This window comes from Giraffa tippelskirchi, chromosome 10 (genome assembly GCF_054371585.1).
Source record: "Giraffa tippelskirchi isolate mGirTip1 chromosome 10, T2T-mGirTip1v1.2.pri, whole genome shotgun sequence".
Classification (NCBI taxonomy): Eukaryota; Metazoa; Chordata; class Mammalia; order Artiodactyla; family Giraffidae; genus Giraffa; species Giraffa tippelskirchi.
The window spans coordinates 22,167,241-22,743,956 of NC_137284.1; the positions used below are offsets into that span (position 1 = coordinate 22,167,241).

The window sequence follows — 576,716 nt, forward strand, 5'->3', positions numbered from 1 at the left end:
CACACACAAATAAAATATTCTAATAGGTATCTTTCTTTGGACACTATATACTAGTTAACCATACAGCTTCGGTCAAACCAAACTATCGGACAGTCTGTCTATCCTCCCCTATACCTCTTGTTTGTCACTTAAAAATATATGGTTTTCAAGCTATTCTTAAAGACACAGCTTATTAGCCAGAAGCACCTTCAATTAGAGCAACTCTCCTTTTATCAATTGGAAGAATGTAGGTTATGTATTTTTCAAAAGGTTTTGTTAAAAATAATTTTTAAAAGTTTGATGACAACAAAATCCATTCTCTTCATTTTGCAGTTAAGCCACTTAAAATGAAGTAACCAAATATCCTGGGGACTTATGAATCATATGAAAGAATCTTTCTCTTCAATATGAATAAATTTCCTTCCACTCAATAAATTAGGGATCTCCTGGTAATTTTCAAGTCAAAATTTATTTTATTCATTATTCTTGATATTTAAGAATAATTATTTGATACAATGTAAGTTGGAAAATAAAATATTTATCTCTGTTACAATATCAAAGAAGCATTTTAATCCAAGCCCCATTAAAAACCATAATAAGTAGAGGGAATGCATGATTTTGGAAAGATGAAAAAAAAAATGAAGGTTAATAGAAACATCATAAATGTCAAATTATCACCAATTCACACTGAGATGGTGGTGGTATTACTTCTTATATGTGATTTATAATACTCAACACTCAAGAAAATATGTGATAGAATTACTTCTATATTGTGGGTTTCTACAAGGCAAGGACTATAACTATTCATCTTTTTTTTTTTGCTTTTTTATTCCCTCCCCCACCCCACCCCACCCAATTTTTTATTATTCATCTTTGACTACTCATTCTAACACAGTTCTTGGAATAACAGTACAGTCAGTAAATATTGTACTGACATGTTCTTTTTATAATGCAGTTAATTCTTAGCAATTCCTCTATTTATATAGTATCTTGTAATTAGGTTATTGTTCAAGAGCATAATTAGGTATCTGATATTAGAAAAGGCTAGTATAAAAACACAAGCAATGGTCCTTTTAGTTTTACTTTCCTATTTCATACAAAAGGACAGTGAGGATACACTTACAGTTAACACCAAAATAACCTATTCATGTAGTGAAATTACACAGAACTAATGCTCATTTCTTCAAATGTCCAATGTTTTTACACCTTTCCAAGCATATTAAATACTTTTCTTTTTTCTTAAACATGGAACATTGACTAAATTTCACCTTTCCTTTATGATTTAAGCTCATCATTATAAGCATCCATTATTATGCTAAATCAGCATTAGTTTGACTACTTCCTCTCTGCCTAAAATGTGTCTGCTCTTATAATCCATTGGCTCCCATCTCACTGACCAGGTTTAGGTTCATCTATAATATGCTTTCAAAGCACCTGGGACTTCCTCATATTACAGTACTACACTTGGAATTGTACATTTATTTGTGAGATTTGATTACTACGTCCCTGTACTAGATTATAAGCACCATGGGGGCCTGTACCTAGTCCAGGGTTTGCTCATCATTGTATCTGCAGTGCCTAATATGGCACCTGGTGCATAGGAGGCTCCAAGTCTAGACTATCTGAATGACTAAATAACTAAACACCTACTTCTGTGCATACAGCTCGCCCCCCTGCCCCCCTCCCCCCACCCCTCCCACCAAGCTATTTGCTCAGGGAAGTCAAAGAATCGGTGTTTCTAAAAAATATGTTGAAGAAAAAAAGCCCCTACATGAGAGTAAAAGAGTACAGACCTCAGCTTTAGGGTCTTGTGGTAACTATTTTGACTCTTAAGCTTTTTTCCTCTTCTAGAGTTTAGAAAGAGTAGAGGCTGTATGGCTAAGTGTCCCTTAGTCATGAGATCTTGGGCATTAAACCTCAATTTCCTCCTCTATAAAATGATGATAATAGTCCCTACCTCAGTGGGTTACTGTGAGGATTAATAAATAATCCTGAGGAATAAAACAATAAAGTGCTTATCACACTGCCTGAAATATTGAAGTGTTGATGCTAGCTGCTGCTATTAGTTATGTGTCACATTCATAATAATATGCTGTCTTTCACATATGAAGATGTTATTGACCCATCACCAAAGTGTATGCACCCTGAATCATTTCTTCAGTAGTTAAAAGATGCACCCTGAATCATTTCTTCAGGAGTAGTTAAAGGATGCACTGTGAATCATTTCTTCAGGAGTAGTTAAAGAATATGCTCAGAACAATCACCTCATTCAATCTCTCCCCATTAAGACCAATGCCTTTATGAAAGCCTCATATATTAGCTTTAAAGTAAATGCTTGGCTTTCATTCATAACCTATTTCCACTAAAAATATGCATGTCTCTATGGCTCTACTTATGGCATGGTGTGTTCTTGAGATGTTGGAAGTCTTATATAGCCCAGAAGAGATGATAGAAAATTGCGGAAAGGACAGTCCTGCTGGATATTAGACTACACTTCTTGTTCATATATTTAAAAATTTCATTTTCCTTTTTACTATATTAAAGTATGTGTACAAAGGAAAAAAAAATATGTATACAGTTCTTTTCCATTTTTATAGTAGCTAATTGATTTGAAGAGGGAAAACAAAATGCTTTATTGTTTATTATTATGCATTTTAACCAACATTATTTTAAAGAAGAACTGTAAATAGCATAAACTGGATCCTTTGAATATAGAGCTAGCACAGACTTTGAAATACATACTGGGCCTTCAGCTTATGATGTTTATTGTAACTGTTGACGGGTAATTTTCTTTTAAAAAGGTATGATTTTTAAAATATTCCCAAAGTGCTAAATGTGCTAATTGAGGATACGTAATTTTTAAATGATGTATATCGCAGATGAATGTTTATCTCTGCTTAGGCTTAAAGAACAGTACAGATAATCTCAATAACAGAGAAAATTAGATTTTTGTCCTTCTTATCTAACTACCTAAGGATTTAAATTAAAAAGCCAACCAAGAACCACCGACCTTAACCAAGCAGTTTGTAAGGATAAATAATAAGATACAGAAGTTCTCCACCCTATATATATGTGTTGGTAAAATTAAACGACCTTTCCTTTCAGGTAACTCTGAACTTTAGAATCAAAGTTTTAACTGTTGCTGGAGATCATGGATGGAGGATGCACTGCTTTGGAGTTTCCCAGTCACTGTTTCTTCTTTCACTGTGGTCTTGAAGACTTCAGACACTCCACTCGTTCCAAGGATGCAAGGCAAACTTAAAAACACTTCACTATTTATATCATAATATCCCTGAAAGGAAAAAAAATGGGATTAGAGCTGAATCACTGCAAAAAAGTTAATACCATAAATATGGATATTTTCTTCCTTTTCTGGTCCTAGCACTACAAAGTGATATAAGCTGAATTTTAAAAAAATTTGTTCATTTATTTTCTAAACTCCAGTTACTGTTTCAGAAAATTTTTGTGAGATGGGAAGAATTTGGTCAAAGATACCCCCTTTATGGGGAGGTAAGCTAGCACCCTCCAATATGGGTAACAGGCTGGAGGTAAAGAAAAAAGACTGTCATTGGTTTGATACCTGTAGCACAGAGGGGAAAGCCCAAGGATGTAGTGGAAGGAGGTGACCTGTTGTGTCCCAGGGACTAACTTTCTGAGCTCCCAATCCAAAGCTGGCTTTATTCCATTAATGCTGGTGCTCCTACATCTCACAGGTATATCCTGTGTGTCTGTCCTCTCCTCTCTGTATTTCATTGTCCCCATTCCCCCTCCTGGACATGGGGAAGGTCAGCACTAAAAGGGTTAAGCAGCAGGCTTTGGTTCATGGTTTTAATTCCTTGGTAAAGTAAATTAGGCAATGCCAAAGGTTGTGGATTTGATCCTTGGAGGAAATGTGGGCCTTACAAAATGGGAAAGTGAATTTTGAAGGGTTTTATTAAAAGATTTTTTTTTTATCTCTTTCTTCCCTGGAGACCCTCATTTTCATAACTTTGTTCCTGTTGGTTTAGTTAAACATGGAAAGTTAAGATGTTGTGTCCACCTGCCTTGGAGCAGACCCAGGTCTGAACTTTTTCAAATCCTTGATGCATTTAACTTGAAGGATCTGAAACATGCAAGCACAGGTTACATAGTTCAGATTTACGTTCTACTGGATTAAGTTTTTCTTTAATGTCTGAAAGCATAGTTTTATGGTAGTTCTTTCTGGAAAGAACCCAGTATTATCTAAAATTATTGGCAAAGTTAAATGTATTTTATACAACAAAGTTTTTAGAATGTTGAGAAGTAACTGAAAAGAGAGTGATGAGTAAATGTTTAGGCTGAGATAATTTATTTCAATAAATCTTTCAAAAGCCTTATTTTAAAATGCTGTTAATAAATTTCTATGATTTTTTTTCTTTTTAAATTTGTTTCCCTGAGAGCATAGCTATTTGTTTTTATTGTAAAACAATAATAATAAAGCAAACTCTCAAAAAAAAAAGAGAAAGAAAGAAAAAAGATTGCTAGAGTGGATTCCCAGGGGAGGAGCTTAACATGGGCTCTGAGTGCAGTCAAATTTGGTAACCTGTTTTCAGTTTTCCCTTCCATGTTTTATTTCCCTTCCGGTATTCCTAAGGTTTTGTGAATATTTGGTTAAGCATTTGTGCCTCATCTTAGCTGTGCTTTAGGGACTTTATACTTGGAATAAAGCAGTAAAGGACAACCTGAACTGGAGAAACAGACTGATGACCAGCTAAGACCAGTTGGCATGTCAGCCTGGGGTGACCTGGCTGGCTGAGGAGATAAATGACAACCAGAAGTTTATGGAATATATAAATGCTTCTTGGGAATTCCAAAAATTAATGGGGGTCAAGGGCAACCTGGTAGAAGTCCAGACTTCCCACAGCCAAGCAAGATAGGAGTTAGACCAAACTATCTTCTCCCATGTGTTACTCTAAAAGCTGGTGATACTGAAGATACCAGGTTACAGTGTGAACAGTACTTTTTTTGTTATATTAATAATATAAATATTTAAAACTATGATGAGAGAATGAGAATAGCAATTACCTTTGCTAAAACTGATACAGAATGTACTTTCTTTTTATCATTCACAATACTGTCAAGCAGGTCAGCTACTGATAGTCCAACAGACCATGATCTTTGACCTTTTACCCTTAATAGTTCCATGGCCCTAGGTTATAAAAAACAAAACAGACAAATCATGATTTCAGAAAATGCACAAAATATGTATGTTTAGTTTTAGCTTATGTATAAGGTATTAATTAGATATTTTTATGACACAGAAGGGTTGTATGACAATTGTTAGGAAAACCAACAGATAGCCCAGTAATTAAGCTTTTCTTAAAATATTAGGCAGTCCACAGTGAGTCAATACAAATGGGCTAATAATATAAAAAGATGCTTACCACCACTAATACTTACTAAATATGAGCTAAAACAATAAATACATCAATTTTTCCCATCAAAATTGGCAAAGAATAAAACGACTAATGGGCTTCGCTGGTGGCTCAGCTGGTGAATCTGCCTGCAATGCGGGAGACCTGGGTTCAATACCCCTGGGTTGGGAAGATCCCTGGAGGAGGGAAAGGCTACCCACTCCAGTATTCTGGCCTGGAGAATTCCATGGACTGTATAGTACATGGGGTTGCAAAGAGTCAGACACAACTGAGCGACTTTCACAAAAAGACTGATAACTACCTCTGCAGAAGCTACAGAGAAACTGGCATTCCCATAACTGCTGTTCAGAGTGCAAAATTATTCAAGTTTTTAAGAGGAAGATTTGGCAACACCTGATCTAGAAATTACTCTTCTAGGAACTTGTCCTATAGCAATATGCTCAACTGTGCAGATATACATATAAGTATGTTTGCTTTGTTGGAGACAGAAAAAATTTTGGAAACAATTCATCCAAAGAGGACTTGTTAAATAGATCACTACCAAATGTAGCACCATATAGCTGTTGAGAAGAACGTAAAGTACATTTATTTGTACAATATGGGGAAATATCCAACATTTATTATTAAGAAAATAAAGCAAGTTGCAAGATAAGACGAATAGCACAAATTTATTATAAAAACAACAATAATGATGATAATCCTTGCAGAAGCATGAGAAAACAACGTTTGGACACATGGACGCTAAACTGTTAATAGCGGTTGTTTCTGGAGAATGGAATTACCCCTGCTTTTCACTTTTCACTCTATAGATATCTGCAGTATTTAAAGCTTTATCTTTGCTGTACACCAGAAACTAACACAACATTGTAAATCAACTATACTTCAATTAAAACATAAAGTTTTATGAGTGCATACATTCTTTTTGTAACTAATTAAAAATTATACAAATTAAACAAACATGTTTGAATTCATTCCTCTTGAAAACTATAAATGCGGGATTATATAGAGAAGCAGATTAGAATGGATTATACAACATACTACTATTCTCAATATGAGACTATTCTTTCCAGTTGTTACACTCTAAAAACCATAAACTGAAGGTTTAAAAAGCTAAAATCACCTGAATCAGAATTCAGAAAAGGATGTTATATTATGAGACAGTAAAACAACAAATGGCATGAAAATATATAGTATGTAGAGTCCAACCTATGGGGTCCAGACCCCTGGAAGGCCTCTGAATAAACACAAAAGATTCAAGGATCTGTGCATTATACTTGGTTTCTGCCTGAAATTATAATGGGGGTTATCCATCCACATTAGACTAATTTCCAAATGTATTTAACTATGATTAATAAATACATATTGATTTTTAAGTGGTATAGGCCAATTCTCCTCTACCTTTAAGAAAATAGCCAATATCCTCAGATACAGGATCCTATATCCTAAATATAGAAGTGGTAAATCACTGCCTACAAATAAGGAGTCTATTCCACCCTTTAAAAAGTCAACTGCGTATCTAAATATAGGCTTGCAAAACAGTTTGAGATAAGAAATCAAAGAAGAGAAAATACTGATCCCATGCACTCTGGATTTGTCCATACTAGTTAGTTTTGTTTGCAGAAGCCTGGTAAGTACATGCCATGCAAATAGCCATTATGTTAGCTATGAAGTGTATGGTTTTTAGTTGGATAAATGCAAATCTACATTCAGTGTTACCTGTTGGACAGCTGCATCTGAGAGTCATGATTTGTTACTTCCTCTTGGCCACTCCATATGGGCACTAAAAATTAAAGGAAAAATTGATTATTATCTTGTCAATAACTCTCTTAGGACTAAGATGTGATAAAGGATCATTTGCAGTCAAGGGTACCTATATCAAACTTTATAAACATTTCCCCCCTTCTGGATAGTTACATACTTCCACTGGTGGCGCTAAATGTGCCGTACTGATTGCCTGGGGTGAGAAGTCATAGAGCTGTAGTTCCCTCAAAACATGATCCCAAAGTCTATTTGCAGCCTGTTACCTGTTCTCTCTCAACAACACTGGGCCATTTTACTGACTGAGTAGAAAGTTTTTCTCAGCAAGCAGTGTATAATAGGCTCCCATGTGCTGTAAGCCCTTGGCATTTGCTCCACTGGGAACCACACAGACTAATTTCTATCACCAGATGACGAATAATTTGGTCACCTACGGCTTCCCTGGTGGCTCGGGTGGTAAAGAATCCGCCTGCAGTGCAGGAGACCTAGGTTCGATCGATGGGTTGGGAAGATCCCCTGGAGGAGGGCATGGCAACCCACTCTAGTATTCTTGCTTGGAGAATCCCCACGGACAGAGGAGTCTGGCAGGCTACAGTCCATGGGGTCGCAGAGAGCCAGATACAATTGAGCAACTAAGCCCACAAACTCTGGATGAGACTTCCACAGCTGTTAGAGAGCAGGGTCCTGTTTTCTAAGAGCATATTTGGTTTTCCATTTCCTCTCACTACACCATTTATAAAAACAATTTAAAAGCTCAAAGCTATACATGTGAGATGGATATTTATACCATACTTTAATATGAAATTTAAAGTAACATTCTGAAACCGTTTTAATAGTCATTGGTTTCTCATCACTGTGAAGACATTCTTTGATACAAATCTTTGGGTAGGCAAAATAAAAATACATTCAGATATGTAAGATATATTTTACGCTTAAGATACACGTCGTCTTTTTCTTGTTTTATTTTCTTGCTGTGCCACGCAGCTTGTAGGATCTTAGTTCCCTGACCAGGGACTGAAACCAGGCCCTGGCAGTAAAAGTGTCAAGCCCTAACCACTGGACTGCCAGAGAATTCCCACAGCTCTTCTAAACTGCATTAAAAATTAGGCCACTTAGTGATTTCTCAGCATCAGCAACAAATGACACTTTGCTTCCTCAAACTGATTGTAAGCTTCCAAGGGGCAGGGAAAATGTGTCCTCCTTCTGTGTCCTCTGGCACAGATTCTCTACCAAGTCAAAGAATGCACAAGAGGTAATATAGAACCGACCTCACACACAATCCATAATTATATTAAACAAAGAGGAAAACATACTTGGAACGGTTAAGTTGGAGGACATGGAAAAGTTTTAAAGTTTTTTTTTTTTTTGCTTTTATATACATATATATTTGTAGATATTAAAAATCAAAATCAGTTTTCTTATTTCCCTATGGTTCCCTTATTATTTAATGTTAATGGGGTCACTAGAGATTGCAGTTTAGATCTTTAAGTTTCAAGATACCCGAGAGAGAATGATTGAGCTAGAAAAGAAATGAACACTATCGAGAGGAACAGAATGGCATATGGGATTTTGTATCTCCCCTTTTGGGAGAAGATGATCATGGCTTTGACTTTACAAAGATTTTCCTATGAGAAGAATTCAGGACATTTGGAAGGCTGAAGTGAAGGGGAAGTCATTATTCCCTGATAGAAATGAAGTTCATAGTAGTACCACGGCAAGCTCTTAAGGACTACCCCTTTCACTGTAACAGACTGGATAATTTGTGGGAGAGCCTCAAAAGTCCTCAAAGAATGCAGCAGCTTCCAAGCAGACACTTGAGCATCTCTCGTTCGGTTAATTAAGATTAAAAAAAAAATCTTCAGCATCAGTGTCTATGTCAGTGACAGCTACTGAAGGTCATAGAAGTTTTTATATTAAGTTAAAAAAAAGCAAAACCAAAAATTGTTACATGAACAATATAAATGCATGTGGACAAATTAATAAGGGTCTTTTTTTTAATGTTTCACTTGAATAGGACTATACATGAATTACTTTCTTAAAAAAGTTTGGTACTAATAATGTACTAATAAGGTAACATTACTAGTATAGTCACGATAAGAAAATTGCAGGGAAATGTCTGTTAGATGAACAAGCATTTACAGACCTTAGGAAGATAAATAAAAAGGGAAAGGTAGGTACGGGAAGAGAAAGGACACCAAGAAGTCTGGAATTTAATTATGAGTATTACTGCTATTATTACTAATATAATCACGTTTCATCTTTCCTCTCTGAGTTTAGACTTTTAAGAGCCATGAGAAAACAATGTTCAGAGAGATGGAGAAAGCGTCACTATGTTCAAATTTGCTTCTGACACAGTCATTAGGATTTTTAGTTAAGTTTAGATAGACTTAATTAATTTTTTGTTCCCTTATTGCCCAACCATTCACACTTCCTAAATGTATATTTATCCTAGTTTAAGGATCCCTTTCAAATACTGCATCTAATCAATCCTTATCTTTCTGGTTCTATTCCTTAAGAACAGTAATCCTCTGGTCCCAGAAATTTTAATAAAAAATGACCATGGGATATTTCTTTTCCATTACACATAACACCTACCCCTTAGGTAAGACTGATGCACACAGCAGATGAGTTAACACTGTTTTGAGATCCAGTCCTTGGATTTCTAAAACATCACTTGAAGGAGTTACCTGCACTTTACATGACTTCACTATCACAGCTAAAAACAGCAGCTCCAAATCACATGTTGTAACTAATTTGGTGGAGCATAGTATCAATGACCTATGGTTGCAAAAAGATGGTATCAGGATCATTCATTCATTTCAAAACATATTTACTGAGGCCATTTCAAGTTCAAGGAGTTTACAATCTGGTGGAGTGAAGACAGGTAAACATGCAATTATAACACTGTGATAAGGAATATAATAGAGGCATGAACTTACTTAACCTGGAGAATTAAGGAAGGCTTCCTGGGAGAGGTGGCACTCAAGCCCAGTCTTGAAGGATAAGCAGGAGTTAGCCAAATGAATGAATGTTCAGGGAAAGGAAGTATCAGGTGCAAAGGCAAGGAAGCATGAGAGTGCATGAGTTCCTCAGGAAGCTGCAAGCTGATCATGTGACTAGCATAAAATGCTTGTCAGAATGGCAGAAGATGAAGCTCAGGAAGGAAGCACGAAACAGATCCTAAAGGGTCTTACATGTCATGGAATTCCTCCCCATATCATGCTGTAATTGTCATTTGTCTCTGAAATAACTAAAGAGAATAATTTTACTTACACATATCTGTTATTCTTATAACTGTTTCTAAATCTTAATGTTGCCTATTTCAAAGTGTCGTTTTCCATGTCCCTTTGCCAATTTTCTATTCCTCACCATCTTGCCATCTTGATCACTGTCATAATAGCTATCATTTACTGAGTGTTTATCTATGCCAGACACTATACTAAAGGCTTAAGAGAAATTATCTAACTAAGTCACTGCAAGAAAAGTACAGCTTTGCAGTCAGACCCAGGGTTCAAATCTCAGTTCTGCCCTTACTAAATGTATAATCTTGGACAAGTTGTTAAACTCACCGAGTCTTAAGCTTCCTTGTACATTGATTTGGAAAAAACTACCACCTCCTTTTTGGGGTGTTTATAAATTTTAAATGAGACTGCAAAGCATTTAATACACACACTAAGCACTCAATAAAAAAATAATTCCAATTTTGCTATGGTGTCATCAATACAAAGACATAACCAACTGGTGTCTACACATGAAACCACCAGAAAGTGAGTCGCTCAGTCATGTCTGACTCTTTGTGACCCCATGGACTGTACCCTGAAGACTCCTCTGTCCATGGAATTCTCCAGACAAAAACACTGGAGTGTGTAGCCGTTCTCTTCTCCAGAGGATTTTCCCAACCCAGGGGTCGAATCCAGGTGGATTCTTTACTGTCTGAGCCACCAGGGAAGCCCAGCAGAGGGAGCCTCTAATCCAAGGGAAGACTACCTATCAGTGCATGCATGCCTGCTAAGTCGCTTCAGTCGTGTCCGACTCTTTGCAACCATATGGACTGTAGCCCACCAGGCTACTCTGTCCATTGGATTCTCCAGGCAGGAATACTGGAATGAGTTGCCATGCCCTTCTCCAGGGGATCTTCCCAATCCTGGGATCAAACCAGCATCTCTTATGTCTCCTGCATTGGCAGGTGGGTTCTTCACTGCTAGCACCACTTGGGAATCCCAAGAATACTGGAGGGTGTAGCCATTCCCTTCTCCAGAGGATCTTCCCAATGCAGGGATGGAACCCGGGTCTCCTGCATCACAGGCAGATTCTTTACCATCTGAGCCACCAGGGAAACCCACCAATCAGTGGATATAGTTATTTCTGAAACAAAGTAGAAGACATGATAAAAAGTGATCTGACAGCAGTCCAAGGCTCAGTGGTAAAGAATCCGCCTGTAATGCAGGAGGTGCAAGTTCGATCCCTGGATTGGGAAGATCCCCTGAAGGAGAAAACGGCAACCCATTCCAGTCTTTCCGGGAAAATTCCATGGACAGAGGAGCCTGGTGGGCTACAGTCCATGGGCTCACAAAGACTCAGACACAACTGGGCATGAACATGGGACAAGACTAGACATAGGGAGATGGGTTGGGGAGTACATAAGTAGCTTCATTGGCATTCATAATGTTCTTAATTGAGTATGGATTCATGAATGTTTGGTCAACTATGTTTTAAAACATATATATACATTATATATATATTCTATGTATCAAATATTACATAAATTATATTTAAGTAATCTCAATTCACATCCATCTACATTTATTTCTAGTTCCTACTTGAGAGTTCCCTTCCTTGCACTTAAAAAAAAAAAGATTTATTTATGTATTGGCTGCGATGGGTCTTTGTTGCTGCACGTAGGTTTTTCCTAGCTGCAGGGAGTGGGGGCTACTCTTCCTTGCAGTGCATGGGCTCTCGGTGCGAGGGCGTCAGTAGTCACAGCTCTCAGGCTTAGTTCCTCCAAGGAATGTGGAAACTTCCTGGACCAGGGATGGAACTGGTGTGCCTTGCATTGCAAGGCAGATTCTTAATTACTAGACCACCAGAGAAGCCCAGTTCCTTGTGCTTTTACCCTACTTCTCTTGGACCTCTCTTAAGGCTCGTCAATACTGCCTGTTATAGTCACTTTCTGTATCAGTCTCTAACCTGCCTGAAGACAGGGTCTTTATTCATTTATGTAGCTCCAACAGCATTCAGCAAAGTGCCTTAGGTTCTTATCAAGTCACACCATCCTTTATTTTCTCTTTACAATTTGAGATATTCATATAGCCATAATGTAAAATATTCTTATTCATTCAAAAATTATAACTTAGGGGATTGGTTACATTTTGGTATTCCAGTACTTAAAAAGAATGAATGATATCTATATATGTTATTATGCAGTCATTTCCAAGTCATAACAATTAGAAAGAGGGTAAGGTGGAGAATGATGTACGATGTATATTTCATATGCTTGTCCTTATACAGAACATTTCTAAACGGCAGCATTGCTTCTAGAGAGAGGGACTAGGTGTCTGGCATAGAAGGGAGACATTTTTCACTATATTATCTTTTTGTACTATTTAATTGTTTTGCAATGTGAATGTACGACTTTTTCAACTAAAAGAACAGCTTAATAATTTACACTTTCAATAAAGAGAAGGTACACAGAAAAAATTCAAATTGGATCAGAATAAACAGCAGCTTTACAAAAGAATAAACATCTTGAGACAATATATGGTTAATTACATTTAGCTAGCAAAAGCTTTTAACTCAAAGGAATGAAGGAATCTGTGCGATGATGTGATCAGGAAAAACTTCAAAGTGTAAGTAAGAGGGACTTGACTGAGACTTTGAAGAATAAGATTTAAATATGCTAAGCGAGAAGGAGAAGGGATTATGAAAAAAGTAAACACAATGGGCAAAGATCCCTGTGGCTGAAGAAAACCTGTGGGGCAGGGCCAAGATGCACAAGACCTGGTTTTAGTCCTTCTTTGACCTGAAAAGGCTCTTGGAGCGGTCACTCCTATTATTCCCGCATTCATTGCTGATTCCCTACCACAAACTGTAATCAATGACCCTTTGAGCGGCTTCCAGCTCTCTAACAACATGATTGCCTCCATAACTATAACTGGGAAGGAAGATTAAGGCTGTATTTTGGGACTACTTGAATGGCAAGTAAAAGAATTTAATGATTTGGTCAGAGGAAGCCTGTGAAAGTTTTTGAAAAGAGTAATGTGATTTAGGAAGACTGAATTAATATGTGAAACATACTGCAAACTGTAAGTTTTAGCTAATATCATTATTAATTTGGCATCACTTATACAGTACACTCGGAAAAGGCAATGGCACCCCACTCTAGTACTCTTGCCTGGAAAATCCCACGGACGGAGGAGCCTGGAAGGCTGCAGTCCATGGGGTCGCAAAGAGTCGGACACAACTGAGCAACTTCACTTTGACTTTTCACTTTCATGCACTGGAGAAGGAAATGGCAACCCACCCCAGTGTTCTTGCCTGGAGAATCCCAGGGACGGCGGAGCCTGGTGGGCTGCCGTCTATGGGGTCACACAGAGTCGGACACGACTAAAGTGACTTAGCAGCAGCATAGGGTACACTAGAGGGAAAAGAGCAAATTAACTGGGAGATTTACAATGATCAGAGAAGCAAGAGATTAACATGGACCAGAACTCAAATGGTAATAATGAGTAACATTTGGGGTCTTGGGTTTATTTGAATCCCTAGACATGTTACTCAAATACATCTGCTCCAAGTTCTTATTTGCTCCCCTTTTCTCGTTCTATATTGATTAGTCTTTAGTGTCAGGAAGCATTTTGAGCCTGAAAAGCTATGTCTGCTTGAATCACATAGTCAGGTTTTATAAAGGTTTATTCTATTGCCTGAGTCTTTCTAGCGTTGAACTTTCTAGGTGGCAAGTGCATATTTATACAGATTTTAAATCTTCCTCCAGTTCTTGAGTTAAATGATCACTTCCTCACAGGCAGAGTAGTTCTTTTCTACATTGTGCTCTACACCTCAGCACCTATAGGATGAATAAAGTAGTAATAATACACTTGAAGAGTCAGACATGACTTAGCAACTGGAACAACAACAATAACAACAATACACTTTAAAGGAGGAAGCAATCATTAATTTTCTTCAGATTACCTTTTCAACATAATCACTCGCATGCTCAAACACCTTTAACAGTTCCCCTCTGCCTGACAATCCTTCCAACCCTTTATGAGGTATTCAAGAAAAAAATACCTCCAAAATGAGTTATCAACAAGTTATCAACCAAGCTTATCTGGTTGAAACTCTGCAACAACCAGTCTAGACTTTTTTATCCCATGAACATGTCATACCTAAGGTGTGTGCCTTTGCCTGTTTTTCCCATTCCTGGAAAGTCTCTCTCACTCTTTGCTATTTATTTGAACCCTATTCATTCTTTCAAAGTGCAGTTCAATGATGGCCTGCATAGAATTTTCTCCAGTCATTTCAACCCATGTTAAATGCTCACTCGTAAGTGTCTGAACACTGTAAGTCTAAAATATATTCATTCTAGCCCTTAATCAAAGAGTTCCCTATACTTTTACTGTCAGCCAAAATAGCTTTATTAAAAATTTTCTTATTGCTCTAAAATAATTTTTTAAAAGATTTTTTGATGTGGACCAGTTTAAAAATCTTTTAATTTTTTACAAGATTGCTTCTATTTCATGTTTTGGTTTTCTGACCCCAGGCATGTGGGATCTCAGCTCCCCGACCAGGGACTGAACCCAACCCTCTGCATTGGAAGGCAAAGTGTTCACCACTGGACTTCTAGGGAAGTCCCTAGAATAATTTTTAAGAACGGTGAAGGAAGAGGCTGTGCTCTGTGCCTCTTCTGGATCACACTGACATCTTACAGTAGTGAACAGATATACTTGTTTAAAATGAATAAAAATGAGCAAACTTAGGATAAAGCACTTTTATCACCAGACCAACCTGACTTTACAGCATGAGAGAAATAATAAAGAAAAAGATATTATTGAATTAAATAGGGAAAGCAATCTTATGGGATAGGAAAAAGGGCTTTCAAATCCAGGGGGACTAGATTTTATGAATGGTTTCTATGGTAGGGACAGAGCACAGAGCAAGTAGCTGGTTAAAAGAAAAAAAAGGGGGGAGGGCCATAAGGGTAAATAAAGAGTGAATATTCTGTTTAAAAGGTGAGAAAGAGACAGGAGGTATGCACCTAGGGAGAAAGTCTGGACTTAGGAAAGGTAAACAAGACTGCAGGATGTGAAAGTAAAGGAAAGAGTTCTGTACATGCTTTGTGTGTGTGTAAAAGTCGCTCAGTCGTGTCTGACTCTGCGACACCACAGACTGTAGCCTGCCAGGCTGCTCTGTCCATGGGATTTTCCAGGAAAGAATGACAGAGTGGGTTGCCATGCCCTCCTCCCGGGGATCTTCCAGACCCAGTGATTGAACCTGGGTCTCCTGCATTGCAGGCAGATTCTTTAATGTCTGAGCCACCAAGGAAGACCGGTGTATGCTTTAGGGTTTATCTAAATGTTGCTCTCCAGAAAATTAAACTTTTAAATTCATCCTGGATGCTGAAATTCAAATACAAAGTATAAAAATAAAAATACATAACCTAAGGAGTCTTGCCTTTTATTTACAGAAAAGTAAATACAACCAGAATGACACGTTTGTAGAGTCTATTCACAATACAGGGTCCCACACACAAAAGGCACTCAAATGTGGAAGGAAAACCAACTAGGCTCCACAACTGGAGTCCCCAGAACTGTGCATATATGCATACCATGGCCTCTGGTGATGTAGATTATCAATATACGTAACTAATAAACATGTACAGTATGAAAAGGCAAAAAGATAGGACACTGAAAGATGAACTCCCCAGGTCAGTAGGTGCCCAATATGCTAATGGAGATCAGTGGAGAAATAACTCCAGAAAGAATGATGGGATGGAGCCAAAGCAAAAATGATACCCAACTGTGGATGTGACTGGTGATAGACGCAAAGTCCGATGCTGTAAAGAGCAATATTGCATAGGAACCTGGAATGTTAGGTCCATGAATCAAGGCAAATTGGAAGTGGTCAAACAGGAGATGGCAAGAGTGAACGTCGACATTCTAGGAATTAGCGAACTAAGATGGACTCGAATGGGTGAATTTAACTCAGATGACCATTATATCTACTACTGTGGGCAAGAATCCCTTAGAAGAAATGGAGTAGCCATCATGGTCAACAAAAGAGTCCAAAATGCAGTACTTGGATGCAATCTCAAAAACGATAGAATGATCTCTGTTCGTTTCCAAGGCAAACCATTCAATATCACGGTAATCCAAGTCTATGCCCCAACCAGTAACGCCGAAGAAGCTGAAGTTGAACGGTTCTATGAAGACCTACAAGACCTTCTAGAACTAACACCCAAAAAAGATGTCCTTTTCATTATAGGGGACTGGAATGCAAAAGTAGGAAGTCAAGAAACACCTGGCGTAACAGGCAAGTTTGGCCTTGGAGTACAGAATGAAGCAGGGCAAAGGCTAATAGAGTTTTGCCACGAGAACGCACTGGTAATAGCAAACACCCTATTCCAACAACACACGAGAAGACTCTACATGTGGACATCACCAGATGGTCAACACCAAAATCAGACTGATTATATTCTTTGCAGCCAAAGATGGAGAAGCTCTATACAGTCAGCAAAAACAAGACCAGGAGCAGACTGTGGCTCAGATCCTGAACTGCTTATTGCCAAATTCAGACTTAAATTGAAGAAAGTAGGGAAAACCACTAGACCATTCAGGTATGACCTAGATCAAATCCCTTATGAGCATACAGTGGAAGTGACAAATGGATTTAAGGGACTAGACCTGATAGACAGAGTGCCTGATGAACTATGGACAGAGGTTCGTGACATTGTACAGGAGACAGGGATCAAGAAAATCCCCATGGAAAAGAAATGCAAAAAAGCAAAATGGCTGTCTGAAGAGGCCTTACAGATAGCTGGGAAGAGAAGAGAAGCAAAAAGCAAAGGAGAAAAGGAAAGATATTCCCATCTGAATGCAGAGTTCCAAAGAATAGCAAGGAGAGATAAGAAAGCTTTCCTCAGTGATCAGTGCAAAGAAATAGAGGAAAACAACAGATTGGGAAAGACTAGAGATCTCTTCAAGAAAATTAGAGATACCAAAGGAACATTTCATGCAAAGATAGGCTCGATAAAGGACAGAAATGGTAGGGACCTAACAAAAGAAGAAGATATTAAGAAGAGGTGGCAAGAATACACAGAAGAACTGTACAAAAAAGATCTTCACAACCCAGATAATCACGATGGTGTGATCACTCACCTAGAGCTAGACATCCTGGAATGTGAAGTCAAGTGGGCCTTAGAAAGCATCACTATGAACAAAGCTAGTGGAGGTGATGGAATTCCAGTTGAGCTATTTCAAATCCTGAAAGATGATGCTGTGAAAGTGCTGCACTCGATATGCCAGCAAATTTGGAAAACTCAGCAGTGGCCACAGGACTGAAAAAAGTCAGTTTTCATTGCAGTCCCAAAGAAAGACAATGCCAAAGAATGCTCAAACTACTGCACAATTGCACTCATCTCACATGCTAGTAAAGTAATGCTCAAAATTCTCCAAGCCAGGCTTCAGCAATACGTGAACCGTGAACTTCCAGATGTTCAAGCTGGTTTTAGAAAAGGAAGAGGAACCAGAGATCAAATTGCCAATATCCGCTGGATCATCGAAAAAGCAAGAGAGTTCCAGAAAAACATCTATTTCTGCTTTATTGACTATGCCAAAGCCTTTGACTGTGTGGATCACAATAAACTGTGGAAAATTCTGAAAGAGATGGGAATACCAGACCATCTGACCTGTCTCTTGCGAAACCTGTATGCAGGTCAGGAAGCAACAGTTCGAACTGGACATGGAACAACAGACTGGTTCCAAATAGGAAAAAGAGTACGTCAAGGCTGTATATTGTCACCCTGCTTATTTAACTTATATGCAGAGTACATCATGAGAAACGCTGGGCTAGAAGAAACACAAGCTGGAATCAAGATTGCCGGGAGAAATATCAATAACCTCAGATATGCGGATGACACCACCCTTATGGCAGAAAGTGAAGAAGAACTAAAGAGCCTCTGGATGAAGGTGAAAGAGAGTGAAAAAGTTGGCTTGAAGCTCAATGTTCAGAAAACTAAGATCATGGCATCTGGTCCCATCACTTCATGGGAAATAGATGGGGAAACAGTGGAAACAGTGTCAGACTTTATTTTTTTGGGCTCCAGAATCACTGCTGATGGTGACTGCAGCCATGAAATTAAAAGACGCTTGCTCCTTGGAAGGAAGGTTATGGCCAACCTAGATAGCATATTTAAAAGCAGAGACATTACTTTGCCAACAAAAGTCCGTCTAGTCAAGGCTATGGTTTTTCCAGTGGTCATGTATGGTTGTGAGAGTTGGACAGTGAAGAAAGCTGAGCGCCAAAGAATTGATGCTTTTGAACTGTGGTGTTGGAGAAGACTCTTGAGAGTCCCTTGGACTGCAAGGAGATCCAATCAATCCATCCTAAAAGAGATCAATCCTGGGTGTTCATTGGAAGGTCTGATGTTGAAGCTGAAACTCCAATACTTTGGCCACCTCATGCGAAGGGTTGACTCATTGGAAAAGACCCTAATGCTGGGTAGGATTGGAGGCGGGAGGAGAAGGGGACGACAGAGGATGAGATGGTTGGATGGCATCATCGACTCGATGGACATGGGTTTGGGTAAACTCCGGGAGTTGGTGATGGACGGGGAGGCCTGGTGTGCTGTGATTCATGGGGTCGCAAAGAGTCAGACACGACTGAGCGACTGAACTGAACTGAATAAACATGTATTTCTTACCTTTGTCTTCTCCCTGCTCACCAATAACCCATACTTCTTTTCCTGAAGTCTGTGCCTTCAAGACATTTGTAATAATATATTGTAATCTCTGTGAATCCAGATTGCACCCAATTCCAATCACTCGGTTTGCAGGAAATGCACTCAGTTTCCAAGTCACATAGGTCATGATTTCCACTAAACATGACATGCAAGGTGAAAATATAAATTATTTTTTAAAATATACTTCTAGCCTAGTTCCTAAACAAAATATTTTAATAAGTATATCAAAACCTGTGTATATTCTTCTTAGGTCTTAAATGCACTATGAAGCATTATTTATTTTTATTATATATTATATAAATTTATTTTATTTAACAACTAAAAACAACTAACCAGGTTTCAGCATCATTTTACATAACTTTGTATTAAACATAAATTTTTAAGAGTGAAAAACAGATCATGTCCTAGAGCAGTTAAGGATGAAAGATGAAAACTTGGTACAGAAAACCAGAAGATAATTTTTTTCATTGATCAAGTTCTCTTTTACATCTAGCTTAAGGTGAATTTCTACCTTGAAATTAAAATACTGATTCATACACCACCACCATGTAGTACAGCATTACCAACAAAAATACAACTACTTTTTTATTCTGTGCCAAAAAGATGTCAGGAATTTAAGACCAACGTCTTTCAATCAATTACTATTAAGAAAACAAGTAAAATGCATATCATACTCCTCTACTGGGAACATTTTTAAAAAAAATCTGTTCACCAATTTGAGTCCAGTACCATCTAATCCTTTGAAAAAATTTCTCAAGTAATTTGAGAAACAATTTAAAATAAAAAATGTTAAAAATGCACTCTGGTGTGTTCACTAGCATCTTATGACACTTCAGAGTTAACAAAAGATCCTTCCTATAAGATACTGCATCTTTCTCTTGGGCGTTTAACCATTTTCTCACTGAGAAAGGCATGGCTAACAACCTGGAACATATTAAAAGTAGTACTGCATAAAAAATTGTAAGTTGTAACCTTCTAGTTAATGCCAGTCAGTAGTGGTAACTGGCTGACAGGATATGGAAAGTACTGCCTTATTCATCAAAAGAGCAATTTAACTGAATACTTTAGCTGTCCCTTTATAACCCTGTTTTATGACTTTTGTCAGAAATGGCAATTCTACCGAGGCACTGGGCCATCAAATTGGTTTAGAATAAAACCTTATACCTGGTTGAGATGCAACGAGCAGGATGCTGTGCTGACTATAATGTCCCAGAGCTGGGACAAGGGCTCTGAACATGTCCACATTGTTCTGCACCACATCGAGGTAGGACTGAGAGCTACCCAGAGAGTTGACTGTGAAGATCACCACCTTGGAATGAGCAGAGGCAGACAAATCTAATGAATAAAAAGAAACAGTCTGAGCTCAAGATAAAGGTTTTAACCCAGTTCTTGTTCATGATGATCAGGTTTTTCTTTTCTACAATTACACAGCTTTTAGCAGAGTTGCCTCCAGATCAACCCTGTCTCCGTAGGAAGGATATAAAATGCTGAGATCTGCTCCAGAAAGAGAATTAGAAGCAACAGTGTATCCCAAGGGAGGAAAGAGCAGAAAAGATAAAATAAATTACGGGATCCAGAATTCACAAGCAGGGATTTGGGTTTTTATGTAATTCACAATTTTCTTAGAAAAAATAAATATATGCTATAGGCAGAATGCACCTATAATCACTTACATCACTAATTTTTAAACTGTAAGTTTAGGAGTCCTAGAGTTCCTTGAAAGTGACTCAGAGACCATCCAGGAATAGTAAAAAGTGGGAAGATGGCTGGCAGGCACAGCTTCATGCTATTTACTTTGACCTCTGCAAGCAGTACAGTGCTGCTTATATCTGCTTTATTAAGGATTCTGCTCCAAAGAGGAAAAAAATGATTTGAAAATCTTTAAATTAAGATAAAATGTGTTGGCTCATTTTCTACTTTTTATTACGTTGAAGCCCAGTATCTTGGTTTTAGGTTCTTCTAATGGGACTTACATATAAGCAACTGTTATGACGTAGGAAAAGCTGTTCTCCAGAATTCACACCTCTGACCCTTAAGCACACTTAAGCTATTTTACAACTGCACTACTCTCTATTACACAGTATGTTTGGCAGTAAACTGAAACTGAAGTCGCTCAGTCGTGTCCAACTCTTTACAACCCCATGGACTGTAGCCTACCAGGCTCCTCCATCCATGGGATTTCCCAGGCAAACGAACTGGAGTGGGTTGCTATTTCCTTCTCCAGGGGATCTTCCCGACCCAGGGATAGAACCCGGGTCTCCCGCATTGCAGACAGCTGCTTTACCGTCTGAGCCACAAGGGAACCACTGTCTTACAGTAAGTACATGCCAAAACAGTGGCCAGAATTATCAGCATCAGAAACAGCAGAAAAATAATAAAGTAAGTAGTGAGATAGCAGTTCAGTCAACATGTATAAATCTTTATTAGCATCCTAGTGAGACAATGAGTAGATTCCAGGGTTTACAGTCTTAATTAAGCCTCTCAAGGCCATTTTTCTAAACAAGTTGCAGAAGGGAATCTGTGTGCAATGTGTCTGTTAGATGCATTATCCAATTTTAGTTCATATTCTGACATAATTGTCGGGGTATATCCAAAAAACTGAAGTCCTAGATTTTAATTATGTTTCTTCATGAGTACTCTTAATTCCTATGTTCTAATGCTCGGAGGAAAAACCTGGTGATGAGTCTAAATCTCAGTACTGGAAGACATTAGAAGTGAAAGGTATATAGGAAACACTCCCATACCACTTCTATGTGCCAGGTACTGTTCTAAGACCTTGACAAGTACACAGTCATTTAATGTAATCCACAACACACTGTGGGGTCCATATCATCCCCATTTTACAGATGAGGAGTTTGAGGCATAGAGAAGTTTAGTAACTTGCTCAAAGTTATGGAGCTAGTAAATAGCAGAGTCTGAATTCAAGCCCAGGGATTCTGGCTTCAGAGTGCTGTTAAACATTATGCTATATTTAGTTTAGAAACTCAGTCCTATACTCTCATAAAATTGAAGAAAATTGTTATCTGGAAGGACAAGGGAGCTTGTCCATATTATTAAATATCAGTGAATGGTTGAACTATGACCCTACAACCAAGACAGGCCCCAACCTATCCTGCCAGGATTTTTCTTTTCCTCCTGTAGCTTCCTCTACTTTGAATGATGGAAATACTCTCACCCTCAAGAATGACTTAGAAGTAAACAGAGTAGCAGCAAGTGCAAGAAAGGCTTCCTGCTTCAAAGCTTTTTACACTCTCCATAGGCCTGGGGTGGACACCAGGCTACTGTAAGTTTAAAAAGCACACAGGTGATTCTCACACAAGTGATCAACCTATAACCTGCTGACTATTGAGCAAATTTTACTTTGTTCCGTATGTCAGCAACAACTTAGAATATTCAACTACTGAACATTTTTTTCTCCAGGCACAGACATACTCATACACACATTTTTGCTCATGTATGCAGAGACTATTTCTGGAGTGAATCGTAAGAAATTGGTAACAAACTTATTTGAAATGCCAGCTCAGCTGCTCACTGTGTGACTAAAGCCACAATCTCTCTGAGCAATCTATAAAATAAACTAACAGCAGTAATGGGATATGAATACGTGTCAATTAGCTAGCATATATTACTGATTCCCTGAAAAAACATGGCATTTATAATTTTTATTAAGGAATAAGAGACCAACATAATAGTGTCTTCAGCCAGGAAATGACATGATCAAAATAATATCATAGGATAATTATTCTATTAGCTCTGTTTAATATAAAAGAAATCAGCAAGAAGGAAACAGGAACCTTCTTATACTGCTGGTGAGAGTATAAATTAGTACAACTCAAAAATATATATTTTAAAAAACACCTTTTGTGAATTCCCTGACAGAGCAGTGGTTAGGATTCTGTGCTTCCATTGCAGAGGGTAAGCACTGAATCCCTGGTCTGGGAACTAAGATCCTGCATGCCTCAAGGCACAGCCAAAATTAAAGAAAAAATTTTTTACTTAACATAAAGAGAAACAACTTTTGCCCCAGTAATTCTACTTTATCCTACTGGGTAGAGAAATACACAAAGATTTTTACGTTACAATGTTCTCTGTACCATTATTTGTAATCACCAAAAAACAAACAAACAAAAAAACCAAAAAATTAAATGTCTACCAATAGGATATACTCATCCATATGATGGAATATTATTAAGAAGCTGTTCAAAGAAATACAGGTATTTAGATCTCTGTGTGCTGTTAATAATGATCTTCAAAATGATACTATAAATTCATCAATAACTTAAACACAGAATTGCCATATGATCTGGCAATTCCACTTCTGGGGACATCCCTAAAGGAACTGAAAAGAGGTGTTCAAACAAATACTGTACATACATGCTCATAGCAGCAATAGCAAATAGCAATAGCACAAAGCAAAAAGATGCAACCCAAATGTATAGCAACTGATAAACAGATAAATAAACTGTGGTATATCCACACCACAGAATATTATTCAGCCATAAAAAGGAGGGATACACTGATACACGCTACAATATGGATGAACCCTGAAAACATTATGCTAAGTGAAAAAAGCCAGGCACAAAAGGCCACGTGCTATATAATTCCATTCATATGAAACATCCAGAAAAGGCAAATCCACAAAACAGGTCAGTGATTGCCAGGGCCCTGGGGAGAGGAGAAAATAGGGGAGTGATTGCTTAAGGTATGGAGGGTTTCCTTCGGGGGTGAGAAAAATGTTCTGGAACTAGATAGTGGTGATGGTTGCACAGCACTGTGAAAGTGCTGACTGTCACTAATGTAAATTTACGCAAATATATTTTAGCACAATAGGAAAAAAAAAGGGATAAAAATATTAAGTGCAAAAAACAAGTGCAGAACCAGTTTCCCCAATCTGACTCCTAAAGCAACTACTCTTTTAACAGTTTCTCTCCAGATTTAGTCTATGCACACACTGTTTGTTTACATATATATAGTATGTATATTTGCAGGGTTATTTTTTGGGGGCTCTAAAATCACTGCTGATGGTGATTGCAGCCATGAAATTAAAAGACGCTTACTCCTTGGAAGGAAGGTTATGACCAACCTAGATAGCATATTTAAAAGCAGAGACATTACTCTGCCAACAAAGGTCCGTCTAGTCAAGGCTATGGTTTTTCCAGTGGTCATGTATGGATGTGAGAGTTGGACGGTGAAGAAAGCTGAGCGCCAAAGAATTGATGCTTTTGAACTGTGGTGTTGGAAAAGACTCTTGAGAGTCCCTTGGACTGCAAGAAGATCCAACCAGTCCATCCTAAAGATCAATCCTGGGTGTTCATTGGAAGGACTGATGTTGAACCTGAAACTCCAACACTTTGGCCACCTCATGTGAAGAGCTGACTCATTGGAAAAGACCTTAATGCTGGGGAGGATTGGGGGCAGGAGGAGAAGGGGACGACAGAGGATGAGATGGTTGGATGGCATCACCAACTCGATGGACATGGGTTTGGGTAAACTCCGGGAGTTGGTGATGGACAGGGAGGCCTGGTGTGCTGCGATTCATGGGGTCGCAAAGAGTCAGACACGACTGAGCGACTGAACTGAACTGATACACACATGTATATCCTTCTCCAAAGTATTTTAGCAGCTATTTTAAAAAATCCAAACGAAGCAAAGTACAACTCTAGGATGATCATCAATGCCTGTCATGATGGGGTATTAGTGAAATGTCAAAATGAGCTTACTTTACAATAATTATTAATGAGCTTTTCCATATCATAGAACATATCTGGGATGTCAGTGACATTAAATCACTTCATATAATAGTAATTAAATTGTTATCAGGAATATGCAATCAAAAATAACAAGGGGAACATGAAAGTTACCCTACAATAGTACTCATTCATTCAAAACTCCTTACTTGGTGGCAAGCACCAAACCCTATATATCTACTCCAAGGATTGAGGTCTTCAATGATCTGAAACAACAGTTACTGATGGTTAATGAGACACACAGGAAGGAACAATTTCCTCAGGTCCTAAGTGGCCTCACAACCTCTAGAGTCCATGTACTAAGCAGTCTCTCCTGGAGAGATGTGGAAGGGTTAAGAGGTCCCTTAAGAACTTCAGTACCTGGAAATGGCAGGCACAAGAGAATACTCAGCTCCCCAAAGGATCCTACAAAAGTATCATTAAGGCAACTATTGCACTCTTTCCAGAGAAGGAAAATAAATCCATTGTATCTTATAGGGATCAAGAGACTTGCCACAACTACTATATCCAACCTCTAGATACAATTTCAACTTTTCTGATCCATTGTGGTTCTTAGTACATTCAGGCTTGTGAAATCATGTCCTGATATTTCACTTGGAAAATACGGTTAAGAATACTGGAGACCTGCTTCAGGTAAGGCAAAGGAAAGCTAAGCAACTATAACATATTACAACCTGACTCTAGCTATAATCTGGTTTCTGAGACTAAACATTCTCTAGTTCAATGGTCTTCCAATTTTTTTGATCATGCATCCCTGGTAATAAAGTAATTTTAATCCCCAATCATATTTATATTCATCTACATATATGCCGGGAGCCAGCTCACGAGATCCCACCCATGACAGAGTCAAGAGGAGAAGACCTGATGAGCAGAGCAACTCAGGCCTCAGGGATTCTTGGGAGGCTGCCTCAGTGCTCACCTTAAAGATGATATCTCACTTTCTGATGCTTGCTATAATGAACCTCTTATTTTCTGTGACTTACGTAAAAGGCCTTTCCTGATCTCTTCCTAAACAGATCAAACTGGAACCCTGATCAATACGGCCCCCAAATGGTGGCACCCTATTAGATTATCTAGGATATAGTGTATTTTAATCTAAACTCCTCTTGCTAGCATATTAGTTTGTTTAATAAATAAGCCTGTGCCTTTGGAGCTAATGTGCATGACTGCTCCTTAATAATGAAACAGCATTGAGAGCCTCCACACAGAAAGCCCCTATGGGCACAAAACCCTTCGTAGGAAAAAAGGCTTGTTAGGAAATATAAAAAATATTGCTTTATGAAACTGTTACTTAGTCTATATTTACTCACTATGTTTTTACTCTTAACGTATTTAGCCTATATAATGAAAGCATAATAGTTAGAAATTTATATAAATAAAAGTTTAGCTTTAATACAAATAACAAGACAATTGTTGATTTAACTGATGATTCTTACTTGATTCTTACTTAAAGCTGACCTTCAGCTTGCTGTTCTATGACTTTATGGAACCACATTCTTTTCTGTTAAGCTCAAGGGTAGAGTAAATTACCGAAAACAGGTTTTACCTTAAAACTTTCTATTGATGAATTCTTTCCTGCTGTGCCTGATACAAAAGTGTTCTGACTGATCAACCCTTATCAATGGAGAGTCACAAGATGTTAGCAGGCCCCCAGGCCGGAAGATGATGTAAACAAAATGAGGCTTTTTGTAACTAAAGACATGCAAACAGTTTCGATGAGGGTCAAAACTGCTGGCCCATTAAGCTGAATTGATATGCCCATTAAGCTGAATTAATATGCCCATTAAGCTGAATTGGTATGCCCATTAAGCTGAATTGGTATGACTCTATACTTTACATTTGTTTCTATGTACCACTAAAAATATAAAAGCTGTCTTAAAAACAATAAAGTTGGGAGACACTTGGAGACGCTAAGATTCGCTGTGTCTTCTCATTTCGCATAGCCGACGCCGTCCTTCCTGAGGGAACCCCTGGACCAGCTGGAGCTGGATTCCGGCACATATATATGTGTCTATACTAATATATTACACACATTGTTAAATAGATGCAAATCTTTTGAATTAAAAAGAGGAAATAAAAATTACTTTTTAACATTTTAAATTTAATTTATTAATGATATAAGCTCTCTTTTGGTTCCTGTTAAAATTCACTTTAACAATATATTTTTAGTGAAATCAATGTGAATTTAATTTTTTTTAAAAAAGTCTTGGGTTAGCACTTTGCTATATACCAAGAGGTATATATTAATTCCCATTTTACAGATAATAAGATTGAACTTCGAGAGATTATATAATCCGACAAATGGCAAAACTAGTATGCAAACCCCAATCTGTCTAACTCTAAAAACAGTGTTGTTAACAAATATATTATGAAAAAGGAAGCAATTAGAGAAAATAATTTATACTAAGGTGTAAGTCAGATACCAAGAATAAATCCTTCCAACCAATATGAATGTTACCTGCTTATCTCCTATTAACATCATTAGTTGTAATCTCTCTATGACTTAAGGTTAAGTCCCTTAATTTATATGAATCTTAGTTTCCCAATATGTAAACTGAGGGACTTGGACTAGGTGATCTTTAAGATGCTTTCAGCATTAAAATTCTAGGACTCCAGGCAGAACACAGAGAATTTTTAGGGCAGTGAAATACTGTTTGATACTATAATGGTAAATACATGTTTGATTTGTCCACATTCATAGAATACACAGACAAGAGTGAATCCTAATGTAAACTATGGACTTTGGATGATAATGATGTGTCTAGGGAGGTTTGTCAATTGTACTACTCAGGTAGGGGATGTTGACAATATAGAGCCTATGCATGTACAGGGCAGGAGGTATACAGAAAACCTCTGTACCTTCTGCCCAACAGCACCCTGAACCTGAAACTGCTCTAAAAAGTATAGTCTACAGAAAAACTGACTCAAATACAGCAGCAAACAAGGCACAAATCTTTGAAGCAGAAGCCAGACCTTTGCTGATCTCCACATTAGGCAGGTTGAAGATGTCAAGGTCCATCATCCCTCCTTTAGTCCCTTCTGAGAAGTCTAAAAGGACCAGTTTGTCTGCAACACCCTGGACAGTGCAAAAAGAAAAAGAACAGTATTACACTGAACATGGCCAGTTAACTCAGTTGAAATATTATCAGATATGAGAGCTAAAGAATGTGTTTGTGTGTGTGTGTCTGCTCAAGTCCTCAGTTGTGTCCAACTCTTTGCAATGCCATGGAGTGTAGCCCGCCAGGCTTCTCTGTCCATGGAATTTTTCAAGTAAGAATACTGGAGCAAGTTGCCATTTCCTATTCTAGAGGATCTTCCTGACCCACATCTGTTGCATCTCCTGCATTGGCAGGCGTATTCTTTACCACTGAGCCACCTGGGAAGCCCAAAGAGGAACATACATAGGCCTATGTACACCCTTATGAAGGAAGTAACACAACAGCAATAAAAGGGATATGCAAGCAAGAAAACAATATCATGCACCTGAATGATGTGATCCTTTGGCTTAACTAAAAACTGTTCTAACAGGGTTTAAATAGAAAGTCACAAATTGCAGATATCTTTTGATGGGATAATGAGTAATAAAGAGGACATGGTGCATTCAATACGTTTGCTGTTGGTTTTGAGTTTGTTTTTGTTTTGTCATAACTTCCATTCTAAAGAATCTAGAGTGATTTTTTTTGGTCTATTTTAGCAACTCATTTCTAGCATGAAAGTCAACATTAATGCCAAGTTTCTCTAAAGAAAACAAAAAAGATAACAGACATAGAGCTAAAACAAAACCAATTATCACGCAGTTCTCTCTCCCAGAGATCTCATGTAAAATACTCCACATGCTGGTAGACAGCTCCCTGGATGCCACAGTGGGTTGACTGTACATGACAGCATAGAAACTCCTGAGAGTCAATTTACCTTTGTGAGAGTCCTTTTTCCAAAAAGTAAAGGACCTAAGCATCTCTCCTAACTTAGAGCTTCTCAACCTTTAAGAGGTCACCATTTAATAGGTCAGTGAAGTACACTGATCACAAGGGATATTTTAAAACTGCAGATCTGGAATAGGGCCTGAGATTAGGCATTTCTAATAAGGTCTCAGATGATGCCAATGCCACACACTGGGTAGTAAGGATCTAGAATACAGGATCCATAGACAGAATGTCCAGCCTCAAAACCTGGCTCCTTTTATTAATAGTATGATTTGGGGCAAATTAGGTAACCTCCCTATGCCCTGGTTTCTCCACTTGTCAAATGTCAGTAATGATAGTACCTAAGCCATAAGGTTGTTATAAAAATGAATCAAGTGTTTAGATGAGTGGTACCTAGCAAACATTTAGTAAAGGTTAGTTATTGCTGTGACCATCACTACAACTACTGCCATTATTATGACTACTACTGCACTAGTCAAGTATTGTTGCACTATTTGAGTACTGTACCTTGTATCAAAATATTAACTTTTTTTCCTTTTGTTTTGCTTTTTTTGGGCCACATGGGCTTGTGGGATCTTTGTCCCCCAACCAAGGATCAAACTTGTACCTCTGCATTGGAAGTGCAGAGTCTTAACCACTGGAATGCCAGGGAATTCCTCAGAATACTAATGTTTAAAAGAAAAAACAGAAAAAACTTTCCATCTAGACAGTTCACAAATACTGACAGTGAGACTTCTAACCGTTAAAATATGACTTTAAGAGGCCTTCTTGTGCTGTGCTGTGCTGTGCTGAGTAGCTCAGTCGTGTCCAATTCTTTGCAATCCCATGGATTGCAGCCCACCAGGCTCCTCTGTCCATGGGGATTCTCCAGGCAAGAATACTGGAGTGGGTTGCCATACCCTCCTCCAGGGGATCTTCCCAACCCAGAGATCGGACCCAGGTCTCTCACATTGCAGGTAGATTCTTTACCATCTGAGCCACCAGGTAAGCCCAAGGACAGGGTAGCCAATTCCTTCTCCAGGGGATCTTTCTGACCCAGGAATCGAACCAGGGTCTCCTGCATTGCAGGAGGATTCAGCTGAGCTACCAGAGAAGCCCACTTACTACACTTACCAAAAGCAAGTAAAATCGATAAAACTCAGTACTATTAGGGATGCCAAAATGATGCTGATGTGTACATTGTTATTAGGAGCATAAATTACTTCTGCCTGTCTGAAGAGCAATCTAGCAATATATAATAAGTACCATAAAAACTATTCATGCCCTCTGACTCTTAGCACTATTTCTGAGATTCTGTACACCTAAAAGAAAATTGAGATGAGAAAATAAGCAACTTCTAAGGCAATGTTTATAGAAATACTCTATTTAGTAACAAAAGGTCTGCAAACATTTCAAATTCCAGTTAAGAAGGAAGAGTGCATTCAGATGGAGGATGGAGGAAAGGAAACTATAATGTGCTACAAGTTAGTATATATTGACCTGAATAGTCAGCTTTTAAAATCTTCTAGCTCCCTGGATACAATTTCACTCTTTGCTGAAGTGGAACCTACCTCCAAGACATAAGTGAATCTTAAATAGAAAGAGACGAATTTACATGTCAGTCAAATTTTAATAGAACAGAAACTCAAATACCAGCTACCAAACAAATATATCAAGGGAGAGCCACTCTATTTTGGGCTACATTGCTCAAATGACACAGACATGCTATTACTACAGACACTGGGCCCAGGAGGGTCTTGTCAACCTCCCTGGAGAGAGAGTTAAGCCTTTCTAAAAATAATTTATATAGAAAAGATCCAGTTAAAAAGGACTGATGAAAAAATAGACAAATCTCAGACCTCTGTAAAATATCAAATCAGGAACTATGATCCTACAAGAAAGTGGAGTAATAACACAAGAAAAGGCAATTTAAAAAAATGTTAATTTTAGAAAGAGCTAAATTAAGCATTATATTAATAAGAGTTTAATTAAAGCACCATGACTCAGAAAACACAAAAGCATTTGTGACTAAGTCAGATGAGTGTCAACCTGAGGTTCCCTTGGATTAGGATGATGAGCCCATTGTTCAAACCAGGTTTTCAAAGCCTAGTCCATGTCTAACTACTAATTATGAAACAACATCACTAATGAGAGCTTTCAGCTATTTTTTTGTCAACTTACTAAATATATTTTAAGGCAAATGAGGTTTTCCCACATGACAAAATGAAGCCATTATTTCTTGTGTGTTAAAATAGAAACTGCCTAAAAGTGCAGCAGTATGACGTGTATTTATAACCACTATGCTTACGTACTTTGGCTGAAATTGCTAATGTGCAGGCAATTCCCAGTTCTCCACCTCCAACCACCGTAATTTTATTGACTGTTTTATTCTCACGATTTGCCCAGTTCTTTGAATTTATATCTGAGACACCTAAAAAGAAAAGCAGATTATCATAACTTAAAAATAATATCAAAAGTCTTTTTAGCATTAAAAAAAATACCAAACTTTAATAACTTGGACAGAAAAGACGGTACTAGGCACTCCATATAGGCGTTCAAAAATATTTTTGAACAAATGAAATGCAAGGAAGACAGGAATCTCATATTAAATACTTTACTAGAGGCTACTACTTTAAAAAGAAAATATCTTTCTAAGCTTTAAAAAAATAGGATTTCCATAATTTTGAAAAACATTGTGACTCTTACTGCTCTAGTCTACAATGCAAAAAAATGTTTAAAACTTACTAAATTGTTGCAAGCATGATTATTTTCCTTTGTCCTCAATGAAAAACAATGAGAATCACAGATTCTCTGGTCCAATATACTGAAGGAGGCAAAAAGCTACATACACATATAACGAAAAAGGTTTGGGATCATTAATACATATCAAGCGGTTTTGAACAAATTATTTTCTGTCAGGATAAAAGTAATCTTTTACATTTTAAGAAACCATATTCATTGGAACTATATGGTAATACCCTATGATAAATATACAGGAATTTTTTGATCCAACACAATTATGTATATATACAAGCATGTATTTATTTACAGAAATCAAGTAGCAGAAAATAAAGGATATTAGTGAGAAACTGTAAACTCATATGCTATTATTAACAAAAATACAAACCTTCAGTGATTTTTGCAATATAGGCTAGCAAGTCTACCTGCCGTGCCTCCTCAGATGATGACAGAGAATACAGGGGAAGTTCCTCTTGAAATTTGGCAATCATTTCTTTAATTAATCCAACAATGACAGATTTAGGCTACAGAATACACAAAGGGAAAAGTTATGCAAAAATTTTGCTAAGGAATACTACTTTATTAATCTATATATAGTTAGAGTCAGCCAGAAGAATATTGCATAATGCTCTCATTTTTTGAAAACCCATACAAACCCATACAAAAATTACATAGTACTTTTAACTGAAAAACTTAATTCTTTTAATTAAAAAATACAAGGAGAAATGCTAAAACTACATCTTCAAAAAGTGCAACAGCATAAACGTGTTTACTAGTAGAGTACCTATATGTGAGAACAGTCTTGTCTATCTGCCTTTTTAAACTTTTTTTATTTATAATAACTGCAGATTTACAGAAAACCTGGCAAAAAAAATAGTACAAAGAATTGTCATATGTTCTTCACTCAGATTGCTCAAATTTAAACATTCTATCACATGTGCTTTCTTAGTGCCTTTTCCTGTATTCTCTAAACCAACTGAGAATAAACTGAAGATATGATACCCCTTCACCCCAAATACTTTAGCATATATTTCCTAAAAGAAAAAACAAAACACTGTCCTATATAGCCATTATCAAATGAGAAAATTAATGCTCATAAAATATTTATCTAATCCATTACCACTTATTTGAACTGGTAAAACAACTTTAATGAAATGCACTTAACTTCTCTGAGCTTCAGTATTATTAGCAATATAATGTGAATCATAAATTCCAATAAATATGAGAAACAAATGAGCTAATGTATGCAAATTATGTTGTGAGTGTAAAATATATGTTTATTATTATTATAAGGAATACTTAAAGTGGTTTGCTCATTTTAAAAATTGCTTAATTCTTCAATCTGAGTTTCACTCATTATAAAGACAAAGAAGTCATTAGAATAAAAACACTCAAATACTTTTAAAGACCAAGCAGATAATATAATATGTGAAGTTGTCAAGTGTAAGAAAATTTGGGGAGATGGTCATTGTGGCAAATTGGAAACAGTACATGTACAGTCACTCAAATTTATATTAAGAACATAACAAGACAAAGCAAAACAAAACCTCTTTGCTGTTCAAACAAAATTCTGTAGGCCTAATGCGGCACACTGACTCTCTTGGGGAAAATGTCTGCAATCCTTAGCCTAGGTGACCTCCAGATTCCTTCTAGCTCTAAAACACTATATAATCTATTAATACTATACAATTTCAACTGCATGTGGGACTTAATGCAGTACTTTTTTTTTATCATAACTCATACTTTTTTGAAGTAAAACATAGCTGATTTACAACGTGGTGTTAGTTTCAGACATACAGCAAAGTGATTCAGATACAGATATATAGATACACAGATTATAGACATAAGTATATCTCTCTATCTATCTAGTCTCTTCCAGATGCCTTTCATTATAGCTTATTACAAGATATTGAAATATACGGCTTTCCTGGTGGCTCAGTGGTAGAGAATCTGCCTGCCAACGCAGGAGACATGGGTTTGATCCCTGATCCAGTAAGACCCCACATGCCATGGAGCAACTGAGCATATGTGTCACAACTATTGAGCCCATGCTCTAGAGCCCGGGAGCTGCAACTACTGACCACACGACACAACTACTGAAGTCCATGTGCTGTCGAGCCTGTGCTGCGCAACAAGAGAAGACACCGCAATGAGAAGCTCGTGCTCTGCAGCTACAGAGTAGCCACTGTATTAACGAAGACCCAGCACAGCCAAAAATGAACAAATAAATGAACATTACAAAAAGGATTTTGAATATAGTTCACTGTGCTATCCCGTAGATCTTTTTAATCTATTTTATTTCTGTATTTTTATTTTTTTGCCTCATGGCGCTACATGTGGGATCTTAATTCCCTGACCCACATACCCTGCATTGGAAGTGCAGAGTCTTAACCACTGGACCACCAGGGAAGTCTCTACGTATTTTATATATAGTAGTGTGTATCTGCTAATCCCAAACCCTTAATTTATCCCTCCACTCCCTCTAAATGTAATTCTTCTAAATAGGGCCATTTAAATAATGTATCTTCTTTAAGACTAGTTTTTGCTTATAATAAAGAGGTGCAGAATAGTAAAGTGAAATCAACACTGTCTGAACCGAAACCAAGCACAACCTTGACTAGATTATAGGACTACCTCTGAGTATTTATTAAACAAACTATGAAAAGAGACGCCAAAGTAAACCAGAAAGAGGAAATAGGGAAGATAAGTTCACACAGCAGGACACAGATGTAAAAAATATATATATATAGTTTTTTGATTAAAAGAGAGTGAAAATGGATGAAGGAGATAGACAATTCAAAAATGAAGAAACATACATGATAAATAAATGATGAGATTTCAATTTCTAAAGTAACCAAAAAACTAACCGCTAAGGTTAAGACATCAATTTTGTCCTTCCAACTAACAAATTTTTATCATGCCCTAGGGAAAACCACTAGACCATTCAGGTATGACCTAAATCAAATCCCTTACGATTATACAGTGGAAGTGACAAATAGATTCAAGGGATTAGATCTGAAAGACAGAGTGCCTGAAGAACTATGGATGGAGGTTTGTGACATTGCACAGGAGGCAGTGATCAAGACCATCCCCAAGAAAAAGACATGTAAAAAGGCAAAATGGTTCTCCGAGGAGGCCTTACAAATAGTTGAGAAAAGAAGAGAAGTGAAAGGCAAAGGAGAAAAGGAAAGTTATAAACATCTGAATGCAGAGTTCCAAAGAATAGCAAGGAGATAAGAAAGCCTTCCTCAATGATCAATGCAAAGACATAAAGGAAAACAATAGAATGGGAAAGACTAGAGATCTCTTCAAGAAAATAAGAGATAACAAGAGAATATTTCATGCAAAGATGGGCACAATAAAGGACAGAAATGGTATGGACCTAACAGAAGCAGAAGATATTAAGAAGAGGTGGCAAGAATACACAGAAGAACTGTAAAAAAAGATCTTCATGACACACAATACCATGATGGTGTGATCACTCACCTAGAGCGAGCCAGACAACCGGGAATGCAGAGTCAAGTGGGCCTTAGGAAGCATCACTATGAACAAAGCTAGTGGAGGTGATGCAATTCCAGCTGAGCTCTTTCAAATCCTAAAAGAGGATGCTGTGAAAGTACTGCACTCAATATGCCAGCAAATTTGGAAAACTCAGCAATACCCACAGGACTGGAAAAGGTCAGTTTTCATTACAATCCCAAAGAAAGGAAAACCAAAGAATGCTCAAGCTACCGCACAACTGCACTCATCTCACACCCTAGCAAAGTAATGCTCAAAATTCTCCAAGCCAGGCTTCGACAGTACATGAAACGAGAACTTCCAGACGTTCAAGATGGATTTAGAAAAGGCAGAGGAACCAGGGATCAGATTGCCAACATCCACTGGATCATCGAACAAGTAACAGTTCCGGGAAAACATCTACTTCTGCTTTATTGACTATGCCAAAGACTTTGACTGCGTGGATCAAAACAAACTGAAAAATTCTTAAAGAGATGGGAATACCAGACCACCTTACCTACCTCCATAGAAATCTGTGTGCACGTCAAGAAGCAAGTTAGAACTGGACATGGAAAAACAGACTAGTTCCACATCAGGAAAGGAGTATGTCAAGGCTGTATATTGTCACTCTGCTTATTTAACTTATATGCAGAGTACATCATGAGAAACGCTGGGTTGCATGAAGCACAATCTGGAACCAAGATTACCAGAAGAAATATCAATATGCAGATAACACCACCCTTATGGCAGAAAGTGAAGAAAAACTAAAGAGCCTCTTGATGAATGTAAAAGAGGAGAGTGAAAAGCTGGCCTAAAACTCAGCATTCAGAAAACTAAGATCATGGCATCTGCTCCCATCACTTCATGGCAAATAGATGGGGAAACAATGGAAACAGTGAGAGACTTTATTTTGGGGGGCTCCAAAATCATTCCAGATGGTGACTGAAGCCAAGAAATTAAAAGAAGCTTGCTGCTTGGAAGAGGTGGCAAGAATACACGGAAGAACTGTATAAAAAAAGATCTTCATGACCCAGATAATTACGATGGTGTGATCACTCACACTCACCTAGAGCCAGACATCCTGGAATGTGAAGTGGGCCTTAGGAAGCATCACTACAAACAAAGCTAGTGGAGGTGATGCAATTCCAGCTGAGCTATTTCAAATCCTTGCTGTGAAAATGCTGCACTCAATATGTCAGCAAATTTGGACAACTCACCAGTGGCCACAGGACTGGAAAAGGTCGGTTTTCATCCCAATCTCAAAGAAAGGCAATGCCAAAGAATGCTCAAACTACCGCACAACTGCACTCATCTCACAGGCTAGTAAAGTAATGCTCAAAATTCTCCAAGCCAGGCTTCAGCAATATGTGAACCTTGAACTTCCAGATGTTCAAGCTGGTTTTAGAAAAGGCAGAGGAACCAGAGATCAAATTGCCAACATCTGCTGGATCATCAAAAAAGCAAGAGAGTTCCAGAAAAACATCTATTTCTGCTTTATTGACTATGCCAAAGCCTTTGATTGTGTGGATCACAATAAACTGTGGAAAATTCTTCAGGAGATGGGAATACCAGACCACCTAACCTGCCTCTTGAGAAACCTGTATGCAGGTCAGGAAGCAACAGTTAGAACTGGAAATGGAACAGCAGACTCGTTCCAAATAGGAAACGGAGTACGTCAAGGCTGTATATTGTCACCCTGCTTATTTAACTTATATGCAGAGTACATCATGAGAAACGCTGGGTTGCATGAAGCACAAGGTGGAATTGCCACAAGAAATATCAATAACCTCAGATATGCAGATGACACCACTCTTGTGGCAGGAAGTGAAGAAGAACTAAAGAGCCTCTTGATGAAAGTGAAAGAGGAAAGTGAAAAACTTGGCTTAAAGCTCAACATTCAGGAAACTAAGATCATGGCATCCGGTCCCATCACTTCATGGCAGATAGATGGGGAAACAGTGGAAACAGTGTCAGACTTTATTTTTCTGGACTCCAAAATCACTGCAGATGGTGATTGCAGCCATGAAATTAAAAGACGCTTACTCCTTGGAAGGAAGTTTATGACCAACCTAGACAGCATATTTAAAAGCAGAGACATTACTTTGCCAACAAAGGTCTGTCTAGTCAAGGCTATGGTTTTTCCAGTAGTCATGTATGGATGTGAGAGTTGGATGGTGAAGAAAGCTGAGCGCCAAAGAATTGATGCTTTTGAACTGTGTTGTTGGAGAAGACTCTTGAGAGTCCCTTGGACTGCAAGGAGATCCAACCAGTCCATCCTAAAGGAGATCAGTCCTGGGTGTTCATTGGAAAGACTGATGTTGAAGCTGAGACTCCAATACTTTGCCCACCTGATGCAAAGAGCTGACTCATTTGAAAAGACCCTGATGCTGCGAAAGATTGAGAGCTGGAGGAGAAGGGGATGACAGAGGATGAGATGTTTGGATGGCATCACCAACTCAATGGACATGGGTTTGGGTGGACTCCGGGAGTTGGTGATGGACAGGGAGACCTGGTGTGCTGCAGTTCATGGGGTCGCAAAGAGTCGGACACGACTGAGCGACTGAACTGAACTGAACTGCTGCTAGGAAGAAAAGATATAACCAACCTAGACAGCATATTAAAAAACAGAGACATTACTTTGCCAACAAAGTCCGTCTAGTCAAGGTTACAGTTTTTCCAGCAGTCATGTATGGATGTGAGAGTTGGACCATAAAGAAAGCTGAGTGTCGAAGAATTGATGCTTTTGAACTGTGGTGCTGGAGAAGACTCTTGAGAGTCCCTTGGACTGCAAGGAGATTCAAGTCCATCCTAAGGGAAATCAGTACTGAATATTCATTGGAAGGATTGATGTTGAATCCGAAACTCCAATACTTTGGCCACCTAATGCAAAGAACTCACTCATTGGAAAAGACCCTGACGCTGGGAAAGACTGAAGGCAGGAGGAGAAGAGGCCGAAAGAGGATAAGATGGTTTGGATGCATCACCAACTAGATGGACATGAGTTTGAGCAAGCTCTGGTAGTTGCTGATAGACAGGAAAGCCTGGCACGCTGCAGTCCATGGGGTCGCAAAGAGGCAGACACAACTGAGCAACTGAACCGAACTGAATTCATCACATTTAACTGGTAATTTTATTATTTAAATCACCAAGCAATGCAAAAAATCTACAAGTTCATCAAGTAAACTCCCCACCTAAACTCCATCCACTACTGACAATTTGGTGTGCATCTTTTCCTTTTCTTACCCTTTTTTTTTCTTCTTTTTAGAAGTTTCCTTTATATGAAAAATATAGAAAACCATAAAACAAAGTGAAATGCATCCACAGTCGCACACCCTTTTACAGTACATATATAAAATAAGAAATGATAATTCTAACACCACCCTATACTTCAACCTCACTCCTCTCTGACATCCCTGTCCTACAACTTTCTTAGTATATACAAATATATTATAAATTATCTTTTCATAAAAGTTTTACTTAAAAAAATGAGAGCATATTCTATATCTATTATAAATAATAATAATAATAATAAATGAACCGTAGGGATAAGCCAAAGCTTGTTTTGTGTTATAGCACCTTTTAGAGCAAGGGTGTTATAAACCAGATACCCTCCTCCCCTGCAGAATCACAAGACTGTGTCTACCTCTCGGAAGCCAATTTGGGAAAATATAAGAATAGCCTTCAAAACATTTTAAAACTTTGATCCAATAATTCCATTCGTAGAGATTTATCATTAGAAAATTATTAAAGATTTAGAAGATGTACAAACATTTTATATTTATAAATGTTTATATTTAAGGATGCTCATCATTAAATTTCTAACAAAGCAATTTACAAATATATCATGCAATATCCTAATGCTGGATCATCAGGCAACCATTTAAAAGCCATGTGTTTTGAAAATACTCTCTAATATGGAAAAACGCTCAATATAATGACAGATGAAATGTGCAGAATGCATAATCTGAGGGTTGCTTTTTGTGTTTTAAACCTGGGCCATATTTTTTATTTTTTTACTTTTATTTATCTATTTATTTGTCTGTGTCCCATGGCATGCAGGATTAGTGCCCTGAAACTGTGCTCCCTGCAGTGGAAGCTTGGAGTCTTATCCACTGGACTACCAGGGAAGTCCTTGTGAGGGCTTATAAAATATATAAACTAGTTTCATACATCACTGGGGTGAATTTTTAAAACTTAACGCTCAGTTAAAACAAGGCATGTAATAGAAGATTATATACAATATGATTAAATGTACATAAAGGTTAAAAACAGGCAAAGCTACAAATAAATACACCTATTACACAGGAATCTATACTGGGGAGGAACTAGGAAATAATGCCTCAATATTTTGCTAGTAGCTCTTCATTTGCTTTATCAAACAGCAAACGACGGTAAAAAGACAGGGAGTAAACAATGGTTGGCTCCCAGACCTGGAGAGAGCAGATTCAAGCGGGCTGCTGTCACCAGGGTTCTGGGACTTGGGTGACCCCCAGGGAGTTCAATTTCAAATTATGTTTAAAGACCATGAGAAGGATATCACTGAAAGAAAATTTAGTAACTTATTTGTACCATTAGTATCAAAGATAAACATTCAGAAAAATAAAAATTTTCAAAACAAAATCCAAGTTGATCTTACATGGCTCCAGTTTTGGAGATAGGGCAAGTATATTCTGCCTTGAGCATCCACATGCTTTCCAACTAAGATTCCCATATTTGCAGTTGGTTTTAAGAAGCAAATGGGGGGAGCAAAAGGGTGAGAATCCAAAATCCACAAACGAATAGGTATGTTATACGTATTACCTATTTGAGACAAAACAAACACATCTTCAAACAATAATGAAAAGCACACATTATATTTATGGTATAGCTATGTGGCATTTTAAGACACAAGTCTAATCAAATATATAGGTAAAGTATTTATGTAAACTGAGGCCTATTTCCCTATATTCATCCACATTCATGTTGGAAATATATTCCCATTAAACCACCAGCATAACATTTGAGGAAAATTAATCAAGAAAATGGCCAGCTTATTCAATTCAATTCAGTAAATATTTATAGGACCTATTGTACTAGAAGTATGGGATACAACTTTTTCTCTATGTAACATTCTTTGCTCCACCCAAGTTATTCGTCTACAAATCTATTTCCCCTTTAACACTATAAATGTCTAGAGGCGATTATATATTATTCATTTCCATGTCCCCTACTACCATGCCTAAGATATTGGATGCTCAATAAAAGTTTCTTATATAAATAAGGAATGAATAAATGAACAAATGAAAGATGAATTTGAGACTAGCCCTCAAGTTGCTCATTAATTAAAGATACTGTAACATACAAGCTGGGTTAGATACACAGAACTCAGAGCTGAAAATAACGTTAACAGTCACACGGTTCAGTGGCTCTTAAATTTTAGCACACTGAGATAGGAACCCAAGTGAAAGCTTTTCCATGTACATGTATCATGTAACCATGTACCATGTGCTATACCATGCCTCATTTCAGTTCAGTTCAGTCGCTCAGTCATGTCTGACTCTTTGTGACTCCATGGACTGCAGCATGCCAGGCCTCCCTGTCCATCCCCAACTCCCTGAGCTTACTCAAACTCATGTCCATCAAGTCAGTGATGCCATCCAACCATCTCATCCTCTGTCGTCTCCTTCTCCCGCCTTCAATCTTTCCCAGCATCAGCGTCTTTTCTAGTGAGTCAGTTCTTCGCATCAGGTGTGAGAGCCAAAATCTCTGATTGTTTTGGTTTACAGGAAGCCCAAAGCTAAACCCAAGTGCAAAACCTAACCTTAAACTAGAAACCTGATCAATTACCTTAACCCTTCTATTGGATCTCCCGATATTTGTTCCGGCTTTCATAGTCTTACTGCATATATTTTTCAATGTATTTCAAACATGGCTGCTCAGGAGCAAGAATGCCTAGGTTCAAATCCTAGTTTCACACATTACTAGCTATATGATTTTAGGCAAGTTACTTAACTTCTGTGTGCCTCAATTCCTTCCTCTACAAAAAAGAGTAATAAAAGCTCCTACTTCATAGGATTGTTGTGAGGCTAAAATCAGTTAAGGTACATAAAATGCTTAGAATAGTACATGACATGGTAAGTACCATGTTGTGCTCAGTTGCTAAGTCATGTCTGACTCTGCGACCAAATTGACTACAGTCCGCCAGGCTTTTCTGTCCATGGGATCCCAGGTAAGAATACTGATGTGGGTTACCATTTCCTTCTCCAGGAGATCCTCCCAATCCAGAGACTGAACCCACAATTCCTGCATTGGCAGGAGGATTCTTTACCATCGAGGCATCTGGGAAGCCCAGAAAGTACCATGATGGTTTGGCAATTTTTAAAATTTTCTTCAAACCCATTTTGGAAATAAGCAAGGTATAAAGAAAAAGTTTTCTCCTCTACTGCAATCTTTTCTCACTAAGGAAATCCTCTATTTTTTTCATCTTGCTTCCTTCTCCCCTAAGCACAATGATACTCAGCTCTGCTTGTATATTAGAAACTCTTTAGGAATTCAGAAATATACCAATACCCAGTCCTTGCCCCCCAACTTTATGATTCAATGGGACCAGGTCTGGACAACATTTTTAAAAAGCTTCCCATGTAATTCTAAAGGATTGAAAGTCAATACATAATAGAAATGTCCTGGTATGATTTTTACTATTTTATATCAGCAGTTCTCAGAACCATATTCCTCTTCTAACTTTATCGAAGTATTTTAAAATTTTGTTTTTATCTGGGTATAACTGAAATATAACATAACTGTTTCAGATATACAACATGATTCAATATTTGTATATACTGCAAAATAATCACCACAATAAGTCTAGTTACATCAGTCACTATACACAGTATCTAAGTACTTACAGTATGGGAACAGACATAGCTGTTAGTCCAAAGTTAACTTTATGATTATAAAGTCATGTGATCACAGCACCACAAAATGACTGACAAGTACTGAGACACATTGTCACATTCTTCCAGAATTCACTCTAACATTATATACTCTAGACCAGTGTTTTTCAAATGCTGGTCACAATCAATACCTCGTGAAATTAATTTAGTGGACTGCTGCTGCTGCTGCTAAGTCGCTTCAGTCGTGTCCGACCCTGTGCGACCCCATAGACGGCAGCCCACCAGGCTCCGCCATCCCTGGGAACTGCAAACAATAAAATTTTTAAATGAAATCAAACAGAAAAATACAATGGCAGGTAGTATGGAATTTCAGTTATATACCTATGTAACTATGCATATGCAAGTATTTCTTATTTTGGGTCACAATCAAACATTTAAAAGCCACTCTTTAGGCCATGCAATTTTTTTGTTTTGGAGTGGTAGTCCCAATCTCACTGGAGCTGTTTTCTAATGTTAATCGCTACCCATTAAAGAAAAGGAAAGTAATGTCTACTGAAGTTATCTTCCTTGGTTGATTAGGGATCTGCTGCCTCCATCAATACCCCTCCCCAGCAGCATTTATGCATGTTAACATCACACTCATGACAAAGCACGTGGTGAGCTTGATTCCCATGGCATCTGGTCCCACCATTTCATGGCAAATACATGGGGAAACAGTAGAAACAGTGACAGACTTTATTATTTTGGGCTCCAAAATCACTGCAGATGGTGATTAGTCATGAAATTAAAAGACACTTGCTCCTTGGAAGGAAAGTTATGACCAATCTACACAGCATATTAAAAAGCAGAGACTACTTTGCCAACAAAGGTCCATCTAGTCCAAGCTTTGGTTTTTCCAATAGTCATGTATGGATGTGAGAGTTGGACGGTGAAGAAAGCTGAGTGCGGCAGAACTGATGCTTTTGAACTGTGGTGTTGGAGAAGACTCTTGAGAGTCCCTTGGACTGCAAAGAGATCCAACCAGTCCATCCTAAAGGAAATCAGTCCTGACTATTCATTGGAAGGACTGATGCTGAAGCTGAAACTCCAATACTTTGGCCACCTGATGCAAAGAGCTGACTCATTTGAAAAGACCCTGATGCTGGGAAAGATTGAAGGTGGGAGGAGAAGGATGAGATGGTTGGATGGCATTACCGACTCAATGGACATGAGTCTGGGTAAACTCCGGGAGTTGGTGATGGACAGGGAGGCCTGGCATGCTGCAGTCCATGGGGTGGCAAAGAGTCGGACATGACTTAGTGACTGAACTGAACTTGTAAGATTTCACTACTGGTAGTATTCTCGGTGCCCTTCTTCCTTACTCCTTTTTGTGAGCAAATGCCCTGCCTCAGCCTGCCCATTTACTTTCAGTAATTCATTACCCAAGATTCAGAACTCCTGGTAAAGTCCTCAGATTTAAAGTAATTATATCATAAGAAAATAATTTGAGTTAGCTGTAAATAAAGTTCAGATGGGTATCATCTTACTAAGATGATACACATCTCTAAAGAATGGGTGAATGAAGAAAAAGTGTATCACAACTTTGACACAATCTGCAGGGATAAGAAATAATCCAGAAAATTTCTGCAGGTGTATATTAGGAAATATAAACAGAAGATTCACCTGGGGAATAGGACTGGGTAATGGGAGGTTAGATATAAGCTTAACCTCATCTTTTCTCAACTGTTTGAATTTTTTTTAGCATGAAAATATATTTTTAAAAATTATAGTTTATTTTGACAAGACTTGGCTTCTATTTTTTAATTTTTTATTTATTTATTTTTGGCTGTGCTGGGTCTTTCTTGCTGCACAGCTTTTCTCTAATTGCTTTGAGCGGGGGTTACTCTCGAGTTGCAGTGCACGGGCTTCTCACTGAGGTGGCTTCTCTTAGAGCACAGGCTCTAAGGCGCTTGGTTTTCAATAGTTGTGGCACATGGGCTCAGTAGTTCCCAGGTTCTACAGCATAGGCTCAACAGTTGTGAGGCTTGGGCTTAGCTGTCCTCGGCATGTGGGATCTTCCCTGATGAGGCATCAAACCCACGTCTCCTGCATTGGCAGGCAGATTCTTTACCACTGAGCTGCCGGGGAAGCCCAGTATGTGTTATTACACTAACAAAACTAGTAACCAGAAGAGACCAACAAAGTCAAAGAAATAATAATGGGCAACATTTAACTGGGCACTTACTACGTGCCAGGAACTGTAACAGCCAAGAGCTTTACTTAAGAGTAGTGCATTTAATCCTCAAAATTCTAGAGTTAGGCTCTACCCTTGGCCCACTTTACAGATGAGAAAGATATACACTCTGACCTCCTCCTATCAGCTTAGAAATAACTAGTGTGCATCACAAGGAGTTGATATAATTCCAGTCAAAAGCAAAAGGGAAAAAAGGGTGCACTACAAAATGAAAACGTATTGCATTACTATCTTGGAATTACTACCAGCCTAAGAATCAATGACTCCACAGCTCCAGGAAGATGCAGAGGGCCAACGAGTGACATCTTAAGATAATTTTTATGCCATCTTGTTACCTCCCTACATGATTTAACAAGCAATGATTCATTTAAATCCGTAAGTTCCTCTGTCAATATGCAACTACCCTTGAAATCACAGGGGTTGGTAAGAACTATGAAATCATTCAATCAATCCATCATAATTAAGAATTAATTACAGGTAAGTTAGTGATTTTTTTTTTTCTTTTTGGGCAAACACTTAACTATTTTAACCTGTCAGGTCATCTGAAAATATGTTGCTTTTTTTGAGTTTTAATGGGCTCTGTGTTTTTAAATTTTCCTATTGGAGTTCTAAGTTCCAGTCTGATATCAGCTGTGAGGGCTCAGGTAAACCACGTGACCAAGATTCAGTTTCACCTATAGAATGGGGATAATGCTACATCACACAGAGGGAAAGGAAGAGGAACAAAACATGCAATGGGAGAAAACGGTGGAACCCCTGCAGTTCTCTATGGAAAGCAGAGTAAACTCTCCACAAGCACAGGTATATGTCTGTCCAGATCACTTGTGTACCTCAAAACCTAGCAGGGTAGTGGGCAGACAGCTGACATTCAATAAATAAATATTCATCGAACTGAATTGAATTTGCTGATATTAACATCTAGGCCTTCCTTCTCTGGGACAGCATTCCGCTATATCCAGTAAGGTTCAGCATAGATCATATACATGTTAAGTGAGGGAATTCCCTGCCAGTCCAGTGGTTAGGACTCCACGCTTCCATTGCTGGGGGCTGGGATTTGACTCCTGGCCAGGGGAACGAAGATCCCACAAGCCACGTGATGTGGCCAAAGAATTAATTAATTAAAAATAAATAATTACTTAATTAAAAATCAACCAGCTTTTTGAGAATGTTATGGAACTAAACAAATACAAGTTCTAATTAAACTGCTCTTTTAGAAAATTCCCACATTTTCTTAACTTCCATACTTACCCTGATATATCACAGGAACAGTACCAGTGAAATTCAGTAGGTCTTTCTGGGAACTATCTTTGAAAACTAGAAGAAAAAAAAAAGTCCCAAAAAGTACAATCAGAAGTAGGAAGAAATGTATTATTAAAGTGCGTGCATATACATACACACATACAGAAACTTGTAAATACCATCATCTAGGAATCAGTAAATACATTGACAAGGGCAAAGTACTAAATGATGTTCTCTTAGACAGCAGAGCACATAGCTGAAAGAACACAGGACTTTGATACTAAATCCCAAGTTCTTGGCCTGCTGTCCCACTTAGAGGTGATGGAAGAAACTTTACATATTGAGATATGGGGAAGTCACCCTGGCTCATGCATTATTTAACTTAAGCTTCATGCTAACTAGAATAGCCAGTTTTGCGGCCCCTTCAACATACATTGTGTTCAATTTGCTTTAACAATGAAAGAAAAAGATACATTGTCCAAAAGCAAAGAATGTTTGTTTTGAAGACAGAGATAAATGCCTGTTTCCTAAATCATCAATGCTAGCACTCCTTCAATGATCACCTTCCCTTCACAGGCGTCAAGGCAATGTTGACTCACTGTGTGTATGCTCATGTGTTTTTTTTGAAACCTTGAAGGAATGAACCCCTGTCACGTTTGATGCTCTTTGTTCTGACATATAGGAAGGGAAGTCGCTCAGTTGTGTCCGACTCTTTGCGACCCCGTGGACTGTAGCCTACCAGGCTCCTCCGTCCATGGGATTCTCCAGGCAAGAATACTGGAGTGGTTTGCCATTTCCTTCTCCAGGGGATCTTCCCGACCCAGGGATCGAACCCAGGTCTCCCGCATTGGAGGCAGACGCTTTAACCTCTGAGCCACCAGGGAAGTCCTTCTGACAGATAAAACTGTGCTAAAAACCATGCTTCTTCAGACTAGCCCTTCAGAACTTGATGAGAGGCTGTCTCCTAAGCTATGATCCTCAGCTTGGCTTGAATAAAACTCCCTTCTGAACTTCCCTGGTGCCTCAGTAGCTAAGAATCCACCTGCCAGTGCAGAGGACACGGGTTCGATCCCTGGTCCAGGAAGATACCGCGTGGCGCACTGCAACTAAGCTTGTGCACCACAACTACGGAGCAGGCGCGCTAGAACCCTCAAGCCACAACTACCAAGCCTGAGTGCTCCAACTACTGAAGCCCGTGTGCCTAGAGCCTGTGCTCTGCAAAAAGAGAAGCCACCACAGTGAGAAGCCCGTGCACCACAATGAAGAGTAGCCCCCACTCACCGCAACTAGAGAGAGACCACACAAAGCAATGAAGACCCAGCACAGCCATAAATACATAAAATAAAATAAAAAAACTCTTTCTATTCCAATTACAGATTGTTTATTGATCACTTCCATCAACAGAGGCATGTGACTTTTGGTTACTTTAAACTCTTTGACCTTCAGTTTCATCATCTGTAAAATAAAGACTGCATCACAAAGTTGTCACAAGGATCAAATGAGATCATATGAAAACCCATTATAAGAAGTAAAGGATTATAAAATGTGTGGACTCTATCAAATAATTGTCACATCTAAGTAACATCAGTTAAATAATCACTTTCAGATATCAGATTATAAATTTTATAATCAGAAAAAAGTTTTATTTTTGAAAGTGACCTTCCAGAAAGATTACTAACAATCTTTGACTTCTCAAATTCCATTACTCTCAACCTTTTTTCAGTCTTCACATTCCTGAAATTTCAATTTATCCATCAATAATTAGCACACACTGATGGAGAGCTAATGCCCTAATTTCTGAACTGGATACAGAAAACACTACATGTGGTTTCAAACTGTCAAACTGCCTTAGAACTCTGTCCTTTTAGGACCTCAGTAGCTAACTATCCTACTTGGGCAGTGCAAGAAAAAAAGTCGAAATAGATTTGATGATTTATCAGAAAGGGAGAAGAGGAAAAGCTAGGCTAAAAGAAAACTCAAGGCCAAGAGTATACATAAGTACACATATTTACCTTGAACTCTATGAGTGAAAGATAACAATGGGTGAAGGAGTCACTCTCAGGCAAAAACTAAAATGGACAGAGGAGTAGAACAGAGATTGTTTCTCGGGGACACAGAACAATCTGGAAATGTGGTACAGAAACTACAGTCATTGTCCAAGCAAACTATTCAAAAAGCGAAAAGAGAAATGATTATAACACATGACCAACACTGTCTTCAATAACAAAATGTACATTGGCAATATTAATCCTATAGCTTGAGGGTTTAATGGCACCATAGCTCACTTCTCTAGATGAGAGAAAAGAGATAAAGAATTAACTGGTATAACAAAGCTTTAAATCTATAAGATGAAGGAAGACATTGTAAAAGAACATGTATTATTTATTTAAGCACAGGGCAAGATGAACACGAGTACAAGCTCTAACCCCATGCCTAACTAGCTGTGTAATCTTAAGCAAGTTATTTACACTCTCTGAAAACTGAAGATGCTAATACTCACCTCACAGTTCTGGTTGTAAAAGAGTATGTAAAATAATATAGATAAAACATTTGGAAACATATTTGGTGTTCAACAAATAGTAGCTGTTAAATCCCCCATCGCAGGCATTTATGTAGCAGATGCCAGGGTGTTATTCAAGAAAGGCAAGAAACAGATGGGCCAGAATCTGATCATTTCTTCCACACATAAAATTAGCTATTCTTTGGCCATCATGAAAAAATCCACAAACAATAAATGCTGGAGAGGGTGTGGATAAAAGGGAACCCTCTTGCACTGTTGGTGGGAATGCAAATTGATACAGCCACTATGGAAGATGGTATGGAGATTCCTTAAAAAACTAGGAATAAAACCACCATATGACCCAGCAATCCCACTCCTAGACATATACCCCGAGGAAACCAAAACTGAAAAAGACACGTGCACCCCAATGTACACTGCAGCTCTATCTACAACAGCAGGGACATGGGAGCCACCTGTCCATCGACAGATGAATGGATGAAGAAGCTACAGTACATATTCACAATGGAATATTTACTCAGCCATAAAAAGGAACACATTTGAGTCCATTCTAATGAGGTGGATGAACCTAGAGTCTATTATACAGGTAAAGTAAGTCAGAAAAACAATTATCATATACTTACACATATATATGGAATCTAGAAAGATGGTACTGACGAACCTATTTGCAGAGGAGCAATGGAAACCTAGTGGAAGTGATGGAATTCCAGTTGAGCTATTTCAAATCCTAAAAGATGATGCTGTGAAAGTGCTGCACTCAATATGTCAGCAAATTTGGAAAACTCAGCAGTGGCCACAAGACTGAAAAAAGTCAGTTTTCATTGCAGTCCCAAAGAAAGACAATGCCAAAGAATGCTCAAACTACCGCACAATTGCACTCATCTCACATGCTAGTAAAGTAATGCTCAAAATTCTCCAAGCCAGGCTTCAGCAATACGTGAACCGTGAACTTCCAGATGTTCAAGCTGGTTTTAGAAAAGGCAGAGGAACCAGAGATCAAATTGCCAACATCCGCTGGATCATCAAAAAAGCAAGAGAGTTCCAGAAAAACATCTATTTCTGCTTTATTGACTATGCCAAAGCCTTTGACTGTGTGGATCACAATAAACTGTGGAAAATTCTGAAAAAAATGGGAATACCAGACCACCTGACCTGTCTCTTGAGAAACCTGTATGCAGGTCAGGAAGCAACAGTTCGAACTGGACATGGAACAACAGACTGGTTCCAAATAGGAAACGGAGTACGTCAAGGCTGTATACTGTCACCCTGCTTATTTAATTTATATGCAGAGTACATCATGAGAAACGCTGGGCTGGAAGAAACACAAGCTAGAATCAAGATTGCTGGGAGAAATATCAATAACCTCAGATACGCAGATGACACCACCCTTATGGCAGAAAGTGAAGAAGAACTAAAGAGCCTCTGGATGAAAGTGAAAGAGGAGAGTGAAAAAGTTGGCGTAAAGCTCAACATTCAGAAAACTAAGATCATGGCATCTGGTCCCATCACTTCATGGGAAATAGATGGGGAAACAGTGGAAACAGTGTCAGACTTTATTTTTTTGGGCTCCAAAATCACTGCTGATGGTGATTGCAGCCATGAAATTAAAAGACGCTTACTCCTTGGAAGGAAGGTTATGACCAACCTAGATAGCATATTTAGAAGCAGAGACATTACTTTGCCAACAAAGGTCTGTCTAGTCAAGGCTAGGGTTTTTCCAGTGGACATGTATGGATGTGAGAGTTGGACGGTGAAGAAAGCTGAGTGCCGAAGAATTGATGCTTTTGAACTGTGTTGTTGGAGAAGACTCTTGAGAGTCCCTTGGACTGCAAGGAGATCCAACCAGTCCATCCTAAAGGAGATCAGTCCAGGGTGTTCATTGGAAGGACTGATGTTGAACCTGAAACTCCAATACTTTGTCCACCTCATGCGAAGAGTTGACTCATTGGAAAAGACCCTAATGCTGGGAAGGATTGGGGGCAGGAGGAGAAGGGGATGACAGAAGATGAGATGGTTGGATGGCACCACCAACTCAATGGACGTGGGTTTGGGTAAACTCCGGGAGTTGGTGATGGACAGGAAGGCCTGGTGTGCTGCAGTCCATGGGGTCGCAAAGAGTCCGACATGACTAAGTGACTGAACTGAACTGATATGTAAAATAGATAGCCGAAGGGAAGTTGCTGTATGACTCTGGGAACTCAAACTGGGCTCAGCAACAACCTAGAGGAGTGGGATGGGGAGGGAAGAGGGAGGGATCAAGTTCAAGTGGGAGGGGGTATGGGTAAACCTATGGCTGATTCATGTTCATGTTTGGTGGAAACCAACACCATACTGTAATTTTCCTTCAATTAAAAATAAATAAATTAAAAACAAAACAAAAATTAGCTATTCCTAAGAAATACTTCAATTAATACCCCAAATTTTCCAATATACGAAGCTGAATTAGATATATTAACTCAAGCTAATTCAAATACAAAACATACTCAATATAGAATAAAGTTTTCAAAACTGTGTGCTTTGACTAATTCATAAGTCCTGAAATCAATTTAGTCAGTGTTAATCACTGTTTGTGTTTAAGTGGGATGGAATAGAAAATGCCAAAGTGTACATAATATTTTAGCTATGTATACATGGGGTCATGATATAAAATGTATTTCCAAGTGTGGGCTGCAGTCAGAAATTTTGAAAGATGAGGACTTAAAATCTTTCTCAGGTAACCAGACTCTCTACATTAAGCTAAAAAGATAACTAAAATGTTATTAATTTATTATCAACCATATATGTGATAGGCAAAATAATGGCCTCTGAAGATGTCCAAAACTCTAATCCTTGGAACACATCTATATATTACCTTGCTTGGCAAAGAAACTTTTTTATATGCAATTAAGTTAAGGACCCCGACAATTTCCCTGAGGAAATTATCCAGTATGATTAAGAATGGGCCTAAGCTAATCACATTTGGTTCTTTCTTTTTTATTATTTATTTATTTTTCACCATGCTGGATCTTCATTGCTGCACAGGATTTTCTCCAGTTGTGGCCAGTGGGGGCTACTCTCTAGCAGCAGTGCACGGGCTTCTCATTGCAGTGGTTTCTCTTCTTGCAGAGCATGGGCTCTAAGGCATGTGGGCTTCAGTAGTTGCAGCAAGTGGGCTCAGTAGTTGCGGCTCTGGGGCTCTAGAGCACAGGCTCAATAGTTTGGTGCATGAACCCATGCCCCCTGCATTGGCAGGCAGATTCTTTACCAACAAGCCACCAGGGAAGCCCCACATTTGGTTCTTAGAAGCAGAGAACCTGGGTTTCCCCAGTGGTCCAGAGGTTAAGAATCTGCCTTGCAACACAGGGGACATCAGTTCAATCCCTGGTCTGGGAAGAACCCACATGACACGGGGCAGCTAAGCCCACATGCCACAACTACTGAAGCTTGAAAACGCCAGAGCCCGTGCTCTACAACAAGAGAAGCCACCACACAGAAAAGCCCAAGCACCACAACTGGAAAGCAGACCTTGCTTGCCGCAAGTAGAGAAGGCCCGCATGCAGCAATGAAGACCCAACACAGCCAAATAAAATAAATCAAAAAAAAAATTTTTTTTTAAAGCAGACAACCCTTTCTGTGGAGATTTGTGAAGGATGGTCAGAGAGATGCAAATTGCTAGCTTTAAAGATGGAGGAAGGTGACCCTGAGCCAAAGAATATGGATGACCTTTAGAAACTAAAAAAGGTAGTCGTTTTTGCCTTTTTTTTTTTTTTTTAAATCTCCCAGAGCCTCCAGAAAGGAATCAAGACCTGCCAACACTTCCAACCTACAGAGACTTATGCTGGGCTTCTAGCTTACAGAACCATAAGATAGTAAATTTGTTTCAAGACATTAATTGTGTGTTAATTTGTTACAGCAGCAATAGGAAACTAATACAATACAAATTTTATTAACTTCAAGTTTCCTTAAAAACCACAGGTCATAAAGTGTAGCTCAGAATCAGGGGATAAAAGAGAGAAATGAGAAATTATAATACAGTTATAGCTCTCTAAAAACAAATAATTAATAGTTTAATAATGCAGCAAACACTAGAATAAATGATTCTTACCATAGGTATCCATGGAATATCTGAAATGTGGGAAAAACATGTTTACGTTCTTCAGTTCTTCCACAGTTAGATCCCTGAACTTGTACTGAAAAGAGAAAAATGAACACAGAATAAGAATAACACTACAGGCAATGGAACAATTACAAATTAACATTTAACTGAACACTTACTATGGGCTAGGCCCTGGGCTCTGAGTTTTACAACCATGAATGGTATTTGATTTAATCTCATTAATAACAACCCTGTGAAGTAGGTAGGGCTTATAACTGCTCGACTGTATAGAAAATGAAAACTAGAGAATCAAAATAACTTGCTGAGTTAGATAGCAAGTGAAACCAGAGCTCAAACCCAGCGCCCGGGCCTTTAATATCTATATGAAATTACACTCCTGACATCACAGTTAAAGATCCACCTCTCATGCCTGAATACCTCATTCACTTGAGAAACCTTGAATTTCCCTTCCTGGTACTACAACTGGGTTTCAAAGAAAGAAGAGAAAGCACGCAAAGGTTTGCAGTCAGGCTGAGAGAATTGCCCCCTCATTCATCCAGATGTAGTCTCAGAAACACTACCTTGGTTGCCCTGTGGGCAAAATCATTTAACTTCCTTGATATTTTCTCATTCGCAAAGAGAAGGAGACTCCTAGACTCCACCTCTTAGATTTGTGCTGGGGATTAAATGAAAAAAAAAAAAAGTATATTAAGAGTCTATTACCATTCTGAAAATGAAATTGAGAAAACAATCAAAAAGAATAAAATACTTAGGAATACATTTAACAAGATGCAAAACAGACTCTAAAAACTACAAAACACTGTTGAAAGAAATTAAAGTGAGTCTAAGTAAATAGAAAGACATCCCTTGTTGCTACATCAGAAAACTTCATATTGTTAAGACAGCAATAGTCCCCAACAGATTCAATGATCAACAATCCATGTTAAAATCCCAGCTGACTTTTTTTGCTCGTTTGCAAAAATTCACAAAGCGATCTTAAAATTCATATGGAAATTCAAAGAACACAGCCAAAACAATCTTAAAAAAGAACAAAAAAATCAGAAGAGTCATACTATAATCAAAAGACAGGCTACAATAAGAAAGATAGACAATAATAAATGTGGGAGAGGATGAGGAGAAATCAGAACCCTCTACACACACACCACTGCTGGTGGTAAAATGGTGCAGCTGCTGTGGAAGAGTCTGGCAGTTCTTCAGAAGAATAAAGAAGAGTTACCATTGTTGTTGCTTAGTCACTAAGTCATGTCTGACTCTTTGTGACCCTTAGGACTATAGCCCACCAGGCTCCTTTGTCCGTGGGATGTCCCAGGCCAGCATACTGGAGTGGGTTGCCATTTCCTTCTCCAGGGGATCTTCCCAACACAGGGACCAAACCTACATCTCCTGCATTGGCAGGCAGATTTATTACCACTGAGCCACTAGGGAAGCCTGTTAGAGTTATCGTATGACCCAGCAATTCCACTCTGAGGCATACACCCAAGAAAAATGAAAACATGCCCACACAAAAACTTGTACACAACTGTTCACAGCAGTGTTATTTATAACAGTCAATAAGGAAAACAATCCAAATGTCCAGTATGATATATCCACAAAATGGAATTCACCCATAAAAATGAATAAAGAACTGATATATACATGGATAACCAATGAAAACATTATACTAAGTGAAAGAAAACAGACAAAAAGCTACATATTATATGACTTGCATATAAAGTAAAAAAAATAGGCAAATCCATAGAAACAAAAAGTAGATTAGTGAGTGCCTAGGGCTGGAGGTGACTAGGAGAAAATCAAGAATAACTTCTAACAGATCCTGTTTCCTCTCTCTGAATCTTTTTTTTCATGCACAAGATCAATTTTTCATGTGCAAGAGATGTAGCTCTACCACCTGGCAACTTCAGCAGGAAAGTATGAAAATCTCATGATTAACATTTGTAAAAGTGAGGTATTAAACAAAATGTGTGTACAACAATAAGTGCAGACAGGAAATGATGAATCGACAGCATATCTAAGTTACAGAAAGGCCTCTGAAAAGAGCGGTCTACAATTCACATTACAGCCTAGAATGGTATAGAAAAATAGAGGGGAGGAGGAAGGTCATTTTAGGAGAAGGTCATTTTGTTTTGGGGAAAAAATTTGGCAGAAGAAAAAGCGTATCATTTATTAACAACTTGAAAACAGAAAACTCTTACTCATCTTTGTATTTCCCCACAGCAATTTGCACAGGGCGTGCCTTCAATAAATGTAGGCTAACTGGATGGCAGCCAGCAAAGAGACAGAGTCATACAAGCAGAGTGGATGTAGAAAGCAATTATGATCCACAGGAGCATCAATCACTAAGATCACTAAAATAAAGGGCAGACCAGTATTAACCACAGCAGGGTAAACATGAATCCCAGATTCAGTGTTCCTGCTTCAGTGAAATCAAAAGTGAATGAAATCATCCCAACTCTAAACACTAAACAAATGGACAAAAAGCTGCACTGACGTCACTTGGGTTACGCATTTATTACGAATCATATCACTTTTCTTTTGTTTTCTATTTGATATTATATGCTGTCTTCTACATTCTTCACATCCTCTGAGAATATAATAATTAATGGCTGCATAGTGATATATACTAGAATTGATCTAATTGCAAAGTAATATGAAAGTCTGTTGAAAAAGGGCAAAAGCACTCTTTGTTAGGGCTTGAAAATCCGAATATCACTACTAGCCAAATAGGTGATTTTCATTCTTGACGAAAAAGATCTATTTTATCTTAAAAAAAAAAAAAAAAATTATGGAAAAATCCCTAGAGCTCCAGTGGTTAGGCCTCCATGTTCTCACTGCCATGGGCCCAGGTTCAATTCCCTGTTGGAGAACTAACATCCTGCAGGCCTTCCAGCATGGTCAAAAAAGAAAAAAAAAAAAATCATGTCACTTTTAGTCTATATGAAATAGAGTATCTGCTTAGTGTAATATTAACTATAATCCATGACTATTAACATATAATCCATTTCTATTCCTATACCACCTAGAAGTCTGTGAAACATTCTCTAAAGATATACCTCAGACAATGCCATTTGCTAAAAGGGTGCAAGCAGCAAACTAAAGAGGAAAACTGGCCCATGAAATCCTAAAACTAAAACAATTATACTATCATAAAAATCATTATGACTGGGGCTTCCCTGGTGGCTCAGTGGTAAAGAATCTGCCTGCCATTGCAGGAGACATGGGTCCGATCCCTGATCCGGGAGGTTTCCACATGCCACGAGCAACTAAGCCCACGTGCCACACTATTGAGCCTATGCTCCAGAGCCTGGCAGCCACAGCTACTGAACCCACGTGCTGCAACTACTGAAGCCCACGCGCCCTAGAGACGTGCTACGTAACAAGAGAAGCCACCTCAATGAGAAGCCCATGCACTGAAACTAGAGAGCAGCTCCCACTCACCACAACTAGAGAAAAGCCTGTGCAGGAATGAAGACCCAACACAGCTAAAAATAAATATATAAATAAAATTATATATTAAAAAATGAGTAAGACTGAAAAATTGAGAAGTTACTAAAATTCAATCTTAATCTGCTCCACTACAGTATGTTTATTTAGTAGACTGATATTTATGAACATCAGAGTACTCCTGTATGACACTGCTCCAACGCGGGACACTGAACAGTATTTTATGGCATCATTTCATTTTTCTAAACAAATTAAACATTAAGGACCCTTACAAATTAAGTCCAATACTATTATTTTATGAGTGAGCAAATCTAGGTTAAGTTACCTATTCAAGGTAACTCAGCCAGGGAAGGCAGAAATAGAAATTAGTGAATCAGAAAATCTTTCTAAACCTAGTATTTAATATATACTAAAGAATATATATATATATATATATACACACACACAAACATATATGTACATATACACACATTTTGAAAAATAAACACTAATAAACCAACCTACCCTCTAGTGCTGTCCAGCAAAACTTTCTGCCATAATGGAAAAGATCATTGTGTTTGCTGTTGAATACAGTAGTCACATGTGGCTACCGACACTTGTGGCTGGTGTGACTGAGAAACTCAATTTTTAATTTTATCTAATTTTGATGAATGTAAAAAGCCACATGTGGTGAGTGGCTACCATACTACTGGACAGCATAAACCTTTCCAATCCCATTACATCTGTCTGGGTTTTCCTTCTCTCAACCATTCAACTGCCTACCTTAAATTGTATAGTCATATTCCTTTGCCTTTCCCCCTCCATAGTTTTTATCATATTTGTGTACATCCTTAAATACCACTCTCTATTGCTTAGCTGCTTCTTGGTTTAATTAAAATATAATTTTGTATATAACCTCCAATTTTTTTCCTAAACATACTGTTTCTAAGATTCACTCCTATTGCTGCATGTTGTAATATTTCATTCATTTTCACTGCTGCAGAGTAGTGTTTTCCATTGTGTGAATGAGTATAGAACAAACTATCTTTCCATCAATGAAATCTGGGTTGTTTCTAATTTTGAATTATGATTAATTCTGCAAATGTCTCTTGCTTCATATATTATGAATCATCTATGGTATCTACTTAGATGTAGAAGTACACAAAATACACATAATCAAATTAATTTTAAAAAGCCCCAGCTGTTTCCCCAAATGGTTAAATAACCATTTAACCACCTACAGTGGGGCTTCCCAGGTGACACAGTGGTAAAGAATCAGCCTGACAATGCAAGAGACCCCTGGGTCAGGAATATCCCCTGGAGGAGAAAATGGCAACCCACTCTAGTATTCTCGCTGGGAAAATTCCACGGACAGAGGAGCCTGGTGGGCTACAGTCCATGGGGTCGCAAAGAGTCAGACAAGACTAAGCAACTAAGTCACCCAGATAGTGAGAGAAAATGGTGTTTTACCATGGTCTCAATTTGCTTTTCCATGGCTACTAATGGACTGGGCAAACACTCATTTCCCTGTTGTCTTCTTTTATTTTTCAAAAAATGATTATTCATAACTTTTTTCCAATTTTGTATTGGTTTTAATATTGATATGTACGCTAACTTATATACTCTGGATACCAATGCTTTCTCAATTATGCATTACAATATTATTCACCAAGTTTGTATTTTGCCTCTTCACTCTCTCCATGGTGTCTTTTTATACATAAAAGTTCTTAATTTGAATGCAGTCAAATCCATCAGTCTCTTCTTTGAGTACTTTACATCTTGTTTAAAAAATGTTTGCATATTCTGAGTCCATGAAGATTCTTCCCTCCATTTTACCTCTGTATGTTTTAAAGCTCATCTCTTACATTTAAATCTTTAATCCATGGGGAATTTTTAGTTAGTACGGTCCGATTTCATTTTCTCCAAAATGGATAGTCATTTGTCCCTGTATTCTCCTTTCTGTAGTTTTCTGCAATGCCTCTTCTGTTTTATATAGCATTTTCAAAACATATGTGAACATGATTCTAAGCCCTCTAGTCTGTTCCCCTGGTTAATCAGTCTATCCTATGCCAATACCACACTAAGTCTTAATTCAGTTCAGTTCAGTAGCACAGTCGTGTCCGACTCCTTGGGACCCCATGAATTGCAGCACGCCAGGCCTCCCAGTCCATCACCAACTCCCGGAGTTTACCCAAACCCATGTCCATCGAGTCGGTGATGCCATCCAGCCATCTCATCCTCTCTCGTCCCCTTCTCCTCCTGCTCCCAATCCTTCCCAGCATTAGGGTCTTTTCCAATGAGTCAACTCTTCGCATGAGGTGGCCAAAGTACTGGAGTTTCAGGTTCAACATCAGTCCTTCCAATGAACACCCAGGACTGATCTCCTTTAGGATGGACTGGTTGGATCTCCTTGCAGTCCAAGGGACTCTCAAGAGTCTTCTCCAACAACACAGTCCAAAAGCATCAATTCTTCGGTGCTCAGCTTTCTTCACCATCCAACTCTCACATCCATACACAACTACTGGAAAAACCATAGCCTTGACTAAGATGGACCTTTGTTGGCAAAGTAATGTCTCTGCTTTTAAACATGCTATCCAGGTTGGTCATAACCTCCCTTCCAAGGAGTAAGCGTCTTTTAATTTCATGGTTGCAATCAGCATCAACAGTGATTTTGGAGCCCCCCCAAAAATAAAGTCTGACACTGTTTCCACTGTTTCCCCATCTATTTCCCATGAAGTGATGGGACCAGATGCCATGATCTTAGTTTTCTGAACGTTGAGCTTTACGCCAACTTTTTCACTCTCCTCTTTCACTTTCATCCAGAGGCTCTTTAGTTCTTCTTCGCTTTCTGCCAGAAGGGTGGTGTCATCTGCGTATCTGAGGTTATTGATATTTCTTCTGGCAATCTTGATTCCAGCTTGTGTTTCTTCCAGCCCAGCGTTCCTCATGATGTACTCTGCAGGGTGACAATACACAGCCTTGAGTACTCCTTTTCCTATTTGGAACCAGTCTGTTGTTCCATGTCCAGTTCTAACTGTTGCTTCCTGACCTGCATACAGGTTTCTCAAGAGACAGGTCAGGTGGTCTGGTATTCTCATCTCTTTCAGAATTTTCCACAGTTTATTGTGATCCACACAGTCAAAGGCTTTCGCCTAGTCAATAAAGCAGAAATAGATGTTTTTCCGAACTCTCTTGCTTTTTCGATGATCCAGCGGATGTTGGCAATTTGATCTCTGGCTCCTCTGCCTTTTCTAAAACCAGCTTGAACATCTGGAAGTTCATGGTTCACATATTGCTGAAACCTGGCTTGGAGAATTTTAAGCATTACTTTACTAGTGTGTGAGATGAGTGCAATTGTGCGGTAGTTCGAGCATTCTTTGGCATTGCCTTTCTTTGGGATTGGAATGAAAACTGACCTTTTCCAGTCCTGTGGCCACTGCTGAGTTTTCCAGATTTGCTGGCATATTGAGTAAAGCACTTCACAGCATCATCTTTTAGGATTTGAAATAGCTCAACTGGAATTTCATCACCTCCACTAGCTTTGTTCGTAGTGATGCTTTCTAAGGCCCACTTGACTTCACATTCCAGGATGTCTGGCTCTAGGTCAGTGATCACACCTCGTGATTCTCTGGGTTGTGAAGATCTTTTTTGTACAGTTCTTTTGTGTATTCTTGCCACCTCTTCTTAATATCTTTTGCTTCTGTTAGGTCCATACCATTTCTGTCCTTTATCAAGCCCATCTTTGCATGAAATGTTCCCTTGGTATCTCTAATTTTCTTGAAGAGATCTCTAGTCTTTCACATTCTATTGTTTTCCTCTATTTCTTTGCATTGATCGCTGAGGAAGGCTTTCTTATCTCTCCTTGCTATTCTTTGGAACTCTGCATTCAGATGGGAATATCTTTCCTTTTCTCCTTTGCTTTTCACTTCTCTTCTTTCCACAGCTATTTGTAAGTCTCAATTACTAGTCTTGATATCTGGTAGAGCAAGCCCCACACCTATTCTTCTGTAAGAACGTCAAGACTATTCTTGGCCTTTTGTCCTTGCAAATGAGTTTCAAAATCAGTCTGAAAAACTGCATTGGAATTGCATTGACTCTAGAGATCAATCTGGAGAAAACAGATATCTTCATATCCATGAAGTTGGAATATTTATCTAGGCGGGAATATTTATAAGGTTTCCTTTGTTTTCAAGAAGATTTTTCACTTTCTCCATACAGTTGCTTGATTTTAATGTACTGTTCACAAATGTTGCAGCACTAAAATTATTTCTAACTATTAAGTTGTTATATTATTTGCCTACTTTAAGGACTAAGGAACTTTGGAAATATCTGCTAGACTGACTTGTTTCTAACTGGTTTCCTTAATTTACATATCCAACAGACATTTATTAAGCACCAATGTGCCAGACTCTATCCTATGCACTGATAAAAACAAAAACCTTCCTCAACTAATCTGCTCCAACCCTTGAGAAAATCACTCTATCTTTTTCCTGCATTCCAGTCCCACCAAAATTATGAAGTTTTTTTTTCTTGTCTCAACTTCAACAATTCTTGCCCCTGGACAAATACATCATGCTCCCCTCATTGAAAAACTTGATAGAGTGGTTCTTTTAATTTAATATTCGCTGAAAAGGAGCCAGAAAGCCTGTAACCCTGGGTACGATGATACTTCTTTTCCTACAAGACTTACACATCTGTCACAATAGATAAAATCATCCAAATCAGGCATATAAACAATTTCATAAAAAAGACACGAACCCGCAAAAACGTCACAAATATACGCTTTCTGCATAGGGAAATCTTAAAAACCGTTATTAATCACTGAACTAAGAAACTCGTGGAAAAGATTGCCTCAGACTGTACACTGGTGGGGAATCAGACAGCCTAGACTAACAGCCTGGAGTAAAAGGGAAACTGACCTTAGTCACGCCCTAGAATTGCAGGTCAGGCTTCTGGGTCAGCCCTCCCAGTCAACCTTTCAACGTTAAGAAGATCTCTTCTGGGCCTTCCAACCCTGTTTTCATTCCCAAATCTACATGAGTCTTTCATTTACCGCAGTTACTTAGCACCCCCGTATTTGTCAGGCACAGGACTAGATGAGGGGATAAATACAGCACTGTCTGTACCGCCATGAAGTTCACCTTCAAAGAGTAAGGTCTGTATAGAAATAATTACTCCACGATGTGAAAATCGATATATCTGAAAGCAAGGAGAGAGGAGGGAGTGATTCTATCTCCTAGGGAGTAACATCTGAGTTGAGTCTTACGAAGCACGAACACTGCAAGTCAAAAACAGAGGGGCGTGGGTGGGGGTAGGCCATTTCTGCCGAGAGAAAGGCGTGGTTAAAGGGACAGGCGAGTGCTGGAAGCTGAGAGAGAAGAGAGAGAAGCAGGTGGCGTGAGAAGGTCTAAGAGCGGGTGGAGGTTGCGGGGGGATCTCGGAACTGCGGGCGGAGCCAGAGCCGCGGCGCACCGCACCCATTCCCCGTAGCCGGCTTCAGACCAGCCCACCCTGGCTCCGAGCCTCGAGAAAAGCCGGCAGACGCCCCGAGGAGGTCGGCCAGCCACGGGTGGACGCCCCGGGACCCCGGCGCCCCAGACCCTGCCCGGCCGGCTGCCCGCACCTTGCCAAGGAGTCGCCTGAGAGCCTCACTGTCGAACTCCATCTCCAGCCAGGACCGCGAGGCCAGTTCCGCGACCCCAGCCCAGGGATCTCCTTCCGCACTTTCCCCGGACGGAGGCTGCCGAAGACCAAACTTCCCGAGCGGCCCTAGACTCCGCCCCTTCCCAGGCTCGAAAGTCCACCCGCGTCCAACGCCCGGGGCTCAGCCAGGCTCCGCCCGCAGTGTGATCACCGTTCCGCTGAGAACCGTGAGCGTCCAGGAAACCGTGACCCGGCTTGCTGGAGGGAAACTAGGGGACATCTGTGAAGAAAGGAATAGAAAGGACCCGAGGAGAGGCAGTAAAGGAGGTAGAAGATAATTGGCGCTGTTCTGGGGAGAGAGTTTCGAGAAGGATGTGTTAAATTCGGCCGAGTATCGAGAAAGATCAAGACCCCGAAGTTGTAGTTGCATTTAGAAAGGAAGAGGTAATGGAACTTCAAAAGCAAATCCTCGGGGAGCTAGACAGGAAAACGGAACAGGTCTGGACCCTTGTTAAAACTGGGAGACAAGACAGCTGAGTGAGGGTTGTGCAACGTGGGGGAAGGGGTTGGCTTTGCGCGGCGGGGCAGGGCGGGGCAGAGCATAACCACGCTGGTGGCAGAGGAAAAAGTCACGTGACAAAAAGATTTTTGAAGACAAAAATAGGAGATTCGTGGATAAGGTCTTCTGGAGCAGTAAGATGAAGAGATACAATTTGCTGGCCTTGTTTGATCTTGAATGAGTTACTTACCTGCTTTGCATCCCTGGTTTGAGCCAGTCTCCAGAGCTTGCTATTGTAACTCTCAAGAGGTTGTGTGGGCAGGAGGGTGATTGTATTTGTAGAAAGAGCCAAAGGTAGGAATACTGTGACTCTATCAGTAGAACATGAAAGGCTGGAAGGAGCACTTATTTGTTTATTCAACGAACTTTTTTGAGCATTGGCTATTTGCTAGATATTGTTGGGGAGGAAGAAATTTTCCTCTATTCTTGTAGCTTCCTCTGTCTAAAAAGTAAACTGACACCAGACAGAAAAACAGGAGAAAATCAGACTAAAATTAATAACAGGTATACCTGGGAGAGACCCAGGAGAACTGTGAGTAACCATAATGGCTGAAGCCCCCACCTTAAATACCATCTTCAGCTAAAGGCAAAAGAGGATGTTGGGGGTTGTGGTTTGAGACCTCAAAGGGGAGAAAGTCAGTTTTCATGGAGGTGAAAAGTAAATGTTTGATAAACAAATATTTGCTGAGCCTTGCAGAGCCTAGGAGACTCTGACTTCTAGGCTCTGCCCAGTTACTCCCACCACACCTAGCTCATATTCCTTGCAGGTGATAGCTTAACTGGGGAACAGACCCTCTATCTAAAACCTTTGAGGCAGTTAGGGTAAGGTCAGAGATTCTTCCTGAGTCTTTTGGGTTTTAAAAGTAATCATCGTAAATTAATGCTCCTACCAAAGGGACACATTTTAGAGTGGTAAATTTTGCTCCCCTAAGATATTTTTCTAGGTCTGACAATAGAGAAGGAAACAAAATAGACAAAAGTATCGGCAGTGCTCAGGATGTCATTCTTTTATTAGTAAGAGCAGAACAATAAATATACTAAGTAAATGAGACCATATGTTAGAAGTGATTACGTGTCGTGAGGAATAAATTTTTAAAAGGCAGGGTAAGAAGGTAAGGGTAGGTCTCCCTGAGCGGTGACAGACTTAACCATTCCGTGTTAGAGACCATCCAGGGCCTTTAGACAGGTGTGCGCTTGGGGAAACTCAAAACTGCAGGGAGGCCTGTGTGGCTGGAGCCAAATGAACAGGTGAGGAAGCAGAAGTAGGCAATTCAAAGAAACAGGGGGGAGCCACAGATGGTTTAGGGCAATGATTCTTCCAGTGTGGTCCCCAGACTTCCTCTGCGTCACTTGGATCTTGACAGAAATACGCATTCTAAGGCCCCACCCCAGACTTAAATCGGAAACTCTGGGGATTGGGTCAAGCAGTCTTTTGTTTCTTTGTTTTTGTTTTTAATTGGACTATAACTGCTTTACAGTGTTGTGTTAGTTTCTGCTGTAAAGCAATCTTTACAAGCCCGGGTGATTCTAATGCATGATAAAGTCTGAGACCCACTAAAGGGATTTTGTGGACAATTGTGACTCTGGCTTGTTAGTGCCCTTCCGCTAGAGACCATCAGGAACACACCCATACTCAAGTAGGGTTGATCCCTCCTTGTGGTAAGGGAGCAGGTGCTGTGGAGAACCGCCAGGACGACTGAGTAAGAGCGTGGAAAGAAACTATTTCAGGATTTGGGCTCTGGGTAATTTGGGAGAGGACTTAAGGAATCAAAGCTTTACTTTGGATTGGGTGTTTTCAGAAGCCAGGGACAATTCTGAGATTGGATATCTCAATAAATATTATCTGGAGCAGGGGTAAGGGTCTGTAATTGGTAAAGCAGCAGTAGTCACATTAGCAGAGAGAAGAGGATGTTTGATATTTCCCGGGTTGCACAGTAACCTTGTTTTTGTCTCTGCTTAGATGAAATTGTGATGAGGACTTGTTTTATCTCATCTTATCATGGTCTGTGCTGTCTGATGTCAGTGTCCCGGAGAGATCGTTTATATCCAACAAGAGATGACGGAAACCTGGCTGTGAGGCCAGGTCATCTAGCAGCACTGAGGCGTTTCTGGGTCAGTCCAGTTCTCAGATGTCAGGGGCTGCTTTTTTCTTCCTTAAACTTTTGCTCTGAGAAAAACAGGACACCACTGCAGGGTTTTGAACACAGGAGTAACATGATCTGAGTTGTAAAAGAAGTCTGACTGCTTCACTGTGAAGAGAGGAGGTGGGGAGTGGAAGCCAGGAGACAGGTAGGAGGTGAGAAGGTTGAAGGATGAGGCCTCTTAAGAGCACATCACCCAGATCTAACACACCTCAGGAACTGTGGAACTTCCAGGGATTCTGAGGTCTTACAGATCCTGTCACAAATCCATTAATCAAGGAAAAGGTATCTGGTTAAAAGGAAAGCCTGAGCAAGGTTCTTCGATCTTTCATGAAAGAGGCCTTCATATCAGGAATTCTCTTCTGATTTAATCACTGTGGATGGATCATAGGCAGTAGGAACACTGTGCCTGTTTGTGTGTGCACACGTGCTATCATTTCCTACATGGAGGATACATTGCTCAGAGTTTTATGCACTCTATTGCATAAATTAACCTAGATGGAATATTTATCAATTATTATCGATAATAATATTATCGATAATAATTATTCCAATTATTATCAATTATTATCTCTTTTACTGATGAGCAAACTGGGGTTTAGTGAACTATTTATTATCTATTTCCTTGTTTCTGAGATCTTGTTGAATAAGAGACATATCACTGACAGTGTTTGGAGGGAGAAAAGATTGCAAAATTAAATATGCACTAGTTTTAACCCCACTTTGGGGAAAATTTGTCTTACAAAAATAAAAGTACCCAGGATGTTTGTGCAAAGATGTTCATTATATTAAAAGGGAAAAAAAAGTCCCCAGGCTAAGACATGGGTAAAGTGTCTATTTCTGCACCTTTGTTTATAGCTTGAGAAAAATCACAAGAATGGCTTGTTTAAAATCATAATTTTTTTTATTGGTGCTCTGCTTCTGATCTCTGTTTATATTCTGCTTTCATAGTTATGGGTCCTACCAGACACATTGTTTAGAGATAAAACCTTGGTATTCTGACTATCAAACAAATGTATCCTGATCATTTACTTCTTAAAAAAATTTTTTTTAATTGTAAAATACACATAAGGTACAATTTACTATCTTACTCATTTTAAGTATACAATTCAGTGGTAATAAATACATCCGTAATGTTTTATAGGCATCACTACCATCTGTCCCCATAAATCTTTTCATCTTATGAAACAAAGGCCATACCCATTAAACAATAACTTCCCATTCTTCCCTCCCTCCAACCCCTGGAAACCACCATTCTGCTTTCTGCATCTATAATTTTTACTAAGTATGCCACCAGTGGAGTAGAGAGTCCAGAAACAGACCCTCACATTTATAGTCAATTACTTTTGACAAAAGTGTCAAGACCATTCAATGGGAAAAGAATAGTCTTTTCAGCAAATGGTGTTGGAAAAACTGAATATCCATATGCAAAAATGAAGTTAGATCCTTATGCAATACCATATACAAATATTAACTCAAAATGGATAAAAGACCTAAATGTTAAGACCTAAAACAATAAAACTCTTAGAAGGAAATATAGAATATAGAAAAAAAACTACCTAAGATTAGATTTGGCAGTGATTTCTTGGATATGACATGAAAGATATAAGAAAAAAGAAAATAAGACAAATTGGACCTCATAAAAATTTAGAAATTTTGTTCACCAGAGGACAGTATCATTTACTTCTTAGATGTGTGAAGATTGTGCTGTTGTTCACTGACTGACAGCATTTGCTGCATCTCAGGCAGTCCTTCCACAAGTGTCCTTTGACCTTGTGAAATGAAACTGTAATCTTTCTTTTTTAAATTGGTTCTTTCTTTATAAGGATTTTATATAACCTCTCATGCTCTGCCTGAACCAGCATAACTTTTTGAGGGTCACTTTGCCTTCTCCAGTGAAGTAAAAAACACAATACTCAAGAGAAATTTGTCCAAGAAAACTTTGTTTTTAGCAATCACAGTAATGTTTATGGTGGTAAAAAGTTAGGGAAAAAAAGAAGTCTAAACTCACGTTTTGCCTGTTGCTTGCTTATTACCTTTCAGTTCCAAGTCCACCATTCATTGCTTGATCTGCTGTAGTGGAACTGGACCTTTTAAGCATTTTTCCCTTGCTAGTGGGCTTCATATTAAGTTCTGTCAATAGAGGGCCCAGGGTGATACCCGGGAGGAAGAAATTTCCTCCCTCCAGTGTGCTTTTTTGGTCCTACTATGTGGCTGCCAGTGGTATGAGTGGGGTGGTGGTGCTCACTCTGTCCAGCGCCGGTGGCCCCTCTGTAAACTCCTCCTCATTGAGTTTCAGTGGTACCAGTGGTAATCAATCAGTTCTACCCGCCCCCCCCGCCCCCCGCAATGAGATGGCTTTCTAGTCCATTCTACTGGCATATCCCCAGAAGGTAGATTCTCAGTGAAGATCAGTAAACCTGACAAACCATCCCCCCACCACCTCCCGCCACCAGAGACTTCCAGCAAACTCCACCAGCATCTCAGTGAGTCGTTCCCTATGTACCAGCTCCAGCCTACAGCAGCTCATTAGATTTTCCCTACCATCCAGCTGGTCCTGACCATCATTTCTCCAACAAGTTTTAGATCTCCACCCTGGAGAGGAAGGCACTCTTTCCAGTTTATTCCTATCTTGGATACTTTGCCTCAGTTCTAGTGGTGGTAGCTGCTGTCTATATATGCTAGTCCTATGATATGTACAGCTTTCAACCTCTTCCATTAATCTCCTGTTCCTAGTTACTAATTCTTTTTGTTGAACTTTCTCTGTCCAAATTATTGTGGTTTCTATCTCCTGACTCGATCTTGCCTGATATATATATCATTGGGATAAAGATGAGGGAACTCTGTGACAGTGCAGTGGTTAGGAGTGGCACCTTCACTGCTGGGGCCCATCTTTCATCCCTGGTTGGGGAAGGTGCACAGCACAGACCAAGCAAAAAGAAAGAGCAAGAGAGAGGGAGAAGGAGGACATACACGTGGAATACTATACAGGAATAAAAAATAAGTTAGACTTCTGCTTCTGTCTATGAATGATCAGCCTCTACAGGAGTTGCCTTCTCTCCATAAACAAATAGAAAATTGCACAAAATGTATGAAATAATTATTTTCAGGTCTTGCACAAGGGCCAGCACCAGTCTGTGAACTTTGAAAGACAGGAAACAAAAGAGTTGAGCCTTCCAGTTGCCCCAGCCTGCTGCCTCGAGGCAGCGTTCAGCCTGCAGCACAGACATGGGTTACCCGAACCAAGCTGAGTCAAAAAGAAAGATAGTGGCGTGCCAAGAAAACCAGAGTGCCAGGAACTTGCAGGGTGGAGTCCTGAAAAGAGGCGATTCCACAGAGGAAGCACTCTGGAGATCTCCACAGGGACCCCTGTGAGTCTTTGGCTGAGTTCTACCTGTGCATACGTGGGGTAAAGACTCCGTGAGGCTGGGAACAAGAACCACCCAGAAACAGTAGGCTGAACACTTCAGGGAGCTCCCAAAGGGGCTGGGGATGTGGAAAATGCCACACACTGGGAGACCTAACACCATAGGCATCAGGGAGAGTGTTCAGAAGGGTCATAGTTCAGTAATAGGGGTGATTATTCTTTGAGTAAAGGCTGCTCTTGATCCACCATCACAGAGCTTAAAACACACCTCAGAGAACCAGACTGACTCAGAGAGCATAACTGAATCCCAGAAGAAAACCCAACACTACTGAGTAGAATACAAAAAATTCCTGCACTCAAGTGTAAAATTCCCGATGTTGAACATCTAACCAAAGTTGCCAGGCGTTCAAAGAAGCAGGAAAATATCATCCATGACAGAGAGAAAAAACAACCACCAAAACAACCCCAGAAGTAACAGAAATGGGCCCTTAAAATGTTTATTATAAATCTCATAAATATGCTCAATGATGTAAAGGAAAACATGAATATGATATGGAGAAAACTGAAAGATAGCATTTAAAAAAAAGAAATTGAACTTCTAAGAGATGAAAAATACAACATCAAATTTAAAATATACTGTATGGGATTAACAGAAGCTTAGAAGATTAGCAGGAAAGGTGAATGAACTTGAAAAAGACTGCAATAGAAAATATCCAAAGTGGAATATAAAGAGAAGAAAAATGAACAGAGTATCAGCAAGCGGTGGGACAAAATCCACATGTAATGGGGGTCACAGAAGAGGAATTGGGGAGACAGAAGAAATGTTTGAAGAAACAGTAGCCAAACATTTCTCCAATTGTATGAAAACCATAAACACACTGATTCAAGAAGTTCGCCAAACCCCAGGTAGAAAAAACGTGCAGAAATTTACACAAAGCAACCTCAAAATCAAATTGCTGAAAATTAGTGATAGAGATTTTTTTAAACAGGCACTTTCCCTATGATCCAGCAACCCTCCTGGGATTTACCCTAGAAAAATTAAAACTTCTGTCCCCTTTAAAAATTATACGCAAGTATTTATAACATCTCTATTCAAAATAGTGCAAAACTGGAAACAACGCTAATGCTATTTGACAGGGAAATGGACAAACTGATACAACCATACAATGGAATAATATTCAGTGAGAAAGAACTGACTGTTGTACAACATGAATGAATCGCAAAAGCGTTAATGCTAAGTGAGAGAAGCCAGTGGAAGAAGGTTATGATTCCATTTACATGAAGTTCGGAGAAGGCAATGGCACCCCACTCCAGTCCTCTTGCCTGGAAAATCCCATGGATGGAGGAGCCTGGTAGGCTACAGTCCATGGGGTCGCTAAGAGTCGGACACGACTGAGCGACTTCACTTTCACTTTTTACTTTCATGCATTGGAGAAGGAAATAGCAACCCACTCCAGTGTTCTTGCCTGGAGAATCCCAGGGACGGCGGAGCCTGGTGGGCTGCCGTCTATGGGGTCGCACAGAGTCGGACACAACTGAAGCGACTTAGCAGCAGCAGCAGCACATGAAGTTCAGTGGTTGTCAGGGACCAAGGGATTTAAGGAGAAGGGATTGACTTCAGAGGGGTATGGGGAGTTTTTTGAGATGATCACAATTTTCTCTGTCCTAATTGTGGTGGTAGTTACAAGATTGATACATTTTAAAAATTGTGTCAATTGTACACTGAAAATGAATTTGTGTTTTATCCTATATAATTTATACCTCAATAAAGCTTCTTATTAGAAATGGAAAAAGGAATGTGTTTAGATTTTTTTCTCAATTGACCCAGGATGTATTGCTATAGGAGAAAAGCCAGTTATGAGTTAGCAAAAAGTTCATTCAGGTTTTCCAGTAACAATTTAGAGAAAAAATCTAAACAAACTTTTTGGACAACCCAATACATAGTAGCATATGTGGTATGATCACCTTTAATGAAACAATGCTAAAAACCCCTCTGTGTATCACTGTGTATCCCTGTGTACCTCTATATGTACATCCCTCTGTATGTCTAGTGATGTTCACAAGCTCCTGGATAAGCCTTTGGCAGAAGGATACACACTAGACTGTAACACTTGTTACATCATGGGGCTAAGAAGAGGAAGAATATTACAGTTTTCTTTATACATCTTTGGATGATTTCATGTTTTACAATGAACACCCATTTTATGATTTCATGATTTAAAAAATCATGAAAATAAGGGAGAGGATATCAGACTAACAGGGGGATGTGTATGTAGGAAGAACTCTGGTGGGGGGAGGAACGCACCATGTCAGTGCAGGGGTGGTCATTAAACTTGACAAAAAAGGAGATCTTTGGTAACCTCAGAGAGAGCATCTGGTTAGTGGGGTTGGGGCAGAAGTCAGGGTGTGAAGTGTGGAAGCAAAGCATGGACTAGAAAGAAAGGCTTTATGAACCACTTGTTCAGGAAGTTTGGTCATAAAAGGCAATTTAACAGACAGGACAGTTAAGAAGGGAGCCACAGCATTAACTGGAGTTTTTTGTGAGAAGAGGAAAAGAATGCTTGTGGCTTCTTGAAGGCCAAGAAAAGAGAACCGGTGGACAGGAACTGACCAAAAGTGTTAAAGAATGCTATGAAATGATGATGAGGGGAGGTGGGAGGGGAAGGGTTGCAGGGACAGAAATAAAGACTTCTCATTTCCCTAGAATTCAGTTATGTTTCATTCACAGTTGTCATAGACCTAGGAACGCATCTTTCCCAACCCCTGCCTTAGTGTAAAGAGCTCAACTTCCTAACAGGCAACTGGGCCCTGATCTGGAGCATCACCTGTGTGACCTAATGCAGATCACTTGGGACCATACAGAAAGCTGAGCACTGAAGAATTGATGCTTTTGAACTGTGATGTTGGAGATGACTCTTGAGAGTCCCTTGGACTGCAAGGAGATCAAACCAGTCCATCCTAAAGAAGATCAGTCCTGAATATTGGGAATACTGATGCTGAAGCTGAAGCTCCAATACTTTGGCCACCTGATGCGAAGAGCCAACTCATTGGAAAAGACCCTGATGCTGGGAAAGATTGAAGGCAGGAGGAGAAGAGGACGACAGAGGATGAGATGGTTGAGATGGCATTACCGACTTGATGGACATGAGTTTGAGCAGACTTTGGGAGTTGGCGATGGACAGGGAAGCCTGGAGTGCTGCAGTCCATAGGGTTGCAAAGAATCGGACACGACTGAATGACTGAACTGACTAGGCTTTGTAAGCCTCAGTTTTCTCATTGGTAAAATGGAGTAAGTAATAGTACTTACCTCACATTGTTGCCATGAGATAACGCATTCAGAGAGCTTACATTGCTGCTCACTGCTCATCTGGGGGCAGTCTCTCTGACCTTCTGTGGTCCAGCCCATGTCATCGTGATGTCACAATGCCCTACTAGACTCCAACTTCTCCACTAGAGAGTTGTGAATGCTTTGGAGCTAAGGACTGGAACTGACATGCGAGACCTCTACCAACTGAGGGTTTCGTGAGCACACTCCTTTGTCAAGATCTTGGTGAATAGTCTTTCACTGTGCAATCGTGTCTTAGAAATTGTTTTATTTGTTACCATGATTGTGCTTGGCTGGATGCTTTTTGTTGGATTTGCATGTTACTTGGGCACATTTCCAGAGTTCATGGTAAGTAATGACCTTGCCTGTTAATTCTTGGTAGTCAGTCTTGGCTCTGGCTCACCCTCCCAGCTGGGATTTCTGACCAAACAGGAAAGATGGTTGAGGTCTCACCACTAATAAGAGATCAGGATGTGGTGGGAACAAAGTTAGTTTCCCAGGCTACTTCCCATCCCATTGGGACATCTTTAAGCCTTTATCCCTCCCCTTGGTTACTTAATAACCCTTATTTCAAAGCATGATGGAATCTGTAAGGGCACTGCTAGAGACATTGCCTGACTTCTGGATTTCAGGCCAAGTAGATCGGTGGTTGCTGGGAGGAAAGGGAAGGTGGGTATTGGCGGATGTTTCAACAGCCCTTCCAGTCACATACAGGGGCAGTTACCTATGGGGACAGCCTGGGAACAGGGCCAGCTCTGCCTTTAATTTTCTTTTTGCCTCAGCCTCCAACTCTCAGATGGAAAGAGAGGTGGGTTGTTCAGGAGAGCAAGACACACCTGAGGAGCCAGCCTTTGGATGAAGATCTGCAACTGTGAGCGACTGTGACGGTGTGTTGAGCTGGATTCCTCCCTTTCAAGAGAACTTGGTGGCACCTGGAAACGTCAATGGAAAGTTTACTTTCCTCTGGAAAATAAAATGAACTGTGAAATGGGAAAGAATTTGAGGAGCACTGCTGAGGACAGCAAGCCCTGGTTCAAAGATTTGTTAATAACTACACCTCCTGGGTATTCTTTTCAATGACTGTTCCACCTATTATTTTTTCCATGCAGACTCTATAATAAATTAGACCAGCATTTTTAATGCCCCTTTGGGCAGTTTCTGAAACTTGAATTAATGTAAATTTGAGTTCAGGTCCTAACTTTGCAACTTCCTGGCCGTATGACCTTGGGAAAGTTTAATCTCTCTGAACCTCAGTTTCTTTATCCATATGATAGAGATAGTCCAGGATCTTTCTGTTTTTGTGAGAATTACACTTGGAAATTCATGTTAAGCATTTAATGCAAAATTTGACAAGTTAGTAAATGCTAACTTTAAGTAGTAAATGCTAACTTAACAACTAGGCCAAATAATGCACTAGTCAACAGACTTACCGGTGACTATGACCTTAACTACTTACCTAGGGCCACAAAAACCAACCCATTTGTGAAGCTGGCATGCAAACATAGATCTTGGGACTTAATACTTCACTCATTCATTCCACTTGAACAGCCTGTCTATAGGAAACATTAGTAACAGTGTCCTTTTGGCAAACCATCTCCTGGGTTTCTTGAGCCCCACCCATTTCATTCAGACTGGTTTTTACAAAGATGTTCCCATTGTTAAAGAAACTTAACTCTTAAGAGTCTTAATATTATAATATGCCAATTACAGGAGCAGGTTTTCTGGGAAGCTTCTCCCAAGAAGGCATCGGTATCAAGCAAGTCCCAGCCCTAGGTATCCTAGGAGCAGGGCATGATGGTGGTTCTTTTTTTTTTTTCACCATATGCTCCAGAATTTCTATGAAAGTATCAGCCCAACAGTCAGACCTGTGTGAGATGGGGTTGCAGATGGAGTCACTGGGCACCTATTTAGCTTGAGCCGCCGCCACAGTGTGATCCCGACCAAACCATTGAAATTGTGTGTGCCTCGGTTTCTCCAGCTGTGAAATGAGCAGAATAGCCCATCTTCCTCCTCTTCCCTTTTCAGGAAAGTCGAGAGGAGGCTTTCTCAGCATGATGAGGGTTTGACTGTACCATTTCTCAAAATGCAAGACTTTTCTTCTTTGAGTAGCCTGACAACAGTTATTCAAGTTATTTAAGTAATTGCTTATAGTGTACATAGCCAGTCACTCCTCCCCATTAATCCATAGTATGTTGTTTTGTTCACAGCAATGCCTTGTGCATCTGATTGCATAAAACAGGTAGTCAAACTTTTGGCAGGTGATGAGTTAATAAAGATAAGATGCCAGCTAGATCCTAACCACACAGTCACCAAAGAACAGGGCCCTCCTACTCAGAGTTCTTTAGCCCCTACACACCTGACACCCTGGCCAGCTGTCCCATACCTTCTCACTCTGACTGGTCCTCAAGGTCACAAGAGTTGATGTCACAATTGGTGTCTGAGCTCTGCCCCCCAGATAGCCATGGCGAGCCACTTCAGGTCAAACTAGACCACGAAGCTCCTCGGCCAGGAGCTACTATGCTGGACCATCCACCATCTGGTCTTGAATGAAGACATCCCAGTTTCCAGGGTTCGGAATAGACCACCACACCTTTCAGAACCACCTGTTTCGCTCTGCACACACCACCAGCTAAGAAGCCCTGCAATGATTGTTGTCTTATGGATGCTTCTCATTGCAGGAACAATGTGGAAGGGGTACAAATATCCCCCAGGAGGGGTAAGTGTGCCTTCAGCTTTTTCTCTGTTCCTACTTTGAAAGTGTATTCCCTGGGATACATGAACCAAGCACCAAAATCCAACTTTAGAAACACTCTCTTTCTTTAAAAAAGTTACTGTAGCATACCTACTTCAATTGTTATTCAGTATCTATCTATTTAGAGTTGAGAGAGTTCCCTGTGTCTTTCATGTGATCTTTTATACATCTTTTCCTGAGTCTTTACTCTTAAGTTCTTTAGTGTCTTTCCAAAAACAAAAAAGGAGGTAAAGATATTTCAGGCCCAGAGGCAAAGCTGTCTGACAGGCATGACCTGTTCTCATCCTTACGGGACACTTCATATGCTCTGCCTCCTATTTCCCTTCTTAAATTAGCCCACATCAGCAACCCAGGCTTAACTGTCCCTCATCACATAAACACTGGGTTGTAAAACAGTCCTGTTGGCAGATGTCTTTCCTCTCTTCTGTTAGACCCTGGATGTTTGTCTTTTCTCTACCACTTGTCTGCTCCCACACTGCTAAGTCCCAGTGGCAGCTGGGCTTGGAGGCGTTAGGTGAGACAGAATGGGACACAGCTACCCCTGCCTGCCCTTGGGAAGGAGGGCAGTTCCCCCAGCCCCACACCCTAGCCAACACTAGTCAAGACCCACCTGACCTCCTTTTCTCCCCCTAGACCCCAGTGGAAATAAGCAAAGATGATCCTGGTGAAGTGATGCAGCTCTGAAGCTTTCCCACCCAGCTGTACAGTTCCTGATGGTGTCACATATAAAGTAATTGCACATTATTTTGTCACACTTTATGAAACAAGTTACCACACTTCTAAAGATGAATGAAGACTTGGTATTCCGTTAGCTCAAAACAGGGAGATGGAGGGTGGGGAGTAGTTGGGGGAATGGGAGGGATTGCGTCCCCTGTTTAATAATCTGTAGGGAAAGGGAAAGGGAAGTCGCTCAGTCGTGTCCGACTCTTTGCGACCCTGTGGACTGTAGCCTACCCGGCTCCTCCGTCCATGGGATTCTCCAGGCAAGAATACTGGAGTGGTTTGCCATTTCCTTCTCCAGGGGATCTTCCCGACCCAGGGATTGAACCCAGGTCTCCCACATTGGAGGCAGACGCTTTAACCTCTGAGCCACCAGGGAAGTCCTTAATAATCCGTAAGACTGGCATTAAAACTAAGATCCTTAGTTCAGTTTGTCCCCTATTCAGTACCTTTGAGGAAATTCTGTAGAGCTCTTTAGACTTGTTTCCCACATAATACCTTTCTCCTGGGTCCAAGGACCAGGGTCCAGGCAGAGGTGAAAAAAAAGGTAAGACTGCAGCAACTTTAAGCCTGTACTCTGGGTGGGGCTATTTCTCTGTGGCCTTTTCATGGCTATCATTAAGAACCCAAAGCTCACACCAGATGGGGAAAGGGGATTTTAACATTGGGTGCTAGATACTATTCAGTATATTTTAATCCTTGTAGTAACCTTCTTAGCCACTTTCACAAAGTGGCAAAAATGAAGTTGGGAGGCTTAAGTACATTACCAACCCACACAGTTCTGTGTAGCAGAGATTAAGATCCAGGCTCTCTCCTTGGCATGCTCTCATATGCCAAGGAAAAGAGCTGAGCAACAGAGACTGGGTTTTCCAAGATCTTGACCACCTTGGTTCAAATGTCTTCTTCACCTGAATAGCCCAGCTTTTGCCTTTTCTTTTAGCAGTGACCACTGCTGAGCCCAGAGCATGGGTAGAAACAAAAGCTAACTGCCCAGCCCTCAACAGGATGCAGTTTTGAGTTCATGAGACCCAGAAAAGGTTCCCATTCTTGTGTAGAAGACCCATGCTATTAATCTGGGTGTCTGAGCCCTAGGATATTCCTATTAAGCCCTCTAAAAGTGGTTTGAGTTTTCTGACCCTAAAAAAGAAAATCTAAAAGGAGCAAATATTTTTAAAGTAAATTATATTGAACTGCTCCCATTCTGTGGCTGCTTGGGGATGACGAACGGTTTCATCATTCAAAAGTGCACCCTTACCAACAGAGTACATCTTTTGGTTATATAGACAGCATTTTGTTAATGACTATAGTATATGTTTGCCAAAGTATTTTTAAGTGCCTCTATGCACTGAATGGGTTACCCTTTTTAATAGAGCAAGTGAATTCAAAATTTATACGCAGAAATAGGATACTAGTATCTTTTATACTTTTATGACCTAGAGTCAACACATTACACTGAGTACATACATTCTCTGGCTGCATGGCTGCACCCAATAGCCTCATATATTCCTAAGGACTCATCTTCCCAGCTATCTCAGGCTCTTTTTATTATAGGGGATCAGAACTGCTCAATTTCTTGAAAAGAGGTGCTATATACCCAGTTCTTCTTCCCTGACTGTATCTCCCAACTGTTCTCCTAACTTGTGTGTCTGACACCAGAATAGTTCTCTAAGCTGGCGGGGCGAGAGGGAAGAGGTGTCAGTGGCAGGGGCTGAGAGGACAGAATGTTTAAGGGAGAGGGAACAGAGGTGTGGCCGTGTGTGTGTGTAAGGAGGTAAACCCATCTAAGTGTGATGAGTCTGCTGGAGTTTCTAGCTGGAATAATATTCATGGTGATGAAATAAGGAATATGAGTTTTGTTAAATAAATGCAAACCAGTGAAAATATCAATAAAATATTTTTAATGCCTACAATTTCTTTTATACATAATTGCAAAACTTTTATCTGTATATGCAAAAGTAGATTCTCTTGCAGATCAACAGCACCAGAAAACAAGCTATGCTATGTAAATGTTTCTTTAAACTTGATTTGTCCATTATGTAAAAGACATGAATTTAATAACTTCAAAGAAATCTATATCCCACTCTTAATCATACACTAACACCTGAATATTTATTTCATCACATCCACTCACAAAATAAATAGTAGTCTAATATATTCAGCACATTGAAAATAAAACAACCAGTCTCTCTATATATTTATTCTCTTTCCAAACATGTTTTGGTCTCCTGTTATATCTCAGAAATGTACTAATAGCTGCTTTTAAATTATAAAATACAAAACAGTAATTTATTTCTTGGAGAAGATCTTGGGGATTACATTAAAAAATGAAATTTCGAGTTCCCATAGACTTTCTTGATAACAGTCTTTGAACCTTCTCACGGCACACATGTAAGGCTGCCTGTGACATGTGGTACCCTGGCCTCCAAATGGACATAATTGCATTTGTAGTTTAGAGAAAATACAAAGACAAGTTCTGAAAGTAGCTTTTAAAGAAAAAGTGCCCCCTGCTTTAATATAGCAACATCTAAAGCAAGTGGGACTGTGCAATCAGAGCTCTATTGAGTTTTATGAAAACTACTTTCCCTTCACATCGTGTTTGAGAATGCTGCATCCATGATCATGTAACATTATTACAATAGTGAAATAACATTACTACATTCATGACTTAACATTACCCAATAAAAGGCACATCTTCAAATATTAATAAAATCTGAAAATCAAAACAGGGGATACATTAAAAATCAAGCACTTAATTTGTAAACCTTGATAAAATAACAGCCTATTCCAGTTTCTTTAAAGATTTGTGAGCTGTTTAAGAGTGGTCAGGAGTTGCAGAACAAAGTGGAAGACAGGATTTGGAACAAGGCCAAGATTAAAAGATTCAGAACCTTTTTTTTCCATGAGCTACATACAGAAGTGCTCTTTTATAATGTTGATGCTGAATAAAACTGAAATCAACATCTGTATCATAGCAGAACGCAACCAGAGTGATTACATGTAAGGACCTTTTCTACCAAGTTCTGTAAATTTTAGCTAGCACAATGGTGCCTTTCTGTACAAGTAACTCTTGCACAATATCATTGAGTAAAGTGCTAGTAAGCTTTAAGCCACCAGAAATCTTTCAGCTATGACAAGCACTTGATTGTAATTACATATTTCAGAGTCTGAATATTAAAATACATATATATATTTAAGCAAACTTGTGAAGGGGGAAAAAAAATCACATAAGGGACAGCAAAGGAAATAATGTTCCAAATAATGTTCCTGTTTTATTACATGGACTATCACACTACTTTTGAAACATTAAAAGTATTTGAGATAGGTGAGAGGCAGTCTACAGGCTTTTCTGCCACCAGTGTTTTAACAGTTATATGTGATCATTAATAGTGGTTATCTATAACACCCCATTGTAGAGAAAAAGCAAGCTCTATAGATAAGAATACACAAAAACAACTGTCAGATCTTCTGAAGAGTAAATCTTCCTGTACGATAACCTCTCCTACTTCCTGATCCCCACTGACGGATGGCTTAGGACAGCCACAAGGTTTATTATAGAATTTTCTACAAGCTTATGTCCCATTGTCCCCAGTCCTCCACTCAGAGTCAGGGACACATGCTCTCTGGCATCATCACACCTCATTTTCTATTGCTGACCTTCCTTGAGACTTGGCTTCTCTCCAGCCAGAACCTAGGTCAGCCTGATTGGAATTGCCTGGACTTGAGGCTTAAGAGATATAACAAGTCTATAGATACGACTTGAAGAAAGGTAAGAATGAAGACGTTCCACAGCGTAGTAAACACAGTAACAGGAAACATCCTCTCTTCTACCTGGGAAAAAAATCTCTTCACAGTGCATAGTTTGAAATAAAAGTGCAATATGGGCAAAAAGAGGAAGTGGTGGCCTTGATACACATGAATTTAGTTTTTGGTTTTTTACCATTAATCGCTAAAGAATTTAAGATAAAAATATAGAGTCATTAACACAAAAAGGTAAAGGGCACCTTGAATTCCAAAATATCCTTACAATGGGGAGTGGAATGAGGCGGAGAGGAGCCTCACATGTCACTTCCTTACATTTGAAACTATTACTCTTCCAAATCTAATGTTTGAATAAAATAAGTATTTTTTCTTCAATATAAAAATGAAATTTTTAGGTAAAAATCAAACAGCACAGTGACCTTGTCTATTTTACACCAACAAAACAGTGACTCTGAAAGTAAAATCTGGAAGAGAATATTCTTAAACAAAAATGGCATAACTTGTATTTTAACTTGGAAAATTCTGTTAATTGCCTAATCACCTAAATTAGTGAATAAGAATGCTCAGCATCCAATCCATGAATAATGCAGAATACAATTTATTCTACTTTTTACTTCAAAGTCACAGAAATGACATCCATATAATTAAAACACCTACTCTACATTTTCAAGTTCTCAATCCAAACATAGAGATTAGGACTGGTCATTTTATTGCTGGCAGCATTCCTGGAAGGGCCAGGTTCCTCATCAAAAGACAAATCTGATTGGGAGCCAGGCAGTGCTGTACTCACACATCAGCAGAATTATGGAAGTAAAGGAGCAATCCTTTCTTTTCCTTTTTAGAGTAGCAAAGGAATAATACAAGATTGGCTGAATTGTGAGTGGCCCCACATGAGAGTGCATAGCTCATGAGGATCAAGGCTGGCTCCTGTGAACAGTTAGCTTCGTAAGAGCGCTCACTGGGCGTTATGTCATCTGCATTACGATTTCACCCTGCAAAGTATGTGAAAATACTTTATGCTCTAACGACAGCCTGCAGATAGATGACAGTCTGCATTCCTTCTCCTTGAGTACCCAAGTAGGATTCTAAAATGATAAGGGGCTTCTTCATTCTGAAGGCAGGACTTCCTTGCAGCAGTCTTCAAAGGTTCACAAAAATAAAAGCAACAGCTAACGCTTCTTCAGCTTCTTGGCCTTTCGACGTCTCATTTCTTCTTCTTCACGTCTCATTTCCTCTAAATCTTCTTGCATACCTAATCTTAAGCTGTCAGGAAAAAAAGCAAGTATTTGTCAACATACATGAAATCATCACGTTCTTTAAAAAGCAAGACTGAAATTTCAACTGGGAGCTTACATGGAATGCGCTGATGCACTAAAAAGGCCTCAAGACGACCACTGAAAACAAGACTAAGCAGGAATATTTTTTACCAGGAGCCACTGCCTCAAGTTATAGTGGAAAAAAGACCTTACATACAACTCAACAGAAAACACCTGAATATTCCCATTACACTAATAAATATAAATTATCTCATCAGCTTTAAAAAATAAAGAACAAGAAAAATTTATGCAATAGGTAAGATTCTATTCTTGTCTCTTCCCAACACTCTAGTTGGCTATTTTATCTAGTTAGAAGACAGGGCAAGAGGGAGAGAGAGGTTTAATATTTGGGTTGAGAATGAGGTGAATTATTTCACCAAGTTAACACTATAAATGAAGTCATCACTTGTTACCCCTACACAAGAAATGATTGTTTCTTTGATGGCCACACAGGAACCCAACATTAGGAATACAGTATCCCTCATCAGGTCCTTGAGGTCAGTGGCAGTACAGGTCAGCAAGACTGAGATGTATCTCATGTGGACAGGGAATTAAGGATGGGAAAAGAAAAATAACAACACACAACAGCACGATCTGGGGAGCTCTCGAGCACTGACTGTGTGCCTACATGGTGAGGCGTTGCAATGGACAACAGGCACACATGATCTGAGTCCTCACAAAACCTCAGTGAGGAAAAACAGTACATTCCCAGTTTACAAATGGGAAAACGGAGTTAAAAGGCTAATTTGTCTGAAGCCCACAGCAAGTAAGCAGGATTGGAATTTAAACTGAGTGGCCCAAATCCTGGCTCTCAAGGATGCAACTGAAGTGCAGGGAACAGAAATTTTTTAGGAATTTCCACACATGTTATAGCTTGTGCTTACTTACCTCTTCGCTTCTTCTTTCTGCTGCTCCTTCCAACTACTCTCCATGTAACGTAAGGCATAATCGCTTTCATCTTTGTATCTGGTAAGAAAAAATCGAAGTTGTTAGGAAAAAATAAAAACCCCAATTTTCTAAAAGAACTACATCTTGTCTTTAAAAACCAACATCTTTATAACTAAATCAAACACACATTTAGGATTATTCTTCCTTGTTTGCAGGGAGTGGGGTGGGCAGAGGTTGGGTAAACGGGAGTTTCTGAAGATAAATTATATGAGCCCTTAATACTTCCAGAAGGCAACTATTCCTGAATCAAATATTGATGAAAGTATCAATCCAATAATGTTTGCTCAACTCACTCACGTCTATTTACATGAAAGTTTATATATTAAAATCATAAAAGCGTAATTAACATCATTTGAGCTTCATGGATTCAGAACAGAGACAAACAGTATAATGGCTTGACCAAAAACATATTGCTATCTTATGACACGACTAAGATCAGGTTTTTAAATCTGATTTTTAATCCAGTTCTTTCTTCTACTGAATTTTTTTAAAGACCTTTTTTTTTTTTTTTTTAACTGTTGTGCTTAGTCACTCAGTCATGTCCAACTCTGAGACCCATAGACTGTAGTCCACCAGGCTCCTCTGTCCATGGGATTTCCCAGGCAAGAATATTGGAGTGGGTGGCTATTTCCGGGGATCTTCCCAATCCCGGGATCGAACCTACCTATCTTATGTCTCCTGCACTGGCAGATGGATTCCTTACCACTGAGTCACCTGGGAAGCCCCCCTTTTCTAACTATTGCCTTCTAATTTCTCATATCTGTACATCAAAGGGGAAAACAAGTGCTGACTAATTTACACGTACAGTTGTAGTTCACATGGGTGTGAACTACATGGGTCCTCTTACACAAAGATTTCTTTTTCATGCTACAGTAGGACACAATCCATACTTGGTTACATCTGCACACATGGAACTGCAGAGAGGGAGGAACTTGTATTCAGAGGAATCATACATACAGAGAGCTGACTCTAAGTTACACGTGGATTTTCCCCAACCCTCACACTGGTGCAGGTCAACTGTATGTTACCTCATTTAATCCTCCCAAATGTCATTTAAAAAATAACTGACTCAAGTTTACCCAGCTAGTAACCTGTGGAACTTTAATCTAAACTCCGATTTTTCCTCTCCATCAGTGCTTCTCAATCTTTAAGGTTGCTGTGAACCACTGGGGAACCTTATAAAGCTAGTCTGGATTTAGATCTAAGCTGGGGCCTGCAAGCCTGCATTTCTAACAAGTTCCCAAGTGATGTCAATGCTGTTGGTTCCATGGTGCTGTTCAGGCACCACACTTCTGCGTAGCTTTTACACCAAAGAAAAGCAGGTGTCAGATTAGACTTTCAACATAGCTCTGTGGATGGTTTTCTGATTTCAAAGCCAATCCATTTCTACTACACCAAGCTGCTTCACTCTTACCAAATATACATCTTATAAGGACAACAGTTAACTAGGGATTCTTATTGGCCCGTATACAAGTAACTACATAATTTTGCATTAATTTTTAAATACTAAGTGCCAAAAAAGTAAATCTAAACAATATCGAGGGATTCCTAATTAAGAATTGTATTCAATGCCTCTACTATTAATGTTTATTTTTTCCCCCACAGAATGGATTATTCAAAATAAAAGTATATATATATATATATATAAATCTTCTTTATCCTTACTTTTTTCGGTCATAGCCAAAGATTTCTCGAATGTGCTTGGATATTTCTTCCTGAGGTTCTCCTTCATCTTCAATAAAGTCTTCCATTTCAGAGTCATATTCTTCATCATCATCTTCCTCCTCTTCATATTCTCGCTGCCTTTTGTAACCACTAGGAAAGGGAAGCCTTTGAGGACCTAAGAATAGAAAGGCCATTATTTATATGCGTATTAAAATTTAATAGTCCAAACAAAGCCCTATGCAAGCTGAGATACTAAGAACTCATTAAGATGGCAGCCTCAAAAACCAGAGCCAGCAAGCTGGCCCCCAGTGTGAATTCACTACTACATCCTCTCTGTTGCTTCATGGTACTCAACAAGGAATAGAATTTCTGTCTGTCCCAAGGCTTACCAGAACTGTTGCATTTTTCTAGCTTAGTAGTTTCTATTCTTTTGGATTTAAAAGACTAGTAAAATTTCTTAAAAAGAAAAAAAAAATTACAAATCACTGAAGGAACACAAATTTTAATCTTGCCAAAAAAAGACACCAAAGGTAACAGTCTACTATCTATTATCATAATTCCATTACAATTTTTAAAAATCCAGTGAAGTATGAAAGATTCTCAAAATGGATCATTGTTCGAACTAAGAAGTCTGACTAAAACGAAAAACTTACCACACCAACCTTATTTTTGTCATTTGGCCAAAAGACTGATTTAAAATTTTGCAAAAGACAGGCACTGATCGATAGACTAGTACCTGGGAACAACTGCTTTCTAGTCCTTGATTATAGACACTCCCTTTGTTGTTCTACAGTTGTTTTTAATATGCATGTCTTGTCTCCTTAGCTCAGAGTTCCCTAACTTCAGCACTCTGACATTTTGGGCCAGCTGTTTGTTGGTTGTGAGGAAGCTGTCCCATACAATGAAGCGTAACAGCATCTATGGCCTCCATCTACTAGATGGCAGTAGCATCCTATCCCCACTTGTGTCAAAAATGTCTCCAGATTGCCAAATGTTCACCGGGGATCGAAACCGTCCTTGGTTGAGAATCAATGTTTTGATGAAAGTAGGAAGTTTAACACATGGAATGGCATCTTTTGTTTCTTTTTATATTCTCCACGGTGTCTAGTAAGTGCTTCAACAAATCCTTACTACCGTGTAGAAATGACGACCTAGCAGTTAATAGGTGCCAACAATGATCCCATACCTTGGGACAGTAGATTCCTAAAGAACTGGTAGCTAGGGCCACTATGAGGAACACACAAGAACAGTCTGAAATCATTCCTGGCATATCATGGGTGCTCAACAATATTTGATGGAATCAATTATGCACCAAAAGGCTTCAAGCTTATAAATACACTCCAGTCCCTGAAGACAGGCACGTACAGTCTTCATGAAGAGGTAAAGATGAATTCATTCATTGAACCACAAAAGGCATATACAATACACACTGATCCTATCAAACCACAAAAGGCATATACAATATACACTTATCCTATCATATAAATTCCATAGCTAAGCTTATTGCACTTGGAGACATTACAGAGGTGAACAAACAAGGCTCCAGATAAGTCTCTTTCTAAAGACTTTTCCAAGCCATAGTCACGAAAAGAATTCTCTGGCAAAGGACAGACAAAACATTAGGATTCTATCAACACAAGACTACATTTAAAAGGCACAGAGAAGAGTTCACAGCATCTTTGGTTGTATAAAACATTCTTTCCAATTTCCTAGTGACAAATAAATACTTTTAGGATAAGGGGAAATCTTACCATGGGCAGATCTGTAGCCAGATAAGGATGGCTTCATTCCATTTATCTGTCCATTGCTGGGCCGGCTGATTATATTCTTGGAAGAAATTGTTTCTGAGACAACAGTGCATTTCGGCTTCAGAGGGGGACCTGAGGTATTAACTGTTCGCCCAGGTCCCAAGCTGCTCACTGGTCTACCAGGGCCTGAACTGCTGACAGGTCGTCCAGCTGGAGCTGGGCCACTGACTGACCGCCCAGGGGGGCCTGAGCCACTCACTGGTCGTCGAAGGTCATGTGGACTGCTTACAGGCCGCCCAGGGCACCCAGAGCTGCCCACGGGTCGCCCGGAACCACTGGAGCCACTGACAGGTCGCCCAGGGCCACCTGAGCTGCTTGCAGGTCGACCAAGGCCACTTGTACCACTGACTGTCCGTCCTGGGGGATTGAAGTCACTGGTTGGCTTCCTGTTCCCACTGACTGATCGCTCGGGTCCTGAGTTGGAGCTGCCATTCTGGCGCTTGGACACGGGGCCAGAACTAACCGTGGGCTGGGCAGTCCCTGTGCTAGGCCGCCCAGGGGCTGAGCCGGAGCTGCTGCCTGGCAGCCTGACACCCGGACTCTTGGCCTTATTGTGTGGGGTGGCCATGGGTCCAGGCCTGGAATGGCTAGGATGGGGAGATTTTTTGGCTTTGTGCTCGGTAGCAGATTTCTGAGGCCCTTTAGAAGTCTTTGGGACACTTGGTGAATAAGTGCTGGGGTGGGGCTTTCCAGCCCCATTGAAAACAGGTCTATCACGGCCCTCATGAAGCGAGGGTTGGGAGCAATTGCCAGGGGCTACTTTGGTCCTCTCCCCTGGCACGGATTTGGATGAAGAAAAATGCAAGCGTTTCTCATCAGCTGTGCTGGGTCTGGGTTTCTTCTCAGGATGAGGAAGGACAGTACCCTTGGAAGGAGGATGCGTGTCCCCAGAGCCTCTGCTAAGCTTTGTGCCCACACTTTCTTTCTGAGAGGGTACTCTTCTGGTTGGCGGCAGTCTGGCATCTGTCTCAGGTGTCCTTTTCCTCCGCTTTCGTTCAAGGAATTCTCGCTCCCTAAGTTCTTCTGCAGTCATAGGCCGCTCTTCTGTCTTCTTCACTACTTTTATCTCCACCGGTTCGTACTGCTTTTTCTCAGCCAGCCTGAGTAGATCACTGAAGTTCATGACTGGTGGGGCACTTTTAAGGGGGACCTTTGGTTTGCTTTCAACTTTGGGAGGTTCTTGCTCTTCCTCGTACTCCTGCTCTGACTCTGCTTGATTGTATTCTAAGAATTCATCCTCGTCTTCCATCTCGTACTCTTGGTCTGTTCCCTGGCTAGTGTTACTTTGCATTGCCTGCCTCTTCTTTGACTTTTCCTCGACAGGAATCCCATTGTAACCGTGGAAATTATCCTTTGTCCTCTTGGCCATAGCTCTTGCTTTCTTGTCATGTTTTAGCTCAATTCGCTTTTTCACTAGTTCTTCTTTTCTCCTCTTCTCTTCTAAGGCTGAAAAAGACAAAATGACACATTATTTCAAGGTCTTGATAAAACTGTACGTTTATCTGAAATCAGTAGGTGGCCGAAACCAAGGAACATTCAAGTTACGGTTTGAAGAAATTTGAAAACTTCTAAGAATCAAATGAGGAAGTCATTCAAACAAGTATCAATGAGTCATCTTTACACAATGAGTGGGTCACATATGGGTTTTTCTATATGACTAAGCAAGGGAGAGTCTTGGCTTTTAGCTTTAAATACAGAAAATAGTTCATACTAAATAAATATACCAAGTTAAGAGAATATTAGTACCCACTTAATAGTTGTTATTAATTATGAATCAATGGATACTCAAACTTACTGAATCAGTTTCCTTGTCATTTGCATGAAGTAAAACTACTGCTTGAGTTTACTGGTTTTCAAAAACTATCCCTATTTTAACCTTTTAGATAGTACTCTGTATATTCAAAAAAATTAAAATGCAAAGTAGGTAGAAACAGATTCAAAACTAAGGTTGAGAGGGAGTTTCCTGTGCGCTGGTGGTTAGGACTTAGCACTTTCACTGCCATGGTCCCAGGTTTAATTCCTGGTTGGGAAACTAAGATTCCACAGGCTGTACAGTACAGGCAAAAAAAAAAAGGAAGGAAAAAACCAACAAAAATAAACAAACAAAAAACAACCATAGTGGAAAAGAATATTTTTTAAATGTCTGTATGTGTATAACTGAGTCACTTTGCTGTAGAGCAGAGATTGATACAACACTGTAAATCAACTACACATCAATTAAAAGTACAAAAAAAAAAAAGAACTAAGGTAAAAGAATGGAATTCTTCCTGGAGTTGCTACTATGATCAGTTAGAAGATATGGTCACTATTCCCCCAAAAGGTTTTAATTTAAGAGGAAATAAAAGATAATATCTATACAAATGACCAACATAAGAACATATGTAATGCTATGAATACAGCTGACTCAGACACATACACAACAAATCCATTAGCCTCTTACGATATTACCAGCATCCCTTGGTTAGTTACAAGCCAGTTGTGAAGACAGATGACTTTAAAACTGAGAATAAGGTTATAGATTCACACCTTTTCGTCTGAGCTCCTCTTCTTTCCTTCTGAGAAAAGCCTGGACAGCTGCTGACTGGACACCCTTAACTTTTGGGTCTTTTTTGGGAGGTCCCACTGCCAAACTGTATCTTTTCTGAAAACAAAAACAGAGTAAAAGTTACATGCAATTAACTCTGAAACAACAGAGAGGTCTAAATGTTGACTAAAAAACCTATTCTAAATAATTAAGGGACCACATAACCCCCATGAAAGCTCAGCTATAAAATTTCAGGCTAAAAATGATTATATATGCCTGTTTCCAGGTGTAGTTTCTTTAAACATCTTCAACAATACATAAATGAACAACTCACAGAAACATCATTTTCAAGCTGTTTTCCCAAAAAGGTACCTGGACTGGGGGAATTGAAAAAAAATCACCACTAAAACAGACTGTTCTAGAATTCTGATTTAAAAGAGTATCCTTCTTCAGAACTTTCCAAGTCCATGGCAGAAAAAACTATCACAACTGTTTTCCTCCTGAGTACTCAACTCCAGGTGGTTTTCATAGCTGCTACGTTGGTTATTTTGCCTACAACATTAAATACCGAGAGTCTACTCTGATCTCAGGCAAAGTCGATGGCAAACCATAGCTAAAAGACATTTCAAAGAAATTGAAGCAGCAAGAAGGGTTGAAGTCTCTGTAACCTTTAAGTGTAGCTCTATGTTCATTAAATATTAATTTGCCACACAAATCCTTCCAGACAAGTTTCCAGATCACCCAAAAAGTACTAACATCATCCTGGAACAGATGGTATTTCTCTGGTCTTTGATTTTCATGCAATCGCACTGGGAAATGACTAAAACTAGAATAACGCTAATGTAAACCATAAAAGGAAAAATATTTTCATTTTATAACTATCATTAGAGAAATATAATTAAACAGAGCTGATAACTCAGACCAGGATGATTAATCTCTAGGACCATTTCACATTAAACTTACGGGCTAGGAAATAAGAATTTAATGCCCTTCTTTCAGCTTAGGCAGATGACATTCTTATCCACTCAACCTTGTTGCTGTGCTAGTTTAAAAAGAAATGTTAACCTATGAGAACAAACTGAGCTACTAAGGAACCGAAAGAGTGACTCCCAAAATGTGTATGAAATTCCTGGAGGAAAGCCAAAGGACTCCTGCTTACTATACAGCTGCCAAACAGAAGGCATCTTGCAACAGGCTGGAAGTTCCAGCAGCTAAGTTAGTCTACCCATGAAGCAGCTGGCCAAGAAACCAGGCCCTAATCCAACCTGAAAATCCTGTGTGATGGCAATGCATGAGACCTGACACGTCCCTCACACAGGGAAATCCTAAGAGAGCATCCAGATTCCTTTCCCAGTCACCCTGGCTGCCACAGTGAAATTCTTTAACAAGTCCCTATCTTTGTACATTTAGTTGCAGGCCCTTTCCATAGTGGATTGGGGCCCAATGTTTAAAGGAGAAAAGGAGAGGGAAAGGAAGATAGGAGAAAGAGAATACTGCTTACCTAATTATACAGACATAAAATCTGTCGTGGTTACAAGAACCTCAAACACAGGCCTTATTCATAGGAAACGCACATTTTCTTAACAGAAGGGCTACCGTGAAGATGATTCAAGTTGCCTAAGACATATAAACTCATAAGCAGAGGCGCACACTCACATCAGGTAGATATATGAGAAGAAGAAGGGTACATTTGTGCTACCAAGGCTCCAAATATTTCTCTCCCTGCCAACTATATAGCCCAGATTCACCTGCCAAATCAAAGCTTAATACAGGGCTCCCCCTGCCCCAAAATACCAATCTTAATGTTAATTACTTAAAATAGGATTAGTTTGTTATCTAGGTATTACAACAGCAAGTGAGCACTTCCTAATTTGATTTCAGGTTCGGTATCTTTCTTCCTAACCTGGCACTTGAACAGGTAGGTACTGGGTTATGTATTCTTGACTAAATACAGACACCAAAAGAGAAAAATAGTGTCAATGGGATATAGTTTAATACCGTGTTTAGTAAGCTTCAGTCACTCCCATATCACGGTCATGACTTTTGCCCTTTTAGTACGCCAACTGTATTATTATTTACTAATTTTAAGAAAATATGTAGATTGAACACTGTGACTTATATTGCACCTTTACCTCAAGCAATAATACTCATGAAATGACAGGCTTGAAAGGCTAGTTATATTTTCCTAAATTCTATCAAAATATATGATTAAAAAAATATGCATCTATGAGAATAAAAAGTATTTATGAATCACCTAAAATCATGGTGACAGCCAGAGCTATGTGTACTGCACTTTGGGAAACAGCAACTGAGGAACATAAACACAGGAAAAGTGGAACACAAGAAAGAAACACGGGAGGGGTCCGGGAACTCGGATTCACTCAGAAAAGAACCCCGAAGACTACACTTAGCTTTTTTCAAAGTATACACCTATTTTCATCAATTCACATGCCAATTTCCAATTCAGCTTTTTTTCAAATAAGACCTCCAATCCTTAAGGATACTTACTAAGCTGGCCTCACATTTAACTCAACAATTTTGCTGTCCTAGTCCTGTCCCTATGATGGAGAAGGAATTCAATAAATCTATAAAATGTCTTATTTTGTAGGTCTGCTGGGAAACAATTTAAGTAGGACAAGGTCCTACTTGATGAGGCTTGATCTTATTTACTGACTTGAGCTGAGTCATAATTAATAGTTTCTTACATCCTCTGTAGCTTGATGCACTCAAAGGCAGATACCAGGAGAATATTAAAATATTCTCTTAGGCAAAATTTAGATCAAAACGTAGAAATTTGGAGCAGAAAAAAAAAGGGGGGCTAGGCCTCCAGAGATAGTGATCTTTTTAAAAACATTTTTAATGAGATATAATTCACAAACCATAAAATCCACCCATTTAGCGTGTACTAGTGTATTCCCAGAGTTGTACAACCATCACCCCTATCTATTTCCAGAGCATTTTCACCTTCCCCAAAAGAAATCCCGTAACCTTCAGCAGTCATTCCCCATCCCCCTCACTTATGGCCCTGGCAGCCACTAATCTTCTTTCTGCTTCTATGGATTTGCCAATTCTGGACACTTCATATAAATGAAATCATGCACCCAGTGTACACACATAGTGATTGATAATGCATCATAAAATAAAATCTAGAAGCCATAGATGCTATATAGATAAGTGACTATTCAAAGTATCTAAGATTTTCCAATTCAAAAAACTTTTTTTTTTCTCCATCTGCTCCAAAATTTCTATGAGAAACTCTATGCCATCAGACTTTACTGGACACTGAGAAGTGTCATCAAAAAACCAATAGTTACTGCCCAAGGCTTTATTAGGCTGGGGTAGAGAGATGGATTCAGGTTTTATAGATGGCAAACCTTATTCACATCCCATTCCTGACGGACTCCAGTATTAACTACAGTCTGAGTTTCCAGCCTGTCCTACAAATTTCAGACTTGCCAGTCCCCACAATTATGTGAGCCAATTTCCTAAAACAGATCCTACTGGTTCTGTCTTTCTGGGGAACCCTAACTGCTACAGTGGTCTTTTGTATTAATATCTTACCACTTTCACTTAATGTTTTAAAGGTTCATGCTGTAACATATGTCAGTACTTCACACCTTTTCTGGATGAATATTTCATTATACGGATTATATCACATTTATCTAATCATCAGTTAATGGATATGTAGATTGTTTCTACTTTTTGGCTATTATGAATAATGTTCTGTGAACATATGTATACAAAGTTTTCTGTGAACGAATGCTTTCCTTTCTCTTGGGTCTATCACTATAGACCTTCTTAACATTGAGCTCGCTAGACTTTTGAAAAAGGGGTTGCAGTCAGACCCTGGTATTAGAAGATTTGCTGTAATAGAACATTTTATTAAGACAGTTCCCTTTTCCCTCAGGGGGTGCCCAGCAGAGAACCATGTTTTTAAAAGAAAGCTTCAGGCTGGGATTACACTGTATGCCATTTAATAAGGCAGGAGAACTATTTGGCACTTTCTCCCACATCAGATGGTCACATTTAGCTCTAGCGGCAACACATCAAGATGTACCCATCAATTCTGAATCTGAATCAAGGCACCAGGCTGTTTCATTGTTTGAGCTTCATGAAAAGCAGCTGGACAAGAGTTTCTTTTATCCTAAGTGTATCCATTTTATTACACTGCAGGCCAACTCAGTCATTCTGCTGGGCCTCAGTGAATGATCCACAACAGTGAAGCTTATGCCATCTAAACACGGTATCAGAGATTTTGCCAAGATTTGTAATTCTGAAGCCAAGAGACCTAGAAAACATTAAGTCACTTTAAACATATGTGTTCCTTGCACTGAAACCACACTGTCACAGTCAGATTAAGAAAATCAGGAGCTTTCAGTGTGGAAATACATATTCACCAAATATGTTATTAATATATAGGAATCAACAGCAATTCCTTCTTGAAAGTTCTTTACTTGGGAGATAATATATTGTTGTAACTGTAGAAAATAAATATTCTGATGATTTTATATAAATTAGAGATTTATCACTGGTTAGAAATCAGAGTTAGAAATATTCAAAGGATATATCCTTAACTTGAATGACTATACAACTTCTACAATCCTCTCAATACATCATAGCCAAGGAATGAATGCAAGCCTGGAAAACCACTTATATGCATTAGGCTTGCTTAGCTGGGTGGCTAAGAGAGTGAAAATAAAACCACCAAAACACATGCTATTCAAGACTGCTAAGAGGTCAAATATAAATTTTACTATTACTGTTTATAAAACTATACGTGATTATAAAGTATAGTATCAGATAGATACCTCAGAGTCTCTAGTTCAACCTCATGTTAGAAATGGCCCAAAAAGGACAACTGTATATTTACTGGCTATCACTCATACTGTTTGTAGCAAAGACTGAATTAGAATCTAGATCTCCTGACTCTGGGGCAGAAGTTTTCCCATTACGATGTGCCTCACTTCTAACTTAATCCCAACACTTTCATCTCTAGCTCTAACCTCACTCTTAAATGTCCTTAACTTCTACCTGCTTCCTAGACAATGCCATTACTCCAAACAAGTCCATCACTGAACCTTCCCGCAACCTCAGACTCTATTTCTGTTAACCATGCTGGCACTCTCCTAAACAGCCTGTAAATCTCTATTCACCAATTTTCAAATGCTGTTAGTTTAGCCTTTAAATTTCTCTCCCATCAGACTTTACTGTACAGTGAGAAGTGTCATCAAAAAAACAACGGGGTTATTGCCTAAGGCTCTATCACGTTGGAGTTTGGGGTAGGGAACTAGATGGATTCAGGCTTATAGATGACAACCTTCCTCATTACCCCATTTCCAAAAGACTCTCCTCATTCAACACAGGGTCATGATTAAGAAAGAACTCTGGAGCCACTTTGCCTGGACTAGATTCTCTGCTCTGCCATTACTAGCCCTGCCATTTATTAGCTGTATGACTTTGGAAACATTTCTTCATCTCCCTGAACCTCAGTTTCCTTATCTGTAAAACCACCTTCCTTATATGGTTATTATGATGATTAAATTAATTAATATATAGAAAGTGCTTAGAACAGTGCCTGGCACAAAGTAAGCACTATAAATGCTAACTGCTGTTGTTATTATCCTTACTATTGATAAAGAGATTGCCTAGGTAGTGATGGGAAAGAGAACAGAATCTCCGTGGGGCAATATTACAGATGGACAAAAAGCACATGAAAAGATGCTCAACAGCACTAATTATTAGAGAAATGCAAATCAAAACTACAGTCAGGTATCACCTTATAGCAGTCAGAATGGCCATAATCAAAAAATCTATAAACAATAAATATTGGAGAGGGTATGGAGAAAGGGGAACCCTGCTACACTGCTGATAAGAAAGAAAATTGGTACAATCATTATGGAGAACAGTATGGAGGTTCCTTAAAAAAACTAAATATAGAACTACCTACCATATGATCCAGCAATCCCACTCTTGGGCATATATCCAGAGAAAACCATTATTTAAAACGATAACATGCAAAAAAAAAAAAAGATATATGCATCCTATGTTCACTGCGGCACTATTTACAACAGCCAAGATATATGGAAGCGACCTAAGTATCCACTGACAGAGAAGTGGATAAAGGAGGACTGGATACAACAGAATATTACTTAGCCATAAAAAGAATGAAATAATGCCATTTGCAGCAACATGGATGGACCTAGAGATTATCATACTGAGTGAAGTCAAGACAGAGAAAGACAAATACATGATAAATGTGGAATCTAAAAAAATGGTACAAATGAACTTATTTAGTCACAGATGTAGAAAACAAACTGATGGTTACCAGAGGGAATGGAGAGGAGGGATAAATTGGATGATTGGGGCTGAAATATATATATTATTATATATAAAATTGATAATAAGGACTTACTGTATTGCACAGGCTTTTCTGGTGGCTCAGACGGTATAGAATCCGCCTGCAATGCAGGAGATCCAGGTTCAATCTATAGGTCAGGAAGATCCCCTGGAGAAGGGAATGGCAACCACTCCAGTATTTTTGTCTGGAGAACCTCATGAAAAGAGGAGCCGGGAAGGCTACAGTCCATGGGGTCGCAAAAAGTCGAACATGACTAAGTGACTAAGCATGCATATATAGCAGAGGGAACTCTACTCAGTACTCTGCAATGACCTATATGGGAAAAGAATCTAAAAGAGTGGATATATGTATATGGAAAACTGACTCATTTTACTGTTCACCTCAAGGGTCCATAGCCCCCCAAATCCTTATATGTCTAATACCATAGGAAGGCTTCCTCTTTACTTTTTGATTTGAGGGTCACACCACAGTTACAGTATCTTGCCTGGGACAGTTTTTAGTCTGACTGTGAGAAAAAACATGTATCTTGACTTGTGCACCACAAGACATCAATTATAGTTACTTGAAACCTGCTTTTGCTAGAGGAACTCAGTGAGAAAAATATTAAGAGTAAAGTTACCAAAAATATCTTTTGTCCTTTATATATATAAACAGAGCTAATAACAGTGACTTGTTACATCACCCTGATCAGCTGTGGTTTTTTTGGATTCAGTTTTCCACTGGGAAAAGACAGCATGCCTGGTATTTCTAGGCATGATGCAATCCTCCTTTTGTTTTAACCAAAATCTTTTACAGATAACTATTTCTCTTAAAAAGAAACAATATGAAAGAAAGCTGTCCCAAATGGGAACTGTTCATTGCTTTTCAAGTCAGATATAGTAGACATTTCTTTAAATAGAGAGTTCAAAGTGGCTGTACAGGTGTTTCAGATTTTAGCCTCCCTTGGATTTTAGTCTAATCAATGCCAGTTTATTTCCTTTCTGTAACAAAGGTGTGACAAAGGAACTTGATGACTGAAATTGAAAGTCAGCTATGACAGGATCCAAATGGAAGGTGGGGACAAAGATGGCTAAAAGAGAAATACAAACTAAGCCCTAGAGAAGGATGGATAACTCAATATTTGTGAAGTAGGCGGGGGTGGGGTGTGTGTGTGTGTGGTGTGCGTATATTGTAATGCTGTTTGACTTGGATGTTGGTTTATAAGGATACTTGCTTTGTAGTACTCTCACACTGTGCAATATGTTAGATTTCAGAACTCATAGTGTGAGCTAAAAGGTTTCACTTGGAGCTGATAAAGAAAATAACTTAATCAGACGACTTGAGTTAAAGATCATGGATGAAATTTAATACAATCTTGCTCTATTCCTCAATAATTTCTTTTGTGTTTTACTTTCATCTGAAGTAAAAAGATAAGGATTATAGTGCTGATAACTAAATGAAACCTCCAGGCTTACTAGCTTTTGGGGTGAATGGGAGGGAAAAACATACTTTCACAAAGTATATGCCTATATTTATCTATTAAATTTTAAACGACCTCACCAATTTACCCATTTTCCTTTTTGCTTCCAATCTTTATTATTTCAATCATAGATCAATAATGTATATATTCTGAAATACCGACATATTTTGAAATCTCTCACTATAGAAATATGTACTTCTCCATCAGCAATCTTTGGTTTTTAGAATAAGAAACGACTAACTTGGTTCTGATTCTTCCACAGGATAGTCCTGGGCATCAGGGCAAGTATTATCTTTCTTTGACCTCCACTGAAATTGAGGAGGATATAGAAAGAAATATGGACCTAATTATGCAAAGATGAATGCTACTAAATCCAATATTGACTTGTCTAGGAAATTTACAGAGGCAGAAAATAATTCTTTCTTTCAAGGTTTCAAAACTTCAAGATCACTCACGAGGATTTGAGATGGGATCTGAATACGTATAATAAACTGATCAATATCGGTTTTTATTTACCAGTTATTTTTACATCAATATCTCCAAAAGAGTAAAAGAATGAGCACAAATACTGCAAATATACAAAAATCTGACAAATGCAGAACACATCATGAGAGCTCAATAAGATCTAGCTGAACTGACTTAAAAAGAGCGCCGTTTGAGCTCCACACCTCATCGCTCAAACCACAGGTATCGCAATGCAATTTATCGGTTTACAGCTGGGGCTGTGGTACCATCTGAGGATTCTGAAATGATTAGTTTATGCAAAACAGCTACACCCTCGCAAACCAGGCCCTCACCACCACTACCGCATTTAGATACTCAAGTCTTACACCGCTCAGCGAATTAGCAAACTTCACAGAGCAAATGGGACCTAGATTTCAAACAACAAATCTGGAAGACCACAAGTAAACGGAAGCTGAGACTATTTCTCTCATTCTGTTGGCCAAAATTTCGTGGAATCCACTCACACTCCCTTCCTTAGGGAGGTGGTATTTCAATCACCTGTTTGGCTGAGTGGGTGGGGGACACAAGTCAGAAAACTTGTTCGGGAAATCACAAAACGTTTGACCCAAAGATCAGCGGAAAATCAGCTCAAAAACTATCAGGCCAAGCCCCTAATATTCCTGAACTCCCCAACCTCTGGGTTGAAGCTTATGCCGAAGCTAGAAACTACGAGCATTAGATTCCACTACGTGCCAGGCACGGCTCTACTCACCAGCCTTCACGCAACTCCAAAATACCCTAAACGCAAAGTTCAAGCTGTAGGGGTAACTAAGCCGAAACAAACCAAATCCGCTCGTCAGCACGCTCCCGCTTGCTTATCTCAAGCCCCAGTAACTTCACCCCCCAGCACTCAGAAGTACATGTCCAAAAGGAAAAAAAAAAAAAATACGGCGTCCAGATCTTTCCACTCCTGGAGCCGATATGCTGATTCCTGAAAGTTCCAAGGACCACACACTCGGAACTTGAAGACCAGGATCTCCTACAGTTGCGCCCCGGCTGGTACTTACTGGCACGTTGTTGACACCCTGCGCTTTGGAAGCTATCAGGAGAATTTCCCTGAAGTCCATTCTGGTCGAGGAGGAGGACTGGGCCAGCCTCTCGGAGAGGAGGGAAAGCGCGCCTTACCGAGGCGACCAGCAACAGCCTAATGATCGGTCTGGCCAGCCTCTCTCCCACCCCTCCTCTGCACGACCACTTCCGGCGCTTTCCAATGCCGTCTTCCCGCCCACTTTCCTCCAGAGGCCAGTATCCTTTCAGGCCCTCCGCTTCCCTCGCGAGTCTTTGGCGTAACTTCCGCCTTCAGGCTCGAGACACGTAGAAACGTGGTACGTGGCTGCTGGCGTCGGCTCGAAGGGGCGGGACTAAGCCCTTTCCGGACCAAGGAGACTAGACCTGTAAGCTGGGGGGCGTGGCCAAAGGAAAGAGCCGCTTCCCTGAAGGCGCTGGCGCAAGGCCTGTTTTCGTGCTCCGAGTGCGCTCTCGGGCGCGAGAGCGAGCTGGATGAGGCGTTATCTACGGGTTCTCTGAGTGTCACGGTTAGACGCCCAGGTCCGAGACAGCGGTACCACAACAGCAGAACCGACAGGTCTCGAGCAGGGGGTTACAGTTAGGCGTTTGTAGGCACTCGCCAGGCTGCGCAGATGCGAAAGACACAAACTGGTCCCCTGTCCTGGAAACGCTTGACTCTTCGCATCCCGGCAGAGGGTGTATGCTCACCTCCTACACAGATGCACGCGTGTGATGTATAGAGGCGCCCGCTTACTGCTTTTGCTTCATTTTCGATAGTAAGCCCCACGTAGGGCAGCCAACTGTGCTTTGTGTAGTGGATGAACGGAGAAATTTCTCACAGATCCAGCCTGGATATATTTGGTGCACTGATCAAAATGTACATATTTGCCCCACTTTCACATTTGTTGGGAGTCCAGTCCTGGCTTCCTCTTAAGGGTTATTTGGGGTCTGTAAGGTCATTTCTAACTAGTGTAAAGCACACTAATTAGGCAGACTGGCTGTGGCTAGGAATAGGCGGGAATCCACCGCAGCCAAGCAGTAGGAATCTTCTGGTGTGATGAAATTGCTCCAAAACTGGTTATACTGATGTCTGGGCTATAATTTTACTAATCATCGTACTCTTAAAGCAAGTCAACAGTGTGTAAATTATCTCAATAGGGGCTTCTCTGGTTGTGGTATATTCGTTAAAAATCTGACTGCCAATGCAAGGGACAGGGGTTGGATCCCTGGTTTAGGAAGATCCCACGTGCCACTGAGCAACTGATCCTGTGCACCACAACGACTGAGCCCGTGCTCTATAAACTGTGTTCCGCAACAAGCAATGAGAAACCTGTGCACCTGCAAGGAAGAGTAGCCCCTGCTCACTGCAACTAGTGAAAGCCGATGGGCAGCAATGAAGACCCAGAATAGCCATAAATAAATAAATCTTTTAAAAAATCATCTCAATAAAGCTGTTTAAAAGTATTAGGCAAAGCCACTCTATCTTCCTCTTCCAATCTAAGTTTTAAGGCTGAGGTGTGGCCCTGACTATATTTCCCTGTTGAAGTTTGCCCAAACAACAGATCGAGATTAAATCTTTGTCCAGTGGCAGAACTGTAGTTCGCAATGTTTTTATTCCATCTGGGGAGACCGGCAGAGCCCACTGTAGCCTATACCATCTTGTTGTTCAGTCAGTAAGTCGTGTCCAATTCTTTGTGACCCCGTGGACTGCATCGCAGCAGGCTTCCCTGTCCTTTACCATCTCCCAGAGTTTGCTCAAACTCATGTCCATCGAGTTGGTGATGCCATCCAACCATCTCATCCTCTGTCCTCCGCCCCACCCCCATTTTTCCTCATGCTCTCAATCCTTCCCAGCATCAGGGTCTTTTCCAATAAGTCGGCTCTTCGCATCAGGTCACCAAAATATTGGAACTTCAGCATCATTCCTTCCAATGACTATTCATGGTTGATTTCCTTTTGGACTGACTGGTTTGATCTCCTTGCAGTCCAAGGGACTCTCAAGTCTTCTCCAGTACCACGAATCAAAAGCATCAATTCTCCAGTGCTCAGCCTTCTTTATGGTCCAACTCTCACATCTGTACATGACCACTGGAAAAACCATACCTTTGACTATACTGACCTTGGTCATATTTCCTTTCAAATACATATCAATCTGTTTTTAAGCAGTTCACTTGCAGAAGGCCAACCTACAAGTATTTCACCCTCATGGGATTGTGGGTTATAGGGAAGCTTGAGTGTAATATCAATATATTGAAAAAACTAACATGTCAGATTCCTCATCCATTAAGAGTTAAAGATTTTAAAATTTTCTCCTAGTGGTTCTCTATTCAGGAGGCAGAGTCATCCTTCAGTGGTTTCCCATTGTTCTTAGGATAAAGAACAAAATCTTAATCCTATCATGGCTTGAAAGGACTGCTGTGATTTACCTGCACCCTCATCTTTAATGTCATCAGATAGATTATTTCATTTTGTTAGAAGAACCAAGCTCTCTTCTATTCCAGGCCTCTTCCCTGTAATCTTATCTGCCTGGTATGTGACCTCTAACCTTTGCTGGGCCAGCTCCAACTCGTTCAGCACTCCATAAGCTGATGGTGATGGATATCAGGGTTCAAGGGCCAGTTTTGTTGATTGCTAGGTATTATATGAGGCAAGTGCTTAACCTCTCTCTGAACCTCAGTTTAATCTATGATAGTAAAGTAGCAATGATAGGATTGCTGTAAAATAATTCATATAAGGACTGTAGAATAGTACCTGGCTGTTATGGGATGTAGTGTGTGCCCCCCCCCCCAAATTTCATTGCTGTTGACAGAAATAAGCAACAATCTAGAATGGGAATGAGAAAACTCTTGAGAGTCCCTTGGACAGCAAAGAGATCCAACCAGTCCATCCTAAAGGAGATCAGTCCTGAATATTCATTGGAAGGACTGATGCTGAGGCTGAAACTCCAATACTTTGGTCACCTGATGCAAAGAACTGACTCACTGGAAAAGACCCTGGTGCTGGGAAAGATTGAAGGCAGGAGGAGAAGGGGACGACAGAGGATGAGATGGTTGGATGGCATCACCAACTTGATGGACATGAGTTTGAGCAAGCTCCGGGAGTTGGTGATGGCCAGGGAGGCCTGGCGTGCTGCAGTCCATGGGGTTGCAAAGAGTCAGACATGACTGATTGACTGAACTGAACTGAATAATAGGAATAGAAAAGAATTTTACTTGAGCCAAACTGAGGATGATAGCCAAGGAGACAGTCTCTCATGTAGCTCTGAGGAACTGTTCCAAAGAAACATGGTTTTTAGCATGGTTTTATATCTTGTCAGAACAATGAACATGAACCATCACAGGGTACATCCCTTCAAAGTTTCAAAGAAGGTAGATGAGCACGTATACAGCAAGTCAGCCTGGCTCTGGCCCCTGGGAAGGGAGCCTTATCATTAAAGGAGAACCAGCACTGATGTCCCAGGAAGGGAGGCATTTGTCTCTATCTTCAAAACAGACATCCTTTGCATCTGGACAATGTACCCTTTTCTTGAATGGTTAGAGCAGATGTACAGTGTATGTTTAATAGGCTACAAAACAGGCTATTCTAGTTGGCATAAAGTTTAAACTGACTTGTGCCTGCTAAATTGCTTCAGTCTCTTTGCACGCCTGATGAGCTTAATTGCTCCATGGCATGTGGGATCTTCCTGGATCAGGGATTGGACCCATGTCTCCTGCTTTGGCAAGCAAGTTCTTCACCACTGAGCCACCAGGGAAGCCCTTAGATAGGGTCCTTAAAAACCATTTTTTTTTTCTTTAGCCACTCCACATAGCTTGTAGGATCTTAGTTCTCTGATGAGTGATCCAACTTGTATCTCCTGCAGAAGAAGCATGATGTCCTAACCACTGAACCACTGGGGAAATCCCTGTAGATAAGGTCTTTAGAGACATAACTAAGTTAAAATGAGGTCATTAGAGTGGGCCCTAATCCAATATGATGGTTGTCCTTATAAAAGGAAATACGGACACAAGTTCAGAGAGAAGACACAAGGAGAGAAGATTATCTATAAGCCAAGGAGAAAGGCCTCAGTAGAAGTCAGCCCTGCTGACACCTTGATCTCAGACTACTAGCCTCAAAATTGTGAGAAAGTAAATTTCTGCTGTTCATGCCATGCAGCCTATGGTTCTTCATTATGGTAGCTCTAGCAAGCTAATACAATGGCATATAGTGAGTATTCAATAAATGTCAGGTATTATTTCTCAAGAAAGCTCTCTGTGAACTAGTTCAGGACCAGTGTTGTAAATTCTTACAGCTCCCGGCATTTTCCTGTGTAGAACCTTTCACAGTTTGTAATTACATATTTGTGTTTTTTCTTTCTAGTTGCTGACTGTCTCTCACATTAGATTGTAAGATCCATGAGAACAGAGTCCAAGCCCAGTTTATCCATTATATTCGTGTCACCAGCACAGTTCCCTGCACATAAAAGCTGCAATAAACACTTTGGTATACATAGTTGAAAGCTGCTAAGAGAGTATATTTTGAAAGTTCTCATCAGAAGAAAAAAATTTTTGTAAGAATGTATGGCAATGGATGCCAACTAGACTTAAGTGCTGATCATTTCACAATATATACAAGTACTGAATCATTATGTTGTACACCTGAAATTTTACCACAGTTTGAAAAGAGATCTACCATTTTAAAAAATCACATTTTGGGCAAATTAATGAAAGCCCTCAATATTCAATATGATAATACTTGATTTAACCATAAGTGCCTGTGGTAAGGCATTTGATCCCATTTTAGAGATGAAAAAACTGAGGTTCGAAGAGATGAAATAACTAGGCTAATATTGTATGCCTGGTCAATAGGAGAGTCAAAATTTAAATCTGTGAGAGACTGGCCACCGTGCTAGACTGCCTCTTTATTTTTTTAATTATTTAATTAATTAGTTAGGCTGTGCCAGGTCTTAGTTGCAGCATGCAGAATCCAGTTTCCTGACCTGGGCCCCCTGATTTGGGAGTGCAAAGTCTTAGCCACTGGATCACCAGGGAAGTCACTAGACTTGTTTGTATTTCAATTAATCCATGAACATTTTATGTAAAAACCCAAATGAACTTTTTAGCCAACCCAATACATGTGAAATTATAGATAATTTCGTAGGAGAGCTTGCACTAGATAATTAATATATGGTTACTCAAAACCACCAAAAATAACTACTGGATGTGGGAATGAGGTAAGGAATAAGAGGAAAGGAAATTTTCTTGTACCCAAAGAAAATTTATATCACTGGATTCAGCAAGTATCTCCTGAGAAACTGTTGTGTGCTCAGCCTTATGTACAGTGCAGAGAGGAAAGGCCCAGCGCTTGCCTGGCTGGGGCTCTCGTCCTTGTATGAACACTAGATACAATGATCTAGTCAGACAAAGTATTACTGCATTAGGGGCACAAGGTACTGAGGGTTGGGTCACCAGATTTAACAAATAAAATGTTTATCTTAAACACTAAAAGCAATTTGTTGTTTATCTGAAATTCAAATTTCACTGGGTGTCCTGTATTTTATCTGACCACTCTAGAGGTGATGTAATTCCAACTAGAACATGAGCAAAGGCAGAGAGGCAGGAAAGCATATGAAAGCATATAAAAGCATTCAGGAAACAAGTAGGAGATGCATTTAGAAGAATATAAAGTGACCCTGGTTGGATCCAAGGGGTGGAAAGACCCCCCGGAGTAGGAAATGGCAACCCACTCCAGTATTGTTGCCTGGAGAATTCCATGAACAGAGGAGCCTGGTGGGCTATCGACTAATACACACAAAGTCAGATAAATAGGTGAACCCATGTTGAGAAGGTCTTGAGAGGAAGGCAGGAGAGAAGGAAGAGGAGCCAGTAAAAGGCCGATCAGAAGACTTCCCCTGGTTCAGGGGCTAAGACTTCAAACTCCCAATGCAGGGGTCCTGGGTTAGATTCCTGGTCCGGGAACTAGATCCTGCATGCTGCAACTAAGACCAAGTGAAACCAAATAATAATTAATTAATTTAGAAAAAGACCAATCAGAGAGGCAGGAGGAGGACCACAGGAGTGCAGTATTCCAAGAGGCCCTAGGGAAACTTGCCTGGGAAGAGAGGATAATCTAGTCAGTCTAGACTTCAAATGTCAAATGCTGTGAGGAAGCTCAGTATGAATAAGACTCAGAAGGTCACTGAATTCATAATTGAATTTTTATATGAAAATTTAAATCAATGTGATATCATTTATATTGTTGTTTAGTCACTTAGTTCAGAAAACTAAGATCATGGCATCTGGTCCCATCACTTCATGGGAAATAGATGGGGAAACAGTGGAAACAGTGTCAGACTTTATTTTTGGGGGCTCCAAAATCACTGCTGATGGTGATTGCAGCCATGAAATTAAAAGACGCTTACTCCTTGGAAGGAAGGTTATGGCCAACCTAGATAGCATATTTAAAAGCAGAGACATTACTTTGCCAACAAAAGTCCGTCTAGTCAAGGCTGTGGTTTTTCCAGTGGTCATGTATGGATGTGAGAGTTGGACGGTGAAGAAAGCTGAGCACCGAAGAATTGATGCTTTTGAACTGTGGTGTTGGAGAAGACTCTAGAGAGTCCCTTGGACTGCAAGGAGATCCAATCAATCCATCCTAAAAGAGATCAATCCTGGGTGTTCATTGGAAGGTCTGATGTTGAAGCTGAAGCTCCAATACTTTGGCCACCTCATGCGAAGTGTTGACTCATTGGAAAAGACCCTAATGCTGGGTAGGATTGGGGGCGGGAGGAGAAGGGGACGACAGAGGATGAGATGGTTGGATGGCATCACCGACTCGATGGACATGGGTTTGGGTAGACTCCGGGAGTTGGTGATGGACCGGGAGGCCTGGGTGCTGCAATTCATGGGGTCGCAGAGAGTCGGACACGACTGAGCGACTGAACTGAACTGAACTTAGTCACTGGGTCATGTCTGACTCTTTTTGTGACCTCACAGACTGTAGCTCACCAGCTTCCTCAGTCCATGGGATTTCACAGGCAAGAATACTGGAATAGGTTGCCATTTCCTTCTTTAGAGGGTTTTCCTGACCCAGGGATTGAATCTGCGTCTCCTGCACTGCAGGCAGATTCTTTACAGCTGAGCCAGGGAAGCCATCAATTAAATATGGAATCTTAAAAAAAGAGAGAGAAATGGATGCTAATGAACTTACAGAAGTAGACTCACAGACATAGAAAACAAAGAAGATGTGAGGGATAAATTAGGAGTCTGGGATTAACATACACACACCACTATGTATAAAATAGGTGGACATCAAGGACCAACTATATAGCACAAGGAACTATCTTCAATATCTTATAATAAATTATGTTTATGGGAAAAATATGTTAATATATATATGAATCATTTTGTTGTACACATGAATACAACATACTATACTTCAGTTTTTTACATGGACAAAAAATAAATGAAAATAAAAATTAAAATCACAGTGAGATCCCCTTTTCACCCATCAGATTGACCAAATTCAGAAGTTTAAAAATGAGCAGTGTTGGTGAGTGAAATTCGCTCAGTCATGTCCGACTCTTTGGACTTACAGTCCATGAAATTCTCCAGGCCAGAATACTGGAGTGGGTAGCCTTTTCCTTCTGCAGGGGACCTTCCCAACTCAGGGACCGAACCCAGGTTTCTCGCATTGCAGGCGCATTCTTTACCAGCTGAGCCACAAGGGAAGCCCCAAAATACTGGAGTGGGTAGCCTATCCCTTCTCCAGTGGATCTTCCTGACCTAGGAATTGAACCGAGGTCTCCTGCGTTGCAGATTCTTTGAGGGCCAGGGAAATAAGACACTATGGTGGGAACATGTTACTTTAACCTCTTTGAAGGCAATATGACAAAGAATTATAATGAAGGCTAGTGCTATTTTTTATGTGCCAGGTACTCTTCTAAGCAGTTTTTTTTGGTATATTAACTCATTGAATTTTCACAACAACCCTATGGGGGAGGTCCTATTAGAGCTGGAGAAACTGTGGTTTTAGAGATGGGGTGGTTCAGGGCTTTGTTCAGTTCATCCAACTAGTAAGAGGATAAGCCAGCACTCGGCTCCAGTTCGTGCTCTACTACAATATCCTAGACCCATCAGTCAAAAATCTCAAATGCAACTACTCTGACACAAAAATTCCCTTTCTAGGAAAATGTTCTATCAGAATATTCACATGTGTGTGCAAAGACACTTGAATGACGTTACTCATTGTAGCATGGTTTGAAAAGCAATCTGAATGTCCAACAGTGGGAGACTAATTAAACACATTTTGGTACGGCCTTTAAGTGGAAAACTATGCAGCCCTGATGAAGAGTAAGACAGAGGGAATGAACACAGAGGGAATGAACCCTGAGCTAAGTGTTAGGTGAAAAGAGCAAGACTTAGAACAATGTGTGCCCCTGCTGGGGTTAAAAAAAATAGTGAATATAAATATTATACACACATATCCTTGTATATGGAGAAGGAAATGGCATCCCACTTCAGTATTCTTGCCTAGAGAATCCTGTGGACAGAGGAGCCTGGTGGGCTGCCGTCTATGGGGTTGTACAGAGTTGGACACGACTGAAGTGACTTAGCAGCAGCAGCAGCATGCTTGTATATATAAAGAGTATCTCTGAAGGGATGGGGGTCAAGAAGATGAGTTAGAAAATGATTGCTTTGCAGCTCCCCTGGTGGTCCAATGGCTAAGACTCCATGCTCCCAGTGCAGGAATCCCAGGTTCAATCCCTGGTCAAGGAACTAGATCCCGCATGCCACATGGTGCAACTAAGACCTGGCGCAGTCAAAAAAATGAATAAATAAATATTAAAAAAAAAAAACAGTTGCTTCTCTGGAAAAGTCAGTCACTGGTGGGAGGATGGAAGGAAGGTTTTCTTTCCAACTCATTCTATTTGGTAGCATTTGACTGTTTTTCCTTACACATGTACTACTTTTTCAAAAATACACCATCTTTTTTTTCAGATTTTTACAATACATTAAAATAGCCAATAGTTTTGTAGCATTCTCCCCTTTCTAACGTGTACTCAAACGCAGGAATGTCTTTGATGCTCAGAATGTCTTGGAGGAAAGCCTTATCAACCCCCTTCCAGAGAGTCATGTTACAAACAGGAGATAACTCTTTCAGGAGCCTTTGTCTGGAATGGCCTCTCTGGAGCTCTGCGCTATTGCAGCGGTGCTTTTATTGTCGTTCTTGAGAGGCAGAGGCCTGAGCAGGGCAGGCCTGTGCATTTAGCTATCTCAGCACTCAGAGTTCCTCTAGTAAATAAAGAAACCCAACCTAACAGCAGGGCTTTAATAGGCAGTTTCAGGAGTGTGACCTGAGGAGAACAGTGACTGGGGGTTATTAAGGTGGGAGGAAGAACGGATGACTTTGGGATTTGAAGACATTTGGTGATGAAGTGAAGGTGAGACACATGCAAGAAGGAGGGTGGGGGCTATTGGGAGAAAGGAAACTCAGATTGTGTGAACAGGGAATAATGGGATGAACTGTCTTTGCCAGTTGCAGGTCTAGGCTGTCATCTCAGCTCTGCCTTGCCAGGGCTACATGTCCTTAGGCCAGTTACTATTTTACTATTTCTTTTTAATGCATGTATTGCACAGTATTGGGGTTTAAAAACATTTTTTTTAACTTGATTTTTATTTTTACCTTTTTATTTTGTATTGGGGTATAGCCAATTAACAATGTTGTGATAGTTTCAGATGTACAGAGAAGGGACTCAGCCATACATACACATGTATCCATTCACCCCAAACTCCCCTCCCATCCAGGCTACCACATAACATTGAATAGAGTCCCATAATCTATGTAGTAGGTCCTTATTGATTATCCATTTCAAATATAGCAGTGTATACAGGTCCATTCCAAACTCCCTAGCTATCCCTTCCAGCATTCTTTCCCCACCCACCCCTGCTTGCATAGTATTTGAATCCAGTGCTTGATGTGAAAAAATTTCAAATAATGTAAAAACCCCCATCTGCCCTTCTCGACTTCCCCTCCCCCTTACCAGAGGAATCATGTTGCTGGAAATTTTTTGATATGTTTTTATACACACAATTATATGTAAGGTAAAATATATGGATAATACACATATTTAGGGTACAAAATAGATATCTACATAGAATATATAATATTTTCATATCAATACAGATCTAGAATAGATATATTTGGAAACATATGATTTGATATATTTATAGAAATAAGATCATCCTTTGTGTGAATGTATGTAATATAAAATTTTTTTCAGTTTAAAATACATTGTAGAGTTCTTTTCATGCCAATACTATTAAAAAAATTCAACCAAATCTAAGTTTGAAGATCTAATCAGCTTTAATCAATAATTCATCCATCAGGCAGAATCCTATCTTATGAATAGATGGACGTTCTAAGGGGGGTTGTCACAAACTGTAAGGTTCTTATAGGAAGAAAGGTAGGGCAAGGGAGATGTGTTATTGTTATTCAGTCACCCAGTCGACTTTAAGAATCTTCTTCAATACCACAGTTGAAAAGCATCAATTCTTCAGCCCTCAGCCTTATTTATAGTACAACTCTCACATCCATACATGACTACTGGAAAAACCATAACTTTGACTAGACAGACCTTTGCTGGCAAAGTAATGTCTCTGCTTTTTAGTATGCTGTCTAAGTTGGTCATAGCTTTTCTTCCAAGGAGCAAGCGTCTTTTAATTTCATGGTTGCAGTCACCATCTGCAGTGGTTTCGGAGCCCCAAAAAATAGACAGGTAAGATGGTTTGGTATTCCCTTCTCTCTAAGAGCTTTCCACAGTTTGTTATGATCCACACAAAGGCTTTAGCATAGTCGATGAAACAGAAGTAGATATTTTCCTGAAATTCCCTTGCTTTCTCTATAATCCAGTGAATATTGGCAATTCGATCTCTAGTTCCTCTTCCTTTTCTAAACCCAGCTTGGACATCTGGAAGTCCTTGGTTTGAATAATGCTGAAGCATAGCATGCAAGATTTTAAGCATGACCTTACTAGCATGGGAGATGAGTGCGACTGTCCAATGATTAGCACATTCTTTGTTACTACTCTTCTTGGGAACTGGGATGAGAATTGACCTTTTCCAGTCCTGTGACCACTGCTGGGTCTTCCAGATTTGCTGACATAATGAATGCAAAACCTTGATGGCATCCCCCTTTCAGTTCAGTTCAGTCGCTCAGTCGTGTCCGACTCTTTGCGACCCTATGGACTGCAGCACGCCAGGCCTCCCTGTCCATCACCAACTCCAGGAGCCCACCAAAACTCATGTCCATTGAGTCGGTGATGCCATCCAACCATCTCATCCTCTGTTGTCCCTTTCTCCTCCTGCCCTCAATCTTTCCCAGCATCAGGGTCTTTTCAAATGAGTCAGCTCTTCGCATCAGGTGGCCAAAGTATTGGAGTTTCAGCTTCAACATCAGTCCTTCCGATGAACACCCAGGACTGATCTCCTTTAGGATGGACTGGTTGGATCTCCTTGCAGTCCAAGGGACTCTCAAGAGTCTTCTCCAACACCACAGTTCAAAAGCATCAATTTTACAGCACTCAGCTTTCTTTTAGTCTAACTCTCACATCCATACAAGACCACTGGAAAAACCATAGCCTTGACTAGACGGACCTTTGTCGGCAAAGTAATATCTCTGCTTTTTAATATCCTCCTTTAGGGATTTGAATAGTTCTGCTGGAATTTCATCTCATCCACTAGCTTTATTAACAGCAGTGCTTAGCAAAAGAAAAAAAAATTTAAGGCCAAGATGTCTTCTTTTGGGAGTTGGGGAATGGGCAAGGTCTTTATCATGCAAACTACCTCTTCTTCCAGGAGGAGGATAGGAATGAATAGGGAAAAGTGACAGGTCACCTTTGTGCGCCAAACAGAAAATTCCAAAGACTAGTTAAGATTTCATTTCTGGTGAAAGTCAAAACCACAGTTAGGTTAGGTATTAAATCTAGATTTGGTGTCATGGGCACAAATGACGCCATTTGGGGCTTTTCTCCTTAACAGTACATATTGATCTTTTAAGTTTTTATAGTAAAAAATCATATTTCATAGTATGTATTTTGTAGAGTTTATTTAACCACACTTAATGAACTGTAGGGGTTTCCCTGGTGGCTCAGCCTGCAATGCAGGAGACCCAGGTTTGATCCCTGCATCGGGAAGGTCCCCTGGAGGAGGGCGTGGCAACCCACTCTAGTACTCTTGCCTAGAGAATCCCATGGACAGAGGAGCCTGGCGGGCTGCAATCCTTAAGGTCACACAGAGTTGGACACAACTGAAGTTACTAAGCAGCAGCAGCAGCAATGAACTGTAAGGCTTTTAACAAATTTTTAATATCACAAAAAGTGCTGCAGTGAATATCCTCATATGTGCTTTAATGTGTAAATAAATATTCCTCATGTTTTCCTGTGATACATATTTAGATACCTAGAAACTGAATTGCTGGGATGAAGTGTATGCACAATAAAAAGTTTGATAGCTACTATTTAATTGTTCTCCCTACTATTTAATTTTACCTGCCAATTTAGATGGGCTTCCTCGGTGGCTCAGCAGTAAAGAACCTGCCTGCAATGCAGGAGACACAGGAGATGCAGATTCAATCCCTGGATAGGGAAGATCCCATGGAGGAGAGCATGGCAATGCTAGTGTTCCTGCTTGGAGAATCCCAGGGAAAGAGGAGCCTGGCAGGCTACAGCCCATAGGGTTACAAAGAATTGAATGACTGAAGGGACTTACCATGCACGCACCAATTTAGATTCCCATCAATAATATATTGAAGCACTGTTTTCTCTATACATCAGATCTGAATAGTATTTTTTTTATTCTTCAGCTATATGCCCAAGAGTGGGACTGCTGGGTCATATGGTAGTTCTGTATTTGTTTTTTTTTTTAATTAGTTTATTTTCTATTTTTTAACTTTACAATATTGTATTTGTTTTGCCATACATTGACATGAAAAAAATATGGAACGCTTCATGAATTTGCGTGTCATCCTTGCGCAGGGGTCATGCTAATCTTTTCTGTATCGTTCCAATTTTAGTATATGTGCTGCTGAAGCTAGCACTGAATAGTATTAAACTTAAATTTTTGCCAATTTGATGGGTTAAAAATATTTCATTGTTGTCTTATTTTTACTATCCTCCATTACTAGCTGGGGTCTTTTCATATGCTAATCAAGCATTCGTTTTTATTTTTCTTCTATAAATTGTTCACATCTGCAATTGATTATTTTGCTGGCATCCATTCCACTCACTCTCCTATAGTATTAACAGAGATTCCATCTGGGTGTGACCCTACTATCAGCTTTACTGAGTGCCACAACCCAGTCAGCACAATCTCACCTTTGTTTTCCATGTGATTAAATTAAAAGGCCTAACCCAATCAAGCTGGAGTCTGTATTCCTTAGACTGAGTACAATGCCTAGGGCCCACAGTCTTTTCATGAGCACATAAAAACATTTTAATTTCTTCTAAAATCAAAAGAAAAAAAAAACTTTTAGGTTAAAGAAGGTGTTTTAATAAATGTTATGGGAACTTCCCTGGTAGTCCAGTGGCTAAGACTTCAAGCTCCTAATGCAGGGGGCACAGGTTTGATTCCTCGTCAGGCTTCCCAGGTGGCTCAGTGGTAAAGTATATGCTTGCAATGCAGGAGACACAGAAAACCTGGGTTTGATCCCTGGGTCAGGAAGATCCCCTGGAAGAAGGCATGGCAACCCACTCCAATATTCTTGCCTGGAAAATTCCATGGACAGAGGAGCCTGGTGGGTTACAGCCCATGGGGACACAAAGAGTCAGACACGACTGAGCAGCATGTATGCACATGTGGCATTTAGATTCCACATGTGGCAACTGACAGATTCTGAGTGCAGCAACTAAAACCGGGTGCAGCCAAATAAATACATATTTTTAAAAACAAATGTTCTGGACTGAATCGTGTACCCCCCCCCAACTCATCCCAAATCTTCAATATGAGTGTATTTGGTGATAGGGCCTTTAAGGAGGTAATGAAGGTTAAATGAAGTTGTGAGAGTGCAATCCTAATCCCATAGGACTGGTGTTCTTAAAAGTAGAGATTGAGATACCAAAGAGTTCTCTCTCCATGCCTACTTAGAAGAAAGGCTATGTATTTCGCCATGGCCACTGAACAGAAGAATACAATGCATAATATTTGTGTATCCATCTTAGCTTGCCAAGAGTCAGACACGACTCTTAGCATGCATCCATCTTTGCTATCAGTGAAGTCATAAAACATAATTAAAAAACATTTTTAGTGCAGGAAGGGAACCATGAAGGCAAAGGTGCCTAGAGCCCATGAAAGCCATAATATGGCCCTGAAATTAGGCCCTAACATCTCTTGGTGCAGGCCTTTAGAATAATAGTAGGGAAAGAGGGTTTCCTAGGCAGTTCAGTGGTAAAGAATCCACTTGGCGATGCAGTAGACGCAAGTTCGATCCCTGGGTTGGAAGATCCCCTGGAGAAGGAAATGGCGACCCACTCCAGTATTCATGCCTGGGAAATCCCGTAGAGAGAAGATCCCATGGAGGGCTATAGTCCATGGGGTCACGAAGAATTGGATGCAACTGAGTACAATGCATGCATGCATTTGGTTTTAAATTTTATCATAAAATTATTAAATTAAATATTAATTAATATTAAAATTAAATACTAAGATTATTTTTAGTAAGAATAGTTTTTATTCCACTCCTCTCCATACTCTTCAGAGTGCACCTCCCCCGCCCCAAGCAATCATACTCCATCCTTCTGGATGCCTCCCTAGTATTTAACTTTTAAATGTCTAAATAGTATCTTTTTAATTTCTATCTTTTTAAAAGTATTTGTGAAAAGAAGTGAAAGGCAAAGGAGAAAAGGAAAGATACACCCATCTGAATTCAGAGTTCCAAAGAATAGCAAGGAGAGATATGAAAGCCTTCCTAAGTGAACAATGCAAAGAAATAGAGAAAAACAATAGAATGGGAATGACTAGAGATCTCTTCAAGAAAATTAGAGATACCAAGGGAACATTTCATGCAAAGATGGGCTCAATAAAGGACAGAAATGGTAGGGACCTAACAGAAGTGGAAGATATTAAGAGGTGGCAAGAATACACAGAAGAACTGTACAAAAAAGATCTTCACGACCCAGATAATCACAATGGTGTGATCACTCACCTAGAGCCAGACATCCTGGAGTGCGAAGTCAAGTGGGCCTTAGGAAGCATCACTATGAACAAAGCTAGTGGAGGTGATGGGATTCCAGCTGAGCTATTTCAAATCCTAAACGATGATGATGTTAAAGTGTTGCACTCAATATGCCAGCAAATTTGGAAAACTTAGCAGTGGCCACAGGACTGGAAAAGATCAGTTTTCATTTCAATCCCAAAGAAGGGCAATGCCAAAGAATGTTCAAATTACCCTACAACTGCACTCATTTCACATGCTAGCAAAGTAATGCTCAAAATTCTCCAAGCTAGGCTTCAACAGTACGTGAACCGAGAATTTCTAGATGTTCAAGCTGGATTTAGAAAAGGCAGAGAAACCAGATATCAAATTGCCAACATCCGTTGGATCATTGATAAAGCAAGAGAATTCCAGAAAAACATCTGCTTCATTGACTATGCTAAAGCCTTTGACTGTGTAGAGCATAACACACTGGAAAATTCTTAAAGAGATGGGAATACCAGACCACCTTACCTGCCTGTTGAGAAACTGGTATGCAGGTCAAGAAGCAATAGTTAGAACCGGACATGGAACAACAGACTGGTTCAAAATTAGGAAAGGAGTACGTTAAGTCTGTATAGTGTCACCCTGCTTATTTAACTTACATGCAGAGTACATGCGAAATGCTGGGATGGATGAAGCACAAGTTGGAATCAAGATTTTCAGGAGAAATATCAAACCTCAGATACACAGATGACACAACCCTTATGGCAGAAAGTGAAGAGGAACTAAAAAGCCTCTTGATGAAGGTTAAAGAGGAGAGTGAAAAAAGCTGGCTTAAAACTCAACATTCAAAAAACTAAGATCATGGCACCTGTTTCCATCACTTCATGGCAAATAGATGGGGAAACAAAGGAAACAGTGATAAACTTTATTTTCTTGGGCTCCAAAATCACTGCAGATGATAACTGCAGCCAAGAAATTAAAAGATGCTTGCTGCTTGGAAAAAAAGCTATGATAAACCTAGACAGCATCTTTAAAAGCAGAGACATTACTTTATAGTCAAAGCTTTGGTTTTTTCAGTAGTCATGTATAGCTGCAAGAATTGGACCATAAAGAAGGTTGAGCACTGAAGAACTGATGCTTTTCCACTGTGATCCTGGAGAAGGCTCTTGCAAATCCCTTGGACTGCAAGGAGGTCAAACCAGTCCATCCTAAAGGAAATCAGTCCTGAATATTCATTGGAAGGACTGATGGTGAAGCTGAAACTCCAATACTTTGGCCACCTGATGAGAAGAGTCAACTCATTGGAAAAGACCCTGATGTTGGGAAAGATAGAAGGTAGGAGAAGGGGACTACAGAGAATGAGATGGTTGGATGTCATCACTGACTCAATGGACATGAGTTTGATCAAGCTCTGGGAGATGGTGAAGAACAGGGAAGCCTGGTGTGTTGCAGTCCATGGGGTCTCCAAGAGTCACGGACACAACTGAGAGACTGAACAGAAACAAAAGTTGTTTGTTTATTTGGCTGCACCACGTCTTAATTTCACCAGACAGGAGCTTTAATTGTCGTTGCAGCATATGGAAACTTCAGTTGCAGCATGTGACCTCTTAGCTTCCACTCGTGAGATCTAGTTCCCTGACCAGGGATCCAACCCAGACCCCCTGCTTTGGGAGCTGGAAACCTTAGCGACTGGACCACCAGAGAAGTCCCCTAATTTCTATCTTTTTTACTCTAACAATGATCATAGGCGGCTTCTGTAGTGCCTCAGATGGTAAAGATTCGCCTGCAATGCAGGAGACTTGGGTTTAATCCCTGGGTCAGAAAGATCCCCTGGAGAAGGGAATGGCTACCCACTCCAGTATTCTTGCCTGGAAAATAGAAATTAACACATGTAAAGTGTTGAGTGCTCAACAAATTGTAGCTTTAATGTTATTAGTCATCAAAACAGCACAATGAGGCAACCATTCTTCTGATGAGGAAACAGAGGCACCAGAGCGGATGCTACTTTCACGAGATTTCACACCTTGTAAGGGGCTGGAGCTAGGATTCTAAATCCAGAGCCACGGTAATTCACGTATCACCTGCAACCACCATCTTGAAAACCCCTGGGGTGGAATGTGATACAGTAGCACTGTCTGAGAATAAGGGAGGAAGGTGTGGTGAGGCTGGGAACTCAAATTTTTCAAAGTTCTGGAATAGGATTGAAGGATAAATTATGCAACACCTAGTTAAATTTGGATTTCAGATAACCAGGAGTAATGTTTTAGTACAAGTATGAAAACCAGCTAAAAAGTTTTTTGTCATTTGTCTGATATTCATATTAACTGGAATCTTGCATTTTAAATTACTTAAAGAGGTATCTAGGAACCGAGGGTGTTATTCCAGCACAGGGACCTGGCCCCAGCGAGGAGTAGGCAGAGCCGGTGGGGGTGGGTGGTAAATCCAACCCCTGTCACTAGGGGGCAGTGGAGGACTGAGTAGGGCGGGCTGGGGATCTGAGGGTGTCTGGAGAGCAGGCCTGGGAAAAGGCTTTGGGACTGCTGTCCATCAGGACTAGAATTTTAAATCAAATCACAAAAGAAAGAGCATGCAGGTCACAGAAAAAGAACAGCTTATTCATGACTAATAAACATGAAACGAAGCTCAATCCCGTTCATAATTAAATGAATGAGCCTGAAATAAAATGAGGTATTTTCCAACTCTCAAATTGGCAAAAATGAAAATACCAAAGGATTAAAAACTCAGTGTCATGAAAGTATGCGGAAATGCTATGTGAGTGGAGTCTAGCATATCATCTTTGGATAAGTATAAAAATTAAAAATGCATGTAGCCTTTACATGCCTTTAAAAATGCTTGGACTTCCCTGGTGGCTCAGTCAGTAAAAAAATCTGCCTGTAATGCTGGAGACCTGGGTCTGATCCCTGGGCTGGGAAGATCCCCTGGAGGAGGGCATGTAACCCACTCCGGTATTCTTGCCTGGAGAATCCATGGGCTGAGGAGCCTGGTGGGCTGCAGTCCATGGAATTGCAAAGAGTAGGACACAACTGAGTGACCAAGGACATGTAGCCTTTAACCAATGATTTAACTTTTAGTGATCTATCAGACAGATCTGCTTTCACATGTAGGTGGAAACATATGAAGATGTTCATTGTTGTATTAGCTAAAACCAAGGCAAACAAACTGCCTAAACATTCATGCAAAGGAACACGATTAATAAATGATAACATATTCAGATAATGTAATACTATGGAATCATTTAAAGAATGCTGTAGATCTATATGTTGATAAGTTTTAAAAATCCAGGGTATTTTGCCAAGTGAACAAAGCAATGTGCACACCATTATACAGATTTTTTCAATTTGTATGTAACAGAGAGGGAATGAGATGTATTTATAAATTCATAAAACATTTCTGAAAGGATATCCAAGAAACTGTCCACAATAGTTCTGTGGCAGAGGGACACAGAGGGTCTGGGATGAGAAGGAAATTTACTACCCACTGTATCAGGTTTTACTTGTTCGTTTTTTTAAATCTCATGTCGGTATAGCCTTTACCAATTTAAAATAAAGTAGAAATTTGGGAAGATACCCTGGAGAAGGAAATGCCAACCCACTCCATTATTCTTGCCTGGGAAATCCCATGGACAGAGAAGCCTGATGGACTAGTCCATGGCAGTTGCAAAAAGAGTCAGACATGACTTAGTGACTAAACAATAACACAAGAAATTTGAAGGAACAAAGAATGTCAAAGTCAGGCTAAGCGATAGAAGGCAATGTGTCCAAAAACAAGATAGGAAAAGAAAAATGGTCTAGCCCCTGGGGAACGCGTGAGTCATGAGGCAGCAGCAAGCTGGGAAGGTCTGACCAGAAAACATGGAAAACCTCTGCCTCCTAGGATGCCTGGCCTTCCGTGCTGTGAGCTAGAAAAGTGCCCACAATCTCCGTACTCAAGAGGCTACTGTGGAGGGACTCTGCCCATTGGTCGCTTCTTGGGCTGCCAGAAAGTAAGATGACTAATACAAACTGTGGATGAGGGAGGCCAGCCCAGGGCAGAGCCTGAAGCCTCTCCTCACCTGGGTACTTTATTTCAATTAAGACAGTCTGAGTCATCACTTTTCTGGTTTCACAAAGAGCTTGTGATCATGTTAGCCACTGGCTTGTTTCTTGTTTTTAAATAATTTTATTTATTTATTCGTTTTTGGCAGTCCTAGGTCTTCACTGCTGTGCTGGCTTTTTTCTAGTTGTAGAGAGCCGGGCTACTCACTAGTTGTGGCCCACAGCATCTTATTGCTGTGGCTTTTCTTGTTTTGGAGCACAGGCTCTTGGGCATACTGGTTTCAGTAGTCGTGGCATGGGGGCTCGGTAATTTCAGCTCCCAGATTCTAGAATGTTCTCAATAGTTATTGTGCACCGGCTTGTTTGATCTGTGGCATGTGGAATTTTCCTGGATCAGTGATCGAACCCATGTCTCCTGCATTGGCAGGCAGATTCTTTATCATTGAGCCACCAGGGAAGCCCAGCCACTGGGGTTTTTGATGCTACTGACAGGAGGGACCTAGAATATTATGGATAAGAGAGTTGGACCATAAAGAAGGCTGAGCACCGAAAAACTGAAGCCTTTGAACTGTGGTGCTGAAGAAGACTCTTCAGAGTCCTTTGAACAGCAAGGAGATCAAACCAGTCAATCCGAAAGGAAATCAGTCCTAAATATTCATTGGATGGACTGATGCTGAAGCTGAGGCTCCAATGCTTTGGCCACCTGATGTGAAGAACTGACTCATTGGAAAAGACCCTGATGATGGGAAAGATTGAGGGCAAGAGGAAAAAGGGGCAACAGAGAATGAGATGGTTGGATGGCATCACTGATTCAATGGACATGAGTTTGAGCAAACTCAGGGAGATAGTGAAGGACAGAGAACGCTAGTGTGCTGCAGTTCATGGGGTCACAAAGAGTTGGACACAGCTTAGCGATTGAACAACAACAACAACTGAATATTAACAATAGCAAGAAGAGAAAGACAGAGAGGCCAGAAGTAGTGGAAGGTGCTAAGTGGGAAAATAGGAGGACGTTTAGTCCAGGAGACAAAATTTAGAATGAGAACAGTGGTTCTCAAAGTGTGTACTGCAGACATGGCCCTAAACTTTGAAAAACACTGACCCCATCTCCTATCACATTTGTAATTAAACAATGAAAAGGTATGGGAATCCAATAAAGTTCTGAATTTTCTCATTGTGACATTTTCCCCATGGTTTTGCTCTTTTAAATATCAAACAGAATCCTTCCCTCATCTTTTTGCCTCCCTTATTTGCTAATTCATGAAACTTGTGATTTAATCTCTGTACTGGATAATTACTACTATTATCAAACATATTGGGTTGGCCAAAAAGTTTGTTGGGGTTTTTCCATACCATCTTACAGAAAAACCCAAACAAACTTCTTGGCCAACCCAATATCTGGCTTTTTGATAGCTACTTCAGCACTACTGCATTGGAAGGTCTAGAGGTAGGGCCAGGAAATTGAATTTTAACCCGATGAAGAAATAATAATAAATACTATAGTAACCAGCCTTCAAGATGGCCTCACGACTCCTGCACTATGATAGCCCACCCTTGTGTAGTTTCCTCCTACATGGTACTGGGGTTAGCATCTGGCGGATGCAGAGTGATTTCATTTCCAAGATTAGGCTATAAATGTTTTCGGCTTCCACCTTGGGTGCCCACTTTCCCTCTGTTTTTGGAATCTGTCACTCTGGAAAAGCAAGTTTCTACTCTGTGAACTGTGTTTTGGAGAGGCCTACAAGACAAGCACTGGGGCTTCCCATGTGGCGCTAGTGGTAAAGAACATGTCTGCCAATGCAGGAGACATAAGAATCAGGGGTTCTATACCTGGGTCAGGAAGAGCCCCTGGAGGAGGGAATAGCAACCAACTCCAGTATTTTTTGCCTGGAGAATCCCATGGAGAGAGGACCTGGCGGGCTATAGGCTATAGGGTCGCACAGAGTGGACACGACTGAAGCGACTTGACGTGCACGCACACGCACTCACACATAGGCAAGGACTAGAAGCCTATGAGTAGCTAAGAACTGAAGCTTGTGAGAGTGAGAGTGAAAAAGCTGGCTTAAAACTCAACATTCAAAAAACTAAGATCGTGGCATCCCGTCCCATCACTTCATGCAAATAGTTGGGGAAACAATGGAAACAGTGAGAGACTTTATTTTCTTGGGCTCCAAAATCACTGCAAATGGTGACTGCAGACATGAAATTAAGAGACACTTGCTCCTTGGAAGAAAAGCTGTGACCAACCTAGACAGCATATTACAAAGCAGAGACATTACTTTGCCAACAAAGGTCCGTCTAGTCAAATCTATGGTTTTTCCATGTCATGTATGGATGTGAGAGTTGGACCATAAAGAAAGCTGAGTGCCGAAGAATTGATACTTTTGAACTGTGGTGTTGGAAAAAGACTCTTGAGAGTCCCTTGGACTGTAAGGAGACCCAACCAGTCTATCCTAAAGGAGATCAGTCCTGGGTGTTCATTGGAAGGACTGATGCTGAAACTGAAGCTCCAATACATTGGCCACCTGATGAGAAGAATTGACTCATTGGAAAAGACCCTGATGCTGGGAAAGATTGAAGGCAGGAGGAGAAGGGGACTACAGAGGATGAGATGGTTGGATGGCATCACCAACTCGATGGACATAAGTTTGAGCAAGCTCTGGGAGTTGGTAATGGGCAGGGAAGCCTGGTGTGCTGCAGTCCATGGGGTCGCAAAGAGTTGGACACGACTGAGTGACTGAGTGACTGATCCGAACTGAACTGAAGCTTGTGAACAACCATGTGAATGACATTGGTAGAGGATTCTTCAGCCCCATTTGAGCCCTGAGATAACTGCAGCCCCAGGCTTGACTGCAACCTCATGCAAGACTGATTCCAATAATCTCTGCTAGCTACTTCTGCATTCCTGACCCTCGGAATCCGTGAGATAAGAAATACCTGTTGTTTAAGTTTAGACGTAATGTGTTCTGCAGCAATAGTAAACTAATACAAGTACCTTTTTGGGGAAGCTTACTATGTATTACACTCTCTTCCAAGTGTTCAACACACATTATTCTGTGTGAATTTCTCAACATATTTATGGAGTAGGGATTATTGTCCCCTTTTTACAAGGGAAAAACTAAAGTTCAATGAGAGCGCTGAAATACCATCATTTTGCTTACAAATGTTGTAATAGAATATCCAAAATGTTAAGTGAAGATATCACAAGCCAGTTACTTTAACAACAAATAAAAAAATTTTTTTAACTAAAACTTTGCTTTGGTTTAATTATCAGACAAAATCATTTATATTTCTTCCCCCAAATGTACTCCCAAATGTACCCAGAGTAGCTAAATTAGTTGGCCATTCAACATAATATTTTTCACTTACCTTTTGGAGAATTCCTGCCAAGTTTCAGCATATTAAAATTTAGGTGTAATTAATGCTAAGGCAGCCTTCTGACAATTAATTGGTATTAAAATAGTACTCCCTTTTTGCTGAGTTTATCAACTTGTGTCAATAAAATCATGCCATTAGCAGAAATGATAACAAAGAAAAAGAAAGATTAAGAGAGTTTAAGAGGCATATTCTCAGGAATTCCCTAATTCCAGCCATTAAGACTTACTTAACTGAGTGAGCATTCACTGCTCAGGGCGTTGGTTTGATCCCTGGTAGGGGAACTAAGATCCAGAAAGTTGCATGGTGTGGCCAAATAAAGAAATAAACAATTTTTTAAAAATGATAGAAATTCTATGATAGGATATCTCAGTAAATCTCATTTTCAGATACAGTGGACTAGAACAATAATAAAACTGTCATTGATAAACAAGACAAGTAACAGTCACTCATCTTGGCCAAGAGAGAAGGATGAGTGGTAAAGATCCTACAAGTCTTGACATGAGCCAGAAAAAAAAAGGCATGCTCTCACGCTGGGTAGTTGCTAAGCTGGGATTTAGCCTAGGCCTCTGCACTCCTGAGCTGGGGCCACTCCTATAGCTTGAGGCTTTCTCTCTGTGAAATCCCACACAGGCCTCTCACAGAGGCAAGGTGGAACTGGGTCACAGGTCCTGAAGGCCGCTTGACGTGAACATGGACTTTACTGGCCATGAAGTGTAACTGGACCTAAGGGAAGAGATAGGGGAAGCTCTGATTTACTGAGCTGAATGTTAGCTAACTCCCTCCCCCCAACTTCTTCCTCCAACAGTGCTCATCTCTGCTGCAGCAAAGACAGTACAGATTTTTAGAACCAGCTGGACCTGATGTCTAAGCCAGGCTCTGCCACTTTCTTGCTGTGTGACTGTGGCCTAGCAATTTCACCTCTCTGTGCCTAAGCTGCTTATTTTCATTCATTCATTCATTCAATCAATCAATTGCATATTTATTAAAAAATATTTATTGAGAACTTACTAGGTACTAGAATCTCGTGGTGAACAAGACGAAGTCCCTTATCTGCGAGAGCTTTCATTCTAGCAGGTATGAAGGGGTGTTTGGGAGACAGAAACAAACAAGAAAACTAATATATAATGTCATATGAGAAAGGTAGTAGATGCTATAAAGACAAGAAAACAAGTAAAAGGATAGAGTGACCAGGCGTGCTTCTTTTATGTAGGGGATGGTAATCCATACTTCACAGGATTGTTCTAAAAATTCTGTAAGATATACTATACAAAATACCTAGCACTGTGCCTGGGACAGAGTAGTAATAATGGTAACAATTATTGAGTCTTTGTTATGTACTAGATACCATTCCAAGTATTATAGATATACTAACTCATATAATCACTTCGTTTTATAGATGTGCAAACAGGCACAGGTAGGTTATTACTTGTTTCAAGGTCAGGAGGTTAACAGATAATAGAATTGGGACTTGAACCCTAACATTCTGGCCTCAGAGCCTATGATTTTAATTGATTTGCTAAATCTTAGTGGCTCTCTCTGTCATCCATATTTTGATTTACGGAGGTGTGAGAACTGCAAAGGAGGGCATATTCAATTTTGTTGGAGTTGGCAGGGATAGATGCCAAGTGGGACCTAGGGTAGCTTGTGGAGCAGAAGCAGGGCATCTGGAATTGAGTAACCATGTAATCTGATGATGGGACTAGATAACAAAGAAGGGGAGAGTTGGAGATAATGGAGATAATGGAGTCATGAGAGAATGGAGTAAAGGAGGGTGTCTCAATTGGCTTAGCCTACTGTAACCAAAGGTAAAGCATCTGCCTACAATGCAGGAGACCCCAGTTCAATCCCTGGGTCAGAAATATCTCCTGGAGAAGGAAATGGCAACCCACTCCAGTATTCTTGCCTGGAAAATCCCATGGACAGAGGAGCCTGGTAGGCTACAGTCCATGGGGTTGCAAAGAGTTGGACACGACTGAGCGACTTCACTTCACTTCACTGTAACCAAATGCCATAGACTGTGGCTTACAGAGTAGACATTTATTTTCTCATAGTTCTAGGGGTTGAAAGTCTGAGATCAGGATGCCAGAATGGTCAAGCTCTGGGAAGGGCTCTCTACCTGGCCTGCTGATTGCCTTCTTCTAGCTGTGATATCAGTGGTGGGCAGAAAGAGAGGGAGAGGCCGAGGGCAATGTCTCTTCTTATAGAGGCACTAATCCCATCAAGAGAGTCTCACCTGCATGACTTCATTTAACCCTAATTACCTCCCCAAAGCCCTATTTCCATCTACCGTCATACTGGGGGTCAGGGCTTTAATATTTGAATTTGAGGAGAGACACAATTCAGTCACTAGCAAAAAAGGATGGGCAGAACGTATGGAACTTACTGCCAGAATCTGGATCCACAAGGCTGCCATGGACAAGAATCAACAAGGATTAAACATAGTAGGAAAAATGCCAAGTCCTGAATTTAGATACAAAAAAATTACAAAGTCAAAGGATGGAAGAAGATATTTCTAGGTAATTAACTAGAAGATTAACCCAAGCTGGTGGGACAAGATGGTCACCGAAAAAGCTGACTCTTCTCTGGTCAGATGTAGGCACTCCTGGGACAACATTCTATCTAAGCATCCCCCACAACACAGTTCTAAGGTGCTTTGAAGCTTTAGTGTGGGGTTTCCCAGCCCCTGCCACCTAAAAACAAATCCTGCCATCCGCAACCCACTTTCCCAGATTTTTTTCAGACTGTCATATTGGTATTCATGAACTTTAGGGAGCATTGATACATTAAATTTTAGCGACTATATGTTATATAACATGCCACAGTATGCCAGGTCTTTGTATAGATAATGAATAGTGGTTATCAAAAAGTTGAAAAAAACACATGAAAATAAAAATTTAAGTTGAGAAAATTAAAATTGAGAACAAGTCTAGGATTATTTTACGTGGTACAAAACCATGTTAAGGGCAACTTACAGAACATTAACAAACAATTTGAGAGTGACTGCTTTACTGTATAATTGCTTCCATTTTTGTCAGCCCCTTAAGTGCCTTGTTACCAGTGGGCTTTTATACTGTGCCCACAATACCCAGTCCTTCTATTTCTCCCTCTTCATCATTTTTAGCTCTCCTCCCTCAGCGGCTATATGGCATGTTTAATCAGACATTCATTCATTCATCTGACAAATATTTATCGAGCACCTACTATGTGCCAGGCTCTGTGTTAAACATTGGTGATGCAATATGACCAGAAACAGGCATGGTCTCATCTCTTAGGAAACTTCTAATCTGGTAGAGGACAAGTTAATTAAATAGTCTCATTTAATTGTGCCCATAATTATAAATTGAGATGACAGCTATAAAAGAACAAACTGATGTAGGCACTATGGGAACAGATATCAAAGACAGTCGTCATCGTGTTGTTCAACAAACAAGTTCAGTCAACTTTACTAGCAAATTTACTTAATTAAGTTAAGGAAGTCATAGGGAGTTAATTATGACAGATCAATACAATGCCTTATGACAAACACAGTCTATTGTCTTGACTAAACAACCCAGTTTCATACAAAAAACATCTTAATAAAAGTAATTTCTTTAAAAAAGATTTATGGGCTAAATGTTGTTAGTCAGCAATCCTTGAAACCATGAAAACCAACCTATCATATTACAAGGAAGTTCTTTTGCCTCTTAGTAAGCAAATTTAGAAGCTCAACTTTATAATGACAGGCTATAAGTTAACATAGATTTAACATAAATTTCATGATAATGATATGTAAATATTCTTGAGTCTTTCAATTATCTATCCAAGATGTAAGGCCGCTGAAAACTTTCTCTCCAAGCAGCTGTGTCAACAGTCATCTTATTCTTTTCAAGATTCCTCATTAAATGGGAAATTAAAGTTTGTGGCCTCTGGCTTCAGATATAATTTTTGGCCAATGTTAATTAAAGAATTCCGGGAGATTTATAATTTCTGTTTCCTTGTACGTGATCTCAGTCAAGTCTCTTAGCCTCTCTGAGCCTCAAGTTACTCATGGAGACAATAATAGTGCCTATATAAAAAAGATACTATAAGAATTAAAAAATACATAAGGAGGGAATTCTCTGGCAGTCCACTGGTTAGGCCTGTGCGCTTGCACTGCAGGGGGCATGGGTTCAATCCCTGGTCAGGGAACTGAGATCCCACAAGCTACGTGGGGCAGCCAAAAAAAAAAACCCCAAAAAACCAACAATAAATAAACAAATAAACTGAATTATTATATAATATAAATATAAATAACTTAGTTCAGTTCAGATCAGTCACTCAGTTGTGTCCTACTCTTTGTGACCCCATGGACTCCAGCACACCAGGCTTCCCTGTCCATCACCAACTCCCAGAGCTGAAGTCCATCGAGTCACTGATGCCATCCAACCATGTCATCCCCTGTCATCCCCTTCTCCTCCTGCCTTCAGTCTTTCCCAGAATCAGGGTCTTTTCCAATGAGTCAGGTCTTCGCATCAGGTGGCCAAAGTATTGGAGCTTCAGTTTCAGCATCAGTCCTTCCAATGAATATTCAGGACTGATTTCCTTTAGGATGGACTGGTTAGATCTCCTTGCAGTCCAAGGGACTCTCAAGAGTCTTCTCTGACACCACAGTTCAAAAGCACTTATATACATATATTATAAATATAAAATATTATATAATTCAGTTTATTTATTTATTTATTTTCCCTGTATATATACAGGGAAAGTACCCAATACAGTGTCTGGCATATAGCAAACACTAAAAACATTTGTTAATTGATTTTTTAAAAAATTTTTCATTTGTTATTATTAATACAGGAAGTAGAGCTTCTAGGAAATTAATTAAACAGAAATGTGATCTTTATATCAGGCTTAAGTGAAGAATTTATATGCTTATTTCCCAGCTGAACTACTGTGCTTCATAGTCATCAAAAAAAGAAAAAGGTTTGTTTGGGGAGTAATTTTGGAATTACTAAATGCTGAGAGATGTTTATGAATCATATGTATAATACTTTGCTTTGGCTTAATCATCTTACTTCTAAGAAATTTTCCTAAAAAAATAATCAAAGATGTGGGTAAATATTTATGTGGAGTATTGTGTGATTCATTACAGCATCATTTATAGTAAGGAAATATCTACATATTCAGCAATATGGGAAAATTAAATTATAGTGAATTTATAGTTTAAAACTTAAAATATGCATGTCAAACAATCGGAAGGAAATATACCAAAACATTCAGCTGTGATTATCTCTGGATTGTGACATTATAGGTGATTCTTATTATTTATGCTTTTCTATATTTTCCATATTTTTCATAACGAATATATGTTACTTTCACAGTCAAAAGAGATTCTTTTTAATAGCCTCATAGACAAATTTGCCCCACTTCCCATCCAGTTAGGAGGAAACTTTGGGAAGGTCCCGCCAGCCCTTGCTGTCCCTGCTCAATTTTCTGGTCTTGGAGACCTAGGGAAGAGGCGTGGGGTGGAGGTGGCAGGCTGAGGCTGTGGTCCTTCGGCTTGTCTTGCTGGATCGTGAGTGGTACAAGGACTGGAAAGGTCTGTTTGTTCATATCTGTGACTCCGATCTAGCCTGGCTAGCTGGTTGATAAATACCAGCTTCATGAATGAATGACTGTATCTCTCAGCGAAGTAACTAGACAAAGAGTCCAGTGAAAGGAGTTCATCTGTCTGGGAAGATGGAGTCTTTGAGAGGAGGAGACTGGAGGGTCTGCTCTGGATGGTTAGCCTAAAGGAGCTGAGGTTGCGGACAGAACTACTCAGTGTCCTGAGGCTTGATGAGTGGGATCTTCTAGGTTTTTGCTTGTTTCTCCAAACCATCCTCCTGCTCAACCCCCAGGCACTTCTCTCTTCTTGCTTCTGCTTCCTCATACTAACTTACTGACACTGAGGAAGGAGCCACCCAAAGGCACATGCCAGACAGCTTAGGGTCTGGATGGAGGGAACATGTCGGGTGGTGGGGGAGGGACTGAGGCTGTTGATGAGACAGCTGAACTTGGATGACCTCAATACAAGGAGTGACTAAAACACTTGGACTTCCCATAGTTTGGAACAACACACCCTCGGGTGTTGGTGGTCATCTAATCCCGCATATCTCACCAAAGTTAGGTATCCCTCCTAGGCATCCCTGCATTGAACCCCATTAGGAGAGCCTTGATTTGGTAGTTTCACAGTTAGAGAAATCCACTTACGTCTAAGGTCAATGATGTCCCTGTCAAAAGACAAAGGAAAGGAAAGAAGGGTAAGAACCCAGGTTTGTCTGGCCCCAAGCCCAGAAGCCAAAGAGCCCAGAATGTCCTTAGGGATACTGACCCACAAGTTATCTCAAGACAGCATTAAAATTTAGCCCTAATGGAGGGTCTGGAAAGGTGAGTTTTGCTAGAAATCTTTGTCCTTTTCCTAAAGGCTCCAGGAGCAGACCATGAATCATGGGTTGTATCAGCTACTCCATGGCTCACGGTTCAGGTGAGGTCAAGCAGGAGAGAGACATTCTGGAACCAGTGTCTTCTGACGATGGGTTACACTGGGATTTGGTCCACCTAGGTTGACTCCTATAAGCACAGAGGGCAGGAGAGACCTTCAGGAATGCCCCAGGCACAGTGAGGAATGAAGATGTGTCATTGTCTTCAGTCTTCAAAGTTTCTGACCTACTCCAATAAGGAAGCAGAACCACCATCTATCACCTGTTCTGGAAGGAGGGAGCCAAACCACAAATACCATAGATCATCTGTGTGAACATACACTTCTCTGGGTGTGTCTGTGTCTTCTGATACTGGAGGTGTCAGAAACATCTTTGACATGCCTGTTGACCTGTGTGTTTCTCTCCTTCCCGGTTCTCCTCTATTTTTTTTTTCTTTACCCTGAAATATGACCTTCAGGGCTTGATCTAGTCCCCCTTCTCTCCTTCCTCAAGATCTCCCTGGTTAATTGCTTCTATATAGTCTTCAGAATAGCTTTGGCTTCCAAGTCTCTGTCTTTTTACCTTGTGTTCTGAGCTCCAGATTTGTAACTGAGTCCTCCCAAATGCCTCCACTTGGCACACACATTCAGCTCACTTCTAACAACGCACCAAGTCACTCCCCCTGCATCGCTATAGGAACATCTGAACTTATCACACCCTCCTTAATATTTACTCATCATTGTCCGATTTTCCTCCCCAGATGTCCAAGTGGGGCAGGGATGGGATGGGGTGGGGTGGCTGTGAGAGTTGGTTAGAAGTGTTCTGGGGATCTGAAACAGTCATGGAGAAATTAGCTGAGATCCAGCAGTAGGTTAGGAATCAGGTAAACAGGTTAGAGCTGGGTTACAATGCCAAGTGGGGCAAACCAAGTGAGCAGAAAATATCCCAGGGCAAAACTATGGTGATCAGAGATGGAGAAGGCTACTGGTGAGAAAAAGCCCCACAAGAGGAAGAAAGGCAAGCCCATACTAATGATCAGTCACCATTTCTGTGTTTCCTCCATGTGTCTGGTGTGTGAGAACAGAAAACAATCATAGAAACTAAGGAACAGAACACAACTGGCTTCTTGTCGTCTGTTAGGTCAGGTCCAAACTGGCTGGCAGAACATTCAGATCCTTTCTGACCTGGCTACTTCTTACTTCTCCAGATTCACCTTTTCCACTCCCCAGCTCTCCCCAAGATGATAGCTATTTCCCTGAATTCAGTGTCTCTTATGCTTCTGTGTACACACGCAATTCCCTCTATCCTATGTTGACCGAAAAAAAAAAAAGCACAGTATGAGAATTGTGAGTTAAGTTTTATTTGGGGAAAATGAGGACTATAGTCTGGGAGACAGTGTTTGAGACAGATCTGAGGAACTGCTCCAAAGATGTGTGGCAGGGGACAGTATTATATATGATTTTAGTGAAGGGGGATACATGAATATATTGGGCAGAGGGTTGCTGCTAGTCATGAGAAACTTACTGCTAGTCACGAGGAGCAGATATCTCTGTTAATGAGTTTAGTGCTTTTCTAGATATGAGAAGATGCAAGAAACTAGGGTCATAAAATCTCCTGAAAATATCTAACTATCTGAAAGCCTGTTCTGCCAGTTTTTTTCCAGAGCACAGAGGGCCTCATTCCTGGTCTCCTCCTTGATCTCCTTTCACAGTGTGTTAAAGGTCAGCAACTGCAGTGGCTAGTGACCTGGTAGAGGTAGAAAGCAAGTGACAATTTTTAGTTGGCACCTAGAACATTGGTGTCTACTCAGTGAAGCCCAGCTCATCTCTATAGATTTAGCCTCAACTTTCTTAACTCCTCAAGGCATGCTAAAAGATTCTTTTAGATGTTTTTTTGATGTCGTAGGAGAAATACCTTCATACCTCAATTATTTCAATTGCCACACTCCATAATTATTGTTTACTTGTCTGCCTGAACTGAACTCCATGAGGACAGAACCTATATTTATTTTTCTTTTGGTTGCACCGCCCGGCATGTGGGATCTTATTTCCTGGAACAGGGATTGAACCTGGGCCCTCAGCAGTGAAAGTGCAGAGTGCTAACCACTGGACCACTAGGGAGTTCCTAGAACCTATATCTTACAGAAGGTTTTAGACCCCAGCATCTAACATAGTGGCTAGGACATATTTGGTGCACAATAAACATTTGTTGAATGAAGGATGAACATGCTCAAACTTTGATAGAGGAGACAAGCAAACAAAAAGAAAATTACCAAGTTGTGTGAAATAGGTAGTTTTGGGTACAGAGAGGAAGGGATGTCTAATTTTAGGCAGCCCTATCCCATTTTCTGCCTGTTATACTCTGTAATCAACATAAAAACACTACACAGTACATACAATTGCATTTTTGAAGCAACTGAGAAATCTTATTCATAGGAATGAAATTAGATAAGCTCTTTCTTTAGGGGAAGGGGGTAGTGCCTCTGCTTCATTGATGACTGTATCAATCAGGTTGCTGACACATTCAAGAATATAACTCATGAGATGGCAGAGATGTGGGCAGGGTTAAGGAAACCAGTCAGAGCTGAAGAGCAACAACTAGCCACAAATCAGTCAGGGTTGAAGACTAGCAACAAGGGGAAGCTGTTGCCAGCCCTAGGTCTGAGGTCCAGGGTGGAAGCCTAGAGTTGTAGCCATGGAAGAGCACAGTCACTATTGGAAATTCAGTCTCACTCAGCAGACTAGTGGCGGGTTGTGGGGGGGCGGACCTCAACCATGTTCTCTTCCAACCACAGATCAGCTTCTGCATCTTATTAGCTGAGCGCAGAAGCCAGAACACAAGTGAATCCTGGTGATACAGTTCATAGGGGTCAGCCTACAGGGGCAAAGTGGAGAAGGACCAAGAAAGGATCTGGGTGGTAGAAAGGCAAACAAAATAATCAGCACAGAGGGGAGATGCCTCTGCTTTGTGGAGGACCTATATAATTGATTCTTGGCTATTTAGTAATCAGACATTGATACAGCCCTGTGGATTGCAATTCTAGGTCTCATGTTTCATCTATTTGCTGTGCTTAGTTGCTCAGTCATGTCTGACTTTTTGCGACCCCATGGACTGTAGCCTGCCAGGCTCCCCTGTCCATGCGGATTCTCCAGGCAAGAATACTGGAGTGGGTTGCCATGCCCTCCTTCAGGGGATCTTCCCAGCCCAGGGATCGAACCCAGGTCTTGCACATAGCAGGTGGATTCTTTGCCATCTGAGCCACCAAGGGAAGTCAAAGGTGTTGATATGTTCAAGTTTATTACAATCTGTGCCACCTAATTAGTAAGTCTGGGGTGGGACAAGGGTATCTATGTTTTTAAAAAGCTTCCCAAGTAATTTTGATAGGCCCTACTTGTTGAGAACCACTGTGATAGTCCTCTCATTTTTATGGATAGGAAACTAACATCCAGAGAAATGAAAAATACCCTAACTTGGCCACTCTCTGAGAATTATCCCTTAGGTGACATTAAAGGGTTTAGGTCAAAGGCTGACACATTTGCACATATCTTCTGGCCCAATTCCTTCATTTTACCGATAAGAAAACAAAAATGGAGTGATGTGCCCAGTTATATAACTAGTAAGTCACAGAGGAGGAAGGGCTAGTACTGTGTTTATAACTTTTAATCCAGTGTTCATTACAGGCAGCACTTGGTAGGAGTGTTTGTGTGTTTGTGTGTGAGACAAGGTGGCTGGGGGCAGCAATTCTAGTCTCCCATTCTGGTAAGGTGAATTTCCCCACAGCTCCTGACTAGAAAGAAAGAAGAACAAGGGGAGTTCATTATCCACTGAGACTCTGTAGGATGAGCCTGGAGGGGATAGGGAAAGCGTGTGAGTGAGCCTCAGCCCCAGTCCTTGCCTCTCACTTTTATTTCCCTGGCCCTGAATCTCTGTCAACTCTTTCACTAGAAGAAGGCTGCTCCTGGCTTTGAGAGAGTGTCATGTGGACCACACTGGCTTTAGGGAAAGTAGGCAGGGTCCAAAAAACATAAAAGAGGCCTATTGCGGGAGGGGCTTACAGGAGATCTCAGTCTGTGGGTTTTTCCCCAGCCAGCACAAGGAAGAATTAAGTACTATGTTGTCACTATTCCATGATGCTGAAAATTCCTTTATGGCTGCTAATTAGAGATAAGTAGGGCTGGTTACCCCACCCCAATTCCCAAAGGCTGACACCCAGCTACTTTCCTCTTTGTTGTTGTAGTTCAGTCACTGAGTCGTGTCTGACTCTTTGCCACCCCTTGGACTGCAGCATACCAGGCTTCCCTGTCCTTCACTATCTCCCAGAGTTTGCAGCAGATCAAAGACCACTGGGACATCCTTTAAGATGTTTCTCAAATCTGAAATTAATGCTGATATTACACAGACTAAAGGTACATGGACACATTTGGAACCAAGCATGTTAGAATCATGGGAATTACATGAGAGAAGTGGGAGGCAGTCCAGTGGACTGGGACCTAGTCCCAGTTTTACCACTCCAGGACGACCTCTAGACTTAAATTTCCTGACACCAGCAGCCCCTGCCCTTCCCTATCCTACACATGTTGGGCTTGGGAGGAACACTGGCGATCATCCACTCATATATGAAGAAATCAAGATCAGATAGGGGAAATGATTCACCCAACCACACAGCATGGAAGTGGTAAAACTGGGACTAGGTCCCAGTCCATTTGATTGCCTCCCACTTCTCTCATCTAATTCCCATGATTCTGCATGTGTTTGGTTCCAAATGTGCTTGTGTACCTTTAATTTGTGTTCTATCAGCATTAATCTGCTTAAGTTGCATTTTTGGCAGAGTTTGTTCATACTCCTTTGGGTCCTTAAGTATGCTCAGGTATGCCTGTCTATCATTACCAGTGTGTTCTTGTTGGTGTTAAGGTGTCTCTGAGTTGTGAGAGATGTGTGTCTAAGGGTGATTGAGTAACTGTGTTTATTATGGGTCTATAGGCTGTTGCATGCCTATATATGTGTCTCTCTTTTCGCCTTGAAGGATATATGTGCATCTGGGCCTGTCAGTTTTGTGTCTACGTATTTGTTTGGTGCTTAAGGGTAATTGTGATCCTGTATGTGTTTGCGCATATGTATGGGTCTCTGGAGGGGCTTGGGGCTTCCCCAATGGCTCAGTGGGTAAAGAATATGCCTGCAATGCAGGTGACACAGGAGACGCTGGTTCCATTGCTGGGTTCGGAAGATCCCCTGGAGGCCGGCATGACAACCCACTCCAGTATTCTTGCCTGGAGAATCCCATGGATAAAGGAGCCTGGCAGGCTACAGTCCAAAGGGTCACAGAGAGTCGGACACGACTGTGCAACACACACACACACACACAGTCTATGGATTGCTATATGTCTCTTTTTATGTTAAAAAGTTGTATGTCTACGGACCATCGTGTGTCCATTTCGATATGTATTTGTGTACAATGAAGGTTGTGGGTCTAACCAAGTGTGTCCATGTGGACTGCTGAAGGGAATCTGTCTTTGCATTTTACCCCGGTTTATGAGGAAAATGTGTGCCCTGTGTCCGGGACAGGAATGTGTTTGTCTCTCGGCCAACCTCTGTCGTACCCCAAAGCCTGGGGTCACAGTTAGGTTCCAGGAGGCCTTGGCACTGACTCCTAGAGGGGCGCGGCCTGAAGAGCCTTTCTCTCTGGGGCAGTAAAGATGGGGTGTGGGGGGGTGGGGTGCGGGGTGGGGGAGGGGAGGAGCCTCTCCCGACTCGCCGGCCGCCCTCCTGCCCTGCGCCCCCGCCCCGGCCGACTCCAGCCGTCTCATTGGCTGTGTCTGCCGTGACGTCGCGGGGATCGCAGACAGAAGCTCCGGCGGCGCGCGGGAGGTATCATCGGTCACCGGGGCTTCGTTACTTCGTCGCCTCCTCACCTGCGGCGCGTCCCGGGCCGCTGCCGCCCAGAGCCGGGTGCCAGCCGCCGCCGCCGCCGCCGCCTCCGCCGCCATGGTGTCCCCGGTCACTGTGGTGAGTGTGTGAGCGAGCGAGCGGGCCAGTGTCCGGCGCGGCCGGAGCCCACCGGCCTGGGGACTGAGCTGCGGCAGGCCAAGCCGCTGCGGGGAGCCGGGGGGCGAGGAAAAGCAGGGATCCTGCGGCCGCCCGCGTCCCCCCGGCGGGAGGCGGCGCGGTCACGGCCCTCCGCATCCCCGACCCCGTGCCCCTCCTCCGCGCTCCCCACGCCGGCCCGCGGGAGGGAGGAAAACAGCGGGCACGTGACTCGGAAGCGTGACTTTGTTGATCTCCGTGTGTCTGGCGCGGGTCGGCCGGGTGGCCGCCTGGGAGAGGAAGGGGACTGCAGCGGGCCGCCGGCTCTGCGTGGGCAGAGCGCAGAGAACGGGGAGAGCGGGAGCGGGGCTGGGATCTCCTGGAAGTCTTGTTCCCAATTTGTTCCCTCCCTTTCCTCATCTTTACAAGAAGTCTCGGGCAGTGTAGGTGACGCCTCTGAGTCTAGGCAGCCTGGATCACGCGCAGAAGGGAAAAGGGGTCGTTCTCTATTGACACCCCTTGTTCAGACTTTGTCACCTGAACTTTTGTCTCTTCTCCGCCCCTCTCCTACTCCTAGCCCTGGGTTCTCCAAGACTGTCAAAGCCTCCCCAGCTACTACTGCTGTTTCTTCTTCTAGAGAATAGGGGGACTGGGGGAGGGCTGTGGAGTAGATGCTTCCAAGGGCTGGCAGGTGAGGCTGGGAGATCTGGGGACTGTGAGGATAAGCTATCTCCTCCTCTGCCCGTGTCCCTGCCCTGACCAGACTGCATGGGGGAAATCTCCATAGGAAGGAACTCTGTCATCTCTTCTCACTGCTCTCACCCCTGGCAGAGCAAGGGCAGGCTTAGCCCCTGGATCCACATCTGCCTCTTCCCAGCCTCCTTCATCGCAGTCTGCTCAGTGCCAGGTAACCACGGCCTAGAGGTCTGAGAGTCTGATTGTGTACCCGTAGCCCTGTGCTGGGCAGCTCACTGGACCAGAGACCTGTGTCTTGGGCAGAGCATGAGTATAGTGGGAACCTCAGCTCCTTCGCATCACACTCTGTGCCGCAGTACCAGATGTCCAAGAAAAACAGCTTCAGGGGATCCCAGATTCAGAATATCTGCAGCAGCTCCCTCCCTGAGCTTGCAGAGTGCTTGCATGGCCTGGGAAACAACCCTTCTTTAGCTGCCCTCCCCCCTAATCCGGCTGAGACCCAGTCAGCTGCTCTAACTTCCCCCTCTCAGTTCCTCATCTCCTCCCAGCCTGGCTGCTGGCTTCAGATCAAAAGCTGGTGAGAGAACCCTGCCTCCCCTTCCTGCCTCTCTTTCTGATGTTCCTGAAGTTGTTCTTGTTCTCTGGGAAATGAGATTGACTGACACCCTCTCCAACCCCCCAACCCCTGAGATGGCTGGTATTTCAAGGACAGTTTTCATGCTCCCCACTCATGGGTCCATTTCTCTAGGCAGCATCCCTGTCTCTTCTCCTTACCCTTGATGGTACCTTAGGCTAGGGCAGCTAGAGTGGAGGCTGAGTTGCAGACTGGCTGTGAAGAGAGCCTGTGGAGGCTGATAGTGCTCATTCTCATGCATTCCTGGCACTCACCTGGTATCGCCCGGCCTGTGTCCTGGCCCCACTGCTGAGGATCACGAGTTGGCCAGCTGTGGCATCTCTGTGGTTTGCTGCTGACTCCACTCTATTCCAGACAGCTGGGGATTGATGCTGCCAGAGAGAGGCTGAAGGGGCTTTGTAGGGGGAGAAGGAAGGGGCAGAAAGGGAGAAGCCTTGGGGTGCAGGACGGCACACTATCCCAAAGTCTGCTTTCTCCCCAGTGACTATTCTGGTCCTGCCCCAGGGCCAAGAACAGTACAAGAGTAGCAGGCGCAATGGAGCCCTTTGTCTTCCTAATCATTTAAGCCTCAAGTTAATGATGGGCTCTTTCATACTGGCTGCTTGGGGCAGGTCAAACTGGGTTTCTGGGTCAGTCCTCCCTGCTTTGGAGGTGGGCCTGTCTTTAGGGTGAATGCCTGGGCTGAGGGTCCTGCTCTGAGCCCCACTCTGGGCTCCCACGCTCTGAATGCTGCCTTTGTCCCGTGTCTTCCAGGTGAAGAGTGAGGGACCCAAGCTGGTGCCCTTCTTCAAGGCTACCTGTGTGTATTTCGTGCTCTGGCTGCCCTCGTCCAGCCCGTCGTGGGTCAGCGCCCTCATCAAGTGCCTGCCAATCTTCTGCCTCTGGCTCTTCCTTCTGGCCCATGGCCTGGGATTCCTGCTCACCCACCCCAGTGCCACCCGCATCTTCGTGGGGCTTGTCTTCTCCGCCATAGGCGACGCCTTCCTCATCTGGCAGGACCAGGGTTACTTTGTGCACGGTCAGTCATCACACTAGCCACCTGGGAGGAATCTTGGGGTAGGGGGCTAGAGGACCCTGGGGAGGGGCCAAGGATTTAGGAAAGAGAATTGTTTTTTAAACAAGAACATGGGGAATTAAAGGGGTTCTGAGGCCAAAGACTGTTGGGGCCCCTGTTGGCGGACGACCTTGCCAGTGATATGGTGATCCGTTCTGGAGTACCACAGGAGAGTTTGGAGGTATCTTTGCCTTCGTGGATTTCTTCCCACCCATGTTACTCCCTGGAGAGAGCTCCTGGGTTATTCCAAGCACTCCACTCCTACCCCTACCTCCTGTTACTCGTTTCTCACCTGAGCTTGCCTTCAACATCCCATCATCCCCTCTCACTCCCAGGTCTGCTGATGTTTGCCGTGACCCACATGCTCTACGCCTCGGCCTTTGGCATGCGGCCATTGGCTCTTCGGACAGGTCTGCTGATGGCAGTACTGTCGGGCCTGTGCTATGCCCTCCTCTACCCAAACCTCACTGGTGCCTTCACCTACCTTGTGGGGGTCTATATGGCCCTTATCAGCTTCATGGGCTGGCGCGCTATGGCGGGGCTACAGCTGGTCGGGGCAGCCTGGCGCTGGACTGAGCTAGCAGCAGGCAGTGGTGCACTGCTATTTATTGTCTCAGACCTGACCATCGCCCTCGACAAGTTCTGCTTCCCTGTGCCCTACTCACGGGCATTCATCATGTCCACCTACTACGCCGCCCAGATGCTCATCGCCTTGTCAGCTGTCGAGAGCCGGGAGCCAGTGGAGGACTACCGACTGAGCAAGGCCAAATAAGGGTCAGGTTCTGGTCACCCTCTCCTCCTGGGACTGGAGTCCAGAACCTGGGAGTCTGCCAGAGCTGGATTGAGATGACCACAGTACCAACCTGGGGCAGCAGGTACCACCTGTGAAATGTGCAAGTTTGAGGGATAAGCAGAAAAAGGATCCTTCTAGCAAAGCTAGTGGTCCAGGACCATGCTGAGAGCTAAAAAAAGCCAGCCTAATGCTCCTTGCTGGAGCCAGGATCTTCCCACCTCTACCCCATCCGAACTGTCAGAGCCCCTCTGGAGGGCTGTGGTGCTCAGCCTCTTGACCTCCCCTACTTCTGCTAGATGGAAGAGTCTGACTCACCCACTTCCACTCTTTTCGATTTACACAGAGTTGAGGGAGGAGGGGAAGAGTCTGTGCTGAGATGCCCAGGGCTTGAAGCCCCTTTCACAGGCCCCTAGGTGGAAAGACTGGATGAGGGTGGAGTCTCCCTTTCCTGCATCTATCCTCGTTACTTGAACAATCTTAATGTCTAAGTGTTGGGTGGGAAGGTGGAGGGGTGTCTGTCCAGGTAGGCAAGACTATGGACTACTTTGGCCTTGGGAGTTCTGCGTACCAAGGGTTCAAGTTGGTCCCATCTCTCAAAGGGCATCCCAGAGCTCAGGCCCCACACCACTACCCTCAGACCCTATCCCCAGGGCTAGGGTGAACCATGCCAAAGGAAGGGGCCAGCCTGTGTGTGTGTATGTGAGTCTTGTTTGTATGGTCTGTCTCCCAGCCTACCTATGTCTTACTCTGCCAGCTGTCTCTGACCTGCTGTGTATCAAAGTCTTACAGGGAGAGGACCTCAGGGAGCTGCTGAGGGGTTACTGAGCCTGGCTCAGAGAGCTGGGCCACCCCCCACATACACACCCACTCTCAGTTCTTTCCTCCTTGCCCCTCCTGCACTGGGAGCAAGAGGAAGGGGCTCCAATGACACTCTAGGGTCATAAGACCCAAGGCACATTCAATGCAAGGGGAGCAAGGATGGGACTACTCCATCCTGTTGCTCACATGAAAAAAAAATAAAAAAAAACCAAGAGTCACTGGCTGTCCTGCTTGTCTGCCTGTGTGGCACGTGCCCGTCCTGGAGAGGTGGGGCTGGGGGCATGGCACCAGGGGCCCTGGGTGTCCTCACAGCTAGGGTCCCAGTCCTGGCCAGTGCACGTTGGCGTCAGGCTGGCTCCCTGGCTCTGGTGACACTGTGCTGGTTGGAGTAGGTCTCACTTCCTGGTCACGTGTATGGGTGAGGCTGTAGTTCAGGAGGATGGGGGATGGGTAGTAGTTGCCACTATCCAAATTTGTCCTTAATGCCCTCCCCTGTGCACAGGTGCCCCACATCTCATTACTTGGTGTCCTCTACTGCTACCTACCTCCTCCCCTCCCTAGCCCAGATTTGCTGCCTGCTCCAAAATAATCCAGATTCCCTTCATGCTTGTCCTCCTCCCTGGAGTCTGGGCTCAGCTGAACAGCTGGGAGGAATGAGATTAGATTGTATGATTCATGCTTTAGATGTGAAGCTCTGGCAGAATAACGTGTCACCCTACTCCAGGGGCATTTTCATCTTAATGGGCAGCTCCCTGACCCAGAAGTAAAAAGGGAAGTTATGGATGGTGATGAATACTCCATCAGTAGAGGGGTTGTACAGTTGTGGGGATGTGATAGACTCAAGCCCCGTATGGGTGTTGGATAAATCAGTAATTTTCAAACTAGCATCTGTACAGAGATCAGCGTTGGGAGCTGAAAGTGAAAGTCGCTCAGTCCCATCCGACTCTTTGCGACCCCATGGATTATACAATTCATGGAATTCTCCAGGCCAGAATGCTGGAGTGGGTAGCCTTTCCCGTCTCCAGGGGATCTTCCCAACCCAGGGATCGAACTCAGGTTTTCCCACATTTGCAGTCTGATTCTTTACCAGCTGAACCACCAGGGAAGCTCTGCTGGTGGGAGCTTGCAAAAGAATAAAGTAGAAGAGGGAGGTTCAAAGACCCCCATCCTTGTTTCAAGTCCAGTAGGTTAAGATTTTTTTAAGGAAGAGTTTGCTGCTGTCAAACATAGTGAGCTGGATGACCAATCCCTTCTAGCTTTCAGATTCTCTTAATTCTCAAAGAGTAGGAATATGCATGAGTGTGTGCTTAGTTGCTTAGTTGTATCCTACTCTTTGCAACCCCCTGGACCGTAGCACGCCATGCTCCTCTGTCCATGGGGTTTTCCAGGCAAGAATACTGGAGTGGGTTGCCATTTCCTTCTCCAGAGGATCTTCCTGACCCAGGGATCAAACCTGTGTTCCTGCATTGGCAAGTGAATTCTTCACCGCTGAGCCACCTGGGAAGCCCAGACAGTAGGAACCCTGGACACTAAAGAAGCAAGGTCCTGATCCCTTCAAATCCCGGGCCTGAAGACATACCTACTTGTAGTCAAGAAATGGGAAGGGCAGGCTGGGGAGGAAGTTGAAAACTTCCCTGCTAAGCCCTGAGGGAGGGCAGGGTACAGTGTAGTTGCAGAGGAAGGGAAGGCAGGACAAGGCCCAGCCAAAAGGGGACTGGTCACTCCCCATGTGGGTGGGTTTGGACCAGGCTCTCAGGGATTGGGGTTCTGAGTATCCCCATCGCGCTCCCAAGTCCATTTTCTTGGTCCCTGCTGCACACCATGGTCAGGAACATGCAAAGGCACACTCAGTCAGTTTATTGTCCCATCCCTTCAGTGAATGTTTATGTTGACAAACACCACAGAGCATACAGGGCCTCCCTCACTGGGGCCACACAGAGGACAGGCCAAGAAGCCCCACATCACAACATCGTCCTGATACCTGGGCTGGGCTGGAGCTCACATAAGGTACTTTGATTTTTTTCTGCATACTCTCAGTGACAGATGCTAGAATTGACTTGTCATCTTTGTCTGAAAGAGCAAAGAAAGTATTTGTCAGTGTGAATGACCCTAGGGACAAGGGAACCTCCAAACTCCTGGACTTTGAGTCACTATGCAGAAACCAGGGGCTGGACCCTGCCTAGGATCCTCAGTCCTTCCCAGCTGCAGTCTGCCAAGGTCTGCCGAGTGTGTGGGGCCAAGAGCTGCCAGTTATTCATTTAATGTATGCCATGCATTGTGCCAGGCACTTCTATGCAGTATCTCATTTAATCCTCATAACAGCCCCAAGAAGTAGATGAGAAAACAAGCTTAGAGTGGCTTGCCAAGGTCACGTGGCCGATTAGTGTTAGAGCCAGGGCCTTGTGCCCATGTGCTTACAACCAGAATTAAGTTGTCAGGGATCTCTCTAGCTGTGGAATGAGAGCTGGATGTCTCCCATGGTGCCTTCCCTGGCCTAGTTCTGTTACACAGTTTAGCAGCCACTGTGGAGGCATCATCTCAGTGCCAGCCACTTAGCTGAGTACTTGAGAGACAGAGCAACAGGACACAGTCCTTTCCCCAGAGAAAGACATCTGTAACAGGGTGGTTACCGTCTGTAAACATGGAGACTATGGACACCAATACATGCCATGGAGACTTCAGAGAGTGGCAGAGGAGGAGGCTGGAGAGGTAGGTGGTGGGGGGTGATTTTTATCTAAAGGATCATGACAAAGCTAGGAGGCTTAAAGCAAAGGGGGAAGAGCAAGGTAGGTCATCTTTGCATTTAAAGAGTTCATGCAACTAGCTGTCTAGCTGTGAAGACAGTAGAATGTGTAGGAAGAAATAAAACATTTCCCCTACCTGTGCACACGTTATAGAAACATGGCACACCTGTGTGCAGAGGGCGGGCCACCCTCCTATCATTTCTCCCTCGTGTGCTTCAGTCATGTCTGACTTTGCGACCCCAGGGACTGTAGCCCACCAGGCTCTTCTGTCCATGGGATCTCCAAGCAAAAATACTGGAATGGGTTGCCATGCCCTCCTCCAGGGGATCTTCCCGAACCAGGGATCAAACCCTCCTCTCCTGCAGTGGCAGACGGGTCTTTACCACTAGCGCTACCTGGGGGGAAGCCTTTATTCCCTTCAGCGCCTCCTGTCTATCCTTATCCTGGACCAGTATAGTTTTGTCTTGGTTGCACATCAAAATATTTTGAAATTTTGTCAATATTAAAGATTCCTTTTAGAACCCTGCCAGGGAGATTGTGCTTGGCAAGTCGGGTTTAGACCTGATCACTGCTGTTTTTTTCAAATGCACGTTTAGGCCCACCAAGGGTTGCAAACGACCCTGATGCTGGGAAAGATTGAAGGGAGGAGGAGAAGGGAACGATAGAGTATGAGATGGTTGGATGGTATCACTGACTCAATGGACATGAGTTTGAGCAAGCTCTTGGAGTTGGTGATGTACAGGGAAGCCTGGTGTGCTGCACTCCATGGGTTTGCAAAGAGTCAGACACAACTGAGCCACTGAACTGAACTGAAGGGTTGCAAACTACAGACTCGTGAGGGATTGCCAGCTCCCAAGTCTGCAGGGGCCAGGTACATAACAAATGATATGGAGACGATGGCAGAGTGGTTCCAACTATGGTCAGTTAGAGAATATTTACACCACCCCATGGCAGATTAAATAAAAGATTGTGTCAGCCTTAGGAAAATAATAGATCAACCTCCCACAAGACTGCCATTTTGTGCCTGCGCCCCAGGTAGGACTCAGCCTGGGCGGCCACCACCTCCAGGCCTCCTTGGCGGTGGGCTCACTGTAGACGTGAGCTTGCAGCTGCTGTGGTCCTTGCCCAGCTTGTTCTCCACCAGCACGTTGTACTGGCTGCTGTCCTTGAGCGTGCAGGTGGGGATGACGATGGTGCACACGCCGCTAGTGGAGTTGTACCAGAACTTGGAATTGGCCGTGATGTTGACATGGCCCTTGTAGAGGGTGACGTTGGGCCGCGGGTTCCCCAGGAAGGCGCGGGTCACAGTGCAGTTCTGGCCACGCAGCACTGTGTGCTTCTTGAGCGGGGTCAGGAAGCGCGGCACGTGGCGCCAGTCCTTCTGCTGGTATGGCTTCAGCTTGGCGCTCAGGTCCTCGACTGTGTGGGGATCGGGTAGGGGTGGGGGATGCGGCGAGCAGTGAGCACACCCCAAGGTCCCCACCCACCGCGCTCCCGCCTAGAGCTTGGAAGACGCCCCGGAGACCCAGCTCGTGAAACCCCGGAGACCCAGCTCGTGAAACCCCGATGACCTGGGTTAGATTCCCACGCACCGTCAGCTCTAGGGCCCTGACTTCATAGTGGTTCCTGAAATTCTCCCTTCGCCACTCTCCCACCCCCACGCCACTGCTGGTTCCAAGAGCTAAACCAGGTCCCTGGGCTTTTGCGCTTTTCCAGGCAGACCTGGACATCCTAGACTTCTTTCTGGCCACCAGCTTCCAGGACCGAGCTGTTGGCTGGCTTTCCTACCCCCCCCCCCAATTAATTATTTTAATTGGAGGCTGATTACTTTACAATATTGTGGTGGTTTTTGCCATATATTGACATGAATAAATCACAGGTGTACACGTCTGATCCCCGCCCCCTGTCCAAGCTTTCCCCAAGGCCATCCCAGCCTCCACCGTCTCTGCTTTCTCCAATTTAGATTCATATTTCAAGTTTCCTGCAGCTAGCCCAATCCTTAATACCCTCCCCCCGGGGTTTCTGGATGTCATCCCCGCTTCTTGGACCATCCCTGAATCCTCAATCAGGATGTCAGTTAGCCCCTCGACTCGAACAGCTTCTCAGCTCCACATCCCCGCCCCTCCCTACCGCCATCCCCGCCTCCCACCGCCATCCCCGCCCCTCCTTCCCGCCCCCAGGGGGATCTCCCCACCTCCACGTTAGTCCCACCCCTCCAGAGTCATCAGGGATCACAGATCTGAACCCCTAAGTCCCCAGACTCACTCTTGTCCTTGTTGACGAGCCAGGCAGGTATCATTGGAGTCACCGCTTCGTTCTGGGCCAGCACTCGGAAGTCGAAGTCGTACTTCCCGCCAGGGAGCGAGTCGGTCACCGTGTACTTGTTGCTGAAGACGCGGTCGACCGCCGTGAACCAGGTAGCCGTGCTGGCATCCCGCTCCATGATGGCGTAGTGGGCCTCGCTGCCCTCCTGCAGGTCGGGGCTGTGGTTCCAGGTCAGAGTCACCGTGTTGGTGACCTCCTCAAACAGCTGTAGGTTTGTGGGTGGCCGCGGAAAATCTGGAAGGGTCCGAAAATCCATCAGCCTCCCTGGGGAAATATCGTGCCCGAATGTCATGCTCCACATCCCCGCCGAAATATCGTGCCCCCATGCCAACCACCCGCCTAAAGAGGATGGGATGGGGCACCTTCACCATCTGTCTCAGGCAGCCAGAGTCTTGGAGTCAGAACTATTTATGAAGTGTAGCTCTAGCTCTGTCATTTACTAGCCCTGTGAACTTAAGCAAGTTACTATTGGAGACCCATTTCCTCACTTGCAAAAAAAAGGCTAACAATAACTATCATAATAATAGTTTGGGTAAAGTGCCCATTTAATAAAAGTTCACCCCTTCATCCCTTGGGAGTTTAGGGCTTTATTATAAAGCTTCCAATTCTCTGTAAGAGGTCACCCCAATTTGGAGGGGCTGTTACGCTTTTAACAGAGGGAAGTACAAAATGGATCAATGCAAAAGAATGTTTCACATACTCTTTAGCATAGTGATTAATGTAAATTTAGGAATACACAATGTGTTAAACCTCAAAACCTGCAGTTTCCTGCAACTTAAGATGATGAAAAGGCTCTTTCTTAGGTTTTACCCACCATCTTTATTATTAAAGTTCTAAATGGTATCTGCAGGGAAACTAAAAATTAATAGGATGCTCATTTCAGCTGTGGTTCAGGAATTCTAATGAAGCTATATGGCAGTGACACTGTGGGATTGTGAAGTTTCCCCAAAAGGGCTTTCTAGGTGACCACATCACACGCTTTGAAAGTATTTCCAATAACATACAGGCCAGTTACCCTAATTCTTAATGGACTCATTTCTGTCTGTCTCTGCTGCCTCTTACCTATTCTCGCCTCTCTCTCTGCTCACTGACCCTACTCTGCATATGCCCTGAAGCTCTCCAGATATGATTGCAGAAACTGAAACAAGGGCTTAGTCCTAGTTCAATGCCTCTGGGGTTTCAAGACACTGAGAAAAAGTGGAAACAACTCTGCCCATTAAGGCAAAAGCTAAGAGTCTTGCTCTGTGGTGCCAAAGGAGCCTGACTACCTTAAGGAATGCTGTTACAGTGGTAAGACTCCAGCAGCAGAGGGGAGTGTCAGCAGGGATGTCTACCCAGGCTTCTACTCATTGTCATACCTGCCACACGCATGTGGAAGTCGTGGTACACCTCTCCAGACACATTCTGGAGCTCAATGTGGTACACTCCTGAGTCAGAGCACTTGGTGCTGTTGATGAGGAACTGGGAGTGGTTTTTGCTCTTGGTGATAATTTCCCGGCCCTTGGTCGGGATGCCATCTTTCAGCCAGATCACGTTGGGTGGTGAGGAGTCCTGGGTAGTGACAGGAGATGGCACCATGGGTCACCTGGGTGGTATTTGGGGGCAGGCCCCCTCCCATTGTCCAGGAGTCTCCTATCAGGCTCTGGTGCCAGGGGTCTGGCGAGGGGCAGAGGCAGAGGCTATGGCAGCTATGGTAGCCATCTGGGTTTAATGGTGGGCATCTGGGGGTCAGGGTCAGGAATGACTCACAGAGAAGGCCGCGTGGATGCAGAGGGCTGTCCCAGCGCAAACCACCATGTGACTCCTCAACCAGGCACTGAGGTCAAACTTGGGGGCAGGTGAGATGGAAAAGACAAAGATGGGAGCAAGCAGCACTCTATCCAGAAGACTCAAGTTTAAGCCACCCTTCTGAAGCCTTTCCCAATCTTTTCCCCTTCATGCTCTCACTGCAGGCCAGACAGGCAGCTAGGAACCCTGCAGTGCTGTGAAGCACTTATTTTTTTCTCATCTGTCCCCTCTATTATTATGTAAGACTCTTTAGGGCAGATCCTGTGTAGTTTTTTTCCCCTATCTCCCTACCACCTCCTTTGACACACACTATCTGGCACACAATGAGTGAGATTTTGGTTTTTTGGGGTATTTTATTGTTTTGTTTTTGGTGGAGAAGCCCCTGGGGTTACCCTTAGCTCCGTCCAGGCACGAGTATGGATAACTTTTTCTTAATCACAGCATTGCCCAGTTGTCTCCTACGGGATGGGGTCCCAGAGAGGAAGGGGTGGAGCTAAGATGTTGGGGCCTTGACCCCAGCCCTCTCTGCATCTCCTCACCTGGTGGTGGTATGGCGCAGACCTCCTCGTCCAGCTCCACTGCCTCCCCAACCGCAGCCTCATTCACCGCCAGGATTAGAAAGAAGTACTTCTGCCTCTCGGTGAGGACTCCCACTTTGTAGCAGGTGCCTGAGATGGGGATCTATGTGTACTTGGACCACTCCATGGTGTCTTCAGCCCTCATCTCAAGGATGTAGCCAGAGGGTGGGTCTCCCTCTGCAGGCTCTTGCCAGGCCAGGGAGATGCTGGTGTTGGAGGAATCAGACATGTGCAGGCGTGGCACCAGGCCTGGGGTGTTCTGGGTGACACAGACAACTCGTCAGCACCCACACTCTTCCCACTCAACCCCAAGCCCAATTCCCACGCTCAATACCCCTGAAAACTTTCTCACCACCTCTACTTTGAACACTCACAGTTGACATGTTCAGCACCCAGGCTTGCACCCTCAACAACCTCCAAATTTAATTTTCTCACTGACTCAACACATTCAGCCTTGAAGTCAGTACCCTCCAAATTCAATATGTGCTATGTACTCAAACCCTCTGCATTCAAAACTCCAGCCTTTAGCCCAACCATCTCCACCACATCCATTCATGAGCAGTGTCCCCATCTCACCACCTGAGCTTAGCACCTGCCCAACCATTTCCCCACCACGGTGCTCAGTCCTCACACATTTCTCTACCATGTCACCTAACCAGACATACTCAACTTTTGATAAAAACTTTTTTTCCAGCTGCCTCCTTGCTGTCCCTAACACTCAATCTTTATTTGCTGGCTTTCTTGTCCCTCTATCAGGCTGGCAGCTCCCCGAGAGTAGACACTGTGTGACACCCTCCTGTTAGACTTTCCTAAGAAGAAACCCTCTTTCTACCTCAAATGACTATTTCCTCTATGTGCTGGCAGCCCCATACTCACTCACTGGGTGCTTGGCTACCACTGAGTTGGATGACATACTGGATGTCCAGGGCCTGCTTTAGTCACAGCTACAACTCGGAATTCATATTCTGTGTCCTCCAGGAGATCATCCACAGCATACTTGGTGCCTAAAATTGGAATTTGAGGGGTCATGAGGCCGGGGTGAGGGGTGTCCGTGTGATAGGAGACCACAGAGTGAGTGGATGTGGAAGAGGGTTCATCGGTTTGCTCTTAAAAGCCGCAAAAAAATGTGAGGAGGAATTATGTTCCGAGCAGCAGGGGTCCATGGGTCCACCCGGCAAAATCTCCCTTGGGCCCTCCTGGGCCTTTTTCTCTGGGACCTCACTCTGGATGGGGTCCTTGTTGACTGGCACCCACAGATGCCTTTCTTCCTTCGCTCCACAACGTAGCGGAGCACTGGGGCTCCCCCATCTTGGGTGTGGGCATTCCATGTGACGGTCGGGGCCTCATTGGTCATGTCAGTCACTTAAGGCTGGGAGGCAAGACCGGGGGCTCTGTGGGAGACCGAGGGGGAGAGGGAGGGTACAGGTTAGGAGGGGGAGCATGTAGACAGTTGTCCACCTCATGCTGAGCTCTGGTTCCCTCCTTAAAAACCTCAAGCTGATGATTCTTAACTAATTCTGGTTGTACATTAATGTCAAGTGGGCAGTAAAAAAAACCCAAAACACCCCTCCAACAACTAGTGTCTGGGTCGTATCTCTTGATTTAATTGGCCTAGGGTGGAGTCCAGGCATCAGCATTGTGTTAGAGACCTCAAGTGATTCAAGCCAAGATAGAGAACCACGACTTGAATTTTCCATCCTGTGTCATCCCCAGTGGCACAATTTTTAATGTACTGTCTTGACACATAGAAACATGGAGATCAGTTGGGAGGCCTGTAGCAAGTAATTAACTAGGGATCATAATTAAAACGCCAACGTTGTCAAGAGTTTTCTTTGGAAAAAGCAATTAGAATGGGTTCAAGGTCATCCCTAAAGTGACATCGCTCTCCCTTGGATGAGGGATGATTTCTGGAATGGAGGAACAAGTGGAATTACTTTTCTGCCGTTGTGCATAATTCTGGATATATACACAGGAGTATGTTGTACATGCGACCTCACTGGAAAACGTTGAGAATTTCTGTCCAACACGGTTTTGCTCTTACTTTAGACTTCATCTATCTCATAGGGCAGCTAGAGATGACCCTGTGGAATCCCCCACTAGCATTTCTCACCAGCTGAAGGCCCCCACGCTGGCCTCTGGAGTCCCCAGTGAGCTATCTCACTGACCAATAGCATTTCCTGCAAACACTTCCTCTGTCTCCAGCGGGTAGCTCACTCCTCCTGAATTGACAGCCAGGATAGGAAACTGGTAAGCTTGCCCTGCTTCCACCTTGTTGGTGGAGAATTTGGTGACTTTGCTGCCCACCTCCCCAATCTTAATCCAGGACTTCTTGCTGACTGCCCTCGGTTCCACTATGAACTGTGTTATAAGCCGCTGGCTGTTGTCCTTAGGGGCCTTCCACTTCATGTGCACACAATTACCCGAAAGCTCCAAGAACTCCACCCGGCCTTAGGGAGGCTTGGGATGGTCTCAGGACAGAAGATAGCATCAGAATGGGGCTTTGGAGCAAAGGACCAGAAGGGCTTCATCCCACTGGTTGGAGTCCACCAGACTGGAACATAGCTAGATCCTGAGCTTTGCAGCTCTCTTGTCCTTCTCTGTGTCACTGTCTGCCTAAGACCAGCTCAAATAGCTTGATTCTTGCCCTCACAAAGATTCTTATCTGCCTAGAAATGGGTGAATTGGAGACCTGAGGGGCCCCTGCCTCAGCTGATTCCCACTTGTCCTCTTCTAAGGTCTCCCCTCCTCTCAGCTTCCAGAACTCCAGTATAACGGTTTATTTTGTAATTCCATGTCTGCTGGTTTTTTTTTCTTTATCCCTTTTAGGCTGGGGGACTGCTGGGGATAATTCATCCCTGTGTCCGCAGCACTGAGAACACAGAGGAGGTGCTCAGTCATGCTGCCAAACTGAACTGAAACCTACTCCATCCCAGCCCACCACCTGATGGAGATGCAGGTGGGGGAGGTGGTGATGGTATGTATGTGTTGCACATTGAATATGAGTTCACTAAGGCCAGTTCCGCATCTCTTTCCTTAATGTTATGTTCAGACCATCCCAAATCCCATTTCTACCTGCATTCCAGCTTTCTCTCCAATTTCACTTTATCCTCGACCCTATCTTACTCTCTTCACTCCGTTTCACTTCCAACTCCAAAATGCTTCCCAACGAACCTCACTTTCATCCCTAAACCCCACCTCTCTTTCACCTCATTTTTACCTTACTTCCAACTGTGTGGTCATCTCCAAGTCAATTGCAATACTTCAGTAACATCTGAAGATCAATAATGTGCTGTGTACTCTTCTACAGTCTTTAAATTCACTCATAAAAAGGCACTTTAAACAACCACCCTGTCACAGATGAGAAACTGAGGCTCAGGAAAGTTAATTGACTTGCCCAAGGCCACCGAGTTAGGGAATTAGGAAGCGGTCGTCTTCTGGCTGTAAAGCCAGCACTTAGTCCCATTCTCAACCCAGACTCCAACTCTGTCCTCAGCCTGCGTGGTGCCCTGGGCCCAGGGCAGCGGGTGTCCCCAGCCTGGCCAAGCCGGTGCCCTGTGCTCACCCAGCACGCTGAGATGCAGAGTGGCTGTGGCGGAGCCATGGTCATTCTTGAGCCTGAGCAGGATCGGGCCGCTGTCCTCTCGCACGCACTTTGAAATGGTGAGCAGCGCCTGGTCGTCGCCGCGCTCCATGGACACGCGTTCCTTTTCTGTCATCTCCCTGCCTTCCTTGTACCACGTCACTTTGGGCAGCGGCTTTGCCCGGAAGGGCACCTTGATGTTTGCGGTGTAGCCTACCCTCACGGTCACCGGGTGCGCGGCCAGTGCCTGCAGGACGGACCGGTAGACGGTTGGCGGATCTGCAGGGAGGAGTGGCAGAGAAGGCACGCCTAGCAGGGGTGGGGGAGGAGCGCACGGGGTTGGGGGAGGAGTTACAGGGGTGGGGGATGGGGGAGGGGCTAGGAGTAGGTGGACGGGCCAGGCGTGGTCTCGCTTTGTCTACAGCGGGCAGCGACCTTACCTGCAAGAAATACCGAGGCGTCCCTCTCTACACCCTTGGCCCTGAAGGTGTACTTGCCCTCGAGCTCGATCTGGCCCCATACTGAAGAAGATGAGCTCGTGTACCGCATCCTGCTTCAGGATCCGCACGCTGGACAAGTCTGCAGGGGTGAGGGCTAGTCTTGGGTGCGAATGTGTGCCTGGTCGGTCCCTTCGTCCTTCACTCCCTTCCCTGGCTCCTGCCTTGGACCTCCTTGCCATCCTCCAGTCGCATGCCCTCCACCTTCTCATCGCACTATGCACAGCTCAGCTGGGCTCCTGGTGGCCGCGTGCACGTCGGACATTGCGCTCTTGACGGTGGCCAGCTGCCCTGGAGAGAACTGGGCGGGGCTGCGTTAGGGTATGCGGTGGAAGGGACTTATGGGAAAAGGGCTGGTGGCATCTATCAAAGTCATTTATGATGAGCAGGATGTTTAAAAATGGGCACGTGGGTAATGGGTCAGTGGGGGGATTAGGGCTGATAGGTAGGGTTTGGGGGAAAGTCAGTGGCATTGGGAAATGGTAACCAGGAATTCTGGGAGATGGCTAATGGGGGGCTGATCGTCAGAGCATATGGCCAGTGGGAACTCAGGCTGCTCAGGTGAAGAAGACTAGATGGTGGGATGCAGATGTTTAGTGGAGCTGGGGTGTTTAGCTGTGGTTATGCTGGCCGGTGGGACGCCCAGGGTTTATTGGGAGTGGAGGGTGGCCAGAGTCAGTGAGAAATGGCCAGGGATAGTGAATAGGGCCTGGTCAGGGTCAAAGGGTATGGGATAATCAGGTTTGCTGGGGGTGGTCAGAGTCTGGAAGTAAAGGATGGACGAAGTCAAGGGATTTCAGATAGAGTTCAAAAGATGAAGGACATTTAGGGTCTAGGAGGTAGAAACTGTCAGAATTTGCGAAATGGGGATGGTTAGAGTGGGGAGGCAGAAATAGATCAAGGTCTGGAGGAGGGTTGATGTCATCGGGGGACTGGTGTTCACCCCATGGTAGGAAAGCGCAGGGTTAGTCAATGGGAACTGACAGGGTTGGTGTATACCTTCCATGGTGACCATAGCAGTGCTGTAGTATTCAGTGGGGTCCCCATCCTGCATGGCTACCACAGTGTACTTCCACCGTCAGTGAGCTGTGCATCCTCAATGAACAGCTCTGCTCGTTTGCCCTCATGGTTCATGCTGTACTTGGAGCTTCGCGCCAGCAGCTGCCCATCCTTCTTCCAGTACAAGGTCACATCCTTGGATGTCAGCTCACACTCAAGGCAGGCACGTCTCCTGTCTTTCATACGCACATTCTTGAGGGTGCTCACAAGCTTTATAGGGATGCCTGTGGACAGACAAACAAATGCTTGCTTCTGCTTCCAGCCTCCTACAACTCTTCCCTGCAGCTAGATGCTGCCATGGTCCTCTTTTTGACCCCAGAAACTACAGGGCCCTGTGACATGAAATGTGTACCCAACTCACAGAAGTGCCCGACATGGAGATTCCCAGATCTGCTTCTTATTTGCTAGCTGACTCTATGCAGGGTATTCACTTCCTAAGTCTGTTTATTTGCTCATATGTAAAACAGGACAACAGCTGTAACCTCCTCACAGCACTGCAGTCAATATCTCTAATGCCCCTTGGCCCTCCAGCCATAACTGCATTGTCTCTCTGGTGTCTGGACCTTTACACATGTTGTTCCCTCTGCTGAGAATGTTCTCTTCTCTTGCGCCTTCTCTGAAAACTGAATGCCTTTTCATTTTTCTTGGTAGAGCTTTGCCATCATCTTACCACATCCTTTCTGATACTGCAAGGTGGTACCTCTTCTCTGGGTTCCCACAGCCTCTGTGTCTCCCTCTATCACAGCAATGATTATTCCATGTCACATGTGACAAGAGTGGTTCACATGTGTGACCCACCATCATGTGTAACTCTCCAAACTAGCTATAAAATAATTTATGTAGTCAAGATGTAATATATGATATGTGCTGTGATACATGACACTAGAGGCCATAAAGGCTAATAATTTCTTGGCTCATGATCTCCCAGCTGATAGTAAGATCCTAGTGTGTCTTGATTCCTTACTTAAAAACTTTTGTTCTAATTCCATTTCCACACCTACGTCTCCCACCAGGCTAGGAGTTAGCAGAGAGGAGAACTCTATTTTTCTAGTATCCATCGAAGGACCTTGCAAGGAGGAGATGGATAGATACATGGATGGATGGATAGATGGATGGATGGATGGATGGATGGATGGATGGATGGAGGGAGGGATGGATGCCCACATGGAGGTTGCTGTGGCATGAAGCCCACCACTCAAGCTCTGGCCCAACTACTCATGGTCAATAGTGAGCTGGGTCTTCTGAACTAGGTCTGCTGCCTTGGCAGAGAACTCACCACTATCCCTGAGTCTGGCATCCTGAATCTTAAACGTGTGGGTCAGACCATCCTCAGACATGGTGATTTCATACTTTTCATCCCTCTTCAGCTCCTTTCCATTGAATTTCCACACAAAGTCGGGCACTTTCCTAGAGAGCCAGATCTCAAACGCAGCTGTCTGGCACTCTTTCACCTTCACTAGATTCATCTCTCCCAAGAACTTTAGTGACTTATCTGCGGCAAAGAGTAGGAAGGGCAGTCCTGGGGCTGATCCTTGATCCCTCCTAAGAGGTAGGATGGTGAAGGGGGCATAAAAACTCAGGTGTCATTAGCCTCTTGTAGCCCACAGCTGGGGAAAACATATTTCCTTTTGTTCTGCTTGTGAATCTTGAAGTCCCGTCCCATGATGTTCATATGGTCTCCTTCCCAATAACATTAACAGCAAGTTTAGAAAGAATATGTTTCTGTGTGACTTTAGATATGTGCCAGGCACTATTAAGGCATCCAGTTCTCACACAGGAAGATTCTACTATTATCTCCCATTTTACAGATGGGAAAACTGAGGCAAAGAGAAGTTGAAGCACGTGTCCCAAATATACAGCTCATAAGTGACAGAAGGTAGGATTTGAACTCCAGTAGTTCCACTCCAGAGGCTGTACTCTTAACCACTGTGCTACATTGCCCCACGGCACTTTATCTCATAGTCCTCTCCATAGACCCCATGTTTCTCTCCTCTGGTAACTCCCAACCCCATGCAATCTGTGCTAGCCCCACAGTCCTTCCTCCCATATCCCCATGGACCTCATCCTTGGTTATTCCTTTGCCCTGACCCTGACCATGTCCTCCTTGTGGCCCCTGGTGCCCACGCTCATGCCCAGCACCATGAGCTCTGCATTCATCTGCCTGTTGGCCATGGCCAGGCTGTAGGTGCCTGCATCACTCATGTTCACATTGGTAACGGGCAGTATGTACTCGGTGCCCATCTGCTTCACATCATACTTCCTCATGAAGTACTGGATCCTCCGTGGCTCATTATCCTGCCTCAGGGATAGGTAGAAAAACTGATGAAAGGATTTAAGAAGAGATTTCTCTTCCATTCCATAAGGCCAGTCTAAGCTGAAAGGTGCCATATCTACCTTTCTAAGACTCTCAAACACAGTCAGAGGCCCCTAACATCTTTCTAGCCTCATTATCTGGCTCAGTGGGATCCAGGGTTCCTACCTCCCCCAAAGCCTGAACTCTTAATATGCATGAGTTCACTAGATGCTTTCTCTTAGAGGTCCAGATTGTCAGTAATCTTCAGGACTGTCTAATTCAGCCTTTTCAGATGGGTAGGCTGAGACACCGAGAAAGGAGAGTAATTATCTCAAATCAAACAGCAAACCAGTGGAACACCTAAGAATAAAGCCCAGCTCCCAGCCCATTTCAGCCCTGCCAGATGGCATCCTTTTGATGGGATGGAAAAGAGGACAGGGCTTATGGGTAATGAGAGGGTCTTGGAAGGAAAGGGGTGAAGAGAAAAAATGATATTCCAATCATATCCCTCCCTAGGTGCTCTCCCCACCTTGACCCACAGCATTTTGGAATTGGGGTCCTTCAGCTCCATGATGCAGTCAGAGACCATCGTGGTGTCTACCTTGGCTGTTATGTCTTCCAGGGGTTTCAGAATTCAGATGGCCTGAGGGAGTGTCATAACAAGAAGGCAGGGGTCAGATGCATCTGGAATCTGCTCAGTCTGTGTCCCCAGGCCTGGAGAAACCCTCTGAGCTTCTGGGGACAAATGACTAGGCTGATTAGTTAGATAGCTGCATTCCCCTCCCTCCACACAGAATACCTTGAAGGTCGAGGGGGAAATGGACATGATAAGGGAAGAAAAAGGAACACCATTCGAGGAACAGTTACTGAGTACAGAGGTTCCAATGTATAGGTCCTCTAATTCTGGTGCAGATGTTTCACAATGACAAGCTGATTGAATGAATGAGTGAGAACAACAACATAAAAACAAATGAAAAGGGCAAAAACAATTTTCATTTTGCAGATGAATAAACAGGTTTGGCGAGACCCCCAAGTTCACTCAGTTAATAAGGCAGTAGAACTGGACTTTGAACCCAGGTCTGTCAGATTCCAAAGTCGATGCAAATATATTAGGGAGCAGTCAAGAGAAAAGAGGTGGAAGGAAGGTGACCTGAGTTCCTCACTGCCCTGGGAGTAGAGAATGCCCTTGACTAGGCATGGGCAGAATGGGGAGACCTTGCCACCAGGAGTCCCAAAGGCACTAGCCTTTTGGTAAGGCCCAGCCCCCGGCCTGCAGCCCCCTTCCCCCTGATGGCCACTGACCTCCATCTCCACTTTCTTCATCCCTTTGAGCTTCTTGAGCAGCCCCCGGAAGTCGGGGAAACCATACTCCATGCAGACCTTCTCAAAGTCCTTCTTGGGCACCTTGGAAAAAATCTTCAGCCTCTCTTCCTCATCTGTCACCTTTTTCTGCTTCTTCTGGGGAGCAGGGGGTTCCACTAGAAGGAAGGAAGTGGGTGCCAAGCCTGGATTTAGTGCCTTTCTCTGAAGATAGAGGGAGGCTCTCCCAACCTTGAGATGCCCCTCCCTACTCCATGGGTTCTTGGAGCCTGGGCCATTAACTCAGGGCCCTGTTGAAAAGCCTTCTAGAAGCTCCAGTCTGGAGGGTGGAGGGACCACACCCTGGAAAGAGGAGCCTCCCAGTCTCACCTCTTCTTCAACATCTTTTTGAAATCCAATTTTTCTTGACCTGAGGACAGACAGAGGGACAGGGTCAGACAGGGGTAGTTTGGTCCCCAAGAGGAAAGGCCAGGAGAATTGGACTGGCTCACCCTCGGTCACCAGCAAGGACACGGTGTAGATGGTGTCTGCATGCTCATTGCTTGCTATGCACTTGTAGTTGTCAGAGTCATCCGAGGTCAGTGACTCCAGCTGGATCAGTCAGACCATTAGTAGGGGGTGGGGGAGGGAACCACAGGGCAACAGGATGTTTTGGGGGGATGGGGAGGAGCTGAGTGTTGGATGTATGTGTAGAGGACTGAGGCGTCTCTATGATTGGAAGGTGCCAGGGAGCAGTCAGTGAGTATGTCTGTTTGAAGCCTGATTCCACATTGGATTCTCCCCCTTGGTTGGGAGCTCCCTGAAGACAAGGACTTCCTCTGAGTTGCAACTTTATCTGCAGTTTCTGGCACTGGGCTGAGTGCTTCTTTATTTAACATAGACTTACTCCTCTGTGTCAGGTATTGGGTTGAGCCTGAGGAAATCAGGGTGAACAAGGCTGTCTTGGCACCTATAGAAAGATGCTTAGGTACCAGTGGGTTTCCTGAAAGGGCTTGCTGACTGAATGAGCTCGTGTAAGGAGTGGCTGGCCAGTAGGGGGCTCTGGGGCAGCTTGGGTGTGCTGTGGGTGGTGCTAAGGTCCAATGATGGGTCTTTGGGAGGGGAAGGAAGCAACTGGCGTGGGTGGGGAGAGGGGAGGCTCTGTCCCTTTCACAGTGGGAAGTCAGGGTAGATCCAGGAATAGAAGTAATTATAGGCCTAGTTCCCCCAGGGGCCCATTCCGCCCTTTCCTCAAAGGGTCTGGGCCCAGGGGCTGCAGAAGATGTTTAGACCTTAGGATGATCGGCCCTTGGCATTGCTCTTCTGGAACGTTCCCTGGAAGAACCCAGGAATCCCCACCCTTACCTCCACTCTATGACTAGCCCTTCCCTTCGTGCAGGTCGCACCTCACCTCAGCCTGGTTCCACACACCATGGTCTCATTCCCTTCTAGCCACACACATAGCTTTGGTCTCACGTTCCTTTGGGGCTCATTCACCTGCTGGAACCTCTCTCTTTTCCATTTTGTCCTGCCCTCTCCTTGTTCTGGCATTGCCCTAGCTCAGCCTTGCTCCGCCCCTAATTTTGGCCCCTTGCTCACTCTGGCAAGGACGCCCTAGCTCCTGACTCGGCCTCTCTTATCCTGCCCCTCCTCTAGGGCATTGAGAGCCCCTTTTCTCATCTCCCAGCTCTTGGGTCTCCATTGTGGACCTCTTGGCTGTGAGAGGACCTGGGGCCCCTCCCAGGCTCTTGGCCTCTGGCCTTAGGGGTCACTGGACCTGACACCTTCAACACGTGCTCCTTGTTCATGCTGTTGTAGAAGATCTTGGCAGACTCTTTAATGGGTATGCCGCTCTCTCTCTCCCAGGAGACGTTGGGTTTGGGGTTCCCCTGTGCCCAGACTCGGAACACAGCTTCATCCCCTGCTGCTGCTGCTGCTGCTAAGTTGCTTCAGTCGTGTCTGACTCTGTGCGACCCCATAGACGGCAGCCCACCAGGCTCCGCCGTCCCTGGGATTCTCCAGGCAAGAACACTGGAGTGGGCTGCCATTTCCTTCTCCTGCAGTGGGCACCTATTTTTGCCTCTTTGCCTGGAAGCTGCACCTCTACCTGCTCCCAGCTCTGGGCTGGGGAGAGACCTTTAGCCTGTCTCTGCCAGTGATTGTGTATTGGGGGGAAAACGGCGGGGGTGGCAGCAGCAGCGAGGGGCTGGGGCACTAGGATAGAAAGGGAAGCACCCGGGGCCTTGGGGAGACTCGGGGAGGGACATACCGTCGGGTGAGGCGACCGGCTGAGGCTTCTCCAGGAACTCCAGGACGTTCTTGCCAGCAGAGATGTTTGAACTTCGGGTCACGAAGCTGAAGAACTCTGTGGAGCTGGAGAACTTCCTCCTCACGACTTCCTCTGTGCCGACGACGGGCGAGAGAGGTCAGAATGGACTCCAGGCAGAACTTAGCCTGGGGACCTTTTCTCGAGAGGACGGTGGAGCATTCTAGGTCAGCGAGAACAGGAAACGCTTTGGCCAAGAAACGAGGACCTTAGAGGTCATGGGTCATTGTGTTATGGCAGATGCCAACCACTAGGGGAGCCAAAGCCTCATCCATCCCTCAATGGCCAATTTTTACGATCTTGACTGGGTCAAGGTCTTCCATTCTACTCCCCACCCCCCGCCCTTTTTTTAGAAGGAGATTTCTTTTTTGGATTTTATGGGTCTCTTTGGATTCCTCTCCTGGACGTTCTGGTCCCCCAGTAGCATTAAATAGTGACCAGAGGTCTACAGGCTGCAGCTGGTCTACTGATGTTTTTTATTTGACCTTTCCAACGTTTAAACGGGCTTCCCGGGTGGCTCAGAGGGTAAGGCATCTGCCTGCAATCCTGGAGGCCTGGGTTCAGTCCCTGGGTCGGGAAGATCCCCTGGAGAAGGAAATGGCAATCCACTCCAGGTATTCTTACCTGGAGAATCCCATGGACGGAGGAGCCTGGTAGGCTACAGTCCACGGGGTCACAAGAGTCGGACATGACTGAGCAACTTCACCTTCCTTTCCTTTAATGTTTAAACAAAAAGGAGCCCTACATCTAAAAATTGAGAGATTTCACATAAAAATTCTAATTTGTGGATCCTTAACACTGGACGTATATTTCTACATGGCAACAGTCGGTGGGAGGTGGAGAGGGACTGTCCCTTTTGATGGGCTACATTCTGGGCAGTTCACCTCAGACATTTTTTTTATGCATTTATGTTCCCTGCTGGACGCTATCCGCCAGTGGTTTTCAAGTCTGGCTGCAAATCAGGGTTCCTGGAGATCTTAAAAACACTACCAGATTTAACCGTCTGAGGTGAGACTCACATGTCACTGTTTTTTTCACTCCCCTCTCCTCCTACCCGTACACTAAAGTGGTTCTGGTGTGCCATCAGGGCTGAGAATCACAGATTATAGTCACTTGAGTTTGCAGCTTCTGGTCTGAGTCCTGGCTGTTCCACTTGCTGTGCCTCACTTGGCCAGGGGGAGTTGCTGCTTATCTGGCCTTGACCTCTGTGCACAGAGGACTGACTGAGGAGGAATGACTGGGAGGACAGGTATTTGATATCCTGGTCCCTGGCCATCTTTGAATCACTTTCCTCTAGAGACATGGCTAAAACAATCTGTTCTGTTCTGAGACCATTTCTCAGCTTTCCCTTGGATCTTCCCTCCCTTAAGTCTGGTCCCCAAATCTGAACACTTGGAAGCTCAAGTCACTTGTTTATGTATTCATCTTCTCTCCATTGGCAGCACCAAGTCTTTTCTTTCTTAAGTGGAGCAGGGCCAGCATTATTCTTAAGTAGATAAGGTGGGTACCTCCCTACCTTCCTCCATGCCTGAAATTCTACCATCAGGAATTTGTGCATTTGCCTATGGCTTTGATCTCCTGCAATTAAGAGTTCAATCACTTATACACATCCATGTGATTGATTTTTCCTAAGCTGTTTTCCTTGAGATAGCATTTGTGGACAAGCATCCGGCTGGCTTAGCTTTATCAAATCACAGATTAGAAGCACAGGTTGGGAAGGTTGCTGGTGGTATCTTGGGCTTTTGAAGGGCCCGTTGGTCTCAAAGATGAGAGGAAGAAAGGCTGCCTCTACCTAATTCCGCCCCCTTACCAGCCATCCCACTCTATTTGCCTCCCATGATCTTGGTTGTCTAGGAGAAGGTCTGCATGTGGGTGGTAGAGCTGGAGAACTCCATGGACACGTGCCCCTGAAGCATCTGCTTGTGGTCGTCATGGTGACAAGGCGTGGGCACTCACCTGGGACGACCAGGGAGGGGATGAGGCCATGAAGGACAAGGAAGGGATTGGGAGGGAGACTCAGAGATGTTTGTGTGGAGGGGGGGCAGCAGGGGGGGTAGGGGAATGGACAGAACAGGTGAACACAGAGAGAGATGACTGTTTACAGGGAGGGTGAGGAGAGGCTGGGTGGCAAGCCTCTTCCCTCTGGCCTCTCTTCTCTTCCCTTGGTATCTCCTTTTCCCTGGTTGGCTACAAGGACCAATGGGCCTATCTCTCACTGAGTAACCCCAAACCATTCCAGATTCTTGGAGGGGGGACGAGATAGGGTTTGTACTTACCCAGTGAACCCAGCAAGGCCCAGAGGGAGCTGAGGATACCTTTTGATAGCTACATGGAACTGCTGGGTGGGGCAGTGCTGGAGGCTTCATCAGGAGGGAATGAAGTCAGACCTGAGAAGGAACTTCCTGACTAAGCCATACTGGAGCTGGCCTTGAAAGGAAACTGTGGATCTTCTTGCTGGGCCCTGGGGAGCCCTGGCATTGGGGGAATGCTAAGACAAATGACAGCACCTTCCCACAGCTCTGCTTTCCTTTCCGATATGATAAAGACGGAGGTTGAGTCTTTATTTCTCGTAATTTTTGAATTGGTAATTCAATCACATGGTTAAAAAACAAAACAATAGAAACATCTATGTAAAGAGGCTCCCTCATGCTCCCGAGGCCCTCCATCTCCTAGCCCTCCCCCACAGGTAACCACTTATGGTCTTTATGCTCCTTCTGGAGCTCTTTCATGCAAATTTGAATATGTTTTTGTCTTCATCCCCCCTTTTTTTACATATAAGGTAGCCTATTATACATGCTATTCAGCCCTCTTTTCACTTTGTACATCTTGGAGGTCTTTCCATTCCTGTTTATAAAGTTTTCCCATTCTTGTTAACACCTACACAGTATTCCATCAAATAGGTATACATACCATCTTCTATTTAACCAGAGTTACAGTTTTTTTTTTAATATTTATTTTTAGTTATTTGGCTGCACTGGGTCTCAGTTGCAGCACATGGTATCATTGCTTTTTGTCATGGCATGTGGGAATCTTTAGGTACAACATAGTGTTAGTTGCCCAGTCATGTCCAACTCTTTGCAACCCCATGGACTATATAGCCCATCAGGCTCCTCTGTCCATGGGATTCTCCAGGCAAGAATATTGGAGTGGGTTGCCATTTCCTTTGCCACAGAGGGGCAGTTTTTAAACCCCAATTTTTTCTATATGAGAAACTGACATCTGAGAAATAACCTATCCAAGGTCACTCAGACTAGAATCCTGGCCCCTTGACTCCCAGTCCAGTGCTCTTCCAGAGGACCCCAAAGCCTTCTTCCAGGCCAGAAGGTTTGGGGCTAAACTTTACCCCTTCAGCTGATGACATCTCTCTACCTGGTCCCTCTGGGTTCAGAGACATCTCCCCAGCCCCAGCTCCTGCTGTCCCCCTCTGGGCTCAGAAAGCACACTCTGCCCCTTTCCTCAGGGAAGAGGGAAGTCTTACCTTTGGGTCACCAGTCCCTTCTAACCCTCAAAGGCTGTGTCCACCCACGACTTTGGAGACCCAGCTGGTGCCTGGGCTGTAGACTGACCAGTCTCCTTCTTCTTTTGTCCCAGCAATGTGGCCACCAGGAGTCACTGGTTCCTTAAATGTCTGGCCCCCTGGGGGTGATCCCTTACTCAGGCTCCACAGCTGCCCCAGCCAGCTGGCACACTGCTTTGAGGGGCAGCTGGGGCCAGGGCTGGAGGAAGTGCAGGGGTCTGGGCAGGCAGGTGGCGGAGCGTGGTGGTCCCGGGGTACTTTTTCTGTTCCTTTGTGCAGAGGTATGGGTTCTCACTGCTGCTCGGTGGGACCTCTCTGAGCTGAGGGGCTCAGGGTCGTGTGTGTGTCCAACAGGGCTTGGGAAGCAAAACAACAGGTCTGTGTTTTCCAGGGACCAGGAGGGGGTGAGTGGGGGAGAGTCCAGGGAGCACCGTTCATGCCGTTCTTGCCGTGCTCTGCACTTGGTACCTGCCCAACCTGAGTGGCCACATGGGGCCGCCCCCGGGAGAGAAAGGGAAATGTTAGCTCTTCCTCCCCATCCCACTCTTGCCACTCAATCCCCTGATCTGGGCCGAGGGGGGTAGGAGGGTCCATCCTTTGTTGGAGGGCAGTTGGAGAGCAGGCCCTCTCCTCTGGGACCTCCATCCCAGCTGTCTAAGCCACTCCCCTGTTCCTTCCTCATTGTCTGCAGTGAACCTGCAGCCCAGACCCTCGACCAGCCCATTCAAGGCTCTGCAACCTTGTAAGGACCTGCTGGTTGGTCAACAGTCCTGCCCTGGACTCCCTCTTGCCCTGGGATGACCCACACCGGTCAGCAAGGGCAGGACAGCTACATTTGCTGCATCCGTGGGAGCTGGGGTAAGAATAGAGTGGGAGTGTCTGGAAGGCACAGGATCTTGGTCTAGGGGCAGATTCTCCAGGTTCCTTGAGTGGGACTACTCTCAGCCCAGGCCTTAAAAGGCAAATTGCTGGGCTGCAGCTGCTGTTGGGACCTGCAGGGCAAATAAGTGGGCTGGGCAACAGGGAGGGGCCTGTGTAATCTGAAGGTCCCACTGTTCTTGCCTTGACATCTCTGGCCCCTCTGTCGAAGCTGGTGGCCTGCCAGACACTTTTCCTTCTATGAAAGCCTCCAACATCTGTCCCTGTGGCTCTGCAGGGCCCCTGGCTCCTGGCTGGGTGCGAGGGTGCTGGTGTGTGAGAATTCTGTGCAGTGGACTTTGGAATTTCAAATCTGGATTCACGCCATCTCCCAACCTCCACAAGGGGGCACTAGGGATCTCAAGGGCCTGGAGGTGTGTGGGTGTGTGTGCGCGCGTGGGTGTGTGTGCGCGCGCGAGTGTGCGCACATCTGTACTAGTAGGAGGGGCAAGAAGATGGGGGTCCAAGGAGGCAGGAAGTGGAGGGGAGAGGCAATCACACAGACCCAGGAGGCTAGTTTTGCTCAAAATGCTCCATTTATTGCTCTATTCAATGACCATGAGCAAATTATAAAAAGACACCAAATGTCTCTGTCTGCCATGGAATAAATATTTAAAGTCACCAATAAAAACACGTGGCTCCAAGATAACACATGTTGCCAAAGAGTCATGCATGCCCTGCTGACGGGCTCTCAACACACGCATGAACACGGGGACACACGCAGAGCTACACACGGTGAGACTTCTGGGAGGGGTTTCCCACAGCAACACAGAAAAATGCTTCACACGGACGGGGGGCTGAGTTCCCACCCTACCCTCGGAGCTCGCCGTCTCCCACTGTGGCCCAGGTCCCCTGGGTTCATTCTCCCCTATGTGTCCCCTTTCTCACCATTGCCCCACAGGCTAGTCACTGCCTGCTGAGGGCGTCTGATACCTGGGGGTCCCCCTGGATGCAATCCTCCTCCTCCACCCCCACCCAGAGACCTCTCCCCAGCAGAGATCTTTCTGCCAACCTCTCAGGAGCTCCCTGTGCCTGACCTCTGGGTCTTCAGGCCCTTCCTTCCTTCCCATCCTGGTCCCGGGAGCTAGGGGCAAAGTGCAAGCTGTCTGCTGGGAGAAGCGGGGCTGGGGGCCTGAGGCAGGCACCTGTGCCAGGGCCACTGGGGGGCTGGAGCTCACGACCCCTCTCCCGGGCTGAGGAGACACAGTGTTCGGTACAGACAGCAGAGACGATGGACAGACAGAACACGCTGCGGCAGGACACGTGGGATTGCAGCAGGGAAACGTTTTGGATCAAGTAGCAGTGGAACCATCGTTAAAAACTGAGGCCCCAGGTCACGCGGTTTGGGTCAGGCCCTGGGGCCCCAGGCCTGGCCTGGCACACCCCTCCCCCACCCTCCCCACTCCCCAGGATGTACAGTAGGAAGAGCTATGTTGGGGTGGGGGGGCAGGGTTCCGGCCGAGGCAGCAGGGGAGGGGGAGCAAACTGAAGAGGAGGAAGCGGGAAGGACGGGGAGCAGGCCGGGACCTGAGGCGGGGCCCCGGGTGTGGCTGCGAGGAGGGCCCCAACTCAGGCTGGGAGGTACCAGAGGACCTCGGGGAGGTGTGTGGTCACTCTGGGGGCTGGCGGGACAGCTGCTTCTCGTAGAGGCTCATGACATGGTGCACGAACTGGTACTGCTCGCACGTCTGGATCATACCGCCCCTGCCAGGCAGATGGAGGGACGGGGTCATGGAAGAACGGCTGCGGAGCTGCCCCCAGACCCACAGAGTGCCAGTTCTCTGGGATGCACATCAGGGCCTCTGTGCAGCTTAGAGAGGCCAGCCCTGGCCAGCCAGCCACTTCCACCTGCCCTTCCTGTCCCTCCCGGCACTGGCATAGACAGCAGGGACAGAGGTGGCATGACCCTCCACTCTCAGCCTCTGCTCCTCTGTCCACCAGCTCTGTTTCTCTCCCCTCTGCATCCCAGCCACCAACTGCCTGGATCCGGCTTCTCTACCCATCTGTCCACAGGTCGGTCCCCGTGGGGCGTGTCCTAACCTTCACCCTATGCACGGTTCAGTCTCTCTCTGCTGCCCACCTCCCCCACCAGCTCCCTGCGGGCCCCGCCCTCGGCTGACCTGTCCTGACGGAGCTGGCATGTGGTCTTCAGGATGTCCACCACGCCCTCGTGCCGCAGCTGCTGGCAGCAGATGCTGGTGGCGATGAAGCAGCCGGTCCTCCCAATCCCTGCGCTGAGGGCCGAGGGCACGGGGGTGAGGGTCGGGGCCGCCCGGGAGCCCCGTCCCGCCCGAGGGGGTGTCTAGGAGGACCCACCTGCAGTGTACCACGATGGGGGCGCAGCGGGGCCCCTCCTGCTGGGCCGCCTCCTCCACCTCCCGCACCAGGTGTAGGAGTGGGGGTGCGCGGTCTGGGGTTTTCTGGTCGGGCCAGGACGTGAACCAGTAATGCTTCAGGCCTCGCTCTTCTGTCCCGCTCTGTCCAGGAGACAGAGGCCCACCCCAGATATACGTGAACTCTCTGAGCCCAGAAACCAGCCCAGAGATGGAGATGGGAGGGGAGAAGGAAGCACAGGAGGGGGGCCACAGGGAGTGGGACCTCGGACCTCTGCCATCTACACCGTACAGCCCAGCGGCACCAGTCAGAGACCCGAAGCCAGCTGGGCAGCGGGGACTGGTGAGCAGCGTCAGCACTTGTCTTCACGTGGGTTCTGCCCTGGCGACTCGAGGATCATCCAAGAGAGGGGAAGAGCCCCTTCTCCATTTCACTCCTGTCTCTTGGTTGCTCCTTCACAGACAGCCCAGTCACCGCCACGACAGCCCTGGGACCCTTCCTCTTGCCTCAGTATACTTTCCTGCCTACCGCCACCCCTGGTCCCCCCACCAGTGCCCCAGTGCTATCCTCTCCACCCCCGCCACCTTCACTTTGTTTTTTACCGTCTCTTGACTGTGCGGGACCCTCCCCTCCCCCTCTCTGATTATGCAGATCCACAGTGGTCCAAAGGGTCTGTGTACAGCCCATGCTGTTCTACTGCTCAGAACCCTTTGATAGCTCTTGTGGCTCTAAAACTAAAACCCACCCTCCCCACTCTTCAGTCCGGCAAATAAGACACATGGTACAGGGTCTACCCCTCCAGGCCCAAGTCCTCCTCCAGCGAACTTGTACTTGATGCTTTTGTACTCCAAATAGTTTGTAGATCAAACCTCTGCTTCTCACATCTCCTGTACATTTATACACAGAGCTGTTCTATCTTCTGTGCCCTTTCTTTTAGTTTCCCTTTGTCTGGAATGCTCTCTCCACATGTCTGCCCCCCGGCCAACTCTTATCCTTTGAAATCCCATTCAGCACCATCACTTCCAGGAAGCCCTCCCTGAACACCCTAGCTGACAACATGTCCTTCTTCTGTGCTTTTACTGATTTCTAGGTCAGTACTTACCATTTTATAGGTGCTCCTTGAGGAGAGAGTCCAGGCTTTGGACAGCTCTGTGTTTTCCCAGTCCCCAACCCAGAACCAGGCTCAGGGCAGTTGCTTGTAAAGGTTTACGGACAAAAGTAAATCCTAGTTCTTCCCTGATGAGTCCCACAGCACTGAGAAGATGAGGCAGCTCCAGCCTCTCTTTCAGGGGAAAAAGGAAGCTGCTCCATGAGTTACCTGGCTGTTACAGCTACCATGGACTCAATCCTGCACCTCTGAAATGCCCTCAGTGGTATTTGCCCTTGACGTAAATGCTTAGTGGGCACTGCCCTTGAGGGGCTGAGTTCTCCTGAGTTGACATCCTGTCTTTCACCTTCTCCAGCGGGAGGGGGCAGCTAGGAGGAACAAGTCTCATGCCCTTGACATCCTATCCAGACCCTGTGGCTGCCAGCATCAGTGGACCTCCCTGGCTGTTTCTGGATAGGATGTCAGCTTTCTGGCACCTAGGTCACCTCTTGCAGACTTTGGGATAATTACAGTGGTACCACTTTCCCCAAACAGGGGTCATAAGGTTTCTCAAAAGCAGAATGCACTGATTTTCTTGACTCCAAAGGAACAATCTCCTCTATTATGCTAATCCTGGAAGACGTACTCTTCAGGGTGGGAGGATACCTCCCCAAACTCTTCTGGGCCGTTCTGTACTGCTCCTAATTTTTATCTCTTCTCCTTTTCGGTGTAACCACAACCTCCCTGTGCAGCAAAAAGCGCCTGTCCTCTAGTGGACGTATTCGGTACTACAGGTCGGAAGCCCAGCATCCCAGGTGAAGGGATGTTTCCAGGCAGAATATGGAAGCTGCTGAAGCTTCCTCTTCCAGACAGTCCTGCCCTTGGGTACATTTGAAGCAGAGCTGGAAGACATTATGAATGACAGTGTGGATGGACAGAGGCCAGCGATATGAAATGCACTAAGAGTTTGGTCCTGCCTCTGATCTCCAAGATCACTCACCCCTTTTTCCCCTCTTCCCTGCTCATCAGTAAAGCCTGGAGTGACACATGCCTTAATTTCAGCTATTTTGGCCTCTGGGACCCTGTTGGCTATGAAGTGCCCCCTTCTCCCAGCCCAGCCCACCCTAGCCCCAGGCCTCACCCTGAGGGCAATGAGTCGGAGCCGGTAATCCTCAGTGTGGATGACTTTCTGCACAGTGATCTCCACGCCGTCGTGTACCACCTGCTCCTCCGGCCAATACTCAGTGCACTTCTGCAGGGGCCCAGATCAGACTGAGATATGCCCAGCGCCCCAACCACGCCCTCCCCAGTGCCTGTCCCAGGCCAGTGAGGAGACAGATAACAAGGCAGTAGGTTTGCAGTTAAAGAGCTCAAATCTCAGCTTCAAATCTCAACTCAACTTGTTAAGTTACTTCCCTTTTCTGAGTCTCAGTTTCCTTATCTGGGAAAATGGAAGTAATACTCAGTATGAAGGACCTTCATGGGACTTCAGTTAAATGGGCTGTGATGAGTATGGAAGTAGCCAGCATCAGCCCTGGCAGGCTGGGCAGCAGCGAAGCAGCATGTTTAAGATCCTGAGCCCTGGAGGTGGAGAGGCCAGCTCCAGGCCCTGCCTCTGACTATTTGTGTGGCTCTGAGTAACTGACTTAACCTCTCCGAGCCTCACATTTCCTTCCCTAGGCAAGGCAGCAAGGTGAGCATACCAACCTCCCAAGATTGCTCTAAGGATGAACACGGAAACAAGATGCTTGGCGCAGGGCATCAAGCAGCAGACACCTGGTAAGGTCCGGCGGGGCCTACCTCGTTCATCTCCTCGATGTTGGTGATCATGACGATGATGGGCGTGTGCTCCTGCCACACCATGCGCCAGAAGTCGCCGACCGTGCTGACGATGGGTCCCTGAGTGGCGATGTACACCTTCTCTTCCCCACCGTAGCCCTGTGACCAGCCAAGTCCAGGCCATCAGGGTCCCTTGTTGTGCTTGCGGGGCCCATTTCCCCCACTCAGGCTCTTCCCTGGGGGCTGGCAGAACCGCACGGACTTAGGGACAAGCCTATTGGATGGACCCCATTGACTTGGGCCTCCCTTTTAGGGAGAGACTGTTGGGATGGGGTTACATACCCGAATGTAGTTGGCGTTGATGTAGGAACTCAGAGGGTCGTCAGGGTCTGGTGAGGTCAGACACACTCTGCTGTGAGGGTCTGAGGTAGTGGAGACAGGTGAGGCTGGGATTTGAATGTGCAATCCCTCTTGTGTGGGCCCACCTTCTCTGGCCCATGTCAGGGCACCTACATTTCTTCTGGGACCGGAAGTTCCTTCTTCCCTTGCCAGAAGCAAAACACTGACCCATCCCTGTAGCCCACTCAGGAAGGTGAGGACCCAGGCTGAAGAGAATGGTACAGGGAGGCCTTGGCTCTCTCCCTCTGTAGGATCCATGCCACCCTGCCTACATTCTTAAGCTGCCCGGTTCTCTCTGTGCTTCACGTTCTGGGGAGGAGACAGCTCAGACAGTACGCAATTCCCTAGGGGATACATCCTAGACAGCAGGGCCAGCAAGAGTTTGAGTATACATTGTCCCCAACCTGCTGTGTAAGCTTGTAAAGCACATGGCCTTTTTAAGCCTCAGTTTTCTGATCTGTAATAGGGGGTAAAGATACCTAGTTCCTCGGATTGTTGGGAAGACAAATGAGAAAACATATGGGAAGTGCTATGTCAACTGTAAAGCACTTTGTAGCTAAGATTTGGGTAGGACACCAGGGGAGAGTATCACAATGAAAGGAATAAAGTCTTCTGCGCCTGAGATGAGACGACACACAAGTCTGTAAGGGTTCACCTCCACCCCAATCTAGTCACCTGTCAAATCCCAGAGCAGCAGGTTCTCATTACATCATGCTCTGCCTCCTAGAGTAGGGTTTGTTCTGTTCCGCTAGAGCTTCCCTGTATTGATTTAGTCTGTTCTGGAAACTCGCAGAGGCTGGGACTGAGCCAGGAGCTAGTGGGGTGGGGCCTGGGGGCCTGGGTTCTGGGGCTCTGTCTAGCTTTGTCACTAGCTCACATCTCCTCCCTTCTCTGGCCCCCAGGGTCCTTCCTGTGGAAGGAGGGCTGGACTAAAGGCCCTGCCAGTGTGCCCCGTACAGGGCTCTCAAAAGGCTGCATGGAAGCAGTCAGGAGTCCGCACTGCCGACCAGCAAGCCTGGGTTCAAGCCCTGGTGGTGTCAGTGCAGGCCATTCACTGAGTACCCCTGTGCCTTCTCCGTAAACTGGGAACGTTCCTTCCGTCACAACCTCACTCATCCCATCAGGGTTCAAGAGTGGCCGTTAATAATGAGTCCTGAGACCCATAACTTAGGCCAGCACACAGTCACTATAGAGCAAGTTGGTGCTGTTACTGATATCATTGCAAGTATAAATTGAATCAATTTATAAATTAACAGGTCAAAAGGAGGATCCCAAACCTGGAATATGAAATGGAAAGGGATACCCACAAACCTCCCCTCTCCAGCCCTTTCATGCCCTGGCCCAAGTGCCTGAGGTCTGGGCAGGTGATTTGTGGAGGGGAAGGTGGGGGTGAGGCAGCTCTTGTGGCGAGGGGAGTGGAGGAGACTCAGGTATGGGGAAGAGCGAGGGTGAACGGAAGGGGGCTCTGTGTGACCAGGGGAGAGGAACGGGCAGCCCTGCATGGGCCCCCTCCGTCTTCTCATGGTACCGAGATTGGTATCCAGAAGTAGCCTCCGAATGAATGAGAAAGCAAGCCTCGGGGTGTCCTGAGGGGCCTCTACCACCCACCCCAGCCTAGCCTCTGAGGGCACAGGGTCAATTCTTGCTGGCTACAGAGAAGATTCTCTGTTGGGCTTGGGGGCTGCAGGCGCAGGGGATGGCTGGAGGCTGGATTCCTCTCAGGAATCCAGTGGGGACCAGATGGAGTGATGGCCTGGCTCTCATACTCCCCCAGTGGCTATTCTGAGTGGCCGGCAAAGCCCGAGACTGTGGGGTACCCAAAGCCCTTTCTCCAGGTAGGGCTGGGTGGGTGGAGGGAGGAGCAAGGGGAGGGAAGAGGTGAGCAGTCCCGAATCCTGGCCTTAAATGGTGCTTTGTTTAACTGGAACTACCTAGACACTGTGTAACCATAGCAACCACAAGTCGATATTTTAAAAGTTAAAAATAAGTCATGACATCTTACATGTTGTTGGAGATGCTGATGGCAAAACTGCTTTTTTAAAGCCTCCTTACTCCATAAACTGAGTGGAGTAGGTTTGTGGGGATTTGTTTTCAATAAGTCACCCCCCAAGCTAGTCCTAGGGCCTTGGCAGGGGTGACAGGCAGACAGGGGCCCGATGAAAGTTACCTGAAAATGACATCCCAGGCTAAAAGAGGAATATCAGGTTACCTGGTCTAACCACCCCCAAAGGGGGAAAATCCCTATCAAACCTTCCAGGGGGACCACTCATGCATTCTAGCTTGAATGCCCTAGCCAATGGGGAGCTTCCTACCTGACAGGCAGCTCGCTCCCTTGTGGGGTGTCTCTGCCTGTTAGAGGACTCATAATCTAGGCAAACTGAACTCCAGGTAGACAAAAGATCTCAATTTTGAGGTTACAGAGGCCTAGTTTCAAACTTGGTTCTGTACATCTTAGCTGTGTGATAGTGGATGAGCCACTTAACCTCTCTGAGCCTTAATGTCCTCTCTTTAAAACCTGTCCAGTCTGAAGAGACCAGGGATGTGACCACAATTTTCAGCCACCATGCACCGTCTAGGAGCTGCTGTTATTGTTCCTCTTTTTCTCTGGGTTTCCACAGAGCCCAGCACAACGCTTGTCCAGGGCAAAGATCTGGAGAGTGCCATATGAAGGAACCAAGAGCCCTCTGCCCTCTAAAGGGGGTGTTTCCCTTCACTGGGCACCCCCACCTTCCATCCCTTTGCCTGGTGACCCTGGAGGCCCATGCTGGAGTTAGTCTCCCTCAGGGTTTAAGGGCACCCAGGTGAGGGGCAGCGAGTACTCACTGGGAAGGATGGTTTTATATCGGTTCTTCCGCACCAGCCCAGGGATGTCATATTCTTTCGGATCCACAAAATTCATGGGGATTTCCTGTAGGAGGAAGACACAGGGTTGAGAGCAGCTGTGGGCTGGCTTGATGCATGCATTCATTCAACAAACATTGACTATTAAATGAGTGAGTGCACATGAAAAGCATCTAGAGCAGTCCTGGCAAATGCTGAGTGCATAATAAATGTTATCACCACCACTGTTTATGGAGGGGCAGCCTGGCACATAGTCAGCACTCGTTTGATGAACAGAGAAGAAGTGACCCGGCCAATCACTGCCTTCTTCTGCACCCTGTACTGCAGCCACATCGAGTGGCTTTGCTGACTGACGTTCCTACCCCAGGTAGGTAACCCCCTCAGGACCTTGGGTTGTGCTGCTTGCTTGGTAGTAACATCCATCCCATCCTCATCTTCTCATGTCCTCCTGGCCACCGTAAATGCCACCTCCTCCAAGAAGCCTTCCCTGATTCTCCAGCAGGGAGTCAGCCTCCTTCTGGGCCTCCCAGAGTTGTATTTGCACCTCTCAATCACTCTGCAAGTCAAGAGCGCCAAGTATGAACTTCTCTGCCTGGAATGTGAGGTCTTGGAGCTGGCCTTTCTTTACCACCAGCTGCTCTCAAAAGCCCCACCCTCCAGTCGTGCCCATCTCTTCCCTGTAGCTAATTTGCCAGTCTCCGCCTAGCTTCCACATCTGAGTTCGTGGCACTCCACTTGTGGGGAGCACTGGTCGCATCCCTCTTCATCACCCCTAATCCTTCTCAGATTTTAAGGTTCACTGCTACCCCTGCCCCCAGGCCCTTTGGGATGACTCCTCAGTGACTGTCCTCTTTGCGCCCCTTCCCTCTGTCTACACACTTTAGCACCCTTGTCATCTCTCATCGTCATGAATCACAGTGTTCACTGTGGACACACTAAGAATGCACTTTGTACAATGAGGATCATGATACTCACTTTCTAGGGTGGTTGTGAGAATCAGAAGAATAAAAAGCAGGTGCAGAAGTGCTTGTGGGGTGGGTGTGTGAGCACCCCCACTTCCTTTCTCTCTGGGCGAAACTGACAATGAACTACGAAACCAGAGATGACAAGGACATGCCACACACCCTCAAGAAGAGATGTGGCCATAGGGATGGCACTGAGGCTGAGTAGCCCAGGAAGGCATCCTGGGGGCCTCCAAGGTGAGGGATGATGACTGTGAAGGCGAGGGGGTGGGGGTGGGGCGAGGGCCAAGTTTGAAGTGGACAGTCCTGCAGGGATGGGGGCCTGAGTCTGGAAAAGGCGGCTGGGGCTGGCTCAACTCAGGTAAGGCAGGCTGGGCCACATGCTGGAGACTTTGGAGCCGCAGGTCAGAGGTGATGGAGGGCTGGCCAGAGAGGAGAGCCATCCAGTTCTGCTAGGGAGCAGGTGGCCTGGGGCAAGGGGAGCTGCGAGGGAGGCACGCAGTTTCCCCATCCCTCAGGCTTCTCCCAGGAGGGACTCTCTCCAAATGCTCCTGGCTCTTGTCCATTTCTGCCCCCAAGGTGGGTGAGTTACCGGATGAGGTGTTTGATTGAGGAACTCGGCTTTGGGGCGCTAGCCCCTTCCTTCCTCCTCCTCCCCGCTCCCGACCCTCCTGCTAAGAAAGAATTACAGGGCACCCCCATGGGGTGAGGCTGACAATGTGCCAGCACCGCCTGGGGTGGCAGGAAAGTTGCTTCATTCTGGTGGTTGGTATTAGGAAGCTCACTAGTGCTACATACGTAATCCTCGTGTTAAACCTAGCCTTGGGACTTCGCTGCTGGTCCATTGATAAAGAATCTGCCTTCCAATGCAGGGAATGTGGGTTCAATCGCAACTCAGGGAACTAAGATCCTACATGCCTCCAGGCAACTAAGCCTGCGTGCCACAACTAGAGAAAGAAGCCTGTGGTCTGCAGCAAAGACTCAGAGCAGTCAAAATGGAAAAATAAAAAACAAATAAGAACAAAAACTACCTAGCCTTTATCAGCAAAAATAAAGGTGGTTTTGTGATCTTCTCTATCTTAGCTCTTAACTGGTTGAGTGCTCGGGCAGGTAAAACAGGTGGGTCATTTATAGGCCCCTCAAAGTCCAACAGGAGGCAGTTGGAGGCTGCTGTAGGAGTCTGGAGGGAGAGGTGATCAGGACCACCCTAAGCTGGAGCCATAGAACTGAGAGATTTCAAAGGAGGATGAACATTGTTTGGTGATGCCAGGCAAAAGGAGAGTGGGAAAACGGGAGAGTCAGAAGAGCAGGCTTTCGGGAATTGTCTGGCGGGCCAGTGGTTAGGATTCAGCACTCTCACTGCTGGGCCCCAGGTTTAATCCCTGGTGCCACACAGTGTAGCACCCCACGTCTCCAAATAAAAAAGAGAAGGCTTTCTAAGGCTTTTGGAAGATAGTCCTAGGTGATGATGACTTAAGAATGCCACAAACACCAATCACCTGATGGGCACTTTGCACACATTCTGCATCTTTCGAATCCTTACAACACCCCTGTTATCTTTATCCCCATTTTCTGGATGAGAAACTGAGGCCCAGAGAGGAAGCAGCTTGCCCAAGACAGTAAGAGAGGTGAGAATGAAATGATGTTCATCAGATGCTGAGTTTGGGGTACCCTGTTCCAAAGCCTTGCTCGGGGGACCAACATGAGCATAAAGGGCTGGCCCCTGTGGGGACGCTGGCTCAGGGGGACTCACAAAGAATTCTGCCTGCAGCAGGAAGGGGTCCAGGGCCTTCTCGTGAAGCTCTTCGGCCTGGAGCACGCGGGAGGCGCTGAGCAGGTACTCTCGGGCTGACTCCTCACGGGGGGACATGAGATAGCCAAAGCCTTCCTCGTTGCAGCCCGGCGTGCACATGTCCAGGGTCAAGGAGACATTGGAGCCCCTCCTGGAAGGACCGGGAAGGGGGGCGGTGAGTATCAGGCGCAGGAAGGGCCATTAGCTGGGGGCCTTGGAGCAGGAGGATGAGGGAGCAGGAGATGGGGTGGGAACCTGATGGGTCCCAGGGAGAGGACTGGGCGTGATGTCACCCCAACACAGACAGTGTGAGGCTCAGCCCCAAGGCTTAAGCCTGCCACCTGCTCCTGCCTCATGCAGAAGAGTAGCTAACTGAGTGTGGGCTCAGGCCCCAGTCCCAAAGAATCCATGTGAGGCCCCTCAATACAGTCCTTCCCTGCACTCTCCTGTGCCCTTGCCAGAGGCAGCTCCCAGAGCCAGGGGAAGCTCACCGAGAGGGCACCTGCCTGGGGCAGAGAAGCAGGGATCCACCCTCTGTACCCCAGCCCCCGGGGCTGCAGCCTCCAAGGACATCTCATCCAGGAGAGGCTCAGGGAAGACGGGATCCCAAGGATAAGCGGACCAAGCAGACCCTGCTGTGTTCAGAGTCTAGTGGCCCATCACCCTCATTACCTAGAAAGGGAAACTGAAAGCCACAGAGGGGGTAAGTAAGAATTGCCCAAGCACGCACAGTAAGGGGGTGGCAGAGCCGAAACAAAAACCTAGGTTTTCTGACTCCTCCTCCAGTGCTCTTTCCATGACATCATGTGGACAACACAACCCTGGTGGGATCTAGCTAACCCAGCCAGGCTCTGCAAAGAGGGTGCTGATCCCTCCCAACACGTGCTTTGTGGAACTCTACGAGACACTATGAAAGCAGGCTTCTGTGGTCAGATGACTTTGAGGAAGGCTACACACAACTCCTTGTCAATCTAAAATGACTACAAGCATGTTAAAGGCTTCCAACAAGTCCTACAGTAAAGAAACCTATCCGAGCCACAGAGTTGTGTGAGTGCTCACGTGTGTACCCCTGTGCATGCCTACATGTCTGTGTGCAGTAACACTGTTTCTTGGTGTTCACCTTGGGGCATTCAGATCTACATGAATCAGACCTGAAGAGCACACGTCTGCGCTGGTGGGGCTATGAGCTCAGCTCTGCCCTGGGCAATGGGAGTCAGAGTCAGGCATCTGCCCTTCCGACAGGGAGCTGAGAGCTCCAGGTTCACAGCGCCATGCGCCTCTGCCGCACCCACCTCTCCTGCAGACCCATGGCCTTGACAGTCAGGGAGGTGGGGTCGGCCTCCAGCTTGATGTCCATCACGCAGTCAAACACAGGGGTCTCGGGGACGGGGTCCAGATCCAGGAAGTCATCCTCGACCTTCTCCTCCATCCACTCCGAGTAGGTGAAGGAAGGCTGACGGCTTACTGACTGGCGCCTGTCCTCGGGGGGCAGCGGGCTGGGTGGTTCTGGGGGAGTCCTCAGGAGGAGCCACACCTAGTTAGGGGCATAACTGGCATCATGGATCATGCTGGCAGCAGCCCCCGGATGATGGCGTGCCCAGGGGCTTGAGCTCCCTGCCCCTCCACGTGTCTGGAGCAGGCTTGTTCTCCTGGGCACTGTCTGCAGGGCACCACCGCCCACCTAGATGGGAGGCTACCTCTAACCATGTCCTCCCAGCCCCTCTCCTTCCCCAACCCTCAGGTTCTTATGCTTTGAAGCTTTCTTGGTGGGGTGGGGTGTTCCTACTCCGGTTTTCACACTGCCTCAACTCCTTCCCCAGCCAAGAACACTGCAAACCAATTTTGAGAAAGAAGGTGCCTCTCCCCACCCCCACCCCAGCCTGGGCACATGAGTGGAAGAAGACAGGTGCCCCTCCTCAGCCCTACCCACAACGTCTAGTCCGGAGGTCAAATGGGACAAGGTGGGGACTGGGTCTTGGGGTCACAGGAGGGGAGCAATGAGGTCGGGTCAGGAGGAGCCTTACCAGGGTGGTGACGAGGATCACACAGAGAGAGATCAGCAGAAGACTGGGGACATCCCAGGTCCCAGTGCCCAGCCAGGCCTGGGGAACATCAGACAAACAGCTCAGGGTGATGGGGGTGGGGGGCGGGGGCGCGTTCTCCTATTTCAATAGGGATAAGATTGAGGCTCTGAGAACTTTGTACCTGGTCCTGGGGAGGGGACAGGAAAAAGCCTTTCAGGGCTATTGTCTGAACTCAAAGAAGCCCCAGGCAGGGGCTGGTGGGACTGGAGGCTCCCAGGCGCTCCCTCCTACCCTGGGCTCCCTGGAGCTTACTCACCGAGGGTCCCAGCTGCTCCAGGAACTTGAGCGCGGAGGAGACGACGTCTGTGGTGTTCTGCGTCCAGATGGGGCCAAAGCCGCTGAGCCAGAGCATCCCACAGGCGAGCTGGGGTGGCCGGGGCCAGCGCACTGAGTTCGGAGTCTGGCCTCCTTGCCCCCATATCTCCCCATCCCCCCACCCTCAAGAGCTCACTTGGAGCCTCAACCTACCACCTACCCGCCCCCTTCCCCTCTACTCCCCACCAAGGTCTAGACTGTGCAGCAGAGAGAAGGGCCTGGGACTTTGCCTGGAGAAAATCTGACTTAAGGGAGCCTTCGCAGGGGGAAGCCCGCCACCCCACCAGGTATACACATCACAGGGAGAGTCTCCTAGAGGTGCCTCCAGAGACAGGAAGTCCTCAGAAGGACCCCCGCAGGGCCAGGGGGGGCTGGAGGCCCGGCCTGCATTCCCGCTCCTGAGCTCAGAGCATGAGGGGCTCAGCCCTCAAGGCTGTGGTTTGGAACTCCAGCCTTTTCCTCACTCCAGCCTTTTCCTCACTCCAGCCGGAGGGCCGCAGTCACGAGGGAAGGCCCCTCATTCCTCTGTGTCCCCAGGCGGCCATCTTGGGGAGGAAGTGGAGGCCGTCCCTCAACCCGCCCTCCCTCCAGGCCCCGCGAGGCCTGTGATGTCCTTACCAGGAACTGGGAGGCAGCCAACAGGCACAGGCTGCTCCTGGCAGTGAGGGAGTGGCTCCCGGCGCCTCGAGGTGGCGGCTTCTGAGCTGGCTCTGAGGGCGGTGAAGCAGGTGGGGGCGGTGGCATCTCTCTCTGTGAGGCCGCGGGCCCCTCGGCCTGGTCCAGCGCCTCCATCCCTACCGGCTGGGGGACACCTGCGGAAGGTGACAACGCGGCCGGTGACCCGGGCCCTGCCGACCCCGCGGACTGCTCCTTCTGGGGTTGCCGTGGCTTCCTCTCAATCCAGGATCAGTCAGCCTGGCTCCACTTCCAGCAGTCACCCTCGATTAGCAAAGCAATATTCACCTACCTTCGTCAGAAAGAGCTAAGTGTGGGTGGACAAATTATTTCTCTTTTATTTCTCCAGTAACAGAGTTAAAATGGCAGGAGGTTTTTCAGGGAGTTAACATCGTGGTGTTTACGCAGCTTCATTCTGTTCCCATTTCTTAAGGAAACAAAAAAACAACCACCTCAAACTCAATTAAAAGAGAGAGACGGAGAAAAAAGGCATGGCATAACCAGGCCGTGACCCTGAACAGCTCACCCACGCCTGCCCTCCAGGTTTTTCTCTCTCATGCTCTGTACCTTGACTTGACAAGGTCACAGCCGCATGCCCCTGCCCCACACTGAGGGGAGTGGGGGTGGTCAGGTGGCAGTGGAGCAAAACCTTGGGGTAGCAGAACTGATGTCAAATGTCTGGGATCGAGTTCTGGGTCTGTCCCTGGTTGTGTGACCTTGGACGAGTCGTCCCCTCCTCTCTGGACCTCAGTTTCCACACCTCAAAAACGGGGGCAAAGTTCCTCCCTTGGCTTTCTAACTGTGTTTCAGGGAGCCCTGGCATTTTTCTTGGGTGACTCAGCTATGCCCAGGTGCTCTGAGTCCCCATGCCCAAGCCTCAGTCATGGAAGCTGTTCAATGGCATTCTGTATACTGGGTATCCTCTAAGATCATTTCAACACAAGAGGCCACCACCAAACAAGTCTAAACAGCACTGGGCTAGAGCTGAGGCCCCAGTGGAGTGGGGGATTCCGGCAGCACCACCTTACTGAACTCCCCATCCAAACTGACACCGTCTAGTCTACTGCCAAGAAGAGAGGGACCACAGGACTTCCCTGGCAGTGGTCCAGTGGTTAAGACTCTGTTTCCAATGCAGGGGGCGTGGGTTCAATCCCTGGTCAGGGAACTAAGATCCCACGTGCCATGTGGTGGTGTGGCAAAAAAAAAGAGAGAGAGGGACCAGCAAAACAGATGTGTATGGCTTGACAGTGAGGGGCTGGGGCAATTCACATATCATGTATACGGGACAATGGACTCCTTTTCTGGATGGGGCACTTGGAACTCTCATAGCTAAGACACCATGTCTGCATGCTCGATTGCTTATGTGACAAATATTTACTGAGCATCTCCCATTGCCTGGATCAACAGTGTGGTGCAGAGAGCTGGGTCCTGGAGACGCCTGTACTTCTATGCCAGTATTTCCCTCTTTTCCCAGACCTGACCCTGTATGGCTCCCTGCCTGCTGTGGTCCAGGCACACTTCTTGGCAGTTCCTCAGGTGAGCCCACACCCTGTGTTATGCGTATCTTGTCCTCTCTGCCAGGAACATGCCTCCACCATCCTGCTCCCCTCACCTGCCTCCAAAACACTTTGCCAAGTTAACTCCTACTCATCCTGTAGAACTCCATCATTTGTCTCCTAAAGCAGGTCCTCCCCATCATGCACACCTGGCAACCCACGTCTCTCCTTCATACGGCCAGCAGAACAATACACTTGGAGCATAGCCCTGCTCCGAGTGCTTTGCGCATGTTAATCTATGCACTCTTCATGGCACCCGATGAAGTTGGCACTCCTGTTTTCCTCATTTTACAGAAGAGGAAGATGAGGTGCAGAGAGGCTAGTAAGTGGTGGGTTTGAACTAACCCACCTGGACAGGGATTTGATTTAGGTCACACCTGAATGGTTGAGTGGTTTTCCCTACTTTCTTCAATTTAAGTCTGAATTTGGCAATAAAGAGTTCATGATCTGAGCCACAGTCAGCTCCCAGTCTTGTTTTTGCTGACTGTATAGTGCTTCTCCATCTTTGGCTGCAAAGAATATAATCAATCTGATTTCGGTATTGACCATCTAGTAATGGCCATGTGTAGAATCTTCTCTTGTGTTGTTGGAAGAGAGTTTTGCTATGACCAGTGCGTGCTCTTGGCAAAACTGTTAGCCTTTGATCTGTTTCATTTTGTACTCCAAGGCCAAATATGGCTGTTACTCCAGGTAGCTCTTGACTTCCTATTTTTGCATTCCAGTCCCCTATGATGAAAAGGACATCTTTTTTGGGTGTTAGTTCTAGAAGGTCTTGTAGGTCTTCATAGAAATGTTCAACTTCAGCTTCTTCGGCATTACTGGTTGGGGCATAGACTTGGATTACCATGATATTGAACAGTTTGCCTTGGTAATGAACAGAGAGCATTCTGTCGCTTTTGAGATTGCACCCAAGTACTGCATTTCGGACTCTCTTGTTGACTATGAGGGCCACTCCATTTCTTCTAAGGGATTCTTGCCCACAGTAGTAGATACAATGGTAATCTGAATTAAATTCGCCCATTCTGGTCCATTTTAGTTCACTGATTGCTAAAATGTTGATGTTCACTCTTGCCATCTCCTGTTTGACCACTTCTAATTTACATTGATTCATTGACTTAACATTCCAGGTTCCTATGTAATACTGTTCTTTACAGCATCGGACTTTACTTTCATCACCAGTCACATCCACAACTGGGCGTTGTTTCACTTTGGCTTTGTCTCTTCATTCTCTCTGGAGTTATTTCTCCACTCTTCTCCAGTAGCATATTGGGCACCTACTGACCTGGGGAGTTCATCATCATATATTTTTGCCTTTCCATACTATTCATAGGGTTCTCAAGGCAAGAATACTGAAGTGGTTTTCTATTCCCTTCTCCGGTGAAATAATAAATAATGGTTTTTATGTGTTCAAATTTATAATGTTAGTAGAGTGCTTAGCATAGAACTGAAACAAATAATAGGTATCTAATAACAATCGGCTGATTGTAGTTAAGAAGAATTAGCTATAGTATGTGAACTGTGAAATTCCAGATGTTCAAGCTGGATTTAGAAAAGGCAGAGGAACCAGAGATTAAATTGCCAACATCCTCTGGACCATCGAAAAAGCAAGAGAATTTCAGAAAAACATCTACTTCTGATTTATTGATTATGCCAAAGTCTTCATGTAGATCACAACAAACTGTGGAAAATTCTCCAAGAGATGGGAATACCAGACCACCTGACCTGCCTCCTGAGAAATCTGTATGCAGGTCAAGAAGCAACAGTTAGAACCAGACATGGAACAACAGACTGGTTCCAAATTGGGAAAGGAGTATGTCAAGGCTGTATACTGTCACCCTGCTTATTTAACTTATATAAAGAGTATATTATGTGAAATACCGGGCTGGATGAAGCACAAGCTGGAATCAAGATTGCAGGGAGAAATAACAATAACCTCAGATATGCAGATGACACCACCCTTATGGCAGAAATTGAAGAAGAACTAAAGAGCCTCTTGATGAAAGTGAAAGAGGAGAGTGAAAAAGCTGGCTTAAAACTCAACATCCAGAAAACTAAGATCATGGCAACTGGTCCCATCACTTCACGGCAAATAGATGGGGAAACAACAGAAACAGTGAGAGAATTTATTTTGGGGGGCTCCAAAATCACTGTAGATGGTGATTGCAGCCATGAAATTAAAAGATACTTGCTCCTTGGAAGAAAAACTATGACCAATCTAGACAGCATATTAAAAAGCAGAGACACTGCTTTGCCACCAAAGGTTCATCTAGTCAATGCTATCGTTTTTCCAGTAGCCATGTATGGATATGAAAGTTGGACCATAAAGAAAGCTGAGTGCTGAAGAATTGATGCTTTTGAACTGTGGTGTTGGAGAAGACTCTTGAGAGTCCCTTGGACTGCAAGGAGATCAAACCAGTCAATCCCAAAGGAAATCAGTCCTGAATATTCATTGGAAGGACTGATGCTGAAGCTGAAACTCCAATACTTTGGCCACCTAATGCCAAGAACAGACTCATTAGAAAAGACCCTGATGCTGGGAAGAATTGGGGGCAGGAGGAGAAGGGGACTACAGAGGATGAGATGGTTGGATGGTATCATCGACTCAATGGACATGAGTTTGAGCAAGCTCCGGGAGTTGGTGATGTACAGGGAAGGCTGGTGTGCTGCAATCCATGGGGTCACAAAGAGTTGGACACGACTGAGTGACTGAACTGAACTGAACTTGGACAGGCCCTCGAGCTACATTACACTCCCCTCAGTGAGTCCAAATTATTTGTTGAATATCATCTTTCCCAGTCCTCTGTAAGTTCCATGACGGGAAGAGCAGTATCAGTTTCGGTCATCATGATTGTCCACAGCATATAGAATCAGTCCTAGCATGTAGGTCTACAATAAATATTTCCGTGGTGAGTAAATGAGGATGGACAAGTGATAGACAAGGATGATAATACATTTGAAAAGTTGTGATGGGAACTTCCCTGGTGGTTCAATGGTTGAGAGTCTGCCTTGCAATTCAGGAGACGCGGGTTCAATCTCTGGTACAGGAACTAAGAGCCCACGTGCCTCGAAGCCCGCGTGCTGCAACTAGCAAGCCTGTACACCACAACTGGAGAGCCAATGCGCAGCAACTAGAACCCGACACAACCAAATAAATAAATGAATACATAAATAAATTTAAAGAAAAGAAAAGCTGTGATGACGACAGTAGATCCTATAGATGAAACATCCAACTTGGCACCTGGCATCCATCTTGGCACTAAGTGCTCAAGACACATCAGATAATAATGATCAAATGTAACTCCTGCCTTTAAAGGCTCAAGTCAGCTGGCTGAAACAGACCAGTGGATCCGTATTTACCATACAGTGCATTAAGTGAAAAATCTAAGTGCTGGTGGAGCCTAGGGGCCTCTGTCTTTGCCCTGGGAGGCTACTGTTACTAACCACATGAGCAGACACCTCAGATCCTGGCCAGCAAGGTGAAAAAGGAAAAGCCGCTGTTAAGAGATGGATCACATAGGAAGTCGAAAGTTTCCACGACTGATAAGCAGAAAGTCAGTTACTCAAGCTGCAAGTCTTCCACCTACACCTTCAGAAACAGTGGTCGATACGTGATGGCAAATATGGATGGGTGGGACAGGTGCAGCTCAGAGGCCACCGGGCTTGATTTGTGACACACACTGGACCCTGCACAATCCTTTCTCTTTCCTGGGTCTCAGTTTCCTTAATTATAAGAAAAGGGAGAGCTCAGAGCTTCTCAGATGTTTCTCCCATCTTCCGAGTGGAGGGGACATGGGTCTTTGGGGAAGAACTGCAAGTCGCACACTCTGGACTTCGCTGCTTTGTTTTAGAATTCGTGGGTGTTCTTTATTCTATTCTGTGGCATATCTGCGCTTGTTTTGATTTTAATGTTTTTTTCCCCTCCCAAAGCTTGGAATCAAATTTATGCTTCAGGAAAATGTTCTACATTTATCCTGTGGCTTTGCCCTCAGGGGTACATGCACCCCAGTCTGAGAAGCCTGGAACCTGCCTGCAATAAAACATCATCATGCTGCCGTTAAAAATGACTCTGTAGATGAATATTTAATAACAGGGGAAGAAATTTCGATGGTGTGGAGTAAGAAAGGCAAAGTTACAAAACAGCCTGCTCTGCTTGGCCTCAAAAACTAAGGAAGTATAAACATGCATATCAAAAGGTGGAGAATCCCCGATGAATGGAGAGAGGTGGGGGACTTCCCTGGTGGTTCAGTGGTTGAGAATCTGCCTTCCAAGGCAGGGGACGAGGCTTTGATCCCTGGTTGGGGAACTAAGGTCTCATATGCTTCGGGGAAACTAAGCCCATGCGCCATAGCTAGAGAAGTTCATGCAATGAAGACCCATTGCAGGTAAAGTTAAACAACAACAACAACAAAATGACAGATTAACTCAAGTGGTGCTCAGAGAGCGTGAAGCACAGTGGACGCTGGGCACATAGTAAGTGCTCAATGAACCTCATACATGGTACATGGGAAGAACAGAAGTAGGGTAGTAACAATAGTTTTTGGAGGATGGTGAGAATAGAGTGATATTTTTCATTGTTACTTACTCTAAATTTCCTAGAATAAGTAAATAGGCACATACATATAGAGATAAATATACATGCATATACATATATATTTATTAATATTTGTAATGTGGAAAAATATTTTTAAAAGGAGGGTACCATTCTGAGTTCAGATATTACAAGGTCTGGTTAATATTCCTGGGTTCAGGGCCCTGACTCTCACCTGTCACATCTGAATGCAAGTGGAGGGACTGGAGAGATGGAGAGGAAGTGCAAGGCTCTGTGAGACCCACCTAACAGGAGCGCAGCCACTCAGAACACTGGCCCCGTGACGATGCTCCATCATCACTTTTGCATATGAAGATGTCAGGTTAACTGCCTGGCACCTTATGGGGGTGGATGAAAAACTGTAGGCTTGAGGGGTCCTGTATGTACCTTTCAGAGACGAGGGTGGAGGCTGGTCTTTTTTTTTTTTAAAAACACAGGGTACCTGGCAGTCCTGGAATCCAGGTGAATCCGACTGAGCTCTCTACCTTTCAGGGCTGGGCTTATTTAAAACCTTTCCTGGGCGGAAATCTAACATATCTTTACTCAGGAAGATGCCTAAACACACACACACACACACACACACACACACACACACACACACACACACACACTCGGTTCTATATATAGTTCTGAAGGGGATCCATGGACCTCAGGTTAAGAACTTCAGATCTCAGGGGTGGGGAGCGAAGGTATGTGATCAGGTGGCAGAAGTGGGGAGGTAGAGAACTGGGCTGATTTTAGTCTCTGCTCATTCATGTGTGAGTTCAACACACGTTGAGCACCAATTATATGCTGTGCCAAGCAACGGACTAGGTTTTGTGGATACATACAGCAGTGAACAGGCTTCCCTGGTGGCTCAGATGGTAAAGAATCCGCCTGCAATGTGCGAGACCTGTTTGATCCCTGTGTTGGGAAGATCCCCTGGAGGAGGGCATGGCCACCCACCCTAGTATTCTTGCCTGGAGAATCCCCATGGACAGAGGTGCCTGGCGGGCTACAGTCCATGGGGTTGCAAAGAGTCGGACACGAATGAGCAACTAAACACACCACATACAGCAGTGAACAACACAGTGCCTGCCCACATGAACCACTGAGGTCTTGAGCCACTTTGTCCTTTGGGTTCTGCTGCTAGAGTTCACACGGGCCCTTCTCCTCTCCCTGTCCACCCTTCCACTCGCTGTCCTGCTCTGGAATGAGAGTGCCAGCTCTCTGGGCAGGCCCCATGCAACTCCCGGAGCACCTGTGTGCACGCAGCCCTTTTGCTTCTCTCGGCAGCCCCGTGAGATAGGCATTAGCATCATCAGCCCCGTTCTGCCGGTGAGAGGCGGGTGCTTGTGTCAAGGACTGGCTTTTCAGTAGTTCACAGTGAGGTAGCTCCTCTGTCACGCACGGAGCCCTGACTCAGAGGCAGCTTGCTGACAGCGACAGAACACCCAGCTCCTCGCCGGCTTGCCTCCTGCATGGGGTGAAGGGGATTTTTCAGGCATGGAAATCGGGCTGAGCGAACTGAAGTGGCTTGCCCAAGTACAGGCAGACCCAAGAGGCAAACCCTGGCCTTCCTGATACTCAGTGATCTTTCTGCTTTTCCCAAACCGCTTCTTAGGAAAAGGCCACTACGGCAAAGGCAGGGAGAGGCGAGAACCTGGGAGGGAGGCAGTCCCTGTGTCTGGGAGATCCTTGAACCCTAACCAGCTGCATGGGGGTGGTGGTGTGGCTTTTGTGCCTGATCCTGGCTGATGGCTCCTCAAAGCCTGCCTCATATGAAAGGGAGGCACATGGGAAGGCAGGGGCTCTGTACCCTGGGCCAAAGCTCTAGGGGCTCTGGGTAGGGCATGCAGGCAAATGGCCTTGAGAGTTTACTTGGCAAGTGGAAACACCACGACCCCTCTCCTGTCACCTGGCACCCAGGTCCCACCACCAAACTGTGCAGCCAGGGTGTGCCCTGGGGCTGGCAACACCCAAGCCCAAGAACCCACAGCTGCTCCTGCTGGTGACTCATCCTTGGAGCTGCCAGCTGCCAGCCACCAGGACTGGAGCCGGCAGCTGGCTCAGCCTGTTCCTGTTGACATGAGGAGGAAGCATCCTGGCCCATTCAGTTTTTCTTCCCTTCCCAAACATGGCCGGGGGGACCTCCCCACCATGCCCACATAGTCACAGGGCTGCTGACCAGCAGAACACCACACTTAGCCCTGCTAGGGCTTCTAGAACCACTGATGGGCAGAGTCTGACTGGCCCTGAGGGGCATCTGGTCTAGTCCGCTGCTTTCTCAAATGGGGAAACTGAAGCTGAGAGGGAAAGTGGCTTGCCGTAGGTCAGCAGCCAGCCGCAGGCAGAGCCAGGACCACTGAGGGCTAACGCCTACCGAGTGCTCACCACATGTGGGCGCTGCTCTAAGTGCTTCATATATATTAACCCATTTAATCTTCAACAGTCCTAGGAGGTACTGCTCTCACTCCCATTTTACAGATGAGGAAACTGAGGCACATGGGCGCTAAGTCATTTGGCCAAGGTCAGCTAATAATGGGCAGAAGCTAAGACCAGAAACCAGGCAGCTTGCAGCCAGAACCCTACCACACACCAACCCACCAGATGAGACTAGCTCCGGTGGTCTGCTCTCCTTACCAGGGCATTCTTAAGAATGCATGCCTGACCCTTCATGCGTTCACAAGTATGGCCTCATCAGCAGTGAACAACACAGTGCTTGGAAACTGTTCTTGGTGCCACAGCCCATCACTGCGTCTGAAACCCCACCCTCAGACATGGACACTTGTTTATAGGATTGCTGCTCCTACCTCACTGTGGGGAGGAAGGGAGTAGAGGCTGGAGGGGAGGAGGCTGAGTGCAGTTTGCAGACCCCAGAGGAGGCTGTGCTAGGGGAAAGGGGCCCATCAAGAGATGAGAATAGGACCAAGGTGTGGCTGCTCTTGGGAGGTAGATTTCCAAGTACCTCAGAGACACTATGGGTTCAGTTCCAGGCCACTGCAGTAAAGCAAATAGCGTAATAAATCAAGTCACACTAATTATTTGGTTTCCCAATGCATACAAAGTTACGTTTATACTCTCCTAAAGTCTATTAAGTGTGCAGTAGCATTATATCTAAAAAAAACACAACGTACAACTTTAAAAAATAATGCTGTTGTAAAAATGGCACTGACAGACTTGCTTGAAGCAGGGTTGCCACAAACCTTCAATTCGTGAAAAATGTAGTGTCTGTGAAGCTGGATAAAGCGAAGTGCAGTAAAGGGCAGTACGCCTGTACCAAGAATCAGCTCTTGGACCTGGCCCCACCCAGTCAGGACTGCAGCCCCTGCAGTCCCTCCCAGGGGCTTGTTTCTGGACGGGAAGCTCGTTCTGTGGGGACTCCCAACAAAAGCTCTGGAGTCACCCAGACTTAGGTTTGAAGCCCAGTGGTGCCACTGACGACCTGTGTGGCCCTGGAGAAGCGACTCAATCTCTCCTCTGGACAACAGATCCACTAAGCCTTGCTAGCTGGGGTCTGAGGATGCCATTAAGTAAAAAAATGCCCAGTGCTTTGCCTGGCTCCTGGCACACGGTGAACACTCAGTAAACAGCAGCAGAATTTAGAGAGGAAGGGGAAGGTGGGAGGAGAGCACGAGAGGCAGGCAGCAGGACTTCCCTTTCCTCTGCCAGGTGAGCACCTCAGGAGGACAGTGGGGGCCCCGCACTCCATGTGGGCAGGGGCTTTGAGGCTGCCAGTGGGCACCTGGGGTCGGTGGATGCAGTGGGCATGGGCTGGGGCTGGCGGAAGAGGGGCAGCTTTGTCCCTGTCAGTTAATTAAATCTGAAATGCTAACAAGCTTCCAAAACAAAAGGCAACTCAAGTACTCTTTGGATAGGATATAATAAAATGGTTCTATCTGAAACTGCAAACAGCTTTGTTGCTGCAAACAAAGGCTCGGTTCTTTGTGCCTCTCTGGAGCAGAGGCCCAGAAGTACAAGGGTGAAAAGGGTCAATGAAACTCTGAGGGTGCAGTGCCCTCCTCCCTCAAGCCCATGGTGAGAACCAAAAGAACAGATGGAGAGGCCCTGGGAGGTGGGTACCAGAGGTTCCAAGTGCCTGAGACTAAAGTAGCAACATGGAGCGAGGTGGGGGACAGACTTGGGAGAGCCTCTTGCTCCATGCTCCCACTTCACAGATGAGGAAACTGAGGTTTAGAGAGTAAAAGGCAGAACCAGGATTGGAGTGCATGACTTTAACCCTCTGTTTTGGTTCTCACTCATTGAGCCAGCAAGGAATGTTTCACAGGGCTGCCTGTGGGTGTCTGATGGTCTGGGGCCTCCCTCCCTGGAAGCAGGAGGCTGGGTCCTGACTTGGGGTTCCTTGGTGCATCCTGGTAAGTGCCCTCAGAGGTCTTGGAAAGTCCAGGGGATAGAAGGTGAGCAAGGCCAACCCAAGATCCTGCCTCCCGTGTCCAGGGACAGATATGCTGACAAACCCCAGCCCAGCAGAGGCTGCTGCCTTCAGACAGCCCTCGGCAACCAGGGAGGCTCACAACACTGGCCAAGTGTCAGGGGGCCTGGGTAGCAGTTCTGGCTCTGTTAACTAGTGGGCTGTGTGACCCTGGGCATCTCATGGCCTCTGTCGGCCTCAGAGGCCTGCTGTAAATTCAAAGTGTGCCTAGCGGTCTCTAAGGGTCCTTCTAGCACTAAAGATCCACTGTTTCCTTAAAAAAAAAAAGCAAACAAACCCGAGTCCCTGCTATAGTTTTGTTCAATGGCTTCCCCTTGTTCTTGGGATAAGGACCCAGATCCCTGCCAGGCCATCAATAATAGCCCAGCATGCTCCTGTGTATCTCCCCAGCCTCCACCCACACCACTTCCTCCTGGTTTTCTGTGTTCCAATTTCTTTCAGATTCTCTGCTGGAACCAATCTGGGATGTAGAAAACTCTGGAAATGAGTGCTTCTGCTCAAAAAAAGAAAAAATCCTCACACCGTCCTAGGAAACACATGAGCCAAAGTTCCCTCCTGTGCTACCTGTGGTGGGCTGGGAGGAGGTGGGCACCTACATGCCCATGACTTGGGGGAGCTGGTAGGCCATGTGCAGACCCAGAGACACACTGGGGAATACACTGCAGGCCTCGGAAGCAGAGGGTCAGAGGGCACACGGCGCTGGGGAAGGATCTCAGAAACACGGCTGCTGATGAGAATGAGGCTGAATGCAACGGACACAAATTTAAAATACACACACATGCACAAAATATTGCCCCCTGTTCTAAAAGAGCACAAAGAAACAAACGAACAAAATACACATGAAACATTAGAGCACATTTACTACAGGAAGAAGGGACACAGCAGTGGGAGACAAAAAGAGAAAAATAAATGAATGAAACCAGCGAGGGGCCTTGTGAGGACCTCTGAAGATGACCCGGCTGCACACAGGGGAGTATGCCTGGCAGTACTCTAAACCTACCAACCGTCATTACCCTCTCCTCTCCTAGGTCTAGACAAAACCAGCTGAGCGGGAAGTGGGGCCAAGGGCCAGTGTGGAAAGAATGAACGAAAGCAGAGGACCCTTCAAGCTGTCTGCGTCCTGGAACTCGGAGAGTTGTAGAGAGAGGACTCCGCCATGATTCATAGACTTAGTGAAACAGAGCTGACTGCCAAGGACCCCTGAGTTTCTCTTTGTCTGAACGGGTTCACCAATGTGCCATAAATAATTTCATTGGCTTTCTTGAGGGAGATTGCATGCCTTGGTGATTGTCTCCATAGATGCCCCTGTAGGATTAACCAACTCCTGTTAAGATCCTTGGGGTTGGGGCTTCTCTAGTGGCCCAGTGGTAAAGAATCTGCCTGCCAGTGCAGGAGACATGGGTTTGATCCCTGGTTCAGGAAGATCCCACGTGCCACGGAGCAATTCAGCCTGTGCACCACAACTCCTGAGCCTGCGCTCTAGAGCCTGGGAGCTGCAACTATTGAGCCCATGTGCCACAGCTACTAAAGCCCGAGTGCCCTAGAGCCTGTGCTCCACAACAAGAGAAGCCCATGCACCACAACTAGAGAGTAGCTGCCACTTGCTGCAACTAGAGAAAAGACCACACAGCAATGAAGAACCAGCACAGCTAAAAATAAATTAGGGAAAAAAAAAGATCCTGGGGTTTGTTTAACCCTAGACTGCCAGGCTGAGCAGGGCCTTGCACTCTCTCCCTTCTGGCCATACCACTCCCCAGGAGACGAGAGGTTCCACTGGGCCCGGGATATGTGCCCATGCCCCTCTTTTCAGGTCATGCTCTGGCGGTGAGGACTCCAGGACCCTCTGTCCATATGGACTGAAGCCTCTAGGAAGGCAGGAACACCCTTCCGAGGGGAGACACGGCCTTCCACAAGGGTATCTTTAGGTCTGAGGGGTGACCGAGGGTCAGCTAGCAGGGTGGAGTGTGGACTATGCTTGCACGCATGGACTGACGTGCCCCTACGCATGCACACAAGAGCCCTCACCGTGCAGGACTGGGCAGGGGGTGGCACCCCACCTGCAGCCTGACCTTGGTCCCTGCCAACGTCAGGAACAGACCTGCCCATGAAGCTGCCTGCTGGAGGTGCTGTAAACCACACATGGTGACATCATGCCATCATCAGCACCTACTGTTGTCTTTTTTAAAAAATTATCTATATTTATTTTTCGCTGTGCTGGGTTTCTGTTGCTGCGTGGGTTTTTCTCTAGTTGTGTCAAGCAGGGACTACCCTCCAGTGGCATTGTGTAGGCTTCTCACTGCAGTGGCTTGCCTTGTTGTGCAGCATGGGCTCTAGGGTGCTTGGGCTCAGCAGCTGCAGCTCCCCAGCTCTAGAGCGCAGGCTTAATGGTTATGGAGTATGGGCTTAGCTGCTCTGCGGCACGAGGGCTCCTCTGGGATCAGGGATCGAACCCATGTCTCCCGCATCGGCAGGCAGATTCTTTACCACTGAGACGCCAGGGAAGCCCCTACTGTTGTCTTATTCACCTCCTTCCTCTGCCCCACACCCCTGAGGAAGCTGCTGGTCCCAGGCCAGGCCTGCACTGGTGCTATTCGGCAGGAGCTGAGGCCCCAGCATCAGCAGGCTTGCCTGGTTCCTCGCAAATGTGAACACCTACACACAGAAGGGGGGTTGGGGAGTGTGAGTTTGCATGTATAAATGTGTTTGGGTGACTGTGAGCAAGTAAATGAGCAAGGAAGTGAGCAAGCAAAGGGGAGTACAAGAGAAGGGTGAGCATGTGGAAAAGAGTGTGTGCATGCTGGAAAAAAACCTATGTGTGCATGTGCACAGAACTGGGGACACGCCCTTGCCCACCACAGCACCTAGGAAGTGCGTGCAGTGAGGGCTGGGGACAGGGTGGAGAAGCAGAGGAAAGAAACGAGCCTGCTTATCTGCACGTGCAAGAGAAGGGGGCGTGGCTGCAGGAAAGAAAGAGACCTAAAGAAGAAACAGTGAACAAGCAAGTGTGTCCACCTCTAAGCAGCATCTCTAGTGGAAAGGGCTGGATGACAGGGTGATGGAGCTGAGAGGTCTTGGATATGCAAGAGGAAGAAGACTCGCAGGTGTGGGAGCTGTGTGTGCCCAGGGGACTGAGTGTGGGTACAACATGCACGTGAATACACGAGCATGAGGCTGTGACAAGTGAGAGCCAACACGAGCGTGTGTGCGCCTGCGTGGAACGCCTCCGGGCATGGCATGCGAGTGAGAGTGCCTGTCCCGGGGGCAGCTGTGGGCTGCCTGCAGGTGTCGGCGATGCCTGATGATGTTTTCACCCAGAAATCTCAGTCTGGGAGGACTGGATGACCTGCTTGGCACCAGCTCAGGTCTGGGTGACCGCGGCCCCAGGAATGTTGGCCATGTCATCCCCACCTGGCATCGCATGCAGGAATGAGTGAGTCACCCAGGCATGGCTGGTCCTCACTCTGCCTTGCCTCTTAGTCTTGCCCAGTGGGGAAGACAGCTGGGAGGGGGAGAGATTACTCAAGGGCTGTATTTTTATACCATCGTTATGCAACTGCTTGCCATGCCCATGGGCTCATTCTAAAGGCCCAGCATCCCAAGTCTCTGGGCCTGTATATCTCCAACTCCTTTTAGGTCCAAGTGGAAACTTAGGTCAGTGGTTTTGGCTGATGAACACTGTGGAAGTCTACTCCTTATCCGGTTTCAGGGCTACCCTATTTATAATGCCAAGCCCCATCCCACCCTACCCCCCCCCAGTCCCAGTCCTTTCCAACCCTTCCTTTCTTGGCTTTAATTTCTCCATAGCACTATCACCATCCGCTCGACTATATATTTTCCTTATTTATAGTCTATCTTTTCCTTAATAGCAATGCCAATGTATTTTTTTTTTACCATTTATTTATTTATTTGGTTGTGCCAGGTCTTAGCTGTAGCATGCAGGATCTTCAATTTTTACTGCAGCACGTGGAATCATTTTTAGTTTCGGCACGTGGGACATAGTTCCCTGACCGGGGATCGAGCCCGGACCCCTGCATTGAGAGCCTGGACTCTTAGCCACTGGATTATCAGGAAAGTCCCACAAATGTTTATGTAATACTTGCTACATTCCAGGCACTGTTTTGAGCTCTATTCATTCATTTCATCCTCCAACAATTCCACATAGGAGTGAATGTTATTCTTGCCATTTTTGTAAATGCAAGGCACTGAGAGGGTTAAGCAGCCTGCCCACAGTCACCCCAGTAGTAGAGCCACGTTTGGGTTCAGAATGCCTGCTCTTAGCTAGTTCACGATCCTGTCCTGTGAAGGGGAAATTTTCTCAGGTTGGCTCATTGTTGACTATCTAGTACTTACAGAGTGGCCAGCACATGGAGGTGATCAATGAATAGTGAGTAAACAGATGAAGAGATGAGTGAATAAATGCTGCCATGGAGGATGGAAGAGAAAGGCAGTTGCCTTCAAAGAGCTCATGGCCTCACGGAGGAAACAGACAAAAAGTTATTTCAGTATCAGTCAAGATGTCTAGAGGGGTACATAACTTGCCTGGGCCCTGGCAGGCAAGCTTCCCAGAGGAAGAACACAAACGGAGACAGACACAGTGACATCACCAACTCCTCCTAACTCCTCCCTGGAGACATACACACCTTAGTTATTTCTGCCTCAGTCCACAAGGTGCCGGAGAAGGCAATGGCAACCCACTCCAGTACTCTTGCCTGGAAAATCCCATGGATGGAGGAGTCTAGTAGGCTGCAGTCCATAGGGTTGCAAAGAGTCGGACAGGACTGAGCGACTTCACTTTCACTTTTCACTTTCACGCATTGGAGAAGGAAATGGCAACCCACTCCAGTGTTCTTGCCTGGAGAATCCCAGGGACGGGGGAGCCTGGTGGGCTGCCGTCTATGGGGTCGCACAGAGTCGGACACGACTGAAGCGACTTAGCAGCAGCAGCCACAAGGTGCCAGGAGAAGATGATGGCTTAATGGTGACAAGGAAACAGAATGGGGTAGTGGCTCCTGGGCTCTGGAAAGAAACTGCCTGGAGTGAAGCCTCCCTCAACCAAACACTAGCTAAACGAACCTGGACAGACTCTCTAACTTCCCTGGACCCTGGTCCTCTCTTCTATGAGAAAAGTGAAAGTGTTAGTAGCTCAGTTGTATCTGACTCTTTGCGACCTTATGGACTGTAGCCCACCAGGCTTCTCTGTCCATGAAATTATCCGGGCAAGGATAATGGAGTGGGTAGCCATTCCCTTCTCCAGGGGATCTTTCAGACCCAGGGATCAGACCCAGGTATCCTGCACTGCAGGCGGATTCTTTATCATCTTAACCACCAGGAAAGCCCCTTTCTTCTATGAGATGGGGGATAGTGAATAATATCTGATTTCTTTGGGCAATCATTGTGTTTCCTAGGGAAATAATACCTAATTTCCCAGGGCAATCATTGTTTCCTAGGGAAACAATGGAAACAGTGACAGACTTTATTTTCTTGGGCTCCAAAATCACTGCAGATAGTGACTGCAGCCATGAAATTAAAAGACGCTTGCTCCTTGGAAGAAAAGCTATGACCAACCTAGACAGCATATTAAAAAGCAGAGACATTACTTTGCCGACAAAGGTCTGTCTAGTCAAAGCTATGGTTTTTCCAGTAGTCATGTATGGATGTGAGAGTTGGACTATGAAGAAAGCTGACTGCTGAAGAACTGATGCTTTTGAACTGTGGTGTTGGAGAAGACTCTTGAGAGTCCCTTGGACTGCAAGGAGATCCAACCAGTCAATCCTCAAGGAAATCAGTCATTGGAAGGACTGATGCTGAAGCTCCAATACTTTGGCCACCTGATGCCAAGAACTGACACATTGGAAAAGACCCTGATTCTGGAAAAGATTGAAGGCAGGAGGAGAAGAGGATGACAGAGGACGAGATGGTTGGATGGTATCACCGACTCGATGGACATGAGTTTGAGCAAGCTTCAGGAGTTGGTGACAGACAGGGAAGCCTGGCGTGCTACAGCCCATGGGGTGGCAGAGAGTCGAACATGACTGAGCCACTGAACTGAACTGAACTTCCTAGGGCAGCAGAGAGGATTGAGTGAGATATGTTACGATATTATTATTCATAAGAAATTTATAATTGGTCATTCAGATGACCAAAATATATATTTCTCATATATACTTGGCCTTTATCCACAGTTCCCAACTCACACCTTCCAAACGCTTTGGAATTTCCTGAGCTAGAAGAGCAATGGGATAATATCTGGTCACATCTTTAGTTCTTGAAAATGCTTCAGGGAAGGTGACTTTTGGATCCCACCCAAGGGTGGGGGCTGGTAGCCAGTAGAACCATGTGATTAGGGTACTGGTTCCAGTCCCAGGCCCAACCTCAAGAGAGAGAGGCTGGGGATGGAATCATTTCCTAATGGCCAATGATTTAATCAATCGTGTTTATGTAACACAGCCTCGGGAAACATCCAAAAGGACAGGACCTGGAGAGCTTTCGGGCCAGTGAATACTCGGATGTGGGAACAGTGGTGCTGGGAAAGGATGGGGCCTTCGAGCCCTTTCCCAACACCCTGCCTGAGCATTCTCTTTGGTCTGGGCGGTCATCTTTGCATCCTTTAATATCTTCTTATAATAAACAGGGGATCTAGTAACTAACATGTTTCTCTGAGTTCTGAGAGCCATTCTAGCAAACCTGAGGTGGGGGGTGGGGGTTGTGGGAACCTCTGATATAGAGCCAATCATAGGTGAGAAGTACAGGTGACCTTCAGGACTTGCGACTGGCATCCTGAGTTGGAGCAGGTTGTTGGAACCTCCAATTGGTAGCGGGTCACTGAAAAGCACAGGTAACAACCTGGGCTTGCAACTGGCGTCTGAAGTGGAGGGTGGACTTGTGGGTTTGAGCCCTTTACCTGTGGAATCTGATGCTGTCTCCCAGTAGACATTGTCAGGAAAGAGCTGACTCCTCACATACCCTGTTGGTGTCCCCGCCCCTTGGCATACATGTAAAGCATCTAGTACAGTGCCTGGCCCTGTGGAGGTGATCACTACTCCCCTTCCATTCTCTGCTGGTTGTTGGCTTTTGGGGAGGAATGGGAAAGAGGGTTGGAACACATTATGCTTATTACTGCAGCCTCTCTGCAGTGGCTTCATTCTATTTTCCAGAAGCAGCTCAAAGCAGGGAAAGGACTATGTTATTCCTATCATATTCCACTATATTCCTAGCATAGCATCTGACACACAGTAGGTGCTCAACAAGTATTTGTGGAATGACTGCTCATGTGATTACATTTATTTCATCCTGGTGAGGATAAATGTACATATTGTTGTCTCCATTCACACACAAAGGACTAGAGGACCAGCAAGGTTAAGTGACTTGTCCATAAACACACAGCTTGTATACAGAACAGCGGGATTCTAAGGCCAGACCTGGTGCTCTTTCCTCCACACTATGCTACTCTGGATTCCTATACACTATGTCCTATTTTCTGTGGATTTTTTTTCTAGCCAGTGGGGCCATCCCTGGTTGTAGAATCATCTCTGAATTCTATGACTCATATCTGAATCACAGAACTGTTTAATAGTTGCAAGGACTTGTGATGTCATCTCGACCTCCCACCCTTTGCGGAAATTTCCAATGTCTATCCAGACAATACTTAAATGCCTCAAGTGACGGAACACTCATTTTGTCTTGCATTATCAAGTTCCATGACTGGATTTCTTTTAGAGTCAAAAAGAAAGCTCTGTATCCTGTGGGCCAACAAGGCCTATTTTTTTTAACTTCTATGTATTGGATTTATGTCCTCTTCCGGAGACATACAGAATGGATATGCTGTCCCCTTCACAAGACAGCCTTTCAGATGTTTGTAGACAGCTCTCATAGCCCCTTGGAGAATTCTTTTCCTCAAGATAGCTGTTTTGGGTTCCCACAAGGACTCTGGGGCGATGGCATCCATCCTAGCCCATCGTAACAGGCCATCAAGTGTTTTGAGCAATGGCACCCCCTACTGGACAAGGTATGAATTACATCAAAGGGCCAAATGCTCATTAGGAGGCTGGAGGAGCTTCATCAGTCGCTGGGGCCCCAGCTCCTGGCGTGAATAAAACAACTGCTTAAACAGTCATCGTTTTAGAGTCATACCTAGTTATTTTCTGTGTCTGTCTTAAAGAGGGTTGCTGAAGACTCAATACTCTAAGTTTCCTTGCCAATCATGCGATTTCTGACAAGCTATAGGTCTGAGCCAAGCGCCGAAGAATTGATGCTTTTGAACTGTGGTGTTGGAGAAGACTCTTGGGAGTCCCTTGGACTGCAAGGAGATCCAACCAGTCCATCCTAAAGGAAATCAGTCCTGAATATTCATTGGAAGGACTGATGCTGAAGCTGAAATTCCAATACTTTGGCCACCTTATACGAAGAACCGACTCATTGGAAAAGACCCTGACGCTGGGAAAGATTGAAGGCGGGAGGAGAAGGGGACTACAGAGGATGAGATGGTTGGATGGTATCACCAACTTGATGCACATGAGTTTGAGCAAGCTTTGGGAGTTGGTGATGGACAGGGAAGCCTGGTGTGCTGCAGTCCATGGGGTAGAAAAGAGTCGGACATGAGTGAGCTGAACTGAACAGGAGGACTTCAAAATTAGAATTCAAAAGCTGTTGTTTTTCCCTTAACAAAGAGGTTTGGCAAGGGAGGGGCCTCCCTGGTGGCTCAGGTGGAAAATAATTCACCTGCAATGCAGGAAACCTGAGTTCGATCCGTGGTTGGGAAGGTCTCATGGAGGAGGAAATGGCAATCCACTCCAGTACTCTTGCCTGGAAAAATCCCTTGGGCAGAGGAGCCTGGTGGGCTAGTCCATGGGGTTGCAAAGATTTGGACATGACTGAGTAATTAACACTAACACTTTTGGAAAAGGAGATATGAAAATGTATGAGGTGTGATAGGATCATGGTGATTTTTCTTTTTCTTTTTTCTTTTTTTAAACTGGTCTTTATTTTCTAATATTTCTACAATGGATATTTGTTATTAGGAGGGAAAAATCAATAAAAACTTTCATAAAAGGTAAAAGCACACAGAAAACCTCCCCCACCCTCCTTCCTTCCTTCCTTCCTTCCAAGGTGGTTTAGCATGACTTGGGTATCTGGTCTATAATTGGGACGGGCTGGCACCTCATGGGTGGGAGTGCCTTGGTAATTCTCTGTGGTGACAGCAATGGCCATGGTTCACACTCCATGCAAGAGCAGTCAATGGGATTCAGGCATTATAACTGGACATTCACAGCCAGGCTTCTCCCCAGTACTGTTAGGGAGTTTCTCCACATTCTCCCCCCTACCCTTGATTCATGCCACAGTAAGGCTGTGTTTCCTCATCTTACCCTTCAAAGTCTGCCCAGTATACCACTGGCCAGTGGTCATGTCCCAGTCAAGCCTGGAATCCCTATAGCTCTTCACCCATCTCTCCACTCTCCCACATATCCTCAGCTGCCTGCTCTTCCCTCCAGCTGAGCCTAGAGCAGCTCCAAACAGTATCAGAGAGACATCAGGGATTCAAAAAACAATTCTTCACTGAAATAAAGACCTACGGACCAGCCGAGTCACTCCCCTTGAGCTGATTCACAGCCACCCAGGTTCTCCTCCAGCCCCAGGGTCCTTGGGGGCTCTCTGCCTCCATTCAGAGCTCTGGGAGCACCTGGGTGCTGGCAAGACTCACCGGGCAGCCTCTCGCTGCAGCACATGTCCAGGGCCCCTCCCTCGGAGTCATCAGCAGTGTGGTTCTCTCTCTCTCACTCCTGCAGCAGGACGAAAAATGGGAGGTGAGGCTGTTGATGAGTGGGGATCAAGACAAAACCCTGAGCAAAGAGAAAAAGACTTCCTTTCTTGCACTGGTCCTTTGGAAAAACCCTGTCCCATTAGGGGGACCTGAGGAAAAGACCAATCTATGGAGGAGTCAAGCGGGAGAGGCAGGGGCAGAGTTTTGCAGGTGTCTTTCATGTGGAATAATCAGCAGCAGCATCACTAAAACCACCATCAGCACCATACCTCTACCATGGAAAGAGGGCTTACTTCATGCGAAGCACTTTGCAAACTTTATCACACTGAGTCTTCATCAGGACTCCATGAATTAGGGATCATTCCACTTGGCTCAGAGAAATTAAGTAACCTGCCTCAGGTCACACAGCACCTTCGGGTAGGGCGGGGTATGAAATTACAGTCTAGGACTTCAGGCTCACATTTGCACTGCTGTGCCATTCTGCCTCCTAGTTTCTGGGGGTTTGAACCATGGGTGATCAAGAGGGATCTGGGTGACATACAGTCTGTGTCCAGCCCTCCCCCATGTCCTGCACATTCCCTGTGGCTCAGGCAGTACAAAGTGGTATGCAAAACTCTTCTCTAGAAATAGCTAGAAAAAGTAGCTGTCTGTGTATTTGCATATTCTAAATGTTCTATTTCCTTCTGAAATCAGAAAACCCTCTTTATCAGGGTACCTTTCAGGACTATGCTGGGGTCTATAGTTTCTCCTTCACCCAGTAAGCTGGAAAAAGTTTGCTGGAGATTAGCCAGACCCCAGGGAGTTTCTGTGGACTTTCCTGGTGACTCAGATGGTAAAGAAGATACCGTCTGGGTATCTTCTGGGTTAGGAAGATACCCCAGAGAAGGGAATGGCTATCCACTCTAGTATTCTCGCCTGGAGAATCCCATGGACAGAGTTGCCTGGTGGGCTACAGTTCGTGGAGTCACAGAGAGCTGGACATGACCTTCCCTTTTCACTTTCATTTTTCAGGAAGTTTCTGTAGTCTGACATATCCTGAGATAACTGCTCTGCTCTCAGGGCTTCCCTGCTCTGGGAACGGCCTGCTGTGTAGCGTGGCTCCAGTAGCTCTGCCTGCCCTTTGTGTATGACCCCAAGCAGTAGCTGACTGATCCACAGCTGGACAAGCCCACCAGCCTGGGAAAATCAGAACCTCTCCCCTGCACTTTTCTTTTTTTTTTTTTTTTTTTTTTTTTTTTTACATATTTCATGTAAATTAAACTTTAATAAGGCTATTTTATTTTATTTTATTTTTTTTTTTTTAATAAATTTATTTATTTTACTTGGGGGCTAATTACTTTACAATATTGTAATAGTTTTTGCCATACATTGACAAGAATCAGCCATGGGTTTACATGTGTTCCCCTTCCCGAACCCCCCACCCACCTCCCTCCCCCTCCCATCCCTCTGGATCATCCCACTGCCCCGGCCCCGAGCCCTTGTCACATGCATCGAACATGGAATGGTGCTCTGTTTCACATATGACAATACACATGTCTCAATGCCATTCTCCCAGAACGGCCCACCCTCACCTTCTCCCTCAGAGTCCATAAAATTGTTCCATGCATCTGTGTCTCTCATTCTGTCCCGCATATAGGGTTATCGTTACCATCTTTCAGATTCCATATATATGCATTAGTATACTGTATTGTTGTTTTTCTTTCTGGCTTACTTCACTCTGTATAATGGGCTCCAGTTTCATCCATCTCAGTAGAACCAATTCAAATGTATTTTTTTTAATGGCTGAGTAATATTCCATTGTGTATATGTACCACAGCTTCCTTATCCATTCATCTGCTGATGGACATCTAGGTTGCTTCCATGTCCTGGCTATTGTAAACAGTGCTGCGATGAACATTGGGGTACACGCGTCTCTTTCAATTCTGGTTTCCTCGGTGTATATGCCCAGCAGTGGGATTGCTGGGTCATATGGCAGCCTGCACTTTTCAAATGTATCCTGGGGGCTGAACCACGGTAGCCACAGTGCCCTGGAGAGAAGGTCCAGAAACATCTGTCGCTGAGGGCCTTGGAGCTGCTTCATTCCTGCCCATCCTGAACCTTGATTGAGCAACATGCCTGTTAAGACCATCAGCTGCCCCAGGATCCTTCCAATTGTTGTTGTTGTTCAGTCACTCAGTCGTGTCTCTTTGTGACCCCATGGACTGCAGCACACCAGGCTTCCCTGTCCTTTACCATCTCCCACAGTTTGCTCAAACTCATGTCCTTTGAGTCGGTGATGCCATCCAACCAATTCATCCTCTGCTGCCTGCTTCTCCTCCTGCCTTCTATCTTCCCAGCATCAGGGTCTTTTCCAATGAGTCAGCTCTTCTCATCAGGTGGCCAAAAGTATTGGAGCTTCAGCTTCAGCATCAGTCCTTTCAATGAATATTCAGGACTGATCTCCTTTAGGATCGACTGGTTGGATCTCCTTGCAGTCCAAGGGACTCTCAAGAGTCTTCTCTGGCACCACAGTTTGAAAGCATCAATTCTTCAGTCCCCGGCCTTCTTTACGGTTCAGCTCTCACATCCATACATGACTACTGGAAAAACCATAACTTTGACTATACAGACCTTTGTTGGCAAAGTAATGTCTCTGCTTTTTTATACGCTGTTTAGGTTTGTCAAAGCTTTTCTTCCAAGGAGCAAGCGTCTTTTAATTTCATGGCTGAAATTAATGTCTATAGTGATTTTGATCCCTCCAATAAATTCCAATATTTTACCTTAAGATGGTGGGATTTGAGTTCTGAAACTGGCAGCCAGAAGAAACTTTAATACACCCTTGCTAGCATGATACTTCCAAGAAGTTCAAGAGGTCAACTACCTCTCCACCCACTAGCCCTGCAATCCTGCCTGTTGGACTGGTCCTGAGGCCGACTTCAGGCCCAGCTGCAAATCTGAAACAGTGAAGGGCACAGAGGTCGGGGTAAGGATGTCCCTTTTGATTCTGACATCTTCTGCTCTCAACTGGCAATTGTTTTACTCTTTCCTCACTCCAGTTGGCAGGATCTCTGAGAATCCCAAACCCCAGGGCCCGGCTCTCTTGCAGAGAGATGACTGCTATCTTCAAGGCCCTTTAAATGTCTCTGGAGTCTCTCCACTTTTCCCCCTCTCTGCCACCTATATCTTGGTCCAGGGCAGCATCTCTTGCCTAGATTACTGAGGCAGTCTTTTAATTGGTCTCTGGCATCCACTCAGGCTGACCTCCGAAACATGCTCCGTATAGTTCGGATTTATATGGCTTTGTACGTTGTGCAGTTTACAGCCTGCACAACAGGATAGGGCAGGCCTGAGCTAGAATCAACTCCTTCACACTTACCATAGAACTTTCTTCTTTAAAAAAATACTTGAATGGCATCCTATTACACTCAAAACAAAGACAATAATCCTTAGACATGGTCTACTAGATCTTGAATGTTTTGTCCTCCATTCATCCCTCTAGCCTTATTTCATGCCCCTTTCCTTTTTAACCTCTGCACTCTAGCTACATCAGGACAGGGGTTTTTCTACACAGTGCCTTTGCACATGCTTTTCTCTTGCCTGGAGAGCCCCGCCCCCTGCCCCCCGAGCTCTACTTCCCATTACGCTTTACTCACAGCCTTTGACAGAGTTTTAAATTTCACTTTACCTTATGCCATTATTTGACTAACATTAGATTATAAGTGACAAGAGGGCAGGGACCACCATTTGGGTTTCATTTATCACTGTAGCTTGAAAGTCTTGCCTGGTGCCTGCTTCATAGTGGGTGTTCAATAAATAAAGAAACACTCGTTGAATAAGTGAATGTTGCCTTGACCTTCTTGAAAAAACCTCAGGCCCCTCAAACATGGCCATTATCTGAGCTGCCTTTGTGAAGGCAGGTCTTCGTGAAGGCACTTGGAACCCTTCTCCCCCACTGCAGTCCACAGCAGGCCAGTATCATGGAGCTGGAAGCCCTTTCATTTAGCAGAGCAGGAAATGAAGACACAGAAGGGAGGTCTTCCTGGCTCCAGGTTATATGCCAAGTGGGTAGCCAGCGGATGGGGATGGAGAACACCTACCCCCTACCTCCTGATCCAGAGCTTTTGCTTTCTTTACCTTGAAGAACGCTCTGGCTGGAGGGCAGCCCCAAACGTCTGACCCCTGGCTCAGTGCAAAAAGGTAACTCAGGTATATCCAGAGACCTCTGCAAGGGGACCACAAGTGAGTCACAGCTGCTTTCACACCTCAAGCCTCCCAGGCCCCAAGTCGTGTTCAGAATAGCTCAGCCCTGCATGTGTGCAGCAGACTCTATAAATAAGCTTCCTAGAAAATGACTAATTTCATCATCAGGAAAGCAGAAAGAGTAGCACCTCTCATCTGGAGAAGACAATGAAGCAAGAGCCTGCTCTGGGCCCTGCAGTCGAAGGACTCCAGGCAATCTCACCAAAACCTGCATGTAGAGGCTGTTCAGGGGAGGGTTTGAATTAGATTTCCAAGGAGCAGAGCTGGTGCATTCAGGCTTACTTGAGAAGTCCAGTCTCTGGGCACTGCCCTCCTTCCTTCCAGCCAAGAGAGAAATAGCTGCTTGCTGTAGATGACTGCAAGCTCCTTCTCTCCCCTTGTCCACTTCAACCAGCCGAGGACACAGGAGAAGAAAACTGGCCTGTGACCATAGGCAGCCACTTGCTGGACTGGCCCCTCACTGCTACTCTTAGAAACCAGAGAACCTCCGAGATAAAGGGACTTGGAGATCACCCGGCCTGTCCCTCCCTCACTGATGGAGAATGTCTGGGAGGGGAAAGAACCTTTCCAAAGCCAGTGCCCCATTCAACAAGCGCTCACTGAGCAGCTTCGGGGAGCAAGGCAGCAGCACTAGGAACACAGTGACGAACACGCCAGGTCCTTTCCCCTGCAACTCCCAGTCTTCTGGGGAGACACACAGGCAAACACGATTGCTCCCACACCTGCTTTAATAGGTTGCATGCATGTGATATCTTGGGGAGCTCAGCTTGTGGTGAGGGGTTGGAGGGGATGTCTTCGGCAAGGGGAATATAGGAGCCGGTTCTTAAAGGATGTTTCTAGGTGGATGAGGGGTCACAAGGAGAAGAACTTCCTTCACGGTGCAGACATAGGAGCGCATCCCGGAGGCTTGAGATGGATAGAGTATTTGGCATTAACTGGAAGCAGTTGGTCAGTAGGCTGGGGAAGTGATGTAGGCCAGGACCCAGCAGAGGCACCTGAGCAGAAATCCTGCCAACCGGGTGGGGCTTCCCTTGAACCAAGTGGTGCCACGGGTTCCCCCATCCCTGGGCTGAGGAGGTCTGTTGTAGGAAGGGTGATTAGTGGCATATGTCTGAGGAACAGACATTAGACCCAGCTGGTGGTTACCTGATCTGGTCCCAAACTACATTTGGGGTAAAATTCACATAACATAAAATTCACCATTTAAACCATTTTAAAACATACAGTTCCAGGGTACTTATTACATCCATAATGTTGTGAAACCACCACCATCATCTAGTTCCAGAAGTTTCATCGCCCCCAAAAGAAAAGCCTGCACCCCTTAAGGAGTCCCTCCCATCTTCCCCTCCCTCAGCCTCTGTTAACCACTAATCCTCTTCCTGTCTCTCACGGATTTGCCTGTTCTGTGTATTTCAACTAAATGGAATCTTACAATATTGTAGCCTTTTGTGTCTGGATCATTTCACTCAGCATAACATTTTCTAGGTTCATCCCCGCTGTAGCATGTGTCAGTACTTAATTTCTTTTAACGGCTGGATGATATCCGACTCCACGGGCAAACTACATTTCACCCATTCATCATTTGATGAACTTCTGGATTGCTTCCACCTTTTGGGTGTTGTGAATAGTGCTGCTATGATCCAAACTTACCTCTTAAACTCCTCTCCCACTTGCTTATGACTTTGGGCAATCCTCTTTCACTCTGGACCCCTGAGGCTTCATCTATAAAATAAGGTGGTTTAGATCCTGGGCTCCTGGAACCTTAAATGTCATCAGCGTCATTCGTCCGTTCGTGTGTGAAGGTAATGGTGCACCTGGAGGGGTGCTGGAGACTCGGCCTGGACCAGCCCACCTTATCTTCCAGGAGCTCATGGCTGATGGGGGAGACAGATCAGGTAACGCTGGGGGCTGGGGGAAGCGTGCTAACAGAGGCCTGCCTGGGATGGGCTGTGGGCACAGGGCACATCACCTCTGCCTGGAGGGTGGGATGGTGGATGCGTGGGTGCTCTTAGGAGGCATCCTGGAGTGGATGCCAGCTTTGCCCAGGATGCATGCAGAGAAATAGCTGACAGGTTTGGGGAGGGAGGCAGAGGAGTCTGCACTCTCTTCCCAGGTGGGTGAGGAGGAGTTGGGATGCTGAAGCCAGCATCTCCGGGTGGGAGGCTGAGCCCCCAGGAACCTCCTGACCCAACCCCAGGCAAATATACCCTCTACCTTGGGTTTCCTGCTCCTGGGGCTCCCAGGGCTCACCAAAGCAGGGGTCTCCAACATTTGGGATCTAATGCCTGATGATCTGAGGTAGAGCGGATGTAATAAAGGACACACAGAAGTAAAGAATAAATAGGAATAAAGTACACAGTAAATGTAATGTGCTTGAATCATCCCAACACCATCCCCCACCCCGTCCGTGGAGGAACTGTCTTCCATAAAACTGGTCCCTGGTGCCAAGAAGGTTGGGCATCACAGCTCTAGGCTCTAGACGCCCCGACGTGTCCACACGGAGCCTCTACCACCTCCCAAAGCTTGAATCCCACTACACGGCCATGTCCTCAGGACCAAACCTGTCCACTCCCACTTCCAGGCCTGTTTGTGCCGTTGCCTTAGCCTGATGTTTCTTTCCCCCTCCTGTCAAATTTAACTAATTCTCCCCATCCCCTCTTCCATGAAGCACCTCCTGATCTCCCGGGAAGAATTAAGGTCTCCCATCTCCGTTCCCACCCCGCACCGGCTCATACTCCTGTCTGCCTCTGACTTTGTTCTGCTGCTCTAGTTAGCTGTTTGTGCACCTGCCTCCCCTAGCAGTGACTTGAGAGCACGTTCACCCCGGCAGCCACCCCTGCATCCCAGGTGTTCAGGGCCCAAGCCTGTTGATGTACCTGTTAAAGGTCAGATGGAGGGCAGTGGCAGGGTCTTAGGGGTAGTGGTTTTGAGGGTTCTTAGGTGGGCAGAACCTAGCCAGGAGCTTTCCAACCTGGAGAAGATGGCCATGTCATGGCCAGAAAGGGACCCAGAATGCCACCCAGGTTCTTATCAGCACGTTCAATCTGCAGGGGCAGAGGACATGCTTGCTTCATGGAGAACCAGGCTGACCGCCTCCTGCAAATGAGCCATGTGCTTCAGAGCCTGCAGGTGGAGTGGCCTCGCCCTCCTTCCCGGGGCGGTGGCAGGGAAGCACGTAGGTGCTCAGTCACCTCCTCATTACCATCCCCAAATGTCCGGATGGGAAGAGGTGCCATCTGGGGCCAGGGCAGAAAGTTTTCTCTGGACAAAGCACAGGAGAGGTGAATGGAGGAGAGAGGCCGGCTTTAGGATGTCCCCAAAGGGAAACCGAGGCAAGGAAGATTAAGTACTTGCCTCAAGTCACAAAGGGTGTGAACAATTGTTTTCAGGTGGTTAAAAATCCTGATTCCCTTCTGGAAGTTGCCTCTCTCTTCCCCAGGTGCTCTGCCAGTCCCCTGTCACAGGGAGGGCCCAAGACCAGAGGTCAGTTACCTGTCATCCTGTGTCACACCCCAAAGCCTTCTAACAAGCAGCTTTCTTGCGTAAGTTTGTCAGTTTCTGTTGCTGCCAACCACAGTGCTCAGACTGATGCGTGCAGCAAACTCGTGGAACAGATAGGCTCTGAGCCCAGGACTCCCAATGCTTAGTTCACTGCTATTTCCATCCTGCCAAGCTGCCTACCCTCCCTGCCCAGCTGTCCACTGTCCAGCCATCTGTCCCCACGTCTGAGCAGACTGCAAACTCAGAGAGCTCTGGATCCCAAACACAGGGTCTGAAAGTTCTCTGCTTGGGACGTGCCCTGATGAATGACGACGGCTTCTCCACCTTGCTCTGCTGGCGGGAGACAGTGGCGTGGGCGTGGCAGGCAGCCAAGGGAAGGGGAGATGAAGGGGTGCTGGAGAGGCCCAGGCTGCAAAGGGGTGGGGGCTGGGCAAGACGGAAAGAGTTTTCCATCTTTCACGTGAGTCTGATTCAGGGTCTGGAACACTCATGGGTTTGACTCGTGATGACCAAACACTAGTGCTTACCAAACACCTACTATGCGCGGGCCACAGGGTGAGGCCCTGGGGATACAGCGAAGTACAGGCTGTCAGAGGGGGAGTACAGGGAGGCAAAAGGCAATGGAACACAGGCGGCCTGTTTGACGTGAGAAGTGCAGGGTGTGGGGGCTGCTGGTGAGGCTCCGAGGGAGGCAGCAGAGTCAGGGAAGGTTCCCGGGAAGGAACCGACGAGCAGACATGAAGGCGCGGTGGGGGTCAGGAGTTGTGGAGTGACAGAGGAGCGGCGGGGGTGCTCCAGGCAGAAGGAAGGCCCCGTGAAGGGGCCTGCAGTTGGGAGGAAGCGGGGCACGCTCAGCGCCTGGAAAGAAATTCAATCCGACAAGGGCATGTGGGAAGGCAGTGCGAACAGGGACATTTTCTGAGGTGGCTCATTTGTCATGTTCTTCCTTCTATGTTTTCCTCCTCCCTCCCCTTCTTTCCAGAGACATGAGGCAGACCTTAATCTTCATAGCATCCCTAGAAGGAACATACGATCATTACCTTGTAGTTTCTAGATGAGGAAATGGCGATTCAGAGAAGTCCAGTGACTTGCCCAAGGGCACACAGCTAGTAGTAACAGGTCGGCCTCTTGCTGCCCATAGTCCTCAGCTCTCTTCTCTTCTGGCTTTTGGTCTTCGTTGAAAACAACACTCTGAAAATAGGAAGAGAGTCAACGTGAATGAAACGGCAGACTACAGCAGTTACCTTGTACGTGTTCTTTGAAAACAATCCTCACCTAGGTCTTTGGGGGCAGCACTCCCATTTTACAGATGAAGAAACTGAGGCTCAGGTGGTGAAGTGACTTTGATAGACTCATACAGCAGGTGACTTAGTGAAGGAGCCCGAGGGAGACTCCTGTCCCCAGGGCTCCGAAGGAGTTCACAGCCACAGGGCCGTTACCTCGTATGTCCTCCCAGGAACAGAAGGAAGCCCTGCCCTGGACCCTGGCCTCAGGTTGCTCCACCTGAAGCAGCAGCCCAGAGAGCTCACCTCGGGAGACAGGCTGGAGTGGAGAGTGTGCGTGATAATAGCAGCCGTGCTCCATGACTGGAGGAACTCATGCACTCCATGGCCAAGGGCACAGCAGCCCTGGGCTCTAGTCCAGCGTGTGACCCTGGACCAGTCATTTCCTCTAATCCGAGTCACAGCATCCACAAATGAAAATTTAAAAAAAATCAATTTAATGACATTTAATGGCCTTTCCTTAAGGTCTCAAGTTTTGATTCTTGGGGTATCAAGGTTTGATGAGGAGGAGCTGGTGGAGCAGCAGGGAACCAGCAGAGGGCGCTCCCAGCAGCAGGGAAACAAGGCTTTGGTCCATGGGTGGGGCTGGGGGGGTGGCGGTTGGGGAGTGGGGGGGTAGAGGGTGGGGAAAGGGGAGCTTTCCCACCCCAGTCAGTGACTGACGCAGGCCCAGTTCCCCCGTGTGGGTCAGTATCTATTGCGGACAGTTGTATCTGTGTGGTGGACAGGAGACGGTAAGATGTTCAATCGAAGAGTGGGATTTCAGGGCTGAAAGGTCATCTGGTTTAATCCTCTGCTCTCCAAGATTCTGAAAACACCCCCCTTCCGTCCCCTCCTCCTCCACCCAAGGTATGCAGTTTAACTTACAAGGAGGAAACAGACAATTACAAAGGTGAAGGCGTGATGACATCTCTTGGGAGGGGAGTGTTTCTATGCTTCCATTCCGTTAGATGAGAGCTCCTACTCAGGATGCCTTGGGATGCACCTCTCCCTTCAGGGAAAAGCCCCCATTTCCCTTCTCTCCTTGGAAAACTCTCTAAGACCCTTTCAAGACCCTGTTCAAATGTGACCTCAGCAGCACCCTCCCTGACTCCCTTAGAAAGAGCTGGGTACCCCCTCGGTTCTCATGCTCTATTCAGTGATTATTTTTTCACTTAATTATTTTATATATTTTTTGGCCATGCCATGTGGCATGCAGGATCTTAGTTCCCCGACCAGGGACGGAACTTGTGTCCCCTGCAATGGAGGAATTTTAACCACTAGACGACCAGGAAAGTCCCTCGGTGGTTATCTACTGATGCCTGCATCCCCAACTCATGCAGAGCTATCCAAACACAAACCTGTGGACTGTAATCAAGGCAGCTTCCTTTTGTCGAGTGCTTAGGGAGTGCTGGATATCGTGCCAATACTGGGCATGTGTTACATCACTCATCTCTCACCATAGCCCTATGAGCTAAACACAGTTGTCAGCCCCCTCCTACACATGTGGAGATGAGGACTTGGACAGACTGAGTCACTTGTTCAAGGTCACCCAGTTGGTAAGCGTCAGAAGCAGGCTTCAAATTCAGTTTGCCTCCACCCCAGACCCAGGCTTTACTGAAACCACCAGGTGCATGGCCTCTGATGTGGATGTTCCTATTTCCTCACTTAATACTCTGGCACCAGGAAGATATTCAAGATCTATTCTTGAAAAAATAAGTGAAAATAGGGCTAGGGTTTGAGTGTGTATAAATGGCTCATCAAAAACGCCACAAAGCACAGGCTTTGGGATTGGGTGGCCAAATCTGAGTCAAGGCTCCCTCGTTGACTGCCTGATCTTAGATAAGATACTTGACTTCTCCGCAGCTCAGTTTCTTCATCTGTAAAATAAGGAAAGCAGTGTCTACACTTCAGAGGGTTCTCATGGAGATTGAATGAATGCTGATCCTTACACGAAGTTTTTACATGAGATGCATGTAAAATGCTTAGGCAGGGTCCAGTAAGCTCTTAAAAAGGCTATCATCATCTAGTGTGTCAGGTGTTGCCTGCTTTTCAGTTAATACAAGCCTTCTCACCCATAGGTGAGGTTCATGGAGGCTCTGGAATGAGCCTGAAGTGAAGTGATAGTCGCTCAGTCGTGTCCGACTCTTTGCGACCCCATGGACTGTAGCCTGGCAGGCTCCTCTGTCCATGGATTTCTCCAGGCAAGAATACTAGAGTGGGTAGCTGTTCCCTTCTCCAGGGGAATCTTCCCAACTCAGGGACTGAACCCAGGTCCCCTGCATTGCAGGTGGGTTCTTTACCCTCTGAGTCTAGTGGTATGCTACTAAACTGGTTCTCAGAGAAAAAAAGAAGTAATAACAATTTAAAAAGCCATAATTTGTGGCATTTGCCAATTTCTCTGGTGTAAATGCTCCCACCATGGCTGATGTCAAGCTATGAATGTGAGGGGCCATGCTGCCAGTCTTGGTAGAGATCAGGAGTTTGACCTAAACGCTTGCTGCCTCAGTTTTCTTATCTGTAAAATGGACCAGTAGCACAGAATGCACTGCGTAAGTGTTGTTGCTGCTTAGTCACTAAGTTGTGTCCAACCCCTTTGCGACCCCATGAACTGCAGCCTGCCAGGCTCCTCTGTCCATGGGATTTCCCAGGCAAGAATACTAGAGTGGGTTGCCATTTCCTTCTCCAGGGGAATCTTCCTGACCCAGGGAGCAAACCCGCATCTCCGGCACTGGCAGGCAGATTCTTTACCATTGAGCTACCAAGGATGCCCATTTAAGTGTTACCTAATACTATTATTTTCACAACACTCAGTCTCACTCTTGCTCATCCGGCTCTGACACTGGCCCCATCCCAGCACCTGGCCTTCCGCCTGAAGCCCTGGCAGGCAGAATCTCTGTCTCGGTCATCTTCCTTCTAGGACTGAGGCCTTGTCCACTCTTGCAGCTCTGCCCCCTCCAAACAGAACTAGAATCCTGACCTAGCCAGTGCTGGTGACATACACACCCTGATCATCACAGTTGATTCTGGGCTTCTGATCTCTACCTGCCTCTGGTTTTAGCCCTAGATGTCCCTGATGCCAACCTTGGGCCTGAATGCCAGGGCTGCCTGTGCGTTGCTCTGGATTGCCCATGAAGATCCTGTCTGGCATCTGCTCCTTTCTCCGTCACCTACAGAACCACCTCTCACAGGGCTCGTACGCACTTGGAAAGGAGGAGGCCGGGGTATAGAGCTAGGTCTGTTCCCACCTGCGGCTAGGGAGAACTCTTGGGTCCTGCCACACCTTACTGTGGGGTCCAGTCCTCCATCAGGGCCCCCACCCTCAGCCTCTCAGGTAACCCTTCTGAGCTCGAGCTGGGAAGATGCTGGCACTTCAGGGTTTGGTAAAAGAATCAGGCAAAACAGAGACACAGTCAGAGCCTGGGGGGACGTAAGATGCAAACAGTTTGGAAACGTGAGCTGGGTCTGAGGCACCTTTGCTAGGAGAGAGGATACTGTGTGAGCCAGGAAGTTGAATGGAATAGGAAAGAGAAAAAAAGAAGCCAGGAGTCAAGGCTGAAAAGGGTCTAGAGACCCAGGGCCAGGGGAGGGCTGTCACTGAGTCGTCAGTCGCTGGGAGAATCCCTCAAAACACAACAGATTGGACTTTCTGAGGTCACACACCTTAAGGCAGCCACGGTCCTCTGCAAAAAGGATGGATTCAGAGGCCAAGACCGAGTCGTCAGTCGCTGGGAGAATCCCTCAAAACACAACCGATTGGACTTTCTGAGGTCACACACCTTAAGGCAGCCACGGTCCTCTGCAAAAAGGATGGATTCAGAGGCCGAGAGACCTGGCTGAAACGCTGTCCTCTGCCCTAACTGTCCCCACGGGGCCCTGGACCTGTGTCCTAACTTCTCTGAGCTTTGGTTTCTTCCTCTGGGCTGTGGAAGCAATAGAAGCTGCCGGTCACAAGCTTGTGGTAAAGACGGCGGAAGCGACTGAGGCAGAGAAAGTACAAGGCCACCCGGGGCTGACAGCCTCCCTGTCACCATGCTGATCTGCTTCAAAGCTGCCTCTCCCAAGGCCCTCCAAGTCAACCCCACACGGGAGCCGCTCCTGCTCTCCATACCAGGCGGTGCCATCAGCTGCAAAGCTGTTTCCTTTGTCCTTAGGCTCTGCCAGGTGTCCTGGAGCTAAGGAGAGCAATGCTGAAGAGGCTACCTTGAGGATGAACGAGGCCTCTCCGGCAGAACTGCTCTCTCCCCTTTGGAGAGCCCTGGGCGGTTTCGGGGTCCCCTGGGTCAGACACAGGGCCTGGAGGAAGGCGGGGCACAAAGAGCTGAAAACCCAACTTCGTAGGGTTCCCCAGATCCTTTTCCATCATAAACACCACCCCACCCCCCAGCTGTGCTCACTGTTGCTTCTCAGCCCGTGTCTCCCCTGGTCCTCCTTCCTGGACAGGCTCCCCTGCTCCTCTCCCCTGAGCTGTGGCCAGGGCCTGCCGAAGCTCACACTGCCTCCAGGAAGCCTCCCCAGGGAATCCAGCACACACTGACCTCTCTTCCAGCTGAATTTTTCCCCTAGTGTTTTGATCTATAACTCGGCACCTGGCAATGGACCACACCCCAGCCTTGGCTGCTCCCTCGTTCTCTTGTCCAGAACCTCGACTGCTGTGAGCTGCCCAGGCTGGGGGTGCGGGGACAGGGGATGGGCCTACTTCTATCTCCTCCAAGAAGGGGAGTTCAGTACACCAAGAACGGGATGGAAGGCCAAGCAATGTACATCCAGCTCCTTCTGCACATTCAGGTTTGTAAAGAAGATACAAAGGAGATGAAATAGGAGAAAAGAGGGAAGGAAGAAGTGAATGAAAAGGAGTGAAAGGTGCGGGAAGGGGACCTATGTGAGACTCAGGACCACAGTCACAAGAAGACAGATCAGACCATCATCCAGGCTGCCTTGGCTCATGCTTTAAGGCTTTCTACAGATTACCCTTGATTATGTAACTCTCTGGCTCAACAGACTACTCTTTGAAAAACCTTTGGAACTCACCTCCTCCAGGCAGCCTTCCTTGATTGGCTTTACTCTTTTGCCCAACCCCTTGACTCCCTGAGCTGTATTACTTTGCACTTATTAATGCCCATGGATTTCTGATGAATCCAGATCCTCTGGGGAAGGGCTGGAGGTCTCTGCCTCACTGGTAGTGAGTTTAATGCTATATTTATCATTTGTAGTCAGAGACTACAGTCTTTTTTTCCATCACCTTTCTTTGATCAATTTCAGAGGGTGGTTTGGGTTATTTTAGACCCAATTTGCCTCTAAGTAATCTTGAGACAGGACCTGCTATAATCTTAAATCTGTTTCTTTACTATCAGGCTCTGTGTGTTGGACCTGCGAGGATAATACAGATGACTAAGCCCCAGTCCCTGCCCTCAACCAGCTTGCAGTCTTGTGAGTAGAGCTGAATATGTGCTAAATGTCAATGGAGGCTGTGGGACATGGGTGCCTGGGAGGGCACAGCAGGAAAATCCAGGAAACTGCACAAGAAATTGATGTTTGAGCATCCCAAGGACCAGCAGAATTCACCAGACTGTGCAGAGAGTGTTCCAGGCAGAGAACACTACAGCGGCAAAGGCCAGAAGAGGTGAAAGGGAGAGATGGGCTGGGAGAAGGCCCGTCAGTGTGGCTGGACAGAGGGCAGGAGGGGGCCCTCATATCTCATGGCTGAGGGCTTCGTGCATCCTGTGAACACACACAGACTAACTCACAGCCCACTTTCCCTTGGTAGGATAAAGGCGAGGACTGCCATTCTAGCTGGCATTTAGAGATCTGCATGTGTCGGGGAGAGTGGGGGTGTAACAATACAGATGGATTTCAAAAACTACTTATGACACAAAGACCACACGCTACCTGAGTTTGTTTATACCAAGATCAAGTACAGACAAAAGTCATCTTCAGTGACAGAAATGGCAAGGACAGTTCCCTCTGAGGGCGGGTACTGACTGAAGGAGAAAGAAGGAACTCTGAGAGGTGATGGAAACGTCCCATATCCCAATCCTGGTGATGGTTATTCCACTTCACATAGTCATCAAAACTCGCTGAATGCAACACTGAAGGTCTATACATCTTCCTGCTCATAAAACAGACTTTCAAATGTGTGTGAGCATTCTCGGTTGTCATGATGACTGAAGGGTGCTCCTGGGAAATATTCAGGGGAGTGGCCAGGGATGCTGTCATAATAAAGAACTCCCCACCTATAGACCAGCAGGATCCTTGTTGAGAAACACTGCTGTAGGCCACAGGGAGCTACAAGGGGTTCAAAGAGCAGAGAGAACTGGCTGCTTCTGGGATCTGGGAAGGCGGGCTTTGGGGTGATGGGAGCCCATGGGTCCTGGTATTTTGGGTGTGAAGTGACACAGGTGGATACGTGACTTCCATCGCCACTCCTGGGCCTTGTATTTGGCCAGCGCACTGGCCTGATGCTGCCCAGACCCGGGAGGCACCCTGGGCTGTCCTCTAAGGCATCCCAGAAGGGGTTGGAAGGAGGGCAGCTAAGGGAGTCAGAGGCAGCAAATGTCAGAGGGAAAAGGACAAGCCCCATGCTGGCCTCCCTGCCTCGATCGGCACCGGGAATGCTGACTCTGAGCATCTTCCTCTGAAATGTGGTCACAATGGAGCTGGAGTGGGATAGGGGTGGGGGCGCCCTGAGAGACCAGAGGCACAGGAAGTGGGGCTGGATGCTGCCACTGCTCCTACCAAAAACCCTGTTCTGAAGTCATGAGCCACAGAAGAACACAGCCAACTTACAACAAAATGCTCACCTGACCCCTTCCTCCAGGAAGCCTTCTCTGACCTCCATGCTGGGCAGGTGCCTCTCCTGGGTCCCCATAGTTCTCAGCTCATCACCAGAGCATGGTTACACACCTAGGTGTGAATTCCTGCTCTGCCACTTGCTTGCTGTGTGTTTCTGGCAAATTACTTAAGCTCTCTGAGTCTTTATCAATACACCGAGGACAATAAAAACTTTTCTGCAATGAACCGTAATAAAAGATCAGTGAGATAACGTAGTAAGCACTCAGAAATGTTAGTACTTATGACTACCATAGTGAGCATCTGTACAGACCACTGTTGCCTGGATACTCACTGGTGACAACAGACACACACAAGCTCCTTGTGGGCAGGGTCCTCGTGGCAGGTTGATTTCCTGGCGCAGTAAATACCTGCATGTGTGAATGAATCCCAACTCCGAAAGATCTCTCCTGAGAGCTTTCTTTTTCCACCCACGATGCCTCTAAATCACAATAATTCTTCAGAAATGGAGGGTGGATTCATTTGTATTCTGTTCCCTTTTCTCTCTTCCCTCCAACGCCATGGAGAAACCTACACAAAATTTACTTAGAAAAATTAATGGTTTCTTCCTGGACCCTCCACTCCTAAGACTTCATTTAGTCGTCTTTTTCGATGAGTACACAAAAATGCTTAATAAAAACCACCCTGTTGTTCCTCAAAAAGTTAAATATAGACATATTATTTGATCTAGCAATTCCACTTCTAGGCATGTAACCCAAATAATTGGAAGCACGGGCTCAAGTAGGTACCCGTATGTCAATGCTCTTAACAGCATTATTCACAATAACCAAAAGGTAGAAGCAACCCCAGTGTCCATCAACAGATGAATGGATGAACAAATGTGGCATATACATACAATGGACTATTATTCAGTCTTAAAAAGGAAGGAAATTCTGACACATGTTACAACATGGGTGAACCTTGAAAATACGCTAAGTGAAATAAGCTAGCCACAAAAGGACAAATGGCATATGATTCTACTTATACAAGGTACCTAGAATATGTGAATTTATAGACAGAAAGTAGAAACAGATTATCAGAGACTGGGGTAGGGGGAATGAGGAGTCATTGTTTAATGGGTACAGAGTTTCAGTTTTGCAATGTGAAGAGTTCTATGGCTAGATGGTGATGATGGTTGTACAACAATATGAATGTATTTAATGCTACTAAACTATATACTTAGAATGGTTACAATAGTACATTTTATGTATTGCTTCCTAATTTAAAAAAGGCACCCCAAGCCAAATCACCAAAATGCTGGAGGGACTCTATCTGAAATCTGACACCCCTCTATCACATCCTCAATGCCTGTGACTCTGGCCTCCTGGCCCATAATCTCCCTCTCCAGCCTCTCCTTGGCTCCAGCTCTGGTATCCACTCTTCTCTTTCCACCTCTGAATCCAGGGCCATGTCATCAGCATCCATGAAATCAACCTGCATCTGTCGACACGTTCTTTAACCTTGTTCTCCTCTTCCCCGTCCCCAGCACCCCCGTCCTGTCCACCCTCTTGGGGATGGTTAAATCAGAAGCCTTGAGAATCTGAGGTGGAAGAGCTGCGTTTATGAAGATGTTCACTACTGAGTATGTCCACCAAATAAGAAATGGCTAAGTAAAGTACTCTAAAGCCACTGAGGATGGAAGAAGGTCATGCACAAGCACAAAATTTATGAGAAAATGTTAAGTAAAAAATGCTGGGTACAAAACTAGATGTGGACTGATTTCAACTATTAAATGATACAGATCTATAGAAGAAACAGAATGGGACAGATAAAATCATGGTTCATCTTACATTTAATTCTACAGTATGGTTCTGTTATTTTTATGGTATAACTTATTTTTTAAAGACCGGACCACTCTCTTAGGCAGATGATGAAATATACAATCTTTGGGTGCACTCCAGACAGCCACATGCTGCCCACCACTGAAGTCCACTGACTCCCTCCTGAGTGGCTTCCAGAGAATTGGGGGGAGAAAAGGAACATTTCCACTCTTAAGAAAGACATCTTAAAGCTTGGTACAGTATGTCTCTCTAGGTCTCTCAGCCAATCATCTCATCACATGAAGGTCTGTATGTTGCCATCACAGTAACCAGATATGGTCAAGAACAGTCAATGCCCCTCATTAGGCCAAAGTCAGGAATTCTTACTAAGACATTGCTCACTTACAAATTGTGGATCCCCTGTGTCTAGCTTGAGAGGATCCCTTCCCAACTCAACGTGCTGCACCCTAGCTATAGAAACTTAAGTCTAGACTGTGTCAAGGGGGGACACAGGAAGGAAGATGGCTTTGATTCTAAGTGCCACAGTTGAATGGGAAAAGCTTCCTTCTAAGAGTCTGGGATTTCTGGAGCTTTGCCAGACATTGCTGGCCAAGGTACTCATCCCACATCTCACCAGATGCAAAAAAGATGGAGATAATATTGAAGAATGGGGGAAGACCTTATTTTCCACAATGCCACGGTTTAAGGTAAGGAAGAGCTTTTTAGTGATGGTACTGTGCAAAAATTAAAAGGGTTAAGTGTTTTTTTTCTTCAGCTGACCTGAGTTTCCAGTTCCTAGAAGTGACAAGACATGCAGAAGTCAGATGGAATTTGGACCAAGGCACCTAGAGAGAGTCTATACTTCTCAGATTTAGATTACCTGTCAACTTGCCCCCTCAGAAGGTCTGGCCTAGTATCTGGTTCTGTCTGCTATGGAAGCATCTCATCTCCTCTGTGACAGGACCACCTGTCTGCCTCCCATACATCACATCATCTGAGGGTCACAGGGAGCCACACCCCCACACTGCAACACTGGTCACTGTTCTCCGGGAAGATAACAGTGTGGGCCTACAGATATCACAGACCACCACGCTTAGTGCCTCAAGGGCCCTAGAAACCCAAGCCTTACCTCCTAGAGACAGGGAAACAGTTTGGCAGAGGGGAAGGACTTTGTCCCAGCTCACTTAACCACAAGTAAGCTTTGGACTGATCTTTCCTGGTCTGTGGGTTAAATTTTAGGTAAAAGGTGCTATATATTTTGAAATGTTCACACATATCCTGTGTTCACCTTAATGCAGACAAAAAGCTTTAAACGATTAGCCATCTTCTGGAGTTTTTCCATTCCTACTTGTAGATCCATTTAAACAATTAATTAGGTGCTTGAAGAATTTATACTTCTATAAATAGTTTCTCTCTTCCCACCGCCCTCTCTGCCTTCTTTGGAATCTGTCAATTTATTGAATATGATAACTCCTTGTCCTGCCAATACAGGCCTTTGTGCTTGGGATGAGTTTCTTTAAAATCTCTACAAGGGAAATGGCTGAGGGCAAGAGTTGCACAAGGGAAAATCTGAAATGAAACCAAAAGGTTGTATATTTGTACTGGAAAGGGGATGAGGGAAAACCATAAAAGGTTACCATTTTAACTGTATTACAATCATTTTAGGTATGTTTTACTATTTCATCTTAGTCAACAGTCACACTGAATATGCAGACGTGACTCAAACTTTCATACCTGAATGATATCACAGATATTCAGATCATCTGAGCTTTACCATTTTGATCATACACAGCTTACTATGCCCTTACCTTACTATGCTACAAAATCTTTATTTAGTCCACAATATGAGGCTTTAAGAGACAGAGAAGGTTAGACAGCATCATCAACTCAATGGACATGAATTTGAGCAAACTCCAGGAGATAGTGGAGGACAGAGGAACCTGGCGTGCTGCAGTCCATGAGGTCACAAAGAGTCGGACACAACTGAGCAACTGAACACCACCACCACCACTATAAAGCTGCATACATAAATGGTGGTTTCCTACTCATTAGACAACTATTTAGGGAGCCACTGCTGAGTGTCAGGCTTGGTTCTCTGGGCATGAAACACACATGGAGAGTGGGACTTCAGTTCTCTTGGACCCATTAACATCATGCGATTTGTTATTACTCAGGCCTGTGTGATCTGGACCTGCCCCTCTCTCCTCCATTTTTCCTTCCCACCCTCCCTCTTGACCTATGTTTTATAGCCACACTTGCTGGTCCCTGGAAACACCAAGCTATTCTTACCCAGGGGCCCTTGCACTTGTGGTCTCCTCTTCCTAGAATCCTCTTCCCCAAGGTCTCCTCCTCACTCCATTCAGGACTTTCAAATATCACTTCCTTGAAGATGATTCTATTTAAGGGTAAATCTCTTCCCCCCAGTCACCCCTCACTGGGTTTTATCTGTCTCCAGAGTATTGCTCACCTCTTGACATGTTATACTTTGCTTATGTTTTCTTTTCTGTCTCCGTTGGCAGAGGTAGTTCATCTTTTTTAGCAATGCATCTCTATAGAGTCTAGAACAACCTCGTGCAACAAATGTTTCTATGTGAATAATGAATGAAGCAACGGGTTCTGGACAGTTTGGGGTGCTCGGTGAGCCAGCTTTGCAGGAGTTGTTCTGGTGCCCTGTCAGATCATGGCCCTCCACTCCTGGGCCTCCCCATCCCCTTCCTGTTGGACTCTGTCTGTGAGTGGATGCTCAGCCACTCAGGTTCCAAGCCTTGCCATCATTTCTCATTCCTCTCTCCTCTCCTCCCATATCCAGTCCACTGCTGATTCTGGTGACACTGTGCCCCCTGCATCAAATTCTCTTTCTCCTCATTCTTACAAACCCTCACCCCCACTCCCACCACCGCCCCGCCCAGACCCTCCTTATCTCTTACCTATGGGACTGTCATTGTTTCCTACCAGAGCTCCCTGCCAGCAGGCTCTCCTCCTCCAATCTGTTCTGTGCAGCCAGAGTTTCCTAATGGCCATGTCTGATCAGGTCTCTCCCCTATTCAAAAACTAAAGGTCGAACCCTTGGCTTGACACTCCTGCCATAGCCACTGCCTCCATCTTCCTACCCAGCCGTCCTTCTCACAGCTCCTCTTTTATCCTTTTTGCTCCAGTGGGAATGAACCACTTTCCAGTTTCTACACTTGTCCTAGAAGCCCCTACCACCAGCTCTCTGCTCTTGCTGTTTTCACTACTTGTAATATTTTCCTCCTTCCTTCCCCCATACAAATCATGTAGATCCAGCTCTAATGCTACTGAGCTTCTCCAAGAACCCACTTCCCATCTTCCAGAAGAATAAAGCCTTCCTTCTCAACTTTGCCCAAGGGGTCAGCTGTCTCTTTCAGGACAGGTTTCAGGAAAGGATAGGCAAAGTGACACAGAAGAAAGAGTTCAGGTTAAACTCTGAGTTTTAACTTCCTCATCTATAAAATGGGAATAATAACACTATTGATATCATAAGATCAAATACATAAGTGACAGCCTGTAAGAAAAACTTTGACTGTATATAAATGATCAAATTCAATCACCCTTAGGCGTGAAGTAACTGATAAACAAAAGTGCGACTTCTCCTAGGAAGCTTCATGGATGTCCTATGCTGGCTGAGCCCTAAGTCCAGGAATAGATCAGTGGAGGAGGGATTTTTTGAGAGACAGGGCCTTTCAGGATCTAAAATCTCATGTCCTTGAGCAATCTTTAAGAAGAGAAGAAGTGGAGGGTATATCCATAAGGCCAGGGCCTAAATGGTATTAATAGCTACCTATTCAGAGTTTTTTCTATGCCCCAGGCACTGTGCTAAGTACCCTACATAAATGATCTCATCATAGAGTAATAGAAGAGGAAAACCAGGCCCACAGCAGTTATATAAATAAGTGCTTCCTCCCTCCCCCAACCACACTAACAGTTCAGACCTGAAAGCTATCCTGTAAATCTCCAATCCAATGATCTTATTTTTCAGATGGAGAAATTGAGACCCAGAGAGGTTATAAGCATTCACTGAAATTGTCCAGCCAGGAAGGAGACCTGGAACCTAGATCTCTTCACTCTGAGGGTGAGAGATACCGCACTGCAATTGCAACTCAGGGGCCACCGCTCATTATGAAGTCTATGCAAATAGTGCTTCTGGAGCATTATGCCATTTACATACACAAGAATATGAGTGGTGGCTCCTGGAGTGATGCCAGCTGGTCACCCTGTCTCTGCTCCTTGCCAGGCTGCTCCCTCAAGAAGGAAGCTCTTGAGACAAGAGCCTCAGGCCCCTAGAGACTGAATACTGTCCTCCTTGCCAACTTCCCCATCCAACACAGTCTTTTCAAAGGTGACTGACTTTATCCATTCACCATCCACCTTGCACTCACTGCATCAACATACCTCTCAGGGCACCTCTCTGCATCAGGCACTGGGTTCAGCTCTGGGGATGCCCAGCTGCCTTTGAGGGAGCCTTGCCCTGAGCCACCACCCTAGCCTGATGGGGCTGTAACTCAAGCCTCCCCAGCAGCTCCATCAGCAGTACCAAGAGGCTGCATGCAACAAACACCAAGGAGAGAGAGATGGCCCGACAGGAAGGCCTTGGAGACCTCTGCAAAGGGATGATGAAGGGAGCTCGGCTGGATCAGAAGGCTGAGGCCCTTAAGGAGCAGTAGAGAGTGAGGGGGAAGGCATGTCGTCAGGTCCAAGTGTGTGTGGGGGGGTGATGGCTCCTCAACCACAACATCACCTGGTCCAATTGAGGACATTGGTTCAGTGATTTCTGGGCAACAGGACTGACACCCTGGAATCTGATCTCCCGTCCAGGTCTGCTTCATTCTCCCAAATTAAATCTCAAACCTGAAGTACCTGCTTAAGAGAGATCTCCTGTGAGGCTGAAAGATGCAAATTGAAGACCAGTCTTTTTTTTTTTTTTTTAACAGTAAACATGGTAGCCAATGAATGGCACCTGCCACTCCAAGGGGGGGTGGGCAGGGCTGGAATTACAAAGACTTTCCTGATACACTGGGGTAAATTTTTATGTTCTAGGGTTTTGGCGAGGATAAGGATGGAATTGTGTAGGAGAGGAAGTAAGTCTGAAAGCCAGGGATGCTAGATTCTAATCCAGGCTTTGCCTTGAACCCTCCTGTGACCTTGGTCAAGCCACCTCACTGGGCCTCAGTTTCCCCATCTGTAGAATGAGGGGTCTAAATGAATTCCCAAGGTTCATCGGGTCCTGACCCTCAAAAGCCACACGATCCCTGGTAACGTAAGCCCCTCAGAGCTCTGACCCGAGCAATCACCAGGTTTTGCAGGAGTCTGGGCCTCAGCCGGCAGAAGGGGCACGCGGGGGGAGGGGAACGCGTTGGGCTTTTATTTTGGGGGTGGGTGGAGGAACTGGTGGTTTAAGCTACATGGTCGGGGGAGGCGAAGCGAAGGCTGGGAGCCACGGTTAACAGGCCAGCAGGCTAGCGGCGATCTCCAACCTCCCCCCCGGAGCTTCGGACCCCGGAGAGGTAATGCAGCCAAGAGCCGCGTACCCGCCACAGCAGCAGAGGCTCGGACCCGGGACCGCCATCGCGATCCCTCCCCTCTCGGGAACCGCGCACGAGCTCCGTGGGGAGTGGCTGCTTCTCCCTCCCCTCTACCCAGCGCCGGATCCCCTCCCGGGCGTGGAGGACCCCTCCCCCAGTCCGGGGGCGTCGGGAGCCCCATGGGGGCGTGGCGGGGGCGGGCGCCGGCTTCTCCGCCCGGGGGTCTGGAGGAGATCTCAGTTGCCGGGCCTCCCTGGGAGGGACCCTGCGCCCTCCACCTCCCAGCTCCCCACACAAAGGCGCCGAGCGAGGCGCCGCACTTACCGGCCAGAGGGCTCCGGGCGCCGGCGAGCGGGCGGGCAGGCTGGCGGGAGGATGTGCGCGCGCGAGTGTGCGTGTGTCCCTGTGTGTGTCAGCGCGAGTGTGTGAATGTGTGTATGTGACGGGGACCTCGCCGAGCTCTGCGCGTCTGCGTGTGCGGGGGCGTCCGTCCGTGGGTCCGTCTGCCCTGAGCTCTGTCCCGCGCTCCGTGCGCGCTCCCTCGCCCGGCCGCCTCGCCAAACGGGCTTCGGCTGCAGAGTCTCGGGCGCAGCCGCCGGGTCGGCTCGGCACCCTCGGCCCCGGCTCCGCCCCGCCCCCGGGCGGGCTTGCGCCGCTCCCCGGGAATTGCGCAGGGACCGCGGGGCTGGCGGGCGGGGGGCGGGGAGCTCCCGCGGCGTCCGGGGCCCAAGTCGGGCGGGCTCACAGACCCTTCATCCCTGCCTGACCCTGATCTCGGGCGCCTGCACCCGGCAACTCCGCTTGGAGTCCCCTCAGACACTGCGCCCGCGCCGAGGTTGCCTGGACAGGGAGGGCGGGGGAGCGGGAGCACCGCATCCATTTCATTCATGATTTTCTCCTCTCGGGAGCCCCGAGGCCCGGGCTGCGCCGCTACGACGGCCGTCAGAGGGACCCCGGCAGGGCCGTGAGCACCGAACCCGGTGCAGGAGGGACAGACAGACAGATGGGGGCAGAGGAAAGCGAGACAAAGGGGTCCTAGCCGGGGGTGGGAGGAATTGTATGGAGGGGGTGCCGTGGTGCTCCCCGCATGACGCCCGCAAGATGTCATTGCCACACCTGCACAAGCAGAGTGGTTGTAAACCCGGGGCGCACGCAGTGCCGGGTGCCCAGGACCTGCTCCTGTACTGTCGGTAGAGGCACTCGCCTTACCACCCTTCCCAGTTCAGTCGCTGAGGAGTAAAACCTTCCTCCCCCGGATCTCCCCCTCCTGGCGCGCGTCATGGGGCGTGCATCTGTCTAGGCTTTATGGGGAGGGCAGCGGGGGGCCGGAAGTTCAAGGAGCTGCCCACGCACCCCACCGTCCCACGTTCCTCAGGCTGGCGCCCCATTCTGTCCCGACTTTTTGAGATATTGGGAGACACACAGGGCCGGGATCCTAAGCTTCGTTTTTACAGGGGGATACCAAGGTGCACCATCGCAGAGCTGCCGCCCTGATCCAACTACCGCCCTCTTTCGCCTGGATTTCTACAATAGCCTCCTTCCTGGTCTCCCCGCTGCCACCCTCGGCCCCCTGCAGTCGATTCGCTACTGTCAGAGCTAACCTTTGTAAACGTAAGTCAGATGGTGTTGCTCCTTTACTGGAAATCCTTCAATGGCTCTCCGCTCATTCAAGGGAAAGCTGCAGCCCCTGTAATGGCCTACACGGCCTCTCATGAGCTGGCTTCCTTTTGTTTAACTCTGTGACTTCACTTCCTACCACTCCAGTCACAGGGGCCTTTCTAGTGCCTCACCAACATGGTAGCCACCCTGTGGCCTCAGGGCCTTTGCACTGCTATTTTCTCTGTCTGGAAACTTGCCCCAGATAGTCACATGGCTTGCTCCTTTACCTCTTAAAAGTGTCGCCTCAGACAGACTTCTGTGACCACTCTATTTTAAATGCAGACCACTCCTTCCATTTTCTCCATGGTAGTCATGACTTTTGTGTTCCCTGCCAGTAAGGTTCGCTGGCCCTTCAGTTCCAGCTCTCACTTTAGTCCTCTGGCATCCTAGTTCTCCAGCTTTACCACACTGTTCTCTAAACAGACTGCACTTCCCCATTTCTAGCCTTTGTTCAGGCTGTGCTTTCAGCCTGGAATTTCTCCGTCCTTCAGCATAAGGCTAATTTTCCCTAGACAGTGTCAGTGTAACATTAGCAGGTACCATAATTGAGTATTTAGTATGTGCTGGGCACTGTTTTGTATGGAATACCATCCCCTCCATGTCTTACCTAATTTTTAAGTTCCAGTTCAAACACCTCCTTCTCCATGGAGCCTTCTCTCATCTTCCCAAGTACTCAGCCCTCATTCCTCTGTTTGCTGAACCAGCGGTGCCTTGTCTATTTTTTTGTTGTTGTTTTCTAGGAGGGGCACAGAGCCCAGCTGGGTCTTATTATCCTCAAGTAGTTTCTTGTGGGACAAGGGGAAGGATTAAACGTCCAGCAGGCGACAATGCTGGCTTTGTCTGAAAGCATGGGTACATGTGTCAGCCAGTACTCAAGGACCCTCTTTCTCTCCCAGAAAGCATCATCTCCGTCATTCACCATAAGGCTAATTTTCCCCAGACAGTGCCAGTGTAACATTAGCAACTACCATAACTGAGTGTTTAGTATGTGCTGGGCACTGTTTTATATGCTTCCAATGCTCTTCATGGTGACTTCGTGAGGCAGGCATTTTGATATCACCGTTTTCAGAAGAGGAAAGAGATGACTTCCTTACAGTCCCACAGTTGTTGTATGAGGGGTATGTGTATGTGTTTCAAATTAAGATCTAGCTGATTCCAAGGCCCAAGCTCATAGAGCAGAGATCCTGGTGGCTGATGCGTCAGGGAACCTCAGTAAGGTCACCAAGGCCCAGGTTTTTGCTGAAGCCAGCTCGGGAATCACAAGGGCATGGCTCTGGAGGTGAGAAGAGACCTTGCTGACTTCTGTCAGTGGTACCTGGGATGTCCTATGGTGGAGGCTAGTTGTTGCCCTTCATAAAGTCAACTTTAGAAGGCCAGAGCTGCCGCCTAAGCATTCCTACCTGTGTGCCCTGGGTTCATAGCCCAGCCCCAGCTGTCAGGTGTGGCTACCAATGCCTATGTCAAAGGGTTATGGTGAGGAAGGAGCGTGATAATATACTTACAGGATAGGAGGGGATCAAAAATGGTCTTTCTCCTTTGGTTCTTATAGGGAGTTTCTGTCACTTAGAGATAAACCCAAACTTGTCTCCTCACCCCGTTTCTCCCCTGTGCATCCTCTTCTTTAAATTTTCCAGATTCCTGTAGTCCATTGAGCGTTGCCCTGGGGTACAGGTAAGGAAAGAAAGCAACATTTATTGTGAGCTAGCCTTGTTACTTGCATGCACGCTCCATTCTTCTTCGCAAACCCTTGAAAAGGGAGGTTCTGTTGTTACCAGTGAGGACATTGAGGCACAGAGAGCTCAGAGGCCTTCCCTATGGCTACAGCCCTCACTAATTAATAGCAGTAATGAGATTCTAACCTCCATCTGATGCTGCACTTAGCCACCACCTGTCTTCCTCAATCTCATCACCATGAAAAGCAACTCCATCGATTTCCTTTCTCGTCTCTGATGGGGAAGAAGGAGTGTTCTCTGAGGTCCCCAGCAATGAAGTAGTTGTGAGGTTGGGAGGATTGAGGCTTCCTGAGTCATTTTGTGTGACTCACTTACCCTCTCTTGATGGAGAGAGGAAGAGGGGTTTGGGAGAGAGAAAGATGGGCTGAGTAACCAGAGAGCGTCTTGCTGGTGGTTTGTGATGGACTGTTAGAGTCAATATTTCTTGCTTTTGACTTCTCTTCCTATTCACTCTATCAGTAATGAAATGTTTTGCTTTGGTGAAAATGTTCCCCTATCCAGATTTTTATTTATTTACTTACTTATTTATAACCCGCCCCAACCCACGAAGGATTTGAGGTTGCTTACCACTGGAGTAGAAACCATAAAACAATGTTAAAATATCAATAGAGACAGAGAAGCAGGACCAGGGAAGATGTAAATAAACTTTGAGAGACAAGACCAAGGCTTAACCATTACAGCTGATGTTTATTGAGTTCTTCCAGTCTACAGAGGAACTTGTGTACATTATTTCATTTAATCCTTAAGAGAGTCCTACAAGGTGGGTGCTTTAATTATCTTTATTTGGGGATATAGGGAACCAAGGCTCCGAGAGATTAAATATGATGACCAAAGTCATGTAGCTAGTCAGTCATAGAAAAAGTGAAAGTTCATTCACTCAGTCGTGTCCGACTCTGCGACCCCATGGACTGTAGCCTACGAGGCTCCTCCGTCCATGGGATTTTCCAGGCAAGAGTACTGGAGTGGGTTGCCATTTCCTTCTCCAGAGGATCTTCCTGACCCAGGGATTGAACCTGGGTCTCCCACATTGTAGTCAGATGCTCTACCGTCTGAGCCACCAGAGAAGTCAGAGAGCTAGTACTTAAATCTAATTTGGCTTTGGAACGCATGTCCTTAACCACTGTCCTGTCCTGCCTCTGCAAGGGACAAAAGACTACACATTTGCTGACCACTCTGGATTCCTCTAGTGTACTGGATCTGAGTCTCATATTTGGTTCTGATTTTCTTGGATATCAAAAAGGAAGGGAAACAGCAATTTAAATAGCACTAATACCCTCACAACCTTCAAGTCTTTGCTCAATGTCACTTTCTCTATGAGATCTAGCCTGACTCCTCTTCCTAATTTATACTGGAACCTGCTTCTTCCTGCTCCCTTCAGCAATCCCAATCTCCTTTTGTCTTTGCTTTTATGATGGCACATTTTATCTTCTAACATATTGGATGCTTTATTAACTATATTATATATTTCAAATATTACATACTTTTTGCAGCACATAGGCGGTTCTACAGTATAGTCTATAGTGATAAATTCATTTATGAATTGCAAATTAGATACTTCATCTGTTTAATACGTTCATTGTTTAATTGTCTGTCTTCTTCCACTAGAATACCACGGGGAGCATCATTTTCTGTTTGGATTACTGTTGGATCCAAAGTGTCATGGACCATGCCCAATATATAGCAGGTACTCAATAACAGTTTTGTCAAACACTTAAATGATAATTTCAGAGAGGAAGGACAGAAACATATATCTGAAGTGGCAAAGTAGGTCATTTTTTTTACCGGCTCATATTTTCTTTCTCTTTATTTCTTTTCTCATTTTCTTCCTTTTTCTCTACTCGTTTCCATGATGAACTCGAGGGAGCTCTAGCACTTAACTCTCAGAGCAAGTCTTCAGGAGGGTTTTCTGACTGTAGATCCTGACCTTACTGTCATTGTTATAGCAAATGCATCAGGGTGTTTCTTGATGCTGGTTTTGATAGAATCTTTCAATGAGAGATGGACATTTTCCTGACATCTAAATCTGCAAAGGCAATCCTTTTAGGGGTCTAAGAATAGTGTCTAAGTACCATTCCAAATGATTCTGGTTTTATAGCAGTTCCTGTAGGGATGGAGATGGGAAAATAAAAAGTGGAGTTGTTGTGTGAAACAATTGATTTAAAGGGAGGACATCCTTTGTGTTCCAAGGAGCTCACCTCTGGAGTTGTATTTCCTGGCTGCAAGCCTGAAGGGTGAAAAGCCAAGGTCGTTAGTGAGGTTTAAGAGAGGAGAACCTGAGCTGAGACCAACTGCTGGGGTGCGTGCGGGTGGGGGTTTATGTGAGCTTCTGTAGGAGCTGGCCACAGATTTCGGCCAAGGCTCTGGGAGCTGCAGACACTGGTGTCATCTCAAGGTGAAGGCCAAGGGCACCTGGCTGCCAACCCCAGGAAGAAACATCGGAAACACTTGTGTCAGGAGGAGTGAGAGTTGGAGCTTTGCCTCTCCCATGGTCCCTGCTCTGGGCACCTGCAAAGCAGATTTATTCAACAAATATTTTCAGGAGCGCCTACTCTGAGTTAGCCATTGTTTCAGAAGCTTGAGTACATGTTAGAGAACAGGACGGTCAGCTTCTCTGCCCTCATGGAATTTACATTCCGGTGGGGACAAACTGCCAGGGAACTGGGTGAAAGCAATGAATGAAAGGCTAACTTCAGACAGTGGTGAGTGCAGTGAAGAAAAAGAAAAGAGAGTTGGGGTGATGGAGAGTACAGGTGGAGAAGGGACAGACTTTGGACTTTGGGGGTTCAGGGAAGGCCTCTCAGAGGAGATAACCCTTGAACAGGGACTTGAGTTATCAGAAGGAGCCTGCTGAGCAGGGAAGGGGAGAACCTACCTGGGCAGGACTTTCTCCTCTGGGCACAGCAGGAAGGCCAGGCTGAGCGATGAGGTGGGAGAGGAGGGCAGGAGCCAGGCTGCAGGAGGCCTTGAAGGCTGAGAGGACTCTGGGTTTTATTGTGATGTGCTGAGAAGCTACTGGCAGTTCCTAAGCGGGGAGAGTGATGAGATCTGGACTCGGACCATGTGTGTCCGGGACAGCAGCAGCCTTGTAGAAGCGCTGAGACTCCCGGCCCTTCTGTTTTCAGAGGGCCCCCCAGAGGCTGTGGACTCTGAACTCGCTGTGTCCCAGAATCATTTGGGGGAACTGTTAAAAATATATATGGATTCCCAGGCCTTTCCCTGGAAAATCTGGCTCAGTAGGATGGAAGAGATGCTCAGCCTTAAGGAAGCTCCCCCAAATGCTTCTGGCTGATGGGCCAGGGTTGGGGACTTCCCTTCTGGTCAAGGCTGTCACATTAGGAGGAGGGTACTGAGGTTCAGGAAGAAGAAATGCCTCTCCTGAGGGCACACGGTGAGTTCAGGGCTGACCAGTATCCTGACCACAGAGCAGTGCATGGACGGGGTCTCTGGAAATAAGTCATAGAAATGACCGTTGGCAAAGAGGGATTAATTGGAAGGCCATGGGGAAGTTCATGGATGGAAGGGAAGGCTGAAGAACCATGCTTGGGAAGGGAGAGTGGTCAGGAAGCTCTGGAAGTTTGCAGGGTTGGGAGCCTCTCCACAGTGACATTGAGGTGGTAACCACCAAGGAAGCATGAGCTGCCTTTCCTACCTCTCAGAGTCCTGGGAGAGTGAGAGGTGGATTGGCTGAGTTCTGGTTGGGGGCTCACCCCACTGGCTAGGGGGAGGGCACACCTTGATTGACAGTCCCATCCAGATTTCACCCGAGATTTCATCCAAAAGGAAGTCAGAAGGCTGTTACCAAAGTGAAGTCGCTCAGTCATGTCCGACTCTTTGCGACCCCATGGAGTGTAGCCTACCAGGCTCCTCCGTCCATGGGATTCTCCAGGCAAGAATACTGGAGTGGGTTGCTATTTCCTTCTCCAGGGGATCTTCCCGACCCAGGGATCGAACCTGGGTCTCCCGCATTGGAGGCAGATGCTTTAACCTCTGAGCCACCAGGGAAGTCAACCCAAAATGTCCTCTACCTCTGGCACCTCAGACGGATGTAATGACCAGTCATCATTGCCATCATTGCTGGGATCATAGTAATACTTACTCGTTTAATAATTATAGTGTGCCAGGTAGTATTCAAAGCATGCTATATTTATTAACTCATTCAACTCATACTCTAAGGCTGTGGGGCAGGTACTGAGCTGGGAAACCGGAGCAGAGAACATATGTAGCAACTAATGCCTAGATCCTGCTTTTATAGGTTCCAAAGCCCATTTATACCTGTTGTCTAATTTACCCCTCACAACAGCCTGTAAGGACGGGGAGTTTCACAGATGGAGAGTGTGTGCACATGCTCTAGAGTCACACAGCTAGTTAGTAGCGGAATCTTTGGAGTCATATAGTCATTCATTCACTCATTCATCAAATAGCAAGTGAAGTGGCTGTCAGGGGTCAGGACTGGGTTGAGTTCTGGGAGCTCACTGGTGAACAGCTGCAGTGTCTTCTCTCCATGAGTTCACCAACTCCAGGGGCAGAGGCAGGAGAAAAGGCTAGAGCACCGGTGAGGGTCAGGAACCAAACCAAACCAAGGGCCTCGTCTTAAGGAGGCAACTGTGGAAGGATTTTAAAGCTGGGTACTTGTGTTTTATGAAGACAACTCTAACTGCAGTATGAAGACTGGCCTAGAGGGGGGTAAGAATAAAGGGAGGGAGATAGTTAGGGGGCTGATCCTGTGGGATTGACAAGACTTGCTGATTGGATGAGGGGAGAGGGGGAGGGAGAGATTTAAGGTGAGGGCAAGGTTTTCGACTTGGGCAACCAGGTGAGAAGTGGTGCTGTATACTGCGGGTAAAGCCAGTTGAGGGGCCATTGGGTGGGGGGAACGATACGCTCCATTTTGGACAAGGGATGTTAGCAGTTCCAGGGGAACAGGGATGTGGAGAGAGACAGGAGTCAGCTTGTGTACACCGGAAACCTGTAGCTCAGTTCAGACTCCAGAAGGGCTCTGTTTGGCCTATCACTAATTCAAATTAGTTGTCATCATGAAAAAAAAAATGAGGACAAGTACAAATCCATATTTAAAAAAACCCAACAAAACAGATCTGATAACTTCAGGCCCACATGCCTACATGACACTGACCGATGAATGGGGTAGCACTGAGCCCCGAGGCAGGCTGTGTCCAGTTTGCCGTGGTCTCCACTCTTCCTCCTTTTACTGAGGGCCTGTGTTATTTGCCATTTGTCAGGAAGCTTGCTCTGTTGTTTTTCTTAAAAGGGAAAGTCACATATTTCCTGGAACCTATCTAAGGGATCTCTTATCTGACCCCAGCTTGCTCCCTGTTTCCCTCGTGTCTGTGAGCATTTGAATTATGACCCTTCCCCTCTGTGAACCACAGATTCCTCACATGTAAAGCGAGGCATTTGAATATGATGATTCCAAGGTCCTTTCCAGTTCTGGCTGGCAAGGCTCTCCAAGTCTGCACTTCAGAAATGAGTTGTGCTATTGACAATACTTAATTGTTCTGCAGATGGTTTTTGAGGGATTGCTCACCCTTGACTCTTTTGTCCTTGAATTATGATTTATCTAAGCCCTTAGAAGAAAAATGCCTTTTGTTTTGGGAGTTTATCCTTCATCTTTTGATTTGGGGGAAAAATTGAGTACTTCAAACAATGCAGCATAGCTGCAGTTGCTAGGAAGGGCACGCAGCCTCAGTGGCTGCCTAGCTACAAGGCCATCAGGAAACTTCAGTCTCCCTGCCTCACTTCCCTCCTCCCTCCCTGCCTCTTTCATTCTCTTGCTCTCTTTTTATCTTTTGAGCAAAGATATCAAAATCAATTTGTTGTTGTTTAGCCACTAAGTCATGTCTGACTCTTTTGCTACCCCATGGAATATAGCCTGCTAGGCTACTCTGTCCATGGAATTTTCCAGGCAAGAATACGGGAGTGGGTTGCCGTTTCTTCCTACAGGGGATCTTCCCAACCCAGGGATCAAACCTGGGTCTCTCTTACGTCTCCTTCATTGGCAGGTGGATTCTTTACCACTAAGCCACCAGGGAAACCCTGTCATAATCAATAATCCCTTCTAAAAACACCTGTCTTAATCACTAGTAGAGTTTAGGTTGCCCTGAAACCAAAAGGTAATTTCTGAAGACCATTCCCCACCAGCCAAATATTGAATACTCAGTGAAATGACCTTCAGGGTTTTAGTTCTGATTCTACCCCTCAATTGTCTTCTGACCTTGGATAAGTAATTTTTCTCTGGGCCCGAGTTCCTCCTCTGTAAAATAGGTTGGAAGAAATGCCTGGACCCTCTTGTATTTCCTTGCGAGCCCTAATGTTTTAGGAGACTGCCAGAGATTCAGAGAATAAGTAGCACCATCAGGTAATGTCTCTATGACTTTCCTTCCAGGTTAGCAAGGCCCTGGCACCCCTTCACCTTGAAACCATAATATTCAGCTGTAGGTCTTCGGCTTTCTCTCCTCTGGTTATTTAATCAGTGGTAAAGGAAGGATTTCTATCCACCCGTCTCAGTAGATATGATGTGCCCCAGGCATCTGCCTTTTAGCATCTTACGTTTACCATCATTCCTTTATTATGTAAGGGGACAGTGACAGAATCTAAATGTCTCTGGTTAATTATTTTTCAAGTCCAATATCACGCTTCAGACTCTGCAGGTCTCCAGCGTCAGAGAGGATTGTGACAATTTAAGTAACAAGTTCGCCCCCTGGTGACCTTTGTGAAAATTGCCAAAAGACTCAGCTATTCAACAAATACTGAACTTAAATCCTGCCTCTCCCTAGCTTTCAAGGCAGGATTTAAAATGTGGATATATCATGTCCTGTAAAGTAATACATAGCTTAAAAATGAGAAGGTTATATATGTGAAGCTTGTATTTCTACTTTCAGAACCAACTTTTGCCCATTTGGCACTTGCATGCTTTTGCCTTTCAGTTCTTGACTTTGCAGTTGGGGTAGAAGATGTATTGAATTTGACATGGCTATCCTTTAGTTACACCTGTCTCTGTGCAACAGTGGAATTGGTTACTCCAGGAGATGATCAGCTTTCTGTTGCTGGAGATGCAGAAGCAGGTGTTGTGGGGGTGCTTCTTGTCCTTCCAGTTGTTAGAAAAGTATAGGGATGAGATTACATCCACTGACCTAAATGAGCAAATATTTGTTGAGTACCTATTATATCCCAGAAAATTCCTAAAAGACAGGATGCACAAGTTGTGAACAAAACAAAGTCCTTGTTTTATGAGCTTAATTTTATTGGGGGAATAACCCCCAGTGTTATTTTCTAATCAGAAGTTCTAAGATTCATAATTCCAAGGAATAGTAGTCTGGTTTGGCAAACATTGGTAACAGATTTTGGCCAGGGACTTGGGGCCCTAAGGAAATTTTGTGTATCATAGTGAGAGCAATTGAGGCTTGTGAACATCACCCTGACAGACAGGAGCCCTACCACTAGGAGCTATTCTGGGTCCTGAAAGTGGAGAGGCTAGTTCAAGGTTTTCATTCTCCAAGGTACAGTCAATCCTGGGTGCAGCCTGTAGATGGGAGGAGAGAAAAGAGAGGAACTTGTATAGACATCAGGAATTGCATATATTTACAGTTCTCTAGAGCTGGAAGCATCTTTGAGATGATCTCTTCTAACATCCTCATTTTATTTATTTTATTTTTTTAGTTTATAAATTGAAATATAGTTGATTTACAATGTGTTAATTGCTGCTGTAAAGGAAATTGATTCAGTTATATATATATGTTCAATATATAATATATATTATATAATATATATCATATGATATATATATTACACACATATAATATAATATATTTATTGTACACATATAATACACACACACACACACACATATATATGGGCTTCCCAGGTGACTCAGTGGTAAAGTACGTGACTGCCAACGCAAGAGATGCGGGTTCAGTCCCTGGGTCAGGAAGATCCCCTGGAGGAGGGCATGGCAACCGACTCAAGAATTCTTGCCTGGAGGATCCCATGGACAGAGGAGCCTGGAGAGCTACAGCCATAGGGTTGCACAGAGTTGGACACGACTGAAGCAACTTAGCACACACACAGCGCATGTACAGATATATGTGTACATTCTTTTAAAAATATTCTCTCCCATTATGGTCTATTATAGGATATTGAATATAATCTCTGTGCTATGTAGTAAGACTTGGTTGTTTATCCATTCTATATATATAAAAACTTACATCTTCTAACCCCAACCTTCCACTCTATTTGTCCCCCAGCCCCCTCACCCCTGGCAACCACCACTCTGTTTTCCATGTCTGTGATTCTTTTCTGTTTCATAAATAGGTTCATTTGTGTCATATTTTAGATTCCACATACAAGTTATATCATAGTATTTGTAATTCTCTTTCTGACTTAACGTCACTTAGTATGATAACCACTGGTTGCATCCATGTTGCTGTAAATGGCATTATTTTGCTCTTTTTAATGGCTGGGTAATATTCCATTATATATATAAATATATACACACCACATCTTTTTATCCATTCATCTGTTGATGCACATTTAGGTTGCTTCCATGTTTTGGCTATTGTGAATAGTGCTACTGTGAACATAGGGGTGTGTATATCTTTTTGAATTGTAGTTTTGTCTGGATATATGCTCAGGAGTAGGATTGCTAGATCATATGGTAATTCTATTTTTAGTTTTCTGAGGAACCTCCATGCTGTTTTCCATAGTGGCTGTACCAAGCTACATTCCCACCAACAGTGTAGGAGGGTTTCTTTTTCTCCACATCCTCTCCAGCAGTTGTTATTTGTAGACTTCTTAATCATGTGGTGTGAGGTGGTACCTCATTGTAGTTTTGCTTTGCATTTCCCTAAAAATTAATGGTAACATCCTCATTTTAGAGATAGAGTAACTCAGCCCCAGAGAGAAATACCTTTCCTGAAATCATAATCAATGATCATTAGCAAATGGGAATTAAAAATTGAATCTGTATGTGTTGACAGGAGAACAAACATATTACAAACTAGTGTGAATAGCATGATTCTAATTTTGACTAAAAATCATGTGTGATTATTTTTTGGAAGTGAGATTGCAAGGGTTTTAAATTTTCTTTGGTATGTGGTGGTATATTGTAAAAGTATTCTCTAGTGAGGATGCAGAATTGTAAAAAATAAAAAAAAAAACCCATTATTCAAAAGAACTTGTATTTTCAGTGACTCAAAGGAAATAAACCAAAATCCAAAACCCAATAGAACACACACACACACAATTTTTTCTTTTTTCCATTTTCATGAATTTTCCACATTCTAAAAGTAAGTGTTGTAGAAACTCTTAGTCTTCCCACTATTCAGTTCTTCTCTCCTCTGGCCTTATAGCAGGATTAACCTTCCTTGTAGTAGGATTACCCTGCTCTTCTTGGCTCTCGCGCTTATTGTAGGATCATATGACTAATTTTGGCCAATAAGTAGGGACCCATGTGATCAGAATAGTCAGGATTGCCTCAGGGACATTGCATTTAATTTCCAGCGTGAGTCTTTCTAGCACCAGGGAACTCCAGGTCTTGTGTTGAGATTGAAGTGCCTTAAGATGGGAAGCTTCCTACACTGCTGAGGAGTGGGTCAGAAGGACAGCTGCACTGAAGAGGTGCCCAGACATGCTGTGGACTTTGATGAAAAGGAAATAAACTTTTACTGGGTTATGACACTGAGATTTTGGTGATGTTTGTTGCCTCAGCATTGGTGGTTTAGTCGCTAAGTCATATCTAACTCTTGTGACCCCATGGACTGTACCCCACCAGGCTCCTCTGTCCAAGGGATTCTCCAGGCAAGAATACTGGAGTGGGTTGCCATTTACTTCTCCTGGAGATCTTCCCAACCCAGGAATCAAACCCAGGTCTCCAGCATTGCAGGCAGATTCTTTGCTGACTGAGCTACAAGGGAAGTTAGTCTATTTTGACTAATGCAGTAGCATGTATAACTCATATACTGTATATAACTTATGTACTAAAAAGAATTATTACCATTTCACAAAATGTAATCAAACATATACCATAATCAGAAATGTTTATGTCCAATTTTATATTGAATTAAAGTTTTAATGGGCTTCCCTTGTGGCTCAGCTGGTAGAGCATCCACATGCAATATGGGAGACCTCGGTTTGATCCCTGGGTTGGGAAGATCCCCTGGAGAAGGGAAAGGCTACCCCCTCCAGTATTCTGGCCTGGAGAATTCCATAGATTGTATAGTCCATGGGGTTGCAAAGAGTCAGACACGACTGAGTGACTTTCACTTTCACATAGTTTTAATGAAAAATCATACTGAGATTGATTTAAAATCAAGATCACTGATTTTTTCTTTTGGCTGCTGTTTGGCATGTGGGATCTTAGTTTCCTGACCAAGGATTGAACCTGTGGCTCCTGCAGTGGAAGCATGTAGTCCTAACCACTGGACTTCCAGGGAATTTGCACACTTTTTTTCCAATTAAGGGATGTTGGTTTGTAATGAAAAGTTAGTCAAATCATAGACATGTAGTATTGGGAGGGACCTAAAAATTTTATCTTGTACATTCCACAAGTTCGTATAGAGAGAGGTATATAGCAACTATCCAAAACAAGTAAGTTGTCTAAACCAGTGGCTTCTAAAACCTTGTTGTTGTTGTTCAGTTGTTAAGCCATGTCCTACTCTTTGCAACCCCATGGACTGCAGTATGCCAAGCTTTTCTGTCCTTCACCATCTCCCAGAGTTTGCTCAAACTCATGTCCATTGAATCGGTGATGCCATCCAACCATCTCATCCTCTGTCATCCTCTTCTCCTCCTGCCTTCAGTCTTTCCCAGCATCAAGATCTTTTCCAGTGAGTCAGCTCTTTGCATCAGGTGGCCAAAATATAGAAGCTTTAGCATCAGTCCTTCCAGTGAATATTCAGGGTTGATTTCCTTTAGGATTGACTGCTTTGATCTCCTTGCTTTCCAAGGGACTCTCAAGAGTCTTCTCCAGCACCACAATTCGAAAGCATCAGTTTTTTGGTGCTCAGCCTTCTTTATGGTCCAACTCTCACATGCGTACATGACTACTAGAAAAACCATAGCTTTGACTATACGGATCTTTGTTGGCAAAGTGATGTCTGTTTTTTAATATGCTGTCTAGGTTTGTTATAGCTTTTCTTCCAAGGAGCAAGCATCTTTTAATTTCATGGCTGCAGTCTCCGCCCGCAGTGATTTTGGAGCCCAAGATAATAAAGTGTGTCACTGTTTGCATTTTTTCCCATCTATTTCCCATCTTTCCAAAACCTTGGTGAGCTGAAATATTGTATTGTGCTCATGCTCAGTCGTCTCAGTCATGTCCGACTCTTTGTGACCCTATGGACTGCAGTCTGCCAGGCTCCTCTGTCTATGGGATTCTCCAGGCAAGAATACTGGAGTGGGTTGCCATGGTCTTCTCCAGGAGATCTTTCCAACCCAGGGATCAAACCTATATCTCTTATGTCTTGTGCGTGGGCAAGTGGGTTCTTTACCACTAGCACCATCTGGGAAGCCCAAAATATTGCATTGGGAGAACTGTAAAAAAAATTGAGACTCCTAAGTCACACTTGTGGAATTTTGGTTAAGGAGGTCTAGGATAGGACCTAGACATGCCATTTTCAGAATTTTGCCATGTGATTTCACTCACAAACTTGGGAATTGCTAGTCTCGAGGATGACTTCCAAATTGCATTTGCCATTACTTCAAATTGAGCTTTATTTAAATTCTGTATTCCCATTAAAGCTAAATCACTTTTGTAAATGCAGGTCAGATTCTTTAGAAGCAGAATCCAAAACGGGGATTCATGGGCACGTAATTTATTAAGTTGTGCTCTCAGGAGAAGCCTGTACAGGAATGGGGAAAGCCAGGCAGGAGAGGAGAAGAAGCTGAGCAAGAATTTATTTCAGCAAAGTCAAGCTTCAGCCAAATCTTGCAGAGAGCTTGGATGTGCAAATTGTACTACAGAGCTTGCCTAACCTTGAGGCAGGGAAGCTGGGCTTCGGCTCACTATCCCCGAGGCTGACTCTGGGCAGTCACTGGCTGGAAGCAGCCTGGGTGGGGGGTAATGTAAATCGTGAGGTGATCGTAGTCACCGAAAGACAATTTTTGGGTGGAGTTTGGTGATCTCTTAGCAGGAATTCAGTTGGTAGTTGGGGAATACGTGTACCAGACTGGAAAAGAGGAACTTGGGGGCACCAGTAACTTCTACTGTCGTCTACCTCCCCCACTACTCAGATCCCCTTGCATCTCAAGTTGAATTTACTTTGTCTTGTCCCAGCTTCTCCAGCAGTCTGGATGGCCACAATTTGTAGTGAAAGTTACAAGAGAGGGACGGGATGAGCTACAGCCCCCCCATTCTGTGGCTGGCCCCCAGACTGCCATTGATACCTATCATCTCCCTTCTTGCCTACCCTTTAGAGAGTCTCTTCACCTCTGTTGAGCATTTCTGCTGGTCTAGGTGGCTTGACTAGACCCTTAGGGGGTCTGAATGCCTTATTAGCATGTCTTTATCAGGCCTTGGTTGCTCTCTTTTGCTCATTTACAGTTAAACTTGACATGAGACTAAGAAGAGACACCCCAGTGGCAAACATTCCTCCCTGCCCCCGCCTCCTCATGGTGGTAAGTGTCAGTCACTCCTGGAAGTCAGGTGAGGCCTTGCTTGGACCGCTGGTGTATTTGCACAAGGAGCAGAAAGTGTCCAGGAGGCAGCCATAGCATTAGGTTCACTGAGACTCTTATTTTGTCCCCTGGTGTAAGCTCTGGATACCAGGGCCTCTAGACTCCCAGAGTCCAGGGTGGCAGGTATGGGAAGAGCAAATTCCCTAAGTGGGTCACAGGTGAGCAGAGACTCTCTTATTTCTATCTCTTGGTTCTCAGATGGAATATTCTGCCCATGGAGGATATTTCATCTATAATAGCCATTGGTTTAAGGATGCCTGGCACCTTGCTTGCATCTTTAAGAGGCCATTTAACCAATATCAGATTAGCCTCTTTTGGATGATGTTGTGTGTGATAAGATCAGTGGATTCTGTGTGCCCGTTGCTTTCTTCTTTGGTCATTGATAGGGTTCCTTGGTCCAAAGCAATATTGTCCATGGTTTCTTGTTGATAAACTAGATACTCTGTACAGTAATGGGACAAGAGTGACAAAGGTGAGTTGCCTAAGGTGCAAACCTTAAGATAATAGTCACTCCTTTTTAAAAAAATGTCTTGAGTCTTTTATTTATTTATTTAAACATGTATTTATTTGGCTGTACTGAGTCTTAGTTGTGGCCTTTAAGATCTTTAGTTCGGCATGTGGGATCTAGTTCCCTGACCAGGGATTGAACCCAAACCCGGTGCATTGGGAGCATGGAGCCTTAGCCACTGGACCACCAGGGAAGTCTTGTACTGCCTCACCTTGGTGCTGGCCCTGACTCTGTGAGCCTTAAAATAATGCTGCTACTGAAGACACTCCAGGCAGGAAAGGCAAACAATACACCCAGAATATGTGCCAGTCCTAGAGGGATGAATTGCTGCCATTTCCAGGATGGAAGGTTCCACTTGTAGCCTGAATGGCAATAGGTGGCTGGTTGGCCTCCTTGAAGGATGGTACCGTATTGGGGGCCCGAGCATGGGTCTTTGTTGCTGACACATTGGACATCAGCAGCAGCAGTAGCCAGATCATAGAGAATTCCTCTCAAAACTGGCATCCTTCCATATCACTCAATAAATAGTTCAGAGCAGTGTGATATATGCTGCTTCCAAAACCCCAAGGGGCTTATCAATGCTCTTTCTTGGTAGCAGTAGGTATAATGTACAGTATCATGTATTTTACTTTGAAGGGAATGTCCTGGCAAACCACTGAATCCCTAAACTTCATCAATGGGGGAGGCAGACCCCTGAATTTTTGTAATATTTATCTCCTGGATATCCAGAGTGGTGCCACTTCACAGTTATCAGGTCAAATTAATATGTTGTCATCAATATAGTGGACCAGTACAGTACTTCCTGAAATGTCCAGATGGCCCAGGTCCCTTCAGAATATTTTGGGACAGAGAGTGTACTACTCTGCCCATACCACCTGAGGCAAACTCCTTCCAGTCCTCTTTCCTATGGATATTAAAAATAATGCCAGATGCAAAGCAGCACCATGTACTGGACATCACGTTATTGTGTTCTAGTAAAGATGCTAAGTGTACAGCAGCAGCTGCCCTTGGTACGACCTCTTGGTAGATGTGAGTAGTCCACTGTCACCTACTGTATTCATTTGCTTCTTGCAAGGGCCAGAGTTGTGAATCAAATACATATGGTTGAGATAATGACCTCTGCATCATTTAAATCTTTGAGGGTAGTACCAATCTCTGCTGTTCCCCCTGGAATGCAGTGTTATTATTATTGTCTAGAAGAGGGTATAGTTTCAGGGACTTCTACTTGATCTTTCATACACAGTAGCTTTTACTCCATGGGTCAAGCAACCAATATGGGCTTTTGCTAACTGCTGAGTAAGTCCATTCCAACTATATATTTAAGAGCTGGAGAGATGGCTCCAGTTAGTCTGTGGACTTGGTAGATTCACTGTGAGATGGATTTGGTCCAGGACTGTGTTTATTACTTGATCTTAATCTGACACCTCTCTAACAGGGGACAGTAATGGGTCCTTGGGATTCTATGTCAGCTCAGACGCTGTAAATAACAGCCCTCATAGATCTAGGTATTTCTTTTTACCCAAGCATTGGCACTACAGTTATCCAAATACTTGGGGAAAGGACTGGAGGAATTACTACTATACACACGTATGATCCCTGGGTCGGGAAGATCCCCTGGAAGAGGGCATGGCAACCCACTCCAGTATTCTTCTTTTCTTCTTTCTTTTTAAAATTAATTAATTACTTTTTTAGTTTATTTATTTTTTAGTTGAAGGATGATTGCTTTACAGAATTTTGTTGTTTTCTGTTAAACCTCAACATGAATCAGAATCACATGGACAGAGGAGCCTGGTGGGCTACAAGTCCATGGGGTCACAAAGAGTCAGACACAACTGAAGTGACTGAGGAGGCATGCACCACACACCTGGTATTTCAGGGTACTTCCCGCAAGAGAACTCGGCCTTTCTTTTGAAGAAAGAAATACAGGTTTTTGTTTCTTTTTTTAAAAGGTTTTATTTTGAAATAATTTCAAACTTACAGAAAAGTTTCAAGACTAGTACACAGGAATTTTGCATACTCTCTCACAAAAGCCCCATTCAAGTTTCATCAAGAATGTCTTTTACAACATCTTGTCCAGGATTACACGTCCCATTCACATGTCAGGTTTCTGTGATCTCCTCCAGTCTGCAGTAGCTTCCCCATCTTCCCTTAATGTTCATGACTTTTATATCTTTTTTGAAGAGCACAGGCCAGTATTTTTGTCAAAGGTCCTCCAAAATGGTTTTGTTTAATAGTTACATATGATTGGACCTGGGATATCCATTTGGGCCAAAATATCACAGAGGTGATGCTGTGTTTTTCTGATTGCAACCCTACATGGCGTGGATTTGTTCTGTCACTGGTGGTATTAATTTGATCACTTGATCAAGATAGTGTCTGCTGTGTTTCTCTGTAGCTACTCTCCCTTTTGTAAATAGTAAGAATTTTGCTGGGAAATGCTTTGAAGCTATCATAAACTCCATTCCTCATCCCATTTTAGCACACTAGTTTTAGCATCCTTTGCTATTTCTTGCCTTAATTATTACTTCAGTGGTTGCCAAATGTTGATTTTCTAATTCCATCAATTTTCACTTGGCATTCAACTGTAAGGAAACACTTTTTCTTTTCCCCATTTATTGCACTTACTTATCTATTTGTGTCATTGTGGACTCATTGATGTTTATTATTCACAAGTTATAATCTGGTACTATCAATTATTTATTTTGGTGATCAAATTGTACAGTATATTTCCAGTGAGAGTCCCATTGAGCTGGCTTCTGTGTTCATTTTACACGTTTCCATGATTCTTTGAACATTTTCTTACTTTCTAGAATAGTAAGACTTTTCCAGGGTCACTTTGTTCTTTTCCTGTTTTAGTCCTGAAATCAGCCACTTTTTCCCCCAAGCAGTCTTACATTCTTTAAATGGACAGTGGTATTTAGAAATATCTATTAGAGTATTACTGCTTCCAGGCCCCCTCAGTTGTCAGAACTAGACATGTACCTGCATTTGTTGTGGGTTAGTCACTTAGTCATGTCCTACTGTTTGCAATCCCATGGACTGCGGCACACCAGGCTTCCCTGTCCTTCACCATATCCTGGAGCTTGCTGAAACTCATGTCCATTAAGTCAATGATGCCGTCCAACCATCTCATCCTCTGTCGTCCCCTTCTCCGGCCCTCAATCTTTCCCGGCATCAGGGCCTTTTCTAATGAGTCACCTCCTCAGGTGGCCAAAGTATTGGAGCTTCAGCTTCAGCATCAGTCCTTCCAATGAATATCCAGGATTGATTTCCTTTAGGATTGATTGGTTTGATCTCCTTGCAGTCCAAGGGACTCGCAAGAGTCTTCTCCAGCACAACAGTACAAAAGCATCAATTCTTTGGTACTCAGCCTTCTTTATGATCCAACCCTCAGATCCGTACATGACTACTGAAAAGACCATAGCTTTGACTAGATGGACCTTTGTCAGCAAAGTAATGTCTCTGCTTTTTAATATGCTATCTAGGTTTGTCATAGCTTTTCTTCCAAGGAGCAAGCATCTTTTAATTTCGTGGCTACAGTCACTGTGAAATCATGTACCTGCATACACGCATACATATGTATGTGTGTGTGTGTATATCTATATATACATCTGTGTGTGTATATATGTGATTTGTGTGTGCATGCATATATACACAGATAAATATGGATATTTCCATTTGTATACATTGAAAACCATTAGTTTATATCTATACCTCCAATTCCAATCCAACACCAGTCCAACAGCGTTCATAGCTGGCTCTCATTATGCTTAATATATTTACTTATTTGCTAAACCTCTGGAATATAACCCATAACCTGACCCCACTGGGCCAGCTCTCTGCCTGGACACCCTCCTCGTGGAGCCCTGATCCTGCTGCTCTGCCTCACCCCCTGCTCTGATGTCATCCTTGCATGGGCTCATCAGCCTCCCTTCCAGTTGATGGGCTCTGGGTCTGAGACCAAGCTCATTGTCTGAAAACAAGGTGAGGCATAATGACACTCTATTGTGGTGACTGACCTCAGCCTTCTACTCATTCATTCTTGATTTCTTTTGGTTATGTGTAGTAAGTGATATCTTTGATGCCTGAAGATCTTTATTGCCCCAGGGAATACTGTGCCCTAGAGTCCTTCAGGTTGGGCCCATCTCCATAGAGTCCTCCAGGTTAGGTCCCCTGGCTGCTGTTCTGATGTTGTTGCTCATTGTGGTTAGTTAAGGCTCTCTTGCCTCTAATGTTTAATGCTGCTGTTTGGTCTCTGCTACTCCAGAATCCTACTGTCCTTGTTGAAACCAGGGAACCCAGTTCTGTGACAGCATCTCCCATTGCCAACTCTGGCCTCCAGAGGACAGCCTCCACGGAGCTTCTCAGCTACCTGATGTCCTCCTCCTCATTCACTCCTTCTCAGTTTGGTAGAGGTAGCACCCTATGGGCTGTTCTGAGGAGCGGAGCCTGAAATGGGGATTCCTGGGATTCGTTAGTGAAATGTTCTCAAGAGTAATCTGTAAGAGCGAGGGAAGTGAATAGGGAAGGGGCAGAGCTAAATATGGCAATGGTTTCAGGAAAAGTCAAATCTGATCTTGACCTTGAGTATAAGCTATCAGATGGAGTCTGTCCCATCTTGAGGCAAGAAAGAAAAGTTTTATTTTAACTTCCCCTTTAGCCAGGAATCTCCTAGTGAGGTGGCCCCAGTCACCCAAGGACAAGCTTTTGGAGAAGATTTCAGATGTGAGCTACTAGCAGTGGCTACTGCACTAGCTGGTGGATGGACAAATAAAACCAAGACCACAAAAGAAGTTTCAGGGATCTAGACAGGTCACCACCCGTGTCTGCTCTACCTGGAAAAATAGGTTGGCACATTTTTATAAGGATAAACACATACTTTCCATTTGGCCCTACAATCCCACTCCTAGGTATTTACCCAAGAGAGGAGAAATTGTATGTATGTTTGAATATATATGTTCATATATACACATATTCCGTATATGTATATTCATGAATGTTCAAAGCCATTTTCTTCACAATTTCCAAAGATTTGAACATTTCCAAATATTTCCAAATATTCAACAGCAAGTGAAACTGTTAGTTGCTTAGTCGTGCCTGACTCTTTGCAACCCCATGGACTGTAGCCCACTAGGCTCCTCTGTCCATGGAATTCTCCAAGAACACTGGAGTGGGTTTCCATTTCCTTCTCCAGGGGATCTTCCTGACCCAGGGATGGAACCCCAGTCTGCTGCATTTCGGGCAGATTCTTTACTGTCTGAGCCACTAGGGAAGCCCAACAGCAAGTAAATATATACACAAATTTTGGCACATACAATGGAGTACAACCTAGGAATAAAAAGAATGAAGTATAGATGCATTCAATGAAGAAGACATAGAAGATTACACAACGTAATCAGTTCAGTTCAGTCGTGTCTTTGCCACCCCATGGACTGCAGCACACCAGGCTTCCCTGTCCATCACCAACTCCCAGAGCTTGCTCAAACTCATGTCCATCAAATAGGTGATGCCATCCAACCATCTCAGCTTCTGTTGTCCTCTTCTCCCCCTGCCTTCAATCTTTCCCAGAACCAGGGTCTTTTCAAATGAGTCAGTTCTTCGCATCAGGTGGCTAAAGTATTGGAGCTTCAGCTTCAGCATCAGCTCTTCCAATGAATATTCAAGACTGATTTCCTTTCTGACTGACTGGTCTGATCTCCTTGCAGTCTAAGGGACTCTCAAGAGTCTTTTCCATCACCACACAATGTAATTGTCCCTTCTAAATCAGGAAAAATTATTCTTTAGTAACACAATATAGATCAATGGTTGTCTGGGGCAATGGACAGGGTTGGGAGATTAATTACAACAAAGCATGAAGGAACTTTTTGGAGTAATGGAAAAGTGCTGTATCTCAGCTGGTGGTGGTGATACATGTCAGAGTTCATTTTGATGATACATATATACATAAAATGGATGCATTTTTGATTTATAAATTTTAGTTTAATGTTGATTAGAAAAATATGGAAAGGACAAACTAAGGATAAAAGTTGTCCTTTAAATGGACTAAATACCATTTTATTGACTAACAAAAAATAATATCACAGATATATAACTCATTCATTTTATACTAGCTCAGAAAGTTGTTAGGGAATTAAATGTCTTCATCTATATGGTGATTAGAACACTACTAGTGATACATACATGTTAGCTGTGATTATTATCACCATCAGAATCATCATCGACAACATCAAATTATTGATACATTTTAGCTCTTTGCTACCTGATGAATAATGGAACAAATCCCCAGAAACACCAAAACTAAATTAAAGTTTGTTACACTAACCAAAATTTTGTGATAGCTTATTACACATGTGAGTTGATATGTGAAAACCAGAGGAAAAAAACTGAAAGCAAGCGCTCACAGGACAACATAATCATGAGAACAAAAGCACAGTATGACTCAGAAATTAAAAGTACAATAAAAAAGGCAGAACACCACTTAATCGATATACAGGTCTATTCCATCATCAGAAAGATCCCTTGTACTATCCTTGTAGTCATAGATCTCCCCTTCACTTCCCCCTACCTTGTTCTTGGTAACCACAGATCTATTATGCACCTCCATAATTTTGTCATTTCAAGAACATTATATAGATGGCATCATAAATAGTCTTCTGAGATTGGCTTTAAAAATTTTATAACTAAAGTATAGTTGATGTCCATTATTATATGTTACAGGTGTACAATATAGTGATTCACAATTTTTAAAGGTTATACTCCATTTATAGTTGTTATAGAATATTGGCTGTATTCCCTGTGTTTTACAGTATATCTTTGTAGGTTACTTTATACATAATAGTTTGTGCCTCTTACCCCCACCTCAGTATTGCCCCTCCCCCCTCCCTCTCCCTACCAATAACCATAGTTTGTTCTCTATATCTGTGAGTCTGCTTCTTTTTTTGCTGTATTCATTAGTTTGTTGTATTTTTTAGATTCCACATATAAGTGACTTCATATGGTATTTGCTTTCTCTGTCTGACTTAATTTCACTTATCATAATACCACCCAAGTCAATCCATGTTGCTGCAGTTAGCAAAATTTCTTTCCTTTATATGGCTGAGTAATATTCTATGATATATCACATCTTCTTTATCCAGTCATCTGTTGATGGGCACTTAAGTTGCTTCTCTATCTTGGCAATTATAATTAATGCTGCTAGAAACTTTGGGGTCAATGCGTCTTTTTGAATTCGTGTTTTTGTTTTTTTCTGATATATACCCAGGAGTGAAATTGCTGAGTCTTATGGATAGTACTATTTTTAGTTTTTTGAGAAACCTTCATACTGGTTTTCACAGTGGCTGCACCAGTTTATATTCTCACCAACAGTGTCCGAGGGTTCCCTTTGCTGTACATCCTTGCCAGCATTGTCATGTACATTCTTTTTGAGGATAGCCATTCTGCTAGGTGTGGAATGATATCTCATTGTGGTTTTGATTTGAAGTTCCCTGATAATTAGTGATGTTGAGCATCTTTTTTTGTGCCTGTTGACCAGCTACCTTTCTTCTTTGGAAAAATATCTGTTCAGTTCTTCTGCCCAATTTTTAATACAGGTGTGTGTTTTTTTTTGATGGTGAGTTGTATGAGCTGTTTATATATGTTGGCTATTAACCCTTTATTGGTCATATCATTTGCAAATATTTTTTCCCATTAAGTATGTTTTTTTTTCATTTTTTGATGGTTTCCTTTGCTGTGCAAAAGCCTCTGAGTTTACTTAGGTCCCATTTGTTTATGTTTGCTTTTATTTCCTTTGCTTTAGTAGACAGGTCCAAAAAAATATTGCTGTGATTTTTGTCAGAGTATTCTGCCTATGTTTTCCTCTAGGAGTTTCATGCAATCCCTTTCAAAATGCCAATGGAATTTTTCACAGAACTAGGACAAATAGTTTAAAATTTTGTGTGGAAACACAGAAGATCCTGAATAGCCAAAACAATCTTGAGGAAGAAGAATAAAGCTGGAGGAATCACATTCCCTGACTTCAGACTATAGTACAAGCTGCATTAATCCAAACAGTATGGTTATGACACAAAAAAAGCTCCACATAGATCAGTAGAACAGAACAGAGAGCCCAGAAATAAATCCAGACACTAATGGTCAATTAATCTATGACAAAGGAGGCAAGAATGTACAATGAAAAAAAAAACAGTCTCTGTGATAAGTGATGCTGGGAAAACTTGACAGCTACATAATTAGGACATTCTCCAACACCGTATACAAAAGTAAGCTCAAAATAGATTAAAGACTTAAATGTAAGACTGGATACCATAAAACTGCTTGAGATTGGCTTTTTCCCCCAGTATAATCACACTGAAATCCATTAAAATTGTTGTGTATATCAGTAGTTTATTCTTTTTACTTCAGAGTATGGATGTACTATAGTTTGTCTAACTATTCACCCACTGAAAGACATTTGGGTTGTTTCCAGTTTTTGACTGTTATAAGTATGTTGTGTACATGTTTTTGTATGGTCAGAGTTTTAATTTTTGTAGGATAAACCGCCAAATGTGAAATTACTGGATTATGTGATAAAATTATGGGATTATTAAGTAACTACACTTTTTTTTCCCCTGAGTGTCGATGTATGAGAGAATGGCATTGTATTTTAATTTCATATTCCAGCTGTTTGTTGATAGAATATAGAAACACAGTTGACTTTTTTCTCTTTGACCATATAGCATGTTATTTTACTGAACTCAGTTATCTTACTAATTCTGGTAGCTTGTTTGAGCTTTCTTAGGAATTTCTACCTAAATAGTCACATTGTAATAAAGAGAACTTTACTTCTTCCTTTACATTTGTATGCTGTTCATTTATTTTTTCCCCCTTTCACTGGCTAGGATCTCCAGAACACTGTTAAATTAAAGTCACAAGAGTGGATATTCTTGTCCCTTAAATTAGAAGTAAAAATTCACTCAGTATATCACCACAGAGTATAGTGCTAGCTATAGATTTTGTGTACATGGCCTTTATCAGATTTATTTAGTCATTTATTTATTTATGGCTGTGCTGTGTCTTTGTTGCTTTGTGGGCTTTCTCTAGTTGCGGCAAGTGGGGGCTACTCTCTCATTGTGATGCATGGGCTTCTTATTGCAGGGGCTTCTCTTATTGTAGAGCAGGGGCTCTAGGTTCAGTAGTTGCGGTAGATAGGCTTAGTTGCTCTGAGGCATGTGGGATCTTCCTGGACCAGGGGTCAAACCCATGTCCCTTGCATTGGAAGGCAGATTCTTTAACCACTGGACCACCAGGGAAACCCCCTTTATCAGATTTAGATGTTCTATTCCATTACTGTTTTTATATGCTTAAAAATAAGTATATAATTATTATTATCATGAGATGGCATTAAATTTTGTTAACTGCTCTTTCTGTATTAAGACATTTATGTGATTTTTCTCCTTTAATTTGATAATTATGTTGATTAATTTAAAAGTGATTAAAATTTTAAAGACGTCTTATATATTTACTCTGACATTTCTAATACCCTTCATCTCTCTAGATCAAAATTTCCATTTAGTGTCATAGGAATTTTATATGGACTCTGGCTGTTGACAATGAATTATCTTAGCTTTCAATTGTTTGAAAAAAATCTTTATGTTATCTTCTTTCTTGAAAGCTGTTGTCAAAGGATGTGGAATTCACGGTTGGCATTAAAAAGAAATTCAGTCCTTTAAGAGTGTCACTCCATTGTCTCCTGGTTCTCTTAGTTTCTGAGAAGTCGTGTAAATTTACCTTTGGTTTTGTTTCTCTCTCTGTAATCTTTGTGTATTTCCTGGCTGTCTTCCTAGGTGGCTCAAGTGGTAAAGTATCTGCTTGCCAATCCAGGAGACGTGGGTTCAATCCCTGGGTTGGGAAGATCACCTGGAGAAGGAAATGACAACCCACTCCAGTATTCTTGCATGGAAAATCCCATAGCCAGAGAAGCCTGAAGGCCTATAGTCTATGGGACCGCAAAGAGTCAGACACGACTGAGCACACTTGCAAATAAAAAATAGTAGCTATGAAGAATTGAATTGTATCCCCCAAATCCATAAGTTGATGTCCTAACTTCCAAGGTGATTGTATTTGGAGATAGGGCTTTTAGGATGTAATTGAGGTTAAGAGGTAATGGGGTCATGAGAGGTGAGGGGTCTTAATTTTAAGCCTCTGGGTTCTGCCATTCTCAGAAAGTTCTTCTCTATCAGCATGGTCTGCTCACCCTCTCTGGTGAAAAGAATGGAGGAAATAGAAGAATTTGCTTAAGAGTGATCTTATTTTCAAAGCCAGTGATAGTTTTTGCAATTAGTCCACATCTTTATGGCTCCACCTTGGGGTGTGCTATGTGGGGGATCATGGCCCACCCTCAGGAAGAGACAGGGAACAGGAAGCTTCCCCTCAAAAGCTTTGGGAGCTTGCAACCTTGACTGGCATCGCTGTCTCGATGGACATGAGTTTGAGCAAGCTCCGGGAGTTGGTGATGGACAGGGAAGCCTGGCGTGCTACAGTCCATGGGGTTGCAAAGAGTCGGACGTGACTGCGTGACTGAACTGAACCTTGACTGTGGGAGATTTGATCAGGGTTGACAGTACCTTTCTCGATTCTGGCCCCCTCTTCTATATGGTTTCGTTCTCCCCCAAGCATTCAAATCTGTGAAATGGGAACAGTGATAGACAATATTTCGTACAGCAGATAACCAACTATTATTTGTGCTCATGGGGACATCAGAATATTTCTGAGCATGTGTAGACACTCTCAGGCTGGCTGAACAAATTCACACGGCGGAATGTAGCTGAGCAGGGCAGGCCTCTAAGAAGTGAGCTTGTCTCACCAAGAGAGCTCATAAAGCGCCCTTCACTGTCTCTGCCAACTGTTGGGCCTCAAGCTCTGTGATATTCTTTCCACCCAAGGCTTCCTTCCTATGACAGTCTTTTGTTGATTGCCTTCATGACTGTGTTTCTAGAGAGAGGAGAGTCCTGGACACTGTTTTCTTTTCCCCATCACTTGCATTCACCTATTTCTCTATTTCTAGCTCAAGACTTTATTGACCATTCTTCTGTGGTACGTCTGAAATTTACCTTTTGGTAGATTCAACATCCTCCCTCCACTCTCTTACCCTCCCCCACGTGCTTACATACTCACACACAGACACTCATAAACACTCAAATACATACACACCATGTAACTTTTGGTTGTCTATTTTGCTTTATTGTGGACTAGAAATGATAACATTTTTCCCTTTATATGTAGCCTAGCTGAAGGGTTGTTGGGGAAGCAGGAGAGATTCATGCTGACCATCAGGGATTCTGAAGATAAGCTGTTTGGGAATAAATCTGGGGTCTGAATTTAGAGCATATCTTTTAAAAAATATTATTTATTTTTGGGTGCACTGGGTCTTCATTGCTGTGCACGGGCTTTCTCTAGTTGTGATGAGCAGGGGCTACTCTCTAGTTGTGCATGGGCTTCTCATTGTGGTGGCTTCTTTTGTTTCAGAAATTTTGTTAATACAAATCCCAGGGCTTCCCTCGTGGCTCAAACGGTAAAGAATTTGCCTGCAATGTGGGAGACCTGGGTTTGTTCCCTGGGTCGGGAAGATCCCCTGGAGAAGGAAATGGCAACCCACTTCAGTATTCTTGCCTGGGAATCCCATGAACAGAGGACCCTGGTGGGCTATAGTCCATGGGGTCACAAAGAGTCAGACATGACTAAGCATGTACACACACACACAAATACAAATACAAATACTTCTTCTGAAAAGAAAAGTACAGAGGGTGATTGAAACATCATATTAATACAAAACCTGAATGAGGACAGCATTGTAGTACTGATCTATACATAGAACAACTTACAGTGGAAAAATCTCAGAATTGGACACAAATGCATATGGAAATTTACTGTATGACAAAGGGTGTATGTTAAAGTAGTGGGTAAAACATATACTATTCAATGAATGAGATTGAGGCAACTGATAATCATCTAAAATAAAATAAAGTTGAAAACATACTTTGTATACCATGTTAGGATAAATCCAAGTATACAAAATACTTAAAAATAAATAAAGAAAATATAAAAACAATAGAATGGGAAAGACTAGAGATCTCTTCAAGAAAATTAGAGATACCAAGGGAACTTTTCATGCAAAGATGGGCACAATAAAGGACAGAAATGGTATGGACCTAACAGAAGCAGAAGATATTAAGGAGAGGTGGCAAGAATACACAGAAAAACTATCCAAAAACGTTTTCATGACCCAAATAACCATGATGGTGTGATCCCTCACCTAGAGCCAGACATCCTGGAATGCGAAGTCAAGTGGGCCATAGGAAGCATCACTATGAACAAAGTTAGTGGAGGTGATGGAATTCCAGTTGCACTATTTCAAGTCTTAAAAGATGATGCTGTGAAAGTACTGCACTCAGGCAGCAAATGTGGAAAACTCAGCAGTGGCCATAGGACTGGAAAAGGTCAGTTTTCATTCCAATCCCAAAGAAAGGCAATGCCAAAAAATGCTCAAACTACCTCACAACTGCACTCATCTCACATGCTAGCAAAGTAATGCTCAAAATTCTCCAAGCCAGGCTTCAACAGTACGTGAACCAAGAACTTCCAGATGTTCAAGCTGGTTTTAGGAAAGGCAGAGGAACCAGTGATCAAATTGCCAACATCCATTGGATCATTGAAAAAGCAAGAGAGTTCCAGAAAAATATCTACTTCTGATTTATTATTGACTATGCCAAAGCCTTTGACTGTGTGGGTCACAACAAATGGTGGAAAATTCTAAAAGAGATGGGAATACCAGACCGCCTGACCTGCCTCCTGAGAAATCTGTATGCAGGTCAAGAAGCAACAGTTAAAACTGGACATGGAACAACAGACTGGTTCCAAATAGGAAAAGGAGTATGTCAAGGCTGTATATTGTCACTCTGCTTATTGAACTTATATGCAGAGTACATCATGAGAAATGCTGGATTGGATGAAGCACAAGCTGGAATCAAGATTGCCAGGAGAAATATCAATAACCTCAGATAGGCAGATGATACCACCCTTATGGCATAAAGCAAAGAGGAACTAAAGAGCCTCTTGATGAAAGTGAAAGAGGAGAGTGAGAAAGTTGGCTTAAAGCTCAACATTCAGAAAACTAAGATCATGGCATCTGGTCCCATCACTTCATGGCAAATAGATGGGGAAACAATGGAAACTGACAGATTTTATTTTTTGGGGGGGCTTCAAAATCACTGCAGATGGTGACTGCAGCCATGAGATTAAAAGATGCTTGTTCCTTGGGAGAAAAGCTATGACCAACCTAGACAGCATATTAAAAAGCAGAGACATTACTTTGCCAACAAAGGTCCGTCTAGTCAAAGCTATGGTTTTTCCAGTAGTCACATACAGATGTGAGAGTTGGACTATAAAGAAAGCTGAGCACCAAAGAATTGATGCTTTTGAACTGTGGTGTTGGAGAAGACTCTTGAGAGTCCCTTGGACAGTAAGGAGATCCAACCAGTCCATCCTAAGGGAAATCGGTCCTGAATATTCATTGGAAGGACTGATGGTGAAGCTGAAACTCCATTACTTTGGCCACCTGATGCAAAGAACTGACTCATTTGAAAGACCCTGATGCTGGGAAAGATTGAAGGCAGGAGGAGAAGGGGATGATAGAGGATGAGATGGTTGGATGGCATCACTGACTCAATGGACATGAGTTTGAGCAAGCTCTGGGAGTTGGTGATGGACAGGGAGACCTGGCGTGCTGCAGTCCATGGGGTTGCAGAGAGTTGGACACAACTGAGTGACTGAACTGAACTTAATAGTATCTGGTTAAACTCTAGGAAAATTCCTTTTAACTCAAAGTGGAGAAGATTTTCAAAGTTATGGCACAAAATTCAGAAAAGATTAATGAAGACAACATAATGAAAAATTTTGGCATGGCATGAACCACCATAATCAAGAGATAAGTAATAAGTTGAGAAAATATTAGTTACTCATATCAAAGATGAAGAACTAATTTCTCCTAATTGCAAAAGTTTCTATAAAATTATAATTCTAGGTCTAATAAGCCAATAATAAAATGACTAGGGGTCACAAATTCACAATTTCTAGAAAATAAAAATGGCTCTTAAACATATGGAAGAATGAGAAACCAAACATATAATGAAACATGCAAATTAAAATTACACAGTTATATTTTACTCATTGAAATATGAAAGGCCCCACAGTGGTCGTGTGCTGTTTGGGAGATAGCGTGGGGACAAGGCACTCTCACGTGTTTCTGGTGGGAGTGAAGGCTGTTCGAGTCCCCAGGAAGGGGAACTTGCAACAAAGATCAACATGTATAAAGTGTCACCTTTTTTCTATCTGTAATTGCTCATCTAGCAACTTATCCTAGAGATATTTGTCTCTTGCACATGTACAAATATAAGTTCATAAATGTAGAACCATTTGCAATAAAAAAGATTGGCAACAGCCAAAATGGCCATCAATACTGTGTAAATTAGTGGTTATTAGTCCATCCATACAATAGAATACTGTATAGCTGTATAAAAAGAACAACAAACCTGATATGGAAGGACCTCCAAGATATATCAAGTTAAAAAAAAGACAGAACAATATGTGTATGCATGAAAAGGAATAAGTACATATATTATAGTACTGGAGTGGGGTGCCATCGCCTTCTCCGATACATATATGTACATTAGTATAATACATGTATTATATATACTATTCCTTCTCATATATCTATATACATTTGTTTTAGCATTTAAATATCTCTGGAAAGATTTAAAAAGCTAATAACCATCATAACTGTGTTTGTCTTTGTGGAGAAGGCTCAGATGCCTGCAGGCTTGGAATGGAATGACCGTTTTCAATGAATGCTTTAAAATTTTTTAAGCTATGAATGTATTGCTATTTCAAAAATAAAAATTTTAGAACAAGGAAAATAAATTTAATGATATAGCCAAGAGGATGAGACAGAGATGTGAAGAGGGAGGTGAAGGAAGAAGAGTAAATGGAGGAGGAGAAGGAGGAGAGAGAGGAGGAGAAAGATTGAGAAATAGATTGAGAAAAGAGATGCGCCATAAAGGCAAGCAGAGAGATCAAGCTGCGGATGGAGGGGGAATGGAGACCTGGTGGTCTTTAAATTAGGAGATGGAAGACCATGATTGTGGTTGCGGAGATGATCCAGTAGAGAAGGATCATTGCAGAAGCAGGTGGAGAGGTAATCACTGTCTACACTGTTTCTGTGTAGGAGAGGGGTGGGAGCTGGCACTCGGGTAGAAAAGATGGCTTAGGCTAGGAGTGTGTAGAACTATTCCCTGCCATGGCAGGAAAGGCAGAGAAATGAGCTCAGAGGCAGACTGGCTGGTAGATTTGGTGTGAGGAGATGGAGAAGTTTTCAGCAGAGCATCATCTGTGAGTGTTAGAAGAGTGAAGAGGAGGTTTCAGGGGAGAGATGATGTGAAATGTTTCCCTTGGAGAAGGGTAATTATGGAAACGTTACATAATCACTCAGCAGAGCCAAGTGGATACCTGAGGTGTGTGGACCTACATTGCAAGTGAAACCTCTGGGTGTGGTTGGATGTTGTTCTTCACCCATACTCAGCTCCCTGGCAACAGGCATGGCGCTAGTGGGAGTCAGATTCAACCAGGGCAAAAGACTTGGCACATCATATGGAAGGCAGGTAAACACATGAAAAGATGTTCAGCATTCCTCACCATTAGGAAATGCAAATTAAAACCACAATGCCACCACACACTACACACTTCTTAGAATGGCTAAAATAAAGAAAATACTGATAGTTTCAAATATTGATAAAAGATTTGAGAAACTGAATCTTTCATATCATATGTTCCTGATGGAAACGTAAAACGGTATAGCCTCACTGGAAAACTCTTGCGTTTTCTTAAAAAGTTGAACATACACTTAACCATATAACCCAGCAATCTATTCCTGGCATTTATTCTAGAAAATGGAAAACTTATGTTCACATAGAAACCTATATACAAATGTTCATGACAGGTTTATTTATAATAGGGAACTGAAAACAAACCTGATATCCTTCCACTTGTGAATATTCAAACCAAATGTAGTACATCCACACCTTGGAATACTATTCAAAAATGAAAAAAACAACAACATCAAACTATTGAAACATACAACCACTTGGGTTGAGGACATATGCTCAGTGAAAAAACCCCAAATCAAATGGTTTGACATTGTACAATTCCATTTATATAACATTTCTGAAATGACATAACTATCGAGATGGGGAACGGATCAGTGGTTGCTGGTTGCTAGGGGTTTGAGAAGGGGGATGGAGTGGGTGTGACTATAAATACAGAGCTGAAGGGAGTTTTTTGGTGGTGAAGACTTTCATGAAAGTATTGGTGGTTATACAATAGAAGATGTGATAAAATGCCCTAGAATTATATATAATGGCATGAAAAATGAGTGCATGCAAAAGTGGGTGAAATCTAAGTGAGATCTGTAATGTTGATAGTTATACTATGATCAATTTCTTGGTTTTGATCATGTACTTTATGAGGATGTCACTATTGGCAGAGGCTTGGTGATGGATGAAAAGGACTCTTTGTACTATTTTTTGCAACTCATTAGTTGATAATTAATTCAGTAAAGTGAAAAAACTGAAAGGTTAGTTTGTTGGATTGACTCCCTACGTGGATACTAAAGACACAGCGAGGACAGGGTTATGCTCCAGAGAAGTCTATAAACCAAGTGTACAGCTAGAAGATAATGTAATAAGCATTCACATACCCACTGTTAAAATTAAGCATATATTTAGAATTTTGTCATATTTTTTCCAGTCTCTCCTTAAAAATGAGTAAAATGTTACAGATAACAACTAAAGGTTCAAACCTGTATCTCTTCTTTCATTGATCTTTTCAGAACTTCCGAAGATGACACGTTATTCTTTCACGTGTGTAACAGGATATTAAAACAGAAGTTTTGCTCTAAATATCAAGATACTATGTTGTTGTTGTTCAGTCACCCAGTCGTGTCCGACTCTTTGCGACCCCATGAACTGCAGCACACCAGGCCTCCCTGTCCCTCACCATCTCCTGGAGTTTGTCCAAGTTCATGTCCATTGCACTGATGATGTCATCCAGTCATCTCATCCTCTGATGCCCTCTTCACCTTCTGCACTCAATCTTTCCTGGCGTCAGGGTCTTTTCCAATGAGTTGGCTGTTTACATCAGGTAGCCAAAATACTGAGGCTTCAGATTCAGCGTCAGTCTTTCCTATAAGTATTCAGGGTTGATTTCCCATAAGATTGAATGGTTGGATCTCCTTGCAGTCCAAGGGACTCTCAGGAGTCTTCTCCAACACCACAGTTCGAAGGCATCAATTCTTTGACGCTCTGCCTTCTTTATGGTCCAGCTTTCACAACCGTACATGACCTTTGGGAAGACCATAGTATTGACTGTACAGACCTTTGTTGACAGAGTAATGTCTCTGCTTTTCAACACTGTCTAGGTTTGTCATAGCTTTCCTGCCCAAAAGCAATCATCTTCTGATTTCATAGTTGCAAACACCATCCACAGTGATTTTATAGCCCAAGAAGAGGAAGTCCCTTCACAGATCACTGCCTGGTCATGGCAAAGGGGCTGACTAACTCAATGAAGCTATGAGCCATGCTATGTAGGGCCACCCAAGACAAGTCATAGTGGAGAGTTCTGGCAAAACATGATCCACCGGTGGAGGGAAAGGCAAGCCACCCCAGTATACTTGCTATGAGAACCTCAAGAACTGTATAAAAAGACAACAGGCTATAGATACTACATTTTGAAAAATGGGACTTCCCCATGGCTCAGATGATAAAGCATCTGCCTGCAAAGTGGGAGACCCAGGTTCAATCCCTGGGTTGGGAAGATCCCCTGGAGAAGGAAATGGCAACACACTCCAGTATTCTTGCTTGGAAAATTCCATGGATGGAGGAGCCTGGTAGGTTACAGTCCATGGGGTTGCAAAGAGTTGGACATGACTGAGCAACTTCACTTGCTTGCACAGGATGATATGCAGAAAATTTCTGATAATTACTTACCAACTCTTACATCATCATCCATGTCAAAGTTGTTAAAATTTTTAGAGTTGAATTTTTATGTGAGGAATAAAACATCAAATTCAATTTAAAGATGAACCATCTGCCCTGCTCCCAATTTGACTCTTGCAGGCAAAAAGATTGCAGCAGAGAAACGGGTACTCTCTGTTGCTTCTCTCTTTCTCTCCCCCACTTTCTCCTTGTTCTACCTTCCTACTGTTTCTAGTTGTGATTTCTGACCCTAGAGGGTTGGACATATTCCAGGGAGGAAGATGAGGAGAGGAGGACTTGCTTTTTATGGTTTATCCTGTTGGGGTAACTTTGTTGGCTCTCTCTGGACTTGACAATATTGTAGAGTTGACTCCAGCTGATTGTGAAAAACTTATGCCAACCTTTATCCCTTCAGGATCATGAGAAGCACTGCTCATTGCTCATAGCATTCCAGTCTTAAGAGGGATCTAGCAACCAAGACCAAATACTTGGGGTGTCACAGGGGATAAAACTTGTTTGCATACTGATCACCATTCTCTAAACAACCTCTGTGCTTTTATTAGCAATGCCACTATGAACTACTTTTTCTCCCATTTTCGTTTGTCCAGATCCTATTGATCTTTCCTTCCCTACTTTAAAGATTGGTGTGGTTGGCAAAAGTGACACAGGTTACTTGCTTGGTAAATTGTAGAATCATCAACTGTAACTCCAAGTATTTTAGGAAGCCTTCCCTGTTCCATTTACCACCATGTACATCCTTATTAATGAGATCATATCCCTCTTTGTGTGCGTATCCTGGAAGAATTCAAAGCCAATCATAACAGCATGTTAAATATGTATAAGAGCCCTTCTTCTACATTCTATTATAAGCTCCTGGAGAACAAGAATCAAATTTCATCCATTTGTATAGGTAGCATTGGTAAACATTGACAATATTGGTGTCTAATACATACCCTACCATCATACAGAAAGAGCATCAAGCAACCTTCCTGAATTCCAAAAAGTGAAATTGCTCAGTCATGTCCGATTCTGTGACCCCATGGGCTATAGCCTACCAGGCTCCTTTGTCCATGGGATTTTCCAGGCAAGAGTACTGGAGTGGGTTGCGTTTCCTTCTCCAGGGGATCTTCCCAACCCAGGGATCAAACCCAGGTCTCCCTCATTGCAGGCAGGCAGTTGCTTTACTGTCTGGGCCACCAGGGAAGCCCACCAGGTAGCTGCCAAATACAGCTTCAGATGAGAATGTATGTGCTCATGATTATAGTCAGAGTATAGAGACGTGAACTTCTGAGGCCGCCTGACTTGTAACTGAAGTTACTTTCCTGTCTATTGTGAAGTCAAACCCTACTGCCTTATTCTGAAGACAGGTGCCCAACAACAAATGGCATAAAACTCAGACTGGTGCAATCCTGTTACCTCACTATCTGCTTGAGTTGCCTTGTGACCCAAGTTGCTCATGAGAATCTGGATTCCCTGACTCCAGGTCCAGTGCTCTTCCCAGCCTAGCACTTGCAGGTTCTATATTCCTGCATTTTCTTTGTTTAGTCACTAAGTCATGTCTGACTCTCTTGCAATCCCGTCGACAGTAGTCTGCCAGGCTTCTCTGTCCATAGATTTCCCAGGCAAGAGTACTGGAGTGGGTTGCCATTTCCTTCTCCAGGGGATCTTCCTGACCCAGGGGTGGAATCCCTTGGCAGGAGGATTCTTTACCACTGAATCCCATATTCCTGCATATCCCAGGATATTTGGATGCTGAGGTGGGCTTGGCTGGAGGCAGGGACTTCCTCTGCTGAAATAGAGGATAATGAGAATAAGTAAAGGTGCAATGCCTGTGCCTTAGCACCTGCAGGGACCCTTCTTAAAAATGCTTTATTGAATTGTGCCTGGATGTGATGTCAGAGTGTGGACTAAAGACTGCTAGAAGGTTCAGCAGAGTGAGTCGAGTGATTTAATCAATTGTAGACCTTTTCCTGAGGATGTTGTCAATCATGGGAGCCACTTGGATTCATATTGCCATGCTTTACCTGGGTGGTTGGGTATGACAATCTGCTTCAGAATTGAAGCAATTTATGCTGTTTTGTTATTGTATTTGCATAGTATATTTTGAAGTTAGGAAGTGTGTTGCCTCCAGATTTGTTCTACTTTCTAAATATTGCTTTGACTGTTCAAAGTCTTTTTGGACCTACATGGATTTAAGAAGATTGTTTTCCAATTTCTGCAAAAAAAACACTATTTGTATTTTGATGGAGAGTGAATTGAATCTATAGATCTCCTTGAATACCATGGACGTTTTAACAATATTAACTTTTCCAGTTCCTGAGCATAAAATGTCTTTCCTTTTATTTGGCTACTTTTAAATTTCTTCATCAATGCTTTATAGTTTTAAGTGTACACATCTTTTACTATCTTGATTAATTTCATTCCTAAGTATTTTCTTATTTTTGATAATAAATTATAAATGAGAAAAAACAGAATTTTTAAATGATCCTTCTTCTGGGGACTCTTGACTCCCAAACAACTCTGTGATAGCATGGATCACATTATGTGGCAGTCTGTCCCACACTAGGCTCCTTCCTTCCACAGACTGTGAGTTCCTTGAAAATGAATACATTGTCTTTGAACCTCTAGTGCCTGGCACAGGGACTGGAACATTAAAGATGTTCAGTTATTATTTATGGAAAGAACAGAAGAATACTGAGTGACTCTGCTATGAGAAGCCTGTTTAGTGATATCGTTAAGAGTAGTAGAAGTAGATAGGTTAATTGCAACAGTCTGTTAAAGGGCAATTATAAAAAAGGATACATTTGTAATAGGAATATTTTATTTTAACCCAAAATTCATTCACCAAAATAAAGGAGCAAAAAAAAGACTTTCCTTTGACTGTGGGTCATAAAATATAGTTCTAGTCTTTCTTGCAGAGAGCACATCCATTCAGCCTTGTCTATGACTTGCAGTTTGGATTTATTAGAGATCTTAACATCATGTGTATAGCATTCTGCTTGATGATGTTTTTCAATATTGCTAAATTTTTTTCAGTTTTGTAGAGTTTCAGGCTCATTCCTAATTAAATTACAATAATCTTGAGACTAGCTTTTATTGCCCTTTTAAGCACTCGTTAGTTTTCATCAAAAATTCTCTTTCTATATTCATATATCATTGATTTATAATGTGTTTTGATAAACTTGATAAATTAGGTAATTACATGAACAAGTCTAACTGGCTAAGAAAGGTTGGAAATGGGCCCAATCGTTTCCTGTGAACCAGCTAACTCAGTGCTGTAGTGTCCAGGTATACTAGATAATCAATGAATGGTCCTGAGGACTCAGTGTTTACTGGACGTCAGTCAATATATTTTCTTAGTGGAATGGACAGGTTTGGTTAAACAGATAGGGGTCTGTTAACCAGAGATTTACATAAAAAGTGTTTGCTCCCTAAAGAAATAGCATAGTGCTTTATCAAGTAGGTTTAGATAATGTTTGTCAAATTCATGCATGAATAAACAGTTGTAGGTGACAGCTCCCAAAAGGTGCCACGAGGGACTTTCGTATCTTTTTTCTCTTCCTGAAGAAAACTCCTGAATATCAAGCATGATCCACCCTAAGGCGAAGCTAGGAGGAAAAACCATTACTGGTTTTGGAAAGAAGACAACTCATGAGCAAACCCTTTCCTTTTCCTCCATTCTTCTCCCCAGAGGCAGTAAGCAAACCTGCAATGAAAGGGAAGCACCTTCTTCAGATTGACCAGCTCCAGGGGACACTGTCTGTCCTCTTGAGTGAGAGGTGCCTGAAGGATACCTGGTGACTGAGCCAGTCTTTTCAAGATGCTAGACAACCATGAGTTTCAGATGGGGAGCTATTAATAACTGAGAATAGTCATTGGTCCAGTCCCATACATTATGGATTCAAAGGCATACTTTTTTTCCTTGACGACCTCACAGTGTGATGAAGAAGGGACACATGTCAATGAATCATTATAGCATAGTATTATAAGTGCTATAATAGAGGAATGTTGGGACTGAGTGAATCCTGTAAGTTCAGGGCTGCCGGGACTGAGCTTAAGCATCCATCTCTAAGTTATCTTGCAGCCAACATGAAGAGGAAAGCCGATGACTTCAAAATAACCAGTTGCCCAGATGAAACCCAACAGTCTTTGGTTTAAACACTAGATGACATTTCTCTACAGGATTCCCTATGCTGGACATTTTCAGCCAAAAACTGTACATATGATGAAATCACAGCTCACAGCTCACAGAGTTAGGAAATCTAACTCTCCTAAGAACCCTCTGTCTAAATTTGTCTCATCACATCAAAGCACCCTGCTTGGTGCTTAGGCTACAAGTGCTGTCTTCCTGCCGCCTCCATCACCCTGCATCCTAGTTTGATTAAGACGTCACATACAGTCTAACCCTACTACAGCATTTGGAAAACAAGGGGTGCATCTAGGATATAGAATCAGCAGAGTGCTGGATTGGGGAACCACCGGATCTGGAGTCAGGGTACCTGAGTTCTGAGTACTGAACTGTGCTATAGAAATGAATGATTAATCTATAAGTAAACTTGGGGGAGAACTGACATCTTAATATTAAGTCATGAACAGGGACTATCTCTCCATTTATTTAGTTCTTTTATTTCTTTCATCAGAGTTTTGTAGTTTTTCTTATATAGATCTTGTATAGATTTTATAAAATCTTATATAGATTTTATAGATAAAATAATAAAGCATATTTTATTAGATTTATACTTAGATATTTCATTTTGAGGGATGCTAATATAATAGTCGCTCAGTCATGTCCAACTCTTTGCCTGGTGGACTGTAGCCCACCAGGCTCCTCTGTCCATAGGGATTCTCCAGACAAGAATACTGGAATGGATTGCCATGCCTTCTTCCAGGGGATCTTCCCAACCCAGGGATCAAACCCAGGTCTCCCGCATTGCAGGCAGATTCTTTACATTCTAAGCCACCAGGGAATATAAATAAATACTGTGTTTTTAATTTCAAGTTCCACTTGTTCATTGTTGGTATATAGGAAAACAATTGACATTTGTATATTAACTTTGTGTCCTGTAACCTTGCTATAATTTGTTCTGAGTCCCAGAGGACGTTTTTTTAATTCTTTTAGATTTTCTGTGTAGACATGTCTATCTGCAAACAAAGACACTTTTATATCTTCCTTTCTGATCTATATACATTTTACTTACTTTTCTTACTGGATTAGCAAGAACTTCAAGTGTAATGTTGAAAAGAAATGGTGAGAGGGGACATTCTTGCCTCATACCTGATTTTAGTGGGACAGCTTCAGGTTTCTTTACAGAAACGTTTTAAGTATGCTGTTAGTTGTAGAATTTTTGTACATCTTAACAAGTTGAGAAAGTTCTATGTTTCTGTTTTACTGAGTTTTTATCATGAATGGCTGTTGTTTCATCAAATGCTTTTTCTGCATCTATGGAAATGCTCATGTGATTTTTCTTTGTTTACTCTGTTCATGTTATGAATTACATTAACTAATTTTCAAATGCTGAACCAGCCTTGCATATCTGGAATAAGTTCCACATGGACATGGTACGTAATTTTTAATGCCTTCTTAAGACTCTATTTGCTAACACTTTGTTGAGGGTTTTTCATCTATGTTCACAAGAGCTATTGGTCTGTAGTTTCCTTTTCTTGTAGTGTCTTTGTCTGGTTTTGGTATTAGAGCAATGCTGACGTCATAGAATGAGTTAGGAAGTAGTCCCTCTTCTATCCTCTGAATAAGATTGTAGAGAATCGGTATACTTTCTTCCTTAAATGTTTGGTAGAATTCACCAGTTAACTCATTGGAGCCTGGCGCTTTCTGTTTTGAAAAGTTATTATTGCTGCTAAGTCGCTTCAGTCATGTCCGACTCTGTACGACCCCATAGACGGCAGCCCACCAGGCTCCGCTGTCCCTGGGATTCTCCAGGCAAGAATACTAGAGTGGGTTGCCATTTCCTTCTCCAGTGCATGAAAGGGAAAAGTAAAAGTGAAGTCGCTCAGTCATGTCCGACTCTTAGCGATCCCATGGACTGTAGCCTACCAGGCTCCTCCGTCCATGGGATTTTCCAGGCAAGAGTACTGGAGTGGGGTGCCATTGCCTTCTCCGTATTATTACTGATATAATTTTGTTAAAAATATATATTCAGTATATATACTCATATTGTCTCTTCCTTCTGTGAGTTTTGGTAGATTGTGTTTTTCAAGGAATCCATCCATTTCAGGTAGGCTATCAAATTTGTGGGCATAGGGTTGTATAGTATTCCTTTATTGTCCTTTATTGTCCTGTTAATGTCCATGGAGTCTGTAGTGGTGTCCCTTCCTTTATTTTTGATATTAGTAATTTGTGTCCTCCTTTTGTTTCTAGTTAGCTTGACTAGAGACTTATTAATTTTATGAATCTTTTCAAAGAAACAGCTTTTAAAAATTATTTTATTCAAGTATAGTTGATTTACAATGTTGTTATTTTCTGCTGTACAGCAAAGTGATTTAGTTATACATGTATATATTCATTTTCATATTCTTTTCCATTTTGGTTTATCAGAGGGTATTGAACATAGTTCCCTGTGCTACACAGTAGGACCTCGTTGTTTATACGTTCTCTATGTGATAGTTTGCATCTACTAATCCCACGCTCCCAGTCCATCTCTCCCCCTCCCCCCCCAAACCTGGCAACCACAGACTCATGTCTGTGAGTCTGAGAAACAGCTTTTGGCTATATTGATTTTCTCTATTGATTCTCTATTTTCAATTTCATTGATATGTGCTTTAATTTTTATTACTCCTTTTCTTCTGCTTACTTTATTTTGCTTTTTTTTCTTTTCTAATATATGCATTCAGCATTTTAAGTTTCCCTTTAAGCACTGCTCTTACTGAATCCTGCAAATTTTGATAAATTGTGTTTTCATTTTAATTTTAATTGAAAATATTTCAGAATTTATCTTGAGTTCTTTTCTTTGACCCATGTGTTATTTAGAAGTGTATTATTTAATCTCCATGTATTTTGGAATTTTCCAGTTATCTTTCTATTTGTTGATTTCTAGCTGAATTCTGCTGTGGTCTGAGAACAGACACTGAAAGTTTTCTGTCCTTTTACATTTGTTAAGGTGTGTTTCATGGCCCAGTATGTGACCTATCTTGATGAATGTTCCATGTGAGCATGAAATGAAGGTGTATTCTGTTATTGTTGGATGAAGTAGTCTACAGATGTTCATGATAGCAAGTTGGTTTATGATGTTGTTCAGTTCTACTATGTCTTCACTGATTTTCTGCCCACTGAATCTTTCCATTTCTGATAGAGGGGTGTGAAAGTATCCAACTATAATAATAGATTCCACTGTTTATCCTTGAAGTTCTATCAGTTTCTGCCTCATGTAGTTTGATGCTGTTTTTAGGCATATAGATATTAAGAATTTTTATGTCTTCTTGGAGAATTCACCCCTTTATAATAATTATGTAATGTCCTTCTTTATCTCTGAAACTTTCCTTGCTTTAAAGTCTGCTTGATCTGAAATTAATATAACTACTCCTGCTTTTAAAAATTTGTGTTAGCATGATATATTTTTCTCCATTTCTTTACTTTGAATCTGTATGTGTCTGCGTTTAAAGTGAATTTCTTATGGACAACAGATAGTTGGGTCTTGTTTTTGATACAATATGAAGATCTCTTTTAATTGTGCATTTGTATCATTGACATTTAGGGTGATGATCGATGTAGTTGGATTAATATCTACCATATTTGTTACTATTTTCTATTTGTTACCCTTATTCTTCTTTTCTATTTTTGTTAACTACTTTTTCAACCTTTTGTGGTTTCAGTCGAGCATTTATGTGATTCTGCTTTCTTAGCATGTCAGTTAGCATGCCTTTCATAGCATTTTCTCTCCTTTCTTAGCATAGCAGTTACACTTTTTTTTTCCTTCCTTTTTAAAAAAACCTGTTTAGCGATTGCTACAGAGTTTGCAATACACATTCCCAACTAATCCAAGTCCACTTTATAAAAACAGTATACCACTTCACAGCTAGTTTGAATAGCTTATAATAACAAAATAATTCCAGTTCTTCAGTCCTGTCCCTTGTGTCACTGCTGCCATTCACTTCACTTATTTATAAGTATATATAAATATGTATGCATGATGACATATACTTATGCATACAAAATTGAACATATTATTGTGTTATTATTTTGAATAAACTGTGATGTGTTAGAGCAATTCAGAAAAAAGAAAATAAAAGATTTTATTTTGCCTTCACTACTCCTCTTAAGTGCTCTCCCTTTCTTTATGAAGATCCAGGTTTCTGACCTATATTGTTTTTCTTCTCTCTGAATGATTTCTTTTAACAAGCTAAGCTTACGGGTAGGAAATTTCCTCAATCTCTGTTTGTCTGAGAAAGTCTATTTTCTCCTTCACTTTTGAAAGATAATTTCACAGGATACAGAGTTCTAAGCTAGTGGTTTTTGAGGAGAAGTCAGATGTGATTCTTATCCTTGTTCCTCTGCGGTAAAGTTCTTTATTCCTCTAGCTTATGTCAAGATATTTATCTTTGCCTTTGATTTTTCTACAGTTTGGAAATAATATTCCTACATGTACGTTTTTGGGACATTTGTCCTGCTTGGTGCTCTCTGATCTTCCTGGATCTGTGGTTTGGTGTCTGACACAAATTTGGGGAAAATTTTCATTACTGTTTCAACGATTTCTTCAGTTCAATTCTCTCTTTCTTCTCCTTCTGGTATTCCCATTATGTGTATGTTACACTTTTGTAGTTGTCCCAAAGTCTCTGGATATTCTCTCTCTCTGTTTGTTTTGTCTTAGTTCTCTTTGCTTTTCAGTTTTGGAGGTTTCGATTGCTATATCAAGGGAACACTTCATGCAGGAATAGGCATGATAAAGGACAGAAAAAGTAAGCACCTAACAGAAGCAGAAGATATTAAGAAGAGGTGGCAAGAATACGCAGAAGAACTGTACAAAAAAGGTCTTAATGGCCTGGATAGCCATGATGATGTGGTCACTCACCTAGAGCCAGACATCCTGGAATGCCAAGTCAAGTGGGCCTTAGGGAGCATCACTACAAAAAAAGCTAGTGGAGGTGATGGAATTTCAGCTGAGCTATTTCAAATCCTAAAAGATGATGCTGTTAAAATGGTGTACTCAATATGTCAGGAAACTTGGAAAGCTCAGCAGTGGCCACAGGACTGGAAGAGGTCAGTTTTCATTCTAATCCCAAAGAAGGGCAAAGCCAAAGAATGTTCAAACTATAATACAGTTGTGCTCATTTCACATGTTAGTAAGTTTATGCTCAAAATCCTTCAAGCTAGTATATAAATGGAGAACTTCCAAATGTACAAGCTGGGTTTGGAGAAGGCAGAGGAACTAGAGATCAAATTGCCAGCATCTGTTGGATCATAGAGAAAGCAAGGGAATTCCAGAAAAACATCTACTTCTGCTTCATTGACTAGGCTAAAGCCTTTGACTGTGAGGATCACAACAAACTGCAGAAAATTCTTAAAGAGAGGGGGATACCAGACTACCTTACCTGTCTCCTGAAAAACCTGTATACAGGTCAAGAAGCAACAGTTAGAACTGGACATGGAACACTTGACTGGTTCAAATGGGGAAAGGAGTATGACATCTTGTCATCTTGCTTATTTAAATTCTAATCGGAGTACATCATGTGAAATGCTGAGCTGGATGAAGCACAAGCTGGAATCAAGATTGCTGGGAGAAATAGCAACAATTTCAGATATGCAAATGATACCACTCTAATGGCGGAAAGCGAAGAAGAACTAAAGAGTCTCTTGATGAGGGTGAAAGAGGAGAGTGAAAAAGTTGGCTTAAAACTCAACATTCAAAAAACTAAGATCATGACATCTGATCCCATCACTTCAAGGCAAACAGAATAGGAAAAAGTGGAAGAAGTGACAGATTTTCTTTTCTCAGTTTCCAAAATTACTATGGATGGTGACTGCAGCCATGAAATTAAAAGACGCTTGCTTCTTGGAAGGAAAGCTATGACAAACCTAGGAAGTGTACTAAAAAGCAGAGATATCACTTTGCTGATAAAAGTCAAAGCTATGGTTTCTCCAGTAGTCATGTATGTATGGGATAACTGGGCCATAAAGAAGGCTGAGTGCTGAAGAGTTGATGCTTTCAAATTGTGATGTTGGAGAAAACTCTTGAGAGTCCTTTGGACTGCAAGGAGGAAGGTCACACCTGTCAATCCCAAAGGAAATCAACCCTGACTATTCATTGGAAGGATTGATGCTGAAGCTCCAGTACTTTGGCCACCTGATGCAAAGAGCCAGCTCATTGGAAAAGACCCTGCTGCTGGGAAAGATTGAAGGCAAAAGGAGAAGAGGGCGACAGTGGATGAGATGGTTAGATACGATACCATCCCCAACTCAATAAACATGAATTCAAGCAAACTTCAGGAGATAGTGAAGGACAGGGAAGCCTGGTATGTTGCAGTCCATCAGATTGCAAAGAGTCAGACATGACTTAGTGACTGAGCAACAAGAACAAATTGATGTATTCTCAAGAATCAGAGAATTTTTTCCCTCAGCCACGTTCAGTGTACTAATAAGCTTATCAGAGGCATTCTTCATTTCTGTTACAGTGTTTTCGATCTCTAGCATTTTTTTTTAGTTCCTTCTTAGAACTTCTACCTCTCTGCTTACGTTGTCCATCTGTTCTTATATACTGTCTACATTATCCATTAGAGCCCTTAGCATATTAATCATTGTTGTTTTAAATGCCCAGTTTGATAATGCCAACATCCCTGCCATGTCTGGTTCTGACGCTTGCTTTGTCTTTTCAGTTGTGGTTTGTTTTTTTTTTCCTTTTAGTATGCATTGTAACTCGTTTACTTTTTGGTTGCCAGACATGTTGTGCTGTAGTTCAGGTTTTTCTATCTTGGCACTGGATCTTGTGGTGATTTTTTACCCATTATTCTCTGCTCCAGTAATTCGTGACTCCCTGTATTTGCCTGTCTGTCTCTCCAGTCTTGGGGGTGACATTTTGCCCTGTGTCTTTCTCCCTGTTACTGATCAAAACGGTTGTTGATTTTTCAATTTATTCAGTGTTTACTTGTTTTTAGTAGGATGGAGTGGTGACTTCCAAGCTCCTTATAGCCAAAACTGGAAAGTGGATGTTCTCTGGAATATCTTTTTTCATCCTTTTACTTTCAACCTATTTGTGTCTTTCAATCCAAAATGAGTTTCTTATAGACAGTGTAAAGTTGGATAATAGCTTTTAAAAAATCCATTCTGCCAAGCTCTGTCTTTTGATTGGACAGTTTAATTCATTTAAATTTAATATAGTTACTGATAAGGAAGGGCTTATTTCTGTCATTTTGCCTCTCTTGCCAGCTGGAATGCAGATGTGGCAATAAAGATTGAGGCCATTAAGGACTATTAAGATGATAGAACCTATTGAGGGATCGAGGAGCAACAAATTGGAAGGAGCCCTCTTGTCTAAAATTGCTGAACCACCATTTATAGGCTATTTCAGGGCAAATAAACTTTTCTCTTTTCACTGTTTTAATGAGTTTCTGTTAGAGCAGCCAAAATTAAAAATTAGCTCATAAACCAAAAAATACCTAGAAGAGCATGTTTCTGTTTTCTTAATGATTCATTTTTTAAAGGTATGTATATTGATAGTGTGATCATTCCAATAAAATTACACTAAAGAAAGAAGGTGCAAAGAGATATAAATAAGACACTGAAGAGATAAAATTAGAGATTGAACACTGAGATAGAGAAAGTCCCAGGAAATACAGGCTGTGTGGTGGGTATAAGAAGGTGATGGATGTTCTCTACTTGCCATCAAGGTCTACTTTCCATCCTTCTCTACCCTAATTTGCACTCCAGTAGGATACATCTCTGTTCCTTAACAATGAGCTAGCTCCTTTTCCTGTGGCTCCTTGTAGAAATCAGTCAAAGTTCAACACTGACAAGAAACTGGAAAAAGCCTTTGAGGGATAGAAAGTGAAAGTGAAGTTGCTCAGTCGTGTCCGACTCTTTGCGACCCCATGGACTGTAGCCTACCAGGCTCCTCTGTCCATGGGATTTTCCAGGCAAGACTACTGGAGCGGGTTGCCATTTCTTCTCCAGGGGATCTTCCCGACCCAGGGATCGAACCCAGGTCTCCCGCATTGCAGGCAGACGCTTTACCCTATGGTTTTTAATCTACCCCAGCTCTCTGCCTGCTAGGCTGTGAGTTGGCAATAGCAGTGTCACTCTACTTAAGGACATAGTCTGTTTGGAGGCCCATTCCTACAGTCACAGCTCCAACTGCTGTTGCTGCTGCCAAATCGCTTTAGTCGTGTCCAACTCTGTGCGACCCCATAGACGGCAGCCCACCAGGCTCCCCCGTCCCTGGGATTCTCCAGGCAAGAACACTGGAGTGGGTTGCCATTTCCTTCTCCAATGCATGAAAGTGAAAAGTGAAAGGGAAGTCGCTCAGTCGTGTCCGACTCGTAGCGACTCCATGGACTGCAGCCTACCAGGCTCCTCCGTCCATGGGATTTTCCAGACAAGAGTACAGGAGTGGGGTGACATTGCCTTCTCCCACAGCTCCAACTAGTTATTAATATAATTTCAGCCCTCTCTGAGTTATGGTAACTCATACTTCCCCTTGTCCTTTCAGCCTAGGGTTAGTAAAAGCTCCTTTTAGTTGATCACTTTTGGAGGTCTCATCATTGCTTTTAAACTTCCCTTTATGTACCCATCTTCATAAATAGTTATTTAATTAAGCTGTCCTCATTTCTTCCATCTAGTTGGGCCATTTATTTTCTGTGAGGACACTGCCAGATACACAAAGGGGAAAACATTTGAAAAGCAAAGAAATGAGTGAAATCTGGGTTGTTAACAGCACTTTAGCATTGAGATGCATAAGCATTCCCTATCTTGCTCCTTAAATTAAGGAGAGCAGGAGATTCCTCACCATGATAGCAAATATGAATGGTTGGGATGGAGAGGAGAACAGGGAGAGGACCCAGGAAGGGGGAAACAGTGTTGTTTTCCCAATTCAGATCTTTCCTAGTGGAGGCTGCCGGGACTCAAAGTTGCCAGGAGGGATCTTATGTCTTTTTTCCCTGTTTCTTCTTGCTGGAGCCCTTATGGTTCCCTGAATACCCCACCACTAGGTGGAGTTGCATGAATGGATACAAAGAGAAAAACTCAACAGTGGCTTTGGAAATAAATACTTGATAAATGTACGTTTCCTCCATTCTTCTTGTTGGAATTGACAAACTGATCTGTGATGAAGGGAAGAGCTTCCTGGGACTGATGGTCGCTAGAGGGCACTTCTCTGTACCAGCAGGAGGAGGGGTGAATCCTGGTGCCCAAGCGAGGTTTATGGAGATGCTGCACAGGCCCTGTGATTACCTGTACAGCAACCGGCTGGAAAATGAGTGTGTGTTCTCTGAGTCATGACCCCTCCTGAGATGTTCCTCAACATTTGGTCCAGCTCTTCTCCTGTGTCTCAACCTCTGTCCATCCCCACCCACCCCATTCAGTGCCGGTCCCTGCAAAGGATTGTTCTTGTGAAGCCTTTTGCTGCCTGTATGGGCAGCAATGCCAAGCAAGATAAGCCTGCACTGGGTGGCTTTATAACTAAGAATAAAGCACACCCTGCTTACTTATCATTCAAGGCCCTCCATAACCTGTCCTCTCCTTTTTCTTTATCATAGTTGTAATGCACGCACATTTACAATTTCTTTCCAAATGGCACAGAAGTGTATCAAATGAAAAATGAAAGTCTTTCTGCATCCAGTTCTCCAAAAACAGTACTTTGTTAGAGCTTTTGTTTTTTAATCTTTCATTAGTTAAGATGATTACTTTGAACGATAAACTTTGGTTTCTATTTTTAAAATTGATCTGTGTTCAGTCAGTTCAGTCGCTCGGTTGTGTCTGACTCTTTGCGACCCCCTGGACTGCAGCATGCCAGGCCTCCTTGTTTATCACTAACTCCCAGAGCTTGCTCAAACTCATGTCCATTGAGTCAGTGGTACTATCAAACCATCTCATCCTCTGTCGTCCCCTTCTCCTCCTGCCTTCAGTCTTTCCCAGCATCAGGGTCTTTTCCCACGAGTCAGTTCTTTGCATCAGGTGGACAAAGTATTGGAGCTTCAGCTTCACCATCAGTCCTTCCAATGAATACTCAGGACTGATATCCTTTAGGATTGACTGGTTTGATCTCCTTGCTGTCCAAGGGACTCTCAAGAGTCTTCTCCAACACCACAGTTCAAAAGCATCAATTCTTTGGTGCTCAGTTTTCTTTATGATCCAACTCTTACATCCATACATGACTACTGGGAAAACCATAGCTTTGACTAGATGGACCTTTGTTGGCAAAGTAATGTCTTTGCTTTTTAATATGCAGTCTGGGTGTGTCATAGCTTTTCTTCCAAGGAGCAAGCATCTTTTAATTTCATGGCTGCAGTCAATATGTGCAGTGATTTTGGAGCCCAAGAAAATAAAGTCTGTCACTGTTTCCATTGTTTCCCCATCTATTTGCCATGAAGTGATGGAACTGGATGCCATGATCTTTGTTTTTTGAATGCTGAGTTTTAAGCTAGCTTTTTCACTCTCCTCTTTCACTTTGATCAAGAGGCTCTTTAGTTCTTCTTCACTTTCTGGCATAAGGGTGGTGTCATCTGCATATCTGAGGTTATTGATATTCCTCCTGGCAATCTTGATTCCCGCTTGTGCTTATCCAGCCTGGCATTTTGCATGATGTACTCTGCATATAAGTTAAATAAGCAGGGTGACAATGTACAGCCTTGATGTACTCCTTTCCCAATTTGGAACCAGTCTGTTGTTCCATGTCCGGTTCTAACTGTTGCTTCTTGACCTGCATACAGATTTCTCAGGAGGCAGGTCAGGTGGTCTGGTATTCCCATCTCTAAGAATTATCCAGTTTGTTGTGATACACGCAGTCAGAGGCTTTGGCATAGTCAATAAAGCAGAAGTAGATGTTTTTCTGGAACTCTCTTGATTTTTTGATGATCCAATGGATGTTGGCAGTTTGATATTTGGTTCCTCTGCCTTTTCTAAATCCAGCTTGACCATCTGGGAGTTCTCGGTTCATGTACTGTTGAAGCCTGGCTTGGAGAATTTTGAGCCTTACTTTGCTAGCATGTGAGATGAGTGCAATTGTGCAGTAGTTTGAACATTCTTTGGCATTGCCTTTCTTTGAAATTGATCTGTGCTAAGTCGGTTAAATTTAATTCCCTTTCAAATGTAAAGAAGTTAGCACATATACCAACCATACTTAGGTCTTTAGGAGCAGGTATGGAGTGAGTGAGAGATGGATTTAACCAGAATCGGGTTTTGTCTGATAAGTGTGGCCGAGGGAAGTGTTACAAGGACCAGGGGGGTGTATGCAAAGTAGTGATTACAGTAACAGGTCATGGAATCTAAACATGGCAAGACTGGAAGTGAGGGCATGAGGAAATGGTGGGCAATGATTGTGTTGAGTCAACAGATGAGAGGTCAGGGTAGTATTTGCCAGTCATTGGATGTGGGGTATCAAGGAAAATAAGCAGTGCAGATCAGAAGTGAGGGGTAAGCAGTGCAAACTTGAAACATGTTTTGGAGGTGATGCTATTGTGGGTGATGGCAAGATCCAGGACAGTATGATTTAAAAAAAGTGGGAGACAAGGTTAAAGGAGGGATGTGTTTAGAAAACTGAGAGGCTATAATGTTGGATTGACCATAATCAAGTCTCCAGGAGTGAGGATGGAGTGGTACTGGAGATAACTATAAACCAGGCACTTAAGCCAGAAAATAATAAGCACTCACATACCCACCTCAACAAGCAAGCATTTATTGAAGTTTTATTATATTTGCCAATCTCTTTAAAAAATGAATAAGTAAAACTAAAGATACAACTATGGCCCAACACTGCAGCTCCCTTTGATCTGTCACTCTTCAGTTCTTCTGAAATTGATGTGTATTATTCTCTCATATACATAACAGGATGTCATAATTGAAGGTTATATCTAAATATTCAGATACTGCACAAAATACATTTTAAAAGAGGATGCAGCATGATTTATAGAATTTGAAAGTAACCAGCTGTCATCCATGTCAGGCTATAAAAATGTTTAATATTGACATTTTATGTAAGGCTTAAAATGTGGAATTTAAAGGTGAGCCATCTTTCCCTCTCCCATCTTTGGCTCTCCCCACAGAGCTCTTCATCATGTATGGAGTCCTTAGCCAAAGCTGTACAGTTGATAAAATCTCAGGACTCACAGAGCTGACTCTCATAAGAACCCCAGTCTAAGTTGCTGACACGGCATCAAGGCACCCTGCCTGGTGCATAGGCTGCCAGTGCTGTCTCCCTATCTCTTCCCACCACCCTGTGCCCCAGCCCAGGAAGCCCTCACCTGCAGCCAAACTTTAACACAGCACTTGGAAATCAAGGGTTGCATGTAGAATACAGAATCATTTGGATTTGAGTTCCTAGCATTGAACTGTATTCTAGGAATGATCAATATATTTGATTGGAAAACCTGAAAACTATGAACAGTATTATTTTCATAGTTACTTTGTATTGTCTCCTGAGTATCAAGAATTTATTTGTCAACCCTCCTCTCGGCGGGGTCAGTCAGTCTGAGCGGAAGCCTGTAGTGTTGTCACGCCATCTGTTGGCAGCCCCTTCCTGTCTGTCTAAGTGCCTTGGGGAATGAGTAACCACTGACAGAATAGTTGAGAATTCTGTACCGAACCTAAAGTTTTTATCAGTACGATTGACATGAATATAGAAGATTCAGATGTTTTCAACCCTGCTCCTCCTGGGGACTGACCATGAAACTGACTAAAAGTCACAGCCAGAACGATCGGTACCAAATCTTGAGGCTACAGAGTGTTCCAAAAATGAATATCTGTAAGCTAATAATAAATGGTTTCCAAGGTACTTTCTATTTTGAAGTTGACACTGAAGTTGCAGTGGCCAAATTGGAACTGGTGCGCATATTTTTTGACTCTACATTAATTGGAACACAAGCTAAATAACTACTCTTAAGTTCTCAAAGGTAAAGGTCATGCTTTTCATTCCTAGAAACCATGGCAAACTTGTCACCATGTCAGGGACAAATACCTCCAGAGGCCTTTCCTAAACCTGATTTCCTAGACTATTCTTATGCAGGCAGAGTCTAACTCTAAGGATATTATTTTCCCAAAGACCAAAGAACCCAAGGAGCTCTAGACACTCATTTGTGTGTTAGCCGCTCAGTCATGTCCAACTCTTTGCAACCCCATGGTCTGTCCATGGAATTCTCTAGGCAAGAACACTGGAGTGGGTAGCCATTCCCTCCTCCATGGGATCTTCCTGACCCAGGAATCGAACCTGGGTCTCCTGCATTGCAGGCGGATTCTTCACCATCTGCACTGAGTCATTTTATATGCAGAAGGCTTCCAAACACAGGCCTAAACATGAATCTTAGGGAAACAGAGTCTCAGAGAAAAATAAGGATTTTCTTTTTCTATATCATCAGGTAGAAAATCGGAGAAGGCAATGAATGGCACCCCACTCCAGTACTCTTGCCTGGAAAATCCCATGGATGGAGGAGCCTGGTAGGCTGCAGTCCATGGGGTCGCTAAGAGTCGAACACGACTGAGCGACTTCACTTTCACTTTTCACTTTCATGCATTGGAGAAGGAAATGGCAACCCACTCCAGTGTTCTTGCCTGGAGAATCCTAGGGATGGAGGAGCCTGCTGGGCTGCCATCTGTGGGGTCGCACAGAGTCGGACACGACTGCAGCGACTTAGCAGCAGCAGTAGCAGTAGCAGCAGGTAGAAAATGATTATGAACAGGGTTTTATGATTTTAGGCAAATATTTTTTCTGATTGAAAAGAAACTAGAAGTAAAAAGCATAGAAAAGATTCAAAGAAGATAACATGAGAAATTTATTTATAATATACAGAGGGATATAGATATTCTACTTTCAGCTGAGAAAAACAGAAAAGCCAGATTAAAAAACTCTCCATTTGAAAACACTGGGGAGTCACTGAGACATTTCAGAGGCACAAGGCTGAGAGAAGAGTGGATAATTGCCAGGTCTGGCAGGGCAGCATCGCTTCTCAGAGTTGCTTCTGACTGACCAGGGAAGATTCTTCCTCATTGCCCCAGTCTGCTTCCAGACCTCTCCAGGGTTTTCTGGGGAAAGCTTCCTTCGTGTTCATCCATCTCAGAAATATCCTGGAGAGCCCTTGGTAGAACCAACTTGAGGGCTTACCATTACTGCCTCTACCTAAAGAAGCCAGTGGAGAAGTAAATGATGAGGTTGGCACAGCCATTAACACAGGGCAGCACGATGCCATGGAGGCAACAAGAGAAGGAATTGTAACCAGTTTCAATCCCCCACCCAAGGAATGAGTGGATGCCAGCAAGCAGGCCACCAAAAGGTGGCGACCATTGTGCTCAGGATGGTCACATACCACATACTCTGTATCCAGTGGGAGCCACACAGGAATATGATTAGCAGGGTCAGGCTGGCCCCGGAGAGAGCCACAGAGAAGAAAATCAGAGTGATGTCAGCACCTGTTGGCATAGGTGTGCCTCTGTGTACCTCTCTCTCTTTTTTAAGTCTTTACCATTTTTATGTCTCTCAGTCTACTGTTCACTTTACAGTGGATGATGCATCATATTTAATGGCAGCATCTTTTCTTAAAAATTTTTTTTATTTTTATTAAACATTCCAAGGTTGCTTTCCATTTACAGTTTCTACAAAATATTTGCTATGCTGCTGCTGCTGCTAAGTCACTTCAGTCCTGTCTGACTCTGTGCAGCCCCATAGATGGCAGCCCACCAGGCTCCCCTGTCTCTGGGATTCTCCAGGCAAGAACACTGGAGTGGGTTGCCATTTCCTTCTCCAACGCAAGAAAGTGAAAAGTGAAAGTGAAGTCGCTCAGGCGTGTCTGACTCGTAGCAACCCCATGGACTGCAGCCTACCAGGCTCCTCCGTCCATGGGAATTTCCAGGCAAGAGTACTGGAGTGGGGTGCCATTGCCTTCTCCATTTTTATGAAACATTCAAAGGCTACTTTCCACTTACAGTTTCTACAAAATATTTGCTATAGTCCTCATGTTTACAATACATCCTTGAGCCTGTCTTAGACCCATTACTTTGTACCTCCTACTGCCCCATGCCTATACTGCTTCTCCCAACCTCCCTGCTGGTAACCACTAGTTGGTTCTCTATACCTGTGAGTCTGCCTCTTTTATGTTATATTTACTAGCTTGTTGTACTTTTTAGATTCCACATCTAAGCGATATCATATAGTGTTTATCTTTCTCTGTCTAACTGCTTTCTCCCAGCATAATGCTCTCCAAGTCTATCCATGTTGGTGAAAATGGCAAAATTTTTATTCTTTTTTATGGGCTGAGTAGTATTCCAATATACATATGCATATACACACACTACATCTTCTTTATCAGTTCATCTGCTGATGAACACATACATTGTTTCCATATCTTGGCAATTATAAATAACACTATGGATACTGGGTTGCATATATCGTTTTGACTTAGTGCTTTGTTTTTTTTTTTAAGATATATACCCAGGAATGAAATTTTTTGGATATATGTCCAGGAGAGTAGTTCTATTTTTAGTTTTACTACTATATGGTAGTTCTATTTTTAGTTTTTGAGAAACCTCCGTACTATTTTTCACATCAATTTATATTCCCACCAACAACATTTGAGGGTTCGCTCTTCTCTACATCTTTGTCAACATTTGTTATTTGTAGACTTTTTGACTGTTAGTCTGACAGGTGTGAGGTGATCTCACTATGGTTTTGATTTGCATTGCCCTGATGACTTGTGATTTTTTTTTAATGTTTATTTATTTATTTGACTGGGCAGGGTCTTAGTTGCAGCATGTGGGATCTATTTCCCTGACCAGGGATCGAACCGCGGGCCCCCTGCATTGGGAGCATGGAGCCTTAGCCACTGGACCACCAGGGAAGTCCCGATGACTTGTGATATTGAGCATCTTTTCATGTGCCTGTTGGCTGTCTGCATTTTCTCTCGGAAAAATATCTATTCAGTTTTTGTGCCAATTTTTAAAATCAAGTTGTTTTTTCATGTTGAATTGTATGAGGTGTTTATGTATGTTGGATATTAACCCCTTTTTGGTCATATTATTTACAAATATTTCTCCTATTCAACAGGTTGTATTTTCATTTTTTTCAACATTTTCCTTTGGTCTGCAGAAGCTTTTAAGTTTAATTAGGTCTAATTTGTTTATACTTGCTTTTATTTGCTTTAGGAAGTGGGTCAAAAATATTACTTTGATATTAAGTATTTATGTCAAAGAGTGTTCTGCCTGTATTTTCCTCTAGAAATTTGACAGTATCCAGTCTTACTTACTTTAGGTCTGTTAGTTTGTTTTGAGTTTATTTTTGTATATGGTATTAGAGAATCTACTAATTTTATTTTTTTATCTGTAGCTGTCCAGTTTTGCCAGCACCACTTGTTAAAGAGACAGTTTTTTTTTTGTTGTAGATTAATTGATCATAAATGCATGGGTTTATTTCTGGGCTTTTGTCCCGTCCCACTGATCTATGTGTCAGTTTTTATGTCATTACCATTCTGTTTTGATGGCTGTAGCCTTGTAGTATAGTCTGAAGTCAGGGAGTGTGATTCCTCTTGCTCTGTTCTTTTTTTTTCAAGATTATTTTGGCTATTCAGGGTCTGTTGTATTTCCATACAAATTTAAAACTTTTTGTTCTAGTTCTGTGAAAAATGCCATTGGTATTTTGAAAGGAATTGCATTGACTCGGGTAGATTGCCTTGGTTAGTATGGTAATTTTAACAATATTAATTCTTTTAATTCAAGATCATGATATATCTTTCCATCTATTTGTGTCGTCTTCAGTCTCTTTCATTAGTGTTTTCAGAGTACATGTGTTTTGCCTCCTTGGGTAAGTTTATTCCTAGGTATTTTTTTCTTCTTTTTGATGCGATGGTAAATGGGATTGCTTAATTTCTCTTTCTAATAGTTTGTTATTAATGTATATAAATGCAACAGATTTCTGTATAGTAATTTTGTATCATACAGCTTTACCAAATTAATTGACCAACTCTAATAGTTTTCTGATGGAATGTTTAGGATTTTCTATGCAAAGTATCATGTCATTTGCAAACAGTAACAGTTTTATTTCTTCATTTCCAAATTGAATTTCTTTTATTTTTCTTCTCTGATTGCTGTGGCTAGGACTTCTAAAACTATGTTGAATAAAAGTGGTGAGAGTGGAAATCCCTGTCTTGTTCCTGATCTTAGAGGAAATGCTTTCAGCTTTTCAACAGTGAGTATGATGTTAGCAGTGGATTTAACATATATGGCCTTTATTATGTAGAGGTAGATTCCTTCCATGCCAACTTTCTGGAGAGTTTTTTGTTGTAAATGGATGTTGAACTTTATTAAAAGCTTTTTTCTGTATCTATTGAGATGATCATATGATTTTTATTGTTCAATTTGTATCATTTTTTTAGATACAGTATATAAGTGATATCATATGATATTTGTCTTTCTCTGTCTGACTTACTTCCCTTGATATGATCACCTCTAAGTCCCTCCATGTTGCTGTAGATGGCATTATTTCATTCTTTTTAATGGCCAAGTAATATTCTATTGTATATATGTACTTTATCTTCTTTATCCACTCATCTATCAATGGAGATTTAGGTTGCTTCCATGTCTTAACTATTGAAAATAGTTAAGCCTGCAATTAAGCCCTGCTGGCCATCAAAGCCAAAGACTCTGAAGACTTGTCTTCCCAATGCCAGACCCCCAGACTGGGAAGCCTGACATGGGCTCAGAACTCTCACTGCTGTGCAAGAACTTCTGCAATATAATTATTCTTCAGTTTGCAGGTCGCTCACCATGGGATTAGATTAGATCATGAGTCTACCCATCCTACCCATCTCATTGTGGTTGCTTCTTTATGTCTTTAGTGGTAGAAGATCTTTTCTGGTAGGTTCCAGTCTTTTCCTTTGATGGTTGTTCTGCAGACAGTTGTAATTTTGGTGTACTTGTGAGAGGAAGTGAAATCAGGTCTTTCTACTTTGCCATCTTGTCCGCTCTTCCCCATGTGCTTTTTATTCATGGCACTGAACAGGTAGGTTGCAGTTCTAACTTTTAAGTGTATGTCTTTTGGTTTCTTTTGTCTCCCTGTTATCAAAGCTAAATAATGCTTAGATGTGCCTGGGCTTTTTTGGTTGTTATTGCTCACTATTGTATCCCCAGCATGTAGTACATGTCCCTTAGAGACTACATACTGTAATGCCCCCATTTAACACAGGACGAAGCCCAGGCTTCAAGAGTCAAAGGGTTTCCCTGAGATGACATCATGAATAGCAGGCCCAGTACCAGTTCTAGGCTCCTCAAGCCCTGCCTGAGGCTTCCCCACTGTTCTCCACCACATCATTTATTATGGGAGGAGCCCCAAGAAAAATCTTTGGGTGAGCTCGCAATGTGAGAGACTCAGAGGTGCAGAAACTGATAGTTGCTCCAAATACCCATTATTTCTCTCACATAATAATTCTGAGAGTTTTAGACAAGAAAAAGGATCCTTATCCAAGCCTCCCTTAATGCTGTATGGCAGGATGTGATTAGACGCTGGCCAGTGGGAGGTGAGCAGAAGTGATGTAGCCAACTCCTGGGTTGTGCATTTTCTCCTCCTCTTCTCTGGATGGAATGCTTATGTGTCCAGGAGCCATTCAGAATCTCAAGGATGAAGTCATCTCTCTAGGTATGGGGAGTAGCAATTTAAAAGATATCTAATGCCTTGAAGGCATCAGTCCAGTCCTATTAATAGTAACTTCTCTCTTGTTTAAGTCACTCTTTTTTTTCTTCTGCAATGTGTGGCATGCAGTATCTTAATTCCCAATCCAGGGATTGAACCCATGTCCCTGTATTGGAAGCTCTGAGTCTTAACCACTGGACCACCAGGGAAGTCCCTGAGTCACTTCTATAATGAATTTCTTTCTAGAGAAGCCCAAATCGCAAACTTAAAATAGTTTAAAAATCCTTTAAAAAAAAATCTGCATTTCATGGTTAAGGAGTTCATGATGATAGTGAGAGATTATTCTAAAGAAGTGATACCAGATAGGGATGCAAACAGGCAAGCAGTCAAAGAAACAAACTGTGAGATACAATGAGAGATTGATCCAATCATGCTGAGATAGAGAAGGTTCCATGAAATAGCAACTGTGAGGAGGCTGTAAGACTTGTCATCAAATCTCATTTCCATCTTTTGTGCCCTTCTCTCTGTCCCGGGAGAAGACATCTCTGTGTCTCATGATGGCCTCCCTCTCCTAGCTCCTGGATGCTCTCAGTGAAAGGGGGATATTGACAGGTGATTGGAGGGAAGGAGGAAAACAATCTGGGTTTTTTTTTTTGTTTTAGCATCCTGGCTTTCTCTTGCCAGGCTGAGTTGGCAGTGGTGATGTAACTCTACTTTCAGGGATGGAACCCCTGTCTGGTGGCCCTTTCAGACAGTTACAATGATAGCTATAGCTAGAGCCCTCCCTGACTTCTGGTAACTTCTTCTTCCCTTGTCTTTCAAGGCTAGTGAAAGCCTATTATAGTTAAAGCCTATTTCAAACCTGTTTCCCCAGTGGAAAGAGGTCATCGTCCCATGTACCTTTCTCTAACCTGCTCAAATTAGTAAACTGTCCCTTAATTAAACTCTTTTTAACCATCACATATTAGGCCATCTGTTGTCTGCTGGAAGCCTGGGAGCTACAGAAAGGAAAAGCACATTTGAAAAGGAAGTAAAACAAATGCCTGGGTTTTTCTCATAACTTTAGTTTTGAGATGCATGCATGTGCTCTATCTTGTTCCCTGAATTAAGGACAGAAGCAGATTTCTCATGGTGATGGCACATTTGAGTGGTTGAGAAGGATAGGAGAATGGGGATAAGGTCTTGATTCATCAAGGGGATGAATCCCCTTGATTCATCAGGGGGAACCGTATTGATTCATCAGTTCAGATCTTCAAGGTCAAGGCTGACAGTCTCCAAAGTTGCAGGAGGAGACTTCCTTTTTCTGTTGATCCCCCCCCCCCCCACTGTGGCTTCCTGAATACTCCACCCTAGGTAGAGTTATGTGAATGAGCACTAAGAGGAAAAACCCAACAGTGGCTTTGGAAATAAATACTTGATAAATGTAGCTTTCCTCCTTTCTTCTTGCTGAATTGCCAAGCTGGCCTGTGCTGAAGGGAAAAGTCTCATGGGATTGACAGTCTCTAGAGGATGCTTCTCTGCCTTGGAGAGGTGCCAGCAGGAGGAAGGGTGAAGCCTGGTACCCAAGTGAGACTTATCAAGGAGGCAGCACCATCCCGTGATTTCCTGTATAGGGACCTGCTGGCAAATCAGAGTGTGGAGTTTTCTGAGTCATGACCCATCATGAGATGTTACTCAACATTTGGTTCACTTCTTCTCCTGTCTCTCAGTAATGGTTATACATTTGAAGAGTAAACTTATATTTCTAATTTTTAATTTATCAGTATTAACAACAGAACCAAAAGATTCCACATATGATACCCCATATAAGATTCTCTATATAAAAATTTAGAATCTAGCTGAGATACTAGGAATTGTCAGGGTGAGAATTTAAAATAACTGTGATAAATGTTCTGTGTGTTCATTCTGGAGACTGAGAAGGTATTCTGTATGATACTAAAATGGTAGATGCATGATATTCTGCATTTGTCAAACCCACTGAACTTTATAACACAAAGATTGAACCCTAATGTAAACTATGGAATTCAGTTAATACTATTGGCTCATCAATTTCAATAAATGTGCCTCATTAATGGAAAATGTTGGTAATAGGAGAAACTATGTGGGGGAGTGGGGTGGGGAGAGGGAGTATATGGGAACCCCCTTTACCTTCTGCAAAATTCTTCTATAAATTTAAATGTGCTTTGAAATGTAAAATCTGTTATAGGCAAAACCACCAATTGGATAAATATTTATAGTACACATAACTCGCAAAGGACTCATATTCAGCACATAGAAACTCCCGTAAATATTGAAAAAGGGAAACACTTAATGAAAATGGGCGAAAGGTAGACAGACACTTCAAAGAAAAACAAGTAGTCAATAAGCACATGAAAAGATGTTCAAGTTCTTAAGTCATTTGAGAAATGCAAATTAAAACATAACGAGATACCACTTCATACTCATCAGAATGGCTGAAACTCCAAAGACTGACAGTACCATGCTTATCAGGAAGCGTGCAGAACTGGAACTTCCACACATCGCTGGGGGGGAGGGGGGATAGCACAACCCCCTAAGAAGGGTTCGACAGTTTCTCATCAAGTTGCTCCACGAGACCCAGCAATTTCAGTTCAGGTTATTTACCCAAGAGAAATGAAAACTTATGTCCCAAAAAAGATTTGAATAAGGATGTTCACAGCAGCTGTATTCACAATAGTCAAAAGTGTAGTACTCCACATATATCTATCAGTATGAAAATAAACTGTAGACACCCATCCAGTGAAGGAGACAAACGACTGGTATGTGCAATGCAAGGTCATAAGTAAATCCCCCAAATATGATGCTGAGTGAAGGAAGGCAGGAACAAGAAAGTGCATTGTATGAGTCAAATTTCAGGCAAAAGTAATCTTTGGTGACAGAAGTAGACATGATGGCTGCCTCTGGGACAGGAAGAATGACTGGGAGGGACACAAGAGATCTTTCAGAGGTGATGAACATGTGTTATGTTTTGATTGGAGCTTTTTGTTACATGGGTGCATATTTATTTATTTAAAAAAATTTTTATTGGAGTGTAGTTGATTTACAATATTGTGTTAGTTTCTGCTGTACAGAAAAGCTCATCAGTTATACATATATCTTTATATACACAAAATATTTTTTAGATTTTTTTTCCATATAGATCATTGTAGAGTACTGAGCAGAGTTCCCTGTACTTATGAGTTATCCAATTTACATATATTGAAGTGTGTATATGTCAATCACATGGGTGTGTGTTTATTGCCAAAACTCATTGAACTGTATCCACTAATGATCTGCGCAATCACTCTGTCTTAATTATACTTCAGTTAAAAATTATTGAAAGATGCAACCCTTAAGCTTAATATTTTATTTTTATAGAATAGGTAACAAAGGTATTTTGTGTGTAACTAGATTACTAAAATCAGTGCTGTGAGCTCTTTGAAATTGAAGGTAAATCTGACACAGATCCTGTTCTCGGAGAACAGAGTCTAGTAAGACACATTGGAAACGTGCAGGAAGGATTAGGAGTGAGAAGGCGTGCATGTAGGATTCTTCTGGAGGGTATTCGGAACGAAACCACAGGAAGCTGACCCACCTCAAACCTCAGATATGCTTTGATACTGATTTATTTGATTATAAAACTTCATGCTTGAAAAAGTTGAAAATGGTGAAAGCAACAAACTTAAAGATGGGATTCAAATCTGGTAAATAGAGATTTAGCACAGGCTGGACTTAAAAATTCATCATTTTTTTTCATTCGTTAAGTCATTTATTCAATAAACACTTATTCAGCTTGGGAGTCATTCTGAGGCCTGGCAAAATCAAAGACTACTCTTTGGGGCTCGATGGAAATTGAATTCTTTTCATTGTATAAAAACTGGTTGTAAGAAAGTAACAGGTTTTAAGAAACTGGTCAAAAATGTCGTGTTTAATCCCTACCAAGTGCAGTGACCAAAGAAATTTAAGACCTTTCTTGCACTGCGTTCAACTTCTGCTGAAAGTGGGATTCTTCATAAGAGGAAATAGTCCTGGAACCCAGAGTTGGAGAAGCTCCCGTGGGGTGAGGTGAAGACCCCTGGGTAAGACAGTCCTGAAGACACTGCACGCAGTGCTTGTACGACAGCCACTGTCTCACTTAATCCTCACTACCCAGATGATTTGTTTAACTGTTTTATAGTCAGGGTGGGTCCAGAGGCTGAGAGAACTTAAGAAATCCTCCCGAAGTGATAGAAAGTTGTCACTCAAAGCCACAGTGTGTCTGACCAAAGCAGAGACTCTGAATCAGGACACCAGACTGCTTCCCGACACCAGGGTTGCCTGAGGAAGCTAGCCTTCGCTTTCACCCACTTCTGATACGTCCTCCAAAGCTGCTGGAGGGCCACCTTGGGGGTCTGCTGCCCTCGCTTCTTTGTCTGCCTTTGCCTGAAGGAGCCCACGAAGAAGTAAATGATGGGGTTGATGGAGCTGTTGACGCAGGACAAACCAAAGACAACCAGGCAGTGGTGACAGGGGTTGGCAAACAAATCACCCTGAATCCAGATTAAGAGGAACCAGAGGATGCCGTAGGGCAGGCCGCAGAGCAGGAAGGCCAGCACCGTGAGTATGACGGTCACATAGAGCCTGGTCAGCTGCATGCGCTGGGACTTACGGAGGAGCCTGAGCATCAGGGCCAAGCTGGACCCAGCGGGGAGCCCAAATAAGAACACCAGCCACCCGGCGGCGATGAAATCAAACACCCAACACCAAAGATGGCTAAAGCTCGTTAAGAGGAAGCCGCAGTACTTCCCTTCCAGGACACTCAGCAGGAGGGCCAGGGCCCAGAGCACAGCGCACACGATGGCTGATAAGTGTGTGGGGCGGTGGCAGCGGTACCAGACGGGGCAGAGGACAGACACGCAGCGCTCGGCGCTAATGGCACTGAGCAAGCTCAGGCCCGCCAGGTAGGCAAAGGTCATCACAGTGATGAAAAAGCTGGGGATGGAGCTGGAGCTGCAGCAGGTGATGAGGGCCTCCAGGGAATCTATAACTTGGCAGCAGAGGCACAGGAAGTCGGCTGCCGCCAGGTTGAGGATGTAGATGGTGAAGGCATTCCTGCGCAAGTGAAAGCCCGGGAGCCAGAGCACAAGTGCGTTTCCTGCCAGTCCTCCCAGGGCAGTGATGGCCGTCAACAGGAACAGGGTCATGGTCACCGCACTGAAAGTTGGAGGATGGGCCTGGCCAGTGTGATTCATGGTTGTGAATTCTGTTTCCCAGGCTGCGGTGGTTGGATCCAAGCTCAGAAACCCTCCCCTGCTGTTCCTGGGAACACACACAAAGATGTGAAAGCACCTGCTGTGTGATCATCCATTCTCATGGCCACCCTGCTAGGTGGGAGTTACTGTCCCTGTGTCACAGAGGAGGGAACTGGAGGCTTGCAGAGATTCAGATGCTTACTGCAGTCCACACAGCCCTGGAGACCTGGAATATTTAAACCCAGTTTTCTCTGACTCAGAAACAATACCTGGAGCTGGCTATGGCTTAGATCATGAGCTCTTCATTGCAAAATTCAGGCTTAAACTAAAGAAAGTAAAGCAAACCACTAGACCATTCAGGTATGACCTACATCAAATCCCTTATGATTATACAGTAGAGGTGATGAACAGATTCAAGGGATCAGATCTGATAGACAGTGCCTGAAGAACTATGGACGGAGGTTTGTAACAATGTACAGGAAGCAGTGACCAAAACCATCCCAAAGAAAAAGAAATGCAAGAAGGCAAAATGGTTGTCTGAGGAGGCCTTACAAGTATCTGAGGAGAGAAGTGCAAGGCAGGAGAGAAAGGAAGAGATATACCCAACTGAATGCAGAATTCCAGAGAATAGAAGGGAGAGATAAGGAGGCCTTCTTAAATGAAAAATGCAAAGAAATAGAGAAAAACAATAGAATGGAAAAGATCACAGATTTCTTCAAGAAAATTAGAGACATGAAGGGAACATTTCATGCAGGGATGGGCATGATAAAGGACAGAAACGGTAAAGACCTAACCGAAGCAGAAGAGACTAAGAAGACATGGCAGGAATACACAAAAGAACTATACAAAAAAGGGCTTAATGACACAGATAACCATGCTGGTGTGGTCACTCACCTAGAGCCAGATATCCTGGAGTGTGAAGTCAAGTGGGGCTTAGGAAGCATTACTATGAACAAAGCTAGTGGAGGTGATGGAATTCCAGCTGAGTTAGTTCAAATCCTAAAAGATGATGCTGTTAAAGTGCTGCAGTTAATATGCCAGCAAATTTGGAAAACTCAACAGTGGCCACAGGACTGGAAAATGTCAGTTTTGATTCCAATCCCAAAGAAGGGCATGCCAAAGAGTGTTCAAACTACTGCACGGTTGTGGTCATTTCACATGCTAGTGAGGTTGTGCTCAAAATCCTTCAAGCTAGTTTTCAGCAGTACATAACCAAGAACTTCCAGATGTACAAGGTTTAGAAAACACAGAGGAACCAGAGACCAAATTACCAACATTCACTGGATCATAGAGAAAGGAAGGGAATTTGAGAAGAACATCTGCTTCTGCTTCATTGACTACGTGAAAGCCTTTGACTGTGTGGATCACAACAAACTGTGGAAAATTCTTGGAGATGGGAATACCAGACCACCTTACCTGCCTCCTGAGAAACTTGTATGCAGGTCAAGAAGCAATAGTTAGAACCAGACATGGAACAAGTAGTTGGTTTAAAATTGAGAAAGGAGTACAACAAGGCTGTATATTGTCACCTTGCTTATTTAACTTAAAGTACATCATGTGAAATACTGGGCTGGGTGAAGCACAAGCTGGAATCAAGATTGTTAGGAGAAATATCAACAACCTCAGATATGCAAATGATACCATTCTAATGGCAGAAAGTGAAAAGGAACTAAACAACCTCTTGATGAGGGTAAAGAAGGAGAGTGAAAAAGCTGACTTAAAACTCAGCATTCAAAAAACTAAGATAATAGCATCTGACTCCATCACTTCATGGCAAACAGAAGGGGGAAAAGTAGAAGCAGTGACAGATTTTTCTTTTCTTGGGCTCCAAAATCACTGCAGATGGTGACTTCAGCCATGAAACTAAAAGACACTTGCTCCTTGGAAGAAAAGCTATGACCAACCTAGACAGCATATTAAAAAACAGAGACATCGATTTGCTGACAGAGGTCCATATATTCAAAGCTATGGTCTTTCCAGTAGTCACGTATAGATGTGAGAGTTGGACCATAAAGAAGGCTGAGCGCCAAAAATTGATGCTTTTGAACTGTGGTGTTAGGGAAGACTCTTGAGAGTCTTTTGGACTGCAAGGAGATCAAACCAGTCAATCCTAAAGGAAATCAGTCCTGAATATTCATTGGAAGGACTGGTGCTGAAGCTGAAGCTCCAATACTTTGGGGCCCTGATATGAAGAACTAACTCACTGGAAAGACCCTGATGCTGGGGCAGGTTGAAGGCAAAAGAAGAAAGGGGTGGCAGAGGATGGGATTGTTAGATAGCAATCACCAACTCAATGGACATGAGTTTGAGCAAACTCAGGGAGATAGTGAAGGGCAGGGAAGCCTGGTGTGCGGCAGTCCACGGGGTCACAAAGAGTCAGACACAACTTAGCAACTGAACAACAACAGCAACTCTCTGACTCTATTGCCTGGGTTCTCTCTACTGCAACACGACCCTCTAATGACATGAGAATGTCACCTCCAGTCAGCCTCCCAGGCCATGTCATGTCCACAGAGAGGCAGGAGGAGAAAAATATGGACAAATTATGTGAGAGTGACCAAAGGACTCTGAGCTCAGTATTCCTTCTGCCTGGGACCTTCTAGGGCCAGGAAGTCATGCTGTGGGGGCCATCTTTGTGACTAAGAGGAATGCATCCCCTAGGAAGAAAGGAGATCATGAGTTAGGGTCATGAAGAGCTCTTGCTATGACAGGTATGAGTGGGTCAGGAGGGCTTTTGAGCTAGAAATGGCCTCGTGTGTGAGCTTTGTAAGGACAGACAATGCTTTTCCTCATGCATTGGTATGTGCCCACTGCCTAGCTCTGTGTAGTGGTCACAGTTTAAGTCACTCTTATTATGGATTTTTCTGTAGAGAAACCGAAATCACAAACTGAAAATATTGGGTTGGCCAAAAGGTTCATTAGAGTTTTTCCATAAGATGGTATGGAAAACCTGAATGAATGTTTTGGCCAACTCAATACTTATAAGTACCTGTGTACCCCTACCTCAAAACAAAAACCCAAAGAATACATTCTCAAGGCATTTCTGATGATATGTGCATGCTAAGTCACTTCAGTCGTGTCCGACTCTTTGTGACCCCATGGACTGTAACCTGCCAGGCTCCTCTGTCCATGGAATTCTCCAGGCAAGAATCCTGGAGTGGATTGCTGTGCCCTCCTTCCTGACCCAGGGATCAAACCTGTGTCTCTTGAGTCTCTTGCATTGGCAGGTGAGTTCCTTACCGATAGATAGTGCCACCTGGGAAGCCCATCTCTGATGATGGTGAGAGATTATTCCAAAGAAGTGACACTAGATAGAGGTGCCAGCCAACAGTCAAAGAAACAAACTGAGGAGATATGATGAGAAACAGACCCAGTCCCAGGACTGTGAGGAGGCCTTGGGAAGAGAGAGGTTTTCACCATTGGCCATCATCTCCCTTCCTTCCTATGTACCCATCTCTGCGTTCCGGGAGGAGATGTATCAGTGCCTAGTTGATGGCCTCCCTCTCCCTCTGCCTCCCGTTTGTTTCCAGTGAAAGGGTGATGCAGACAGGAGGCAGGAGGGTGAGGAGGTAGAAGAGAGTGATTGGGGTTTTGAGCTCCCTGGCTGCCTCCCTGCCAGGCTGTGAGTTGGCAGCTGGCAGTGTTACGCTACTTGAGGACATAGCCCCTGTCTGGTGGCCCTTTCCTAAAACCACAGTGACAACTACAGCTCCAGCCAGAGCCCCGCCTGGGCTCTGGAAGCTTCTTCCTGTTCCCCATCAGGCTCAGCAATAGTAACAGCTCCCTATGAAGACTTGGTCTTGGTTGGGGGTGGGAGGCGGGGTCACGCCCTTTAGAAATAGCCCTTAGCTGTGCGCACCTGTGTTAAATTCTCCTAAATTACCATCTTAGATTATGCCCTGTATTTTCTGTTGGGACAAGGCCAGATACAAAGATACAAGAAACAAAACAAACAAAATAAAATAACATTGACTAGCAAGCAAATCAGTGACGCCTGAGGTTATCAGCAGCAATTTAGCTTTTCCATGCCCGCATGCCACCTCCCTCCCTAAATTAGAATTCACAAAATACTTCTCTTCATAAGCAGATTTGAATGTTTGAAGAGGAGCATATAGGGAAGTGGAACAGAAGCAGAAAGAACCTGCTTGACCCTGTTGGGCTCTCCCATAGTCCAAGCTGCCAGCAGCCAAAGCTTCCACTGGGAGCTTCCTGTCTCCTGACTGTTGCTGACGGGTGCCCGTGCCCCCTGCCTGCCCTACCCCGAAATGAACTCATGAGAGTGTGGACTCAAGAGGAGACAAATCTGCCTTTGATCGGAGATAGTTCTTGAGTAAATTCTTACCTTGACACCATTCTTCTTGCTGGAGGTGGTGAGTAGAAAAGAAATGGCTTTCCTGGGATTGAAAAATGGCAGAGAATGCTTTACCACCCTCTGGATGGATGGCTGCCCGCAGGAGCAGGAGAGAAGCCTGGTGACCCAGGGAGGCTTATCAAGATGCTGAAAGGGCCTACGATTTCCTGCAGGAGGGGAACTGGCAAATGAGAAGTCCTGGAAATGAGAGAGACAAGAAAGCTCATGAGATGTTTTTTATTTGCCCTGACTCCAATCACTTATCTCTGCCTCTGTACCCATCCTGCCCCATTTGGTCCCCCTCCCTTTGAGGAAGGGCTGTCCTAAAGCCTTTTGCTGCCCGCTGTGAGCCTGTGCACGTCACCGACCCACCAAGTAATATAAGCTTCTGTAGCTAAAGAACGGTTTGCTTGGCATTCAAAGCCCTGCATGGCGTGGCTCACTTGACCTTTTAAATTTAATCACAGAAGTAGTGAAATTTATTTCAAGTGATACAAAGGTGCATAAAATTACTAGATTGGGCGCATTTAGGATGGTGTGGCCATAGACCAAGGTGCAAAAATGAAAAGTAATGTCTCTCCTAGTCTCATTTCCCAATAGCAACCAAGGTCCAATTTCCATTCTTAATTCTTTTAGATGTTAATGTTATAGCTTTATACAGTAAAAAAAAAAAAAAAAAGAAACCCCTACATTTATATTTTTGATTTATGAATATCAGCAACAGGGTATATTGAGTTCCCTTATAAAAGATAAGGAATTTAGCATACCACCTGTACTCTGTGTCAGCTTTTTCCCTCTACGTCATGATATTTGTAAGCTAGATTGTATTTCTTTTTTTATTAAAGGCTTTAAAAAATAGTTTTCCTATATGTTTTATTTATTTTTTAAAAATAATTTTATTTATTTTTGATTATGCTAGGGCTTCGTTGCTGTGCAGGCTTTTCTCTAGTTGCAGTGAGCAGGGGCTAGTCTCTAGTTGCTGTGTGGAGGCTTCTCATTGTGGTGGTTCCTTCTGTTGCAGAGCACTGGCTTTAGGGCATGTGGGCTTCAGTAGTTGCAGCTCCCAGGCTCTAGAGCACAGGCTCAATTGTTGTGGCACGTGGGCTTAGTTGCTCCACGGCATGCAAGATCTTCCCAGACCAGGGATTGAACTCATGTCCTTGGCTTGGCAGGCAGATTCTTATCTACTGCACCACCAAGGAAATCCAGCTAGATTTTTTTTAGATTGTCTAGAGCCCAACCAGTATTTTCAGCCTTAGCTCCTGTGACTTCATGTGCCCATCCTTGCCACCACATTGAGTTACTTGTGGTTTCCTTTGAAAATTTAACTATGAAGCATTTAAAGCAACCAGAGAAGTGTATTCACTCATTCATTCATTTACCCAGCACGGTTGTGTGCATATGCTGTGCCAGGGCACTGTTCCGGGCATGAAGATGTGATGATGGTGACACACAAGACTGTGCCCCTTACATTCCAGAGGAGCCGGGGAGCTCATCCCTGGGAGGGAGTGTTCGTGGAGGAAAGGTTTGAGACTCAACACGGGGGCCTCCAACCTCCCGCGACCCAGAAGAAGAGGAGGACTCGGCCAACACAGTAGGGAAAAGCAGCTACTGAAGGAGTGGTAAACTAGGAAAGTATCCCAGAGACAGAACAGAGAAGCTATTCTAGAAGGTGTGAGTGAGCCACAGCATCAATCCTACCCAAGAGATTGACTTAAGATGAAGACTAAGAACTGACATAGGGAGTCCTGGCCGATCCTGGCAGGCATGGTTCCAGCGGATGTTGAGGCTGGAAGATTGGAAGAATGTGGGTTTTGGAGAGAATGGTGTGATAGCAGGTCTGGACAACCCCAGAGAGTCATCTTGAGATGCTACCACAGAGACAGGTCGCTCAGAAGGGTGACTGGGGACAAAATTACTCTACAGAAAATAGTAGCTTTCCTAGGTATGAAAAAAAGGGAGAAAAAAAAATAAGAAAATGAAACCTTAACTACTTCTGGAGAGAAAAAGAAAGAAATGAGGACTGGTCAGCCCTACCAGATATTAGAACATACTCGAAAGCCTCGGTGAATACAGTGAGGTGCTAATATGAAAACAGGCAGAGAGATTGAGGCAGCGGGACTAAGAGTCTCAGGAATCAAACATTACATGGATGTGGAATCCAGTGTATGATAAAGGGGCCATTTCAAATGGAAGCGGGTAGAGATAAAATAATAAAAATCAGTAAAGGTTACTGAGCAACTGAGAAGCCATCTAGAGTAAAATGCCTAGGGATCATAGCTCATACTTACACCTTGTTAACTTTTTTTTTTAGTTGAAGGATAATTGCTTTAAAGAATTTTGCTGTTTTCTATCAAACCTCAACATGAATCAGCCATAGGTGTATGTATAACCCCTCCCTTTTGAGCCTCCCTCCCATCTCCCTCCCCATCCCACCCCTCTAGGTTGATACAGAGCCCCTGTTTGAGTTCCCTAAGTTAACTTTGTTATGTTTTTCTTCTACCCTGGATGTCATTTATTAGTCACTTGTTCTTTCAGCCAAACCCGAGTGCCTGCAATGTACCAGGTCAAGTTCCAGTCCCAGATCTTTGCTCTAACTTTAAAATGGATTGTGTATTTAAATATAAATAAGAGAAGCAAAAAGAGTCGGAAGAAAACATGGGAAAATTCTTTTTTTTTTCTTCTGTGTTCAAAGAATTTTATTTTAACTATAAATACTCTGGTATTCTCTGATTGGTAGGGGAAGAATAGTAATCCTTTTTTAAAAAAATTCAATTATAGTTGATTTACCATATTGTGCCAGTCTCTTCTGTACAGCAAAGTGACTCAGTTTCTTTATTTTCTTTTCCATTATGGTTTTAAACAAGGTATTGAATATAGTTCCCTGTACTGTACATTAGGACCTTGTTGTTTATCCATTCTAAATGTAATGGTTTGCATCTATCAATCCCAAATTCCCAGTCCATCCCTCTTCCTTCTCCCCTCCCTCTTGGCGACCACAAGGAAATTCTTTTATAACCCTCAATTGGGGAAGATTTTCCTAAACATGACACAAAACTCAGAAATCATAAATATGCCATATGACCCAGCAATCCCACTGCTGGGCATATACACCGAGGAAACCAGAATTGAAAGAGACGCGTGTACCCCAGTGTTCATCGCAGCACTGTTTACAATAGCCAGGACATGGAAGCAACCTAGATGTCCATCAGCAGACGAATGGATAAGGAAGCTGTGGTACATATACACAATGGAATATTACTCAGCCATTAAAAAAAATACATTTGAATCGGTTCTACTGAGATGGATGAAACTGGAGCCCATTATACAGAGTGAAGTAAGCCAGAAAGAAAAACAACAATACAGTATACTAATGCATATATATGGAATTTGAAAGATGGTAATGATAACCCTATATGCGAGACAGAATAAGAGACACAGATAGAACACACATAGAACAATTTTATGGACTCTGAGGGAGAAGGTGAGGGTGGGACGTTCTGGGAGAATAGCATTGAAACATGTATATTATCATATGTGAAACAGAACACCATTCCATGTTCGATGCATGAGACAAAGGCTCAGGGCCGGGGCAATGGGATGACCCAGAGGGATGGGATGGGGAGGGAGGTGGGTGGGGGGTCCAGGAAGGGGAACACATGTAAACCCATGGCTGATTCATGTCAATGTATGGCAAAAACTATTACAATATTGTAAAGTAATTAGCCCCCAACTAAAATAAATAAATTTATAAAAAAATAAAAAATAAAAAAATAAAAAGCAATTCTATTAAAAAAAAACATTGAATAAAAATAGTTGAAAATTAAAAATAATTTTTCTTCATGGAAAAGGCCACTGTAAGCAAGTCAAACAGCAAACTGGGGAAAAGTATTTATAATGCATATTTTGGACAAAATTATCTATTGTATATGTCTATATTTCTGACACATCACTAAGAGAGAATTTTAACAGCCTAGTAAGAAAATGACCAACTCCGTTCCTATGAAACCCAGTTTCTTAATCAAGCATGAGAAAAAATGTCATATTCATGATGATGAAGGTTCACTGAAACTCTTCCAAGATATCTTCACCTTCAGATTTTCAAATATTCTAAAGTTTGGTACTGAATGTTCGAGAGTGAGTAAGGAATGTGGCACTCTTGTGTGCTTGGCACTCCCAGGCAAAACTTGGCCCCCAAAGGGAAGCTGCTTATAAGACTTTACAAATCTATGCTGGCTGGAGATGTGGCTGAAACCCTGAGAACCTGGCCAACACTCATCACAGTCACCAGCTTTGTAGGAACAGGTCTCTAAACCTCCCCATTTGAAAAGGATTTCTCAAAAGATGGGAGCAGAAGATGAAGTTGTTTGGTACTGCCTAGAATGTCACTGGCTTTACAGAAGATGTTTTTTTTTTTCTAATTTGTCTGAAAGTTTTATGCTCTGTTTTCCAGGCAATTACTGCAGCTACTTAACATACTTACGCATAATCTAAAGGCGGCCTTCAGGGTGCTGTCTCTGTAGTCACAGCCCTGCACCTGGACACAGGGTTGACCAGCGGGCTCTGTCTTAGCACTCATTCCCTCCTTTGCCCTGTTCTTTGTTTGGTGCGGTGGACAAACTGTACAACTGTCTTTCCTCATGAACCACACCAGGACCTTAGAAAGCTTTAACCTCTGTCCCCTTCCTCCCAATCAACTGTGCTCCAGTATTCCTCCCCTCCAAGACATTAAATATTTATTAAGAGTTTTAAATAGTGAGTGTTTGTTCAAGTGTATCCCCATAAAACTAGTGTGTTTTTGCTCAACTTCTCATTTCACCCCTGGTGGCTCAGCAGTGAAGAGTCTGCCTGCAATGTAGGAGACTCGGGTTTGATCCCTGGGTCGGGAAGATCCCCTGTAGAACGGAATGGCTACTCACTCCAGTATTCTAGCCTGGAGAATCCCACGGACAGAATAGCTTGGCGGGCTACAGACCATGCAGATGCAAGAGTTGGACGTGACTGAATGACTAACTCTTTCTTTCTTTCCTATTTTGCATCTCTTATCTTCCATTCCTTGAAATACATTCTTCAGAAGTTCCTTTTGTGAGAGTCTTTGTGGCATTAATGCCCTAGTTTTTTTTCTGTCTGCAAATGTCATTGTTTCACCCTCATTTTCTGGAGGTGGTTTTTTCAGGCTGACATTGCAGGGTGACCGTTACTGTCCTCCAGCACATTGGAGATCCACTGTCTTTGGTCGCCAATGTTATTCTTGTGAGATTGGCCATCAGTCAAGGTGCCAGTCACTTACAGTGATCTGCCTTTTTCCTTCCTAAGAGCTTTTCTTTTTTCTCTGATGTGGTACACTGTCATCAAAATGTGTCTAGTGGCTTTCTCTTTATATCACGTTTGGGGTTTATGATGTTTCCTGGATTTTAGGGTTACTGTCATTTAGTATTTCTGGATGATTTTCTGCTATTATTTCTTTGTATATTGCATAGTGGTTAAGACCACAAACTCTGGAGCCAGGCTACTTGGCATCTTATGAGAACTTGGACAAATGTTATAACTTCTCTGTGTTTCAATTTCCTCATGTGTAAAGTGGGGATGATATTATTACTCATCTGTAAAGTGGGGATGACATTATTGCCTACCTATAGGTTTTCTCATGAACATTAGTGAGTTAATTATATAATAGTTTAGAACAGGGACACGTGGTAAATACTATATGCTTGCTAGCTCCTATAATCATTTTTATTATGACCTCTTTCTAGAAGTTTCATCCAACATATGGTAGTGTTTCTCTTTCTAGTCTCCATATCCCTTAACATCTCTTTCTTGTTTTCTGTCTGTTGGGCTCCTAGGTCGCTTCCTTGATAATTTCTACAGATGGATCTTCTAGGTTTCTAGTCTCTTTTCCTCTGTGTCTAATCTTCTGTTTAATTCATCCGCTGAATTTTAAATTCAATTTTTATACTATTTCTAGATAATCTGCTTGAGACTTTGTTTTGATATTTGCTTGGTCAGTTTCTGGCTTGGTCTCGATGCTGAGTCACATTGTCAATTCTCTTTTATGTCTTTAACCCTATTAAGCACAGCAATCTTAAGATTCTCTATCTGAAAATTCCAGTCCGGAGGTCTGTGTAAGCCTGATTTTACTGTCTGTTGTTTCCTCTGTCACTTTGTGATGCTGCTTTGCTTCTTTGTGTATTTGTAATTTTAGACTGTTAGCTGCTTACTTTCCCTGGGACTTTATCTGTGGGGATTCTTTCAGGTCTGAATTATAGTTGAGTTCCTCCAGAAAAGAACTTGGGGTTTTCTTTTGCTGATGGATTGGGTGAACTTCCCAGCATGGCTCTCATCTCTCAGGATGTCCCCAGAAACCTCACCTGTCATTTGTAGCTTTAGCGAGACCATAGGTTGTGTGAGTTTGGACCACAGTCTGTCTTGTGGCGACAAATTCTCAACAGAAAATTTCTGTTTGCCTAGATCCAAGCTTGGTCAAACAATTTCTTGGTGGTTTTATTTGTTACTAATGAGAAATGCACAAAGGTTTAGTCTTTTGAGGTCCCAGTGTTTCATAGGGCACCTTTGTTAAACTTCCCACTTTTGGGTTATCTAAAAACTTTATTTTCTAGCCCTGCTACGTCATGCAGAGCTTAAAGTAGCCATAATAGGAAATATGAGTTTCCTTTTGAGAGCCAAGGGGGTTGATTTAAAGAATTTAAGTGAGGAAGTAACTTTGATCAGCTCTGTGCTTCAGAAAATCCTCTCAGGCTACTGAGAGGAGAATATACATAATATAGATGAAAATACATCTCTCTAGTCAGACCTCTACATGGAAACAACTGCATGAGTACTTTGATACATGCACACAAAGATCCAACTATTTATGCTGTTTTGTAACATGTAATATATTTCTAGTTTGATCCTTTTAACTGTGGAATCTGTTTTGTCCTAATCCCTTATCTGTAAAATGAGACGGTTTCTAGCTGTGATGAATCTAAAATGAAAATCTTTGGTACCTGTGGAGGCTTCTTCATGTACCCTTCTCTCTCCTTGGATTTGTTTTGTACCAAAGAGAGTGGAGGCCTCAGATGGGGATCTCTGACAGGCCAAGCTTCATCCCAGGATGGCTCGCATCCATTAGGGCCTTAATGGTTCCCAGAGGCTCCCCTTTCCATAACTGTGATATGCTCAGCAATCTAGGCCCCTCTCCATGGCCCTGAAGTTTATGTTATGAATTCTTTCCATTAGAATTGAGAATGCAGGGCAGTGTCATTTAGAGAGTCCCTATAAAGGACAGTTTTGTTGGGGAATATGTGGTAGGGGGAGGGTGTGTGTGTGTGTAGCTGATTTTACTACATGAACTCGCACAGATATATATTTTGGAAGAGGGTGGCTCATCCCTGGATCTCATTCCATGCCATGCAATTATTACCAGCCACTGAAAGCCAAGCAGTTGCAATGAAACCAGGAGAGGGGAAATATCCTGATGATGTCATTTGAACTCTGGATCCCACTATTCCTGGAGCCAGCCTCTCTTGCCAGCTCTAGGAATAGTTATTTGAACCAATAATGTCCAATAATGAATCTCATTTGGGTCTGTCCTCTGCTCACACACCCACGAATATGTCCACAGCCACAAATATCTCACACAGCCACAAATATCAAAGCTTTTATCACACTGTACTGTAAGTATCTGAGGACATGATTCTCTCCTGTCATACTACAAGGTCTTCGAGAAGAATGAACACATTTTTGAGTCCCAGGGCTTGCGATAGTACCTGACCCAATGCTCAGCAATTTTTTTTTACTAGAAGTGCATGCATTTGTGCCTGCAGGCATAAGTGAATTAGTGATTGAATAGACAAGTTGGAGAGATGAGGGTTGGGAAGTGATTCTGGGCAGAGAACTTTAAAGGCTTCACTGTGAGAAACATCTGGAGAAGGCAATGGCACCCTACTCCAGTACTCTTGCCTGGAAAATCCCATGGATGGAGGAGCCTGGTAGGCTATAGTCCATGGGGTCGCTAAGAGTTGGACACGACTGAGCGACGTCACTTTCACTTTTCACTTTCATGCATTGGAGAAGGAAATGGCAACCCACTCCAGTGCTCTTGCCTGGAGAATCCCAGGGACGGGGGAGCCTGGTGGGCTGCCGTCTATGGGGTCGCACAGAGTCGGACACGACTGAAGCGACTTAGCAGCAGCAGCAGCAGCAGTGAGAAACATCTGACAGTGGAAGAGCAAACCAAAATGAAGGCAAAGAGTATTTGACAGGTTAAAATCCACTTTAAAACGCACCCAACATGAGACTTCCTTGGTGGTCCAGTGGCTGAGACTTGCATTCCCAATACAGGGGGCCAAGGTTCGATCCCTGGTCAGGGAACTTAGATCCTACATGCTGCAACTAAGAGCCAGTACAGCCAAATAAATAAATATATTAAAAAAAAATAAAATGTACCCAACAGTTAAGAAGCCCAGCCCTGTGGGGAGTAGAATGTACCTGGAGTTGACTTAGATTAGTTGCCAAGTCCTGTACTATTTGGGAAGCAGCATATTGAGAGAGTGGAGGACCAGGCTGCCATGAACACAGAGAATCCCAGGGGGATCCAAGAAAGTGGAAACAGAATGTGCTGGACTTGGGGGTTGGAACAGTTTCTGGGTTTCAAGATCCTTTCTATAAAAACCTTTTCGGAGGGTGGCCTTTGCCAGTCTTGGCTGTTCTTGACCAGGGATGGAGGACCATGAGTGCATAATCAGAATGACCCTTGATCTGTGGTGGCCCTGCCTTGGGATGCTGGATCAAGGTTAGTCTGAACTGGTTGGATGGAGGGAGAAACAGTTGCAAGTCTTCAGTGAAGGAAAGAGGCTTCAGCAAGCTGGGGAGAGCTTGAGGAGGGCAGGAGGTGTGGGACTCCCTCATGAAACTGCCATGATCCTTGCATAGGGAATCACGCAGCTTCTCAGACTCTTGGTAACACCAGGTAAGGCAGGAGGTGTGAAGAGCCCTTTTCCTGGGCTATCCCAGACAGAGGACCAGAAATCTACTACAGAGTCAGGGGCTCCAGGAAGGGCCTCCTGCTTCAAGGCAGCTCTGAGCTGACTTTCTACTGGAGTAGAGAAGAAAGAAGGCTTACTGAATTCTTTTCTTCCCATTCCTTTGTCTTTTACGTCCATCTGTTCTTGCTCATTCAAGGGTTAGGCTCCTCCGAAAGTCAACAGATCATGGAGACAAGAGTCCCAGGGCTCCTGAGCAGCTGTGTGGTCAGGAAGCCTGTGGCCAAGATCATCTGAGTGGGGAGAGCCAGCCTCTGGTTGGCTCCTTCATTCATGTCTGGTCCTTTATTCCGTGTCCTTCCAACTGTCAGCCATTCAGATCTTCTGTCAGGGAACATCGCCTGGGGATTCTAGAAATGAAAAAGCTGGGACAATCAGTGCTCTAGTTTTCCTCATTTGGAATTTCTTTTTCCTCCGAGCATCATGTAAATTCATCCACAGATATTTATTGAACGGCTGCTTTGTGCAGGGCACTGTCATGGACCCTGGTTATAAGGAATGAGCATCACAGAGTAAAGTCCTCAGTTGTGTTCAGTTCAGGGGCTCAGTTGTGTCCACCTCTTTGTGACCCCCATGGACTGCAGCACGCCAGGCTTCCCTGTCCATCACCAACTCCTAGAGCTTGCTCAAACTCATGTCCATCGAGTCGGTGATGCCATCCAACCATCTCATTCTCTGTCGTCCCCTTCTCTTCCAGCCATCAGTCTTTCCCATCAGGATCTTCTTCAGTGAGTCAGTCCTTCACATCAGGTGGCCAAAGTATTGGAGTTTCAGCTTCAGCATCAGTCCTTCCAATGAATATTCAGGACTGATTTCCTTTTGGATTGACTGGTTTGATCTCCTTGCAGTCCAAGGAACTCTCAAGAGTCTTCTCCAACACCACAGTTCAATAGCATCAATTCTTCAGTGCTCAACTTTCTTTATAGTCCAACTCTCACATCCATGCATGACTACTGGAAAAACCATAGCTTTGACTAGACTAACCTTTGTTGGCAAAGTAATGTCTCTGCTTTTTATTTTATTTTTTATTTTAAATATTTTTATTTTTATTTTATTTTTTTCAATTTGTTTCAATTGTTTATTAACTGACCAGATTACAAAAATAATCCTGGTAGATACCTTAGTTCATCCTTCTAATAAGCCTGTTGATCTGGTCTTCCCTGTTGCCAGCATCTCCACCTTCTACAAAATGGGTGGTCTTTTTCTTCATTCCACCTCATGGAGAAGACAATTTAAAGGGCCACAGGAAGTTGTTTGCTTCTTTGAAACGTTTTCCAATGGTATAGATCTCATGAATCAGATCCTCCATGCAGATGATTCCATATTTCCCAAGAGATCGAGCAATCAATGCGTTGTCTGTCAGGGCAATTCGCTTCTTGTTGATTTTGCCATAACCACGCTTATAGATCAATTCATTTACAGACTTCAGATTTGGGTACCCCCATGCAATGTATGGCTCCACAATTCTCAGCATGTTAATTGATGCCTTGTTGGGTTTCACAAAGGTGCCATTGAAGATCTGCGGAGGCGAAGGAGCTGCTGCACCTTTCGAAACTTCGGGCTCACACCGTTGATACCTCTGATCCTGATGACAAATGCCAATTTGGGTTCCATGGGTACATAGAAGTTGCCGGCTTTTCGTGCCATCCTAGCCATTCGAATTTCATTTCTGTACATCTGCCTGTATTCCTTGTGGTAATGCTTAGCTTTTTCATAGATAAGCTTCCTCCTTGCCTTTCGAAGCATCTTTTGGGCAAACTTCTCTCTCAGGTGCTTGATGTTAAGCTCTGCGAAATTCTTTCACTTTTTCTTAAGGGTTTCTGGCACAGCAGAAACCTTCTTTTTCTTCTCTTCTGCACCCTCCACGGTTCCAAATGGGAAAGAGGCATCTCTGCTTTTTAATATGCTGTCTAGGTTGGTCATAGCTTTTCTTCCAAAGAGCGAGTGTCTTTTAATTTCATGGCTGAAGTCACCATCTGCAGTGATTTTGGAGCCCCCAAAAAATAGTCTGTCATGGTTTCCATTGTTCCCCCATCTATTTGCCATGAATTGATGGGGCCAGATGCCATGATCTTTGTTTTCTGAATGTTGAGTTTTAAGCCAACTTTTTCACTTTCCTCTTTCACTTTCATCAAGAGCCTCTTTATTCTTCACTTTCTGCCATAAGGGTGGTATCATCAGCATATTTGAGGTTATTGATATTTCTCCCAGCAATCTTGATTCCAGCTTGTGCGTCATCCAGCCCAGCATTTCACATGATGTACTGTCTATATAAGTTAAATACTCAGGGTGACAATAAACAGCCTTGACGTGCTCCTTTCCCGATTTGCAACCAGTCTGTTGTTCCATGTCCAGTTCTAACGGTTGCTTCTTGTCCTGCATACAGATTTCTCGGGAGGCAGGTCAGTTCAGTTCAGTTCAGTCACTCAGTCGTGTCCAACTCTTTGCGACCCCATGAATCGCAGCACGCCAGGCCTCCCTGTCCATCACAAACTCCCGGAGTTTACCCAAACCCATGTCCATTGAGTCGGTGATACCATTCAACCATCTCATCCTCTGTCGTCCCCTTCTCCTTCTGACTCCAATTCTTCCCAGCATTAGGGTCTTTTTCAATGAGTTAACTCTTCGTATGAGGTGGCCAAAGTACTGGAGTTTCAGCTTCAACATCAGTCCTTCCAATGAACACCCAGGACTGATCTCCTTTAGGATGGACTGGTTGGATCTCCTTGCAGTCCAGGGGACTCTCAAGAGTCTTCTCCAACACCACAGTTCAAAAGCATCAATTCTTCGGTGCTCAGCTTTCTTCACCGTCCAACTCTCACATCCATACATGACCACTGGAAAAACCATAGCCTTGACAAGACGGACCTTTGTTGGCAAAGTAACGTCTCTGCTTTTAAATATGCTGTCTAGGTTGGTCATAAGCTTTCTTCCAAGGAGTAAGCGTCTTTTAATTTCATGGCTGCAATCACCATCAGCAGTGATTTTGGAGTCCCCAAAAATAAAGTCTGACACTGTTTCCACTGTTTCCCCATCTATTTCGCATGAAGTGATGGGACCAGATGCCATGATCTTAGTTTTCTGAACATTGAGCCTTAAGCCAACTTTTTCACTCTCCTCTTTCACTTTCATCTTTTAGGATTTGAAATAGCTCAACTGGAATTCCATCACCTCCACTAGCTTTGTTCATAGTGATGCTTCCTAAGGCCCACTTGACTTCACATTCCAGGATGTCTGGCTCTAGGTGAGTGATCACACCATTGAGATTATCTGGGTCGTGAAGATCTTTTTTGTACAGTTCTTCTGTGTATTCTTGCCACCTCTTCTTAATATCTTCTGCTTCTATTAGGTGCATACCATTTCTGTCCTTTATCGAGCCCATTTTTGCATGAAATGTTCCCTTGGTATCTCTAATTTTCTTGAAGAGATCTCTAGTCTTTCCCATTTCTGTTGTTTTCCTAGTGCGTGTTATATTTTGGAGACACATGCATGCGTCGTCAGTAGGCTTGGATTAACTCAGTGCTACTCTGGTTGATTTTTCCTGTTTGATATGATTGTATTCAATCGGTGACAAGAAGATTCCAATGCATTTGCACATTTTTTTGTGTGTTCTAAAGGATGCCCAGGAATGGTTAGAAGGTCCCTGACTGTGGACCTAGCCACTCTGGGCTGCCTGAGCACTCTGGCCTTAGAGGAGTTCTGTGATGGCTTCTGCTCTAACCCCAGGGGGGCTCTATATCGAGGACCCCTTCTGATGGCTTTCCAGGGGGCCCGAGCCTGGGTTCTGCTGACTAGCTCATCGTGTTAGTGGCCGAGTGGCAGATGCAGTGGGCTTCTCCATCACTGTCCTCTGCTGACGGCCTCCTCCTTTCCCATAAACCTCTCCGAGCCTTTAGCCATGAAGTCTTGGAGGAAAATTGTGCTCCTAGTGCTCCGCCTTGTCATCCGTGCCACCTTCTTCTGCGCTCTGGACCCTGTCAGCCTCAAGGGCCGCCTCTCCGTGGTCCTCCTCTTCTGGTTACCCTGTCACTCCAGCCTGGGACTCGTTACTGTTGCTTGTCCTAAGTGTCTGTTTCTGCCGGTGGCTCTTGTCAGAGTGGGGCAGCTGTAATCTGCACAGCTCCCTCGCTTCTGGGTGCCCAGAGCCAGAGCTTGTGTGTGTGTGCATGTGCATGCGTGTGTGCATGTCCAGCCTCAGTCTGATCTCTGGGGTACAGCCCAGCTCCAAGTTGTGGCTGCCTGGCAAGCTCTTTATGGCCACGTGGCTCTGTCCCCGTCTTACCTCTGTGGCCCACCCCTAAGCACGGCTGTGTTCCTTGTATGGTGGATGGATATTTACAGTGGTGAGAGCAGAATCTATCTTGTCTTGGGATCTTCTGTCCTGAGTAAACGGCAGTGGCCCCTACTTCTTCATGGGCTGTCTTATACCATCAATGCAATCTATGAGATCCGATAACATGCTGTTTATGAGATATTAATTTAAAACGTAAGGCTACAAAGAGATTAAAAGTAAAGGAATGGAAAAAGATTCACCAGGTAAACAATACCTGAAAGATAATGTAGTTATATTAGTATTTATGGTTATAAGGAGCTCTTTATTATAAAATGATTATTATATTTTTATATTAGTAGAAAAATATTTAAAACATAACTTTTAAAAAGAACCATTTATAGTATCAAAAATGTTATTAGGAATAAATCTAAAGCAAAGCATATACAACCCTATATGTAGAAACAGAAAAAAATTTTTGAATGACATTAAAGATTATTCAAGTAAATAAAGTTCATGTTCATGGACAGGAAAATCTAACATTATAAAGATGTGAATTCTCTTTATTTTCTCTACTATATACTCAATGCAACTCCAATAAAAATCTCAGATAGAATTATGTGAAGCTTGATAAACTGATTTTGAAATTTAAAAATAAACATTAAAAATAGATAATATGCTTCTGAAAAAGAAGCTTAAGGAGAGGGGATCTGCACTTTAGTATGAAGCTGTAGCAGTTAAGACTATATGGTACAGACCTACAGAGAGACAGATTGACCAGTAGATTGGAAAAGACAGCCCAGAAAGATTCACTCAAATACGAAACTGAAATATAGTAGAGCTAGCATGGGAACTGAATGGGTAAAGGAGGAACTTTTTATTAAATAAAGCCAAGAAAAATTGTTATTGTAGCAGAGGGGGGGTTTTGGTGTCCACCAAAAATAAATAATAAAATGTCTTACTCAAGGTCATACTTTCAATAAATGATTCTGATCCTTTACTTCTGTGTAATCCTTATCCTGTGACCTTCAAGAAGCTGCTTAACTCCCTTGGTTCTGTATTTTATCATTGATAAAATTGGAATAACATCTACCTGCAGTTATTCTTGGGGATGTGGAAGCAGGGAAAAGCAAAAAGCAAGCTTTTAACATTTTGGTTTTTGAAGTATCCCATCTGATGAAGCAGAGAAGTCAATGAATGGCACCCCACTTCAGTACTCTTGCCTGGAAAATCCCATGGACGGAGGAGTCTGGTAGGCTGCAGTCCATGGGGTCGCAAAGAGTCGCGCACGACGGAGCGACTTCACTTTCACTTTTCCCTTTCACGCACTGGAGAAGGAAATGGCAACCCACTCCAGTATTCTTGCCTGGAGAATCCCAGGGACGGTGGAGCCTGGTGGGCTGCTGTCTATGGGGTCGCACAGAGTCGGACACGACTGCAGCGACTTAGCAGCAGCAGCAGCAGCATCTGATGAAGTGCAAGAAAAGAAATGTGACATTCCTCACGGCGCCACTAGGTGGCAGTCGATGATTATTGTGGGGCTCGTGTTACCCTTGACCGGCCAGCAGGGGGCTCACGTCCATGAAGTCTGGAAAGAGGTCCAGATTAAATAGGATGGCAAAGGGACGCATGTTGCTTCTGGATGGTTATTCATGGATGGCAGTGAGGACAGCTATTCCTGCCAGTTTAGGGCACTGTCTATGAAATCAACCGCTGGAATGGTTATTCCCGGTCTCAAATCCTGGATTTAAGGATTACTAACTGAAATTTGCTACCAGTTAAGTTGCTTAACCTCACTGACCATCCATTCCCTCACATGTGAGATGGTTGTGTCCCCTTATAGGGTTGTTGCAAGGTCCTCAAACACAAATGAGTGCTCAGCACAGGAGAAAAGCCCTAGGAATGTCAGGGACATGCTCATCTTCGAGCCCATCATCTTTATTATCCCATTCCTTTCCCACGACATCAGCGCCTCTGAAGCTTAGCCTGAAATCCAATCCCCCAAGGCCAGCAGAGTCTGGAGCTGCTCAGGCCATGTCTGCCCCTGTAAGTCTCTGGGGCAGAGCAGTGGGCCAGACCCGGCTCTTCAGGCAGAGTGTGTTTCCACTGCTGTTGCTGCGTCTCTGTTAGAGTAGATACATTGTGTACACATGGGCTGTAAAGATGTAAAGGGTTGTTACCTGCTGTGCTGTGCTTAGTCTCTCAGTCATGTCTGACTCTTTGCATCCCATGGACTGTAGACTGCAGGGCCCGTCTGTCCTTGGGGATTCTCCAGCAAGAATACAGGAGTGGGTTCCCATACCCTCCTCCAGGGGATCTTCCCTACCCAGGGATCCAACAGAAGTCTCCTGCATTGCAGGCAGATTCTTTACCATCTGAGCCACCAGGGAATCCCCCAAAAGGACTGTTATAGCTGATGAAATTCTCTTAGCTCTCACAGGGTCATTGGATGAGGCACATAGCCCTTGGGTCCCCGCAGACACCAGCTCCCTTGCACAGCTTTCTAGCTCACTCACTCACTTCAGTCGCTCAGTCGTGTCCGACTCTTTGTGACCCCATGAAGCGCAGCACGCCAGTTCTCCCTGTCCATCACCAACTCCCAGAGTCCACCCAAACCCATGCCCATTGAGTCGGTGATGCCATCCAACCATCTCATCCTCTGTCGTCCCCTTTTCCTCCTGCCCTCAATCTTTCCCAGCATCAGGATCTTTTCAAATGAGTCAGTTCTTTGCATCATGTGGCCAAAGTATTGGAGTTTCGCTTCGAAATCAGCCCTACCAATGAACACCGAGGGCTGATCTCCTTTAGGATGGACTGGCTGGATCTCCTTGCAGTCCAAGGGACTCTAAAGAGTCTTCTCCAACACCACAGTTCAAAAGCATCAAATCTTCTACGCTCAGCTTTCTTTATAGTCCAGTTCTCACATCCATACATGACCAATGGAAAAACCATAGCCTTGACTAGACGGACCTTTGTTGACAAAGTAATGTCTCTGCTTTTCAATATGCTGTCTAGGTTCGTCATAGCTTTCCTTCCAAGGAGTAAGCGTCTTTTAATTTCATGGCTGAAGTCACCATCTGCAGTGATTTTGGAGCCCAGAAAAATAAAGTCAGCCACTGTTTCCACTGTTTCCCCATCTATCTGCCATGAAGTGATGGGACCTGATGCCATGATCTTAGTTTTCTGAATGTTGAGCTTTAAGCCAAGATTTTTACTCTCCTCTTTCACTTTCATCAAGAGGCTCTTTAGTTCTTCGTCACTTTCTGCCATAAGGGTGGTGTCATCCGCATATCTGAGGTTATTGATATTTCTCCCGGCAATCTTGTTTCCAGCTTGTGCTTCCTTCAGCCAAGCATTTCTCATGATGTACTCTGCATATAAGCTAAATAAGCAGGGTGACAATAGACTGCCTTGACGTGCTCCTTTTCCTATTTGGAAACAGTCTGTTGTTCCATGTCCAGTTCTAACTGTTGCTTCCTGACATGCATACAGGTTTCTCAAGAGACAGGTCAGGTGGTCTCATATTCCCATCTCTTGAAGAATTTTCCACTGTTTATTGTGATCCACACAGTCAAAGGCTTTGGCATAGTCAATAAAGCAGAAATAGATGTTTTTCTGGAACTCTCTTGCTTTTTCGATGATCCAGCGGATGTTGCAATTTGATCTCTGGTTCTTCTGCCTTTTCTAAAACCAGCTTGAACATCTGGAAGTTCACAGTTCACGTATTGCTGAAGCCTGGCTTGGAGAATTTTAAGCATTACTTTACTAGCATGTGAGATAAGTGCAATTGTGCGGTAGTTTGAGTATTCTTTGACATTGCCTTTCTTTGGGATTGGAATGAAAACTGACCTTTTCCAGTCCTGTGGCCACTGCTGAGTTTTCCAAATTTGCTGACATATTGAGTGCAACACTTTCACAGCATCATTTATCAGGATTTGAAATAGCTCAACTGGAATTCCATCACCTCCACTAGCTTTGTTTGTAGTGATGCTTCCTAAGGCCCACTGGACTTCACATTCCAGGATGTCTGGCTCTAGGTGAGTGATCACACCATCGTGATTATCTGAGTCGTGAAGATCTTTTTTTGTACAGTTCTTTTGTGTATTCTTGCCGCCTCTTCTTAATACCTTCTGCTTCTGTTAGGTCCCTACCATTTCTGTCCTTTATTGAGCCTATCTTTACATGAAATGTTCCCTTGGTATCTCTAATTTTCTTGAAGAGAACTCTAGTCTTCCCCATTCTATTGTTTTCCTCTATTTCTGTGCAATGATCGCTGAGGAAGGCTTTCTTATCTCTCCTTGCTATTCTTTGGAACTCTGCGTTCAAATGGGTATATCTTTCCTTTTCTCCTTTGTTTTTCACTTCCCTTCTTTTCGCAGCTATTTGTAAGGCCTCCTCAGACAGCCATTTTGCTTTTTTGCATGTCTTTTTCTTGGGGATGGTCTTGATTCCTGTCTCCTGTACAATGTCACAAACCTCTGTCCATAGTTCATCAGGCACTCTGTCTACCAGATCAAGTCCCTTTAATCTATTTCTCACTTCCACTATATAGTCGTAAGGGATTTGATTTAGATCATACCTGAATGGTCTAGTGGTTTTCTCCACTTTCTTCAATTTCAGTCGGAATTTGGCAATAAGGAGTTCATGATCTGAGCCACAGTCAGCTCCTGGTCTTGTTTTTGCTGACTGTATAGAGCTTCCCCAGCTTCAGCTGCAAAAAATATAATCAATCTGATTTTGGTGTCTACCATCTGGTGATGTCCATGTGTAGAGTCTTCTCTTGTGTCGTTGGAAGAGGGTGTTTGCTATGACCAGTGCATTATCTTGGCAGAACTCTATTAGCCTTTGCCCTGCTTTATTCTGTACTCCAAGGCCAAATTTGCCTGTTACTCCAGGTGTTTATTGACTTCCTAGTTTTGCATTCCAGTCCCCTATAATGAAAAGGACATCTTTTTGGGGCGTTAATTCTAGAAGGTCTTGTAGGTCTTCATAGAACTGTTCAATTTCAGCTTCTTCAGCATTACTGGTCAGGGCATAGACTTGGATTATCGTGATATTGAATGGTTTGCCTTCGAAACGAACAGAGATCATTCTGTCGTTTTTGAGATTGGATCCAAGTACTGCATTTCGGACTCTTTTGTTGACTCTGATGGCTACTCCATTTCTTCTAAGGGATTCCTGCCCACAGTAGTAGGTATAATGGCCATCTGAGTTAAATTCACCCATTCCAGTCCATCTTAGTTCGCTGATTCCTAGAATGTCAATGTTCACTCTTGTCATCTCCTTTTGACCACTTCCAATTTGCCTTGATTCATGGACCTAACATTTTGGGTTCCTATGCAATATTGCTCTTTACAGCATCAAACCTTGCTTCTATCACCAGTCCCATCCACAAGTGGGTGTTGTTTTTGCTTTGGCTCCATCCTTCCTTCTTTCTGGATTTGTTTCTCCACTGATCTCCAGTAGCATATTGGGCACCTACCAACCTGGGGAGTTAATCTTTCAGTGTCCTATCTTTTTGCCTTTTCATACTGTTCATGGGGTTCTCAAGGCAATGCTGAAGTGGTTTGCCATTCCCTTCTCCAGTGGACCACATTCTGTCAGACCTCTCTACCATGACCCGACCATCTTGGGTGGCCCCACATGGCATGGCTTAGTTTCATTGAGTTAGACAGGGCTGTGATCCATGTGATCAGATTGGCTAGTTGTCTGTGCTTGTGGTTTCAGCCTGTCTGCCCTCTGATGCCCTCTCTCAGTGCCTACCGTCTTACTTGGATTTCTCTTACCCTGGATGTGGGGTATCTCTTCATGGTTGCTCCAGCAAAGCACAGCCGCTGCTCCTTACCTTGGATGTGGGGTAGTTCCTCCCGGCCGCTGCCCTTGAGCTCGGGCGTGGGGTAGCTCCTCCTGGCCTTGGCCCCTGAGCTGGGGTGTGGGGTAACTCCTCCTGGCCGCCGCACCTGAGCTGAGGCTTGGGGTAGCTCCTCCCGGCTGCTGCCCCTGACCTCAGGCCTGGCGTAGCTCCTCCCGGCTGCCACCCCTGACCTCGGGCGTGGCGTAGCTCCTCTCAGCCGAGCTTCCTGCGCCGTCGCAGCCGCAGTGCTTCTGCGCCGTCGCAGGCAGCCACCGCGCTTCTGTGCCGTCGCAGCCGCCAGGCTTTCTAGCTCCAGAGAACCCAAATGACTCCCTGGTCACCCTGTCCTCCCCGAACTGCTGTTGAGGCCTGGCTGCCTGCCAGTCTGGTTTTCTCTGGCTTTCCTCTGCCAGTGCTTGGCCAGGGTGGGGCAGGGAGAGGTACACAGTGGGATCTGTCCTGGGCAGGGTGGGTAGGGTGTGTGTGAAACCCGTGGTAACAGTTGGGGCAGCCGGCCGAGGAGGAGGAGGAGGAGGGCAGGGTGCAGGCCTGGCCTGGGGTCAGCTTCAGCCTGCATCTCCCTGAGGGGTGGGGTTGCTGGATGAAGGACACCTGTGCGCCCTGACTCTACAGTTCTCTGTACTCAGCCAGCTCCTTGTATGGGGCTAGAGTTGAGGAAACCAGGGCTGCGGAGCTGGGCTCATGCCCAGTTTACAGATAACTGTGCCCTTTGGGAGAATGGCGGGCAGGGCCTTGCTGGAGCAGAGTACGTTCCAAAATACAGAGATGTGTGCAGTGTTAAACCTCCTTCTCATGTGCCTTTCAAATGCTATACTGGTGCTGCATCTGAGACTCTGAGCGTGCAGGCCTCCTAATGCTCTGCGCTCAGCCCTCTTCTCTGCCTCCTGGAATCGCCTTTATCCTTTAGGACCATCAAACTCCCTTCTTGGAATGTATCCCGGCTCACGGGGTGCTTTCCTTGGCTGACTCCTGCAGCCCCTGAGCACTGCCCCTAGAGTGGACAGAGCACACCCTGCTCTGTAGTAACATTCATGGGTCTGTCCTCCAGGTGGGAAACCCCTCAAGAGCAGGGACCATGTCATGCAGCCATGGGTTCATTCATCTGTTTGTTCAACAAGTATGGAATTGAGCACCCGTTACTTTGAGGGCATTGTTCTGGGTGCCGGGGGTTGGCACAGGGAGCCAGGCCTGAAATCCAGCTCCTGACTCCCACCTGGCCTAGTGCTCTTTCCAACAGACCCTCCCCCCTCCCATCTTCCCCAGAGCCCAGCCCCCTAGGGTGTACCTCGGGAGCGGGCGGGAAGTGTTCAGGACCCACCATCCTCTCAGCCCCAACAGGCAAGCCCCTGTGTTGGGGGGCTCTGGGAGGCCCCCCTCCACCTTCTCTGGACACTCCTAATCAGGGAGCAATAGGGTTACATCTTTTTCCTTTTTTTTTTTTTAAACCGTGATTTAATGTACATTTATTCTTAACATGTGGAACATGTAGTATAAAGATTTCCTAGTGAATAAGTGATGCTCATTAAGCCAAAAAAGGAAATAAAAGGAATTTTTTAATCAAGTTTTAGCTGTATTGTTTGAAATACAAATATGCAGATTTTAATCAGTGAAAAAAATCTCAGTTGTGTTTTTTCACCAGGAACTTCAAATGAACCTAGAACTTTTTCACACCTCAGTTAGAAAGAAAATAAAACAGAAATTCAGAAAAAAAAAAAACAAACTATAAAGTTGGCTGCTGAGAGAGCAAAGACTTTTTATAGAGACCTGTACAGCATCATGCCAAGAGGGGCAAAGTCTGGCAAGAGTTGAAATAGCAGTGTCTTGCTTTGTGCGGGTCAAGCACTGGTATAAGCATTTCACGTGTATTAACTCATGTAATCTTCACTGCCACCATATGAAGTGAATACCTTTATCACCTCCCTTTTCCAGATGATAAATGTGAAAGAGAGAGGTTAAGCAACTTGCCCAAGATCATACAGCTAACAAGGAGCCATCAGAAAGCAAAAGATATTCTGTGAGCTGTTATACCCCTGACCACCTCAGCAATGGCCAAGGTAAAAAGGTGAGCCTTGGATATGTGAAGTGGAGCATAAAAGACATCTAACATACCCAGGCACCTTCCCAGGACGCCCAGCCACCCTGTGAGCCAGGGCGATGTTGTTTCCTGCTCCATTTGGGCCCACTGGGCTGTGCTGCCTGGTTTTGCCTCTTGTGTGTGTGCCTCTTTTGCACACACAGGGCTGCTGGGGGAGTTCTCCCAATTTGCCTGAGCCCACAATCACTTGCTGCTCTTTGAAGTAAAAACCACAGCCCTCACACACACCCCAGATGTGCATCATCAGATTCCCAAATATGTTTCCATGTGTAAATTTCCTCCAAAACATTTAACTCTAACCTCTTGCTAAACAGCTTACGACCATTCAGAATGCCATGTCCCATCCTGCTTCTGTTCTGAGGGTCAAAACAGAGGCAAGCATCCAGAGAAATGGTGGGGCTGGGGGGCAGTTGAGGACAACTCAGCCACCTGGGGGGATTTCTCAAGAGCCCACAACATCACTCAGGGCTCTTGGTGGTATAAACATAGAACCAGGAGGGCAGGATTCATGTCTGCTGTCTCACCTCTGAGATTCTGCATAGGATTCCATTTGGAAGGAGGTTCTGTGTTCTAAAAATAAAATTTGAAAGGTACTGGGCTAGGTTATGCTAAGATCTTCATGGGCTCCCATCTCCTGGGGCTTATTTGTTCATTCCACAAACATCACTTAAATGCCAGGAGCTCAGAAGCACAGAAGATCCAGTGGTAGATAAAAATGTTGTGGTCTCTGCCTCATGGAGGTCCAAACCCACTTGGAAAAACAGCAAGAAGACAATGACAAAATAAAATAATTATACAGGGTGCTGGGTACCATGAAGGAAATCTATATGGTGCTGGGATCTGCGGAGAAGGCAATGGCACCCCACTCCAGTATTCTTGCTTGGAAAATCCCATGGACGGAGGAGCCTGGTAGGCTGCAGTCCATGGGGTCGCAAAGAGTCGGACACAACTGAGCGACTTCACTTTCACTTTTCACTTTCATGCATTGGAGAAGGAAATGACAACCTACTCCAGTGTTCTTGCCTGGGGAATCCCAGGGACGGGGGAGCCTGGTGGGCTGCCGTCTATGGGGTCGCACAGAGTTGGACATGACTGAAGCGACTTAGCAGCAGCAGCAGCAGCTGGGATCTGAAGTAAACTGGGGGCTTCTTTAGGAAGTTTAAGCTGAACCCTGGAGGATAAAAGGGAACCAGACCTGATAAGAAGCAGGGGGAAAGCATTCCTGTTGTAGGGAACCACAAGTGCCAAGGTCCTGTGGCAGAAAAGTTTAGCTTCTAAAGAGATGGGAATACCAGACCATCTGACCTGTCTCTTGAGAAACCTGTATGCAGGTCAGGAAGCAACAGTTAGAACTGGACATGGAACAACAGACTGGTTCCAAATAGGAAAAGGACTACATCAAGGCTGTATATTGTCACCCTGCTTATTTAACTTATATGCAGAGTACATCATGAGAAATGCTGGGCTGGAAGAAACACAAGCTGGAATCAAGATTGCTGGGGAAATATCAATAACCTCAGATATGCAGATGACACCAACCTTATGGCAGAAAGTGAAGAAGAACTGAAGAGCCTCTTAATGAAAGTGAAAGAGGAGAGTGAAAAAGTTGGCTTAAAGCTCAAAGTTCAGAAAACTAAGATCATGGCATCTGGTCCCATCACTTCATGGGAAATAGATGGGGAAACAGTGGAAACAGTGTCAGACTTTATTTTTGGGGGCTCCAAAATCACTGCTGATGGTGATTGCAGCCATGAAATTAAAAGACGCTTACTCCTTGGAAGGAAGGTTATGACTAACCTAGATAGCATATTTAAAAGCAGAGACATTACTTTGCCAACAAAGGTCCGTCTAGTCAAGGCTATGGTTTTTCCAGTGGTCATGTATGGATGTGAGAGTTGGATGGTGAAGAAAGCTGAGCGCCGAAGAATGGATGCTTTTGAACTGTGGTGTTGGAGAAGACTCTTGAGAGTCCCTTGGACTGCAAGGAGATCCAGCCAGTCCATCCTAAAGGAGATCAGTCCTGGGTGTTCATTGATAGGACTGATGTTGAAGCTGAAACTCCAATACTTTGGCCACCTGATGCGAAGAGTTGACTCATTGGAAAAGACCCTAACGCTGGGAAGGATTGGGGGCAGGAGGAGAAGGGGACGACAGAGGATGAGATGGTTGGATGGCATCACTGACTCGATGGACATGGGTTTGGGTGGATTCCGGGAGTTGGTGATGGACAGGGAGGCCTGGCGTGCTGCGATTCATGGGGTCACAAAGAGTCGGACACGACTGAGCGACCGAACTGAACTGAACTGATGGCTGCAGCTGAGACAGGGAGAAGGATGGCCTGAGTGGGGTTTATTCTAAGTGCGCAGTCATTGAAGAGCTTAAGCAAGAGGGAGACCCTATCCGTTGAAAAGATCACTTTTCTGCTGAGAGAAGAATGCCTTGAGGAGATCCATTAGGAACCTGCCGTCGGAGTAGAGGTGGATGATCTTCATCAGAGCTGGCTGGATTTGCTGAAGGATCTGGCATGGGGGCAAGTACAGGGATGAGAATCGTTCTGAAAGTGTACGAGAGACCTCGTTTTCCCACCTGCACGATATGGGTGTTCCCAGACATGTCTTCCCTGATGGCTCAGACGGTAAAGAATCCACCTACAATGCGGGAGACCTGGGTTCGATCCCTGCCTTGGGAAGATCCCCTGGAGGAGGGAATGGCAGCCCTCTCCGATATTCTTGCCTGGAGAATCCCCACGGACAGAGGAGCCTGGCAGGCTACAGTCCATGGGGTGGCAGAGAGCCAGACACGACTGAGCAACTAAGCACAGAGGTGTCTACGCCTTTACTCTCACTACCTGGAGTTCTCTCTGCTCTGCGTCACCTGCACGCTGGTTTCTCTGTGCTCAGGTGTGCCTGCAGACCTTTGCAGTGCAAGTCACCTGGCCCCTGATCTCCGTGCGGTTCAGTACCTTCTTTTCATGTGGGCTTAGCTCAGCCATCCCGTCCCCTATTGTACCCATACCCAGACCCCCTCCACCCAGACAGTATCACATCACCCTATTTTATGTTCTTTACTTTCACTCTCTGAGAGGAGCTTGCCCGTTTATCTGCTCGTTCCTTGCCTCGCCTGCCTCCCCTGGAAATGTAAACTTCACGAAGGCAGCAGTCTTACCCAAGGTGCCCAGGTGGCTGGGGGCGGCCCTGCAATGCTAGATCTCCCCACACGAGGGCGCCTGTAAATTTCCTTTTCAGTTTCTGGCTGGAAAACTCTCCCAGGAGTGAAACTAACAGAACCTTGACTGAAATTTCACAGTTTGCCCAGGATTTGTTGCATTTATGCATACTGTCATGTATCGTGGTCTTTCGTGTCTCTGACAGTCCAAGAAAAAAAAGTTTTTCTGTGGGATTTTGAGATATTGCCTTGAGACGGGGAAGGCAAGTGGCATGGGACCCTGTCTCCCTCCCACACCTCTTCTTGTCTGCTAAGCTTAACACCGACTCTTGCTTGGGGTGACTTGTTCATATGTCTCCCCTGACTGAAGCCAGAGACAGATTATCTTCAGACAGATGGCATATAAATTAACATTTTCTTGATCATAAATATGTATTTGGCCATTCTCCAGAGATTTCCTAACCGACTGGGTAAGACTAAGAAGATGTCTGTTCAGATCGATGAAGGCTGGGAAGGGTTTGACATAACAAGGGAACAGAGAGTGTTGCCTGGTAACTGATCGTTGCTGTCATTAGGGGCAGCCGCAGAGTAGTAGAACGTCCGCGGGGCCGAGGCAGGGTCATGGGGGTGAGCCCTGTTTTGAATCCTGATTCAAAAGAGCCACTTTGTGATGGCTCTGAGCCTACTCTGTCTGTGAGAAGGACAGTGCTTTGGCAGACAACGAGAGGTGCTTTGTCAACAGATATGCAGGTGGTGATGGTAGAAGGGGGCAGGATTATTAACTGCTGCTAGCGCAATCACGTTTGAGACCCCTCACCTGGGACGGAGGGTCCCACTATGAAAGAAGGGCTCTTGTGGAGCTGAGAGGGGATGCGAGGAATGTCTAGATGTGTCACTTAAATGAGGAGGGCCCAAAATAGGAGCTGGGAGCTGGGGAAGGAAGGTGGGGAATCCCAGAGCTGGGAGGAGTAGCCCAAGACAGGATGGGCCAGGTGGAGAGATGATTCTGGAAAAATAATTTTCAATAACGTTCCTTGCTGCTGACACAGGGCAGGTGTGAGCAGGGTGCATTTAATGGCCAGGAAGGGGGTGGACATGTTTCAAACATTTTTCTATCGGAAAACGTGTTGTTGGCTTCAATACAGGAAGCTGGGGACACTTGTTCATCATTAGTAGCACTTTTTAAAAAAAAATTCTGCCTGGTCATTTTTATAGTCTCTTACTCTTTACTCACGTTTTATTTCCTTTTTATTTCTTTAAGCATGTTCAACATAATTGTTCATTCGTCTCTGTCCCGGTATCTGAAGTCTTTGTGGGTCAGACTCTGCAGCGTGCTGTTCCCGCTGTCTCTCGTTCATGGTGGTCTGTCTCCTTGGATGCACTGAGATTTGGATGGTGAGGCCTTTTTTGGAGGTGGTTTCCTATGATAACTCTGTGTGGTTTGGCTTGAGATGCATTCCTGCAGGAGGGCGTGTGACTGTTTCCAGGCATCTGGACAGACAATAGGCCACGGTCCGCTTGAAATTTAAAGGATCACTGGAGGGGTTTTAAGGGCAGGCTGCCTTGTCATTTCAGACTCCTGCGTCAAGGATCAGCCTGAAGCTCTCAAATCTCAGAGGACAATTTTTTTTCTCCAGCTCCCCCAAATCAAGACTGACCCAGACACTTTTCCTAGTTTTTGTTTCTTTTTGTTGTTGCTGCAATTCTTCTCTCTCCCCAGTGTTCCTCAGGGTAGCCCTTCTTGAATCCTGGCTTTATGTGGAAGGGTCTCCAGTGTGACTCCCCAGCCTGCACGGGTACAGAATGAAGGCTGCGTATCATGCTCCTCTCTTCCTAGCACAGTTGTGTGCGTGGCAGTTCTAGGCCATGAGGTTGTGCTGGGCCCCCCTGAGAATGTGACCATTTTTTCACATGCATCTGCTCAGACTTGGGTCTGGCTTCACTCCTGGCCTTGGGTTTCCCTACCTTGATTTAAAGATATGATTTAAAATATTTTCTCTAACATTTTGACATGGTTCATGAGTGGGGGGTTTCAGGAAGGCCTCAGCATTACCTGGCAACTCATTAGAGGTGCAGAATTTCAGGTTCCATGTGGACCCACAGACTAAGAATCTGCGTTTTTATATAACCCCGGGAGACTGGGTTGAGAAGCATGACTTTACTGTATTACCTGAAACAGAGGGAGGTCAGGCACTTTGTACAGATATTCCAGGATAGGGAGAAAATGAAACTATTCTTTTCCCTCCCCCCCCAGCTTCTCTCTGGATCAGTGGCTCAGATGAAGAAAGGCTATGATTAGTGTGATGTCTCTGTCAGCGGCTGCCTTTCTCAGGCCTGCAGAAACCCTGGGTGGATGGACTCGGCCCTGAGCAGTTCCTGAGCTGGGCGTGACTCCTGGGGGTGGGCTCAGAGGTCCCAGAGCTGTCCCTGCCCCGTATCTGCAGGGCCAGGCAGCCCTCATGCCTACCGAGTTTTCTCCATCTGCCCCCCAAATCCCCACTCCGGCTCCCCTCCCTGATGTCCCATCTGTACCACTGAGTTTCCCCACTCTGAGCAGTAACTGGATGGAGCTGGCCCTGCACCCCAGCCTTGACCCCCTTCTACCCTTAAAGACAACACAGTGAATCTAAAAGGACAGGACTTTTCCCCTCTATGTTCAAGGGTCTATTTCCCTGGGGAAATAAGTGGACAAAGGAAATAGCCCATGGAGTCCAGGGTGAGAAACCATAGCCTTAAATAAGATTACTTGAAATTCTCCATAATAAAATGTCCACTGAACTGCCTGAACTTGGCCTGGCACTAACTTCTTCACATAGTCAGCATCCCTAACTCTTGCAGTGTGGCTCCCACTGCCTCAGGATTCATGCTGAGTGAGGCCCTGGGCTCAGCACGTGGTGTCCATCGTCTCATTTAACCCCCACACCATCCCCGTGCAGAGATGAGATGAGGGAGGCCCAGTCTGCCCACTGTCCAGGGACACCAGGTTGGTAAACATTTGGATTAGAACCCGGATCTTTGAGACCAAAGCCTACTCTCTCTTTTTTAAAAAAAAAATACTTATTTTTATTCATTTATTTATTTGGCGGCACCTGGTCTTAGTTGCAGCACACAGGATTGTCATTGCAGCACATGAAATCGTTCATTGTGGCATATGGAATCTTTAATTTGAAGCATGTAGGATCAAGTTCCCTGACCAGGGATTGAACCCAAACCCCCTGCATTGGGAATGCCATTTTAGCCACCGGACCACCAGGAAAGTCCCCCCTTGCTCTTTCTGTTTCTCTATTTTGCTCTCCTATATGCAGCACCAGCAGAGCAACTGACCCAAAGAAAGCCCTCAATGCATGTTTCTAAAATGACTGAATCTTGCCATGTAGAGACTACTGATATTGAATGCCTACTATGTGCAAGCACGTTCTCTGTGTTAGTTTGGATCTTTACAACAATCCAGAAAGGTACTGATGATTATTATTTGTTTTAAAGATAAGTGCACAGAGAGGTCAATTAAATTTCCCAAAGTCACACAGCTGATGAGTTTTTGATCCAGTTTTTGTTCTTGAATTTTGGAAATCAAACCTTTCTTTCTGATGTCTAAAGCCATGTCTTTTTGCTTATATCATTTCATGCCCCTAATATGGGGGATTTAGTCTTGGGAAGGGGTGTCTTAGAGTTGACACGATACCAATGGTGCTGGAGACCCTTGAGTAGTCAGTGAGAAGCACCTGGAGGCAGACGGTGCTTGGAGGGTGTCTAACAATGTGAGGGGGTGAGTGCCCCATATCTGGGGTATTATATGGCTCTCCCTTCAAGAGGCCTGGAGGCTGACAGAGGGCAACCTGGGTGTTCCCTTATCTCTGACAGTCTGAGGCACAGTCATCTTCTCAGTCAGCCCTGGAAATCCCTGGAGAGGATGACTCTGAGCCATCCATCCGGAGCAGGGTAATTCAGAAGAACACAGTCCTGGTTATTCTAGTTTCTAGGAGGTATTAGGGAAAGTCTTGATTGATGAGGAAATCACCCAGAGTAATTAATGATGCTTGGGTCATCTTCTTTCCTCCTTTGCCTGCCTCACCCAGTGAGTGGCCTTTGGCAGGGGCTGTTTTTTCCCATACATAGAAGCAAAGAATGTGACCCAGCAGATTCTGACCTTGGGTCTCAGCTCGGAAAAAGTTGAAACCTGAAATAAATGGAACCCATTATGTTTACAGTTGAATTTCAAAGGCCTGGTCCCCTAAAGTGCCCTCTTCTAGCCAAATAATACGAGCTCAGAGCTCTGAATGTACTGAACCGTCCTTCAAAGGCAGATAATATATATGTCCCTTGCCTGCCATGGGTGCTAAGTCAGGCTTCCTGAAGTCCACCACCAGCCTGGGACTTCCAGCCAGTTCCTTTATCACACTGAAAATCTTCAAAGCTATCAGTAGAAACAGTAATGATTTGTATATGTATAGAAAGTTGTAGTGACAAAGTACTTCCACGTTCATTCCCATTTGAATCTCTAAAGACCCCTTTTGCAGTAAAGGGGTAAAGTGAGAAGTGTCATCTCTGTTATCCAGACCAGGAACACGAGGCTCTGAAGGCAGAGAGCTTAAGGGACTTGAGCAAAGGTACCTGGATTCTGAGAAGCAGATCCAGGACCCCAACCTAGATTTCTTGATTCCAGATTCAGCTACAGCTACTGACCTCCCTTCTTGGGGGAGATCATGTGCCTTGCATCGGTATAGCCCCTCAGAATAAATAATCTTACACAAGGAGAAGTGTAACCTTCATGACCTCGAAGGTTAAAGTCCTTCAGCGCATCATCTTAGGCTATGACTGTCCCCACACCCTCCGTCACTCGTTTCCTGTATCACAGCAAAGACTCCACTGTGGTTGTAACGACGTTCACGTCTCTTTTCACAAGAGAAAGCGGTGTCTCATAGTGACTGGGAGCTCGGGGTTCAAGTCTCACCTCCTCTTCAGCTGTGTGACCTTGGACAAGTTAGCTAACCTCTCTGAAACTCGATTCCTCATGGCTGACCTCATGGGCATGGTGATGATGATTGAATAAGATAAATCCTGGAGAGCTTAGCATAGTGTTCAGCACAAAATAGGGGCTCATTAAATACAGATTGAAGATACCAATACAAAGCAAGGACTGTCAGTCAAACCCTGGCACTGCCAGGCTCATTCTTGCATCATGTCTTCCAGCAGCATTGACTGAACACATGCTCCATGCCAGGCGCTTCTGCATGCATTGCTCACTGGCTCCTTTTAGCACCTCTGTGAAGCAGGCATCGTTATTCCCATTTTATGCATCAGGAAACTGAGGCTTACTCGCCAGCTACTGTCTTTCATATGTGTCAGAGCTAAGATTTGTACTCAGCTCTCTCTGACTCATTCCACGGCTCTTCTGTGCAATAGAAAGTGATCAGTATACAGAGATGAGAAAAGGTACTTTATTGATTAGGAGTAGGGTGACAGAAATCCCCTAATCGGGGTGGACGGGGACTGGACATCTCAGGCTGTGGCTCTCGCACTAACTGTGCAGCTTTGAGTTGGTCACCTTGCCTCTTTGGGCCTCCCTGCCTTCATCTGCATACCAAGGCGGTTGGACAGATCATCTCAAAGATACTTTCCAGCTCTGGACGGCTACAATGTGCCTCAGATTCTAGTCTATGACCCTAGACTGGAGCAAGCATAACAGTGGCCCCTGAAATCTCAGATCAGTTTAGCCTTGTGAACCCATGTGTTTCTGCATGAATTCAGAATCTGCCCGAGGAAACCTCTCTAATTATCCCACAGGGACTAGGCCAGCTGGTAATTACCCCTATTATTTTTAATTGTATTTTATAAGGTGCCTTTCATCCAAGATCTCAAAGGGCTTCTCAAACACTCATTAGTGGAGCCCTGCCCCCTTCTCTGTGGATATGAAAGACAGAGACAGATTTTAATGTCAGAAAGAAGAGGTAGGGGAGAGAGAAGAGGACTGGCATCCCAGGATTAATTTCGCTTCTGAGTTCAAAGGAGACAAGAGCAGAAATTTGCCAGAGAAAGCCTCCCCTTCAGGAGTTCAAGAGATACTCAATGAGGAGCAGATGGATCAGGAAATATTCCTTATTAAAAAAAAAAATCAGTGCCTGTGTGCCTAGGGGAGATCATTCCATTTGACTCTGTTCAGTTTGGCTGCTTCATTTCAGTGTGGACTTGTCCACAGTTGTCCTTTGAGCTGGTCTCCAGCAATCAGGCCTGTGCTGATGTGAAAGCTAGAAAGGGAAGCACGGGTTTCTGAGTGCACCCACTGTAGACTTGGGCACATTGGAGTAAGCAGTAGGGCACAGGAACCTCCCAGGAAAGTCCTGATGGATGCTTTAAACAAATAGCTAAGGCCAAAGCCAAGATGCCCCAGCATGTGGCCAGTGGCTGCCCTGACACCTCCTGGGCAGTAGGTGAGGGAGAGAAGAGTTTGGGTCCATATGCTAAGTCCAGGGACCTGATTGACAAATGACATGAACCATTGTGAGCAGTGCATCATGAGGCCACTCTGTTCCTTTCCTCCCCACTCCCCTGCCCCATAACCAAGATACTTGGGTACTTGTACCAAGTTTATCCCCATCCCATTGACTGGATAGAAGGGAACACGAGGGAGCATGAAAAACTCTCCCAGGGTTGGGGGAGGGGCCAGTGGTCTTTCCTGCTGGTGTGTGAGCTCCTGGGGGACAGACTGCCTGGACTGCCGTTCACCACTTTCCCCAGTACATGTTCTGGGCACCGAGTGGTGGATGCTCAGAACATATCTGTTGACTGCAGGCATAGATCATGAAGCTGCCACTCTGTTTCTGGCCTTGCAAGATGGTCCGATAGAGAACAGAGAAGGAGCCTTCCTCTCTTTGACTTGGAAATGGTTGGATCCAAGGGACAGCCAGGGTCACACGGTTCCAGTGACTTCAGACTAAAAGACGTAAGTCACCGATAAGCTAGGGGTGAAGGTGCATATGGTGTGGTGATCAAGGGCCCAGGGTGAGGTGTGTGGGAAGCAGGGCCCGCAGTGCGAGGTGACAAAGAGGAGGGCTGTCCTGCCTGCTGGGAGCTTGCGCATCCTTTAGCAAGAAGCCTGGGACCTGTGGGGTAAGGCTGCCAATGCTTCTGCTGACGGGGGCTCCCAGGCCCTGAGACTGGTCCACTGGAGATGGTGCAGCTTGGAGGGATGCAGAGACAGGGGGAAAGGATGAGGCCTGGCCTCGCCCGCAGGGAACCGGTAGTTCTGTTTCGGAGATTAGACTCACACACAGCAGTTCAGAGAACAACGCAGGGTTCATCACTGACTAGACTGTGAGTTTCCTGTGTGGGAAGAAAGGGTCTTATTCAGGGCAGTCTTTCTTGTTGGGCCAGACAAAGGTCTAGGTACTCTTTCTGCTCCAGATACACCTTAATGATTGGCTGTCACATCGGATGACAGGAACGTTATGTGGCCAAGGTCAGAAACAGGGAGGAGTCTGGAGGCCAGGATGTTGGGGAAAGCTTCAAGAGGGAGGAGGAGCCGCAGTGGTTACTATTAAGTGACCAGTGAAAAGAATTACTGTCCCCCTACCACCTTGTTAGAGGGTGAAGTCTGTGGTGGGTGAGAATGGGAGAGAAGTGAGAGGTTCTAAGCAGCAGAGGCACTGCCTTAGAGCTCCCCAAAAGTGAAGTCGCTCAGTCGTGTCCGACTCTTTTCGACCCCGTGGACTGTAGCCTACCAGGCTCCTCCATCCATGGGATTTTCCAGGCAAGAATACTGGAGTGGGTAGCCATTCCCTTCTCCAGGGGATCTTCCCAACCCAGGGATCGAACCCGGGTCTCCCTCATTGTAGGCAGACGCTTTACCATGTGAGCCACCAGGGAAGTCACAGAGCTCCCCAATGAGAGGGCATTTGAGGACTTGCCTGCTGGGAATCCATTCCCTTTCTCCCTGTCCTCACTAGACTTTGTGGGTGGCCCAGAATTCAGGCTCAGTGCTGGACCCTCCTGGCTACAGGATCTGTCCAGGAATGGGCACCTGACACCTTCTGACCCAGTGAGAATCCCCTCAAGGACTTCTAGAATTCCTGGGGTAAGGCACTCTCCTCTTTGGATTTGCCAAGCTAGAAGAATGTAAGCCCGGAGCTGCTGGGGGTGAGCCTGGTCACTGGATGTTGAAAGATGAAGCTAACACAGAAGAAACCAGAGCTTTAAGATAAAGAGGGACTTTTGCAAACTCTTGATAAGTTTTCACATACAGAAATCAATGTACTTCTTTTTTTTCTCTCTCTCTCTTAAGCTGTTAGATTTAAGTTTCTTTCACTTGTAGGAGAGAAAATCCTACCTCCTATGCCCAACTGACCAGTGAACCAGATCCTGGGTCTCCTGATCCATCCGTCCATTCACACACGTACATTTAATAAGTAAGGCAGTTGCTCAGTGCATTTTTTTGGATAAATTAACAAATGACTAATTTGTCATGATGTGTTTGATGACAAAGATACATCCAGCTCCCTTTAATCCTGATGGAGATTGGTCAACAAAGGGCAAATCTAATTCTGAACTCAGAACTTGGAAATCACCCAGGAATTCAGTCCCCCAGGGCAGTACTGACTTTCATCGGTGTCTTCAGCAACACAATCGGACATGATCTTTCCTTTGCTAAACACGATTCGGCTGTGCTGGTGCCACAGCCCACATGGGTGGGCCCAGGATGTCACTGACAAGCATGTGGGTTTTCCTGTTGGAGCTGATGCCAGTACTATGAGCTCTGCAGTGACATGAGTGTGAATTGCCAGGGAGGACTTATTTGCTTTGCCTCATGGGACCTGTTTTGCTTGTTGTACATGGTGATCACACCAAGGGCAGAACTGCTCAAGAACCTCAGAGATGGTGCCAACTCTCTCAGGATGACTCTGTAAAAAAACTCGAGTCAGAGGACGTGGAAGTAAACCGGTCACAGATCTCAAAACTCCTGTTTTTCCCAGGAAAACTGTAACTCGCAGAGAAGAAGGGAAGTGGTCAAGGGCACTAAGAGAATAAGGAGAGACTAGATCTGGACTCCAGACTCCCAGTCTGCTGCTTTTCCTACTAAACCACTTTCCTTCCTTGGGCCACGGCCCCAAGCAAGTCCTTGCTTTGAACAGTCTCCTGTTCTCCCTGTCCTCATCCCCCTAGGAAGGGCTTCTGGAAAAACCACCTGAAGGGGAGCCAAAACTAGGCCAGCCGTATGCTCCCCTGGGTTCCCTGGATGACCTCCTGAAAGGGTTTTCCCCTCCTGGGCATCCTGGAGTCCTGTCTCCTGGGCCAGCAGGGCGCAGGATTCATTATTAGTTTTGCCATACCCACTCCCCAAACACTCACCACTTTAATCATCTCCATCTTTGGTTCAAGAGCCCTTGGCCCCTCCCTACCTGGAGGAGAGTCTAGCCCGATATGGTTCCAACCTACCTTTAGAGCATTTTCTCTCAATGTTCACATGCAGAGAGTCTCTGCTGTGACCACAGAGTCTTCTTTTCCTTCCCTGGGTCCACCTTCAGGACTCTTGAGTTCTGCATCTTTCTTTGCCATCCTAATGCGCGGCCTTATTCTTCTCACCAGCAGACATTCCCCCACCCTTCGAGGTCTAGCTGTAGCCCTGACTCTTCCGTGAAGGCCCACCTCTGACCACCCATTTTATATCCTCTCTTCCAACAAGGCTACATGGGTTCTAAAGATGGAGCCAGAATCCCACCTCTATCTTCCACACCAAGCCACACACCCATCATGGGCCAGTGAATAGTCCCTGGTGCTTGACTCTCACCAGAGGAGAAAAGGCAGGCGATCCATTTGCTGGTGAAGCTGGGTCATGTGTTCCCAGACACAGCTTGTTTGTGATTGGTAAAGAGTCAGCAAGGGTCTCATCAAACCTGTTTCCCCAGCTGAGGCTCTGGCCTAGGCTTGTCCCCAATGCCCAGGGCACCCCAGATGCCACTGAGGGGGTGTTGCCTCAAATGTTCAGGGAAGAGAGACAGCTTCCTGGCAAGACAGAAGAGTATGGGCATGCTCAGAGTAGACTGTCAGGCTCCTGAAGAGGATGCTACTGTCCTCTGGCTGATTAGACGCTCTCCAGAGTTCAGGCATTGTGTGATTAAAGGTGGGAGGGGGCTTCTCTGGTGGTCCGGTAGTTAAGACGCTGAGCTCCCTCTGCAGGGTTCAATCCCTGGGTGGGGAACTTAAGATCCCACATGCTGCAAAGCAGAGCCAAAATATTTTCTTAAAAAATAAATAAGTTAAAGGTGGGAAGTGGAGGGACTACCCGGAAGAGGAACCCATGCCAAGAGGGAAGTGGTTGTAGGAACTAGGGATGAGTAAATTGAAGTAAAAGCTTGAGAGAATGTGATCTGTGTCTTTAAAATGGTCAAAGGGCTAGTGTGACCAGCAGAGGTGGACCCATCCAGTGTGGTCCCTCAGGGCCGAAGTTGGACCGGGGCAAGGAAGTTACAGGAAAGCAGGATTCTGCTCAGACAGGACTGTCAATCATGGAAAGATCACAATGGGGAAGGAATAAACGGGCTCCTCCTCAGCAGGAATGTCCAAGAAAAGGCTGCAACCTCAGCTGGCCCCTCAGTTCACCTCTGCTTCTCTGCACAACTTATCTCTCCATTTCTCAAAGCGATCTTTCAAACCTCATCTGCTCTCCTTGAGGGTGGGATGAATGGCGAGTAGCATGGAAAGATATGCACCCCCATATGTAAAATAGATAGCCAGTGGGAATTTTCTGTATGACACAGTGAACTCAAACCAGTGCTCTGTGACAATCTAGAGGGGTGGGATGGGGTGGGAGGGAAGAGGGAGGGCCAAGAAGGAGGGGACATATGTATACCTATGGCTCATTTGTGTTGATGTATGGCAGAAACCAACACAGTATTGTAAAGCAATTATCTTCCAATTAAAAGTAAATTAATTAAAAAAAAACCCACCTCATCTTCTCTCCTTAAGCCTCAGCACCTACTCTGGTGTAAATGTATCGGCCCATCTCCATTTTCCCCATTCTAGTTCCCACAGCTCTTGCAACAGTCTCGTAACTAGTGCCCCAGCCAGCCGCTTAGGTTCCCACCAACCTGCTCCGTGTTGCCAGAGTGAGATTTCTAAAACGCAGTTGCGAATCTCTCAGGCTCCTGCCCAGAGCCCTGCAGGGGATTCCTGGGGTCCTTAAGAAATGGCTGAAATTTCAAGGCCCCTCTTGGTCTGATCTTGGTAGCCTCATCCCTTGTTTTTTCCCTTAAGCACCAGCAGTTTTGGACGATTAGATCCCTGCCCCACCACACCCACTCCCACCTCTGGGCCTTTGCACATGCTGTTCTTCCTCACCTGGAAGTGTTTTCTTTCTTGTTACTGTTTCTACTTCACCCACTTCACACCACCTGGCTCTCAGCTACTAGGGTCTCAGGTTCAGTGTCACATCTTCCAGGAAGCACTGCTTGGCTTCTGAAGTCTGGGTTATTTGTACCTGCCATGTATTCCTTCAGCATCCCATAGGATCCTCAGCTTTTGGCACATGATAGTGCATGTGCGAGCACACGCGCGGGTGTGTGTGTGTGTGTGTGTGTGTACTCCACAACTCAACTGTCCTTCAATATGTGAAGGTCAGACAAACTGTAGTACATCCATCTCATGGCACACTACCCAGCAAGAAGGAGGAGTGAATTATTAATAAATGCAACAACTGGGATGTATCATGAGGCTATTACACTGAATGAAAAAATGGCAGTCTTGAAAGGTTAAATACTGTATTATTTCATTTATAAAACATTCTCAAATTGACGGAATTATGGGGAGATGGAGAAGAGAAAAGTGCTTGCCAGGGGCTTCGGAAGGGGAGGAGGGATATAATTATAAAAGAGCAACAGTATACAGCTGCTTTGTGGTTCTGGGCAGTTCTGTGTCTTGATGTGGCAGGGATTATACAGATTAATACATATACAAGTTTTATAAAAAGAGTGAGTGCATGCAGACACTGGTCAGACTTTTGTGCTGATCAATCAGTAATGCACTGGAGGTGTGTAGAATGTCACAGCTGCGGGTGGCTAGAGATACCAAGTGAACATTTCATGAAAAGATGGGCTCAATAAAGGACAGAAATGGTATGGACCTAACAGAAGCAGAAGATATTAAGAAGAGGTGGCAAGAATACACAGAACTGTACAAAAAATATCTTCATGACCCAGATAATCAAGATGGTGTGATCACTCACCTAGAGCCAGACATCCTGGAATGTGAAGTCAAGTGGGCCTTAGAAAGTATCACTACAAACAAAACTAGTTGAGGTGATGGAATTCCAGTTGAGCTATTTCAAATCCTCAAAGATGATGCTGTAAAAATGCTGCATTCAATATGCCAGGAAATCTGGAAAACTCAGCAGTTGCCACAGGACTGGAAAAGGTCAGCTTTCATTCCAATTCCAAAGAAAAGCAATGCCAAAGAATGCTCAAACTACCTCACAATTGCACTCATCTCACATGCTAGCAAAGTAATGCTCAAAATTCTCCAAGCCAGGCTCCAACAGTACATGAACTATGAACTTCCAGATGTTCAAGCTGGATTTAGAAAAGGCAGAGGAACCAGAGATCAAATTGTCAATGTCCACTGAATCATCAAAAAAGCAAGAGAGTTCCAGGAAAACATCTACTTGTGCTTTATTGATTATGCCAAAGCCTTTGACTGTGTGGATCACAACAAATAGTGCAAAATTCTGAAAGAGATGGGAGTACCAGGCCACCTGACCTGTCTCCTGAGAAATCTGTATGCAGGTCAAGAAGCAACAGTTAGAACTGGACATAGAACAGACTGGTTCCAAATCAGGAAAGGAGTACGTCAAGGTTGTGTATTGTCACCCTGCTTATTTAACTTATATACAGAGTACATCATGTGACATGCTGGGCTGGATGAAGCACAAGCTGGAATCAAGATTGCTGGGAGAAGTATCAATAACCTTAGATATGCAGATGACACCACCCTTATGGTAGAAAGTAAAGAACTGAAGAGCCTCGTGATGAAAGTGAAAGAGGAGAGTGAAAAGTTGGCTTAAAGCTCAGCATTCAGAAAAATAAGATCATGACATCCGGTCCCATCACTTCATGGCAGATAGATGGGGAAACAGTGGAAACAGTGGCTGACTTTATTTTGGAGGGCTCCAAAATCACTGCAGATGTTGACTGCAGCCATGAAATTAAAAGACACTTACTCCTTGAAAGGAAAGTTGTGACCAACCTAGACAGCATATTAAAAAGCAGAGACATTACTTTACCAACAAAGATCTGTCTAGTCAAAGCTGTGCTTTTCCAGTAGTCATGTATGGATGTGAGAGTTGGACTATAAAGAAAACATAGTGCCAAAGAATTGATGCTTTTGAACTGTGGTGTTGGAGAAGACTCTTTAGAGTCCCTTGGACTGCAAGGAGATCAAACCAGTCCATCCTAAAGGAAATCAGTCCTGAATATTCATTGGAAGGACTGATCCTGAAGCTGAAACTCCAATACTTTGGTCACCTGATGCGAAGAACTGACTCATTGGAAAAGACCCTGATGCTGGGAACGATTGAGGGTGAGAGGAGAAGGGGACGACAGAGGATGAGATTGTTGGATCGCATCACCAACATGATGGACGTGAGTTTGAGTAGGCTCTGGGAGTTGGTGATGGACAGGGAAGTCTGGCATGCTGCAGTCCATGGGGTCACAAAGAGTTGGACAAGACTGAGTGACTGAACTGATGTGCCCTTAGTTTGTCCATTCATTCAATACGTTTATTGGAAGCCTTCTGTATACTACACGCTAGGCCTGAAAATTAAAAGTAAACAAATGATTTTGCCTTTCTGATAATTATAGTCTCTCTCAGAAAGATTAAATAAGTTGTCCAAGGTCACACAATGGTAATAGATGGAATTGGATTCAAAGCCAAGGCTGCCTCTAGAATTTTTTAAGTACCATGTGACCATAATATATTTATGCTATTGGTTTTGTCACTTGAAAAAAAAACCTATCTGCAAAGCAATTATATTTGGAGGAGACTTTTCATCGATTCTCTAAAGGGTGTTTTTTACTCTATTAGAAGATTTCATACCGGGTTTCTTTATTTAAAAGACATTGAGTTGTTGGGAAATTAATCAATGTGTCATCCTTTTTTTTTTAATTATGGACTCAAAAAACACTAAGAAGAAAGGAAGTGAAAAAAGGAAACTTTCTCCTCTCAGTAAGTTCACTTGGGTGTCTAGTTATTTTCTGGGCTCCCCTGACCTGGATCGTTGTGGGAGGATTGGCCTCTCCATTTCAGCCCCAAGATGGTATTGCAAAGCCCCTGTACCTACTTATGCCCACTTCCCTGGAGGTAGCAGGATTTCCGAAGGGGCAGTAGGACTGTGGGGCTGCCTGGGGACTAAGCACAAAGCACCATGCCTTTGGAGCCATGTGAAGGCCGAAAGTGTCCCCGGGGTGGTGGTGGGGTCGCCAGTGGAGCCGCTTCCTTGAAATGGATCACACACATGCCAGTGTGGCCATCAGCATCTGTGGGCTCCCTGAGGATCTACATCTCTCTTCTGAGTTCCTGGATCACGCAAATCCAAATTTATGTACCATCACAGCTGATGGGAAGCAGCCCTCAAAATGACCAAGACTGTGTCTCCTGGCCTTGCCAACCAGGCAGATGGAAGCCAAGCAGGATTTGTGTTAATTTAGAAAAATATGAAAAGTGATGCTTCTTCTGTTTGAGTCTTGTGGTTTACACTGACTTTATGTGTGTAAATATGTGAGAGAGGCAGAGAGAGAGAGAGAGGAAGAAAGGTACCCTTCATGCATTTAACCCAGTACTTGCTCTACATGTCACCTTGCTGGGACATATCAATTATGTAAAATAAGGGAACTATTGATTGGATTTTAGCACAAGTGCCCTCCTTGTGCTAAATGCTAAAATCCGTACCCTCTATTTTGAATCTGTTTTTAAAATATCTGTGTTTGAGAACTTGTATGTGGTGAAGCCAGCATGTGCTTCAGGTCTGGCTGACCCCAAAGCCCATCACTAAGCATTAGAGTGAAGTTAATTCTTGGGGCTCTAATCCCACGCTGAGAGATGCCTGCCTTTGCTCCTGATGGGAGACTGGAAGGGAAGATGGACTCTTCCTCATCCCTGCTCCATCGCACATGCCTGGGCTCCAGCCCCACTCTGTTCCTTAAGGCCAGGGTCGCTGTACCAGTCCCAGCTAGACTGAGTACAGTGGCTCCCGTTTGCTTTCCTTCCTTTTTTTTTTTTTAAAGAAAGTCTTTGTTTTTATTTTATTTATTTATTTACCCTGGAGGAGGGCATGGCAATGCCCACTCCAGTATTCTTGCCTGAGAAAGCCCTTGCAAAGAGTCTGTGCTGGGTCTCCATTGCTGCACACAGGCTTTTCTCTAGTTGCAGTGAGAGGCAGCTACTCTCTAGTTGTGGTGTGCAGGCTTCTCTTTGGGGCGGCGTCTCTTGTTGCGGAGCACAGACCCTCGAGTTTAGGCTCAGTAGTTGTGGTGTATGAACTTAGTTTCCCTCCGGCATATGAAATCTTGCCAGACCAGGGATCGAAACTGTGATAAGGGATTCTTATCCACTGGACCACCAGGAAGTCCCCTGTGCTTTCATACATGACTGCCTCCATTGACAATCATTCCATAAAGATCCCTAAGTCTTTGCCCTTTGAACTGATGTTAAACTCCATCTCCCCAGAACATACTGGCACAATTAATATTGCTATTGCCGAAGGCAGGACTTCAACACTGTCAGGTTTGCCTTTTCTCTGACCAACTGTCCCAGCCTTTCTACCACTGAAATAGAGTGTATTGTGGAAAGATGTTGGAATAAGAACAGATTTTTGTTTCCATTTTTTTATGCAGGACTTTGAACCACTTTATTGTAATTTTAGAATTGTTACTGTAGTTGGAAGTTGGTTTTCAACAAATAGTTCTGTAAGTCAAGAATGAATAATTATTTTACAGTTTCTATGCAAACAATGTATTTATTTAAAAAATAAAGATTGTGGGTTTTTTTATGCAAGGATGTTGCCCACCTTCATGCAAGTCTGCATCTGCTAGTGTGTGACCTTTAGCAACTTGCTGTAACCTATATGAATGAGAGTAACCCTAGGTGCTCAGAACTGCTTCCCTCTATTTGCATCCTGATCTGGCTTATTCATGGAGCCCTCAACTTGCATCATCTGGGAAGGTCCACTTCTCCTCCTGAGACCTGCCTGCCTGAGCCTTGAGCCCCCTTTCCCTGATAATTAAGTGTGTTGAGATGTCTGAGTGCTGACGTCAACCTGACACTCTGGATGGGGCAAAACCAAGGTGGTAAACTCATTAACACCATTAGGATTTATAACAAAATAGCTCAAACAGTTCCAGTCATCAGGGGAGACGGAAAGGGTGTCCTGGGCCACCTACCAGCATCAGCACGTTGTTTCCTTCATCCTGAAGTTTCTCTTTCCGTTTTCCTTCCCCAAAATGGTCATAGCTTTGTGGTATTTCCTGATTATAATGCAATAGACATTCTTATTTTTGAAAGTGTAGAAAGGCACAAATAAGAGATAAAAATCAACCATAATTTCACTATTGGAGGAGGAAATGACAACCCACTCCCGTATTCTTGCCTGGAAAATTCCATGGATAGAGGAGCCTGGTGAGCTTTCCCTGCTGTTCTCTTCCCCTTGCAGTTAAATCTTTAACATATATAAATCTCCTTTATCTACCTCTCTTTAACTCTGCATATCTGTTTTTCTTTCTTTTCTTTCCTTCCTTTCCTCTCAGCTTATTTGTTAGTTTTATTTTCATTGCTTTATTCCCCACTTGGCACCTTGCTTTAGTTTTGTTTTCCACCTTGTGCTTTAGTTAGTTTTGTTCTGGTAGACATAATTTTTGGTTTCCTTTGTTCGCTGGGGCAGTCTATTGTACTTCATTTTTGTTGGACTGTTTTGATTTTGCTTATGGGTGTATATGTATATGTGTATATTCAGTCACACTTTTTATTGTTATAAACCTCTGCATCTACGTTGGGCTTTTGCAGTTCTGTGGAGTTTTCCTTTTTGCCCCCTATTTTCTTTCTTCTTCCATTTTTTTTTTCTTTTCTCTTTTTCAGAATTTTAACTTTTAATTTTTTAAACCTATTATATTTTTTTTCTACATTTATTCCTTTGTTTTCCTTTCCTGCTGTTCTTTTCCCCTTGAAGTTAATCTTTAATGTATATAAATCTTCTTCATCTACCTCTATTAACTTTGCATATCTATTTTTTCTTTCCTTTCCTCTCAACATGTTTGTTAGTTTTGTTTTCATTGCTTTATCCCCCACTTGTCACCTTGCTTTAGTTTTGTTTTCCACTTTGTGCTCTAGTTAGCTTTTTTCTTAACTGGTAAATACAATTTTTGATTTCCTTTGTTCACCAGGTCAAAAACACAAACACATGGAGATTAAACAACACGTTTCTAAATAACCAACAGGTTACTGAAGAAATCAAAAGGAAAATCAAAAAGTTTGTAGAAACAAATGACAATGAAAACACAACTCAAAACCTATGGGATGCAGCAAAAGCAGTTCTAAGAGGGAAGCTTATAGTAATACAATCCTACCTCAGGAAACAAGAAGAACATCGAATAGACAACCTAACTTTACACCTACAGCAACTGGAAAAAGAAGAACAAAAAACCCCAAAAATTAGTAGAAGGAAAGAAATCATAAAGATGTGAGCAGAAATAAATGAAAAAGAAATGAAAGAAACAATAGTAAAGATTAATAAACCTAAAAGCTGGTTCTTTGAGAAGATAAACAAAATTGACAAACCTTTAGCCAGACTCATCAAGAAAAAAAGAGAATAAAATCAACAAAATTAGAAATGAAAAAGGAGAGGTTACAACAGACAATGCAGAAATACAAAGGATTGTAAGAGACTATCATAAACAACTATATGGCAATAAAATGGATAACCTGGAAGAAATGGACAGATTCTTAGAAAAGTTCAATCTTCCAAGACTGAAACAGGAAGAAATTGAAATTATGAACAACCCAATTACAAGCACTGAAATTGAAGCTGTGATCAAAAATCTCCCCAAAAACAAAAGCCCAGGACCAGGTGGCCTCACAGGAGAATTCCATCAAACATTTAGAGAAGAGCTAATGCCTATCCTTCTAAAACTCTTTCAAAAAATTGCAGAGGAAGGAACATGTCCAGACTCATTCTACAAAGCCACTGTTACCCTGATACCAAAACCAGACAAACACAACACAGAAAAAGAAAACTATAGGCAAATATCACTGATGAACATAGAAGCAAAAATCCTCAACAAAATTTTAGCAAACAGAATTCAGCAACACATCAAAAAGCTCATACACCATGATCAAGTTGGGTTTATTCCCGGAATGCAAGGATTCTTCAATATGCAGTAATGAATCAATGTGATACACCATAGTAACAAATTGAAAGATAAAAACCATATGATAATCTCAACAGATGCAGAAAAAGCCTTTGACAAAATTCAGCACCCATTTATGATTGCTATGCTATGCTATGCTAAGTCGCTTCAGTCGTGTCCGACTCTGTGCGACCCCATAGACGGCAGCCTACCAGGCTCCTCCGTCCAAGGGATTCTCCAGGCAAGAATACTGGAGTGGGTTGCCATTTCCATCTCCAATGCATGCATGCATGCTAAGTCGCTTCAGTCTTGTCTGACTCGGTGCAACCCCATAGACAGCAGCCCACCAGGCTCCTCCGTCCAAGGGATACTCTAGGCAACAATACTGGAGTGGGTTGCCATTTCCTTCTCCACATTTATGATTAAAACTCTTCAAAAAATGGGCATAGAAGGAACCTACCTCAACATAGTAAAGGTCATTTATGAAAAGCTACAGCAAACATTATTCTCAATGGTGAAAAACTGAAAGCATTCCCCCTAAGATAAGGAACAAGACAAAGGTGTCCACTCTCACCATTATTATTCAACATAGTTCTGGAAGTCCTAGCTTCAGCACTCAGAGAAGAAAAAGAAATAAAAAGAATCCAGATTGGAAAAGGAGAAGTAAAACTCTCACTCTTTGCAGATGACATGATACTGTATAATAGAGAACCCTAAAGATAGTATCAGAAAATTACTGGAGCTAATCAGTGAATTTAGCAAAGTTGCAGGATACAAAATCAATACACAGAAATCATTTGCATTTCTATATACTAACAATGAAAAATCAGAAAGAGAAATTAAGGAATCAATCCCATTCACCATTGCAACAATAAGAATTAAATATCTAGGAATAAACTTACCTAAGGAGACAAAAGAACTGTACACAGAAAATGATAAGACACTGATGAAAGAAATCAAAGATGATGTAAACAGATGGAGAGATATTCCATGTTCTTGGGTAGGAAGAATAAATATTGTGAAAATGACTATAATACCAAATGCAATCAACAGATTCAGTGCTATCCCTATCAAATTACCAATAGCATTTTTCACAGAACTAGAACAAAAAAATTTCACAATTCGTATGGAAACACAAAAGACCCCAAATAGCCAAAGAAGTCTTGAGAAAGAAGAACGGAGCTGGAGGAATCAACCTTCTTGACTTCAGATACTACACAGCTACAGTCATCAAGACAGTATGGGACTGGTGCAAAAACAGAAATCTAGACCAATGGAACAAGATAGAAAGCCCAGAAATAAACGCATGCATCTATGGGTATCTTATTTTTGACAAAGGAAACAAGAATATACCATGAGGCAAAGACTGCCTCTTTAGTAAATGGTGCTGGGAAAACTGGACAGCTGTGTGTAAAAGAATGAAATTAGAACTCTTCCTAACACCATACACAAAGATAAACTCAAAATGGTACAGACCTAAATGTAAGACCAGAAACTATAAAACTCTTAGAGGAAAACCTAGGCAGAACATTCAGTGACATAAAGCAAGATCCTCTATGACCCACCTCCTAGAGTAACCGAAATAAAAACAAAAGTAAACAAGTGGGACCTGATTAAACTTAAAAGCTTTTGGACAGCAAAGGAAACTGTAAGCAAGCTGAAAATATAACCCCCAGAATGGGAGAAAATAATAGCAAATGAAACAACTGACAAAGGATTAAGTTCTTAAATACACAAGCAGTTCATACAACTCAATGCCAGAAAAACAAACAACCCAATCAGAAAGTGGAGAAAAGACCTAAACAGACATTGCTCCACAGAAGACATACAGATGGCTAACAAACACCTGAATATATGCTCAACATTGCTCATTATTAGAGAAATGGAAATCAAAACCACAATGAGATATCACCTCACACCAGTCAGAATGGCCATCATCAAAAAGTCTACAAACGATAAATGCTGGAGAGGGTGTGGAGAAAAGGGAACACTCTTGCACTGTTGGTGGGAATGTAAACTGATACAGCCACTATGGAAGACAGTATGGAGATTCTTTAAAAAACTAGGAATAAAACCACCATATGACCCAGCAATCCCACTCCTAGGCATATACTCTACTCTGAGGAAACCAAAATTGAAAAAGGCACGTGTATCCCATTGTTCATTGCAGCACTATATACAGTAGCTAGAACATGGAAGCAACTTAGATGTCCATTGACAGATGAATGGATAAAGAAGTCGTGGTATATATACACAGTGGAATATTACTCAGCCATAAAAAGGAATGCATTTGAGTCAGTTTTGATGAGGTAGATGAACCTAGAACCTATTACACAGAGTGAAGTGAGTCAGAAAGAGAAAGATAAATATTGTATTCTAATGCACATATACAGAATCTAGAAAATGGTACTGAAGAATTTATTTAGAGGGCAGCAGTTGAGAAACAGACAGAGAATAGACTTATGGACATGGGGAGAGGGTAGGAGAGGGTGAGATGTATGGAAAGAGTAACATGGAAACTTACATTGCCATGTGTAAAATGGATAGCCAATGGGAATTTGCTGTATGGCTCAGGAAACTCAAACAACCTAAAGGAGTGGAATGGGAGAGAGATGGAAGCGAGGTTCAAACGGGAGGGGGTATATGTTTACCTATGGCTCATTCATGTTGAGGTTTGACAGAAAACAATAAAATTCTGTAAAGCAATTATCCTTCAATAAAAAAATAACAATAACAAATGTATATTCTTTAAATTTTCTATTTCACTTAGAATATATCAGTGTTTTAGTATAGCTTTTTATGTTACTGTTACTCTGCTAAAGGGAGTTCACCTTTGTCTTTCTTATATAGACACCAAAATATTTTACCTCCAAATTATTGTTTTGGCTTCTTTGAAGAAGAAAGAAAACTTTAAAGTATTTGGAAGCATTCTGAGAGCAGACTCCTGAACCTTGACCATTATCCCCCTCCCCCAACCCATTATAGCTACCTCACTACAATAACACTTGTGTTCTTCAAAGCTCTCAACTTAATTTTGAAAATACATTTATCTGTGTTCACTCATTTTTCCAACTTATGTAACATTTAACTATTAATAGACTAACAAGTAAATTGGAATAAAGAGGCTAGAGAACTATAAAACTGACTCCTGCTAAACACATGAGCTATCTGGTGGGAACGCAAGTGGGTGGGCACAAAGGCACACAGCCTTCCATCCAGAACCTTCAGTGGGTCTGAGCATCAGTCCTGGAGGTTTTCCAGGCAGAAGGGGTGTATTGACTCAACTGATAAGTCAGCTAGATGGTTGGATATCAATTAGGAGAGTTGACACTGTAAGGAAATACACACAAACACATTAATATAATCTATTTACAAAATGTGAAATAATACTGCCCATATGGCCCATTTTTTTTTGTTGTTTACCATGTTGTTTATTTAGATGGTAATAAATGTAGTCTGACATTATCACTTTGGGTGATTTCATAGTACTCCATTGTATGGATATGCATCTTTACCCAATCCCTTACTAAGACCTTTTAGACTTTGTTTTCTTTTCCCTTTTTCTTTTGCACTTGTTTGTATTTTTATATGCTTGTTTGATTATTCCCTCAGGATAAATTTCTAGGAGTGAAACTGCTGCATCAAAGCATATCCATATTATTAAGATTTTGATACATATTGCTACCAACACTCCAGAAAATGTGTACCAACTTACATACCTCCAGTAATGTCACCCCCAGATTTTCCTCTTGGCCCCATCGCTGCTCCCCTCCTCACCCAGCCTCTCAGTGAGCAATGAGGACTCTCGGAAGGAAAAGGCTTGACGAATGTGAGATGAGGCTTCCCCATAGAGATGCCCACTGGGCTGAACAGTGGTACCAAAGTGGTGAATCCGTTAGAGACAGAAAATGCTCAAGGAGGGGAGGAAGTGGTGTGTGGGACTACCGCTTACCTTCATGGAATCTCGTGTGGCAGAGAGCGCCAAGGACGAGACCCCCCCCTCCCCAAGGACCTGGTTCTGATGGATACCTCTGTCACTTACAGGTTGTGTGACCTTTAGGCAAGTCATTTAACCTCTCTGAGCCTCAGTTTCTCTATCTATACAAGGATATATCCTCGTATATCATCTATACGAGGATAGCATTATCCTCGATTACAACGTTTATCTCAGTTTGCCTTACATACAGCTGGACAGGTTGCAGCCTCACTCTCACCAGCGAATTGCTGCCTTAGTTCAAGGAAGATGACCTTGGAGTTCCGTGCTTACAACCTGGGTTTTGTTTTGCTTCTAAGAACAAGTCCTTGCTTGCTACCATGGTTAGGGTCTTCGCCTTGAATTTGATAACCACATTGCCCATATTCTTGATTCCTGTGAAACTGGGTCCAGAAACAGCTGGAGACTGAAGTAGGGGTGAGGGGGACAGGAAGAGGGATACAAAGGCTTAGGACAATTTCATCCTGTGTGTCGATGATTACCATTAGATTTATTTCAACACAACCTGCCTAATCTTGAACCTCAGACTGCAAGATCGCCCTTCCTGAACCTGCCTACTCTTGGACTCCCTGTCTGGTCTTACCTGTCTCTGTCCTGCCTAGTGCACTTCATTTGACAATCCCATTTCTTTCAACTAAAGCAGTTCCTTTAACAACTCCCACTCACAGGTTGTGAGCACATATTAGATGTCAGGTACTGTGCTAAGAATTGTACCTGTATTATCCCTACTGACAGTCCCAGAAGGTAGGCATTCCCATTTTACAGGTGAAAAAACCATCTCAACAAATTCAGCAGCTTTACCACACAGCTAGACTGTTAATGAGCTGAGATCTAAGCCCATTTATGTAGTAACCAAGCCTGTGTTGTTAGTCATTGCCAACAACCAGGAGAGGTGGGGAGAACAGTGTTCAACTCTCTTCCCATTTTATAGAGGAGCAAGTTGAGTCTCAGAGCATGTCAGAATCACACAGCTGGTCTATAGCAGAGCCAAGCCTAAAGCCAGATCCCAGTAAAGGCAATCTGGAAGGAGCTGTCACTCAGAGAGGTCACTGAAACTTTGAGGGATGGTCTTCTGGTACCTAAAGTGGGAAAAAACAAGAGATACTTTGAAATCTTGCAGAGGGATTTAAAATATTCACTTACAGGCTTTTTGGCACAACCCAAGAAGCATCTGTGGAGACAAGGATGAGTTGTCCCTGTCCCTGTCTACGGGAACCTTGAAATGCAAATGCAACGTGACAGAGTTGCAGATGGAGTTGGCAAGGAGCACTTCCTGTTATATCAAGGAGACTTCCTAGAGGGATGCATCTTCATTAGTCCTTGAAGGGTTGATATAATTGGAACAGAGTCGGTGGTGCCTGCATACCTGGTGAGCATACAGTCCTGACTTCAGACTGACACGTACCAGATGGCTCTTGTGAGCCAAGCAAACAGTAGAGCAAGCTTTACATGCTTCATGATGTTATTTTTAAAGTTATCCTTACTAATGTGTAGGCTGTGTTTGCTTCTTATGTTGCTGGATGAAATAAAGAGAAGAATGTTCTATGTTGCAGACCTGTGCTCACTACCCTGAACTTGAGTTTCACGGTCTCCTCATTTTAAGAGCCCTCTACGAAGCTCTTTAGGCAGCGATCTCTTCAATAGTCTTCCCATGAGTTCCTGTTGAGGACATATCTTCTTTAGTCACCTGCTTTAAGTGTTCATTAGTGCTTTCCCATCCATTATGTCATTTAATCCTTACACTATTCTCAGGAGGAAGATGTGCAGAAAGTATTCCCATTTCACAGAAGAGAAAATTGAGGACTCAACATAGGGGTGACAAGTAGGCTTCAATTCATATCAATTTCCTGGACCACTGTATTGAGGGTTCTGAGGGGAGGTCTAGGGGTTCACTGAAAACTAATGCTGTGATCAATTAGTGATAGCTTACAGTGAATGGGGTCGGATTCGTGCTCTTCGAAGAAGATTTAACCTCGGGACCGGGGACCAGGCTTGATTACTCAAGAGCTTTGTATAGCAGAGTTTTATTAAAATATAAAAAGGGAGAAAGCTTCTGACATAGATCTCAGAATGGTGACAGAGAGTGCCCCCCTAGTGTTAGCAAGGGAGTTATATACTTTTTAAATTAGTTATTACAATAAATCAAGAGAATGTCTCAAGGTTGTAAAGATCTTACTAGATCCACTCCTATAATTTACATTTTAAGATAATAGGCTTAGCCAGAAGATTTTCAGGAAGGAGAAACTGTCCTCAAGCAGGATACATCGTTGTTATATAATCCTTAGTACAAAGTTTAAACTGAGTTGTCTGTTGTGTAATCATCAGTTCTAGGCTTAAAGAGAAAAACGTTTTATGAGACTAAGGAATGTAAAGGAAAAAAAAAGATGTTTGTCCTTTGCTTCTCCTTGAGAATTTCAGACCCCTATCTCCTCCTTGAGAGCCCCAGACCCCTTTCTTCTCCTCAGGGACCCCGGACTTCTTATCAACTTGCCTAGGAACTGAGTCTCTCATTAGCAGTGTCTGCCCTGGACATAGATAAGGAGGCAGGCACCTATGCTGGTGAGTTAAAGGTCTTAGATTTCCTAATTCCCAACTGGGATTTTTTCCCACCACATGTTCCTCATAGAGGACTTGTGGGAGGAGGCACAGGTATATAGATACAGGTAGGAAATGGTACAGAGTAAATGCCCAGTGTAGTAGACTAAAAATGGTCTTCCAAAAGATATCCATGTCCTAAACCCTGGAATCTGTGTTACCTTATACAGCAAAAAAAGTGTGTGTTGGGGGTCCTTTGTGGATGTGATTAAGGATCTTGAGGTAGGGAGAGCATTCTTGATTATCCAAGTGAGCCCTAAATGCAATCATGTGTATATTCATAAGAGGGGGCCAGAGAGAGCTTTCACAGAGGAGAAGGCGAAAATAAGGCAAAGAGAGTTTTAGATGTTTCCACAAGCCAGGGAATGCTGACGAGAAGTTGAAAGTGACAAGGAATGGATTCTTCCTTAAGTCCTTTAGAGTTTGTGCAGCCCTGCCAACACCTTGATTTTGGCCCAGTGGTGCTGACTTCAGATTTCTGGCCTCCAGAACCATGAGAGAATATATTTCTGTTTTTTAAAGCCACCAATTTTGTGGCATATTGTTACAGCAACCACAGAAAATGGATATACTCAGTTATATATTTTTATTGAGGTTTAGTTGATATGCAATACTATATGTTTCAGGTATGCAACAGTGAGTCACCATTTTTAAAGGTTATACTCTGTTTATAATCATAATAAAACATTGGCTATATTCCCTGTGATGTGTAATATACCCCTGCAACTTATTCATTTGGTACATAGGAGTTTGTACCTCTTAATTCCCTACCCCTCTCCTGCTCCTCCCCTACTCCCTCCCCGCTGGTGACCGGTGGTTTGTTCTCTATATCGGTAAGTCTGTTTCTTTTTTGTTATATTCACTAGTTTTAGTTTTTAGATTCCACATGTAAGTGATATCACACTATATTTGTCTTTGACTTATTTCACTAAGCATAATACCCTCCAGGTCTGATCTATGATGTTGCAAATGGTAAAATTTCATTCTTTTTCTTGCAACTGAGTAATATTCCATTGTGTTTGTGTGTACCCTACATTTTCTTTATCTACTGATCCACTCATGAGCACTTAGGTTCCTCCATAGTTTGTCTTTTGTAAATAATGCTGCTATGAACTTTGTATACTCAAAGTAGTATTAATTTTCCCTCTTTGCAATTTTTCTGAGCTCTGGAAAATAAAGTGCACATATATTGTGCAACAAATAATATGTATTTCCCATATAAATCTCATTGTCAATAGAAGAGACCTCCACTGTGAGTAGATACGTTTAAAGCAGAATCTAATGTCTATAAAGATCATGCTTATATGTTTACTGTACAAGGATGTTTACATGGATACTAATTAAAAATTAATTAGTCTGCTCCATTTTCTACCGGAACAATTATTTGTCTGACATTTTCTGCAGTTTATCTTCAATAACCCATGGTTGGGATAATAGCTTTGTGAACAAATGTGAACCTTTCATTCCAAGGAAAAGGTTTGCCTCTGTATTTTAAGGGTTTTTTTTTTGTTTGTTTGTTTTGAAGGCGTTAGGGATTTTCCTCCTTCAGGAAGAGGCTGGTAAAGAAGCAAAAATTTGGCCTGCCATGAAATTAGCACACAGGCAGGCTGAATATCCAAGGTCAGCAAACTGAAGGCAATAAATCATGTCATCTCAGCACACAGCCCATGGAGCCTAAATTAGAAAAAAACATCCATTATGAGAAATGAAATTCTTAATAATGAAATCCTCTTCATGAATGGATGTATGTTGGGGAGGTTATGAAATGTGACTTGGAAGAGGTTTGGAATGTTAATATCTGAGAATTCAGAAGATGACTGTCATAGATAATTGCAGTGCAAATAATAAATTGTGAGTCACTGTGCCACTTTTTTTTTTTAATATTCTACTCATGTCACACTCAGGAGAAAACACCTGCTACAGGAAGATGCGGAAGACATGGACCTATCAGGAAAATCACTGTCAAAAGAGCCTCAGTGAAGATTTCCCCCAGGCTGGACACCCTGGATGGGTTCTGGGTGCTTCACTGGGCTGATGGTATTTAATCCCATCCCACCCCCATCCCCTTGCAGAGGAGCCTGAGGCACTGAGTTCTTGTGCAGTAAAAACCTTACTCCTTGTCCTCTGCCCTTTCTTAGTGACCACACTGCTTCTCGGGACATACACCGCTGCCTTGTCAAAGCCCAGCATGGGCTTCATCTTCAGCCTCCCTTAGGCACGTGCTGAATCAAGTTAATCTATAACTGGTATTTATTGAGTGGAATTAGGAAATGGGCTGCTTTACCCTTGGCTGGGTAAGAAAAAAGCTGTGTTTAGAGTGTGCTGATCTGGTTTCTTAGGCCCTACCTGAGTTACCCCGGGGAAACTAGCTTCAAATTGCCTTGGGACCAGAACAGACTGGACTGAGCAGGATTTCTGCAGCCCTTTAGTTAAGCTAAACCTTCTCTGGCATAGAATAACCTCAAATAACTCCTGTCTTTATTTACAGAAAGCCTGGAGGAGTCCCATGTGAGCTAATGTATCACATTACACACTTTCATTACTATCCAGCACCACCGAACTCTAGCCTAAGCAAGTGCAGTATTTAATGCCATAAACAAAACAGGTGGGTTTCCTGTTTTTGAGACTGGGTAATTTATTTTAGTAGCTGCAAAGTCCTGAAAAAAAAAAAAAAGATTCCTTTCTCTGAGTATGGCTCTGAGAAGCCCCGTGGAGGTGTAGCTGGTGAAATCCCTGCCTGCCAGCACAGGTGGTGCTTGTGGTCAAGAGCCCACCTGCCAATGAAGGAGACGTGAGAGATGCAGGATCAATCCCTGGGTCAGGAAGATCCCCCAGAGGAGGGCATGGCAACCCACTCCAGTGTTCTTGCCTGGAGAATCCCTATGGACAGAGGAACCCGACGGGCTACAGTCCATTCAGTCACACAGAGTCAGACATGACTCAAGTGACTTAGCACACTCAGGCAGACTAAAACCTACTGAGCTTCCATGTCTCGTCAGAGGCAATTCAGCTAGTAATTGGCCAAGCAAAGACTTGAAAGCTGTACCTCTTGACTCTTCATCCAGCTCCTCACACAGACCCACATGTCCCCTTAAAGGCTGCCCGGCGTCAGCGCTGGTGGAGGAGGAAGCTAAAACAGGGAGGGATGGGGCTCTTGCCTCAGACCCTCTGTGGGGCCGATCACAGCTGGAGGCCTGGCCTCTGGTGCCCTGGATTCAGTCACAGGTCTCTATTCACCTTTCTGAGTGTGCCCCACCCTGGGGGTATCCCAGCCCTGTGGGCAGTTCCTGGTTGGGTTATGTGTGGCCTCCATGGCCTGAGATAGAGCCCGTGCCATGGGCTACACCACTGCTCTCCACAGCAAAGGCGACCCGGGATGCTGTGCTCCTAAACCCGTCCTGACAGAGGCAGGGCACGTGTGAAATGTGGACACGAGTCACGTGACTAGCTGAAATTAGGAACCGTGATGCCCTGGGTTAACCTCCGATGTATCGCCTTTTCTCCTCGGTTCCTCCTCAACCTCATCGGCCCAGGCCTTTGGCTGGGGCTCCTAACAGTCTTTCCTCCCTCACCTGCATGGAATCATCAAGAGGAATTGTGTGCCCGCGTGTTGTACGTTCTGCGCTGGCTCCGGGGTTGCAGCAGTGAACAGAAAGGACGCGGCCCCTTCGCTCAGACAGTCACAGACCGGAGGCACGGGCAGTTACAATACGGTAAGGGAAGCGCTGAGCTGTAAAGCTGTGGGGTGTGGACAAGGACAGTCCTTCCAGCCTTGGGGTGTGGGGGGATGCTCGGAGACTTTGCAGGGCACATGCCCTCTTGCTCCTCCCATCCCCCCACCTCCTCTCTCACCAAAATCTCCTGCTACTGCTAAGTCACTTCAGTCGTGTCTGACTCTGTGCGACCCCATAGGCGGCAGCCCACCAGGCCCTGCCATCCCTGGGGTTCTCCAGGCAAGAATACTGGAGTGGGTTGCCATTGCCTTCTCCAGTGCATGAAAGGGAAAAGTGAAAGTGAAGTCACTCAGTCGTGTCCGACTCTTAGCGACCCCATGGACTGCAGCCTACCAGGCTCCTCCGTCCATGGGATTTTCCAGGCAAGAGTACCGGAGTGGGGTGCCATTGCCCTCTGAGTGCCTATTATTTAAGAGATGTTGTCCCAGGTGTTATGGGGAGTTGGCTCCAGATTTCTGTGACCCTCGGTTCTGGACTACTTTTTAAAACAAGTAAATCTTATCTTCTCCCATTTCCTGATGCATTTGTTTCCCCACTACCCAGGAACCCAGTTCCCTTCACTGCCTCCAGGTGGTCCAAAGTCCTTTATCCCACCTACCTGGCCTCTCCCTCCAAGAGGTGCCCCTGATCTCAGCATTTCCTCCAGCTCATGTCTGCCTGTTCCCAAACCCAAACTGCTGTTTTCTCAGACAGAAGCACTGGAATTGGATGAATTCTGTTTATTTTCCCTCTGTTGTGGGTTGAATATGTCCCCCTGTGAGGTATGTTGAAGTCTGAACTCCTGGCACCTGTGAATGTGACCTTATTTGGAAATGGGGTCTTTGTAGAGACAGTCAAGTTAAGATGAGCTCATACGGAATCAGGGTAGAACCTAATTCAATGTCTTTATAAGAGGAGGGATGCTTGGACGCACAGAGAGACACAGGGAGAGAATGCCACGAAGAGGCAGAGATTGATGTGCTCACAAACCAAGGAATAAGAATTGCCAGCAACTACCAGAAGCTAGGAGGAGGCAAGGAAGAATCCTCCTAGAATGCTCAAGGAGATCATGGCCCTGCATACGCCTTGATTTAGGACTTCCTCAAAGTCCTAAATTAGGACCAGTCCTGATTTAAGACTTGCCTCTAGAATTAAACCAGACAGAGGATGAGATGGTTGGATGGCATCACTGACTCAATGGACATGAATTTGAGCAAACTCCCGGAGATGGTGAAGGGCAGGGAAGCCTGGCTTGCTGCAGTCCCTGGCATCGCAAAGAGTCAGACATGAGAACAACTGAACAACAACTAGAATTAAGTCACCCAGTCTGGTGTTTTGTTATGGCAGCCCTAGGAAACCAATACATCCTTCTGAATGTGTTTACTTGTAAGGACAAAGGCATCTCTAATTCGTGGAATTTCAGGTGGTGTTATGTCCCCTCCTCTGTGAATTGTCCCCATATACAGTCCTTGCTAAATCCCTTCATGATCATGGCAAAAACAAGCTACTCCATCACCACCAACTGGTCAGGGTAGATAAGCAACCCAGAGCCATCTAAGCCCTTGAACAAGAACAACCAAATGGATTCTCTTTTTCAAAATTCTGAATGAGGAGGCACAGAGACGATGATAAGCAGGTAGTGGGTGCTGGGACTGTAAACTCTTACAGAGTCAGGGCTGGAGTCAGTGTCACCTGCAAGCAGAAGTAATGGGGAAGCAGGAACCACAAGAAAGCAGAGGGTACCTTGCTCTACAGAGAGAAGAGGACCAATGTCCAGAGGCACAAACACGAGAGAGAAAATAGTGACCATGGTTACCTTAGTTTTTGAGAGTATCTCACTGCTTAACTCTAGTCTCACAAAAGACTTGGCAGCAGGCAGTAAGGAGCCACAGAAGATTCAAGGGAGTGGCAGGGTTTCTATCATTTTATTTGATGTTCTGCCTCTTCTACCATCTCACCCACTCCCGCCCTAGCCAACTATCCATATCTCTACTGGTCAGATTCATCAGAAACTCACTGGCCTTGGGAATGAACTCAGTCCCTCCTGCTTAGGAGATCCAGATTTTGTCTGGATTCACCATCCAATCAAAGCACAGTGTGGAATTTTTTCATTTAGAAACTGAGATGACAACCAATTCAGCCTCTTATGGTCCCTTCTATATTCTTGAACAACTTGCACCGGAGCAAGCCAGCTTAGCCAGTTACCATGGACACCACTCTGTCACTATAATCAGAGCCGACAGGCAGCAGCTAACAGCAGATTTAACTAGTGTCTTGTCCTCTAGGGAAGGCACAGCTGAGGGAAATGTAGCTTTTCTCACTAACGTAAATAGTTTAGTGTGCAGAACAGGGAGGTGAAGGAAAGAGGAGGACAGTTCTATCAAATGGCACAACCCAATGTCCTTTTTGAAACAAGGAGTAAATACTGGCTGGGAGAACCTTGATCATATTTGCTATGAAGTCAGGAATATTCCAGAGTTGGGTCATGATCATTGTTTAGGCTGAGTTTTCCCTATAATCTCAGGTTTTCTCAGTTTCCTTTGTACCTAGTAACATCCAACATTTATACAGTACTTATTATATGCACATTTCATACATTCGTTAATTTAATCCCTACAACTACTCTGTGGAGTAGGTTTTATTACTAGTCCCATTTTGCAGATGAGAGTGGTAAGGTCTCTTCCATAAGCTCTAGCCTGATGCCCCTGGGGGCAATTGGCTTTCCTCACGAAGTGATGTTTAAGTGTATTCTAGGAGCACAGAGGCTAGGGGAGGTGGATATGTAAAGCAACAAGTACAGAGCTCTTATGGATGAATATAGAAGGTAGAGCAGGGGTTCTTGCTACCCTAGAGTCAAGGTAGATGTATTACCTAATCCTGAGTGTTGCTGTCATGATTTGGATACAACCAGAACATTTTCCTTAGGAGCAGGTATTCAAATGTGGGACTGCAATCAGGTGACTAAGACTCAAAACAGCAACCAGCAAAATATACTTCCTGCTTCACCTTCTTTCTCTTCCTCTCTCTACCCCTCCCCGCCCCCACACACACATACACACACACCTGTATGAATCTGGTTAATCTGGCAAGTAAAATATAAGATGTGTACCATGTCCTCCTAACCCAGATCATATTAACTGAGGTTTTTAGGGTACCTCATCACCAGATCTTGATAAATAGTATATAAAAGGAAGTGAAAGAATCACTTTCAGTTTTTAACTGTGAAGGTTTTTCACAGATAGAAGACACGTAATCGAGCAAGACTTCTAAGCAATCCCTGCCCTGTCCCTCAACCCCCAGTGCTGAAAATCTGTGAGATTGGTGGTACTTAGAAAGCTGAGACTGCCAAGGGCTGGTGAGATAGCCGTGATGGGTCAGGAGAGTTGCCCTAATCCTATCTCCATCAGTAACTTGCAGGGTGATCTTGCTCAAGTCACTTCCCTCCCCAAGCCCGAGTCTCCCCATTTATAAACAGAGGAAGTTAGAAAAGTCCTTTGAGCTAGTTTATGAATTATGAAAACCACCCTCTATCCTACCCTACCCTACCCTATGCCCACGCCCCACCCCCGACCCCCTCCCAGGCCCCCCTCCCAGGCTAAAGCAGGTCCCTAGGTTATATTCTTGGTACTTTTCCTTGTTAGCACTTATCGTTTCACTTCTTCTTCTTTTTTTTTAAAAGTCTGTTTATTTGCCTCTATCAGTATTTGCCCTCTCCAAAATACTTGAACTCCAGAAAAGCAGCGATTGTACTGTTCACCACTATCCTCATATGTTTTAGCCTGTGTCTGGCACATACTAGGAACTCAATAAACATTTGTTGCCTGAAGTGTTCCTAGCAAATACTCCTCCTCACTCCAGCCCTGCTGGCCTGGTACCAGAGAGGACTGGGGATTCCTAACTGGTGTCTGTGGGAATATCTGTGCTAACAAATGTGTGGGTTTTTCTGTTTGTTTGGTTGGTTTTTTTTCTGTTGTTATTGACATTGCAAAGGGTCACTTTGGTGCCAGCATTGAAATGATTACAATGAGCCCCTGTTTCAAAAAAATTGCCCCGTCCTTTTCAGGGCTATGGAAGAAACGAGAAGGCCGGATTTAAAAGTTGAGTCAGAATGAAGTCAGTTGGTGCCCATAGTGTGGCAGTGAGGATTACCAAACCATAATGTGGAAATTTTTTTCAAAGCCAAGAATTGTTAAGCATTGTGCAGTCATCACTTCTTAGAGTGATTTATGAAGTTGAACAACTTTTGATTTCATTTTGAAAACCATCACTTGAGCTGTATTCATTCATCAGTTCATTTGTTTGGACAGCACTTCTTTTATAGGCTTCAGCACATGCCAGACCTGGTGCAAAGCATGGTGAGGGACGTAAAGACAATGAGTGCCAGAAGCCCATGGCCAAGTAGAGGGTCTACCCAAGGACTGCAAGGCTAACTCTAAGAGGGCAGTGTCTGTGAGTCCATTTGATTAAAGTCTGTCTCTTGCTGCTAGACAGTAAGCCCCAGGAAGCCAAGGGATAGCATTTTGGTCTTGCTCCATACTGAATCTCCAGCTCTAAATGGTGCCTAATCTGTAGTCGTTGTTGTTCAGTCGCTCAGTCATGTCCTACTATGCAATCCCATGGACTGCTGCATGCCAGGCTTCCTGGTCCTTCACTATCTCCCTGAGTATGCTCAAACTCATGTCCACTGAATTGGTGATGCCATCTAACCATCTCATCCTCTGTTGCCCCTTCTCCTCCTGCCTTCAATCTTTCCCAGCATCAGAGTCTTTTCTAGTGAGTCAGTTCTTCACATCAGGTGGCCAAAGTACTGGAGTTTCTGCTTCAGCATCAGTCCTTCCAATGAATATTCAGGACTGATTTCCTTTAGGATGGACTAGTTGGATCTCCTTGCAGTCCAAGGGACTCCCAAGAGTCTTCTCCAACACCACAGTTTAAAAGCATCGATTCTTCAGCACTCAGCTTTCTTTATAGTCCAACTCTCACATCCATACATGACCACTGGAAAAACCATAGCTTTGACTAGATGGACCTTTGTCAGCAAAGTGATGTCTCTGCTTTTAATATGCTGTCTAGGTTTGTCACAGCTTTTCTTCCAAGGAGCAAGTGTCTTTTAATTTCATGACTGTGATTACTGTCTGCAGTGATTTTGGAGCCCAAGAAAATAAAGTCTGTCACTGTTTCAATTGTTTCCCCATCTATTTGCCATGAAGTGATGGGACCGGATGCCATGATCTTAGTTTTTTGAATGTTGAGTTTTAAGTCAGCTTTTTCACTCTCCTCTTTCACTTTCATCAAGAGGCTCTTTAGTTCCTCTTCTTTCTGCCATAAGGGTGGTGTCAACTGCATATCTGAGGTTGTTGATATTTCTCCTGTCAATCTTGATTCCCGCTTGTGCTTCATCCAGCCCGGCATTTCCCATGACATACTCTGCATGTAAGTTAAATAAGAAGGGTGACAATATACAGTCTTGACGTACTCGTTTCCCAATTTGGAACCAATTTGTTGTTGCATGTCTGGTTCTAACTGTTGCTCCTTGACCTGCATACAGGTTTCTCAGGAGGTAAGTAAAGTGGTCTGGTATTCCCATTTCTTTACGAATTTTCCATGGTTTGTTGTGATCCACAGGGTTGAAGGCTTTAGTGTAGTCAATAAAGTAGGAGTAGACGTTTTTCTGGAATTCCCTTGCTTTAGTGGATGGTAGCAATTTGATCTCTGGTTCCTCTGCCTTTTCTAAATCTAGCTTGTACATCTGGAAGTTCTTAGTTCATGTACTATTAAAGCCTAGCTTGAAGGATTTTGAGCATTACCTTGCTAGCATGTGAAATGGGTTCAATTGTACAGTAGTTTGAACATTCTTTAGCATTGCCCTTCTTTGGGATTGGAATGAAAACTGACCGTTTCCAGTCCTGTGGCCACTGCTGAGTTTTCCAGATTTCCTGGCATATCGAGTGTAGCACTTTCACAGCATCATCTTTGAGGATTTGAAATAGCTCAACTGGAATTCCATCACCTCCACTAGCTTTGTTTGTAGTGATGCTTTCTAAGGCCCACTTGACTTCACATTCCAGGATGTCTGGCTCTAGGTGAGTGATCACACCATCGTGATTATCTGGGTCATGAAGATCTTTTTTGTGCAGTTCTTCTGGTCTGTAGTAGGGACCCAATATATATTTGCAGAATGAGAGAAGGAGTGTCATCTAAAAGAGATTAAAGGGATCTCCCTGGTGGTCCAGTGGTTAAGAATCCACCTTCCAATGCAGGGGACACTGGTTCGATCCCTGGTCGGGGAACTAAAATCCCACATGCCCTGGGGCAACTAAGCCCACAGGCTGCAACTAGAAAGAAGCCATTGCCTTCCACAATGAAGATCTGGCATGCTCCAACTAAAAACCAATGCAGCCAAAAAAAAAAAGAGAGAGAAAGTATCTGGCCCAGAAGATCCCATAAGGAAATACTACCATATACTTAAAGGAGTGTTTTTTAAAAATGAAAGAGGTTTTAAAAACATGTTATGGGGATTGGAGAGGTAGAGCTTAGTCTCAGCTGGAGATATCACCTGATCAAAACTGGGGGGGACTGTCAAAATTAGGGTTAGTGTTCCCACTGTTGCTCTCAGACCCATTTTACAGATGAGGAAACTGTCACAGAGAGGGAGAGGGATTTTCCCAGGGTCACACAGTGTTATTCTCTCTGACTGATAAGGATAAGAGGCTTATGGAAGCTTCCTGATGGGAGAGACTGACTGTGGGGGAAACTGGGTCTTGTTCTGATGGGTGAGGCCATGCTCAGTAAATCTTTAATCCAATTTTCTGTTGATGGGCGGGGCTGTGTTCCTTTCCTGTTTGACTGGAGACCAAACTATGGTGGAGGTAATGAAGGTAATGGCGACCTCCTTCAAAAGGTCCCGTGCACGCACTCCCACACTCAGTTCTCCCGACACTGAGGCAGGCCACCGCTGACCCACACCTCTGCCGGAGACTCCTGGACACTCACAGGCAAGCCTGGGTCAGTCTCTTGTGGGGTCACTGCACATTTCTCCTGGGTCCTGGTGCGCACAAGGTTTTGTTTGTGCTTTCCAAGAGTCTGTTTTCCCAGTCCTGTGCAAGTTCTGTAATCAAATCCCACTGGCCTCCAAAGTCAAATTCCCTAGGGGTTCTCTGTCCCTTTGCCAGAGCCCCAGGTTGGGAAATCTGTTGTGGGTCCTAGAACTTTCTTAACAGTGTGAGAATTTGTTTGGTATAACTGTTCTACAGTTTGTGCGTCGTCCGCTCAGTGGCTCTATGGTGGGGTTAATGGCTACCTCCTCCAAGAAGGTTTATGTCACACCCAGGACTGCTGCACCCAGAGCCCCTGCCCCTACAGCAGGCAACTGCTGACCTGTACCTCCACAGGAGACACTCAAACCCTCAAAGGCAGGTCTGGTTCAGTCTCTGTGGAGTCTCCTGGTGCACACAAGGTTTTGTTTGAGTCTTCTGAGCATCTTTGGTGGGTATGGGGTTTGATTCTAAAGGCAATTTTGCCCCTCCTACCATCTTGCTGGGGCTTCGCCTTTGCCCTTGGACGTGGGGTATCTTTTTTTGGTGGGATCCAACATTCTCCTGTCAATGGTTGTTCAGCAGCGAGTTGTGATTTTGGAGTTCTTGCAGGCAAACTTGCCTTGTCTAATTCAATGAAACTATGAGCCATGCTATGTAGGGTCACCCTAGACGAGTCATGGTGGAGAGTTCTGACAAAATGTGGTCCACTGGAGAAGGCACTGGAAAACCACTTCAGTATTCTTGCCTTGAGAACCCCATGAACAGTATGAAGAGGCAAAAAGATATGACACTGAAAGCTGAACTCCCAAGATTGGTGGGTGCCCAATATGCTACTGGAGAAGAGTGGAGAAATAACACCAGAAAGAATGAAGAGATGGAGCCAAAGCAAAAACAACACCCAGCTGTGGATGTGACTGGTGATGGAAGTAAAGTCCAATGCTGTAAAGAACAATATTGCATAAGAACCTGGAATGTTAGGTCCATGAATCAAGGTAACTTGGAAGAGGTCATACAGGAGATGGCAAGAGTGAACATTGACATTTTAGGAATCAGCGAACTAAAATAGACTGGAATGGGCGAATTTAACTCAGATGACTATTATATCTACTACTGTGGGCAAGAATCCCTTAGAAGAAATGGAATAGCCCTCATAGTCAACAAAAGAGTTGAAAATGCAGTACTTGGGTGCAATCTCAAAAACGACAGAATGATCTCTGTTCGTTTCCAAGGCAAACCATTCAATATCACAGTAATCCAAGTCTATGCCCCGACCAGTAATGCTGAAGTAACTAAAGTTGAATGGTTCTATGAAGACCTAGAAGACCTTCTAGAACTAACACCCCAAAAAGATGTCCTTTTCATCATAGGGGACTAGAATGCAAAAGTAGGAAGTCAAGAAACATCTGGAGTAACAGGAAAATTTTGCCTTGGAGTACAAAATGAAGCAGGGTAAAGGGTAACAGAGTTTTGCCAAGAGAATGCACTGGTCATAGCAAACACCCTCTTCCAACAACACAAGAGACGACTCTACACATGGACATCACCAGATGGTCAATACTGAAATCAGATTGATTATATTCTTTGATTAGATCTCCTGGAGATGGGAAAGGATTACCCACTCCATTATTCTGGCCTGGAGAATTCCATGGACTGTAGAGTCCATGTGGTCATAAAGAGTTGGACACAACTGAGCTACTTTGACAACATATTGTTTGCAGCCAAAGATGGAGAAGCTCTATACAGTCAGCAAAAACAAGACCGGGAGCTGACTGTGGCTCAGATCGTGAACTCCTTATTGCCAAATTCTGATTGAAATTGAAGAAAGTAGGGAAAACCACTAGACCATTCAGGTATGACCTAAAAAAAAAAATCCCTTACAATTATACAGTGGAAGTGACAAATAGATTCAAGGGATTAGATCTGATAGAGTGCCTGAAGAACTATGGACAGAGGTTCTGACATTGTATAGGAGGCAGTGATCAAGACCATCCCCAAGAAAAAGAAATACAAAAAAGCAAAATGGTTGTCTGAGAAGGCCTTACAAATAGCTGAGAAAAGAAGAGAAGCTAAAGGCAAAGGAGAAAAGGAAAGATATACCCATTTGAATGTTGAGTTCCAAAGAATAGCAAGGAGAGATAAGAAAGCCTTCCTCAGGGATCAGTGCAAAGAAATAGAGGAAAATAACAGAATGGGAAAGACTAGAGACCTCTTCAAGAAAACTAGAGATACCAAGGAAATATTTCATGCAAGGATGGGCACAATAAAGGACAGAAATGGTGTGGACCTAACAGAAGCAGAAGATATTAAGAAGAGGTGGCAAGAATACACAGAAGAACTATACAAAAAAGATCTTAGGACCCAGATAACTAGGATGGTGTGATCACTCACCTAGAGCCAGGCATCCTGGAATGCGAAATCAAGTGGGCCTTAGGAAGCATCACTATGAACAAAGCTAGTGGAGGTGATAGAATTCCAGTTGAGCTATTTCAAATCCTAAAAGATGATGCTGTGAAAGTACTGCACTCAATATGCCAGCAAAGTTGGAAAACTCAGCATCATCTGGTCCCATGAATGATGGTAAATAGATGGGGAACAATGGAAACAGGGACAGACTTTATTTCTGGGGGCTCCAGAATCACTGCAGATGGTGACTGTAGTCATGAAATTAAAAGACGCTTGCTCCTTGGAAGAAAAGCTGTGACCAACCTGGACAGCATAGTAAAAAAGCAGAGACTTTACTTTGCCAACAAAGGTCCATCTAGTCAAAGCTATGGTTTTTCCAGTAGCCATGTATGGATGTGAGAGTTGGACTATAAAGAAAGCTGAGCGCCGAAGAATTGGTGCTTTTGAACTGTGGTGTTGCAGAAGACTCTTGAGAGTCCCTTGGATTGCAAGGAGACCAAACCAGTCCATCATAAAGGAGATCAGTCCTGAGTAGTCATTGGAAGGACTGATGCTGAGCTGAAACTCCAATACTTTGGCCATCTGATGTAAAGAACTGACTCATTGGAAAAGACCCTGATGCTGGGAAAGATTGAAGGCAGAAAGAGAAGGGGACGACAGAGGATGAGGTGATTGGATGGCATCACTGACTCGATGCACGTGAGTTTGAGGAAGCTCTGGGATTTCGTGATGGACAGGGACGCCTGGCGTGCTGTAGTCCATGGGGTCGCACAGAGTCAGACGTGATTGAGTGACTGAACTGAACAGAAATGAACTGAACTGGTCACAGTGTTATGGGCTGCATTTTGCCCCTCCCCCCAATTTATATATTGGAGTCTTAACTCCTAGTACCTTAGAATGTGACTGAATTTGGAAGTAGTCTTTAAAGAGAGAAGTTCAAATGAGGTCATTTTAAGGCCCTAATCCATTATGACTAGTGCCCTTATAAGAAGAGGAGATAGGGTGCAAATAACAGGCACAGAGGGAATGTGAAGACACAGGAAGGAGATAGCCATCTGAATCCAAGGAGAGAGGCCTTAGAAGAAATGACCCCACTGACACCGTAATCTTAGATTCTTGTCTCTAGAATTGTGAGAAAAATAAATATCTGCTGTTTAAACCAGGCAGCCTGTGGTATTTTGTTATGGCAGCTCTAAGCCAACTAATATAGACGGTAAATAATGGCAAACTTTGGACTAGAAGCCAGGTCTGCTGAGTGTGTGTCCTCAGACCTTTACATGGCCACATCCAGCTGATCCATTTGGTACTCTCTCCACCACCCACTGCTGAGGAGGACAGTGACAATGACAGCAGCAGCTAACCCATATACAGTGCCTATTAGGTTCCATGCACTCCTCTCAGTATTTTACGTACAATGGCTCATTTAATTCTCCTAACAGCCCTGTGAAGTAAGTACTATTATTTTACCATTTTTATATTTTACAGATTAGGAAACTGAAACACAAAGAGATTGAGCAACTTGCCCAAGGTCATATGACAACTTAGTGGTGGTGCTGGGATTCGGGCCCAGATGGTCTGCTCCAGGAACATGTCCCCTACCATTAGGCTATTCTCCAGTGCTATGTCAACAAGCTAAGCCAGAGGCATTTTCAAAGATGAGAGGTAGGGATGGCATTTCGAGGCCTCACGGGTTTGCTTTCCTTCAGCCCCTAGCTATAGATATACCCATCCCAGTCTGAAGTAGCTCAGCAGAGGCATTTTAAAAAAAAAAGTGAATTTGAAAGTGAAACAACCAAACCACTTCTACCAAATCAGTTTGCGGTTAAAGACATAGGTTAGAATCTTTTCTCTACCACTTACCAGCTGAGTGATTTGTGGTTTATGGAATCAGTCTGAACTCCAGTTTTTCCTTCTGGAAACATAGTAAGTGATTAATAAACACAGCTCTTGTTAGGTAAGCGAAATGACTATGCCCAAAGGCTCTCTCCTCTGTGAAACTTTGCCCAGTGTCTCATCCTAGTGTGTCCAAATTGATTGCTTGCTCCACTGGCTCTCAAGGGAAGTTGCCTGCATTTCTATCTGACACTTAATTTGTCCTTCCTTGTATCATAGACGTTGATGACACACCTATCCATCCACGCATCCACTCAGTAAAATTGTACCAAGCATTTTCCATGTCCCAGTGCTATGCCAGGCACCAGGAGTTCACAGGTGGATACAATAAGGCCCCAGCCTTGCAGATCTTGGGCTTTTGGGGAAACTCAGGACTGAATGTTCCCAATAGGTAGTGGCACTATAATAATAATAATAATAATAATAATAATAACAGTAAAGCTTTACAATTATACTGTATTACAATATTTATCACAGGAAAAACCACTTTGTTTACTTTCTAGACATTTATTTTATGGTTTAGAACTATTTTAGTAGAATGGAGGAGACATAATTCTTTCAATCCTTTTCCAATTTAACCTCCAAAGGTTTGGTTTGGCAACAGATACATTAAGGAATAATTGCAAGTTCAGTTCAGTTCAGTCACTCAGTAGTGTCCGACTCTCTGCGACCCCATGAATTGCAGCACGCCAGGCCTCTCTGTCCATCACCAACTCCCGGAGTCTACCCAAACCCATGTTCATCGAGTCGGCGATGCCATCCAACCATCTCATCCTCTGTTGTCCCCTTCTCCTCCCACCCCCAATCCTACCCAGCATTAGGGTCTTTTCCAATGAGTCAACCCTTCGCATGAGGTGGCCAAAGTATTGGAGCTTCAGCTTCAACATCAGACCTTCCAATGAACACCCAGGATTGATCTCCTTTAGGATGGATTGATTGGATCTCCTTGCAGTCCAAGGGACTCTCAAGAGTCTTCTCCAACACCACAGTTCAAAAGCATCAATTCTGCGGCAAATAATTGCAAAGACTGTATTAAGTCCTGGGCTAGAAGAAGCCCTAGTGTTTTCTGGAAACTGAGGTAGGAGAGCCCCATTGCCCCAGTGGACTCCCAAGGGCAGAAGCTAAGTCTTCACCTAGCTTCATATCTGTCCTTCAGGCTGAATAGAGGTTAGGTGTCAGCTGCTTCAGTGGAGTTCACAAAAGGGCATGGGGAGCGCGGATGGGGGCTCCTCCCAATCCACCTGAGCGATGGAACTCATATATTTTTTCTTTTGCTGAGGAAACAGAGCCCCGGAGGTGAAAGAGACTCGCCCAAGATCACAGGAACAGAGGGGCAAATGTTTTAATAGTTGACATTTATTGGTTCCTTCTTATGTCAAACATTGGCTAAGGGGCTTTACATGCTTTATTTCGTTTAATCCTTCTGACAATTCTGTGAAATAGGTACCCTCGTTTTCTCCATTTCACAGATGTTGAAATTGAGGTAAAGTTAAGAGACAGTTTCACAAGGCCATCTAGCTATTAAACAGCCAAGTCCCGATTTGCACTCGGCAGATGGTGGTTGACGTTGGAATAACAGCCAGATCCTGGACCTGTACTAGCGGCAGGATGAGGCATGCGGACAGGTGGACACCTACCTGGGCAAGCAAGCAGTGCACAGCCTTGGCCAGCAGCCCTTAGCACCCGGCGGGGGCGGGGCGTGGGCGGGGCCTCCGACTCAGTTCTCCACTAGCCTTCCTGGCGGCGCGAGAGTTCCGCCCCCAGCCGAGAGGAGGACAGGGATTGGCTCTTTCGAGGCCGATTGACGGTGCAGGGCTCGAGCCAGGGACGCGGTGGAGGCGGAGTCACAGAAGGAAGTGGGAGTAGAGACGGCTCGAGGCGGGCTGGCCAGCGGGCCGCCGGCGCCACTTTGTCGAGTCGACGCCGCCACTGGGGAGATGGAGGGACCGGGACTGGGCTCGCAGGTGAGTGCGGTTGGCGCAAGCGTCTCAGGGGCCCGACGGGTGGCCGAGGCGATGAAGAGATGGAGGGCTTGGGTGTGAGGTAGCTCCCAGAGGGGCCTCAGGGAGCGGAGGGGCAGGGTCCAGGGAGGGGGAAGCCTGGAAACGCCGAGAATGATGCAGGGAATTCTCTCCGAGGCGACCGGGAAGAAAAGGCGAAGACATAGGAGTGCCATACCGGCTCTCCCGCATCCACCTTAGGGCTGGGACCGCTGTGGGTCCTGGGAGGGGAGGGAAGCCGTTCCTGGAAGAGGTGTCAGGTGACACACCTGAGTTGGACCAGCCCTTCGTGACCTTGGCCTGAAGTCTGTGAGGTTCTATTCATTTCTTTTTCGGCCGAGGCGCCTGGGAACCTGCCTTCGCCCCACCCAACCCTGTTCTAGCTCCCTGTTTCGATATCCTTGCTTACTCCTTGAAAGATCTGAGGCTGTTTGTTTAGGCCAGAGAAAGCGGGGTGGAGAGGGAGGTGCGTGATAGCTATCTGCAAAATCCCAAAGGACTCTGTGTGTGGTGGAGGTCGTGCTGGAAGCCAGATGTAGTTTCAGAAAGCAGAAGGGGCCAATGGGGAGTGACAGTAGGTACATGTTAGCCCCAGGAGAACTAGATTTTTGTCCTTTTTGTTTATGGTCCTGACTGGCATATTATAGCTGTTTACTTAATATTTGTTGAATATATGAAAAATACTCAGGTTCAGCCAGAGTCTAGTGAATTCTTAGCATATATATGCCAAATGCTTTTGTGTGCATTATTTAATTACAGAATTGAAGCATCCTTAAGAAGGTGATAGAATCCCCATTTACAGATGAGAAAACGGAAGCTGTCTCTGGCTGGAGTGAATTGGGTAGTAGATTTTTGTGTCCCTAAGTGGGGTTCAAGCAGTTTGAGATGACTGGCTTAGCTGGCCTCTCTAAAAAAAAATTCTTTGCCATCTTGAGAATGTTCCTCATGCTCCCCCTTTCCCTCTGTTCTTTCAGCAAGCTGATGTAAGATTAAGTGAGGGACAAAACAGGAGGGAAGTTGTCAAATGTTCTTGCATTTTGATAGAATAAAAAAGGTTTGGAAGCAGACCAGATATTACAAAAGAGTGTAGAACCTTCACATGGAAACTGTCTTGTTTGTTTGTTTTTTTCCCCCTTAGAGTTTCAAGGAAAAGTTAGTAGGAGTAATTATCATATCTTAATTACTACCACTCATTTACAGAAGCCTTTAAGTGCTTAAAATTCATTACCTGGTGCTTCAGGAAAGATTGCCCTGCTTGAATTCCCCGCCACATGGAGGGAGAGCATGATTCAGAGGTTGAGATTAAGTGGAACAAGGTAGAGATCATTGTTGTTGTTAATAATAATTGCTATTAACTTTTTCAATAGTAACCTAAAGATCTTACCTGTATACGATGCTCTACAGTTTGAAAAATACTTCCGTATTCTTAATTCTCACTGTGACTCTGTGAGGTGGGGAGGGATTGTTACTACAGTTTTAAAGATTAGAATTAGGCTCAAAAAGTTGGGAGTCATGGAATTTCCCTGGTGGTCCAGTGGTTAGGACTCTGTGCTTTCGCTGCCGTGGCTCAGGTTCATTCCCTGGTTGGGGAACTGAGGATCCTGCAAGCTTTGTGGTGAGACCAAAAAAAAAGGAGGAGTCATTTGTTAAAAGTCAAATAGCTGCTAAGTGACAGAGCCAAGACCTCATTTGTCCTCCCAGGGGTTAAGTATTGTTACAGGTGCTGGAGATTAATTGATGAACAAAACAGACAAGAACATTCCTGCTCTGGTTGGATTTGGTTCCTCTGATTCCAGCTGAAAGGTTTTTACTAGAATTTGCCTTTACTCTCTGGCCCCCAGTTTCCTCTCTTGACCTCATTTTTTATTAATACTGCTTTCTTGCTCAATCAACCAAAGCCACACTGGCCCCAAGGCCTTTGTACTTACTATTCGCTCTATCTGGAAAACTCTTTTCTCATATATTTACATGGCTTACTCCCTCCACTTTTGTAAGGTCTTCACACAGATGTCACGGCAATGTTGGCAGGCCCTCCCCATCATAACCACTATCAGCAACATTCCCTAGCCTCCTTCCTTCCTTCATATTTCTTCTCAGCATTTAATGTCATTAACATACTCTGTAAATAATTGCCCAGTGAATAAACTTGGATACTTAACTCTGTTAATGCAGAGTACTTGTTAATGCCATGAGAAATTTTAATGGCTATCTGTCGATCTCTCTTTCTGCCTTTGTTTTATTTGATAATCGTCAGGATTTTGTGGAGAAGGCAATGGCAACCCACTCCAGTACTCTTGCCTGGAAAGTCCCATGGGTGGGGAGCCTGGTAGGCTGCAGTCCATGGGGTCGCTGAGAGTTGGACACAACTGAGCGACTTCACATTCACTTTTCACTTTCATGCACTGGAGAAGGAAATGGCAACCCACTCCAGTGTTCTTGCCTGGAGAATCCCAGGGACGGTGGAGCCTGGTGGGCTGCCGTCTATGGGGTCGCACAGAGTCGTACATGACTGAAGCAACTTAGCAGCAGCAGCAGCAGCAGGATTTTGAGCTTCATGGGAGTTTAAATACAGTTTGCTAGATCTTGGTTTTCTCTTTAGTTAATTAACTTTAATGGTACTTATGTACTATTTAGAAAAAGTAATTGGATTCAAGATATCTCCATATGAGAAATACCTCTTATATCTTAACTGTGTTCCAGTCATCTACTACTGTGTAACAAATCATCCCAAATCATAGCAGTCAGGATTTTGGCCAGGGCAAAGCAGAGATAGTTTGTTTCTGTTCCACCATGTCTGGAGCCTCTGCTGGAAAAACTTGTCACCTGGGATGACTCAGGCTGGTATCATTTGGCGGTATCCTCAGTCACATGTCATGATGATTTTGAGCAGGGACACCTGCACGTGGCCTGGGCCTCTGGACAGCATGGCAGCTGGCTTCTAAGAGTGAATATTTCAAGAGACAGAGGAAGCTGCCGGTTTCTGAGGCCTGAGCCTGCCGAGTATCACTGGCCGAGTGTCACTTCTGTGGTATTTTATTATTGAAGTAGTCAAAGAGCTCAGATTTGAGAGGGAGGGACGTAGATTCTTTCCTCTTGATGGAGAAGTATCAAAGAACTTGGGGACTTTGTTATAATAATCACCACAGATGTATTCATAGCTGTCTTATAGAATCTTATTCTGCTTTTTCTGCTCCTGGTGGAGGAGACTATTCAGATAGCTACAAGTCTTTTTTTTTTATATCCCTGCCCCCCCTTTTCTTTTTCTTATTTTGGACTGTGTCTGTTGTGGTCAGGGCCATATCAAGGTGTTTCTCGAACAGTGACTGACACATAGTAGGCATTCAAGAAACACCTGGTGAATGAATGAATGGATTGTAGCAAGAATTTTGTCTTACTCATCCTTTATCCCTAATTACCTAGTACCCTCTTTAGTATATTCAGTTCAGTCGCTCGGTCGTGTCCGACTCTTCACGACCCCATGAATCGCAGCACGCCAGGCCTCCCTGTCCATCACCAACTCCCGGAGTTCACCCAAACCCATGTCCATCGAGTCAGTGATGCCATCCAACCATCTCATCCTCTGTAGTCCCATTCTCCTCCTGCCACCAATCCTTCCCAGCATCAGGGTCTTTTCCACTGAGTCATCTCTTCGCATGAGGTGGCCAAGGTACTGGAGTTTCAGCTTCAACATCAGTCCTTCCAGTGAGCACCCAGGACTGATCTCTTTTAGGATGGACTGGTTGAATCTTCTTGCAGTCCAAGGGACTCTCAAGAGTCTTCTCCAACACCACAGTTCAAAAGCATCAATTCTTCAGCACTCAGCTTTCTTCAGCGTCCAACTCTCACATCCATACATGACCACTGGAAAAACCATAGCCTTGACTAGACGGACCTTTGTTGGCAAAGTAATGTCTGTGCTTTTAAATATGCTATCTAGGTTGGTCATAAGCTTTCTTCCAAGGAGTAAGTGTCTTTTAATTTCATGGCTGCAGTCACCATCAGCAGTGATCTTGGAGCCCAAAAAAATAAAGTCTGACACTGTTTCCACTGTTTCCCCATCTACTTCCCATGAAGTGATGGGACCAGATGCCATGATCTTAGTTTTCTGAACGTTGAGCTTTAAGCCAACTTTTTCACTCTCCTCTTTCACTTTCATCAAGAGGCTCTTTAGTTCCTCCTCACTTTCTGCCACAAGGGTGGTGTCATCTGCATATCTGAGGTTATTGATATTTCTCCCAGCAATCTTGATTCCAGCTTGTGTTTCTTCCATCCCAGCGTTTCTCATGATGTACTCTGCATATAAGTTAAATAAGCAGGGTGATAATATACAGCCTTGACATACTCCTTTTCCTATTTGGAACCAGTCTGTTGTTCCATGTCCAGTTCTAACTGTTGCTTCCTGACCTGCATACAGGTTTCTCAAGCGACAGGTCAGATGGTCTGGTATTCCCATATCTTTCAGAATTATCCACAGTTTATTGTGATCTACACAGTCAGAGGCTTTGGCCTAGTCAATAAAGCAGAAATAGATGTTTTTCTGGAACTCTCTTGCTTTTTCGATGATCCAGGGGATGTTGGCAATTTGATCTGTGATTCCTCTGCCTTTTCTAAAACCAGCTTGAACATCTGGAAGTTCACGGTTCACGTATTGCTGAAGCCTGGCTTGGAGAATTTTGAGCATTACTTTACTAGCGTGTGAGATGAGTGCAATTGTGCGGTAGTTTGAGCATTCTTTGGCATTGCCTTTCTTTGGGATTGGAATGAAAACTGACCTTTTCCAGTCCTGTGGCCACTGCTGAATTTTCCAGATTTGCTGGCAGATCGAGTGTAGCACTTTCACAGCATCACCTTTGAGGATTAGTAGGTGTTCTTTACATTTCTCTGAGTGAATGATTAATGAAAACTCTTATGAGTTTGCTGTTGTCATAAGAATTTGCTCAGTCTATTCTGTTAGCTTAATATTGTAGGCAGCCATATAGCAGTTAGGCTTCCACTGCCACGAAGGGTATTTGTTTATGCGGTGATGCCTTTACCAGTACACCTGCTCTTCTTAGAACCGTAAACATGGATTTGGAGATAACTTTACAGCTACATTGATCTCCTCCTTTCATTTTACAAATGTAGAAACTGAAGCCCCAAATCAGGTAGATGATTAGCTACCATCATACAGCCAACCTGAAATCTGAGACTTGGACCTTGTTCTCAAGGAGATTACCTTTCAACATGGTAAAAAGGAAACAACTAGAGAATACTTAAAAAAAACATTTTATTTGCTAGCCAGCAAGTAATTTCTGAGAAGGATGTAGGATTTTGACAAACTTTGCTTTAACCTTTGTGTTGGGACTACATGGTTGTTTTCTGTAAACATTTTATGTGACTGTCCCTGAAGTTAACCTCTCCCCAAAGCAGGTCATCTCCTTTCTCACCTGTAGGTCTTACGGCAGAATTTTGAGAGGGAATAATATCTAGAGCAAAGAAGATAGCTTACAGCTGTGTCCTCTAAGCTTTTTTGATCATGCAGTCTTGTCAGTAAAGCAGTTTTGGGCTTGCACCCCTAGAGTAAACCACCCCGCAATGTGAAAAGCAGAAATTAAGGTTTTCATTGTTGTAAAATGTCCTGTATTGTGAGATTAAGGGAATGATGAGAGGCACGTGCACTGCACGCTGGCTGGAAGCTCAGGCCTCCAGCTGCAGAGTCCAGATCATCCAGATACTACTGACTGCAGTTTGCTGTCCCTTGTTGGCCCCTGACCAGTTAACTTACATGTTAACAGGGACGATCCTGGGCCATGTGGTGAGCTGGGACATAAAAAGTTCAGCTCCCTCTGTTTGATGTACCTGGGGCCTGGGAGAAGGAGCCAGTCTCCAAATCCATATTATCATGTTATTACCGGATTTGACAGTATGTTTCTAAATTGTACTCATAAGTGAATAGCTCAGTATATACTCATGGTAAGGTTTTGAATTAAAAATACTAATTATAAGTCTGCTTCAGATCAGCCTTTTTGATAATTTGAAAATTTTTTTGGAGGAAGCCTGACCTTTTGTTAGATCAGATTAGACCTTCTCTGTTTCACTTCTTGCGGCCAGTGAAGAGCACCTGTTATGACAAGTGTCAGCTCTGCCATTTTCTTGTTTGCTTGTACTTATATCAGTACTACTGTTATTATTTCAGTTCATCGTTTCTTTGGAGTAATCAGTGTAAGCCACTTGCTTACTTTGGGAAGGATAGTTTTAAAATTAGTTAGTAGTTTAAAATTAGGTAATATACCTTGAAAATTACTTAGCCTGATGAATACTGCAATATGGTGATGGTCCCATTGTAACCTCTCTGGGTGTGGACTTTTACACGGCTCCCAAGTTACCTTGTAAACAGACCATGAGGTGTGACCTGCTTGATATACAGATCACGTGAGTCTTCCAGGACTAAAAACTCGTAAAAGCTTAAAGAAGACAAATTTATAAACTTTTGTGGCTTTCCCTCCCCACTTTCTAAAAAATACAGAAGTCATTATAATAGCAGCTTTAACATTTTCTTCTGTTACTGAATGGGTCACTTTGGAGACCGTTGGCTTTGAAACCAGGCTTTGAGTTTATGTAATCATCTTTAGCTTTTATTATGATTTGGATTTAGGCAAAAACGACATGAACACAGGTACCTCCTGTTGTCTACTCTTGGTCACCAATTTTTGCCACGACATCACATACTGCTTCAGTTATCACTTGAAGTATCTCTTTGTCTCTGACTTAGCTGCCCCATTAGACTTAAGCTCCTAGAGGATATGCACTGATGTCTTGTGTTCTAACATAATGCTTTGCATGTCATAAAAACACAGTAATTAATTGCTGAATAAACTGTTCATAATAAATGCTCTTTATATTGAAATGTGTAATCCTCCTCAACTTTCTGCATGAAAAGTGAAACTGATGTCCTTAAAGCCTTAAGGCATAATGAGAAGTAACACATTTGTATCTATATAATATACATTTGTTTGTGATGAAAAATCTGTATGTAAAGAAAGGCTTAATCTTCTTAAGGTAGAAATATAAATGGAAAAAAGATACATAATCCACTAGAAAAACAGACTATGAAAAGGCAACCCACAAAAGAGAAAATATGAGACAATAAACAACTAGGGGCATGCGAAATGCAAAGCCAAATGCCATGTTTTTTAGCCATCAGATTGGAAAGATTGTAAAAAGATTGATAATATTCAGTTATGGGGAGGTTTTTGGGGAAAAGAACACTTATACTTGCTGCTGGGAATGTGAATTAGGGAAGATAATTGGTCAGTATCTGTTTATGTTTAAAATACATAATTTTTTTTTGACCCAGCAGTCCTGCGTTGGTGAATCAATGTTAGAGAATGTATACGATGTTAATTATAGGGTTGTTTAGAAACAACAGACATGCAAGAAATCAGCTTGCACGTCTAACGTCTAATTATGCTGCTGCTGCTGCTGCTGCTGCTGCTAAGTCGCTTCAGTCGTGTCCGACTCTGTGCGACCCCATAGACGGCAACCCACCAGGCTCCCCCGTCCCTGGGATTCTCCAGGCAAGAACACTGGAGTGGGTTGCCATTTCCTTCTCCAATGCATGAAAGTGAAAGGTGAAAGTGAAGTCACTCAGTCTTGTCCGACTTTTAGTGATCCCATGGACTGCAGCCTACCAGGCTCCTCTGTCCATGGGATTTTCCAGGCATTTATGCTAGATCTTTACAATGGAATAATATTCAACCATTGCTTACTGACCTGCAGGGCTGTACATGATATATTGTTAGGTGAGACAGGCAAGTTGATGAATAATTATATATTCAAACCCCATGTTTGAAGATGTTTTGTTAAATATAAGAAGACAATCATAAAAACCTGTGCATACTATATGACGTTACATATATTAAAGTATATACAGATAGTGAGGAAGGATATATACCAAACTGTTAATAATAGTATCTCTACTGGTACAAGATTGGGAGGGAAGGAGTCCAGAATATGAGCTAAAGTGTTCGTGTCTGTATTACTGGAGCTTTAAAATGAGTGTGAATTACTTTATGATTTAAAAAAATTTAAGTTTTATGTAAAAAGCAGACTGATTTCTCCGTCTGTTATCTACATCTGCTGTTTATTGAGACTATAGAAATTCTGAGTAGAGTTTAACTCTTTCCTTGATCCCTTGTCTTCTTTCAGTTGGAGGTAGTTATAATTACTGTGATATGGTGAAGAGAATCCCAATGTCGTTTTGATGTTTTAATCTCGCTATGTATATGTTTATTTTTATCTGTGTGAGTGTGTGCATGTAAAATAAGAGTGTCATGCAGTGAGGTTGAATTTACCAGAGAAGTCAGAACTTGTATATTCAAAAAACATTTGTGATTCTAGCTCTGGCTAAGAAGGAGCAAAGAACACTCCACCCTGTCTGTCCCCTTGAATGGACTGGATAGAATAGAATACTCTTTAAGGATTCTTAAAAGAAAATTGTAGCAGGTAGAGCAGGGGGTCAGACACGACTGAGCGACTTCACTTTCACTTTTCACTTTCATGCATTGGAGAAGGAAATGGCAACCCACTCCAGTGTTCTTGCCTGGAGAATCCCAGGGACAGCGGAGCCTGGTGGGCTTCCGTCTATGGGGTCGCACAGAGTCGGACACGACTGAAGCGACGCAGCAGCAGCAGAGCAGGGGGAAAGACCAGAATTCGAAAAACCACTGAACCAGGAATTAGTTTGCCTTCTTCCCATCTGAGTCCCCTCCTCTCCTCCACCCCCCACCCCGGGGCTTGAACTCTGGCAGTGAGCATCCCTGCAGACAGGAGTGCTCGTGGAGAAGTCCTCTAGTTCAGGTTCAAGAAGCAGGAAAGTGGTCTCCTGGCAGCGGAAGCACCTGAAACCCTGAGAGAGGAGAACTTCCTCTTGAGCAGAGGAGTTGTGGTCCCAAGGCAGTGGTTGTTAGAAGTGACAGCAGAAGCATGATCCATGAAAGAAAAAAAAAAATCGCTACATTATACTTCATTAAATTAAAAGTGTTTGCTGTATGAAACAGTCTTAAGAAACGGAAAGATAAGCTACAGATGGGGAGAATATATTTACAAATCACATATCTGACAAAGGACTTAACTTTTGTTTAGCATGTGTAATGTAAGGAACTCTCAAAACTTAGCAGTGAGAAAATAGCCCAATTAAAAAAAAAAGAGTAAAAAGACAGTTCAACAAAGAAGATATACAGATAGCAACTAGCACATGAAATGACACTCAGCCCCCATCAGCCATCAGGGATATGCAGTCTGAGGCCCTGATGAAACACTACTGCACGTCTATTATACTGACGAGAGAGTATCAGCGCCAGAGGGTGCAGAGCAAGTGGAACTCTCGTAATTTGCTAATGGCAGTGCAAAGTGGTCCAGCCGCCCCGGAAAACGATCTGGCAGTTCCTTATACATTTAACATCTACTTACCAGACGGTCAAGCAGATTTCACCGTTAGGGAAGCAAAACATATGTTCACACAAAATGTATGTTTATAGCCGCTCCATTTATAATTGCCAGAAGCTGGAAACAACCCAGGTGGGTTGTTTGAATGGATAAACTGTGATACATTCATGGCATGGAATACTCTATAGCAGGGAAGGAGCTATTAATAACATACAGTAACTTGAATGAGTCTCAGCATTATGCTAAGTGCAAGAAGCCAGTCTTAGATTATATTCTGCATTGTTCCCTTGTGTGACAGTCTGGGAAAGAAAAAAATAAGTAATGAAGAACATATTCGTGGTTGCCAGGAGCTGAGGTGGTTGAGGTAGGGATGTGGCTTAAAAGGAATATCCCAAGGGAGTCTTTTGAGGTGTTGGAACTGTTCTGGATCCTGATTCTGGTAGTGGTTACAAGACTCCACATGTGTTAAAATCCACAGAACTATACACCAAAAGGTCAATTTAACTGTAAGATAACTTAGAACAAAAGTACTGACCCCTTATGAGTAACCTGTTGTGGGATTATGAACTTCTTTCAGTAAAGCTATCATTTCTTTAATCTTTTTTGGAACTCCTGGAGAATTGATATAAGCACATTTCACGTATCTTCAATTTTCTATTCTTGTTGTGTATTCATCCTTTCAGAGTTTTTTTTAAACAATGAGAAGTTGTTCAGAGAGACAGGTCTGGTGAATAAGGTGGATAAAAGCCTGGTAACAACTTTATGGTAAAGAACAAGATGGGATTATAAAATAATAAGCCAGTTTGGATTTCTAGGAATGACTTGCTAGATATTTGATGTGAACCTCTCCCTTAAATGCAACTAAACATGCTGGATACAGTAGAAAATCTTTGTAAGTATTTTATATTGTTGATGCTATTGTAAATTTTAAAAAAGATCCCTTTGGGTTTTCTGTGTATATGATCATGTTGTCTGCAAATAAAGGTTGATTTGCTTCTTTTCTAATGTGTATGCATTTTTTCTTTACTCTTATAAATCCAGGACTTCAGTACATTGTTGATTACAAGCGGTGATAGTGGGCATTCTTGCTTTGTTTCAGTCTTTACAGTTAAAGCATTCAGTCTTTTACTGTTAACTGTGTGGCAGCTGTAGATTTTTAAAAAATAGTTTATTTATTTTTGGCTGTTCTGGGTCTTTGTTGCTGCATGTGGGCTTTTCTGTAATTGCGGAGAGCAGGGAACTACTCTTTGTTGCAGTGCGTGGGCCCCTCGTCGCGGTGACTTCTCTTGTTGTGTTTAGGCTTCAGTAGTTGGGCTGCATGGGCTCAGTAGCTGTGGTTCCCAGACTCTAGAGCACAGGCTCAATAGCTGTGGTGCATGGGCTTAGCTGCTGGCGGCGTGTGGGATCTTCCCAGGCCGGGGATCAAACCCGTGTCTCCTGCATTGACATGTGGATTCTTTACCATTGAGCTACTAGGGAAGCCCTGTAGATTTCTTATAAATGCTCTTTATCAGGTTGAGGAAATCCCCTTCTTTCCCTAGTGGGCGAAGAGTGTTTGTCATGCATGGGTGTTGTATTATGTCAAAGGCTTTTGTTCTGCTGAATTGAGTATATTTATTTTGTGAAGATGGTGGATTGTATTGATTGCTTTTGAAATGTTTAAGCTTGGTTGTAATGTATATTATCCTTTTTATATTTGAATCGCTGAATACAATCTTGCTGACATTTCATTAGGATCTTTACATGTGTATTCATGAAGGGTATTAAGTCTGTAGTTTTTGTTACTGCGAATGTCTGTTGGTTTTATTTTTGGGATCATGCTGCCTTCTAAAATGAGGTAGGAAGCAATTCTTCTGTATTCTGAAGGAGTTGGTATCATTTCTTCCCTGAATGTTTTCATAGTGTTTGCCGGTTAAAAGTTATGTGGGCCTGGAGTTGTTTTGTTTTTGTTTAATGGGAAGTTTTTGTTTGTTTAATATTTTTATTTATTTACTTGACTGCACCAGGTCTTCACTGTGGGATGTGAACTCTTCGGTGTGGCATGTGGGGTCTAGTTCTGTGACCAGGGATCAAACCTGGGAGCACAGAGTCTTAGCCACTGGACTACAAGGAAGTCCCTATTGGAAATTTTAAAATTATGAACTCAATTTCTTTAATAGATAGAGTGCTACTCATTTCTTTTTAATTCCATTTTGATAACTTGTGTGTTCCAAGAAAATTTTTTGCATTTCATCTAGGTCATTGAATTTAATGGCATAAACATGATCACAGAAGTCCCTTATTATTTGAGGGCAGGAGGAGAAGGGGACGACAGAGGATGAGGTGGCTGGATGGCATCACTGACTCAATGGACATGGGTTTGGGTGGCCTCAGGGAGTTGGTGATGGACAGGGAGGTCTGGCGTGCTGTGGTTCATGGGATTGCAAAGATATTTGAGAATATTCCATATATCCTTTGGTTATTGATTTTTAATTTAATTCCAGCTGTGGCCAGAGAACATACTTCATATGAATTCAACCCATATAAGTTTGTTGAGACTTGTTTTATGGTCCAGTATATTAAATGTCTTGATGAATATTCCATCTGTACTTGGAACACATATCTATTCTGTTGTTGGGTGGGATTTTATGAAAATGTCAGTTGGATCCAATTAGTGGGTAGTGTTAAGTCTTCTTGGTGGCGCAGTGGTAAAGAATTTGCCTGCCAGTGCAGGAGACAGAGTAGACGTGAGTTTGATCCCTGGGTCGGGAAAATCCCCTGGAGTAGGAAATGGCAACCCACTCCAGTGTTCTTACCTGGGGAGTCCCATGGACAGAGAAGCCTGGTGGGCTACAGCCCATGGGGTCCCAAAGAGTCGGACACGACTGAGCACGCACACATGCATCTGTTTCTGATTTCTCTCCTTTTCTAGTAGCTGAAAGAAGTAGTAAAATACTCAACTAATCAATCTTCCTGTTTTTCTTTTTTGCTTCGTGAATTTTGAAGTTCGTTTTGGGTGCACATGTATTTAAGATTGTTATATCTTCTTGATAAATTGCCTTCTTTAATATTTTGAAATGTCCCTCCTTATCTCTGGTAATATTTCTTGTGTTGATGTCTACTTTGTCTTATATTAATATAACCATTGAATTCCTATGCTTATTTTTTTTTGCATGGCGTATCTCTTTCTATCCTTTACTTTTAACCTATGTATGTTTTTGTATTTAATGTGAGTTTCCTGTAGACGACATGTAGTTTTCTTGGTGTTTACTTTTTTAAAAATCCAGTCTAACAAACTGTCTTTCATTTGGTTTTCTTTAGACCACTAGTATTTAATGTGATTATAAATATAGTTTAGTATAAATGTATTACCTTATATGTTTTATTCCTTCTCTGTTCTTTGTTCATTTTCCCTCTACTTTTCCTGCAGTTTGAAAAACACTGAGTATGTTTTAAGTATTTTATTTTATTTCTGCTATTGGCTTATTGCATGACTTTTTTTAGAAGTTGCTCTTGGGTTTACTTATCACTGTTTATCTGCAAATACTATTTTAAGAATCTCCTGTAACAATATACTTCTGTTTATTGTCATTAAGAAATTAAAAAATACAAGAAAGTCTGTTATGTTGACCCACATAATTGTATATACTTACCCATGTAGTTCTGTCATTCTTTATTTCTTTGTGTTGATTCAGAACTCTATCTGGTATTATTTTCCTTTAGCCTGAAGAACATCCTTTGTTATTTCTTGTAAGATAGTGTCTGTTGGAAGTTTTCTTAGCTTTGATTTGTTTGAAAAAAGTGTTTCTTTCATTCCTATTTTTCAAGAATATTTTTGTTAGTGTTTGAAGGTTAAGTTTTTTCTTTTAGATTTTTAAAACTGTCTTGCTTTTGTCTTCTGGCTGGTACTTACTGATAAGAAGTCAGAGTTCATTCTTATCTTTGTTTTTTGAACATTATGTGTCTTTTTCCTTGGACTGCTATCTTTATCATTGGTTTCGAGTAGTTTATTATATGCTTTGGTGTAATATTATGAGCTTGGTGCCTCTTGGGTTTGTTGAGCTTGTAGGAGCCGTGGGTTTATACTTTTCACCAAATTTGGAAGATTTTGGCTGTTGTTTAGTCAAATATTTAAAAGTATTTCCTCTTCCTCTTCTGGGATTTCATTTCTCCATTCCCATAGCCTTAGGGTGTATTCGCCATGACTTCCTGAAGCAGATACCTGGTGACCTTCCTGCTGTCAAGAGCCATGACCCTCCACCTATTACAAGTAACAGAATACTTTGGTGTCTTTTGCAGATGGCCTTTGTTTTATGACAGAAATATTTGGTTGGTGCCAATGTTATTGCAGTTTCAGACCATGAGTGTTCTATCATTAAAACTAGGTTCGAGCACATCTTTATTAATCAAAATATGAACCATTACAGTCAGCACGTTTTTGCCAACAAGAATAAATTTGTTTATTCCTGTAGTGTAAAAATTTGTGCTTTGCAATTCAACAAACTCTTGAAAAGCATTTTCTGTCTCCTGCTGGTTTTGGAAGGGTTTTCTCTGCAAAAAGTTGTCGAGATGCTTGAAGAAGTGATAGTCATTTGATGAAAGGTCAGGTGAATGAGGGCTTCCCTGGTGGCTCAGATGGTAAAGAATCTGCCTGCAATGCAGGAGACCCAGGTTCAATCCCTGGATTGGGAAGATCTCCTGGAGAAGAGAATACCTACCTGCTCTAGTATTCTTGCCTGGAGAATTCCATGGACAGAGGAGCCTGGTGGGCTAGAGTCCATGGAGTTGCAAAGAGTCAGGCACAACTGAGCAATTAACACTTTCACTTCAGGTGAATATGGTGGATGAGGCAAAACTTTGTAGCCCACTTTGTTCAGCTTTTGAAGTGTTGGTTGTGCGACGTGTGGTCAGGCATTGTCATGGAGAAGAATTGGGCCCTTCATGTTGACCAATGCCAGCTGCAGGGGTTGCAGTTTTCTGTTCATCTCATCAATTTGCTGAGCATACTTCTCCGAGGTAATGCTTTTGCTGGGGTTCAGAAAGCTGTAGTGGATCAGACTGGCAGCAGACCACCAGACTGACCACGACCTTTTATTTTGGTGCAAGTTTGGCTTTGGGAGGTGCTTTGGAGCTTTTTCTCAGTCTATCCACTGAGCTGATAGTCACCCGGGGTTCTATGGAATCCACTTTTTGTCGCCCATCACAATCATAATCAACAAATGGTTTGTTGTGTAGAATAAGAGAAGATGACACTTCAAAACGATGATATTTTTGATTTCCAGTCAGCTCATGAAGCACCCACTTATTGAGCTTTTTCAGCTTTTCAGTTTGCTTCAAATGCTGAATGACCATAGAACGGTCAATGTTGAGTTCCTCGGCACATTCTATAGTTGTAAGAGGATCAGCTTGATGATGGCTCTCAGTTGGTCATTGTCAACTTCTGACGGCTGTCCACTGGCTCTTCATCTTCAAGGCTCTCGTCTCCTTTGCAAAACTTCCTGAAGCACCACTGCACGTACTATTCATTAGCAGTTTCTGGGCCAAGTGCGCTGTTGATGTTGCGAGTTGTCTCTGCTGCTTTATGATCCATTTTGAACTTGAATTAAAAAATCACTGGAATTTACTTTTTGTCTAACATCATTTCCATAGTCTAAGATAAATATAAACAGCAGATAAGTCATTAGCAAAAATACATAGTGAGAAGTATGCATTAAAGTAATGTATAACATAACCACATTTATTTAAGAATGTATTCCAGTGTTGAACCACAGAGTTCAACAATGCAAAACCACAATTATTTTTGCAGCAACCGAATACATAATTTGGAATTTTCTAATATTAAGCATCTAATCCTAGTGAATGGAATTAAAATGAAAATCTTCTATAGGCTATACCTCTAAGAATGAAAAAAAAATCATTTAATTGATAGATATTGTTGATAGTACCAAATGCTTTATGATGTAGTTGAATGTGACATTGATTCTCTTACTGTGTCTTGTCAAATTACTGTTACTCTTCAGTGCAGGAATCACAGCCACGGCCCCTACCCTCCAGGATTTGGTCGACATGGAGTCTGTGCACATGAAAACAAAGAACTTGCCAAGGCGAGAGAAGCTCTTCCTCTTATAGAGGATTCTAGTAACTGTGACATTGTAAAAGCTACTCAGTAAGTCTTCCTGATGCTTTGTTTTCTCCTTAGTTTCTGTTGAGTTATAATAACCTATGTGCAGTTCATGGCACTCCCGTGTACACCTTCCTCCCTTCATACTCCAGTGATAGTATGTTTGTCATACCAGCATCAGAGCATTTGGTACAGTGCACCTTAGTTTTTCATTAATGGTCTCTTCCCTTAGATTGTGAACTTCTGAGCAAAAGCATGTCTTTGTCATCTTTGTAACCCCAGTGCTTTTGCACACTTTCTGTCTTGTATTAGGTGCTCAATAAATGTTCACTGAGTGAGCAGATGGTTTTAAATGACACTCATGCTAGACTCTGAGTTTGAAACACACATCTTAGGCTTTTAAAATGTACTGTAACCTAAATATGAAGATAAGATGGAAGAATACAACTCACACATTTATGGGTATTTTAAACATTTATTGATACTTGCTATGTAGCTATTTTGTTGGGTGCACTAGAAGAAAGTCAGTAAAATAGAAACAAGTTTTCTGACCACTTGAAACTATAGTCAGTTGTTTTGCTTTCACTGAAAATGAAATATGTTTCGAGTTTCTCCTTAAGATTTCCACCTGTGGGTATTTGCATTAAATCATTTCCAACATTTTCACCCTCATGGATCTCTCTGATTGTTAACATCTACCACATCTCTTGCCTTTGAATATGTTTTGAAATATTTTGCCTGTCAGATTATGTTAATTAGTAGGCCACTTTATTGGTAATCAAATATAGGCCTGCCTGTCAGAGCTTCTAATCTGCATGAAAGAAACCAATGTTATTGCACAAACTTGATATAATTTCTGTCAAAAGTGAAGATGTTTGATGATTAGTTAACCTGTTTGGTTTTAATATAGACTAATAGATTGCTCATGTTTGCTAAAAAGTAATTGACAATCATTTGAATATTCTAATTACTAATTTACATGAATTCTGGAGGCCCTGGGAACCACTACTTTAGTTGAATATTATTTGAGAATGTTTGCATTGTTATATTTATGTGAAGATGAGAGTGTTCTTAAGTAAATAGATACTTGCTTTAATTAAAATGGAAACATTTAAATGTTTCACTGCTTTCAATAAAGCTCTGTTATAATAAGTGTAAAAAATTAGGCTACATCACAGGGAATCTCAATAATAACTCATATATCTTTCCTAAAATTTTCTTCAGGTCTTGGACTTTCTTAAGTGGTTGTGAGAAGATATTTAGGTAGTATTTGGGAAGGGTGAAAAAGATCTAGTTAAGATAGGTGTTTTTGTATTTTCTAAATCATCAATACCCTTAAATAATTTGTACTCTTTATGTTTCTCATGTAAAGGGAGTATCTATCTTTTTTTGATTCCCAATTATTTTTTATTAATTAAAAATGTTTTTTAAATGGTGGAAAATTGGTTTACAGTTTTGTGTTGGTTTCTCCTGTACAGCAACATGAATCAGTCATAATTTTATATATATATATATCCCTTCTGTCCTGAACCTCCTTCCCATCCCCATCCCACCCCTCTAGGTCATCACAGGGGAGTATTTCTTTTCCAATAAAATGTGAAAGTTGATATTTAAAAGATGGAGGACATAAATATATATATATATATATGTATCATTATCAACAACTCATTTTCTCATTAATATCTTCACTTCGCATTGTCAAATGGGTATCTCTATCTTTTAAAAAATGCCATAAAGACAGGCATGTACACATTTTGATGAGGTGGAAGTTATTTAATTTAATAGTGTGGGAAACAGACATTCTGCCATTTGATTTGATTTTGACCCTTTGAAGGCATAGTGAAACATTCAGGTCCCTCTAAATAAAAGTAAGTTTCAAAGAAACTGAATGGTCTAGTAGGACTTATTAGTTTCTATTGAAAAGAAATAGAGCTAACGAGTGATTTTGAAAATTATTTTAGCATTAAAAAGAGATATTTCTCTCCTGCTTTTCATTCTGATAGTTAAATAACTCTCTTAAATGTCCCTTCAATCTTTGCCTCCTTTTCCATTCCTTTTACCTGAGGCTGATCACCTGTCTCTAATACAAGAGCCTCTAAACTGATCTCTCAGTCTTCACCTCAAATTAGCTTCTATACTGCACTAATGTGATCTTTCTTACAGCCCAAAGCTTGAGTGCTTTCTTCTTTAAAACCTGCGCTGGCTTCCCCTTGAGCCGTAAAGTCTAAATTTCAAAGCATGGCAGAGAAGGATCATGCAGGCTTTGCCTGCCTCTCCTAGCCTCATCTCCTGCCATTGCCTTTCTTATGCTTTATGCTTCTTTGGTGCTAAATTGCTTATTATTTCTCCAAACATCTGTGTAGTTTCATATCTCTGGTTTTCGTACATGCTATTACCTCTGCTTGAAATGTCTTCCCTTCATAGCTTGTGTATCATGTTCCATCTACTTCAGGAAGGGCTAATCATTCCTTCCTTTTCTGTACCTATACCATGTCCATGTTTTATTGCCAAATTTATCCCATTCCAGTTTGCTTTTAGTCTCGCTCCCTTATTGTGAGGTCATTGCTTGGGCTTTGTTTGATTTGGGGATAAGATTATTGTCCAGAATCAGCACCATGCATTCCTGGTGCATAGTGGAAGATCCAGTGAAACTTATTGAAAGAGGGAAACTGTGAATGTTAAAAGTTTATTTCAGAAAATCAGGTTCAAGTCCAAATAGATTCATCTATGTGATCAGCTAGTAGCCAGGTTTACTTCTGTTGCTTGTCTTTACACTCCATCCACTTTGTGAATATCTTTGCTAATTATTATATTTCTGTGTTGGCTGAAAGACACACTGGATAAAGACATGGTAAAAGAAAGACATTTTGATAGCTGAAATTATTTTAATGGTGTCAGTTATGCCTTTTATTTTCCATCTTATTGCAGATACGGAATTTTTGAACGATGTAAAGAGTTGGTAGAAGCAGGATATGATGTCAGGCAACCAGACAAAGAAAATGTGTCTCTTCTTCATTGGGCTGCCATTAATAACAGGCTGGATCTTGTAAAGTAAGATGGGATATATGTGTGTTAATTAAGTGTGTGTTTTATAATTCTAAACCTTTCCTTTATTTGTCTTTTCTCTTTTCAAGTGCAAGTATGTATGTTGAGCCATCTCTAATCCTTTATTATAAATGAATGCTTGAATTTTGTGCCATGCACTGTGGTTATCATAGTATTGAAAAGGACCTCAGAGATCATCTGGACCAGGACTCTCATTGGCCCAAAAATAAAAATTAAAAATGAAGTCACAGTTTAGGCAATGAATTTGAACATTTTTGGACATGGAACAATGGGCTGGTTTGAAACTGGGAAAGGAGTACGTCAAAGCTGTATATTGTCACTCTGCTTATTTAACTTATATGCAGAGTACATCATGCAAAATGCTGGGCTAGATGAAGCGCAAGCTGAAGTCAACATTGCTGGTAGGAATATCAATAACCTCAGATATGCAGATGACACCACTCTTATGGCAGAAAGTGAAGAGGAACTAAAGAGACATTTGATGAAGGTGAAAGAAGAGAGTGAAAAAGTTGACTTAAAACTCACCATTCAAAAAACTAAGGTTGTAGCATCTGTTCCCATCACTTCATGGTAAATAGATGGAGAAACAATGGAAACAGTGACAGACTTTTATTTTCTTGGACTCCAAAATCACGTCAGATGGTGACTGCAACCTTGAAAGTTTTAAAAGACACTTGCTCCTTGGAAGAAAAGCTATGACAAACCTAGACAGCATATTAAAAAGTAGAGACATTACTTTGCTGACTAAGGTCCGTATAGTCCAAGCTATGTTTTTTGCAGTAATCATGTATGGATGTGAGAGTTGGATCATAAAGAAGGCTGAGCGCCGAAGAACTGATGCTTTTGAACTGTGGTGCTGGAGAAGACTCTTAAGAGTCCCTTGGATGGCAAAGAGATCCAACTAGTCAATTCTTAAGGAAATCAACCCTGAATATTCACTGGAAGGACTGGTGCTAAAGCTGAAACTCCAATACTTTGGCCACCTGATGTGAAGAACCTAACTCAATGGAAAAGACCCTGATGCTGGGAAAGATTGAAGGCAGGAGGAGAAGGGGACAACAGAGGATGAGATGGTTGGATGGTATCACCGACTCAATGGACATGAGTTTGAGCAAGCTCCAGGAGATGGTAAAGGACAAGGAAGCCTGGTGTGCTGCAGTCCATGGGGTCACACAGAGTAGGACATGATTGAGTGACTGAACAATAACAACACATTTTTCAGAATAGAACAGATCGTTTCACCGAGTTTAAAAGAATCACTGAAATTATTATACTGTAATAATGCCAGGAGGAATGGATGGGTAGGGGAATAATTTAATATCAAAATTAAATATGGAATACATTTTAGATTAGGCATGTATTGGATTGTATAAAATTATTCCCCTACATAAAGCACAACTGTGGGTTTTTTTGTTTTATATCTTAGCATGTAAAATGTGTATGTGTACATGAATGTGTATATGTTTTGTATTATACACATTTAAAATCCTTGAGGTTTAAGAAAGTAAAAATATACTGAAGGTTAGAATAACGAGATATACTCACAGCCATACTCCTTTTCTGTGGAAATACACTGGTGTATTGTTTAGATAATATATATGAAGCACAACTTTGAAATAATGAGACTGATACCTGTAAACCACAGAAGAAAATAAGTCTCTCTACCTTATAGTTTCACTTTATACAATGTATCCCATCTATGCCTCCAAAATAGAGAATGAAATGCTCAAAATGTCTTAACTTTTCTGGAAGAATTTTGAATTATTTTTTTGCTACCTACTTTTAACATCATTGTTTCCACATAGTAATTCTGACTTTAAGCTGTTAGTTGTGACATAGTTTCACCTTTCTTCTTGCAAGTTAAGAAGAACATCTGTAATAGAAACCTTTTAAATATAAACCATTTCAAGAATTTTGTGGTTAGAATAAGCAGAAGTAGCTATTATGTGTTTAGTGTATAGTTGTAAAGGAATACTCATGACAGCAGGAGTAATTACTTACATGATGAGAATATTTCACCGGGGATCTGTTTGATGCTGTTATGTGCATCTTTCAGACTTGTGCCGATCTGAGTGTTTTTAGAGAGGGGCATTATTATGATTTCTGTTTTCAAATGTATTTATTACTAAGAAAAATTGATATTTTCTTTCTTAGTGTGAATTTTAAGTTTTAAATCTTATTTTCATTTATATCTGCTCTTAACAGGTTTTATATTTCAAAAGGAGCTGTGGTAGATCAGTTGGGTGGAGATTTAAATTCAACTCCTCTTCACTGGGCCATCAGGTAAAGGTTTCTTTAAATACTGAAACTGCTGTTCAGAATCAAAACTGACTTACTTTCTGAATATTACAGACCAGCACTTTGCAATAGAATTTTCTGTGAAGGTGGAAATGTTTGTGCTGTCCAGTAAGGTAGCGCCACTAGCCACATGTGAAATGTAAAAGTGTGGCTAATGCCACTAAGGTATTGAGTTTTTAATTTTAGTTAATTTTAGCTAATTTGCATTTAAATAACTATATATGGCTAGTAGTTCATATTGGAATTGCAGTTACAGACCACTTGAGAGACTTTCTTTTGTTTTTACCCCTTCATTAAAAAAAAAAATACAGTTTTAAAGAGTTTCTGTAGACGATGTTTTTGTGTTTAATTGAGGGCCCAAACTAAATTTATATGTATTATATTTTATAATCAAAGTAAATATTTTTAATATTTGGTCACATGGACAAATGTGGTAGTTTCGTGAGTGTAAACTCCATCAGTTCTTTTCTCTGGTATGTGTTGGCATCTGAAGCTGAAGTTAGTAAATGTCTATTTGGATATTTAGCAACTTCTTCATCTTTCATTTTAACTCCATTCTCTCTGATCGGTGGAATTGATACGAACCTGAAAGTGGAGTGGATAATTGTTAATTTAAGGCAAGGAGTTGAATCTTTTCTCTGGAGTCAAGAATTTGGAAAAATCTGGGGGTTAGCTCATCCCCTTAAGCTACAATGCTTTACATAAAAATGACCCGTATTCAAAGAGAAATATGTAGTTCCTAAGAACAGTATTATCTCCTGTTGTCTGGGAATTGTTACCCTTCATTCAGCATACCAGTTTCATGATTATTTTTTGTTTTTAAAATAACAATGACAAAGTTCAAGTGATTTTTAATTTCTATTTTTATTGTTAGTTATGTAAAATTATTTATACATGGTAGTAGTCTTACACGTAAGATTTAAGGTAGATAAATAGATGGGGAAACAGTGGCTGACTTTATTTTGGGGGGCTCCAAAATCACTGCTGATGGTGATTGCAGCCATGAAATTAAAAGACGCTTACTCCTTGGAAGGAAAGTTATGACCAACCTAAATAGCATATTACAAAGCAGAGACATTACTTTGCCAACAAAGATCTGTCTAGTCAAGACTATGGTTTTTCCAGTGGTCATGTATGGATGTGAGAGTTGGACTGTGAAAAAAGCTGAGCACCGAAGAATTGAGGCTTTTGAACTGTGGTGTTGGAGAAGACTCTTGAGAGTCCCTTGGACTGCAAGGAGATCCAATCAGTCCATCCTAAAAGATATCAGTCCTGGGTATTCTTTGGAAGGACTGATGTTGAAGCTGAAACTCCAATACTCTGGCCACCTGATGCGAAGAGTTGACTCACTGGAAAAGACCCTGACGCTGGGAGGGATTGGGGGCAGGAGGAGAAGGGGCGACAGAGGATGAGATGGCTGGATGGCATCAGCAGCTCAATGGACATGAGTTTGGGTGAACTCCGGTAGTTGGTGATGGACAGGGAGGCCTGGCGTGCTGCAATTCATGGGGTCGCAAAGAGTCGGACACGACTGAGCAACTGAACTGAACTGAACTGGGAGGTTATTATTAATAAGCTTATTACCTGCACTCAAGAAGGACCATCCAGATAGTTCTAAGTTTGGAATGTCTATGTAAAAGATATTTAGAGAAGCTCCAGTGTTTTAAAAATCTGTGCACTGTTAAGAAATACTCTTTATATCTAACCACAGTCCCTCATGTCTTACGAATATTAGTTTCTCCCTGAATTTTTCTCTTTTGCACTATAGAGTACAGTATAATTTTTGTTCTATCTTTTTCCAGACAAGGGCATTTACCTATGGTCATATTATTACTGCAGTATGGTGCAGACCCCGCTCTCATTGATGGAGAAGGATTCTGCGGCATCCACCTGGCAGTGTTATTTCAGCACATGCCCATTATAGCATATCTCATCTCTAAAGGACAGGTATGTTTTGAGAAGTATTTTGTATTCCAGCTGTTGTAAATCTGAAAGGACTCAGAGGATCATTAGTAAGAGTCCTCATTTTTAAGGTATAAAAATAATTTGTACAGATACCTGAATGTTCAAATACTAGCCTCAGTAAGTCTAGCTATTGAATACTGCTTTTCCAGCTTCACTGGAGCAAAAAGGATAGGTCATTTAGCTCAGTAACATATAATAGTTGTTTCTGAAACTTGTAGGCTTATAATAAGTTTTTCTTGTGATCCCAGTAATTTTCAGAGTTTTTCAAAAACATGACTTCAAAGCCTGTATTTTTCTTCTGGTTGAATGTGGAAATGGTAGTGAGATCACTAAATTAACCCATCATTTGCTTTCATTATTTGAGTCCAAGTGGAGACCAATTTGAATGTATGTTTCTTATTGTTCCCTGAAGTAATCCCATGAAAAATGACTTGCCTTAAGAGACATTCATTTATGGCACTGGCTAAATTATGGGTTGTTGGCAGTGGGAGTTTCACTGTCAGTTCTGCTTGCCTGGGATATGCTTTCTGGTAACAACTAGTTTATATATCAGTAGTTTCGTCTGTAGCAGGCATGGAAACGTGTTTGCACAAATGCTGTTGGAATGACTGTATTCTCTTTAAATAAGCACTTTCTGTTAGACTTAGCCAATTCAAGTAGAATAATTATAACCTCTTGGTTCTCATTTTGGAAAGCTGTATGAAGAGTCATCTTTTCTACTTCACTTTGGGCTTCTTCCTCGAAGACCTGTAAAATATTCAGTCACTGACTCTTTTTGCAGGGGTTGGGGGCCCTTGGTTGAGGTATTGTATACCTCAAATCTGGACCCATTTTTTTTAAGTGGACTGTATCTTCTTGGAGATATGATTTCCTTTTTATTTCCTGTATTCTCAAAAATAGAAAAGAATTTTTCATGTTTTACCCTTTGAAACATAGTAAGTCCAAAAATACAATATACTTTGTATTCTTGCCTCAGAAGGTAGAGTTCACTCTTACTGAAAGTGTTTAAGTAGAGACTGGATGACTTTGTCCAAGAGGTGATAGTTTGAATTAATGTGTCAGTTAAAGTCTAAACTAACTTCTAAGGTCTCTATTGTCTCATATTTGATGGTGATTATCAACATTTTTCTGTCCCTTAGTCTTCTTCCACTCACAACATAACAACATTTAAAATCATATATTCAGATTTTTCCCTTTAAAAATATTTTGTAGGAATCAGTGGATTTTTACCCTATGGATGTGGAACAGAACATTATGTTATTCAGATGATATTTGAACACTTCTTGTAGTCACACTGGTGGTGTTGAATGTATTAAAGAGATACTTCTACTAAGAGAGGAAGCAGAAACTTGACTGTGTTTACAGTTAGGCTGATCAGCTCTTCTTTTTTAACAGAGTGTAAATACGATAGATGTAAACGGGCAGACACCTCTCATGTTATCAGCTAACAAAGTACTTGGGTAAGTAAGTTTAATTGAATTGCCTTATTCTGACTCTTGATTCCAGCAACTTCAGTATCTTATTCTATGTGAGGTGACACAACATTCTGAAGAAAGTAAGATTTTCCGTCTGGTGACTGTGACATGCACTTTTAATGTAGTTGTAGTTAGAAAAGCAGCATTGAAATAAATTTTCTCTTTTCTGATAGCTTTGGGGAAAAGTTTGAAAGCTACTAGTAAGAAAAAAATTTCCTTACAGAACACCTGAGATTCCAGAGCGTATACTTATTAACAGGATTTGCATTTCTTAGTTTACATTTCTCAAGAATGGCTACAGGTTTAAATGCTCCCGTAATTTGAAATCTAGATGATAAATATACATTTCAAAAAACAATAAATTTGAGGGTTCTCTGATACTGTTGACTGCTCTGAAAATATTAATTGTAATTGATGAAAATTGTAGTTGTGAAAATAGCGTGTTTATTATGTTCATATCAGTTACTTACATATTTAAGTTTTTCTGTGTTTTATCATTATTACTTTGATTGCTGGTCACCTTCTGTTATTCTTCTGTTCAAATACATGCTACACTTCGTCCTTTATCAATTTTGTTTCCCGTGTTGTACTTAGTTTCTGAGTCTGCTTTTACTTAGGGTTTGCTCCTAGGAACTGAGTTAGTTCTGATGCTATTCCCTTTTAGTTCATAGAGCGATAGGGCTCGAATTTGGGGTAGAATTTTGTCAAAAAGCACTTTGTCATCTTTGTTAGTAACTCTCAGGTCATGTATAATGTTAAAAATCTAGAATGAGTAAAATAGATTATTATTTTATTAAAGGAATCTCTTGAGTAGTCATGAAAGAAGTAAAGGTGTTGAAGATGAAGAAAAAATATTTCATTGAATTCTGCTTTCAAGTCCATGACTTTCTATGATAAATAATTTAGGGCATTTTTATACCAGTTTATGTAGTAAGTGGTTGGAGGGAGAATGTGAAGTTAGCTTTTGGTTTATCTCCTCAAATATGTTGTACATTTAATTTTTTAATTGGATAAATAACATAGCATTTAACATTGGCCAAAGTAAAAAAAAAAAAGTTAACCGTTAGATCAGCAGCATGAAAATAAAAACTTGAAAAACAAAAGCAATTATTCCATTGTATTGATGTTAAAATTACATTATGTAGCAGACAATTAATAGATTTCTCTTGGGACAGCAACGTGGGCCTCATCAGTATTAGCACCTAGAATAGAACTCTGCACAGAGAAGTTCTGCAGTTTTCAGAATACTTACTGATTGGTTCATTGATACATTATCAAACAGGTTCATTATTTACATTTACCCTTCAAATCATTCTAATAAATTATCCTTGGTGTTTTATTGTTTTGAGACAGGCCAGAACCAACTGGATTTCTTTTAAAGTTTAATCCTTCTCTCAATGTAGTTGATAAAATACATCAAAACACTCCACTTCACTGGGCGGTTGCAGCAGGAAACATTAATGCTGTTGATAAGCTTTTGGAAGCTGGTTCTAGCCTGGATGTCCGAAATGTTAAGGTATGGCCAGGTGTTTATCTCTCTTAGTTTATTATGTCTTAGTTACCACAAGATACATAGAAACAATAATAGTTGGCTACCCTTGGAATAAATACATTGAGTCTATGATTCTCCTGAGTTTGTAAAACTTGTTTAGCATTGGGACTTCCCTGTGGCTCAGTGGCTAAGATTCCACGCTTCCAATGCAGGGAACCCGGGTTCAATCCCTGGTCAGGGAACTAGGTCCCACATACCCCAACTAAGAGTTCGCATACCATAGCTATAAAAGATCCTGCATGTGCAACTAAAGATCGCATATGCCGCAACCAAGATGAGGCTCAGCCAAATAAATAAATATTAAAAAAATGTTTAGTACCTATGCTATATCAAAAATAAAATTGAACTTTTTCTTTCTTTTTTAGGGAGAAACCCCTCTTGACATGGCCCTGCAAAACAAAAATCGGCTCATTATTCATATGCTAAAAACAGAGGCCAAAACTCGAGCCAACAAAAATTTCAGACTTTGGAGATGGCTGCAGAAATGCGAGGTATTTTCATACAGGGCCTATCCTGTGGGCTCTAAGAACTGTTTTATCCATTTGTTTTTGTGTTTGAAGGCATCAGGGAAAACCAAGGAGTTGGCCTGCTGCTGCATTTTTCTGCCGATTTTATCTTTCCCATACATCCGGTAACCCAAAGTTGGAAATTTGGCACTTTTACTGGTTCTCAGCTAGGTGGCTCGACAGCTCCATGTTACCTTGTGAATACCATAGCATACTTCCATGTTTATTTCATGAGTGAATTGAAACACAAATAGTTTAGATTCTTAGAGAAGCAAAAGGAAAAATCCTTGTTGCAAGGAATTTTATAGGAGTTATTCTTAAAGAACTTGTTCCTATTAAAATTTTTTTCAAAGGGAAAATAATAACATTCAAAACATTTTCTTAGAATCAGGAGGAGTTAAACTTAAAAATTACAATGTTGCAAGCTTCAGGCATTTGATGTCACTTCATAAAATCAAAAGCATTCACAATTTTGAGATATGAAACCCAACCTTTATTCTTTTTTTAACTTGGCAGTTCTTCTGAGTGGTGGTCTTCTAAAGTTAAATGTGAACAGCAACAACAAAAAAGTGAATGGAATGACAGAAAAAATTAGAATGGTCAGCTTGCTCTTATGTCCAGCAAAATCTAAGTTATAATAGAGAATGTAATTAAGATTGTTAAAATGGATATTGAATTGATTTTACTGTTTAATGTCTTCACATACGATAGCGTTGTCTTGAGAATGTATAGAATACCTTCAGATTCTAGATTAACAGGCGTGAGATTTCTATGCAGAGGATCCCCACGAACACTACACCAATTTTGCATTTAAGTATGGGAAGGGAGAAAAAAAGAAATAAGTCTCCTTTGCCATCTCCTCTGCTCCCTCGCCTGCTTTATTAGTAGAGTGTCCCAGGATTTTGTCCTTGGACCTCTTTTCTGTCTAGTCATTCCTTTGATGGTTTCATGTGCTTCCATGGCTTTAAATGCCGTCTATATGTTGACAACTCCCAAATGTATCTCTAATTCAGACCTATCCAGTTACCTACTTGATTTATCCATTCATCATCCAAAAGGCATTGTCAGTATAACATCCAAAACTGAACTCCTGATCTCTCCTCCCCACTGCCTCCAACTATTCCGTCTAGAGCTTCCCCATCTCAGCAGGTGGCAACTTACTCTCCAGTTACCTTTGCCTTTTTGTCATATCGCGTATACAGTCTGTCAGAAAAACATTTGGCTAGTTCTGCCCTCAGTGTATATCCAGCATCTGACCCTTCTTACCACTTTACCATGACATTTTGGTCCAGCCACCTTAATTTTTTATATGAACTCCTGCAGCTCTGACATTTTCCTGCCTCCACTCACCTCTAGTCTCTTCGCAGAAAAGCAGTCAGGTGAATCTTAAAATGTAAGTCAAATCCTATCATTCATCTGCTCAGAATCCTGTGATATTTCCCCCTTTCTCCCAGCATAAAAACCCAAAACCTTAAAATAACTTCCATCCAGCTTTCTGTATACTATAAAATACACTTAGTACGTTTGTCTGACTGTCTTCCCCTGCTAGAATTTAAGCTCCATGAGAGAAAGACTTTAAATTCATTTATGTGTTCCCAAGTGCCTAGAACAGTGCCTAGCATATGATGTACACTGGAATATTTGTTGAACAAAGAAATAGTGTGGCTCATCCGTGAGTGTTGTATCTGCGATTAAAATTGTGAGATTCACATTTAATTGTTATTTCTGTTCTGAGATTATATTGCATGTAAATTCTAAGTTTACCTTAAAAAAAAAAAAAACCTAGACTTGCTCGTTTTGTGTTATCGTGCAAATTAGAATTGGAAGCATATTAAACACTTCCTGTCATTTGAAATTATCCATCCTCAGAACGTGGTTTAGAGGAGTAAAGATTGAAGAAGATAGAGCAGGATATAAAGGTCATGCGTACTGGAGTTAAGGGACCGCATTGCACAGATGTGGTGTCCAGCGTTAATACAGACAGCCACAGTGTTGGTTCCTTCTTTTAACTTTGTGGAATAAACTCATATTATTAGCATCCTGAGGATGTGTTTCAGACTTTGACCTCCATGTGACATATGACACGGAGAACTACTCTCTTCTTGAAACTCCCTTCCCTGGCTTGACTGGAACATTTCTTCTGGTCCTCATTCTGCCTCTCTGGTCATACCGGTCACACTTCATTACTTACCTTTTGGGACGTAGCTTTTTTCCCCTTGAATGTTTCTGTTGGCCAAGCTTCTGCCCTATTCACCTACCTGCACACAGTCCTCAGGATGCTTTTCATTCCTGTCTTTCCAGTCGGTGTACTGATTAAACACTAAGTTTTGTCCTGTATGGTAGATCTGCTTTTCTGACTGACTCCTGGCTATCTCCTAGATGTCTGCAGTTCCACATGCCCTAAATGAAAGTCGTCTTTTCTGCAAACTTGTTCCTTCTGACCTCCTTTATTAGGGCATGGCACCATGCAGTGCCCAAATTGGAACTCTTGTACTTTCTTCTTTGAGTCTTGGGTATATTGATTTTCATGTGGTCTTTTTGTCCTGCTTTATGCCTTCTGACATATAATACTGTTTGAAAGAAATTATTTTTTTTAAATGTCAGCTATCATTAACATGTTTCTAGAAGATCAACATTTCTTGGAGTGGAAGACAGAAAGACTACACATGTTTAAGCAACATTTTATTAATGCAAGATTTTAAAAGATTGCTTTCAAGATTTGTAATTTCTTAAAAGTTCAGATTTATCTATCAGCAATTTTGAAGAAAAACTGTGTTGTGCTGTTGTATTAACTCACTATATATTTAGGAAATAGTTTTTCTTTTGAACTATTATTAGGTGCTTAGGAGGTAAAATCCATTAAGTTCTAAAATTCTGAATCTCTTAATAGGTCTTCCTGCTGCTGCTACTTTCTGTGATTACCATGTGGGCTGTTGGATACATATTGGACTTCGATTCAGATTCTTGGCTTTTAAAAGGATTTCTTTTAATAATATTGTTTTTTCTGACGTCTTTATTTCCAAGGTGTGTATTAGTCTTTGCAAAGCTGGTTATTGCATTTCCAATTTGACTACTCTATTTTTACTGTTGTTACCTGAAGCCACAGATTTTTATTGAGCTATGAATGTTACTTATCACATATAGTGATCCTCAAGGTGGGATGGCAGGGCTTTGGTGGTATATGATTTGACTGAAAGCAGATTGGTCAATCCAATACATTGACAATTGGTAGAAAATAAATATCCTAGCTCACTTTTTTTTCCCTAGGTCACTTTTTGAATTGTTAATGAATAATAGGAAGATTTTTGTAGCTATTTTGCATCTTGAAACATTTTTGCCCATTTTTCAGAAATTGTTTTTTTCTATTTTAAATTTAAATTTATTTTAAGCTAGTTGTTTTTAGCTCTTAATGTTTTTTAGGTAAGAAACAACCTAAGTAAATCATAGGAAGTTATAAGATAGTAACTGTGGTATAGTTCTATTTTTAATAGAATATTCATATATATATAATACATATATATGATATCTATATATATATTTATATATATATATATATGTAGTCACTAGTTAAGAGTCTGATTGCCTGGGTTCAAGTCACGCTTTACCACATGACAGTCTGACCTTGAGCAAGTTGGTTTACCTCTCTGTGCCTCAATTTCTTCATCTCTAAGATGAGGATAATGTTTATGACAATACCTGCCTTGTGGTTAGTACAGATACCATGGTTAAAACCGTGACTGATGCCCAGTACTCAGTACCCAGAGCTTCTTTTCGTCTCCCTTTCCCAGTGGAGTGGCATCCAGTTTCTCACATGAATAATGGGTCGCATCCTCGGATTGCTGCCCCCTCTGTTCTTCCCTGCTCCTCACCCTCCACACCCAGTGCCCTCCCAGGTCCTCCCTGCCCTGCCCCAGTTGGTCGGCTCTCGGCTCTCGCCCTCTCCTCAGCTGGCTCCTTAGGCCAGGCCTCCTCACTGATCTCCTGATTACCCCGCTGTAGTTCCTCCTCACTCAGCAGTCAAGGGTGGGCTTTGAAAAAAGCAAACCAGTTTCTGTTTTCTCTCCCTGCATAAAGCATAAAGCCCTCCCGTGGCTTCTCCTTGTTCTCAGAATGACATCCAGACTGCTTGCCTGTGAGGTGCTATGTAATCACCCCTTTCCCTCTGGCATTATCTCTTACTTTCACTTCCCTCCAGCCTTCTTTCTGTTTCTAGAACATATCAAGCTCATACCCACCTGGGGCCTTGGCTCTTGCTTGCGTGTCTGTCTGAAGGGCTCTGTTCTGTACCGTGTTGTTAGGTAGTAGGAGACGTCTCATGGACCTCAGTTCCCAGCAGCTGCTCCTTAGCCAAGCGGTGACTGGCTCTGCTGTATCCTCCCCTGTATTTTCTTCATGGCACTTAATTACTGTTTCCTGGAATGTACGGCCCATACAAGCAGTACACTTGTCTCTCCTGTCGAACATTTTCAGTCAGTGAATGAAAGGAAAATGTAACGATGATGATCTATAAGAGAATCTAAAAGAAAGTGCATGTTGCTGTCCTCAGGGTGTGATTATGAGTGTTCCTATGTCTTTTGTCTGCTTACCAGCATTTTGTGGAATAAGCATGAGTTGCTTTTGTCATTTAAAAAAAAAAAAAGCATTAGCGGAATTTTACCACCTAGTCATTCAAGAGCAGGACAGTAGGCTGGAAATGAATTTAAAAGCTCAAATTTCTGAAAAATAGTAAAATGCCTGCAATTGCCTGCTATTCAGAAAATTTGTAAGTTAGAGATATTCATTCATTTTCCACTAATTGGATTGACTTGGTCTTCAAATAAATTTTAAGCCAAATTGCAATCACTTTTTTTCTTTTTTCCAGAGAGAAGGCAAAGGCTGGCAATGTCTACTCACCTAGGATAGGGGCATTTGAGATTTTGTTTTAATAGAAACTCACATTATAAAATATTTATATGGAAACTTTGTGAGTTGATGGCTTCATATGCTAGGCTTAGCATATGGACACTACTCAAATGAGAGACAAAAGCATATGGCAGCTTTGTCCAGTCTGCTTTTATTTCTCCCACTCCTTTTTAGAGTCCCAATTTCATGGAGGTAAGCAGCTATAAACTTCCACTGTTATTAGGCTCCACAGGAGTTTGTTTGTTCCAGGCTGCTATGTGATACCTGTCAGAAGTAGACAGGTTGTAGTAGCAGGCTGTTACAAATAAGATAGTTCACTGCACCACTTAATTAAGTCAAACAAATTTTGCTTCAGACAAGCCATGCCATGAAGGTTACATGGGCTCCAGTTGACCTGTTCTGGCAATATGTTGAGAGCCTGAGGTTTGGGATCTTTACTTGTTGCCAAGTATTATTTTATCATAGTTGTGCTTAGGATCTTGATAGCTTTTTAAAAACCCTTTAATATGTGTGTTCAATCGTTGTTTTATGATATAAATTCAAAAATAGATCTAGGTAAACTATATGCATGCATAGATTTACTATATTATTTAATGTAAAAGATTTTTATTTTCTTTTGAAACTATAATAGTAAACATTTGAGTAAGTTTTATGTGGACTTCCATGTTGCTTGTGATCCAAGCAAGATGGTTTGGGTTTGATGACTGGAGCCACCGTTAACCTGTATGTGTCTTTTTATGTTACGTGTCTGCTTCACAAGCTGATTGTAGGATAAAAATGCTCAAGGTTGTGTGCCTCTGTGTGTTTCAAAAATCCACTGCTAGCCTCACATTTAGCTTGTTAAATGTGAAGATGACTCTCCAGGGATTTAAATTTTTGCATTTTGAAAATATAACGTGTATTTGAAAATATAACATGCCAAAAATACAAATATGTGTTTCAATAGAAATAAAAAAGATTCATTGAAAATATAACGTTATTGGGAGTGAAATAACATGTAAGTTAGTTACAGGAACTAGAACATTCACTTTTTGAGAGTCCCAGTGCTTCAGTTTTCTCACATGTAAAATGAAGCAATGATGGTGCATAGCTCTTACACATGGAAAGTGGCACATAGCACTTGGTGAAAGCTGTTGTTATCTGAGGTCTTTATTTTCACTATTATTATTATTTAAGGGAATTTAGAATGAAAATGAATATGATTCATACTTACTTTCACTAATACCTTATGTTTGTACTTTTTTTCTTTTAGGTTCTTGCTCGGGTACAAGAGCCTTATATACTTACCAACAGTCTTTCTGCTGAGTTCCATTTTTTGGATGTTTGTGACTTGGTTCATCTTATTCTTTCCTGATATCCTTCAAGTTTACATTTAAATGCATATCTCATTTAGCTTTTAAAAATGACTAAAATTTAGATACTAGAGATCTAGGGAATGTAAATCAAATTTATATTAATCTAATGGTCCTGATTGAAGGTGTTTAATGTTGAATATCTACTGAATTCTGGACATGATCTCAGGGTACACTATGGAAACAGCAGGTGTTTAGTATTAATTACACATAGGAAGGAAACGGTTTAACAATATATTAAAACAGTGAATGAATTATAAATTATTTAGATCCATAAAAAGTACTGTATTGCCTTGAGGTTCTCTTTAAGGTCAGATGGTTCTTTTAACTTGATCAGTAGTTATAGTCTATTAATAAATCTGGGTACCAAGATTACCTCTATAGGCGGAATACTGAAGGAAATGTGTCCTCCTCAGCAGTAATCAGTGCAGTGTTATTATCCAAGGCAGTGATTTTCAGTGCACAATAAAAATAAATTTGCATTGCCACCCAAAATATATGTGAAACAGAAGTACATCCTAATACGTGCTTTACTCTAACATTTTTGTTTTTTATTCTATTTCCTTTTTTAAAAATGCGAGTCATAAGCCACTTAAATCTTTCATGATCTACTAGTGGATGGCAACTCATAGTTTAAAAAAACAACTCATCCAAGGGCTTGCTTTATCACTTGAGAAGCAGGGCCCAGGCCAAATCCAGTCACCTGAAAGTGAGGATAGGGGTTACTTCTTAGTTTATAGCTATTTATAGGTCCCATTAGGAAGGATGCATTTTCTCCAATTTTCAGAGTTCCCACCTCTTTCTAGGCTCCTTTCTCTCCCTCAAAGGGCCCTAGGAAGCCATTAAAAGCCTTGCTTTCCTTACAGGGCAGGAGAAGAAGGGATGTGGTGGATAGACGTGTACCTTTAAGCCATATTCCTTTAACATTCTGTTATTTCTCTTTCTGGGAGTGATACACCTGAAAAGAAAGAATACTGATTATAAGAGAGATGCGTTCATTCAGTTTATTTTTTCATTGGAATAAATGTAAAGTGAGAGGGGCGTATGAGTTCTGAGTGCATTTATCTCCCTTCATGATAGCATGTTTTTACTTGAATGATGCTCTTTATCTCTGAGCGTTATCTCTAGTACTTCTCAGATTCCTTTAAATAAATGGCACAGTATACCATGGGGGTCATTTTGACTTTTCAAAGGATTTTATTGCATTAACTTTCATCTCAATTATTGATTTGAGGGCAGCTTTTTAAGCACTGGCCTTATGACCACCACTTAATAAAGGCTTGGGTGATATCATTATGTGATACAAAAGTGCTTTATCACTTAGTCCTGAGGCTAGTAAATGTTTTGGTAATTGGAGTAATACTGAAAGGGCTGACTGATATTTTTATTTACCAGTTCATACGCAGTGGAGTAAACATAGTTTAAAAATTGTGTTTCTTGATGACTTTTTAAAATGTGAGTAACTCATGCTCTTTTAGATTTTTCACCAAAAAAGTGTGGTAGTTTTTACATTGAATTATTTCAAATTTGCAGTGTCAATATTAACAAAAATGTTACTCCACCATAGTTTGAAAATCTCAATTACAGAGGTATTTAGTTAGTATTCAGCTGAGTTTACTGCTGTTCAGTATTTGTGAAGATGTCATAACATGAGAAGAACTGATTCAATTTCCATAGCTGTACAGAATCTTAAAAGATGTTGGAGTTGACAGGAAGGTATTTTACTGACATGTACAGCATGAAGCCAGTTGTAAGCACCCAGGCTGCTGCTGGTGGGGCCAGATCAGTCAGTAGGTGGCGCCATCAGATCAGTGTTTTCCAAGCTTAATGCTAAATGCTATCTGAACTGCCTTGGGTGTGCACTGAGGTGCTGCCCTGGAAAAACCCATTCTGAGGGTGTAGACTAGTCGTGTTGCTGTGTGGATTGCATGGGGCCTCCACTCCCACAGCCGCTTTGCCCATCACGGGAAGAAGGCCTGGGAACATTGCGGAAGGAGTGTGGTCTTTGGAATCAGACAGAATGAATTGAGTTCTGGCTTTTTTGTTTTCCTTACTAGTTATTATGTGAAGTGACGTGGAAGTCGTTCAGTTGTGTCCGACTCTTTGGGACCCCATAGACTGTAGCCCACCAGGCTCCTCTGTCCGTGATTATTCAGAACAGAAGCCCCAAATTTGTTCCACTCAGTACATGAGATTATCCTGTGATTCAGTTGTCATGTGTGTTGATCAGGATTTTAGAGGAATTCAATTTCAATTTCACCCAGCTTTTTTTTTTTTTTTTTTTTCGGATCCTGTCTCTTTCATAAAGCCAGGCCCATCTGCAGATAAACCAATAAGCTAAATCAACAAGATCCATTCCTGCCTACTGGAACCAGATGTGGTTGTGCTGGTTTTTTGTGGGTAAGAGCAGTGCTTCTCAAACTATAGTGTGTGTGTGCATCCCCTAAGGATCTTGGTAAACTCCAAAATCTACTTCTGCAGGTATAGGGTGAGTTCTGGAGCTCTACCCTTCTAATAAGCTCCCAGGTAAAGCCATTGCTGTGGGTCCATGGACCACACTTTGAATAGCAAGAGTTTGGAGTTTGTTCTGTGGCTACATTTTTCCACTCTGAAGTTTAGCACCAAGCAGCTTGGCAACACCTGGGAAGGCAGATACAGTTACTGTGTCAGTTTAATGATTTTAATTGGACAAGGAGAACTGGTTTTCTGCTGGCTTATTGGTTCATTATTGCACAATCATTTGTCCTTCCCAGGAGCAAAATTTTCCTTTTGTGTAGAAAGGATTTGAACCACTTTAAAAGCACTTCTAAGTGGGTAATGTCTATCTTTGAAACACTTTATCTTAACTTATCCATAATATCTGCCTTTTACATAGTATCTAATTTGTAGCCACTTTGCAAGGAGAGCAGTTTGTTTCTGAATTAACTCAGCCTAATACAACTACAAGAATTAGGTTATTAAACTTCCATGTAAGAAATGTTTGCTAACATTAATCTAATATATAGGGAAATATTTTTAATTAGAATCTCTGAATTCAGTGATTTGTTTCTTTGAATAGTTTTGTTAAAATTTATTAGATGATCAGAAAATACTATTTTAGATGCACACAAGAGAGCCACAATTACACCATTAGATATTAATTTGTTTGGATCTGGAAGGTTTTTAAGTATTTAGGAGGTTCTTCATATACCGCAACTATTCCTTTCAGTCTTTTATATGAGTTTCAACTAATGAGAAGAGATAATTATTAGCCAACTATGAGCAAATTCCTATAGGAGTAGAACATAGGGTAGGACCAGATTTTAGGGTTAGTCTACATAGTAATATGTGTATGTAGGAAAGGTAAGGGTAGAGTGCAGAGTAAAGAGACTCTTAAGCACCAGTGATGAAATGTACCTACATCATAATTAAGCTGTTCTTACTGGAAGTCTGATATGTTCCTTAATTTGGCTTTCACATGTAGCAGGCACCCCTTTATATTTCATTTTCATTATCAGCATAGTAGCCTTCCTCTATTTTTTCTACAAGACTTGGACAACTGATCCAGGGTTCACTAAGGCTTCAGAAGAAGAAAAGAAAATGGTGAGTTTTCTCTGTAATGTTACTGATTTGTTTTATAGAAGGGCATGTAAACTATGTTGGTTTTTATTGTGACTGCATCTCTAGTGCCTGGCAGCTAATCAGTGTTTTAGTCGCTTCAGTCATGACAAACTCTTTGTGACCCCATGGACTGTCGCCCGCCAGGCTCCTTTGCCCGTGGGATTCTCCAGGCAAGAATACTGGAGTGAATTGCCATTCCTTTCCCCAGGGGATCTTCCCAACCCAGGGATCAAACCCGAGTCCCTCATTACAGCTGAATTCTTTACCATCTGAGCCACCAGGGAAGCTTGGCATAATAGATGCAGCGTAAATGTGGAATAATTAAATCAGCAAACAGATTTCTTCACTGTCATTTATTTATATGAAAGTTTAAAAAATGTTTTTATTTTCCATTACAGTAATATACCACCAAGACTTTTTCAGCTATAATTTCTGTCAGTAGATATGAGCTCCTACTTCTTTATAATAATACTTAGGTAATGATCATACAGCTTAAATTCCCCTATTAAATATATGGAGAGTATCTAGGACAGGGCCAAGGGGAGTCTTTCTCCTTACTGGCTGAGGAGATACTCTTTTTTGTCCTCAGACTGAAATTGTCAGGAGTCATGGTGTGTCTCCCATTGCTCGTGAATGTTAGAAGTTGGGGAGATTGTTGTCTTCTTTGTTACCTAAAGCCAGTATTCCTGAAAGACTGCCTTTGGCACTTATAACCATCAATTCTGATGTATAGGTGGTTTTTTGTTCCTTTTTTATGAGTTATAATGTGTGTGTTTATTTTTCTCTAGCATATTATAACTGAGAGATCATTGCCATTCATGGAATACAGGGAGGGGTGCAATTTTTGTGCATTCTAATTTATTGACTGTGGTTAAAAATGCAGCCTTGAAAAGTCACATATTTCAGGCACAGAATGATATGGTGGCAGGCCTTCTAAATTGCTTTTCTAGCTATTGCAGTTTGGAGAGAGAACTGTGAGAATGGTATATAACCATGCCTCATCCATTCCCCCAGTAAAAAGCAAGTGTAAGGTCAAACTTAATGTCTTTCAGAGTATCATCACCCTTGCAGAGACTGGCTGTCTAGACTTCAGAACATTTTGTACATCCTGTCTTGTGAGTGAGTCTTTTCCTCTATAATTCTTTTCCCATAGTAAAAGCAAATTCTTTGTTACAATGCCCATGTAAGCATTTTTCACATCTTCCTGGTATATTTTACATCTTTCTTTTTACCAGGTATAAAATTGGTTTTTTTAAATTTCACATTGCTGTCAGAACAATTTTCTGCCTTGAACATATAAGAGAATGATGTTTATAATCTCTCAAAGTTGCCTATGGTTAAATCCCTTTATGTGTCTGGTTTGCTTTTTCCTGCCATGAAGCTTATGTTAGAACTAACTTGGAGTCTCAGGATCATGGTGACCCTAGAAACCACCTAGTGAAACTTTTGATTTAGCAACTGAGGATTCTTGGCCTAAAGGGAGGAAGTAACTTTCCCCAAATTACTGACAGAGCCAGAAATGTAACTCGGGTTTGCTTTTTCTGAGTCCAGTACTCATCCTGCTGGGTAGTGCTGCCTCATTTCCCCTTCGGCAGTGTCAGTAGGCTCTGGACCCCAAATCCTCCTTAGTGATGGAGTAATTAAAGTAGACACCTGGAAGTAAGAGTAACAAGGCCTTCCAGAGCCTAAGTGAATTGATGATCAATATAGGATTATTTGTGCCAGTGTGTCTTTATAATTTAGAAATAAGATTTTGCTTTTGATTTGTGACCACTCTGGGATTCTGATGACTGCTTTTCACTCTCTTAATTGTCGCCTTAGATAAGGAAGCCATTAAGGTCACTCCACTGCCACGTGTGCAACTCCTGTGTGGCTCGGTACGATCAACACTGCCTGTGGACCGGACGGTGCATAGGTGAGAGTGTCAAGTTTCCATCTGAAGTTCAGCTCCCTTTCCGTTAATGCGTGTGACTCAGAAAAAGCAGGAAGCATCTAAGCATCTGCAGCTCTTGCTTGTCAGAGGATCAGCTCTGTGGTCTAATACTTTCGGAACACTGTTGAGTTTGATAATAATTTATAAAGCACCTTTATAGATAGTATCCTATTTGATCATGAGAGGTTGGTATTACTATCTTCATTTTAGAGTTGGAAAAAATACTAAAGGTCAAATTATTTGCTTGAGATCACTTTAGTAGTATCGTCTTCCACTTCAGATAGCATGTTCTTTCCATAATTTGTATCTTATCCCTTTTATTCACCTTTCGCCTTGCCTCCCAGGCTCAGGGAGGCACCAGAGCCAAGGATGGCAGAGGTCTGGGGTCTGCCTTCCACCCTGGGAGTATTCCTTGTCCTGATCTGCAGCCCTGGGTTTCCTCTGAGCCATTACAGTAAAAGGCAGGGCTTTGTTATGAGGAACTTCAGCATCTCATGAGTCTTCAAGGGGAGGCTGTGGTTGTTGAATCTTGATGAACAAAAGGCACCTTTCTGTGGTGCATGTTGATGTTCTCTACTATCGGGAAGATCCCCTGGAGAAGGAAATGGCAACCTACTCCAGTAGTCTTGCCTGGAGAATCCCATAGACAGAGCCTGGCGGGGGAAAAACAGCCTGTCTGTGGTCACCTGAGTGACTAACACTTCTGTGAGCTTTCATGTCTTCAGAACAGGTGAAGAGATCATTCCTGTGTTCCCAGGCTTTATGGACCCCATCCCACCGTAGAGATGAGATGAGATGAATGGCATTAATAACAGGCAGCTTCGAGTGGCGGTGGGAAAACAAGAGTATAAGCCCACATATTTTTATCATACTGCGTTTATGTAGTAGTTTCATTTATATCATCCTCTTTGGTTGCCACAGGCCTGTGAAGTAGGCAGAAGAGATGTTTTCCTCATGTTACAGGAACACTGAGTCAGAAGTTAAATGACCTACCTATAGTCACACAACTTGTCATTTGTAAATCAGGGTCTCCTGGCTGCAGTGGGTGTTGCTGCTTCTGCTGGGCTTTGAGAAGCTGGGAACATGATGGTGGCTGAGGCGCTTTGTGTCATTAGCGTCAAAATGCTGCCATTTCCAGCATGGGGAGGGGCAGCACATGCAACAGTGGGGCGTGGCTACCTGGCACCCTCACCCTTTCCTTGCTTCTGTAGACCTTTCTCAGGTCACAGGTTGCCCCTCTTCTGCAGTGTCCAGTTCCCTGCAAGCTATCTGTTGCCCCTGTTTGTTTTCTGGGTTCTCGTGACTGAGTCAGTCCTTGATGTCCAGAAGTTGTACTTGTATGAACTCATTACATGGAAGGAAGGGACAGGATATGATTTGCCCCAAGTCCTGCCCGCTCCCCTCCCTCCAACACTGTAGAGGCCATCCTAGGGCTCTATAGGATTTACTTAGTAAGCTTTGTTCTGTCCAAAAGAAGTGTCTTCATTTAGTAAGTAATGAATAAATATTAGTTCAGTTGATGTGGACATTTGAACAGGACATAGCAAAGCTTTTTGGTTTGGGTTTAATAGCATTTAAAAGCAAAATAACAGCTTAGTTCTTTTTTACTTTAGTGGAAGCTTTTGACAGGAAAGTGTTTAATAAGACCTTGTTCTGGAAAATCATTGTAAGAAAGTGTTAAATATGTTGTTTTTCTTTTTTGATGTAGGTTTTGGCAACCATCACTATTACATATTCTTCTTATTTTTCCTTTCCATCGTGTGTGACTGGATTATATATGAATCTTTCATCTGTAAGTATACATTTTTCTTATAGCAGAGTTAACACACCCAAACTCGATACACTGTTTCTTGTAAACTCTTATATCACATTGTGGCTGGATGACTATAAACCATATCCTGATAAAAGTGAAACGAATGCCCTTAAGACTCTCTCAGCATCGAGAAGCTGTAAGAAATGCTAGGAGAGTTTAGTTGTCAGTAGTTTGGAAGAGATTGAACTCTGAAGTGACCTTGATAAGTTTGAGAAGTGGTCAAAAATAGATTCATTTAAGTGCAGATTTATCCCTCAGTGAGATGAGTAAAAATCAGTTGCTCAAGTACAAAGCAAGGGGAAGCGATAAGTAAATAAATTAGGGGGGAAAAGTTGGTGGTAGAGAGGTTGAGGGAGTGGGGTGGAGGTGGTCATAGTACTCAAGGCACGGAACTCTGAAAGCTCGTACCATTTGTTAAATATCAAGTCAGGACTTAGAACTGATGGGAAAACAGTGACAGTGATTGAAAGGTTGGAAATAATAACCTGGAAGAAAACAGCAGATCACTTACTCTGCTTCCCTGAGAAAGGAAAACAACTTTTCAGTAGCCATGTAGGAGGTCAACGATGGCTGGTAGGGGTAGGGGAGCTCATGTAGGAAGTGATGTCCAGCTGTTCCAAGGTGATCGAATAAGAACAGGGTTTAAATTGAAGCAAGAAGGGTTTTGGTTAGCTCTTAAGAATTGCATGACTGTGCTTTTCAGACTGAGGAATAGGCTACCTAACTGGAAAAACTTACAGAGTAGCTTATAGTTTATTTTGATTTTATTGGTTTAACTGTTTATTATTTATTTATTCTGAAGGTTTTAGGAGCATTTGGTTCTAGAGGCAGAGGCTTTACTGTTGATCTGTTTCCATGCACACTCCTTTTATATTCATGCTCAAGTCTTGGATTTTGCCAGTACAATACAAGTCTGTTGCTTGAGCTAAAATGTTGGAATGATTCTAGAAGACGTGGAAAATTTATTCCTACAGTTTTTCTTTTCCTCTTTAGCATCCCAAGTCCCACCACTCCCTACTCTCCCCACCCGACTCACTAGCTGGCTTTCTCTAGGTTAAATTTAGTTTAGTTTTTGAAAGGTAATTTTCCCGTGCTGTCCGCAGCCTCTCAGATCTCCTTCCAGAAACATCCAGTATCACAAGTTGCGTTTTGTTTGTTATTGTTCAGTTGCTCAGTCATGTCAGTTGTTTGCGACCCCATGAACTGTAGCACACTAGGCTTCCCTGTCCTTCACTGTCTCCTGGAGTTTGCTCTAATTCATGTTTATTGAGTCAATGATGTTATCTAACCATCTTATCCTCTACAACCTCCTTATCCTTTTGCCTTCAGTCTTTCCCAGCATCAGGGTCTTTTCCAATGAATCTGCTCTTCACATCAGGTGGCCAAAGTATTGGAGCTTCAGCTTCAGCATCAGTCCTTCTAATGAATATTCAGGGTTGATTTCCTTTAGGATGGACTGGTTTGATCTCCTTGCAGTCCAAGGGACTCTCAAGAGTCCCTTTTTTGTTTTGTTTAGAGATTGTTAATTGATATTCATGAAATGGTCTGTTTTTAGCCCTGCCATAGGCATGGAGAGGACCTCAGTTACCTTGACAGCCCTGTTTCTACCAGACACCTTTGGTGTCTCTGATCACTAGGGAATGCTTTTGGAGCTTAGCGTAACCGCCACCATCTCAAATGGAGCTGAGTCAGAAGGTTGTGATCCCTGATCTCAGTTCTTGTCAAAGACCATCAGTAATCCTGAGCATTGAAATTTTAAAACTGCTTAGATTATTATGTCCTGTGGTATAAGAAATAAAAGATTATTTTTAAAAAATGCTTCTTTCTGTTGAAAGAGCTGCCCTTTAAAAGGCCTGAAAATAAAGCATATTCCTGGAAAACCTTTTGAAGCTGGGCCCCTGGACCTGCTTGTCCCCTGGACTTGATCCTCAGGGAGAGAAGCCAGATTTTACGCCACTCTTGTCTCTCCGCACCCTCTCTTGTCACTAAAAATAGTCACCTTTGTGCGGTGGCTGTGTCCAGCATAAGACTGTATTGATAAGGACAGAAGTAATTTTCCATCACATTCATTCTTTCCAAGTTGCTTTCTTATTACATGCATTTGGTTCTTCCCTCCTCTTTGTCTTTATTCTCGGGCTCCAAACCAGTGTTTGTATTACGTTTTTTGTTTCTTAGAAACAATCCCACCTTACATTAACTAACAACTGTGTAGACTAGCTGAATATGTTTTGTTACTTTAATTTATTGTTTGGTATTTTGTGACGGTCACAGTATTTCTTTACACTGAACGAGAGCATCATGTCCGTTTATCATTATTTCACAGACAGCAAAAGTGAACTTTCACCCCATTTTTCTAACAAGGCCTCACTGCCATCCCACCTTCTTTATCATTAACACTCCTGGTGCTAGAACACTGCTGCGTACCCTCCTCCTCGTCGGATCCAGTTCTGGCTACTCTGGCTTTGAGCCGCTGCCATGCATTTCCCCTTTTCTGAGGTCTGTTTTCAGGGTGGACAGTAAGTCACTCAAAGTGTCAACATCTTATGAGCTACAGGGACAAAGATTTTTAGATCATTGTTAGAAAGAACACCGTAACTGTCAGAGCTATTTAAAGATGAAAATGATTGATCTGGAGCAATACAAGTTCCCTGTTATTAGCCAGTGGCCACCTGATAAAAATGTATTATTAGTACACATTAAAGTGTTGTATTGCATAACATAATGTATGTGGCCATTTGCAGCCGTATCTTCGATAAATCTGAAATCAGTCCTGTGAAAATTCCTGTTCGAAGTCATGCTGTGTTATCAAAAAATTCCCAGAAGGAAGCAGTAGACATTCATAAGCAGAAAGAAAGTAGATACTCTTTCCCACCCAGCAGCTGTTTCCTAAGCCTGCTGTTGGAAATTATATATATATATTTTTTTTGTCGTATCAGGTATGTATGTGGAATGCATCTTTGTTTGCTGTCCTAATGAGCAGCTTTAAAGAGAGTGTAATTTGCCTTAAAGATTTTTTTACCTTGATTGTTGCTCTGTGATGATTGCCCTTAGAATGCTTCTGGCATATGTTCGTGAAAGATTGTTGGAAATCAAATGAGACTCAGAAAAAAAAAAAAGAGATTTTCAGAACTAAAATGGTCAGACAGTTGATGCTTAAGTCATGGACTCATTTTCTTTCCGTCCCAGGATCTCTTAAGTGCTGCTTTGGGAAAATGTCTGAAACTACTTAATGAATTGTCAGAGGCATTTATAAAACCTCAGGGTGCACATCTACACAATTCTTATTTCCTTGTCCTTTGTGAATGCTTGTGATGCCTGTTTGAAGTCACTGGTTTTTATATTGGGCTTCCCTGGTGGCTCAGTTGGTAAAGAATTCGCCTGCAATGTGGGAGACCTGGGTTTGATCACAGGGTTGGGAAGATCCCCTGGAGAAGGGAAAAAGTTACCCATTCCAGTATTCTTGCCTGGAGAATCCCATGGACAGAGGAGCCTGGCAGGCTACAGGCCATGGGGTCACAGAGTCCGACATGACCAAGTGACTTTCACTTTCACTACCTGGAAGGTCTGTTCATTTTTTTTCTGCCGATTCCTGCCTGTGTTCTCCCTACTGATGCTCTTGGCTTCCTGGGTTAGGGGGTCAGTATCATGAAGACCTCACTTTTGATTGACATATGAGTAGATGTTCCTGGGGAGAAACTGAGCTGCGACCATATGAATCTTGTTCTTTTTTTTTCTTAGGGGTGTCTGACTCATGAATTTTCTCACCTGGCTTTTCTCCCCTGGCAGGATTAATTGTGGTCCCAATGCACAAGTACAGTCAGCAACTGCATGCTCTAAGTTGTGTTACAGTGATACCCAGGTGCTTATAGGATTTCTTGTGTCCTCAGCAATGGCCTGTTGAGCTGAGCCCTTAATAAGAATTTATGTTCAATTCTGTAATAGACCCTATCTTGCTGTAACATGGATAAGACAGAGAATTTTCTCAGACAAATATTTATTGAATATATAATCATTCTCAGTTATCAAGTCCTTGAATAACTAACTTCTGGCTAGTCTATTTTATGCTGAATATGTTGATTTTAGTGATGGTTTGATAAAGGTTTTGGCTTTTATTCCTTTGCTGCCAACTACTAATGCAGTATTGTCATAGCCTTAACAATACCATTTTTAAAAAAATCTTTGGGTAAGTGGCCTGAGGTGACCCCTAAAAATGGTGCGCTATTCACTCGACCCAGAAAACCCCACAAAATCATGCAAATCAAGAGGTTCAAATCTTCATGTTCACTTTAATAACACTCGTGAAACTGCCCAGACCATCAAGGGTATGCATATCCGAAAAGCCACCAAGTATCTGAAGGATGTCACTTTAAAGAAGCAATGTGTGCCATTCCATCGTTACAGCGGTGGAGTTGGTAGGTGTGCACAGGCCAAACAGTGGGGCTGGATGCAGGGTCGGTGCCCCAAAAAGAGTGCTGAATTTTTACTACATGTGCTCAAAAATGCAGAGAGTAATGCTGAACTTAAGGGCTTAGACGTAGATTCTCTGGTCATTGAGTACATCCAAGTGAACAAAGCCCCCAAGATGCGGCGCAGGACTTACAGAGCTCACGGTCGGATCAACCCCTACATGAGCTCTCCCTGTCACATTGAGATGATCCTTACTGAAAAAGAACAGATTGTTCCTAAACCAGAAGAGGAGGTTGCACAGAAGAAACTGAAGAAACAAAAACTTATGGCCTGGGAATAAATGCCGCAGAAAATAAATGCAAATAAAAGTAAAAGTGTTGGTTGTCTTAAAAAAAAAAAAATCTTTGTTGAGCTGACATTTATTTGGAAGATAAAGTCTTTAAGTTGAGTTCTGATCTGTGCCATTATGTGTTACTTTCTCTTCTCCCTAAATAGAACTGCAGCGGTTTTTATCTTCCTGAAGAATGACCACTAGCTTGTTACCTTTTTAAATAATGGATCCCTCTTTTGTGAATTCACAGATTGGTCAAATCATTGTACCACAACATTCAAAGAAGATGGACTGTGGACCTACCTCAATCAGACTGTGACCTGTTCCCCTTGGGTCATGTATATTTTCATGTTAGCAAGTTGTCATTTCTCATGGTCAACGTTTTTATTAATAAATCAACTTTTTCAGGTACTCATTTATTCTCTTATAATCCATATCCAGTAACATGTAGTGAGGTAGAAGGACTTAAATTTCAAATCAGAAGACTTAGATTTGAGTTCTACCTCTGTCACTTACTCTGTGGGTCTGGGCATGTCATTTGACCCCTGAATTGCAGTTTCCTGTAAAATGGTGGGGGTGGGGGGTAGTAATTGCCATCAACTCTAACAGAATAGTTTAAAGGTTAAAGTAATAAGGTGGTAGTATGGTCGTAAGAGTTATCGAAGCTGACCTCTTTAACAGATAGAGGTCAGGGAGGTGAATTGAACTGCTCAGGGTCACCCACTGAATGGCAAAAATCAGAACTGGTAACTTAGGTCTTCTGACAATTCCATTCAAGGGCTTTTTCCATCATATAATTAAACTATATGGTGTGTAAAAGCATGGTATAAACTGTAAAGCATTGGGCAAATGTGAGATGATTATGTTCCCTCCCTTTTCCTAGCCCTGTTATCCTTATTATTATGTGGTACTTAAGGGCATGGAAGTGGGGAAGAAATGAAGGATGCATCGCTAACCAATGGACATGATAATTACACTTGCAGAGAAGGTCATGACCGTTAGAAAGGTCACGCTCCAGGGCAGTAGCCACCACCTTCAGCTTTCTGTGAAGCTTCTGTTCCTTCCCTGCTGCGTGCCTGCCTTTAAGACTGCCTTTAAGAGCGTAACCTAATTCCCATTGTTGCTATGGCCTCCCTCATGGAATGGACAGCCATGATCAGTCTGAGCCAATTACTGCCAGACCTCAGATAATTAGAACATTACTCAACAAAAGCAAAATGTATTCCATTTTTATGAAGAAGTAACCAATTCTGCAGTAATAATAAAAAATAAAGAAAGAGAAAGGGGGAAAATACTGAAGAAAGGAATTAAGCTGATAATACTGGCTGAATTGCTGCTAAGTCACTTCAGTCGTGTCCGACTCTGTGCGACCCCATAGACGGCAGCCCACCAGGCTCTGCCATCCCTGGGATTCTCCAGGCAAGAACACTGGAGTGGATTGCCATTTCCTTCTCCAGTGCATGAAAGGGAAAAGTGAAAGTGAAGTCGCTCAGTCGTGTCTGACTCTTAGTGACCCCATGGACTGTAGCCTACCAGGCTTCTCCATCCATGGGATTTTCCAGGCAAGAGTACTGGAGTGGGGTGCCATTGCCTTCTCCGACTGGCTGAATTGAGGTTTCTGAATATTCGTCCTAATCTCCTATCCGACATCTGTAGACTCCGGCAGTAAGAATGGATATTAGCAGGACTTCCCTATTGGTCCAGTGGTTAAGACTCCTTGCTTTCACTACACAGGGTGTGGGTTCGATCCCTGGTATGGGAACTAAGATCCCACATGCCATGTGGTGTGGCCAAAAAATTATTTAAAAAAAGAATGAATATTAGCATCAATGATTATTAATATTATAATAATCATTTATAATGTGTGTCCAATTCTTTGTGGCCCCGTGGGCTGTAGCCCACCAGGCTCCTCTGTCCATGGAATTTTCCAGGCAAGAATACTGGAGTGGATTGTCATTTCCTACTCCAGGGGATCTTCCTGACCCAGGGATCAAACCCTTGTCTCTTGCGTTTCCTGCATTGGCAAGTGGATTCTTTACCACTCGCACCACCTGGGAAGTCATAATCATTTCTAAGTTTGTTCTAAGAGTCCAGGAAAGGAGAAAGAAAATTAGAACTCATGTCTCAGATCCTAAGTTCTGCCTCTAACTCCACCTCTGACTAAGTAAATGTGTTAGTCACTCAGTCGTGTCCTACTGTTTGCGACCCCATGGACTGCAGCCCGCCAGGCTCCTCTGTCCATGGGATTCTCCAGGCAAGAATACTGGAGTGGGTTGCCATGCCTTTCTCCAGGGGATCTTCCCAACCCAGAGATTGAACCTGGGTCTCCTGCATTACAGGCAGATTCTTTAACATCTGAGCCACCAGGGAAACCCAGCCATAAGCAAAGCACTCAACATCTCTTAGGCTTAGCTTTCTCATCCGTAAAATGGACACACGACTTCGGCACAGTCTCCATCTCAAGTGTTTGTGAGCCCATTGACCGGAAGGTGTTTTGGAATATGTAAAGCATATATAAATATTAGGTATTATTAATGCAAATGATTATTTATATATGTTTTAAGTATTCCAAAGCACTTTCCTGTGAGTGGCCTCACAAACATATGAGATGGAGACTGCCGAAGTCGTGTGTCCATTTTATGGATGAGAAAGCTAAGAGATGTTGAGTGCCTTGCTTATGGCCATAGGGCTCAGTTAGAGGCAGAACCTAAGGTGTGAGATATCAGTTGTAATTTTCTTTCTTCTTTCTAGACTCTTAAAAGAAGTACAAGTATTTGAGGATATAATATCTTTGCTTTTTAAAAGAAAGTTTGTTTATACTCTCTAAGGCAGGAAAGTAGGCTCAAAGTTTTGGATAGCTTTCAAATATGAGAATTCAGAGTAAAGTTGTTTTCTTAATAAACAAAATAGTCCAATTATTTGAAGTCTTTCATTTCCTGAGTGTTCTGGTGAGTCATGGTTTTGACTGTAGCAAGTCAAACTGAGAGTGTAGACTGCTGACAGGGACCATGGACTTTATTCTCATGCTGACTGAGGTGTCCATCCCAGTGCTGTCATTTTCTAAGCTGTGTGGCCTTGGACCAGTTGCTTCACCTCTATCAACCTCTGCACTAGATCATTTTAAACATATTATCGCAAGTCCTTAGACAAGCTGAAGAGGGTGCTGTGATAATCTGTGTTTTACAGATAAGGAACTTGATGTTTGAGTTGTTTTGAAGATTGGATGCCATATCTCAGTGAATAATGTTGGTTTTAATGATTCAAGAATTTTTTAAGTTTCTTTAATTCTTACCCTTCCCCAAATTTATGGTTGTCCTTATAAAGGACAATTTTCAAGTGTCCTTCACTTCAGATTAACTTTATTTGATCCTTTTCAAAGAGATACTAAGAAGTATATAGAGGCTGAGATAATTGCAGTAATACTGACATTATGTTGTTTGATTCATTCTGAAATTTGAATGCTGAATGTGTTGAGAATTTAAACATGGCCATAAGCCACGGCCTGAATTGCTACAGCAATCATTTCACAACTATCAGTCAATGCCCTCTGCTTTCTTGAAGGTTAATAAAAAGCAGACAATCCAAAAAAAAAAAAAAAATGCCCAGCTACTAGATTTACATAGGAGAGTCTGGTTTCGAGCTGTCAAGTCCTTGCTCTTACCACGATCCTTGGTTAGAAGGCTTGGTGATGCTGTCTTTGGCGAAGAGCTGATTATTTATCAGTGTCCCGTGATGCTCTGCCAAGAGTGATGAGCCTCAGTGTGGTGGCGGGGTTGTTGTTTTTTTTTTTGCATACCTTCTAATATTCTTTTTCAGATTGCTTTTCTGGGCCTGACCTCCTATGAGAGAACCAGCCTGCTGAAGCAGAGCAAGCACATGAAACAGACATTGTCCCTCAGGAGGACCCCATACAAGTAAGTAAGACCTGTTCCTCCCGCTGGGCCTGTGGAAGGTGCTGGCCTCGCCATCACCACCCGTGGCCCTGCTGCCATCCTCCCGACTGGCTTTCTGATGGAGTTGAACCTCTTCTTGCTTGGAAGCCTCAGTGACAGCAGATGAGTGGTAAGGTCATGAGCCCCAAGGTGGTAAGAATTTGGGATTTAGTCTGCTGGACCGAGCACAAACAGTAAGTGACTTTGAAGTTTTGCCAAGCTGGGGGATCTTTTCAGTCAAGCCACATGGTCACAAGGTTGCATATTGCTGGCATGAAGTCAGTGTGAGATAACTGAGCACGTGGCTGAGAAAGCCAGCCACAAGGCTCTCTGCAGAAAGCGTTAGATTGCGAGCTTTGCCAGGATTTTCAACCTGACTTTCTATCACCAGTAATTCTTTTAGCCCTGTGGTTTAATGAGCCCACCCGTGTCAAAGAAAAGCTACTTTTTCAGGTTTGGGATATGTTTTCCCCAGAGCACCAGCTGTGTAAAACCCGTCCTCCGTCGAAAATGAGGGTGTCTGTAGGAAGGCCATCCTCTTATGATGTGAACGATCAGGCTTTGAAGCTTATCTCCCTGTCACATATATCGGGATCTGGAGGCTGGGAGCACTGCAGAGGTGACCCAGGGCCCTCCAGGGATTTGCACGCTTACTGCATATCTCATGAGCAGTCTATTTTAAAGCACACTCAAGGTACAAGATGAAACTGTTAGGCTGTTAGACAGGGAAATCAGAGCCCGTAATATGACTGTGATGTGTATTTAGAGGAGAGAAATTGACTTAATTGGGAAGAGGGAGCCAAAGTGATGGAGAGTAGAGAGTGGTGTTAAGCTTGTGTTGATTGCTTGAGACTGGCAGTGGTAATAAGTCCCTTTCTCAGGGATGTAACCAGAGGAATAAATATTTAGTCCACCGAAGTATGGACCTCTTTGTGATAGAGGTGGAATTTTAAGCTGAGCCTTGAAAGACATGGGGAGAAGGAAGGAAGGGCATTCTAAGCCCTGGAGAAGAGTCTGAATAAAGGGTCAGCGGTGAGCGAGCTGGGGCATGACGAGTAATGGCGGCATCCCTGGCGGAACTAAAGATAAAGCCTTGGAGCCACTTTGAATCTGGCTTCCAAATGCTGCTCAACCCCAAGTTTGTCTTATTTGTTCTCCCTAAGTTCCTTTTACTCATAGCCAGCTCTTGAGCTGGGCCCTGTCAATCTCCAGCATGCCTTCCCGCTTCTACCCCGTCAATTCCACATGGGCAGCCCTCTGCCTGGGAAGCTGCCTTCTGAGCAGCCTTGGAACTCTTCCTCATGGCTATCACTAACCAGCAGCAGCACACACTCATCCTCACTCACAGATGTGTTCTCATGTAAGATGGGGCACATGCATAAAAATGAATATTCATGGTAACTGGAACAGATAGTAGCATTCAGGAATTTAATGGAGGAAAATAAAGATGCTGAAGATATATGCAGTCAGGATGGCTCCAAAGGCGAAATGGGCCTTGCCCTAGGCCTTGAGTACTGGTAGGACTTAAGAGGATGAGGGTGTTACCTGAAGATTAGGGAAATGTGGGTTCCACGGTAGGAGAATGGCCCATGCAGTTGTGATCACGGGAAAAGTAAAGCCAGGGTAGCTATCACAAAAGGTATGTTTGGAGCATCAAAACCCAAGGAGTCTTGGGGCTTTATTGTGTAGGGCTGTGAGTACAAAGATAAGGAATTTATATTTGAGCCTCCGGGCAGAGAAATGTCTTTAAAGGATTTTGATTGGGAGGTGAGGAGCTATGATGTATCATGTTTTTGGAGGCCCAGTCTCCAGTATGTAAGATGAATTAGAAAGAATTGAGACAGAAACATCATTTAGAAAGTTTCTTAGAAGAATCCCATCTTATTGATTGTGGTGTTTTTTGTTTTTTTTTTTCTGGCCTGTCTGGCCTTTGAGATAGTCCAGGTCTGAATTAGAGCAATGGGAATGAAAAAAAAGAAACTTAATAGTGGTGGTGACCCTTGTAGTGAATGAGGATCCAAAATGAACTTAAGTTGCCAGGAATCGCAAAATAGGGATTCACGTTCAGAAATGGAGCCAGGCTTCAGTTTTAAGGGTCACAGATTCAAGGAACTGTCTAATTCACCTCTGGATTTCTGTGGGATCTTAGAAGGATGTGTATTGTAAATTCTCTGTGCATATTTAGGGTTTTAATGAATGTTTTTCAAATGCTAACAGGAAATGTAGTAAGATGTGTTCTGTTCCTTTCTTGGCAGCCTTGGGTTCACACAGAACCTTGCAGATTTCTTCCAGTGCGGCTGCTTTGGCTTGGTCAAGCCCTGTGCAGTAGACTGGACATCACAGTACACCATGGTCTTTCACCCGGCTAAAGAGAAAGTTCTTCGCTCAGTATGAAGAAAAGCAACCTGTAACTCTCACTTTGATTTGTTTGTTCTTATGTCGATGCTCTGTGGTCTGCAAGTGAAATGAAGATTTAGAGTTCATCTAAGCCCAAAGGAAAGCACAGGTGGTTTTTAAAGCCATTTGGTAAAAACAGAAGTTCTCAAGAAAGCATTTACACTTTTTCAGGTTTAGTAAGATGGACTGTTCCTGAACAATCTTAGCCAACGTCTAAAAAGAACTTTTATATTTTTCACAAGAAAATGCAAGTTCCTTTTTTTTTTGGCGATGATATTCACCAATTATGGAGAAAGTGTGGTATTTTCAGATACTTTATTGGCTGTTTCAAAGTAGTACTATTCTTTAAACTTGTAATTTTTAATAAATTATTTGTCTTGTTTTATCTATAAATATGTAAAAAAATATTTAAATAGATGTACCTGTTTTGCTTTCACATGTAATAAAACAATTTTTTTGTAGCTGAGACTTAGTTTCTGAAACTTGACACTTCTTGAATCTTAAATTAAGAAAAGGTGTATTTAGGACTGAAGAAACATTCCCAGTTCCAGGAATGAGGTGAGATCATTGTTAATACAAATAAGCAACTTTTTATTTTGTTTTCTGTTTTACTTAGAAAATTGAACATAGGAAGTATTAAAGATTAATTAGAATTTTTACTTAGTACCTTCAAAATATTAGATGGATGTGATTGTAAATGCTGATTTCTCTTGTTCTGGAGGAAATGCTAGCTCAACTTTAACTCTTGGTATTATTTATATGTAAATACACACACACACTTAAATATATACACACACACACAGATATATATACACCCCTGGACATGGCACCTACCTGCTGAAATCCCTTCCTTAGCTTCCCATTGCTCTGGGGGTAAAAGCTGAATTCCCATCATGTCCTGCTGGCCCTGTACTGTTGTTGTTTAGTCGCTAAGTCATGTCTAGCAGCTTTGCAACCCCATGGGACTGTAGCCCGCCAGTCTCCTCTACCTGTGGGATTTCCCAGGCAAGAATACTGGAGTGGGCTGCCATTTCCTTCTCTAGATAGCCTTGCATGATAGAGCTTTATTTTGTTTACCATCTTACTTTGAACCACACTTTGTCCTCTAACCACATAGATCTTTCAGTTCCTCAAAGATCTGTTCTCATTTTTTCTACAGAGCTTTTGAGATAAAGGAAAGTAAAGCCTAAAGAAGTTTGCATGTTCTCCAAGGTCATGTGGATCCTAAGTGGGCTACCCACTCTAGAGTGCCAGCCTCCTAGAATACCGCCTGACACGTATGTGTTCAGTAAATATTTGAGTGAACTTGTTAAATGTATGGTTTTAAAGCAAGAAATGATGTGACCAGAATTGTGCTTGAAGGCTGATTCTCATTTGAGAGGCAGAACGACTTTTTCAGGCTATATCCTCTCTCCATTCCTTTCCTATCAACTCCTGCCAAGTAAATATTCTCAAATTGTAATCCATAGAGCATTTAGGTCAGAACCACTGGGATAGGGCAGGGACCTGGAGCTCACTTGTTTATGATTCAGATTCCCAGAGCCACTGTATTCTAGCACATCTAATTGATATGTAACATGGAAAGCACATTTCATTCATTTTAAAATTACCCCACAAATATTTATGGAGCACCATGTTAGGTATTGTAGGCCAGAAAACATTTAGTTGGGCATACTAATCTTGGCATTTACAGTCTAGAGGGGAAGCTAAGATAAATGAAACTATAGTATAATGTAGAAACTACTAAAAGCCATAAGAGGGATACAAATAAAATATTGTTAGAGTTTAGAGGTTGGGGAGAGCCTCAGTGGTGGGATCAAGGAAGTGTTTACAGATAACAGGGTTTAGAAAGTATTAGAAAGTCTTGTGTGATACTGAGTTTGGAAGTAGATAGTTGGAATTGAAAGGCATTCTCATGGAGAGAACTTTGAGCAGAGACAGCAGAAAACTCTGTAGTCAGAACGATGACACCCTGGGCCCACGGAGTACTGGAAGTGGGGAGCTTGGTTAATATGTTGGAAAGGTGGGTGGGAGCTATTAGTAGATCACGAGGGGCCTTGCATGTTAATTTAAGGAGCTATAAGATTAAAGTGAGCAATAAGGAGCTAAATATATATATATATTTGGCTGCACAGGTCTTAGTTGTGACATGCGGGATATTTAGTTGCAGCATGCAAACTTAGTTGCGGCATCAGGGATCTAGTTCCCTGACTAGGTATCGAACACGGGCCCCCTGCCTTGGGAGCTTGGAGTTTTAGACACTGGACCACTAGGGAAGTCCCAAGGAGCTATTTCTTTACTCTCACGTCAGTAAAGGTTCTTGAAAACCTTGTCAGTATCTCCAGGTTCTCTCTCGCATCTTCCTCCTAACCCATCTGCAGTCAGGCGTTGACCTCCAGTACTTCATGGACGCTGCTCTTGTCAAGTACTCCGTTGTTAATTCAGCGTTAGCTCCAAGTCCATCTTACAGAACCTACAGCAGCATCTGACAGTTCCTCACCCAGCCTCCAGGAGTGAGCACTCCTGAGTTTCCACTTCATCTCGCTGGTTGCTCTTGAGAGCCTAGCATCTCCTTGCTGTTTTTCCACCCCTACTATTTCATGCTGGAATGTCCCAGAGGCGAGTCCTTGATCTCCTTGCTCTTACCTAAACTCACTTCCTCTTTCTTGATAATCTCATCCGATTGTGTGGTGACATACACTCCAGGTTATTAACCCCAGTTCAGACTTCTCAAACTCCAGACTGTATACCTGATGTATCTACTTCAACATCTAATAGTAGACATATTAAATTTACTTGTCCAAATTGAAACTAAACTTCTGATTTCTATCCTAGCTCCACCCACATAACATAGATTTTTAAAAATAGATAAAAAATAAAACATAGAATGCATTTTAAAATAAGTGAATAAAAAGTAAACAACCTTATTCCCTACCCTCAGTGTTCTTTGTACCCGTTGATCAGAAATTTAATCCTTTCCATTACTGAGGCCAAAACTTTGGAATTTTTTCTTGATCACTTTTTCCCATAATACTGCATATTCATTTCTTTGAGAAAATCTACTGGCTCTATCTTCAGAATGTATCCAGAAGTGACTCGTGGCCACTGTTGCTGCTGTAGCCCTGAGTTACATCACTTCTTGCCTGCATTGCTACAGCCCTCTTATCTGGTCTCCTTGCTTCCACCCTCACCCAGTTACAAGCAATGGAGTGATCGCTGTACAAGGCAGATTGAATCACAGCACTCCTGGGCTCAGGAGTCCTCCAGTGCCTCAACGTGTCACCAGGGGAAGAGGCGAAGCCCTGACTGGCCTGCAGGATCGGGCTGGCCGCCTGCCCGGCTTCCCCCTTGATCATCCCACACACCCTGCACACTTCTGCCTCAGGCCTTCCCCTGCCTGTTCTCTCTCCCGAGACTGCTGTAACCCCAGAAATCCACAGTGCTTTTCCTCCCAGCTTTCTTTGAAATGTCCACTTCTCAATGAGGCCTGCCTTCATCCACATTTTGAAAGTTGTAACATCCTTTTTTTGCCCTTTTCCTCCTCTTTGCCCCGCACTACATTTTTCCTCATAACACTTAACGCCTTCTAACATACTGTGTTATTTATTCATTGTGTCTACTGCATACTGCCTCCCTCTCCACCCCATTAGAATATAAGGTCCATGAGGGCTCTCTATTCTGTTCACTGATGTATCCTAAACACCTAGAATACTGTGTAGCATGTAGTATGTATTCAATAAGTATTTGCATGAATCTCTTGAGTGGAATTGAAGGGATTTTGAGCAGAACATGATGTGATCTGAGTTGTGTTTGAAGACTGATTCTCAGTTTGGGGGCAGGTGGACTTTTTCAAGTTATATCCTCTCTGCTTCACTCACCAACCCCTGCCAAGTTCGTGTTCTCAAACGGTGGTCCACAGACTGTTCACATCAGAATAAGGGGCTAGGAGTGGGAGGAAAGGGTGGTGTCCAGGGATAGTGTGCTGAAAATTCAGATTTCTCATCTCAGACCTTTTAAATCAGTCTCTGAGAAAGAGAGTCCTGGAATCTGAATTTTTGTCAGGTTCCCCAGGCAGTTCTCACATAGACATGCTACAGTTTGAGAATCATTTACTTAAGGAATCTTACCCCCATTCTTCTATTTTGGCATCTCCCTCAGGTATACGTGGATGTGAAAGTTACAAAAAGCTTGGGCATCTGTTTTATCCTGGGCGCCCTGGGTTTGCATCCTAAGTATGTCAGTTGTAAGTTACTTTCGCCTCTTTGGGCACATGCGTTCCTAGTGCCTCAGTTTCCTCGTTTGTATTCTGATTAGTTATACTACAGTGCATACCTCCAAGTGTTATTATGAACACTTAAGTGTTATGGTGAGGATTAGCAGAGTTAATCATATAAAATGCTTAGAATTGTAACTGACATGTAGTAAGGGCTCAATCAATGCTGGCTATTCAGAAATCCTTGTAAGGAGAGAAGCTTTTCATAGGGAAATGTGCCCAGTCTACCTCTCTCCTCTACACTGTGCGTCCACGTTAGGACTCTGAAAATGATAATCTCTTTGCCAGCTGACTTGGTGTTAAGTTCTGCCAGTAGGCTGGAAGGAGGAGGGGAGAAGGGACTGACTCCATCCTGCTCACCAGCTGTTCCCCTCAGTGTTGTTCAAACAATGGCCCTTTACCCTGACGATGACAGCTGGAATCAGTGTCTGACTTTAGCTCCATGGTGCTCCTTGGAAGCACCAGCCGTCTGCAGGCCGAGCACTCTCCTCAGAGATCTGACTCCAAGCCCCTGGGAGAGCTGTCCTTGAGGCATGTAGATGAGGGTACCACCATCTCTTCTCTTTGTTTCCCAGCCCCAGGGGTACTGGAGCTGTGTCCTGTATCTCTGTGTTAAGTCAGTGTGTGCCTTGTTAATTTTTCAAAAATTTTAGCACCCATTTAGCCAATTACTGCTATTATTTTGTCTCTTTTAAAAAAAAATAGTGTGGTTTGTTTTTCTGACTGTACCCTGACAGATAAAGATTGTTAGAGATAAACTTTTAATTGTAGTCTAGGCAACAAATAATGAAGGAGCAGGAGAGATCCAGCCAGCTCCATTACTGATTAAATGTGGGCAGAAGAGGAGGAGCCAAAGATGGCTTTGCAGTGTTGAATCCAGTGAATGAGAAGGGAGATGGTGCAATTTTGAGAAGTAAGGAAAACAGCGTGGAGAGACCGGGGGGTGAGTTTGGTGGTTGGGTCTGTTTGAGGTACTTGCAGACTATCCACTGGAAGAAGTTAAGACAGTTGGAAAGAGGCGAGGGCATGCATGTGAGTCACCTGTGCAGATGGGTGAGATTGTCACAGGCTGCTGCTGCTGCTAAGTCTCTTCGGTCATGTCCAACTCTGTGCGACCCCACAGACGGCAGCCCACCAGGCTCCCCCGTCCCTGGGATTCTCCAGGCAAGAACACTGGAGTGGGTTGCCATTTCCTTCTCCGATGCATGAAAGGGAAAAGTGAAAGTGAAGTCGCTCAGTCGTGTCCGACTCTTAGCGACCCCATGGACTGTAGCCTACCAGGCTCCTCCGTCCATGGGATTTTCCAGGCAAGAGTACTGGAGTGGGGTGCCATTGCCTTCTCCAGATTGTAACAGGAGAGAGGTAGAAAAATGAGACGACAATAAAAAGGGAGTTGGCCTCCCAAAATGGGAAGGTCAGTTCTAAAAATGGACCGACCAAAGATGAAAACCAATGAAGACAAACAGAAAAGAGAGAGGAGAAGGGCAGGAACATGACCTTAGGGAATATGGATCTAGGGAGTTGGAGAAGAAGGGGATGGGCTGAGAGGAGGTTGGGTAGGAGGGTAATCAAGAGACAGTCATAGCATTCAAGGGTTGGGGAACCTTCAAAGAGAGAGCAGTGGTCAGGAGCTAAAGCGAGGCTGAGAAGAACAACTGAGGCAAGACAGTTTGTGATTAGTACTGAGGGGGTATCGGAAACCAAATACCGAGATGTTAAGGAATAAATGAGTCTTAGCCTTAATAGTTTGGCTCTGAAAGAGAGGAGAAGGTGGTAGGTGAATAGTAAGGCTTTGTTTTTGTTTGGTTTTAACACCAAAGCAAGCCCCATCATGTGACTCTTATGCTATCTTCCCATAGCTTCATTTCTTTTCCCAAATGCTTATATAGTCACAGTGGAGATGACACATCTGAATCATTTTCACAAATATTAGGCAAAATCCTGATGATGCTCCCTGTGACTTAAATGGATGAGATGGACACTGACAGTGAACGTCTTGGATGCAGCACATCCAGTATTTGAGGTACGTATTAGTCAAGGGAGTTAACATGATAATGCACATCCCCCAAGTCTCAGCGGCCTAACACAACATCAGGTTTATGTCTCCCTCTTGTCACAGTCTGTTTAGAATTAGCGGGTGTTCTTCCATGCTGGGACCCAAGCTGCTTCCCAGCTAATGGCTCCACCGTTTCCTAGGGCCTCAGTGTCCACCAGACTTTCTGTATCCGCAGATGTGTGAAGAGAGAGTGGAGACTTTCCTGGGGGTCTTGGGGGCTGGGCCTCCATTGGCCAACTCCGTCATGTGTCTTAGTCGCTGACTGGGAGCCTGGGAAGTTCAGTAGAACCACCTGCCCAGGAAGCAGAGGAGAAACACAAACCCTGCCAAACCACGATAAAGTTCTTGCTTTGTTTTTTCATTTCCAAGCTCCTTTGCTCCCATGTATAATAATATCTTCTTCTAAATTTTAGCAGAATTTGCTTTTAGTTCAGCCTACAATCTCTCACACATCACTCACTCCACACATGTTTATTAAATGCCTGCTATGTTTTAAGCACTGTGAATGCAAGTGTGTCACATTCTAACAAGGAGGCAGATCGAAGTTTAAAAATTCAATGCAGTGAGACAAGTACTATGTTCATTACATACTGGCTATGGGAACACAGAGGTGGATTAATTGGCATTTGATCTGTGGCTTGATTTCTAGGAGTTCACCAGGCTAAGGAGTTGGGAGTGGGTTCCATGTTCTTGGCATTCCAGGCAGAAAGAATAACATTTGCAAAAGCATGATGGGGTGGGGAATTGGTGTATTCAGAAAGCTTTGCATCTTTGAGTGTAGCTGGGCTCGCATGGAAGAGATCGTCTAAAGCTAAGTTGAATGAGTTAAGTCTGAGGCAGTTCTTGCCCTTTATATGACATACGGTTACAAACGGAACTGTGCTCCCCATCCTGCCCCCCAAATTCTGTGTTCAGGTGCTAACTCCCTGTATCTCAGAATGTGATGTATTTGGAGATGGGGTCTTTACAGAAGTAAGTTTAAATGAGATCATTCAGGTGGTCCCTAATTCGAAATGACTTGTGTCCTTATAAGAAGAGGTAGTAATGATAATTATGACACAGACACACAGAGGGAAGGCCGTGTGAAGACACAGGGAGAAGACAGCTATCTACAAGCCAGGGAGAGAGACTTCAGAAGACAGCAACTCTGCTGACACCTTAACCTCAGACTTCTAGGTTCTGGAGCTGCAAAAAACACTTGCTGTGGTTTAAGCCATCTATTCCATGGTACTTTGCTACTGTAGCCCCAGCCGACTGATACACGTATCAAAGAATGGGGATAGAGGGGGTGTATTCTAGGGACATTTTGAAGTAGAATCAGGGAGGCTTGGGGAATGAGGCAAGGAAGGATGTTGGAGAGGGCAGAGCTAAGTAAGGATGACTGAAGTTTTTAGCTTTTAGTCTCCCAGGTGGATGGATAGTGATGCTGGTAGCTACACTGCAGTGGAGGAGAAGGTTGCGTTGTCTGGTAATCATTTCATATGTGTGTTACCCCTCAGCAAACCTGGAAATCCCTGGTATGGGGGACCTCCTAGTGAAGGGCCAAGGTAGTGTATAGCTTTTAAAGTCACTTCAGATTAAAGAGAACTTGGTTTAATTAATTCAGTTCATCACTGGCATTATTGTTTGATTGACAATGATGGGAACTCGGATTGAGCTTTGGAAAAAAGTTTACAAATCAAAAATACGCTGTCCTGGGCTTCCTTCCCAGAGAATTTGGAATGTACAATATTTCTATCCTCAGGCTATTTGAGAGTAACTCAATGGCTGAATCACCCCAGCAAGAATCTCTGGGTGAGTGAAGCATACTTATGTATTATTACTTGTTTGAAAGTGTAATGGGGCGCAACCCCTGCCTGCTGTTTTTCTTTTTTTCCTGAACCATTCTTTTTATGCCAATCAAACAAAATGGTTAAATGTATTTGCATTTTGAACATCAGAAAATAGATAAATAGGTAAATAATGAAGTCAGTATTATGAAAAGCTGGCTTAAAACTCAACATTCAAAAAACTTAAGATCATGGCACCCAGTCCTATCACTTCATAGATGGGGAAACAATGGAAATAGTGAGAGACTTTATTTTTTTTTGGACTCCAAAATTACTGCAGATGGTGACTGCAGCCATGAAATTAAAAGATGCCTGCTCCTTGAAAGAAAAGCTATGACCAGCCTAGACAGCATAATAAAGAAGCAGAGACATTACTTTGCTAACAAAGGTCCATCTAGTCAAAGCTATGGTTTTTACAGTAGTCATGTATGGATGTGAGAGTTGGTCTATAAAGAAAGCAGAGCACCGAAGAATTGGTGCTTTGAACCGTGGTGTTGGAAAAGACTCTTGAGAGTCCCTTGGACTGCAAGGAGATCCAACCAGGCAATCCTAAAGGAAATCAGTCCTGAATATTTATTGGAAGGATTGATGCTGAAGCTGAAACTCCAATACTTTGACCACCTGATGTGAAGAACTGACTCATTGGAAAAGACCCTGATGCTGGGAAAGATTGAGAGTAGGAGAAGGAGACGAAAGAGGATGAGATGGTTGGATGGCATCACTGACTCGATGGACATGAATTTGAGCAAGCTCCAGGAGTTGGTGATGGACAGGGAAGCCTGGCAGTCCATGGACAGGCGTGCTGCAGTCCATGGGATTTCAAAGAGTCAGACACAACTGAGCGACTGAACAGAACTGAATGAAGTCAGTGCAGGGCCTTGCCCATGACAGCAAGTATGCAGCCCCGAACAAATGCTCATGTTAAAAACATCTCTGGGTCTTGGAGCACAGAAAACCCCACAGTTTAGTCTTGTGTTTCATAATTTTTATCAATAGATTTTCATTTGCTGCAAAGAATTGAGAATTGCATGGTAGTGGGAGAAATGCTGTGATTGTTAAAAGCGGAGGTGAGAAGAAAATACACCCGCTTGAGCCACCGAGGTCTTGCTGAGGAGACAGAGGCAGACATTTTTAATTGGCTGCATTTTCATTTGTGAGGCTGGCAGTTTGACAGAGGAGAAGTTTTAAGAAAATTGCTAAACCTTAGGGAATTGCCCCGGAATGAAAGAAAATCATGCTCATGTTGTGTTTACCACAGAAGCAGACTCCACATTTTGTTGCCATGTCTGAGTCTTCACAAAATGTTTAGTATTGCAGAGCCCATGGTAAGGAGAAAAGGATGAGGTCTTCAGCAGTTTGATTAGTTTGATATTCCTTTTAGAATTCGCTGCCACATTGTCAGTTTCCTCGGGGACCCCCTACTTTCTTCTCCATTTGTTCTAAATAGAAAGAAGCTTAGCCGACAGATTCTAGAAGACTACTTCCCTCTGCCTGTTGCCTCCTCCTCCTCCTCACTCTCCTCAGTTGACACCAAAATCCTTTACATCCGCTGCACAACTTTTTAAAAAACTTTGTTGTTGTTGTTTTTTTTAAGATGTCCCCCTATTCGAAAGAAAAGATCCAGAGACATACAAGGTGTCACTTAAATTTTATTTCTGGTCTCTCCCACCCCAGGTATCATAAATAGTAAAGCATTTTGTTTTGGACTAGACTGTTAATAATTTTCTTCCGAAGACTCTTCCAACTTCGGGTAAAGACTGTGGTCACTTCTGAGGAGAGATACTGTTCAGCTACCAATGAAGGGAGGTTGGGAAGGGGTTTCCATCTGGGCAGGATTACTTGGGAAATGCTTTAGGCCGATGAGAGACCTGAGACACGTTTCAATCTTTCTTTTCCACTTGGTGTGTAAGGCCCCCAAACCCAATACCTGTAGGGCCAAAGTTCTTGGCATAGCACACTGTGAACGAGAGAGAAGAGAACAGGGAGAGGATGGGTCTGTCGGCACCATTATTTCAGTTTCCTCCATCTGAGCCCAGTTATTTTACCTGGGTCAAGCATCCTTTTTTTTTCTTTTTTTTAGGCATCCTTTTGATAACTGTGTTTATAAGTTACCTTTTAAACAAATTGAACTGCTTTTAAAACTGTTTATGCTTCTTTGTACTCTCCTAAATGTGTTCAGAGACGTTTTCTCTGAGTCACCATAATCTGCCTGCCAGTTGCTTGCCCAGCCCTGTCCCTTCCCACCTCCTGCCTCCCTCCCTGCACTCTAGGTACACACAGCTACTCGCAGTGCCTAGAGTGAGCCACGATGTCCCAGCCTCAGTGCCTTTGCACTGACTGTTCCCTGTTCCTGGGACACCCCCTCCCAAAGCCAGAGGAAGCTTCTCTTCTAAGAAAGCTTTCCTGAATCACTTTCCCCCTTGTGTGCTCTGCATTGTGTGGTGTCCTCTTCTAAAGCTTGCAGCACTTGGGAATGCAGTTATTAATACTTCCCTGCAGGTTGATCTGCCTACCAGCTGCTACAGCAGTTTAGAGTTTTCTGGCCCGTGAATGCTGAGGACCCTCTATATCCTCTACTACCGGGAGCAGGCAGTCCCTGTCAGATACTGTGTCAGCTTCCACCCGGTCTCCTCCTGGGAGAAGCTGGGCCACCTGCAGTCTTGGTTAGTAATGTCCTCCCTCTTGCCCTTCCCCAACTCTAACACACACGTTCGGAGATCCTGAGACACCATCATTGAGTGAAAAGGGTGAGAGGACCCTGCAGAGAAGCAGAATAGGGCTAGGAGAGGTTCTGAGGATGGGAACACAACTGCCATGGCCCTAAAGCATCCCTCTTCTCGGCGTCGAGAAGGAGCTAAGCCTCTCTTCCTCTCTGCAAGACAGAGGGATGATGGAGGCAGTTTGGGGCAGACCTGTGAGGACCAGAAGGCAAACCAGCTTGTCAGTTCTGCATGATCACTAAGTGATGTGTAACTTCAGAACCAGACATGTCAGGAAGGAAGGAGGGAGGGAGGAGACAGGTGTGTCTTGACAAATTCATCAGAGGCCAAACGGAGTTCATCCTCCCCAACCTCCCATCACCCCTATCTGCCAGTCAGGTGGACAGAGCATTCAGGTTTTTGGAAGGGAATGTGATGATTTTGCCCAGACCTGAGGCCCCTTCCAAGGCCAGTCAGGACACTGCTGCCTCCTTGTCCTCCCTCCTGCCAGGTGCCCAGCTGCCCTGAACTGCCCTGAGCATCTATTAAGTATCAGATCCCCCCACATGCTGCTATGGAGGGGGCCAGAGGCGGGTCAAGTGCTAATTTACTTTCCCTTTGGTGACTGGCTTTGCTCTGCATCCTGGGAGCCCAAACCTGGATCAGGCTTAGAAGCTACGCCTCTAGGCAGGCACCAGCCTCTCAGCAGGGACACAGCTTTCCCTCCCAAGGACTCTCCCTGGGAAAACATCTCAGGTGAGTCTCTGGAACCACTCACCTTTGCAGTAAAGTTCCCCATCTTTGTCAGTGACGTTTGTGGACTCTAGACTCTTCCCACAGATGGCGCAGCGGAAACAGGTCTTGTGCCAAGGCTGTGGGGCACAGGAGAGCAGGGCAGTTGGATATTTAATAGGGCAGGCAGAATATTTGCTTCCTTGTTAAGTCCCCTGACCAGCAGCATATAAAGGAGTGCCCTTGTCTTAATCATCGGCCCACCTAATTGTCCCCCAGAATCATCTTTCCAGGGGTTTGAGGAAAATGAGATGCTATGGGCTTGGCCAGAAGTTCTTAGAACCCCTAAAGCTGAATTTATCAAAGTGATTTCCATATATATCCCTTCAGAACAGATTAAATAGAAGAGAGATTCCTCTCTCTAGAAGATCAAAAAATAAACTGGACAGAGGGGAACTTGGACTTGAGGCAGTGGGTAACATATTGAATATAAAATGAAAAAGAAAGGTGAAGAAATGGGCAGTCATCTAGGAAATTAAGCCTCATATTTAACTCGCTGTATCTCCTTTTTTTTGCTGAAGCAAGTTGGTTTAGTGTTGGTTTCAGATATGCAGCTAAGTAATACATGTATGTATGTGTGTGTATTCTTTTTCAGATTCTTTTCCATTATAAGTTATGAGATATGGAATATAATTCCCTTGTTGTTTATACAGGTAGGTCCTTATTATTTATCTATTTTATATATAGTAGTGCGTGTCTGTTAACCACAAACTCCTAATTTATCCCTCCTCACCCTTCCCCTTTGGTAAGCAGAAGTTTGTTTTCTGTGTCTGTGAGTCTATTTCTGTTTTGTAAATAAGTCTGTTTGTAACATTTTTTAGATTCCACATGTAAGTGATACTTGTCCTTCTCTTTCTGACTTAGTATGATAATCTCTAGGTCTATCCATGTTGCTGCAAATGGCATCATTTCATTAGCTGTCTGAATAATATTCCATTGTGTGTATGTGTATACATTTGTTATCCATTCCTGTGTCGGTAGACATTTATGTTGCTTCTGCATCTTAGCTATTATAAATAGTGCTGCAGTAAACTTTGGGGCAGATGTATCCTTTCAAATTAAGAGTTTTCATCTTTTCTGACATATGCCCAGGAGTGGGATTGCAGGGTCATATGGTAATTCTATTTTTAGTTTTTTAAGGAACTTCCCTACTGTTTCCCATAGTGGCTGTACCAATTTACATTCCCACCAACAGTGTAGGAGGGTTCCCTTCTCTCCACAACCCCTCTAGCATTTGTTATTTGTAGTCTTTTTGGTACACTCCTTGTATTTCTGATGGAAGAAAGTTGTGTGGCTTAGATGATCCAGAAGATTGCCTGCCTTCTGGGTATCTGCATGTCTCCATGCACAGCCCAGGGTCCTCACCTGTATTTAAGTGGCCAGTCCTGGGGTGGAGACAGTCCCTATATTTGAAGTCAGACACTCTCTATGGCCTTCCTCCCCTTGTTTAGTATAAACAGGATCTTTGTCTGTCTTCAGGCTCAAATCCTTGGGTGAACACCCTGGCTTCAGGACTGAAACTGGAGCTTGTGGACAAGTGTGTGTTACTGTCTCAGATGTCGAGGACTCTCCCTGTTGCCACAACATTTCTGAGTGAGGATACTTCTAGCTGCTGTGGGGTGTTTGCTTTGTGCATCAGTGTGGTGCCAACAGCAGGCTGAGTTATGCAGTGGCCTCGGCTTCCAGAACCGACACTTGGCTGGAAGGATTGTGGACACTGAAGACGAGGGAGCTTGTATATCTTTACATCTCCAGAGCTCCTAGCTAGGTGCCTTCCCTCTAGTGAGTTAATGCATATTGCATCAAATTCCACCAGTTCTGGTTTCCTAGGGCACTGCAGGGTGACAGTCACAGTCCAGGAAGGCAGGTGAGGATGAGTGGCTCCTAGGTGGTTCCTGGGAGCTAAGAAGGGTCTGCCTCCACCTACTTTCTTCTCTCATTCCTCCCAACCGAAGGAGTGGAGGTGGACACATCCCCATCTGGCTCCTGTGGAAGTCCTTACCTTACCACCTCCCATCACCTTCTCAGCAGCATAGACTGACTTTCCACATCGAGGGCACTTCTCTGATTCTCCAAACTTCGCGAACTTGGAAGGGTTGCTGCTGGTGGTGGCTGAACGTGCCTGCTTTGGGGACCTGGTGGAAATAGACAAACGAATGAAACCTATAGACTTCCCTTGGCAAATAGTACTAGCTGTGTGACCTTGAGCAAGTTACTAAATTTCTCTGTGCCTTAGACTCCTCATCTGAGAGTGGGAATAGTTACAGTGCATTCCCCACTGTAACCTTCCTCACTGTTGAGAAGGTTAAATGAGGCCAGGTAACTAAAGCACTTAGAGCAGCACCTGCCTGGCATGCTGTAAGGGCTAATGAATGTTAGCCGGAATTCATTTACATCTTTCCTTTCTGTTGTAAGGCACTTAGCAAGTGTTCCATATATGTTAGCTTGTATTATTGCCACTGTTTGTGTTATTATCCTGATTGCACATTTAGGGTTATCTGTACCATCTGGAAACCCACAGGTCTGCTTTCCAAAATGAGTAAAAATATTACAAGGCAAAATGCCATCTTGACAGTTGATACTAAACAAGCCATAGTCCAATGAGCTGATGCATTCCTTGTCACAGTTCAGGTTGTCACCCTGCATTCAAAGGTCACCTGCCCTCTTGAGAGTCATGTCTAAGATAGAGGCACAATAATAACCGTGCGTTTCCTTATCTTTTGGTGTTTCCTTGTACATTGATCATTTGAGTCTCATCATAACCCTCTAAAGTAGGTAGGAGAAGCTGGAGAGTAAGGGCCAGAGGGGTAGCTGCCCAAGGTCAGCAGCTCATAACTGGGAGCTGGAATGAAAGCCAGGTCTCCAGACTCTCTCTCTGTCTGTGCAGCACCCCAGAAAAGCCCTAGCATAGAACAGTGAGCTTTGGGTAATGTGAAGCAGAGATTGCAGCTGGTAGCATCTTTCTTTTTTAAATAGCATCTCCAGTTGGAGTTGAGTGATGAGAAAAATTTAAATAACAAATCACGCATCCCTGCACTTTTACAGGCTCTACCATGGGCTGCGCTCTTTGAAAGGGACCAGATGACTCTTCAGATGCTCTCACTGATCTCTGGGGGACGCTGCCTCCACTTGGCTGGGCCTTTCTGCCAGTCCCACTGCAGAGCTGAGCCCGGGTACCAGCTGGCCAGACAGCAGCTGCAGGCCAGTGACTGTCAGTCTATATACTCAGTTTTGGGCTGGAGGTCAGCGTGATCATCAAGTAGAACAGACTGGTAGATGGAGGTGGCACAGTGTGAAATCCCTGCTTCCCTAGGATAATGCTAGGGAAACCTCAACACTATCCTGGTAACAGACAGGGCAGCCAGGAGACCTGCAGAACAGTCATAATTGATTGTTTACTCAGCACAGTCCATCCCCACAGACCCACTCCCCCCCTACGATGCAGACATTAGTCATCTTACAACCCAAAGGGAGAAACCTTTCAGCAACAAAAACACAGAGAAGGGCCACTGCGTCCCTGCTGTATATATGTAGTTTACACAGAAATACTCAAAAAGGAAGGAAAGAGACTCCGTGCAGTTTTACAAAGGTCAAACAATAGGACATCTGTACATTCTGGGTTTTCTCTTGACATGCAAACCAAGAGCCATGGTGTAAAAGTAATTGCCCTTTAGAAAGGCAGATAATTTAAAGAGAGTCTTCGGAGAGATGACACATTGTTAGAACTTGGTCAGACTGAGTATTCCTGTTGTTGGCAAGTCAACAATGGAGTTCATTCTCCCATCTCCAGAAAATGTTGCCATGGGAACAGAATGAACTACCCTGAGATCTGGGGCTTTACTGGCAGGGAGAAGCGGGGCAGTAACTCACTGTTGGAACTGGAGGCCCAGGTGTTCGCCTGTGTCCGTGCTGAGGCAGCCAGCTCCTTGTCCATACCCGATCCCTTTGGGGCCGTACCTGCGCCCGTAGCAGACCTTACAGTAGATCTCTGACTCGTGAGCTGCCACCGTGGTGCTGTCCAGCGCCTTCCTGCAGGCCACTGCCGGGAAAAGGAGGGTCAGGGAGTGACGGCTGCAATTCTTCCCTCCTTCCCTGCACCACTAGTGCAAGGGGCCCCCTTGCCAAGGACCAAGGGGCCCAACACAAGGGGCCCCCCAAGCCAAGCACACAACTTGGATTCCTGACCTGTGCATCTGTCCTAAGACAAAGATTTCCAAGACAGTCCTGTTTCACAGATGAGGAAATGGGACCACAGAGAAGGGAAGTAGTGTTTTCAGCGGTGCCCAACTAGAAAGAGGTGGCAACCAGGACTGGAACTCAGTGTGTGATCTCAGACCAGCTAAGAATAGTTGTCCTTGAGCGTGGACAACCTGCATTTCCGAGTGTCTCACCCCAAATGACATTGGGAAGTGTGAGTGTATATGTGTGGGGGTAAGCAGGGGGTGCGGAGAAGGCAATGGCACCCCACTCCAGTACTCTTGCCTGGAAAATCCCATGGATGGAGGAGCCTGGTAGGCTACAGTCCATGGGGTCGCTAAGAGTTGGACGACTGAGCGACTTCACTTTCACTTTTCCCCTTCATGCACTGGAGAAGGAAACGGCAACCCACTCCAGTATTCTTGCCTGGAGAATCCCAGGGACGGCGGAGCCTGGTGGGCTGCCGTCTATGGGGTCACACAGAGTCGGACACGACTGAAGTGACTTAGCAGCAGCAGCAAGCAGGGGGTGAGGTGGGGAGGAACTTATTTTTCTCTTAATCACATCAGAATTGGCACTGAGCAGTTTCTGTATTTAAAATGGACTCTGAAGAGTACTGTGATATTCAGGGAGATAATTACTGCTGAGACTACTTTTGATCCAGTTCTGGAAGCAGGGGAAGTAATGAAAGGGTAGACCTGCTCTTAGGCTTCCATTGACTCAAGTCACTGTTTATCACCTAATGTAAAGTATGGGTGATACTATACATTAGTATAGTTATTACATATATTATACATAGTACGTAACACTATTTTTCCAAAAAGAAGATTTGCAGAAAATCTTCTATTAATTAAAATTTTCAATTGATAAAAAAAATTTTTTTGTCAACTTGAATAAATAAATGTTTAAGGATGTAAATGAAGGTGTCAAATACCCACTTATAATATTTAATAATATAAATAAAAAATATACTGCTTTGGAGATGTTATCTTTTTTCTAATCTAACACAAATTCAGGAAACAAATTGCATCCAAATTATTTCTCTGCATCTTCAGCTTCAACATCTCCCTTCTCAACAGTGTCTTCCTGAGGCAGCTGACCCAGCTCCCCAGAGCAGCTCATCCCCACGTCTGTCTGTATCTGAGAGGCAACCCTGTCTCCTTGAGGAGGAGGCTGTCACCTTGAAATCTGGGTCTCAACAAGAAGTAACTAATAACAATAATATTAGGGCAGCTTTAAAAGTGTGTAGGATTTCCACAGCTTAATACCGTGCTGTACGCGTTGTAATGATGAGCCTTAAAGACTGTTTATGGTGATACGCAGTGCTTATAATAGTGAGGTCATATCCCCAGGAATAATAATACATGTGCATTCAATTTGTTTGCCTCCTTTTTAGAAAACCAGTTCCATTAAGTAACCTCTATAAGCAATCCAATGTGTAACGAGGTTGTTTCAAGCTAATATGCCTTTCTCAAATGGTAATTTATTATTTTTTTTTAAGTAAGTAATTGAATACAAGAGACAGAGAAGAAGAAAAGGTTGTAGAAGAGGTGGGGTTGGCCAGAGGTCGGTGCTTATGCAGCTGGAGAAACAGGCATATGGGAGTTCATTAAACAATTATGTCAATATTCTGTGTGTTAAATTTTCTGATTAAAAAAGTTTAAATAAACTGAGAGACTGTTTTGTAGCATGAGAGACTTTATAAGGCTTTGAAGCCAAGGTGAACACTTTTTGTGAGGAATAATTTGGCGGGGGGGGGGGGGAATGCCTTATATTTCAGCGTGTTAAGTATATACCAATCTCTGCCCATCTTGTCGCTGTCATTCCTAATCTCCAGAACAACTTGTTGAATATTTATTGATGTTATAGACTGAGTTCTTTGAGGGAAAAACTGTTTTAATATCCCCAGAACACAGCACAGAGCCTAATCCAAAGTTAGTCCTCTGTAAACATTTGCTGAGTGAATGAGTGAGTGAGTGAATTGATGCATGCATGCATGAATATCAGTGACTTGTCTGTGATTATACAGCAGTAAATTGCAGAGCCAGCCTCAGATCCCTTTGACCCTACTCCAATGTTCATTCCCATCACTCCAGGACTTCCTGGGCCCTGTCTTGTCCTGGCCAATTCTGTAGCCACTCCCTGGCTTCTAACCAACTTTCACACCCAGGCATAGCCACCTGCCCACCACATGAGGTAATAATGTGTGTATTGGTGAGACGTTGAAATTATTATTTTTTATATGTTGGGTTGAATGTTTAAATTTTTTACCTGTTTCTTTTATGTTTTTAAAAATAGAGTTACTAGAAAAATTTTCTATATGCCGCTTGCATTATATTTTTTTGGACAGCGCTGGTAGGGAGGATTAAGATTTGTCTAGAAGTTTAGAGAACACTGGCCAAGGGACAAACTAAGGTAGACTCTGCCTCTATTTCCAGCAATTACAGGGTGACGTGTGGACAGATCAGTCTTGTGATGAAACTATAGAAAAGCATGCTCTGCTCCAGAATCCTTCTGTCCACTACTGCTGAAACCTGCTCAGACCCCCGTCCCACCCATGAGTTCTAAGGAGAATATTCAAGAGTTGAAAGGGATGTGAATGCTCACATCCTTTCTACACGGTCCATTAAACAGGGCATCTTCCTGCTTCCTGGGAAAGACAAGACATCCCTCACCGTGGAAAGCATCGCTATCATTGCCTGCTCCCACTCAGATATCCAAGTTAATGAAAGGAGAAAAAAGGCCTAGAGAACTGGACTTCAGGTGAAGAACCCCAGCTTTCTTCTTATAACAACTTGTGTGGCAGGTATAACCATCTCTGTTTTATAAATGGGGAAATTGAGGCTCATCATGGTGAAATGACTTACATAGTCACACAGTTATAGTGCATGGCAGGGTTCAGACTCAAACCCTAGTCATTGTTACTCCAATTCCAATGTTCTTTCCAGTATTTCTTATCCCTACTCTTTTAAAAGAACACTTGCTATTTTGGGACAGAAGTCAGAGGGTTATGGAATAAATCCTCTTGAGCAATGACTTCTGGATAATTGTGATGATAATGGTGAATCTGATGCATGTGTATGATGACTTAAAATTAATTACCCATCATTAAAACCTAAAGCATTGGTAAATTCGCCAATCCAATCACTGACAGCAGCGTTTTCCCCTGTTCCTCGGTGAGAATTATGTTTGTTGTGGGAGGTACAGGATAATGGAAACTTCTGCAGCAGATAAAACATTACTGTTACTGGAGGATGAAGGGTCTCCATGCCCTAACAGATGGAGCCCAGCCCTTGAAGTTCTGTTTGAAACAGTTTGAGGCAGCGTGATGCCTTGTGGCTGCTGGTTAAGACATGGGGGTGGATGGAGCACTAGGCAGGAAGAGCGTCTGCCAAATGTCCAGTAAGACTAACCCTAAGCCAGACCTACTGGAGGGAAGCAAAGAATGTAAGTGCCCAAAACAGAATTGCTCTCCTAAAATAGGAAAAAGCTGCTAGGAGACTAGAAGGCAATCGGGTTGAGGAGTCTAGACTGGGAGTCTGAAGGTACAGACTCTGCTCCTGGCTCTGTTGCAGATGCCTGTGACCCAGGCTTAGAGATGAGAAATGACTTGTCCCGAGTCACATGAGTTGGGCAGAGCCTGACTCCTGGGTGGACCACAGGTCTTAAATGTCCCCCTAGTTTTGACATTTGTGAAACTGTGTCCAGCAGGGGATGGTAAAGATTCCCCTTGTCAAGTTGATGGTGCCCCAAATTCTTCCCTTTCTGACCCTTCCAGAATCGGCCCCTGCTGTCCCCTTGCCTGACACCAGTTTTTTCTTAGGAAAGGCCCATTGCAGCTGGGCTTCAGCTACTGCTGGCCTATGGGAACAACCCATTGAGCCAAGTCCACCCTGCCTGCAGATAAGTGGTGACTTCCTTTCTCTGCCAAGTCACACTTTGTAAATGTCACCACAGGGTCAGGGTTTTCACCACTGGGAGCTTGTTCTGATTCTGAGCTGCAGGGAAACTGCCTCTGAGCCAGGCACGTGGTTGGAGAGGGGGTGCTTAGGAGAGCACCATCCCTTCTTTAGGCCATGCCTGAGAGTGGTAGGCCTAACAAGGTCCCAGGGGATGCTGATGCTGTGGGTCCTGGGGCCATCCGCTGAGAATGGCTGATACACAGTATCTGTGGCTAAGGGTGAGCTTTGGCGTGCCCTTGGTACGCTGAGGGACTGTCATGGTTGTTCCCATCTAACTCACTGCAGTGGAAACAGGTCTTGTGGAAACTCCTCCCATTGCACTGGATTTCTTCCGCATGGTAGACGGTCTTTCCACAGGCTCCGCATTTCGCTCCTCCACCCCAGTTTGGCATCTTGAAGACTCTCTGATCAAGGTCAAGTCTAGCAGGATATAAAGCAAATACCCTCAATTTAGGTGGCCTCCAGAGTGAACCAATCATGGTCGACATATACACACTACTGTATATAAAATAGATAACCAATAAGGACCTACTGTATAACACAGGGAACACCACTCGATACCCTGTAATGACCTGTATGGGAAAAGAATCTTAAAAAGAGTGGATATATTTATAATGGATTCATTGTGCTGTGTAGTAGAAAGTAACACAACACTGTAAATCAACTATACTGCAATAAAAATTAAAAAAAAAAAAAGTGAACCAATCCTTAGTAGTGCTATGGTCTGCAGACCAGGATCAAGCCCCAGTTTGTTGGTGGTTCATTCATTCCTTCAGCAAATTGTTACTGTGTGTAAGTCAACGGATAAGCTCAGACACTCAGAGCAAGCTCTGAGCCAGTCACTTTGCTACTGTGGGTCTCAGTTTCCTCTTTTGTTAAAAATTGATAGTCCCTGCTCCTGTGTACCTCACGGTTCTCAGAAAGAATGGATAAACTGGTTTTGTGTATCTGAAATTGTATGCAAATATTCAGTATTGTTATTTTCTTCCATGTAGGTGTTTTTAAAACTGTTCCATCAGAAGTGGGAATAACCTATGAAAACAGTATCTTATCTAACTGTGTTTCTTGCGTCACCTTGGATCTTGCTAAGATGCAGATTCTGCTTTGGTAGATCTGAGGAGGGGAGGAAGTTCTGCATGTCTCAGACTCCAGGATGGGCTGATGCTGCTAGGAGTGAACCACCCTTTGGTTAGCAAAGCCTTCGCCAATCTTGCGTGCATGCTGAGTCACTTCAGTCTTATCCAACTGTGTGCGATCCCATGGACTGTAGCCCGCCAGGCTCCTCTGTCCATGGGATTCACCAGGCAAGAAGACTGGAGAGGGTTGCCATGCCCTCCTCCAGGGGATCTTCCCCACCCAGGGATCGAACCCACGTCTCTTAGGTCTCCTGTATTGGTAGGCAGGTTCTTTACCACTAGTGCCACCTGGGAAGCCCTGATAAAAATATATATACATATGTAATATTTTAAAACTCTCTTCAGATTCATTTCATCTATCCATTAATTCCTTTTTAAGAAATATCATTGCCCAGGCAATGAGCTATGTTGGCACCAAACTAGATCAGTGGTTTGGAAACCTACCTCCTGCCTTTAGAGCTACCGGCAACTTGCCGTGTGCATGGAAATGAACTTCATAGCGTCTCTTTACATCTGTTTTCCAACCTGTGCTATGAAGAGAGTCCTTCTTTTCTTTGCTGCTTCACAGTGTTGTTTAGAGGATGTGCAGGAAGGTACTTTGGAGAAGGCAATGGCACCCCACTCCAGTACTCTTGCCTGGAAAATCCCATGGATGGAGGAGCCTGGTAGGCTGCAGTCCATGGGGTCGCTAAGAATCGGACACGACTGAGTGACTTCACTTTCACTTTTCACTTTCATGCATTGGAGAAGGAAATGGCAACCCACTCCAGTGTTCTTGCCTGGAGAATCCCAGGGATGGCGGAGCCTGCTGGGCTGCCATCTATGGGGTCGCACAGAGTCCGACACGACTGAGGTGACTTAGCAGTAGCAGGAAGGTACTTATCACTGCTCTCAGGGACAGGTGTGATTCTAGGAACCAGGTGATATTCCCGTGAGTCTGCCCACATCCTTTAAGTACCTTCTGTTGCCAGGAGCTGCTGACATCCAGCCCCAGGCCGCTCTTGTCTCCTCACTAGAGAACTGTGTTTAAGAGATACCAGGCTAGGAGAGGCATTAAGAATTTTTTTTTCTCTTTCCTTCTGTGTCTAAGAATGAATCCAGTTTTCAGTTTCCCCAGAGCAGAACTAAAATAAGCTATCAATGCTCGGTGAAATCTCTGAAATCCTGTCAGTCCCAGGGGGCTGAATTTTCTCTGGGATCCTTTGGTTTGTAAAGAAGCCTGATGTGTCATCTTGTCATTGGCACCAAGCACTATCAGACCATTCCAAGTGGCTGCTTCGACTTTCTCCTTTCCCTTCCAGGAAGCCAGTCACCTTCTTATAATAGTTGGCGATTAACACTAAGCCTCCTGGGTCACCTGGTATGGATTGTGTCTTCCAGCTTCATAACAGAGACAGATTTTGCTAAGAAACAGAAGGTAAATAGCAAACAGATCATGGAACCCAATACTAGGACAAAAGGGAAACTCTCCATCTAAGTGCTTTACAAAGAGTTTTCCTTGCTTCCAAAAATGGGTTAGGTTAGCCAGAAACATCCTACCCTTCCTGTCAGAGAAACAGCCTCTTCTTTTTATCTAATAAAATCTTAGGAAATATAACCACACCATGAGGCTCATGGGATCTGCATTCCCCAACCAAGGATTGAACCCTGAGCCCTTAGCAGTGAAAGCGCCAAGTCCTAGCCACTGGCATACATTCATGTTCAGTTGCTTTAGTCGTGCCTGACTCTTTGTGACCCCATGGACTGGTAGCCCCACCAGGCTCCTCTCTTCATGGGATCCTCCAGGCAAGAATACTGGAGTGGGTTGCCTTGCCCTCCTCCAAAGGATCTTCCCAATCTGGGGACTGAACCCACGTCTCCTTTGTCTCCTGCATTGCAGGTGGATTCTTTACCCACTGAGCCACCTGGGAAGCCCTCTAACCACTCCTCCAGAAAATTCCCCCAAATGTTTTTTTAAAAGGAAACCTTTAGTGCTATTTCTATAGTTCAGGTTGTTTAGTATAGTGGCAAGAGTAATGGGTTTTTAATTGAAAGGCTTGGGGTCAAGTCTGCATTCATTCATTCATTCATTTAATCACCATGCATTTACTACCACGTATCATGTGTCATGTATTGGGCTTCCCAGATAACTCAGTTGGTAAAGAATCCACCTGCAATGCAGCAGACCCCGGTGTGATTCCTGGGTTGGGAAGATCCTCTGGAGAAAGGATAGGCTACCCATTCCAATATTCTTGGGCTTCCCTTGTGGCTCAGCTGGTAAAGAATCCGCCTGCAATGTGGGAGACCTGGGTTCGATCCCTGGGTTGGGATGATCCCTTGGAGAAGGGAAAGGCTACCCACCCCAGTATTCTGGCCTAGAGAATTCCATGGACTATACAGTCCACGGGGTCACAAAGAGTCAGACACAACTGAGGCCACTTTCACCTTTCACTTTCTGTCATGTGTCAGACACTGCACTAATTTCTTGGTGAGGGAATCGAGGAGGAGAAAGCTTATAAATATGGATTCTTTATGTCCCATTCCCTAGCCTTGAGAAGCCTACATCCTAGTGAGGAAGATAGGCAAGAACCAGAATACTCTGTACCAGAGAAGAATCTTTGGGGATGTGCTATGCAAATTTAAGGGAGGAAATGGCTTACCCACTTACCTACATTTAGATTGGGGAGGAAAGCAGTGAGTTGTTAAGAGGATCACAGAAAACATACCATCTAAATGGGGATTTGAAGGTGAATAAGAGTTTATCAGACAGAGAAAAGGAAAAAGGACATTTCAGGCAGAGAAAAGAGCACACAGAAAGGATTGGTGATCTTAAAACACCCTAAAGAGCTCAAATTGTTTATATTTTACTTTCAGGGACAGAATAGATTTTTAATATTGCGACCTCATGTACACACAAGATGAGGCATAAAAAGTTGACATTGGGGGGTAATATTTTAGCCAACTTCTTTTTCCAAGATCCATCGTTCTCTGACTAAAGATGATACATTTTTGGAAAAGGGTAGAATCACGTAATTTTGCTCGTGTTCATTTTGATCCTGAGTTTCAACATAATATAAAATAGAGAAGAAATGTAATACATATCTAGAAATGTGACTTGTGAAATTAATGACATGAAAATTTTCAATGAAAACCACCCCAGGTCAAATTTCTCATTTCACATTTTCAATGGAGACTTCATTGGCATGTCTTGCAATTTAATGGGAGACAGAGATGCCTCTTAGGGGATTGTACGCGTGTGTGTGTGTGTGTTCAGCAGTTGTCTACACATGGTACTTTTCAAAGTAAGTATAAGATTATAGATAATAGCTATTCACAAGGTAATGGAGCCTGCACAGGTTGTTTTTAAGTGATCATAAATATCTGACATACATTTATCAAGACGTCAGGACACAAAATAGAAATCCATAAGCATTCAATTAAACAGGTGCTCAGTTCCACTTCTAAAGATGGAAGCGTAGCTATGGGGGCTTAACGCAAGAGAGGTCTCTGATTTCTTCTTTGGATGCTCAAAGGCCAAAAGACAGAGTGTGTTGTAAAGCAGCCTGAATGAGAAGACACAGGTTTTAATCTTGACCTTGCGGCCTTGAAAGTGGGTGAAAACTGACAATGTTATGTCTTGTACTTTCCTCACAGGATCCTTGTGAAGGTCATGGAAAGATGATGGAATTTAAAGCAGCATTGAGATGCTGTTCAATAGTAAGTCATTGTTACTCACTTTATTTCAGGTTATTCAAATAGCACCCATCTGCTAATTAAGTCACTATGATTTGAAAGAACCTTTAGGTCTTGGCTTGCATACCTAACCTTCTCAGCCTCTTGCGTGGCTTTGGAATTCCTGTGTCTCAACATTTCCCAAGCCAGGCCTGGAGTGCAAGTTTACTCTGGCAAGGTACAAGGGATGGGCCACTTGTTTATCAGCATTGCCTGGCACAGGCAAGGGTCATTGAAGGTGGGACACCAAATATAGGCTTGCCCGTCACTCAGCCCCATTTGTCACCTGGATCAGAGTCTCCACCACATCACCTGGCGCTACTCCCTGGGCCAGTCCCAGAGATAGTCTTGTCTGTGAGTCAGGATTAAAACAGGGGACAGTCCAGGATTTAGGAGGATGAAAGAGAATGCCAGACCCTGCTATGTCAACTAGGGAGAGGGTGGACTCCAGACTGCTGAATACCCAGTTCCCAGTGAGAGCTACCTGGGTGGATTTCCTAATGAATAATGCTGTGGAAGAGATTATACTGGGAATGCGCTATTGTGGGAGCTGGAGAAGAGAGTAAACCAGATGTAGGAGGTCAGAGTTGTAGTTCTGCCTGGCATTTTCAAAGCTGTGTGATTTGGGAAAACCATGCAGGCTTCTCTGAACTTCAATATCTGTAAAATAGGCAGAATAGTCTCATCTATTTCACTATTTTTGGGAGGATGGTAGTTGTTTGAGTGAGTGAAATTGCAGACTATTATAAAATGTAAAAGCTGATGAATCCTGTAATAACTTTAAGTTGTCACATATCAATCTTCATTTTTAAAAAAATACTACTGTACTGTGTATTTGGGGCACATTCTTCCTAATTCAATACTTTTTCTTATTTTAAACTACCAACTATAGAGCTGAAAGGTGATACCTTAGGGCAAAAGTGGGTGAGATAGATAGAATGGGTGCTCAGTGATTCTGCTTTTTTTTTAAATTAGGGGTCCATTAAAGAACCAGTGAGGGGGAACCTTAGGCCACAGGCTTTGAGCAGACACCACCAGTGACAATGCTGTTTTCATCTCAGTGTTGGTTGTTCTGTTAGAGGCCTGATTCCACATAGTGAGTTAAATTGTCTACACTGACTGAAGCAAAGATTTTGGATCATAGAAACACATATCTGGAATCTAAGTGATAATCAGTACTAATATAATCATGTTGTTATTGAGTCAAAGTGTCTAGAGCCTGGCCCTTGGACCAGGCCCTCTGGCAAATCTCATTTAATCTTTATAGCCACGCTTCAAAATAGGTGCTTACAACATTCACTTTAGAGACAGAGACAAGGAATCTTAGGGAAATTACGTTGCTCAGGTGGCTAGTGGTTCTGGCCATACTTGGCTAGTTTGTGTCACATGGCTAGGTTGGAACTTAGATGGCTCTAACTCCAAAGCTGTGTTCTTCTGTTAACCTTAGCTACTATTTATTGCTTACTGAGTGTCAGTTGCTTTCTATATACTACTTTTAATACAATAGCCGTGTAGAGTAAATGTGATTCCCATTTTGTAGATGAGAAAACCGAGGCACAGAAAGCTAAAGTGACTTGTCTGAGGTCCCATAGCTAGTAAGCAGCAGAACCACAGTTCAAACCCCAGTTAAGCTGATCATGTGTCCCATGTCCCTGCTTACAACACACTGGAGAGGGGTCCAGGGTCAGCAAACTCCATTAACCAAACTTCGCAGGTGATGGGAACTGGGGTCTTACTGACCTGTCATCTCTCCGTGAGGCAGAGAGAGTACTCACTGGTGGGAGTAACGGGGCAATGGAATTCAATTCAGTAAACTAAAAGACTTTCTTAGAGTCAGTGCTCCTCACACATGGAAAGGGCTCCTTTGGGACTGAAGAGTTCTTTCTCCCTCTTGACTTAGCTTGGGATGGATGGCCAAGTGGCTGCAATGTAGTGAAGCCCTTTCAAGGGTACTTCAAGCCCTGAGACATATTTAGGGATCTGATTGGTGACTGGAGCCTCACCTGGCAGAGAAGCTGCCCGGAGGTGTTTCCTCTTAAATACTGCCTCTTCATTTTCTTCATCCAGGTAAAACAGATAATGTGGGAAAGCATAGCTTTGGAAAGAACCAAGCCAAGGTTCAAGAAACACTATCTATTCAACTGTGGGCAAATTACTCAAAATCTTTGAGCTCAGTGTCATCATAAAGAGAGGATGAGAAGGCTTTTCTTAGAAGGTTGTTTTTAGTTAAATAAGACAGCAGTAATAGCAACGATACTATATATAAATGCTTACACATAGCAGGTGTTTAATAATTTTAGTTGCTTTCATTATTACTGTTAGTGTTTTTAATCTCCACTTTTAAAATCCGTTTTTTTTCTTTTTAAAAAATGTATTTATTAGGCTGAGCCAGATCTTCGATCTTTGTTGCAGCATGCAAGATCTTTAGTTATGGGTTGTGGGATCTAGTTCCTCAATCAGGGGTTGAACCTGGGCCCCCTGCATTGGGAGCACAGAGTCTTAGCCACTGGGCCACCAGGAAAGTCCTAAAATCCATTTTCTTAAATAAATCTTTCCCACTCCTCCATGGCTCTTCTGTTCAGACTGTGAACCCACTCTGTTTTTCAGCCTTCAGAGTGTGCTGTACCCAAGAACAGATGAAGCCTCTTTGAGGGGCAGGGGGCAGGGGGTCAGGATGCCTGGCACCAGGGAGAGCACATTGGCAGGGTCCTGAGCCTGTGCCCTGGGTCACCCACTTCCTCACTTTGGCAGTTCTGGTGCCTAATACCTGCTGACCTTGCTGGTGTTCTGGACTTGGAAGGCAAGCAGTGAACCCAGACAGAGTCCCTGTGGCCCAGGGAGACTGTGGCTCCCCCTGGGTAGGACATTCAAGGTCAGCAGCTTCCTGCTAAGCTTCTGAAGAGATATATGAAGTCCCCCTTCCAGAGACCCTTTCTCAAAGCCTGGGAAGCACAGGTCACTTAATCCCAGTACACAAATAAACCCAGCGCTTTTAAAATTCAAATGGAGTAGACACACCTGCCCCTTAAACTAAGGCTGCAGCGCACAGGTCATATTCTATCTTTTCTGAAATCGTCTCTAAATGTGGCCGACTGTTACTCTCAGAAACTCACTTGGTTTTCTCTTGACCTTTATAATTTGTTTTTAAAGACCATGTTGCACCCTAGTTTGCATCCTGATTCAGCCACTTCTAGCCATGTGACCCTGAGTGATTACTTTGCTTCTTTGAATTTTTGTTACTTCCTCTGTAGAATGACGTCTTGCAGGACTTTTGGTGACAGTTAAATAGGCTAACTTTGTTCCACACCTGCACAGGGCAGTAAACAACCAACAAATCATGATCCCCCTTCCCGTGATGAGGCCCCTGGTGAGGCTCAGAGAAGCTTCTGTCTTCTTTGGCCCCAATAATAAGACAATGATTGTCTCTTCTCCTGCTTTCCTTCATTGCAATGAATAACTGCGATTCTTCACAGTTGAAGGCATCCCATTTCTCTTTGGCTGTGAAATCCAGCTCTTGGATATAGTACTCCTGAAAATCTGAGTGGCACACTTATAACTAGAAGTCTGCCTGCCTCAGGAGTTCTATTTCCTGTATATTATATTCCTTGTCTGTGTCCTTCCTCTTGTAAAACAGGTTAATCATCTAACTCTTGGTCAGCTTGTTATTTGCTCCGACCTCTATGATCACACTTGTAGTGGCTCAGATGGTAAAGAATCTGCCTGCACATGCAGGAGACCCAGGTTCGATTCCTGGACAGGAAGATCCCCTGTAGAAGGGAATGGCAACCCACTCCAGTATTCTTTCCTGGAGAATTCCATGGACAGAGGAGTCTGGCAGGCTACAGTCCATGAGGTCGCAAAGAGTCGGACACAACTGAGCAACTAACACACTTGTACTTAGCAGGAAATCCTCTTGCGGCCCATGGGGTTTAGCCCTGTGCCTTTTCTCCAAGGCCTTGACTATTTGTACAGTTTTACTAAGCTTGCAGACTAGTTTCTTATACTTTATTCCATTTGATTCTAACAAACGCCCTTGGGATAGGTGGCCTAACTTGAATTTTTACCGTTCAGAAATGGAAACTCAGAGAAGTGATATTCAAAGCTAGAATTTGAACTGCCCCTATGGCTGAGGCTCTTCATTTGTTTCTATTTCCTTTTCAAGTTCGAAGAATTTCTTTCTTCTTTTTTTAAACATGAGCTTTTTTTTTTTTGGCCGCGCTGGGTCTTCTTTGCAGCACGCAGGCTGGCACAAAGGCTTAGTTGCCCTATGGCATGTGGAATCTTAGATCCCCAATCAGGGATCAAACCCATATCCCCTGCACTGGAAAGCAGATTCTTAACCACTGGACCACCAAGGAAGTCCCCCAGGATTTCTGAATTTGTATTCTCCCAAGAGTCTGTCTCCTCTTCTTCCAGGAGCACTGTAGCAATTTGTCTGTTGAAAGATCCTGCTCGCTCTTTCCTTCTCTCTCTCTGCCCCCCAACCCCCTACCTCCTCCACCTCCAGTGGATGGCTTGTGTGGGGGGCTGCAGAGCACCTGTTTGCCTGTTTGAGAGGGTGCTGAGCCTGGGGGTCACCTGTACCCCTACCAACAGGCAGGGCTCGTTTTAAGGACTGAGTTGTTCAGAATGGAACCGAAGTCAAGCCAGAAGAATCTCTGACATTTTCTGGGTCATAAATAAGTTTTACATACATTGTGATGAATTGAATGTACTCAGCATTGCAGTTCAGTCCCCAAAGTATTATAAAATGAGGACACAGGTTTTCCCCATTTTACTGCCCTTTTTGTATCGATGCCCACCCTTCCTTGCATTCAGGAGATGGTCAGTACAAGCTCATCAATGGCAATGAATTGTAAATTGTGCTGCAGAGACAGGGGTCTTCAGACCTTTTCGCCAAGCCCTCCTTCTTGAGGAGTCACCACCTTGGCTCAGTGAAGGGAACAGGAATTGGAGGCGGTGGCTCTGATCCTTGGGCAGCATTTTCACTCGTTTCTCATTCCCAGTCACACTCATGCCTGTCATTCACTGGGATGTAACAACAACAGCAACAACAAAATCCTGTACTGAAATCTAGAGGAAACAATGGGAATCACCCCTCAAGCCCCAGCTAGGAATTATCTTCCCAGGAAACAGAAATTTTAATGGATTTTCAATATAGCCATGTCTTTTTGAGGGGCTTGTTTTGATTAGTTTCAAATGATTAAGAGCAAGCCTGTTGCTGAACACCCTTGGGATATAAAATCAGTTTTAAATCAATGACTCTTTTGAGTTTTACCAAAGTGCAAGACAGAATAAGGTGAACTGTAGCAATCTGAGTCACTCACTCACACCTTTTGAAAAAGAACAAATCCTTGTATTTCAAGCATTGGAAAGGTGGCTTCTGCTGTATCGTGCCTATTGTTAACTACTTTGTGCAGTGCTTTACAGTTTAGGAAAATGTGACCACATCCATATTGATCCTGGCAGAGGAGACCAAGACCCTGAGGGCAGGAACTTTCTCAAAGTCACTCGTCATTCATTATGGGATCCTAGGACTAGAGTGCACTTTGTCTTCTGACTAAGACAATAAGAAACGTTATTCCATCAAGATAGTTTTAGACCAAAAATGATCCCCTACTCATTCTCTGTGAGCTTTCCTTGCACCCCCAAATGCTAATCACCCTTTGAGGAGTGTTTTAGACAACTGGGTCTACCCCAGAATCGAGCATAACTTGAGCCGCCTCACACAGAACCAGAGTGGCTGGTGGCACTTGAAAGAGATACACGCTTGCTCTATGAAACACACCCTTACTCTACGGGACCCCTCCTAGTCCCAGCGGGCCCCCAGGCCAGCCCACCCCCAGGCCTGATGCCCTTCGCTCCACTCACCTGTCTGTGTGATCTCTGTCGGCTCAGCTGCGTAAGGGGGCTCACGTCCTCTTTAAATACGTGGGGGCCGTCACCAGCCTTGGCTCGCGGTTCAGGGAAGGGGAGGGAGGCTTAGGGGAGGGGGTGAATGAGACATGAGTAACGCAACTGCTATCAGAGGCCGAAAATAGCTTGTGACCAAAGCCCTGAGTGTCGTCCCCCCACACCAGCTGCGAGGCCCTTGGAGAACCGTATCGCCTGGGTTTTGTTGTATTTGCCAGTCGCCTTTGGCACACAGGGATCAATTTGTGGAGTGTGCATTTCTGATCAAGTGGTGGGAACAGAAACAAAAGCAAAGAAGGATTTTACACCTAAAGTCATTTTTCCAGGCTCCCACTCCCCTGACCTTCCTGGAAATCAGTGCAAAGTACCTGCACATGAATCATGAACCATATCTGGGTGCCCTCTGGAACTCTAAGACACAGGTCACTGTTCTCGTGAAGGAAACTCAGAGCTAAAAATAAGAGTGATGGGTGTCTGGAATGATACTTAGATAATCTCTTCAAAGCAGCTTGGGAAAATAAGGTCAGCTAATCATTAAAGTCCTGTCACTTCATGGCCCCCTATCCTATGAGGAAACGTTTTCTCTCCAGAGTTTTCAGTTACTTTGTTATCTTTTTCAATTTAAGAATTTAACATGGCTGTGCATCCTATTTAAAGTAAGTCTTGACAAATCTCTGTAAACCCACATCTTTTTTTGGAGGTCTAATTTCTCTCTGCCTGAAGTGCAAATATGTTTTGATCAAGCATCAAGGACTTAATGAACTATAGAATTTGATAGCTGACAAGAAGTTGAGAGGTTTAATAGACATATTGCTTTCTTTTTTACGAATTATATATATATATATATTATATATTATATACATATATTTATTTGGCTGCACCAGGTCTTAGTTGCAGCATATGGAATCTAATTCCTTGTCCAGGGATTGAACCTGGGCCCCCTGCATTGGGAGCACAGAGTCTTAGCCAATTTGACCACCAAGGAAGTCCCAATACACCAAGTATTTGTTATGGCTAAAGAAACAGGTGCCTAACTTGTTCAAGGCCAGACGATGATGTCTGGCCATGAGGTCAAGGCCAGATCTAGGACTTCAGTTCAGTTCAGTTCAGTTCAGTCATTCAGTCTTGTCCGACTCTTTGAGACCCCATGGACTGCAGCACGCCAGGCTTCCCTGTCCATCACCAACTCCCAGAGCTTACTCAAACTCATATCCATTGAGTTGGTGATGCCATCCAACCATCTCATCCTCTGTTGTCCCCTTCTCCTCCCACCTTCAATCTTTCCCAGCATCAGGGTCTTTTCACATGAGTCAGTTCTTCCCTTCAGGTGGCCAAAGTATTGGAGTTTTGGCTTCAACATCAGTCCTTCCAATGAATATTCAGGACTGATTTCCTTTAGGATTGACTTTTTGGATCTCCTTGCAGTCCAAGGGCCTCTCAAGAGTCTTCTCCAACACCACAGTTCAAAAGCATCAATTCTTCAGGGCTCCGCTTTCTTTACAGTCCAACTTTCACATCCATACATGACTATTGGAAAAACCATAACCTTGACTAGATAGACCTTTGTTGGCAAAGTAATGTCTCTGCTTTTTAATATGCTGTCTAGGTTGGTCATAACTTTCCTTCCAAGGAGTAAGCGTCTTTTAATTTCATGGCTGCAATCACCATCTGCAGTGATTTTGGAGCCCCCCAAAATAAAGTCCGACACTGTTTCCATTGTTTCCCCATCTATTTGCCGTGAAGTGATGGGGCCAGATGCCATGATCTTAGTTTTCTGAACGTTGAGCTTTAAGCCAACTTTGTCACTCTCCTCTTTCACTTTCATCAAGAGGCTCTTTAGTTTTTCACTTTCTGCCACAAGGGTGGTGTCATCTGCATATCTGAGGTTATTGATATTTCTCCTGGCAATCTTGATTCCAGCTTGTGCTTCATCCTGCCCAGTGTTTCTCATGATGTACTCTGCATATAAGTTAAATAAGCAGGGTGACAATATACAGCCTTGATGTACTCCTTTCCCTATTTGGAACCAGTCTGTTGTTCCATGTCCAGTTCTAACCGTTGCTTCCTGACCTGCATACAGATTTCTCAAGAGGCAGTCTGGTATTCCCATCTCTTTCAGAATTTTCCACAGTTTATTGTGATCCACACAGTCAAAGGCTTTGGCATAGTCAATAAAGCATAAATAGATGTTTTTCTGGAACTCTCTTGCTTTTTCAGTGATCCAGTGGATGTTGTCAATTTGATCTCTGGTTCCTCTGCCGTTTCTAAAACCAGCTTGAACATCTGGGTTCACGTATTGCTGAACCCTGGCTTGGAGAATTTTGAGCATTACTTTACTAGTGTGTGAGATGAGTACAATTGTGCAGTAGTTTGAGCATTCTTTGGCATTGCCTTTCTTTGGGATTGGAAAGAAAACTGACCTTTTCCAGTCCTGTGGCCACTGCTGAGTTTTCCAAATTTGCTGGCATATTGAGGGCAGCACTTTCACAACATCATCTTTTAGGATTTGAAATAGCTCAACTGGCATTCCATCACCTCCACTTGCTTTGATCATAGTGATGCTTCCTAATGCCCACTGGACTTCACATTCCAGGATGTCTGGCTCCAGGTGAGTGATCACACCATCATGAATATATGGATCGTGAAGATCTTTTTTGTACAGTTCTTCTGTGTATCTAGGACTTGGCAGGTCCTAGATCAAAATTCAAGTTTCTTAGGGAAAGGTACTTCCCACTAGTGTTGACCTGGATGTTGAGATTAGGTGTGGGTAATACCCAACCAAGAGTTGTGTGAAATCCAGCCCTCCAAATCAGTCGTATTGGCCTGTTAATTAAATGACCTAAAGCTATTTGTTAAGTGATGTAATACTTCACAGTAAAGAAGCTTGCAATAATTTCACAAATATGAATACAGCAAAACCCAATATGAGATTTCCCTAGTCCCTGTTTTCATACAAAAATGTATTTGCTATCGAAATGGTAAGTACTCTGGGATGTTCAAGTTAGAAGGAACTTTGAAGTCATCTAGGAAAGCAGCTTCCAGACTTTGGTGTGTCTTTTTTAGAATTATAATACTATTTTCTATAAATAGTGTTAAATGGGACACAAATATAGTGAGTGAGTGAGTGAAAGTCGCTCAGTCGTGTCTGACTCTTTGTGACCCCATGGATTGTATAGATCATGGAATTCTCTAGGCCAGAATACTGGAGTGGGTAGCCTTTTCCTTCTCCAGGGGATCTTTCCAACCCAGGGATTGAACCCAGGTCTCCCACATTGCAGGCAGATTCTTTACCAGCTGAGCCACAAGGGAAGCCCAAGAATACTGGAGTGGGTAGCCTATCCCTTCTCCAGGGGATCTTCCCAACCCAGGGATCAAACCAGGGTCTCCTGCACTGCAGGCAGATTTTTTACCAACTGAGCTATCAGGGAAGCCCCAATGGGACATAAATATATAAAGCAAATAAAATAGGAACTTCACTGCTTGAAAAACATAGGTGATCTACTTACATAGCCTTTCTCTGAACCTCCAAAATAGCTTCTAAAATATTACTTTGAGACAAAATTTGAAAGTCACAAATGTAGCCCACAACTTTCATTTTATCAGTCCAAATATTAAGGCCTAAAGAAGAGATTTAGTTTGCTCAAGGGGAAATGCAATGTGTATAGTAGAGTAATTTCTGGAGCCAGAAAATATAGGTTTAACTCTAATGTTTCTGATCTTAAAAAAAAAAATAATGACACGAGTAACACAAAAATGTATTTTTATTGTGAAAGACTAAATGATAAAATAGTAAAAGTGCCCTCCGAGGACTTCCCTGGTAGTCCAGTGGTTAAGGCCCTGTGCTTCCACTGCAGGGGGCACAGATTCTATCTCTGGTCCAGGAACTAAGAGCCCACAAGCTGTACTTGTGGGACAGAGGCCAAAAATGTGCCCTCCCACAATCCTACTCTCCTTCCCAGAGTTAACCCATGACAATATTTTGGGTTTTACACATAATTGAAAAGGTCTCTGTATTAGTTTGCTAGAACTGCTGAAACAAACATACGCTGGATGGCTTAAACAACAGAAATGAATTTTCTCACAATTCTGGAGCTAGAAGTCCAAGATCAAGTTGTCAGTAGGGTTGGTTTCTTCTGAGGCCTTTCCGCTTGGTTTGTTGACGGCCGTCTTTCTCGCATGTCTGCAGATGGTCTTCCCCCTTGTGTGTCTGTATTCTAATCTTCTCTTTTTAAAAGGCTACCAGTCATGTTGGATTTAGGGTCCAGTCATAGCACCTCATTTTACTTTCAAATGCCTTATCTTCAAATACAGTCTCATTCTGAGGTTCCAGGGGTTAGGTCTTCGACAGAAATTTGGGAAGAACAATTCAGCCCATAACAGTCTCAATTTTGCCTATACCTGAATGCTAGCTCAGCAGTCTCCAGAGTTGTACTGTCCAATACAATAGCCAATAGTCACATGCAGCTAAGTTGAAATTATTTAAAATTAAACAAAATGAAAAATTCAGTTCCTCAGTCACAGTAGTCATAGTCCAAGCACTTACTGCCCACATGTGGCTCCTGCCTACACCTTGGACAGTGTAGCTATAGCATGTTGCCATCAGTGTAGAAGTTCTGTTAACTAGCACTACTCTAGAGTTTCTGAAAAATGAAGCAAATGCCTTTTGGATTCTACAAGGACTAGATAATATTAAGCATGCGTTGGACACACGGCAGGATGTCCAGTCAATGCTAGCTGAGTGTTGACTCAGCAGATGAGTAAATAGTAATACAAGGTTCACACCCCATTGTCCCCCAGAACAGTCATAAATGAGTCACTTGTGAAACATAGAACACAAAGAAGATCAGGCAAGAGAGTGAGATGGGACGATGAATTTAAATACACGCCTGAAAACACTGTCTTTACACCCAAATCAGAATAAGAATAAGCTGTATTTAATTCTCTCAATGACTTTGTAAAGAAGGTATTTCTGTACCCGTTACTATACCCATGAGTGAGGAATGAAATAAATACAGCTCTTGAAAGCTAAGTAACTCCCTCAAGGCCACACAGCAGAGTCAACAGTGAGTCAGTAGCAATATCAGCACTAGAATCACTGTTTTGTCCCTTCTGTTCACCTAGGATAACCAAAAACTGAGAAGTCATTGGGAAACACAGATCTCTAAGGAGACAGGAAATTCAAAGCCAGATTGAATTTCAAATCCCTTCTACAACATTGGTTCCCAGATTCATTGAATCACTGCCCCCTCAGTAAACATTTTTGTTTATATGCTTATACACGCGTGTATATGTACATATAGATGTAAATTATAGATGTATTACTGTAATATACAATATAAAACACACTCCATGAAAAAGTGTTAATCAGTCAGTAATGTCCTACTCTTTGAGACCCCATGGACTGTAGCCCACCAGGCTCCTCTGTTCCTGGAATTCACCAGGCAAGAATGCTGGAGTGGGTGGCCATTCCTGGTCTTCCCGATCCAGGGATCAAACCCAAGTCTCTTACATTGCAGGCGGATTCTTTACCTTCTGAGCCACTGGGGAAGCCCCAACATATGACTGTCATATATACTATAAAACACACTCCATACCATGCACTATGCTATGCTATGCTATGCTAAGTCGCTTCAGTCGTGTCCGACTCTGTGCGACCCCGTAGACGGCAGCTCACCAGGCTCCGCCATCCCTAGGATTCTCCAGGCAAGAATACTGGAGTGGGTTGCCATTTCTTTCTCCAGTGCATGAAAGGGAAAAGTGAAAGTGAAGTCGCTCAGTCGTGTCCGACTCTTAGCGACCCCATGGACTGTAGCCTACCAGGCTCCTCCGTCCATGGGATTTTCCAGGCAAGAGTACTGGAGTGGGGTGCCATTGCCTTCTCCGTACCATGCACTAACAAACATAAAAATAAATGTTCTAATTCTTTTCTCATGCTCTAGTATTTCACATGCTCTCTAGGATGCTGGCCTCCCTTCCACTTTGGAAACCACTGTTCTAAACCATGTCAGACACAGAGAAAATAAGCAGTGGGAGAACTTACAGGCCTGGGAATCTTAGCTTCCATCCGCTCCTCCAAACCACTCTAAAAAGAAACCTAATTGGACTATAATGTATTCAACGTCAGCCGCATTCTTAGAAGAAATAGGGCTTTTCATTGTTTCTCCTGCACCAGTGGTCTGACATTTGTCATTGGCTCTTATTTCAAAGAGAGAGTTAATTTAAAACTACCACTCAAAGGTTGCCCCTAGCCATGTGGTTCTTTCATGAAAGGCAGAGAAATGGGCAAAGCAAAACTTAAGGGCACCAAGATGGTTCTTTTTTCTCAAGATATATATATATATAGTCATCCTCACTGCAATGAAGTGAGACTTGGAGAAACAAATAATTGATGTACTTGCATCATTCAGATATTTTTTTACTGGCCTCTTTGTTCTTATAACCATACATCACTGCTGACTGTAGTGATGACAGGGTTCCTTACATAACACCTTTAGCTTAAAGGCATTACCAAGTGTTTGATTTTCTCTCAGATGTGATTCTCCTCTCTCTGTCACTTTCTCTCTGTTTATCAAGCAATGGGAGGGTATAGATAGGCGTTATTATTCCCTTTTCTCTTTTTTTAAATATTTATTTTTATTTATTATTTGTCTGTGCTGTGTCTTACTTGCGGCATGCAGGATTTTTGATCTTTGTGGCAGCAGGCAAAGTCTTAGTTGCATCATGTGGAATCTAGTTCCATGACCAGGGATTGAACCTGGGCCCCTGCATTGGGAGTGAGGAGTCTTAACCACTGGATCACCAGGGAAGTCCCTATTATTCCTTTTTTTTTTTTTACAGATGAAGAACCTGGTTTGAGAGGTGAGGTCATATAGCCAGTAAATGGTAAAGTGAGAACTTGCTCCAGGTTCTCTGCCTCAGAGCCAATGCCCTGAGGGAAGTTTCAGCCGATCTGATCACACTGTGTAGTTGGGAGAGAGGACAGTGCAGGGGCAGGACACCGCAGGTCAGAGCAACCCTGCCGTCAAAGTACCAACTCAACTTCATCTTGCCCTGAGAGATTAGCAGGGCTTAGTTTGCATCAGTGGTCCCCGGGGATCAGTAGAGGCTGTTTTTGTATTCACTATTCAGCCAGGACAAAGCCTCTAGGAGGAGCCCGAAGCAGTGCAAACCTTTAGGTAGGTCTCACAGGGCTGGCAAATTGACAAATGCAGATTAACACATGGAGGTTCAGGAGAGGATCAGTGGGATCATTTTAGGAGTGGTTGCTTTGGCTTGAGTGGCATCTATCACTGTTCACCTGTATCAACAATTTATTGTTGCTGTTGCGTCTCTAAGTCATATCCGACACTTTTGCAACCCTCTGGACTGTAGTCCACCCCTGCTCCTCTGTCCATGGAATTCTCCAGGCAAGAATACTGGAGTGGGTTACCATTTCCTTCTCTAGGGGATCTTCCCGACCCAGGGATCAAACCTGCATCTCTAGCACTGTAGATGGATTCTTTACCACTGAGCCAGCAGCAAAGCCCTTGTATCAACTATAGAAATGCTTTTGAATCCAGTCTTTCTTTTTATCCCTGCTTCTCTTACTGCCTTAACTCAGATGTCTTGCCTAGATTTTTTTTTGGACGTGTCCTGCTCAGTTTCCCCCACCTCTCTTCCATCTCTCACACTGCTACAAGAATGTCTGTCTTTGGAAACACAGAACTGAGGATGGCAGCTTCCAGCTTAAAGACGCCCTCCCCCTCATTAATACCCCATTAGTATACAGTCATATTAAAAACTTTGACATAACATTTAAGTTTCTTCTTCTGGCCGCAGATTAACATTCCAACTTTTTCTCCCACCACCCTACTTTCCTTTATCCTATCTTCCAGCCTCTCCAGGCTAATCACTGTTCTCCAAAAATAGCCAGCCTTCTATCATGCCTCTCTGCTTTGCTCACACTCCATCCTCTGCCTGGAATGTCCTCCCCTCCTTACCTACCCCCTGGGGTGGAATCTTCCTTGGCCTTCCATGAGCAGCTCAAATGCCACCTCTTCAGTGCAGGCCTCCTCACCTGCCCCTTTCCAGGTGGGATATGCCACTCTCTGTGCTGGCCCCCAAACACTCCCTTCACATGCCTCCTTCAAGGAATTTTGGCTGGTTTGTCATATGTCATTTTGGCTCATGAGATAGTGAACTCCTTAGGGGAACAGAGAGCATCATATTTATCTTTGTGTCCTCTGTGTTGGCACCTACAGGCATTTGAAAATTTTTGGTTGAATTTATTCATCTAACTGAATGGTTTTGAGAAGTCTTGAAAGAGCTAAATTCCTTCCATATCTTAGATAAACAGCAAAGGAGACAGCACAAAATCAGCAAGAAGAAGTTCCTTATTTAAGTATGTAGCCACTCCATGCAGCCTGAAGTGGAAATAGCACCAGGTGGGACTGGACAGAAATGGGTTTCTAGTCTTACCTCTGCCATGAACTGAGCTGTGTGCCCTTTTGCAAGTCAGTCCCCCTTTTGGATTTCTTTATTTACAAAATGTTCATGCTGGGAATTCCCTGGGAATTCAGTGGTTGGGTCTCCATGCTTTCACTATCGAGGGCAAGTGTTCAATCCCTGGTCAGGGCGCTGGGATCCTGAAAGTCGCACAGCACAGCCAAAAGTTCATGCTGGACAAAATGACTTTTAAGGTGTCTTCTAATTCTAAAACTTGAGCATCCTTATTTTCTAGTTAGGGAAAGTAAGTCTTATTTCCTTTTGTGTGTGATGGTCCCTTAGCAATAAGAGCAGGCATTCTATATTGTCATAGAAACACCTTTCTCCTACTGTGGACCTATTACATAAAATGTAGGTATTAGAGATAGTACCAAATATTTTATGAAGCAAGAGTTCTTGATATAGGGTAAAAAAAAAAAAAAGCAAAATTAACTAATAAAAAACTCCTTACTGACACAATGTTAGGGCTTTAGTCCTTTAAATTTGAAAGGGCGTGCATAAGGCCAAGAAAAAGACCTCAGAAAGATTAGTTGAATCTGATGGGTTCAAAAAGATGGAGGAGAGAATAAAGTGGTTGCGTCATACACGAAGATGGTTTGGAGGAGAAGGAGAAGATGCTTGGAGGTGGGGTTTTAAACTCAAGTCTTTGGGGAAGGCAGTCTACAGTATGTCACAGGGACAAAGAGAACTGGAAATCGTCAAGGTGGTGAGTGAAGTGATGTCACTGGCACCTGTTAGGTGCTGTGACAATTTCCTTTTGTGTACAGGAAACTTGAAAGTCCTCTAGTATTCTAAAATGCTATTTTTTTAGTTTCACGATAATGTTGTGTGGAAGGTACAGAGAATTTTCATATACATGCACAGCCTCTCCTGGTATATGTCCTGCACAGAGTGGTGCATTTGACTGAATCAATGGACCTGCACTACAGATCATTATCATCCTAATGCCATAGTTTTACATTAGGGTTCACTCTTGGTGTTTTATAATCTATGAGTTTTGACAAATGTATAAGGACAGTTCCCACAGTCATATTTTCATACAGAATAGTTTCGATGTCCTATAAATTCTGTCTGCTATGTCTATTCAACCTTTTTCACCCACTAACCTCTGAAACTTTTTATTGCCTCCATAGTTTTGCCTTTTCTGGAATGTCATATGGTTGGAATCACATAGATGTAGCCTTTTCTGATTGGATTCTTTTACTTTGTAATATGCATTTAGCTTCTTTCATGTCTTTTCATGGCTTGATAGCTCTTTTTTTTTTAGCGTTGAGTATTATTCCATTGTCTGGATGTACCACAGTTTATTTAGCCATTCTTCCACTGAAGGACATCTTGAGTGCTTCTAAGTTTTGGCAGTTATGAGTAAAACCGCTGTAAACATCCATGTGCAGGCTTTTAAAGTTTTCGGTTCCTTTGGGTACATACCAAGGAGTGCGATTGCTGAAGCATATGGTAAAAATACGTTTAATTTTATAAGAAACTGCCAAACCATCTTCCAAAATGGCTGTATTATTTTGCATCCCCACCAGCAATTAATGAGAGTTCTTATTGTTTTATATCCTTGTCAGCATTTGGTGTTGTCGGTTTTCTGGATTTTGGCCATTCTAAAAGGTGTATTGTATTGATTTTCAGTTCCCTAATGCCATATGACATTGAACATCTTTTCATATATCTATTTGCCATCTGCATGTCTTTATGGTGAGGTGTCTGTTCAGGGCTTTTGCCCATCTTTTATTTGGGTTGTTCATTTTCTTACTGTTAAGTTCTAAGAGTTTTTTGTATATTTTGGATAACAGGCCTTTATCAGATATGTCTTTTGCAAATGTTTTCTTCCATCTGTGACTAGTATCCTTATTCTGTTTTCGGTGTCTTCTGTGGATCCAGTCTCATTTTTAATAGATCCATTCAAGCAAAACTCTACTTTTAAACTGTTTAGCAGAAATCCTTTTTTATCCAGATATTTCTTTCTAACCTATAGAAATAGACTATTTTTATCTGTATTTCATTGATTTAGGAGTTATAAATAGAAGTTGGGAAAATCGTCTGTCATTAGATTTGAGTTATAACTTGCAGGGTGTGTTTCAAAGATCCATTGAGGGGATGACTTGGGCTTGGGAGACTTCAACCCAATTTCTTTTTCTAGAAGATTGTATTTATTTATTTTTAATTGATTGGTGATTGCTTTGTAATACTGGTTTGATTTCTGTCATACAATAACATGAATTAGCAATAACTGTACGTATGTCCCCTCCCTCCCACCTCCTACACTTTCTCACATCTCTAGGTTATTACAGAGCCCTGGTTTCAGTTTAGTTCAGTTTAGTCGCTCAGTCATGTCTGACTCTTTGCGACTCCAGGGACTGCAGCACACCGGGCCTCCCTGTCCATCACCAACTCCTAGAGTCCACCCAAACTCATGTCCATTGAGTCAGTGATGCCACCCAACCATCTTATCCTCTGTCGTCCCCTTCTCTACCTGCCCTCAATCTTTCCCAGCATCAGGGTCTTTTCAAGTGAGTCAGCTCTTTGCATCAGGTGGCCAAAGTATTGGAGTTTCAGCTTCAACATCAGAGCCCTGGTTTGAGTTCCCTGAATCATATAGCAAATTTCCATTGGCTATCTATTTTACATGTTAGTGTGTATGCTTCCATGCCACTTTTTCCATTCATCTCACCCTCTCCTTCCTCTCTCCTGCCCTTATCCATAAGTCTGTTCTCTAATTTGCGTCTCCATTGCTGCTCTGAGAATAGGTCTATCAGTACCATCTTTCTAGATTCCATGTATGTGTATTAATATGCGATATTTGTTTTTCTCTTTCTGACTTACTCCACTCTGTATAATAGGCTCTAGGTTCATCCACCTCATTAGAACTGATTCAAATGTGTTCCTTTTTATGGCTGAGCAATATTCCATTGTATATATGTACCACAGCTTCTTTATCCATTCATCTGTTGATGGACAGCTGGGTTGCTTCCATGTCCCAGCTATTGTAAATAGTGCTGCAATGAACATTGGAGCACATGTGTCTTTTTCAGTTTTGGCTTCCTCAGAATATATGCCTAGAAGTGGTATTGCTGGGTCATATGGTGGTTTTGTTCCTAGTTTTTTAAGGAATATCCCTACTGTCTTCCGTAGTGGCTGTATCAATTTACATTCTCACCAGCAGTGCAAGAGGGTTGCCTTTCTTCCACACCCTTTCCAGCACTTGTTGTTTGTGGACTTTTTGATGATGGCCATTCTGACCAGTGTGAGGTGATATCTCATTGTAGTTTTGATTTGCATTTCTCTAATAATGAGTGATGTTGAGCATCTTTTCATGTATTTGTTAGCCATCTGTATGTCTTCTTTGGAGAAATGTCTATTTAGGTCTCTTGCCCACTTTTTGATTGGGTTGTTTATTTTTCTGGTAATGTGTTGTATGAGCTGCTTGTGTATTTTGGAAATTAATCCTTTGTCAATTGTTTTATTTGTTGTTATTTTCTCCCATTCTGAGAGTTGTCTTTTCACCTTGTTTATAGTTTTCTTTGCTGTGCAAAAGCTTTTAAGTTTAATTATGTTTATTTTTGTTTTTATTTCCATTATTCTAGGAGGTGGGGCATCACTGACTCAAAGGACATGAGTTTGAGTAAACTCCAGGAGTTGGTGATGGACAGGGAAGCCGGGTGTGCTGCAGTCCAGGGGGTTGCAAAGAGTCAGACACGACTGAGCGACTGAACTGAACTGAACTGTTTATTTTTGTTTTTTATTTCCATTATTCTAGGAGGTGGGTCATAAAGGATCTTGCTATGATTTATGTCATACAGTGTTCTGCTTATGTTTTCTTCTAAGAATTTTATAGTTTCTGGTCTTACATTTAGGTCTGTAATCCATTTTGAGCTTATCTTTGTGTATGGTGTTACGAAGTGTTCTAATTTCATTCTTTTATGCTTAATTGTCCAGTTCTCCCAGCATCACTTATTGAAGAGACTGTCTTTTTCCTATTGTATATTCTTGCCCCCTTTGTCAAAAATCATCTGGTATCCATAGGTGTGTGGGTTAATTTCTTAAATCCATTTTTGCTATATCTGAGGTCATAGACCAAGGGGTTTATAAACTAATGTCCCTAAAACCCACAGTAGATAAAATTTATTTCTGACTAAGTATATATAATATTATGGCAATGTCTATCAGCTGGAATGTGGGTTAAGTAGATGGTGAGTTGATGTGAGTGAGGAACAGTTTCCTAAGAGGATTAGCTGGAACCCAAGAAGGTCTCCTGTTTCCTGGACGAGAGGAGAGCTTTGCCCCATGAGTATTTGAAAGAAAGGGGTCAGAGCAATAAGGAGTTCTAGTTACAGAATGACGTGGAGGTGGAGGGTCGCCAAGTATATGGTGTGACAACTGTGGATCTTTTTATAGATGTGGATCCTTTTATAGATGCTGAGATATGGTGCTAGTGGTGGTGTTGTAGTTATTGTTGACTTGCTTGGTGATATTTTGAGTCTATGAATTCCTTCTAGTGAGTTGTCTCCAAATGCTAGAATTTGAAAGTGCTCCAAGAACTCGTAGAGGCCATAGAGCCAGTACGGTTAAACCACAAAACTCGAACATCGTGAGACACTTGAGTATTTTCAGTCTGCAAAGAAAGATTGCAGTATTCATTTTCTGATGGATATGGGAAAGTAGATAGCAGGGGACCAACCTGAGTAAAAAATGTTTTCCTTATAGATCCTACGCTAGCTGAAAATTGAATACCATGTTCTGGAGATTGAGAAGCAATACTGAAAATAAAAATCATGTTCCAGGAGGTAATAAAGAATCTTAGAATGTGCCATATGAGGAACAGCCCAAGGAACCAGAGAAGAACTGGTGATGGTGGGAGCAGGAAAACGTAGAGCAAATCTTCAAATACATGATGAGCTTCAATATATATAAGGAAACAATACATTTGTTTCAAGAAAAAATTAGGACCAATAAGAATAGACATTATAGATAGCCTGATATTGTTTCAATGTATAAAAAATCTAATAACAGTGCATTCTTTTTAACTTTATGGCAATTATGGAAAATGAAAGAATTTTTACAGCTCATTGTGGAAAAGAGTGTTTCAATGACTCCTGCCTGCCTGAGGGCTGAGATGTTTAATATCTTGATAACCTGTAATCCAGTCACAGCACATTTATGGGGAAATTCTTTAATAATATGATCAATGGTCTCTGAAAAAAGTAAATTTCTCATCATAGGAAACCTTCAGGCAGAGTTTGGAAACAATCTAGATGGGCTGCTGTAATGGCAATTAAAACAATTCTTTAAAATGTATGAACTTTTTATTGTATTGTTTTATGAATTCTGACAAATGCATAGACTCCTACAACTACGACAACAATCAAAATAGAGAGTCATTACCATCCTCCAGAATTATTTTGTAATTCCCCATTGTAGTCAAATCAACACCCATCCCTAAGCACTGGCAACCACTGATCTGTTCTCTACCCCTAAGTTTTTACTTTCCCAGTGAAAGTGGAAAGAAAGTGAAAGTGGAAGCCACTCAGTTGTGTCCAACTCTTTGAGACCCCATGGACAATACAGTCCATGGACTTCTCCAGGCCACAATACTGGAGTGGGTAGCCTTTCTCTTCTCCAAGGGATCTTCCCAACCCAGGGATTGAACCGGGGTCTCCTGTATTACAGTTGGATTCTTTACCAACTGAGCTATTAGGGAAGCCTGGGACTTTCCCAGAATGCCATGTAAATGAAATTATACAATATCCAGCCTTTTGGAACATGTTTCTTTCACTCAGCATAGTATATTTGAGATTCATCCATATTGTTGACTCATCCAAGGTTTGTTCCTTTTTATTGTTGAGTAGTACTCCGTTGTATAGATCTACCACATTGTCCCTCCATTCACCAGTTGAAGAATATCTAAGTGACTTCTGTTTTCCAGTATGGCATGTAAGGAGCTTGGAAGTCATGTCTCCATCCTAATAACAATTTAAAAGCTGAACAAACTGAAAATCAACAACTTTTCTTATATTCATCAGAGAATTGAGATCACAGGAAAGACTACTGCCCCTGAAATTGAAGAGAGAGATAGGTGGATACAGAGAATCACAATTTATTGGAACAGAAACCTACAAGTAGTGACCTTCATGAGAATGATTACTAGGTTTCTTTTACTTAGTACATCATATCCAGCTTTCAACAAAAATTACAAGGTATATCAATAGGCAACAAACAGAGTTTGAGGAGAGAGAGCCAAACTTAGATATGGCAAGAATGTTAGAACTGTCAGTCCAGGAATTTAAAACAACTATGGCTCAGTGGCTCAGTGGTAAAGAATCTGCCTGCAATACAGGAGATGCAGGTTCAACCCCTGGATTGGGAAGATCCCCCCTGGAGGAGAGCATTATAACCCACTCCAGTATTACTGCCTGGAGAATTCCATGGACAGAAAAGCCTGGTGGGGTTACAGTCCATAGGGTTGCAAACGTTAGGATGTGACAAAAGTGACTGAGCACACATGATTAATGTGCTAAAAGTTTTAATGATAAAAGTAGACAACATGCAAGAACAGATAGGTGGAAATCCAGAGACAGAAATCCCAAGAAAGAATCAAGAAGAAATGCTAGAAATCAAAAATACCAAAATAGAAATGAAGAATGCCTTTAATGGGCTCATTAGTAGACTGGACACAACTGAGGAAAGAATCAGTGAGCATGGGAACATGCTAACAGAAATTTCCAAAACTAAAGCAAAGAGGAAAAAGATGGAAAAAAGCTGGAACAGAATATCCAAGAACTGTGGGATAACTACAGAAGATATAATGTACCAGAAGAGAGAAAGGAACAGAAAAAATATATTTGAAGCAATAATAACTAAGAATTTCCTAAAATTAATGTCAGACACCAAACCACAGATCTAGGAATCTCAGAGAACACCAGTTAGGATAAATTTCAAGAATATTTGGGTTGTTTCCAGTTTAGAATGAATAAACTACTAATACTACAAACATTAGCAGCATATAGGTTTTTGTCTGAATGTAACTTTTCATTTTTTGGAAAAAATAAACCAAGGAGAATTTCTGGTCATAAAGTAAGTCCATATTTAATTTTATAAGAAACTGCCCAGTTGTTTCCCAAAGTGTCTGTATGATTTTGCATTCCCATCAGCAATAAGTAAGAACTCCAGATTTTACATCCTTACTAGCATTTGGTGTGATCAATTTCTTGATTTAAAAATTTTAGTCATTCTAATAATGGTATTTTAATCAGTTATTCTAATACGTGATTTTAATTTGCATTTCCTCAGTGAATAATGATGTTGAAAATCTTTTCATGTGCCATCCATATATTTTCTTTGGTAAACTGTTCAAATCTTTTGCCTATTTAAAAAATTGGATTATTTTCTTATTGTTGAGTTTTGAGAGTTCTTTATATGTTCTGGATACAAGTTCTTTATCAGTTATGTGATTTTCAAATATTTTTGCCCAGTCTGTGATGTTCTTTTCATTTTAAAAACATTTTAAAGCCTTTTATGAATGTGTGTGCGTGTGCTCAGCTGCTCAATCGTGTCCAACTCTTTGTAACACCATAGACTGTAGCTCCTCTGTCCATGGGACTGTCCAGGCAAGAATACTAGAGTGGGTTGTCATTTCCTCTTCCAGGGGATCTTCCCAACCCATGGATCAAACCCTTGTCTCCTGCATTGCAGGTGAATTCTTTATTGCTGAGCCATGGGGGAAAGACTTTTTTGTCTCAAAAGCCTTTCGTGATTCCGTATTTTTCATTTTGATGGAGTCCAAGTTAACAATAATGTCTTTTGTTACTTATGGATGTTTTGGGGGTTGTATTTAAGAACTTTTCCTGACTCAAAATAACAAAAATTTTCTCCTATGGTTCCTTCAAGATGTTTGATAGGTTTATACTTTATATTTGGGCATATTATCCATATTGAGTTTATTTTTGTATATGGCATAGGGTGTATCTTGAGGTTGACTCTTGTGGGTATTGGTGTCTAACTGTTCCATCACTACTTGCTGAAATGACTATCCTTTCTCCATTAAAACTTTTTTGCACCTTTATAAAAAAATTGTATTGAGTTAAATTGACCATATTTGTATGGGTCTATTTCTGATCTCTCTATTGATTCTGGGTACCTCTAAAATCTCTGGAGAATGTTAATTTTTGTTTGTGTTATTGAGCCCATCCAGTGAATTTTCTCTGTTTCAGAAGCTGTACTTTAAGGGTCTAAAATTTCAACTTTGTTCTTCTTTATAATTTCTGTTTTTCTGGTGAAAACAGCTATATTTCCATTCATTTCAAGAGTGTCCAACTTCATGGATCATGGTTATAATCATCACTTTAAAATCTTTATAATTCCGACACCTGGATTGTCTTGGGTTTGGCATCTGTTGACGCTCTTTTCCTTTGAGAATTAGGCAGATTTTCTCTTTTATTTGCTGCTTTTTTTGTTAGTCAAGTTATTTTGAATTGTATTTTGGAATTTTGAATATTATGTTGTGAGACTCTGGGTTGTATTAAAATCCTCTGGGGAACATTAATTTTTGTTTGTTTATTTTAGTAGGCAACGTACCTGGTTCGGCTCATACCCCAAGCTGTGTTTTGCCTTCTGAGAGTGGTGGTTTCAATGTCAGTTCAGTTTTCAAAGCTTTTGCTGTGCTTCGTGTGTCTGCCCAACACATACACCATTCAGGTGTTTACCTGTTCCTTGGGCAGTGATTTATATCATAATTTAGTTTTCAAAATCTTTTCCATTATTCTTTGGGTCTGTGTTATACAATGTGTAACCCAGGAGTGCGTCTGAGACTGGTAATAGTTCATATTCAGAACTAATGGATTTCTTCTCCATCTTTCTCATCCTTGGACTTTCCCGGACTCTCTCTGGCTCCCAAGGGTCCTTTTTGGTGGTCTTCTGGCTAGAAACCCACTGTTTCTCCCAGAATTTTAGCCCATGTTCTTTCTGAGCACCTGTGGTGTTTCCTAGGCAACATGAAGAGAAAGAAGAGAGAAAAATAACAGGAATCCTCCCACACTCTTCAGACCATTGGGACTTCCTTGCCCAATTTTGTGTAAACCGAGAGATGGTTGTTGGAGTTTAAGGTGCCCACACTTCTGCAGCCACCATCATGACAGTGAAGCTTTAGGGCTGTGGCTGGCATTGAGGTCTGGGAGGGAAAGAGAAAGAAAAAGGGATTCTCTCCCATCTCCTTTGCTTGACAAGCCCACTTTCCTGATCCTCTGGTTAGAAAAGAGGGTTTCTTTTTGATTTTTTGTTGCAGTCTATACCTGGTGGACAGTTGCAGGACTTAACCCATCCTTGAATCAAAGCCAAGAGATACAGGAAAGAAAAACCAAGTAATCTCACTGCCATACCAGTTGCTCTTCAGATTTTGACTTACTTCTCAATCTACGTGCTACTGTTCATTTTTCAGGGTCCTCAGCTAGTTTGTATTGTGTTCTCTTTGGAGGTTTTAGTTATAATCACTGGGAGAGAGAGGCTATAATGGGCTCACTCTGTCTTGATAAGCACCAGAAGTTCTATAATGACAATTTAAATGCCGAATGATGGTCCTTCCAGAGAGTTATTCTCAAACCTAGCAACAAATTTGAATTAGCTGGCAAGCTTAAGAAAAAGAAAATTCCAGAGACACAGACATAGAGAACAAATGTATGGGTACCGAGGGGGAAAGGGAAGATTGGGATTGGTACTATTGCTACTATGTATAAAATTAATAACTTATGAGAACCTAATCTACAGCACAGGGAACTCTACTGTGCTCTGTGGTGACCTAAATGGGAGGGAAATACAAAAAGGAGGGACTATATGCAAACATATAGCTGATTCACTTTTCTGTGTAGTAGAAACTAACTCCAATAAAAATGAAAAAAAAAAAAAATCCCAGACTCATCTCTTGAAGATGGGAATCTAAGAATTTGTAAAAGCTGCTTCTGAGTTTCTGATATAGCCAAGCTGGCACCAGTTTTGGGGATAGGGCGCTCAGACTTAGGGTCTGAGCTGGAAGTGTGAGAAGCCCTGATGAGATGATTTCTAAGGTCCTTTTCAACCCTGAGATCCTCAGGCTCTATGTTGAGAATATTCCATTCAGAAAGCTGCTTATTAAGAGAGGTCTATCCATTTCCCTCAGATATGTAACTGTTGCTCTGGATCACATAGGTCGTCTCAAATAATGCCACAGAGCAGACCAGAAATATGTAGAACTGATAGGCAAAATCAAATAATAATACCAACAGGAAAACGAACAGACTTTCAACCTGTAAGATGAGTTTCATTGGAAATGAGAGCTTCATGTAATAACAGCAGCAACAAATTCTCAATCTGCTTTATGTGGTATTAGCCAGGAGGGAAGACCATGTATTTTCAGGTCTGAGGATTAGTGGTTTCATTAAGTGGCTCCTTTTCTCTCTAGGATTATCTCTTTCCCATATATTTGACAAACTTATTTTGGTTGAGTGCAGTTTCTGCTTATGTGCTAGGAATTGCTAGTGACTTTAAATTTGCTTTTCATAACATGCTTTCAAAATTTATTTCTAAGGGACCTCAGAAATCATTTCCTTGGGCTTATACCTCTAATGATACAAGAGGAAACCAGGCCTGCACAGTTATGTGTTTTAATTAGGGGGTCAGAGCAAGCCACGTATTTTCTGTCTGACTGAGCTGAGGCAGGTGAGATCTCGGATGCAAAGTCTCCTGGCATCATAACTGAGCCGGGTCAGATGCTGCAGTGGATGCACAGTGACTAAGTTACACGCAGTACATCTGTAAAGGGCACGTTGACATAAAAATGCTTTAGCTCCTGGATTTGCAGTTACGAAAATCTTGGCAACCAAAACGACCCACAGCTTATAAAGTGCCAACATACTGGCACATCCTATTCTCTGCACACTGGACACTAGACAGCCCTTGGTCACCTCTGAAACTCCCCCGACCCCATTTCCTTTCAAATGTGCTGCATAGTGTTTTATAGTCAGGGTTAAATCAGAGAAGCAGAACCTCAATAAGGGATACACACACACACACACACACACACACACACACATATATATTTGTTGTTGTTGTTGTTACAGGAATTAGACCTTGCACCATTGTAGAAGGAGCTGGGAGAATGAAGGTTTGAAAGGGTGAAATGGAGAATCAGGGCTGGCACCAACCAGTCAGTCCAAGGAGCCAAGCACTCCTCTTTTGGTGAACTCAAAAGCATAGCCATTACATGAAGGGGTTTTTATGAAATGGTGTTTTGGCTTAAGCAACTTGATACAGCATTAATCACTATAGGTAGGGAGCCTAAAATAGAAATAGCTGTCATGCTTTGAGAGTAATGTTCCTGGCTCTGTTCTCATTTGTCGTGAACAATCTGGAATCAGCCTGTTCCACCACAGTCTGAAAACATGTGACAGCTTTAGTGTGATGGAGCGCTGGGACGTGGGGCCCTGGCATCAGAATAGCTTTGTTGCCAGGCTGATCTGCACATGCATGCTGGCTTTGCACACTTACTGTGGAATTGGAGCTATGCTTTCTGAAAAACTACATATTTGCTTTCTCATTTGTAAATGGGGCCAATAGTAACCACCCCGTAATACTGTTTTGGAGTAGGTAATACTAGTAGATGCTCTAATAAAAATGATTCCTTTTATTTATCTAGTCCCCTCCCTTTCCCCTAGTATATCTAAGACATGTACTATTTCTCAGAATATCTCCATGTAGAAATGCCCTTATTGTCTAAGTATTGGATTTTGATCATGAATCTAGGTATATAATTTATATTCAGCATTCCTGGCACTCCATCATGTCCCAGATTCCTAGTATCAATTTTCGATTTGTATCGATAGTGGAAAGGACCACTGTTTGGAAAGAGAAACATCTGATGAAGCTCATGGACTTTACCCCACAGGAGAGAAATAGAGCTCTGTAAGTAGTTAGGAATCTATTGACTTGGCTTATTTATTTTTTAACTTTTTATTTTGTATTGAAGTATAGCCAGTTAACAATGTTGTGATAGTTTCAGGTGACCAATGAAGGGACTCAGCCATACATATACATGTGTCCATTCTGCCCCAAACTCCCCTCCCATCCAGACTGCCTCATAACATTGAGCTGAGTTCCATGTGCTATATAGTAGGTGCTTGTTGGTTATCCATTTTAAATATAGCAGTGTATACATGACCATTTCAAACTCCCTAACCATCCCTTCCCCCTGGCAACCATAAGTTCATTTTCTAAGTCTGTGAATCTCTTTCTGTTTTGTAAATTAGTTCATTTGCATCATTTCTTTTTAGATTCCACATATAAGGGATGTCATGTGATATTTCTCCTTCTCTGTCTGACTTACATCACTCAGTATGACACTCTGAGTTCATCCATGTTGCTGCAAATGGCATTGTTTCATTCTTTTTGATGGCTGAGTAATATTCCATTGTATATATGTACCACATCTTTATCCATCCCTCTATATTGATTTGGTTTATAAAGGTGAGTGGGGTGACATCAGCTCCCCTGGAATCCTTCCATTTTACTGGGTTAGGAGAGAGATTCATTAATCATGAAGTTAGAAGCAACAGGCAAGTTGAAGCTGATATCAAAGTTGGAGAAAGAGAACCAGAAAAACAGAACTTGAAAAGCATAATTATTCTGTAGCCATTAATTTTAGGAAGGTACAGACATATATTTGATATATATATTTGATAGCCATGTATTTGATAGCCCTTGGGGACATTTACCGTATTATAGATGCCCAAAATGATTTGTTGAATTTGAATTTGATAAAATAATGCTCATGAACTTCTGAAACATGAAAAGTTTTAGTTATATTCAAAGTACTCTGTTTAGGAACCTGGAAAGCTATATTATCATTTTAGAAAGACTTTAATTAGTAGTAACTAAAATAAAAAATTTATGCAGGATAAACTTTTAGAAGAGTCACAGAGGATATTTTATTATCAAAAGTAGGATAATTGGCATTGTTTTACCATAACAATGCTGAGCATATGGTAAAAATTGAATAAATGCTTTTTTGGAGGGGGATGAAACCTAAGATTGAGCTAGAATAATGCTTTTAAAATAAAAATCAGATTATACAGGGCAGTTTAGACTCTGAACTTAACTCATGGAATATGGAAGATTCTCTTGAAATCTCTCAGAAATGTAGTTAATTATCTGACTGTTGAAGGATACTGATAATATATTCCCTACCTACTTTTCTACAAATTGTTGACAATCACAACAAATCTAATTTAGTTACTGATCCAACTGAGCAAGTAATTGACCTGAATGCCCTCAACAGAACATTGAGATATAAAATCACTCTCTATAAATTGATTAAAAGGTTGATACTTTTTTTTTCAACCTAGAATAATGACAATTTTCTTTCCAGCTTATCTCTTATTTTAGGTTCTCAAGATTTAAAAACTACCAGTCAGTGGTAAATACAGTAAAGAATCTGCAGTCAACCCACACTCTTCTGTATAATTAATAGGATTGCTCAGGCAGCTTATTTGCTTAAATTCTGAAAATCTCTTTATCCTTTATCTGCAGAAACACTAATCGCTTGAAAAGGACAAGGCTGAGGAAACTTGCTTAAGCTGGGCTTGAACAATTTTTGTTTTTTTCTGCAGCAAATTCTGTTGCTCTAATTCCCTGGGTTAGTTGCATCTCTTCTTCATACTATTACTACCCTTCTAGGTATTTTGAACAGCATGTTGCATTCATTTGAACATACGTGAATTGCTTGCGTTTTCTGGTGAGATAAGCGTTTCTTAAAGTGAAAGTGTAGTCGCTCAGTTGTGTCCAACTCTTTGTGCCCCTGTGGACTGTTGCCTACCAGGCTCCTCTGTCCATGAAATTCTCCAGGCAAGAATCCTGAAGTGAGTTGCCATTCCCTTCTCCAGGGGATCTTCCCAACCCAGGGATTGAACCTAGGTTTCACACATCGCAGGCAGATTCTTTACCAGCTGAACTACCAGGGAAGCCCAAGGATTTCTTAAGGCCTCTTCTATTCAGCCTTTGGCTGAATTTCACCAGGCCCAGGGAACAGGGAACTAACTGGTCTGGAAACTGGGAAACCTTGGCTCTGAGTTTCACTCTGTGATTTGGTAAGGGTCTTTTGTTTGATCGCTGATTACAGTCACAGGTGTGATCAGCAACTTGCAGAAAAAGGAAATTTCTTGGAAGGATAGGGAAGATGTGCAGAATCAGCAGATGACTGAAAATCAGGCTTGAACTCCAGCAAGTGCCATGGCTTTTCCAGAGGCTGGGAAGCAGGAACCCCAGCAACAGTCTTGCGCTGGGGACAGAGTAGTAAGAATGCTACCGCAAGGATGAAATGAATATCAGATTCCAGGGAGGTTGGTTTAGACTGGATGACAAGCCCACTCTTACTCGATATGGGTTTGGAACCCCAGTTACAGTCCGCTGGGCTCCACCCAGTAATTCCTTAAGAGGAAATTCAGGAGGCAGTTTGAGGAAGAAATTTCGTGCTGGGCAGGTAACTTTGTCCACTCTACTATCTGGCATCTTTAAAGTTGCTTCCAGCTTTAAAAATGGAGAGTGATTCTCCCATGAAACCCTTTGGGGTTTCCATGTCCCAGTGATGTTTGTTTCTATGAATGCCTATAAAACCAGTGAACAATAATAAGATAAACTGGAAGAAGACATTTATGAAGACCAGTGGGTTATGTAGCTGTGTTGGTTATCTACTGCTGCATGACAATATCATTGCAAACTTAGTGTCTTCAAACAGTGTGAATTTATTATCTCTTAGTTTCTGTGGGTTCAGGAGTCTAGGAATGGCTTAGATGGGTTTTCTTATAAGGCTGTAGTCAAGGTGTCATGGCTGAATATTCACTGGAAGGAATGAAAGAATTGGACATGACTTAGTGACTGAACAACAATGCATATGTATAACTGACACACTTTGCTATATACCTGAAACTAACACAACATTGGAGATCAACTATACTCCAATAAAAATTAAATAAATGAAAGAAAATCTGCCCTTAGCTGTACTTGGTTGTTCGAACAAAATGTATTCAAAAGGGGTGAGTTTATAAACATTCAGATTACCATGAAATGATGTGCCTCGTTCTCCTAGAGCTGCTGGGCATGCATCTGGAGGCAGATGGGTAATAAATGGGTACAGACATGGGTTAAGTCCTTGCATAAACTCGCAATGTGACCCTGGACTTGCTGCTTGAATCTCTGGTAGCCTCAGTGACCTTGTCATAGTAGCTTGTAGAGGTAATGCCTTTAAAATGTGTAGGGTGATGCCTGGCACATAGTAAACATGCAGGAAATAGATATTATGATGATCCTTTAAGAACCCCAACCAGAGAAGGCGCGTGTCAATTCTTAAGGTACAATTCGTCACATAACCAGAGGATCAAGAAAATACATGCTGAACACATTGTAGCTCATTTCTTTCTTCTCTTGAAGCTCACGGAGGGTTTGATGCGGTAATTCCTTGTGCGTGAATGAAATCAGAATCCTATTTGCCCATCCCTGAAGCTGGGCCATTTGGAAAGAGGACTGTAGCTGCAGCCCCTCTTCTGTTGACAGTGGGAGGCCTGGGGTGGATGCTGGCCATGCCAGGGCAGGGCAGGGAGCACTCCAGCTCCCACTTCTCATTTCCAACCTCCCAGGGTGTGGTGGAAAGCACATGGGACTAAGCTGGTTGTCCTTGGCCAAGCAGCAGCTTCTCTGAAGCCATTCTCACTTCTGTAAGAGTGGAGCCATATGCAGGATCAAAAGAGGGGAAGAACATAGGGGATAAGCTTGGCATATCTAAGGGGACACGGGATGCATGCTCCATACCAAGACTTCCTTCCAACAGGCCAAATGAAGATGTTAAATACATTTTAGAAAAGTTTTAATTTGAACAGCTTATGATTAAAAATACATTTTATAAATAATTTTTCCATAGACTTGATTAAGGATTGTTGCGAACTTTACAAAAAGACATACTGCAACAACAGCGGAAAGAAATTACAAAAAAATATAGCTACAGTCCTCCCATTTAAAAATACATTACATATCACAGCGTTTTCTTTGTGCAAAGTTGAAGAGAGCGCTGTGTTAGGCCTGTCACAGGTTCACCCAAAGGGAAGTAAACTTTAACACAGTTACTCGGCATAATAGGATAGGCACAGCTGAAAAAACGAACCCCTACCCCCAGAAGTTAATATACCTTAGTTCAACATTTTATTTTGTAGGACTGATGGCTGAACTTAGCTTAATACAAATATATATTTATATGTCTGTGTGGATATATATATATATTTAAGTATGAAAATAAGTGTCTGTTTTGCAATTAAGTAAACCCTCAACGTATTTACAGTATCTTCAGAGAATGTGTTCTCCAAATCAGTCTGAGGCCATCTTCTCTATTAAACAACTCTTCAGAAGATTAAACGAAGCCAAATATGTCAATTAATGGATATCCTCCGTTGAGACTTCCAGTTTTCTCTGTGGGACGAAGAGAGTTCCTACGGAGGTGTGATTAGCACCATCAAAATCCATGCAGGTGGAGCCTGTTGGCTTTGTTGGTCCACCTGGAGTACGGAAGAAGCTTTCGGCCACTGGCTGGGACCCTTTGGGTGTCACAGGAACAGGCTGATTGGAAAGAGAGGAATGGAGAAAAGTCAGACCCAGACAGACAGGTACACGTCCTGGCAAACTCAGCAGACTAGACTGGAAGGACATGTCACATGATGGGAACCTCGAATGCCCTGAAATCTGCTAAGTGAGCCTGCCTGAGTTTCACACTCTCAACTATTTTTGTTAAGGGGAAACAAAAAGCTCATGATAACCCCATAATCTGGACTCCTTGAGCACTCTTGCTGGATTTACAAGGAAGGCAGGCCTTTAAGCATTTTCTTCTCCTATCCTTCCCTTGTCCGAAAGCAAAAGTGAGTCTCCCATGATACTGCTATTTGGGACTTAAGAACTGAAAGAGAAAAAGACATCAATGAATGGACACACTCTCACCTGTTGTGCCCCTGTCCCTGCAAATGATTGTCCATTTGTTTGGTTCTGGCTCAGGATGGATGCGTCATACTTGGTAGCCCTTCCTTGCTGAGTGCCTGCATTTTCGGGTGTGACACTAACAGCCTCTATTCTTGGCGACACGGCAACGGTTCCAGGCGCAGGGCTGGCAGACACCTGGACACCAGGGGAGATGAGGCTCAAATGCTGCAGGGTGAAGTTTACAATGGCTGAGCTCGGGTTCTGGATGGGGACTGCGTGGCTCGAAGAGAGAGCCGGGCTGTTCCCGACAGGGACGGCTGCCATGGGAGTTGGCGAGACCATTAGCTTCAAAGGTGTTACATGAAAAGAGGGAAAATTAACAGCAGTGAGTTCAGATGATGTCGCTGGAATAACACCTGGAAAGAAAAGGCAGGAGAATATGTTAAAAGCACAGGCATTTGTCCAAGAAGTATATAAGGCTCAAGTGAGCTGGAGAATGTGTTTGAAGGATGTTTTTAAGTATACTCACCTGCAATCGGGGAGCTGTAGATCCTGCGATTTGGGGAAAGTGTACCTGAGTTTTCATTATTAGACAGAATGGACTCTGCCCCCAGGGTTGAGCACTGGGTGAGAGGGATTAGGTATCCTGATGGGAACAAGGTCTAGAAAACAAAGAGGAAGGGTTTATTTTCGCACGGATACAGAAAGAAACAATGAAAACAGTGACAGACTTTATTTTCTTGGGCTTCATAATCACTGTAGATGGTGACTGCAGCCATGAAATTAAAAGGTGCTTGCTCCTTGGAAGAAAAGCTATGACAAACCTAGACAGCATATTAAAAAGCAGAGACATCACTTTGCTGACAAAGGTCTGTCTAGTCAAAGCTATGGTTTTTCCAGTAGTCATGTATGGATGTGAGAGCTGGACCATAAAGAAGGCTGAGCACCAAAGAATTGATGCTTTTGAACTTTTGGTGTTGGAGCAGACTCTTAAGAATCCCTTGAGCAGTCTTCCTGGGTTTGCAAGGAAGGCAGGCCTTTAATCACTTCACTCTCCCATCCTTCTCCCAAAGCAAAAGTGAGTGCCTTCTTTATGGTGAGACAAACAAGTCAATCTTAAAGGAAATCAATCCTGAATATTCATTAGAAGGACTGATGCTGAAGCTGAAGCTCCAATACTTTGGCCACCTGATGCGAAGAGCTGACGTTAGAAAAGACCCTGATGCTGGGAAAGGTTGAACGCAGGAGGAGAAGGGGATGATAGAGGATCAGATGGTTGGATGGCATCACCGATTCAATGGACATGAGTTTGAGCAAGCTCTCGGAGATGGTGAAGGACAGAGAAGCCTGGCGTGCTGCAGTCCATGGGGTTGCAAAGAGTCAGACACAACTGAGCGATTGAACAAAAACAACAACAGGAAGAAAAATGACCACGTGCTTCTTCTGGGACTAATATCCCTTAGTGGTTGTTTGTCTCATCAGACCAAAGCCTACAGTGGTATGGGCCACGGGCAGGCCAGCTCTATGGCTCTTTGAAGACCCTCCTTCCCATCCCAACAGTTGTCCTGAATAACCATGTTTCTTAAATGCCAGTCGGGGTCTTAGGAAGTGTCCTAAAGTTAGCACTGAGTCTGCTTAAGGGCAAGATTTACCTAGCACTCCCCCCCGCCCTCAACGTCCTAAGTCTGCTTCCAGACTTCTTGGTATGATGTGGTGCTGTCAGAACAAGCTGAATGCAGCTGGACACTGTAGTGGCACTGCTGTGTTATTATCTGATTGTCCTTGAATTATGTGGGATGGTATTTCCCAGAGACTATTCTGAGGGACCCTAGTTCTTTCTATGGGATGCAAGCAGGTACTACTTGAGTCATAGTTAAATTATGTTTGGGGAAATGCTGAATTCAACAAAGGAAAATGGAGTCTTTATGACAGAATTTCTGAGGGACTTTCATGACGGCATACAATGTGAATCTCCAAGAGAGTGTTTATCGTGTAACATTTCCCAGGCTATTCAGCAACTAAATGTTTGGTAGTATTGGTATTTAAGGAAAAAAAAAACATGTCAAGAAATGTTGATTTAGAGAAAGGGAATGTCAAACCACAGGCCCAAAATATAGCCTCTTGGCTGTTTTTGCAAATAAAATTGTACTGGAACATAGCCATGCCCATTCATTTACATATTGTCTGCAGATGCATTCCTACTTTTTAAAAAAATTTTTACAATGGCAGAGTTGAATAGGTGTAACAGAAACCATATGGCCCACAGAGCCAAAAGCATTTACTCTCTGGCCCTTTACAGAAAGCTTCCCTTGTGGCTCAGTTGGTAGAGAATCCACCTGAAATACAAGAGACTGCCTGCAAGGCAGGAGATGCGGGTTCAATCCCTGGGTCAGGAAGATCCCCTCGAGATGGAAATGGCAACCTACTACAGTATTCTTGTCTGGAGAATTCCATGGACAGAGGAACCTGGCAGACTACAGTCCATGGGGTCGCAAGAGTTGGACACGACTTAGTGACTAAACCATACAATCTGCACAGAAAAGTTTGCTGACTCCTGATCTGGAATAAGGGAATTATACAACTATAGATTTTTTTCCTCCTAGTACTTTAGGTTCCAATGATACCAAGCTAACACTCTTATAATATACAAATGAAAGGGCAGGGTACTAGGTTTCAAAAATGATAGATAAGAGAACTGATTAATTCATATTAGATGCCCAAATATCACGCAGAAAAAGCTTTAGAGAATAAAGTTATATTCCACACGGAAATGGCCAGAGTGTTGGGCTGTGTGTGTCTGCCTCATGCCTGTTCATCACTGTACTTTTCCAGCAGAGCCTACATGGGTGGCTGAGCCACCTGAAAAGTCTCATCGGTCTTACCAGGAACAGGACTGACTGGTAAAAGTGAAAAGCAGCCCTTGTAAACCAGAGGCCCACCTTTCATCTCCCTGCAGATCTTTCTTCTCACCACTGTCAAAACAATGGTCTATGCTTTGATCTAGCTGTTAATAGGTCTGGTCAGAATCCCCAGTGCTAAGGGGTACCACAAACTTTCAATTTTGTGTCTTAGATGCTTGGTTCTGTTCAATATCTTTACTAGCAGGTTCCTGAAGTTTGTAGGAATAGAGAATTTTCAAGGGGTAGATTTAGGTGTTTTACCAACAGCTGTTCTTTGGCATCTTACAGTACAATGTTTTCTGGTTTAACTCCCTTCAAATCTCCAGCAAAACTCTAATAATAATTACTTTTCCTATAAACTGTATTCATCACAAAATTGTTTCATCTATAATGCCAATTCCTTTTTTAAAATTAGAACTATTAAAGTAGCAGGATGAAAATAATTTGACATATTGCCACTTGTATGTCTTCTCACCCAGACTATATCAGCACTCCTACCCCTCTTCCTAGGACACTATCCTCTTTTGTTTTCACCATATTTCTTATTATTCACTACCTGATATGCTTGTGTTTGTTTGTATACTCTCTTCTCTCCAGCCCTAGAAGTGTAGATTCTCAGTAAATGTTTGTTGAATGAATTAACACGTGAATTTCTCCCTTTCTTTGTTCTGCTCCGTCCATGCTAAAAAGAAATGGTCAAAATGAAGTCAGAGATGAAAAAAAGAGCAGGGGGTGTGAGGAATCTATCCAGTGAAAACCCTAATCCTGAATAACTAAGTGAGCAACAGGAGACCATTATTAAATCATACCCATTGCCCCAAAGAGATTATGGACCTCCCAGAAAATCAAGTCAAGCTGAAGCCTTGTGATTTTCCCCCTAGCATGTATATTAAATGCAAAATGATACTATGCTAAGATAATGGATGTTTTGAATGGTGATCATGAGGCCATCCTCAGGGAAGATCTGACAAACTCTAAAGCCTCCATAATAACAACAGTTACAGATAATACCCTTCAGCTTCTACAGTTCCTTGAAAGGATCACAAACCCCTTTATGTATACCATCATGTAATAAATTCACTTAACCTCACAAAAACTGTAATATGGCCCTGGGGCAAGTGCTCAAAAGCAATCATCCCCAAAGGCAGGTGCTGATTTGATCCAGAGCACCAGTGCTTCCTACCCAGTAGACAATCAGGAAAAACTGGCAGAACAAATTCTTTATAGATGTGGGAAAACAAGATGTAGAGAAGTAAAATAACCTAAGTTAACAGCAGGGACAAAATGAGAGATTAACTTCTGCTTCCATGTTTAGTGATGCTTGTTTATCTGGTGATGCTGTCTTTGATATACAATTGTCCCGAGAGTGGAAAAAGAGATAACGTATGCAAAAGCGCCTAACACTTCTGCCATCTAGTATGTGGGTAGGCAGCCAATACATGTTCTTTCCTTCCCGAATTAAACTCTATCCAGGAAAAAAACTGTCTAGAACATCAAAACATCTAGAAACCAATGCATCAAATACACCTAAACCTTGCCAAGCTAAGCCTGATTTTTCTATTTGCACAACATGGAAATTTTGGTGTAAATTTGACGTAGAAAGTAAAAACAGGAGGGAGCCATTTCTCTGCTAGGCCACAGATGCCAGTTACATGATGTCAAACAAATATCAAGTAATGACTCAGAAAGCAGGAGTTAGAGGAACCCTATGCGTCCACCAATTCATTTGGGGTCATGTCTGCTTGTAAATTATTTAAGACTTTCATGGCAGGTGTTTGCATTCCAGTGTGGGACAGAGAAATGGACTTAAGGACAACCACCCACGGTGCTTTAAAAAGAGAGCAGATAATCCCTTCCTCCAAAGGTTAAAAATGCCCCTGCCGCCATCCCAGTCAGGGGATTAGCTGTCTGAGGCCTTGTTTGGATTATGGGACGCTAAAGAACAGTTCCCTGTTTTCTGGGAGACTGCTCTTTGCTCTGGTAAATTTCACAAGCTAGCAGAGTCCCTCCTAATTAACTGGGGAGTACCTAAAGCTTTGCACAGTTCAAGGCTGTACTTACTGTGGAGACATTTTCAGGTGCTTTCAGGTCTTCTTTAAATTTCTTTTTGGAACCACTGTCCTCGAGCATGCTCGCCCTCTTGGAGCCTTTTTCTCCAGCTGGCTCCCTCTCTCGGTTCTTTGCACTTTGTCTCTCCGGCCCTGGCAGCAAAGTTCCAGGCCTGGTGGATGCACTGGTCTTTGGGGCGTCACTGTCTGCATTCTCACCGGTGGCATCGGTGGAGTCTTTTGCTCTCATAGCGTTAGAAGAGGTGGTCGGGCAGACCGTGGGGCTCAGGCCTGGGGGTGGCGTTATAGTCTGGGCCTGGGCAGGCTGCAAGTAGAAGGCATACGATGGGCCCGAAGGGGCCTGAGGTAGGATCACGGGCACTGCCGGTGACAACGGGCTGGGGAGGAGGGGGACCACCCCCAGGGGCTGGATGAGGGACGGTGCTGTCATCTCTAGCTCAGCATTTGCTGGAGTGTCCAGAGGGGCCACTGGTTTGCAGTGCCCAGATCCTGCCAGCTGTACTTTCACTTTCTTTCTGGGTTCACTAAAAGACAAGATTGAAAACATGAGACAATGGAAACACATGTTCTCTAAAATATTCTACCATTTTAGATTGCCCCAGATTGAAGCTACGTTTTTATGAAACTAGCAGATAGTTTCTGTAATGATTCTATATTATGAGTTACAGAGATTCTCACCAGTTTCCAAGGTTATTGCCTATTCTTACATGAAATAAGTAATCCTAATGATGCAACGTAAAGTAATGCATCCTGTTACTGAAGAGCATTGCCCACCTACCTTGATTGCTCTTCTAACTGCATTTTGCAGATAGCTGCAAGCTGAGCCATTTTACTCTGGAAAGGTGCAGAATTCTGAGTGCTCTCAGCTGGTAAAATAAAAAGAAGGTGGGGGAGGGAGTTGGTTGAAGCAAAAGAATGAATCTTCACACAGATGAAACATCACTGAGGTCAAAGGAACAGAAAACGTGCACCACCACCCCTCCCCCAAATCACACAGCAATTAAATGATAAACCCCACAATTCACATTTTATCCTTTAATTCATATGTAAGTTGGGCTTCAAGTGTGTTTGGGACTATGGAAACAAACAATTCTCTAGCAAGTCCCAAGGGATCAAGGGAGCTGAAAGTCAGATGAAGAGGGATTCTTTCAAGCAGAGCCCTGACATGATAGCAAACATACCTCTGTGGGTTTTGATAGGGCTACTGGGAGCAGAATTTATCTTTCTCCGGTCACTCTCTATGCTCTTTACCAGTTTGATGAGAGATGGGTGTCGAGTGAAGTTTGGTTTCCCACGTGTGGAAAAGAGGTTTTTGGCACAGTTCTCTTTTGAAGACCGCCTCGCTTCCAAATCAGAGGCAGCGAAAGGAAGGACTGGGCTGAGACCTGAAACAGGAAAGGGCAGTGTGTTAAGACATGAGTGGTTCAGCCTCCTTCTGGGGTATGAGGTCAGTGCGTGCATGCTCAGTTATGTCCAACTCTGTGCGATCCTATGGACTGTAGCCCACCAGGTTCCTCTGTTCATGGGGATTCTCCAGGCAAGAATACTTGCCATTTCCCCCTCCAGGGGATCTTCCTGACTCAAGGATCGAACTGGCATCTCCTGTGTCTCCTGCATTGGCAGATGGGTTCTTTACCACTGAGCCACCTGGAAACGGTTCTAAAATGATTTCAGATTAAAGTGGCAATAGTTATGTGCCTACTATGTGCCAGATACCATTTAAAGGGCTTTACCTAAAAAACCTTGTTCATCTTATTCTGAACGAATTCTGAGATAATTTACTTTAACATCTCTGAAAGACTTTGTCATCTTATAACCAGTGGTGTGTGTTCAGGGTGATTGTTAATGGTTTTTATTTCTTATTGAGATATAAAACATTGTGTCTCTCAGAATCAGTGGCGACTTCATCTGATGAAACAGGGTGACTTTCCCTGTGGTGGACTGAACGTTTGCATCCCCTACCCCATCCCATTTCCCCAAATTCACATGTTGAAACCTGATGTCCAATGTGATGGTACTGGGATGTGGGGCCTTTGGGAGATGTTCATGAGGGTGGAACCCTCTTGAATAGGATTAGTGCTCTTATAAAAGGGACTCTACTGAGCTCTCTAGTCTTCCTCCACTATGTGAGATTACTATGAAAAGACTAGAAAAGTCTAGAAAGCAGGTCCTCACCAGCCACTGAGTCTGCCAGTGCCTTGATCTTGGACTTCCCAGCCTCCAGAACTATGAGAAGTAAATATATTGTTTATAAGCCAGCGAGTCAATGGTCCTCTTTTGGGGCAGCCTGAACAGACTAAGACACTCTCCACAACTCAGGCAGGTACTTCTCAGGAAATGCACCCCCATTTCAGAGACGTTTCAGACATTAACTAACTGGTTCAGGGTCTCTCAGCTAGAAGAACGTGGGCCTCGGATATGAACTTGATCGTCTAGCCCAGAGCCTGTCCTCCAAACCCCTGTACTGGAAGACCTCTCATTGAGGTTATATCCAAAACCACAATAACCTCGCAAAGGCACTGTTGTTCTTCCTACTAGGGGTGAGGAAACAGTCTTAGAGAAGTCACCTGCCCAAGGCCACACAGCTGGAATAAGTGACAGAGTTGGGACTGGAACCTAAGCTTCCCTCTGCTTTCGTGGCCCGTGTTCTTGCCATTTTCCAGAACTTCTGTGTGTGGGGTCTTAGTAGAACACAAAATGTCAGAATCCCAGAGTTGAGATGTAGACAGAATATTCATTCTGGAATGAATCCATTTCATATTCTCCACATGCACAGGCTCTGTTTCAACTTTGTCAAATTCTTTTACACACAGATTCTACCTCCTACAGAGGGGTGTGATGGTTATGGACCTTGAGTTCCTGATGGAACCAAGGGCCAAACTTTCCATACTGGTGCTCATCTTTGTCTTTTCAGTCACTTATGTATGCTCTTCCCATGTGGCAGTATGGGTAGGAAGAGAAAGGAAGAATATTTCCAAATGTGCATCAATTCAAAGTAATGAAGCAACGAATAAAAGGAAATAAATACATACCACTGGGATTTGGACTGATTTCTGGGCCTGTCCATTTAAAAGCTGGTTTTCGGCCTCTTTCCTCTGTAACATGAACTTTCTTGATAAGATCCAGGCTACTCAGAACATTAGCTATATCATACAACCTCCTAATTTTTGCTGGGGGGAGAAAGTATATATATCACTTAGTGGAATAATGAAAGATCAAAGGACTTTGCTTCCTAAGGACTTCATGTGTACAGTGTACACTCAAAGAGCTATCCTAACCATCAATGTCAGAGAAAAATGTGACTTTTCTTGAGTTATTCTAGTGATACTGCTTTAATTAAAACAAAAAAACTTTTAAATATTGAGACTCAATTACTGCTGATACTGGATTTTGAAACAAAAGCACATGTTGAAAAAGGAAAAATGACTCAATGAGATCACCCTACTGGGAAACATGTTACAGATTTTCTAATAAAAATTTACCACTGCTGGGTATCTCCTAATGAGGATTCAGAATTTTAGGAACAAATAGAAATAATCAATGATAAATGTATTATTTTTCTGCTTGTGATAGTTTATGAAAATAAATGTATTTAATTTCACAAGCATGGAAAATTACCTACCAAAATTTATAATCATTTATACTGTCCATATGTATATGCATAGATTTGCTTATTCTATAAGTCTTACATATCATGAAAAGTTCTGCTACAGAAGTCTGCCTTTACTTCAGCTTGATAGTACAAAGCTACAAATTGAGCCCCTCCTTCACAGCCATGCCAGAAGGTTCTGAATTCCCTAGGGATTCAGCCAATTACACATCTGCAGTTCCTGGAATAGTTTCCAAGGCTGTGACTAACCAGTGAAATAGAGAGCTGAAAACTGGTCACTCAGAGAAAGCAGGCAGCCCATCAGTAGGACTGGGATGTGTTTTCTGAAATGACAAATCTCCTAAGCCAAATGCTAGCCTTACTGCCTTAATCTCTACTAATTTTGTCTTTATGGAGACACCATCAAACTGGAGGTGTCTCCATACTTTTTTGGGACCAGTACAGCTTCACAGGGATGGGAAGGAGTCTGCATGACACCTCCCAGGCATTCCCTCAGCCTCTGCTATGCCTTGGGGTCACCAGTCAGCTGGTCCCTTGAGTGATCCATGTCCAGGCCAGCCTAATGCCCTGCTTGGAGGTCAGCTAATGCCTTCTACGCTTTCTCTCTGCTCCTCTGTGTGTGTGCGTGGGGCAGTTCCTGCAAAGTCTTTTCTAGAGGCAAGGGCAGAGCTGTTTTAAGAATCCAATCTATGATTTCTTCCCAACAGAGAGCAGATATTCTGGCTAAAATCATGCTTTTTTTTTTTCCATAGTGAAATCAAGTAGTTTTATTTAAGAATTGGAAATAATCAGTAGCCATGAAAGAAAATCCAATATTTAAATAAACATTTCTGCATGTAAAAAGAAGAGCAATTACTCTGTTAGGTTACTCTCTTCGCTTAGCTATGGGACAGACTCTCAGGAGCAAGCCCTTGGGACCGCTCCTGACGGCGGTCGTCCGTGCACAGGATAGGGTGTCAGGCTTTGGTTTCAGGGCAGAGAGAGCAAGCCTTGCCTACCATGCTAGACAGGCTGGGTTGCCTGGCCCAGCCGAGTCACCGTGGAAGCAAACTGTCTAAGGCAGTAAGTGCAGAGAAGGGACACCGTAAAATCACTCTTTCAAAATGTCCAATCCACTGTGCTGCAGGTCACTTCTGGAGACAGCGTTAGAACTTATTTACACCCTCAAATATGAGAGTCTGGGGAGAACAGAGACTTGGGTTCCAGTCCCACTTTACTGCTTAGACTTCAGACACTGTAAAATGGAGACAATGTTACAGTATCAAGTGAGGTAGATAAATCAAAGTGTCAAGTAAGAGTAGCTATATACATATCTTTGAATCCTACAAGCTAGCTCAAGCAGTATCTTCATGAATTCTGGGGAGAAGTGAAGATACAAAGCCTAACTAGAGATGATCTGTTTATATAGCCAATGTATTAGAAAGTAATTCAAGAGTAGGTCCAAAAGTCCAAGGCAGTTGGGCCACTTACTTTTAAACTTGCTTTTGTCCAAATCTTCCACATGGTCCTCCCCAGTTAAAATCTTGGCAGCAATTTCCAGGCTTACTGTCTGAGGCATTGACACCAAAAACAGCATCACAAATTTTTGGCTCATCACTCTTAAAGACTTGTCTTTGCGGCTGTTACCAGAGGCTTTGGAAAAGGAAGAGGATTAAAGAAATAAAATCCATGAAGGGACAAGTGCTTTCTAAAGTAACAAAGCTAAAAATACCGCAACCTGATCCTACGGTTGACATGCAGCATTTTCATGTGAAAAGCAGCAGTAGCTTTGAGCTGGGTTCCCTAAGGAACCTGGTCTCTAGACCTTTGGAGAGCTTCCCTGCCACCTGAGCTTTTCAACACCAGCTCTCTCACCTGCCCGAAATTCCACTCCAGGGAGTTCGACAAAACACATGTCGGGGTGTCCATTCTGGCCAGTGTTTGATTTGATGATGGGATCCTCTAGACTGTAACTCTTACTAAAGTCAAACTCTTGTTCATATTCTTTCTTTTTGATCATCATAATCTGCTCGGCGTACTTGTTCTCCTCCCCGACGCTTTTCAAAGTCCCAAGGGTCTGGTTGAGGTTGTGTCGCCCGTGCCAAGTGTATCTGTTTTTGGCAAGCCGGCTAACCATGTGTAGACTCTCTAGGACGTTGACGATATCATAAATGCGTCGGCGCTCGACATCTGCAAACAAGCAGTGGCACCTTACTAGGATCAGACATTGTAATGTGGATAGAATCGAATACCTTTCTTTTCCCCAGGGATTCCTAGTCCGTAGGTTCTGGATTAAATAACTTTAGTGGCTTAGATGGTGAAGAATCTGCCTGCAATGTGGGAGACCTGGGTTCGATCTCTGGGTTGGGAAGATCCCCTGGAGGAGGGCATGGCAACCCACTCCAGTATTCTTGCCTGGAGAATCCCTATGGACAGAGGAGCCTGGCGGGCTACAGTCCATGGGGTCACAGAGAGTCAAATACAACTGAGCGCCTAAGCACAGCACATGCTAAACAGAGTATGAAGATAAGAAAGGCATGTCCCTGGTCTCAAAGGGTACAAACAGTTCATATAAATTAGAAAGGTGACGTTTATTGAGGGTCTTTGATGCATCATACAGGTTTAGGAAGATTTTACCCTAACTTGTGAGGTAGGTGATTATTATCCATGCTTTTTTATTTCTTTAACAATAGTCTTTACTTTTACACAAAGCAGTACAAAATGAGGCAGTGCCTCAAACAGTGACTTGGAGCTGGAAAAATCCGTCCTGAGTGTGAAAGTTAGTGTTAGTTGCTAAGTCGTGTCCAACTCTTTGCGACTCCATGGACTGTAGCCCACCAGGCTCCTCTGTCCTTGGGATTTCCCAGGAAAGGACGCTGGAGTGGGCTGCCATTTTGAAACTTCTCCTTATTATCCATGCTTCACTGATGAGGAGATAAGAGGGTCAGGCTGGCTAAGCTGCTTACCCGAAGGCACAGAGCTAGTAAGTGACAAAATCAAGTCTTTAGAGCTCTAAATTCCACACTCTACACTCCATTTCTTATATTAGTTCCCAACACACACATGCAAACATGGCTGTCATATGATGGGTACAAGGTGCCGAGATTCCTTGCAGTTCCTGGAACTTGCCAGAGATGCGCTTGCCTGAGGGCTTTTGTGTGCTAGGCTGTCCCTTCTAGCTGGAATCCCTCTCCCAGATGTCCTCATGGCTCCCCACCTCTATTGTTGAGTCCTTGCTCAGATGTCACCCTCCTAACAAGGCCTGACCTGACTACTTAATTTAAAATTAAGTTTAAAATTACAGAGCACACTTTTAGCATTCTGGATCCCCATCTACCCTGGTCTGCATTTGCTTTTCTTTAGCACATATTACCTTCTTACATCCTAATTACCCACTTATTATGTCCTTTGCATATTGTCTATTGTCTCCACTGGAAAGCAGGTTCCATAGGAGCAGGAACTTTGTTCTTTCTGTCCACTGATGTTATCCCAGCTGCTATGACATTGCCTGCCACATAGTAGGTAATCCATAGATACCTGCTAAATTAAATGGTACACCCTCCATAGCTATAATGAAGTGTATGTGGAGAGGAATCTAAATGGCATTTCTTAAAGTAGATACGTATAAACATGTATTAGAAGGGCAAAACTTTCTTCGTGGGGTGATAGCTATATACTAAAATGTCTTGTATTTCTCTTCAGTTTCAGGTCATAGTATATTCATGACTCCAAAAGTATCCCACATTTGCCACGGATTCCTTTTTAGCTCTTACTAGATTTGAGTCCATGAAGAGAGGAGGAAAAGTGGGTAAGGGGATACAGTAACTTTTGGCAAACACAAAACATTCAGAAAGTGCTGAATGGCAGTGGGGGCTAAAGCCTGGCTCCCATGCCCAGAGGCTGATCCTCATGTCAACTGTGAAGAAAGCATTTGGCAGCCTGGCTCCTCAATGAGAAACAAGATGGAAGTTTGGAGTTGTAGCTGTTTGTGAAATAAGTCATAAAACAATGCTGCCTTAAAGCTTCAGAGCTTTCACAGTGCAGTCAGAGCAATCTCCCTGTGATTTTCTGCTTCTGTTTTAAGACTTAAATGTGACTGGGAACTACATGCTGTTATTCTGAAATTAATAGGGCTTGATAGATGGATAATTTCCATGTGGCCTTATGTCATTACAAACACTAGCTAGAATGAGCGTGGGTCTGAAGGACTCAGTCTGTGAAGTGCCTTTAATGACTGACCATTTCAGCGAGCTCTTTGCATACTTACTAAGTTCTTCGGCTACTTCGTCAAGACAGATGTCATTATTCACAGCAGGGTTGGGATAGTTAGGGTATCGAGCTAAGAACTTATGACACAACAATCCTAAACTTTTCTCTTTTCGACTGGGTTGGGATTTCTCATATTCATCTCCAGAGAAGTGTTCCTACAAAGAAAGATGTAAAAAATGTCTTATTCAGAAAGATTTATTGGAGGCATTAGTGCTCAGTGACTAACACTTATATACATAGTTTGCTTCAGTGGCTGCAAAATTGGGAAAATAAGTGGGGAGAAGTCAGGATAAACTGCTTGATGGATATGAAAGGGAAGAAGCTCATAAATAAGTGACAGGTTCAGATTTCCCAGGGCTGTATTTGATGGGGTCCAAACCTTACCAGTGCTCTGACCGGGGTGATGCTTTATATTGCTAGTTCCTCCTCAACAGCCACCCCCATCCCTAGCTCCCCAAACCCCCCAGTTTCCACCCAGTCCTCTGCAAACAAACCTACATGTAAACAATCTTTGACCTCAGGTAATCCGTTTCTGTTATCAAACAAACCCCTTTTCTGATCCCTGTTGCGGATCTCGGGGCTCACAGCACTGATGAGCATTTTTAGGTTGGCTGTTGGTGTCCACGGTTCTCCCTGGGAGATCTCCTTGGGCTTGGTGGGTGTGGTTAAAGGGCCAAAGTCAGGCTGGACTATATTTGCTGCAGTCGATTCTTTCAGAGGTGTTTTCATCAGTCCCCTTTTATGTGGCTCGAAAAAGAGATTTTCCTGGTTCAAAACAAGTAAATTATTAAATCCAGTATATAAAAAAAGATTTATCAGATAGCTTTTGACTCTAAGAATTGTATAAATAGAAATAGTACTTAGGAAACATGCTCAGTGAGGTTGTAGAGATGATTAAATTAGTGACTATATTCCAATGACCACTTTGATATTTGCCCATAACAGCTAAATTCCCCATTTTTAATTCTGCAACAATGCATGGATTTAAAATTTTCATCTTATGTTCCAAGAATTTAAAAAGAAAACTTTAAGACTTACAACTTTAAAATTTTTATTTTGAAATAATTTTAGATTTAGAGTTGCAAAGATCCTCCAGAGAGTTCCCATATACCTTTTACTTAACTTCCCTTAAGAGGACTGATAATTTTAAGTGACCCCAAACTCCTTGGAGTGACTTGACTCATGACACTGAAATAAGTAACGGTCTCCATGGCAGAAACCATATGCCATTCACCTGTGTATATACCTAGCACATCAGTTGCATGCAGTGGGTACTCAATAAAATACCACTGATGAAGAAAAGTCAGAGAGCCAAGGAAACAAGGGCGAGGGCTAGCATGTGGTCAGACTTGTCAGGAAAATTCACTGGGGAGCAAAATCCAGAGTGGCTACAAGCAGAAAATTCTGCTCTTTGAATATTTACCCTTTTCACTTTACAGATGGAGGAAATGGAACCCAGAGAAGTAAAATTAGTTAACCCAAGACCACAAAGCTGGTTCCTGGCAGAGGCTGGGCTGCCACTGAGACATAAGAGGGTAAATTAACAGCAGTTCATACCTAAGACTAAAGGAGACTATGTTTCTTCTACTTTTGGCCACTGGCAACTTCACACATTCTTGCCATCTGTATCTATTTTAAAGAAAATGCTTGGGATGGCAGGTAAATTCACCGAGATAGTACACTTGAGAGGTTCTGATCCAAGAATGGGATTTTTCTCAGGGCTGCTATCCTTTGCCTCTGACCATCAGAAGCAACAGCAGTTCTCTTATTTGTTTACACCTGAAATTTTTAGGAAATTTGCATATTTCATTTTTTAACCCTATCAGTATTTAGACATCAATAAAGATATCCCCAGTGACAGTGGCCCCTATAGTTAAAAGAAACTGGTGATTTGGTAGAAAATTATCTTAACAAGAGATCCAGTGTCAAATCATGTAAATGCCCTTTCTGAATTCTGTCAAATGCCTTTCTTATAGTTTAAGAATTCTCAGAAATATCACAAAGCAGCTAACACATTTTATTATTCTTAAAAATATCTTTTCTCTCTACTTATCTCTTTGAAACTTCCACCAAATCACTAAAAACTAGAAAGATTAATCCTGGGTAACTTTTCCCCTCTTCAAAAATTAAATTTCCCTTCCTTCTAGTTTTTTATAGGAGTTAACCAAAAAAAGAATGTGGCATTAGTAAGATGTTGGATACTGAAAAATTATGCAGTAAAATCAGGATGATGTTGCATTTAAAACTGCAAGGATGAATACTGAAGCTAAAAAAGTACCTTTTCGTTCTCCATTCTGTAAATTTCTCATACATTTAGTTTCTTTAAAAATGAAAAATCTGGAGTTCTTTATCCTGATGGTTCAAGTAGTTCAGGTAGTCCAATTAAAAAGGTTAATATCCTTAAAGAAAAAAAAGAAAATAGAAAAAGTTAAAGAAAAATGCAGATCTGTTGAAAATACCTTCACGGGACGCCACAGTCTGCTGAAACAAAGGCTAAGGTAAAGAAAACTGACAAACTACACTTAACATTTCATTCCCGACCGGAGATAGCCCCACAGGGCAGAGAACTCCCATCAAACGCCCGTAAATTACTTCAGCAAGCCGATCTGCCGTCAGTAAGACTTCAAGCAACCTACAGAAATTACAGTGACAGCCCTTGCCCACCTTTAGAGAGGGCAAATCATTCTCCGGACCCCGCCGAATGGACTCCAGCGAGCACAAGCACCCACCCGTTCACAGATCAGAGTTCCGGACTCAAGCGCATGAGCCCAGGTTCCCGCTAAGGAGGTACAACCCCAAGTATCTGGATAAAAGTCTACATCTAGATGCTTGCATTTCTCCCTTGACACACACGTGCATGGGATCAGCAGTAAAGTCTTGGGGGAAAAGCTTGATAGGTAACTTCCAAATTCAGTCCTTAAGCTCCAGGGCATTTAAAGAGCGCCTTAGAATTAAAACTTTTTTTTTTAAGACTTCCTTAAAGATGCGACTTTAAAAAAAAAACAAACTTTATGTACTTGCTATTCAGGTGGCCAGTTCACGCCACGATCCTGGACCCTACCATGGAAGTCTGCATTTGCTCAGCAAGGCAACCAGGTACAGCCGCCACCGGCTCCCGCGCCCCGCGCGCTTCCCCTAGCTCCGGGCCAACTCCCCTCCCCCCTGGGCCCAGTACGCGCGCCGCCGGTCAGGCAGTTCCTGGACAGCATCCTCGCGGTTTCTAGGGCAACGATTCCCAACCAATCAGAGCGTTGGCTGCAGGCCTGCGATTGGCTGGCGGCGCCAGGGGCGGGTCTGGACCTTCCGCCTTCGATTTAAAAATTTGGCGCGGAAAGCCATCCCGTGGTCAGCGCCGCCCCTTGAGCTGCGCGGGGCTGGAGCGCGGGCAAACCCGCGCCCGGAACCACGACGTCCCCGCCCTTCCCCCTTGCTCGCCCCCTCCCCTCTGCGCGGGATCTCGGCTCCTCCCTCCACGGCCCCCGGCGGAGCGAGAGGCGGGAAACGGCCGCCGCTGCCGCTGCCTCCCCGATCCCTCTCCCGGTGCCGGTCTGGCCCGGCGCCGCGCCCCTCTGCGCCCCGCTGACCTGTCAGTCCACCTCACTCTTGGAGCCGATGGGGGCTGAGCGGGGACGCCTCTGCACCCCTTCCCCGTTCAGGCCCGGGAGCCCGCGTGTCGGGCCGTCAGTCGGTCCTTAAACGCCGCGCTGAGGTGGGTGCCCGAGGGAAACGCCGGGACCGGGACTGGCGGGCCGGCGGGCGGGCAGAGTGGACGTGACCGTCCAGGAGCAGTCAAGCCCCCGATTTGAAATTAACCCGCTCCCGGCGCGAGCCGATCCCGCGGGCGGGGAGGGCCGCTCCCCTCCCCCACGCCCGCTCTTCCCGGCCCCAGACCACGCGCGCCAATCCGAGTCTCCAGACGGGAGCTGGCGGCGAATCAGGGTGCAGGCACCGCCCTCCGGTGCCGCCTCCACGGCAGAGTTGGGGGAAAAGTTCAGAAACTTTTTTTTTTTTTGGGCAAACACCCCCTCCCCTTGCTCAAAGTTGGGGAGTTAAGTTTAGTCCACCGAAGACACGCGGGTTGAGACGCGGGAGCTCCGCAATCCCCATCCTGGGTCCGTCCCACGGCTTGCCCAGTCCCAGGTCCGCTCACCTGTGTTGGAGACCCCAGCCAGGACCATTACCCCTTCCATCCATGGCATGCATTACTGTGCTGCTCACCATCTGCCCATGGCTTCTAAGAAACTGGGGCGTGGAGGGAGAAGCTTGGCTAACTGGTGCTCCCATTCGATGGGCGCGGGGTTTTGGCCCAAACGTGAGAACTCAGGTGTAGGAGGAGGAGGAGGAGTAAGGTTGAAAACCCGCCAAGCCTGTTTCGGGCGTCCCCTGTCTTCCCTCTCCAGGTCTCCCACCGGCTCCTCCCTTCCCCCCTCCCCGTGGTCTTCCTTCGCTTTCCTCTCTGTTTCAGGTTTCCAAGCCTCGGGCAGCTCCAGCATGGAATATTGTTGACTTCTAGATTAATAGGAGTTTTGGGAGACACTCTAGTCCAGCGCTCTGCTTTGCAGATGGGGAGACCGAGACGCCGCGCGGCAGCGCTGCCCTTGGTTGCGCCCGGATTGTTTGCGCCCGCGCTGTCTTGCTTGGCTGTACTCGGCTTTCTAGCGCTTCCCTTTTTTGGGCACTTGTGCCGTAGTTGCCGGACCGCACGTGTTGCCCAATAGCGCCCAGATCAAGGGGCCCATCTATCGACAGTTTGGTTTGAGCTCTTCCTCCTCTTTTGTAATCTCGCATCTTTTAAGCTCCAGCAAAGCCCGGGGCCGCGATTCCCTTGTCCTGTCTCGTATTCATGTGTGTCAATGACTTGCAGCGCCAGGTAGTTTTATATTCCCGGTCGCGACATGGCCAAGGTCGCCGTGCTCTAGCTACAGGCTGTAGGGCCGGGGTGGGGGTGGGGGTCCCGGTGGCAAACGGTGGCTCTTTCTCTTCGCCGAACGCAACCTCAGGGCGCGCAGGGTGGCTGCCCCGAACAGTTAGCGCCGCGCTGTCTCCGTCCTTGCCTCTCCGCTACCCGGCTTCAGGCAAGTGTCGCTCAAGAGCGCGCCGCCACCTGAAAACTGGCCTTAGGATCAGTGCTGTGCAGAAACCAGCGGTCACCTAGAGCCCTCAGATTTAAAATAAAGTGCGGTCACCGGGCAGGGCCCCACCCTAGACTGCACAGAGCAACTTTTTCTTACTGAGAGCAACTGTTTCTTACTGAGCCCCGTGCACCTTTTCTGGAGCAAGGTGTGTTTTTAGATACATCAACAAAAAGTGGGCAGTTGGCGCTTCTGAGTTAGCCTTTGTTTCACCGATTGTTCCCCTTTCCTCACCAGCGTTTATAGCAGTGCGTGGTGTCCGCCTCTGCCCAACCTATCTTAATTTTTTATTAATGCAAGCTGGGAGTCCTCTTTAAAGCGACAGTCTGGTACCACTGTGTTCAGAACCGGTGACTGCCGTGCTCATGTCTGTGACTACAGGGGCATTCCTTCTCCCAGGGGTCTGAGTGCCACAAATAATGCTCGAGCAGCCACCTCTCACTAGGCTGCACAGGTGGCATCGCATTCAGTACTCAGCATAGTTGTTAACTGTGGATTACCTTCTTGAAAGTGAAATAGCTCTTTTTTTTTTGAAATTTTAATTTCTTAATTGAAGTTTAGTTGATTTACAATGCTGTGTTAATTTCTGCTCTACAGTAAAGTGACTCAGTTATACACATATATACATTCTTCCTTATATTCTTTTCCGTTATGGTTTATCCCAGGATATTGAATATAGTTCCCTATGCTATCCAGTAGGACCTGTTGCTTATCCATTCTATAATAGTTTGCCTCTACCAACCCTAAAGTAGAGCATTTTTAACTAACAAACCCCAGTCTTAAGGTAAGTGGCTGGTCTGGGATTTGAAGCCAAGTCTCTTTAACTCTTCGGAGAAGGCAATGGCAACCCACTCCAGTACTCTTGCCTGGAAAATCCCAGGGACGGAGGAGCCTGATGGGCTGCCGTCTATGGGGTCGCACAGCGTCGGACACGACTGAAGCGACTTAGCAGCAGCAGCAGCTCTTTAACTCTTAAAGGCTTTCCACTGAAAGCCATGTTCTCCACTGTGCTTGGCTTGGTCCTTACTTGCTTTATGGGATAGTTTTGCCTCATTTTATAGGGAAGAAAACTAAGGCACCAAAAGTGATGGCCAAGTTAGCTAGAGAGTCAGGATTATAATCCAGGTCTACCTGCCCCCACGTCATATATCCCATTCCACGGCCTCAGAAAGCTCCTAAGAAAGCAATGTTGGTGACACTTTAGACCACTCTTATAACCACATAACCCTTCCTCTGACATAACAAAATATAGAAAAAATGGGATCTGTAATCCTTGTTTGAATGACAATTGTCTTACTGAAGCGTGCCAAATATAATCCAGCTCACTGACTAGGATGGAAAGTGAAAAAAGTGAAAGTCGCTCAGTCGTGTCCAACTCTTTGAGACCCTATTGACTATACAGTCCATGGAATTCTCCAGGCCAGAATTCTGGAGTGGGTAGCCTTTCCCTTCTCCAGGGGATCTTCCCAATCCAGGGATCGAACCCAGGTCTCCTGAATTGCAGGCAGATTCTTTACAGCTGAGCCACAAGGGAAACCCAAGAATACTGGAGTGGGTAGCCTATCCCTTCTCCAGGGGATCTTCCCCACCCAGGGGTCTCCTGCATTGCAGGTGGATTCTTTATCAACTGAGCCATCAGGGAAGCCCGACTAGGATGAAAAGTGACCCTATTAAGAGGGAAATGATGTAGTTTTAAAGTTTTAATAACTCTTTCATGGGTTGAAAGGAAATAAAAAAAGAAACCAAGCTGAAACAATTCTACTCAACACTGTATCATGTATCTGATTTGAAATTCAGCCTGAATGGAAAGGAAAGATATAAGACTATTGAAAACTGATGTTTACTGCACAACCATGAAGAAAGGTTGAAGGGACAGATTTGAAATCTGTTTTTCTTGTGTTACCATCAGTTGTGTTTTCCAGTTACGTAGTCCAAGGGACTATTTGTGCATTTGTTTCTGGTCTTTTGTTTATCATGTTTGTAATCTGTGTCTTGCTGAATGAGGCCTGTCTCTTTCGATTTTCTGCTGCCACCATTATGCTAGCATAACTTGGAGGGTGAGATATTGTGTAACACATTCAGCATTAAACAATGTAAAAAAGAGATCCACAGTAAGGGGGAGAGATGGGGGCCACCTGAGGTGTCTAGATTCAAAAGTAACATTGTGGATTTGGAATCATATCCCTTTTCATTATCACCAGAGCCTCACAGAGTGTGAACAGAACAAGTTCTTCCCTGTTGACTGGGACAGGCTAAGGGGCTAAGAAAAACGTTGCTCTAGCCAGTGGGTTCCTAGGACCTCCCTCTTGCTCTCTCACTGCCTCCACTCCCACGTGCTTCTATCACCGGTTCTACTTCCTGACCCAGAGGGGAGCAGTTCGGGCTTGTGCTTTTCTGCAGCACATGTTGGCACAGGCTCTGCAAAACAGCTGTCTACAGCTTTCAGTTGCACAAATCCCCATGTGCTGGGTTAGATCGCAGCTGCTCCCAAGCAAATCTCAGCCCTCCCTGGGCTTTTTAACTAGTTGGTTACTCTTCCTGAAAATGAAAGGTGCTGCGTCCACTTTGGGCAGAGTTTAAGGAGGGTTGATTTAGCAAGGGATGCAGGAGGGTAGGAGAGCTTGGAGCTGACTTATGCTGACCACGGGGTGGAGCCGGAATTGGTCAGAGCCTGCGGGGCTGTGTGTGACGTTGGTTCCAACTCTCCTGTGACTTCCTGCATGGAACTCGACTCAACTTCAAATCCTGCAAGGATATTTGCAGTTCTAGATTCAGCTGCTGCAGCAACAGTTGCTGCCATTTATTGAGCAATTATTGCACCTAAATTTTTACAATGCTTTGGGAATAACAACACAAAATACCAAGGACCGTTTTTATAGAACTGGAGTCCGAGTTCTGTCCTCATGGCCTTACTGCATTGGGTGCGCACATGCCAAGTCTCTTGAGTCCTGTCCAACTCTCTGTGACCCTGTGAACTGTAGCCTGCCAGACTCCTCTGTCCATGGGATTCTCCAGGCAAGGATACTGGGGTAGGTTGCCATTTTCTTCTCCAGGGGATCTTCCCCACCTGGGGATTGAGCCCATGTCTCCTGCATTAGCAGGCGGATTCTCTACTGCTGAGCCACCAGGAAAGCCCCCTTACTGTATCATCTGATCTTAAAGTAGTCGTAAAGCTGAGGGTCTTTATGTTTAGCACTTATCCTGGATTGGAAGAGCCCATTTTCCAGGTTCCAGACTATTGGAAAAATATGCTGATTCCTGGGAGTAGGGGCAGGAATTATTACATGAAAAAGTCCCAGTCAATGGAAGAATTCCATAACCTCCCTGATGAGCGATGGCTACCCTTCGCTTGAGGTCTGGTAGGGAAGGGTAACTGTGTTGGCCCCTTTTAGGTAGGTTCCTCATGCCCCATCCTGACCATAACCCTGTGTGTGTGTCTCTGTTACACACACCCCATCCACACCACTGTGAGCTCCTGAATGGCAGGGAGAGGAACTTCCTTATATCTCTGTCCCCCTAGTGCCCTGCTGGATGCCTGGCCCAGAGCAGAGACTTGATAAGTGTTGGTTGATTGAATAAGCGCCAGCTCACCAAGCCCAGAATATACCTTGTCTTAATCTCTATCTTCAGGGCCAAGTTCAATACCTGGCACTTAACTTGGTGCTCAATAATGTTAGAAAAAAATGAGCTCATAATTACCATCCTTTAATTATTTTTTTTTTACTTTTAGCTAAATGCTATTTCCACCTCCCCTCCCCTACCCATGACTTCTGTTTTATCTGTTCATTCATGAAAGCATAGTATCCTGAATGCCTATTATGGCCCCAAGGCCTGATGTAGGTACTTGGTATATACAGGTGAGTGAAAGAGGCAAAGTCCTTGCCCTACTGGAATTTACAGTCAAGTAGTAAAACAGTATTTGGCACAAAGTGTTAACTACTCTTATTATTACTACTATCTTATTTTTTTTTCCTGTAAATGTGAGACTTCCCTGCCACCCCTCAGTTTACCAAATATCTCTTTTTCTGTGTCCTACCTCTATAGTACTTTTTTAAGTTTTCTGTAGATATTTTTCTTCCTTAGGAACCCAAGTTCTGATTTTTCTTTCAGCTCACATGTATAGGTCACTTGATCTGGGCCTAGGGGCCATGCTGGGCATGGGACTGCTATAGGACCCAGTGCCTGCCCTCGGATCACAGTGACAAAACCAACCTTCCACTTACTCACCACCCTCCTTTCTCTTTCTCTCTCTGTCTTTTCCAGGGACACAGACTTCATCTGGACAGGTTGTCTGCTTTTCTGAGGCTTTCAGTCTGCTGCTCCAGAGTTCCTGGAGGCAACGCAATTTCTCCTGGAATGGTCACTGAAGTCAAATTTAAGTGGGTTAGTTAAATCTTGGCTTGCTCCTGTTTGCCAAGTCTTGGAGATGGGAGCCAGGAAGACAGGCCAAGTTGGGCTGGGGGCATCTCCTGCACTGGGTTACGGGCAGTCACCAAGCCCTCTAACAAACCACTTCTTCCCCTTACACATTTCTTCTAACTCACTGGTACTTGTGAATTCCCCTCAAGTCATGATTTTTAGGCTCTGACTTGACCTAATATACCCCGGTACCCTGACATATTATGGTTTAATGGCTCACTACACTGCTTCATCATATAGTACAGAGATTGGATAGGACGTACGTAATTAATTTTGTTGACAAAATACTTAGTGCATAGCTGTCCTCTCAGCTTTAATTGCAAATGCTCAATAAAAGCTCACAGTGTTTTTCAGTATGGAAATTGGCTGGAGTAATTGCATATGAATGTGCCCACAAAAGGGGTAGTTCTACATATGCATTTATAAATAGAGCTAAGCTTTAAAGTTTAACTCTTTCTATAAATAATAGAGCTAAGCTTTGTTTCAAATTCAGTCTTTGGAATAAAAATGTACAATTGTTTTAAAGTTAATTTGAATAATATGAAATTACACTACTTCTTATGAAAAAAGGGAAAGGTATTTGGTAATCAAAGTTTTTAGATGCTGGTTATCTTGGTATCATTGTGATATGTATATGTATTTGTGTGTGTGTGTGTGTGCTCAGTCATGTCCGACCTTTTGTGACCCTGTGGACTGTAGCCTGCCAGGCTCCTCTGTCCATGGAAGTTTCTAGGCAAGAATACTGGAGTGGGTTGCCATTTCCTTCTCCAGGGGTATCTTCCTGACCCAGGGATCGAACCTGCATCTCTTATGTCCCTTGCATTGGCGGGCAGGTTCTTTACCAGCTGAGCCACCATCATTGTGATAATTATGTCCTATCTGTAACATACCATCCGTGGCCGCTTCTTAGTGAAAGTCAGGGTTTGGAGAATGGAGCGGCATCTTCTAGTCAGTCACTATCTTCCTTGAGAGAGGATACAATGTGGATACAAGTTAGGACTTTGGAGTGAAATAGACTGTATAACCTTAAGCAAATTATTTAACCTCTCTGAAACTCACTTTTCCCTCCTCACTAAAATGGGGATCAAAATACCCACCTTGAAGGGTTGTTGTGAGGATTAGGTGAGGTGATAACTGTTATCAAGTACTTACTTAAAGTGCTTAGCGCAATGTTTAGCATTTTACAGTAAATACTCAATATCAGTTATTATTGTTGTTGTTGTTCAGTCGCTAAGTCGTACCCAACGTTTGCGAACCGCAGCACGCCAGGCTTTCCTGTCCTTCAGTATCTCCCAGAGTTTGCTCAAACTCATATCCATCGAGTCGTTGATGCCATCCGACCATCTCATCCTCTGTCTTCCCCTTTACCTCCTGCCTTCATTCTTTCCCAGCATCAGGGTCTTTTCAAATGAGTTGGCTCTTCGTGTCAGGTGGCCAAAATACTGGAGCTTCAGAATCAGTCCTTCCAATGAATATTCAGGACTGATTTCCTTTAGGATTAAATAGTTGGATCTCCTTGCAGTCCAAGGGACTCTCAAGAGTCTTCTCCAATACCAGAATTCAAAAGTATCAATTCTTCAGTGCTCAGCCTTCTTTATGGTCCCACTCTCACATCCATACATGACTACTGGAAAAACCATAGCTTTGATTATACTGACCTTGGTGGGCAAAGTGATGTCTCTGTTTTTTAACATGTTGTCTAGGTTGGTCATAGCTTTTCTTCCAAGGAGAAAGTGTCTTTTAATTTCGTGGCTGCAGTCACTATTGATAGTGATTTTGGAGCCCAAGAAAATAAAATCTGCCACTGTTTCCACTTTTTCCCTGATCTATTTGCCATGAAGTGATGGGACCCAGATGTCTTGATCTTAGTTTTTTGAATGTTGAATTTTAAGTCAGCTTTTTCACTCTCCTCTTTCACCTTCATCAAGAGGCTCTTTAGTTTTCTTTGTTTTCTGCCATTAGAGTGGTATCATTTGCATATCTGAGGTTGTTGAACAGTTATTATTCCATATTATTATAACACAAACAAATCCAGACAGAGCAATATTCATTTTCGGTTTTTTCCTGGTTTTAATCACTCTGGGGAAGGAGATTCCCAGTAACCAGATGGTTTGGCCAGGAAATTGTTCCTTTTTACCAACAGAGTCTGCATCTTCCCACCCTGTTCTTCCTCCCGCCGCCACTGCCGGAAGGGCAGCTGGTTATGTGCTCATTGTCGGGGGGGGGGCACGTCCAGTGTTCTTGGAAGCCCTAGAACTTGAGGCCTTTTTTAAGGACTTGATTTATAGAAATGCTTGAGAAAGATACTTGGAAGAGGAAAAATACTCAAAGATAACACACTCTTATCTCTGATTAGAATCAATAAATACATCATCATTGAAGGTTTACTATCTAGTTTATTGGCTCTGCTAGTATACATTGTGTCTCCTGCTCGTTGTTTTCCTGTCTGTCTGCTCCCAGCACACAAACATCTTAAAGGCTCTTATCCTAGGCCTGGGCATAGAGTTTGCCAACTGGATTAGAATACAAGGACTCGGCGCTAGCCTTGGCTGTGGCACCTTCTGCCTCTGTGCCCTAGTGTAGACCGCTTAACCTCTCTAAGCCTCAGATTCCTTCTCTGAAAGGGGCTGGTAATGTTTGTGGCCTAAATTTCACTGATTGTGAGAGACCAACCAAAGCAATATATGTAAAAAATATTTGAAAACATGAATTGTGATTTGATTACAAGGAAATGGTCTTATTAATATGAGCAAATCTCTTGTGAGCTTATTGATTTCTATAGTAGGAGGTACCATGCACGATGTGGTCTTAAGCAAGTCACTCAACTCTTCTGAACTGTAGTTTTGGATAGAGCGTAACCTGCGATATGGACAGAGCAGACTTAATTACCTACATCTCCCAATGTTGTATAATTTTATGCTAATGTTGAACTTCCTTTGGGAACTGGAAAAAGTGCAGGCTTTGAAGGCTGATAGACTGGGGTCAGTCCCCTATTTCACAGCTTGCTATCTTTCTGGACCCTTAAAAATTGTCTCAGAGAACTGCAGTTTGACTGGAGGGTAGTTTAGCCTGCCGGAGAAGGCAATGGCAACCCACTCCAGTACTCTTGCCTGGAAAATCCCATGGATGGAGGAGCCTGGTAGGCTGCAATCCATGGGGTCGCACAGAGTCCGGCATGACTGAAACGACTTAGCAGCAAGAGCAGCAGCAGTTTAGCCTGCAGGAAGATGTCAGCTGTGAGCCGTGCTCCACAGTGGTGAAAAGGATCAGGCCAAAGTTCAGGTCTGGAATTTCCAAAAGCCAGTGGCCCATTTGCTAGGACCAGTTTGCTTTTTTGCATGTTGAATTTTTTTGAATAAATAACAGTGCTCCAAGAGCTGGGATGGTTTGTTGGTCCCCTTGCCATTGGTTCTTCTGCTCTCGAAGAGTAACTCAAGCATTTCAGACAGGCCTGTCTCCCACCATCAACCCCCAGCCCAGGCATGTGCCTGCAGCTTGTCAGCAGGCTTCTGAAGTCCACACACCCTAGCGGATAGGTCAGCAGCCCTGAATCACCTCTACAAACTTTGTCCCAGGAAATCAGGAGAAACATGTCAAAGCTGGCATTGCCTGAGAGGCAAGAGAAGGAAATGATGAGGTCCTTGATGGAAACTTCTCACGGGAGAAGTTTACCCAAAGTCATGGTCTGAGTCCATCAGCAGGATCTGGGATTGGTGCTCACTGCTCTTCCTCTTTCTGGCTCAGAATCAATACACTGAGCTAGTTTATCTTTACTCTGACCCGTGCCCACCACGTGTCCGTGGGGGGATACGTGAGACTCCTGCACAGTGATGGTACCTTTCCAGAAAGAGCTTCTGAACTGTCAAAACGTGAACAAGCTACGTTCGGAGAATTTCAGGATTATGTAGGACTTTTTATTTTTGTCTTTGCTAGTTTGGGGCATTGGTTTCCTTTTTTTTCAGCATGTAATGAGAGGTCCCTGAGGGGGTAGCCATTTTCCAGGTGTTTTACATTATCATCACATTATCTCATTTAATCTTTACCACATCCCTCAGAGGGAGGTTGTTTTTAATCCCTATTTTGCAAACGAGGCAAGCTCTAGGAGGTGAAGCCTGGCTGAGGCTGAGGCAGCTAGCAAGCAGCTGAGCAGGGACCCTCTAATGTGGCCTCTCAAACCTGCATTCAGAGCTTCTACTCTACGCTCCCTCCTACTGGTAGAGCTTTGCTTGGTTAATATGCTGGGGGACTAGGAATCAATCTTGGCTTGCCTAGCAAGCCCCCTTTTCTGTCCATGCTTCCCAAGTTCAAAACCTTCTGTTCTCTCCTCCTCTCTATCCGTGGTCTGCATGTCCTCTTGGTCACTGAATCCTGTCACTTTGTCCTTCTCTTGCATTTCTTTTCATTTGTATCATTACTTCGCACTTGGACCATTGCAGTAACCTGTCAGCTCCCATTATCACCATTCTTTCCATTTTCCATCCTTTTGGCTCACCTTGCCAGGTTCATTTTCCTTTAATACTGCTTTGTCCTAAACTGTTTTATCTAAAACATCCCAAGGATTCTTTGTGGCTCACAGGACAAAGTCGATACTCAGACCTTGACATTAAGACCTCCCCAGATGGTTGGATGGCATCACCGACTCGATGGACATGGGTTTGGGTAGACTCCGGGAGTTGGTGATGGACAGAGAGGCCTGGCGTGCTGCAATTCATGGGGTCGCGAAGAGTCGGACACGACTGAGCGACTGAACTGAACCCTTCCCCTGCCACGATTGACCTTAAAACTCCTTGCCAGTCTTACCCATCACTTTCTGCCATGACTTGATGTTCTGACCTTGGCATCTTTGCTCACAAACATATTCTCTGCCTTGAATGTTATGCATCTTTCCACCCAGCCTGTCATCCATTAAAATATCACCACGACCCACCCGAAAGTGGCCTGTCTTCAATGAAACTTTCCCCAGTCGCCTTGCAGAAATGATGCGCCCTTGAGCATTTCATAACACTTAGGCAGTGTACCTACATGTGGCTTCACTGCTATTATCTGTGTGCCATTTCATCTCTATTCCCAATGTGAGGGTGGAACCCGTGTGTGTATGTCCCCCCATCCCACCCTCGTGATCATTCTCATTAGCATAGTGCCTCACAGGAGATCTCGGTTCTATTCCTGGGTCAGGAAGATCCCCTGGAGAAGGAAAGGCTATCCACTCCAATATCCTTAGGCTTCCCTGGTAGCCTGGATTCTTCTCAGCAGGTAAAGAATCCGCCTGCAACGCTGGAGAACTGGATTCGATCCTTGGGTTGGGAAGATCCCCTGGAGAAGGGAAAGGCTACCCACTCCAGTATTCTGACCTGGGGAAATCCAGGGACTGTATAATCCATGGGGTCACAAAGAGTCAGACACGGCTGAGCAATTTTCACTTTCGCCCATGGGGTCCTTATTTGGTTGAATGAATGACCTAATGAGTAGGGGAAACCAGAGGGTAAGAAACAAGGTACTAATTGAGTGTGTACTATGTACCAGCCAGTGTTCTGTTATTGGTTGTAACTCCTCTAATCCTTGCAACTACCTCAAGAGGTAGGTGATGTTGCTGTCCTCCTGACAGAGGTGAGGAAGCCAGGGCACAGCAAAGTGAGCCAACTTGTCAGAGAATTAGTGGTGGATGCAGGATTCAAAGCCAAGCAGTCTGCCTCTAGAGCCCAGGCTTTCACCATAGCTGCCTTTCCAGGACTCTTCGCCCCTCCTTGAAATGTCCCAGCCGGCTGATAGATCCATTTTTGTAAGAGCCACTTGATTGGCTTACAGGTTTATGACTTGCAGCAGCTGCAGGAGAGTCTGAGAACCTTTAGGATCCAGCTTTTCTTCTCTGAGTCAGCACACGAAGCCTGGCCCACCTTGGCAATGTGCACTGGGCATATTGGCCAATGGAACCAGCCCCGAGTGCTGGGCTCCCTCAGGTGACTGGTGCTATGTAAAAATGAAGTGTGTTTTCCATGTCCTGTGACACGTGGTAACTTGTGCGCTGTAGTCCGACAATGGGCCTGGGACTCCTGTACCACTCCACTTTTGGTGTGAGATGATTACTTGGTTAATAATCCTAATCGGCCTAGTGCACGTACCCTATGTTTATCACTCCCATCTCATAATTAACTTTTATATTTTCCTTAACTTTACAACTCAATCTGTGCACCAGAGGGACTGCAAACCCATATTTATCTAATTTAGCAGACATTTGCATGTGCTGTAATTAGACTCCCATGTTCTGTGATCAACGTCCTTTGCAAATTGCATAATTCCTTTTGCATTTAATCGTTGGATGGCATCCTTTTTTTTTTTTTTTTTCCTGTCTCCATGGTTTGCTGCTGGTTGTGAGCTGTGTGTAGAATTTCTGGCTAAGGCACCTGCAATCACAGCACCAAAGATATTCTGGGAGGAGCTGCCTCCTTTGTTTATAGGTGAAGAAACGGAGGCTCATGCAAGTGAAGGGACTCACCTATACAAATAGCTTGTTATTAAGAGTTCCTGCAGACATGAAAGGATGAATACGTCTGCAAAGGACATCTCCCAAACCATGTCAATGTAGAAATTCCATGAATAATTCAAACTGGTCTTGACAGCATGGAGCCTGGTTCTGGGCAAGATTAGGCTGAGCCTGAAAGAAATCAGGTTAGAGGCAAGGAAGAATTCTTGTATATTCTGAAGTCATAACCCTTATCATTTGTTTTTTAGCTTCTTCAGGCTGCTTCTTGCCAGCAGATGCTTCATTGGAAGGGGGGCTTGCGAAGCTCTTCCCTTCCTTCTGCCTTTTTGTGGACATTTTTTTATTCCTCTATGAAGCTAGATTTTAGAAGAGAGTGGAGGGTTTATCTATGAATTCAGGATTAGCACAGAAAGAATCAGAATATTAGAGTTGAGTGGGAACTCAAAGATCTGGGCTACTCAGCTTGTTTTACAGGCCATTGAGAAAGTCACAAGGTTGCTTGGTCGCAGATCTGGGACTCAAGTCTGGATTTCTATCCGTGTCCAAGTTTTACTCACAACGGTGCTTTGCTAATGGAGAGACCAAAAGTACAAGGTGTACCTTAACTCCCTTCCTTCCTTCCCTCCCTCTCTTGGTACCTTTACACAGTACCTGGGGGTACCAAGCCAAGGTATGAGGAAGCAGAAACTCTGAGCTTGATCCTGGCTGGGATGAAAGGTCTAGGGAAGGGGATCCACCCACATGGAGAAGGCACCCGCTCCCCTGTCTGGAGATTTTGAACTCAGGATTTCAGAGAACACAGCAATGCCCAACAGTGCTGATCTGTCATAGTAACCGTCTGGGTATTTGCAGAATGGATGTGTGTACTGGCAAGGGGATGAGGATGGGGTGGTGAGGTTAGATGAAAAAAAGCAAGCTAGCTGTTGCCAACCTGCAGTTTCTTTGTTTGGAAGGCAGAAGAAACCATGAGAAGCCTGTCACAGTGGACTTCATCTCTTTATCTGCCTAGGGAGAAAGATGTGGTCATTAATGTAGAAGCATCACAAATTGTCAGGGCTGGAAAATACAGTCCAGTGGTTTGTTCAGAAAGAAGAGGTGAGTGGTTAGTGGCCTCCACCACAGCTCCTGAACTGGGAAACCTTCCCATGCTGCTGATAGCAATAGCATGCCCTGCTCTCTGAGCCTCTACTATGGCATTTGCTACCCTCCACTAAATATACCCACTGAATCTCCTGGTTCCTAACAGTGTCTAGGGAATAGTAGCTGCTCAGTAAATGCATACTGAATGAAGAAACGCATGGATTGCACACTGTTGAAACGTATGATTCTCACCAAGTCAGCAGGGAGAAAGATGGCCAAGGTAGTAGTAAAAATATTTTAGTAGCCTATATAGACAGATGAGAGCAATAGGATTAAATTTTCCTAGTGTAAGTATGGGCTTCCCCAGTAGCTCAGATGGTAAAAAAATCAGCCTGCAATGCAGGAGACTGAGGTTTGATCCCTGGGTTGGGAAGATCCCCTGGAGAAGCGAATGGCTACCCGCTCCAGTATTCTTGCCTGGAGAATCCCATGGACAGAGGGGTCTGATTGGCTACAATGCATTGGGTCACAAAAGAGTCAGACACAACTAAGCACTAACTGTAAGTGTAACATGAAGTCTACACTTAGTGTGAAAACTCAGTGACCCAAATAGGGAGTAGATGATGCTCAAAGGGGTGCAGTCTGTATTAAAAAAGCCAGCGGGGGTAGGTACTGGTGAGCCATAACTGTGATGTAGAATTGGATTCCACTAGAAGAAGCCAGGTCCAGATCAATGCAGGTGAGGCTCCCAGCCGTTTGAGCTCATATCGGTCACCCAGGTGTGATGCTCATCTGTGGTTTCATTAATAGCCACAGATTAACTTGGTCCAGTACTTTAGTTTACAATGTTTTTCCAGGCATTATCCCGTTCACTGTCCTAAAGACAGTTTATGTACCAGTAAGGGCAAGCTAACTTGCTCAAGGTCACCTGGCTAGTAGGTGACTGAACCCAGCCTTCTGACCTCTTGTCTGTATTCTTTCAACTGCACCAGGCCACTTTTTTTTTTTTTTTTTTGCAGAGCCCCTGCTGGGTGGTATGTAAAAGCAAGGCTGGCGTGACGCTTGTCAAGCATTGGCTGTCAAGAGTGGACACGCTCAGATGGGCACCTCACCATCCGGCAGCCTGACAGTGATGGCTCAGAAACCACTTTTCCTGACGCGGGGCTTTGACAGGCCAGCTCACACTGCGAGCACAGTGACCCTGCCCTGTTTCAAAAACTGACAGCAGACAAACCTGGAACATCACCTCCCCTCTGAGTGAGCCCAGGAAAGAACAAATCTCCATCCTTAGCTCCTCACGTCCTGCTCAAGGATTTGTGAGCTGGGTTGTACGGAGGAGGAGGGAAGGGGAAAGAGCTAACACCTGGCAGATGCCTGTTGAGTGTCTGGCTCAAGACATTTCCCATTTCTTTGGGTTTCCTGTTTCTGATGAAGCACCTGTCTCTGCAAACTCCCAGCTCACTCTGGTCAGTGCTGGACTTCTCCACCCCCTGGCATTGGGTCGTCTTGATAATCCCTCACATTCGTCTGGTCTCCTCCAAGCATTGTCTTATTCACTCTCCCAAAAAAGCCTTTGAGGAAAGAAAAAAAACTGCAGGCTCTTATACATGGACTCTGAAACAGTTGAATACGTAGGAGCAGACAGTAGAACAGTGTTTACTGGAGGTGGGAGGTGGGGGAAATCAGGAGACATTGGTCAAAGGGTACAAGGTTGTTGTTATGTGGGGTGAGTTAGTCTAGAGATCTAACGCATGGCATGATACCTATTCTAATAGTGCTGTGTTGAATACTGGCAATATGCTAAGAGAGTAGAATTCCGGTGCTTTCATCACAAAGGTAACTGAGATGATGTGTTAGTTAGCTTGACTGTGGTAATCATCTCATTATGTGTATCAAATCATCATTTTTATTAAAGACAGAATAAGCCAAAAAAATCCTGTGAGCTGAGGCGAGCAGAGATTATTTCCTCATTTCACAGTGACCCATAAGAGTGTTCGTCTATTTGATCATCCTTCTATCCATCCCTTCATTCATTCATTCAATAAATATTTATTACACTATGATATTCTTGGACCTTTGCAAGTCACTAGTGAAGCAAAGGTATCTAGTAAGCTCTTGGGAGAGATATATAAACTCACAAGAAAAGGAGTTATCATTTTGAGGCTTTTAAGTAAAAAGCCATATTTGGATGATGGGGTAGTGGGTTGTTATTGCAGATTGTGACCAGTAGGTGGCACTCTGGATCACAGGAGGCTTAGAGCCCTTTAGCCTTCCGTCGCTCAGCTTTCATTTTATATTCATTAGTGTATTTAAAATCAAATTCTAAGTCATAGCCCTGAAAGGCTGTATTCAATTTGATTTTAATTCCATTTATTTGCCATTAATTGTTCCATGCTCTTCTAAAATAGTCAAATTAAATCTACTTGTGTCAGGGCTTTGTGGGTAAATGAAAGGTGTCCAAGAAATTCAGACTCCAAAATAAATGAGCACCTCCCATGATTGATTCTAGGTCCAAATTCCTTTCTTAGGAAATGCTAATGAAAAGTTAATGCTTTTGGGAAAAGATATGGAAAGGTACACTCTAAGGTGTTAGTGGTAATATCTCCCAGTGGTGGGAATACCGATGGTTTTGTTTTGTTTCATATTGGTTTGTCCTTTATTCATTTTTTACAATGAGAATGTATTAGTTTTTTTTGTTTGTTTGTATTTAGTTTTTCATTGAGGTACAACCTACAAAAGGAAAATATGTAACTTGTAAGCAGTTTGGATTTGTATGTTTATAACATACAAATAACCTCCACTCAGATCAAGATAAACATTACCTAAGCCCCTCACATTACCCTTGACCCCTTCCCAGCGACCCCTCCCCTGCTAGGAACCCCTCTTTCTATCACCATGGGTTAGTTTTGAGTATTTTGCACTTCATATAATTGGAATCATACAAGCTGTATTCTTTTGTGTCTGACTTTTGTTCAACATTATTTAAGTTGATGTATGTAAATACAGTAAAGACTCACCAGTCTTTTCTATTGTTTTGTGTAGCAGAAGTCTATTCTTCGTTGGTGTGCAGTATTCCACCGTAGGAATATATTGCAGGTCTGTATTTTTATAATCAGAAAAAGATTTACTTAACATGCTTACATATAGACACAGAAACTTGCTGGAGGCCAAGGAGACATTTCAACTGCAAGATAATCTTCACAGTATGCGGGTTTAGACAGCCATCCAGAAATTGGCTTAGGCCCAGAAGTGCATGGCATCATCGACTCAATGGACATGAGTTCGAGCAAACTCTGGGAGATGGTGAAGGACAGGGAGGCCTGGCATGCTGCAGTCCACGGAGTTGCAAAGAGTCGGGCATGACTGAGTGACTGAACAACAGCAACAGAAGTGCAGGGTCTTTGAGTGCATGCGGACATAGCTAATTGTGGGGCAGCAGATAAGGCTAGTTCTGGTTCTCCCACTGGCTGTGTGCCCTTGGGGCAAGTCACTTAAGTCACTTGTTCTCACTGAGCCTCAGTTTCCTCATCTGTAAAATGGGTAATGTTACCAGGCTTAGAGGAAGAAAAGAAGGAAAACCCCAGAACATCCAGTCAAATTTGAATTTCAGATAAACAGTAATTTCTTAGAATAAGTACGTCCTGACCATCCTAAAGAATCACTGTTTATTTCCAATTCAAATGTAATTGTGTTTTATCTGACAAACAGGTGTAAAACATTCCCTGCTACATGTAACACAATTGTGACAAAGGGTGGGCAGAAAGCTATGTACAGGTGAAAGGAACTAGAGAGTGCCTTAGGAGTGCCAGAAAGGCAGGGAGGAGGACCCCTGGGTTTGGAAACTGAGCCCTGTGGGCCTCCGTAGGACAGGGACCTTGCTCTTACCGGCCCAGCATCCCCAGCGCCCGGCCCCGTGGCTGACCCTGAGAAAGAGGCGCAGACACGTTATCTGTTGAACTAACTGAATGGATTTGCTTTCCAGTTCCTGCTCTTACTTGATTTTGACCTTAGGTAAGCTAGTTAACCACGCTGTTTCTGTTGTGTTTTTTTTTTTTTTAATGCGTTCCTTCAACACTTCTTTCAGGGAGCCTAACTCTGTGCCAGCTACTAGGCAGAGACAATGAACCGAGGAGGTTTCTGCCCTCCTGGAGTTTGTTTTATAAAGAGGGAAGAGGGAAAATAAACAGGTAAAGCACATAGGAAAAAAGCCACTTTCTGATAGTGACAAGTGCTATGCTAGAAATAAATAGGATGTGTAACAGAGAGGGTCAGAGGTGCTATTTGGATGCGGTGGTTGGGGGAGGAGCATCCTGAGAAGGGGATGCTGAGCAGAGACCCCACGACCCCAACCCCGGGGCTGATGAGGAGTCAGTCCAGGGAAGGGGCCTTCTGGGCTGAGGGAAAAGCTGGTTTTCTTACCTGAATATCGAGGATGAGAAAACCTACTTCCCACCTCACAGAACTATAAGGGGTTGGATGAAGGAAGGTTGATGTGTGAAATCTTCAAGTTCTCTACGTCTGAAAAGGATTATGACTTTTCTCATGGACCCTTAGCCCTGCTCCCCAGGCTCCCCAGAAGCTCAGGCCTGTTTGATTCTTTGGCTGTGGGTGCAGACCTGCTCAGTACCATCTGGATGGCACTGTTTCCTCCAGTCTGGTGAGATATGTACAAACTCTGAACACGTTCGAAAACTCGGACACTGCGGCGACATCCAAGTGCAGATGGTATCTTATAATTTTTTTTTCATTTTATTTTTCTATTATCAGTCTGGGATGGACCAAGGAAGAAACAAACACCCTAGTGGTCCTTCATCACAGACAGTTTGAAAAGCATTGGTGTAGAAGCGATCAGTTCAGTTCAGTCGCTCAGTCATGTCCGACTCTTTGCGACCCCATGAATCGCAGCACGCCAGGCCTCCCTGTCCATCACTGACTCCCGGAGTTTACCCAAACCTATGTCCATTGAGTCGGTGATGCCATCCAACCATCTCATCCTCTGTCATCCCCTTCTCCTCCTGCCCCAATCCTTCCCAGAATCAGGGTCTTTTCCAATGAGTCAACTCTTCGCATGAGGTGGCCAAAGTATTGGAGTTTCAGCTTCAACATCAGTCCTTCCAATGAACACCCAGGACTGATCTCCTTTAGGATGAACTGGTTGGATCTCCTTGCAGTCCAAGGGACTCTCAAGAGTCTTCTCCAACACGGATGAGAAAAATCTGGGCTTTATTGCAGCTCAGTCGCTTACTAACTGGTTGATGTTAATTCAAGTGTATTATCTCCCTGTGCCTTGGTGCCTTCACCTATAAAATGGTCTTAATAGTGCACATCTGTTAAAGCTTTGAGATGTCAATGAAGAAACAAATATAAAGCACGCAGTACAGTGACTAGTACCAAAATGTTCATTCCTATTACTATACTACTAGTATTACTGCTAGTACCTGACACTAATTTATTTCATTCATTTGATCAACAGATATTGAGTGCCTAGTGAGTGCCTAGCATGGGTTAGGTCTTCTTTTAGGAATGGGGGATAAAAAAAAGATAAAAATCCCCTTCTTTTAGCTTCTGTTGGGAAAGATAGCAGTAAATGAACAAGTAAAGTGAATGATAAGTCAGATGATAATGGCGAAAGAAAAATGAAGCAGAGGAGAGAGTCGAGAGATGGGTGAGGACAGGAAGAGAAAGCCTCACTGAGCAGAGAGGAAAGGGGTGATGGAGAGAGCCACTGTCTGTTGGGAGAAAGAGTTCTAGGTGGGGTGGCAGCAAGTGCCAAGGCCTTGAGGTGGGATCATACCCTGCCTGGTGCATTCAAGGAAACAGAAGGGAGGCCAGTGGGACAGAGACAAGTCAGGGACCGGGGGCAGGAGATAAGTCAGAGTGGGAGAAGGGGCCTTGGCCTCCAGGCCATCCCAAGAGCCAAGGGTTTGGCACAGACTTGAGGAGGGCTTGGTCCTTGGGAACTTTCCCCAGGGGACAGAGGAGCCTGTGCCTGACGTGCTGATGCTCCCCGCCCCCAAATCCAAGTGGGGGGCCTTTAACTCTCCTTACTGCCATTCTCAGCCTGAAACACCCATTGGTTCTCACCAGGCAAGCCCTGACTCTGAGATTCAGGTGGATCTTTTTCAGCTGAAATGGGATCTGTTCAGAAGGTACTTGTGAAATCAAGTCTAGATTTGTGTCACCTGTCCTTTTCGAGGTACCTGCGCTTTTTAGGTTCTTAATAGATACCGTGGCTCCTCATTTTTAGTGGATTTGCAAATTCACCTCCTGCTACAATTTGTTGGTAACCTCCAAGTCAGTGCTTGCTGGGCTTTTACAGTTATGCACTGACATGCACAGAGTGGAAAAATTTGAGTCTCCATCAGACTTATTTCCAGCTGAGATGTCCTGCCTTCTCATTTCCTTATAACGTAAGTAAGTATCCTTCACATGGCCTGCTCAGGGCCATGCGTTTGGGGGGTTTTTTGTTGGTGATTTTGCTGTTCAAAGTGTCCCCCACCTGTTGTGCTGGTGTGCTATCTAGCGTTTGTAAGCACAAGAAAGCTGTGATGTGCTTTACACAGAAAATGCTTGTGTTTGGTAAGCTTCACTTAGGCCTGGCTTATACTGCTGCTGTGAGTCCAGTACTAACAAGTCAACAATATCCAGTATATTGAATGAAAGTGAAATCAAAATGTTAGTCGCTCAGTCGTGTCCAACTCTTTGCAACCCCTTGGACTGTATCCCTCTAAAACCTCTGTCCATGGAATTGTCTAGGCAAGAATACTAAAGTGGATAGCCATTTCCTTCTCCAGGGGATCTTCCTGACCCAGGGATTGAACCCAGGACTCCTGCACTGGCAGGCGGATTCTTTACTGTCTGAGTCACCTGGGAAGCCCAATATTGAAAGCGATATCTTTAAACAAAGACACATGTAAAATATGTTACGTATTGACTGGTTGACAAAAATGTCATGACCAGAGGCACACAGTAACCTAACCCTGTATTCCCTCTAGGAGCTATGGTTCAGTATTCACTATAATTCAATGTTCGTGATGACTTTATAAAATTTAACTATGGGGAATAGCAAGAATTGACTGAACAAGGCCAAACTGTTTTCCAGAGCAGTACAATCAATGCACCCTGTTACCAGCAGGAGGTAAAGATGGCTGTTTTACTGCACACCTGCCAGCGTTTGATATTATCATTTAAAAAAAAAATCTTTTCTAATTTGACAGGTGAAAAGACTAATTCTAATTTGTGTTTTCCAACTCTCAGCGAGGGTGAAGATTTCTCCTGGCTTGTTAACGTCTCTTTGTGACTGTCCGTCACATTTTAGGACGAATTTCCTTTGTGAGAGAAGGGGAAGGAGGGAAGTGTTTCAGGTCATCCCAAGAGCAGGAAGCCAGGACAGGGCTGAAGATGGTTAATTTGTTTTATCACAGGATTTTCTTCAGGTTAAGGGAATCCACAGTCGATTGCATCCTTGGCGTGTACAAGCCTTATGCCAGGCTTCCCGGGGGTGGCATAGTGCTTCTGCTCAGGTTTCTAGAGCAGAACTTTGCAGTAAGACATCTCAGTAGAGAAATATCACCAACCTCCTGGCTGGGTGATACGGGCTGGTTTTTTAACCTGGACCTCAGCTGCTGCGGAAAAGGCAATGGCACCCCACTCCAGTACTCTTGCCTGGAGAATCCCCAGGGATGGCAGAGCCTGGTGGGCTGCCGTCTATGGGGTTGCACAGAGTCGGACACGACTGACGCGACTTAGCAGCAGCAACAGCTGCCGCACCTGTAATAATGGAGATAATAATACTTTACCTGATAGATTTCACAGGTAGATAAATGAGTTAGCGCAGGAAGATCCCTTAGAACAAAGCCTAGCCCCATTTAACAGCTCCATACGTGTTGTCTTTGTTGTTAAATACCCAGAACCGTGGAGAGCACATAATCCTTGTCCCAGAGAAGCTTGCTGAAGAGACAAGATATGCAAGTCTCTTTACATGTTGGTGGGCGTGGTTAGGAGATAGCACTGAGGAAGGGTCGAGAATTCTGCTTCTGTTTCCCTTTTGCTGATTTCTTGGGCTAAAATCAACTTCATCTCGCAACCTCAGTGCCCTCACCTGTTAAAAATATAGGCACACGCCCAACCTTTCTGATGCAGTTTTGCATCTCTGATAGAAGCTTCCCAACAGTCATGTTCTATCGACCTCACTCTTCCTGTATCCTCGATGAAGATATTGCCGCTTAGAGGCTGAGGGGACTAGTAGCTAGTGACAGGAAGCAGTTTTGACTCCCAGCTTATCCTACTATGGGGCTTCCCTGGTGACTCAGATGGTAGAGAATCTGCCTGCAATGCAAGAGCCCCAGGTTCGAGTCCTGGGTTGGGACGATCCCCTGGAGAAGGGCATGGCAACTCACTCCAGTATTCTTGCCTGGAAAATCCCATGGACAAAGGAGCCTGGTGGGCTACAGTCCGTGGGGTTGCCAAGAATCGGACACGACTGAGCGATTGACACTTTCCCTTTCATCCTGCCACATCACCGTGTCTCTTGTGGAAGATAAGGGATGGGTTTGATCTGCAGGACTGTCTGGCCCTGCCAGCTAGAAGTCAGTGACCACTTCAAAGGAAGAGTGTGGTTTAGGGGACCTAATTCACTTAACGGGTGCATCTTCACAACCTGTTAAATCTACACATTCACCTTGACGACCCCATCGCTTGATGCTTTACCCCTTCTGAGTGTCACCTCTCTCTTCATTTCTACCCAGTAAGTGGCTTTCAGCCACTGTCTTTGCACGGGCTTGTTTTCTGGCTGGAGGCTCCTCTGCCTGCCTGTGTGAGCAGAATCAATACACTTCTCTCTTCCCTCGTGTGCGCACCTCTCTCTGACGTCTGTCTTGAAGCTGTGATAAATGCATCTTCCTTGGGAGTTGTTCTACATTTTGAACACTTACGCAGGTCCCATCTTTTTATTTGCAGCCACCTGGGCGACCGGCTGCGGTGTGTGCTGCCTGCACCAGCCTCTCTTCCCTTGGAGAATTAACTTCCCTCCTTTGCTCCCTCTCTGATCCTTCGCAAACCGAGCTCGCCGTGGCTGACACGTTCTCGTGACACAGTCTGTACCCTTTGGCAAGGTCAGATGTTACTTTGCCATTTGATACTTGCAGACCCAAGGCCCTGATTACCTCTCTGGCTCAGGAATAAGTGATAAATGCAGTGTTAAGGTGTACACTTCTCACTTCACTTCCAAGTAATGGCTGTTTGATTGTCTTGAGATTCCCCCAACCTAAGCCCCTGGAATTGGAAATGAGCGTTATTGGCTCCTATCACTGCCTTCCAAGTGGCGGCTCTGTAAGAATGGCCTTCTGGGCTCTGCAGCTGTCGCCTTAGCCCGTCCGGGGGCCTTGGCTTGTCAGGGGAGGAAGGTTTATGGGTGATGTCCACCTGACCTTTTTCTGCGGTGTTTTTCTCACTGTCTGGTTAATGCATTTGCCCTATGGCTGGTGCCAGCCTGCTCTGTCTGCCAATTTCCAGGCAAATTTAGTGCAAAAATTGAGTGTGTGTGTGGGGTCGGGTGGAGTGGAGAGTCTGAACCCTTCCAAAAAATATGGCCACTTAAAAAGCCTCAGCTACAGCTCCCTGTTCATTGTCAGATAACTTCCTCCTTGGCAAACCCCCTACCCACTGGTTTGAGCAGCTGCCCATTTCTGAGCCAGCCCACAGGATTTCTCTCCCAGCGTCAATGGGCACCACCTTCTTTGTCCTTTTTGACTTAATTCCTCTAAGTGAGAGCTTTGAACATGCTGTGCTCTTTGACAGCAATAGTCCTATAATTCATTTGACAAATATATGCCATTCATTGTTCTATGTTCTAGGGGATGTAGCAGTGAGACCAAGTCCCCCACCTCACTGTGTGGGTATCCTAGTACTCTGTGTACACTGGTGCATACACACACATGTGCTTGTGCAGAAATAAACACACTGGTAAATAAGAATCAGAATGTAGTTAGTGTCGTTTAGCTGGTGAACCTCAACTTATCTTTCATGATACAGACTAGGGGCCCCCTCCTCCATGAAGACTTCCTGGACTGCACCGCTACTTCGATTCTTTGTCCTGCTTCATGCATAGGCCTTGACCATCGCTCCTGACATGCTAGGTTGTAATATATTTCACTACAGGCTTGTTTCTCACCTGACCATGAGATCAGAAACTAAGTCTTATTTTCACTTTCCTAGCATTAGGGAGAACGCTGGCACAGTGGAAGTTTAATAAATGTTTGTGAATGAATGAAGCAGTGGGTGAGTGCTTGCCCTGTGTGTCTGGGTGAATGGCTCTGCAGCTTATTTTCTTAGTAGTCATAGCCAAATCTGAATGTCATCTATCACATGGATGCTGACTGCAAACACTAGAAAAGCATAGTATGACGAGTGTCACTTGCTCAAACGCCATTACAAAAGGCTAGGAAACCCCAAATGTAACAGATCCTAAACCCAAACCAGGGCAGACAGTCCTCTGGCTTGGAAGCTTAACTTAACACATATATCTGCCACCTATTGAAATTTGATTTAAAGTTGTCTCTGTGCTCCCTGCTGGGAAAGATTGAGGGCAGGAGGAGAAGAGGGGATAGTGGATGAGATGGTTGGATGGCATCATGAATTCAATGGACATGAGTCTGAGCAAACTCTGGGAGATAGTGAAGGACAGGGAAGCCTGGAGTGCTGCAGTCCATGGGGTTGGCGCAAAGAGTCAGACACGACTGAGCAACTGAACGACAACTGTGCCCCCACCTTCCCTGACAAGTCAAATTTCACTTGATAAAATCACAGGAAGTTATAATGGGACTCAAACCTCTCTTTCATTCCAGAACAAAATAAGGCATTTTAAAGTATGTTCAATTCTGCTCATGTCAAGAATTCATGTCACTGCCTGCCCTCCTGAGAAGTCTGGTTATCTTATAGGTCAAATGATGTCCCTTTTGACAAATTATTACAGACACTGAGGTGGGCAGGACCATGTCTTCACTTTCGCGGTATCCTTGCCGTGATACCAGGTGTCATCAGGTGATGGTGGTTAACATCTTGTCATCTCAGACTCCCACTTCCACAGGAAGCTTCGTTGTTTCTGGGGCACATTCACAGCTGCCATCTCATTTGGCCCCAACAACAGCCCTTTGTGCTGCGCAAGCCCAGGATATGATCCTCGCTTCTAAGATGAAGAAACAGAGGCCAAAAGAGAATAAACGACTCTGCCCAAGGTCACACACTCACTTGTCCGAGGGGTTAAAGACAGGGTTCAAACTGTATTTGGGAGTCTCACCTCTGTGATTCAGCCACATGCTGTGATCGAGGATCAAAGGGGCACCACAAGCTGCCAGCTTCCTGCTCACTGGCATTTGCAGAATTTGGTTCCCCAAGCAATTACATCATCTCTGCATGAATTTGTACTCCAAGAAAACTGTTCAATAGGGGATGATTTCATGCCATGCCATCCATTCCCCACCTGTCTTGCCTTCCATTGTCAATACAAGACAATCCTTGGTTTTATAATGAAGGGCCTGGTGCAAGACAGGGGGATGTGTGGTGGGGAAACACCTGGTCTGCAATGTGATGCAGCTGCAGAGGTGTGGTTTACGCCCATTAGCCTAAAAACTCCTCTGGCAGGGTAGCAATGCCAGCACCCACTCTCGCCTACCCCAGCACCTGCATTTGGGGCTGGCGTTCCCTGAAGGGCCCCTGTGGACCAGGGACAACTGCAAGTTGTCCATTACTCTGGCAGGAGGTTGGGCACATCTCCAGTGATTTGTCTTTTGAGAAAGCAGAGTGCAAAAGGAGCCGAGGGCTGGGGCATCACCAAACCCTGAGTGGGAGCTTCACCCACGGAGGGAGGAGGCAGGTGAGTCATCAAAGCTCCGAATTCCCTGGAAGTCCTCAGAGTGTGTGCAACTGAGTGGAATCCAGTAGGTGGGAGAGGAGGGCTGGAGAGGAAAGGCTGCCTCCAAGGCCTCCTCCTGGGAAAGCATGCAGTGCCTGGAAGTGACAGAGATCCCAGTGTAATGGGGCTGGAAAGGCCATTAGCACGTCCCCTCCTAGGTGTGTCTGAGTGTCCCCTGGTGGTGTGAGAGATGATCTTAGGAGTCACATGGAGAAATACTGAGTTTTTAAAAATTGAAGTATCATTAATTTACAATGTTGTGTAAGTTTCTGGTGTACAGCAAAGTGATTCAATTATGCATTTATATACGTGTGTATGTGTGCGTGCATGCTCAGTCACTTCAGTCATATCTGACTCTTTGTGACGCTATGGACTGTAGCCCGCATGGCTCCTCTGTCCATGGGACCCTCCAGGCAAGAAGACTGGAGTGGGTTGCCATGCTCTCCTCCAGGCGATCTTCCTGACCCAGGGATCAAACCCACGTCTCCTGTGGCTCCTACATTGCAGGCAGATTCTTTACTTCTGAGCCACTGGGAAACCCTTATGTTTGTATATATGTATATACATTTGTTTTCATATTCTTTGCCACTAAAGTTTATTACAACATACTGAATCTAGTTCCCTGTGCTATACAATAGGTCCTTGTTTTTTTTAATAGGTTTACATCTTACATATTACAGTAGCTTGCATCTGCCGATCCCTAACACCTCCCTCACCGTTCCCTCCCTCACCTCCATTTTCCCTTTGATAACCATAAGTTTGTTTTCTGTGTCTGTGAGTCTGTTTCTGTTTTTTAAGTAAGTTCATTTGTATTGTATATAGATACCATATGCTGTATAAGTGATATCATATGGTATTTGTCTTTCTCTGTTTGACTTATTTCACTTCGTATGATAATTTCTAGATTCATCCATGTTGCTACAAGTGGCATTATTTCATTCTTTCCTGTGGTTGAGTAATATTCCATTGTACATATATATATATGTATGTATATAATATATACACCATATTCTTTATCCATTCATCTGTTGATGGTCGTTTGGGTTGCTTCCATATCTTGACTGTTGTAAATAATGCTGCAATGAACATTGGGGCGCATGTGTCTTTTTGAGTTAGAGGTTTTTCTGGATATATGCCCAGGAATGGGATTTCTGAATCATGTGGCACCTTTTAGTTTCTTAAGGAATCTACATACTGTTCTCCATAGAGGCTGCACCACTTCCCATTCATACCAACAGTGCAGGAGGAGTCCCTTTTCTCCACACCCTCTCCAGCATTTATTATTTGTAGCCTTTACTTTTGGCTGCACGGCACAGCATGTGACAGTTAGTCCTGGTTAGTTCCCCAACCAGGGATTGAACCCGCATCCCCTGAAGTGGGAACCTTAACCACTGCACTACCAGGGAAGTCCATTTGTAGACTTTTTAATGATGGCCATTCTGACTGCTGTGAGGTGATACCTCGTTGTAGGAAATATTGCATTTTAAGTGTAATAATCATGCATTTTTATCTCTTCCACTTATGGCAAGTCATATAGCTTTTCAATTGAGAGCCATGACACCAAGTTTTTAAAAAAGAAGTTGACATAAAAGTGAATTGGTTTAAAAAAAATATTCAGAGAAGCAGCAAACCCTAGTAGTTAAGAGAGTGAACTCCGAAGCCAGATTTCTTGGATGGGATTCCTAGATCCACCCTTATTGTCTGAGGAGCGATGGGTGGAGATCTTCACTGTGGAGCAGCTTCCTTATCTGCAAAATAGGAGCCGTTTCATAAGGGTGTTCAGATGGTTATATGAGTGAATACTTATAAAGCATTTAGAACATTTTTCCAGCTCATACTAAGTACTGTATATGTAACTGTCAGATAAAATTAAGGGAGTTGAAGGTGGAAGGGGTGTATGGGCACAAGTCATGAGGATGGTTCAAGGAGAGCTGAAGCTTTAGGAAAGCTTGGCTTCTGCTGCCCTTCCTGTGACAGACCGGGGGCCTGAGACCCAGAGGGTGGAAGGCATGTGTCCAGGGTCACGAACCAACCTGGCATGGCACAGCCAGGACGGAATCCCTGGCCGCCTGGCTTGCTGTCTGCTGCCGGGCGGCAGGGGTGGGCACTTCTATGGAGAAAGGCAATTTGTCCCATGGTCCACTCCACAGAACAGCAAACGTGATCTTCAAGAGAGGGGAAGCAGACATTTCCTCAGAGGAGCGCTAGCCAACCCTGACCCCTTGGATGGAAACAGTTGAGATTTCTGGGTGCTGATAAGCTGACCACAGCTGTAAGGCCAATACATTTGAGTAAGTGCCCCATAGGCCAGGGCCAGGCCTGCATGCTTCACTGACGGAGCCTCGGGGCCTAGCATGGAACCTGGCTGAGCTCAGAGAAGTCTCTAAGCAAATGTTTGATGACAGACTGACTGAATGAGAAAAGGAAATGATTCTCCATCATCCCCACTGCATGGATCAGCTAAGCAGAGGATAGGGGTGTGATTAAGGGCTTTCTTGACTTGTACATGTGTGTGGGGTGTGGGGGCTGTGTGGGTGAGGCTGTGGATGAGTTTGTTGAGGTGAGTATCTGGAGGAGGTCCTAGCATACCACTGGATGTGTGAGACACTCAGCAATGCCCTAACATGTCATAGATGTCCCCTGTGACCTTTGAGGTCACAAAGGTCACTATTTCCTAGATGTTTGGAGGAGTTTGGAGGAGAAAATGGAGGTGAGACAGTCCTGGGGCCCAGGACCCAGGGAAGTCAGGAAGGATGGTGTGTATGAAGGCACTTAGCTGCCAGGGCGAGATCCTATAGGCCGGCTCAGGGTTGAATGATCATAATGAGGAGCTGACATATATACATTACTCTATAGTTTACCTGACGTACTGTCACATGGGATCCTCACCCCACATCAGATGAGCAGAGCAGTGGTTACAGTTGCCATTTAAAGACAAAGACCCACAGGGAACTCCATTCAATACTCTGTAGTGACCTATATAGGAAGAGAATCTAAAAAAGAGCATCTATATGTATAACCGATTCACTTTGCTATACAGCAGAAATGAGCACAACATTGTAAATCAACTATACTCCATTAAAAATTAATTTTAAAAAAGATAAAGACAGCCCAGAGAGATTAAGTAACCTGTGCAAGGTCACACAGCTATTAAATGGCAAAGCTGAACTAGAACCAGCTCCTGTGATCCTGTGTCTGGTACTGTCTCTACCAAACCAGGCTTTCTTTTGATTATGTTTATCTGAGCACCCAACCTCAGATATGGCTTGGTGCTTGGCAGGTGATCTCCATTGCCTACTTCCAGCATGGTTTGCTAATGAGTCAGTGACCACGTGAGTAATGGGAATGGGAGGCCACAAGAGACCTTACAAGGGTGGGTGAGAAGGATGTCAGGTGGGGCTGGAGGATACAGGAAAAAGAAAAGCCTGGAAGGAATTCTCTGAAGACAGGCTGCCTCTTTTATTACTTTGTGGTTGGTTGGTCAGGCCCGGCTTCAGATCCTGCCTTCCCTTGCTTTTCATTTATCAGAAATTTTCCTATTGATTCCCTAAATACTCAGAATAAATCCACAGCCCTCACAATTGTCCACCAGGGCCACATGAACTGGTGGCCCATTTTCCTTGCTCTTGCCAATCTACAGTCATCCAGGTCTCACTACTGTCATTTCTAAAACATTCCAGTGTGCTTGGGCCTCAGGGCCTTTGCACGTGCTCTTCTCGCTGCCTGGAATGCCTTTCTGCCTCAAATGTTACCTCCCCAGAGAGGCGCTCTCTGCCACCTTACTCCCTGTTCTGCTTTGTCTTCATAACACTTCTCACTCCCTAGCAGTATATCATTTACGTGTTTGTATCTGTCTATCAGAAATCGAGGATCATGGGGGTAGGTATTTTGCTTCTTTGTTCATTGCCATATGCCCAGTGCCTCACACCAAGACTGGTGTGTATCAGGAGCAAATTAAATTTATTTGCTGAGTGAAAGAATGCATCTGGAAGCTTTTACTCCTCTGCAAGCTTTTACTCCTCTGCAGCTTCTAGGTAGGTAACTTTAGGCTTCTAAGAGCAACAGTGGTCCCTGGCCTAGCTCTCTGGTGCCTGACAGGCCTCAGGACTTGTGCTTCGCTGGGTTCCTGGGAGCTAGGAGGCATGCATAGCAAGAGGCAGCCCCAACCCCCACATCCTTTGCCCAAACCAATGTGTTCTGTTCCCGGAAGAAGATTCCAGTGGGTGGGGACAGTGGAGGAAGAACCCTGAGCTTGGATAGTGGACCCAGAGGCCAGAGCAGGTGAGGGCGGGCAGGGCTGAGAAAGGTCAGGAGTGAGAGGGCTGGGGTCAGGGAGCAGGGGTTTGGGGGCTGCAGCCACGGGAAGCCAGGGTGGCCCTGATGGCCTGCATGTCTAGAGTGATAGTGGGGTGTCAGTTCACGTGGCTCCCTGTAGGCACTATAGGGCTTCCTATCTGGCCCTGGTGGGGCCAAAATTTCCATTTCCTGGTGGAAATCAATGACAACAACAATATTGAAATATATCAGTGGCCTTTATTACCTCAAAACCATTCCTTCATTCAGTCAACAAACACTTCATTGAACCAGGCACTGTAGCCATTGCCTTAGTCACGTACAACAAACCTCCATATTTATAGGGTTAACACTCTTTCAACTAAATTGATTAATTATTTATTAAAACACACCATCTCCTTTATCATCAGTGCTAAGAATAGCACAGAGCAGTGCTCAAGTGCTATTTTTGAATTGCTGGATTAATATATAGGTTAATCAGTTTTATTACTTAATAAACAAGGAAATAGCCCAGAAAAATCAGATTTGGAAGTCTCTAGGCTGAAGGGCTCTGATTTAAAGCAGAGGTTCTAGGACTTTGGGGTTTCACAGACTGGTCAATTTCTAAACGAAAAGTGCCCCAAAATGTTAGAGTTGGCCAGTTGTTCGTTTTCTAGGTACAGAGAGGGAGAACAATATGACCAATGCTCATTATTTCACAAAAGGATGTTTTGAGCACTCCAATTGTGTGAAAGATCTTAAAATTTTTAAAAATTGGGGTGTGTTTTGGCTTGCAGGAAAGTTACTGCATAGTTTTGATAGATCTCATTTTGCTGAGGATTGGTGAAAACTTCACTGGTCGATATGAAAGAGACAGGCTGGGATTCAGATGGGGCCTCTGGCCTGGAAGAACCCATCCTTCAAATTCTTGCCCCCATCTTTTTCTGTCTCTCCAATTCCTCTCAAGTTCTCCCTTTCTCTCCTTTTACCTACCTACCTACACACACACACACACACACACACACACAGGCGTGCGTGCACATGCATGCATACACACACACACACACACACAGGCGTGCGTGCACATGCATGCATACACACACACACACACAGGCGTGCGTGCACATGCATGCATACACACACACACACACACACAGGCGTGCGTGCACATGCATGCATACACACACACACACACACACGTTTCAAAGCTCCAGAGAGAGCTGTGCTATGTATCAGAATCGGGTCTTGGGCAGAAAAGAAAGGCAGTCTCTCCTATTCCAAGTCTGGAGTTCCTAACTCTGAAAGGAGAAGGAGAGAGGGGATGGATTATGGGAGAATCTTTCCTGCCTCCCCAACTGACCCTCTTTATTATATTCTCAGTATTTGTTTATGATTCCTATTAATCACATGGAATAACCCTCCCAATTATCCAATGATAGAGACATGCATTCCTTCAAACAGAATAATTATTTACTAAAATGAATTAACATGTAGAAAAGCCTTAGTTCTGTGGAGGCTGGAACTTAGCATAATGAGTTTATCAGGCTTAAAAAGAAGCCCAGACAGGCATTTTTTGGGCAAAATAAATACACTGATTACAGTGAGATTCATACGTTCTGGCATCATGCCATTGGTTATTTCTTTAGTAAGCACAGCTCGAGTTGATCATCTGTTTTCAATATAATTTATTGAGGCTACCCTTCATAATTAACAGCTGTGGTGGGGGTGGGGGCGGGGAGAACATGTTCTCACCAGCCTCCTCCTGCAGGTCCCCAAAGTTGCTCATTTGGGGCGTTCTTTGTGATTCAGTAGGCCTGCCAATCAGTGGGCCTGGTGGATGGATCTGATCTTGTTCACAATATACTTGTCACTCGGAAAAGCGTCTCCAGGAGATCAGCCCTAGCTGTGAGGGGAGTTCAGTGAAGAGGAAATAATTATGCAAATTTAAACTCTCCCGAGCCCCTCCCCTGAACTGGCAAGAGGATCAAGGTCAGCCTTCTGTCCCTTTCTCTACCAGCAATAGACCCTCTTGCCACGTATCTTCCAGAGAGATCCCTAGGTAATTTAAGCATCTTCAAGATGGCCTCATGGACACATGGTTGGGAAACAGGATTTATGGGTGACTAGGACTGAAAAATGTTAATTGTTCATGGTACCCTCTAAGCCACTCAGTCTATTAAATTTATTTTTATTTTTATTTTTTTTATTTTTTTATTTTTTTTTAAATATGGAACGCTTCACGAATTTGCGTGTCATCCTTGCGCAGGGGCCATGCTAATCTTCTCTGTATCGTTCCAATTTTAGTATATGTGCTGCCGAAGCGAGCACTAAATTTATTTTTAATAGTGATAGTGTTGAGTGTTCACCAAGGGACATTCAGATCATTCATTCATCCATTCATGCAACGAGCATGCATTCTTCAGTGCAGTGCTGGGAGTACACAGGGCTTGGAGTATACCTTGTTCATTCATTCAAATATATATGCTGAGTATCTACTATGCGTCAGTCCCTAGGGTAGGGAGGGGAATAGAGCAGATGAAATACTTGCTGTCACGGACCTTAGCTCTGGGATGGCAGCTGTGGCTCCTGCTGGTCCCAGCCCTGTGTGATTCCCATCTCTTCTTCAGTGTGGCTGGCCTAGCAACTCACTTCGAAGAAACAGAACAGAGCCAAAGTGGTGGGATGTCACTTCTGATTAGGTCACAAAAGACTAACTTCCAAAGAGTTAGCGTTCTCTCTCTCTGTCTCAGTCACTCTCTCTCTTGCTCACTCCAGTGAAGGGAGCCATCAGCGCCATGAGATGCTCTATGGAGAGACCTCCACTGCAGGAAATGAGGGTGAACTCCAGCTAGCAGCTTCTGAGAAGCTGAGACCTCAGTCTCTCACTGTGAGGAACAGAGTCCTGCCAGCAACTGCATGCTGGAGCCAGAAAGTGGACCCACCCTTTTGAGCCTTGAGGGCTCTGCAGCCCCAGCCAATACCTTGATTGCAGCCAGTGAAGCTCAGAGCCAGAGGACCCCACTGCCTCTGGATTCTTGAGCCACAGAAACTGAGATAGTAAACACTGTTCTTAAGCCGCTGAGTTTGGGGACAGTTTGTTATGCAGTAAATGAAGAAAATATGGGGGAAGAACTTATAAACTAGTAAATGAAGACGAAAATCTCAGCTAGTGCTAAGGCAATGCTGAATATTAGTGAAGGGTGACAGGCTGAAGAGGGGTTTCTCTGGTGGCTCAGATAGTAAAGAATCCACCTGCAATGTAGGAGACCTTAATTTGATCCCTGGGTTGGGAAGATCCCCTGGAGAAGGAAGAGGCTACCCGCTCCAGTATTCTGGCCTGGAGAATTCCATGGATTTCCATGGAGAAGGGAAATGCTACTCCAGTATTCTTGCCTGGAGAATTCCAATGACAGAGGAGCCTGGCGGGCTACAGTCCATGGGGTCGCAAAGGGTGGTTGGTGAGAATTGATGTCTCAGGGTGGAATGGACCCTAAAGGTCCTTTGGTCCAGTGCGCCAGGTGAAGCTTCTGTGTGCTCTCCATGTCCCTTCTAGAAGGTATCCAGCCTGGGGTCAAATAAGCCCCAGTGATGGGAAATATATACCTTTCCAGTTACTCTGTCACATCTTTGGATATGAAAAAATATTTGCTGCTGCACCAAAATCTTCATCCCCCCACTCTGGTTTATTTCCCTCGTCCTGGCTCTTCCTGTGGAACCCACATGCCTGTTCTTATGTTGTGAGCCCTCCTCTCTCTTGGATGATCGGCCAACCCTTCCCTGCTGTCCTCTCATTCCCTGAGCTGGCTCTCTCGCCTTCCCTTCCCAGACTCCTGGTTTCGTCTGTTTTCATCCGGATTTTGGCTTTTATGATTTGACTAGCTTTCTAGCTCCCCTCCCTCTACGCCCTGATCTCACTCTTGTGATCTTGGTGTCCCTGTAACTTTAGTAGGAAACCCTACACCCCTGGGGTGGGTTGACTGCCCTCAAATGCATCATGCCAGACCAGGCACTCACAGGGGAGGTCCTTCCCTTAGCTGAATGTGGTGCTCTCCTGGCCAGGAAGCTTGCTCCTTGGTGTTCCACCTCCTCCCGGGTGACTTCCTCCCCGCCTCTTGCCTCCCCCAGCCTCAACGATCACTTCTGCAGATGACTCACTGAAAGATGGCTTCTGTCTCGCCAGCTACCTGCTGGACAATTTCCTGTGGCCATCCTTCTGGTCTCTCAGGCTCAGCACGCCTTCCCTGCCTCCCTACAGCAACCACGTGCTGAGCTCTCACGCTGGGTTCCTCCAGTCAGCATCTCCCGTCCTCTGCTACCTGATGGGCCAGAGCCTCCTGCACCTTCTGGTGTCCCAGGCTCTGAACTCAGGAACAGCCTGGCCTCTTTCTCCTCCCTCCACCTTCCATACCAAATCTGTCATCTGGTCCATCCATTTTTTTCCTTCTTGGGTCTTTTTCATCTGCCCCTTCCTTCTGCCACCCCTGAGACCTAGGTGCTCACTCCTGGATTATAATAATCCCTATCCTCCAACTGTGAGTACAGTGGTGGGCAAAGCGGACTTGGAGTCCGTCCTCATGAAGCTTACAGTTTAGTGTGTTCATCCATGCATCCGATCAAATAATTTCTGAGCACCTACCGTGTTGACTGTGTTGACCCAAACTGTTGATGGTTGGAGGTAATTTCCTTTCAGCTTAGTTGGATGAGGGGGACAGTTTCCAATAAACAGCTTGACACCTACTTGGGTGGTTGGTGGCAGTAAATGAGAAGGACTCTCTGGAGAGATAGGCAGACTGTCATTCTCCACCCCAGGAAACGTGGTTCTGAGAGTTTCTTGACTGGAGCCTCACCCGTGGGTTGGCCTGACGATGGGAGCCCCATAGTGACTTCCCAGGGAAGGCCAGGGCCGGGAAAGCACCCTCAGAGAAACTGCATCTACATCCTCTGTTCCCTTATCCCAACCCATCTTCTTCCCATCACCTTTAGTTGATCCACTTCCAGGACCTGCCTCATCCCAGGTAGCCTGGCCATTGGGGAGAGGGGTGTCCTGCCTGCTGGGTGGGGACCAGGCAGCAGTGGAGAGATCTGTGTCCAGACAGCTGCCTGTGGAATCTCAGATAAGGACTCCAGGCTAGAAGGAAGAGGGAGGCAGTGGGGAATGACCTGATGCAACTGCAGGCTGTCGGGTGGGTGTGTGCATGCCCCAAAGGCCAAGAATGGTGTCAAGGTGAAGAATATGCAGACCTTAGGGGTCCCAGAGCCTTGACCACTAGTTTGTTGGTAAGGTGGGCTTGTGCTCTTGGACTAGTGATATGATTTCTCCAAGTGGCATGTATTTCATCTTAAATGGGACCAATGGTACCAACCTCGGATGATTATTGGAGGTTTCCATGGGATAATGTGAGGAAGAGCCTGGTATGGAAGGTCCATCAATGGTAGCTACTCTTTATTAGTATGGTTAGGCATGTGTTGAGGGGGGTGTTGAGCAGAAAGAACCACAAAATGGGAAGGAACCAGAGTCCTCAGCGTTTAAGTTCAAGCTGGGGAAACCGAGATCATTCTACAAATGTAAAGAGCAGGTACCAAAATAAAAGTGGGACAAAACTCAGGGCAGGAGCAAGCGGGAGGGCAGGGATGTGGGGAAGCTCTAAGGCAGTTGCCAGGAATTTTTCAGGATTCTCAGCATCTGCCTTTATTAGCTGTCTACTGAGGAGGCCGGACAGAGTAGGCAGCAAGGGGGGCATCTAATTCCTCTTCCTCTGGCTTAGGCCAGAATTGTTTCCAGAGTGAAGCCGAAGCTCTGGATGACTGTCAGGTAGCCACTGGGTTGGAGCTGCAGTGATGTGGGGGCAGGCACCCAGGCAGGCCCATCCAGGCTCACAGCGGGGGCACTGCAGAGAGGTCACTTTCTGGGTCCACATGGAAGCCTTGCATTTTCTCTCCTATGGTCCCAACTGCTCAGGGCCATGCACATCTCATCTCTTTCGAGAATGCTCTTCAAACATTTTTAGCTCCCATATTGCTGCTGCTGCTGAGTCACTCAGTTGTGTCTGACTCTGTGCGACTCTCTGTGCTCCTCTGTCCTTGGGATTCTCCAGGTGAGAATACTGGAGTGGGTAGCCATTTCCTCCTCCGTCGAGCCCCCATAGTGACCCCTATGCCCAGTCTGCTCACAGCAATTTCCCTTTTTCCCATGGTATGTAATAGTTGCTTTATATACACATGGTGGCATTTATGCCTCATAGCATCCACGTGAGGTAGATGTTATTCCCATTCTACAGAGAGGAAAAGTGAGGCTCAGACTGATTAAGTAACTGACAGCTTCCCACAACTGGGAAAGGGCAGGGTGGGGATTTAAAAACAGGTCTACCTGGCTCTAAAAACCCAAATTCTGCTCAGGAGACTAAGATATTCCAGTTATTATGACTGTGTAACAGATTTCTCCAAAACATAGTGGCATAATCAGTTCAGTTCAGTCGCTCAATCATGTCTGACTCTTTGTGACCCATGGACTGCAGAATGTCAGGCTTCCCTGTCTATCACCAACTCCTGGAGTTTGCTCAAACTCAATGTCCATAGAGTCAGTGATGCCATCCAACAATCTCATTCTCTGTCATCCCTTTCTCCTCCTGCCTTCAATCTTTCCCAGCATCAAGGTCTTTTCCAATAAGTCAGTTCTTTGCAGCAGGTAGCCAAAGTATTAGAGCTTCAATTTCAGCATCAGTCCTTCTAATAAATATTCAGGGTTGATTTCCTTTAGGATTGATTGGTTTGATCTCTTTGCAGTCCAAGGGACTCTTGAGAGTCTTCTCTAACACTACAGTTCAAAACATCAATTCTTCAGTGGTCAGCTTTCCCCCAACTCTCACATCCATACATGACTACTGGAAAAATGATAGCTTTGACCAGACAGACCTTTGTCGGCAAAGTAGCATCTCTGCTTTTTAATATGCTGTCTAGGTTTGTCATAGTGGCATAATACAACTATTTATTGGACTCATGTATAAATTCAAAGAGGACACCTCAGGGATGGCTTATTTCTGCTCCATGGTGACCAGAACCAAGGCTGGAAGACTTGCAGGCTGGGGTTGTGCTCATTGGAAGGCTTGTTCATTCCCACATCTGCCAACTGAGGCTGGCTTGAGGCTGGGGGCCTCAGTTCTCCTCCACGTGGGCCTCTCCATGACCTCTGTCTCCATGGACTAGTTTGGATTTCATCACAACATGGTGGCATTGCCTCCCCCAACCCATAAGTGAGGGTCCAAAAAAGAGATGGAGAACCAGGATGAAGTCACAGCAGTTTTTATGACCTTCCCCCAGGAATGGGCGGTATCAGTTCTGCAGTATTCTACCTGTCAAGGCTGTCACAAAGGCCCGTCTGGACCCAAAGGAGGAAGAAATAGACTCCACGTTTTGATGGAAGACTGGCAAGGTTTGGAAAGGAAATGTTAAAAAATATAATTAGCCTGAAGGAACACATCCTTGAGATGGTGACCTCACCAGGGCTGACCTTGTCTTCATCTCTGTAACCCTCATAGATGAAGCCCATGTAGATACACAGGATATGTGTTTATTGAGTTAAATGAGTAAATCCAGAATATACAAGTCAAGCTGTTTTGAGGGGTTTTGTTATTACTCTTCTCATTTCCTGTTTACTGCTTTCTCTTTTACCTCTGCAGCTGAAATGTTCCATTTCATAGTTGTTTTGCTTCAGGGTTTGTTTCTTCAACCAGAGGTTCTCCAGGATGCCATTTCATTATGGGCACCTGCTCATGCTGTGTAGAAGCCTCTGGAAGAAAGCTCAAAACACAAACTTCCATCAGAACCTTTGACTCTTAGGAGAGTATCACCCTTCTGCTTTGCCTGGCTAGGCTCAAAGACTGTTTGTTTTTCCCCCGTTGAACTTTCCGTGGACTGTGCATGGAACCCTGAAACCATGGTCTTGAGGTTTGTCATGGGACTAGTTTAGGCTTGAGTGGATATAGTGTGGGTAAGACTTGAGTATGATCTTTTGCCCATGTGTGCTTTTTCTTGCTTGTCTGTCTTTCTTCCTTTGCTTCCTCCCTCTCTCCTCCCATGCCCCTCCTTTCTTCCTATCTTGACCACAATGCAAGTCTGGTTTTGTTTGTAGCTCAGTACTCCCCAGATGGATCCTAAATTCTGTGAAAAATCACACCTCTGTTTTTGTCTTGTGGTACAGTGTGCTGCCAGTGAGAGTTGCTGCGGAGGGAACTTTGGCCTGTTGGCCTACCTCAATAGGAAGGGCGTGGCATTAAGTATCAAGAGACCTGGGTTAAGATCTTCACCTCTCAGCCTCATCTCACTTTCTTCATCTGTAAGATGGGGAAACAGCATGACCTTTCTCCCCACCAAGGGCTCTTGTGAAGATTGAGGAGAGCCTAGATAGAAGAGAGTTTTGCAAACTGGGGCTTCCCTGGTGGCCCAGATGGTAAAGAATCTGCCTCCAATGCAGATTGGGAGACCTGGGTTCCATCCTTGAGTTGGGAAGATCTCCTGGAGAAGGGAATGGCTACCCACTCCAGTATTCTGGCCTGGAAAATTCCATGTATCCATGGGGTTGCAAAAAGTCGGACACAACTGAATGACTTTCACTTTCTTTTGCAAATTACACAGAGCTGTATAAAATTCTGTGGTTACTCTTTTGAGTCAGAGCTTCTAACTTCCCACTGAGGTGAAGGATGAAGAAAATTCTTGGCCCAAACCTTAACTTTGCAGCAGTTGACTGATCACTGGGCCTTTCAGAACTAGGATAATTAAGTGGGTGGATGTCGGCGAGAGAGGAAATTCCCTCAATCCGTGAGGCAGCACTCTTTGCCAATGCAGACACTAGCATCAGGACTGGAGTCCAACACAAGTGGAGAAGGCAGCTGCTAATGGAATATTTGGGGGTTCTCCAGGCTCCCTTCTGACCGAGTCTTCTTTGCTGGCTTGTAGCATTCTGAAGGTAGAGGTTGAAAACTCAAATAATTCAGCGGCCAGATACCATCCATGGGTGAAGCAGGCTTGGTAGGGATTGGAGAACTCAGGTGCCTGCCCCTTTCCAAAGTGTGCAGGCCCCCTCTCAGCCACAGCCAGGTGCTGTCACACAGAAAAACAAGCAGCTGGGGTTTTCCCCAGAGAAGCCAGATTTCACCTTTTAATTTTTATTTATTTATTTTTGGTTGCACTGGGTCTTCGCTGCTGTATGTGGGCTTTCTCTAGTTGCAGTGAGTGGGGACGACTCCTCACCGTAGAGCATGGGCTTCTCATCGCGGTGGCTTCTCTTGCTGTGGAGCCCGGGCTCTAGGGCGCTCGGGTTTCAGGAGTTGCAGTCCTCAGGCTCAGTGGCTACTGCGTGCGGACCCTAGAGCTCGGGCTCAGTAGTTGTGGCGCACAGGTTTAGCTGCTCGATGGCCTGTGGAATCTCCCTGACGAGGGATCGAACCCATGTCCCCCGCACTGGCAGGCAGATTCTTATCCACTGCACCACCAGGGAAGTCCTCACCTTTTAAGGTGAAAATTTGAAATACAGAGAGTCAAAAGGAGAAAATAAATGCTCAAAAAATTTCTGATCATAATTCCAGAAATATTTATATATGTGTGCATATATATATATATTTTATACACACACACACACACACACACACACAAAGGTAGAAAGTATTTTAAACAAAATAGATAGAGCTTATATTTTATAAACTGGTAACTGACTTCCTACACCTTGCCACCCCCATCCCCATGTTTTCATCAATAAACATTTTCCTTTGACATCCACTTGGAAGAGTGATTAGTCATTTATTGGTGTACCATAATTTATTTTACCAATTTGTAAAATAAGTTTAGGAATTTATACAGGTTCCTTTTTTTCTGTTAGAGCTAATAGCATGGTGAACATTCTAACACACAACTGTTTTCCATACAGCTCTTATTCTTTAGTATGTATTTCTGAAAATGGAACACACTTAGTTGACACTATTTAAAAACGGCTTTTGAAAAACCTGAAAAAACTGTTTTCTGAAAAATTATAACTCATAGGGGAGTGCTTGGTGCTAATAAACCATCATCCACACTTGGTATTTTCCATATGACAAACACTGTAAAGGTTTTACAGACATCATGTCAATCAACCACTCACTGACCTTATGAGATTATTATCATCCTCATTTTACAGATGGGAAAATTGAGGTCCAAAGGGACAAAGTACCTTGCTTAAGGTTATGCAGTGGGAAATAGAGCTGGGATTTGAGCACAGCTCAGACTACCCCAGAGCTCCTGCTCATATTCTTATGCTACCCCTCCAGCCACTGGCACATTCACAAAAATTGATGTCTTAAGAAGTACCTGATTGTTTTGACTACCAAGCTTAGTGTTCCTGTCTCTTTTGGCTGCTATTTCCATAGGCTGCAGAGGCTCTGAATGACTAGAAACAGGTTTTGATTAATTAGATTTTTGTTGCCAAGGAATTAATTTGGTCCCCCCCCGCCCCGCCACTTCTTGCTCAAAAAGCACACAAGAAAATGATTTTAGCAGCAGGGATACTTGAACGGAATGCAAATATTTTAGGTTTTTCATTGTTCTCCAAGAATGGAAAGAAAAGAGTGAAACAGGCCTCAGCAGACATTAGAAGCGAGCAGACTCCAAGCTGGGAAGCTCATTCGCTTTCTGTGGATGTCCTCTGACAATCTCAAAGGGAAGCCAGGATTATAGTGGGAGGGCTGGGGCCCACGGGAACCCCTAGGTGGACTCACGCAGATAGGAGAGGCCCAGCAAAGACATGGGAGAAGCCAAGTCTTTCCTTTTTTGTGGCACTTTATTTGCCTGGTTGTGGTAGTTTTTCTGACGAGTGCACATACATGTCAGCCCTGAGCAGGGATACACCTGTGGGGTTAAACATGAGAGGCTGCAGGAGAAACCTGTTCAAAGACAGGGAGGAGTGTGTCACAAGGGGACCTCTCCCATCAGAGGTCCAGGTTGAAATGGACAGATGGGGACTCCATCGTTTCATTCCTCTTGATTGGACTTGTCTTAAACTTTTCTGATTTACTCGTTTCATTTTGCTTGAATATCTCTTAGTACTTCCTGGGGAAGGAGTTAGGAAGATAAGTTGTTTTCACTTTTGCAAATCTCAGTATTCCATCATTCTGCTCTCATCACGATTGATAGCTTGGGGCTCACTTCTGGGCTGACACCTCAAATCTTAAAATGCATTTCTTCTACTGCTTTGCTACTTAAAGTGGGGTCTGTGTACCAGTGTCATTCTGAAAATTATTTGTCATTCATCTGGGGTGAAATGAATGCAGAAATTGAAAGTAAGCAGTCCAAAACATTTATACTGACTTGACTGTATCTTTATATGTTTATTGAAGCTGATAATAAATGTTGGTGGATTTTAATTTGTGTGTCTTTTTTGAATTTCTTTTTCCTACTAGTTCTTTTCTACTCGATTTTATAAAAGTGGCAGTCAATGACAGATTGAAATAAAGTCCTTCACCCCATATTTTGAGAAGCACTGCTGTAGTATACTATATTCTTGGGAAGTCCTTTGTCAGTCCGCTGCTGGAATTTTCTAAGTAATCTCTTTTTCTCTCTGACACATTTTGGGTTTTCTCTTTATCCTTAGGGTTCAGAATTTCAGCCCATGAAGTCTTCGTGAGAACTTCTGTCACTCATTATGCTGGACGCACAATGGGTCCTTCAACCTGGAGACTCATTCATTCATTCATTCATATTTCTTCCCTCTCTTTTTCCTCTGTTCTCTTTTTCTGGATTCCTCAGCAGGTGAATATTGGGCCTCCTGCTTCATATGTTGGATCTTATATTCTCTCTCTACATTTTCAGTCCCTTTTCTTTTTTCTACCTCATATAAGATTCTTTAATTTTTCCTTCCAACTCTATCATTTATTTATGTAGACTATCACTTATTTATGTATACTATCATGTTTTTAATTTCAAAATCTTATGATTACCTCTTTTCTGTAATCTCTTATTTTTTTGTATGCAGTGTCAGTTTTTTTTTTTTTTCAGAGAACTGACTAGTTGTACTTTTATTTTTTTAACTGAGTTTTTACTTCCTGTGTTATATTGATGTTTTCTTTTTTCTATTGATTGAATTTGGCCTCTCTTCACGCTGATAATTCTCATCAGATCCTGGTAGGGTGGTCCATTCCTGTCTAATAATAGGATTAAAAAGCTGATGGGGGGCTCTGTGTATGAGTATGGATATAGGGGTTTGTAATTTGGCAGATTTCACTCCTGTGATGGGGTGGGAAGTGGCACTTGAGGAAAAGCCAAATATCAGGATGTGACATTCTTTTCTTTGGGACTGTTCAGATTATCTAGAGAAGAATCTCCTGATATCCTCCCCGGGGAAGGGTGGTGATGAGTGAGGGCTGTGTGCCTATCTAGTTGCTGGTGTTCTGCATGCTGCGTGCTTGCTAAGTCACTTCAGTCGTTGTCCCTAGGGACTGTAGCCTGCCAGGCCCCTCTGTCCATGGGATTTCCCAGGCAAGAATACTGGAGTGGATTGCCATATCCTTCTCCAGGGGATCTTCCTGACACAGGGATCGAACCTGCATCTCCTGTATCTCTTGCATTGGCTGGTGGGTTGTTTACCACTAGAGCCATCTGGTGTTCTGCATATCTGGTGGGAAAGATTAGGGATCCCAGTGTTCCGAAACAGATGGCCTGCAGCTCTGTACTGCTCCTGCCCTTCTCCTTGGCAGTTTGGGTCAAGTCTTGAGCATTTCCAAGGTTGGAAAATCTTGAAAAATTTCCAAACTGGAAATCTTTTTGCCTTCTCCTCCTCTGCAAACATTTTATTTCTTAAGGTTTTTTGTAAAGATTTTTTTGATGTGGACTATTTTAAAACGTTTTATTGAATTTGTTATAATATTGCTTCTGTTTTATGTTTTTGGCGTTTTGGCCACGAGGCATGTGGGATCTTAGTTTCCTGACCAAATATTGGACCCGTACCCCCTGCACTGGAAGGCGAAGTCTTAACCACTGGACCGCCGGGGAAGTCACTGCAAGCATTTTGATTTGTGCCTTTCTCTGCCCTGCCACAGCATTCATCACTCTTTCAAAAGTTTTTCTTCTTAAAATTTGTTGAAATCTCTCATTCACTGATGGCTCTGTTCCCCATTCTCTTTGCTTGAGAGAGAAAGGAGATGTGTCTGTGATCCACTGACAACTAGAAGTCTACAACCTGTGCTATTAGAGTTGTGCAATGTTAAACATTTATTCACATTCAGTTTCTTTTCATTATCTTCAGCCCATTTTAGACTTCATTGTGTGATGCATAGGTTTATAGCCATGCCTTTCATATCTTCATCCTACTTAGTAATGTTGAACAGAATAGGATCAAGGGGAGAGCCGGTGGCATATTCCTAAAGACCTCCACACAAGTACACATACACTGTGTCTGCCTTGTTTACTGCCATAGCCCTGGGATGAGAACTTAGTTGTTGTGTAGTAAATATTTGTTGAATGTAAGCATCCTATCAAAGAAAGAAATGAGGGTGGCCCTGTGAGATTTGTTCCTAGCAACCCATGCTGGTTGTCATGCTCACCGTTTCCCTCTTGCTTGTGAAATGTTGTTATTTGTTTATTCCTTATAGGATTTTTCTAGGGACTGGTATTCAGATCATGGGTTGTGGCTTTTGGAATATGCCTCTTTAGCTCTTCTGAGAAGAGCACCATTACCTTTTCTGGCTCCTCTCTTGGTCTCACAGATTCCAGTTGGTTATCACACTAGTCCCAGAGATGCCTCCCACCCTGGATTTATTGGTGTGGGCTTGGCTCATCCATCGAAAATAGTTTAAGACTGTCTTGCTAGTCCTCGTTGCCTTGTGTTTCAGTGTCTTTCTAAACATGTATTCTATGTTTTCTAGTTTGAAGATTATTGTCCTTGATAGACCTAAAGGAGTTAAGTAGTTCTTTTTTCTTTTGAACATAGCCCTGAAGTATCTAGCCAGTCACTTCTTATTCTTCTTGGTCTGAACACTCATTTTAAGAAAGAGGGATGCTAAGAAGACTGATCAGGTGCCTAAAATCTCGTAGTTGCCTGAGTTTAATCTGTCTTCTGTTGGTTCCAGTGAAAACAGTTTTTTTTTTTTTTCTTGAAAGGGGGACCTGTTTCATCTACCTTTAGAATACCTCCAGGACTAGCCATACCTGATGGAATCGGGGGAACTGAGGAAGGTCCAGAGCCTGGGAGTGCCCAGGTGAGGTTACAGTGAGAGTCAGGACAGCTGGATGGTGGCAGAAGGTGAGGTCAGGGTGAGGCCGTGTGGTTCAGAAGGCCCTGCCTGCCTCCACCCTGGACCACGTCTTTAGCCTCATCTCAGACCATACTCTCCCCTGTTCATTATGTTCTAGCTAGACAGGCCTTTCTGTCCCTCAAACCCACGAAGCCTGTTCCTGCCACTGGGCTCTTTGTGTTTGCCATGTCTCCACCTGCTAGCCTGCTTTTTGCCCAGGTCGATACATTTACAGCTGCTTCTCTTCATTCCAATGTGAGCTCAGAAGCACCTGCCTCCGGGGCCTTCCCTGACCTCCTCATCCCCTCTCCCACTGAGGAAAACATTACCTGTATTTGCCATCTTTATGTCACTCATTGTTACCAGGAAGTTTGTTTTCTGGTTACTGGCTTAGGATGTCCTCCTCTGTCAAATGACTTGATTTGCTTTTCTGCTTCTGATTCAGCCAGAGCCTGACTCACTGAAGGAATGAAACCCATGTCTATTAATAATAAGTGAGTTTGAGAACAACTTGGCCAACTTTCCAGTTCTCCTGAGTGGAGAGCCTTGACTCTTGCAGAGGCACTTGAGGATTCTCAGGCTACACTTTAGAGCAAGGGTCTGCAAACTATGGCCCATGGGTCAAGTTTAGCCCACCACCTGCTTTTCTTTCCTTATTTATTTTGCTTTTGGCTGTACTGGGTCTTGGTTGCTGCAAGGGCTTTTCTCTAGTTGTGTCTGGCAGGGGTCACTCTCTAGGTGTGGTGCACAAGCTTCTCATTGCAGTGGCCTCTCTTGCTGAGACGCACAGGCTCTAGGGCCCACAGACTTCAGTAGCTGCAGCATGTGGGCTTAGTAGTTGCAGCTGATGGGCTCTAGAGCACAGGCTCAATAGTTGTGGCACAGGGACTTAGCTGCCCTGCGGCATGTGAGGTCCTCCTGGATCAGGAACCAAACCCGTGTCTCCTGAATTGGCAGGTGGATTCTTTCCCACTGAGCCACCAGGGAAGCCCCTACCACCTGTTTCTAGAAATAAAGTTTTATTGGAACACAGCCATGCTCGTTCCTTTCCTTATTATCTACGGCTGCTTTTACCTCACAGCGGTAGCTGAGTAGTTGAGACAAAGACCACATGGCCTGCAAAGCTCTCTGTCTGGCCCTTGACAGAGAAGATCGCTAACTGCTGCTCCAAAGGGAAGATTCCCGGGATTACATCAGACCTTCCTCTCACGTGAATTGATGCTGCGATGGCAAGAGGCTTTGTTGCTTCCCAGCTCAGGAGCCTCTTTCATGTCACTGTCTTTAGAGATGGGACTAAATCTTCCTGTTCATGAAATTGTTGGCTTTGGCAATCCGCTTAATTCAGGTGGAAAACTACTTTGACCTGAATTGTCTGGAGAACAGCCATCAGTGTGTTTTCTCTAATTGTTAATTATCAGGTTGACACATGGTATAAGCCACCACTCTGCCTGTCTGCCTTTTTATCTAGAGGAAAGGTTTAGCAACGTGCCTTGGTGGCATGAAAGATAGACTTCAACTGTAAGATTTTATTATTTTTATTATTTCCCTTTGCTTAGATCTCTATAAGAATCATGATGTTTCCAAGGCAACACATGGCTTGGGGAAATTGGAGAGAATACTCTTGATGCAAAGGGATAACATCATAGCTACCACAACAATGCTACCCAGCACGCAAATGTCAGGCGTTCAGAGGAACCAAGTCATCTTGATTAGAATCTAGGCGGCATGAGTTTCAAAGAGGCATAACCATGCTTATGTTCTGTAAATTTGCAAACCCTCCTTACAGTGCTGTGGAGAAGGGAACCCTCTTAAAACAATGCTTGGGACTTGACTGTTGGATGATTGTCAGGGAGCATTTTATCACCTTGCCAGGATGAAGTAGGTGCTTTTGAATCCCTTTTCTGTTGTACCTGTCTATTGGGAACACAAATTTCTTTTTCTTAACCACTCAGAATATTAGAAAGATTTTCAAATGACACTGAAATGACACTCATTTCTTTAAAAAAATTCTTAAAATACTTTTTAGAAATGAACATGTTTATTGTAGAAAAAACAGAACATACCATTGTTTAAAAATAAGAAAGCAAAATATCAAACTACTGCCCTGAGATAATCAGTGTTAATATTTTATTATAAACACTTCCAGACTTTCCCTTGTGGTCTAAAACATAGACATGTGGCAAAATACTATATACACTCACCTGTAATCTGATTTCTTTTTAGTGAATGGTATGCCATGAAGATTTTTACACTTTGTTAAGAGTCAGAATAGTGTGGTGTCTACATCATGTGCTCTGCACCCTGACTACCTTGTTTCAAATACTGATTTGATCAGTTATTAGCTTGAAAGAGAAAGTGAACGTCGCTCGCTTGTTTCTGATTCTTTGCGACCCCATGGACTATATGGACAGTGCATGGAATTCTCCAGGCCAGAATACTGGAGTGGGTAGCCTTTCCCTTCTCCAGGGGATCTTTCCAACCCAGGGATTGAACCCAGGTCTCCCACATTGCAGGCAGGTTCTTTGCCAGCTGAACCACAAGGGAAGCCCATTAGTAATAAGACCTTGGACAAGTTATATAACCTCTTTGGTGCCTCAATTTCCTCATCTTTAAAATGAACAGAATAATGATGGAATCTACTGCACAGAGTTGTGAGAATTAAATATGTTAATACAAAAAAAGCTCATAATACAGTGCCCAGTGCATGAGAACCTCTCATTAAATGTTAGCTATTATTATCTTTCCATGTCAGTCCATGTATTTCTACATCATAACTTTACTATCTGCATATTAATATTAATATATAATATAATCACATAATATATATAATTATATAATATTAATAATATAATATTACAATATTACACTGGAAGGTAGGTACTCTTCTGCTTTTCCTTTGGTTTTGTGGTTGTATGTATGTGCTTTAATACTATGCATCAATTATTACTGTGTTTTTATATACCATGGGGTTGGAGCTGTACAGTGCATCTGAGCAGAGAGCACTGAGGATCTGTTAGCCCTTTTGCAGGATGAGCTCTTGACAATATTAGTGGAAGGAGAGAAGATGGAAGACTTTTTAGTTATGGTGTCCAGTAGATAAAAGCTGATGCAAAGACTGGGCTTCCCCGATGGCTCAGCGGTAAAGAATCCACATGCAGTGCAGGAGATGCAGATGATGTGGGTTTGATCCCTGGGTCAGGAAGATCCCCTGGAGGAGGGTGTCGCAACCCACTCCAGTATTCTTGCTTGGAGAATCCCTTGGACAGAGGAGCCTGGCAGGCTATAGTCCGTGGGATCACAGAGTCGGACATGACTGAAGCGACTTAGCACTCACGCACAAGATGCAAAGACTACACATGAATTTTATGGTCTCTGGTCTTAGATCCACTGCTTTCTGAGCATCATAAGCAAGCTACTTAGCATCTCTAAACCTTAATTTCCACATCTTTAAAATTAAAATTCTTTTGGCATCTACACTCGTGTTTTTTTGAGTGCTGAATTAGATCATTGATGTGGAGAGCTTAGTACTTGACTCATACCTGGTAACCTAGTAAATATTAGATACAACTATTAGAAATGAGGAGTCTCCAGCCAACATGACATATATTCAGAGATGCTTGTTATATCCATACACTCACACATGTGAGTACAATCACATAGTCTACCTATGGATAGTCATTCGGTAAATTATAAATTCATATTTCTACTTCCTTATGTTTCTACTGTTAGGCTATTGGGTTTCAGATTCACACCTACTTGCTTTGTGATGCTGGGTTTGGGCCTAGGTCTCTAACACTCTATCTCCTTTGCCAGCTGGATGCATTTTAGGCTTCGCCAGTAGGAAGTGCTAGATGGAGAATGGGAGGCTAGAGCAGGGAAAGGAGATGTACTTCTTCCTATTTGATTTCAGTTTCTGAAAGGCTACCCACTTCAGTACTCTGGCCTGGAGAATTCCATGGATTGAATAGTCCATGGGGTTGCAAAGAGTCGGACATGACTGAGCAACTTTCACTTTCTGTCCGCATCACCTGACAGTGGCAGGTGATTTAGGCAGTGGCAGCTGATTTCAGTATGGCAGCTGACTCTGGTTTTCCTTTTTTTCTCCCTCTTAAAACTAACCTCATTGTCCCTTCTTGGAGATCCCAGCCCTGGCTCTTTGGCATGCCTTCCTTGGAGGTCTGCTTTCCTGATAGCTCAGTTGGTAAAGAATCTGCCTGCAATGCGGGAGACCTGGGTTCGATCACTGAGTTGGGAAGATCCTCTGGAGAAAGGAAAGGCTACCCACTCCAGTATTCTGGCCTGGAGCATTCCATGGACTGTATAGTCCATGGGGTTGCAAATAGTTGGACATGACTGAGCGACTTTCACTTCACTTCCTTGGAGGTCTGGGTTCCATCTCTGTAGGGGTCTCCTTAGTATTTTTAGGTCCTAGCAGCCCCAAACTCTTCCCTTCATTCATTCCTCCAGCCGTGGTGGCAATAGCTGCTTCCTGCGTGCAGGAACCTCTATATTCCTCTTCGCGTTTTTAGTTTTCTAGTTCCTGGTACACAAAACGTATATAACACTGTTTAAGGCTAAGGTACAGGGGCTTTCAAGGTGGTGCAGTGGTAAAGAATCTGCTTGCCAATGCAGGGGACGCAAGATTCGTGGGTTCAATCCCTGAGTCAGGAAGATGCCCTGGAGAAGGAAATGGCATCCCACTCCGGTATTTTTGCCTGGAAAATTCCATGGATGGAGGATCCTGGGGAACTACAGTCCATGGGGTCGCAGAGAGTCAGACATGATTGAACACACAGCACATACAAGGTATACAATATAGTATTTGATATATATATATATAGTGTATATATATACTATATATATATATACACTATATATAATATGTAGTATATATATATAGTATATATAGTGAATTGATTACCACAATATATTGTGAACAATTATACTACATTGTCTCTGCTAAAATTACTGATGTGGGTTCTGCTTTCTGACCAGACCCTGTCCAACACTGCCTACAACCCCACTTTCCCTGAAGTCATTTGATGAATGGAGGTGTAAGCGTCTCTCTGGATGAAGGATGCTGAGATTCTGGTCTTTACCAGGATGCCCTGTGCAGACTCTGCAGAAGCGCCTCGGCGGGAGGGCCACCTGGGCCCTACCTATGACTGTGGGCAGAGTTGAATCCCTTTCCCCACAGTGGGGGTGGCAGGGAGAGGGCTAAGGCTTCAGTGTGAATGGCTGCATTGGGGAAGTAGAATGATCCTTGAAAACAGGCCGAGAGGAGAAGGACAAGGAGAGGCAAGTCTGGTAGAGGAAGGAGGTTGGAGAAGTGTCACGGGGGCTGACAGAGGCTGGGGGTGGGGTGAGCAGGGAAACAGGAGACTATTAGTCTCTGGAAGGACGGGTCAGCCTTTCATTTATTTACACACAGTGAAAACGGTCTGCACAATAGCTTGGTCAACACCACTTTCCTGCTTCATTGGTTTCCAAAAGGACTCGCTGCGCCCCTGCTGAGCGATTCTTTCCTGGAGCCTGTTTCAGGTCACTCACCCTAACCCCCTCCTCAGTGCTCAGTTCAGTTTGTCTCCCTGTCTGTCTCTCATTCTTGCACACACACACACAGGCACACACGCATGCACACACACTTTGTTGCAGGGAGCCCTGGAAATACCCTGGCCTCAGAGGGGGCACCCCTCCCCATCCCCCTGCCCAGCATTGGTCCTGGCCAGAGCCCATCTAACCAGTGGGGCTTCAAGAGAGCAGTCACCGAGGCTGCTGGTGCCCTCTGCCTCTTAGCTGTCCAGATCCATCCGTGACCAGGATGCCTTTATTGAGTTCAGACTGCTGCTGGTTCTGCTGATGGGGAAAAGGCTCTAGTGGGGGAAGGGTTGGATGACCTCCCCCTCCAGGCTGCCCAGTGTAGGGTGTTATGAGTCAAAGTGGGGAAGTTCTTGCCCTCGGCTTGGAAATTAATTCTTGGCTAAAAAATGAAATATACTCTTTGCTTCTTAGGAAAAGATTCAATAGGAAGGAAGAAAAGCACCTAGGGCCTCCACTAAGGTTAAAAAAAAAAAAAACCCAAAACTTTATTTTGAAATGATTTCAGCGTTACAGAGAAGTTGCAAAGATAGTACAAAGAGTTGTCATCTCCTCCTCTCCTCATTTTTCCCCTTGTTAACATCTTACATCGCCGTGCTATTTCCATCAAAACTAAGGTATCGGCGATGGTACATCACTGTTGTTAATGAAACTTCAATCTTTATATAGATTTTACTAGTTTTTCCACCAACGTTCTTTTTCTATTGCAGAATCCCATTCAGGATATCATATTGTATTTAGTTGTTGTGCCTCTTTAGTCTCCTCTGGTCTGTGACAATTTCTCAGTCTTGCCCCTCCTTTGTTTTGATGACTTTGACGGTTTTGAGGAGTACCGGTATTTAATAGAATGTTCCCCAGTTTGGGTTTATCTAATGTTTTTCTCACGGTGAGACTAGGGTTCTGGGTTTTGGCGAGAAAGACCACCAAGGTACCCTCCCTCCTCCAAATTCCCTCATGTTCCTTTGTCCTCACTCTTTGCCCCTATCCCAGCCCCTGGCAACTATTGATCTTTTTTTCTTTGCTTCTCTTTTGCCTTTTTCAGAATGTCATTAAATTGAATCATATAGTATGTAGCTTTTCTTTTTTTTCAGTTTAAGAAGCACTGTTGAGCTATATAATTTACATACAATGTACTATACATACTGAAAATATACAGTCTGATAAGTTTTGACATATAGACATGTAATATATACTGGCGATATCATCAATATACACTTAAGATGGGGTACATAGCCATCACCCTAAAAGTATCCTCATGCTCTTTGTGATCTTTCTCTTCCTTCTCTGATCCTAATGTATTTATATACACAGCCTCCCAACGTCTTGCTTGTTTACTTGTACAACATTTGTTTCTTACTGTCCTGAGGTGAGGTGGCCCAGCGGTTGACAGCATGGTCTCTGGGGTTGATTATCTGGGCTCATATTTTAACCTTAGGCTCCTACTTAAGCTCTCCACACTTCATCTTTCTTATCTGTAAGATTGGGAAGATGATAGTACCTGCTACCTAGGGTTGTTGTGAGGATTAGCTGGATTTAACCACAAAAAGCACTTAAAAAAGGAATTTTTATACAGAGAGCACTTAATAAATGTCAGCTCTCATAATCGGCATCATTATTGTTGAGAGCCCTTGAAGGGCGGAAAGTACAGCTCTTACTGTGCTTGTATGACCATGGCGCCCAGCACAGTGGTAGGCATATGGAAGGGGTTTGGATATTTGCTGGATTTTTGACCCAGTAACCACCTCGGTGAGTAAAAAGTTCCCCTGCTTAACATACTACATGCTTGCTTGGATCTGTTGTTAGATCAAACAAAACCAAAACAAACCAGACTCCCAAATTGAAAAGCTGAGACACTTTTGTCTGGGTAAATATAGCCATGACATGTCTATTTCCATGGTTTAGAATATCACCAGTGGAAATCTACAGTGGAAAATTGAGTACAAGACTTTTATCACATGATTCGTTTTGCTTGTATCTGGATATGCCCCTGGCTTAGGAGTCGGGCAGCTGACCCCACACAGGGAGGAGCCTGTTCATAATGCATTTAACACAGAAGGCAAGCATTTAGTGAGCATCTATTTCAGTGGTGTCCTAGAGCTGGCTTCTTTGGTCAATTTTCAGGAGTTTTACAAGCTAGTTATTAAATGCAACCATTGTAAAAAAAAATTATATAGACTTTGTTGTTGTTGTTTAGTTGCTAAGTCGTATCCAACTCTTTTGTGACCCCAGGGACTGTAACCTGCCAGACTCCTCTGTCTGTGGGATTTCCCAGGCAAGAACACTGGAGTGGGTTGTCATTTTTCTCTCCAGGGCCATCTTCCCAACCCAGATATAGAACCTGTGTCTCCTGCATTTGCAGGTAGATTTTTTACCACTGAGCCACCAGGGAAGCCCAAAATTATATAGACTTTACAGCTGAGACTTACAGCTAAATCAGTTCAGTTGCTCAGTTGTGTCTGACTCTTTGCAACTGCATGGACTGCAGCATGCCAGGCTTTCCTGTCCATCACCAACTCCTGGAGCTTGCTCAAACTCATGTCCATCAAGTTGGTGATGCCATCCAACCATCTCATCCTCTGTTGTCCCCTTATTCTCCTGCCTTCAGTCTTTCCCAGCATCAGGGTCTTTTCCAATGAGTCATTTCTTTGCATCAGGTGGCCAAAATATTGGAGCTTCAGCTGCAGCATCAGTCCTTCCGATGAATATTCAGGACTGATTTCCTTTAGGATGGACTTTATTTATTTACAGCTAAATAAATTATGTTAAAAACAAAAATAACAAATACTCAATTGTACTCACATTGAGCAGAAATACTCAACTAATTATTTTACTGCTATCTATGCTCTTGAGGTTATTTACATTGATTGTATATGTATAGTGAGAATATAATGATATACAGATCTTCCCATCTGTGTTCAGTGATGTCACCTTGGTAGCTTAAAACTGGCCATAGTAGGAGTATTTTACACCACACGTATTGGCAAGCACTTCAAGTTGGGGCTTTTTATTCCCAGAGAGTTTACTGTTAATTATTTACCAGCCCACCACTAATATTGCTTACCAGGCATGACAGTTGCATGGTTTTGGTTGCAAGAAGCAGGGGCCCACTCAGGTTAGTTCAACTAAGTTGAAAAATGGTTTATGCTAAGGGTACTTATTATAAGAAAAGGGAGATAGAGTATCCTGAAGATTCAAGAATAGGCTCTATCCCAAGGCTTTGTGGAACTGGGGTCTTAGAGGGTGGTTCTAGATCCAAGGCTATGTTAGTGACCCCAGAACATGGCCTTGGGCTCTGAGCCCTGGTTCATGCTGTTCTCGTAATACCTGCTTCTTTCTTTCATGGTTTCAGCTGGCTTCTCCCCTGTCCCCTCACCAATCCTGGCCCTATATTATCTTTCACTTCTGCTTCTTATAATTTCTCATATCTTTGGCTTGTTTTGACTTACCATAGCCATTCCCACTTTTCATTATTTGCTCCCTTTGAAGACTGTGTTATTCTCTTTTATTTTGTTGCTTTAATTTCTAAGCAAGGAGATCTGATTGGTCCAGTTCATTTGTTTTATGCAAAGTGGGATCAGTCAGTAATTGGTCTATAGTTTACCTGACTTATGGTCAAATGGTTGTATTTGTCCACCATTGGCCAGACTTAAAGGTGGGGTTGCATAGTACAAATTTTGACCTAGTACATGAAGGATAAAAAGATGAATTGGCTAAAGTGAAATAAGCCAGATAGAGAAAGACAAATACTGTATGACATCACTTATATGTGGAATCTTAAAAAAAAAAAAAATCAAACTCATAGAAACAGAGAAAAGAAAACCAGTTGCCAGGGGGTAGATGGTGGGAGAAATAAAAGAGTACAAACTTTCAGCTATAAGATGAGTTAGATCTGAGGATCTGATGTGTTGATATAATGTGGTGATTATAGTTGGTAACACTGTATTGTGTAATTGAAATTTGCTAAGAGTCCCACTTATTGATGTCCTTTGTCCCTTCTCCAAAGAGCCCATTTGAAAATTACTATTGTCTCAGATCAAAGGTTGGCAAACTTTGCCAGTAATGAGCCAGACTGTAAATATTTAGTGCCTTCCAGTTCATATGGTCTCCATTGCATCTACTCAGCTCTGCTGTCATAGCCCCAAAGCAACTATAAACAATACAAAAACAAACAGCCTGGTTGGGTGCCTATCAAACGTTATGGACACTTCGAACTTTTACATCATGACATATTATTCTTCTGTTTAAAATGTAAAAATTATTCTTAGCTCATGAGCTGTGCAAAAAAGGCAATGGGCTGAATTTAGCCCACAGACTATAGTTTGCCAACCTCTGTCTTAGATAATAACATCGGACTTGTGGAAGTTTTCTTAAGATTTAAAATCCCCACAACCCGAGGATTGGAGAGGACCACAGAGGAGAATATGGGCTTCCTTGATGGCTCAGTGGTAAATAATCCACCTGCCAATGCAGGAGGTGCAAGAGACGTGGGTTAGATCCCTGAGTCAGGAAGATCCCCTGGAGGAGGAAATGGCAACCCACTCCAGCATCCTTGCCTAGAAAATGCCATGGACAGAGGAGCCATGCGATCGCAAAGAGTCAGCCACGACTGAGCGATTGAACACGCACCCACGCACAGAGGCGAATAGGCCTTAATTCCCACGATCATATCCGCTTGCCATCAATGCCTCACTGAGTTATCATCCAGTGCCTTCTTGAACTCCTGCAGCTGCAGGGAGCCCCACCTCCTGGGCCAGCTCATTCTACCTCCCAGACAGCACGGATTGCTAGAGTTCTTCCCCACGCAGAGCGGCACCTGTCTCCAGTGAGAGCGTCTACGGGATGCAGTTGGAACTCTGAAGCACAATATTAACACATCAGGTTAATTTCATGCTCCACTTGTCTTGGGCTGATATTAACGAAAATTAAATTTTGCACTAATCAGCCTTAGTGTTCAGCATGCACGACGCAAATTTGTGATTTCTGGCAAGGGTGGTTAAATCATATTTATGCTATTTGTGTGGTGCCTGAATAACAGGGGAATGCTATTATCAACCATTAAACTCCTAGATTGACAGATGTCCCCATGAGCAGACACAGCCCGGTGCAAGTGGAGATTCTTCTTAGCAAGTTGCAGTCTGGAAGGACACAAACCAGGGAACTGAAGTAAATTTTCAACTTCCTCCTTTCCTTTGGATGGGTAGTTTTGCATGTTTGACCAGTACAAATGGTTTTACTCTGTGCCCTGCTTTTTCTCCTTTTCCTTTTTTTTTTTTTTTTTTGCTTCAAAAAGTACATTTTAAGAGACAAACAAGAAGGAATATTTTTTTTTTCTTCCCTGGGTACCACAGATAGAGGTCTTTTGAGCACCTGAAAAGTATTCTTGTTAGTTGCAGCCGGCTTATTAGCTGAGAGCAGTTGAGAGCTTAGGGGGTGGTCTTGTTGCACTGGGTGGTCTGCTGCACTGGAGACAGGAGGAGTGGATGAGTGACACTGGTCTGAGTGTCTTCCCTCTGTGGTGGAGAGATGCTTGCCCAGCCCATGGCCAGGGCATCTGGCATTCGAGCTGTGTCTTTGCTTTTTAATACACTGTCTAAGGTATGTCATAGCTTTCCATCCAAGAAACAATCCTTTTGGTAAAGCCATACTGGCTGTGAAAAGAGTGAAAGGTTTTAACATTGTTGATTAGAAAGCCAGTGTCCTGAAGCCCTGGAGGTCCCTCCCATTTTCTTCTCCCCCACCATTTACTGCCTTGGCCACCTGCCCTTTCACCCCTCGACCTCAGGTTCTCTACGGCTCAGCAGACACAGGGATCATGCCTGGCACAGAGGTGCCACCAGCACTGTTCTGTTGGATCTGCTTCGAAATATCAGCACTTTCCAGTCTTATGTGATGTGCTATTCCCAAAGCCCTAGCTGTAACCTCACTCTTTCTCTCCCACCCGGGAAGGCATATCCGAACGCCTGTGACAAATACTACATATTTGCTGTTTGTATGTGGAGACCTCTACCATTGACTCCTTTACTAGTAGTAGCAAATAATAATGTGAACAAACACATTTATAACGTTCTAGACATTTAACATGAGCTAATTCATCCCAGCAGCCCCATTTTACAGTTGGGGAAATTAAGGCATGGAGCGGTTATATAATTTATGTAATTTGACTAAATTTATACTGCCTGTGAGTAGGTATTAAGCGGAAGTGATCAGAGACAGCCTCTCAGGGGCCTCACAAACTTACACAGAGCACGGAGAACAGTGGAACGTGGGTCTGTGGACCAGGCATGGAGACCTGGCAGGCCTTGGGCCAAGGCCGCAGGAGCAGACATTCGTGTGAACAGACAGCCAAAGACCATAAGGGCCTGGGGACATCCCAGTGGGAACAGTGGGATCGGTGGTGATTGAGACCAGACACTTCTTTCCCCTGTGTCTTGAGGCCCTCCAACAAAACACAATAAAAAGAAACAAATGAAGAACATAAAGGATAAGAGAAACTCCAGATGGAATAAAATTTCCCTGACATTAGATTTCTGCCTCTCTGGTGTGGAAGAACACAGGTTATATTTCTTGTAACCATTTCTACAGAATCTCCCCTTCCTGTGCAGGGTCTGGAAGGGAAAAACCCAGCTTACCCAGAAGTGAGCCCCAGGGTCTCTGCTCTCAGATGCCTGACCTGTCCTGCCCTTGGGGCTTGGCCTGGGTCATGGATTGGGGTGGGTAGACAGGGCACAGACCCCCTTCTCAGAGATCTCCCACATCTGCACTCCCTGCTTTCCTTTTCTGTTCTTCTCACAACAGTGTGTGGAATGATCCTGCCTGCAGAGCGGTAAGGAGTGCCTCGGACTGGTCACATTTTCTTCCAGATCTGTCATTTCTAGCATAAACTTTACAACGTGACTTCTGTGGGACTCAGACATCTGACACTCAAAAGCCCAGATCTTGTAACTTAAGAGCCTTGAAGGCTTTAAGACTATGGCTCCTCTTTGGCCTGCTGTCTGTCATCACCCAACCAGGAGGCAACAGGTGTCTTGTGGTCTAGTTTAGCTGCTCCAAGGGAGTGATCAGAAATCCTGGGGGTGATACATCAGTTAATATCCACATGCTCACTTACTTGCCATTCTAAGGCTCAGTAATGCTTATAAATCTTAACTTACTGATACTTTATCTTTAGTAAATTTCCTAATAAAATAGTCAATATATTTCAAGAACAGAAGCCCAGTGCTGCATTATCACAACTATTATGTACCCAGACCAAGTGGAGAAAGCTGATGCAGAAGCAGGCACAGAGCAGGAAGTTTTGGTCTACATCTTCCTGGCTGCAGGGCCCAGCTCTTGAGTTCCAACCCCCAAGAGGTAAAACAAGCTTAATCTTGTGCACCAACTCTGGACTGGCTGCTTGGTGTGCAGCTGTGTTAAGAAGGATGCTGAGGCTCTCTGTTCTCAGTTAGGAAGAAATGAAGTGATTGGATGATAATGCTTGACACTGGTCCTAGAATTGAGGGAAAGGCAACACTCCTGCTAGGTTCTTGCAGACCATGTTGAAATTCAGCATCTCTGGTAAATGTATCCAAGACCCTCCAAGTAGGTAAAGCATGGCCTGGTTTCCCCTTTATCTCAACGCCTCAGATTACAAGGTCACCTGAGCCATTAGCATCCCAAAGCAGCCAAGCATGGCAGGGCAGGACTGGCTTTGGAGCTCATGTCTATAAATCTCCGGAGCTTTTTTGTTTATTAATTTTGCTTTGTTTTTTAACTACCAGGAGTAGCCTTTCTACCATCATCCAGTAGAAGGTGTAGCCCTGTGGACAAAGCTGGCAAGTGGCTCTTTAGGCTCTAAGCCAAAAGGGGGCAGCAGAGAGCAGAGAAGAGCCAGTCTGGCTTGGGCAGCCCCAGAACCAGGTAAACTCTTCCAGTCTTCTTCCGCTCCCTGGTTAAGTGTGAATCCCGTGGACTCACACAGACTGGTAAGACAAGTTGTACACACAAGTGGTGTGCTTCAAGAGCAGAGTATGAAAGGCCAGAGGGCAGGAGGCTTTCTGGGGTTCAGCTAGAGAAAAGCTGTTGTTGGACGCCAAGCTGCTCTGAGAATAGGAAGGAAGAGAAAGAATGAGAAAGAAAAAGAGCAATAGTTACCATTTACCCACTCCTTATGGATCTTCCCAACCCAGGGATCGAACCTGAGTCTCCTGCATTGCAGGCAGATTCTTTACTGTCTGAGTCACCAGGGAAGGCCCCCGTAGAGGGCCGGGCCCCTGTGAATGTGTATCCTTTTCATTCTAAGACAGCTTGAGGTAGGCAAACCCCTCCTTACAGATGAGGAACCAGGGGCCCAGAGTGGTTAAGTAACTTGCCCAGGATCACATGACTGAGGAGAGGCTGAACTAAACTTTGGACTCTTGTCTGCCCGGGTGTTCATGTTACGGCGCCATCCAGGAAAAGAGGTAGAACGCGTAACTGGCATTAGGACGTCATGGGGAAGTTCTGTGGTCCTAAGAGAAGGCAAAGGGCCTTCTTTGTACAACTTCCTCTTTCTCAATGGCTGTGAATTCCCCACCATATTTAGCCAATTCATTGGCTCATGGGTTCATTTGCCATCCCAGACAGGGCCAGGGTGAGGAGCTGGACCACTTTGAGACTATCCATGAATAGCGGTATGGAGATGGTGTTCTCATGGAGTCTACTCAGGGGAACCCTCCAGCTGGGTGAGTTGAGGGAGCAGAGTGCCAGCTTGCAGGCAGGCCTGAGAAAGCACTCAGCCTCTAGCTAGCCATCTCTTAGACCCCTTATAACCTCTGTCCTACTAGAGGCTCTTATTTGCTCTCTTGTATCCTTCATCCTGTGTATCCGTTTATTCTACACCCAGTGACTTAAATCATGCATCTGCTAAATGTAGGCCAGAATCATGGCAAAGCACAGCCTCAGGAAAGGACAGGGAGAATGATTGCAGAAAGTTGTGTGGAACTTTCAAAGCTCATCATGGAAGTCATTGATTTAAGCATGCCAGGTGCCGGCCTTCTCTTGCCAGTGTGTCTCCCCCACCCAGAAGTAGGATACCTGCCCTTCTGTCTGCCAACAGAGCCACGTGGCTGAATCCCAACAGAGGTCCAAGATGTGAATCAACTTTAGTTCTTAATTCACTCACTTTTTCGGTTGCTGCTTTTTTTAAAACTGTTTTTTCTTTCCTGATCACAAATATAATATGTATTTTTTAGAAAATGCATTCAAATCTAAAGAAGAAAGCAAGTCTCTCCCATCTTTCCTCCTTTCTTGAATCATTTCTCTTGACTGTGCTTACTTACCATCTGACACCCTGTGTCTTCACCTTATGTGATTATTGTCTGTCTTCCCCTCCAGAAAAGGAGCTCACCAAGAAGAGGGACTTTCATATTTTGTCCACTGCTTATTTCTTAGTGCCTGGAACATTGCCTGGCACCTTTGTAGAATGAGTGACTTAATTCATAATGCCATGAACTCAGCTCTGGTTTTATTTAACATTATAGAGGGAGCATTTTTCAATGTCTGTAATATTTTTCAAAAGCATCATTTTATATGGCTGGGTAATAATTTCTGTATGAACACATAAGCATGTGTTGACTATTGCTGTGGATTTTGACATTGAAGGATTACACAGGTTTAAGGGATTCTCCATTTATCAAGTGATGACAGGGCCAGGTTCTGCTTTGTGGTGTGGCTTCTTGGTTCCTTGTTCCTGGTTGAATGAGCAGATGTGAAGGTCTGGTGTCTTGTGGAGGATTCCTGTCACTGCCCTCTTTAATCGGGCACAGCACGGCGGCATCTCTCTTCAGACTTCTGAGTGAGCAGCTGACTAGGCTCCGTGTCCCAGGGGAAGGTACCCTGGGGTAAGCCGAATGAACGACTGTTCTCACAGTAGCCACCCATGTGGCCTCCAGCTTGGAACCTTACCTGTGTTCATGTCCTCCGTAAGATGCTGGTTTCACCTCCCAAGGGTTTCCTGGGAGCAAATAAGAAAGCTGTATGTGAAAACATTTTAAAAATGACTCAGAAATCTACCACCCCCGTTCTCTTTCATCTCCACTTACTCTAGAACAGTCCTTTCCAAGAGCAAAGAATTAAGTGCTGAAGTGGGAAACACTGTAGATTGGCACCAGGTTCAATATAAAAAGTACTCCTGAGCTTATTTGGTGAGATGTGACCCAAGAGGAGCACAGGGACTTGATTCCCCGTGGAGTCTCCCACCTTTGAACCTTTACTCTGGCTGGTCCCTCAGTCTGGACTGCCCTTCCATCCATGTCAGCCTTGAAAGATCCTTGCCTTCAGGATCAGGCTTGCAAGAAAACCTTTTGGAACTCTCGTCAAGTTGGAATGAAGCTTCTTCTCAGGCACTGCACACGACTGTGGCCTTCACCATGGACAGCTTTCCTTCAGGGCTCTTTTGGCCTTTGAGCCATGTAGCTTTTGATTCCATGTTTGCATTTTGTTCTCAGCCCTGACTGCATGCTGGAAGCACCTGGCCGTGGGGAAACCAGTGTCAGGATAGTTTACAAGCTCTCCAGGAGATGCACATGTGTGGCCAGGGGTGGGAGCCATGGGGGAGACTTCCTTCCACCCTCAGAAGGAAGGTTTCTTGCAGTCTGTTCCTGCAACCCACGGCCCCCAGGGAGGTGAGTTTCCACTAAGTGGCCTTCCTTCATGAGAAGCATCACTGAACGATTTTTCTCAGTCCCAAGGGCACAGCTGACTTGGCTCGAGGCCACGCTGCTCGCTGTGACTTTGTGTGATTCCAGCAGAGAAGGAGCCGAAGTCCAGCCCGGGCTCCCCCAGCAGGGCCTCCACTGTGGTCACCATGATGGATCCTTTGAACAGATGCTGGGCTGTGTGGCATTAACTCTGGCCAGAGTGGAAGCTTAGGCAACAGATGGCTTCTGACTTTAAGCCCAAGACCTTGGAGGTCCCCTCCTCCATCAAGGACAAAGATGGGACCTATAGCCAGTGGTGCAGTCCTTCCTTGCAGTCAAGACCAGACCTTCTAGCTGTGTATTCAGGACCTCAGAACAAGGCTCACTTGAGTCCCATCTCCCTTGCCCACCTCTCTCAGGCAGATAGCCCTGGGAAGACCCTGCGTGTACACCTTCCCCCTCACACCCCCCTCCAATGAACGCTGTGCCTTCTCCCAACCTCCATCATTCCCTGCTCCTTAACTGGGATGTTCTTCTCACTCCTCTCTGAACCAAACCCAACCACCTCCCAGTTATTCCACCAGCTCTTTCATAGACTTAGCAGTTGTGAGCCAGGTCTCGAGGGAAATGTCTTTAGGGCACAGGTGAATTTAAGGCCAGACTTCCTGGTCAGGATTCTGGACTTTGGCATTTGACATACCTCGGATTGGGCTTCCCTGGTGGCTCAGACAGTAAAGAATCTCCCTGCAATACGGGAGACACTATTTCAAACCCTGGGTCAGGAAGATACCCTGGGGAAGGGAATGGCTACCCACACCATTATTCTTACCTAGAGAATTCCATGGACCGAGGGAGGAGCCTGGTAGGCTATAGTCATTGCATAGGGTCAGACACGACTGAGTGACTAACACTTATGCCTGTGTACATGCTAAGTTGCTTCAGTCATGTCCAACTGTTTGAGACCCCATGGACTGTAGCCTGCCAGGCTCCTCTGTCCATAGAATTCTCCAGGCAAGAATACTGGAGTGGGTTGCCATGCCCTCCTCCAGGGAATCTTCCTGACCCAGGGATCGAAACTGCATCTCCTGCGACTCTTGCATCTCAGGTGGATTCTTTACTGCTGAGCCACCTGGGAAGACTGACTAACCCTTATACCCGGAATCAAAATCCAGTTCTTCCACTCTCTGGCTGAATGACCTTGGGCAAGAACTTCTTTTGTTCCAGCCCTCATTTATTCTATAAAATGTAGGTACTGGCTGACTCCTGGACTGTGGAGAGAATTAAGAGATGTCAAATGTAAATAGTGTCTTGGGGCCGTAGCCAGCACTTAGTAAATGAAGTTCATTTGAATGTCTTCTTGAAGAGCCAAGTCTTCAGACCACTGGTGCTTTGGAGGGTCTATGTGCTCAGGTCCCCATCTGCTTAGGCCTTCCAAGGATGCTGGGATGTCATTGATACCCTAACTTTCCTGGCAGCATCCCATGGAAAGCATGTGGGGATTATGGTGTGATGCTTGCCCATTTCAGGGAAACTGGGGAGGGGACACGTGAGTTGAGAAGTTCAGCAGAGCTGGCACCCTACTCTGTGCTGGTGTCTACCCTGTAAATGTTGGTTGGATGTGTGAGCTCTGTCCCGTTTTATACGATGGGAGAGTAGTACCTATCGACGCTGGTGTGGACACTAAATGAGTGAGGTGTCACACCTTAGCGAGCAGAAGCCTGGCCTGATCCTAGAAGGAGACTGCCTGGGTTTAAATTCCAGCTCTTTCAATTACTAGCTCTGATGTTTTAAGCAAGTTAACCACCTTTTGGTTTGAGTTACTCTAATGGAAAAGTAAGGCTATGTTAGTAGCTATCTCACAGTGCGGATAAATATGTTTTCATATGTAAAACACTCAAAATATAGTTTGGTAATAGGTAAATACTTAATAAAGAATAAGTATTTTATTTAAAAAATATATCTTGAAACACCTGTTTCAAGATGGTAGGACCATCTGGTACAGTACCTGGCATATATTACATTGCTCAATAATGAATTCCCTTCATTCCCTTCATTCCCTTCCTGACTCTGAGAGGGATTATGGTACCTGAGATTCCACCAGAGTCAGAGATTCTGATTGCCCAGAGTCTGAGAACCATATGGAAATATCCTAATTTGGGGATAGTAAGACCCTGTGTATTATTCAGTTCTTTGTGTGCTGTGCTTAATCACTCAGTTGTGTCCAACTCTTTCTGACCCCATGGACTATAGCCCGCCAGGCCCCTCTGTCCACGGGGTTCTCCAAGGGAGAATACTGAAGTGGGTTGCCATGCTCTCCCCCAGGGGATCTTCGCAACCCAGAGGTTGAACCCAGGTCTCCCGCATTGCAGGCAGATTCTTGACTGTCTGAGCCACCATTATTCAGTTCAGTTCCATAATATTTGGCTGTTCTATGCCAAGTGCCACTCTCATCAGTGATGTCAACTTGACTGAGATGTGATCCCTGCCTTGGGCTCACAGCTTAGCACAGATCTGTCCGTTTGTACTTCTGTCACTTGCACCTTTGTTTAGAGCTCACCCCAAGCCTGAGATACTCGTGCACACGTGTACAGAGCACAGCAGGTGTCCTGATCGAAGCTGTGGACGCACAGCGGAAGGGGCAGAGGAGCTTTCCTTTGAGGTGGTATTTGAGCTGAGCCTTGACATCTGAACTAGAGATGCCTGGGCCTGGGCAAGTGAGTAACAGCAAAGGTGGAAAGGACACACCGAGAAGCAGCAAAATTGGAACAAAAGACTTGGAAGTGTAAGTCCTTCAGTCGATGTCATTTATCAAATGATTGTCATGCACTGGTGTAGAGCCAGGTACCAGAGGAAGAATGTAAAAGCCCATCTCTGCTCTTCAAAGACTCACCATCTACTGGGGGACATTCTCCGTTGTCCAGGCTAGAAGGCCGTACATCTGCCTGTGACCTCCATGGTCCCTCTCAAGTCTATTAGTGGAGTCAGATGGCATGTTCGGTGTTGACTGGCCCACCATCACCAAGGATGGGTGTGGGGGCACCTATGAAATTCAGGGTAATCATTAGGTGTGGGAGGCAAAGGTCATTGTGCAGAAAGAGGGATCAAATGGAAGGATCTGGAGGTTTGTGCCAGCCTTGCACAGAGAAGCTGACCACGCAAGGTAGGAATTCTAATGTTTCAGTGGGGTTTTGGTGGGGGTCCATCCGTGGGCCTGGAGGAGGCCATCTGTCCACTGACCTGCACTTAGTTTGTGAGCCCAAGCAGAGTCCCACCTCCAGACCCTCCCCTTCTCACTCAAGACACCTGGCTTTGGAGAGGAATTATAAAACCCATGTCAGCCACTAGTCCCAACCAGCATGGGTCTTCATTTAGAATCAGGGAAAGACAAGAGCACATCAGAAGGACAAGGAAAATCAACAGCTCAAGGAAGGGGATCAGACTAAGGACCTAGAGCAAATATTTCTGACTGAAAAAGAATTAATGTAGGAAACAAAAGAAAAAAAAATCGTATGTCTAAAGTCTCAGAAGCATTTTTAGACTTTTTTAAAGATGATTTTTAGAGGTATTTAAAAGATATTGAGTAAATAAGAGAAGACTGACCCAAAATAGAGAAAATCAGGCAGCTCTTAGAAAAGAATTCTAAGGAAAAAACAAAAGAAATAAGGGGAAAATAAATTAACAGTGACTAGTAGAAGGGCCTCTGGCTAAAAGTGGGAGTGGTGAATTAGAAGATAACCTAGAGGAACTTTCCAGAATGCAGAACACAAAGACAAGAGAGGGAAATTATGAGGATAAATTAAAAATATATATACAGAATAGAGCTATCAGGTCTTTCAGCTCCAGGTTTCATAAAATAAGAATACTGAAGTACAGAACAGAGTGAATAAAGAAGAAACAATAATCAAGGAAACATTTAAAAAGTTCTCCTAGTAGAAGAAATACATGAGTCCAGATTAAAAGTGTTAGTTTCATCAAGGCACAAATCTATATTCATCTGAAATTTTGGAATTCTAACCAAGAGGAATATCCTACAAACTTTTAAACAGGAAAAGTAAACCAACTATAAATAAGAAAGGGTCATACATTATTGGATTTCTCATCTGCAACATTAAATGCTAGAATATGAGTTAGAGGAGAAAAGACAGGCACTCTAATATAACCATTCAAATTATTATTCTTATGTGAAAGCATAAGAAAAATATGAGAATGCATGAATCCCTATGTCCATCACAGCACTGTTTACAATAGCCAAAACACGAAAACAACCTAAATGTCCATCGACAGAGGAGTGGTAAAGATGTATATGTACAATGGAATATTACCCAGCCTTAAAAAGAATGAAATAATGCCATTTGCAGCAACATGTATGGACCTAGAGATTGTCATACTGAGTGAAATAAGTCAGGGAAAGAGAAATATTGTATGATATCCCTTATATGCAGACTCTAAAAAGAAATGATACAAATGAATTTACTTACAAAACAGAAACAGACCCACAGACTTGGAGAAACTTACAGTTGTCAGGGGAGAGGGAATAGTTAGGGAGTTTGGGATGAACATGTATGTACACACTGCTGTATTTAAAATGGGTAATCAACAAGGTCCTACTATATAGCACAGGGAATTCTGCTTAGTGTTAAATGGCAGTCTGGATGGAAGGGGAGTTTGGGGGAGAATGGATACATATATATGTATGGCTGAATCACTTTTCTGTCCACCTGCAACTATCACAACATTGTTAATCAGCTATCATTTTGTATTAAGAGGGCAAGGTGTGACCCTCTCTCAAGCTTAGCTGCTTAGCAGTGTCTGACTCTGCGACCCTTTGGACTCTACCCACCAGGTTCCTTTGTCCATGAGATTTTCCAGGCAAGAATACTGGAATGGATTGCCATTTCCTTCTCCAGGGGATCTTCCCGAGCCAGGGATCAAACCCAGTCTCCTGTATCTCCTGAACTGCAGGGAGATTCTTTATCTGCTGAGCCACTGGGGAAACTCTGGTATAAAATAAAAAGTTTAAAAAAAGTCTCTACTGCTGATAAGACAAGATCCCTGTTCTAAATGGTCCTTTTATTTCAGTAGCGAGATAGACGAAAGAAAAACCAAGTAAGTAAGTTTGAAAGCAAGATAATTTCAAAAAGTTCTAAGTTCTAAAAGTGGGGGGCCCTAAGGTGACAGTGAAGGCCTCTCTGCGGGTGTGATATTTGAGTTTTGACATTAATAAAGCCGAGGAGCCACCCGAGGGAGACAGAGGGAATGGCAGTTCAGGCAGAGGAAGAGCAAGAAAAAAGGCCCTGAGGTGGGAATGAGCTTGGTTTACCTGAGTTGCAGCAAGATCAGTTTGGAGAGTTCAGTGAGGGAAGGTAGTAGCATCACAAGTAGGGCCCTACAGATGGAGTAAAGGAGTTGGTTTTTTGTCCTATGTGCGATGAGACATCAAGATGTCACAGTTTCAGTGGAATCTGCACAGTGGTACCACTTGCTTCATCCTTTAGGAAAAAAAGAGGCAATGCAAGCAAGTTTCCCCCAGTTTTATTGATATATTATTGACATACAGCATGTATAAGTTTAAGATGTACAGCATAATAATTTAACTTACATATACTGTGAAATGACTACTAACTAAACCATAAGTTTAGTTAACACTCATTATCTCAGATAGCTACAAAAACAAAAACATTTTTTTTGGATGAGAACTCATAATATTTACTCTCTTAACAACTTTCAAATATACCATACAGCTGTGCTAACTAGTCGTCATGTTATTCATCACATCTCCAATACTTATTTATCTTATAACTGGGAATTGGTGCCTTTTGACACCTTCATTCAGTTCCTCATCCCCCACTCTGTGCCTAGTCTGATCCCTTTTTCTAGATCAGAGTTTTTTTTATATTTAGATTTTTAGAGTTCTTTTAGATTCCACAAATAAGTATTTGTACAGTATTTGTCTTTCTTTAACTTCACTTAACATAACATCCTACAAGTTCATCCATGTTGTCACAAATGGCAGGATTTCTTTTTTTGAATTACTGCATAGTATTCCATCGTTTCTGTGTGTGTGCATGTGTATTTACATATGTATGTACACACCGATGCACACATGTAACATTTTCTTTATCCATTCATCTGTTGATGGATATTTAGGTTGTTTCCCTGTTTTGGCTATTGTGACTAGTGCTGCTATGAGCATGGGGATTCTCTTTGGCACTGTGCTTGCATTTCCTTCAGATAAATACCTAGAAGTGGGATTGTTGGATCATCTGGTAGTTGTATTATTAATTTTTTGAGGAAACTCCATACTGTTTTCCATAGTGGTTGTGCAGATTTTTATTCCCACCAACGGTACACAAGGGTTCCCTTTTCTCCACATTTACGGCAGCATTTGTTACTTCTTGTCTTTTTGATAATAGCCATTCTAACAAGCATGAGGTGGTATCTCATTGTGGTTTTGATTTGCATTTCCTTAACAATTTGTGATATTTAGCACATTTTCGTGTACCTGTTGGCTATTCGTATATCTTCTTTGGAAAAAAATCTAACAGATTTGGAAAACGCTCTATGAAGGCCTTTTTGAACCAATCTGTGTTTGCTCTCCACCTGGTTTTGGGGCTGAGCTTTGCTGACTAAAGTCATTTAACAAGATTGCCACGGAGTGCAGTGTGTAAATGTTATGCAGAATGAATTACAGGTCTGTAGACATTCATTTCATTACCCTAGCTTCTATTAACAAAGTTCGCTTTATTAGCAGCCACAGTGATTTATCTTATGTGAGCTTCTTAAGAAATGCTTCAAGTCCTGTGCACTATAAGTGGCTGTTGAAATTGTAAGAGCTGTGCGTTTTGGTGACCAGGAGGTCTAGTTGTGATTATGGAAAAGTGCCACTGATTAGTCACTAAAACACAAACCAGACCAGTCGACAGAGCGCTGAACACAGTGCTGATGGAGGCAGGCAGGTATCAGTCCCCAGAGAGTCCTCTCTCCCTGGGCATGATTTGGAGGTGCTCCAGAAGGATGGAGCTGTATCCCAACACCTGTAACCCGCCTGGCCCATGACAGGCACTTGGTCAATGTCTATGAAGGCCTGAATGGGTGAATGGTGAGATTTTTCTGGACTTTAAGCACATTTTCCCACAGAATAGACCATCCTTCTATGTGGGACTCTTAGTTTGACAATGTTTCTTCAGAAAAGTGTGAGTCCCTGGACTGGACCAAGGATAAGGGCTGCTGGCATGGCACCAGGTACCTGACCGAGCTGGTGCTGCTGCCCACACTTCTGACCTCCTCTCTGTCCTCTAGTTTCACCCCCTCCCACTCCCACCCCCAGTGCCGTGCAGGAGCCCTTCTTCTGCATGGAAAGGCCCCACCTGTACCCCCACCCTCCCCTCACTGATCAGTCTCTTTAACTCCTACTTAACCTTCAAACCCCAGTTCAGATATCTCTTCCTCCAGGAAGTTCTCTGACCGTCCCTTCTCCCTTCGTAACTTTTATCAGTTTCTGCTGTCATGTACTCTTGTGTGCTATTTTTCAGAGTGATTGTCACATGTTAGAGTATTATTTATTTTTATGGAAATATAGTTGATTTACAATGTTGTACTATTCTCACATATACAACAAAGTGATTCAGTTATATATATATGTAGTGTGTGTATATATATTCTTCTTAAGATTATTTTCCATTATAGATTATTACAAGATGTTGAATATAGTTCCCTGTGGTATTCAGTAGGTCCTTGCTTATCTATTTTATGTATAGCAGTTTGTATCTGCTAATCCCAGGCTGCTAATTTATCCCTTCCTCCTTTCCCGTTTGGTAACCATAATTTGTTTTCTATGTCTGTGAGTCATAGTAATTTTTTTGTAATTATTTTAAGATAGTATTGTGTCGTGATTAAGAGCAGGTATGAATTTTTGCTGAACTTAGATGTCAGCTCTGCCATCTGCAAGCTGTAGGAACCTGTGCCAAGTATTTTCACCTTTCTACATCTGCTTCCTCACCCAAAGGAAGAAGATGATCACAGTAGTACCTGCTTTAGGACAGTTGTGAGCATTAAACTACCCAGTAGATGTACATGGCACTTAAAGTTCAGTTCAGTTCAATTGTTCAGTCATGTCTGACACTATGTAACCTCATGGACTGCAGCACGCCAGGCTTGCCTGTCCATCACCAATTCCCAGAGCTTGTTCAAACTCACGTCCATCGAGTTGGTGATGCCATTCAACCATCTCATCTTCTGTCATCCCCTTCTCCTCCTGCCTTCAGTCTTTCCCAGCATCGGGATCTTTTCTAATGAGTTAGCTGTAGTTATTTGACAACTATAGTTATTATTATAAATTACTTATTATTATAAAGCTAGCTATAGTTGTTTGATGACTGTGTGTCTACGCCATTAGACTGTAAGCTCCTTGAGGCTAGGGGTTGAGTCATTACTTTACTCACCATGTGTCCCCCATGCTTAGCAGTGCCTGGCCTCTGAAAGACTGCCGATAGCTTGTCATGAAAAGACAATGAAAATACATGAAGCTTTTATCCACCAAGCAGGTGCAATGCTGGAGGGGGTGTCCACCTTCAGTCTGGCCTCTTCTGTTAGGTGAAGATGATGAAGCCCCCTCTATGGGCCTGTAGGGAGGGGGCTCAGAAAGAAGGGAGACCCAGTTTCCCTCTGACCATCCTTCCGCCCTCCTTGTTGTTGCTGATGCCTCTAAGTCACAAGGTTGTTGGGAAAGAAAGCCTTTTCAAAGTAAACAGAGCACCTACCGTGGGACAGACTCTGAACAGCATCTAGTCCTGGCCTGGCAGGTCCTCCCAGCCAGTGATTTTCTTTAAACACATACGAGTGGATCTAATAAAATATGTTAGAATAAAAGTGCGCCAGACTGAGTGGCGGGATTTGCTAACAGAGGTGCTGGCCCCACCCCCGGAGTTTCTGTTTCAGTAGTTCCGGGTTGTGGTTCAAGAACTGGCATTTCTTAGGAACATGCTCTCAACAACATTTTTGTAAAAGAAAAACATTACTTTCCCATTCACATATCAAAAATAGCCTCAAAGACCCCACATCAAAAAAAAAAAAAAAAAGACAAAACCCACTTTTTTGGCCATACCACATGACTTGTGAGATCTTAGTTCCCTGACAAGGGATCAAAACCAGGCCCACAGCAGTGAAAGCACTGAATCCTAACCACTGGATCATCAGAAAATTCCCGAGGACGTTATTGTTTACTGGGACAAAACTTCAGTTTCAGATGATGAAAAAGTTCTGGAGATCAATGATGGTGATGGCTGCACAACATGAATGTACATAATGCCATTAAACTCTACACTTAAAAAAAGGTTAGAATGGTAAATTTTGTTATATATATTTTATCACAATTTTTTAAAAGACCAAAAAAAAATGAAAACAAACCACCTGGCTTTTCCAACAAGACCTAGGTACAGCTGACCCTGTTGGTCTCAGGTCTACATTTTGAGAATCACTGAAACTGAGGTCTGTTCTCTAAGTGACAGGCGAGACAGGATGATGGAATTTGGCTCTGGGAGAGTGGTTACAGAGGCTGTGGTATTTGTACAGGGCCTGGACATTCAAGCAGGATTTTGCAGTTTGGGGAAGGGGATTCCATGGAGAGAGAATGGTATGGAGAGATGACAATGCACACTGGCAAGTGATCCACCATGGGAAGGTCTGGGGTGGGGGTATGGGGGCTGCTGCATAGCTGTTCTCCTGCTTATTCTTCTTTGTTCTTGGTCAGCATGGGGAGAGGCAGCCTGCGGAGAAAACAAACCCAGGAGAGGACAGGATAGGCCAGAAAAGTTTAAGCGCTCCAGTTTGGGAGTTAGATAGATTTGGACCTGAATTCACCTTTCTCAGCCTCAGTTTCTTCCTCTGTGAAATGGGACTGCTTGTAATCGTTGCTGCTTCAGAGAGTTATGGTGGATGAAATGAGCTGATGGATGTGAAGAGCATGGCTCATGTCTGGCCCCTGGTGGATACCCAAGCGTGGAGACCACCATCAGTAGGTGAGTCTAATGCAGAAGAGGCACACCATAGCTGTTCATGTATATGCCTCCCACTCCAGGCTGGGTCCCTTTGGGAATACTCTGTGACATTTCGTCTGGGTCCTCCCACCCCTAACAGAGCCAGAACCGGGTTGGAGCCCAGATGCTCAGGACATGGACTTCGGGAAGTGATCACTGTTTCCCTGCAGGGCTCAACAGGCACCTGGAAAAGGAGCAGGATGGGGGAGGCAGATAAGCTGGAGGTGGCCTCCCCCTGTCCTGTGATGTGATCTCAACAGAAAGCCCAGCCCCGAGTGGCTGGAAGCCCCAGCCCAGCTGTAGGCTGGGTGGACCCCTCTCTCATTGGACCCTGAAGGGAAGAGGGCTTACTGTGATGCCCTTGTCACAGGTTCTCCAGATCAACTGGGCCTTGGCCTGGGTGGTTATGACCTGTGGTCCTAAAGGAGCAGGTATCAGGACTTCCCTGGTGGTCCAGTGGTTAAGAATCCACCTTGCAATGCAGGGGACATGAGTTCAGTCCCTGGTCAGGGAACTAAGATCCCACACGCCACAGAGCATCTAAACCTGTGCTCCACAACTGCTGAGCCTGTGCACTGAAACGCGAGATCCCACATGACCCCGTGAAGACTCTGCATGTCACAGCTAAGACTGAACACAGCCAAATAAAGAAATATTTTTTTAAAAAAAGAGAGAAGGTGTCACACGAGAAGCACTGTCCTTGGAGTCAGAGGGTTTGGGTCCGAGTGCCTTTCACCACCACTCCCTGTGACCTTGCTTGTGTGACCTGGTTGTTTAACTTCTCTGGGCCTAAGGCCTCAACTGTTAGGTGAAGATGATAATGTCTTTTCTCTTGGAATGCTGAAGGCTGGGTCACATCTTTAGGTGAAAGGACCAACCCTGGGGAACAGGGTTTGGAAATAAAGAAGAGTCATCTTTGCATCCTCGCTTCCTCCCTCTTTTCCTCCTGCTGGTAGAGGAGGAGGTGATTCCACCATTTCTTGTGTCAGATAGTGTGCTTGGTGCAGTGGACAGAGCGGTGAGCAGGACGGACAGTGTTTTGCAGGCATGGTGTTTAATCTAGGTGGGTTAGAGGTCAAGGAAGCTACACCATGTAAGAAATCAGCTTCATATTCAAGGAGATCATCGGTATTTATACTAAGACTTCTCAAAGGCTGGGAAGGATTAGAGATGACCATGACCCAGGCACAGCGCAGTCTAAGAATACAGTATTACTTTGAAGATGTGAGTTAAAAAGTCCCTCTGCCCCTTTATTGACTCCACAACTACTTGGTGAAAGCCTGCTGTGACCAGGCACAGTTCTAGGCCTGGAGGATTCAGGATGAAGCAGTAAACAAGCAAAGTGCTATCCTCCTCAAGTTTACGTTTAGTGTGGGAAGACACAAATCAACAAATACTGATGTAATGCATCAGGTGGTGACGAGAGCTCTAAAGATAACTAAGGTGGGGAGGGGGTGGAAGCCACATCTTCCTTCCTCCTCCCCCCTCCACGTGGGGGGAGGACCCACCCTTGCAAACACTCCTCCAGGGATGGGGTGCTGATTCACCTTTGGTGATCTGGGGATGAAGAGTGGGGTGTATGAGGTCCTACTCATCTGCCTTCCTTTCTGCTGGGTGTAAGCCTGCCCTCTGCAAGTGCCAGCCTGCTCTCTCCTCCAGCTTTACCTGTTAGGCCCCTGCTGTCTGGCCCTGCAAAGCCAGGGTCTATCTTCCTCATCTACAGGTCAGTTCCCAGAGGCCCACTTGCCCACGGATATAAGCCTCATTTTCCAATGTCAGTTCTACTGGAAATAAAGGTGACATTTTGTTTTCCCATCTGCCTTGCTTTTTTTTCCCCCTTATTTTGCTGTTTGATTAGAACTAATTGGAGTAGGAAGGTACTTTTCATTGGACCCTTAAACTTCCAGCAGAGAGTAAAAGAGTGATGCATGCATGTCTGACTCTTTGTGACCCTATGGACTGTAGCCTACCAGGCTCCTCTGTCCATGGAATTCTTCGGGCAATAATACTCAGAGAATTCTGGGGTGGGGTGCCCTGCCCTCCTCCAGGGGAACTTCCCAACCCAGGGATCATTTCTCCTACATTGGCGGGGGTTCTTTACCACTAGTGCCACCTGGGATGCCCCAAAAAAGTGATAGGAGGTGCTATTTTAGATAAGAGGGATGAGGAGGACCTCTCTGATGAAGTGAGAGAAGAGCATTCAAAGGAGAGGAAACAGCTTGTGCAAAGGTCTCGGGGCAGGCATTTGTTCAGAGTATGTATACGTGAACCAGCAAGGGAGCCGGTATGGCTGAAACATGGTGAAAAATAGAAGAAACACATCTTAAGGATTCCTGGCTTTCTGCCTCAGACAGTTATTTTTCTGGATTGGATAAAAGCAGCAGCTAAAGGACCCAGTACAGTTCAAATAACGAATCCGTGCTTCATTCTGAACCCTGCAGGCTATTGTTCTGACCAACCTGCAACTCTCTTCCATCCTTGCTCAGTGCCAGGACTCCTCTTTGAGTGCCAAGGGCTGGAGAAATGTGCCAGGGACCAGCCTGGAAGATGCATGAAGTCTCTTGGGAGAGATGGGCTGGAAGATTCACAAGACAGAAAACAGAGGCGACCCTCAAGTTGCAAGATTTGAACCTAGCTGGGTGATTGATTACCAGGAGACCGCCCTGATTTTGTTCTCTAATTATGGTGTTTATTTGATGCATCATATTGGGTCTAAAACCCTTAATACCAGCCGGTGCTGTTCATTGTTGCAATGTCCTAATTAAGCTTTGATTTATATGCTAATTTTATTCCAAGTGTGTTCAAAAGGGGGAAAGTTATTAGACTTTATTTTGAGATTACATTTTAATCCTGGGGTCTGCTGGGTGAGCACCATGTTTATTCTGTCAGCTTTTGTGTCCAGGATGTTGGTGGCAATTGTGATTATTTCCTTGGAGGGGAAAGATGATGAAGTGGTAAGGAGCTGTTTAGAGTCGGTGGGGCTTCTGCTAATTGGAATTATGTAACCTCTTGCCTTTGCCTTGACAGCTTTGCAATGAGGCTTGCTTTGACTGCCCAGCTGGTTAGGAGGGACAACTGGGGTATGCCTTGGGGATGTCACACAATGGGAAACACTTGGAAGGAAGTCCATGACACGAGGGAGTGATTGGATTTTGGAATGTGAGTGGAAATTGGGCTTTACCACATGAGTCTGTGAGATTTGGAAGGGTCACACAAAAACTCTGGTAAGGGGAGCAGCTTGTCTTTGCTATGGAAAGGAAGCATTGTGTGTGTGTAAGTGTTTACATGATCGTTTTTCCTAAGTAGATGTCATTTGAATTTTCCTGTCCAAAGATTAAAAAGTCTTGCCACAACTGTAGGTCTGTTTATTTCTGGCCCTTAGGTTCGTGCAACTTTATAATTACCCTGAAATAATATGTAAAATAGTGTACATGTCTGGACGGGTGCATTTTGCTGGTCAGGACCCAATGTTTTCATCAAACTTACAGGAATACCAGCGTTCTCAAATGTCAAGAATTACAGGTTTGGGAAACATTAGACTTAGGTCTGGTATTAAATTTCCTGAGATTGGCTGTGTGGCTTAAAGAATCCAGTTACCCAGATTAACAGATACAAACTACTACACATGAAATAGGCAAGCAATAAGGATTTACTGTATAGCACAGGGAACTATATTCAATATCTTGTAATAACCTATAATGGAAAAGAATCTGAGAAGACAATGTTTTGTTATTGTTTGATTACTTAGTTGTGTCCAACTCTTTGAGACCCCATGGACTGCAGCATGCCAGGCTTCCCTGTCCTTCACCATCTCCTGGAGTTTGCTCAAACTCATGTCCATTGAGTCGGTGATGCCTTCCAACCATCTCATCCTGTCATCCCCTTCTCCTCCTGCCCTCAGCTTTTCCCAGCATCAGAGTCTTTTCCAATGAGTCAGCTCTTTGCATCAGATGGTCAAAATATTGGACCTTTAGCATCAGTCCTTCCAATGAATATTCAAGGTTGATTTGCTTTAGTATTGACTGGTTTGATCTCCTTACAGTCCAATGGACTCTCAAAAGTTTTCTCCAGCACCATAGTTAGAAATCATCAATTCTTTGGCTCTTAGCCTTCTCTATGGTCCAGCTCACATCTGTACATGACTACAGGAAAAACCATTTATGTAACTGAATCAATTTGGTATACATCTGAAACTAACACAATATTATAATCAACAATACTTTTTAAACAAAGAATCCAATTATCCAGTGGCCCTTTCTCTTTGCTCATCTGAATCCTGTCTGTGCATGTCCAGGATGTTGCCCTGGGTGAGAGAGCCATGGGGCCATGTTGAATTGCAAGGGATGTTTACCTGACTTTGTTCTGCACTGGGTGGCATGGCGAGGACCCAGACTCTTTTCTCTGAGTGACCTGGAAGTTCTTCTGGTCTCAGCTCTAGGGAACAGAGTTGCTTATTAATAGATGAGGGCTTCTGAGTGAACACTTAGGGATGTCTGTTATTCAAAACCTTTTGTAACCTGGAGCATGCCAAGTTTCCCACAGTGTTTCAGTAAAGGGTCCTCCATTGGGTCTTCAGTTCTTCTGATTGGGATTTATGTTTTTTTATCCCTCTTCCTCACCCTGCCAGCCAATGGTGACCATCAGAAACATTTAACAGGAGTATGTTCATCTCACATTCTTCCGTCATGACTAGTACACCGTCTGTGGTTCATTAGACACCTTTATTTGATAAAATTAAACTTAAGGATTCTGATTTCAAAAATAATTAAGCAGCTAACATTTGTCAAGCATTAATGTCCTAAGCATTTTATCAGCCTTATCTTAGCTCCTACGCCCCCATATCCTTGAGGAAGGTTTATTATTACCATCTCTATATACAGAGGGAGAGACTGAGGCTTGGAGAGGTTAAGGGCCATTTTGGGGGTCACATATCTAGTATGTGGTTAGCTGGCCTCAGCCTGGGTCTGCCAGGCTCCAAGTCCATGCTTGGGATCACTGTGCTGGGTCATATTACTTTTTAAGTGTCTCTGTTTCAAAATTTTCTGTAGAGAACATTCCTCTATCCCTGTGGGTATGAAGACATGAAGTACGGTTCATCTCCTCTTGCCCAGAATCATATCTTTCAAGAGGATACCAAGGACTAGTTTGTGGGAGAGCAGGACTGTGTCTCTAAGCTCAGAGGGGAGATGATCCCCAAATTGGACAAACTGCCCTTGTATTCTCTAGATGCTTTGACCCTGCACCCCTACTCAGCCTGGTGTAATCAAAGCCTTCTGTCGACCTAGTTTAATTATGATGTGGCTTCAAGAAGATTCTAACATTTGCTTCTGATGCTTGTATCTTAGCACCTCTGCTATTCTTTGCTGCTTGCCTGTATTTTTAACTTTACACCTTTTATTCTGTCAACTTTCCGTATAGTGAAAATGTCCCCATTCACTTGGTGCTGCTCCAGAGGAAGAATCTTTACCATTTTCCACAGATGGTGACCCTGGGGTGGAGGAAATGTCTGATTTAGTAAGGCTCCCAGGTGACCCCTAAGAATTCCCTTTTGAGATTTTTAAAAAGTCATATATTCTCTTTCTATCCTATTACAAGGAATTTTTTTCCCTATTCCTTTCCTTATCTTTATCTACATGTACACAAGTTTTACTTATTTATGATGATGGCATACATTCATTTCATGTTCATACTTAATGTAGTGAGTAGGAATTTCACAAGTTACATATTCAAATATGGAAAGATAATCATTTTATTTTTCTGTAGCTTAAATTTCACTTTGAACTACCTTTATAGCTGATGGCTACAATGAAGAAACAGACCAAAAAAAAATGCTACCAAATTTAGTCAATTAATCATCCAAAGTTTTCCCAACACTTTTTTGGGGTAAATTCAGTTAATTCAGGATGTCCAACCTCCCTCCTTCCCTCTAGGATTGTGATAAATTCACGGCGGTCTCACATAGCCTCAAGACTTCAGTTGGGAGTGAGGGAGCCTTCTGTTCCAGATTAGTGAAAGTCCAGCTAGGAAAACAGAAGCCAAATGTGAGACAGGAAATTGGGCACATCAGTTATGGAAGGAATGAGAGACCAAACAGGGAACAGTGATGAGCTGCCAGGAAGCGATTATCACTGTTAGGGTTGGGGGACGTGAGTGAGATGGCAGTGTTACAGAGCCCAGGAGCCAGAACCTTCTAGCTAGAACCATGATAAAGTCTTCCTGGATGGAGCTATAGGGCTGCCTACGAGGGGCCATTTGGCAGAAGCTAGACTCAAAGGAGATAGCCACCAAAGGAAGTTGTGCTTCACCTGAGGCAGGCGGACTGAGAGAGGATAAAATACCCCAGCTTCTCTCCTGCTCCTACTTCAGCCTTCCCCCAGTGCCTCTCATTGGCCAAACCAGTTGGCAAGGGAGACTGGGAAATGTAGTTGCCCATGGCAGAGAGCAGAGATGGGGTACTCTAAGGGTGGGGAATGGATCTGAGAATAAACAGGTAAGTGACTAGGCCTGACATCATCTGGCTTACGTTGGCATCCACTGAGGAAGAACCAAGTCCCTCCTGCACTTTGGTGGCTAACATCGTTCATGCCACCCTCCTCCAAGATGTCCAACGCCAGTTGCAGTCTCTGGTCATTGTTGAACAGACTTTTTTACTTCCTTGTTCTCTCCATCCCCCAGACATGTTGTCAGATCCATTGGACCCCTCTCAATACTTGGACACCCTCCTTGGAGGTTATGGCAAACTTTGGAAAGTTCATCGTGTTTGTGGCTACACAGTGGGATACACAAGGGGTCGCTACAGTCTTGTTCTGTCTAGCACTGTCCTGCCACCATTCCTGTTCCAGGCTTGAGATTATGCTGGGCTGGGGTGGGGGCTGGGAACAACCTTCCTGATCCTCCCTAAGGAAGCAAAGTGTGGATCTCCCCACCTCTCAAATTCCTGTAACCATATTTTATTTATTTATTTTGACATCATTACAAATTGTTACTGATATTAGAAGGATAATAAGGAAATATTGTAGACAACTTTATCTCAACTATATGAAAACTTAAATGGACAAATTTTTAAAAGGTCAAGCTACCAAAGCTTGAACTGTGGTGTTGGAGAAGACTCTGACCCAGGGATTGAACCCTGGTCTCCTGCATTGTAGGCAGACGCTTGACCATCTGAGCTACCAGGGAAGTACTCCTTGAACTTCAAAGAGATCAAACCAGTCAATCCTAAAGGAAGTCAATGCTGAATATTCATTGGAAGGACTGATGCTGAAGCTGAAGCTCCGATACTTTGGCCACCTGATGTGAAGAGCTGACTCACTGGAAAAGACCCTGATGTTGGGAAAGATTGAAGGTGGGAGGAGAAGGGAACGACAGAGGATGAGATGGTTGGATGGCATCACTGACTCGATGGACATGAGTCTGAGCAAACTTCAGGAGATGGTGAAAGACAGGGAAGCCTGGTATGCTGCAGTCCATGGGGTCACAAAGAGTCAGACACGACTGAGGGACTGAACAACACCGAAATTACTCAAGAATAAATAGATAATTAAAAAGCATAGTCCTAACTCTAGTAAAGAAATTGAGATTATAGTTAAACATCCCTCCTCCACACAAAACAAAAATTCTGCAACCCTATTTAAAAAAATTATTTCTACTCCTCCCAAGGCTTGACCTTGGGGTTGAAATGAGAGGAAGGATGGTATAGGTAAGACCATGACACTTCCTTCTCCGAGTAGCCACTGATACCTAACATTCTTACCTAACGTTTCCAAGAATTATGAAGAAGGAATAAAACTTTAGCTAATATCTCAAAATGCTATCTGGTCATATTTGTATCAGTTCGTTTCAATTGCTGTCGTGTCTGACTCTTTGTGAACCCATGGACTGCAGCACGCCAGGCCTCCCTGTCCATCACCAAGTCTCAGAGCTTGCTCAAACTCACGTCCAACCAGTCGGTGAGGCCATCCAACCATCTCATCCTCTGTCATTCCGTTCTTCTCCTGCCTTCAATCGTTCCCAGCAATAGGGTCTTTTCCAATGAGTCAGTTCTTCGCATCAGGTGGCCAAAGTATCGGAGTTTCAGCTTCAGCATCAGTCCTTCCAATGAATATTCAGGACTGATTTCTTTTAGGATTGACTGGTTGGATCTCCTTGCAGTCCGAGGGACTCTCAAAAGTCTTCTTCAAAAACCACAGTTCCAAAGCATCAGTTCTTTGGCGCTCAGCTTTCATCATGGTCCAATTCTCACATCCATACATGACTACTGTACAAAAACATAGCTTTGACTAGACGGACCTTTGTTGGCAAAGTAATGTTTCTGCTTTTTAATATGCTGTCTAGGTTGGTCATAGCTTTTCGTCCAAGGGGCAAGTGTCTTTTAATTTCATGGCTGCAGTCACAATCTGCAGTGATTTTGGAGCCCCAAAAAATAAAGTCTTGGCGCTGTTTCCATTTTTTCCCCTTTGTTTGCCATGAAGTGATGGGACTGGGTGCCATGATCTTAGTGTTTTGAATGCTGAGTTTTAAACCAGCTTTTTCACTCTCTTTTACTTTCATCAAGAGGCTCTTTAGTTCTTCTTCACTTTCTGCCATAAGGGTGGTGTCACCTGCGTATCTGAGATTACTGCTATTTCTCCCAGCGATCTTGATCCCTGCTTGTGGTTCATCAGCCCAGCATTTCGCATGATATGCTGTGCATATAAGTTAAATGAGCAGGGTGACAATATACAGCCTTGACGTACTCCTTTCCCAATTTGGAGCTAGTCTGTTGTTCCATGTCCAGTTCTAACTGTTGCTTCTTGACCAGCAGACAGATTTCTCAGGAGGCAGGTCAGGTGGTCTGGTATTCCCATCTGTTTCAGAATTTTCCACAATTCGTTGTGATCCACACAGTCAAAGGCTTTGGAGTAATCAATAAAGCATAAGTAGATGTTTTTCTGGAATTCTCTTGCTTTTTCCATGATACAGCAGACGTTGGCAATTTGATCTCTGGTTCCTCTGCCTTTTCTAAACCCAGATTGAACATTTGGAAGTTCACAATTCACATACTATTAAAGCCTGGCTTGGAAAATTTTGAGCATTACTTTGCTAGTGTGTGAGATGAGTGCAACTGAACGGTAGTTTGAACATTCTTTGGCATTGCCTTTTTTGGGGATTAGAATGAAAATTGACCTTTCCTAGTCCTGCGGCCACTGCTGAGTTTTCCTAATTTGTTGGCATATTGAGTGCAGCACTTTAACAGAATCATCTTTTAGAATTTGAAATAGCTCAACTGGAATGGATAAGTATTAAAAGAACCTTAACTGGCTTAATCATTCTCTTATTGGGTATTTGGATGGTTTTTAGTGTCCTACTTGGAGACAGAAATGACAACCCACTCCAGTATTCTTGCCTGCAGAATTCCATGGACAGAGGGGCCTGGTGGGCTACAGTCCATAGAGTCGCAAAGAGTCGGACATGACTGAGCGATTAACACTTACGTCTTATTACTGATTCATGGTGGATGTATTTTAAGAAGCTGGCAGAAGCTGCCACCTGACCCTGTATCTTTATCCCCTGCTGACCTTCTGATGTACCTTAGAGCCAGAAGGAAGAGAGAAAGGTGGGCCTTCTGCTCCTTGGCCTCATTTTGTGCTTCCTCTTCCTCCCTCTGGTCTGAGCTTTGCCTCTGCTTCACCCAAGATCCTGGTTAGAGATGGGGCATCTTCTTTTCAATGCTGGTCCTGGTCTCACAGCACCTCTTTGGGTCTTGCCCTCTGGTTGTGCTGCTCTCGGTCACCCTGGGTTACTCCCACAGAGGTAGGAAGGACCTAAGAGGTGGGCTTTAATTTCTGAGGTCTGTGTTCCAACCCCAACCTGGGAATGATCTCTCCAATGTTGATTTTTTAAATTATGTTTAATTTTAAAGTAATTTAAAAAAGGAATATCTGATCAGTTTAGAAGGCATGGAAACAACAAATGGAAAAAATTAAAGTTACCCTAAAGTCTACCACTCAAAAGTAATCACCACAGATTCCACAAGGGGAAGGACCTGGCTGATCTTATTCTTTCTGTTTAACTCCAGGGCCCAGGCACATAGTAAGTGCTCAGTGCATGCATGCTTAGTTGGTTAGTCGTGTTCGACTCTTTGTGACTCCATAGATTGTAGTCTGCCAGGGTCCTCTGTCCATGGGGATTCTCCAAGCAAGAGTACTGGAGTGGGCTGCCATTCCCTTCTCCAGGGGATCTTCCCAACCTAGGGATCGAACCCGGGTCTCCTGCATTGCAGGCAGATACTTTATTGCATGAGCCACAAGGGAAGTGCTCAGTAAATATTGCTAAATCAATGATAACCTTTCATTTATTTTTTCCATCTATTTTATACAAATAGAATCATATTCTACCTAAAAGTTTTGTAATTTTTTTGTGTGTAGCAAAATATCATTGACATTTTCCCCAAATCAATAAATGTTCTTTTACATTATTTTAATAGTAGTATGGTATTCAGTTGTAAAAGCGGACTATGATTAATTTGACTCGTAACTTAATGTAATATGTTTAGGTTTTTTCCCTAAATTTTTTACTCTCCCAAACAACTTTACAGTCTTATATATATGTGGGTGCATGATTGTTCCGAAGGGCATGTACACATATTTTTAAGGCTTTTGATGCATTCTGCCTTCCGAGAGGCACACACATTTTCAGCACAATGAATGACACTAGAATGTGCATTCCATGAGGCAAGGATTTTGTCCATTTATTATACTACGACTCTAGCCTACAGCAATGCCTAACACAGATTATGTTCTTAACAAACTGTTGAATTTGTTTCTCCGTGCCGTCATCAATAGCATTTACTATTACTTTAATAAGTTTTTTTTTCAGTCTGATGGCAACCACAACAGTTTTCCCATTTAAAAATCATAAACTCATCCCATCCTAGATCACAACATGCTTAATAAGTCTGTTGGAGTTGGACCTGGGACACGTGGTTCAGTGATAAAGAATCCACCTTCCAATCTGGGAGATGCCGGTTCCATCCCTGGGTCCGGAGGGTCCCCTGGAGGAGGAAATAGCAACCCACTCCAATATTCTTGCCTGGAAAATCCCGTGGAGAGAGGAGCCTGGCGGGCTATAGTCCATGGGGTCACAAAGAGTCAAACAGGACTTAGCGACTGAGCTTGCATGCACACAGAGTTGGACCTAAACATTTAAAAATTATTTTCATAACAAAAGTTAATCAGAAATAGAGCTGAAGTCTCCGGATTTAGACTCCAAAGCTCAGGGTGCTTTTACCTGAACCTGCTTACAACTCACATAGAGCCAAGCATCCTATCTCCAGGGGAGATTTCTGCAGGTAAAGGAAGGCAAAGAGATTCATGGCAGCAGCACTCACACTGATAGATTTCTTCATAAAGGATTCATCTTTGTTTTTTTGTTTTTAAACACAAAGCTAACCTACTGACCCAGAAAGAAGAGAGTTTTTAAAATTTTCTTTGATGATTTGGAATATGTAGGCTTCCCTCACTCAACCCCAGGGAAGAAGACAATGGCATAGTGTGGTGACATCACCAGACTTCAAAGGTACCTTAAGAAGCCCTTAGGGGTGGGCCCTGAGGGCTTACTGTGCATGTGCCTGCATGCGTGTGTGTGTGTGTGTGTGTGTGTGTGTGTGTGAGAGAGAGAGAGAGAGAGAGAGAGAGAGAGCACTAGTTAGGAGGCAGCCAGGGATCCATCCAAAAGAACTGAAGTGGGGTTTTTCTTCTTTATATCCTTGCTCAGCCTGTTGGACTTTGAGTAGTTAGACCACTGGACACATTGCAGGATGAAAGGAATTTGCATTGATTTCCAGGCCACTTTCATCTGATGCCACAGGACAAAAAAAAAAATTCTAATGGGGCTCCCTTGAAACGGAGAAACAAGACTTTGGTAATGCAAATACTCCCAGTGTGCTATGCAAAGTAGCCAAGTCAGGGGCCCCACACCTGCCCTCCCAGGAAAGGTCGTGATCCACACACAGGAAGCTAGGGTGGGTGGCTTCATCATCAAAGCCAAGAGTCTTCCCTTTGAAGAATCCCGCAAAACAAAATGTCAACGGAGAGTCACACACCCATGAAACAAACACTATTCAGATAGGGGGTAACTGAAACTTTTACTCAGAATCTTGGAGGACACACCCATTCTCTTTTAGACAGTAGAGTTGCTCTAGACTTGAATGCAGTGTGGTCTGGGATTCCTCACATTGTCTTGGTGACACAGCTAAACAACGACTGCCATTGCCTGAGTCCGTATCCTCACCCTCTCTTGCTTCCTGCGCTGCAGCTGCCTCCTGTCTCTCTTTCTGCAGTCTTCCCTGCTCTAGACTATTGGTCACACTGGTCACCAGAGACATTTCTCTAAACAACTCACCTGACTACATCACTCCCCCTTCTCCAGCTTAAAATTCCTCCTGGTGACTCCGTTTGGGTTTTGGAAGGAAGCACGGTGCCTGAGGGGGCTTCCTCTGTGGCTCAGAAGTAACGAATTAGCATGCAGTGGAAGAGAGACAGGGGACTCGGGTTCGATCCCTGGGTTGGGAAAATCTCCTGGAGGAGGGCATGGCAATCCACTCCAGTATGCTTGCCTGGAGAATCCCATGGACAGAGGAGCCTGGTGCGAGGAGCCCCATGCGATCCCTGGGGTTGCGAAGAATCGGACATGACTGAAGTGATTGAGCGTGCATGTCCCCGTGGTGCCTGAGACCACCACTTCCACATCACTGGCTTGCCATTCATCTTACTTCTCCAGGATACAGAGTTGTCCTTCCCAGATCCCCTAGACCTCTTCTTCCTCTAATGTTCCTTGGCTCTTGGCTTCCAAAGAATCTCATTCTTACATTCATGGAACATAGATAACTCAATAAATATTCACTGGATTTGTTTTAAATTTTTAGTTTCAACTCCATTTCTAGTATGTATATGCCCCCACTTTCTTAAGATACCTTGAAAACCAAAACTACTAAAATCAACTTCTAGCTTGAATCTTGTTACCCATTCCAACCTCCCTAGGATGTTCCTCTCTGAGCCCTTTTCTCCTCCACAACCCAACTGATGTGCTCACGTTGCTCACGTGGGTGTTTCTCGGCAGGCCTGTTTTTAGCATCCTCCGATGTTTGCAGAAGTGCCAGCCATCGGGGACTGGGGAACCAGAGCCAGTCCACCCCCAGCTTCCACCCCCTTGCCGGCTGACAATAAACTCCCTCCCAGCTACTGTCTATTTCAGACAATGGGGCATTGTCTCAGCCCACTCTCTGTCGGGAAAACAGACTCCTTCCGTCTGCTCTAGCTGCTCAGTCATGGTGGTGCTGAGTGAAGGATGATGAAGGAAGAGTTTGAGGAGAACCTGCCAGGGGCAGGAGGGAGAACCAGAAGGTCAGAGCTCATCCCTCTCTTCCCTCCCTACCACCCCTGCAATGACCATTCTGCGATGAGGAGGACGAACTGGCTTCCAATAAGTGACTCTTTGAAGTTGCAGGAGGGACAACACAAAATGAGGACCGTAGGCTGCCCCAGGAATGGGCACAGTAGAGGTGGGGGTTATGAATTTTCTTCAAACATAAACTTCAGACTTTACTACAATCTGGCACTTCTTTTTTTCAAGAGTGAAACTTCAGCTGCTTCCAAAAAATCCAGAACGAGAGTCATACTTAATGGAATCACAGCAAATTGATTGTTTTCAAAACAGCGGAATAAACTCATCAGATCTTCATGCTGCACTGCTCTGAGGACAGGGTCTCTGCCTGGCCTGTTCTTCACTGTATCTCTGGTTGCTGGTACAATTCCTGGGACAAGTTTCTTGGCTGAGTGAGCCCTGAGCCTTTACTTTGAGAGCTTACTGTATCCCCAGATTTATGTTAAACGTTAAGAGAAATAAAAAAAAGAAGAAAGAAATATTGCTTATTCTCTCTTTCATCTTTTGATTTGGGTTGTAAAAGATCTGCCACTAAACCCCCTGAGCCTGTTTTCTCTTCTTTCCTCCAGAAAAACAGGGATGTTAGCAGTCCCAACTTTTAGCGTTGCTGTGGGGCTTGAATGAAGTCAAGTATTTAAAGCAAGTGGCAAAAAAAAAAAAAAAAAAATAAGCAAGTGGCACATCTTAGAGTTGCTCAATAAATTGTAATTAATAGTTCAATCAGTGTTAAATACTGGCTGTCCGGAATGCGAGTCATTTTTGACGGCTGAACTTTCTTAGAAGCTCTGGGTTTGTCCATTAAATTCTGTTCAGCCAATCTGTATGAAAAGCTTTCTAGCATACTAAGATCTTCCCTGCCTTATAAGACCTTTGTTGGATTCAGAGTCAGCATTATGAGGGCTCCATGTAGTTTAATGAATGGATGAGATGTTTGAGATTGATTGTCCATTCACTAAATGGTCCCAGATTGCCCAGACCTTTTGCTTTGGTTTTCATAGGTTTAATGGTCTCTTCTCTTGCTGACAGATGGTCTTCTCTTACTTCTTAGAGTTGTCAGTTTGCCAACTGTAGGGATCAATGCCTTCCTCTGATTTGCTGTGAGCCTGGGAATGGAATAACCAGTCCCATTAAAAATGTGAGTAAACCAAGAGCAGAGAGGCTTTGAATGAGGACTAGAGAGTATCTCCTTTATCACAAACCTGTGCGTCATCTCTTGACATATCAGAGATCTTTTGACTCTTCCTGTGTTCTAACCAATGAGTTCATACTGCAGAGGCATGTCAGTTCTTGGTATATGTGGTCACTCAATAAAACTTATCAACTCAATGAATGAAGGCGTTAGAAAACATAATCATGCAGATATAATATACCCCAAACTTAAGGGGTGTGTATGGAGGGAAAGGACGAGGTGAAGGAGCATAGAGTGAGATGTTTGCTATGTTGGAAGAGACAAACTGAGCTAAGTCTCAGAAAAAGGGGAATATGATGGGTGAGGGTCAAGCTGGTATCATGCAGGGGTACAGAAAAGAGGGGTGGATGCTTCCCTGTTCCTGCTACCTCCTTAGGCTTGTTTTTCCCCTAGACGGCTGTGAGTACTCTGTTCTAGTCACACTAACCTTCTCTTTGCCCCATGAATGCTCCATGCTTGTTGCTTTGCCATCTGCCTCATGGCCTTTGCACTAGGAGCTGCCTCTGTCTGGAATGTTCTTCCTCCTGATCCTTGTGTGGCTGTATCCTTCTTATAACTCAGATCCCAGTTTAAATTTCTTCTCAAAGAAGTCACCTAGTGCTACCTACCTAGTCACTCTCTGTTACACCATCCTATTTTTACTCCCCACAGAACCCTAATGATTTTCTCAAATAACCTTGACTAAATATTTCTTTCTTTTCCATTTTCATCCTCTCTCACCACAAGAGCAAGGACCTTTCCTACTTTGTTCACTGCTGTATCTCAGAATCTTTATTGACAATAAAATCTGTTGCAGGATTGAGTGAAGGATGAATGCACGAATGACTAGTCAGGGAGAGAAACGTGGAAAGGAATGATTATGGTGCGGTGTGGCAGACGCTAGAAAAGAGAAGAGTATAAAGTGCTATGAGATGCCCAAAAAGAGAACAACCAATTCTGACCAGGGCTTTAGGGGGAAATTCTTAGAACTGGGTCCCCAAATATAATGAAAGTTCACCAATCCAAAAAGATAAGGTGGAAAGGGACATTTTCCAAATTCTTTACCACTCTGCTAGCTAAGTGGCCCTGCGTTCAATTCACAGACAACTAAAGACACAAGAGAAGAACATTTCTGCACCTAAGATGCCACCTCTGTCTGATGTCACACATGTTAAGACTGTCTGCAATGAATGTATCAGGCCTGCCTGCTTACTAGAGGTCTAAGACCAGAGTCTTCTTGAAATAGGATGAAAGATATTCCTCAACTTATAGAAAAATAGAACCTACTTTAATTTCCTAAAGAGCCTCACAAGTCACTTGTTCAGGGGTTCCATGGCTCTTGCCAGAAAGGGCAACGTGGGCACTCTTGAAGACAAGCAAATAGGGGTGCAGGGGGTCAACATTAGGACTCAGAAGCTGAGTTAAATAAGTACCTTGGCATGTCCTCCTCTCACTTTGTGCTACAAATGTCTGACGTCAAATGATTGAAAGATTTCTTTTGCATTTGCTACTGCTGATTGAGTTCTGATCTGACCCAAAGGTCAGTGACCAATGAGATTCTGTCATGAGAATTTGAACAAAGTCCCAGAGGGTATTGGGTATTTGCACTGAGAGATCCTGATAGAGACACTGGGACTGGCAGCTGTGTTAGGCCACCAGGAAGGTGAGTGAGCAAAAAGGGAGACAAAAGAAGGAGCAGCCCCTTCCTGAAGGTGTCAGGGAAGCAGCTGGGTCCCTGGGCTTTCAGTTCTAGTCCCTGGGAGACCTGGTTATACTGCAGTTCCTGTTTTTCTGCATTGGTGAAATAGAAATAACCCCCTCCTCAGGTGATGGGGCAGATTTGGGGTTAGGACCCTAAATGGGTGACTGGATGTAATTTTTTAAACTTTGTGCATTCTTAATAAAGGCAAAGGCAATGGCACCCCACTCCAGTACTCCTGCCTGGAAAATTCCATGGACGGAGGAGGCTGGTAGGCTACAGTCCATGGGGTCGCTAAGAGTCGGACATGACAGAGCGACTTCACTTTCACTTTTCCCTTTCATGCACTGGAGAAGGAAATGGCAACCCACTCCAGTATTCTTGCCTGGAAAATCCCAGAGATGGCAGAGACTGGTGGGCTGCCATCTATGGGGTCGCACAGAGTTAGACACAACTGAAGCGACTTAGCAGCAGCAATAAAGGCAAAAATGGTCTTGCAATTGGTAGAAGTTGTTAAGGCATTTGCTGCAACTCTCATTTGGGATTCCAGTGTGTGTGTGTGCGCGCGCATGTGTAAGAGAGAGAGGGAGGTTGGTCAGACAGAATCTCCCTAAAACTAACTCTATCTTCTTGGATCCTAGTGTGCAGGTGGGGACTGGGTAGGAGGCATGGTGGCAGGAGAGAAAGGGAGCTAGTTTAGAAAAATGTTCCCCTAGACGTCCACCTCTAGTAGGTGAAAGGCTGTTGTGTAGACTGGTGGATCAAAACCATCTGTGAAAATAAGTGAAAGCCCACTTGACCCAGACTTGGGGAAACACATCAACAACTTGTTGGCTTGTGATCAGACTACAAATCTGGCTACTTGGTTGTTTCCTCTCTTTGGATTTGCCTGGCAAATCCTCATAATTCTAGGGAGGGGCTGTATTAGTCACAGTTCTCCAGAGAAACAGGACCAACAGGATATGTATATATTTATGTATCTGTCTATATTATATAGTTCTTTCTCTTCCCCTTTCTGATAGATATGAATTTGTTAGAAGGATTTGGCTCATGTACTTGTAGGGGTCTGTCAAGTTCAAAATATGGAGGGCAGGATGGCAGGCTGGAGAGCCAGGGAAGAATTGATGTTGCAGTTGTGAGTCCAGAGCTAATCTGGAGGCAGAGTTCCTTCTTCCTTAGGGAGACCTCAGTCTTTCCTTTTAAGGTCTTTTATTAAATGAATGTAGATGAGGCCCATCCATAGTATAGAAGGTGATCTGTTTTGTTCAAAGTCTTCTGATTTAAATGTTAATAAAATGTTAATGTTAAAAAATCATTTTGTAGCAACATATAGAATGATATCTGATCAAAAACTGGGTACCACAATCTAGCCAAGCTGACACATAAAATTAACCATCACATGGGCATCACATGGGTTTATTGTAAAAGCCCTTCTCTTCTGCAAGGTACATTCTTGCTTACAAAGCATATACTCACCTATGATCACACCTGATCCTCAGAACTTCTCTGTCGGGAGGAATAATAACTTTTCTATTTTATAGCTGAGGAAATGGAGATTCAGAGATAAGATTGTATAGCTGATAAATAACAGAGAGAGGATTCCAGCCTAGGCTGTCTGGCTCAGACCTGTGTGTTCTTCTGACCATCTTACTCCCTACAACCGGGTACACAGTGTTACTTGTGTAACGTGCTGGTCGTATTCCTTGCATGACCTCAGAGAGACGCACAGGAATTGGCTAAGAAAGTGGCACGGTTTTCATCTTTCAGTTCTGTCTTGTGACCATTCTCAATGGACCCCTCTGGGGCAGGACCCAGGCATGTAATGTGTGTCTCTGTTGGAGGGACCATGAGCCCGAGGTGCCAATCCATCTCATCTGCGACTGCCTTACCCCTGCCATCTTGCAGCTGGGCCCTCTGCTCTCAATAGGAGGCTTCCACCCCCTTCTTACCACCACACCGGGGGAGTGCCACCCTCTTCCTGAGCCGGAATCTCCTCCCAGAACTCAAACAGGGACCCAGAAGCAGGACTGACCTTCTGCTTTGGCCTGTGCCCTGAGCTCTGGGTCTGTAGCACCCTGAGAATGCTGGGCCCACATGGTACTCATCAGCTGGTGGTGCAGCAAAACCTGCTTGTGACTGTGGACAGGCCTGCAGCCTGGTGGCATCCATAGACTTTGGAAGGGCCAGGCCACTCTTCTGCCAGAACCATTAGGCCTCCATGCTTTCTCAGCTTGGATGCCCCATATGAAGTAAGTATGAGAGTAAGTTTTGATTGGAGGATTAAATAGGAGGGAAATAAGAAGTCTTCAGAGATGGAGGTGACCACCCTAGTCCCTTTCTGGACATGCCTGTCTCTCCTCTTACTCCATATTTGGAGAACTGACCTGGGTTTAAGAGGTAAGAAAATGTTCGTTTTCTCCACTTTAGGTCCGTTTTGCAAATAGTGCTAGGATGCCGAGATTTCTCCCACTTGGGCATTGTATCCCAGACTGACACCTGAAAGAGAGGTGGAGGGACAGGGACGAGCACAAGCCTCTCTGATTTCAAAATGGCCCTGTGAAAAGACGAAAGAGAGCCTCCTGAAGAAGGGTCACCTGAGAAACAGGATGTGTGGTCTAGTTTCTGAAGGCCTGTTAGGTAGCCGGGGAACCTTTTTTCCTGCAGGTCCAAGAGAGAAGACCCGGGTCTTGGTCAGGGAGCAGGATCAGTTCTGTGTTGGAAAGAATTTGCTCCTAGTTAAGCTCTAAAAGGGAGAATGCACTAGGCATTGCCTTTGGAAAAGGCGAGCGCTCCATCCAGAGAGGTGCTCAAGGCTGGACAGCTCCCTGTCTGAAGGAATTCTGGTTTTAGTGGAAGGCTGAAGTAGGTGCCCTGGGCATTTTCAGACTCAAGTTCTCCAGTCTTGTGGGTCTTTCTAAAAGTGCCAGGTACTATGTCCCACAGAAGAATGGTCCCCGCGGAGAAACCAGATGACTCTCTCTGGCCCCAGAGACCCCACTTTTTACTAGCAGCAGCTCTAGTGAGAGCCCTGCCTCCCCGTCTGGTCCCTTAGCCTGGGAAGGGGCTCGGGACCCTGGAAGAGGACCGGAATTCCGAGATCACCCATTGGCTTAGAGGCGCCATGTGAACGGTGCTGGTTGGTTGGCGGGAGGGAGGGGGAGGCGGTTTCCCGGGTAACGGCAGGGCAAGGAGCGGCTGCAGCGGCAGCGGGCGCGACTGAGAAGCGCGGGCCGGAGCGCCGTGCGAGACCGGCTGGAGGCGGCGGCTCCGCGAAGCCGCGTGGGAGCAGGTAGGAGCTCCCGGCGCCATCCCTCGGCGGCCGGGCTGGGGCAGGCTGCCCCGCGCCTGGACCTGCCGGGCGAAAGTTTGCCCCGCAACGGGACGAGCGGGAAGGAGAGGACTTGGGGATGCTCTGCGCTGGGCTCCGGGGGCCGGGCAGGGCGGGGACTGCCGGCGGGGAGAGGGCTGGCCCCGCGTGCAGCGGCGCGGGGACCACACCTCCACTCCGGGACCCTGTCGGAGGACCCAGGCCTCCTTGGACTGGTGGCTGTAGCACGGAGACCCGGCCAGCGGACGCAGACGGCCGGCGGTCCCTTGTTTAGAGATGCGCTGGCAAAGTCTTACCGGGCAGATACTGGCTGGGGCGCGCGGCGAGGTGCTCCGTCCGAGGCGGTTCTGCGAGCGAGCTCCAGGAGCACTTTCCCCGGCCTCCGGCTACGCTGCATACGCCCCCATGCAGAGTGGGTGTGTGTCCCTCTGGGTGTGCGTGCCTGAAGCTGGGTGTATCTTCTTGTGCGTGTTCTTGTGTTTCTGATGTCTTCTGTATGTGTGTTTCTGTGCGTGATTCCCCCCTTTGCGTGATTGGATCTCTGGGTGTATGCTCACGTCTGGGCCCCTCTGACTGTGCTCTCGGCGTGGGTGTCTTTGAACGCCCTCTCCGGGTGCTTCTGTCTGAGTATCTCTGTTTGTGGATCCTTGTGTCCGCACCTCCATGTATTTTCGGTTTTTGTGTGTGTCTCTTTCCTCTGTGTGCCTGTCTGTGTATCTTGCGTGTGTGTGTTTTCTGTCTGTGCCTCTGTTTTCTAGACCCCTCTGCCTCTGCCTGTCTGATACCTGTCTGCGCGTGTCCCTCTCTGGGTGGGTGTGCACCCTCGTGTGTGTGATCTGAGCTTCGGTAGGTGTGTGTGAGTGTGAGTCTGCGTGTATGTCTGGACCTCTACGAGTGTCTACTATGCCTGTGGCAGACTGTGTCTCAGTCTCTTTTCTGTGTCTGTCCGTATCCGTGTGTGTGTGTGTGTGTGTGTGTGTGTGTGTGTGTGTGTATGAGTGAGTGTAGGTGGATCGAAGCTGGGTAAAGGAGGCCAGGCCTCCGGTTTCCCTGGCGCTCTTCTCCCACGCTCTGGGTAGAGCGGGCGGCGGCGAGGGCGTGGGCGGCGGGCGGGGAGGGGGCGCCTGGGTGTGCGCTCCGCTGAGCCGGCTCCTTTCTTGCCGGCAAAGGAACCCTGGTGGCGGTGGCAGCAGTAGCCCGCGCCGCCCAGCTGGGGCCCTAGTGACTTATTTTTGTGTGCGATCCTTTCTTTTCTTCAGGGAAGAGGCGGGAGCACGCTCCACTCCCTAGTCGTGCGCAAATAAAGGCTCCGGGGTTGGCGGCTGGGTCAGCCCTCCTCGGCAGCTTAGCAAAGTGGCCGACTTGGCCGGGCTCCCTTTGGTTGCAGAAAAAAAAAAAGCGCCCCCAAATAATAATAATAATAATAGTAATAATTACAAAAAAACCCAGCCCGGAAACCACCATGCCTCCTTGGCTCTCTTTCTTACATTTTATGTAACTTATTTATTGATTGATTAATGAAAGGCTTGATTGCCAAGAAGCTCCTCCGTTTCCCCTATTGGCACCAAAGACTAATTAAAAATGCTGTGTTGGTGGTGAGTGTTAATTAGACCATTCCAGAGGCGATGCACCCTTGTTTCAGAAACCTAACTCCAGTTAGAAGATGAAATAGGTCAGGCTGCCCTTTCTCACCCCGCTAACCTTTAATCCCGATTTAAAACCAGTTTCCCTAATCTTGGAGCCACCTGGGGGCAGGAGCAACTGGGGAGAGGGAAGGGGTGAGGAGAAAGCCAAAGGGGTTATGCCCAATTTTGAAAACTTTGGAGAATAAGAAGGATGCTTTACCAAAGCATATGAAATGGGTCCACAATGCCAGCACCCAGGCAGAAGGAAGGAGTGTGTTGTACGTGGGAGGCATTGGCCTGTGGCTTGTCTGGCACCTGGCATTCCAAATTGGCATTTCCTGGGGAATGTCACCTCCCTGGGCTTTTCGAAAGGATGCTTCTGCATTGGAGGCTAGACCCTGGCTTGGCTCCCCAAGTCCTGGGTTGTGCCTCCAAACCAGTCTTTAAAAAACGTTCTCCTGGGGGTTACCCAGAAGGCAGAGGGGATTGGGCATATGTGGAGTGGGACGTTGAAGACTTTCAGAGACTGTGTTTGACTAAGCAGAGGGAAGCCCTGGCAGTGTGTTCGGGATGTCTTCAGGATGGCTGGTCTTGTCTTCTGGGTTTTAAGGAGGAGCTGGGCTTGCCTGTGATGCTCCCCTATCCCTCTTACGGTCCAGTTTTCTTCCTCCCCTTTCCCTTGCACTGCTCCTGGCTGACTTAGGGAACGGAGAGGAGAAGCTGCTGCTATGTTGCTGCATTTAGGGATCAGTCCAGCAAACATATTGACTTCTCAACCATCCAGTGAAATAGCCTGTTAGTCCTGCCTTTCAGCTCTCTTTCTCTCTCTCTTTTTTTTTAATTCAAGTATGTTTGAAAACTTCCTGAGATTTCTCTGGGCAGTAAGAAATCAGAGCTTTTACATCAGGGTTGCTTTCATGAAGTCCTCCCCTGTCAGGAAGCTGATCGGACGTGGCAGCCAGTCGAGAGCAGCATCCTTGCTTCTCCCCTTTCTCGGGTGTCCCCTCCCTTCCCTGGCTGTAGCACAAGGACAGTGTCAGCCCCCAGAATTGGTGGAGACCGACTCCCAGAAAAAAAAAACAAAAGGCTCGCAGGAGGTATTGAGCATCCTCCCACTCCCCACGGACGGGGAGGTTTTTCTGTGGCAAGGATGTCTGTGCCCATGTGCACTTGGGACGTGTGCACCAGCTGGCGTGATGAGATGTGACAGGGTCTCACCCGGGAGAGAGCCAGGGTCTGGTGCACAGTGCAGAGCTCTTCTCAGAAACAAGCGCTGAGGACGCCACGGCCCCTCTGGAGAAGGCCTGTCCAAGTAGGAGATCCTTTGGGCGGGGTCTTTTTTGTTTGTTTTATTATTATTCATGAGGAGAGCCAGAAGCAGTAAAAAGTGTGGCCTCTGGACTCAGGCTGCTTGTGAAAAGCCAAATAACAAGGATCCTGCCAGAGAGGTGTGGCTACAAGCAAGGACTTTGCAGTCAGACATGGGTTCAGTTCCCAGCCCAATGACTTTCTAGCTATGTGACTTTCAGCAGGTTACTTCACCTTCCTCATCAGCAGTTGTCTCATCTCTAACCCAAGGCTGAAAGTGAAAGTCGCTCAATCATGTCCGACTCTTTGCGACCCCATGGACTATACGGTCCATGGAATTCTCCAGGCCAGAATACTGGAGTGGGTAGCCTTTCCCTTCTCCAGGGGATCTTCCCAACCCAGGCATTGAACCCAGGTCTCCCACATTGCAGGTGGATTCTTTACCAGCTGAGCCACCAGGGAAGCCAAGGACCTTGGAGCAAGATAACTGACACAGAGATTTGTTGAATGAATGAATATGTAAAGCAGAAGAGAGCTCCTAACGTAGAGCAAACACGTTAGCTTTCCATCACCTACTCTGTCAATAGGTGACCTTGACCTTCCCACTCCTATGTGCTGTCATTATCCCCACTTTATAGATGAGAACATTGAGACTCAGAAAGGTTAAGTTCCTTGCTCAGAGTCACACAGTGAATTAAGTTTCAAAGTTGGGATTCAAACCTAGATCTGGCTGAGTCCTCTAGTTTGAGGTCTCAGTTTAGATTCAGAAAAGGGTAATAATACTCCGAGCCCATTTGCCAGAGTTAATTTGCATTGTGATCTGGAGCTAAATAGAATAGAATCTGAGAGGTTTCACCTCTGCCAGGGATCCCTTGAAGGGGTTGTGGAGATGGTAGTGGGCAACCAGAGGGCTTTCTCTGGAAGCTCAGCTATTTCCTAGGCCAGCAGAGGGCTTCTTAGTTCTGCCACCCGTGGGTGTATGAGATGCTTGTCTTCTGGACATTAAGCTCTCATGGATGGACTCTTGCCAAATTCAGAACATTTTTGACCTGGGCATTCACTTGGAGAAATCTGCTCTTGCTGAGTGTTTCATGTGGTATAAGACAAGCCTTCAACCTTTCTGTAGCTTCTCTTCCAGGAGAAGCTGTTCTCTTCCTCCTTGCAAGCCCGTGTCTGGGTCTCTCATTCGCCTTTTAACCTGCTTTGGCGCTGAGCCGTGCGGAAGCCTTTTGTGACAGAGGGTTGCTTCGGCCTCATTCCAAAGTAGCCACCGGTCAGGACAGCTGCAAGGGAGGGTCTGAGGGCTTCTGTCTGATGCCTGCTGCGGCCGGATCTGGCCACAGCTCTCCCGGAGGCTGGCGAAGCCTGAATTGTGGAATGGCTAGTGCGTTGATTAGAAATGCTGGCAAGAGATGAGTGCCTTTTGGTAAGAGCCTCCCCCCCACCCCCTTTTTAGATTTCTTTCCTGGTGGTGCTGGTACTGCGGGAAAAGGCATTCATAATTATTTATTGGTGCTTCTTCGTGGGGATTCTCCAATATGTTCCCTCCCCTTAGATGTTCATGGAAGGTGCATCCCATGCAAAATGCTTTCCTTGGTGCAGAGGTCCCTCCTCTCCTCCCTCCCTCCCTGTGCCTCTGAGCTCTGTGACGTCAGCCTGGAGGTGACTGGGTGCCTTCTCTGCCTGCAGGTTCGGAGGCAGGGAACGCAGCTCTGGGGCACAGTCGCCTTCCAGCTCTCAGATGATCTAGTCTGCTCTTTTCAGTTCCCCAATGGACCCCGTTGTCTTGCCTGCCACACGCTGCCTCCGCAGCTGTAATTAGGGGAGAAATGTTGATGCCTTTTTGCTTCACAGACCATTGCTTCCCTGTCTTATCATATCTGGGTGCTTTATTCCTACGATGATGATGCACCCCACATAGGTTTGAGAAAGAATTCATTTCTGTCTCCGGTGTGTGTATTTGGAGAACAGGGTCCTCTGTGGTCTTTTCCTGGCGGGAGTGGGGAACCCAGGCAGCCCCTAGGTGCTCGTCCAGAGATGTGCTCAGAGGATGGCGAGGCTCAGAGGAAGATCACTGGCTGCTGCTGGGTGCGAACATCAGATGGTGGGCGAGGAAGCTCACACCTGTCCTCCTCCGCACAAGACGATTCTGACCGGTGAACCTTTTCTCCTCAGGTATGGGTCTTACTCCACAGAGGAAGATGACAGCCCGGGAAGGCAGCAACCTCGGTGATGAGCACTCTCAGGAACTGTGAGGAGCGGCTTTGTGAGCAGCTTTGTGGTGATTTATGGGAGTCGAGGGCTGCCGGAGAGGGATGTGGGTGCTATCAGCTTGGTGGATTAAATGCCCATTTACATTGTTATTGACATATAAATTATCGGTGCCAAGGAGACAGTGAGGGAAAGGATTTCTGGGGCAGTGATGTGGCACATGCCCCAGGATATGGACTCATCGCTGCCCAAATCTGTCCTCTGGGCACTCAGGAAGCCAGCACTGAAACTGAAGTAAAAGTCCCAAATCCCAGCTCTCACGATGCCGGAGCAGCCGCCCTCATTGCTAAGGCAGCGATGGCAAGAGAGGTCCCCGAGTGGGTTTTAAGAAGCCGGGGAGACCTTTGAGAAGGTCTTGTGGATTTCCTCGGCTGGCAGGAACTGTGTCTGGCCGCCTGCATGCATCACTTTTGCCTGGGTTCTTTTATTCCACTGTGGATTTGGAAGCACCGCTGAAGAAGAGAGGGGATTTTATTCCTGGGAAATGGAATCGGTTTCTGAGTCCAGCCAACAGCAGAAGAGAAAACTGGTTACCCATGGACTGGAAGATCAAAAGAGGGTAAGTGAGAAATTTGTTGCTTGGCTTATGGCGCCGGAATTGCTAAGCAGGATTCAGGTCACCCAGGTGGTTGTCCTCATTGTTGTTGTGTCATTGATGCTGCCGGCTTCTCTTTCTCTGGTTGGGGAGGCAGGATGGTGGCTTTTGACTTGCCAGGTGCTAGTGCTGAACTTGAAGTTTTGGCTTGTTGATGGGCAAGGGGAGAGAGAAAGGGCAAAAATCAGAAAGACAAAGATGTATAAGCCTTGGCTCAAGGAGTTAACAAAAAGTGCTGGTGTCCTCTAAGTCAAATATGAGCTTATTTTCTATTGAAGCCCCCTTTGGGATTCATACACTGTTAGCACCTTTTGGAAATGATACTCTTGACAGTGGTGGCTTCATTTGAGTTATTCGGCATGAGATCTGCTGGCTCTTGTGTTTATGGATCAAAAACATATCCTACTCTGTTCTTTGGCCCCATCTGTGAGAATGTCAAAGTCATTTAAAAAGGCCCATTGAGTGTAGGTCATTTGCTGTCATCAGTCTGAAAGCCGCGGTCACCCAGGACTTGTGTCGACCAGTTAAAGTTCAACTTGTCTTCAAAAGCCTTCGAAAGTAACATTGAGTGGGTGGTTGTTCAGGAAGAAAGTTGAAGCTGTGCTTCCTCACTCCCAGGGGAATTGCTAGGACCAGGGGGTGGCCAGGGCTAAATACAGCTCGAGCGGAGCCAGAGTCTGTGTTAATCTGAAAATAATTTCTGATATTTCCTTTGAAATGTTGCGGATGGTTGAAGGAAACCTTCTGCTATTCTGTCCATGTGGGGTGGAGTATCCCTTCTCTTCATGAGTCTAAAAAAAAAATCATCTCTTGTATGAAATACCCGTGGAGGTGAAAACTAGCCTTACAATTCTTCCCTATAATTTTCAATGGCTGTGCATGTGTTTGAAAAGGATTTAGTATGGGGCTTTGCTCTGACCTTAAAAAAATAAAGGTAAATGGAAACAAACTATATTTTAAAAACATGGATAGTGACGCTATCCCTAAAAAAAAGAAAGTTTCCGCTTCTGAAGCTGCACTCACCATAAAGCAGAAAGAGTGCCTACTATCTTAGGCAACTAGATAAGTGAAATTTGTTTTGTGGCCTTTGATTTATTCAGTGAATAACCAGCCTACGGGACTTCTCTGCTCCTGTTTCTGTGGGAGCTTTCTGAGAGATGGGAGGAAACCCAGTAACTGTTGTGAACAGGTCCTGGGATTGACTGCGTTTTACTAAGTGTGAGCCAGGTTTGACATCCAGACACTTTAGCAGAGGAACATTTGGGAACTCTGACCCTGTAGAAAATTTTAATTGGGCTGGTCCACTGAGATGATGTGCAATTATGACGGCCTCTCCTTGGCTAGGTATGCTTGTCTGCATTTCCCATCTGTCCCTGCGTTGGGTCCACATATACTGTGGAGCCTTTGGAAGCAGACTGGTAACCCCAAGTGAGGCTCCGTGGCAGCTGGGGTAACATCAATTGGTCATGCTCAGCTGACATTCATTTTAACTTGAACTCTAGCCGTCATGGCGATTATTAAATTTATAATGATATATGTAAGATCCATTTTAATGACTCTCCATGCTTGAGTGAGCTCTCACTTGTGCTGGCAAAATAAGGCTTAATAGAGTATTACATTTCATCTCCTACTGAATTTTCCAGGCAGTGGTTGGAACTTTGCTGGGGAGGAATTAGATTGCATTCTCTGATAGGCACCGCGCTATAGTTCCATATTGCTCGAGTACAGTTTTGGGTAATTCTTCTAGAAATACCGCCACCGCAACAGCTTCTGTTGGTGTGTGCACGTGTGTGTTTGTGGGTAAACACACACACCATTTGTGTCAAGTGTGAAGCTAAACAAGCTTCCGGGCACGCAGCCCAGAATGGTTTGTCCACGGAGCTGAAAAGGGGCTCTCCTGTGTTTTGGCTCAGATATCTCGGGTGAACTGGGAACCTCTCCTCAGGGGGGATTGGCTGAAAGTCCAGCAAAGGCACAATCGAGGCATCTGTTGGGGAGCTGGGAGGTCCCCACCAGCTTGCTTACGTTACCACACGTTCACGGGCACAAGATAGATCCTTGTGGCATTGTTGTCAGGGTGTGTGTGTGTGTGTGTGTCTGTGTCTGTGTTATTCAAGGAAGGACAATTGTGGAGGGCTGAGAAGACAAGGCAGAGGGAGACTGGCCGGTGTCATTTTGCTGTGTTTCCTACTGTCCTGAGCAGCAAAAGCCATTTTCTTTAAGGTTTGGTAGGTTTCATGCTCCTTGTAACTTGGCCCTCTTTTGGTTTCCATATGGATAGAGCTCCTGGTTGAGGGCTCCTCTAGGAATAGGCTTTTTTGGGGGGAGGGGACTTGCTTGTGCTTTCTGCGAGTGTGCCATGAGCTGCAGAACCAGAGAGGTGAGTTCAGATTTCGTTTGTGCTGTGCATTAGCTGCGTGGCTCTGAAAAAGCTACTTGAGCTCTCTGATTATTAATCTACATTTTCTACAGAGGATAATAGTATTTAATTATAGGGACATTGTTAAGATTAACTGAAGCAAATCTGGTAAGGAGTTTGGCACTTGGTAATTATTTAAGAAATGTTCTGTATATTCTTGGGACAGTTTGCAGTGTGGGATTTCTTGCTTTCTTTTTGTTCTTAAAGGGCTGCATGCGATTCTGTTTTAAATCTTAAAAAAAAAACTCTGGTAAAGCACTCATTACACATTCAAACATTACAGAAGAATTTGGAGTGTAAATCTTCTTTTCTCTAATTCTATTCAGCAGTAACTGCTATTAACAGTATGATGTATAGCATTCCTGACTACTTTTGGTTTGTGTTTCTTAATAAAAGGAAGTCACACTGCACATATTTTTAAGAACCTATTTTTTTTCACTTAACATGGTGTGGATGTCTGTCTGAGTCATTACATACACACCTACCTCACGCCTTTTAATGACTAGAGAGAATTCCACAATAGAATGTGCCAAAGTTTATTTAACTAATCCCTTGTGTGCACAGTTAGGATGTATCCAGGTTTGGGTTTTTCTCCATGATTTTTTTGGTATTACAAAGTTCCCTTGTTCATCTATTAAACAAGTATTTATGAAGTACCTTCCATGTGCCTAGCTCTGTTCTTGGAGCTAGGAATCAACTAGACAGACATGATGGCTTTCTTCCTGAAACTTACATTCTAGCCCAGCGCAACTTTCTGTGATGATTGAAATGTTCCATTCATGAGCTGTATGTGTCAGTAGCCACCAGTCGTATGTGACCATGGAGCACTTGAAATGTGGCTAGTATGACTGAGGACCTTCATTTTAAATCTCACTTAAGTTGAGAATTCCTTGATGGTTCAGTGGTTAGGACTCTGTGCTTCTACTATAGGAAGCATGGGTTCAATCCCTGGTTGGGGAATTAAAATCCCGCCTGCTTCATGGCTCAGCCAAAAAACAAAATTTCATTTAGTTTGAACTAATTTAAGCTTCAATAGACACATGACTCAAAGGTTACAGTGTCAGACAGTGCCTCTCTCGACAGCTATCTATTTGCAGACAATGGTCTATGGGCTAAAGAAAATAAATAGAACTGGATAGTGTTGTGGGCTCTGGAAGGGTGTATTTCACACTTGTAATTATTTTTTAATTTCCTTTTAATTGAGGTGTAACTTATATTCAGTAAAGTGCATGCTTCTTAAATTTTTAACTCGATTTTTTAAAAAAATCTTTAGTACACCTGTGCAGCCACCACACAGAGCAGGATATAGACCCTTCCTTGCCCCTGAGGGGGTGCATCGTGGCTGGGTATAAGGGAGGACTCCCCTGGGGAAGTGGAGATCTCAGTGATGAACACCAGCTGGCTGTGGGAAGATCAGATGGCAGACTTCAGATGTGAACGTGCCCACTCATACCCTGCAGCAGGGAGGGGTGCTGTTCAGAACTCCCCTTTGGACGACTTATCTTGGTACCACTTATGGACAGTAGCTTCCCACGCATCCCTAGCAACTTGGTTAATTCAAATTCTGTGCTGAAGTCAGGAAAAATCCAGAGAGGCATGGGCTGCAAATTGCCACGAAGAGAAATTCAGCGAGGTGTAAGTATTGTTCAGTGCTGTAAGGACCCACTTAACTAGCACAGATGGGAGAAGTAAAATTTCCCTGACAGACACCTATTGATCAGTCAAGGGAATGACTGTTTGATTGATTTTTTTCTCTACTCTTCCTTAGAAGTTTGTCCTTCACAGACGGAGCTTTCCCGCAGAGGGTGAACACTGTGAAATAAGAATTGCTCAGGGGTTTTCAAGATACTTGATGACTGAGTGGTGACAAAGATGGTTTAGTTTGAATATTCTCCTGGCTGTCAGCTTCTCAGCATGAAAGACTCCTGGAGATGGTGTTTTGAAATGACTTTGGAGAGGGTGAATTTGGGCTTTGTGTAATTAAAATATCTGGGGTTGGCTGAACTGTTCTGGATTGCCAAATGCTGACCAACAAAGGGGAAGATATTTTCATACTTGTCCCAGAAGCCTCTTCTCTTCTTTTTATTCCTGGCATCACTGACTTCCTCATTACCTCAGCATCATTTAACCTTACCTTGCCACGCATTCCCTAAGTCCACCACTTTTTTATCCTGTCCTCCGCAGGCTGGCTCCTCTGGCATAGTATATCTGGCCACTGTCTCTTCTATCTGGTCTCACTGCCACCACCCTCATCTCAGGTCTAGCAATTCTTGCTTGGTTAGTGGCATAGCCTCTCTGGGTAGCTCTCTTGTTTCCACGTCCCCTCCACTCCTGGCCAGATTCCTCTTCTTTAGAGTCTTCCTGAAGTGTTGTCATTATATTTAGAGATTTCCTGCTATGTCCTCAGGTTTCCCTGTTGGCTCAGATGGTAAAGAATCTGCCTGCAATACAGGAAATCCAGGTTCAGTCCCTGGGTCAGGAAGGAAGATACCCTGGAGAAGGGAATGGCTACCCACTCCAGTATTCTTGCCTGGAGAATCCCATGGACAGAGGAGCCTGGCAGGCTATGGTCCATAGGTTTGCAAAAAGTCAGACACAACTGAGCAACTTTAATGTTTTCTGCTGTGTCCTCACCCTCCCCAGCCCCTGGCACTTTACACTGTGCCCAACTTCTAGGGTATAATGGGTAAAAGCTCAAATTTTGTAGGAGTCTCGTAGACCTCAGCTTCATCCCTGAAAAAGTTCTGTAATGTCCCTGAGCTGTTTTTTCTCCCAGTGGTTTCTATTCATAGCTTATAAGATGCTTAACACTGTTCCTGGAACATGGTAAATAACCAGCAAATGAGAATTGCTGTGATGATTATAATCTCTGTCTCTTTTACCCAGATATTCTTTACCAAACTCTCTTTTCTGTTTCATGAACAACCCTCACGTTTCCCCCATCTCTGAGCCTTTGCTTATGCATGTGTCCACCTGTCTGCCTTGAGACCACTCATCTGTCCTCCATGAAGAGTACATCCCCTTCCTGTTTCTATTAATAATACCTTAGTCAAGTGCAAGTGGGATAGTAGTTCATGGCATTCTCCTGGTGGCCCAGATGTTTTTTCCATATATCACACCCTGTACCAGATTATTGGCTTATAGAAGAAGGAACTAGTTTTGTCCATCTCTTCATCCCCTGGCAGACAATAGGTACCAGTAAATATTGGCTGAATGAATGAATAAATATTACTTGATGCTTTGAGATTTCTCTTTCCCTGTGGTCCTTAAGCTGAATCTGACCTTCCAAAAGGACTGGTTTAATATGTTTTCCACTCTTAGAGAGAGAAGAAGGAGAAGTAGGATTCAAGCAGATGGTTAGGATTTCTCTGCAATGATTGAATACATTTGATTAGGGGCGGCTAGATTGGGTCTGGGGAGTGGAATAGAAAGTAGGGATATTTTGAAGGAAAGAGCAGGAAAATTTGGGTTAGTGACTAGACTAGTCACTAGACTGACAGAGAAGGTATAAATCTAAGATGTTGCCAAGTTTTTGGTACATCTGTGGCTGGAGAGGGCTTGAAGCCCTTTGGATGAAGTGAGTTGAAGTAATGATACCTTCTAATGCTTCTCAAGGCAAAGTGCTCCCTTACGTGGTTTGCACGAGTGGAAGCAGAGCAGCTATTATTTCTTTTCAGGCAAAGAAGGAATCAAGACACATATTTTAATATAATTTTCCCAAGTACGCAAGATTTAGATTTAGTGATTCTTTCAGAAAGGATTAAGAAATAGCTGAAGATAGGGAAATTAACTAATGTGTAGAACAACTGCTATGTGCCAGAGAGTGTCCTAGGCACTCATTTGATCTCATTTAGATCTTGCCCATGTTCTTGTTGGAGGTATTACTAACCCCTTGCACAGATGCAAGGGCTTTGATTTCTCCAAGTTTACGCAACTTATTTTGTCTGCTAGACTCCTGCATTTCACTGTAGCTTCACCTCACCATTAGGATTAGATCTCTAAAATTTTTAAACTGGAATTTACTTTAAAAATAGTTTCTTCTAACTATTTAGTTAGATTTAGTTGTATACCTGTATATACACGAAGCACACAGCACACATGTGAGTCATGCATACTGCATAGCGGGGTTGGCCTGTGTGGCATCTCACAGGTGTCTGTTCATCTAGGTCTTATGTCCACATCATTCCTCAAATCAGAGTTCCATGTCATCACCCTCCCCACAGTCAGTCCCTGGCCAGGGTGAGGCTGAGCTTCTGTAGAGAAACTCTCCTCCTAGTTATCTGAGCTCTGAGAGGCTGACGGTGCAGTCAGCACTCTGGACAGATGGATGCTCACACGTCAGGTAAAGATGCAGCTCTAGCCCCAGCTCCCCGAGCTCTTTCCAGATGAGCTGAGGTGCTTGCTCCTTGGCCTGGGCCCGTGTGCTGGTGCCACCCCCTTTGCAGCCTGCGGTGGCAGCAGTTACAAGTTGATCAGCCTCCTGACAGCTCTCTGCCTGCATGGCCCGCCTGTCTGCCTGGCATGAATGGAGGGGGTGTTAACCAAACGCTCTGGGGATGGACGCTGAGGCCTTACCACAGCACACTGCACATGTCATTGAGGGATGGAAAGAGACTGTAGCCGGATGCAACTCTATTCAGTAAGTTTGGAGCTTCTGTTCAGGTGTAGGGGGGGAGAGGCCAGCAAAGGGGCCAGGACGATGCCCTGTTTTCATTTCAGTGTGGAGAAGATCAGACAGCATGGGATCTGTCTCATTTATGCCTTCATTCTTCCCACATTTATTTATTAAGTCCCTACTGTATGCTGGCCAGCCACAGCGTGATGCTCTGTGGTCACAGTGATGAGATTAGAGACTGTCCCTTGGTACTTCTGTTGTCTTGAAGGAGTCAGTCAGTTTAACCAGCCGGGACAGTGACCTTAGATAAGTGTCTGTCTGGTTTGGAGAGGTTGGCAGGGGTGGGAAGGTGGGCAGAGAGTGCCTCCCTGGAGAAGGAGGAGCTTGAGCTCCGCTCTGAGAGGCTGAGAGAGAAGCACACTGGGGGAGGGCTGAGTGAGCAGCTCACAGGCTGGGCTGAATTGTGTCGCCTGCCCCGAATTCGTATGTTGAAGTAGATCTCAGAATGTGACTGAGTTCAGAGATAGGCCCTTCAAGGAGATGATTAAGGTTAAATGAGGTCATGAGGGTGGGACACTAAGCTGATATGACTTATGAGAAGAGGAAGGGCCACCAACGGTGTGTGTATACCAAGGCCGCCTGAGGACGGAGTGAGAAGGCGGCCATCTGCCAGCTGGAGGGGAAGCCTCAGGAGAATGCATATGTGTTGACACCTGGATTGTGGACTTCAAGCCTCCAGAACGGTGAGAAAGCAAATTTCTATTGTTTAAGCCACCCAGTCCATGGAGAAAGCAAATTTCTGTTGTTTATGCCACCCAGTCCATGGTATTTTGCTGCAGCAGCCCTAGCAGACACTAGCCCACAGAGAGAGAGAGAGTTGGCTGAAGGCATTTTACTTTAAACAGCCCAGACTGTAAGCTCTCTGAGGGAAGGTGCTACTTCAGTTCCCCAGCATCCAACGCAGTGCCTGATGCCTGGCCAGTCTTCAGCAAATATTTGTTGAGTGAGAAAATCCATGGATGAAAAAAGTGAGGACAGAGAATGGAGAAACTGGACTTGCCATGTGAACAGTTGAGATGTTGTCCTGTAGGCCCTGAGAAACCACTGGGGGTGTCAGAATAAGGGGATGCCCAGAATGTGGTGCTGGGGAAGATTCTGGAATAAACCGGGTTGGCTAGGAAGGGGTGAGAGTAGTAATCAAAGAGACCAGAGAGAGGACCCCTGTAGTGGTCTAGGCATTCATGATAAGCTTCTGTTCCAGGGCTAAGACAAAGGGAAAACAGAAATGAGCAGATACAAGGAATAGAATCTGAGGAGCAGAAACTGGCCAGCAACTGGATGTGGCTGACTCACGTGCCAGGTGGCATGAGTCCCAGGAGTCTCCGAGGTTCAGAACCTCCCCCTGTACCTATTAGAATGGGGTCCGATAGCCCAGGGGCACGTTTGCTCCTGACTAATGTACCCAGGATGCACCGTGATCTTTTCACTGGTCATGGCAGAGCAGACACTGTCTCCATTTGGTGGATGAGGTAAGTGCGGCATGGACAGGCGAAGTGACCGGCCGCGTGTCACACACCTTGTCAATAACTAGATGGTGGTGAAGATTCCTATTCTCTTTATCCGCCAGTTAGGATCACTTTCCGGGGAATAAAGCTGCCTTCCTCAATCAGCAGAAGTAAATATTGATATTTTGTTATTTTAGCTTAATTTTCAATGGGGGAGAAGATGGCCTTTTAGGGACCCTTCTTCAAAGATACTGAAAAAGTTATTTTCGGTCCTAAAGGTGCTAGTAGCTCAGTTGTGTCCGACTGAGGCCTCATGGACTGTTGCCTGCCAGGCTCCTTGGCCCATGGAATTTTCCAGGCAAGAATTCTGGAGTGGGTTGCCATTTCCTACTCCAGGGGATCTTCCTGACTCAGGGATCGAACCCAATCTCTTGAGTCTCCTGCATTGGCAGATGGAGTCTTTACCACTAGTGCCACCTGGGAAGCAGGTAGAAGTTGACCGATAACTTGGGCACCTCAGAGGTGGCCTCTCCCCATTTGTTTTAAAGATACACATAAATTGCACAAGGAGAGCTCTGCAGTAAGTAAAATGAATTGACATTGGCCTTCCAGCTCTGTCCCAACTTGCTTCCAGGAACCAAATTACTGTGTCCTCAGCACAAAAGAGGG

The 576,716-nt window shown here is 43.7% G+C and overlaps 10 protein-coding genes, 3 long non-coding RNA genes, 3 other non-coding genes and 1 pseudogene across 43 annotated transcripts; 3 read left to right on the forward strand and 14 right to left on the reverse strand.

Annotated features, from left to right (window-relative positions):
• Positions 1 to 431: 431 nt before the first annotated feature.
• On the reverse strand, positions 432 to 72,789 carry UEVLD (UEV and lactate/malate dehyrogenase domains). 16 transcript variants are annotated; one of them, XM_081533684.1, is made up of 14 exons: positions 70,365 to 70,426; positions 51,916 to 52,000; positions 45,323 to 45,388; positions 42,033 to 42,145; positions 39,606 to 39,769; positions 31,860 to 31,995; positions 31,045 to 31,163; positions 27,804 to 27,906; positions 20,248 to 20,418; positions 19,045 to 19,218; positions 7,089 to 7,152; positions 5,023 to 5,146; positions 4,019 to 4,081; positions 432 to 3,271 (listed from the first exon to the last, which is right to left on the reverse strand). In XM_081533684.1, exons 5-14 carry the CDS (start codon positions 39,678 to 39,680, stop codon positions 3,104 to 3,106), a joined length of 1,197 nt encoding a protein of 398 aa, XP_081389810.1. In that variant the 5' UTR covers positions 39,681 to 39,769; positions 42,033 to 42,145; positions 45,323 to 45,388; positions 51,916 to 52,000; positions 70,365 to 70,426; the 3' UTR covers positions 432 to 3,103. The 16 variants fall into 16 exon arrangements, 15 of the variants coding, with proteins under 15 accessions (XP_081389810.1, XP_081389807.1, XP_081389806.1 ...); XM_081533683.1 differs by lacking the exons at positions 42,033 to 42,145; positions 70,365 to 70,426 and adding exons at positions 71,219 to 71,314; positions 72,739 to 72,770 and having other exon boundaries at positions 1,207 to 3,271; positions 4,023 to 4,081; XM_081533681.1 differs by lacking the exons at positions 4,019 to 4,081; positions 42,033 to 42,145; positions 70,365 to 70,426 and adding exons at positions 71,219 to 71,314; positions 72,766 to 72,789.
• Positions 70,510 to 73,878, forward strand: MISFA (mitochondrial sheath formation associated). 2 transcript variants are annotated; one of them, XM_081533711.1, is made up of 4 exons: positions 70,510 to 70,730; positions 71,165 to 71,269; positions 73,061 to 73,098; positions 73,768 to 73,878. In XM_081533711.1, the coding sequence occupies exons 1-2, from the start codon at positions 70,662 to 70,664 to the stop codon at positions 71,255 to 71,257; spliced, it is 162 nt and encodes a 53-aa protein (XP_081389837.1). In that variant the 5' UTR covers positions 70,510 to 70,661; the 3' UTR covers positions 71,258 to 71,269; positions 73,061 to 73,098; positions 73,768 to 73,878. The 2 variants fall into 2 exon arrangements, with proteins under 2 accessions (XP_081389837.1, XP_081389836.1); XM_081533710.1 differs by having other exon boundaries at positions 71,165 to 73,098.
• Positions 73,879 to 75,729: 1,851 nt separating this feature from the next.
• On the reverse strand, positions 75,730 to 95,380 carry SPTY2D1 (SPT2 chromatin protein domain containing 1). The gene is made up of 6 exons (XM_081533672.1): positions 95,203 to 95,380; positions 85,877 to 85,991; positions 83,294 to 84,796; positions 81,543 to 81,717; positions 79,818 to 79,895; positions 75,730 to 78,876 (listed from the first exon to the last, which is right to left on the reverse strand). The coding sequence occupies exons 1-6, from the start codon at positions 95,260 to 95,262 to the stop codon at positions 78,783 to 78,785; spliced, it is 2,025 nt and encodes a 674-aa protein (XP_081389798.1). The 5' UTR covers positions 95,263 to 95,380; the 3' UTR covers positions 75,730 to 78,782.
• A 1,127-nt stretch (positions 95,381 to 96,507) lies between these two features.
• On the reverse strand, positions 96,508 to 102,662 carry LOC145523420 (uncharacterized). Its single transcript, XR_014066545.1, has 3 exons — positions 102,107 to 102,662; positions 98,268 to 99,993; positions 96,508 to 96,944 (listed from the first exon to the last, which is right to left on the reverse strand). It is a non-coding gene; the product is annotated as an uncharacterized LOC145523420 (long non-coding RNA).
• A 5,505-nt stretch (positions 102,663 to 108,167) lies between these two features.
• On the reverse strand, positions 108,168 to 108,274 carry LOC145524995 (U6 spliceosomal RNA). Its single transcript, XR_014068016.1, has one exon. It is a non-coding gene; the product is annotated as a U6 spliceosomal RNA (small nuclear RNA).
• A 21,822-nt stretch (positions 108,275 to 130,096) lies between these two features.
• Positions 130,097 to 134,458, forward strand: TMEM86A (transmembrane protein 86A). Its single transcript, XM_081533712.1, has 3 exons — positions 130,097 to 130,226; positions 132,328 to 132,592; positions 132,964 to 134,458. The coding sequence occupies exons 1-3, from the start codon at positions 130,206 to 130,208 to the stop codon at positions 133,398 to 133,400; spliced, it is 723 nt and encodes a 240-aa protein (XP_081389838.1). The 5' UTR covers positions 130,097 to 130,205; the 3' UTR covers positions 133,401 to 134,458.
• Positions 134,459 to 136,081: 1,623 nt separating this feature from the next.
• Positions 136,082 to 158,026, reverse strand: IGSF22 (immunoglobulin superfamily member 22). Its single transcript, XM_081531154.1, is given in 29 exon segments — positions 136,082 to 136,310; positions 138,047 to 138,403; positions 139,250 to 139,543; positions 140,668 to 140,860; positions 141,059 to 141,147; positions 141,637 to 141,934; positions 142,252 to 142,254; positions 142,556 to 142,590; positions 142,593 to 142,679; positions 142,898 to 142,933; positions 142,936 to 143,066; positions 143,837 to 144,143; positions 145,238 to 145,534; positions 145,696 to 145,762; positions 145,764 to 145,834; positions 145,917 to 145,966; positions 145,968 to 146,043; positions 146,752 to 146,823; positions 146,826 to 147,035; positions 148,031 to 148,303; positions 148,944 to 149,106; positions 149,634 to 149,747; positions 150,407 to 150,581; positions 150,794 to 150,833; positions 150,916 to 151,015; positions 152,188 to 152,324; positions 152,673 to 152,804; positions 154,561 to 154,645; positions 157,979 to 158,026. Coding segments are annotated over 29 exon segments (4,089 nt in total). The 3' UTR covers positions 136,082 to 136,161.
• Positions 157,682 to 216,584, reverse strand: PTPN5 (protein tyrosine phosphatase non-receptor type 5). Of its 5 annotated transcripts, none has more exons than XM_081533727.1 (16): positions 216,497 to 216,584; positions 200,546 to 200,696; positions 197,655 to 197,726; positions 191,706 to 191,784; positions 171,376 to 171,569; positions 170,699 to 170,806; positions 170,383 to 170,460; positions 169,651 to 169,892; positions 168,320 to 168,509; positions 165,587 to 165,671; positions 162,707 to 162,786; positions 162,386 to 162,523; positions 161,727 to 161,837; positions 159,481 to 159,641; positions 159,285 to 159,398; positions 157,682 to 158,868 (listed from the first exon to the last, which is right to left on the reverse strand). In XM_081533727.1, exons 4-16 carry the CDS (start codon positions 191,728 to 191,730, stop codon positions 158,775 to 158,777), a joined length of 1,620 nt encoding a protein of 539 aa, XP_081389853.1. In that variant the 5' UTR covers positions 191,731 to 191,784; positions 197,655 to 197,726; positions 200,546 to 200,696; positions 216,497 to 216,584; the 3' UTR covers positions 157,682 to 158,774. The 5 variants fall into 5 exon arrangements, with proteins under 5 accessions (XP_081389853.1, XP_081389852.1, XP_081389855.1 ...); XM_081533726.1 differs by lacking the exon at positions 216,497 to 216,584 and adding an exon at positions 215,220 to 215,679; XM_081533729.1 differs by lacking the exon at positions 216,497 to 216,584 and adding an exon at positions 210,236 to 210,311.
• Positions 215,539 to 399,862, forward strand: ZDHHC13 (zDHHC palmitoyltransferase 13). 4 transcript variants are annotated; one of them, XM_081533725.1, is made up of 23 exons: positions 215,539 to 215,730; positions 216,350 to 216,506; positions 219,893 to 219,971; positions 270,771 to 270,861; positions 333,200 to 333,332; positions 333,784 to 333,900; positions 334,829 to 335,008; positions 363,772 to 363,912; positions 366,796 to 366,918; positions 369,139 to 369,216; positions 371,034 to 371,178; positions 372,592 to 372,656; positions 374,025 to 374,187; positions 374,589 to 374,714; positions 377,620 to 377,753; positions 380,884 to 380,984; positions 384,441 to 384,565; positions 385,636 to 385,698; positions 386,405 to 386,498; positions 388,225 to 388,308; positions 393,318 to 393,475; positions 396,884 to 396,981; positions 399,255 to 399,862. In XM_081533725.1, exons 11-23 carry the CDS (start codon positions 371,050 to 371,052, stop codon positions 399,391 to 399,393), a joined length of 1,479 nt encoding a protein of 492 aa, XP_081389851.1. In that variant the 5' UTR covers positions 215,539 to 215,730; positions 216,350 to 216,506; positions 219,893 to 219,971; positions 270,771 to 270,861; positions 333,200 to 333,332; positions 333,784 to 333,900; positions 334,829 to 335,008; positions 363,772 to 363,912; positions 366,796 to 366,918; positions 369,139 to 369,216; positions 371,034 to 371,049; the 3' UTR covers positions 399,394 to 399,862. The 4 variants fall into 4 exon arrangements, with proteins under 4 accessions (XP_081389851.1, XP_081389848.1, XP_081389847.1 ...); XM_081533722.1 differs by lacking the exons at positions 215,539 to 215,730; positions 216,350 to 216,506; positions 219,893 to 219,971; ... (2 more) ...; positions 333,784 to 333,900; positions 334,829 to 335,008 and adding exons at positions 348,188 to 348,305; positions 349,542 to 349,657; XM_081533721.1 differs by lacking the exons at positions 215,539 to 215,730; positions 216,350 to 216,506; positions 219,893 to 219,971; ... (2 more) ...; positions 333,784 to 333,900; positions 334,829 to 335,008 and adding an exon at positions 348,188 to 348,305 and having other exon boundaries at positions 363,767 to 363,912.
• On the reverse strand, positions 222,218 to 222,289 carry TRNAW-CCA (transfer RNA tryptophan (anticodon CCA)). Its single transcript has one exon. It is a non-coding gene; the product is annotated as a tRNA-Trp (tRNA).
• MRGPRX1 (MAS related GPR family member X1) lies at positions 267,672 to 282,557 on the reverse strand. Its single transcript, XM_081533731.1, has 2 exons — positions 276,681 to 282,557; positions 267,672 to 267,776 (listed from the first exon to the last, which is right to left on the reverse strand). Exons 1-2 carry the CDS (start codon positions 277,527 to 277,529, stop codon positions 267,672 to 267,674), a joined length of 954 nt encoding a protein of 317 aa, XP_081389857.1. The 5' UTR covers positions 277,530 to 282,557.
• LOC145523429 (large ribosomal subunit protein uL30 pseudogene) lies at positions 291,932 to 292,678 on the reverse strand (annotated as a pseudogene). The gene has a single exon (XR_014066548.1). The product of XR_014066548.1 is annotated as a large ribosomal subunit protein uL30 pseudogene (transcript).
• Positions 399,863 to 409,183: 9,321 nt separating the features above from the next.
• On the reverse strand, positions 409,184 to 429,951 carry CSRP3 (cysteine and glycine rich protein 3). The gene is made up of 6 exons (XM_081533733.1): positions 429,923 to 429,951; positions 419,485 to 419,624; positions 414,916 to 415,084; positions 413,048 to 413,180; positions 411,032 to 411,125; positions 409,184 to 409,511 (listed from the first exon to the last, which is right to left on the reverse strand). The coding sequence occupies exons 2-6, from the start codon at positions 419,594 to 419,596 to the stop codon at positions 409,435 to 409,437; spliced, it is 585 nt and encodes a 194-aa protein (XP_081389859.1). The 5' UTR covers positions 419,597 to 419,624; positions 429,923 to 429,951; the 3' UTR covers positions 409,184 to 409,434.
• Positions 429,952 to 454,314: 24,363 nt separating this feature from the next.
• Positions 454,315 to 472,098, reverse strand: E2F8 (E2F transcription factor 8). 4 transcript variants are annotated; one of them, XM_081533717.1, is made up of 14 exons: positions 471,840 to 472,098; positions 470,534 to 470,654; positions 468,754 to 469,020; positions 468,254 to 468,410; positions 465,862 to 466,176; positions 465,478 to 465,639; positions 463,430 to 463,567; positions 461,579 to 461,782; positions 461,176 to 461,263; positions 460,390 to 460,921; positions 458,885 to 459,010; positions 455,958 to 456,090; positions 455,450 to 455,844; positions 454,315 to 455,074 (listed from the first exon to the last, which is right to left on the reverse strand). In XM_081533717.1, exons 2-14 carry the CDS (start codon positions 470,546 to 470,548, stop codon positions 454,892 to 454,894), a joined length of 2,715 nt encoding a protein of 904 aa, XP_081389843.1. In that variant the 5' UTR covers positions 470,549 to 470,654; positions 471,840 to 472,098; the 3' UTR covers positions 454,315 to 454,891. The 4 variants fall into 4 exon arrangements, with proteins under 4 accessions (XP_081389843.1, XP_081389844.1, XP_081389845.1 ...); XM_081533718.1 differs by lacking the exon at positions 458,885 to 459,010; XM_081533719.1 differs by lacking the exons at positions 458,885 to 459,010; positions 471,840 to 472,098 and adding an exon at positions 471,273 to 471,392.
• Positions 472,099 to 496,185: 24,087 nt separating this feature from the next.
• On the reverse strand, positions 496,186 to 504,154 carry LOC145523434 (uncharacterized). Its single transcript, XR_014066552.1, has 4 exons — positions 504,109 to 504,154; positions 500,140 to 500,271; positions 498,910 to 499,026; positions 496,186 to 496,552 (listed from the first exon to the last, which is right to left on the reverse strand). It is a non-coding gene; the product is annotated as an uncharacterized LOC145523434 (long non-coding RNA).
• Positions 503,772 to 503,878, reverse strand: LOC145524993 (U6 spliceosomal RNA). Its single transcript, XR_014068014.1, has one exon. It is a non-coding gene; the product is annotated as a U6 spliceosomal RNA (small nuclear RNA).
• A 50,045-nt stretch (positions 504,155 to 554,199) lies between the features above and the next one.
• Positions 554,200 to 562,047, reverse strand: LOC145523439 (uncharacterized). Its single transcript, XR_014066559.1, has 3 exons — positions 562,006 to 562,047; positions 560,766 to 560,935; positions 554,200 to 556,617 (listed from the first exon to the last, which is right to left on the reverse strand). It is a non-coding gene; the product is annotated as an uncharacterized LOC145523439 (long non-coding RNA).
• Between the last annotated feature and the right edge of the window lie 14,669 nt (positions 562,048 to 576,716).

What these genes read in the sequence shown, in the direction of transcription:
- MRGPRX1 (XM_081533731.1), bottom strand. Translation starts at nt 277,529, where the DNA reads ATGAATCACACTGGCCAGGCCCATCCTCCAACTTTCAGTGCGGTGACC. An exon ending in GAGGGCAGCAGACCCCCAAG is followed by an intron (nt 267,777 to 276,680) that starts GTGGCCCTCCAG and finishes TAAGCCCTCAAG; the next exon opens with TTGGTTCTACCAAGGGCTCT.
- SPTY2D1 (XM_081533672.1), bottom strand. Translation starts at nt 95,262, where the DNA reads ATGGACTTCAGGGAAATTCTCCTGATAGCTTCCAAAGCGCAGGGTGTC. An exon ending in TGGCTACAGATCTGCCCATG is followed by an intron (nt 81,718 to 83,293) that starts GTAAGATTTCCC and finishes TTCTATTCTTAG; the next exon opens with GTCCTCAAAGGCTTCCCTTT. An exon ending in CAGAAAGAAGAAGCGAAGAG is followed by an intron (nt 78,877 to 79,817) that starts GTAAGTAAGCAC and finishes TTTTCCTGACAG; the next exon opens with CTTAAGATTAGGTATGCAAG.
- MISFA (XM_081533710.1), top strand. Translation starts at nt 70,662, where the DNA reads ATGATTGTGCTTGGCTGGATGCTTTTTGTTGGATTTGCATGTTACTTG. An exon ending in GCACATTTCCAGAGTTCATG is followed by an intron (nt 70,731 to 71,164) that starts GTAAGTAATGAC and finishes TTTTTGCCTCAG; the next exon opens with CCTCCAACTCTCAGATGGAA.
- PTPN5 (XM_081533727.1), bottom strand. Translation starts at nt 191,730, where the DNA reads ATGTGCTGCAGCGAGAGGCTGCCCG. An exon ending in TGGCTGCCTCCCAGTTCCTG is followed by an intron (nt 170,807 to 171,375) that starts GTAAGGACATCA and finishes CGGCCACCCCAG; the next exon opens with CTCGCCTGTGGGATGCTCTG. An exon ending in CCCATCGTGGTACACTGCAG is followed by an intron (nt 159,399 to 159,480) that starts GTGGGTCCTCCT and finishes CTCGGCCCTCAG; the next exon opens with CGCAGGGATTGGGAGGACCG.
- UEVLD (XM_081533673.1), bottom strand. Translation starts at nt 70,424, where the DNA reads ATGAGCAGTGAGCAGCAATGTAAGCTCTCTGAATGCGTTATCTCATGG. An exon ending in TCTCATGGCAACAATGTGAG is followed by an intron (nt 52,001 to 70,364) that starts GTAAGTACTATT and finishes TTCTCTTTTCAG; the next exon opens with TACAAGTTCAGGGATCTAAC. An exon ending in GCTCGTTGCATCTCAACCAG is followed by an intron (nt 19,219 to 20,247) that starts GTATAAGGTTTT and finishes TGTCATGTTTAG; the next exon opens with TGGAAATCATGACCTATGTG.
- ZDHHC13 (XM_081533722.1), top strand. Translation starts at nt 349,626, where the DNA reads ATGATTCAGAGGTTGAGATTAAGTGGAACAAG. An exon ending in TTGAGATTAAGTGGAACAAG is followed by an intron (nt 349,658 to 363,771) that starts GTAGAGATCATT and finishes TCTTCAGTGCAG; the next exon opens with GAATCACAGCCACGGCCCCT. An exon ending in GTTCATCTTATTCTTTCCTG is followed by an intron (nt 380,985 to 384,440) that starts ATATCCTTCAAG and finishes TTTGGCTTTCAC; the next exon opens with ATGTAGCAGGCACCCCTTTA.
- CSRP3 (XM_081533733.1), bottom strand. Translation starts at nt 419,596, where the DNA reads ATGCCAAACTGGGGTGGAGGAGCGAAATGCGGAGCCTGTGGAAAGACC. An exon ending in CTGGGCCTCCAGTTCCAACA is followed by an intron (nt 413,181 to 414,915) that starts GTGAGTTACTGC and finishes TATTTCCACCAG; the next exon opens with GTCCCCAAAGCAGGCACGTT. An exon ending in AGGTGATGGGAGGTGGTAAG is followed by an intron (nt 411,126 to 413,047) that starts GTAAGGACTTCC and finishes TGTGCCCCACAG; the next exon opens with CCTTGGCACAAGACCTGTTT.
- TMEM86A (XM_081533712.1), top strand. Translation starts at nt 130,206, where the DNA reads ATGGTGTCCCCGGTCACTGTG. An exon ending in TGGTGTCCCCGGTCACTGTG is followed by an intron (nt 130,227 to 132,327) that starts GTGAGTGTGTGA and finishes CGTGTCTTCCAG; the next exon opens with GTGAAGAGTGAGGGACCCAA. An exon ending in CCAGGGTTACTTTGTGCACG is followed by an intron (nt 132,593 to 132,963) that starts GTCAGTCATCAC and finishes TCTCACTCCCAG; the next exon opens with GTCTGCTGATGTTTGCCGTG.
- E2F8 (XM_081533717.1), bottom strand. An exon ending in CAGTTAGAAGAGCAATCAAG is followed by an intron (nt 460,922 to 461,175) that starts GTAGGTGGGCAA and finishes CTTGTCTTTTAG; the next exon opens with TGAACCCAGAAAGAAAGTGA. An exon ending in CACCTGAAAATGTCTCCACA is followed by an intron (nt 459,011 to 460,389) that starts GTAAGTACAGCC and finishes ATTTCTTTTTAG; the next exon opens with CATGGACGGAGCAGAACAAA.